Below are 499384 nucleotides of genomic sequence, written 5' to 3'. Positions count from 1 at the left end.
TTTATCTCTGCTGATTAATCTTCCTTTCTCTGGACAAGTTGTATTTAAGGTCACGTTTGTTCTCAGTGCTACCCATTGGGTGCTTCTGTTTTTCCCAGAAACTTGATGTATTTCTGTGCCATGCTATTTCTGACTCACAAAGACAACTTAAAGACAATCCTGTGGATTGCCTAATGCGTGTGCTGTTCAGCTATCATTAGCAGCAACATTAGGAGGAAATGAAAAGGTACTGTCAATGGAGCTCATTTTTTTAACACTGTCTATTGCCTGCACTGGAGGTATGAGCTCATTGTTAAAGCAGACGCTGATTAAATGACTCCGACAAGCACGGATCACAAGAGACTTAATCATTTGTGTGAAAGGCTGTGACTACTGGATTTCAAGCAGGAATTCATTATCTTGAATTATGGTTGGGCAAACACCACTATAAATATCAGTATCATATTAGGCACAGCTAAGAGGTTTTTTGTGTGTGTTTAGTTAGCTGTAATAGACTTTAGGTGCTATAGTCACCTTATGCAAAAATGGTCACAGAGGTGCAAGATGGAGTGATCTTGTAAAAGCCCTGGAAAGACTAGTATCAATCCCTCTTCTTGTCTTGTTCATTCTTTATTTGGTAACAGAGTGCACCCAGAAAATACAGTGTTTCTAAATATAGAGCAAGAAACATTGAATAAGAGTTGGTTCTGGTCAAATCATGTTTAACTATTGTCTCCTTTTTTAAATCTATAAATAAGAAGGCATGTGAAAAGTTCATAGTATAACCCTATTATTTCTCATGTATTTATCTTGGGTGCATGTCACACATGAGCATCCTCAAAGGAAAGGCATAAGGCAAGGTAACACTAAATTTGAATCTTTTGAAGTAAATATTGATGTCCACCTGGCTACCTGCTCCTGGGCATGGTGTCCTCTTTTTTTTCTCCTCGCCAACTAGGTGACCCAGCTGCAATATTCACTATATCAAAATTGCAGTTCATAAACTACATTACAGTGTAATGGACCTGGGTCATTAAGAACTTTTTTATTCCATGGTCACTACAATCTTATCACACCAAGAGATCCAGACCTCACCCATTACAATGATCAGAAAATGACAAACATTTTAAAAGTATTTTAAATGCATCTATTCTAAATTAATAATAATTCCATAAAACAATAATATTTCCATAAAATACATTCATATTTAAAACACATCAATCAATTTCCTTAGTTCCATGCTCCATCACAACTGTTTTCAAATTCCATACGAAAGGGATTCCACTTGGCTATTCAATTAAAAGCTCTGGGAACTTTAATAACTTAATGTCTCTTATAATCCAGTGAAGGATCATTCTTGTTGAGTCAGTTATTTTTGACAATTATGGTATACTTGTCATATTTGTCATGGAATGTTGTGTCTTTTACTAAATTATTTTTTATAAACGTTTAAAAAATACCTGGTCTTGTGGTCTAAAATGAGATCTATGGAGCATCCATCCAAGAAGACACAATTTTTTTTTTATTTATAAAAAACGCTTCATTTAAGAACACTCCTTCCTTTCCCATACCAAATTAATGTATACCATGATCATGAAGGAATAACTTTGATCTGAATATGCCATACTTCTCTTTTAAGCTTATAATCTCCTTCCATGTCCCAGTCAACAGATAGTGTACCAGGCCACAGGTTATACAGAACAGAGTGGTACTGCCCTTTGGTGGATAATCCATCTAAAAGGCAAGCAGGCAGGCAGGCAGGGCAAAAGCATTACATGCAGGTATTCTCCTGTCACCTCCAGCCAGCATAGTCAAACTAGAACCCTTCCATAAAGCCGCCTTTCACACAATGAAAATAGGCTTTTACAGACTGCAGTGTTTGAATCTGAAGTATGGATTGACTAATTTCTCCTTTAAATGGCAACTTTGCCTAATCAATTATACAATTATCTCATATCTTACCTCATACTCTCATGTCTTTAAATACAGGAAGACCATCACAACATTAACAATAAGAAAAGAACATAAGGTACTGTATGGAACTATACTCTGTTATATACAGTTAGGTCCATAAATATTTGGACAGAGACAACTTTTTTCTAATTTTGATTCTGTACATTACCACAATGAATTTTAAATGAAACAACTCGGATGCAGCTGAAGTGCAGACTTTCAGCTTTAATTCAGTGGGGTGAACAAAACGATTGCATAAAAATGTGAGGCAACTAAAGCATTTTTTTAACACAATCCCTTTATTTCAGGGGTTCAAAAGTAATTGGACAAATTAAATAACTGGAAATAAAATGTTCATTTCTAATACTTAGTTGAAAACCCTTTGCTGGCAATGACAGCCTGAAGTCTTGAACTCATGGACATCACCAGATGCTGGGTTTCCTCCTTTTTAATGCTCTGCCAGGCCTTTACTGCAGCGGCTTTCAGTTGCTGTTTGTTTGTGGGCCTTTCTGTCTGAAGTTTAGTCTTCAACAAGTGAAGTGCATGCTCAGTTGGGTTAAGATCAGGTGACTGACTTGGCCATTCATTTTCCACTTCTTTGCTTTAATAAACTCCTGGGTTGCTTTGGCTGTATGTTTTGGGTCATTGTCCATTTGTATCATGAAAAGCTGCTCAATCAATTTGACTGCATTTAGCTGGATTTGAACAGACAGTATGTCTCTGAACACCTCAGAATTCATTCGGCTGCTTCTGTCCTGTGTCACATCATCAATAAACACTAGTGTCCCAGTGCCACTGGCAGCCATGCATGCCCAGGCCATCATTCTGGTAGAGGTTGATCTTGGTTTCATCTGTCCAAAGAATGATTTTCCAGAACTTTTTTAGATGTTCTTTAACAAAGTCCAATCAAGCCTTTCTATTCTTGAGGCTTAATGAGTGGCTTGCACCTTGCAGTGCACCCTCTGTATTTACTTTCATGCAGTCTTCTCTTTATGGTAGACTTGAATATCGATACGCCTACCCCCTGGAGAGTGTTGTTCACTTGGTTGGCTGTTGTGAAGGGGTTTCTCTTCACCATGGAAATGATTCTGCGATCATCCACTACTGTGGTCTTCCGTGGATGTCCAGGTCTTTTTGCGTTGCTGAGTTCACCAGTGCTTGCTTTCTTTCTCAGGATGTACCAAACTGTAGATTTTGCCACTCATAATATTGTAGCAATTTCTCGGATGGGTTTTTCTGTTTTCGCAGCTTAAGGATGGCTTCTTTCACCTGCATGGAGAGCTCCTTTGACCACATGTTGTCTGTTCACAGCAAAATCTTCCACATGCAAGCACCACATCTCAAATCAACTCCAGGCCTTTTATCTGCTTAATTGATAATGACATAATGATGGACTTGCCCACATCTGCCCATGAAATAGCCTTTGAGTCAATTGTCCAATTACTTTTGAGCCCCTGAAATGAAGGGATTGTGTGAAAAAAAATGCTGTAGTTGCCTCACATTTTTATGCAATCATTTTGTTCACCCCACTGAATTAAAGCTGAAAGTCTGCACTTCAACTGCATCTGAGTTGTTTCATTTAAAATTCATTGTGGTAATGTACAGAACAAAAATTAGAAAAAAGTTGTCTCTGTCCAAATATTTATGGACCTAACTGTATACAGTACAACTTAAGACATTTTAACTTCAGTAGAATGTTCTTAAGGATGACTTAGTTTGTATTGTTTGTGATACATTTATCCATTATAGAGTTTGCTATGTAGCTGTTATGTATATGAGAGGTGATCAAAAATGTCTGACCCTTACCTGTTAGAATAAATTCCAGTAAATCCAAACACTTTATTTTTCACCATAATCCCCATGAACATTAATACACTGTTTATAATGTTCACAAAGCTCTTTTCTACCACTCAGATAAAACACTGACCTGCATGTGCATCCACTCTTCTGTAGCTGGCTTGACATCTTCATCATTTTCATAATGCGAAGTATACTCTTTAACCCTGTGGAGAAGTCTCAAGAGAAATAGTTTTGTAGGGGGTTGCTGAGGTTGCACAGAGGCAATAAGCAAAAGAGAATGCAGTGTGTAAAAGGATGGAGAAACAATCAGTAGCAGAAAGTCTTAATCAGTCCAAATTCCTAGAGCTGACAAGAAGTACAGCAATTATTATCTGAATATTTCTGTAAAGCACAGTGGTGGTTCAGCCATGATTTGGGGTTCATTTCAGCCAGTGGTATAAGGGATCTGATTAAAATGAATGGAATGATGATTGCTGAGAAATACTGTATAAGACTGATTTATATTGTTGTACCTCCAGAAAAGGTACTCTATAAAATATTGATTTTTTTAAAAAAGCTAGACAGTCTTGTTACTTTTTATTGATTAGGATTTATTTGTGTTTAATCTTTGCCATACTACTACTACACTGCTGACACAAACAGTATATACAGTATATATATATATGTATATGCTGTATGTGCAAATACATAATATAGTATATACTGTGCATACAGTATATATATATATATATATATATATATATATATATATATATATATATATATATATATACTGTATGTATATATATATATATATATATATATATATATATATATATATATATATATATATATATATATATATAGTATATTGTGATGTGGTGAGTCCAAGTTTGTGAGAAAATCAGCTTTATTGTTGTAAAGACAGGAACATTCTCAAAGCATTCATTCAAATAGGAGCTGTCACTTAAGCATACATAGCACACAAGCAGTGATGCTAAAAGCTGTCCTGCAATAGCTCTCTTCTCAGATTAAAAGAACAGGTAGCCTTCCTGCACATGAGAGAAGACAGAAAGAGAGCACAGCCAGGTCAGTGGCCAGTTTTAAATGTTCTCTTCATCAGCCTTCAGGCAACAAACACATTATGCGGTGAGTCTGTGAACTTGCAGTTGAACCGGCAGAAGACAACCTCCCCCTGTTTTAACAGAGTTTCAGCACACAGCACAGTTGGAGGGGGGTTATCAAGCACCCATTGGGAGGTGCCAGGGATGCTGGGATCTCACCCCCCAGCTTTATTCAAACTGGTGTGAACTAAGTGACAGTCCAAGCTGGACTTGGCCAGACGCAAAAGGACGTCAATTTTGAAGTGTGCAGAACCAGGATGATGGCAGACATCAAAATCAAACAACTTCAAGCTAAGAAACCACCCAGTGAGTCAGGAGTTCATATCTTTCTGCCTGTAGAGCCACTGGTATGAAGCATGGTCAGTCACCAAGGTAAACCACCTACTCCACTATCCCCTTAATTGCCAGACATTTTTTCTTGACAGATGAGTAATGATGCTTCCTGGGAATCAATTTCCTGTTCAGAAACATGATGGAATAGTGTTCTCCATTGAAACAATGAGAGAGGATCACAACTAAACCAATCATACTCACATCTGTCTGCAGAATGAACTCCTTAGAAAATTTTGGATCCGTAGGAAAGGACCATTCACAAACATCAGACCAAACAATGCAGCGGTTCTTGTTGCCCTTTGTCAGGTCAGTTAGAGGGGCAGCTCTCTGCAAAATTCAGGATGAACCACCTATAATAACCAGCGAGGCCTAGGAAAGCCCAAACCTACCTTTGTGTTTCCGGACACGGATATGCAAGCACCTTCTTCACCTTGTGCAACTAAGGTTTAAACAAACCGTTCCCAATAGAATACCCCAAATAATGCACTTCCAACATACCCAATCTAGCCTTCTTAGGGTTAGCTGTCAACCCAGCCTGTCTCAAGCAGTTGCCTCAAGATGTGACCAACAAACATTAATGAAAATGACAACATCATCGAGATACACTCCAGAATATGCAGAATGAGGCCTGAAAATCTGATCCATCATACATTGAAAAATCAAAGGCCTACCATGAAGTCCAAATGGGAGTCTGGTGAATTTGAACAACCCATCCAGGGTGGCAAACATGGTCTTCTCGCAACTGGATTCCTCTAATGGTCCCTGCAACTACATCTTTATGAGATCCAGGGTGGAAATATAAAAGGCTTGACCGGGTTTTGTCCAGTAACTCATCAATACGCTGTATCTGGTGCGCATCAAATTTGAAAATCTTCTTCAGGCATCTAAAATCTATACAAAACTTAAAGGAGCCATCCAGTTTTGGCACCAGAAAAACTAGACTGCACTATTCGCTTTTACTCTCACGAATCACACCCAACTCGAGCATCTGCTTGACCTCATCGTGTACCACATTCCTCTTTACTTCTGGTATACGATACGGGCTAATCTGTACCTAATCTGTATCAGTCACAATCTTGTTTCTAGCAAAGTCAGTCCAGCCAGGCAAGGGAGAAAAGACATCAGAGTTGTTTCTGATCAGGGATAGTAACTCAGTCTTCTGTTTGCCCGTCAAATCATAACCAATTGCAACCTCAGACTGAAAGACTTCCATGGCAGTGGCCAACACCTCATTACGATCATGACACTCCTTCAAAAAATTAGATTAGATTTGAATGGGCTTTCACCGGCTGTGAATCCTAACCTAATAGTTCACAGGGCTCATTTGTTCCACACCTACTGCAGGACCCATCCATTTTGCTAGAAACCTACAGTATGTGGGTCAATTTTGAATTAAATAAGAACCCGATTGCCATTTTTGAATTCGCAAAGTTTGCTTTTTCTATCATAATTACATTTTTGTGCCTCCTGTTCGCATTGCTGATGCTCCACTGCGATAGAGGACAATTTAGAAATGTGTTCCTGGAGCAAAATGACTCGACTGACAAATTTAACCTCATGAACATGAACCTCTGTCTATTCTTCCTAAAAAATATCCAACACTTCTTGTGGCTATCTACCTAATAATAGTTGAAATGTACTTAAGCCGGTAGGTGCCTGAGGAGATTCATGAACACTGAATATGAGAAAGGGCAACACCGTGTCCCAAGAGGTTGGATCATCATATGCCACAAGTTGAATCTTCTGCTTTAAAGTCTTGTTAAATTGTTCAGTCAGGACATTTGTCTTAGTCTAAAACAGTGGTGCTCAATTTTTTAATTGCAAGTTTCTCACATAGCTGTTTCATTACATAGGAAGTAAAGGCCATACCCTGGTCAGTTAAAATCTTGTGTGGGATGTCAATATCAGCGAAAACCTCCGACAGAGCCTTAGCAACAGCCTGCGTGTTAGCCTTCTGCAAAGCGGCTGCCTCATGATATCTTGTTGCATAATCAATCAACACAAGCATATACTGTACTGATAACCATTCTTACTCTTGGGAAGTGGACCCACAATGTCTGACTCAGCTCTCTCGAAAGGGACATCCAAAATAGGCATTGGTGAAAGGGGAGCTGTTCTTATCTAAAAAGTGAGGAGTTTTGAAACTAGGGCCCTCCTGTTCTTCATAGTAACAATCATCTGTGACATGTGCATGCTCAAAGGCAAAATCTAGGTTGCTGTCAGCTCATTGCAAGTGTGAAAATTCTGTCTGTGTGGCAGCCCCTGCTTCCTCCAAGCCCAACGCAGCAGCCCCAGCAGCCCCACCTGAGGAGGTTGAAGGTGCAAGTGCCTGTTGTGAACAACCCTCCATCTGTCCCAGAAAATCAGGTGAGAGATCGTCCCTAACCTCACTGGACAAATTGGGTTCAATCTCCAAGCTGGCTTCCCAACTAAAGAAAGAGTTTTTTTTGCAGGTGGACAAACGCACAGGAATGGAGTATTCCTTTTCTCAACTAAGAAAGGCCAGGGTGAAGAGTCTGACACAGCAGTCCAAACTTTAAAGTTCCTTCCCTTATATTTTAGAGTAGTACAGTCTCATACTCCTTAATATCATCATGAATATAGCGAATAATATACAGTACTGTGCAAAAGTTTTAGGCGGGTGTGAAAAAATGCTGTAAACAAAGAATGCTTTCAAAAATGGAAGTGTTAATCATTTATTTTCATCAATCAACAAAATGCAGTGAATGAACAAAAGAATTGATGCTGGTTTGAAGGCAAAAGGTAGTAACACCAAATATTGATTTGATTTAGATTTTTCTTTTGTTCGCTCACTTTGCATAACAATAAACAATCATTATTTATATTTCTGAAAGCATTCTTTGTTTACAGCATTTTTTCACACCTGCCTAAAACTTTTGCACAGTACTGTATATATAATACATATATATATATATATATATATATATAATATCCTCTTTAATAAAATCCCTGTGTGCGTCCATGTGTCCGTGTGTGTGTGTCTTCTGGTGAAGTGCGCATGCGCGGGGCACAGTGCGATGCTTCAACGGCCGCCTGACGCGTCACACAAGACAGAGAGGGCGGGACCTATAAAATATCGTGCGGCCGATCCAATCGGATTTCGGTAAATGAGGTAAGACCTAAAACATAACGCACGAAAAATCCAATCGGGTACTGAGACGCAGAGACCAGCTTCCCCAAAGAGGTGGGATTAGTGTTTGTTGTTGTGGAAGTGTTCACTCTGAGGGTGTCAGATTTGCAATTAACAAACTTGGCCCGGTGAAGTGTAAAGTGTTTTCCGAAATATACGAATTTTCATGATATTACAATAGGATGACTTTTAAAAGTAGATTTATTTTCGCGCACATAAAATCCGTTGCTGGGGAGACGCCATACATACAATAATCAGCTGCACGCCAGCACAGATTAAAATACTTGCTGGAGAGACGTATTACTGTGAGAGAAAGTTAAAGGCACACAATACAGTGACGAATATTACAGCCACATACAAGCCAGTATTACTGTAACAGAAAATAGACGGTCCTTTGCCATTTAATATAGACTGTTCCTACTAATGTTTATGCACTACTATTCTAGCGCCCATTATTGTAACAGGCTTAATGTCTAGTATATATATATATATATATATATATATATATATATATATATATATATATATATATATATATATACTGTATATATATATATACTGTATATACATACGCACGCGCACACAATAAAACAATATGGTGTATGTGTGTGTGTCCTGGGCTGTTAGGCACATTAAACAACACAATGCTGGCATACTTGCTGGCATGCTTGCTGGCAGAGGTGCCTTAGTAACAACAATGATATGCCCAGTGTTTGGTTTCACTCGGTATTGTTACACCTTCAATGAAAGATAATTCAGGTGCCGCCAATTTTATGCTGCGTTTAGTAAGATCAGTTTCAATACTTTTGTGCCGCTGTGATCCAATACTACATGCAGATGTATTTCATGAGCTTTCAAGCGTTCTCCATAGGGAGCTGTTGTTCAAAAACAAAGTAAAACTATTATTTGACTATTATCAATTAATGTTTGTAAGCTCATTCAGTAAATGAATACAATCCAACCCATTAAAGGTTATCTTTGAATAAACTTGTGTGCTCTCATTCAGCTGTTTTTGTCTTATTGTCTTATGTTAAGCTGCCACCTATTCTCTAAACTAATATCAAAATAACAGAGAACTAATTAGCTTTTTCAGCTGATTTCCTATCAGTTCAATACAAAATAGCTTGTAAAAGCAATCTATAAAGGTAAATGAAAAACAACATCAAGCATTAAGGACAGCAGCTAATTATTCTTCTATTGAACTTAATTGGCCCACTTTCAGCCTGACACTCAGACTGAGTTTACAAGGCACACACACAAACACTCAGATGGAGACAAGTCTCCATTCAAATTAATCTATATGTCTTAGAGCACTGTACTGCTCCTTGAGCATCTTCTGTAAATGTGAGTGCCAAATTTGACCATTTTTCTCTTCACCACGTAATGCAGTTGTCTCTCCCTGTATATATCCCATACAAAAATGTGAACATTCCTGATCAAATTACACATTTTGTTGACTTCTGAAGTAAAAAAATATTCAATAATAACTAAAACAATAGAATTTTTTTAAATTGTTAATGTTACAGTTTATTTGCTGAACTAAAAAAAGAGAGAGAGAAAATGAATAATTGTGACTTTTGCAAAAGTTTGGGCACACTTCTAAATAAGTACATTTTTTTGAACAAACATCTTTTGTAGCCTGCTTTGAATGTTTGAATTCTTCGTTTGAAAAATTCTCCCAGTTTTTCCTTGCAGATGGTTTCCACCTGTGTGATATTCTTAGGCTGCCTTATGTACACAGCACATTTAAGAACTACCCACAGATTTACATTGATGTTCAAGTCTGGGGATTGCGAAGGCCATTCTTCAACTTATGATCGTTAAGGTACTTCATAGTAGAGTTTGAAGTCTGTTTTGTATTGTTGTCTTTTTTCAGCTTCATTTTCCTGACTGACTGATATTCTCCTTAGGGATTTGTTGATATTTAGTGGAGTCTATTCTCCCCTGTACTTGCAGAATGTTTTTTGTGCCACTAGCTGCCACACAACCCTAAAGCAGAGTAGACCTACTCCCTACTCCATTTTCCTCCAGGCAAACCTTTTGTTGGTGTGTGGGTGTGTTTGTGTGTGTCCTGCGGTGGGTTGGCACCCTGCCTGGGATTGGTTCCTGCCTTGTGCCCTGTGTTGGCTGGGATTGGCTCCAGCAGACCCCCGTGACCCTGTGTTCGGATTCAGCGGGTTGGAAAATGGATGGATGGATGGACAAACCTTTTGTGGTTGTGTCCATAAAGTCTAACTTTAACCTCATTTGCTGGCAACTCTTGGTTCCAACATACTTCTGTGTTATGTAGATGTTGTTTTGAAAATCCAAGATGTTGTTTTCTGTAATGAGATTGCAGGTAAGGATTCTCTTCTATGACATACACATCTGTGTATGTAAAGCTAACTGAGCAGTGTACATAACAGAGCTGTAGACCACCACTTTCAGCTCAACCTGCCTTCAGGCCCCTTGCAGTCACATGATGGTTGTGCTTTGGATTCCTGTACAGTAAACAAACTCTTCTTTCTTTCAGTTTTCTTGGTCTTCCAGATGTTGTCTTGACAGCCATGGTTTCTCCTTAGCAGCCATTTCTTAATGACATTAAAAACTGCAGGAATTGCTAGCTGGAAACCCTCTCATAATTTTATAGTCTTCCTCTTCTTTCTGGGCAGGAGTTAGTTTCATTTTCAGATACTCAGTCAGTTACTTAGAAGAGCCCATGGTTGTTGAGTGTTACACAATGTTTGTAGAGTCAGAGCATTCATTAGGCTCTGGAGTTGTCATAGGCTGACAAATCCTAATGACAGTTCTTGACCAGACTAACATCTCATGAGCAAAGCTAGATGAGACTAACAACCTAATTAGTTCTGAGACCCCCACACTTTTATTTATTTACATTGTTTCAGTTCATCAACTAAATCATAAATGTATATTAACATTTTCAATAAAAGGCCATTGTTTGCTGTCAATGTTGCAAATACTATTTTTAACAAAAATGTCAACAAAGTGTGTAATTTGAACGTGGTTGTCTGTACTTCTCCATGGAACTGTAAAGTAATACAGATGCCTCTTCAGCAGAATAACTCTGTAGATCTCAAAACCTTGAAGAAATTGTTTCTAGAAGTGTGCCCTTGTTAGAGTTTTAAGTTAAAAACAACTTAAATATAATGCATCATAAATTACAGTAACACATCAATTACGTTATACCTTGTATTTGATCCAAATAATACTTTGAGCAATTATCATTTTTTGTTGTTTAATATGACCGTCATAATATATACAGTACTCTTTAAAAATAAATTCTTTTTAACGCTATTGTAAAATAGTATTACCTCTGGAAGCACAACGCTCGCTTTGCCAAAACTGAGATGACACTCCTCAATGTCCCGCTTAATTGCGGTTTGCAAAATCAGTTGACCTGTTTATATTAACGAAAAATTATGATATATATTAATACTAAAATTTGAGTTATATGCCTTGTCATGTGTACAGAGTACAGTAAAATGCTTACTTTTATGTCTAGTCAAGATGTAACACGTTACGTCTGTACACCGCTAGTAATAAGCGGGTCGACATTTCCTAAGTGGTACCTTACAGATAAAACTGAACAATTATTTAAAGTTCACTTACAAAATGAATACAATTAAACAAAGCACAATCACTTGTGTTGCCGATGAAAGAATTTCCAACAGTTTGCTAGGTAAGAGTACTTCATTTGCAGAAGTGGTAAAAAGTGTACGAGAGTGTATGAGGGACACGCAGGCTGCGCACGTCCACCGCGTTACTTCCTCGCCGCTCCCTTCGCTCGGCGCGCACACCTCTCTTGTGTATCGCACTCACGTCTCCGTGCTGAGCGCGGTCTGTAGCTAAAGACGCCAGGGATTTCGCTAGATGGGTACTTTGGTGGCGTTTTAATTAAGGATCTTTAGTTTTATTGTAATCAGATTTTTTTGACTTCTGACGGCCCACATTTGTCGCGCAGCGGTTTGATCAGCGAAGAGAAGCGCCACGTTAAGAGGTGGCACAATGCGCTTTCGGTAATCCACTTCGCCCAAATGAGCAGGTTGTTCGTGGATAGACGACCACCAACTGCGGGGGTATGTAAAGTCTCAAAGCGGGACACATTCCAGTTTAGTTACGCATGTTTTCAGAGTCGACTTGCAAACTGAATACTGTAGGATACTCATAAGGTAAAAATGAATTGATTATGTATGACGAGTTCAACATGAGTCGAACTGGGTTTCGTTACTTTTGATTCAGCTTTCGGACTTTTACCATATAGTTTTATTTTTTAATAGATTTTCGACACCTTTAGCATTATACACTTTTGTGTACACAAAGTCCGACTGCTGTGATGTGAATGTGTACTAAATTCTTCTCTTGGGATTAAGTGATAGCATAGCTTTTTCCCACGGTTATTCGAGCGATTTGTTCCTTTCAGATTTAGTTTTCCTTGAAGTTTCAATTGTTTTTAATTTTCAAACAGAAAAAAAAGTGAATTGATTTTGTTTTATGTTTAGTTGGTGGAGCTACACATCTACTATATTCCAGACGAACAGTGGAATTCAAAGCTAAATACCGTCTCGGCAGATGCAGTTAACAACTTCGTCTCCGCAGGATTTATACGGTAAGTGTTAAGCTTAAGGGAATTTGCATTTGTTTGGCTGACGCCTTTATCCAAAGCGACTTACAACGTTTGAGATACAATTGGTTACATTTCTGTTCTTTTTCCAATTCGAACACAGGCAGGTGAAGTGACTTGCGCAGGGTTACACTGCGTTAGGTGGGGATCTGAACCCACAATCTCTCGGTTTGAGGTCCAAAGCCGTAACCTCTGCGCCACACAGCCTACTTGCAGGTTTTTCCTTATGATTCGAGTACATATCAAATCTGAAAGGTCCTGTCATACAAATACAATTTTCTTTTCTTTCTGTTTTTTTTGAGAAATTTGGTTTTATTCACATAAGTTTCTCGTTATTTCCCCTAAATGTATGGTGTGATGGAGAGAATAGTGACACAGTGGTTAATCCCAGCACCTGCCCCATTGGTGTGGCAGTTTGCACGTTTTCTCAAAGAAAGAGTGTTAGACTCATTGGCAACTCAAAGTGGACAGAGTATTTGTGATTGTACCCTGCAAAAGAACGTTGTTTTGTCCAAGGCTGACTCCTGTTTGTATCTGGTTGTAATTGAGAGAGGCTATTCATACTGTATACATTCATCCATGCTTTAAAACAGCTTGATCCACATTTATGATTAAATGAGAGGGAGGGTAGCATCCAGCACAAATCAGGAAGCAAATCTGGACAGAATGCCAGTTTAGGACACACATACTCATTCTGCCTGTCACTTAAACAAAACCAATTTAGAGTCACAACCTCTGCGATGTGGCAAGAAACCAAAATAACCTGGAGAAAAATCCATACAGACTGTGATTGTCATGTCTTCTGATATTGTAAATAAGCAATGTCGACCATCATATGTATAAAAACATACACACACTTATATGTGTATATATATATCTGTATATAGACACACACACACTATATAAAAGTGTACTATCTAGGCACCTCAGGTTGCTTAGCAATTGCTTGTCAAACATTTTACAGGTTGCTAAATGGCTAGCACTATCAGAATGAATTTGTAAATACTGATGCATTAGTTTAAACACATCCCCGCCTGTATGCTTGTGCAAACAAGCTGTCACTGTTGAAGTTTCCTGGTAAAGGTGAGTGTACAATAAAACCTGACTGCTGTACTCTGCCACAGTTACAAAGTCATGATATATATACAAACTGTAAAATTAATATTTTTGTACCATCCCTTGAAGAGTAAATAGTTAACCTTACATAGGGAAATGGAGCAAATCAGTAGGTTTTGTAAAATGTATACATTATTTTTGTGTAGAAAGAAACATTAGAGCATGGTGCATGTTAGTAAGTGGAGACTCCTTAATTTTCCAAACAAAACCACGATCATGAGTGGGTTGTATGCTGGGATGGACTTGCCTACACCAGTTTTGGCCTCAGCTCTTAATCACATAACAGGGGCAGCAGTTATGATAACGCATAGACTGGCATAGAGCTTGTATATGCCTTTATTTACACACAGGAATATCCAACATGTAATTGCACCCTGTAACAGTTTCTTCATGGTAGCACAGAGGGTATTGTGGCTACCTGACAGCAATTAGACTCTTAGGTTGATTCCAGGTACTTGTGTGTTCAGTGTGGAGTTTGCATGTGCTCCTAAGGTTTTCATGAGTTCCCTCTAAAGACTGAAGTCTCTTCCTTACCATCTAAAACTATGCAGTAATGTGATGTTAAATGTGATATACTTTAGTTTTTGCAAAGGGTTAAGCTGTTGTACCTGTTATTATTGCTCACTGTGACTGAAGTTCATCCTCAGAATAAGGAAGGATGAACAGAGCTTTGCCAGATGTTTAAGGAGGCCTGTTTAGGTGCAGAATGTATGTGACTGTTACAATGATCTCCCTGTTTTCTTTGTAAGACATATCTTAATATAGGAACCCATGTGTATCTGAAGACAGCAGTATAAAGTAGATTGGATTAGAAAGGAAGTATCAAACTGCATAAACTGAATATTCACTTTTAATGAGGACAATTGGCTGATGTTATAGCAGGAAATCTACATCCATTTACTGAATGAGCTATTGTTAGGTTGTGGAGTGTAGTAGAAAATGGCAGTACCCAAAGTCTACCTTTATTTTTGTTTTTAATTTTAATACTGATATAAGGGTGGTATCATCATGGTGGCACTGTGGTTAGCATTGCTAACCCATGCATCCTGGATTTTAGTCCTATGCCTAGATGCTGTCTGCGAAGTCTACACATCCTCTTTGTGTCTCTATGGATTTCCTCCGGCTAATCCAGTTTTCATTGCATATCCCAAAAACATACATACAAGGGTAATTAAAGAAATTAAATTTGTTCTGTGAAAGTATGTATGTGAGTAGACACTGATATAGACTGACTTTTTGTCCAGGATTGCCTTGTTTCAATTGCTGCTAGGCGATTAAGTGGGTTTGAGAATGTTATGTTATTTAAGTCTCATAAAAATATATCATATTATTAGATACCGTTAGTTAGTGCAGATAAAGAATTAATATGTATCAAACATGAGACCTTTAAAATATAAACAAGAAAAAATCATTTTCATAACCATTTTTTTAACTTTCTTAGTCCCCTGCTGTGTCATACACAAGCTGAGCCAGTTCTGGCAGCAGATGTGATCATTAAACCAGGACAGGCCACAGTCCTTTGAAAGACATACTCAGGTGTGGGCTAATTTAGAGTCACCAATCAAACTAATCCATGATCAATTGGGAATATGAGAGGAACCCTGGAAAAAATCCAAGTCCACCCAGGAGAACCAGGCAAACTCCACACACACAGTGATCCTGGTTTCTAAAGCTGAGAGGTGGCAGTGCTAACTATCATACATCCTAGGAAACTCAATAATCAATGCATGATGAACACTTAAGCAGAAGCAGGTAGATACTGAATTAATGTGTTTGTATTTCTTTATTGCCAGTTACCATAATGCTTATAAGAAAGGTTGATCTTAACTATATACCAGTATATTAATTAGTCACAACCCTTCCAAAGCAAACATTAAGGGATGGGTTTGTTGAAGAGACTGAAAGAGTTAAATTCAAAATGGTACAACATAACATCCTCATACCTACATAGTCCAATGCAGGGCTGTAGGCTACAGCCTATAAACAAATGAAAATATTTAAAACAGATCAGATGATAAGAAAAAACAACAAAACTGCTAAACAGGTGAGCAAGAGAGTTATAAACTGAAAAACCCAGCAGCGGACTGTAAACAGTATATAAATTAGATAAGATCAAAAGTAAAGAATGATGGGAGAAATGGTGAACAGCAGCTAGTCTTGTTCAGGAAACAAGAAGCATGGCTACAAGGTTTTGATTTAATTATAAACAGGATTCATACAAAATTATGCAGATTTTAAAATTGTTACTAATAAGAATTTCACACATATACCTAAAATTTCAAGGTAGATGTCAACTTTACTAAATAATCTGAAGATCAATTAAGACTAATGTTTTAGAAAGGCCGATGGTGAAAGAATATTTACATTATTAGTACATTGCAATATTTACTATTGCTTAGGCATAAAAAAAATGAAACAAATTTTATAAACTATTTTATATATATGTATACCTATTGTAAATATGGAATATTGCATAAATAATGAACAGAACAAAGATATATAGTTGGGTCACCTCCTTGCTGAAACCCCTTTTAAAAGCAAAACAAGGTGGCAACAGCCACAATGAGATACTCTCAGTTATTACCAAGAGAGTACTCTTAGCAGGAGGTCCTTCTCTCTCAGTTGTGGGTTCACTCTGTCTTTGGCTGTATTATACAGTGATCATTCCTGAAGGGGGAGAACTTCATGGGATGTGGAGGAAGTGACATCAGTAGGCTTCCTGCATGAAGGAGTTTTAGTGTGGAGTTACTGTGCTTACTTGGTCAGAACCCTAAAGGTGTCCTTGAAGCACATGTGCCAAAAAAGTATGTATGCATGTATGTGTGTATGTGTGTGTGTGTATATATATATATATATATATATATATATATATATATATATATATATACAGTATATATATATATATACTATATATATATATATATATATATATATATACAGTATATATATATATATATATATATATATATATATATATATATATATATATATATATAATATGTATAGAATGTGTATATATGGGTGGCACGGTGGCGCAGTGGGTAGCGCTGCTGCCTCGCAGTTAGGAGACCCGGGTTCGCTTCCCGGGTCTTCCCTGCGTGGAGTTTGCATGTTCTCCCCGTGTCTGCGTGGGTTTCCTCCGGGTGCTCCAGTTTCCCTCCCACAGTCCAAAGACATGCAGGTTAGGTGGATTGGCGATTCTAAATTGGCCCTAGTGTGTGCTTGGTGTGTTTGTGTGTGTCCTGCGGTGGGTTGGCACCCTGCCCAGGATTGTTTCCTGCCTTGTGCCCTGTGTTGGCTGGGATTGGCTCCAGCAGACCCCCGTGACCCTTTGTTTGGATTCAGCGGGTTGGACGCTGGATGGATGTGTATATATATATATAGATGTATAGAATATATATATATACACTCAGACTTTATGTAAATAGAGACAGATAGATACATAAAGATATATTACAACATTATATACAGCAGTGAAAAGTATATTGCACAAAACATAAATATATAAAATAATCTAATAACAGAATTGTAAAATAAACAGTGTGTCTGTTTAGAATCCAAATTGATTTACTTTCAGTGTTGGGATGGATCCAGTCTATCTTGGTTGAAGGCCTGCTTTGCGGAGTTAGGGTCCCTTTTTGAAAACAGCCTCATGTGGGAGTTCCCCTTTCTTTGCAACAGAGGTTAGCTAATTGGAAGTGGTAGCCCATATCCTTGCAGTGACTTCCATGGGATGAGTAACCTGAGCAAGGGTAGTTTCTTTGAACTCTTCCTGTCATCTTTGAAAAGAGAGCAGAGCATGCTCTAAGACATCTGGATATGTTTTTTCAAAAATGTTTTTTTTTGGGGGGGAGGGGGGTTGACTTTTTTCAAGTTAGTATTTATTTAAAGCAATTCCTCAGCAAAAGAAAATTTACCCTGAAATGCTTTCCTTTGACAACATTAAATGTGGTGGCAATCCTTATTTCAGAAATCAGTTGTGTTATAACATAAGACATAGCAAAGTGCTTCTCTGATGTACAGTATATACATCTCTATATATGTAAAATCCAACGTCTGTCTGTCTGTATGTCTGTTCTCTTTTCACGAGAGAACTACTTAACAGATGCAGATCAGGTTTTTTTCTATAATTTGCTTGAACATTTCAGTTGATTTAGCAACTTTTCTCATTGCGCTAATATTATAGTTCAGTTGTGGGACCAATTTATTCATGCGAATCCGAGAGACAGGCTGCGGGCCGAGGGGAGTAGGAGGCAGGACCTCAGGAGTAGGGAGCTGGGTGAGGTCATCCTCACTCTTGCACCAGCCTCCGTTCGAGTCACTCTGCCTCTCGCCACGTGTTGGAGCATACCTTGCCTCCACTTAGTTAGTGATACCTGTTTGTTCAGAAGGCATTATCATCTAGAGATTGTTAAAAAGTAATGTTTGACATTTTTGAGAGAAAGATCTCAGCTAAGCATGTTTTAGAGGGTAGCTGCTCATTGGCAGAGATATCACAGCCACGTGCTGTTCTCCCCATGCGGGGATGCTCTCCCGTCAGAGCTGAACACGATCAGATACAGCGTCAACGTTTGACGTTGGAGTGTACCTACCTTCTGCTTGGCCAGAGATGCGTTGCCAACTTTTTACATTTTTGGCAAAGACATCACAGCTACATTCTCTCCTCTGACAGCAGAGCCAAAAATATTGTATATCAAGAGCCCTCGGATATGAAAGCTATCAATATAAATTCTTTTCAATACAAATGATTACATTTTTTTTTATTGATTTTTAAAGTTTGTACTGTTTCACTACTATGCGGTTGGGACAGCTAGTCCTTTCATATTTTAAACCTCTTATATCCCTTAAAGGGTTGCAGGGGGCTGGAACCTGTTCCAACAGGAATCAATTCTGGAGAGGATGTCAGTCAGTTAGATTTAATGGCAGCACAATTTCAATAATATATACTGTATATATTTTCCATACATGCTTAGTTCAATACCAGTTGACGGTTTCCAATAGCCTGGTATAAGTCCGGAGCTGTTTGGAAGGGATGGTAATCTGTATCACAGTACACCTTGACACAGGGTCAATTTTGAATCAAGAGTAAACTTAACCTGCATTCTTTGTTATGTTAAAGAAAGCAAGTTCTTGAAAACACTCACACACACACACACACACACAAACAGAAGTAAAGCATGATTTGGAGATTCTGCACAGAAGGTGACCTCTGTGGGATTGCTTTGGAGCACTGAGGCAGCAGGACAAACCGTTGTGTTGCTCATGCTCAGTGTTGTGTTGAAAATAACAAGTAAGTAAGCAAATATGTATTTTCCTTTATTGAACGTATTTGCTGAGATTTGTGGTATTTCTTAATTCACCAACAGTTTATTACTGACTAAGCCTTCCAGTGGTTCTTAATCCTATATTTGCCTGCCTGTTTTCCAAACTCTTTCTTAAATAAAATAAAAATCTTTCTTTGAAAGGAATATGTTCTTTACTTACACGGCTTATTTATGTTTACAATTCCCTGTTAATAATGCAACTATTGCGTATTTTAGTTTTCAAGCCAAGTGATGAATTTTTGTTTAAACCATTTTGCAGTAGCTGCCATCATTTATTAGCTTTGCTCCATTATGTCTTTCTAAATATTTTATTTAAACAGAGAAGCAAAAACAGTGGTGTAAGTCATTTCTGAGATTGCAGTCACAGAACTTCGACAAACTATCTAATTCAATGTTAAAATCAATTACAAGATTAAATTGTTTTGAGCAAAAAACAGCAGTCAAAGTGGCCCCTCAAGAAGCCCTAATTGACTCATACATTCTTTATACATCCTAAATAGCACTAACATAAAGAGTTCTCAATAGTTCAACATTATCAAGTTGAACTTAGCTGGAACCTTTTGATGAAGTTTAGAGATAAATGTGGTTGCCTCACAGCTTCATCCTCTTAGTTTCATGTTGTTATCTAGTCATTATATGTGAAGTTTGCATGTTCATCCTTTGTTACTATGTATTATATCCACACGTATATCCCAGATACACATATTAATTATTTGGATCTCCTAGTTGAGAGGATAATTATGCCCAGTGCTTTGTTGTCACCCTGTCTTGGTTTGCTTCTTGCCTTTACACCTAATGCTGCCATGATGAACTTGAGTTCTATAACTCGGATATCAATAAAACAGGTTCTGAAAGATAATAGTGATGTATTATTTGAGCATGCATTGGTGTTTTTACTTTATTGAAGTTAATAGGTTTGAGCACAATGGGTGAGTAAATCTGCATTTTTCTGAAAAAAAAGTCTTCTAATATTAACATATTTTTAAAAATGTAGTTTATGGATAGCATGCTAGCACAGTAGATAGCACTGCTGTCTCTTAAATTCACCTGTTTTGGTTTAAACCCTGTCCTCATTACTGTCTGGGTAGAGTTTTCATTCTCTTTACATAACAGAATTTTTCTTCAGTTCTTTCCTTGATCCCAGAGGTTTGTGTGCTGGGTTAAATTGGCCCAGTGTGATTGTGTGTGTAAGTGTACAGTGTGATGGAATAGTGCCCATTGCTTGTGACCAATGCTGTCAAGACAAGCTTTCACTACCCTAGACCCAGTAATTGAATAAGCAGTTTCCTATAATGGATGAATGGATCATTTTATTGATAGATGAATAGATTATATCATAATAGCACATTTTAACACATAAATTGCCAGAATATAACATTTAATTTTGGAGGTGAAATTTCGCGTTTTTATGTAGCACCACAATGCATTTTTGCTAGTGATATTTTGGCTTTGTGTCAGGGTTACGTCCTCATTACACTCATAGTAGAAAAAGCAAAACAGTTTAAGAGGGAAAGAGTGTGGAAAATACTGGGTTGTTGTTTAAGCTACCATTTCATTTATGTTGCAAAATGCTCTTGTAACTTGTTTTTCCATTGTACTCGTAAAATATAAATTAATCTATTACCTCAACCAGTGTAAACTCCTGGGAGTCTTGAAATTGCTGGACAGCATTGGGTGTAAGTTGAGAACCAACAATGAGCAGATTCTAGTCCATCACAGGGCAGACTCTTTAACTTTTTGCAGATTTGGCAACTCTAATTAACTTAACATGCATATGCATAGGATTTGCTGGAGGAAAAAAAAAGTGAGTACTTGGAGAAGACCCTCACAAATATGTGGAAAATATGCTGAGTCCACATAGACAGTGCCTAGGCCTGAATTTCAACCATGGACCTTTGTCCCACTATGCTGCCTTCATCCAAAAAATACAAGTTATTCTGTGAGGAAGTGCAGAGGCGTCAGGCAGTGGTGCCGTCAGAGCAGACCAAACTATTGTTGAGAATGTCTAGAATCTTGGACTGGATGATTGACATATTGAATGATAGCAAAGCAAGTGTACCAGAGGTGCTGATATGCTTGTTCCATACAATTGTCAATGCTGCTGTAAGGACTGTAAAGAGTTTCTTTCCATATATTGCAGCAGTATACATTTAATGTTTTTTTTGTGGGGGGGGGCTATATATTTATTCATTTACTTATTTGGCTTATTTTAACACCTTTATCCAAGAAGACTTACAACATTTGAGATAAAATTAGTTACATTACTTGTGTTTTTTTCAGCTGGAGCACAGACAATTGAAATGACTTGTTCATGGTACAAACAGTGTCAGTAGGGAATTTGAGCCCACAACCTTAGGGTTTGATGTCCAATGCCTTAACCACTATGCTACACCATCCCGACATGCATTCATTTGTCTATCAATCTTCCATTCTTGTGTAATGATTAACTTGTGTAAAACTGAACACCCCCATCTTCTTGAAAATTACACTAAATGTACCAGATGCTAACATCTATTTGTTCAAAAGATCACCATGTACACACATGCTTGTGAGGCTATACCTGGATGCTACTTAGTTTTTTCAGTCTAGTGCTGTATTTATTGATACAAATAAAGGACAAGGTGAACAGTTTTTGCTGACCTGGAAATGTGTTCTATAGAAATACAAATTAATATTTGTATTATAGATCTGTATTTGTAATGTGCTATGGATGGTATTTCCTATAGGAGGCACTAAATAAAATATTGAGAGACAGTGTACAGAAGCAATTAAGAAAACTGATAGGATGTTATAAAGCCCTATTTTTATGGCTACATTTTGAACAAACAAGGAATAGGAGAGAAGATGGATCAAAAAATGATTTTTAAAGAGGAAGCACGAGAGTGGCCCAGAATCAGGCCAAGGCTAGAATATTAGAAAGACAAACAATGTCAAGCTAACAAATGCCCTTTCTTTAACTACACTAAGTTTGTAAAGTTTTGTTTTAAAAAGTGTTTGATCCAAAGCTAAGATGTGTTATACAGTGCATCCGGAAAGTATTCACAGCGCATCACTTTTTCCACATTTTGTTATGTTACAGCCTTATTCCAAAATGGATTAAATTCATTTTTTTCCTCAGAATTCTACACACATCACCCCATAATGACGTGAAAAAGTTTACTTGAGGTTTTTGCAAATTTATTAAAAAGTAAAAAAACTGAGAAATCACATGTACATAAGTGTTCTCAGCCTTTGCTCAATACTTTGTCGATGCACCTTTGGCAGCAATTACAGCTTCAAGTCTTTTTGAATACGATGCCACAAGCTTGGCACACCTATCCTTGGCCAGTTTCGCCCATTCCTCTTTGCAGCACCTCTCAAGCTCCATCAGGTTGGGTGGGAAGCGTCGGTGCACAGCCATTTTAAGATCTCTCCAGACATGTTCAATCGGATTCAAGTCTGGGCTCTGGCTGGGGCCACTCAAGGACATTCACAGAGTTGTCCTGAAGCCACTCCTTTGTTATCTTGGCTGTGTGCTTAGGGTCGTTGTCCTGCTGAAAGATGAACCGTTGCCCCAGTCTGAGGTCAAGAGCGCTCTGGAGCAGGTTTTCATCCAGGATGTCTCTGTACATTGCTGCAGTCATCTTTCCCTTTATCCTGACTAGTCTCCAGTTCCTGCCACTGAAAAACATCCCCACAGCATGATGCTGCCACCACCATGCTTCACTGTAGGGATGGTATTGGCCTGGTGATGAGCGGTGCCTGGTTTCCTCACCAAATAGGTTTCAATCTTTGTCTCATCAGACCAGAGAATTTTCTTTCTCATGGTCTGAGAGTCCTTCAGGTGCCTTTTGGCAAACTCCAGGCAGGCTGCCATGTGCCTTTTATTAAGGAGTGGCTTCTGTCTGGCCATTCTACCATACAGGCCTGATTGGTGGATTGCTGCAGAGATGTTTGTCCTTCTAGAAGGTTCTCCTCCCTCCACAGAGGACCTCTGGAGCTCTGACAGAGTGACCATCGGGTTCTTGGTCACCTCCCTGACTAAGGCCCTTCTCCCTTGATCGCTCAGTTTAGATGGCTGGCCAGCTCTAGGAAGGGTCCTGGTGGTTTCTTCCACTTACGGATGATGGAGGCCACTGTGCTCATTGGAACCTTCAAAGCAGCACAAATTTTTCTGTAACCTTCCCCAGATTTGTGCCTCTAAACAGTCCTGTCTCGGAGGACTACAGACATTTTTTTTGACTTCATGCTTGGTTTGTGCTCTGACATGAACTGTCAACTGTGGGACTCTGGAGAGATTTTAAAATGGCTGTGCACCGATGCTTCCCATCCAACCTGATGGAGCTTGAGAGGTGCTGCAAAGAGGAATGGGCGAAACTGGCCAAGGATAGGTGTGCCAAGCTTGTGGCATCATATTCAAAAAGACTTGAGGCTGTAATTGCTGCCAAAGGTGCATCGACAAAGTATTGAGCAAAGGCTGAGAATACTTATGTACATGTGAATTCTCAGTTTTTTTATTTTTAATAAATTTACAAAAACCTCAAGTAAACTTTTTCACGTTGTCATTATGGGGTGTTGTGTGTAGAATTCTGAGGAAAAAAATGAATTTAATCCATTTTGGAATAAGGCTGTAACATAACAAAATGTGTAAAAAGTGATGCGCTGTGAATACTTTCTGGATGCACTGTATAACCACCATCACCTTGTGCAATGGCAATACAATGACATCACATGTGAAACCATAACATGTGATAGCAATACAAAACAATCATCACCAACAATGTTGCTACTGATATAGAAAAACACTATGAGATGGTCATTAAGAAAACGATAAACAAAAATAGAATCAAAATGACACCAATACAATAATGATAAAAATTATTAACATGATCTAACATAAAATACAATTGCAAAAAACCCATATGTGAAGAAATAGTTCCCTTAAAAATAAACGGTTCACATAACAATGTGTGGAGTAACAGTTAAGAGAGGTTATATTTAAGCTATATAATGCACCTAGAAGATCTCATGTGGGATTCAGTGTGAAGTTTAGGTCTCAATATTACAAAAAGATTTTGCAGCATTAGAGGAAGTATCCTGAAGAGTGACTAGGATGATTCCAAGACTAAGACATATGAATAGAGAGAAAAGATTGAAGGAGTGGAACACTTTTAGTTTAAAGAAATGGAGATTAAGAGGTAATATGATTGAATTGTTTAAAATTCTGAGGGAGTTACTATAGTGGAGCCTAGCTATTAATTTAAAATTATTTCTTCAACAAGAACATAGGAACACATATGGAAACATGTTGCTGGTAAATTTGACAAAACCTTTTTAGACATATAGAACACGTTACCAAGTAGTGTGTTAGATAGCACTTTGGGGAATTTAAAAAACTCAAATTTAAGTTGTACTGGAGCATTTAGGGGAATAGCAGTGATGAGCAAAACTACAGAGATTTATTGCAAGTAAAAGTTTGTGAAATTATGACAAAAATGTGTTTAACATGTGATTTCACAATTGTCAAACTCAGACCTCAATTAATGAGGTTTGGCTTGCTTTTTTATTTCTTTTAGACTGGAATGTTCTCTATAAGAGTAATTCCACAGCTGAAACCACAATCTACCATCCAGTAATGGCACTCTGATCTTCCATGGCCTTCTTATGTGCCTTATGCAGTGCCTGCCTCCATATTCATGGCACCAATTCCACCTCACACCACTCATTTGGGGGTCAGGGGTAACACCTTCTGCACTCACTTTCCCAAACTCCTAAAGCAAAGATCGTTCCAGAGTTTCACCATCGGCCATACACCCATACACAGGCCAATTAATTTTAGCAGTGTTTGTAGGTAATGCTCAATACCTGCACCCCTTTTCCATAATCTGCGGCAGGATAAATTTTGACACATTGCTTTTGCACATAGACAAACAGGTTGCAGATAAGATGAAGATGTCTGTGCCAATGATACCAGTTACACTTGTGGTGAACCAGTTTTGCTTCAAGTTCAGTTCTGTGGAAATCACTCATTACTAATGAATAGCATTGGCGAGCTCTGCTGGACTGAATAGCCTGTATATGTCAAAATTGTTCAGATGTTCTGTTGCTCTAAATGGTATTTTAATTACCTGACTGAGTGAGCCATTACAGTTTATGTACTGCACACTATGTTTTCTAGGGTTCATCCTGATCTGAATCTAAGAGAGCTAAGGGAGCAACTTGGAGATCTCTTGGGAGAAGATGTGACAACAGAAAAGTTTGCATTTCTCAAATGTGTGGGCAGAAGCTTGGCACTGGTAAGTGAAGATTTTACTTGCAAGATTAGCATTCAACTATAAACTAAAATTAAGCAATGACAGTGAATACACTTTGATGCCGTTAATAACTTTAGGTGGAATTCCGCTTTAAAAATGCATGGTTATTGACTTGGGAAGGATACTGGGTAGTGGGTGGCATGTTCCCTTCAGAGTACCTTGGCTTTAGTATAATTCCTAGCTGGAGTATTTTCTGTGTGGAAGTTTTAGTAAGAGTGCCCTCCCATGAACTGGCACCTGTTTTTGAAAGAATATGTATAGATGATAGTTATTTGTTATTCGGTTAGTGCATTGAGACTGCATTGAGACTGTGGACTGTAAACCACAAAGTTGCTAGTTTAATTCCTGTATCTTACTGTCACTTTGACTTTTGACCCTGAGCAACTCATATACAGACACTTCTCACTTAACAACCTACCTATTTATTGACCATGCAGATTTATGACCTGCTCTCTATGTTACACTACTGTATTAACATTTATAAATATACTAAAAATGTTATAAATGGTGCAAAGGTGACATTAACTCTTTTAGGACGGATGTCGACTTGCGTTGAATTGTGGCGGTTGTCACTGCCTATTCGCCGACTCTGATGGCAACAGCTGCGCAAAGACAGCTAGGTGGCTGGCAGCTGACAGTGGCAGCTGTGTGAAGAGAGCTCGGTAACTAGTCTGCTGCACATTCATGCCGACCACCAGAGACAGCAATCTGGCAGCGACAGTGGGAACAGCATGCAGCAAAAGATGCCTGAAACAGCACCACCAGTGTAATACATGCTGCACAAAGACAGATCAGTGGCTGGCAGCTGTGCCAAGACAGCTCGGTAGATGGTTGATACAAACCCACTTAACAGTACAGTATACTTGAAATATCAGTAAAGGATGGCTCCTCTCTTATCAATCAATTTGCGTAATGACCTAGTCTTAGGAACGGTACTCAGTCATTAAGTGAGGAGTGTTTGTATTCCATAGCTTTGTTTTATTGCAGTTAGGCACAAATATAGCATGTTTAAAAATATCCAAACAAAGGCTGTTGATGGAAAATTGAATGGATGCCCATTTTCATTGACTACAAGAGGGATCACTGAACATGACAGTATGTTGAAAGTATTAAACTCACTTCAGGTTAGTCAAGTTATTTTTATGAAGTCAATGATGCCATCATGAAAAGATATATTTTTTCTAAGGGTATTGAAGCTGTGTATATAACATTAGATGGTTGTGGCGAGTGCCCTCTTCTATGCGGTGGTGTGCGGTTGAGGCAGCATGAAGAAGAGGGACGCCTCACGCCTGGACAAACTGGTGAGGAAGGCAGGCTCTATTATAGGCATGGAGCTGGACAGTTTGACATCTGTGGCAGAGCGACGGGCATTCAGCAGGCTCCTGTCAATCATTTAGAATCCACTGCATCCACTGAACAGTATCATTTCCAGACAGAGGAGCAGCTTCAGCGACAGACTGCTGTTACTGTCCTGCTCCACTGACAGACTGAGGAGATCGTTCCTCCCCCACACTATGCGACTCTTCAGTTCCACCCAGGGGAGTAAATGTTAACATTATACAAAGTTACTGTCTGTTATACCTGCATTTTTATCACTCTTTAATTTAATATTGTTTTTTATCAGTATGCTGCTGCTGGAGTATGTGAATTTCCCCTTGGGGATTAATAAAGTATCTATCTATCTATCTATCTATCTATCTATCTATCTATCTATCTATCTATCTATCTATCTATCTATCTATCTATCTATCTATCTATCTATCTATCTATCTATCTATCTATCTATCTATCTATCTATCTATCTATCTAGTGTACACTGTTGAAAAATAAAGCACTTATAAGTTGTGTATTTCTGTAAGGGTAGTGTAATTTGTCCTACTCTCCTACCCTCGTAAATGATAAGATGAAATCAACTTAATTTGTAATTAAATTAACTTAATCTTGTAATTTATGTTTTATTTGTCTTCCAATTACTAAGCATCTCTTTTTCAAATTATATGCAAACAGGAAGCATTTTCTCACTCTATAAGTAGTTTTAACTCGATTTCTTGATTCATTTATGCTTCTGTGAGAGCAGGCCTTGCATTTTATGTGACATTCCTTACCAAGTCCCTTTTTGTTCCCCTGTTTTTATTTCAGCTTTTTATTATGCTGGTCAGTAAAACTGCTTTGGTAGTATTTCAGGGCTAAATCTATACATACATTTCCAATCTTTTTCACAGATAGATGAATTGGGATTTGAGCCACAGACTTTTCAGACTGTTTGAGAGCACTCTGTGGGATCCTCCTTAGATAAAAAAAGGAAAACAGGACCGAGAGGCTCTTTACTAAACCAGCCAGAGAAAGGTTGTTTAGTGTGAAATAATAGGAATACTTTCTCTTGCATTTTTATGTAGATCGTAATGAAAGAAACAACAGTTTCTCTGAATAATAATTTATCAGAAAAATGCTTATTATTTAAATTCATTATTTCCCTCATTTTACTGGTAAATCTATGCATAAGTACTGTATGGTAATACTTTTTAGTTTTTTTTTAATTTGATGGTTTACCCATCTTTCCATTTTTTAAATTTTCTCTTCAGGCCAGGGTTGCAGGAATCAGTCCCTGTCCTGGCAGAATTAACCACAAGGTATGAATGAATCCTAGATGGAGAACCAATTTGATAGTTTATTCTTATTTAAAATATCATAATGAAATTCAAATATATCATTACCATGTTACTGTATAGTCTGTACTGAACCCACAAATTCATGGACCACAGTTTATTTTAGTAATTGTATTGATGTAAAGTGCACATGTAAGAAAAACTCTGCTAGATAATGGTCACATTTAGTTTTAGTGTCTTCTTCTTTCGGCTGCTCCTGTTAGGGGTTGCCACAGCGGATCATCTTTTTCCATATCTTTCTGTCCTCTGCATCTTGTTCTGTTACACCCATCACCTGCAGGTGTGTTTATTGTTATATATGAAAGACCACTCATATGAACATAAACTGGCTGTTCATTCCATCAAGCTATTTCATTTTTAAGGCCATGAGATATGACTCACCAATTGATTTCTTGTATTGTTCACTTGCTATTGGAATTTATGGAGTTACTACATGTGACATCACACCTTCCCATTTTGCTCTCTTCGTGTGAATGTCCTACCTGAGTTTTAAGATTAGAAGATTAGTTCAAGTTCACTGCGGATTTATTGCTCAGTCTTTACAAAAAATGAGCTATAATGAGTTTGCATGTTCTCCCCATGTTTGCATGGACTTCCTCCAGGTGCTCCAATTTCCTTCCACATTCCAAAGACATTCAGGTTAGGTAGAGTAGAGATGCAAAATTGGCCCTTGTGTGTCCTCCCTGCTAGGGACTGGTGCCCTGTCTGGTTTTTGTCCCTGCCTTGCACCCTATGCTTACTGGGATATGCTCCAGCTCCCCTGTGGTGCTGCTCAGAATAAAGCATCGTTTAGAAAATGGATGGATGGGCAGATTTATTCATGAAAATAAAAATGGAATCAAAGGAAATGTGCCAAGTGTAAATTACATTGCTCCAGATAGAGCAGAACTGTCAAATACAATTTCTTGCTAATCTGAACATTATTTATTATATTGTATAATGAATTGTCCCTAGTGTGTACTTGGTGTTTGGGTGTGTGTGTGTGCCCTGCAGTGGGCTGGCGCCCTGCCTGGGATTTGTTCCTGCCTTGCACCCTGTGCTGGCTGGGATTGGCTCCAGCAGACCCCCATGACCCTGTGTTAGGATAGAGAGAGTTGGATAATGGATGGATGGATGAAACAAGGAGAGAGTTCAGTATTAAATCACAACACTTTGAATCCAGTTTATGAAGTTATCTCAATATTATACCACTTGGAAGGGCATTTATATAAAATTTCCCACTGCAAAGTTTGCATTTTGCATTTTTCCAAAAACATGTGAACTGAGCATCAGATTTGTAAGTCCTGTCTGAGAAGACATACATTGCAGTTTCCATATTGAATAGATTTCCTTTAAATTTTTAACGGTGTACATAAATTTATATTTTAACAGGAATAACTCTGCTCAAATGACTTCACCTTCGTCAATTAGGTCCCCATGTTGCTTTACCATTTCTCTTAGACCGTCAGAGAAGGGCATGCAGTTTGTGCTGCAATTTTGAAAGGGCAAGTGGCAGTAAGAAAGCCATTCCTTAAATGACAAAATAAGGCCTTAAAATATGGCTGTGGACTCTAGCAGACTGGACAGAGTGAAGCTTAAAACATTCTGACAGCTGTGGCTCTTTTCATAATTCACACTTTCTGTGTAACCTTTACAAGGTCTGAAATGTTAATGAACCTTTTCTAATGATAGTAGTGCCCCCCAGATAATTGCAACGGACCACAAAATGGTATTAGTTTTTTGGTTCAGGTGGGGGAATTTAATTTGTGAATTTCAAATACAAATCATATTTTTTATTCAATATCCAAAACAAAAATTGGTGTGTTGGTCCACTGGAAGCATGGCTTTAAGGGGCTTCATAGGCCAGTTCAGAACAAGTGGTTCCATAATATATTAGTTGAACAGCTCAACTTTTCCTGGTAAACAAGTTTGAAATGGATGGACTGATGCTCCTTTTAGCACTGCCTACACTTCTAATACAGTTTTATTTTATAGTGCTTTGTAAAGCAAATTGAATGATGCTTGGTGTGGAAGAAAGTGCATACTTTTTTATTGTATGATACCACAACATTAAATGTATAACTTTGGTTTATATTTATTTTACATTCTTTATTGTTTTTAGTATGTTATGATTAAATTTATCCATCCATCCATCCATCCATTGTCTCCCGCTTATCCGAGGTCGGGTCGCGGGGGCAGCAGCTTGAGCAGAGATGCCCAGACTTCCCTCTCCCCGGCCACTTCTTCTAGCTCTTCCGGGAGAATCCCAAGGCGTTCCCAGGCCAGTCGAGAGACATAGTCCCTCCAACGTGTCCTGGGTCTTCCCCGGGGCCTCCTCCCGGATAGACGTGCCCGGAACACCTCACCAGGGAGGCGTCCAGGAGGCATCCTGATCAGATGCCCAAGCCACCTCATCTGACTCCTCTCGATGCGGAGGAGCAGTGGCTCTACTCTGAGCCCCTCCCGGATGACTGAGCTTCTCACCCTATCTTTAAGGGAAAGCCCAGACACCCTGCGGAGGAAACTCATTTCAGCCGCTTGTATTCGCGATCTCGTTCTTTCGGTCACTACCCATAGTTCATGACCATAGGTGAGGGTAGGAACATAGATCGACTGGTAAATTGAGAGCTTCGCCTTGCGGCTCAGCTCCTTTTTCACCACGACAGACCGATGCAGCGCCCGCATTACTACGGATGCCGCACCGATCCGCCTGTCGATCTCACACTCCATTCTTCCCTCACTCGTGAACAAGACCCCGAGATACTTGAACTCCTCCACTTGGGGCAGGATCTCGCTACCAACCCTGAGAGGGCACTCCACCCTTTTCCGGCTGAGGACCATGGTCTCGGATTTGGAGGTGCTGATTCTCATCCCAGCCGCTTCACACTCGGCTGCGAACCGATCCAGAGAGAGCTGAAGATCACGGCCTGATGAAGCAAACAGGACAACATCATCTGCAAAAAGCAGTGACCCAATCCTGAGCCCACCAAACCGGACCCCCTCAACGCCCTGGCTGCGCCTAGAAATTCTGTCCATAAAAGTTATGAACAGAATCGGTGACAAAGGGCAGCCCTGGCGTAGTCCAACTCTCACTGGAAACGGGTTCGACTTACTGCCGGCAATGCGGACCAGGCTCTGGCACCGATCGTACAGGGACCGAACAGCCCTTATCAGGGGGGCCGGTACCCCATACTCTCGGAGTACCCCCCACAGGATTCCCCGAGGGACACGGTCGAATGCCTTTTCCAAGTCCACAAAACACATGTAGACTGGTTGGGCAAACTCCCATGCACCCTCCAGGACCCTGCTAAGGGTATAGAGCTGGTCCACTGTTCCGCGACCACGACGAAAACCACACTGTTCCTCCTGAATCCGAGGCTCGACTATCCGACGGACCCTCCTCTCCAGGACCCCTGAATAGACTTTTCCAGGGAGGCTGAGGAGTGTGATCCCTCTGTAGTTGGAACACACCCTCCGATCCCCCTTCTTAAAGAGGGGGACTACCACCCCGGTCTGCCAATCCAGAGGCACTGTCCCTGATGTCCATGCGATGTTGCAGAGGCGTGTCAATCAAGACAGTCCTACAACATCCAGAGCCTTGAGGAACTCCGGGCGTATCTCATCCACCCCCGGGGCCCTGCCACCAAGGAGTTTTTTGACCACCTCGGTGACCTCAGTCCCAGAGATGGGGGAGCCCACCTCTGAGTCCCCAGGCTCTGCTTCCTCATTGGAAGGCATGTTAATGGGATTGAGGAGGTCTTCGAAGTACTCCCCCCACCGACCCACAACATCCCGAGTCGAGGTCAGCAGCGCACCATCCCCACCATATACAGTGTTGACACTGCACTGCTTCCCCTTCCTGAGACGCCGGATGGTGGACCAGAATCTCTTCGAAGCCGTCCGAAAGTCGTTCTCCATGGCCTCCCCAAACTCCTCCCACGCCCGAGTTTTTGCCTCAGCAACCACCAAAGCCGCATTCCGCTTGGCCTGCCGATACCTATCAAGTGCCTCCAGGGTCCCACAGGACAAAAGGGTCCTGTAGGACTCCTTCTTCAGCTTGACGGCATCCTTCACCGCCGGTGTCCACCAACGGGTTCAGGGATTGCCGCCACGACAGGCACCGACCACCTTACGGCCACAGCTCCGGTCAGCCGCCTCAACAATAGAGGCACGGAACATGGCCCATTCGGACTCAATGTCCCCCACCTCCCTCGGGATGTGGTCGAAGTTCTGCCGGAGGTGGGAGTTGAAGCTACTTCTGACAGGGGGCTCTGCCAGACGTTCCCAGCAGACCCTCACAACACGTTTGGGCCTACCACGCCTGACTGGCATCCTCCCCCACCATCGAAGCCAACTCACCACCAGGTGGTGATCAGTTGACAGCTCCGCCCCTCTCTTCACCCGAGTGTCCAAGACATGTGGCCGCAAGTCCGACGACACGACCACAAAGTCGATCATCGAACTGAGGCCTAGGGTGTCCTGGTGCCAAGTGCACATATGAACACCCCTATGCTTGAATATGGTGTTCGTTATGGACAATCCGTGACAAGCACAGAAGTCCAATAACAAAACACCGCTCGGGTTTAGATCGGGGGGCCATTCCTCCCAATCACGCCCTTCCAGGTCTCACTGTCATTGCCCACGTGAGCATTAAAGTCTCCCAGCAGAACGAGGGAGTCCCCAGAAGGTATGCCCTCTAGCACCCCATCCAGGGACTCCAAAAAGGGTGGGTACTCTGAACTGCTGTTCGGTGCATACGCACAAACAACAGTTAGGACCCGTCCCCCCACCCGAAGGCGAAGGGAGGCTACCCTCTCGTCCACCGGGGTAAACCCCAATGTACAGGCTCCAAGTCAGGGGGCAATAAGTATACCCACACCCGCTCGGCGCCTCTCACCGGGGGCAACCCCAGAGTGGTAGAGAGTCCAGCCCCTCTCAAGGAGATTGGTTCCAGAGTCCAAGCTGTGCGTCGAGGTGAGTCCGACTATATCTAGCCGGAACCTCTCAACTTCGCGCACTAGCTCAGGCTCCTTCCCCTTCAGAGAGGTGACATTCCACGTCCCAAGAGCCAGCTTCTGTAGCCGAGGATCGGACCGCCAAGGTCCCCGCCTTCAGCCACCACCCAACTCACACTGCACCCGACCTCCTTGGCCCCTCCCATAGGTGGTGAGCCCATGGGAAGGGGGACCCACGTTGCCTCTTCGGGCTGTGCCCAGCCGAGCCCCATGGGTGCAGGCCCGGCCACCAGGTGCTCGCCATCGAGCCCCACCTCCAGGCCTGGCTCCAGAGTGGGGCCCCGGTGACCCGCGTCCAGGCAAGGGAAAACGCCGTCCAAAATTGTTTTCCATCATAGGAGGTTTTGTTTAACCGCTCTTTGTCTCATCCCTCACCTAGGACCAGTTTGCCTTGGGTGGCCCTACCAGGGGCATAAAGCCCCGGACAACAGAGCTCCTAGGATCATTGGGACACGCAAACCCCTCCACCACGATAAGGTGGCGGTTAAAGGAGGGGTGATTAAATTTAACACATTTTAATGTTAATGATATACAGTATTTACAGAGTCATTTTTAAGGCAGTGCCATCATAAACTATTAAACTGTTGTAATGAAAACAGAAAGTGAAGATAATTACATTTGCCAAAGTGATTTGTCAAACTCTTACATTTCAGGAAGAGAAGTTTAAGCTATTATCAGTACTCCATTTTCACTCTCATACTTTCATCCCATGGGTTCTTATACACAAAGTATTTTTCATCAGTTTATCAAGTTCCCAGCGGCCATTTCAACATGTGTATGCCATATTGGTATGAAGTGAGTCAAGGTGATATAGAAGCATTTATCTTGACAATTTTTAAGAAATTACATTTCAGACTTTTACAATGTAGAAGGATCAAACTATTTTACTTGATAGAATGATAATGCCCTTTTGTTGTGTAAGATATCATGGCAAAAAAAAAAGAAATCAGAGCTTTTACAGATGCACAATTCAGTCTGTTACTACAAGTTAGAAGGACTTACTTCTACAAGTCATTCAGGTTACTGTTTCTGAAAGTATATTACAAGCTTATGATATAATAAATCCTTTGTCCAAGGACTATATTGAAATGTAGCACAGGGGGGCACTATACTACCATGTATCTCAAGCTTCTTTATTCATTTCAAGAAAGCTGTTTGGCACCAATGAGGAGACAAACAGAAAATAAATATAAACATTTTTATAGCCACTCAGTAGACTTTCCTTATTTATGACATAAGGGATTCAGAATAATAACCTTAAAGTTCAAGTTCAGTTGATCAGTAATCATTTATTCAACTTTCTTTTTCAGGTAAAAACAAAGCAAGAAAGAGAACTGAAGACAAAGTCTTTTCTGCCTCCATGCGTATGTGTATTGTTTCTTTATATATCATTATTTCCATACATCTTGATAATTAATCCTGGATAAACATAGGTATTGTTCATAATAGCCCTAGCAAATATAAATAAATATGCTTTTGCAAATGCAAGGACAAATTTTCAAATAAATAATAACATAATGTTTATAATATTTACATTTTCAGTACATTTTAGAAAGGTAGAACATAAAGTACCACTGCTGTTACTGCAAGAACTGACAGCAAGATAGAAAAAATATTATGATGTGAAGGAAGTTACAGATAATCTGGCAAACTGGCTGGACTGGAGTGTGGTACTTTTTACTAAGAAGTAGGATAGGTTAGGGTAGACTCCAAAATTTTTGATCAGTCCTCAGGTATTTGGTATATTGGAGACCCAACAGTTCTTTTGCTGCTAACAGTTCCACATTATGTTTTGTTAGGAACAGTAGATGGTTCCTTGTTCATTTTTTAACTTATGTGTCTCTAAAAATTATCCCAAACCCTTTTGTTGGCATCCATGAACAAGAAGTATATAAGTTAATAAATATCACACAAGCAGCAGGGTGCAAGGGGTCAAATGGCTAACATTATTTTTAGACGATTGATTTTATTAACTTCTAGAATGCTAGTATTAAGCAGTCAAAATCTATTTTTGGTTGGCTACAATTTAAAAAAACATTTGTAATTTTTTTAAACTATTCTAGGCACCTCAGCCAGAATTATATTTGTTACCACGTGGACTATATCATGCAGGCCTTTATTCAGTATCTCCAACACCTGAACTGCAAGACATCCAGAAGGATGAAATCAAGAACTTTGTTTCCCCTCACAAGTTACCTGCTGAGAAAGCCTTTGCCAGTCGATTGCCAAGGCCAAAACCCAGGACTTCTCAGAAACCTCATTGCGCAATGGACACAGAAGAGCGTGAACAGCTTTTCTGGGAGAAAGAGAAGGAAATGGAAATAACAAGAGACCACCGCTGGAACCGAATGGAAGAGCCCCAGAAGAAATTTCAAGAAAAACATCCTTCTGCTGTAATGAAAACAGGTGAAATATTCAGCAAGCATCAGCTAGTAGCGTAACATTTACTCTTACAAGGTAGTCTAAACACAGCTGATAATTAAACATGTTATATTTTAGGGAGTTAGTGAAGAGCTGCCTTAGTGTATATTTTTAAAGAAGGAAGAAAGCTAAAACTTTGTCCCTAACTAAAAAGAAAAGATGGCCAGCCTTCCTCAGGTGTGTGAATTAAAATTAAACAATAAAAACAAGTAGGTGGGGAAAGCAGCCAACAGAGAAAATGAAGGGAGAGATGATAAAGTTAGCCTGTGGTTTAATAATAACCTGTACAGAAGGACCAGATGCAGTAGCATCGTCTGTGCCATACTTTCAAGAGCAGTAGCAATGCCTGTTACACCTGAAAGTGCCTAGCTGGGAACATGACTCTGCTTTATGAAGTGAGTGTTGACAGAAAGTTTGCATATGTTCAGTGGTTGAGAAAAGGAGGTCAAGGAAGGATTAGTATCAAGGGCCATTGGAGGCCATTGATACACATTCACTTATAACAAGCAACTTTTAACTCAACATGCACCTCTTTGGGATATTAGAGGAAGTTGTATTATGCAGTGTTATTCCTACCTTGCCTCCAATTCTGCTCAGGTAGGCTGGTGAACCCTGTAACCATGTAATGTTAATAAAAAATAATAACAAAACTGTAGCAGATTAATAAAATGGATTTACTGATTTAGTTGAAATGAGATGGATGAATCTGATTGAATCACTGTGTTTCCAATGGGCTTGTTCTGAGCACATTTCTTGATTCTCCAGGAAAATGTTTTGAACTTTGTTCTATGGTTTCAGTACGGTGGTTCAGTTGCAGTGCTGCTGCCTCACAGTAAGGAGAGCAGAGTTTGTGTTCAGGGTTCTCCCTGTGTGGAGTTTGCATGTTCTTTCTGTGTGTGTCTGGGTTTCCTCTGGGTGCTCTGGTTTCCTCCCACAGTCCAAAGACATACAAGATAGGTGAATTGGTGACGCTAAATTGGCCCGTGTGTGTGTGTGTGTTCACTCTGCCATGGACTGGCACTCTGTCCATGGTATGATCCTGCCTTATTCCCTATGCTGGCTGGGATTGGCACCTCTCGCAACCCTGGTCTAGATTAAGTGGGATGGAAAATCACGTCTTTCTTCTTTGGGTCATATTTTTTATTTGGAATTTCTCATCAAAATTTTTTGTCTTTTAAGTTGCAGAAAGCCTGTCAAATGGAAATATGCAGGGAAGAAGTAGAAATTTGAAGGATGTCCGGGTATTGAGAAATAACACCAGAGATTCTGGAGTCCCAGAATCCCTTGAGGACAAAGACTCTGAGAACTTGCAACGGCATCATCTAAACAGGTCTTAGGTTTGATGTTGTTTGTTTTTTAACTCTGCTGGTGGCGTATAGTTTTGTATTCTACATGCATCTTACAAGTTAGCAATTTTCTGTTATTTCTACATTACATGTCAGTACCATACCAGTAAAATCAATTTATTACTGAAGAGGAGCTCAGTTTGTATTAAAAATATGACATGCTACAAATTTCGTTAACATCTGCTTGTGGAAGGGCCCATTGAAATCAATTAAAACACATCTGTTGTGTGTTTTAGCTGGTTTCTTATATGCAGGAAAATGCACATCTCTTGAAGCATACACTAGCAACCACCTGAGCATGCAACATCACACATGGCTGCCCGATCTATACCACAGAATGTTGGCCTAGCTACCACACATTTGATTATAATTTTTGCAGACACACGGCTCACTTTTGCTAAAAATTGGAAAACTTCTGTGTCTTCAATAGGACGTTTTTGCTTTAGATACATCTTTCCTAGTTGTGGGACATTTTTTTCTAGCTGAATTTAATAACATCTTCATTTTCATATCTGTGTTTTTAATTCAAAATCTTTGTTTCATAAACATTTACATTTTTTTCATTTATTGTTTAGTGCTTCATGCTGCCATTTTAGAATTACAGTGGGTAGTGATTGGGTCACTAGGAAGTATTGTATGGTTGCAATTCCAATCACAAAGACTGCTTATAAATCCCTGCGCAATACCATTAGCTGTTCTTTCAAGATTATGGATTTAAACTTTAGGTTCTCAAGTCTTGATTTAATTCTCAGTCTTAGTGATTTGGCTCCAGTTAAATTATTGTGCTCATGTTAACAACTCTTGTTTGATTATAATAACGTTTAAGCCCTCTGATTTTTCAAAGCAACCCACAGTCTATTTAGAAACATTTTTGTACTAGTAACTGTATAAGTCACATTTATCTCCTTGTCTGCTGTTTATAACATCTAGCAGTTGCTTTCTCTCATTTTGTCAGCAGGCTATTTGTAGAGAGTGGATAGAAATTTAAAGGCAAAATGAGAGCAGTGCTGTGGTCCAGCTGAGCAAATTCAAGTACTCGTGTCTGGTGTTATAACTTTTCCTCCCTCTTCTTAAACTTGGCTTAAATTCTCCCATGGAAAATATTTATCAATGTGTTGTAAAATTAAGAAGTTCTGATATTTCGAAGTAAGATGAAATATCATGTACTGTCATAAAATAACACACATCCACAATTCACATTGGGCAGCGTCCTAAAATATAATAAAGGGTATACTGTACTTACTGTATGTAAAAATAGTGTGCAAATACAGTATGATGTGGAATTATGTGAACATTTGCTAATATACTGCTAATATACAGTATGTGACCAATATCACCTCTGTCACCTACGCATCTTTAGGATGGGAGTTGCCATTATAATTGGTGAAGCATACATTGTTGGTACAAGTACACCACAACATATGGTTAAATAAAATGACATGAAATGATGGTAGTGTTGTTTTTTTTCACTACAGAACTATTTTAAAATGAAAGGCAGACCAATGTATCTTAAAAGTGTGTTAATGTGTAAAAATTTATGAAGAAGACACTTTAACATTCGTCTGTGTGAATGAAGACATAGCTATGAACCTAGTTTTATTCTTATAAAGCAGTTTGAGATACTATTCACTATAGAGACGTTCCATGTTTTTGTTTGCTTCTGGACTGTTATATTTGTTATATTTCCTGTTTAATGAATATATTTTGTTTATAATTGTAGGGAAATTGTGGAAAATGGTAAGAACTGGAAAACAGCTAATCAGGTAAGACCAGTGAGATCTACACGACTCACTTTACTTCCACTTAAAAACCTGATTGGAACAAAAATCTGTAGCTGTAGCTATGATAATAGCTGGAGACTATTATAGATACAAACCATTTATCTGCTCATTTGTGAGGAAATTGGCAAGGAAAGGAAGTTTGTGCAGATGGAAAGAGCAAAATCATGCTCAAAATAGGTGTGAGTCAAATACCAGGAAGGCAGTATCTTTTGTCAAGTTCAGGGGCAAAACAAAAGTCAAAAAGTAAAGAGAGATTAATACCAAAAGAACTAATAGCAAAAAATCCCTGACTAGTACTTGATTTAATTTTAGTGTTTCTTTGCTCTAAAGAATGGACACTCTTGAATGAGTGCTGCCTTCTTTTATAGTCTGACGTCACACATCATGATGGCATCAGGTCATGTGATCACAAGCAACATGCACCCGACAACAATATGGCTGTGGCTGTGAACAACTCTGAACAAACGGTAACAATCATTACCACAGTAAACAAAATGCCACAGGCAGAAATGAGAAAAAAACAGAATTAGCAAATGATAGTCTTAACGAGCACAAGACACTCTTGGAAGCATAGTGAGGGCAAATTCTGCACAGGTATTAAAAAAAAACATTTCTTACTAGAGAGAACTGTAAATTCATAAACACAGAAGACACCCAAGCTTTTCAATTGGCCCACTGTCAGTGAGTATAAATGTACCCTACTTAGAAACAGCAGAGAATAGCTCCATTGAAAATAGCAACATTAATAAATACATAAAACAGTGAGAAAATAAACATTTTAGTTTAATATAACACCTTCACATTTGCAAAAGCTGTGAGTCCTGTACACCTAACAAACAGTTCTATGCAGTTAATAAACAATACAATACTATGTACAAGTACAGACATGCATATCCCCCTTACTAAAAGGATAAGCGTCTATGTGTCTGTCTGTGTGTCTACCTGGTTGCTATGATTCTGTCGTTCCAAAAGATGGCACATCACAGACATTTTTAGTAATAAAATGCATTGCATTTGTCATTCCAATAGATGGTGCAAGACAGACATTAACACTGCTTTTACGAATACCATTCCAAATGCCATATAACAGTAACATTTGTCACTCCAACAGATGGCGCATCACAAAGATTTATAGTAATACATTTTATTAATACATGCATTACACAATGCATTGCAATAGATGGTGCACTGACAGTGTTACTGCTGAGATCAACATTGATAACTTAGATTTCAACCTGACTTAGACATGTAGCACATCTTGTACTATATATATAGGTATATAGACATAATCTGCTTGAACTTAGTGACGCCTTGCAGGTTTTTAATGAGCATGTTGTGCATAGAAAACACTGAGCACAGAGTGCTTTTTTAAAGAATTAAAACAGAGACTTAAAAAGTGACATTTGTGCTTTACTTAGCCCTGGACACTTGTCTGGGTTAGACTCAAAAATCAGATCCAGCCAAACTCAAAAATCAGAGATAGCAAAGCACACTACTCAAATTCTTCTAATGTCACTCATTACTTTGTTTCTTGATTGCATTCAGTTTTGTTTTATTAAGTTGTAGAATTGTGGGTTCTAGTGACAGACACAGTTAACTATTAAATAAAAATATAATATGACAATAAAAGTACCAGTTTGGCAGAACTAAGAAATAACAATATAGCATTTTGAATTTCAGGCTAAGGAAACTCCACAATACTCATCTCCACCCTCACCGCCCTTGGTGACCATGAGTTTTCATAAGTCTCAGCTTCCAGCCTTTGCCACAGACAGTAAGTAAAATATACAGTGACTCTTGTTAATCTACAGTGCATCCGGAAAGTATTCACAGCGCATCACTTTTTCCACATTTTGTTATGTTACAGCCTTATTCCAAAATGGATTAAATTCATTTTTTTCCTCAGAATTCTACACACAACACCCCATAATGACAACGTGAAAAAAGTTTACTTGAGGTTCTTGCAAATTTATTAAAAATAAAAAAATTGAGAAAGCACATGTACATAAGTATTCACAGCCTTTGCCACGAAGCTCAAAATTGAGCTCAGGTGCATCCTGTTTCCCCTGATCATCCTTGAGATGTTTCTGCAGCTTAATTGGAGTCCACCTGTGGTAAATTCAGTTGATTGGACATGATTTGGAAAGGCACACACCTGTCTATATACACAGTTGACAGTTCATGTCAGAGCACAAACCAAGCATGAAGTCAAAGGAATTGTCAGTAGACCTCCGAGACAGGATTGTCTCGAGGCACAAATCTGGGGAAGGTTACAGAAAAATTTCTGCTGCTTTGAAGGTCCCAATGAGCACAGTGGCCTCCATCATCCGTAAGTTGAAGAAGTTCAAAACCACCAGGACTCTTCCTAGAGCTGGCCAGCCATCTAAACTGAACGATCAGGGGAGAAGGGCCTTAGTCAAGGAGGTGACCAAGAACCCGATGGTCACTCTATGAGAGCTCCAGAGGTCCTCTGTGGAGAGAGGAGAACCTTCCAGAAGGACAACCATCTCTGCAGCAATCCATCAATCAGGCCTGTATGGTAGAGTGGCCAGACGGAAACCACTCCTTAGTAAAAGGCACATGGCAGCCCGCCTGGATTTTGCCAAAAGGCACCTGAAGGACTCTCAGACCATGAGAAAGAAAATTCTCTGGTCTGATGTGACAAAGATTGAACTCTTTGGTGTGAATGCCAGGCGTCACGTTTGGAGGAAACCAGGCACCGCTCATCACCAGGCCAATACCATTCCTACAGTGAAGCATGGTGGTGGCAGCATCATGCTGTGGGGATGTTTTTCAGCGGCAGGAACTGGGAGACTAGTCAGGATAAAGGAAAAGAGGACTGCAGCAATGTACATAGACATCCTGGATGAAAACCTGCTCCAGAGCGCTCTTGACCTCAGACTGGGGCGACGGTTCATCTTTCAGCAGGACAACAACCCTAAGCACACAGCCAAGATATCAAAGGAGTGGCTTCAGGACAACTCTGTGAATGTCCTTGAGTGGCCCAGACTTGAATCCGATTGAACATCTCTGGAGAGATCTTAAAATGGCTGTGCACCGACGCTTCCCATCTAACCTGATGGAGCTTGAGAGGTGCTGCAAAGAGGAATGGGTGAAACTGGCCAAGGATAGGTGTGCCAAGCTTGTGGCATCGTATTCAAAAAGACTTGAGGCTGTAATTGCTGCCAAAGGTGCATCGACAAAGTATTGAGCAAAGGCTGTGAATACTTATGTACATGTGCTTTCTCAGTTTTTTTATTTTTAATAAATTTGCAAAAACCTCAAGTAAACTTTTTTCACATTGTCATTATGTTGTGTGTAGAATTCTGAGGAAATAAATGAATTTAATCCATTTTGGAATAAGGCCGTAACATAACAAAATGTGGAAAAAGTGATGCGCTGTGAATGCTTTCTGGATGCACTGTAAAAGAATTGTGACATATTTCAAATTAAATCAGTCTTACTGGAACTCAATTAAGCCATTTCTGATTCAGATTCCTTAACAATAAATTACTTTATGTGAGAAGTTTATAGTTGGTTGGACTGGTTCACTAACTCCATCCTGAGACAACCTCTGTGGTTGTAACTTTTCATCCCAGTCAGTTCCTGTTGTTTCTTAGGACTGCTATCTTAATTAAAGATCCCGAATGTTCCCATTTTCTACCTTTATCTTCTTAATTTCCATTGTATTTAGTATTGAATTTAATTTAATTGAATAAGGATTTGGGTGATCGTAAAAAGAAGTTAATGCATTTTCTAGATGTTACTTGCAAAACATTTTGCTCTCTCACGTTTTTGTTTTTTTTATTCCTGCAATGAATATAAGGTCCTTACTCATACATCCATCACAAAATTATTATAGTGTGATTTACTGAATTAATTTTTATATCTGTTTATTGTTGTAATTAATTTAGTATAGTTTAAGCTTAGTTTTAAAGAACTTTATATTTCTATTTATGTTTCTTTTTATAAGTGACATGTTATTAATTTTAATGTCAGCTTCAGTTTAAAGTGCACCTTATAAAATCATTCCAGAACAAAGAAACTATTGTTCACTGACTTCAGAAAATGTTACCATAATAACTTTGCCAAGAAAAATAAAATGATAAAGAAATAAACATCTAAATGTATACTTCTGAGACTGTTATTTAACCATTTAATAGCTTTAACAATTTGGAGCACACATTAGCTCAACATGTTTGCTCTTCTGGATTTAATCAGCTTTCAGTTGTGTGCCACAGAGCAGTGTTATGCTCCTTGATAATTGGCACAAAGTCTTTAAAAGCTAGGGGAAAAAGAAAATGAACAAAGAAACTTTTAATTATGAAAAGCTAGAGTAAAATACAAATGTTTCTGAATTTTCTTTAAAACTAAATCATACAATGCTATGTATTTCTAAGCAGAAAAACAGAAATCTTCAGGATGGAGTATGAGCACCTATATTCTTCTATATACACTTCTACTGCTGCCGTTACTTCTAAACTGTGTTACAAAACCTCTTGATAGTTATCCAACATATTTTATTCATAAAGATATTCATGTTAACATGGTTCGTGTCATATATTTCAATATTGTTAGCCAATACAGTAGCTGTGTTGCATCTGGTATGCCAGTGACCCTGTTGATTAAACATTGCTGCTTACTGATGTAAGCAAATTCAGCACTTTTAATGGTCCCAAAAATCAGGGATATGTAATCTTGTGTTTGGGTGCATCTGTGAAGGTACCATATACAGTACTCTATGTTTATTGTCTGCCTTTGTTTTCTTTAAATAGGAGATGAACTTATTGAACAAATTAAAATTGCTAAGAAAGAAAGAAAGCAATTAGAAAAAAACAGACAGGAGCTAGTAAAGAAGGCAAAAGGTCTTCTAGCACAAAACTATCATGGAAGAAATCAAGGTAAAGCATGCAAAGAACATTTTCTATATGTAATGTTCACTAAGTGTATGTCTAGGTATTTATAGTTTTAAATTACATCAATGGGAATAGTGAATGTTCAGTTAAAGACAGTCATCATCATACTGTCAGTAAAATAGAAGAAGGAAAAAAATCTTCACATCATCTGACTAATATCTTGGAAAACAACGGTATGAGTCCAGATATAATGGTTAACTAATAATGATACAATAATGTATATTAAAACTAGGCATCTGTTCTAAAAATCATTTATTGCTTTTTAAATTTAGAAAATTATGGTGCTTTATTTAAATCCTAGTTCAGTAAACAGTAGTTGATCTTTGTTAGCCTAATTATTCCCAACTTTAATATTCATATTTTTTTGTTATATAAAGCAAGAGATATTTGGAAAAAGAGATATTTTGAGACAAAAAAGGCAACAGTTGTGCTGGAGGAAACACAGAAAAGGCTTTGCCAGGAGCTAGAATTCGGTTATCAGAGGATTCAGCAACAGCTACAGACAAGAGAGCAGAGAAGAAATCCTAGAAATCCAGCTAAGAATACAGACTCCAAGGTGAGATAGCTATAAAAATAAAACTCAAGTAAAGACAACAGTGGTGTTTGTGAAACCACTTTCTTTATTTTCAAAAGTTCTCACAATAGTCTCAAAGAAACTTAATTTAGTTCCGGATTGCAATTGGATGGAACCTGTTCTAGCAGCATCCGGCTCACAGCAGGAATAAAACCTGGATAATATGTCAGTAAATCATGAGGCCCAGAAACAATTTTATATTTTAAATCTTTTAAGTTGTTTGGTGTATGCACTCCTTACCTTACACTTGCTAGTAACATTTTAAGCATTTCCTTGGCAGTAGGTAGATACAGTACCTGCACAACAGTTAAAGGCTTGTTGGTGGCCTTAATATAGCAGTACAAAAGTCAAAAGTAGTTAAAGGTTCAATTTATAGTACAATCCAGTACAATCTGTAATCCAGTTTGTCAAATTCAATGTAAGTACTGGTATTTCTTCAAAAGTTGAACAAGGACAATCACAGACTTTTTTACAAATGTAAAATTTCTTGAATATGAGACTTTGAATATTTTCTTTAAGCATGTTATGTGATGTGAAAATGTCATCCTTATTCCTCACACATTCACTATATACCACTAGCTGCACATTTCACTGAAAGAAAAGAGTAATGTATAATCTAAAATAATCTAATCTAACATCTACTATATCATTTTATGAAGAATACAAAAGAATATAGCATAATTAGAAACTGGTAGCTATAGAGGACTTTATACTATATTAAGAATGAGGGGCACATACAGTACACCTAAAAGTATAATATATATATATATATATATATATATATATATATATACACACACATATATATATATATATATATATATATACACACACACACATATATATATATATATATATATATATATATATATATATATATATATATATATATATATATATATATATATATACATAATAATAATAAGTTACATTTATTGAGCACCTTTCACAAACCCAAGGTCGTTTTACATACAGAGTAAAAAAAAAAATTATATTATATAAATTATATACTGGAGTCACACTATTTTAGGGACTTAATATTTTCAAAGGTTTAAACGTTATATTTTAAAAAGAACAATCTCACCATCATTTGAATCTGAATATTGATGCTTATTGGTTACTTATTGTCTTATTTATGTACTTCATAATTTATCCTTCTTAAGTCACCCATTCCCTGTGGTGGGCTGGCGCCCTGCCCAGGGTTTGTTTCCTGCCTTGCGCCCCGTGTTAGCTGGGATTGGCTCCAGCAGACCCCCGTGACCCTGTAGTTAGGATATAGCGGATTGGATAATGGATGGATGGATGGAAGTCACCCATTTCAAAAAACACAAAATAGTTAGATTAATTTTTCCCTTTCAAAGAACATAGCTATTTGCAGATGACCTTTTTATCCGTTTTACCGAATACAGAAAATCAGAATCATTTGTCATATAGCTTATCAATTTGTAATTAATAAATGTAATATTTTGGACTGTAGTAATTTTACTGTCAGTGTTTTAATTGCAAATCCGTATGCAGAGTCAGTAGAAATACTTGATTATCTGTTGATTAACTGTTTTGATATTAAAATGGTTCAATATCTGTTTTAGTAATCTGAAAATGTTTATTTTATGCAGAATAGTCTTTTAATTCAAATTACCACAGAGCAGTATGAAATTGACAACCTGAAAAGAAAAGTGGATGATGCCAAAATGAAGCTTGTTACTGAGATCAAGGTAAGATGTCTGTCACTGTCTGAAAGACAAAACCTGTCCATATTGGGAAATCAATAAATACCCAGGTTTTATTTTTAAAAATATTACAGAAATAAAAGTACAAAAATATGTATTCACCAAAATTAGAAACATCCAAAGTATTCCTAGAATGTAAGCAAGGTATGTACTGTTATTTACAGTGCTCTCAGAAAATATTCAGACCACTTCACTTTTTTCACATTTTATTGTGTGGCAGCCTTATGCTAAAATCATTTAAATTCATTCTTTCCTCACTGAGCAACACATAATACCCAAGAATGAGAAAGTGAAAACAGGATGTTAGGATTCTTTTTTCAAATTTATCAAAAATAAAAAGACTGAAATATCACACTGACAAAAGTATTCAGAACCTTTGCTATGACACCTGAAATTTGGCTCATGTGAATCCCATTCTATTGATCATTGTTGAGATGTTTCTACACCTTGTTTGGAGTCCATGTGTGGTCAATTCAATTGATTGTTCATGATCAGGAAAGGCACAAACCTGTCTGTAGAAGGTCCCATGGTTGATACTGTGCATCAGAGCAAAAACCAAACCATAAGGTCGAAGGAACTGCCTGCAGAGCTTAGAGACATAATTGTGTTGAGGCACAGATTTGGAGAAGGCAACAAAATTATTTCAGGAGCATTGAAGGTTCCAAAGAACACAGTGGCCATCATAATTCTCAAATAGAATAAGTTTGGAAAACCACGACTCTTCCTATTGCTGGCTGGCTGGCCAAACTAAGGAATCGGGAGAAGAAGGGCCATGGTAAGAGAGGTGACCAAGAACCCGATGGTCAGTCTGGCTGAGCGCTAGAGAACTTGTGTAGCGATGGGAGAAACTTTCAGAAGGATAACCACCACTACAACACTAGACATTATGATGACACATGAAGGCCCACTTGGATTTTGCAAAAAGACACCTAAAGAACTCTCATTAAATAAGAAACAAGATTTTCTGGTCTGATGAAATCAAGATTGAACTGCTTAGTCTTAATTCTAAGCGCCATGTCTGGAGGAAACCTGGTACTGCTCATTGCTTGTGCAATACTGATCCAGCAGTAAAGCATACTGGTGACAGCATCATGCTGTGGGATTGTTTTTCAGGGTTGAGGGAAAGCTGAACAGAGTGAAGCACATAGTTCTACTTAATGAAAACCTGCTCCAGAGCATTCTTCACCTGAGACAGAAAGGACCACCATGCAGCAGGACAATGAAACTAAGCACAGATCAAAGACAACACAGGAGTGGCTTAGGGACAACTCTGTCAGGTCCTTGAGTGCCCCCAGGAAGACACCAGACTTAAACCCAAATGAATATCTCTGAAGAAATCTGAAAATAGCTGTGTACTGATGTTCTCCATCTAACCTGACAGAGCTTGAGAGGACCTGCAGAGCAGAATTTCAGAAAATCCCCAAATCCAGGTGTGAAAAGCTAGATGTGTCATACCCAAGAAGACTTCAGGCTGGAATAGCTGCCAAAGGTCCTTCAACAAAGTATTGAGTGAAGTGCCTAAGTATTTGTGTCAATGCGATACTTCAGTTTTGTATTTTTAATACATTTGGAAAAAGTGCTAAATTCATGTTTTCATTTTGGGGTATGGAGTGGTATTTGATGAGAGGGAAATATAATTTGAATGATTTTAGCAAGGCTACAACATTCAAAATATGAAAAAGTGAAGGTCTGAATCCTTTCTGAAGGCACTGTATCGGAATATGTATCTTACTCAAAATCCCCAAAGAAGTTGATTGATGTTTACAGATGAGGTAAATAATAAAACTCCACTATGTTTCCTTTATTTGCTTGAGATGATGCTTACCAGCAATTAAATACATCACAATGCCAGGTAACTAACTCGGCAGGAACCTAAGAAGAAGTCAAAATCACACCTCAGTGAACAATGGGGGGATTATGGTGTAGTATAGAAACCTCTGTCCGTCCATTATTAATTTAGCAGTTACTTATATCCACCACATAATATTTTGTGAAATATTTTATAAACTTACATAAGGATTAAAGAGCCAGTGATAGAATGTGATTTTACTTTTAAGCATGCCTGTGAAACTGCATTGGCTTTGAAAATAGCTTCAAGGACTATACTTATATTTTCTGAAAAAATTTTTTAATCAAAAGTATGTAAAGCTGAAAAAGATATCACACCAGCAATAAGAAACTGAAAATTAAACACCGTGTATCTTTGTGTAGTAGTAATTTGTGTGAAAAAAAAAGCTTCATTTTTATTTGCATATGCAGATTGCTTGATGTGACATATTACTAAGTTAAGGTGTGCCCACTGGACCCATCACAGCTTCTGATATTCATTTATTCCTTAATACTGTGGGGGAAAACAATTCTAGACCTGTTTAATAAGAATAGTCATCAGCTCTTCTAGTGTTGCATTTAAATATATTGTATTTGTGCATGCAGTAGTTTCAAGTTGCATTTGAAATGTTACAGTTGCAGTGGTAGATATGCAAGTTTTCCGTACAAAGTCAAGCAAAGTAGAGGCGATTTTGGTCTAAATTACAGGATGCACAACTTGCATGTGCAAAAACAGAAAAAAAATATGGAAAGAGAGGACATATGATAGTAAAATGAAAACAAAAATTATTTATGGACAGCTTCCTTCACAGTTTTACATGGTATAAATAACAATCTCCAACTGTACAGTCCTGGGGAGCCAGAGACAATTCCTGCAGTGCTAGGTGCAAGGCAGAAAACATTGAAGAGCTCACTCACACATACAGAGGCAGTTTGGAATTCCATTTAATTTGACCTGCTCATCTTTGAGGATGTGGAAAGGAAACCCACAAAGACTATGTCTTACTTATTTTATGCATTGTCTTTGAAGGAGGGTAAAATCAAGTGACACACGATAAAATAATTGTTATTCACTATAAATTACATCAATGTTTAAGCAATGCAAAAATATAAATAAATGTGTAATGTGCCTTATAGAAAATTAAGTGTAGAGTAACTAACAAAACGAATAACTATGGTGTGTGTAATGTGGTGGAAATATAAAATATGAATTATTTTGGTTTTTTTTCTTACCTGTTAGGTACAACATACAGTACCATTCAAACGTTTGCGGTCACTAAGAAATGTTCATGTTTTTGATAGAAATTGAAACCTTTTTATATATCTTAACAACTCTTTATTTAAGGTTTATATTCTTCTTAATTATTTATGTCTTATGTAAGTGTGCATTTTTTAAATGTTAATTAAAATATTGCATAAATATCTAATTTTAAATTGTTTTTCTTTCCAAACAATTACTTCTTTGACATGTTGTAAGGCACTCTGAGCTATATCGTTTATATGAAAATATGCCATACAAGTATTGTTTTATTATCAAGATACAATTGAATTGATTTAAAAATATAGCCAATGCATTACTAGTATTTATAATAGCTATTACTGTTTGAAATGACTGATTTTTAATTCATTACTAATATTTGGCTGCACTACACACTCTGATGTCCTTCTCCTCTTATGCAGTTGTCCATCTGGGCTTTCCCCTTCTCTTCCTACCCTGGTTAGATGCAGTTCACCCTTTTCTCTTAATAGACATCTTTATATGAAACTCTCCTTTCATTTTGCAAAAAAAATAAATAAAAAAAGAGACATGTTTCTTAAGAAAGCGGTCTCATTTTGGCCATTTTTGAATCCAGAACTTAACTTCAGAAATGCAAGTGCCTTGCAAATTAAGTGAACAAAGTAACAGGTTTCAGCGGTGCTACTGCAATTACAAAGGTTTGTCTAATAACCGATTAGCATGTAAACATATCTAATTAAGGATAAGATAATGGAGTTTACCATCAGGACACTGAAGGAATTGCTGCTAAAAATTGGGCTTTGCAGCCATATGTGAATAATACATTAAAAACCAGTCATTTCAGACAGTAATAGCCATTATAAATACTGCTAATAGCTTGATATATATTTAAATCAATTTAATGGCATGTTGATGTTAAAAGGTATCAGTTTCTATCAAAAACATGGAACTTTCTGGGTGACCCCAAACTTTTGAACAGTAGTGTAATTCCTCAATATGAACGTTTTCTGTTCTGATGCTTAATGGCAAACATTACTGTATTCATCTGATGAGTTTTAAGTTAACAGGTGATATGTTTCCTTAGCTGTCACATAATGAGCTGTCCAACTAGTCTTAGCTGATCCATTGCAATTACTTTCTCCGTCAGTCCTTTTCCGTCCGAGTTTGCAGTGCAGTACACTGTGATTAATGAAAGTCATGAGCTAACAATGTGTAATATGTGGGATGAAGCCTGTCACTTTCTGCTAGTGAGTACAGAGCCAAGATGGAGTGTATGGTTTGCATTAGCCCCGTAATTAATTTATGTTTTGTCAAACCCAATTAGTCTGAAGCAGGGTGGCAGGGGAAGCAGCAGAAGCCGACAGCATGGAGCAGAAGGCAGGAACAGAGCCTGCCCAGGGCATCAATCCATCACCAGGACACACGCATGTACACAAATCAGTCACTCATGCTAGACCATTTGGAGTTAAGAGTTGATGCTGCTGGAATGAATAGTGGAATACCCAGAGAAAAAAACTCACACAGACAAAGGAAGATTCTGAAAACACAAACTTTTCTTGGTGTGGGATTTCAGCTGAAAACTCTGGAGCTATGAAATAGTACCTCTAACAACTGAGCTTCTTTTAAAAAATATGCATTGTTTGTTTCATTGCCCAAATTAATTGTTTCGTTCATTTCAATTGTTTTAAATATTTGCATACATTTTTAAACACTCATAAAATTTAATTGATTTGGTCAGGTTATAAAGCGGGTGAGTAAACTGTCAATCCTACTGCTGTGTTGTAGCCACTAGACTAAACTATTTGCAAAGGACTTCATAAATACAGAAATATAAATATTAAAGTAATGTATTTATAAAATATTGTATTTTCTAACTATTTAAAATTTTTATATAACTAATGGTGATGTACCTTTTTCCTGTAGCTCAGGAAGCAAGCCTCTGTGGAAATAAGAGCTCTCAGAGCTGAACTGACACAAAAGAAAACCCAGGGTTCCTTAACCAATCTGAATGAATGGAGAGCACCTCAGACTTTTTAAAATGTGTCACAGGCTGTCTTCAGAAGACTCGGCAGGAACATAGATTTTCAAGCATGATACAATAAGAAAGCATGGTCAACTACAAATTGCCAAACTAATTTTTTTTTAAATATTAATGTTGCTACTAAAGTATATTAAGAATAATGCATTATGTATAAGGATTTGTTCATGTGAGAATTTTAAAATCAATGTTATTGCATAAAATATTTTTTTCATGTTTATTTTCTACGTACAGACTATATAAAGTTCACAAATATGTTTATATAATTTCTAGTAACTACAGAAGAAGAAACGTTTTTTTGTAAAACAAAAAAAAATACTGAACAGTTTTCTTAGAGTAGAGAATGTGCAAAATACATTATTTGCAGACTTAAGAATTCAGTGATTTGGAAAATACAATTCTGAAAATTTATAAAAATCACATTAATTAATACATTAAAAATATATTGGTTAGAATGCAAAGTGTATTTACTGTTTAGAAAACTACCACGCAGGAAAATAAAATGGTGGATGTAGTTAATAATTTTAATCATCTGTCCAAAAGACCAAAACTTACATCATAAAATGTATTAGTTACATTGGTCAGTGTTATTTTTCCATTATCATCATGTAAAGAACAAATTTATTATACTTATGACAAATGAAGACATCAGAAATCAAGGAATTAATTTCTTGAAAAAGCACCAGACCATTCTGCTTTAGAAAAGTCGTTGTCATTGTTCGCTTCAAATAATCATTTAATATTGAGAAAGCAGCTCCTTTAGGGCACTAATGGTATCTCCTGAGGTATAAGAGCCTTCCACATGTCTGTGGACTGCTGCCGTGCTACTGTATCATTACTGTAGTCTAGAAGATTGCCGTTCCACATTCCAATACCTCGCAGTCCGCGATCTTTTATATAGCGCGCCTTCAAAGAAATGCTGTGTGGGTCATCATACCATACCTGATGAATGTTCCCCTTTATGTCCTGAGAACAGAAAATCACAGCAAACAAGAAAAATAACATGTAAGAAAAATAACATGTACAGTCCTGTGCAAAATTCTTAGGCACTTTAGACAGTCTCCTAAAGTATTTGTCATATACGGGTATCTTATGTGCTCTGGATTAGTGTGTCAGTAAAGAAAAGCGCATTTTTGAGTTCCAAACATTCCATTTGCAAGAAGTGAAGCAAAACAAGATAAAAAAACATGGTATCTTTGTAGGCATACAGCCCAGTGCCTGATTAAGCAAATACAGTACAAGAAACATAATGTGTAGGGTAAACCAAAGTGATTCAGGAAAACAAAAACAACTGTGTGTAGGGAGAAACAACTGGGACAACCATACTGAAAAGGTGAAGTCACTGGGGATGTGGTGGTTTAACCTGCAAATCTTAACACTAATGCAAAATTGAGCATAGCAACAAGACACAAGGTGGTCATCCAGCATCATCGAGGTCTCTCCAAAGCAGAAATATCATAGCAAAACAACTGTTTCCGAATGTGCTGCCCGAGCTCTTCCTCAGAAGCACAAACAAATGAGGAATGGAAGGTTGAGGACTTGAAAACTTTAGTGCAGCAAACAAGAAATACACCAAGCGTACTTCCCATTGAAATAAGAAGGCTTCTCTGCAGTGGAACTGAGGCAAGTTTTACAACAAGCTTGAAACAACAAACCACTGAAGTTCCTTCTGAAACAGTGTGTGACAGAAACGAAGAGAATGGCTGTTGTTTTTCTGGCTAAGGGTGTACACACCAAATATTGAGATCATTTATGAAATTTTGGGCTTACTGCACTTTCTAGGACATTTACTGATGAATAATCACTATTTATGACATTATTTTTAAAGCATTCCTGCACTGCAGAATGTTTTCAAAAGTGCCTCAGACTTTTGCACAGGACTGTATGTACATGGAAGGCTAACATAAACATAGATGACCATTTTTTAGAACTCTAAACTGACTAGAAATGTTTTACTGTAATATATTACTGAATAGTTGAATTCATTATTTTAGAAAATATAATGGAATGGTATACATTTATATTATACACATTTTAGTAAATAATACCTTAGCATTAATATATTTATAAAGTAATGTGCATGTACAGGAAAAAATATGACTTGGTGTGAGTGTTACAATAATACATATGTTTCCATCCCTGAATTTTTCTAGCAATTAACAGCAGAACCGGCCTAATGGTAAGCATGCTAAGGTGTCGGGGACTCTAAAGTGACTCCATCGGAGTTAATATGGTGGTGCGAGTTACCTTTGTGTGAGCTGGCACTCCATCCAGTCTTCAGCAAGCATGTCTCGGAATAAGTAGTTTGAATACTAAATGTGCTAGCACACCCCAAAATTAAAAGCCTACAGACTAATGTGTCTTCTCCCCCTCTTTATAAATTTTCATTCTTTTTGTAAAACTGCTTTTTCAATTCATGGTCAAGGAAAGATTGAAGCCACAATTGGAGAAAAGCAGAAACCAAGCCTGGATGAGACAGCAGTTCATCAAAGGTTTTCAATCTCACAACTGAAAAAAACTATCACACTCCAGTGACCACCCTCCAACTAGTTAATGCAAAACTATTACACAAATATTAATTGTTTAGCACATGTACAGTATGAACCCTATGTATTTTTTTTATAAGTATACAACAAAATTGAAATTTGAAAATTGTTTTCGTTGATATTTAACAGTTTGGCCAAGTTGATGCTCATGAATTCCCACTAAAACAACATCTGTTGCATTTGTGAGGGATATATAAATATATCAAAATCTCTGTCTGTACACAATACATAGCAACAATCCAATCAAAACCTTATTTTGTAAAGGACATTGAGAAATGCCAGCCAATAACAAAGGCAATATGTAAAGAGTAAATAAAAAAGTGAACAGTAGTAGCTTTGTTTCTCAATTTCTAACTTGCAGGAAGACTTGCAACAAGGAATTATCCTGCTCTGAAAAACACACAAACCTAGAGCTGCATTAAGTGTTATAATTGTACTACTTTGTAATTCTATTAGAAAAAAATCCTTATATGCAACAAAACAGGTTAAATTAACTGCAGCTAGCATATAATAGCTGAGTGAAGTGTAACTGTTTTCATAAAAGCTAAACTTTAAACATCCATCCATCCATCCATTTTCCAACCCGCTGAATCCAAACACAGGGTCACGGGGGTCTGCTGGATCCAATCCCAGCCAACACAGTGCAGGAACCAATCCTGGGCAGGGTGCCAACCCACCGCAGGACACACACAAACACACGCACACACCAAGCACACACTAGGGCCAATTTAGAATCGCCAATCCACCTAACCTGCATGTCTTTGGACTGTGGGAGGAAACCGGAGCGCCCGGAGGAAACCCACGCAGACACAGGGAGAACATGCAAACTCCACACAGGGAGGACCCGGGAAGTGAACCCAGGTCCCCAGGTCTCCCAGCTGCGAGGCAGCAGCGCTACCCACTGCGCCGCCCAACTTTAAACATGTAGTACGTATTTAACTGCACCAAACAAAGTGGGCAAGACTGGTGTTTCCGTGACAGTGTTAACAGTACAAATCATGAAAACACATTTCCTCAGTTATTGATTTTATAGGCACACTGCCTAACTCTTATACTTTACTATTTAATCATTTCTTAAAACACTTTACCTTATAATTGTAGTAAGGTGCAAGCTGAACATCATCCCAAAGCCCACCTGACATAGAGCTGTTTATCTGCTTCATCATTGTCTTGTAAGGAATCTGCCTTCCTGCGGCATCACTGCATGGAGCACCTCTGAAAGGAACTTTGGCAATTGTGCACACATTTTTCTAGAGGACACAATTTAGTAAAGTTATTTCAGTTTTAAAGAAGAGATAAAGCATTAATGCAGACATTTGCCTACTATTAATTAAAATTAATGCCAAGGCCCTTGATATATGTCATGTTAATATACAGTATTCTAAATGTATAGTAAACACATATTCAGTAAATACTAATTGGTCATATTTGCTTACAGACACTTTTATCCAAAGTAACTTAAAAAAATTAAGCACATTAAAACCACCTGTCTAATATTGTGTAGGTTCTCCTTGTGCCACCAAAACAGCTCTGACCTGTTGAGGCATGGACTCCACAAGACCTCTGAAGGTGTCCTGTGGTAACTGGCACCAAGAGGTTAACAACAGTTCCTTTGAGTCCTGTAAGTAGCAAGGTGGGGGCCTCCACGGATCGGACTTCTTTTTCCAGTACATCTCACAGATGCTTGATTGGAGTGCTTGATATGAGGAATTTGGAGGCCAAGTCAACATCTTGAACTCTTTGTCATGTTCATTAAACTATTCCTGAACATTTTTTTTATTTTAAGCAGTTTGTGATACAGTAGCTCTTTTGTGAGATTTGACCAGAAGGGCTAGCCTTCACTCCCCATATGCATCAATGAGCCTTGGGCCCCCAAAACCCTGTTGTCAGTTCACAGGGTGTCCTTCCTTCAACCACCTTTGGTAGGTACTAACCACTGGATACCAGGAATGCCATAAGAACTGCCATTGGGATGATGAGACTTTTACTGTGCAAAGTTCAGCTCCTGAGTATGACATTTATTTATTCATTTACAAAAAAGGAGTTAAAATGGAGTATTTCAACAACAACGTGAATAATGTATCAAGTGATACATTAGGGTTAATACCAATGAGGCACCACTCAAGTCGTGTTTAAAGATGGAAGGTATTTGCAGAAATACAATTGATGTTTTCATAGTGGATAATAGGGACCCGTCTACCACTGGTGGCAGTGTAAAAACAGACGGGAGGTGAGCATGGCGCCTTGAAATAACACAGTTTAAGAAACAGACTTTAGGGGAATGTGATTGAAAGAGGAACCATCGTGCAAGAGAGGCTGAAACATGAGGATACAAAGGAAAGATGGAGGAGGAATACTGAGGGTGACATAGGGCAAGACATATGAAATATTTTAAAATACATTCTATTATCTGTCTTTGACAGGTAAGCATAGTTATTAATGGACACACTACCACACGTTATAGGTAACATCAGATAATATACAGTAAACATGAAACACTTTGTGCAGCCTTCAGCACGTGTTGCTGTTGAACATCCCTATAACCAGAGGATAAATTGCCCCTGACTGTAGTGCTGCAAGTGACAATGGTCCTATACTATTTTGCATTATTAGGTGTACGTTTGTTTTTATTGGCCTACTGTAAGAAAACTGTTTTGTTCAAATCTCTGGTCTCTTCCTTAATGAATTTCTATGTATATCCTGGTTGCCTTTCATTTTCATAGGTCATTCAAAGCAGGACATAAAGGAGAATTCACATAAACTATAGTATGTTTCTATCACAATACTTCACATTAGGCATACTGTTCTTAAGATAATGTGTAGTGTTACGTCAAATACTTCAATAATGGACTTATCACTCCAAATAGTCAACTTCTACTCAACCTCTTTGGAAACATGTAAGGAAGACCAGAGAACCTAGCAAACACTCAAACAGACAAAGGAGAAGCTTTAGACATGGACAATGACTGGGATGGGATTCAAACCCAGGATGCTGGATCAGTGAGGCAGCAGCACTAACCAAGGTACCAATGTGCATGTAAAAACATGGCTGGGAAGAGCGCAAATGTGCTTTATTCCTACCACATGGAAGCTGGAAAGGTCAGAATAAAAATGAAACTACATTTCCTGAAAGAAACATGCATATGTAGCTCAACATCCATATTGTGTTTGTTAAAAGACATAATCATTTGTATAGTAAACTCGGTATATTTTTTTGTAATTGCAATTTGTCAAAATAACTTGATATGGAGTAATGTATGTATTTTATTAGAGAATGTGTAGAAACAATAGCTGATTGTGAATATTTCCCTTTTTTTCAACACATCCTAACAAAGCACTGCAGTGATGCCAGCATAATCATAGGTGAAATAGGTCACATCAATTGATAAAACATTGTGATTTTTTTCCTAAATATTTATCATCTTACAGTTCCTAAAAAAGGTACATTAGTAGTTCATAGGTAGTTGCTAACAAACCCTCATTTAAATACAGACAAAGGGGTAAAACAACGTATAATCCTTTATACAGATATGTGCAGTATGTATTGTTTAAGAAAAGCAACACATAACATCAGGTTGCGCTTGTCTCCTTAGTAGCTCAGTACATACTCCTCCTCGGACAGCCCACACATCAGCAAAAGCGACCTTGCTGCTGCTCAGTGGTAGACAAGCTGCTAGAAAAAGGGGAAAATGGACCAGGAAAAAGAAAAATATCATCTGAAACTACTAAAAAGCTATGAGAACCCAAAACAAGAAAAGATGTCGAACTGGGCTTTATGGTACTTAAGATAAGGGATTTTGTTATCTGCTAAATCTCCTTTTCTCTTCCAGGGTTCATTTAGAGGTTCTTCCCATGACACAGCCATGCCAGAGTTCCAGATATGTCCAAGACTATGGACAAAGACAAGAATGAGTTCTCCTGACTGCTGTCCCTTTCTGAGGTTCCATTGCTATGGGGCGAGTTGACTGTCCTGAATTCTTAAATGCCTTGTTTCATTGCAGCCACTTAATAAATTAAAGCCATGACTGTTGAATGCATTCTGAGAATGTAAACTCAAAATAATTAAGATTAAATCTATACTTATTTATTAATATAGCCTTTTAGCTATTTATTTTGAAATTTATATTGCAAAAGTGAAATACAAGTTAAATTTAATGGTCAGGTACACCAAAGAAAACTAACTCAAAGCATGAAATATTGCTTAATTCACATAAAAGGCAACAATATTTTTGGGTCTAATATGATTTGAAAATATTTTATAATTAAAATGTACTTCATAAGTTAATTAAAACATATACAGGTATATTATATTAAAAAGTAACCATTTTTTTTTTTTGTAATTTTGCACCACAGGAACTGAATTATCAGCACAGACCACAACTGAGACAACTTGCAAGAGCTGAGTATATACAGAAAACAGAAAATTCTTGTTTAAATCATAAGGAAAAGCAAAGAATATCTGGTACCCTATAAATTTAACTCACATATTATTAGCAGTATTTCTTATCTGTATAAAAAGATTTTAAAAATACATTAGGTAGATAGACAGAACTTTACCCTGTTTTTTATCTGACTTCACAGCCTGTACCACACTGAAGAGGAGCAGAGTTTCTGACTTAAAGTGTTTTTATTTCTTCTTTTCTTTCACTGGAAATTTTATGTGCTCATTTTATTTCATGTTGTACAAGTTTACTACATATGGTCACCTTGCCTTACGCTTAGATCTTTGCTAATGTCTGCGTTTTATACACAAGGGACTCTAGTTTTTAATGCAGTGTTTTCAGTAATAAACAAACATACACATTTTCTGTACCTGTGTCAGCTCCATGCATACATAGTCATATCCATACCAGGGTACACCCATAACAAGCTTCTTGGGATTTATTTTCATTTTCAAATAATCATCATAACCTAAAGAATTAAAAGAGGCATGTGAACAGGAAACACATGAGAAGGTAGATCCACTGAATTATTAATTGATTTCATTTAACGGGAAAATATAAAGTTAATACTTAATATACGCTAAGTTGCCACTTTATTAGATACATTTTCGCATTCCTACAAAAACCCTGTTTCCCCATACAGCCAATCAAGCAGCCACAACTAAGTATGTATGGTTTAAAGAAAAATTATTTAACTAAATGTCAGAACAGGTAAAATGTTTTGTCTAAATGACTTTCACTGTATCTGTAGGCCATATGAGAAGTTTTAAAATCTCAAAAAACAGCTGCCCTTTATAGAATTTAGAGAGAAGGGTGCAATAAACAAAAAGCATCCAGTGAGCTGCAGTTCTATCAGCAAAAGCACCGGGTTATTAAGAAGGGTCAGATGAGACTGGCTAGACTTGTCCAAGCTACCATAAAGAGCAGTAATACACAATTAACATCTCTTTGTGTCAGTGGTGCACAAAATGCATCTCTGAATGCACAACATGTCAGACCTTGAAGCATATGGGAAACAATAACAACAGCTTCCTACAAAGAATATTAGGAATGGCAAAAGACAATTAGACAAATATTAAGGAAAAGTTGTAAGATGAGCCACAAAGATTCTTTCAGTATGTTTAGTAGTTGAAGAACAGTCAAGAATAATGTGACATGCATTAGAAATGGTAAGAATGAAGTTATAGTGACAATAATATAGTGAATGGTCAAAGTTTGAATTTTTCTGAAATTTTCAAGTGAGAAGTTGATAAACTCCAAAGAATTACAGGGATTGACAGCGAGTTACCTTAATAATTTGGAAATAAAGGCTGAAATCTAACAAATCTCCTGGTCCAGTTTATAACTAGAGTGCTTAAGGAGGAAAATGAGTACAAATATAAAACCTAGATACGTTTTTCAAAAATCACTGCACACTGGGAGAATCCTCAAGACTGGAAACTAGCCAATGTTATCTTCTAATATAAAAATTTTGATCAGGCTGATCTGAGTAATTGTATGCCAGTTTGCTTAACTTAAATCATAGGAAAATTCATAGAAGCGATTTCTAAGTAAAAGATCCAGCAGCACAAGGCCAGAACTGGTATATTCTTGAGCGTGCAAAATGGGTTTAGATAGAGGAGATTGTCTTTCACTAATATGCTAGAATTAAATGAAGAAGCAACAAAAGCATACGAATAACGAGATGCCTATAATAATATTTATATTGCATTTAAGAAAGCTTTTGATAAGGTATCACATGAGAGATTATTGATCAAACTAAACAAAGTGGGAATTCAAAGCACAGTGTGTAGATGGATGCAAAATTGGCTTACATATGTTGAAAGCAAAGGTTATGGTGAGAGGAACCTTAGGTGATTTTTGAAGTGCTATCACTCAAGGATCAATGCCCTTTTATTATAAATAAGTGATCATAATGAGTATATGAATAACAACTTGATTAAGCTGGAATTTGACAGTGATACTTGATGGTGAGCATGGTCTTCTAACCCTACAGAATGATTCCAGCATCTTGCTGAATCAATGCTTCAAAGAATTTGTGCTTCTGTGGAGGCAAATGTGAATCATTTCCAGAACTAGACAGATGTAGCACATAATGTTGCTACCGAGTGTATACTTGAGAAACATACAGTGCATCCGGAAAATATTCACAGCGCATCACTTTTTCCACATTTTGTTATGTTACAGCCTTATTCCAAAATGGATTAAATTCATTTTTTTCCTCAGAATTCTACACACAACATAATGACAACGTGAAAAAAGTTTACTTGAGGTTTTTGCAAATTTATTAAAAATAAAAAAATTGAGAAAGCACATGTACATAAGTATTCACAGCCTTTGCCATGAAGCTCAAAATTGAGCTCAGGTGCATCCTGTTTCCCCTGATCATCCTTGAGATGTTTCTGCAGCTTAACTGGAGTCCACCTGTGGTAAATTCAGTTGATTGGACATGATTTGGAATGGCACACACCTGTCTATATAAGGTCCCACAGTTGACAGTTCATGTCAGAGCACAAACCAAGCATGAAGTTAAAAGGAATTGTTTGTAGATCTCCAAGACAGGATTGTCTCGAGGCACAAATCTGGGGAAGGTTACAGAAAAAATTCTGCTGCTTTGAAGGTCCCAGTGAGCACAGTGGCCTCCATCATACGTAAGTGGAAGAAGTTCGAAACCACCAGGACTCTTCCTAGAGTTGGCCGGCCATCTAAACTGAGCGATCGGGAGAGAAAGGCCTTAGTCAGGGAGGTGACCAAGAACCCGATGGTCACTCTGTCAGAGCTCCAGAGGTCCTCTGTGGAGAGAGGAGAACCTTCCAGAAGGACAACCATCTCTGCAGCAATCCACCAATCAGGCCTGTATGGTAGAGTGGCCAGACGGAAGCCACTCCTTAGTAAAAGGCACATGGCAGCCCGCCTGCAGTTTGCCAAAAGGCACCTGAAGAAAATTCTCTGGTCTGATGAGACAAAGATTGAACTCTTTGGTGTGAATGCCAGGCGTTACGTTTGGAGGAAACCAGGCACCGCTCATCATCAGGCCAATACCATCCCTTCAGTGAAGCATGGTGGTGGCAGCATCATGCTGTGGGGATGTTTTTCAGCGGCAGGAACTGGGAGACTAGTCAGGATAAAGGGAAAGATGACTGCAGCAATGTACAGAGACATCCTGGATGAAAACCTGCTCCAAAGCGCTCTTGACCTCAGACTGGGGCGACTGTTCATCTTTCAGCAGGACAACGACCCTAAGTACATGGCCAAGATATCAAAGGAGTGGCTTCAGGACAACTCTGTGAATGTCCTTGAGTGGCACAGCCAGAGCCCAGACGTGAATCCGATTGAACATCTCTGGAGAGATCTTAAAATGGCTGTGCACCGACGCTTCCCATCCAACCTGATGGAGCTTGAGAGGTGCTGCAAAGAGGAATGGGCGAAACTGGCCAAGGATAGGTGTGCCAAGCTTGTGGCATCATATTCAAAAAGACTTGAGGCTGTAATTGCTGCCAAAGGTGCATCGACAAAGTATTGAGCAAAAAAGGCTGTGAATACTTATGTACATGTGTCTCAGTTTTTTAATTTTTAATAAATTTGCAAAAACCTCAAGTAAACTTTTTTCACGTTGTCATTATGGGGTGCTGTGTGTAGAATTCCGAGGAAAAAAATGGATTTAATCCATTTTGGAATAAGGCTGTAACATAACAAAAAGTATAAAAAGTGATGCACTGTGAATACTTTCCGGATGCACTGTACATGCATTTATACTCCAAAAGAGAATCAGCTAGGACTTTTTGTCTTTACAGTTTAGTAAAATTATATTTTTCAAATGCAATTAACCAATTTGTAGACAAGTGTTTACTTGTATTTGCCTACTTAGGCCTGTAAAAAATAGCGAACACTATTTTACTTTACCCCCATCATAGATAAAATAGTTATGAAAAAATGAAGGCACACAAGCCTTTATAGAGTGATTAATCAACTGTTATTTACATAAAACTGCACTCAAGTTACAGTTTTTTGTGTAGTAGTAGTAATGAAATCTAACTGATGATCAATCAACCTATGCCATGTGGTAAGATTTAAAAAAGAAGAAACTGCAGTGTCAATAATGTTAACAACCAATGCAGAGACTGTGATTAAACACATACCGTATTTTTCTCACCATAAGACGCACTTTTTTTTCCCCAAAACAAGGTTGGAAATGTCTGTGCATCTTATGGAGCGAATATTGAGTCACAGACCATGATATGTATTACCTGACAAAAATCAACATCCAGGGGTAGAGGGCAACAAAACTCACTGTTGCGTTACAGGCATTCCCTCTGTGCTTGAAGGAATGTTAGACTCATTGACTCGGCATCTAATCCTTGCGTGTACGTGAGTTGCAAAATGTAAACAAATGTAAACAATGGCAAGATGGCATCGACATCACACGAGGGAGCGAAGCGAGTGCAGAAAACAAATGTTTTGCGCATTATCACTGAGTCGGGCTTTTGTTGAGAGTGATCAGGAGATCGAAAAAGAGAGTGAGGAACTGGCATCAGCTGATCGGGACACCAGCCGATGCCGCCCCAGCTGAGCGCATTCGTGCACCTATGGCAAGGTTCGTGTGGGAGGAATACCTAGACATTGATCCGTGGGAGCCAAACTGGCTACCGGACTTCACAAGACAGTATGGCTTGCTGTTGGACTCGACAGATTACCAGCTACTGGACTACTTCAGGCTGTTCTTTCCTGAAGCTGCCTTTCAGCTACTGTCAGACGAGACAAACAGGTATGCAGAGCAATTTTTTGAATCGAGGGCTGTGCTTGCACCGCATTCTCATTTTTCAAACTGGAAATCCACAACAAAACATGAGATGAAGGGCTTTGTGGCATTACAAATATAGATGGGACTAGACTGGCGATATAACTTCAGGGAGCATTGGTCCAAAAGTGTTTTGTCCCCTGGTGGTTTTGGACAGGTTATGCCGCGTGATGATAGGTACGTGCTCCTGCAAAGTGATTGTGAGCAACTGAGCTTCATAAATTCTGACACTAGCGATGAGGAGTTCTTGGGGTTTCCATAAAACTAGAAGAGTGCTTGAACCTTAAAGTCTCTCCTTATTTGTTAATGACAGTGATGATGTTTCTTAATACCGCTGTTGAATTTACATGGTTGAAATATTATTCTGCTATATTTTATTAAACATATTAGTACACCATTTGGTTCAGAATATTTTTCTTCTTGTTTTCCTCCTCTAAACCTAGGTGCGTCTAATGGTCAGGTGCGTCTTATGGTGCAAAAAATACGGTAACTTAAAACTATGCAGGACAGGTAACTGAAGCATGCCCAGAATAAGGCTAAATCATATCAAAGAAAAATAGTGGCCAGAAATCTCTTCAGGCAAAAATGTTATCTTTTTTGGTCATTTTTGACAAAAGAGTCCTCTACAAAATACAAAATGCTTTTCATTTTATCAATTTACTTACTACAAATTAAATTTTTTGCCAAAAAAAAAACACATCACATACCCATCAAGGTCTGATTAACTGGAGCATTTGCCCTGGCAATACATTCATTCCAAATTTGGCTCTGCTCATCATAGGACATCACAAATACAAGGTCACAGGATTCTGCAATAGCAGCATAGTCATAACACCTGTTATCTATACAATTTGGAGACCAAGCAACATCAAAAGATACCTGTGGGGAAAAACACATCGAAAATAAATAATGTCCCCAAAAGTTACTAAAATTTAAGGAATCACAGATGAGGATATATCATTTACCTGTGACCCGGGGATCTCCCGATGAAAGGCTTCGGTAGTCTCCTTCACCAGTGCAGTTAAAGCCCAGTACTCTGGTGAAGTCTTGTTCACCTCCTGCTCTATATCAAGGTTAATTCCATCCATGAATTGTTTTTTTGCCAAAGTTACTTTGTTATTAATCCAAGCAGTCCTATTGGCTGGGTCAACAATATCCACAATGGGAACGTCACCTTCAAATGAATTTAAATTTAGCTAAATTTACTTATGGTACAACTATAAGAATAAGATTAAGCCAGTTTGGAAACACATAAAACAAAAAATATACTGATTAATGTATTCATTATTTACTTTTTCTTTACATACCGTATATTAAGTAATTGGTAAAGTTTAAATCAATACAATTAGCACAAAACATTTATAGTTGAAAAGAATAATAAATATATAAGATAGATAGATAGATAGATAGATAGATAGATAGATAGATAGATAGATAGATAGATAGATAGATAGATATTGGTGTTACATACTTATTATTTTTGATCACATTAATAAAAATGAATCACAAAAAGGTAAGAATAAACATTATAAATATTTCAGTTTAATGTGTAATTCAAAAGTACCTTTCAAAACTAACCGGACTCCTTTGGAATGAGCAAAGCACAAAAGCTCAGGGTCGTACTTTCCAAATGTAGCTATTGTTGTTACTTTTGACCAGTCATAAAACTGCCAGTCCTTTCCACCGACATCAAATACAAACAACTGCAACAAAAATGAACCAATAGTTAAACTCTATACATACTACCTGGACATTTTACTGTTTAGGTATTGGATAGCAAAGTAATTTATTTAAAAGATCAAATATTTTCTGACTCTACCATGTAGTGAAAAATTAGCCAAAAATAAAATATTTTGGCAAATTGATATTAGTTCCACTTTGTAACAACCCAAGAGTCATGATTATCTTCTGTTAAGAATGCATTAGAATTATTTAGGGGATACTGTCCACTGAGGAGAATAAATGAAAATAACCAATATTCAAGTACCTTTAGATTGTTTGATATTGTATTGTATTGATGTCACTATTCTGAGAAAACAAGCAAGTAGGACTTTCTTTGTACTATGAGCACAGGACAATAAACCTGAACTTGACCAATCAAATTTTCTATATCCACTTTTTCCATTATAGTGTTTGGAACACTCCAGTAAAGCTAGGATCCAACCCAAGATGAGATGCCAGTTCTTTACAGGGGTTGGGGAAGCTGCAGGAAAGTGGAATATCCAGAATGATTGGTGTAAATATTATGTTTCCTTGAACATGTAAGGCATCAGCAATTTCTATCACGCTATCGACACACCATATTAGTTTTGATCTTTAGTCTTAAAAAATGCATTGTAATTGTATCTGCCTTATGCATCACCTTGTAATGGTTCGAACTCTTAATCACACTATACAGCAAAAAGACTGATTGACAGAGGATAAGTTAGTATCACTTCATCTCAGTTCCAGGAACAAAAGTTTGGTTCTGATTTTCATACCATAACATGTGAGCATATAAAAGTGTATCCTGCAATGAAATAGCATCCAAAATACCTGCTCCTGCCTAACTGAACTTATCATTCTTCCTCTGTGTGAGTGAGCCCAGGGATTACTGGCACCCTTTCCTGTGCAGCTTCCTCACTTGCACTGTGTTGCCAGGATAAACTTTGGCCTTCATGACCACGAATTGCAATAAACTGGTTTGAGAATACATCTCTAATCAGATTGTGGTTAACCTTCCGTAATGGATTAAGTAAATACAATTAAAATGTGAGTTGTCAAAGGAAAAGTACACAGTAATTCCCACAAATCTGTGTTACCCATAATAGTATTTTGAAAAATAAAATGTTGCAGACAACCTTTTAACGTATCGAGGTTAACCACTCGTCAGATCTGGTAATGCAGCCATTCATATTTAACACACTGCGATTTACTGCAGTCTGCCAATGGCCAAACGGCACTCCACAGCGGCTCCATACACCGCACTCACTAACGAGGGTCCAAACAGTTTGTCAAGTTTCCTCATCTTAAATACGTAATGGATGTAATGAAGAAACAAGGCCCGTGGAAAGCTACGATAGAGAAAAAGGCCAAGTGTTTCGGGATGTTCAAGAGGGCAAATTAGGGAAGCAACTGCACCTCGAAGTCCTTCTCGTCTGCGATCGGCTCGCACAGCGACGGGTCCTCACATGGGCAGGGGTCACAAAACACGAGAGGCACCACCACAAGAAGCGCAAACAACAGCTTCATCTTTGTCGCTCGTAATCAAAAGACACAAAACGAAAGTGGACTTTTCAACTTCCCTGTAGCGTAAACGCCTGTCAGCTGTGCGGCGCGCGTTTCGTAACTGCTGCGCTGCGCGGGAGACAACAGGCGCCGGCGCCCGCGGGAGCGCGAAAAGCAAGCGCGCGCACTTGAGCTCACGTGCATCGTTGGAATAATAGTAGTGACAGAGTGATGTATTTTTTGTTTTTGGCAATATCAAGTAAGTGACATTCTATGCTAAAAATGAAATTGTTAATTTAATATTAATGAACAAACGTTAATATTAATTAATTTAATATTTTGAGTGAATTGTAGTAAAATTGATGCTGAAGACCACACAAATTGAGCTGGCAGGCCCACTTGGAATTTAACAAGATGCTTCCCTTGAAGTTGTAAAAAGATCAGGGGTGGCCTACAGAGTACAGTGAGATGTGAGTTCAAAGATCGTTAAAGACGGCTTGAACCCTCCTCAGTTGTCTACAGATCTGCAGAAAGGGGGTCAACTGTGAAAGATGATTATATTTATATGGCTAAAGTTGTGTGTTAATGTAAACTTGCGGTGTATTTATAATGCAATTTGTGGTCATATAGGAATAGATACAGTTTTATGGAAAATTAGTAACGATGAGGAGTACCATCAAGACCCTTTCTTTCCTGGCTGGCTGTGTAAGTCTACAGCCTGAAAACAAAGTTTCCCTTTCCAACTGCACAATTTAGTGTTTTTCTGCCCATTAAGACTTCTTTTCCATTAACACTAAAAACCAATCACAAGTTTAAGTGCAAGAAATGTTAGAAACAGATGTTTTTGTAATTATCCATATGGAATATACAGAGGATATTACAGTGCTGCCATTTGTTCTGTTACTCTCTTGCATTAGTTTTATTTTTTTTTAATATTTTTCAGGACTTTTTCTTAGCACTATATTAACAGATAGCTAGATAGATGCTTTATTAATCCCCAAGGGGAAATTCACATACTCCAGCAGCAGTATACTGATAAAGAACAATGTTAAATTAAAGAGTGGCGACAATGCAGGTATAACAGACAGACAATAACTTTGTATAATTTTAACGTTTACCCCCCCCCCCCCCCCCCCCCCCCCGGGTGGAATTGAAGAGTCGCATAGTGTGGGGGAGGAACAATCTCCTCAGTCTGTCAGTGGAGCAGGACAGTGACAGCAGTCTGTCGCTGAAGCTGCTCCTCTGTCTGGAGATGATACTGTTCAGTGGATGCAGTGGATTCTCCATTATTGACAGGAGCCTGCTCAGTGCCCGTCACTCTGCCACGGATGTGAAACTGTCCAGCTCCGTGCCTACAATAGAGCCTGCCTTCCTCACCAGTTTGTCCAGGCGTGAGGCGTCCCTCTTCTTTATGCTGCTTCCCCAGCACACCACCACGTAGAAGAGGGCGCTCACCACAACCGTCTGACAGAACATCTGCAGCATCTTATTGCAGATGTTGAAGGACGCCAGCCTTCTAAGGAAGTATAGTCGGCTCTGTCCTTTCTTACACAGAGCATCAGTATTGGCAGTCCAGTACAATTTATCATCCAGCTGCACTCCCAGGTATTTATAGGTCTGTACCATCTGCACACAGTCACCTCTGATGATCACGGGTCCATGAGGGGCCTGGTCCTCCTAAAATCCACCACCAGCTCCTTGGTTTTGCTGGTATTCAGTTGTAGGTTGTTTGAGTCATACAATTTAACAAAGTCCTTGATTAGGTTCCTATACTCCTCCTCCTCCTGCCCACTCCTGATGCAGCCCACGATAGCAGTGTCGTCAGCGAACTTTTGCACGTGGCAGGACTCCAAGTTGTATTGGAAGTCCGATGTATATAGGCCGAACAGGACCGGAGAAAGTACAGTCTCCTGTGGCGCTCCTGTGTTGCTGACCAAAATGTCAGACCTGCAGTTCCCGAGACGCACGTACTGAGGTCTGTCTGTAAGATAGTCCACGATCCATGCCACCAGGTATGAATCTACTCACATCTCTGTCAGCTTGTCCCTAAGGAGCATAGGTTGGATGGTGCTGAAGGCGCTAGAGAAGTCCAGAAACATAATTCTTACAGCACCACTGCCTCTGTCCAAGTGGGAGAGGGATCGGTGTAGCATATAGATGATGGCATCCTCTGCTCCCACCTTCTCCTGGTATGTGAACTGCAGAGGGTTGAGGGCGTGGCGGACCTGTGGCCAAAGGTGGTGAAGCAGTAGCTGCTCCATGGTCTTCATCACATGTGATGTCAGAGCGACAGGCCGGAAATCATTCAGCTCACTAGGACGTGATACCTTTGGGACTGGGGTGATGCAAGATGTTTTCCATCTGGACCCGCTGCTTTGCTGGCACAAAGTCTCGTAATATTCACTAGGCGAAGGTACAAATTTTCCAAAGTGCCATAAATGCTTGTTCTTTGCTCTCACCTCTGCCCAAAAAACCCCAGAATGGTGCCATATGCGTGGCGGAAGCCAGTCAGTGACCACGGTGTCACTACAGGAGCATAAGGGTCACTTATGAGTCTTCTGCAGAACCTGAAGAGAAGTCCAGAGTCTTTTGGTGACACGCTGTAGTGTAATCTTGAGCATTGTTTTTTCTGCCCAGTTTTTTTTTTTTTCTTACTGCCCCTGTTTTACTCCTTGGGCCTTCAGGAGGGTTGTTTTTGTTTTAATAATGAGCTGATCAAATGCAAATTTGAAAGGTAATCATATAGTCTTGGTAGTGGAAAGCACAGTTTCTTCTGCACTGCTTTTTTCTTATTGCTGTGCCCTGCTATCCCAATAATAAAAGGTGATTCCAAAAATGTTATGCAGATATTTTCTGTTGTTGCTTAAGAAAAGATCTAGTGAACAGCATGGCATGTTGGTGAAAAGCAATCAATCTTTTCCTTCAATTTTTTACCCTCTCATCAATGTCATGATCATGGACTGTCAGTGCCCTTCCTGGTAGCAATGGTCAAAAGACAGGACTCAACCCTGGACAGGATGTCACTCCATTGCAAAGTGTCCTTCCACAAAGCACAGACATCTGCATTCTCTCATACTGGACCAGTTTAATTTTACTACTTAATGTAACCTGTGTGACCTTTCCAAGTGCAAGGAAAACTGGAGTACCAGGTGGAAAATCCACACAAGCCAAGATGAAAACAAGGACAAATTCTGCATGAGATTTAAACCTAGGACTGGTGAACTGTGTAACAGTACTGCACTAACTATTGTACCATCCTCTTCTTCGTATAAAATGCTACTTTAATGTTTATATAATTTAAAAGAACAAGTTAAAACATCATTGAAAAGAAAGTATAATGTATACAACAATATTGCTTAATTGCTGTAATAATTACTCATTAATAAAAAGTGCAAACAATGTTTTAAACATACAGCATTATTTTGTAACAGTTTAAATAATTACATTAGATGTGCCCAAATCATTTTCACTTGTTTGTGGAAGATAAATGTCACACAGGCCATGAACAGTTTATCATCTAAATCAGTTGGCATTGTTATATACATATGCTTGCTAGGATTTTGGGACAGGTTGACCCCTTCATTGTTTGCCCACTGAAGCAGTGCAATTCATTGATTCATCTGAAATGACTTACTTGATTTGATTCAGATGTGAATTCTGAAATTATACCGTGTCTGTTTAAGTCCACAAATGAATTGTTTGACTTTTGCCTTACAGCATTAGTTTTAGCTTCTTTTGACTTGCGAAAATTGTATGAAAATATATTATTTCAAATGTGTATTTTTAGAGCAGCATTATTTAATTGAAATATGAAGTAAAACATTTCTTTGCTGCAAATGGTCTAGCATCCTGCCATGTGTCCAATTTGCACTCGTTGTTCACAGCCCTGTACTGGAAAAAGCTTTTCAGAAAACGAGTGAAAGGATGGAAACATGTACACATAAGCACAAAACACCAACAAATGATACCCTTAACGTCTCTTCTTATATTTTGTTTTAAGTATTGTGCAATGGAAAATAAAGAAATACTAATTTTCATCTAGTGAAAATTAAAATTTCTGTGTTTTAATATATCTATAAGAAAAAGTGCAAAATTTTATATTTACAATATATTTAAATATATACTTGTTTCTTTGTGCTTTAATAAAATCCTTATACAGACTATTTAGTATGTGTGCTGCAGCAAGAAGAGTTAATTTATTGGAGGGCTTGTGAATTGCATACTCTGAAAATGATATTAATTGAAATGTGAATAAATATTCAGAATATTATATACACTGAAACACTTAACATTATATTTTCTAATATTTTAGACAGTATAGTAAGACAATCTTTTAAAGTTAAAATAGACCAGCATTACACTAGTTTCAATGATCAAAAGTTTATTCACAAATGTTTTTACAATGCCAGTAAACTACTAATATGTGATTAGCAGCATTCATAATCCTAAATACATCAGAAGTGCACCTAGACATGTAACAGATTATATTATCTGCATGTTTTCTTACTTTTCACTTTATTTATATGGATATTTCTTGTTTGTGGATATTTGTTTTTCAAGCAATGGACATTTTTTTTTTGCTCATCAAGAACTGGCAGGTTGCAGCTGTATGCTGTGTACCCATCAATTTTAAGGAGGCATTTTCTAATTGATTATTAAACTTTCAGTTGGACCACACCCAGGAAAATATAAATCTGCTGAGATTAAAGATGTTGTGAAAAAGGTTAGATAAAATATATTGCCTCCAAGGCCTATGTGCTACCCAGCCCTTTCTAAGATTTTCCACACCTTGAAAGCTTGCATATTGTAATCTTTTTAGTCAGCCAATAAAAGGTGTCATTTTGCTTGACTTCTCATAGTGCTTTTGTGATGCAATAAACTAGTATCCAGGATGCCATTATTCCCAAACAGGCTGGTGTCTAATGTCAAGGTATCTTTGGCACATAGTGCTACAGTATCATGAAGAAAAAGGAAAGAGAATGAATGACTGGTAATAGTTTGTCATGATGACTGCTTCATTTGTAGTGTCTGCAGATATTTATACACTTTGAACAGCTGTAACAGCAGTTCAAATAAAAAGTGGGAAGTGAATGTGATAGGGTCTTAGTCTAACATTAAAAGGGGCATCTCTTATATTGTCAGACAGGTTACATCTGCATCATACCTAATCATTTTAATCCTACCTTTAAAAGATAAATAATTGCCCTTAATAAGAACATATACTGTAGTTATTTCTTTATTTATCTATTAACTTAGGATAGTATTCAGTTTGATTCTGTCCAGTTTATTTTTATATAAGGCTCTTCACTGAGTGCAAATGCAGAGCGCTGTGACAAGTTCTCTAATTACATAATGAATACAGTGGTCATGTGAGTTAAGACACTAGATCCAGCTAAATGTTTGGACACCAACCAGGTCACCCCATACAGTGTTCATTGGATGTTCAAACTGTTCTTTATACAGCTTCCAGATAATCCAAAATGCTGCTGCAATAATTATTACAAGAACAAGAAAATACAAACACATAACTCCACTTCTTAAATTTTTAATCCTTAAATCCACTGGCTCCGGTTTAAGTATTGGGCAGATTTCAAAATCCTACTTTTAACGTATAAAACCTTAAATGGCCAAGGTCCGGCTTACTTATCTGAACTTATCATGACTTATAAACCAGCGAGCACATTAAGATCTCAAGATTCTGGTCAGCCTATGATTCCAAGGATTAATAAAATAACAGTGAGAGGTCGAGCTTTTAGTTACAGGGCCCCTAAACTGTGGAATGGTCTGCCTGCTACTATAAGAGATGCCCCTTCGGTCTCAGCTTTCAAATCCCGGCTGAAGACTCACTTCTTCAGTTTAGCATATCCTGACTAGAGCTGCTGATTAACTGTACAGACTGCTTCTCTGTTGTTAGTCATTAGCACTAAAACATAAGTAACATGATAGTTATAATTTGTTACTAACCCTCACCTATTCTGTTTTTCTTCTCGGTATTCAAAATTCACTTGAGGTGCCACTGCCCTACTGCCAAGTTGTCTGCCTGCCTAAGGAGGAGTCATCTCAGATGGAGGAGCACTGGAACTGTCAGGTAGAAGGATCCTTTCATTGTATTGGCTGGCCCGCCACTGACTCAGCTATGGAATGGCCAGTAGGGGGGAGGCAACTTGATGGGTGAGGTCTCCAGGACTCTGAACAAATCCAAATCGTATTATGCGATATTATCTACTCTTGCATTTTTCTCTGTATTTGTAATATTACTATTGTACTATCATAATGTATTGAGCATTACTTGTGTTCTGTTCTGTGTATTGAATTGACCCCTTTTTTTGACACCCACTGCATGCCCAACCTACCTGGAAAGGGGTAGTTTTTTCTTGTCTTCTTAGAGAGTCAACACTATCAAAACACAGGGCCTGGTATGGCCCATTGTGGCACTATTTGTGTGATTTTGGGCTATACAAAAATACGTTGTATTGTCAAGGCGCATTGTCCTGCTGAAAGAGGCAGCTGACATCAAGTAGTACTGTTGCCATGAAGGGGTGTATGTGATCGCCAACAATATTTAGGTAGGTGGAAAGTGTCAATTTAAAATTCACATGAATATTAGGACACAAGGTTTCCCAGTAGAACATTACACAGAGTATCACGTTGCCTTCACTGGCTTGCCTTTTTTCCATAGTGTATCCTAATGCACTGTGTGTTCTGACACCTTTTTGTCTTGGCTAGCACTAATTTTTCAGCAATTTGTTCTACAGTAGCTCTTCTGTGGAATTGGACCAGACAGACTAGTTTTCACTCCCTACATGCATCAATGAACCTTGGAGGCCTGTGACCCTGTCACCAGTTCATCGGTTGTCCTTCCATGGACCACATTTCATAGGTACTAACTACTACATACCAGCAACACTTCTCAAGACCTCCCATTTTGGAGATGCTCTGACCCAGTCATCTATCCATCATAATTTGGCCCTTGTCAAAGCCATCAGATCCTTATGTTTGTCCATTTTTCCTGCTTTCAACACATCACCTTCAAGCACTGACTAATACATCCTACACCTTTACAGGTGCCATTGTAACAAGATAATGCTAGTCACATCACCTGTCAGTGGTATTAATGATGTGGCTGCCTGGTGTGTATGCAATAATATTCAGTATTTCAATTTAATGAAGTGTGTGATATCACTTAGCAATAGTGAAATAATTTTCACTCTAACTACCTTTATATTCAGATGTGTTACCATATTAGAAATGTCTTCTAGTCTTCTGCATTATTGCTATAGGATGGCATGATGGTGCAGTGGTTAGCATTAATTGTCCACTAATCCAGTGTCCTAAGTTTAAAATCTGTTCCATGTTGTTATCCTAGTGAAAGTCTGAATTTTCTCAGTATACTGTGGGTTTCCTTTCACATCTCCAAATATAGAAATAATCATCCTAATGAGTAGTAGTTTTACAAAACCCAGATCTCCATATTCATTGATCTTATCAGTTGTTATGTAGTAAGGTTAGGTATCTGACTTGTTAAATAAGAGACTTGCGTCTTTTTCAGCACATGAGGTGGGAGTGGGAGGTTGGAGGTATAGTGGCTTTTAGAAGTCTTTACACTTAGAAATGTACCAGATTGCACACCCAGTCCATGTTTCACTTGCATCTCATCAACGTTTTCTGTAACTTCTGTTTCGTTGAACTTTCCCTAAAATGACATCTTTCTTTATTTATACTCTGTGCATGAAATCTCCCACTTCAAAATAATCTACATTTCATCTTAAAATAAATGGCTCATGTTTTTAGATCAATACAGCAGTGCAAACAAGTATTGTCTCCAATTTTCTGGACTTTTTAGTCAACTTAATTCTCTTAATTTATTTTTCCTTTTCTTTGTTTTTTATTAATTCTAAATGTCACCTTCTAATAAATTCAGACCATTATTTTGCTGTCTAACAAAATGTTAGGATACTGACAAATTATTCACACATTTGTATGTTAATCTATTAGTAAAATGTTTTCTTTACCAATACAGCCTGCCATCATATAGTTGATTTTTAAGTACAGTACTGTAATCATGTCTACTTTGTGAAGAACTTGGCTACAGTTCTTCCTGTGGATGTCTACACAAAAAATAATTTACTCTAAATGTACAGCATATAAGTGAAATTGCTTTATATTTCTGATCTTGACTATGTTAGATAAATTAATTGAACTGAAAAAGTGTCTTGAAACAGTAACTTGTTTGGGGAACTAAAAAAAATAAGTAAATGTCACAAATTTAGTGAAAAGAACCCAAAAGGTATTATTTCTCATTTTTTCCGTGTAATAGTATTTTTGCAGTTACAATGAAAATGCTTGGTTTATATTTATTTTTATAAAAGTACACAGTCAGAAAAAAAATGGCTGTTTATTGTACAGTGTCCAACAGAAAAGAGGCTTCTCCAAGTAAATGTCGACCTGTTATCAACTCGGTCAACCTAACCTATTTATAAAAACATTCAAACTGGCAACATTTCTTTAGTCTGAACATGAATATCTCAAAACTTTACATTTCGTATGAAATCACTAGTAAATCATTGCCATTGATGCACCATGTCAGAATGTCAGTGTTAACTTGTCCCGTTTGTGTTTTGTCACCGTGGTATTCTTCAGATAACAAAATGTTGAGTAAGCGTCAGTGATTGGCTACCTCAACACAGAGCCTTCTCTCAGACCCTCTATTTAAAGCCCCCTTAACCAAAGACTGGCATTCGCCTTTCACCATGAGGGGAATCCTTTTAGCCTTAACTCTCGCCCTTGTGGGTAAGTGGGTGATTAAACTACAAACTGATTGATTATGATGTAAAAAGTGCTGAGTGCAAGTATAAAATAATTATTTGTTAATAATATTTCTTTAATTGTTTTTGATGTGGGGTAATTAAATCAAGTTGAAGTGAAAGCTAACAGAATTTTATTTTCTTCTATTTTAGGCAGCCAACAGGTGAAGTATGGTATGTATCCTTCTTAATATTCTTAACTATCTTAAATACTTTATGCTCAAAAAGTACCTTTAGTATATAGGCTAAATATTGTACATTTAAAATGTATAATAACTAATTTACTAATAGTTAATAAAGCATACTGTACATTAGTAATGCTTTCAGAAAAAATAATTACTACTTTTCATGTGCATGCACTTGTAGTTAGTTTTAGCAAAGATTTATCTCCACAGTGAAACAATTTTACTTGTACCTGTACACTTTTATTTGTAAGAGTGCAGGCGGGCTAAGATACTCACTCAGGGTCAAGTGAAATATTATAATGAATGTATATACTGTATTTGACTGACACCGTTACCCAAGGCAACTCACAAGATTAGCATCAAGTTTATTTTTGTTTTACAATTGGAGTAAGTTTCCCAAAATCACATATTGAGTCAGAAGCAGGAACGTAACTATTAGCCGTGCTGTTTAAAACCCAATGCCCAATCCACTATTACTATATTCCCTGCTAAGGTCCTAAAACTAATGTTAAACTAATAAAGCAGCATTATACAAGTGTGATAAGTATAATTTTGGTTTCTGCAACCTATAAAGTAATTGACACAAAACAACAGGAGCATAGAGGACTTAAAGTGGCTTGAACAAGATGCAAATAAACACTGAAGCTATTCAGTAAACTAAATTTACAAAAATATTTAGTTTCCAGTGTAAAAGAAGAATTTGTTTGGCATCTGGTTGTTATACATTAGATAACTGCAATGGTCACTACCAATCAGAGTAATTCGAATGAGTTTCATGTTCAATATCTCAATTTTGTTTGGAATGGCAGAGCCTAATTTCAGTAGCAGCAAGACCTATGAGTACACATATGAAGGCCTGATTCTGACAGGACTCCCTGAGAAGGGTTTGGCAAGAGCTGGTCTGAAAATTAATTCAAAAGTACAAATCAGTGAAGTGGCACAACGGACATTCATGCTCAAAGTAAGTGCATCCTAAAGTCATGAATTTGGGTGTTTTATTTTTACCAAGACAGCTAGATTGTGATCAATTCCTTCTTCTTCATCTTTCTAGATTATAAACCCAGAAATTCAGGAATATAATGGTGTCTGGCCAAAAGCTACCTTCTATCCAGCAACAAAATTAACGCAAGCTTTGGCTAGGCAACTGACAGAACCCATCAAATTTGAGTACAGCAATGGACGAGTTGGGAATATCTATGCACCAGCAGACGTCTCTGATACTGTTGTCAACATCCAGAGGGGTATTTTGAACATGCTCCAAGTAACTATCAGGAGCACACAAAATGTCTACGAACTCCAGGAGGTGAGTAGTTATGTCCCTCACCATGCATCAGCGATTTTCTGAACATAATTTTTAAATTTACTCACTAATATTTTCCCTTTGTGCATCTGGACAGGACGGCATTGCTGGTACCTGTCATTCAAGCTATGTTGTACAAGAAGTCAAGAGATCTAACAAGATTGTTGTCACAAAATCCAAAGATCTGAACAACTGTGATGAAAAAGTTATAAAGAATATTGGCACTCGCTTTATGCAGCACTGCAACATTTGTGACCAGGTCAGTTATTTCACCTATCAAGCTTTACTTAACCTTCTTGGGGTCCCAAGATGTCAACATAGCTTTTTTTGTTTCCCCACTTAGTGGACCTGTTTACTGATTGTAAAGTACTATTTTCTTGATTGATAAATTCATAATTTGTTTTTTACTACTTTTTAAAAAGAGATCTTTTGTGACATAGTAGATTAAGATGACTTTGTAAGAGATTTTGATGTTATCAAGACCTGTTAGTATAGACAAAATTATTGTTCATCCTCATTAGTGGAAAGGCAAAAAGCAGTGAGAGTTTTTGAGGGATGACAACAATTTTCTCCAGCAGGGGATGCATACTCCCTTGGAATTTAGAAATACAAATTGAAAGTTAAAGGGTTTGAGTATACCTAGTATCTTCTTATTCCTTGTAAACTTTTTTTTTAATGAACATCCTTAACATTTCTGAATGTTCTTTTTTGACCATCATGTTTTTGAACCAGGAGTGTTTGTATATATAGCTATTTACTGTATATATTTAAATTGTGATATACATAAACTATATTTAGAATGTTTTATTTGCTCAGATTGGCAGAAACGCTAAAGCTACTGCAGCATACACATATATCCTGAAGCCAACAGAATTTGGTGCTTTAATCACCGAAGCAACCACTCAGGAAATACATCAGTTCTCACCATTTAATGCAATGAATGGAGCAGCTATAACTGAAGCAAGGTACACTCTTTTAGGACAGCAAATTTTACTCTTCACAATTGATCATATTTGATAGAATATTAAATCACGATCATGTTAAAAAGAGAACATTTAAAAGAATGGTAGAATGTGACACATTTTGTGTATTCATATGTTCTTCAATTCACATGTTAATTTATTGGAATTACAAGATTTAGCAATATATTTTTTTATATTTCAATAGGCAGAAGCTTATTTTGGTGGATGTTAAAGCAATTCACAACAATGTACCAGAGCAGCAGTTTCAGAATCGAGGGTCAATTAAGTATGAATTTGCCACAGAAATTCTTCAAACTCCCATTCAGTTATTGAAGACAAAGAGCCCTGAGTCCAAAGTGAGTATTTTTTATTTCCTTAGGAAGATTGATGGAAAGAGCAGTTGTATTGTTAATATAGAAAATGGCCAATGCTTAATTATTTTATATTCATTCATTACAATGTATTGTGCTGTTCACTCTAAATAAACTTAATGCATCTAAATAAACATAAATCAGAAACAAAAATACACAAAAATAAAAAATGTTCTATTTACGTACGTGGGATGTCAGAGTGGTTTGTAGTGCTGTTGCATGTTTTGACAGTTTATATCTAAACTGGTCTGGTGTAGGTTAATTTGGGCATTAGTGAGCGTGATCAGTGCTGCACTGTAAAGAAACTATACATTCGTGTGTTATTGAAATTACTTAATCCAATTCTTGAGCACAACCTGACACCGTCACTTGTAATGAAGGGAACATCTGGCCAGTCAACCACACTCACTCATACCCCTGACATTTAGGGTCAATTAAGCAATAATTACTGGTAACCTGGCATTTGCAAACATGTATAGTGTTTATATATAAAGGTTAAGAGTGCAGTATGTTTATAGTGTGTAAAATAAAAACATATGGTATATATTGTAAGCATTCGTCCATCTACTATAGATCAGAGTAATTATAAAAAGAAGAGTAATTTGCTTACCATACACATAAATCTAACTTAATAAGTTTAGTAAATGTAATCTTAATAAGAGAGTCTGTTCACCAGTGAGGTCTTGTAAATACATTATTCTCTTGAAGTGTACATTAAAATTACAACATTGGAAGAAAAACATACTTAGTTTACTTACAAATCCATCCATCCATTTTCCAACCCGCTGAATCCGAACACAAGGTCACGGGGGTCTGCTGGAGCCAATCCCAGCCAACACAGGGCACAAGGCAGGAACCAATCCTGGGCAGGGTACCAACCCACCGCAGGACACACACAAACACACCCACACACCAAGCACACACTAGGGCCAATTTAGAATCACCAATCCACCTAACCTGCATGTCTTTGGACTGTGGGAGGAAACCCACACAGACACAGGGAGAACATGCAAACTCCATGCAGGGAGGACCCGGGAAGCAAACTCAGGTCCCCAGGTCTCCCAACTGCGAGGCAGCAGCGCTACCCACTGCGCCACCGTGCCGCCCTTACTTACAAATGTTCAGTCAATTATTTTCTTAATAAACATAATTGTGTTCAGTTCAGAAAAAAACAAATAAGCAAATTCATTTGGTCATAATGGTATGGTTTCTTAATAGTTATTTATCAAAAGTTAACAATTTATTGATATGGGTAAACCTGATTTTCATTAACTATTTTAAACCATTTTTTATGTCATTTATAATACATTCATTTTCAGTATTTTAGTATATATTCTTTATGTTAAAAGATCAAGGAAATCCTACAGCATCTGGTGCAGAACAATCATCAGGAAGTTCACAGAGATGCTCCTGCCAAGTTTTTGGAGCTCACACAGCTCTTCCGTGCCAGCACTTATGAAAATATTGAGGGCATCTGGAAGCAATATGAGAATACACCACAGTACAGGTAAAAAGTTATTTAAATATATAGCAATATGCAAGTCCAATATTAAAATTTGTAATCTTATTTTCATTTTATTGTCACAAAATTTCATATCAGGCTTGTTTAGATTAACACATACTGCAATCTGTAGCTGGAATTGTCATATCCTAGTACAGGTGCTTGAGAAATACAATGCAATATTTTGTAGTTCATTTGACTAAATCAAATTCCTTCTTCTCAAAATTACTGATTTGGATAAGTAATATTAATTCTGAATCTGTCTTTCAGCTTGTTATTGTATAATTAAAAATATCTGGGTGAATTTTCCTAAAATGTAAGGAGTGTTTTTAGTATAGCTCATCTTAATGTTTTTTGTATGCAGTCATGAAAGAAAATAGTGCACATGAATTCACAATAAACAATGCAAATAACAAATTGGTGAACACTTTGTTAGGAGTTTAAGGTTTTAAGTATTCCAAAAAATACTATGTGTTATCCAATTTAAACCTCCCAAAATTTTGTATTTGGAAATTTGAACACTCCACCAAAATGTGCTACAGACCACAGAGCTAATGGGATGCTGTAACAGTACAATCAGTTTTTCTACTAATTAAACATTGCAATGTTATATAATAATAATAGTAATAATTATTATTATTATTATTTACATTCATATAGCACTTTTCTCACTACTCAAAGCCTTCTACACAGGGGGGTGCCAATAAAAAAAAATATGATCAAAAAAGTAACCTCAGTAAACATATCTAAAAAAAGAAAGAATAGCACTTAGAATGGCAAGCAAATGTTGTAGTGGGAAATAATGGTGAACACCTAGTGCTTATAACCAGGAATCTGTGCATTGAAGAATGTCAATTTAGAAATTCAGTAGCATTTTGTTGAATACATACATAGGTCACTTTTTAACTAAGAATGGTCATTTTTCATTAAGCTTTTAATTTAATTTATTTATAAAGACGATGGATTCTGGACACATTACCTGCAACTGCGACACCAAATGCATTCAAATTTATTATCCAGAGAGTTGTGAAAAAGGATCTCACCATTGCTGAAGCAGCACAGACATTGGTAATGGCTATGTTAGCTGTCAAAGTTGATCACCAGACAATGCAATTGGCAGCGGTGAGTGTGTAATCGCTTTTTCTTTAAAACATTTACAGTGAACCTAGAGAGCATTAGCAATAGGCAGAATCATTTGCACATCAAAATAAATTAATTTTAGTTAACCAAAATGAAACACTTATATCGTACTTTGTACTTTGAAGGATCTTATTGAAGACAACAGTGCCATAAGAGCACCTGCACTTTACAAACATGCAGTTTTGGCTTATGGATCTATGGTGTTCAAATATTGTGCAGAAAGCAGCAGTTGCTCTGAATCTGCTTTGAAGGTATGTATGGCTTGGTATAAGACATTATTAGTAGGTGATGTACATAAAACTATGGGTAGATTGGAATAAAAGAAACAATTCACATAATTTAATTTCAATATTGTATGAGGAAGTTGGGAGGGGCAGAGAAGTACATAAGAATGGTACAGGATCTGTACGAGGGAAGTGTGACAGTGGTGAGGTCTGCTGTTGGAGTGATGAATGAGTTCAAGGTGGAGGTGGGATTACATCAGGGATCGGCACTGAGCTCTTTCTTATTTGCAATGGTGATGGACAGGTTGACAGACGAGATTAGACAGGAGTCCCTGTGGACTGTGATGTTTGCAGATGACATTGTGATCTGTAGCGATAGTAGAGAGCAGGTTGAGGAGATCCTGTAGAGGTGGAGATATGCTCTAGAGAGGAGAGGAATGAAGGTCAGCAAGACAAATACATGTGTGAATGAGAGGAAGGTCAGAGGTAAATACTTGGGATCAACAGTACAGAGTAATGGGGAGCGTGGAAGAGAGGTGAAAAAGAGAGTGCAGGCAGGGTGGAATGGGTGGAGAAGAGCGTCAGGAGTAATTTGTGATAGAAGGGTACCAGCAAGAGTGAAAGGGAAGGTCTACAAGACAGTAGTGAGACCAGCTATGTTATATGGGTTGGAGGGTTGGCACTGACCAGAAAGCAGGAGACAGAGCTGGAGGTAGCAGAGTTAAAGATGTTAAGATTTACATTGGGTGTGATGAGGATGGACAAAATTAGAAATGAGTACATTAGAGGGTCAGCTCAGATTGGACGGTTTGGAGACAAAGCCAGAGAGGCAATTTACCTTGGTTTTGACATGTCCACTGAAGAGATGCAGGGTATATTGGGAGAAGGATGCTAAGAATAGAACTGCCAAGAGGAAAAGAAGAAGGCCTAAGTGGAGGTTGGTGGATGTGGTGAAAGAGGACGTGCAGGTGGAGGGTGTGACAGAGCAGAGGACAGAAAGATATGAAAACAGATGATCTGCTGTGGCAACCAGTAACGGGAGTAGCCAAAAGACTGGAAGAATTTCAGTATTACAAATACTAGCCACTGCTGTTTTTTCTTGCAGAAGTGAATTATTAGCAGTGCATTTAGCTTCACAACTTTTGGGCTCAATACCTTTGACCAAACAATAAATTTGTACTATTGTGTTGATTTATCTGCAGATGTGTGTGTTATTCTTTTATAGCCCCTGCATGACTTAGCCGCAGATGCTACAGCAAGAGCTCATGAAGAGGAGATTGTTCTTGCCTTGAAGGCCATTGGCAATGCAGGACAGCCTGCCAGCTTAAAGCGTATTCAGAAATTTTTGCCAGGCTTTGCCTCTGGAGCATCACAGCATCCAGTCAAGATTCAAGCAGATGCTGTAATGGCTCTGAGGAATATTGCCAAGAAAGAACCAAGAAAGGTGAGACATTAGGCTCTTATATTCATTTGATGTGTTACAAGGGCTTTTTATATACAAACAAATTATATGAAAAAAAAGTAGTCTCTTCACTTTGCTTTCTTAAAACATACACAAAACACACAAGAGAAGAAGAAGAAGAACCCAGTTTAGGCAATTCATAATTTAGAAACACACTAACTCCATTATTACTAAGTTACTTAAAGCTGAAGTACTTAAAACCAAATAGCCACTCTTCATCACTTGAATGTAGAATGAGTTTTTACCTGTATAACGTTGACGATTATGTGTTTTGATCAAGATTTATAAAAGATCCATTCTGTACATGTAACCTAGGGCTGTGACAATATACTGTGCCCTTAATAAACTGTACATACCAACGACTATTGTCATTTCTTTTATAGGTACAAGAGATTGTCCTTCAACTATTCATGGATCACAAAATCCACCCAGAAGTTCGAATGGTAGCCTCAGTGGTCTTGTTTGAATCTGAGCCCTCCGTGGCGCTGGTCACAGCCGTTGCTGAAGCATTGCTGAAGGAGTCCAGTCTACAAGTGGCTAGTTTTGCATACTCTCAGATGAAGGCCCTTTCAAGAAGCACTGCAGCAGTTAACTACAAAGTGTAAGCATAGTCCCAACATCCATCCATCCATCCATTATCCAACCCGCTGAATCCGAACACAGGGTCACGGGGGTCTGCTGGAGCCAATCCCAGCCAACACTGGGCACAAGGCAGGAACCAATCCCGGGCAGGGTGCCAACCCACTGCAGGACACACACAAACACACCCACACACCAAGCACACACTAGGGACAATTTAGAATCGCCAATCCACCTAACCTGCATGTCTTTGGACTGTGGGAGGAAACCGGAGCGCCCGGAGGAAACCCACGCAGACACGGGGAGAACATGCAAACTCCACGCAGGGAGGACCCGGGAAGCGAACTCAGGTCTCCCAGCTGTGAGGCAGCAGCGCTACCCACTGTGCCACCGTGCCACCCTAGTCCACCACTGCGCCACCGTGCTAAAAAGTTTCATTTTTAAAATTTTATTTACTCCATGTAGTGATGGGCAAAATCAATTTCAATCTTGTATTTTCATTCAGAATGAAGATAACAAAGTTTCTGATAAAATAAGGGACTATTATGACCAACACTGGATAACAGCAAACAGCACCAAAATGTTCATGAAAAAACCTTACATTACTTGTGTTTCGCATGTCAAGTTTCCAGTCATATGGTCACAATGTCTCAAACACGTGTATTTTTACTAGAGTATTGAAAAATAAACCACCTTTGGAAAATGCTATCCTGAACCACAATGGAACGCAGTCAAATGCAAATGAGCATTTGAACTGTAGACCTGCCTCTCGTTCTTATACTCATATTCATATTAATAGTGGTGAGCCAAAACTGCAGTGCCTTGAGTAATAGCAGTATGGGTAAATTAACCTTCTATTTGTTGAAACATTTCACAAATATGAGGCATGTTCTCTTCTTGATAATGTTTTTACTCACTTTTCTTTAACTTTCAGTCTTTAATTATTCATGTCTCTCGGAGCATGCTTTTCACTGATATACCATGAAGCGCAGTAGTAGCCAATGAATAAACCAGTGAATTAGCTGGGGAGGCGAGTCTTCAGTTCTTGGGTGTGTCTGAGCTCATTCCATTTTCATTCATGAGAAAATGAGGTTTCCAGAGGTTTTTATTTAATAATATTTTAGGATCTTAATCCAGGTGTTTCATTGTGTGGTGGGTGTGTCAATGCGCTGTAATAAACGCATGCTCTCAACTTCACTCTTTGTAAACATGCATACCTTCAGGACATTTTCAGCATATGACTGGATTCCTTGGCATGTGGATTATGCAACACGAGTTTTTTATTGACTTTTTGATAACTTTTGCTGTTGTCTAACGTTGGTCACCATTGAGCCATATTGTATTTAGAAACCTTGTTATCTCCGTTTTGCATGAAAATACAAGATGAAATTTTTTTCTCGGTCATCACTACAAACTACATGGGGCAAGTAACATAAAAAAATTTAAATGTTTGTGTGGAGTATTCCTTTAAACCAAGTATATTTGAAGTATATGTGAAGCTGCATTCAGTAAAGTCTCAACAATGAAACTATTTGCATGTATAAGCATGACTACCCATCAGTATTTTCTGTTTAAAAGCACCTCATTCTATTATTTCTTCTCTTTAATGGGACATAACAATAAAATGAAGAAGATAAACAAATTCACACACTTTATTGCAGTGGTTTAGTGTTTTCTGTTCATGATTAAGTTTCCTCACCTGCTAAATCTTTTTAAATTTTCAATTAAAGTTCACTTTTTTTATCAACATTAGACCCAATTTGTGTTTTCTCAAATTTAAACAAAAAATTGTTTTCATTTTTTTTATTTTTTACAGTTATCAAAGTATATGTAAGGTAGTTTACATGTATATAGCTATTGTAAATGCGTAATTGACTTCAGTGGTATTGAATGTTTTAATTATTGTTCTCTGTAATGATCACTTCAACAGGTCTTCTGCCTGCACTATTGCTCTGAAGATGCTAAGCTCCAGGCTTGACAGACTTAGCTATCGATACAGCAAGGCCTTATATACCGATACGTACCAATGTAAGTGTAATGTCTGACTGGCATTCTAAACCCACTCCAGGGTCTAGTCTGTAACATATAAAAGTGTAAATGTTGATACCTAAAATTTCATTTGACTGAGTGAAATAATGCAGTGGTTAGCAGCTTGCTTCGTGTTCTTTGCCTGTTTCTATGTCATTTTTTATCTACTGTAGATACTCCAGTCTCTTTACACATCACAAAGACATTACAAATTACAAAGTCAGGTAGATTGGTGAATTTAAATCATCCCAGCATGATTAAGTGAGGGGCTTTGCACTATAAAATAGTCCCCTGTCTAAGTCTGGTTCCTGCCTTCTGCTTGATGCAGCCAGGGCATGTTCTGGTAATGTAAAACACTGAACTAGACTTAGTGGGTTTCAAAAATGTACTGCTTTCTCACTTACTCATGCAACAGTAAAAAAATAATGACATGTATTAGAAGGAAGTGACAAATATAAGTTCTTATAGCAGATGAAAATAAAAAAACATAAGTGAAAATTAATTATTTTTGTAGAATAAATCATGTTTAACCATGAGTGTCATTAATTACAGCAAAGCTGGTTTTTCAAATAAATGCAAACAGTTTTTGAAAATGAGTTAAAGCTTTGCTTTTTGTATTTAATAACATAATATGATTTACTTTATGGTTTATTTATTTGAATATTTCTTTCATTTAGATTCACTTATGGCTGGCCTGGCTGCAAAGCTCTATATCATCAACAATGCAGCTAATATTATACCAACTGCAGTTATGGCAAAATTCAAAATACATCTTCTTGGTGCCACAGCTACTCCTCTGGAGGTGTGTTACCCTTCCATGCTAATTCATTCTTAAGAGTCAATAATGTGTAGTATATGCTGACCATATAAAACCAAAATAGTTTATGAGTAAAACAGAGGTATTGTTGGGCGCATGCACTGATAGTGTGTTGCCAAACCCATCGTACTGTCTCATAAAGGCCATGGAGTGACTGATTAAATATATAAATGTGTATAAAAAAGCTAAGAGAAAAGAATGCATTTCGGTTCACTATATCACAGTTACTTTTATAATGAAAGTATAAAATTGAAATTTCTGTATATATTTTTATTTAGGTTGGACTGAGAGCAGAGGGACTTCAAGAGGCTTTAACACGAAATCATGAGGACATAAACAGCTTCCCTTCACCTAGAAAGATTGAACAGATTGTGAAGAAGGTAAATAATGTTTCAATATTGTGTGAAAAGGCTATGTAAAGTGTTCTAGGAGACTGCCGCCATGTTTGCATTACTGAAGTGACTTATTGTGACAACGTATAGTTGTCATGGCATGGGATACACTCACTGATCTTTGGTTTATTAAAGATACATTCCAGGACATTTTTGTATATGAGACATGACCCTTTACGTTTTGAATTATTTGGTTATTAAGAAACGTTTAAGAAGACAAGAAATTATTGTGATGCCTTTATGATCAGATTTAGATAACAGTGCAGCATAATGTGGCACTGTCCGCTATCATAAAGGAAACTGGTGAGTTGGGTTAAAGGACAGAATCATTACACAACTTTTACCAAACTAGTTAAAGTTTACCCCCTGTTTTTCTTTACCTATGGAAAGCTACATGGGAATTTAAGATAGAGATCATAAATTTGTAACTGTTTGGCATTGGAATACATGATAAACGAGACTTACAAATATATTTTTGTCAGATATACATACAGATATACAGTTTACATTATGAGCTCTTACCAAGATTAATATTTTGAAGTTCTCACCATTATAGTTGTTGCATTTATTTATCACTTATTAATGTGTCATTCTGCCTGATTTAGATCAGTGGATGGAAGTCTATACCATCAGAAAAAACCTTGGTATCTGCCTATATCAAACTTTTTGGACAAGAAGTATCTTTTGCTCATTTGGATAAGAAATACATTCAAGAAGCCCTGCAGGTAAGATGCCAAAATCAACTAAATCATATTCACTTGAGACTCTGATAGACAGATTTTTATTTTTTTCTCACATGGGATATTTCTTAACCCTTAAATGAAGTGGCTACAGAACTGAAAAATGTTGTCTAAAATTCACATAACCTGCATTTCATATATCCTATTTACAGGCAGTCCGCGAGCCAGTAGCAAAGCAGTCCTTCATGTGGTCAATGATCCAACAGATTCAGAGAGGAATTTCTACAGAGTGGTCCAAACCCATGCTTGCTGCCGAAATGCGAAGAATTGTACCCACCTGTGTCGGCTTCCCAATGGAAACAAGCCTCTACTCAGCTTCAGTTGCAACCATTGCTGTCAATGGTAAGACTATTTATTTGAGACTTAATGGTATCATCTTCCATTTAAGTTCAATTAAATTCTCTTCAGTTATGGTAATTTTAAATAGTAAAATACGTACATTGCTAGTCCATGTGTTGTTTAAAGTGCAGGAACAATATAGTGCACAGTGCAACAACACTGTGCCTTAGACACATAATAACCAATCATAAAAAACAAAAGCATTGTGTATTTAGTAATTATATATTTTTATATTTAACTGTTTGAATATACAAAAATATGAGATTAAGAATAACTATCGTGCAATTGATACCAATAGCACTAGTAGCAGCTACACAGTGTAAGTAACTCCTTTGTGAAATTGTCAAAATAGTAAGCGACTGTCAGTGAAGACTAACATGATGTGGCATAATAAAGTACTGCAAGGTCCTTAAACTACACGTTAGGTCTGGAAGATGGACACATATAATTTACTGCCTGCTGGTTTCTATATGGCAGAGGAGACAAAGTCTTTTGTTGAAGTGAATGGAGAGGGCTTTCCAAAGGCATCACAAATGTACTGCGTGGATGGAAAAGTTGCCAAAACTTGAAGATTATTTTAAAAACTGACTATTAATATATAGATACTTGCATCTTATTTCCAAGTATGTGTATGAGTTACAGAACTGAATATGACAAAGGTACAGCTTTTCAGAGTTCAAAGCATCACATTATTAGCTTCTGTTTTTCAGCTCAAGCTCAAATCACACCTACACCTAGCAGCGATTTCCATGTGGCTCAGTTGATGAATTCCAACATTCAGCTTCGCTCTGATATCTCACCAAGGTAACTGAGTTGTTTTATTTCTGCTTCTGAAAGGAATTTATACAAAGTGTTTGATCACTGTTTTCATTATGTATTGTATTGGAAACATAATAAAAGAAAACATAATGTAATTAACAGGCTTTGATTGTTATGAACACTTTATTATACATTCACATAACAATTTAAACCAAAAATGTTTTTTATTATGTCAAATCCATTCTTGGTGCAGCAGCAAACTAACTAACTATCAGAGGGAAATACTGAGGCAAATCTAACTTTTAATTTAAATATACACACCACAGTCAAACATCTCAGTTTTAGTTCAACATAGCTTACTTACAACATGGTGGCAGCATGTCTGTGTAGTGATAAGTGCTGCTGCTGCCTCATATGTTCAGTCCTGACCTGCGGGCAATCGGCATATTCTCTCCCATATCTGCATGTGTTTTACCCTGGTACTTTACTTTTTCTCCTACATTTCAAAGTTAATTTGATTTGTGACTATAAATTGGCACTAATGAGTATGTTTTTCCTAAAATATCAGTTCCCATCCAAGGTTCTTTCCTAACTTTCACCCTCCAATACGAACATAGACTTTGGCGCCATGATCCTTGATTATGCAGGTTAACTTAATGGATAGATTGATAAACAGATAAGTAACATAACACAAATGCAGTATGTGCCTTATTTTACTTATTACAGTGGCTATAGCTCTCTATTATAAAAGGAAATCCTGGGACGAGACTTTCTCACAGATAATTTCAGGTCCCACAAGATGAGACTTTTTTCCAAAAGATTTTGACAAGTCCCGCACTCGTCTGCAACATTTACAACCACACCCACGGTCCAATCACTTCTCATTTGTTTGAATGCTATTGTCATGACACAGTTCCTGCACTCTCAGCTCCAAGCAGGGCCAGAAATAAAAGACAAAGAGTTGAAGACAAAGTACAACATTGTAAAGAGGTTCAAAAACATTGGCGCGACACACAAGCAGAGCAAGTTAGAGATTATGAAAGTACTAAAATTCGAAAGTCTCAAAAAACTGATAGTAAAGATTGCATTAGCGCAAACAAACTGAAATTATTACTCTGTGAAATAATGGAACAGCAAAAAGAGATAGAATATATGGACATAGGTGATATGCGAGAAGTATGTAGATATTGTTTGGCTTTAAACTTTAAGTCAGAGACTTGTAGATCATCTAATTTGTGCTGCCATAAGGCAAAAGTAGTGTTTCTTCCCAATGAAGAGGCGTATCCGCGAGAATTAAAAGATTTGTTGTTTGGTGAAAGTGAAATCCACATACACAAGCAGCAAAGATGCGAAGTGGGTTGGCAAGCAAAGCAAGCAGGGAGCAAAGCCCCCTAGCTGTTTAAAATAAAGATCCTCTGAAAAAATGTCTTCCAGAAGTGAAATGTGGATATTTCTTTCTAGTATGACTAAAGTGTCCACTTCTGTTAGTTTTTAAAATGCAAAACATTTTCAATCAGTTCATTTTTTGACAATTTGAGTTTCACAGTGTTATAACTGACCTATTTGTAATGATCTTTTGACTGGTTTCATTTTGTTTTTCTTTCCAGTGTTGGTGTGCATACAGTTGCAATGATGGGCATCAATACTCATGCTGTTCAGTCTGGAGTGGAGTTATATACCAAAGTACATACAAGAGTCCCCATGAAATTTACTGCCAAGCTTGACATGAAAGAAAATAATTTCAAGATATCATCAGAACCATGTCAACAGGAAACTGAACTCATTTCTGTAAGGTACAGTAATTTAATAGTTTAGTGTTTTTTGGCTTTGCAGATGATGGTTTTCTGTTGTAGTCTGCTGTTATATTCACATGGGTGTTGCATTTACCAAGGGCGCATGCATATGCTGTATCACGAAATATTGAAGATCTTGATGATGCAAAAGAGACTCCTGTCTTACCTGATGATGCAGAGACTGATATTTTGAAAGAAAAGTTCAACCCAGAAGTAGTAGCATCAACTGAAAGGGAAAGAGCTGGCAGAATAGTAAGTTCAATGTTTTTGTAGACCAATTATTAAAAACTGAACATAAAACAAATCCAGAGCCTGCATACTCGCCCTTTGTCTGCGTGGGTTTTTCTCTGGGTGCTCAGGTTTTAATTCCATATGCCCAAATACATGCTGGACATTCCATACTGGCCCTGTCTCAGCATAGGTGTCTGCATGTGTGGGCGCTGCTGTAGTTGATGCTCAGTCCTGCTTTGTGCCCAGCACTGCTGGAGTAGTCTATGACCTCCTGCAAGCCTGAATTGGAATAAGTGGGTTTGAGAATGATGTAAAATGTAATATGTTTCTTCTATTTTATGTTATCTACCACATAATAGAATGCTAAGGTGTGCGTGTGTGTGTGTGTGTGTCTGTTCTGTCTGTCTGTCTGGTTCCTCCAAGCAATCTGATTGAGCAGTTTGGCTTTGATGTGATCGAAAGAGGAAGTGTGAATGTGATACACACGAGGAGGAGCAAAAGGTGTGGGAGGCACCCTGACAGTCACCTTCAAAAATGGAAAGTATAAAAGCAGATGGGGGCAAGCAAGGCGCCTCAAAATGACAAGAGTCAAGCTTTATGGGAATTTGCTCAGCAGTGGAAGCACTGGTCAAGAAAGGTTCAGTCACACAAGGACACCAAGGATAGACGATTAAGATACACGTAGAAGAGATATCGAATATTTATAAATTTACTCTATTACCTGTCTTTAACAGGTAATGTGGCTAGTAATCCCATACTTATATATTTCAGTTTTATATTCACATTTTCTATGCATTCTAAAACAAGTGTATTTCCTTGTAGACGTCTTTAAAAACCAAACATACTGTATATTTTGATGATCTCATGGTATGATTTAAAATAATAGCAACCTTATTGCTACAGCAAACATATTGAGTCCTCAGAAAATAGTTTACAACCAAATTGTATATAAATTATTTGTACCAAATAAAATAAATTTGCTCTTTTAATTATAAGTGTTTTTAATTTAGGCAAGACTGTCTGCTGAAATGATGTCCCAAGATCTGCCAAACACTGCAGAGCATCAGTCACGCCGATATTCCAAATCATCTGTCAGTTTCTGTAGCAAAGCTAAAAACTATGGCTTTCAAGTATGTCTCGAGTCTAAATCAGAAAATGCTGCATATATCAGGAGGAGTCCTCTATACCACCTTGCTGGGCATCATGTTTGTAAAATTCTTCTAAAACCAGGTAAAGGAGCCCATTAGATGGCTATTATGTATCTTTTCAAAATCTATAAATTGTGCTCGCTATTATTACTTTGTCTTTTTGTATTTAACTGCAGTAGTGTAAAGCTGCCAGATAAAGGGTACATTGTGGTATACGTTATGTTAGATAAATTCAAGTCTTTTTTTACCAGGCAAACCTGTCTTTTATACTTTCACAATAGTGTGTGTTCTCCATTTCTTTATATCACACTAGCACACACTTCTGATTCAACTGTGGAAAAGATTGAATTTGAATTACAGACAGGCCCCAAAGCAGCATCCAAAATCATTAAAACATTTTCTATGGTTGAACTGCCTGAGGCAGGAGAAGCCGGAGACAAGATCCTGTCTAAACTAAAGACTATCCTCACAGCAGATGACCGAGCTGAGGTAAAGACAACTCTTTAAAATATGCTTTTCTTCAAATTAGTATATTATGGAAGTGTAGTTGCTGAATGATCTTTAACATGTTTTGTGCATATTCTTATTTTGTTTCCATTTAATACAGTTTGATTGTCAGTGTGTATGGGTTAGTTATCAACTCTAAACTACCCTTGTATAAGTAAGTGTGGGTGCATACAAGAGAATGCCCTCTGAGGTATGTCCAAGTTGGTTTAAAAACTTGAGCTTGATGTTGCTGTGATAGGCTCCAGCTCCCTATGTTCCTGAAATAAACTGAACAGGTTCAGGAAAAGAATGGATGGATGGGTAGGTAGGTATATGGTGAATTAAAAATATACACATTTTTGTAAACACAAAATTGCAATGTATACATTTTGTGAAATCTGGAGGTTTATAAGGTAAAAGTAAGAGAGCCTGGAATATTCAACTATTCGCATTTACTGAGCTGTTGAATGAAGAATTACCTTAAACAAAAGACAGCAAATACCAGTATGACTGTTCAAGTGAAACTGGAAAACATATGGTAGCTTGACAGGTAATATTTACTTGTGCTCTTTTTCCAAATAAGGCCGCAAATAATGGCACTACATTGAAAAAGAAGTCTTCCAGCTCGTCCTCCAGTTCATCCTCCAGGTCTTCATTCAAGTCATCTTCCAGTCAGTCAAGCAGCCAGTCCAGTTCCCTAGAAACCGAAGCTACTGATAATCTGGAGAAGGCTGAAGGAGAAGTTGATCTGAATAATCGCAAGTATTCACAGAGGAAATCTCAAAAGAAGCAGCAACAGAAAAAGCAACAAGTTCGAAGCCGATGGTCCAACAAGAAGAGCAGCAGCAGTAGTAGTAGCAGCAGCAGCAGTAGCAGCAGCAGCAGTGACGACAGCAGCAGCAGCAGCAGCAGTAGCAGCAGCGCCAGCAGCAATTCAAACAGAAAACATTATTCTAAAATGCCAAGACCAGCTAGAAGGCATATGACAAACACCAGTTCATCCAGCAGTGAATCGTCAAGTTCATCTTCAGAAGAGGTATGACAGAGAAAAAAGAAAGTCAACTAAATATGCACTTGTTTTGGAAATGAACAGCTTATATCACAGAAATTTAAAATCGGTTGTAGCACTTGATGTGATAAAAACTAGCTATTAGCATAAACATGCAATTGTTTTACAAAAGGGCAATAATTTCACTGCACTCTAGGTTGTCTTTAAAAAGTTAACAAACTGCAAAGATTTTAAGTCTTTCATTTTTAAAGCTGACTTGCTCTTTTGCTTTTTGCAGAACAATCGCAATCCAGAAATCTATGATTACAAATTCAGAGCACATAATTATATGGTAAGATTAAACCAATTTTCTTTGGTTCTTATATACTAAATCTTTAAATTCATAGTCTTGATTAGAGTACTAGGGTGTTGTACCAAATTAGCCATTATGGATGTAGTGAGACGTTAAGCAAAATGACACCTTTTATTGGCTAACTAAAAAGATGCAAGCTTTCAAGGCAACTCAAGCCCGTTCTTCAGACAAGATTTGAGTCAGCATTAAATATGTTGTAGCATTTTGCTCAATTTTATGCAAATGGAAGATTTTAAAGACATGGCAATTAAGATTCGCCCTGTCTAATTTTTGTCATTTGAGACAATATATATATATATATATATATATATATATACAGTATATATATCCATTCATTCTGTTACATGTTCTTATATATGCATATGGTACTTGTTCTAGATATGACTCCTTTTAAAGTTCAATATCATATTTTATAATTATGCTTAATGTACCTGTATAATGAAAAAAATAATAGTATATACATTTTCATTTTCATATTAAAGCATCTTCTCCCTTTTTAATACCCCAGGAGAGTAAATTAGGCAGCCGAGTAAGAGTGTCATCTGAGAGCAGTAGCAGAAGCAGCAGCAGTAGCAGTAGCAGCAGCAGCAGCAGTCAGATGATGTTTACGTCAAAGCAGGTAAATTCAGAGTTTAATGCTTCAAAGATTAAAATATATACATATACTGTATAAAATTATATAGGTGTATGTGTCTTATTTTGCACTTTTTATATTAATAAAGATAGCAAAAACTGAAAGACAGACATTTTAGAAATATTTTAAGATTACTAGGGGGCTTCACCCCCTGCTCGCTTCACTCACCATCTCCCCGGCCTGCGCTACGCGCCAGCCACTTCATGTCTCTTCCGCTCACATATGTGGATTTCACTTTCTACAAATCTTTTAAATCTCGTGGATAGGCCTCTTCATTGGGAAGAAACACTACTTTTCCCTGATGGCAACACGAATTAGAAAATCTACAAGTCTCCGACTTAAAGTTTAAAGCTAAACAATAACTACATACTTCTGTCATATCACCTATGTCCATATATTCATTCTCTTTTCACTGTTCCGTTATTTCACCGAGTAATAATTTCCATTTGATAGCACTAATGCGATATTTACTATCAGTTTTGGAGACTTTGAAATTACTTTCATAATCCCTAACCTGTTCTGCCTGTGTATCACGCCAGTGTTTTTGAACCTCTTTACGACGTTCTACTTTGTCTTCTACTCTTTGCCTTTTATTTCCGGCCCCGCTTGGAGCTAAGAGCACAGGAACTGTGTCCAACAATAGCATTCACATGAATGAGAAGTGACTGGACCGTGGGCATGGATGTAAATGTTTGAGAGGAGTGCAGGACTTGTCAAAATCTCTTGGAAAAAAGTCTTGTCTCACGGGACCTGAAAATATCTCTCGCGGAAGTTGAAATAATCTCAGAGAAAGCTTCATCCCAGGATTTCCTTTTATAATAGAGAGACATTATTAATCCATGAAAAAAATCATGGGCTCAGCTTTGCATTTAAATTATGCTGTTGCCAGGAGAGTGCGTTCAAATTCTGGCCCAGTCACTTTCAATGTGGAATGCACACATTTTCTCAGTTCTGCCTGAAATTTTCCCAAGTTACTCCAGTTTTCCCTTTACACTCAAAGATGTGCATTTTAGGTTGATTAGTGACTTAAAATTTTCGCAGTGAGTGTGGGTTTGCTTTGATTGCTGCCCCTTCCAGGGTTTGTCCCTCCCCTGTGCCAAAATGCAGTGGAGAGACTCATGTTCTTCATACTCCTGCAATATGTTCATAAATTGTCCACATGAAATAATGCTTTTCTGTTTTACATATTTATGCAAAACATTGATTTCTTTTGGACTGATGGATGGCTAGAAGGACAAAAGGATGAATGGTTAATAAAAACATCTCAGAAATGATGATCAGCTACTCTGTGCCTTACAATTATACAGTAATTTATAATTATAAAAATGCTTAGAACATTAATAATAGTGTTATTAAAGTGGTACCAGTTGGTAAAATAAAAAGGATGATTTGTGCAAACATGTAAGAGCTTCTTTATCTTGTATCATTTTGTTTTTAAAATATTTATACCTTTTTTCATTGTATACCTAAAGCATTTTATAATAGTAAAATAAAGTGATGTAATATAAAAATGGTTTCATTTTTATTTCTTTAGCACTAATTTTGTGTGAACTTGCATTGCAGTTTAAATACATGGGAGATTCCTCTTCGCCAGTGTTTGTCATTGTGGCTCGCGCCATAAAGAGTGATGGAAAGCAACAAGGTTATCAAGTGGCTGGTTATGCTGACTTAACTGCTCCAAAACCCCGAGTCCAAGTGATGGCAGCTGACATCACAGAGAGGAGCAAGTGGCAAGTCTGTGCTGACGCCTTGATGGCAAATGACTACAAAGGAATGGTAATGTGAAAATTGCACTTTTGTATTTTGGTGGTTTATTTTTTGTGATTGCTTCAAAACGTTTAGATAATAAGGTTTCTTGTTAGCTGGCATGTTTTTTTAGTATGTGTATTATAACTTACCTTTCCATAATGTTTATTTCACATTCATATAAAGCTTCAGTAGGCTAATTTTCCAAAGAGGTGTTATTTAGAAGGTTCTATATTTGTAATGCCACGTGTCTGTTGTTCTTGATGTCCAGGCCATTGTGAGATGGGGTCAGGAATGCCAGGACTACAGAATGGCAATGCAACTGGAAACTGGTCGCTTAGCAAACCACCCATCTGTGAAACTGACAACAAAATGGTGGAGAATCCCCAGCTCTGCAAGGAAAGCCTACAAAAAGTATGATTTATTATGTAAATGTATGCAGTACAGCATAACTACTTTATTCTTTTTATTATATTGTTTAAGTAAAGTAGAACTGTTTGGACTAGCATGGCGATTGGTAAACAGAGTATAGTATATTTCTTTCTACCATGAGTCAAATACGGCTGAGATAGTCTCCAATTACTAGTGGTTTAAAGATGTTCTGTTATGTTGTATTTTAACCATAAAACACCATATGGCTCATGCGTTCCTACAGGTTTGGTGAAAACGTTAAAGGAATGGCACTGTTCATGGGCTTCGCACAGAAAGAGCAGAATAATCCATCTAGCCAGTGTTCAATCATCTTTGCACTAACTTCACCAAGGACTATTGACACTATCATCAAGACACCAAAGGTACTTCTTGTGAAAGCAGACTCTGAATACTGCGTATCACCAATTAGAATGGCGGAAATCTGTGTTAAGTACAGTAATTCTCTGAAGTACAGCATACAGTATGTAACCCTGAGCATTTTGCAATGTTCTTTCCTAAAAACACCTGGCAATGTTTTAGTTCATCTTCTTTTGTAAACATCATGCTACAAATGGCTCATTTAAAGACTTCATGTGAAGACTGTTGTAATTCATATTATCTTTTGTTCTAAAAACAAACACAAGGAGGAAAAAAGTCAATCAGCCTTGCATGTGGTTATTTTTACAGCTTTTCGTACAGAAACAACTTTAGTTTTTCTTAAAATGTCAAGGAGAACAAAATGTATACTTCACCTTCAGCTTTTAAAGGGGGCAAAGAAAAATGAGTGGGCTTTGTATATTTAATTGTTTTCTGTTTCTTCCTTCCTTTCTGTTTTTGCATCAAGTACATCATCCCTGCATTCTGGCCAGTTAATTACTGTAAAGACAATGGCAGGCTGTTGAAATCAAAAAATCATCATTGTTTGGTTGTTAGCCTTCTATATCTGTTGGAGTTCTTCTTTTTATTTTCATGGAACTGTCCTACACAGATGAACAGATACATACAGTAAATGTGCATTGTTCATTTTCAATGCTTATTTTCTGCCTCACCAAACCTAATGTGAGAATTCTGCCCAACGTGTTTGTGTGAAACAGAAGGAGTACACAAACACAGAAACACCGGACAAAGTCGAACGAGGCAGTAACAAGTCGAAAAGCACATGCAGTTCCTTCACATGGATCATGCATGGCCCCAAGTGATCACGGTTTTTTGGTGCCACTTGCCTATCACATTTCAGCAGGAAAGCACTGTGGCCACATTAAGTCCACTTGGATGGCCACAAAAAAATTTAGAAAACAAGGATTGCTGCTTACAGCTCTTTGTACATTTTAACTTGAGCTTTCAGGACTGCCAATATATAGGGCTTATTATTATTATTATTATTTTTAATTAGGGACATATATGTATAAAAATGAAGAATTAATGCATTTTGTTCCTACTGTGTGCTCAGTGGGATGCCTCCTCTCACTTGTAAATTTCATGTAGCCATAAAAGCAGAACGCCACAAATTGTCATTTGTGTGTATTGCACTTCCCACACTCGTACTGCCAAGGAAGCAGAACAGATTTGAGTTTAAGTTAGTGCTTTACAAATATCAGATTATTGTTTAAATGGTGACATTTTGAAAATTAAAAACATGGAAACAGATTTATTTCTTACATTGTAAGAAGATGCTGGGTAACCAACATTTGCGTGCAGTAACCTCTCTTGTTGTGTCTTCCTCTTTCCGATAGCTGACTTTATTCAAAAGGGCCGTCCAGATTCCGTTTGCAGTACCACAGCCAGCTCTTAGCACGGAACAGAAGCCTGCAGGACTGCTGCACAGCATCACTGAAATCCCAACACTGATTGCAGAAGCCAGCAGATGTAATTCAAGTGTTGAAAGATGTTACTGCTTTTACCTCTTTGGTTCTGCAAGCAAAATTCAGAAATCATGACAGCAGTTGTATAGTCCACTAATGCTTGATAAATAATCCATTAAGAATTATATTGACAAGGTTTATGGAAAATTTTGCAAAGTAGTAATAACATTTTTGGTTTAATTCCTATTCTGTATTTTAATCTTAATAAAATAGTCTACTAAAAATTTGTAATTATCAGATATAACAACAGAAAAACTAATTGGAAGTGGGTCTATATTTTGAATGAGACAACAGAGTTTACCTGTTATTTGGGGACTCATCATTAGTTCTTACTTATTCCCATTATCGTTTGAGTTATATACAATTATTACCACTTTGTTTGAAAGTTGGGCTAACTTTCTATCATAATTAACTTAAGAAAAAATTAAAAATTAACAGGAAGATTCTGTCATAAATATCTATTTATTGTTATGGCTGAAAAAAAAAACCTAATGAAGTCTTTTATTGTTTTAATTTTTTTGGCAGCGGAGTGTTCTGCATCACAAAACAAATTCGACACTTTTGATGATGTCCGGTTTACGTATGCTCTTCCCAAATCTTGCTACCACATCCTAGCTCAGGATTGTAGGACCAAACCTGAATTTACAGTGTTGCTGAAACGAACATCTGTGGGAGACAATTTAGCAGCTCTGAATATTCGAATCCGTGACAAGTAAGTGAATGTTTTGGAAAGTATCTGACAGATATTTTCGTCTGATTAATAATGTACTATTTTGTTAACTTTAGTATACAGTATATATATATATACTGTAGATACTATATGTGCATGTTGCATGGAAGCTGCTTGAATTAGCAGGGTTATATTGATTTACATAATGCAACAGACTTGAGTGATAAATATGACAGGAGAAGGGTTATGGCGGCTCTCCTATCACTGCACTGCATTCACGTTATTTTTATGTTTTCACTGAGGCATTTCAATTGGGCATATCACAACTGTATAACAAATTCATTATTTTCCTAGCAACTTAAAATAATTATTATGTATGGCAGAGTCGTTAGATTAAAGAATGAGCCTGTGTATACTGGGTCAAGTGTACAGAATAGAAGAGGAGGAACGTTTGATCTGAAGGAATTAGTGAACATATGGGTTGGAACAAAGATGCTATCAGTACATGAAGTACCAATCAACAGAAAGTCCAGACATAAAAAGGGAAATCAATGTTGACTACTGTGTTTGTACAAATAATGCATACTGTATTTTTTTTAAAAACAGAGATATTGAAATGTTACCCACAAGCCATGGCCATCTGAGACTGCTGATTGACAACAATGAGATGCCACTGTCCCGGCTACCATACACGGACTCCTCAGGTATTGTATGAGCTGTGGGAACTTTGCTGATAATTATAAATAATGTGACCTAGCATGAAAGGTGACAAGCATTCACTCACAAGACTTTATGTGGGGAAAAATGAAACACGGTGCTTCCACATTTTTGAAGGAAGGATTTAAGATTACTGTTTTTATATATAAATAAATAAATATATATATATATGAATTTGATGTTGTGTGGTCACCATGATTCCAAGTCATCTGGCCACAGAGACTTTACTCTCAAAACTAAATAATGACACTACCATAAACGGCACAAACAAAGCTGACCACGAAGGACATAATGCTTTTAATGTCATTTTGACAGAAAACTCACTTTCATTTTAATGGTTAATATTACTGACAGACAGAAGGCATGCCAATGAGATCTCCGTTATCAGGACTCCTAGCTAAACTTGTTATGCAGTGATTTGAAAGCTTGGCTCTAACTCCGTTCAGACCTAAACTCTGGATACGCTATGTCAATGATAAATATGTCATATTAACAAGCGACCAGCTAAATGAATTCCACAGCCACATCAACTCGGTATTCCCTGCCGTTCAGTTCACCACGGTAAGAGAAAGAAACAGACGCATCAACTTCCTGGACATCCGCATTGAAAGAAGTAACAACGCCACTTTGATTACAAGTGTGTATAGCAAAGAATGTTATGTGGACAAAATATTACACTTTGGTAGCAATCAACCCTTATCGCATAAATGGAGTTGCATTAAGATGTTATTCAGAAGGATATACACACTGTAATATTAAGGAAAGTAAAGAGAATGAAAGACGTTACCTATTTCAAAAAGCTACTCCAAAACATTTACCAAGACCTCAGCAAACAACTGGCCCAGCCTGATCTCCCATTTTACCTGGTACAGTCTTCCTGATTACCGTGGCGTATCAGAAACGACAGCGTGCATCCTCTCCAGGTGTAGCATTAAAGTAGAGTGTAAATCTGCACACACTCTGCGGACAGCTCTTTTTAATCCCAAAAGCAACACATCTGCAGCCGAGACATGAGACGCAGTGTGTAGCACATGCCTAGCTGTATATGTAGGAGAAATGTCTATAAGAACATCACAGTGCTGTCAGAAGGAAGGACACATGGCCTCATATGAGCAAATACCAATTCAACCAGACACACGTTTAACTGGGACACAGTGCAGGTAAGATTCAGGGCTAACACCGAGTGGGCTGTATCATGGCACTCAAACGAAAACGCCATTAACAGACACTAGGACACGAACCCAGCATATGCAGGCTTAAAAGGAAGAACTAAATCTAAATAATAAAAGACTTTATGGCCAACACCCACGTATCCCCCATGTCCTCATATGCTGCCTGTGATTCCAGTATGTCAGTCTTTATCCTCTGATGATGATACCACATAAGTGTCAAAAGCTCAGGAATAAAAGACAAGATGTTTTAAGATATGTGATTCGTTTTGTCCCGTTGTGGGTTTCTGTCTATAAATATATACACACAGTGTCATCTGAATATTTCTGTGTACAATTGGCATCTTTTAAGCACTTCATGTATTATTAGTTTGTAAATGTAACTTCTGGGAACACATTAGATAACAAATTATTGAAATATGAATACGATTTGTACAAAGAGTTCTACAGAGAGTTATATTGATTTTACTCAACTCTAAATAATGTAAATGGCCAATAACACCCCCATACATAGCATGTACTGTATATTTATTATAGAAGTGACTTGGATTATCTGAATATTTTCATTGTTAAAGGCTCAATTGAGATCAAGAAAGAAGATAAATTCCTCGTTGTATTGGCATCAAAGTGTGGCTTAGAAGAAGTGAAGTTCAATGGCGAGAAAGTAAAGGTCACCGTGGCGTCCAGTATGAGAGGGAATACATGTGGAATGTGCGGCCGCAATGATGGGGAAAGCAGACACGAATTCATGATGCCCAATGGACATCTGGCCAAGTCGTCCAGCATGTTTGGCCACTCATGGATAAGACAAGGAGAGAAATGTCAGAAAGGTAAAAGAAAACAGACAGACCGTTTTGGATTGTATTTACTGTACTGGCTTGTTCTTTGTTGCTTTCTGAAAAATTCTTTTTTCTTCATTAATCTGAATTTGTCATTAGAAAGTCTGACGTGTGCACATAAACAGCAGGCTGGGCTGCTAGAATCTAGTGTCCCATATGGTAAAGGATCCCTGCTTCTTCTTACTGACACTTGAGCAGCTTTATAAGGACTGTCCCGACTCCAGAGGTGGTCCTAGAAAGAATTAGAGTTACACTAAAATGTAATTTAGCTCAAGTCCTAATTTTATCACATGCATGGCTCAGCTGCCTGCTGGTTCTTCTTCCTACCTGAGCACCTTAATGGGGAGTCTGGACAGACTAGAGGATGAAATGCCAAGACGAATCTGGTGAGGGCGGTTATTTTAACTGGTCATTTAAACACAAGCCATGGAGGGCTTGGACCTTTGGCTTTTGTCAAAGAAGATGGAGTAAGCAGCGTCAGTCAGCATGTAGCGGAGAAGCCAGGGTTCTTCAAATGAGGGAATGTGTGTGTGTTTATGGGAATCGCCATTGCAAGTTGAAACATTTACAGAGAAGGACATGTGATGTAATAGTGACATATACATGTATATTTTTGTTATTATAATTAAGGTTGTAACGTGAAGCATGAACATATTGATCTTGGCAAAGTGATTTCCCTGTACGGAGAGCCATCAAAATGCTACTCGACTGAACCAGTCCTACGATGTGAGGAAGGCTGCTCGCCAGTCGAAAGCACTACAGTCACAGTTGGGTTCCACTGCCTCCCAACAGGTCAGTTGGCTTATTCACTAAACAATGGCGTAGCGTGTCAGTGGTCTGTGGGCTAGCCTGGTTCTTCAAGGGGCTTACTGAGAATGCAGAGCCGTTCATTCATTCGAGGAGGTTACTGCTGCATTTCAAAAACGTGACCGTTTAGAAAAAGACGTCACTCTATGACCTGAACATGGTGACCAAGTACACTGCACTAGATGTGAAGGTGAAGTGTTGTAGTGCTGCTTATGGTTTGTTGTCTTCTATTGTAACTTAGACATTTAACACTTACTAGTATATTGTTGCTTTTTTAAACGTTCTCGTTGTATTTGCTGCATATCTAAATACTTCTCTTTGTGTTTTTTATGTTGTTCAGGCACATCTGTCAGCCCAGCACAATACAGTAGCTTTGCTGAAAAGAGTGAAGACATGGAACATTCGGTGGAAGCCTATACTGAATGCTCGTGCCCCGCTGATTTGTGCGCCGAAGCTTAGACCCCTGAACCCTGCGACTGACAACTACACAATACCTTGTTGTTCAAAAAATTGTAAATGATCAGAATACCATAAAGACAGAATGTTGAGCTAGAGTTTGCTGTGTAAAATGAATGTGTAGTCAACTAATGTGTTTTAATAAACCTTTCTTGCAAGTCATTTCACGCCTCTGTGTTACTGGCTGATGGCCTGTTTTCTCAGCCGTCCTCATGTATTTAAAGAGTTAACGTTGAAAACACTCAGTGCTATGTCACACCAATACCCCATTTTGCGTACATCTGACTCTCTTGCTGTTTTTCTTCAGTGTGATGAACCTTCTCTCTTTCCCGTCCGGTCTTTCTTTCATTATTTATATTCACTTCTCCTTCTTGACCTGATGGAAAGTTTGGTTAAGATTCTGTTCACTTTCCTGATTCTTTGCTCTGCTGCTTTTCCTGAACCTGACTGGTGTTTTCAATCTTGTCGTCTTCTTCTTTAACATTACCTTTGATGTGCTGCGTGTCAAATCAATGCTCCATTTTATGCAAATCCTGTTACATTTGCTTTCTTTTCAAGTGCTGCTGTAGTGGTCTTCTGGCCTCTCCTCTTTCTCATGTATTTCTCCTTTCTAACTTTCAATCCACTTTAATTCTACTCAGTTTATTTGGATTTAGAAGGAAAAAGAGAAGTCTTCACTAAAGGCAAGCTGAGCTGTCAAATATAAAACAGACCCCAAACGCTTTTGCATACATGCAGTCTCATATCCACACGCCTTTGGAGTAATGAAAGCCCACGTTTGGATGACCACACGCCTCTCTCAGGCATCCTGCACTATGGTATGGCAGAGGCCAGTGTCCATAACTGTGATCACATGGCAGTCAGCGGCCGCATTCTGACATTTGATTTCATGGTTGGGAGTAGTAGTCTGGCCAAGGGGGAGATGGGGGCTGATTGCCCGTTCACGTGAGGGAGCGGCTGGTTCCAATTTCCATGTTGTCTCTCCACAGGTCATAATCGGGACCAAAGAAGTATAAAGGTGAGCCTGAGTGGACTAATTGCAGTGAAAAACAAGAAGCAAGGTAATAATAATAATTATAATTCATTACATTTATATAGAGCTTTTCTCAGTACTCAAAGCGCTATCCACACAGGGAGGAACCGGGAAGCAAACCCAAAATCTTCCACAGTCTCCTTACTGCAAAGCAGCAGCGCTACCACTTATCAACTAACAACAACTAAACAAGGAGGTTCTGCTCAATCTTTATAACGCACTGGTGAGGCCTCATCTGGAGTACTGTGTGCAGTTTTGGTCTCCAGGCTACAAAAAGGACATAGCAGCACTAGAAAAGGTCCAGAGAAGAGCGACGAGGCTGATTCCAGGGCTACAGGGGTTGAATTATGAGGAAAGATTAAAAGAGCTGAGCCTTTACAGTTTAAGCAAAAGAAGATTAAGAGGTGACATGATTGAAGTGTTTAAAATTATGAAGAGAATTAGTACAGTGGATCGAGACTGTTATTTTAAAATGAGTTCATCAAGAACACGGGGACACAGTTGGAAACTTGTTAAGGGGAAATTTCGCACAAACATTAGGAAGTTTTTCTTTACACAAAGAACGATAGACACTTGGAATAAGCTACCAAGTAGTGTGGTAGACAGTAAGACTTTAGGGTCTTTCAAAACTCGACTTGATGTTTTCTTGGAAGAAATAAGTGGATAGGACTGGCGAGCTTTGTTGGGCTGAATGGCGTGTTCTCGTCTAGAGTGTTCTAATGTTCTAACCCATGGAGCACCAGTGAGGAATGACAGTGCTGATTGTGCCTGCACATCAATAAGCAAACAGCCAGTTTCCCCATTAAACACTCCGGGGCCGCACAGCTTTTCACCCACATACATCTGCACCCCCAGAGTCAGAGCCGCACCATTTTAAAAACCAAATCTTGCATGGGCTCTGACCTCTGATGTGCTTCTTCACACCTATACAGTGTGGCCTGGCATAATGGCCATATCCTTCTCATCGCCAGCCCATTTCTTGAAGATCTGTAGAGAGAGACTGGCATGCAGCATGGCAGGAGTGGCAAATACTACCATGGGTTCAGGATTATCTGTAAATGCTCTGTCAAATGCCTTAATATACTTAAAGTCAAACATATTTGTCTGAAAAAATGTTGTACTTTACGGAATTTCTGATTTGTCCAGGTGATTAAAAGCTTATAGCAGTGATTTGCTTTTTCAGTCAGTCCAATAAAAATAAAGTGGTGCCTTCAGATTCATCCGTTCTCAACAAGTTTCTAACAATATGTGAGGGGATCACTCAGGTGCTTCATTCGCACCTCGGAGCAGGCGACTGTAGCACCACCACTCAGTCAGTGCTATAAACGGAGCTTGCATGGTGAGCCAACATGGTGGCAGCGGTGGGTTGAGCCTGGAGTCACCGGGCCATACTGTAATCACCAATGCACACTCAAGATTTAATCTGAACATAGCAGCACTCAGGCCATGGCCTGCATGGTAGGCTTTAACTTCCAGCTCATAATCAACATGAACAGTCAGGTGTAGATTCATTGCAATAACTGAAGCCATAAAGACCTTCTTTACACAAAGAATGGTGGGACTCTGGAACAAACTACATCTGCAGTTGAAGCAGAAACCTTGAAAACCTTCAAGAAGAATCTGGATGACATATTGGGACAGCATAGCTCTTAGCTAAGCAAATGGGCTTGGCGGACTGAATGGTCTCCTCTTGTTTGTCAATTTTCTTATGTTCTTAAAAATGTATGATATGTCATAGCAGCTCAGATTTATTGTAGGCTTCATTTTCTGCATAACTGGTTGCATCCATTATGGTTAAGTAAGGCTGGAGATGCATAGGGTTGTAGCGGACTAAAAATGCCAGCTAAGATTCCCACTGTCGATGGGACGGTGATTTATTTATTTTTTAGGTGGCAATCCCAGGAATGCAACCAGCCTCACACACACTCCCTCACAGAGACGAAAAAGCAAACAGTAATAAAACAGAAATTAAAGAATGTATTAAACAATAATAAATGAAATATATGCAAACTACAGCGATCCCACCCCAGTTCCCTTCTGGCGATTATACAATAAACACAAATTCAGCAATAACAAACCACTAACAAAAACCACACACGATGAAGTCCATGAAAAACTGCAAATGAGGAAATGAAATGATGGAGGTAGATAGTCCAGAGATCATCACGCTGTATATGAATGTAAAGGTCAGTCCTACCAGTATTTCCTGAAGGGATGATGATGCGTTCCTTTCTTCACAGGACAACAACAAATCCTCAGACAGTCCTCGTGCAGCAGGAAGACACCAGACAGTCCATACACCTAAAACAGGAGACGATCCAGGACAAAACAAGAATCCACAAGTATCAAAATGGGAAGGCAAACAGACAGGCAACTCCAGACACTAAACACAAAACACTTTTTTCTTTCTCTGTAGAAATGTCCCCCTTTTAAATGTCGTGTTGGTCTCCTTGTCCCCAGCAGCCCCTGCACCCTCAGCAGACAATCAATCAGAGGGACTGCTGGGAGTTGAAGTTTCTTTAACCAGTAGCTCCACTACAATGCCCACCCCCAGGCCGTGGTGGACTGCCGAACCAAGGCTTGAGGTTAGACATGTTGACAGTGACCCTTTTGGTCCCCAGCAATCCCCACTTTAGTGAATAGGTTACAGGACTTTTTCTCTATATTATCTCAGCTGGGACAAACCATTTTGGAGCCAGTTTTGCTGTGAATTTCTCAGAGGCTTTGGAGGGGGGATGAGTCCTGATCCAGACTTTCTCCCCAACCAAAAATTGTACAGGCTTATGTGTCTGTTTACACGATTGAGATTGTCTGGACTGGGACATCACCATCTCCTCCTTCACCCATTGAGTAATTTGCTGTAATGATTGTAAATGATCATGAATCAATGTGTCTGGTTTGGGTGGATTGTGATTGATTACTCTTTCCAGAAGAACATTAAATTGTCTGCCTAAATCTAACAATGCAGGGGTCTCACCTGTAACCTCATGCACTACCGTATTCAATGCGAATTGGAGCTCAGGCAGCCACTTAGTCCAAACCTGATGGTGGTCTCCAACAAAGGATGCAATCATTGCCTTCAGGGTCCAGTTCACCCGCTCAGTGCGATTAGATTGGGGGTGGTATGCTGTCGTCTTCAGGTGAACCACCCCCCATTGTCTCAGGTAAACTGTGGGCCCCGATCTGTGATTTACCCATCGGGTAAATATCTCGTCCTTCAGGGTGGAGCATATCTTCTTGGCTGTGGCATTAGCCATCAGGAGTAGCTACACCCTTTCAGTAAAATAGTCCACAACCACCATCAGGTAGGACTTCCGGCCCTTACTGGCAGGAAACGGTTCCATTAGGTCCACGCCTAGGCTCTCCCCTGGGGTAGTGATGGTTATTGGCTAAAGCTGTCCAGAGGGGAGACCAGGTGGGGTTTTGTATTGCTGACAGATGGTACAAGTCTTAGACCAGATGTCTTTGCGTATCATTGGCCGCCATGCCACCTCCAGGATTTTGAACAGTGTGTTTGGGCATCCGAAGTGACCACCGATCTTGTAGGAACTTGGGCACTACCAACTGACAATGGCAACCCCAATCTTTTGTTGGTACACAGCGATAGAGGGCCCCTTGAAGTTCCCTATAATGTATGTGGTCAAGCTTCCCTCTTATGCCCTCTCTCAATCCCTGACATACAGGACTAGCAGCTTGAGATTGAACAATGTCCTGCACGTTACAAGGGAAGATCAGGCCAAGGGCTAGAGACTGATACAGTACCTCACATACCACTGGTGCGGGCTCATGCACCCATGACAAAGCATCAGGCACAACATTAGCACAGCCCTTTCGATAGTACAACTTGAATATAAATTGTTGGAGGCACCATACCTACCTGGTTAGCCTAGACGTGGTCTTTGGGCAACTGAATGCTCAGGTCATAGCTGATGGTCAGTGTAGATTTAAAATGATGTCCCCTCCAGGTAGTGACGCCACTTCTCCACGGCCCACACAAAAGTGAGGCATTCCTTCTCGATGGTGGAATAATTACACTCAGTCCCCTTTAGTGACTGTGAGGCACAGGGCACCACCCTCTCCTCTCCTTGACTCATTTGAGAGAGAATGGTGCAGAGCCCGAGGTCGCTCGCATCAGTGTGGACCTGAAAGGTTAAAGATGGATCAGGCTGTTCCACGACTGGTGGTGATGTCAGTGCCTTCTTGAGTCTCTTGAAGGAGTCCTGGCACACTGCAAACCACTCCCAGGGAGATCCCTTTCTCAGCCATTGGAACAACAGGGCAGCGATGTCGGCAAACCCATAGACAAATTTGTGGAACCACCCAGCCATCCCCAGGAAGCATTGGAGACTTTTTACTTCCTGCAGCACTGGGTAGTCCAAGAAGGACTTAGTTTTTTTTGGGTCCACTCAGACACTGTCTGCCAACACCACATGGCAGAGGAAGGTGAAATGGTGTTTCTGCGAGCATAATTCGTTCTGGAAACGTGCTCGCAATCCAAAGCACTTGTATATCAAAGCAAATTTGCCCATAAGAAATAATGGAAACTCAGATGATTCGTTCCACAACCCAAAACTATTCATATAAAAATGATTAATACAAAATATAAAGAAAAATACATAAAACAAATTAACCTGCACTTTACCTTTGAAAAGAATCATGGCTGGTGTGAGTGAGTTTCTAAACTCTTGTGGGATTACACCCAACGGGACGACACGCGGAAGAGCGTCCCAAAGCAACCGCAGTTCACCGCAAAAGCGAATCCGAAAAGATTGTGGTCATGCTATAAGCACCTGCTGTTGATGGGTGAAACAAGGAACATTATAAATGTGCAGGGCACAGTATTACTTGGCCACTAACCTGGGCACGACCCTGCCTGACTGCTATGTCCGTGTATAGGAGAGTGGCAGATCTCGCTACAATAAATAACCGCGCTGTTGCTGTTTCAAGCTGAATAAAGATGGTGTCGCTAAAGTATTGAGACTCAGCTTCGTGTTTTGGGGTGCAAGATGGGGACTCGCACGTCACAACACACACACACACAGTCACAATGCTGTAGTAAACAGTATACGCTCGTACGGATGTTGACTATATGAGTGAGGCATGCTGAGTGACGATTGCCCACAATCCCATAGCGAGAGAGAGAAGAACCATTAGCTCAGTTGTGATCACATGACGCTCGGCAGACAAAGCGTATACGGACTACTTGTATTGCAAGACCTCGCTCATTTATCAAGTCAAAATTTATTAAACATTTTAGCTCATCTTGCAAAACACTCGCAATCCAAGGTTCCACTTGTACATGAAAAATGAGAGCCAACTCCTGCTGAAGCTTAACCATCACTTCACTGAGTGAAGAACAAACACGTTTTAATCAAAGATGCACAGACACAGACAGTCAACGTAAAGTGAGACTTCTTGTATGTGCACAAGCTGCCTTGTTCTAATTTTATTTTCTATCAGCTGTGCTACTTGGAGGACAAGTGAATATGCAGTATTATACTGTCAGTGTACAGCAGCGTTTCTCAACCTTTAAGTATTTGCGACCCGAGTTTTCATAACAGTTTTAATCACGCCCCCTAACGTTTTTTTGAAACCCTAATAAAATTTATTCCTATATTTTTTGCTGTCAATACACCACTACAAGTTTAAAATTTCGCCACATATGGCAACATTCGCGCCCCCTTTTTGTTACTTCGCGCCTTTGCACTGTTCAAACATACATGTTGCCTGCTGTAGGTATTGGCTTCAAAAGCTTTGTTGTGAAAAACTGAGATTTGGAACTTTGTGTTATTTGTGCATCTTTATTTTGTAAAGATGTTATTTATTTTTACTCATTTTTTATTTTATTATTTGGAAATAGCAGAATTTGCACTTTATTTTATATTTCTGTCTGTCTTATTACAACATTTCTAAAAAATAAATAATTTATTATGATCAAACAGTTACTCAGTACTTTAGTCTTTTCACCAAATACCTTTTTTTACTCTTACTTGAGTAATTTTTTGGATGACTACTTTTTACTTCTACTTGAGTAATATTATTTTGAAGTAACGCTACTCTTACTTGAGTACAATTTTTGGCTACTCTACCCACCTCTGGTAATGTGTAACCAACACTGCTGAGAGAAGGCAAAACGATAAAACAGTCAGCTGGAACCTGCAGTGCACCTCGGTCTTGTGTGTTAGTCAGAGGTGCAGGACGTGCCCCTTGACATCTGTCTTTCATAAGATATGCCTACAAAGAACAGCAACACAATAATTCGATAACTGATGCCGGTGAATGCCGGTGAATGCCTGTGACGTCGTTCAAAAATATGCTGAACATGAGATGTTTATTAGGCCACCTTTGGATTAACAGCTGGAAAGCATCCTGATAAAGAAACCACTCAAAAACAAAAGACAATGCTGTACTGCAGATTACTTGAGGACATATTTAATATTACCTAATACTAATCATAACATGTCTAAAAAAATAAACATCCAGTTCATCCAGTTAAACAGATTCTTAAACAGACCTCTTGTTTTTATATTATGCCATATAGTTTTTGTCACTAGTAAGGTTTTAAAAATATAAAATATTTTGTAATTGAGTGTCGGCCTGCAAAACTGAAACACTCATTATGAACAATAGTCAAGTATGGCACAAGTAAAGACAGCTTTCATGCATTTATTTATTTGGTTGACGCCTTTACCCAAGGTGCCTTTCAGCATTTGGGGTACAGTTGGTTACATCTGTTTTCATTTTTCCCCATTTGGGGGGCAGGCGGGTGGGCGAAGTGAATTCTCACAGGATTTGAACCCAGAGCCTCAGGGTTTGAGGCCTAAAGCCTTAATCTATCAGAGATCCATCACCAAACGTCAGCACCAAGATGAGGTGTAGTGGTTAAGAAGCATACCTTTAAGGTAAAAGTTACAGTTCAGTTCCCAGCCACAATGTTAATGTTATTTTTATTTCTGAAACATTCGTCATTGTCTGTATTATCAGTGAGTGGTGGCATGTACTTTCAGGAATTGCCTTTTGTTATTTGGGGTGTAGCTACGAGGTGTCAGCATGAAAACATCATTGTAATTTGCTGGCCACTACGTAAATACAGAGTAACTTGTTATCACAGATTTGAGTGTGAATGCCAGCCATTATAACTGTAAACTGAGAAGTGCCTTTCCTGTGTGGTGTGCTCTTGGAGAAACCTCAATAAACTTTACTTGATGTAGAAGTTGTGAAAATTCATTTGGGGATGCCTCACCGGGACAGATGGTGCTCTTTATTTCTGCATGATCTGTGTGATATCATCCCACAGGTTCAAATCCAGGAAGAATCCACTCATGACAAATAGGGAAGAGAATACAAGAGGCAGGCAGATGTAGGTGGTGGGTTCTCTTCCAACAAAGAGGAGATGGACAAACTGTGCTTTGTAACCATTGCAATTAGATGTCACCTGCTGACACTTAACATAGTAATAAACAACAAGACATGTTCCATAAAGTCAAAAAAGGACCACCTCTAACTCAGTAAACCTGTCACACTAATATATTGCAAAAATTGTTCAGAACGATGCAATACACAAGAAAAAAATGCCACACTTTGAGACCTTCTAGGACCAACCATGCTGTGCTCCTGTCCTCATGTACTATGTTGAGCTTTTAACTCATCAGCACAAATAAGGAGTAGGAAGAAAGCACCTGTCATTTAGCACATATTCTTTTTTCAGTCAGTCAGTCAGTCATTATCCAACCTGCAATACCCTAACACAGGATCACGGGGTCTGCTGGAGCCAATCCCAGCCAACACAGGGCGCAAGGCAGGAACAAATCCCGGGCAGGGCGCCAGCCCACCGCAGTGTTTTTTCACCATTAATCCATCCATCCATCCATTGTCCAACCCGCTGAATCCGAACTCAGGGTCACGGGGGTCTGCTGGAGCCAATCCCAGCCAACACAGGGCACAAGGCAGGAACCAATCCTGGGCAGGGTGCCAACCCACCACAGGACACACACAAACACACCCGCACACCAAGCACACACTAGGGCCAGATATTCAAAATTCAAAATGTTTTGTAATTGAGGATCTATCAGTAAAAAAAAAAATTCTAAAAACTGCCAGCTCTGACATTTCATGAAGATGTCTGTAGTTGCCATTCAATGCATAGAAGGTGATTTTGCTTTCAACAGTCCTGTGGGATCATCCATTGCTTGTCCACTCCTTGAAAATCTGATGGATAAGGCAGCTCGGATTGTCTGTAACAAATGCTCTTTAAAAGGACAGCATGGACCCCTCAGCATTTCCTTCATATAAAATTAGCCGTGTATTGCAAAGTCAACGCTCCACAGCAAATGTCTGACCAACTCCTTGCATCAATTTGACTTTTTTTTTTAGTGAGTCTCTGTAAAATGTAAAATTTATCCCAAGTCGTGTCAGTGACACTATATGATGTTATTTAGGCTTCTCACACATTGTAGGTGCAGTAGACGGCACTCGTGTGTGAATAACGGCAGCGCCAAGCTCACTAGAGGCTGCCTCTGTAAAATACGAATCCTTCGTAGCGTCACAGGACAGGGCAGGCCTTTTAAATGACACTGACGTGAATGCCATTAGGTGTTCTGACGAGGACATACTAATCAGCAGGAGTAACACTGGGGCTTCGCACCCGCAGCAGGAGCTGCAGCTCTCTTTTTGGCTGCAAAATGTGCAATATGTGTTCGTATATAAATATATATATTGTAAGCCACTAGGGGGCGTACTGCCACCCTAAGCCCCGGACACAGACAGGCAGGACACAGGTTCACTCAACACCCGTGTTTATTTACAGTTTAAAAGTGCACAAACCACCAACAGCACACCAATATACAGTCCAGTCCCTTCCTTGCCACCAGTGCATCCGCCTCCACTCCTTCTCAGGCTTTGTCTCCTTCCTCCCGACTCTGGCTTCTCCATGGCTCCTCTTATTCAGGTCCTGGGAGAGTTCCAGGTGGCTCATCACTATTACCTGGAATCACTCCCAGGTGCGCTGGAAGTCCTCTACAGGGCTCTGCAGCTCCCCCTGGTGGCCCGCACAGGACCTAACAGGGCTTCACCAAACTTCAGTTCCCGACAAGCCCTACAGGAATCCATGGTGCCACAGCCGCCCAGGAGAGTTGCCCTCTAGTGTCCCAGGGGAGGTATTGCCTCATCAATGCCCTTTCCCCTGGTCCTTCCGCCCTGCTGGCGTCCCGGCCAGGTAGTGGCCGTAGCTGTCCATCACAATATATATGTTTTCTAGTAATTCTGAAGCATGGTCTAGTATATATTCTAGCATTTAATTTCTACCAATTGTGCTTCATATTGTTCCAAATATTTTCTTGAAGTCTTTAAAGTTCACAAACTAGCACATTTACAATCAAACTTGATAATTAAAACAAACGTTTTTTTATGTTGAATAATTCCATTGCCATTTAAATACACAATGCACAAATTCTGAAGTAGTCTGGCGTTGGTCTGCTATAGATTGTCAAGTAGCCTTTCTCACTTTTGTCATAAACTTTGGAGAACCTTAGCATAAAGTCCAGACAACTGTATCCAAAAGCCCCAACAAGTGGAAGGATCCACTTAGAAGATTCTTTATAAATAAAGAAGTTTACTGCACAAAAATGCTCTTTTTAACAAAATCTCCAATGAACACAACAGGTGCAACAGTAGTTGCCTTAAATAGACAATCTAAAGGCAAACAAGTCCCAAAAACACAAATCCAGAAAGAAAGACCAAAAGCAGAGCATGAAGGTCAAAATCCAAGATATTCACAAAAGCACAAGAAATCACAATAATTCACCAAAAGCACCAAGTGCATTCAAATGAACCGCAAGGGACTGCTTGTCGTCTTAGCTTAGCTTTTATGGGGCTGAGGGGAGTCCCTTGATGATGATAAGCAGGTGGCCCCGCCTCTTGGGGACCCCCCTCAAAACACAGGGACATAGCAGCACAAGCAGAGACACAGACACTACAGTAAATAGTGCACAGAAAAGATGTAAAAACATGACACATAATAACTTGGAAACAATAACCACCTGTAAAAAACCATGACAGCTTTCTTAATAGCAGACACACTTCCATTTTGTGCAATTATAGATCAAGTATTATTTTTTGTTCAGCTGATAAAGACTGCTACTGTCTCTAGTGCATGTTCTTCTATTTTATGAAAATTAAATAATCTTTAACTTCTTTAACTTTTCCAAGCTTTTCCATAACACACTACATATCCCAACAGCTTCACACTTAAAGTCAAGAATAAGTAATCTGCAGATGTTGCACTCTCCTCTGTGCTTTTTGAACTTCAGAGCCGTTATGGAGGATAGGTTCTCAGGGCTGCTTAAATCTCACAAGTGTGTGCACAATCACAGATTGCCATCTTGAGTCAATGAGAAACACTTTGTCTTTATAGAACTCACTGAACCTGGAATGGTAAATGAGGCTTCTTTACACACGGCTTACGCAGCTAAGTCTCGATTTCTGCTTAGCCTGCTGGTAACCGTTGTCTGTTTGAAATGATGGCACTCCCAGATGGGCTTAAAGTGGAGAAGGACAAACAAATTGTAATTTCCTTTATTTTACTATTGGCACCTACTGCTTTTTTACTATTATTTTACTATTGGTCACCTCTTTTCAGTCAGTGGGTAACTGATGTTATAAATTATTTGAAATTTGGAAATAATCAAATTCTTACTTAGAGGATCTGTTCAAAACTGTTCAAAAATATGGCAGGATCTAATCAATAACATTTTAGCATAAACATTTATATTGGGGAGAAGGACTTCTTTCCCTCTTTACTACTTTCAAAGTTTTATTCTGGCTTTTGGCCTTCTTCTCTTTCTCATGGGTGAGGTGTGAATTGAATTTAGTTTTGTCAAATTTGACTTGATTGTATGGAACATTACCTGCTTTTAGTAAATTCAATAAGATAATAAAAAAAGGAAATGATGACACATCCAAACGAATGAATAAATAATAACAGCAACAAAGAACTGCTGTAGTTTTTAGGGGCCATCAGAAAGGGTGGACAGTAAACTAACTAAAGGTCAAAATCTGGAGATCAAGAGTACCAAATAACAGAAAGCAGAATTCACAGACAATGGAGTGAACACCAAGCCGAACCCTGATGATTTGTTTTCAAAGTGGTGCTCCCTTGTTATTACCCCAAGCTCGCACACTTGCTCATGCAAGCAGACATCTTACTTATCAAGCCGTCCTTCGTCTGAAGGCACACGCATCGCAGACCTAACAACAATGCAGCATCACAGCAACCAGGTACAACAAATGGCGTCACTCAGGAAATCTAGACATGAAAAATGTTAGCAGTGCACATGAACAAAGAAGTGCACATAATGTAGACATTAGGAAAACAAAGAATAAAAATAATAATTTAAAAAAACACAATAGTTAATCTGCGGTGGGCTGGCACCCTGCCCGGGGTTTGTTCTTGCCTTGCGCCCTGTGCTGGCTGGGAATGGCTCCAGCAGACCCCCGTGACCCTGTGTTAGGATATAGCGGGTTGGACAATGTCTGACTGACTGACAATAGTTAATGAGTCCCTGACACTAATATGATTACTAGTACTAACAACCTAATTAACATAAGTGCTTTCATAGAGCATAAGCACTATGAAATTGTATTTGACTTCTGATACAGATTTTAAATTTGCTGTTTATAGGTATACACACGAATACTTTCTAGTTTGTGTTATTCTTTAAATATTTTAGTGTTTAAATTATGTAAACAGAACTGAGCTTACTAATTCGAAAATAAGATGAAAAGAGTGAACAAGTTAGTTATAGGCAAAGCTAAATGTGAGTAGTTCCGCCTGAAGAAACATTAATGACTTATAGCAAATCTGGAAGAGCTTGAGAAGCGCCCAATAAAATATTTCGATTAGACAGATAATCTTATTTCTCCCAAGGTGGAAATTCAGATGGATACAGCAGCTGAAACATAAAAACAAAGAGACAGACTCACTTGACATATAATTCAATCAATCAATAAATAAATGTTACTATGCAGAAATTGAAAAATGAACTTAAAGATTGTCACCATTTAGTATGGGATGTCAGGGAGGAGAATTGTATTGCCTCATAGCAGCGGGCAGATGGGACCCCCAGAGGCGTTTCTTTGTACACTGTGGTGGAATGAGCCTGTGGCTAAAAGTGTTCCAGGAGGGGATTTTTTATGATGGCATTTAATTTTGCCACCGTCCTCTTTTCCACAACAGCTTCCAGTGTGCCCAGAGTTCACCCCATGATGGCGCAGGCTTTCCTTATAAGTTGCTTAAGGCACTGTGTGTCTTTTGAACTCAAATTGCTTCTGCAGCACAGAACCACACACTGGCTACAATGAACTGGTAGAACAAAAATGGATTTGTAGAGGCCAACCCAATGCAAAGAACAAACATAATGGAGACTTATGAAAGGTTAGGGAAGAAGGTAATATGTCCTCTGAAAGACAAATTGTAGATGTTGGTTTATCAGTTTCCTGTAGGGAGAGTCTGGATTAAAGGAGTGGGAGCAGATCTTATGAAATCAAGGAGTGGTAGACCAAAATTACACAACAGTGGGAAAAACAGCTTAGCAAAAAGAAACTCAAGTTAGCTTGGGGGTCTGTCAAATGGAGGCAGACTGCAGGCGCAACAGAGAACATAATGAACTGAAAGGAGAAAGGAGAATGATGGAAGAGAACAAACAGAAGGTCCTTTCATCTCACCCTTACAGTTTCCCCAGGTGAGTTTAATTCAACACAGGATACCAGGCAGTCTGAGCCTAACCCAGCATCATTGGGTGTAAGGCAGGAATGAGCAGGGCACCCTTACTGATAAGCCACCACCATGTTACAGCCATTTCTTTTATCTTTGTACAGTGCAGTCAAGTCGTCAGACATCAAGTTGTGACATGAATGTGACACTGCTTGATGCAAAGCTCTGGTGTGGTGTGCCTCTACACTGCAGTGCACTACTGATTGTTTCTGGGAGTTCTCACTTGATTTACTTTAATTTTGAAGTTCTGTTGAAATTTTCTACTTTATGAGAATATACTTTGCCACAGTTGGAGATGAGTTAGGTGGTCACTGTAACCTGGACTATGGAGTGAAGCCACTCTATGTCTGATAGGTTTTTTTTTTTTTGCTTTTAATAGGATAATCGTTTACCTTGTGAAAATTCACGTGGTGTACACTCTTAGATAATTACGGGCCAAAGAACATGTAACTCTGTTTATTCTTTAGGGTCCAAAATACATTTACTTTTTTTCCCCATGTTTGTTCACCAACCCTTGCCACACATTGCACCCTGGTGGAGAGTCACATATACTTGTAAGTTCAAATAAATATTTCCAATTATTAATTTTTTTTAAATATTTGTCATAAATTATTTTATTTTAGAAACATGCAAACAGTAATTGTTTGATAAGGCTGTTTCATAATGAGCACCACTCCAAAATAATTTTGGTGTACAAGGTCTAGTCCTACACATATTATATGCTTATTTTTAATAAAAATGTGCTTACTTAAATTCTGTTTATTTTGGGTTTAGATTAAAACTTCATCCTAAAACATTTTGCCTACTTGCCCCTGGAAAAATGTGCCAAAAATTTTGCTTTTTTTCCAATAAGAAACAATGTTATGTTTAACAGAAACATGTAAATGTCCAAAACATCAATGTAAATACAGCAGGAAAGGTATGCCTTGTGTCCACTGCCGTACTGATAGAAATGTACTACACAACTATTTGTGTGACATGTTTGAAACTGTCACCAATGCACAGCCTGATGTTGCAATCGGGACATTAGAAGTGTGTTTCTTTATACTCTTTTCTTATATTTTTTTGCTGCTTGCACATGAGAAGGTAGAATCTACAGTAAGTCCCTGATCTGCATGAATGATGTGCCTCTTGTGTTATTGTAGGCTTAGTGACTTCCACAGTTTCCCTGACTCAAACATTGACAGTTGCTGCATCATGAACAGTACTTTAACTAATGTCTTTCCTGTCCTTCCACTTAAACACAATCTTTTTGCCTTTCTGCCACTCATCTGCTTGCTCACACTGAAGCATCAATCAACTGAATTCACTCAGTATATCACATATCTCCAAGTTACACAGTGCCGCATGCATCAGTTTCACTATCCGTGTCAATGTTTGATGACCAAATCACATTGTCACCGCTATCGCTTAATTCAACTAATAGTTCAGTTTTAGTTAGTTCTAAAGTTGGATTTACAGCTCTTCATTTACTTAGTTAGTGATTTTTGGTTGAAGGCTCTGCACTACTCTGTGACAGTGTGGGTTGGCTCCATGCTACTGGGTCCTTCTGGGAGCCTCTTGAACACGCTACTGCCAATAACATAACCAAGGGATGAGCCTAGCAAATAAGGACACACATGCAGCAGCAAGGGGTTGGTGTGAAACTGATTCAGTGTTTTTATTAAAAAAATTCATCAAAACAAACAGGTATCTAAAACGGTGCAGCGCAAATGTTCTATAAACAAATAATACATAATAACTGTGGTGGTTAAAACCAAGTCACATAAATAATTCTTTAAATCTGGGCTTAAAACACAGGCATGTATCCAACATTTAAAAATGCAGTCCCCGGTGTAATCCTTTAAAATTGACGTCTTCTCTGCTTACCTCTGCTGCGTAGCCTTGCAACAGAGGAGACACCCAACCAACAGGCGCAACCATCCAACTGTTGCTACAGGTCCAGGTCCCTGCTGTCTCATGGCTCCCAGCAGGGCACCCAATCCAGACCTCAGCTTGCGAAGGCTCGGGGTCCTGTGGCCATTTGTATCCCAGACAGGGCTCCCCTTTCCAGCCTCCAGGACTACCATTGCGTTCTTGGACTTATGCAGCGAGTTCCACTGGCAGGTTACTCCTGCTCTATGGCCTCTAAGCTGGAACTGCCTTCTCCAGTCCCTGAGCATCATTCACGTGCTCCTCAAGGGACTCTCCTTTTGGCTACCTGCCTGCCTTTTCTCTCTCTGTCTTGCTCGTTTGCTGGCACACCAGCTCTCCCATATTTTTACCTTCTTTCCCATCATTTAACCTCCGAGTCCTCTTTCTGTTGATTGTCTTTCATTTTTTCCCCATTCTGTCTCGTGTAGGCTCCTTTATTCTATGCTGCCTAATTGGGTGCAGGTGCAAGGAGCCGCTCCCTCTGTGGCATCACTGTGGTGCCTGACTGAGCTGCCTGTCTCCACATGTGTATGCAGCACAGCCTGCCAGTTCCCCAATTAACCATGGCACTCACGCACTCATGTACACCTGCACATTCATTTATTTATTTACAATTGGACACTGATTTCCAAGCTCCTGACCCGCTATACCACACACTCATGAATATTCATGAGTTACCATAAAGTGGCAGAACACAGGCAGGAATATTCACAATATTTTTGCAGCATGATATGAGAGCTAACCACATGCGTCATGGAAATAATAGTGTAGCGCACCTAGGTGTGAACTTGAGGGAGACAAGCTTCGCAGGTGGTCGAGACCTTTCTGAGGAGGACAGGACTACCTGGAGAAGCTAGCATGAAAGCAGCTTCGCAATCACTATGTTGCAGACACAGCACTTAGAGCACTTCAGATGCATCTCCATGCTGCTGGAGTCCATCTGCCCTGGATGTGTGGTCACAGAATTGGTGGATAGTGGGAATATGAGTTGCCTCTGAGGCAAAGAGGGGTGGGCAAAGGGTCAAAGCAGCTGGGTCATGCCACCAAAGTACTCACTAAGTGCTGTGTCTGAGAACGCTGATCTTGGAGCTGCTTTTTTACTGGCTTCTCTGGTAGTCCCGCTCCTTCAGACAGTTAAGCACATGTAAAATATAATGTGTTTGTGCTTAGTACAATAGTGGTGTGCCTTGGGATGTTTTTGGTTATAAAACGTTTGTCACCACAGAACAAAAAGGTTGGGAAATACTGCATGAGATCACAGCAGAATACTGAGTGTTTTTCAGGCTTAACACTGTACTGTACATGCAAACAAAACAGGTTAACCCGAGTACCACTCAGGTTTAATCATTTTTACATAGAATTCCCAGCTGAGAGACTCTCGAGATTAATATCAAGGAGGTTAACAAAGATATCTTCTTAATAAACAGGGCACTATCTCTTGTAAAGATTAAAAATATTAAATAAGTCACTCAAATTTTGATTCCTTTTATGAGTGCATATACTTTCCAGGAAAATAAATTTTCAAATCAGGATCAAAGACAATTGGAGCGTACACTGGTATCATCAGGATTAAGATAGGAATCAACTCCAGACAGGATACATGACTTCAGAGCTGTCAACTAACCTGACATGACATGCAGGGACAAACTAGAGCAGCCAGGAAAAGAAAAAAAAAAACAAAAAAACACAGACTGAGAATTTTGGAGCACTAATCAGCAGCACTACAGCTCTATAATGTTGTTCATGTTAAAATATATCATTGTTGTAAAATATGTACTACAGTATATATATATATATTCATTGCATTCGTGGTCTGTGTCACAATCTGATTGTATGGGTGGTTACCTACCAGGTAACGCTTGTGGTTGGTCAGCAAGTCAGCTAACATCTGCCACGACAGACTACGAATGCAATGAATGTAATTACCCCGATCTACATGCTGTCAAATGAATGAACCACACGCCGTGGCGCAACGTTAGAGGCTTCGCCGTTGACGTCCGAGGTTCAATTCCCCGAGAGGGGGGGTGCAGTGAGTGTGTATGCCTGATGAGCCCAGAATTAGGGCGAAACACGTGTCGCGTACTCTTTGCATTAATTGACAGTAAACTATTTCAACCATATATATTATATATAATTGAATAAGAAGGCTCAGAAAAGAATTGAGGATGTATATGGATTCAATTTCTGATAAAGAGAGAGAGCGAGAAAGAGAGAAAGTGAGAGAAAGAAAAAAAGAGTAGATAAGTATTGCTGTGTGTTATTGTGCGCCTGTCATGTTCATTTGGTACTGTGGGAAACACTTAGGGGAAGTGTTTCACACCAATAAATCCTCTTGTTGATTTAATTTTTTGGTATTTGGTATTTTATATTTGTCTCTGAGCCTTTGTGCCGGGTGTTTGGAGAGCTGGAGTGACACTATATATATATATATTAGGCATGGCCACACTATATATATATATATATATATATATATTAGGCATGGGAAAGTTAACGTGTTAATTTTGCAATTAATGTGGCCTGTTAACCACGTTAAAAAATACTGTTGCATTCATCCAGGACCAGCAGCGAGGCAAGCGCCTCAGGCAGTCCTTTGGTCAGGGTGGCATTTTCATGTAATTTCTTTAACATTACGAAACAATAACACAAAAGAGTTAACTGTATACCTAAAGAATTACAAACATTTCCAGTGCCATATTTATCTGTAACACCTTTAAAAATTTAATGAAATAAAATTTTCATTTAAAGGTTTAAAATTTCATATTATGTGGCTCATGATATACCACATGTCAATATATAGCACTAGTGTTTGTTCTCTTGATTTATACATACTGACATAAGTGCGGGGGAGAGGAGGAGTGGGACGAAGGGGAGTGGGGAAGAGGAGTTCACCGCAGTCCTGGTAGAATAGAGAAAAGTTGCAAAGGTAAAAATTACTCTCTTTTTTTTTTCATGTCATGATTCAATGTCATATCACATAAGTGCTAAATAAGTTATCTTTGAGTGGAACTAAAACTAAAATAAGTAACTCTGTATTTAACTCGCTGTTCTGCCAGGTAGCTTGCAGTGTTGACTGTCCTAATATGATGACAAAATTCTAAGAAACAGAAGTGTAATGACTATCCCTACCCAAGATTCAAGTTTGCAGTGTCTTGGCTAATTTATACAAATAACACAACATAACCATCCAAGTAATGCATGGTTTCAGTTGTTAAGCAAAGTAGCAGTTATGGAGATCTTTTTTAGCATGCCAGAAGCAAAGGTGTTGGCAGAGTAGTGTTTACCAGCCATTTTCCTGTGGTGGCACACTTTCTGTAACCCAAAAAATCCCAAGGCACACCACAATTCTACCAACCAAAAAAGCATTAAATCTCATAGATGTACTAAACTGTCCGAGGGGGCCAGGACGGAGATGGCAAAAAAAAGGTGCCTCCTAGATTGCTGTTCGCAGACACAGCACTTAGTGAGGACTTCAGATGCATTTCCCAGCTGCATTGTCCCTTTGCCCATTCATACAGATGGTCCTCTCTCTGCCTCACTCCACTGACCTGGAGTCAGAGTTAACTTGTATGCCCATTGTCTGCGAGAGTTAACGGTGAATACACACCTAGGCAGATGGACCCCCAACAAGTCTCCTGGCTGCTAAAGTGCTGCCTAAGTGGTGCATCTGGTGCTGCTTTTATGTCGGTTTCTTCAGGTATTCCCGTCCTCCTCAGACAGGTCTCGACCACAGGTCTTGTCAGGTCAGAACCCAGGGGCACTATACTGTCATTTCCACGGCCCAACAGTTGAAAAATGCTTGTGTAGAGTATAACTAACTAGTCATTGATGGTGATGAACAATTGAGGATAGTACTTGCAGAGTTTTAACACAAGTTTTAATGTATGCCCATTTAAAAGATCCTTATTCTTTCAATTAAATGTCTTCAGCAGTGCATTCAAAATCAATAGTCATTTCATTCATTTAATTTTTACTTTGACATGTCTGAGTCTCATATGTTATGCCAATTTGATAATTAATACATTGGTCTCCTTTCTTATTGTCTTCTTTTCAGCTTACCAAGGAGGAAGGCATTCAAATTCAGGTTATACTTACTCAAGTATCATTTTGTTAAAAAGTCAGGTTTAACGTCCAGTTTAAATTATGTCATTCATTTTTTAATACCTTTGTGTTGATTCTATATTAATTTTGCGATTCAATCTATATTTAATTCATGATTTATGTATTCATTTTTGAAATACATGTTTTGATGTTAGATGCAATTAATCTCGATTAATTACATACATTTTAAAATTACGAAATTAATTTGTTAATTGTTTTTAATCAATTCCCAGCTTTAATTTATATTAAATTTCCTAGTATAGTTTTTGGTGAAGTTTTTACGTGAATTGAGTTTGTGATGCACTTTTTGCATATACAGGTCAAACCCTGGTATAGCAAATACTGAAGTAACAAAATTTACCGAATAATGAAAAAAAATATGGTAATTTAAAAAAGTTAAACTTTTTTTTTTTTTTTTTTTTTGTTATAGATCGAGTTTTAACAGTTCAAAACTCAGGTGTCAAACAAAACACACAGTGATCTTTTGTACTGCCAGTGAGGTGATGTCATACCTGCCAGCTTTAGAATTGGGGCCGCATACTCCAACAACATAATGGTATCCGTTAATGAAAATAAAAACCAACAACAACAAAAAAACAATGGTAGAATTCAAAAGTTGAAATATAATAAACAAGAAAATTTACATACAAGGAAAATCCAAGTAAAATCAATATTCATTGGAGTATTATTATGGAAAATCTAATAAACAACTTGGATAAATATGAATGGGTACTAACTCAGAAAAACTCAGATTGCTGCTTTGGCACACCAGCATTAATGGACCCGACAATTCATCTGATTTGGTGTCAAAAGCTAAATTAAGAGGTTAATTTATGCAGAGCTCAGCCTAAATGGGTCTCCACTTCTCCAGAGCTTTAAAAAAGTGCTGTCCTCTCCTGGGAAGCAGCTGCCTGTCCATGTTCAGTTTACAGCTTATAAAACAAGAACACACAATGAATTTCCAAAAAAAAAAATAAACTGGAAATGTAGACAGGCAGTTGTTAAATAAAAATGATGTCTGCTGTCTGCAGTCATGGGGGCTTACTCTAGTGACTAAGACTAAGAAAGGGAATGTTCAAGAGCAAAGGGGCAAAACATCTGTTTAAATTTATTCAAAGATGTGCAAATATATCCAAACAAAATGTAAGTATTATAGCCACTTTCTCAAATGTATTTAATCCATTTCAGGTTCAATGCGGATCAGGGCAAGTCTGGATAAAAGATAGGAAACTCTCTGGACATGGTAGCAGTCATCTGCAAGGCACGCATACACTTTAGTCGGGTCTATTTAGTGCCATAAACAACCCTACCTGCACATCTTTGGGGATGTAGGAGGAAAACTGGAGCACCCAGAAGACATTCTTTACAAACACTGGGGAAACATGCAGACTTTACCCAGACAAGGACCAGGAGTAGTGTCTGAACCAAGGATCCTGAAAACAAGAGGCATGCAGCCACATTAATAACTAAGCCACTGTGCCACCTCAAAAGAGAACACATGTATTACAGGGAATTAAAATATTTATTGTAATTATGCAATAAGGGTACAAATTTATAGAGTAAACTAGTATCTCTTCTATTTAGGTTCCTCTCAGTGGTTTGACAATTGGTCTTCAGTGGAAATCATTTCCTGTCTTTATTCCACATGGGAATTGCCAACTAATTGTGGAAGCCCCAGATTGATGAATGATGCACACCACTATTATTTGAATGACACTGCATGTGCTTGTCATGCATCCACTTTGGCTATGCACATACTGAAATCATTAAATGAATATTTACAATAATAGTAAATGATACACGCCTTTTTCTGCACTAAATGACAAAAATCCATTCATTTATTATATTTCTTCTTTTTATCATCACATTATTTCAAGTGTCTATACAGTACAAGCATACAAGTAGGGACTTCATAATCTGACTGAATAAAATAGAGATCATTAGTTGCAAAAACTAGTGTATATCTTCTCACTTCACAATTCAGATATGTTGATTTACCATTTTGCTGCCCTACAGTGGCCCCGTCCACTCATCTGTGGATCGTACTTACTTGTCCAGCATGGTCTCCTGCGCTGCGGCAGTATCTGCATGTTTCTTCCTAGAACAAACAAGAAAGATGATGTTGCATTTAATTTGGATTCCTTAACTACTTATCCATACTTAAATTGTTCTCCTGGATTTAATTCCATCCATACAAATTGTCATAAAACAAACAGGCTGGATAACAAAAGGATCATGAAACCATAAGGAAACCAACCTTTGTTGCCAGGCTATGAAGAATTAAGGTGACACAACCAGTCGGTGAGATGCTAAGTTTGCTTGACTATCAATGGTGTCATACCTAAGTTATTTAAGCTATGCTTAAACTATTCAAGTTTTTGTAATGAGTGCCCACTGCAGTAAAAGAAACACAACATGCTGAGCAGATGAACAGAAAGAAGTACTGTATTTTAGACAATACGCCATCAAACTTCTATATTTGTATTATATATGCGTTACTTTATATCAAAATGAGCTCAGTCCAGTCAGCTTTGTAATGCGAACTGCATTGTTTTAGGGATAAAGAGGATTTGTGTAATTAGGCCAGGCACATTAGAATGAGGTAAAATTTGCACCATCATGTTTGGCTACAAGCTGAGATGTTTATCTGTGCAAATGTTTGCACTTCCAGCCAGATAGTATATTGCAGGTATTAGTTATGGTCACTGTAACCTGAATCCTGACATAAAACAGACAGAATTTCACAATTACTTAAAGTACACATTTACTTTAAGGTTGACTTAACTGAGGAGATGACATATACAGTAGGTAAAAATAAACACTATTGTATTAAGACACTCCTGTATGGATGCACCTGTGCTGGTCACAGTTCAGCTGCCCAGTTGGCACAAGGAATATGTGATATACAAGAGAAAATCCAAGCAAAATGACAACTTTTATTGGCTAACTAAAAAGATTACAATATGCAAGCTTTCAAGACAACTCGATATACAAGAAAAGCCTTTACTGTGTGGTTATGGAGAATTGCTACAGTGTACGGTTAACATTTCTTGATGAATGCTAATTGTTCAAGTCAGGGTCTGGTGTGCCTTTTCTATAAGCATAGAAGACTCTCACAGCACCACTACATCAGAACACAATATGATTCTTTCAGATGTGTGGACACCAACAGTCATCCACCATAACGAAACAGGAAAGGAAAAATCTGTGTGCCGATTTCAGGGAAAAACCTTTCAGAATCTAACTGAAAAATCCACCCTTCTCCTGCTAGCACATAATCCACCTGAAGATCAGCATGTTTGTGCCTGGCCAGTACATAGATGGGAGACCATCGTGGAAAAGCTTGGGTCGCTACTAGAAGAGGTGTTGGTGAGGCCAGCAGGGAGTGTTTACCCTGTGGTCTGTGTGTGGACTGCAAAGCCCCAGGGCAGTGATGAGGACACTTTGTGATACAAATTAGAGAAATCCTACGGATGAGACTTATAACCATGGTCCTGACTCGCCGTGGTCAGAAAAGATTCCTGGACATGAAAAGATCAGGGTGTTTCCCCAATGTCCTGGCTAAATTGCCCACCACTGCTTGGCTATTCTGGCACCCTAATCACCTCCTGCTCCTTACTGACTAATAGTCATGAGCAAACCCCACTGAAGTCACTTCACTTCAAGTTCAGTGAAATCATGGAGATGTTTGAGGACTCTGCTGAACTCAGTAGAGTGCATTGACGTTAACAGGAAAGGATAAACTGAACTCATTTTGAGTGGGTTATAATGGTGCAATGGTCTTTAAGTGTCCCTGATGGCTAAGGATACATCTGCTAAGTATGATGGGCCGATAATTGTGGCCAAAAATGTGACCTAAGCTGTGAGGCAGCAGTGCTAACCACTGCATCACTGTGGCCCCCTGAGATCAAATTAATAGAATGAAATATCAGAATAGCAAAATTTCTTGCACAGTTGCAGACAGGAAACATGAATTCACTAAGGCCACAAATTTGATATTAGGCACTCGCCTCTCTTAAATCGAAAAAGTTTGATTTTTTTTCTCTGACTTTTATGCTCATTCAATGCTGTTACTACCAAATAAGTAAAACACTAACATATGTTGATTCTTCACTCTTTCTTGTTTGCATCAAATGCACAGTAATCTAGGTAATATTATCAAAGGGGTGGGCTCACGTATTACACACAGGTGACATACAACTCCATACATAAGGACATCACCTTCAAGACACAAATATAATGACACATTTTCAGTCTCCTTCTGTGTTTTAATGTATTCCCAAATTTTCCACTAATTTTAACTTCCCACTAATAGGACCAGCATTATATGTTCAGGGGACTAATCCATCCAATGTTGGCTGCTAAAGGTCTGTGATGTAACACTGGTCTTGCAAAGCATCATGGGGCACTGGCAAAAAAAAGGGTAACTTAAGGAAGACACATGGTGAATTTCCAGGAAAACATTTGGCAAACGAGGTTGCCAGTGAACCCATCTTTAGTAAATTTCACCGATCAATACTACTGGATAACTATTGTTCTCACCCCTTCACCACCTAATAACCAATGTGGGATGAGCATACCGGCACAAAAATGGCTGTCGTTGCATCAGCCAGGTGGATGCAACACTTTGGTGGTGTATGAAGAGGCTCCCCATTGTCTACGCGAAGAGCTTTGAGTAGGTTAGAAAAGTGCTATATAAAAGTAATTAATTATTATTATTATTAAATATGTTGCATCAGTAATTACTTGTAATAAACCTACGTCTCTTCTAAGCACATAATGCACTTTCAGGCATTACAATTTTACATGTTGTTTTGAAAGCCAGCAGTCATTCTAGCTGAAATAATTTAAAATACATTTAATCATCTATTTTATAAAAAAAACTTTTTTCTGTATAGGCTTACAAAAACCAAAGAAATTATTATAGTAGCATGTTGGATACAAATTCGCTTTCTGGAAGTGTAATTTTTTATTTTATAACTTTTTCACTCAGGTTTTGAAGAGCTGTACAATATAATATTTTAGATAACTTTATTGTTTCCGAATTTCTCTTACTCACAATTCATCCTAATAAATAGAAGTTAGAAAGTAGAAGCCTAGGCAGTGCATCCTAAGAGATGTTATATTTCAAATTTGCATATTGCATTCTCCCAGTAGGGCGGCACGGTGGCGCAGTGGGTAGCACTGCTGCCTCGCAGTTGGGAGATCTGGGGACCTGGGTTCGATTCCCGGGTCCTCCCTGCGTGGAGTTTGCATGTTCTCCCTGTGTCTGCGTGGGTTTCCTCCTGGCGCTCCGGTTTCCTCCCACATTCCAAAGACATGCAGGTTAGGTGGATTGGTGATTCTAAATTGGCCCTAGTGTGTGCTTGGTGTGTGGGTGTGTTTGTGTGTGTCCTGCGGTGGGTTGGCACCCTGCCCAGGATTGTTTCCTGCCTTGTGCCCTGTGTTGGCTGGGATTGGCTCCAGCAGACCCCCGTGACCCTGTGTTCGGATTCAGCGGGTTGGAAAATGGATGGATGGATGGATTCTCCCAGTATGTGGACTGCAACACCCGGGGAAATAACTATTGATTTACTGTATGCAAACGTTAAAGACGCATACAGTGCCACCCCGCTGCCTGCGCTTGGGAAAGGAGATCATAACCTGGTTCTGCTTCAGCCTCACTACAAACCAAAAGTGAGAATCCTACCTGTAACCACACGATCATTCAGGAAGTGGACCCCGGAGGCTGAGAATGCTCTGAGACAATGTTTTGGAACTACAGACTGGGATATCCTGCAGGGATCACATAGTGAGAACATTGAGGAGGTTGTTGACTGCACTACTGACTACATCAACTTCTGTATGGACATTGTAGTTCCAGTAAGAACAGTACGCTGCTATGCTAACAACAAGCCATGGATTACAAGTGACATCAAGGGCTTTTTGAACCAGAAGAAAAGGGCCTTTAAAGACGGTGATCAGCATGAGCTCAAGCGCGTGCAGAAGGAACTCCGAGTCCAGCTCAGGGCGGCAAAAGAGCAGTACAGGAGAAAGCTGGAGCAGAAGTTGCAGAACAACAGCATGAAGGAAGTGTGGGATGGGATGAAGATCATCACTGGCTGCAGCTCAAAGCGGGGTACCACCATCGAGAGAGACGTGAAGAGAGCAAACCAAATGAACATCTTCTTTAACAGGTTTAACCACCCTAACCCACTCTCACCTCGGAGTACTGCACTCTCTACACATCCTTCTGCTGATACCAACATAGGAGAGAGTTTCCCCCAACCCACAATTACAACAGTGCAAGTGAGCAGAGAGCTGAGGAAACTTCGTGCCAGCAAAGCAGCAGGTCCAGATGGAGTATCGCCACGACTGCTAAAGGTCTGTGCATCAGAGCTGGGGGTCCTCTACAGCGCATCTTCAACCTGAGCCTGGAACAGGGGAAAGTCCCGAGGCTTTGGAAAACATCTTGCATCACCCCAGTCCCAAAGGTATCACGTCCTGGTGAGCTGAATGACTTCCGGCCTGTCGCTCTAACATCACATGTGATGAAGACCATGGAGCGGCTGCTGCTTCACCACCTGAGGCCACAGGTCCAACACGCCCTCGACCCTCTGCAGTTCGCATACCAGGAGAAGGTGGGAGCGGAAGATGCCATCATCTATATGCTACACCGATCCCTCTCCCACTTGGACAGAGGCAGTGGTGCTGTAAGAATTATGTTTCTAGACTTCTCTAGCACCTTCAACACCATCCAACCTCTGCTCCTTAGGGACAAGCTGACAGAGATGGGAATAGATTCATACCTGGTGGCATGGATCGTGGACTATCTTACAAACAGACCTCAGTATGTGCGTCTCGGGAATTGCAGATCTGACATTGTGGTCAGCAACACAGGAGCGCCGCAGGGGACTGTACTTTCTCCGGTCCTGTTCAGCCTATATACATCGGACTTCCAATATAACTCGGAGTCCTGCCACGTGCAAAAGTTTGCTGATGACACTGCTATCGTGGGCTGCATCAGGAGTGGGCAGGAGGAGGAGTATAGAAACCTCATCAAGGACTTTGTTAAATGGTGCGACTTAAACCTACAACTGAACACCAGCAAAACCAAGGAACTGGTGGTGGATTTTAGGAGACCCAGGCCCCTCATGGACCCCGTGATCATCAGAGGTGACTGTGTGCAGAGGGTGCAGACCTATAAATACCTGGGAGTGCAGCTGGATGATAAATTAGACTGGACTGCCAATACTGATTCTCTGTGCAAGAAAGGACAGAGCCGCCTGTACTTCCTTAGAAGACTGGCATCCTTCAACATCTGCAGTAAGATGCTGCAGATGTTCTATCAGATGGTTGTGGCGAGTGCCCTCTTCTATGCAGTGGTGTGCTGGGGAGGCAGCATTAAGAAGAAGGACGCCTCACGTCTGGACAAACTGGTGAGGAAGGCAGGCTCTATTGTTGGCATGGAGCTGGACGGTTTGACATCTGTAGCAGAGCAACGGGCACTCAAGAGGCTCCTATCAATTATGGAGAATCCACTACATCCATTAAACAATGTCATCTCCAGACAGAGGAGCAGTTTCAGCGACAGACTGCTGTCACTGTCCTGCTCCACTGACAGACTGAGAAGATCATTCCTCCCCCAAACTATGCGACTCTTCAATTCCACCAGAGGGGGTAAACGTTGAACATTATTCAAGTTATTGTCTGTTTTTTACCTGCATTTTTTATTACTCTTTAATTTAATATTTTTTGCTGCTGGAGTATGTGAATTTCCCCCTGGGATTAATAAAGTATCTATCTATCTATCTATCTATCTATCTATCTATCTATCTATCTATCTATCTATCTATCTATCTATCTATCTATCTATCTATCTATCTATCTATCTATCTATCTATCTATCTATCATTTTAATTCAGTGGTGCAAATCAAAGTGTGTTTGATATATTTAGTGGGTCTGCAGAGTGTAAAATACTATTCCATGTGCATCATTAATAGGAGGAGCCTAACCAGGTCATTGATTTGAAATTTTATATAAACTTAATAATATAGCAGCAATGTGATGAGTGGAGTGAAAGAGAATTTATGAATCATTTTAGTAATTGTTTATACCCATTATAGAAAGTGTTGCATTCAAATCATAAGATAGGTACATCTACAAAGAACGGAGTGCCTTAGTCTTTCAGTATGATCATCATGAGCACCATAAATGGTACATTATGTAAGATTAATATTTTGAAAAATACTCAGGCACATCAGGTAGATTATAACAAAAATAAATAAGAGAGACTTACATAAAATTATTCCCATTTACAGTATGAAAATGATGGGATCTGCTTTGTTGTAATACTGTTTTCAGTCATTCAAACTTATATATTAGTCACCCTGTTTCTCTTGGAATGTATTTCTTTATCAAATGCTTAAAATCTCAAAAACATCAAATTAAAATCACATTTCTAGTGCATCGGCTTTACCTGAGGTAATGGTGGTGTCACAACAGCAAGCTTGCAAAATACAGGTCAGTATAACCCCAGTGAGGTTAATGCAACATGTAACGATGGAGCATGTTTAAATAAAAATTAGAATTGCCAATATCTATGATAGATGGTCAGGATGACCAGAAAAATAAACTGAAAAAAAAAAACACAAGACACAGAGATGCGCATGCACAAGTGAGCAGGCAGAAGTGTATATAAACCCAGGCATCATGCAGCGAAATCACTTTTCTTCCACCATGAGAAGATTGGTGATAGCACTGACCATTGCCCTTGTGGGTAAGTAGAAGGGACAAGAGAAAGAAAAATGAGCCTCTTATAGTCATGACATGGTGTGTAAAAGGTGTGGGTAAAATATTTAGAATTTATTAAAAAGTGTCAATGTAAGTTGTGCGTGTTAAATGTGCATTGAGTATATCATTGCAGAGTGATGGATAATAGTGGAATTCATTTTCTTTTTAAATGGTTTCTATAGAATTAACAGTATGAAATGTATAAATTCTACATGGAGTATCACATTTAAATTAAAAATTAATCACTTAAACAACCAAAAGCAGCATGTTTTCTATTTCAGTATTTTTATATTGTGTACTTTGGGTAATATGCAGTGAATATTTTATTTGACCCTATATTTTCATTTTATTACAGCATGTCAGCAGATCAACCTTGGTGAGTTAAATCTATATATTCATATTTCTTCACCCACTTTATTTGGATCATTTGTACAATCTCTTCTGATCACATTCATTTCTAAAGTTTCTCCATTTTAGTATCAAATGCATTAAAGACCTTATTTGTTTTTAGATCCCCAGTTCAGTGAAAGTAAGACCTACATGTACAAATATGAGGCGCTTCTTTTGGCTGGGCTTCCGGAGAAAGGCTTAGCACGTGCCGGTCTGAAGATTACCAGCAAAGTACAGATCAGTGGGGTTGCTCAGAAAACATATCTCCTTAAGGTACTAGAGCAATAAGTATTGCACTATTCATATTTGTAAAACATACAAGCCACCGCACACTCTTTCTGAACTAGGCCTTTGTATCTGAGGACTCTGTTTATTTTATAAAGTGTCATGTACACCGTGCAGTACTGAATGCTATATACTAACAGGTGGGTGACTTACTATGTGTTGCTTTTTTCCACAATGCAGTGATCACCGCATATCTTGACCTTTCCAGCATCATGAGACACTCGCACACACACACACACACACACACACACACACACACACAGACTTCTACTAGGGATGTATTGGAATATGTAAATGGCATAAAAAATACTGGTCAATCTTTCTTCCAGAGTTATTGTTGAACAGCATACCAGTAGTCCTAAATATGCTGCTCTGTTTAGGTTAAGAACCACCGGGAAAACAATTAACACTTCTAGGGAATTATTTCTGGAATTAACTGTAATGTAGCTATTGTTAAGAAATGTAAATTAAATTAGCAGTTAAATGCCTGTTTGTGAGAATCATATCACCATTACAGACATGTTCCTGTGCCTTATCTAGGTACAATTAATCCAGCCTGTATCAGAGTCCGAGAAGAATCCGTATTACGTATATTACACACGCAAAAAACACATACTGTACTGTCTATCCATGAGTTTCATTACTACACTAAAAAGTTTACAGAATAATAATACTGCTTAGCCTTTCTCTTTCTAATTATGTTGCCTTTTTAAATACTCTCAAGGAATGAAAAAGTATTGCCACAGAGAATAATGTAAATGTACATATATTAGTAGTAGTAGTAGTAGTGCAGTTTTTGAACATTTTACACAAAAAACCGTCTTCTTTCACTGTTCTTAAAATGTAAAGTGAATCCACTTGTCGTACTGTTTCTCAGGTTGTTGATCCCCAAGTCTATGAGTACAATGGCATCTGGCCCAAGGATCAGTTTGCACCAACTGAAAAAGTTACCAGGCTATTGGCATCTCAACTCCAAAATCCCATCAAATTTGAATATAGCAATGGTCGTGTGGGAAACATCTATGCTCCTGAAGATGTATCAGAAACTGTGGTCAACATCCAAAGAGGAATTCTGAATTTGCTTCAATTGAACATCAAGAAGACACAAAATGTGTATGAGCTGCAGGAGGCAAGTCAGAACCAGGCTCTTAGCTCTTCATTTTACTTAAATTAAGGTAAACCTGCTGATGTGACGTGACCTCTGTCTATCCCCAGGCTGGAATTGGAGGCGTCTGCCAAACAAACTATTTGATTCAGGAGCAACAAAAGGGAAATCGTATCATTGTCACCAAAAGCAAGGATCTCAACAACTGTGAGGACAGAGTCAGGAAGGACATTGGCATGGCCTATGCTGAACATTGTGCCTACTGTCAACAGGTGGGATTTTTATTTTTTTTCTTTTAGAATGGCACATGCCTTTTTTCACACTAAACTTTGGCTGAGTTTAACAGTTCTTTATTTTCATGACTGACTAGAGAGGAAAGAACCTACGGGGTGTAGCTGCCTACAACTACGTCATGAAACCCACAGACTCAGGAGCACTGATCATTGAAGCTACTGCTCAGGAGGTCCATCAGTACACTCCATTCAATGAAGTTTTGGGTTCTGCTCAAGTGGAAGCTCGGTATGTTGGCCTAGGAAATAAATAAATCATTTTGATTTCAGGCAGTAGTTTTTAATTCACAAAACACTCTTCTTTTGGAATGTTGCTATGAAAGATGTATTATTGCTCATTGGGTCCACAGAGATAGCAAATCAGGTTAATATAAGACTAAAAGCATAGCTGGCTTGGTTATAAATGTGACATTACTACAAATGTTGTTGATGTTTACTTATAGTTAAAGTTTGTGAATCGATACTAGATTAAAACTATTAATCAAACAATTCATGAGCATTTTACAAGGCCTTAAAGTTGCATGGTATAGCATCTTTAGTTGGTAGGAATTTCACACTGTTGGCTGTGGGCAATGATTTTAAATAATGGACATCTTGAATGGTGTCATTTAATTCCCTGGCTATTTTAGATTAAGATGGATTTCTACAATTTGGCAATATAGTTTATTTGACATAGGTAAGTAAAGTTTTGCATGATAGATTACACTATATAAAGCACCTTTCTTAGGATAAGCACAATAAATAATTAACAAAAAGTTAATTAAAATGACAAAAACAATTAATTCTATGGCAAGAGGGTGATACAAGGTGCTTTGACTTTTGTCTTTTATATTACAAAGCATTTTCCACTGACTTATGGAAACAGAGAATTACACTTCTGCATAGTAAATCCTGGTCTTACCATTATCAATGTTGATTTTCTTTGGGTACTTCAGTTTCCTCTAAGTTCCCCAAGATATGCCAGTTAAGTTGATCGATGATTCTGAATTGTCCTGGAGTAAATGAGTATGCTGTGTGACATACTGGCTTCCCATCCACAGTTAACTCTCGGCAACAGAATAAGTAGGTCCCAACAGTGGATGAATGAATACAGAATTATCCTACATATGCCGTGAGAACAGAAAATGAAAGTTCAATAAGGGTACAAGTCCAATTTAGGAATGTTCAGACTTTTATAAATGATTAAATGTTAGTTGCTGTGATCTCTCTTGCAATAAATTTTTAGGTTCCTGGTAAATCTTATGGCATGTGTCTAATTGTATTTCTGTCAAATACTTGTTATGCAAAATGACAAAAAGTCGAATAAAACATATCCTCTTCCAGGCAAAATCTTGTATTTGTGGAACTCCGCAGTAGCCCAGTAAGGCCAGCTGATTCTGAATATCAGGATCGAGGATCTCTCCAGTATGAGTTTTCATCCGAAGTTCTTCAAACACCAATTCAGCTCACCAGGAACAAAAACCCTGAAACACAAGTGAGGCAACAATAAATCAGTTAATAGAATGTGTCCTAATCATAGTCTCTTCAGTTTGCTAATATTCCTCTGGTTTGTTTTTTTGCTACTGACAGATCACAGAGACCCTAACACATCTGGTTCAGCACAATCAGCAGCATGCCCATCCAGATGCTCCTGCCAAGTTCCTTCTGCTTACCCAGCTGTTACGCTCTGCCAACCATCAAAATATTGAGGCCATCTGGAAACAGTTTGAAAACAGAAAAGATTTCAGGTATGGCATGGTGGCTGTCCTTCTAAATGAGCTTCATGTAGCACATTGTTACCCGTTTTTTTTTTTTTTATCAACTTGTGCTCTCCACCCGTAGGCGCTGGGTCTTAGATGCCATTCCTGCTGTTGGGACTGCTTATGCTCTGAGGTTCATCAAGGAAAAGATTCAGGAAAATGCCATCACTGAAATGGAAGCTGCTCAGGCTCTGATCACCGCCTTGCACCTAACAAAAGCAGATCATGAGACCATGCCTTTTGCACAAGTAAGTTTGTTGCTACCAGAAAACCATCTACTATCACCTAGATTCTAAACCTTGAAAAACCAAAAAGCTCACGGAATTCTATGCATCTTGTTTCAGGCTCTTGCTAACTCTCGCCATATTCAGCAGTCACCAGTCCTCCGTAAAATCACAATGCTTGGCTACGGTTCTATGGTTTACAAATTCTGCTCTTTGCATCAAAGCTGTTCCGATAATGTCTTACAGGTGGGTCCTTTAAAATAAAAAAAATGCTACAATGATGAAATCTAGAAATTTCCGGAGAAAGTCTCACCATCAGTTTTATTCACAGCCCCTTCATGACTTCGCTGCTGACGCTGCCAGCAAAGCCCACCAGGAAGATATTGTTCTTGCTCTGAAAGCTTTGGGCAATGCAGGCCAACCAGCCAGCCTGAAGCGCATTCAGAAGTTCCTACCTGGGTTTTCCTCTGGTGCTTCACACATGCCAGTCAAGGTGCAAGTGGATGCAGTGATGGCTCTGAGAAACATCGCCAAGAGAGAACCCAAGAAGGTAGTGCCAAAGTAAATCCGGGTAGATACAAAAAGGGGAGAAAATTACTTATTGGACTAATAACTTAACACTTCTGTGTTTTTAAAGGTCCAAGATATCACTCTTCAGCTTTTTATGGAGAAACAACTGCACCCTGAAGTCCGAATCATGTCTTGTATAGTCTTGTTTGAAACCAGGCCCACTATAGCAGTCGTGACCACATTAACTGAAGCCCTGTTGAAGGAAACAAGTCTTCAAGTTGCCAGCTTCACCTACTCACACATGAAGGTTCTTACCCGAAGTCGTCTGCCTGATTACCGCCCTGTGTATGTAGTTTTTGGCTAAGAAATCTTCAAGCATGCCACATAATGTGACATTTTTATCTCATGTTTCTATTACAAGTAAAAAAAAATTATGAGCTTTCTGGAAGTAACAAGCAAACTGAAATGTCAAGTCATATAGTGGGTTGAATTTAATGACTTTTAGAGTTACTCTAATTGATTTCTTCTTCTTCAGTGCTGCTGCCTGCAATGTAGCTATTAAGCTGCTGAGCCCAAAGCTTGACCGTCTCAGCTACCGTTACAGCAAAGCTATGCGTATTGATACCTTCAGTAGTAAGTATTTTTAAACTCTACATTTGCTCATTTTCTATTCAATCAACACAACACATTAACAACAAAAACTCGGACATGAGTGTCAGTAGGCTTTGTGCCCTAGGAACCAAGTTACCTGAACTATTCTATAACATTTTGGCAATGATGCTCTGATGCTGATCTTTCTGATCATAAAATACATCATTACGATAGCAATTGACAAGAAGAATTCATAATTAATTGCAGAATTACGGTATTTGAGGGTTCATCTGCAGTGCATCTTACTCTTGCACGGTTTGACTCAAAAGCTAATCAGCACATTGTCATTTCATAACAGGCTTAAGTTTCAAGTTTGGTATTTTTCTGTCCAGCTGTTTTAGCTCTAGACCATCCTCAAGTAACTGTGACACACAGACAGACACACACACCAATGGACAGATGCACACCCATCATCAAAATATCAATGTTTTTGGTATCAGGGGACCCTAAAACTTTAAGTTCCATCGAAAACCGGAGATTGAAATTTTTGACAAATCTAAAGCTTTCGCTCCTCCCCCATAGAAGATAAGTTATGGTGGGGGAGGGCACAATGCAAAAAAGGCCAAATAAAACTCATGGTAATCACAAATATTTCTAAATATAAATAAAAAATGATTTAGTTTTATTAAGGCAGACATTGGGACTGAAATTATAGTGGCAATATGTGTACTGAGCAGTAGAGAAGAAAACAACAAAAAAAAAAAACAAAACTTGTGTCTGTGCCAGATTGAGATCTGAACAATAGAGGAATGAGAAAATGAGCAGACCTCGGGTTAACTCATGTTGCTGATAATTGGTAAATACATCACAAAGATACTGCCTTACCATGACTTTTAGAAACTTCACTTTAGGTCATTGCACAATTCAGAAACAAAGCATAAAAAATGACTAGTGCTGTCATCAAAGGGGTTCAATTAAAAAAAAATCACCATAAGTACATAAAAAGAAATTTGCAAGAACACATGCACTCCCATTCAATCACTTTCCCTAATACATGTGAATATTTGATGCCTTCCAGATGAGATAATGGCTGGAGCTGCTGCAAACATCTTTGTAATCAACAATGCTGCTAGCATCCTGCCCACTGCTGTGGTGTCCAAAATCAGAGCCTATGTTGCAGGAAGTGCAGCAGATTTTCTGGAGGTGAGGCAACAATTTCAGTCAATACATATAAAAAATATCTTATTTGTCAATATAGTCTATTAAATATTATGCCCCCTGCCTCCTTCATAGGTTGGTGTTCGAACAGAAGGGCTGCAAGATATCATTATGAAAAGACAACAGCAAGACATTAACCCTGCTAGGATTAACAAAATTCAGAATATACTGAAAGCAGTAAGTATATTTTATTTACTACCTTGTCTAGTTAAGATTATATATAATTCAGTTATACATTAAATGAGTTGGGCGGCACGGTGGCGCAGTGGGTAGCGCTGCTGCCTCGCAGTTGGGTGACCTGGGGACCCGGGTTCGCTTCCCGGGTCCTCCCTGCGTGGAGTTTGCATGTTCTCCCCGTGTCTGCGTGGGTTTCCTCCGGGCGCTCCGGTTTCCTCCCACAGTCCAAAGACATGCAGGTTAGGTGGATTGGCGATTCTAAATTGGCCCTAGTGTGTGCTTGGTGTGTGGGTGTGTTTGTGTGTGTCCTGCGGTGGGTTGGCACCCTGCCCAGGATTGGTTCCCTGCCTTGTGCCCTGTGTTGGCAGACCCCCGTGACCCTGTGTTCGGATTCAGCGGGTTGGAAAATGGATGGATGGATGGATTAAATGAGTTGACTTAAATAGGAATGAAGGCTGGCTGAAAGTTGCTCTTCAGGGCGGAGAATCTCATTTGGAGGTATTTGGTTTGAATGTTGTAAAAGATAATGACGACAAGGAGTAGGTGACGATTTAGGCAATGAAATCAGGCCAACTGAGAGGTTAAAGGCATGAAGCTGTTAAAACAGGCAGCAGGAAGACAATTATGGAGAAAATGTATACAAATCATTTAAGCAAGTTTGTTTTTAATTTCACTTTTCTTTGTGCTTGCTAAATGAATTTTGGAAATTATTATGATTTCAAATGTACAGTACAGTATTAATAAGCTGGCTTACTGGTTTTTAGTCCTGCGCTTTACTGCACACACATCCATTAGTCAATCCACTTGCTGAATCTGCAAATTCCAATTTTATGGTCAAGGTAAACATATTCTAAGAAAGCAAAACAAACAGATTGAGTTTTGAACAAGTGTATCTCAATGGAGGAATGACTTCAAAATCTTTGGCACCTATTAATTTATTTAAATAAAACATTTATAGAACACATGTGGTTTTAATCCTTTATTCTAAGGGTATGATATATGTCAGTAAGGAATAATAATGCAAAAACAGACTAAAGTTCTACTTTTCCAAGTGCACAAATGCATGTCTGGCTAACAAACGATGGAGTCATCCGTCAGTCTTCTGAATATGCGCCATCTAATGCATGGCTGCAGGAACTGGGGCCTGACCTGGCAGCAAATGTTGGAGTCAGTAGGCAGTCCTGCTGTTTGCTTCAAACACACTGATGTTTGCAGGACTGTCTCCTGCTGTTTGCCTCAAAATGACAACATCAGCTTTGACAGTTTACCTACTATATCTCCAACTCCACCACAACAGGTACGATAACTGTACATAAAGCATGAATAGATGCCGAAAAGGGGCTACAAATGCAACTATTGTTAGCAATTGCTTTTCTGAGTATTTTCTGTATATTGAATGAAGAAAACTAATTAAGCCTCTTTATATGTCAATGGTAACTTAAACAATGTTACAAATAGCTTTTCCACCATTAAAATGATACTTACCTTATCCTTATTCCCTACAATGCAGCTTTCTGGATGGAAGTCTTTGCCCTCTAATAAACCCATTGCTTCTGCATACATCAAACTGTTTGGACAAGAGGTTTCTTTTGCTGAACTTGACAAGAATGCCATTGAAGATGCTGTGCAGGTATGGCACACTTTTATTTGAATGTTATTTCCTTGGAACCAGTTGGGAAAAGAAGATGGCCACAGCGATTAGACACTCAAGTGTGTGATCTTCATTATAGATGGCAACTGGACCTTTGCAAAGACACGACACCATCAGAAAACTTGTGAAACAGCTTCAGGATGGAGCAGAAGCTCAGTGGTCCAAGCCTCTGCTCGCTGCAGAGGTACGAAGAATTATACCTACATGTGTGGGATTTCCTGCTGAAGTCAGCCTGTACTCTGCAGCCGTGACAGCCTCTTCAGCAAATGGTATGGATTCCTAATGTGACTCTGATGTACTTTAAAGGCAAGAAAAAATCAGACATGAATGTTTTCCAAACTCACCTATTAAGCATCCTACTGAAAACCATTTGTGTTCATTCCTACTGTATTGTCAGAACTGTACATAATACATGAGTCCTTTCAGATTAAACCTTTAAAATAATGAGCTTCTGACATAACAAAAAAAGTACTTTAGAAGAAAAACAAAACAAATGTCAGATATACCTACAGCCTGAGCTCAGATACCATAAGAGCTTTTGAGCGGGGCCAGAGGTATAACCAGCAGATGGAACTGAAGACGTGTCATGCTGCACCGGTCACAAATTCTAACAGTCTTTACGTTTGTTTTCCCTCCCAGTCCAGACTCGTATGTCACCTGCTCCTGCTGACAATTTCCAAGTATCTCAGTTGTTGAACACTAACATTCAAGTTCAAGCAGAATTAACTCCCAGGTAGGTGTGTTTCACTTTGTACAGTTGCAGGTGATGCAGATTCCTTTGATATACAGTATGCGTGACACTTTCTGCCAGGCATAAATTATTTTAGCATTTCAAATAAAAAAATGAAAACAGCATTGTGTTGCAGTGGTTATCACAAGAGGGAACCCAGTTTGATTCCCAGCCTGGCAAATTATAATTCAAGTAACTAACCTGGAAACATCATAGTACTTCTTGAATGAATAAATCTTTTGTACATATAGTGATCATGAAATTTGTATTTGAAATTATGATGAAAAGTCATTTAAACCTTGGAATACAAGTGTGGTTCATTTCAATAGATATATGTGAGCATATTGTTATGTACTGTACTGTTTTTATTTGTAAATTTGTGCAAACTCTGAGCTCAGCATGGGTAAAGAACCTATACAATAAAAGAATAAATGCAACAAATATTTGCTGACATTCAGAAATAACTAGAAGGTCTCATCAATAAAACAATTTTCCAGCCACAAAATTCTGTTCAGGGCCAGTCAGAGCTGGAGCAGGAAAGAGCACGAGTCAGGCAGCTGATTAACCTCACTAACTTGTATACTTTACAGCATCTCCCTGCACACAGTAGCAGTCATGGGCATCAACACTCACTTAATTCAGAGTGCAGTAGAGATTTACGCAAAAGGACGAGCTGCCATTCCTATGAAGTTTGTGGCCAGAGTTGACTTAAAGGAAATGAATTTCAAAATTGAGTCGGCACCATGCCAGCAGGAGGAAGAGATTCTAAACCTGAGGTACGCTGATGTTAAAATGTCCAAAAAACTGCATTTCATTTTGAAATAACGGACAGTACTTGAATAAACTGAAGTGTTTAGAAATACTTTGAGCCTGAATATCTTAAAACAAACTGTCCATAAACTAATGTTACAGGGATTATCAATTCAGGAAGGCTTTTACCTTAATGTAACACTCTGCTCCTTCTTTCAGTTTACCTCTCTGTCCAGATACTCAGAATAATTTGTGTGTTTGTTATATCACAAATTATATGATTTGCTCAGGCATTTCTTTTAATATTGAATTTAGTATTATACTCTGGTTTATTTTTTCTTTTATCCTTTTTAATAATTTAGTATATCCTGTGTTTATTTGTTTATTGTCCATGCAGAAACTATTTGTATCATTTTGTCTTAAGCGCCTTGAGCATGGGAAAGGCACTACATAAATAAAATGTATTATTATTATTATTAGCATCAATACAGACTCTCTAATGTACTAGCAACACATCTGGGATTTAAATGGCAATGCACTAATAATGACTTACTTGTGTCTCAGCTAGTATTGCATGCAGTGACACTGTGCCTTACAATATACACAACATTAATAGTGAAGCGTCTTGTATTCTGCACCTATTAACAACTCTTAGGTCCTATTTATGGAAAATGAGTAAGGCTAAGATGTAATGTGTTCACATTTGATCAAAGACACAAATCATGTTTTTCAACTGTGACAGTACTAAAGTTCAGCCTGAATTAGTCATATTGTTGATCATGGTGGCCTCACTTGGGTTATGGCTAAATAAAAATATAAGTACAGTACATTGGGCAAATACATATAATCTACAAGTATTTTGAAAAAAACCTGCAAATAATTTTCCTCTCTGTCTCAACAGGGCTGAAGCTTTCGCTGTAACCAGGAATGTGGAAGATTTGTCTGCAACTAGGAAAACTCTGATAGTGCCAGACTCTGCCGAAAGTAACATCTTGAAACAGCAATTTACATCCCAGCAGCAGTCATCCAGAGAACATTCACAAGGAATGGTAAAATAATTATCCAATCCTTCTGTTTTAAACTACTGCAAGCCTTGCCAGAAATATTCATTGAGCTCTCCTCCACTCTTTTAGCCAAAGATGTCTTCGGAAATCCAATCAGCAGAAATTCCCTATTATGCAGAAGGTGCACCACATAAGCACATGGCCAACTACTATCGTCAATCCTGTGCTAAAGCTACCAACTTTGGATTCCAGTTGTGTTATGAGGGCAAAACCCAGAATGCTGCTTTCATAAGGAATTCATGCCTATATAAGGCTGTTGGACAACATGCTGCAAGAATTGTACTCAAGCCAGGTACTAATGGATTATCTTAGTCATTGGATATATTATTAGTAGTATATTATTTGTGTGTATGTACACATATATGTTGATATATATGCAGATTCATGATGGTGCTGCCTAATACCAGTGGGAAACTCGATATGAATCTTGCTTGGTCCACTCACTATGTCAGGTTGCATATTCTCTCCCTGAGGTTTGTTCTTAACTTACAACAGATAATGCTGACCCACCCCAACATGACACTACATTGAATGAGCAAGTTTCAAAATGGATACAAATATGAATGGATGTTTACTAAGGTTGAAGAAATAATTTTTCACAGCTAACAGTCTCCCAAATATATTTACAGCTCACTCTGAAGGTACCATTGAAAAACTGCAGGTTGAAATCCAGGCAGGAGCAAAGGCTGCTTCCAAAATTATTAAAATGGTTTCATTGAAGGGGCTCACTGAAGAAGAAACTGAAGAAAATCCTGAAGGCAAAAACGTTTTGCTGAAACTGAAGAAAATCCTCACACGAGAAGAGGTTTTAATATTTCCCCTTTCTTTTTTAATACTTAGATTAGCTGGCTCATTTTTTATTCCTGATATTTTGAAACTTGAAACTTTGAGTACTGTAAGAAGGTTGTCTTAAATCAGTCTAGTTACTGATTGCTTTTAAATTACAGGTTAGATTAACGAACATGACATACAGAAAATCCAGCTCCAGCTCTTCATCCTCAGAACCATCTACAAGTTCTTCCTCAAGTTCTCAGAGCAACAGCAGCCAGTCAAGTAGCTCCTCAAGTCAGGAGAAACTTGTCGCGCAAGAAGGACAGGAAAACCTCAAAGCCAAGCCTAGACGCCGTACCTCTAGCTCCTCTTCTTCCTCCTCCTCATCTTCATCCTCATCATCATCATCTTCTTCCAGCAGTCAGTCCTCCTCACGTAGGAGAGAAAAGCCTGATGAACTGAATCCACAAAAAGAGAGGAGTCAAAGAACAAGAAGCCGTGACCGAAACAGGAGGAGGAGCAGCAGTAGCAGCAGTAGCAGCAGCAGCAGCAGTAGCAGCAGCAGTAGTAGCAGCAGCAGCAGCAGTAGCAGCAGCAGAAAATCATCAGATAACAGTCAAAACAAGAAGAAACGACAGCAAGGAAATAAACAGGCCTGGAGTGTGAGCAGCTCTGTTAGCAGCAGCCAGTCCTCCAGCGAGTCCAGCCAGGAGCAGGTTAATCTCACTTCTTATTTAACAATATAGTAAACTTAGAGAGGAAGACTATCGGGTCTACCCAGGCATTCATGTAGGGCCCTAAAGGAGATTTCACTGCTTCTTGTTATTCTTTGAATGATACTGACCAGTAATCACTGAAATATTTGCATTTCCATTAACAGCTCACATCTCAAGGATATCTCTTTCTTCACTCAAACGTTTGATCAGTCCATCTTTAAGTATCTGCACTAGTTCTTTGCTGTCCCATTTTTCCTTTATCACACATCTACTGATCTTGTCATGTTGCGAATACATCAGAAATCAACCTGAGAGTTCCATTCTATTCTTCACAAGGGCAACACAGAATAAAAAATATTGCTTAGATTTAACTTCAGTTTCTCACTTTCATATATGTTACCAACCTGAGAATAGCTCTGTGAAAACTTGATAGTCATATGGCCAATTATAATATCTTAAAATGTATGCCAAGTGTTTATAGTAGTCTTCTGTAATTCTTTCCTTGAACATCTCTAATCACTTGTTATTTTCCATAGTTCTAGACTGTCACCTTTTATATAATATTTATGTATGCTCTTGTAAGCAGAGCTGTGATTAAATACACAGTGGTGCAGTAGTTAATGCAGATGCCTTACAAATCTTGGAGACCAAGTTTGAATTCTGTCCTGGTGAATAACTGCACTGAGTTTGCTTGTCCTCCTTGTGTCCGCATTAGTTTTTCTCTAGGTACTCTAGACTCATTTCCTCCCATAAGCCTTGTACCCCAGATTATAACAAGAACTGGGTCCTACCTCGCACTTAATGCTACAGAGACTCGGATTCTTCATGACTCTGAAATTTGATTAAATAAGACTGAGGAAACAGACGGGGGAAGAATCCAAGTACAGTATCATTAGCTTCATGCCCCGAACCCTGTGACCTCCCAAGCTGGAGCTCGATAAATGCTTATATTTCAGTCATTTTAGTTGCCTCTTCTGTTGCCTTTGTTAGTTAATTCCATATATTCTCATTCCAGCCTGTCTGTTCTTTAGCTATAACATAAATTCTTTGCTGCTATCTCAGTGATAATTCATTAAGTTGGTTTGATGTTGCCTTGATATTTACCTTTTGTGAGATGCAGAAAGTTAAACCCAATTTCTTGTTTTGCAGCCAAAGAGAGAACCTGAGATTTATGAATACAAATTCAAATCTGCTCACATCCACCTGGTAAAGTGTATTTGACTGTTCCTAGCCATATTTTTAGATTGCAGGATTGTTACTTGAAGAAGTTAAAATGAACTTGCCTTCTCTATATGACATTTTTCTGTTTTCCAGCATGGTGACAGAAGGCAGTCAAGTAGCAGCAGCAGTAGCAGCAGCAGTAGTAGCGCCTCTAGCTTTGCTGAAGTATCACAGAAGGTTTGTTGACTAACCAGCTTAATGTTTCTGCTTTATTCCTTGATGCCTACTAACTGGAATAGAGTAAACTAAACATTAGCTGAGCTGAAGTAGAAATTAGTTCATTATCTTTCTTCCATTATCTTGATTTATGGTAATCATGATCTGAGTCCATCTAAATTTAAACAAATACTCAAGCCACTAACTTTCACCAGGTAAAAAGGTGCAAAAACATTACATGCAGTAGGTTTGATGATCCATCTTCACTTTTACCATTTCTGGGATAATTAGAAGAGGGCAGTGTAAATATGTCACCATATTTTTTTACTACATTCTAGGTAAATATCACAATTATCAAAATAATAAAGATTCTGAAAAATTTGGAAAAGCCACTACTTTATGCTTTAGTTAGGGAATGTCTGTGAATTAACAGTAATGTTTGAAATCAAAATTGTTGAGAAGCTTATACATAGGTAATATTGCAGAAATGTATAATTCCACCTTAAATTCTGATTAATGGAAACAGTATACCATATACAGCATACTATATGTTCTGTTTCAGCAGAAGTGTCACTGCTAACATGCTCTCCCCCTTGCTTTCCTGGCAATGCAGCATAGATTCCTTGGTGATAACTTGCCTCCAGTGCTTGCCATTGTTGCTCGGGCCATCAGGACCGACGGAGAGAAACGAGGATACCAGGTGGCCGTTTACAGTGACCTGACAGCTTCGAAACCAAGAGCACAAGTGATAGTGGCAGAACTCACTGAAAAAAGCAGATGGCAGATCTGTGCTGATGCCATATTGCTCAGCAAGCACAAGGCAATGGTAAGAAGGAAGTTAATTCTCAACTTTGATTGTCTTTACTTTGGATACTTGAGAACAAATATGGTTTATTTCTCTTATTTATTTGTTGTTTGTTATTTTAAATAGGCTGTAACACAATGGGGTAAAGAATGCCAGGACTACAAAATCGCTTTTAAGGCAGTGACTGGACAGCTTGGTGCACATCCAGCTGTGCAGCTCAAAACACAATTTTGGAAGATCCCTACTGCAGTGAAGAAGACGGCAAAAATGTAAGGATTCAGATGTGGTAGAAACCTGAAATAATTATAAACAGGCTGTTCTTTTTTTTTGGAAGTGTGTAATGGTATCATCAAAGGAATGGTGTCCTGTCTTAAGATTCAGTCCTGACTTTTGTGATCATGTAATGGAAAATACAGTTTCACAAATACATCCTCATTTTTAAATTATATACACAGTTCTAATACATGTATTATACTAACATCTTAGTGTCGATATTACTGAAATGAAATCAGCTGAAAGTGTCTCTTAGACAGAGACCTATCCATCATGGACAAAATGTTCTACTGTCTTTAATCTTCTCTCATACAGCATTAGAAACATAATGAATCAATACAGCATTACAATGAATAGAAAAATAATATGAAGAAAGGAAACTTCAAAGGCTTACTGCCCAAAGAATCCCCTCTGAAACCCCTTGTGTTTTTACAGGATGGCAGAATATGCTCCAAGTGCTGCTTTCTATTTTGGCTTTTCTCAGCAAAGGCAAAGTAACCCATCCAGAGAAATGACAGTCACTTTAGCAGCAACTTTCCCAAGAGCTATTGATGCCGTCATAAAGATACCAAAGGTGAGAGTGCCTGCACATTTTATTTCCTTTCATACTTTTTGTATTCTAGAAAATATATATTTTAGATTTGCATGGTATACCGATAGTGGAAAACACATTGAAAACACAATTTTAAAACAGTATGGTACCAACATTTTGATCATTTTGGTACTGGAAATAAAAGGTAGTTTTGAAAAACCGTGAAAAACTTCTGTACTCCATTCTTTTTGCCATTGTATTGACATGGACTGCAGCCAGGCAGGGAGGTGTGCGATTATGTGGCGCAACAGGGAAGGGCGTGATTGTGCAGCACACCAGGAAGGCTGGAGTGAGACAGGGGAACGGAGTTATCCGTTAATTGTTTGGTAATGTTTTAATACTGTTACCGTGTTCCTAAAGCTGGTATTTATACAAAAGTTGAAATTTTAGTACCGACCCAACCCTAATATATATATAATGTAACATTTATTTGCAAGCACTATATATTTATATTTTGTTACAACATTTGTTCTTATGATTGACTGCTCAGCAACCTTATAACTTGTGACTTTTTTTTTAGATAATAAGTAAAGTCAACCTTTTAATACAATCTTAATTTTCACACAACTATTTAGGTGGATTCTTACATAAGCCTGAAAAAGAAACCTAACTTAATTGAAGCCGGAACCTCCTCAGTCATCTCTTTTAGGGTTTTGTGCTTGTGTTTCACTCCATTGTGATTTTCCTACACTCATCATTTATTTGTAATGTTTTAAGTATTTAGCAGGAAACCGTGAGATAGAGGGGATTATTTGCAGAACAATGTAGTCATGCGTTGAAAATACTTTTAAGTTTGTAAACCAAGGCAATTTAAAAAGGTAAGGAAAAAACAGCACTGCCTAATCTACTCTTTATAATTTTCTAGATGACCTTTTATATCCGTGCTGTCCATATCCCCATAGCGCTGCTTGTTGGAGTACATGCTTTAGATCAGCAGAAGCAGGCAGGCTGGAGTATCCTTGCTGACCTTCCTGACATGTTTGCTGACTCCTATTCAGGTGGGTGGATGTTGTGATAATCTTTGAACTGGACATTTAGTTACCCCATATTATCAGCACAAAACATTCCTTTAAAACCTGATCTCTTTATTCCAATCTTAGCTTCGAACATTTTCCTATGTGATGACATCCATTTATACAATTCCTGTTATATGTTTTATTTAGCCCAGTGCTCAGCTTCTTCTTCAAATCTCCTGACAACCTTCAACAGTGTGAGAGTCAACAATGAAATGCCCGTATCTTGTTACCAAGTATTGGCACAAGACTGTAGTGATGAGCACAAATTTATGGTGATGCTGAAAAAGGACGAAATATCCGAACGTAACAGGATTAATGTCAAGATTGCTGATATGTAAGTATTACAGTTTAACTGATTTTGCAGAATCATTAAAAGAAAATGGAAGACAAACAGAAAAACAAAGTTAAAGGAGCCAACAAAGTACAGCACTAGCAGACAGTAGCAGGGTTCATGTAATTTGATTTTTAAAAAAAAAACAAGTTTTACAAGCACTCAAGTTTCAAAAATCCCTTAACAAATGCACACCTTCTTATTTTTCATCAGAGATGTTGACATGGACCCCAGAGGTGACGCCATGTCCTTGAAGGTTGATGGTTTGGAAATACCCGCTGTAAATCTCCCATACACAGACTCAACTGGTCAGTGGATAACTCATAAGCATCTACATATTCTTAAAATATTTTACCTCTTAACATATGTTTGAATTTCTTCACACATTTGACTTTTTTCACATGTTTCTTAAAGGCTCTGTAACAATTGAACAGACTGGAGATGGCTTGTCTCTCCGTGCTGTGAGCCATGGACTAAGTGAGATCTACTTTAATGGAAATAGCTGGAAGGTAGGCATCCTTTCTTCAAAGGCTGTTTTAACAATGTGTTTAAATGACATCATGTCAATTATGAAACTCTCCTTGCTCTATATGTATTATTTCTCTTGGTTTCTGGATGTCTGCTCTTATACAGGATGACATCTCTTGAGATATCCTCTCTATAACTGTAAAGTATTTTGACAATGTGTTTTTTTTTTTCAATTGCCTTTAATCAAAAATGTATTTTTAAACCAGATTCAAGTTGATGCCTCCATGGCTGGGCGCACTTGTGGAATTTGTGGTCGTGGTGATGGAGAAACAAGAGAGGAGTATCAGATGCCAAATGGAGAGGCAGTGGAGAATGCACAAAGTTTCATGAATTCATGGGTGATTCCAGGAGACAGCTGCAAAAACGCACAAGGTATTGCAGTTTACAAATGTGCACTTTTATTATTTAACACAGCCTCTTCTACAGTATTAAAAGATTAACTAGTGTCACAGGCGGCTTGGGGTGGAACCCAGCTAGGATGCCCGGAAGGACTGGAGGAGGGATTACGCCTCCTCCAGACCGTGAGCGGGCGACCACCCTGGTGGCTTTGGGTACCATGGGAACTGAGCTTGGAAGCTCAACCTTATAGGGGCCTATGGTCACCGCCAGGGGGCGCCCCGATGCCTGAGGAGCCCTAGGGGGAAGAAGACCAGGGACACCCGGAGTGCTTACAGGTGCGCAGCCGGTACTTCGGCAACAATGGGGAGTACCGGCGGAAGCTAATCGGGAGGCACCTGGAGCATGTCCGGGTGGGGATAAAAGGGGCCGCCTCCCTCCATTTGATGGCTGGAGTCGGGAGAACGAGAGACAAGGTCTTGGAGGAGATGAGAGGAGACAGACCAGAGAAAGAGAGACATTGGCAAGAAGGCCTGGACTTTGGGGGAGTTTTGGGGTTGTGTGTGAGCACTAATTGTAAATAGTTATATAATAAACGTGTGTTGGGTGCTTTTAAACATGTCTACCTGTCTGTGTCCGGGCTGTCTTCCACACTAAGTATTGTGGTAAAATCACAGAGCAAGTGAAATGTTGTAGTCTGCTTTAATTTTGATGTAACACAAGACACTGGTTTCATATATATATATTATACATACCATATATATACATATACATATACATATCATATATATATATTATACACACATATACATACAAAAAATTTTGCACAATTATTAAAAAAAATTATATGCAATTTACAGCAATTTCCTTTTAGTAAATGTCAAAATACTCTCCTTGAAATGCAATACATTTTTCCCTGCACTTCTCCCATTCCTGTTCACATTTGTTACTGTGTGCAGAGCCTCTTGAAATTTTTTTTCAGATTTCTAACACAGTAACAGATCATCTTTCCTTCAGTCTCAGTTTTAATTTCAGGAACAAAAAAAAAGTAAAGGGAGCAAAATCTAATGACAAACGTGATAGCTACACCCTACTCCAGTGCTATTGACTGATTCCGGGAATATATGGGTTCTCCCTCGTATATATTTATTTTATATTTACTCCAAAAGGGGCTCAGGTGGACAGTTAAGTGCAAATTTTGCACAAAGGTTGGAAAGTATTTTTTCAAAAGAGTACAAAAAATGTATGGCTTGATTTACTGAGCAGTGTAGAGGACAACAGGACCTCGACTAGGCACTTATTTGAAAGAAATACATGAACAGAAAGTGATGAAGTAAGATGGGCTGAATGGACGGTTCTCATTAACACTTTTTTTTTCTATGTTCTGCAGCATGCCGAATGCAACATGAATCTGTAAAGCTGGAGAAAGAGGTCAACCTTGAAGGACAGAACTCCAAGTGCTACTCCGTGGAGCCTGTGCTGCGCTGTTTGCCAGGATGCTCACCACTCAGATCAGCTCCTGTGACTGTTGGATTCCACTGCCTCCCAGCTGGTAAGTGTGCCTTACTTGCTACTCAGCAGAACAATTTATTAGCAAATTGAACTGCTGGTTTATATGTAGCATCTCAGTGCAGCAGTACACGCTTGTTTTCTGCAATTAGAGGATTTAAGAAATTCTAGGGCACTCATGATGATTTCAATTACGATAAAAACATCACCCCTGAAATTCAGTACTGCTACTAAAATAATGAATATATTACAAACTGCTTGCATGTTTTCTGTACAACACATATTAAGGTTTTCTTTTATTATTAGGGAAAAACAACTTGGCTACAGTTCTAGAGGTTTTACATTGTAAACAGTCAAACATTATGTCATGATACTGTTGTCCAGTACATTTTTTTCTCATCAGCAGATGTTTTTACTGTGAGATAACCAAATCAAGATAGAATAGTTTGTTATTTATGATTTACTAGCTATTCACGGTATCGAAGAATGTTTGATAACTGAGTTACTGTTTGATACACCAACTGCATTTGTACATTTTTGGGATTATTTCAGACTTTGACTACAAGAGATCACATTCAACTTACATAATTTCAATAGTTTTGCGATATGCAGAAGTAGAAGAATTGTTTCCATTCAAGAATCAAAAAACTAATTTTGCTTATTTACTTTCAGATTCATTTGTGAGCCGACCTGACAATATGGCCTACTTCTCTGATAAGAGTGTGGACCTCAAAGACACCGTAGACTCTCATGTGGCCTGCAGCTGCAACAGATGTGCTTAAATGAACAAGGTGGGCCGATGGAACACTGAGAAGATGAATTGTGTCTCCTCATGCAAACTTTAATTCCAAGTTCAAATTTTTAGAAAGTGGTTGAAATGTAATTCATGGGAACTACCCATTGAAAAATACATCATTCAAATGTATTTATATTTGTCAAAAGATTTCAGATATATAATAAAATGCATACAAAGAAATTTGTGGTTTGGTCATTTAAAATAAAAATTACTCAATTTTAGAATGTAAACATAACTTAGAGAATGATTAAAAATGCTCAGTATTAAATATGAGATCATTTAATATACTGGATAAAGAACAAAATCCAACTATATAGAACATACTTCATTTTAGTCATGGTAAAAATAAAAATCACAGTTATACAAGCTTTTTAGGCTTGCCCGTAAACCTAAGAAAATGAAATACTAGCAGTAACAATTTAGATTTTTTACTTTTAAGATACACTGTGTACTGGTCAACATGTGTAAGTCTTACACTTGGCTCAACTCTCTATACAAGTGCAACATGCTTGCTAAGTTTGTTTGTAAAAACTGGCTAGGGTGAGCAGTTCTGCGTATGGAATGGACTGGTACAATATCCTAGAGTTGCCCCCCACCATGATCCAGAGCTGGACAAATGATTTAAAAAATGAATGGATGGATGAATGACAAAACATAAAACATAAAAAGATACTCTATAGCAGAGACAGGCTTCTGTTTGCAGTTACACAGTGTACTACATCTCATCCATCTATTTTCCAAACCTGCTTATTCTGAGCAGTATCCTGGAGAAGCTGGAGCCAATTCCAGCAAGCAGAGGGCACAAAGCAGGCGCAAACCCTGGACAGGGTGCCAGTTTACCACAGTATACTAAATCTCATATTATAGCAAATCTTATGTTACAGTTTTCAAACAGTCCTAGCACCTGAAGTTTTACTAAATTAGTTCAAGTCACAGAACTAGAATTCATGTAACACTTAATAATAATAATAACGTATAGTAATAACTAGAAAGATGGAAGCAACTTTGATTGAGGCTATGACTTTATGTTCCGTGCCAATAAATATTGTGACAATTGATGGTCTCGCTATCTCAATCCACTCAAGTTAATGAGAAGTCAGACAGATGAGACTGTATTAACTTAACTCAAATAACAAAATCACTCTTAAAACTACCGACTTTATGACACTTGACTGGGTTTCTTGTAGAGCTTTTGCTTGACAAAGAACTATTTAATTGTGGGAAGGGTTCTGTTCTGTGCATAACTGGCACTTTGGACTTTGAAAAGGGTCTTAACATGTGGGTAAAGCAGAATTTTTAATGTTGTTCTGGTATGGAAAATCTTCAAATGTGCAACTGAAAACTGTTTATATTAGGTTTTAATAATTTTGCTGAAATGAACCAGGATGAACTGAACTGACAGAACTTACAGGAATTGTAAGCATTTTTTGTATTGTACTGGTAATTTATGCATTTGTTCCATCAGCTTAATTACTTTATTACCTGGGGATAGGTGTAGTAATAGGTTTGAAGAGTTCCACTGTAATCTGTGAAGTTCATTTCAATGCCATTAAGAGCTGACAGGGAGGAGCTGACAGAAAGATGCACATAAACAGGTGGAAGGCGACTCAGGCAGGCTACTTGACCTAGTTGGTCATACTAGCCAGGGACCCCTTGACTTCTATTCGAAGTTCCCTCTGTGAATTCATTCTTCTCGATCTTGGTTTATTACCTGCAGCAGTTTCGACTATGTTCAGTTACATTTGTCTTACAATTATAGGAAAAAAGGCAATTGATCTCAACACAAAAATGAAGGTGATCAAGCAGTATGAGGGAGAAAAGAAAGCGAATATGATCCCATGTGACTTTAAGTTATCCCATTGTAACCGAGGTTCACCGCACACGCTGTATTGCTGTGCTCTAGCTTTGATTCTGGTTAACCTCTGAAACTTCTGTGTTGTAAATTATGATGTGCCCCTTCATGTGAACTGCAACGAATGGGTAATGAAACCACACTGAACTCCTTTATTTGTTAATATTTATTATTAATAGGCTGAAATGTTAAAACAGAAAACATATGAGCACTCAAACAATACTGGTACAATTCCTCCTCTCACAGTTAACACAATGGACACTAGGAGGGACGAACACTGATGACGTAACATAACACAGACTTTTTATACACTACTATAGAGGTTATCAGGTTTAAATACATATACCGGTCCGTCTTACGCCCAGATTGACTCATGACCAATCCGTATATCTTTTTGTACTATATTACTCTCTTCTGATTACTTCTGCCATGGTCACTAAAGGGATGTGTATGGCTCAAATCTGTTCTGCATCAAAAAACAACACAATCTCTGGAAGCAAGCAGCTCCTGCTGGAGACAATAGGAAATAAGCACATTCCACAGAACTTGGCAGTAGGACTAGCAATTACTGTGACAGAAATGTAACATCTTATTAAAGAAAGAAACATCCTCTTACAGGACAAATCAGTAATCAGGAAGGAGAAAAGCTGATCATTGTATCTTTTAATTAATCCTCAGCAAAATGCCTTGGAGGGAGCATTCTTCAAAAGCAGTCTGTTACAGCATGGCCAGAATGATTACAGAAACAAAGAATAGAAGTTAATTTTATAAACTGATGAATTTACATATAGTGTCAGTCAATGGATACATTTACTCTGGTTTACAACCTGTGGTGGACGGCTGGGGCCCTTGCCCAGCTGGGACGCCCCTGTGATGGAAGGACCACGGGAGAGGACAGGCTCATGGCAAAATCTCCCCTGGAACATGAGAGGGCAACCCCCCTGGATTGCATCGGGGCCAGGGGGCGCTTGGACAGTTTCAGAGCCCTGGGGGGTATTTTTCGTACGTGGATTACTCGTTTAGCCAGATGTAATTGTTGATGATTTGGCCTGATCCTGGATCTGTCGGTTTTTCGAAACTCTTGCTGGAAGTGTTGTCATAGCAACACATCCTAATCCTCAAACCTGCTCGGAGCAGGTTTGTTCTGCGTAAACAAGGATTAGTTTACACACGTAATCGGTGACGGTGGCTTCACCGTTCATGAATGAGCGACCAATTGATATTGGTGCGCAAATTATAAGAAGAGAATTTCATATAGAGAGAGTTTTGCGCGATTGGCAAGATCCTTTATTGCTCCTGGAGGAAATTCTTTTCAAAAGATACCGCTTTAGCCGAGGGGGAATATTGTACCTCAAAGATTTATTAGCACCTTATATTCGAAGTCAAACTAGGCGAAGTCGGGCTCTCACAACCACACAGACAGTATGCACTGCTTTGAGGTTTTTTACAAGCAGCACTTTTTTATATACTGTAGGCGATGCGGAAAATCTAACTAAAAGTGCAGTTTGCCAGGCAATTTGTAAAGTTTGTTTGGCTCTGAAATATTTCCTTCGGGTTTTCATAGTGTTTCCTGGACACCTGCGTGTGCAGACAATAAAAGAGGCGTTTCATGCCATTGCAGGTAGGTAATACACAGGTAAAAACACCCACAGTTCCATGAAGAATCTCAATCAGCCTAACATTCTCATTACCAGGACTTCCAAATGTGATTGGGGCACATGGGACTGATTAGAGTGGAGTTTGATCAAACATTATTTGGAAAATGTACCTCTCCTCCTGATGAATAATCAGACACAGTGTCTTCATCAAATATTTGACCTTCGTCAATATCTCGTTGGTCAGACACAGGTTCAAGGGATATGATATTCCCTGCAACTGACCCAACAAAAAAGAGGGCTATATGGAACATACCTATGGCACACATGGAGGACAAATATATGCAATGACCATCCTTTACCTGAAATGAAGTGACCACTGCATCCTACCACTGGTTCTGAGGAGGAGCTTCCCCCGGAATGTCCTCAAAAACAGGGCGATGGGCATTTTGCTGGAGAGCCAACTCTTCTGCAGGAGTTAGGTCTGGACCGCGTGGACCTCCACCTGTTTTTTGCTTGTCTGCCTTCTTACTAGCGTTAAAATTAATGTTTTTTATATTATATATGATTATTTATGTCAACAATTCTTTAAATAGTTATATACCAATATTTACCAGTTTGAAGTATATTCTTGTTCTTCACTTTAACCTGTTCCCATGTTCTCCTTGTGCTCACGTTTGATCTGGAATTATGACATATTAAATAATAATTAATCTGACACATAGGAAATGAAACGCTGCCTTCAGTAAGTACAATGCACACTACTTAGCGTTTAATTTGTCAGCCACTTTTTGCCAGCCATCTTTTCTGGTCTGGGCTGCTTTTGCAGTGTTACCCGTTGTGCATATTAAATCTTGAAATTCTTCATGTCCTTCGAATAAAAGGTCTTGCACCGCGTGTGTGAAAAAAAAAATGCGCCCGTTCTTTCGTCATTTTGTTACAGCCTATCAAAGACTTGCTGATCGTGTTTTCTAGACTCAATATATATGGGCTTTTCACTCAGCGCGGGCGCGCGCATTCATCTTGGATGATTAGATCCAGCTTGACTAATCTACTACACGGCTGCGTTTGAAAAACCGACCTATCCCGGATGAGTGTCATTGGCATTAACTTATCCAAGATGAGGCACCTGATCTCAGATGATTTAAGCAACGTACGCAAAATACCCCCCTGGTCTGCAGCACTTCCGACACACCTGGGAATGCTGCCGGAGAGTGCACCTGGAGCACTTCTGGGAACACTATAAAGGAGGCCGCCTCACTCCATTTGAAGAGGAGGAGGACAAAGCTTGCTGGGAGAGGAGTAGAGACGGCAAGGGGAGAAACAGAGAAAGAAAAAGGGATTGAGCAGTAGTAATTGTGCACTGAATGAATAAACAGTGTGCTGCTTTTGCACTTGTGTGTCTCTATGCCTGTCTGTGTTCGGGTTTGGGGAGCTGTATATCTCCATGGTTTTCACAACACAAACGACTTGTATAAAATAAAAGATTATTATATCATATTCTGGTTCTTCTTTATACCCTTGAGTTCAGCCACCACCTTTGAAATTTCTATGCATATAACAACTGTCCATTCTGGTTGTTTACTGGACATCTGTTGATTTCTTAGTCATCTTTCTGTACATTTTGTTGTTCACTTGACTTTTATCTGGTTTCTGACATTTATTAACCCTTTATGCTATTTCTTTAAGATGAATGCTATGTTACCCTAAACTTATTCTTCCACATTACCAAATTAGTTTACAGCTTCTGAAATGAAGGAATGCAAAGGTACTTAAAAGATCAAGCACTCTAATAAGAGACATTCATCGTCAGGACAGGTTGGCCAATCAAATGTGTACAATATCTAATTTCCCAAAAACCCCACAGGTGCACTTTAACTTAAATTTAGTTAATCTGATGGGCCAAAGAGGAGGAGGAGAAAAGAAGAGGAAAAAAAGGAAGAAAAACAACGACAGGAGGGCAGCTGTCTGATTTGGATTGCAGCAAACTATGAACAACGCTAACACTAAACCAAAGGCCGCCCAGAACATTCACTCCCTGACCCTTCTGATTTTCAGTAAAGTTTTTCTAAAGACTGTTTTGATCTGGACTTTGCTCTCTATTTTATTTTCTATTATATTTTCTTCTGTTTGGCATTGTTATACATTAATAAATACCATGTTGCTTTTATACTTTCTGCACTTTGTCTTTTATCTAGAGTAATTGTAGTGAGAAGTCAAGCAAAATGAAACTAAAAAGATTACAATATGCAAGCTTTCAAGGTAACATTACATCTTGCCTGAAGAAGGGGCCTGAGTTGCTTCGAAAGCCTGCATTTTGTAATCTTTCTAGTTAGCCAATAAAAGGTGTCATTTTTCTTGACTTCTCACTGCATCCATAATGGCTAACAGGGTACAACACCCTAGTATATTCACAGGGTTTATCAAGGCTACTGAGGTCGTTCCTCAATAATTCACACAACTGCAGTAAAAACAAGACACAGTTTGCATACCAAGTTGCATACAATCAAAAGAGCTGCGTTTTTCTGTGTGCTGCGATGACACCCACATGTTTGTTATTGCTGGTGATAGTGAATTTCTTTATCGAGAAGCGAGTTATTGTGAAGTAACTGGCAATTGACACCACTCGAGACTTTGTCTGGACAGGATAGCTGCGTGTATGTGTGTGTATACCTCAGAGTGAGTATGTGTGTGTGTGTGTGTGTGTTAATTTACAATGGCGAGAGTAGAGGAACCCAATAAATGTTCCTCGTAAGTCTCCTAAATTTCACAATAATACAAATGTGTAGTAAGCTACCAGACAGGACACAACATATCTAGAAAACCTGAACTAACCCTCCGTTATTGCAGGTAGCAAAAGCCCTTTGAAAAACAGGAACCCATTGGTGTTTCACAAATTTATTATCATCTATGCATAATTCCATTCCTACCAGCTTGTGGGGAGTCCATATTGTGACTCATCTTACACAATGAAGGACTCCAGGCAAGTCTGTGAAAAGCACGAGTCAGGGGATGGAGACAAGAAAACATAGTTTATATGTTATATAGTTATGGAGCCTGCTACGCATCTAAATAAATAAACATTGCTTCTAGAACCTTCACATGGTTCCCCTATGGCATCACTCTGAAGAACCACTTTGGCACCTTTAGTGTGGGTGCTTGTGGGCTTTAATTTGTTCCCTTGTATTAATTGAAATGTTTGATAAAGTAACAGGTAACTCTAAACAGCAAAACGCAATGATGTTTACACACATTAATGGGAGAGATTTAATGAGCCTTTTTGCAGATTCGATTCAATGTAAAGCATTTTTGCATAGCGCTTGTCACAGAGTCGAGCCTCAAGAGTGTCTGCACAAGTTTCCAGCCAAAATGCAAATACAGAAATAATATAATGGATTGTTTATTATTACTATTGTTGATAGAAGTGGTTGATGGAGGAATAAATCTCTCAACCAATAACACACACTGAAGTCACCAAGTTAAACAGAAGTACGATGTATAAATGTGATTTGTCATAATAAGCTAAAGAATGATCTCACATTTTGCTTTCATTGGAAGCAGCAACAGGAACTCTTACTGAAGCAAGGTGATTGATGGGTTAATATCCATAACTTTTGTATTATATGGTCTTATTGGATTATTTAGAAAATTCTGAATTATTTGTCTCAAAAATAAAGATGAAGAATTAAAGAGGGAAGAGAAATACAAACAAGTAATTGCAAAAGAGCACTTGGTTTGCTCTTAATTACATCTGCCAAAATACTTCAATTGAAATTTTTGTTGATCAAATGATGACGAAGTAATATAAATCTGTAACAACCTTAACATTTACATTTAAAATGAGCTTTGTCTGTTCTTCACAAAATAACCAAGCAAGGTTTAATGAATTACATTTATAAAAGTTACCTTTTATTGCATCTTCAGAACCAATGAGGATTTAAAAAGATGTACAAGTATTTAACAAGAGAAGACCGTTAAGAACACAACAACCCATTATTTCTTGTAACGAAGCATTTCCAAAAAGTAACCAAGTTTGAAACCCGAATAATCTCAAAGTGACACTTCCAACTACTTAACTCGGTAATGTGTTCGTTTTACGGACCTGCCTTCCTGTGCATGTATTAAGAAATCATTCATCTAACAATTTCCCTTTAAACAAGTTATAAGTCTAAGCATTTATTGAATTGCTTCTGAAATTACCTGAAAAGATGAGATTCGTTCATAAACTTAAAAGTCACTCACATCATAATTACGCACACGCTGAATGAAATCTCGTTCTTGGGCAGCGGGCAGGAAAAAGTTTCCGCGTTTTGAATGAGTGCCATCTGGTGGTTTGCCGAAGTCATAGCAGTCGTGAGAGAGCGACAGGAGAATTTGCTCCTGTTGAAAATAGACATAGAATAACTAGACGCTTCATGACCAGCAGCATCGTACGTTAACGTCGCCGCCATATTGCGAGTGGCACTGCTGTGGCGTGAAGTAATGGATAAAGATGCCTCACGCATGTGCTTCTTAGGATTGTACAAACCGCTGTACGCTCCAAACCAGATCACAGGGATTACATTTCATAGGTAAAGATGAACAATTGTTTTGGTTATATTTGGTCATTAGAAAATCCCGTTTTATAATCTTAACTTTAGCTACGCCAGGCTAAGATAGAAAAGCTATGCATTTATGTGCTTAAAAGTGAGCCTCCAAACAACGTTTTGGCTAAACGTATTTAGCCACTAACTATGTTGATTGTTGTTAGCTGTTAACATTTCTCAAACTTTGAAAGTTTCCCAAAGAAATCCACCTCAGGAAGCAGTGGGAGGAAGGCCTTAGACAGGATTTTGAGAAAGTGCCTTTCTTAGCACTCAAGGACACCTTACAATAAAATTAAACATTAGTAAAATTAAAACAAGAGAATGATGAATCAAAAAGAAATAATTAGCAAACAAACCAAGATAACTGCCAGTAGCCTAACAGTGCAAAATTCACAATTGGTATGCCAGTTTGAAAAGATAAGTTTTGAGGGCAGTTTCAAAATGTGTTATTGAATCGAGCTGACGTATATGAGAGGATGAGAGGGAAGAGAATTCCCGAGTTCAGGAGCACTATGAGAGGCGCTCGAGCTCCCTTAGAACAGAGTCCGACATGTGGTACAGAAAGTAGAGCTGCACAATCTGAGTGAGCGAGAGGGGTGTCAGACTGTAGGAGATCAGTGAGGTTGTGGAGAGCTTTAAATGTTAAGAGCGGTATTTTGTATTGTATTCTGTAGTTAACAGGGAGCCAGTGAAGCTGAGAGAGAATCGGTGTAATATGTTCAGTGGATTTAGAACAGCAGGTTATTATCTTGGCAGCAGAATTTTGAAGAAGTTGTAAGCGATTGATATGTTTTTGTGGGATGCCAGATAGAATAGCATTACAGTAATCTATACGTGAGGTGACTCGGGCATTAACCAATACTTCAGTACTGTGTTGCGTAAGAACAGGACGAAGTCTAGAAATGTTTTGGAGATGGTGAAGGCAGTCCGCGAAATGTTACTTATATGGGAGGAATTATTTAATAATTACAGTATTTAATAATTGCCATTATTAGTGTATAAATGGATATAAATAATTGCATTTAAGCGATTTGCCAAAATCTGTTGTATGTAAATGATACTGTTTTAAACGTTATTGTTTTTTCATCAGAAAACCCGGTTTCCACGTTTACCTGTAGGCCCTATTAGTTTAAATGGCACTTTTGCCACTCGCAATATGGCGTATGCGCTGACGTACCGTGTCGGCTGGGCAACACAGTGAATGCGGCGTCTATCTATATAGTATATATGTCTATGGTGTTGAACTTCACTTGTAATTTATAGACGTCAACGTTTAACTCCGTCAAGTTTTAGCCTCGCCCCATTCCACCTGCTGCAGTGACGGCTAGTTGAGCTTCAGTTTGACAGGGGCAATAAAAGCCTAACAACGTATCTTATATTATATTATGATAATCATGTTGTCATTAAAATACTGCAATACATGTTCATGTTAATAAGTGCAACAACATTTAACAATTAAATGATGTTTAAATGTGTTGTTTTAACATACTGTAACAGCAACCATGATGAAGACATTATGAGATACCGCTGATTGCTAATTATGTGACAGGCTTTTCATATGTGCTAATTTTTGCTGTGAGGTAATGAAAGGTTAAAATGTATCATTACTTTTTGGGGAATACTTACACTGTCAGAGAGATTCATATCAGGGTTGCACTTGTGGAACAGGCTAAAGTAATAGAGACAGTGTAGAACGGGGATAGGGAATGGGCCTGCAGCGTTAATGATACATTAAGTTCCACAAGTTATGGATTGTACAGAATAGTGTTTATATTATTGCTAGAAAGTAGGTGTGACTGTTCCTGCAATGTTGATAGCTTTTTTTTCCATTTCAGCACTACATGTCCATCCATCCATTGTCCAACCCGCTGAATCCAAACACAGGGTCACGGGGGTCTGCTGGAGCCAATCCCAGCCAACACAGGGCACAAGGCAGGGAACCAATCCTGGGCAGGGTGCCAACCCACCGCAGAGCACTACATATTGAATTCATTAATATTTATCATCTCTGCACACAATATAAGCGGTAGTTTTGCATCCTTTTTTATAGCATGTGGGACAGTGCAAAGCTTCGAAGCAGTCAGACCATTCCTGGAGCTTCGGATGTCATAAATCACATGGTAAGGAGACTTTGATACAAGCTTCATCATACTATGTCAATAGAGCGCACTGCACTGCACGAAACAAGCCTCGGTGTTACACGTTCCGTCCCAACCTACTGTGTGGTGAGTCGGTATTGTGGCCTTACTCACACAATGAAGACAGAAGAACACTCCAGGCAACTCTATGAAGAGCATGAGTCAGGGGATGGAGACAAGAAAACGTCCAAGTCACTGAATGTCCCTTAGTGTCCAGTGAAGTCAATCATTAAGAAATGAAAGAGAATGGCACAGATGAACATCTGCCTAGAGCACAAAACTGATAACCCCAATGTTTTTTGGGTGTCTCCGTCAATCTGCCTTCCCAGCCACAATTATTATATGTGGTGACCACAAGGGGGTGCCATTGAGCCCCAAACACCTGACACAACTCAACCAAACACAGTTTAGGGATAAAATAAAAGATTTTTATTACCCAGAGACACGTCCACAGGCTATAATATAATATAATATAATATAATATAATATAATATGTTTCCCCAAAGTGCCAGAGAGCTGATGACCTGTCAGATGAGGGAGGCTGAGGCCATAGAGGCCTAACAAGGGGCAGTAGGCCTCCAAATGTAGGCAGGATCAGGTTAACTACTCAAAAGTGAAGAGGGGAAGGACGAGTACTTTCTAATTTAACTTCTTGGAGGGGCACAACAGGTTCCCTAATTTGGAGGACAGACATCGCCGTAGGGAAAGGGGAGGGTTTTCTGCCTATCTGTTGTTTATATTTCTTTTTCATTTAATATACCGCACAGTTATTTATTTCATTTGCTGTATTTTGTGTCTCTGTGTGTGAGTGGTGCGAGTCAGGCCAAGGCTAGGTGCATTCCTGGGATCCCCACCAAAAAAAAAAAATAAATCACCGTCTCTATGACAGTGTAAATCTGAGCAGCACTGGACCGCTACAATTGTACGGCACCTTTAAGAGAAGGGACAGCTGACAAGCTCCCTAAAGGACCTGGGCTCGTATTTATCAAGCATCTCAGAGTAGGAAAATAGTCACAACTGGCTGAAAAACTTAAGAGTAACACAAATTTTCTCTTGGGAATAGGAGTAAAAGCATTTTATCCCGATTTTAACAGTTAAGTTAGAAAACCACTCCTAATTTCAGCAGGATTCAGGAGCTGTCCTAAGTGCCTTGAGCATGGGAAAGGTACTATATAAATAAAATGTATCATAATTATGATTATGATTATTATTATTAACTCACTAGGAGCTGCCAGAAGATGGCTTACATGCAATGAATAACATGCGTATTCTGGATGGTGGAATGTTTTGGAATCCATGAACAACAGTGAACTTATTAAAAGATATCAATTTGGCAGAGATGGAATAATATTTGTCATAAATCTCACGTTACACAGTTGGTCATTCTATGTGGAGAAGCCATGCGTTATCAGCTGAAATTAAAGTGTGGTAACGTTACCTGTAAAATGCAGTTTTGCAATAGTGATGATGTGGGTATCTAACAACCAACCAATTCTCAAAGCTTGCACTAACATTAGAGGGTCCTCGCAATGCGTGAGGTAATATAAAGACTTTTACATCTCCCCACCATTCCACATGGAGTAATATTAAAAACTGGCAGACATTTAGAGACCACTGGCCCAAGTGTGGATAAGCATGCGTATGTGAATCACAAGCGACATCACAGACTCAACACACCGGTGGTCATGGGTGTACTGTAGCAACTAGCATAGTAACTCTGAAGATTACCAGGGCTGGATGGGTGATTAATAGTGACGTGTCACACAGGTACTGTACACATTCCACAAACCAATGGGATATTCCCATTACACTTCACAAGGCCAGGAAGTTTCAAGGAAGGATAAACAGAGCTTTACAGAAGATGAAGGGAAATTATGGAGAGAGACAGAGACAGCACGGCATGGTGGAAGAAGATCAGGAATACTGGAAGAGTGACCATGGTTCATGCCATGGCTAGATTTACTATCACAGTTAATTTACGAGGCATTTCCCATTACAGTGGGAAGGTGATCCTTCTGAAAGTACGGCTGTGAATTACTCATTGTGAAATAAATGTGCCCATTACTGAGCTTTTCTCTCACTTGGTGTGTGTGTGTGTCTCATTCTTTCCATCTCAGTGCTCATTTCAGTATTATTCTTAATGCTGTTATAAAGTGGCTGCAATTACATGCAGCTGAGGCCAGTAACCTCGCCTAGTATGTTTTCCTTCATTTTCTTTGAAAATTATTTTTATTATCATCATATTTGTGGTGAAGCCTTAGCACAAGTATCTGAAAAGTACAAAACATAATCATGAGCACCTCGTTGCAGGCTGGGGTGCCATAAAATCATGACGTCATTCATTCTGAAATGTGAACTCCCATTCCTCTCTGCGAATGGGTGGAGGATGCTTCATAACTACTTCAGATGTCTTTCTCTGGGGTCAGACAAATTCTTATCCTAGTCAGACTTTTAGTGCAATTCCTAGGAGTAATTCTGAGATAAATCAGGCGCTGGTCTTTTAAAGGCTGCTAATGGTCACTATTGGTAATAGAAGTACCACCCCTTACTCTGAAGGAGACCCCAGGGCTGGGTTTGAAGGCACTCCAAGGTAGTGGCAGTTGTGTGTGTGTGTGTGTGTGTGGTGCGCACACAGAGAGTGAAACTGGGGGAAAGTGAGAAAGTGAGTGCTTGGTGCTGTTTGCTCGCTGGGTAAGTGGGTGAATAACCCCAAATAGTAAACGGGGGTTCGAAGCCTAAAGAGAGACAGCGTTGTTCTTATTTTGTATTTCTTTTGTGTTTCTATACTTGGTGAATTACACTTGTTACATTTGTAGTAAACAGAACACTCTTTTTAATACAGTAATTCATTATTGCTGAATGTTTTGTGAACAATATTATTCACCAAAAAAATGAAGGTACCCCTGGTTACATGATCTCGTAGTTTTAAGTCCTTTATCTTATTTTTTTCAGATCCTTTTTCTGTCCCTCATATAACACTAGATTTATCTTGAGCTCTTTTATCTATCTATGACCTCCTTTTAATATTGGACCTTATTTGTATAAACTGTGGGACAGCACACGGTGATTCAAGTGATACTTTGTTAAAGTGAAAAAGAAACAACAAAAAATGTCTTTAACTTGCATTTATTAACTTGTTAATGTACATTGAACTCATCATCATGCATTTTCCAGTAAACAATCCTGAATTAACAAGATTTTGCTGTTGAAGAGAAATGGGTTTTAAGAGCATTGCCTGGTGCAGGAGCATGACAAGTGGGCATTCACGAGTTCCTTAATGTCATCATTCTTTTTACTTAAATCTTCTTCAACAAGGCTCACTGTAGAATCTGGGAAAAGACAAGCAAAGTCATTAGACCAAATGAATGTGGTTTAGAAATCTGCATTACCGACATGGCCAGCTTTCGTATGCAAGGGGATGGCAAAGGGAACCAAGCAGGACTTTATGTAACTTTCTGGGGCCTTCTTTATTCTTTGTAAGTGTAAATTTTTCCATGACTTGTGCACTGACTCAGTTTCCAGATTACCATTCCTCTTCTGGGATTTCAGGATGGACTCACCTGTAGGGATGCAGTGGAAAGGAACCTGAACAGTTGTAGTTTCTGTTGGTGTGCAACCAGGTTTGCATCTAAGCACAGGTTCGGTGGCATAACATTTGGCATTTTTGTCATTAATAGTGATCTCCTTGTCCAATTTAACAAACTCCTTTTTCAGCTTGCAGTCTGCAAGAAGGAAGAGAAAACACTCATTTCAGTTAGCCGGCCATTTGTAGAGATCAGCATCTGCCTAAGGTTCAATGTCCAAAGTTTTCATAGCGGCTCGATGGGCTCCTACCCTGATCACAAGTTTCTTCTGTGATCGTCCAGCTCTGAGTAAAGGCTGAAGGACACGTTGTTAAGCGTCCACTGGGCATGGTGTATTCCCTTCTGGTCTCACCATCTCCTTTTCCACATAAACCACAAGTCTCTCCTTTCTTCAAGGAAGCCACCTGGATCTGTTATGTGCAGAAATGAGAGTTTTGTTCATGACAGTTCACTGCTCACATAGAAAAGAGCTGTCCACAAACATAGCATGCATTTCCTAAAAGATCTTGAGCCTTCTACCCCAGGCTAGTTACCCAATTAGTCTCTGTTTTATATGGCACCTTTCGAGTCCATTACAACAGTTCATACTACAGTTTGAAACATGTTTAATTTAATTCACTGTCACAGAGACCAGAGTCTACCCTGAAAATATCTGGCACACAGGGGAACTGACCCCGGACAGGGCATACTCTTATACATACTAATGCTTACTGTTGTAGACTTCCCAATTAATCTAATATGTAAGTCTACCAGATGTGATAAAATACAGAAAACAAACAACACAGACATGCAAACTCCACAGAAAGCGGTAGAGAGAGTGTGCCCAGTAGGCTGCCATTCAAACTCAGTCTCCTAGAGCGGAGAGACTGTAGTGCTAACTAGTGTGCCATTGAACCACCCAGCGATTAACAGTAACATAAAGCATTTACTCTAAAAGATCAAACAAACAAGCATCTGCACAGCCATAACAGCACATTGCTCACAGGCCAAGCCCGCTTCCAATACCTTGATTTGGTTCTTATCGAAGTAAACTTCTCTAAGCCCATGTTCACTCGCTTCTATGATTACTCCATTGCCTTCTCTGCGTACTGAGACTACAAATTCAAAAAAAGATTTAAAACATTACTAAAACTGCAGCTATAAAAGTACAGCCAGTCCAACTCATGCAGAGGAAATGGACAGAGGTGTACATCTGAAACATGTGAAACCTTGTAAATGTGAAAAGTGATATGAATGCCTTAAAAAGGGGAGTCAATGAAACCGTCTATGGAAGCCATCTAGTTCGAAATAGGAATGTGAGCCTTTCTGTGATCATTTGATTGGATAATGTGAAAAATTGTTTGTTGTGTTCATTAAATTATGTAGTTTAGGAAAGTGGTCCATAGTAGAGCACAATAGGAAATAAGATAATAGCTGAAATGTGCCTTGCACCAGACATACTGTACCTCTGAGATTACTTTATGTGTATTGGGAAAATGTTTCATAGTCTAACTTTATAATATATGAAGGAAAAAAAATCATTCTAACCTCCTCTGTCACTGTAAGGTAGGCTGGGAACATTCTGGCCATTCAGTTGGATGTTGACTGATTCACCTGAGTAAGACAGTTGAACATTCCTAGAAAAAAAAACAATAAAACACATATGAACATTAAAAATGTAACATTTGCAGCTAAATACTCATATTCAAAAATAAAACTGAATCATCTTTAATGAAGTTAAATTTAAGGAGAAGATTACAGAACATTAATTCAGTTTTTACTATGTAATCAACTAGCTGTGTAAGTGCTGTAAAAAGCCCAGGGTCCTAGAAACTATTGAAATCATCAGAAAAAAAACTGAAATGTGGAGATGTCAGGTAACTGAAAGGAACTACTCTGGGCATCTCTCTCCTAGGAGGATTCATTTTGCCAACGCGCTCGCCTCACTTGTGTATTAGCGGTGGGAGGAAAAGTAAAAGGAATAGCGTTTTGCCGGTGTTAGCGGCTAAGTGACTTTGTCTTTCTTCTGAGGTTTCGTTTTGCTGACGTGCTTACCTCACTTCTGTATTGGCGGCTAAGCAGATTTTCTGTTTCCTCAGAGGAGGAGCTCCTTACCCCGACTCCACCTTTCATTTCCGGGCCGCACAAACACACACACTTCCATGTGTAGACGTTTATATATAAGATTTCCCTTTCAACTAAAAATCCAGCCTGCTATACCCAATTGCATAAACAGCAGAGTCAATTTAAATCATTAAACAACCCTAACAAAAAACACCAGTACTATATTCAATGTGTACACACTGTCGTGGATGGCCAGAGGCCCTGTCTGGCTGAGATGCCAGCTGGATGGAAGGACCAGGGAAGAGAGGCTGTTCAGGGTATTATCTCCCCCGGGATGCAATTCCCGCAGAACATGCTGGAAGTTGGAGTTCACCGCAGCCCTGTTGGGTTCCTTGGGTGCCGCCAGTGGGAGTTGCAGAGACTGCAGAGCCCTGTTATGTCAGGCTTCCGCCACGCCTGGGAGTGATTCCAGATATACCTGATGAGCCACCTGGAGTACTTCCAGGTGCAGCTTAAAAGGAGCCTCCTGCCTTCATTCTGGGAGCCATTTTTGAGAGATAGAGGGATGAAGACTTGCTGGAGGAAGAGAAGTGGAAGCAGAGGGAGAGAGAAAGAAAAAGAAAGAAGAGAAGGCAAAGTGCTTTCTGTTCATTGTGCTTGTGTACTTTGCTGAGCAGGTGGGAAGTGAGTGAAGGCGTTTCCCATGAAAAAATAATAAATGTGTATTGCTGAAATTGTGTCTTTTGCGTCTGTCTGTGCTGGGCTTGGGGAGCTGAGCGCCCTTTGCGGGCCACAATATATATTTTATATAATACATATATAATAACTTGCGGTGGGCTGGCGCCCTGCCTGGGGTTTGTTGCACCCTGTGTTGGCTGGGATTGACTCCAGCAGACCCCCGTGACCCTGTAGTTAGGATGTAGCGGGTTGGATAATTGATGGATGGATAAATAATAACACAACATTCTCTAACCTTCTTAATCCATAATTTAGGAGTCCATCCCAGCAGCACTACTCACAAACCACAAACAAGCACTGGACAGGGTGCCAGTCAATAGCAGGGCCACAAAGGGTCAATTTGGAATCTCCAATTAGCCAAAATTCTTGTCTTTAGGGGTTTTAGACAAATAAAAAAACAACATGCATAGGGAAATCCATACTGTACATGGACAACAAGAGAATTTGAACACTGGACACTAAATCTATGAACAGCAGCATTACTTACAAGGTGCTGCCCACAATGCTTATTAATTCAGGCTTGTGTAAATTTTAAAAATGCTTCTCCTTATACATTTGTAGTTATTTTATGTATTTTGCTATATGCTATCAGAACTCAGCACACTTTCTATTTCCACAGATGGTCATTGCAGACTGTTGCCTCTAATCATCTCTCATACCAAAATGCTATGAACCTTTCTCATCTTTCTGCAGGGCATAACAGATTTTAGAATTAGTGACAAGTTATATACAGTAGATCAGACGATTAAAGAGGCACACTCACTTGTTAGCCACGACAACCCTCAGCATTTTGCGTTTCAAAGAGTCCATTTTTCTGTACAGCACTGCATATTGAAGGTTTTCTGTGCAATCCTGAGCCAAGATAACCTCACAAGAGTCAGGCAATTTCGCATCAAACTCTACATTGTTAAATGTGTTAATTTTACTGCGATTCAGTGTGCAGTGACCTGTGGAACCAACAGGGAAAAAAAACAGTTTCTTTTACATAACAAGAAAAACAGAACAATGCTTTATTTCATTCATTCATTTTACAAACCTGTTTATTGTATTGGGTGCCCAGCAGTAGCCACTGTGTGGCCGTCTACTCACTTTACAACTCAAGCATACACCCATACTCACTTACAATGGCAAAATTTACAGTTGGCAATTAAACTAATGCACACATCAATGGGATGTGGGAAGAACCCTATGTACCATAAAGAAAAATGGCTGAGAGATGACTAGCTAGGACTGATACCTATATTTGGTAATCATGAGCTGTAAGGCTGCAGTGTTAAGCAAAGTCTGTCAGCCATTGTCAAACCTGCTTAGTCCTGAACAGGGTTGCAGGTGGGTGTCGGTGCTGGAGTCTATCCCAGGTAGTATTAGACGCAAGGCATGAAACAACTCTGAACAGGGCATCAGCCCATCGCATGGCAAACATGCCCACGCACCAACCACACACTAGGGCTAGTTTATTAAGCACAGTACACCCTAAAATGTATCAATACACATGTATTTGTATAATCATGTGGAAATCAGGCCTAGAGGCATTTTCTGTAATCAGTTGACAAGGCCTGAGGTATTCGTGCATGGCCATTGTTTCTTATTAATAAGCATCTTCTCTTTGTCCACAGGGGAAAATTATTTACTTCCTCATTCATACGCATTTAAATAACAGTCACTAAGAATCTTACACACCTGCTGCAGCTTCAGCCAGCATATAAGGAATGTTGTTGACCATACTCCATCCAGACTGTGTGGATCCAGGGATGAGGTTTTGACCAAAAGGTAAGGCAATAGGACTGCTAATAGCACGGGTGAAGACCGTCAACTGCAGAATATATGAAATAAAGACAATTTGTAAATAAGTGGACCTTTGGCACATTTGTATAAATGTATATTGAATTTATATATATATGTATATATATATACTAGTCATTTAGCCCGTTACAATAACGGGCGCTAGAACAGTAGTGCATAAACATTAGTAGGAACAGTCTATATTAAATGGCATGGGACTTTGACCTAATTCTTTTTGTTGGTCATATTTTTCTTTCTTTCAGCCTTTCTTTTGTTGATGTTTACTTGCTGAGCTGACCGTTCTTCGTGGGCTGCCGCCATGTATTGTGTGTCTTTAATTTTCTGTGACAGTAATACTGTCTTGTACGGCTCTATTCAATAAGGGCGCGCGCACAAAAAGGCGAGCTTCAAAAGTGCGACCTCAATTGAGCGCGGCGAATAAAGGTGTTCGTAGATAATTTAGTTCAAATGGCTCTGGAATATGTGAAGAGCAACAAAGGTGCAGATCTTTATTTATGCGCGCCTTTATTCGCTGCGCCCAATTGAGGTCGCCCTTTTGAGGCTCGCCTTTTTGTGCGCGCCCTAATTGAAGGATGCCTGTGCGCGCCCTTATTGAAGGATACCGTCTTGTACGTCTGCTGGCTTGTACGTCCGTAATATACCTTTAATTTTCTCTGGCAGTAATACAGGCGTGTGCGTCGGTAATATGCCTTTAATCTCCTCTGACAGTAATACTGGTTTGTATGTGGCTGTAATATACGTCACTGTATTGTGTACCTTTAATTTCCTCTCGCAGTAATACTGGTTTGTATTTCCGTAAAACACTTGTAACTTTCTCTGACAGTAATATCGCGCATCGCACCGTGCCCCGCACATGCACACTTCATCAGAAGACACCCACACACGGACACCTGGACACACATAGGGATTTTATATATATATATAGTTGACCCTTGATATACGACCGGCCTGACATGCAAACAATTTGGTTTACGACCAAAATTTTTATTTTGAATTACGACCATCGTCTTGCGTTACGACCCGAATGTGATCACGTGTATCCGCTTGTGTGATTGTAAACAAACAGCCGAGAGCGTTTGTAAGCGTCAGTCGGAGCCCAGATACTTGTGTTTGTGGACGTAATTTTGGTCAGTCCAGTGATTTATATAATTTATTTCGATAATTGCTAAGGAAGGAAGAGAAGGTAACGAAGGTAAAGAAAGCGATCACAATCGAAACGAAGAAGAAAATTGTGTGGAAATATGAGAGTAGCGTTCGTGTGACCGATCTCGCTAATATGTACAGCATGTCGAAATCTACCATCTCGACAATTTTACAAAGAAAAGATTTGTATAAGGAAACTCCTTCCAAACAATAACCACCTTCCATTTCATCCTCCTTCTCCTTCCTTCCTGCAAGCCAAAGATGTCAACTTAAATGGTGAGTACATTATGAAATTGTTGTTTATGGTAGGCTAGGCAGTTTTTATAACTTTTTGGTTAGTACATTAGAAAAAATATTGGTGTTTTTGGTAAATTATGCACATTATACAACCCTTTTTTACTAAAAAAAGTTAAGTAAGTGTTGCTGTTGGAGGTTCAGAACACATTAAGGGCATTTCCATTATTTCTTATGGGAAAAATAGTCTTGACTTACAACCAACTTGAGTTACAACCAGCTATTGCGAACGAATTGAGTTCGTAAGTCAAGGGTCCACTGTATACTGTATACATACTGTATATGTATATATATAAAACAAGCTCACTGTGTGTAATCATACTGTAGGGTCACGTTGCCCCACATGGCTCTTATCTGTCTATCTAACTGACAGTGAATTGCCACGTAAACACCAAGGCCCCATAAACCACAGACAGTGCTAGTGCTAATGAAAGGAGAATTTATGTAAACAAAATCCAATTGGGGGAACACATGTTTTCCCATCAATAACAGTAGAAGAGGCTATAGGGTTTCTCTGGAATCAGTCTCTTAATCATGCATCTTTTTATATATTACACACACAGCATATATCTTTTAAAAAATTCAATATAAATTAATTTATAAAATTCAATTCTTGTCAAATATTTTCTACATCTCTGTAGTAGAGGTACTTGGTTTCAGACCTGGAAGATACTCAAAACAGCAGCGGATACCGATTTTCATAATAGCCATTTTTTGATTAGAGGCTAATTACTGCTTTGAACTGAACTCTTTGCTTTATTTGGCTTCTTGTTTTGCATTTTACTCTTGGTGTGATTGCAGGATTAATCAAATCAAGCAATATTCAGGTAAATATTTTCTTGTTTGTGGGTAGAAATTAATAGATTTGTTCTCCACAGTGCTTATAGAAAACTGATATTGAAAATGAACAAATCGTATATCCTAGTAACTTTTCTTCAGCTGTGTGGTATCTTATAAATAACATCAATTTTTCTGTACATTTGAGCTGGCCCATGTATTCTGGGATGTAGTGTTCCTATAGGAATCATGTAAACAGAAGAGGATCCTGTCCAGATACTGTATTAATGGTATTACACAATTACCTTTGGCATTTTAACCACAGCATCAATGGTTCTTGTAGAAGTAGCTGCAAAAATGACAGTCATTTCCCTTGATGGGTTCCTCTGTGTGCGCTCAGAAAATCCTAGGAAATAAGCTGCAGCTGGCACATAATTAGCAATCCTGTAACACCAAAAGATAATGATTGTTTAATATAAAAGCCATAAGAAGAGAAAATAGCTACAAATATTGTAGATGGCTGACAGCTCTTGGGAAAAGATGAGGAGGAAGAATTCCTGGTGCATCATTCATCCAGCCATTTCCGACAGGCCTAATCCATTCCCTGCCACCATAAACAGGCTGCTTATCTTGGCAGCAACAGCATACAGGTGAGCTAGAGCAAACACTTACTGGGTCAATTTGAGGCCTACTGTTTTTCTGACAGAATAACTTCATGTAAATTCTATACAGAAGGCAATAAAGGAAACCAAACCAGGGTCCATTTACCATTCACAACACTCCCATACTGCAATACCATTTTCCTCAAATAAAACCAATTCTATACAGAATGAGAAAAATCAAACCCGACCACTTACATTTTTCCAATAGCCTTAGCTCGTCTGGGTATCTTCCACCACTGTGCTTTAATCTGGACAGCTGGGTGAGCTGATAATTGTCCGGTCGTTGCTTTAAATGACATCCTGTAATCCTGACACTCCTGGCCCCATTTCAGCATTGCCTGGATGAAAAAAGGAGATGATGTTTCATTTGGATCAGTTTTGCTTATTGAATGGAGGGCATCAAGTAATCTCTCTTTTTGTAGCTTTAAAATGTCAACAATTGATCCAGAGAAAAGCCTGCTCATCTCAAGCCACATGGCATACCAGCCCGCTTTCTCTGATTGAATTATACAATAGAATTCAGAGCTTCTGCCAGAGAGGCACAGCAATTTACTACTAACGTAACTCAAATTGTCCAACACCAGAGGGACATAAAATATTACCGTTGCTTTCTGGTCACTAAGCTTCACAGCATCCATGCAGATCTGCCACTTGCTCTTCTCTTTCATGTCAGCCACCATCATTTGCAGTCTTGGTTTGTGTGCTGTAGAATCATGGTAGAGAGCCACCTGATAGCCCTGCTGCCTGCCATCACTCCTCACAGCTCGAAGAATAACAGCCAGCACTGGAGGGACAGCATCTCCAAGGAACCTAGGCTGGGTACGCACAACGTAAGGGGACACCTTTAATCCAAGCCACTATCCATTGGTGCAATGCGCAGCAAATGACAGGTGCAGATCTGTCACATTGGCCTACCTTTTTGGTGGCTGTAGCAAAACTGGAGGCTTCACTGCTGCTGCTGCTGCTACTGCTGCTGCTGCTTTCACTGGAGCTGCTGCGCTGTCTGTTATTAGTGTGCTGAAACCAAAAACAAAACTATGAACCTCTCAAACGTATTCCAGAGGCAATGTGGCTGAGTCCGCAACCAATGTGTTTATGTGCCTAGTGCATACAATATGCTTCAAAAACAATGACTATACATTCCGTTTCAGTTTTTAAACTAAACGCATTTAGTTGCCATTAATGTGTCTCTTCAAAATCATCAGGTTGCTGCAGCACACTTCTATTATTTACTGCATTTACACTGCAAACTCATTTCACAAGGTGCAAACCAACACCATTTTGAACAGCTTGAAAACAATGTGCAAGTTCAAATCTGCTACAGACTTTCCTAACAGCATTATCAGAAGCAAACTATATGACATTTAGAACTTGTAAACATTAGTTTTATGTCAAAGAGGCATCTCCACAGCGAACACAAGCCAAATGTGCTGAACCGAGCTCCTTACCAAATTTCAACAGAGAGGTTAAGTGATCTGTTTAGTATTATATGGTGAGATGGTGATGGAGACTGGAATGGTTAGATTGTGTTGGCCAAATTGAATCTTCAGACTAGACACCCCACTGTGCTTCACACCAGTAGTTGTGATTCCCCTTTTGAGCAGGTTTTATTAGCGAGTTCAGTACCTGATGGACGTGAGCAGACTTGAACTTGACTTCATAAATCTCTGGATCTCGGATCTGCAATAAAAGAATGGGTTTCAAGTATGATCATTAGAGCTGGAAATGTTCATTATTTTGTTAGGTGGCAAGCAGTGAGGATCCAGTAAAAATCCAGAAGATTTATGTCAGGTACATTCCACCAGTGCACATTTCAGTCTTAGGACAGAATGGCCACACAGTAAGGGCTTTACCTTTATGGGTGTAACAACAATAAAGAAAATATTACAAAGTGATACTGACTATGGCAAGCCCAATTCACATATAGAGATATCGTTCAATCAATATCCAATATCATAAAATTCAAACCACCTTCTACAGTATGTGAAATTCATTTCATGACATCTCAAATACATTTTAGATCAAATTGACCTTGCATGCATTTTTCATTTTGAGATATCTTAAAATCATTTTTTGTACTGTCTTGAAGCAGTACAAAAAACTGGATTCTTTTTCTCTGTTCTTACTGTCTACTGTCCTGCCAGCGGGTCCAAAACAATGGGGCTGAGTTTAAAGGGTTAAAATAAATATGTATAATTCATTTTAAGATATTTTTGTATGTATTTCAAGATGTCTTAAAATGTATTTTGAGATATCTCTATATGTGAATTTAGCTTGCCACAACAACGGACTACACAGTACATGTCTTCACATTGGACAAAAGGACATTCCTGTGAAAAACTGAAATACATCACCTGCTCCTGACTGGACTCGCTGGAGGACTGGCTGCTGCTGACAGAGCTGCTCACACTCCAGGCCTGTTTAGTTCCTGGCTGTCGTTTCTTCTTCTGCCGACTGGCATTGGAGGATTCACTGCTACTGCTGCTGCTACTGCTGCTGCTACTGCTGCTGCTGCTACTGCTGCTGCTGCTGCTACTCTTGTTTCTCCGTCTGTTCCTTGAATTTTGGTCCTTTTGATCATCAGGGCTCAGCTCATCTGCCTTGTTCTTCCGTCGTCGCATGGAAGATTGACTACTGGAAGAAGATGATGATGATGATGATGAAGAGGAAGATGAGGAGGAGGATGAAGAGGATGAAGAAGAGGAGGAGGATCTGGAATAACGACGCCTGCTCTTGACATTCAGATTTTGCTTTCTCTTATCATTCTGTTGACTGGAGGAGCTGCTTGAAGAGCTGCTGTTACTTTGAGAGCTGGATGATGATGGGGAGGAAGATGAAGAGGAGCTTCTCTGAGTTAAGTTCTTTGGAGCACTCTGTTAAAACAAAGATAATTTAAAAATTCAGTTTGGATTTGCCTAGTAACCTAACCCTATATGATTTTGGGATGTGGGAAGAAAGCAATGAAGCTAGAGAAACCTCTGTATACATGGAATAAAAGTCCAACCTCTGTATAGACAGTGACCAGACCAGGAATGGAACCTGGGGAACTGGTGGTGGGGGGCAGCAATGCCCACCTTTGTGTGATTGTGCTATCTGAAAAATACACGTTAAAGACAAAATACTTTTATTATTGTTCTCTAGCTTAAATTTGTCAGTATTCTGTCACAAAAAGGGTGGTGGCTTTATGGCAATTGTAAATTGGAAGCAATGCATTATAACAAGTACAGACCAGGATACTTAAGTGTTCATTGTAAACAATGGGAGAGTGTATTCTAAAATGAGGTGATCCTTTGTGGAAGTTATGTTCCTTATCATGACCTGGGTTTATTCTTAATAGTCAGTCTAAATAATATTAATTATTGTAGGGACTTAACATGGTGGATGCTTATTTAATCTTATTTTGTAGATCTGCTATCATTCTTTAACTGAAATCCACCACTAGAGCTCAGAACTCATCAATAAGACGGTGCACATCTTCCACTGTCTCAGAGACTTTACTTGTGCAATGCCTTCCTATCAACAAAAAACAAAAGTACCTCATCAGTTTTGAGAATTTCCATAAGCTTCTGCACTGCAGCCTCGGACCCTTTGTGTGTTTCCTTTTCTTTAATTTCCTTCAGTGTGATAAGCTTGATGATCTTGGAAGCTGCCTTCTCACCTGCCTGAATTTCGATCTGAAGTTTTTCAATGGGCTCTTCTGTGTGTACTATTGCCATAAGAGAATAGGAAGAACAAGAGTCAGCCTCCTTAGCCGGCGCAATTCCTTGTACAGAACCAAGACCCCTGCGCTAAGCTCTTACGTCATAGTAAAGACAAACCTTTATTTTTACTTTAAACACATTTAACAGAGGAGCAAATCTGTTTATGTCCAACACAGTTAGACTGCATAGCAAATTTGATGTTAGTCATATATTTTTCAAGTCAGAAAAGAACATGTTAGGCTCATCGGGGGTTAAAATAGTGAGGAAGAAGCCCAGAGGATCAATGATTAGTGTTTGTTACAGCCCACCAAATTCTAATATTTCAAACAACGGCATATTATTTGATTACAAAAGACATTTGTGTATTATGAAGTTATGATGATTAGGTGAATTTTAACTTTCCAGACATTGATAAGGAAACACAGAAGACAGTACTGAAATGGTGCTCATGACAAATGACAGGAGTAATGCCTGCCTAGATCTTACATTTTTGAAAATTAAAAATATAATAAATTGACAGACATGCGTGATGTTTGAAGCAGCACTGATCACAACAAATGATAAATCTGAAACTGTGTTTGAAAACAAACAAAAGCAAAGACTTAGCACCTGTAGAAAGCAGACATGATGAAGATAAGGAAACTTCTAAAACACATAGAATGGCAAAATAAAAACTCTACAACTATAAGAAATTGAGAGTGTCAACTAAAAGACATCATAATCCTGGCCCAATGTAAACATATTTCAAAAACATAAAAATTAAAAGATTAAAACATCTGAACTGGATGAATAAGCACATAATTACAGAGCACACTACACAAAAGCTTACACATAATTCAGGAATATTCGAGACTACACTAAGGAATCAAAAAAAGCATTAAAAAATGTACAAGGGAAACTGAGAAAAGAATTTCTTTTGAATCCTTAAAAACTGCAAGTCATTTTTTTTGAACGAGTACAGCTTAAAAAAAAAAAGTCTAGAGATGCACAAGGAGAAGCAAATGAATGTAAAATTAAATACGCCTTTTACCCTAGAATGTATAAAAGAAGAAATAATTGCATTGCTTCAGGCGGAACTAAAGACAAGCTCAGAGTTATAGATTTTAATAGAGAAGAATCAAATGTGCTTCAGGACCTTGAATACCAGTAAAACCCTAGAGCCTGATGGGATTTTCCTAGTAGTGTTGAGAGAAATGAGGGACGTTTATTAAGCACATTCTAATAGTCGCTTCAGATGGGAGAGTGACCCGATGACTAGAAAGTCACAAATGTCACTCTAATTCACAAGATGGAACCCAGTATTTATAGGCTGAAAATCTTTACTTATATAACATACACAATCATGGAATCTACGTATAATCAGAAAAAAATTACACTATTTACATTTAAATAATAACATTAAATGAGAGCCAGTATGGGAGTATGAATGGAAGATCCTCCTTAACGTAAATGTTAAAACTTTTTTGAAGAAACAGCTGTAGTAGCAGATAAAAGTAAAGCATCTATTGTACATACAGTATACAGCATCTTGGTTAAGTCTGTCTGTCTGTCTTGTGATTGTCATGTGAACAATCAAACCGCTGGGGCTACACAACTTTGATGTTAGTCTTAATTGTCTTAAAACACTTATGAGATGATTTGCTGATGGCAACCCCTGCAAAGTTATTGGGGATCACATCTTTCTAATGGCAAACAGATGGAGAAGGTCACCATGGCAGAAGAAGAAGAACAGCAACATCTACTGGGCATGAAGCAAATTGTGGAAGTTGCTTATATGATAGGAAATGGATGAAAAAAGCCCTGGTATCATTTGCACACTTAGAGTGAAGGAAATTCAAGATGGACAAGGACAGCCACAACCTGCTGGTACATTTGAAATGTGGCAACCCTTGCAAAGTCATTGGGGTTCACACTTTTCTTGTGGCAAACTAGACAGGCAAAATGATCAACAAGGTGAGATAGAAGGTGATCAAGAAGATGAGGCAGAGAGAAAAAGAAGAGCAGCAACATCTGCTGAACTTGAAGGAAACAACAGAAGTCAATTAGAAGAAGAAGAATCACAACTCCAGCATCCACTAGGCATCAAGCATATGAAGTGCGGTAACTTACTGGTGTTTACAAACTACTGGGCTGGAACACTGATCTTGAGAGGGTCACATGGCAGAGAGGAAAAGAACAGCTTCACGCAAAAACAACTGCTGCTCATCTGCTAACATTGCTTTTACATCCTTACATCAATGTTTCCTTGAAAAGGACGACTTAGGTTAGGTACTGGGGCAGTACTTTCTTATACTGAAAACAGCAGAATTTGTGGTCAGCTTGCTCTGTATGAACCACGTTTATCTGAAGGCTGCAAGTCTGTGTGTTTGCTAGTATGATCTAATTTGCTCGTACTTTCTGATCGCCTTGAATAAATACAGTTCCACACCAAAGATAACATTTGAACCTAGATACTTTTAACGTTAAAGATAACTTCTAAAGTTAAAGCATTTAAGAGAAGAACAGCCCATCAGCTGTCTGTACTTGGACCGATACTTTTCCAAATTCATAATAACGACATTGATTATGGTAAAGTTAGTAAAAATTGTGCCAAAACCTCTATTGGAGAAGTCTAAAGAAAAAAAAAACAGCTACCCCATATAAAAATGGAAATAATTATGGAAGAAGAAGAAGAACAAGAGTAGACTAGTGAAATTCATGGTTAACAATAAAATTGTAGAAGTACCAGATACTGAAGAAACCGCAAAATCAATTCAAAAATACACGACTAATCCTCAACACTTTGTTAACACTGGAAAAGCGTAATCTAATGAAGAAGCATGTAAAGGGCTACATTTAGGCAAGAGAACATTCACTATAAGTACATCACGAGTGGCACTGTGTTACACTCAAAGGGATTTAGGGATTCACATTGACACAACATTCTCATTGTCTCTAGGCAATGTGCACAAGCAATTATGAAAGCAAATGAAATGTTATAATGTTATATTTTCAAAATGTTGGAATAGAAGTCAAAGAACTTTATGCTCAGAATGTATAATGCAGTAATGAGGCCACATTTGGAGTAAAAAAGGCCGCAGAAGATGCAGAGAAATTCAACTAAGCAATGAAGGACATGTCCTACTCTGAGAGGAGCAGATAAACAAACCTGCTTATTGTTGAGTAGAGAAGGCTATGAGGCTGTGCATCAACATCACTTAACCCAGAAGAATTCTTTTAATCAAATAGTAAATCACTATTTATAATCACTTTGATAGAAACCAAGTTGAACAGCATTTAATACTGAAGGCAGGAATCCCTTTTCTATACAAAGAGTTGTGGGAATGTGAAACAAAGTATCGGGCCATGATGTCTGATGCAGAAACCTCGACATCCTTTAAAAAGTAACTGCATGAGGACTACCAAATCAGCTCAATTGACTTAATGGTCTCCTCTGGTCTGTCAAACATCTTAAGTTCTTTTATTACAAGGGGGCTCTGCCCCCGGCTCGCTTCGCTCGCCTACCCCCGGCGTTTTGAACCCGTGCCTGCTGGGCAGCCACGTGTGAGGATGACGCACGTTTAATACGGAGCGTTCGCCCGTGTCACTCTGGGGCCCCCCGCTGTTAATACGGAGCTCCGTCCGTACTATTACGCGGTGCATTGTGGATTACTGCGGACCCCGTAGTGTTTTCCGTTTCAGTTTGTATCTCGGTCAGTCGAGCTTTTGTTTTTGAAGCTTTTGAATTCCGGTCTTCATTATCTGTAACCTGCTGTCCATGTGTTTGGCCCCCTCGTTTAACCTGTTTATGACGTTTTACTTTGCTTTCTACTCTGTCTTTCATTTCTGATCTCGCTTTATTCTGCTTTTGTTTCAATGACACCTGGTCCGTGGTGAATATATTTTCCCTTTTTCGAGTAATAATTTTCATTTGTTTGTGATACTGTGATGTTTATCGTACTGTTAATAATGCATCACTGTAATGTGATTCACCTATGCTGTATAGTTTGGACGTGTGAGGATGACGTATATTTAATACGGAGCGTTCGCCCGTGTCACTCTGGGTCTCCCCACTGTTACTACGAAGCTCTTTCCGAACTATTATGCGGTGCATTGTGGAGCACTGTGGACTCTGTAGTGTTTCTCGTTTCACTTTGTATCTCGTTTAGTCGAACTCTTTCTTTTTGGAGCAGTGCCTGCCTGGTTTGCAGCATTTCAGACATACGTTGTAGGCGCCTGCGTTCATTAATTATATCCAGGCAGGTGCGTGTTTGTATCTCGGCCACTCGAGCTGTGTCATGTTGAATCCGTGCCTTCTTTGCCTACGCAGTTTGAGACGCGCGTTGTAGGCGTCCACGTTCATTAGATCTGTCCACGTGGGCTCGGTGTCGAAGCTGTGTTAGTTGTTGAGCTGTTTGGTTTTGGAGCCGAGACAGTTTTGCTTCCGCGGTTTCAGACGCGTGTCCGTACCATCTCGGGTTTGATGTATGAACCTTTGTGGACTCCGTAGTGTGTCCCGTTTCACTCTGGGGCGGGGCGTTGACTCCTCTTGTTTTACTATGTCTCCTCCTGCGCCTTCACCACGCATTAGTGCCACTCACAATATGGCGGCAACGCCTGCGCCTTCCATATTATGTCGGTTTTCACCATGCTGTGTAGGCGCCTTTGCCTTTTGTACTTTACCGCACCTTCTGACGCACGATGTAGGCGCCTGCACCTTCCGGGTCTGCCTCCGCTGTGTGGTGTGGACGTTTAACTGTCGTTGTTTCTGCCTTTATATTCTGTATCTCGGTGTGCATGTGTTTCGTGCCTAGGTTTTTTTGAAGCTGTTGCATTCCAGTTTTCATCATCTGTAACCCGTTCTCCATGTGTTCGTCCCCGTTCTTTAATCCCTTTATAAAGTTTTACTTTGTTTCCTACTCTGTTTTATTTCTGACCTCGCTTTATCCTGCTTGTGGCATGTCAGACGGTTCGTAGTCTCTCTCGTTTTACTCTGGGGAGGGGGGCTTTGTTCTGTAACCTGCTCTCCATGTGTTTGTCCCTGTTCTTTAACCTCTTTATGACGTTACTTTGTTTCCTACTCTGACGGTTCGTAGTCTCTCCCGTTTTGCTCTGGTGCAGGGGGGGGGCTTTATGTGGCGCCAGCGCACGTGCGAAGTCTCTCCCGTTTCACTCTGGGGTGGGGGGGCTTTGTGTGGCACTTGCGCACTATGTCTTTTGCGTCCACGGGCAGGTCCCTGCATCCATATCCGGTTTACCATTCTCGTTTAGTAATATGGATCTTTTATTATTAGCATTCTGTATCTTTACACTATCAATACAGGTGCTTTGCACAAATTACATGCAAACTTGAGTTGCTGGTAATATTCAGGTTTAACAATGACAAATCTAGTTTAAGGAAAATAAATGAAAGTTCTCAGGATAGAATAAAACCACTAAACAACAAAGATCAAATTCACCACACAATGAAGAATCAGTCAGGAAATTGCAGTTTCCAAGTCTAAGTAAAGTCACACACATGTGGAACATTTTTTCAGATTCATCTGTTACTTCAGAGAATAGGTAGTGAATGAGAGTACCTGGTTTAAGAGCAATCTTGGCTTTATGGTCACCAACAATGGTATAAAGAGGTGAGTTTCGGATGAAAGCAGCAGACTGTGATTTGCCCTCCAAGCACACCTGGAATCCAAACTCTGTTGCCTTGTAGCAGGCATGCTGTGCAGTAGAAGAGCGTGATGGATTTGGTGAGTGGTCTACTGCATATGGCACTTCTACAGACTGCATTTCAGCAGATAGTCTTGACTGGATTTAGAAGAGAGACAGTGGAACAAATCACAAATTAATGTGATAGCTGGCAATTTTTCGTGGAAGAAGTAGAAACTAACCGTGGTCGTGCTTACCATGCCATGCAGACGTGGAGAGAAAGTCTGTTCTTCAGAGGTAAACTGTTGTTTCCAGATGCTCACTTTAGCTGAGTCAGGTATTACAGGGGTTTTCTTCTCAGATAAATCTTGCACATGCCTTGAGACAGCAAAGGCCCGGGCACTATTTAGGAAAGCAAAGGGAGGAAAAAGAAATCAGATTTAGAAACTTTCCCAAACCTAAAAGTTTAAGGATGAAGATAAACAAAACAGCAGACATTTTTCTGTAACTCTTTTCTATACAACTGGTTCCACTAGTGGCACTACAGACTTAAGTATGGATTTAAACCAGTATCCATCCATCAATCCATCGATCTGTTGTCTAAACCTGTTCATAAGATGAAATTCAACTGGAGTCTACCCTGGCAGGGGTTTACTCTGGGTGGAGGGCCAATCCATTGCTGGGCACTCTCAAGCATACACTCAAATTCAATAAAATAATATCACCTTTTTGACACATTTGTTTTAATTCCTAACCCTAACCCAACATCATCCCATGACATTGCTGGTTGAGCCCCTTCCTCTAACTCACAGTTGACCCCTCATGGGTGCTTTAACTTATATTAGCCCTATTTGCACAAAGCACAAGTATGCAATTGTAGGCCTACTATAACCCTATGTGTGTCTTGGGATGTCATTCCCTACAGAGAAGAGCAGAGGAGATCCTGCTACATATGCCAGACCAGGACTGCAGACTGTGGTTGCTGGATAGGAGATAAGTAGGGGCACCAGTGTGAGAGAGTGCAAGGTGCCTAGTGAGGGCAGAAAGAGTGTAATAAGACACCCCAAAAAACTTACAAAGAGACAGAAGGAGAGAAGAGAGAAGAAAGATAAATGAATAAATAAAAGATAAAAGACCATCTCTCTGGACATCCTGCAGAGACGAATCCACAGTGGCAACAGAGTTTTATTTTTCTTTGTGTTTTTGTAGTTTGGATTCTCCACATGTATCTCTCTCTCTATGATTTAACTTCCAAAATATGTACATTATTATGGATGCTTGTAGCCCCATTGCCATTTTTCTGGGTGTGGAGAGAAAGTAAAGGTTGTCTGTGTTGTCCCCTAATGAATCTCCAACCATCATAGCATATTCTACTAAGCACAGCTTGCATCCACCCCTGATAACTGTAGAGAGGATGTTATCGATATATTTCTTACTTTTAATTTATTTTCTGTAGAGGTAAAGACAAGCATGACAAAAACCAAAGACTTGAAGATTTTGCTTGATTGTGCCTCATTTCACTTTCTCCCCCAAACATTTGCACTAATTAAATAGTGTACACATTACCAGCACCTTGTCATAACTGAACTACATGAACTAAAATCAGAAAGAACGTGCTTATGTTGGGAAGCAAATACAAAGCTGTACAGCATACTAGCATGAGAATCATGGAGTACATGGAAGAAGGTTTTGGACTAGTTATTAATATGCTTACTTGAGACTGATTGGCAATAACTGATGTTAGGAATGATCAACTGAAGAGTAAAATTTCAATGAAATAAAATTATTTGTGGGACCGTATCTTTGCTCTTTACCTTACGGACACAAGCTCATCTTCTTGTTGACTTGGTAAGGCTTCAAACTTGAAATTTCTTTCCTTCATGTCAATTTTAGCCGTAAACCTGAGGGGGATGACAGTGCGGCCTCTTGCGTATATTTCCATTCCAGCCTGAACTAAATGAGTGTTGATCCCCATAAGCGCAATGGTGTGAACAGAGACACTAAAAACAAAACGGAAAAATATAGTGCCTTTAAATTTGAACGTCTTATATATAGGATTTCAAATTAATGACATACAAGCATGTCTCCCCTTCATTTTTCTCCTGAAATGACATACTGTACCTTGGAGTGACTTCAGCCTGAGCCTGAATATTGGCATTGAGCAATTGGGCAAGCCTGAAATCTCCGGAGGGCGATGGTGAAATCTGGGTGTGAACTATGGGGATAAAGAACATCAAGAAAAAAAATCACTAAAATAAATGCATTTCATTCAGAATATTTGTTAGCCAAAGGTTAACATCTTTTTAACAAACACATTCATATCAGAGACAAGTTTAACGTTTCAAAGAGTAGAAAAATGATTATGAAAGGCCTGGTTAAGCCTTTAAAAATATGTAAGATTGCAAGTAGATAAGAAAACATACAGCCATCACCCTGTGACTTTTACTTGTGAATACACTAATTTGAAATATGCCATTCATATTCTATGTTCCTACCATTTATAGCTGCGTTTGCAACGGCTGACGCGTACAGGCTTATTTCCATGGGAAGACCAACACAAGTTGGAACAATCCTGCGCATTTCGGCAGCAAGTACTGGTTTAGACCACTGTGCCACCGCGCCATCCTGAAGCTGTTGCACCACCCTTCTCAAAGTGTCATGTCTGTCTAGTGGACCAGTAGCCAGCTGTATGCAATGAAATACAGGATTATATAAAACTCACCATTGCCTTCAGAGGTCAGCTAGACCAGGCAGCTTTCCATTTACCTGCATTGCATGTTCAATTGCATTCTTGTTGAGGTCAGCAAATGAAATTTCCTGTCCAAACAACTTCACGTAAGCTGACATCAGGGGTCTGCTAGAAGGCAAAGCTTTGAATCCTGAGAGCTGAGAAACAAGAGGGGACAGTGAAACAGCATTCTGGCTAGCAAACAGAATACTCTGGTGACTTTAAAGTAAACATGATACTTTCATTTGTGGGTCAAGAAAATCCTTTGACGTGCACACAACTTAGTAAATGTTAAAAATAACAAACTTGTACATAAGATGGATCATGGTGTATACCATATAGCTGCTTCTTCATAACCAATTAACAAGTAAGAAATTATACACATGGTACATCATTCAGGTGCCTTTGGTGACTTATTTAACAGGATTTAACAGTTATATCTGTTTCTTAAAATATATATTATTTTTGTAACAATAACTCATGTTCAAAATTAACAGCAATAGTGTATTGTTATTAATTGTATTAGTACAGCACATAAAATACATAACATTTTACAATATCATGCAGTTAAAAACCAAGCCCAAGTATGCTTGACGGGGCTGAAGCAGCTTTCACAGACATTAGATTCTAACTCAGGTTAGTGTTGGTTGTGGACGCTTTGTGGCTAAATGAAGTTCAACTTTTCTTAAAGATAAAATATTTGTAAAGAATAACCTGGGCAGCATGGTGGCACAGTGGGTAGTGCTGCTGCCTCGCAAATTAGGAGACCTGGGTTCGCTTCCCAGGTCCTCCCGGCATGGAGTTTGCATGTTCTGCGTGGGTTTCCTCCGGGTACTCCGGTTTCCTCACACAGTCCAAAGACATGCAGGTTAGGTGCATTGGCGATCCTAAATTGTCCCTAGTGTGTGCTTGGTGTGTGCACTCTGCGGTGGACTGGTGCCCTGCCCGGGGTTTGTTTCCTGCCTTGCGCCCTCTGTTGGCTGGAATTGGCTTCCATGACCCTGTAGTTAGGATATAGCGGGTTGTAGGATGGATGGAAGAAGTACCTGATGGAGAGTTACAACCTATGTTAAAGTTCATGACTCACGACTGACATTTCATTAATTTATATTGGAGGAATTGTTTTGGCATCACGTGTGGCTATCAGATGTTATAAATGAAGTGAAAATACAACAACATCTCTCAATGTTAATGAATTCAAAGTGCACAGAATGTTTCTCCATTTTAATATCAATGATTTAAATGGGAGTTTAGAAAATGTCAAAAAACGTAGGAAATACGCTGTTAGACACCAGAATGGAAAATGAACATTTCTGACAAATTTTTGCTTGTGCCAAACTGCAATGAAGTTGGTCCAGTGGGAGTCGAGTTGTTACATGCAGACAGACAGACCTGATACTAGCAACGGGTGTTTTTACATGTCATTGAATGTAGAGTAAAAAATGACAATTATATCCAATATCTGTTCATTTTTAATGGGGTGATCAATTACACATCATGTCTCACCCTGGTGTGATATCCAGTAGGTGTAAAGGAGCTACACAGAAAATATGAACAATGTGCAAGTAGAAATTTTGATGGCCAAGCAATGTAGCATGAAAGTCAAAATTGGAGCACACCAGTGGCGTTACGAGGATGTCATCCCAGAGTGGGAATTATGATATGTGGGTAGGGCAACTATACCAAAATAAATTAAAACTTCATCTGTACTGACTTTTCATTGGACAGACAGATGTCCCTTTTGGGAGTGCACTGACTATCCCAGGCCACAGCTTTATGACACACAGCCGATTCTTTTAGGGATTATGAATGCCTTGCAATTTCAAAAGCACTTACAGCCTTGATGATGCGCTCCATCTTGCTTGCGGAAGGCATGCTATTCACTGGGATGTGCTGTTTCATAAGGACCTCTTGAAGACCCTCGGCCCGCACGCCAACCTGTGGTTTAAAGCAGACAATCATTTCAATGCTCTCTAGGCAGGATTAAACAGTGTTCAGTCTCAATGCACAGCACTTACCTCTACAAGGTCTGTAGCAGCTCCAGCCAAGTAGCCACGGACTTTGGCCATCACAGCGGCAGGGATGACATTGTTAGGGCTGTTGATGATGAAAGTGTTTGCAGCCACGCCAGTCATCCATTCGGCTAGAAATAAGAAAATCAATACTCTAGTGGGCAGTTCTTGTGAAGGCTCACAACATGTAAGACATCATCTTCATAAGGGTCGCTGCACTTACTTTTGAAAGTGTCAATACAAATGGCTTTGCTGTAACGGTAGCTTAGACGGTCAAGTTTGGGGCTCAGAAGTTTAATAGCTACATTGACTGAGGCAGCCCTAAAGAGGAAAAAAAACAGATATTTTCAATTTTTATCTTGTTTGTTTCATTCTTTTTCACATTTTATTAGCCAGACATGCTCTTACACTGGCTGGTAGTCTGGAACCGAGCTTCTGCTGAGTGACTTCATGTGGGAGTAAGCAAAACTAGCCAGTTGTAAACTGGTTTCCTTTAGCAGGGCATCTGATATTGCTGCCACAAGGGCCACTGGGGGTTTGGCTTCAAACAGGACTATACAGGCCATGATTCGGACTTCATGGTGAAGATCCTTGTCCATGAAGAGCTGGACAGCTATTTCTTGAACCTGGATGAAATACAGCACACAGTATAGAATGCCAATAGCCAACAGGATTTCCCCATCCATGCAGCCACATGCTTATTTTTTACCCTTTTCGGTTCTTTCTTGGCAATATTCCTCAGAGCCATTACAGCGTCTGCTTGGACTTTGACTGGAAAGTGAGAAGCGCTAGAGGAGAATCCCGGCAGGAACTTTTGAATGCGTTTGATACTGGCTGGCTGTCCCGCATTGCCCAAAGCCTTCAGAGCAAGAACAATCTCCTCCTCGTGAGCTTTGCTAGCAGCGTCAGCAGCGAAGTCATGAAGGGGCTGAAAAAGAAACATGAGTGTGAATTACACCGATACTAAAAGAGTGCGATATTATCAACTTCATTATGGACAACCACAATACCTGAAGGAAATTCTCAGGGCAGTTCTCACGGGCGGAGCAGTACTTATAAACCAAGGTGCCATACCCTAGGAAAGCGATCTTACGGAGAATTGGTGACTGTTGAACATGGTGAGAGTTAACCAGAGCCTGGAAACAAATGAAAAACAAATAGAATCATGGCAATCAGTAGTGTCATTTGGACAAGTAGCAATGTTACTGTATCCTCCAGGGATTCAACTTACTGCTGCAAGTGGCATGGTGTCATGGTCCGCCTTTGTAAGATGCATGAGAGTCACAAGTGCCTGAGCTGCTTCTGCTGTAGTGAGGACATTTTCCTGGATCTTCTCTTTGAAAAATCTCAAGGCATGAGCATTTCCAGCAGCTGGGATTGCATCTAGAATCCAGCGCCTAAGTGAAGTGGCAAACAATCAGATGGTGTGGAAAACAAATGGACTGAAACAAACATGTAAGTTGTAGACATCTGAATTCAGGCACAGAATATTTCCAAGAAAATGAGTGGTGTACACATTTGAACAATTCACTAATGAAGATGGGCAACACAGTGGTGCAATGAATAGAAATGCTGTCCCCCAGCATCGGAAGGCTGGATTCCGATGTTGGTCTGGTCAATGTCTGTGTGGAATATGAATGTTCTTCTTATGTCTGGATAGAATTTTCCTCTTTGTACTATAGTTTTCATCTCACATTCTAAAGATGTACATATTAAAGACTCCCATCTTCAGTACAGAATCTTGTTTCTAGTCGGCTTTAAGTGAATGTACCCTACTGCTGGGGTAGCTGGCCCCTGTGACCCAGAACTGGATTAAATCAATTGTCAAAAGGAATAGATACCTGTAATCTCTTCTGTTTTCAAATTGTTTCCAGATGGCCTCAAAGTTTGGATGGCTTGCAGTACGTAGCAGCTGGGTCAGCTGAAGGAACTTAGCCGGAGCATCAGCATGCACCTCCTTCTGGTTATTCTGGACTAGGTGATGAAGAGTCTCCACAATCTGAAAAAAACAACAGAAAAGTGAAATGACAGAACTCAGACCACATAAAGAAACTCATCCCATCCATCTTTCTGAAAAGTTTGGTATACCTCAGTTTCTGGGTTTTTAGCTCTGAAGAGTTGAATTGGTGTCTGAAGCACTTCAGAAGCAAACTCGTACTGCAGATTTCCTCGCCTTTCAAGTTGAATATCAACTGCTCTGACTGGGTTGTTCTTGACATTGACTAAAATAAGTTTTTGGCTGCAGAAATAGAGGATGCACAAAGACAATATTAAAGTGCAAAATGTCAAAACTGTGCCCTGTCAAATATTTTTACCAATACTTGATTTAAGCTAATTGACTATAATTATGATATGATTCATAACTACAGAGTACTTATCTGTTGCTGACATTGGGTTCTTAGCTTTTTTAACATTCCTACTTATTTGTAGCATTTCTGTAAGGATTAATAACTGAGTTCGCAAGAGTATGGAAGTGTGTGAGTGTACCCAGCAATGGATTTGTGTGCTTTCTACATTCAAGTGTGCCTTGAGCACACAACTCCAAGGACAAGTTCTGATGTCATTATGTGAACAAAACACATTTAGTTAATAAATGAATAGATGGATGGATGCTTAAAAATACTTTATCCCAGGTGTAAAGGATCCGGTGATGAAATTATATAGAAAGTAACTGCCTGTTCTCTACAGCCCGTATCATAAATGTTAGACTGAATGGTCACTCCAAAATGGCTTGGAGTGGGAGTGTGTGCCCAAGTGTGTCCCATAGTAGGCTATAACTTTGTTCAGGGCTGGTTCTGTCTAATGTTTAAAACTGAATGGAATGACTACAAATTGAAGAAGGAACAGTACCATAATCATAAGGGACCAAAAGTGAAGTACAACCAAATAATCCTCTAAATTACAGCTGAACTACATGGAAAATATAAAGTGTTAAGTCAACAGGGGTACAAATATTGTGGTTACAAGCATACCGAGCTTCCATTTGTGCAGCTCCATTCCTTTCATTGAAGGGGGTATACTGATGGATTTCTTGAGCATTAGCTTCAGTGATCAAAGCTCCAGTGTCTGATGGTTTCATGATGTATGTGTAGGCAGCTGCACCTCGAAGGTTCCTTCCTCGCTAAAAAGGCATGAGGCAGAAAAAAAATGAAGCTAAGTAATTCACGGTGATAATGAAATGATGAGCTTTAGAAAGACTCCTACCTGTTGACAGTAGGCGCAATGTTCCATATAAGCCATGCCAATGTCCTTCTTGACTCTGTCCTCACAATTATTGAGGTCCTTGCTTTTGGTGACAATGATACGATTTCCCTTTTGTTCTTCCTGAATCACATAGCTTGTTTGGCAGACGCCTCCAATTCCAGCCTAGAATGAGAGTAAGACAGAGAAATTACATCATCATTTAGTAAACAGACTTCATTAGATTTTCAAAAATAAAGAAAAGGGCATTGCCTCACCTCCTGAAGCTCATATACATTTTGGGTTTTCTTGATGTTCACTTGCAGCAAGTTCAGGATACCTCGTTGGATGTTGATAACAGTTTCAGCAATGTCTTCAGCAGCATAGATGTTTCCCACACGACCATTGTAGTATTCAAACTTAATTGGTCTTTGAAGCTGTGAAGCCAGGGCCTGGGTTAGCTTTTCAGCTGGACTGAATGGGTCTTTGGGCCAATTGCCATTGTATTCCTTGATCTCAGGGTCAATAATCTGGAGAGGCAACGTTAAAGTTAGTTAATATTACCCTCAGTCATAATTGCACTGTACAAAACTACAATCTGGACACAGTAAACAGTACAAAATTTACCAATTACCAATATTTTTGGTAATTTTTTCCATTTAAAGAAAACAGAGGTTTTGAGGTAAGGTAGTCATACTAAACTAATCAAAATTTCACTGTACTGTGGACACAAGACAATAACAACCCTTGTCATGCATGGATCACCATCCAAGTTCATCCCAGGTATGTGATACCACCCCAGGCCAAGAGATGGCGTTCCTGCTATCCATTGTATCATTTTCTTCCTAAACAGTTCCTAGAAACCGCCCAGTGAGGGAAACTGGCTCTGCGCTTTCCAGCCCCTGGACTACAAAAGGATGACTACCCAGAAATAACCAGTCACCCTTTTTATGCGGTGATTCATTTTTGTTTGATTCTTTACACCACTGACTGTTTTTTTGATTGTAGTTTCATTTAAATGGGGTGGACCATGCTGCACTCCAAAATTCTCCTGTTGCTGCAACCTTCACACACTTGGATGACCACACCCTATAAACGTTTATGTATAAATATGCAGTGCATTCATGTAAGGTGTATCATTTCAGCTCACTGTTCCTGTCACTATGTATACAGTGATTAAAGCCTGATGGCGATAGTGAGCTGGACATGGTTCCTTGCCCAGCAACTGACTGTGCTGTGTTTGCAAACTCTCAAATTGTTTGTATGGACAATCTCATTGTGTTGAGGTCTCCTCTGCCACTGTAAACACATGTGACCACACAAGTAAATGGTACAGTAAAATATGTCGGAAGTGCTCTGCAGCCGATGAAGAATCTATTGAAGGTTGTTAGTATTCTTAGCCCAGTGTCCTTATAAACATTATTTCCCAAAACAAAGCACAAAATGCATAAACATTTAAATCTATGTGCATACATTTTGAGGACTTTTCAAATTCCCTTTATCTAACCAGGCATCATCCCAAATTTACTAGATTCGAAGATTTACTGGGGACTTGAAGCACTACATCAAAAATACAATAATCTTCATTAATAAAGCAGTTTAATACGAGTTGTGGGGCTGAAGGCCATACTGGCAGCTTTGGGCACAAGGCAAGAAACAGCTAAGGATTGAGTGCCAGTAAGTCATAACATGCACTAAACTCAGGCTGGGCCAATTTAAAGTCACCATTGATGCAAGCTGTATGTCTCTGGGGAACGTGGAAGGAAACCAAAGCACCCGCATAAAATCCTACAAAGACATACAGGAGAACAAGCAAACTTATGTAGGCAGGAAACGGATCAGCGGCTGCAAGGAAGCAGCTATATGCCCTCTAATATGAAGTATTCAATCCAATATTATGTATCTAAAGCTTTCACTTACAGTGTGTGAGCTACTACCATGAACAAATTGAGATTTCTGAGCCAACAAGCCATAAATGCTCATTTGATCAATATGATGGCAGCACTGATGGCACTTCCACCTCTGATCAGACTCCAGATTTTCACAAACAACTACTGTCCCTTCTTTAAAAATGTGCATATCTAAACATAGTTCAATGTAAAGATCAGAATAATATTCCATCCATTGTCCAATTTCATTTTTTACATTACAAGATTCTAGAGTGAATATCTGGCAGCATCAAGTGCCACGTAGGAGAACCATGGAAGAACAGCAAGCCATTGCAGAAATTACCCAAGGACACATCCACTCTCATTTATCCATGACACATCTAGAATTGACAATTAATCTAACTGGTGCGGCTTTGGGACGCAAAAGGAAATCTGAGTGGAGAATCTGGAGAAAGAAAGCACAAACAGACGTGGAGAGAGCATACAAACTCCACACAGACAGATGTGCAGACCGTTGCACCTGCAGAATTATGCAACACAACTCAAGGTTAGCAAAGCAAATGTGTTCACCACTCCTATTTTAGACTGGGGTATTTCAAGTGTATTTTACAGCTTTAAATTAAAGTAAGCAACTGTAGGCATTGGTGAAGTAAAGTGCGTCATTGTTGTGTACAGATTTAATAAACATTACACTTATATATAGTACATAGCCTGCTTATTAGTCACTGTTTTGTCATATACAATGTATATTTGAGTTCTACTTATTATTATCACTATATTGCTTGTTTTTCTTTTTCATATGTTCTTGTTTTTTGCTTTGAATATAATGCTTGATCAGCCTGAGAGGAAATTATTTCTTCGGCTCTACCAGAAGAAATGCTGAGAAACTTCTTTGTTCTCAGAGACTCTCACAAAAGGAAGGCAAAGCCCCTAATAGTAGCAGTAGTATAGTCACTTATAGTCAAACCTTGTTTATTGTACCAAAACAATCTTATCATAAAGCTTTAAAATATGTTACCACATTCTGACATTTGTGACCTTATAACCATTGAAACCTAGAGACATTGGAGCAGCACGGCTGCTGCCTTGCTTAACTCTGGGATTTTCAACCGAAGTCCTCTGTAACATTCAACCCTAAAAACATCTGCACGACCTGACAGCCCCGGAGAAGATAACAGTCGAAGTGCCGAGAACACCTCAGCTAACTGCTACGTTTCATCCGTTACATTTACTTACTTGGCTGACGCCTTTATCTAAGGTGACTTACAACATTTATGGTACAACTGGTTACATTTCTTTTGGTTTTCCAATTGGAGCGCAGAGATGTGAAGTGACTTGCTCATGGTCACACAGTGTCAGTAGTGGGATTTGAACCCACAACCTTCGGGTTTGAGGTCCAAAGCGTTAACCACTACACCACACTGCCTGCCAATATTCAACAGGCCATTCAGGTGGAGCCAGAAGTTATGAGGAGTGATTCTGGATTAATTGCCTGAAGAAGGGGCCTGAGTTGCCTCGAAAGCTTACATATTGGAATCTTTTTAGTTAGCCAATAAAACATGTCATTTTACTTGGCTTTTCTCTACATTCATAATGGCTAACACGGTACAACACCCTAGTACTATTTGTGTCATGGTAATTTTTTGTCACAATTGTGACTTTGCAGTAGTAATGTCAGCAGAACTACCTTTGCACAGAGCATCACTCAGCTTTGTATAATTGAATGAATGAATCTGCAGTACATGACCACTTACTACTGGCACACAGATTTAACAAAGCTGGTCACTAAGTGTTTTCAAGGAAATTCCAGATTTATTTTAATAAGGTAAAACAACGACTGTTGGCTTGAAGTGACATTTTACTATTCATTAGCACAAATCAAATCAAAAGAGTTGAAGAGCTGGTGAGACTGTATTTGGAAAACTGCATGCAACTCTGGTTGAGTCACAACTCTACAAAAATTAATAAAAAAAAGAAAAAAAACAAAAAAACGCTCTAACAGTCATGCAGAGTACAGCAATCAAGTGCATCCCTGGACTAAAAGCCACTGCCTCCTGTGAGAGGCTGAGAGAACCGAACATCTATAGTGTTCTGAAGAGAGCACATGCTGTGAGGGCCTAATTCAGGTCTTCAGAATTCTCAAAGACATCGCCAAAGTTGATCGCACAGAATTCTTTCAGTTAAGTAGAGAAATAATCCAAGACATCGATGGAAATGAACTGAAAGTGCATGCAATACAGCAGTCAGGAAGCTATGGTTTACACCAAAAATTATAGAACTTAAGAAGAAAAGAACAAAACTGAGTAACTGAGGTGGAGCCCTGATGTATCAGAACAACAGAAGCTACACAAATGTGCTTGATGGACTGCTCAGCCGTTTGTGGCTTTAAAGACAATGCATGCATTACTGAAGTTAGTTACTTATTTAAAACAAAATAATATAAATGGAAGCTATCCCTGAAAGCATTTAACGTACAGGATTTGAAAAACTACACCCATTATAATAAACAAGGAAAAAAATGAAGCTCACAGACCAGCTCTTACTCGTGTTTAGAGTGAAATACTGCAAGAAGAGAACTGGATACACCATTTAGCATGATCTCCAGCTCGCTTACACTACCGATGTTGATATGTGTTGATCCCAAGTAGAAAGATAAATATTTAGTCGTTCAACAATGGAAATCGATCAACCACAACAATAAACTTCACCTCCAGAAAAGAAACCACAAATACACACAGACCTTGAGAAGGTACATTTTCTGGGCCACACCACTAATCTGCACTTTGCATTGCACTTTCAAACCCGCTCTTGCTAATCCTTTCTCAGGCAAACCAGAAAGTAGAAGACCATCGTAGCTGTATTCGTAAGTCTTACTGCTGCTGAAGTCAGGGTCTAAAAGAGAGTGGGGGACATAGCAAAGGACGTCAGTTTTAAAGCATTCATTGAGAAGAAACAAAACATTACAGGAAAGTGGCTTACTAGGACACATCAACTTACCCCAGTTAATCTGGCTGCTTGCTGCAAAATAAAATGCATATAAAAAAGCATTAAAACACTCATGAAGAGAGTCTTCAGGACAAACACATTAACTCGCCACACCAGCTTCTTCTTACTTACCGACAAGAGTCGCAAACAGAGCTAAAATGAGTCCCTTCATGGCTGAAGGTGAGTGCACTCCTGCCTCTGTCCTGTCCGCTTTTATAGAGCACAGGACCCTCATGACGCATGCGCAGGATTTTGCTGACACGTCCTTTTTTTTTTTTTTTTTTTGTAAATTTTGAAGCCATGCCATATCAGATTGTCATATTGCCCATTTCAAAAATCTCTTGGTCATAGAATTAGTTTGTGGCTGAAAGGTGTAAAATGTAGTAGGAACGGATTATTTGTTTAAAATGTATTGCCATTTCTTTGAAAAATCTATTTGGACAGTTGGAATGTATGAAATTTTGCGCATATATATATGAATATGAAATAATTATTGGTAAGGATAGATGAATTTATTTATAATGACAGGTTGCCAGGTGCACAAGGGGCTGCTTAAAGAGACTGCCGCTCTGGGCGCCATTGTGGTTGAGCACGAAGTCCTCAGATTGCAGAGGTCACTAGGGCAGGTGGTACACAGCAGGCCATTGCAAAGGCTTTCTGAACGTTTAAATGAACAAGAGCACACACCCAGATACAGGTTTCAGGTAGCACCAGGAATTTTTAAGTGCAATTGTCACTGTGATGATTCCAGAAATGGTCCCCAAATTCTTTCTCTTCGATTCCCTTTCCTTGTCAGTGTCTTACTTGGGGTCAGCTGCATAGCAGTGTATGAAGTGGGGCTAAGCAGGTGAGCTTCGGCATATTGCTACCTGGACTCTGTAGGACAGGAGGACTTTGGTTTGGATTGTTTTGATATATTTGTGTTTGTCTACTCCTCTGTTTTGATTTAATAAAACAAGTGCTGTGACAGACTCTGGAATCACATTCAATATTTTAACATTCTTAAATCCAGTTAAGTCCTGAGGTGATGTAGCACATAGCACATACACATCCTGTGACTCTTAACTGGACCAGTGTTCTAGAAAACGGATCAACGGATAATTTATACATTAGCCTAGACACATACGCAAGAGTCATTCCAAAAGTAGCAGGCATTGAAGAATTTCAGGAACTGCCTGGCAGTATTAAATTACATGGCATCATAACTAGGAGTTCCATCGGTTCTTCCACATCCTAATGGAAACCAGCAGCACCTTGCATTGATGACACATTCACAGTTCAGTAAGAGAAGATGGCAGCCCATATTTTGCTAATGCGCAGTGAATGTATTTCTAGTTAAAGCTCTATTCTATTTTGGCTGCCATTTCTGGGAGATGTTGTGAGTCGATGGGCTCAATGTTTTTGTTTTGTTTTTTCCTTGGTGGTATCAGCAGAGGCAGCCAAACACCAAGTCACTGATCGGTGAGGACTGTGTTCCGGCGTTTAAGGTGCATATCCATTGTCTGACGCTGTTAGCATCCATTTGTTAATGTCTACCAAAGGTTTTCCTCTTCCACAAGAAATTGGGCCCTATTAAATTATTAAAACAATGCACCCCTGTATGGTTATTTTCTCACAATACACTATAAAAACACAACTGAGACAGGATGCTGTCATTTTTCATTTCAGTTTCAGATGATCGCTGTAACTCCTAGCTGTTAGGAGTTGTTGGACTGTGGCAGGCCTAAACAGACCAGAGGATGACTACAGCAGCAGAGATTCAGAGTTTGTATTTTTTCGGAAATCGAAAAAAAATTTTAGCAAACAAATAGAGGCTGAAACACTGGAATAAGAAGTGACTAATAACCTAAAGCAATATATTATCCTAATATCAAAGTAAAAAATAAGATATCAAAACGAAATAGAATCCCTAACTTTTTTTTTTGAGGTGCTCAAGAACTTGACTTCCATGGGGTCTTTCTTAATGTTTCTCAAAGTCTGTAACCCTTACCGAGTGCTGCAGTCCTTTACAGTGATGAGGTGATGACGTCACAATCTGCACGTTTTCAGCCTAGTCGTCTAGCAACAGACGTCGTTTCTAAAAACAGTATGGCAGCGCATGCTATGGAGGGCCTAGGAGTTGTTCTGGACTCTTCACTCACAGCACAGAAACAACCAAAGAGGCTAATATGATGCTAGGTTATAAATCACAATGTGCAGAACACAAGGCAAGGGAGGTTATGCTTAAGTTTTATAACTCACTTAGTGAGGCCTCACCCAGAGAACTGTGCAGTTTTGGTCTCCATATTACAAAGTAGACATAGCAGCACAAGAGAACATCCAGAGGAGAAGATCTAGGTTGATTCCATGAGAGGTAGGAAAAATAAGGAAAGACTGATGGAGTTGAATCTTTTTAGTTTAAGAAAACAGAGATTGAAAAGTGACATTGTTAAAGTGATTAAAATTATGAAGAGAAACAGTACAAGTATAGTAGTCAGCTGTTACGCTAGGTAAAAGAACATGGGGACCCAGAGAGGAACTTAAGGGTCCATTTCTTATAAATGCTAGCCTATCTTCACAGAGGTAGATAGTAAGATCTTCCTATAAATCATCATCGAAAAACATAAGTTGACATCTTGGTTTGAGGAAATATAAAAAATAAAAGACTGTAAATTCCAGTTGGTAATCACTAAAGGCACCACCACCGCTCAACAGTATGCCCAGAGGGTGACCAATCCTGACACCTTCATAGTACTGCGTTTTCACTACAGGGGGTTGTCATTTTGCGGTGCCACATTTCAGTAAAACCATATTAGGACTCCACCGAGATTTCACTGAAAGCATTAAGACTCTTATACTCTAAAGGTGATCACAAACAAGCTTTTTCAAAGATTTTGAGTATAATGGCATAACACCTCAATCATTTACTGTACCCTGGTCATAAACATTTCTCAGAAAACTTCAATTTAAGTGACAGAACTAAAAGTGAAAAGGCAGCAAGGAGCCGCATGCCTCCTGCTATTTTGCACTTGACTCTAGAGGTAGTACTAACGGTCTCTCTATCCTTGGTCAGGTCATTCTGACTTGCCTGTTGTCTTATCACCTTATCACAGTGAGACATTACACTGTTAAGCTAATGTTTAATTTTCTTTGAGCTAAAACCCATTTTTTTTATGTTTTTAAAGGTCTGAAAGATATCCCAGTAAATACAGAGGTTGGCTCACTGGTCTGGGGACCCGGGGGGGTTCAGATTTCTGGCCTATGTGGAGTCTGTGGACCTCTATCATATTAGAGTGCTTTCCTCTATACTCAGGATATTCGTTAGATCAATTTACACACACGGATTGACTTAACAGGGACAAGTGTGCCACGTGCTGGGCTAGTGTCCCGTGTAGTCCTGGGTTGTAACCTGCACCTCATATCATCAGGATAATGACACATTCAACAAATTAGAGTCTACCCCTAGCTCTAACGACAGTTACAGTATATGGTTCAGAAACACAGTAGTGGTGAATACGTAGTTGATGGTATGTGGAAGGCTGAATAATCTCCTTGTATGAAGTACAATTCAGCTAAAACAAGGCTCCACTCAACCAGCCATACCGGCTCTTACAGACGTCACTTAGCCAAGCCAACATGTCTTTAATACATCAAGGAATTTTATAATTTCAACATCAACAATCTTGCCCAAAATTTTTAAAATTCAGTACCTGGTTAATTTATCTTACAAATCCAAAGTTTAAAGGATGTGGCACCTGGACGGGGCTCACGCCCGGCCGGGATGCCCAGGAAGACAGGAGGAGGGCTCATTCCTCCTCCAGACCGCGAGGGGGCGTCCGCCCTGGTTGTATTGGGGGCCACGGGTACAGGGCTTGGAAGCCCAACCCTGTAGGGGCCCGTGGTCACCGCCAGGGGGCGTCCCCCTGCCTGAAGGACCCTGGACCCCAGTACTTCCGCCACACCAGGAAGTGCTGGGGGTGGAAGAAGAGAGGGAACACCCGGAGTGCTTCCAGGAGGACAGCCGGCATTTCCACCACACTGGGGCATGTCCGCGGGATTGCCAGTGCACACCTGGAACACATCCGGGTACGGATAAAAGGGGCCGCCGCCCTTCATTCGAGGCTGGAGTCGGGTGGAAGCAGGACAAGGTGCAAGAACGAGAGAAGGAGGCAGTCCAAAGAGACAGAGTGGTTGGCCTGGACTTTGGGGAAGATTGGGGTTTGTAGCACAATAATTGTAAATAATAGTTGTATAATAAACGTGTGTCGGGTGACAAAACGATGTCTGCCAGTCTGTGTCCGGGCTGTTCCCCACAAGGAATTATGACAAATTGAAAATATTGGTTCAGGGATTGAGTGATTGCTCAAAGTTAAATTCCAAGCTGGGCTCCTTCTAGTTTGGTGGCTGTCTTCCTCTCTTTAGAAATGCAGGCTTTAAGGTTGACTATCAGCCATAAAGTGACCTGGTATGATGGCGTAGGCAAAGATGTTATTTGATGATCTGACAAATTTTGCTTTGTTGCTTTTGCTACCATGACAGACCCATGGTTCTCCAATCTCTAAAAGCAGAGGGAAATTAAATTAAGAAAATGGTTACATATAATGTGGTCTTCATAACACACACTCAAATCTAGTTGAGACTGTAAAGTGCACTTGTTAAATGACAACTGAGCAATAACCTCTAATCTCGATTGCAGCAATCAATCAGCAAATCTCCTAAGGTACAATGGCCACATGGACCAAAAAGAAACCTAAAAGCAGAATCCGTTTAAAACTTTTTCTTTTTGCAAAACTAAAAACAAATACCAAAAATAACAGCTAGAGGCCGGTGCCGGTCAGCAGAAAATTCCTGCCGGTCCGCGAAAAATTTCGACCGAATCATGTAGATGCACAGTTCTGTTCACGAGTATATAGCACATTTTTTTAGTCGACACAGAAGCTAACTTTTGTCCAAACCATGATTTATTTAAATATTTACTAGCCCCAATACAACGCTTCTCGCGGCTATCTTTCATACTACTTTAGATCGTGTTTCCAGATTTCGCCGTGCATTTAAGACTTCTCTAAGGCGCTAGTCTCCAATAAATGCCGTCGACTGCGCCACATCAAATGCTTGTTCGGTGGATGAAGTGCGCAGCTGCCGAATGTCAGTGGAGAGTCCGCTCGTCTGCTGATAACATGCCACACAATTCTTATTTTATTGCTCGTACGTATTGTTTTCTAATATTTTGTTGTAGTATTTTGGAAAACAGGTTATTTCTTTCGTAAAATTTTTATTTTTATTTAATTTTTAATTTGTAGGGCCTACAAAATGGAGACAAAAAAGTCAAACAGCAAAATCTTTTAACGTTCTTTAGTAGAGGCAAGAAAAATATTCAGGAGAAAATTATTAATGGTGCTGAAAGAATGCCAAGTACTAGTGCTTCAAGTTTAGGAGAAACACAGAAGAATAAATACGTTGATACTTTGGAATGTGAAATACAAACCAAAAAGAGAAAAGGAAACTATGTTAGACATTACAATAAAGAGTACTTAAAGCTTGGTTTCATTGTAGCCCCTGGCAATAAACTATCGCCACAGCCTGTGTGTGTGTAGTATGTTCCAAAATTCTGTCAAATGAAGCTATGAAACCTTCCAAACTTGCTCATCATTTGCATTCGAAACAGAGATTTTACTGATAAGCCACTGGACGTTTTTTGAAAGATTACGTGACCAGATAAAAATGCAGAAAAGTCAAATGAAAATGATGACTACTAGTGACAAGTTGCTGCTTCAAGCGTCTTATTTAGTTGCGCTTTGAATAGCTAAATCGAAAAAACCATTTACTGTTGGTGAGGAGTTAGTAAAGCCTTGCATCTTAGATGTCGTACGAGGTCCTTAAGCTGCTGTAAAACTAGAGGCCATATCGCTTTCGGACACCACCATTATGAGAAGAATTGTTCAGATGGCCAACGATATTGAAAATCAAGTTAAAGAGGGGATAAAGAAAGCGAGATGTTTTGGAAATTCAACTTGATGAATCAACTGACGTGAGTAATCATGCTATCCACCTTTGCTTCGTGAGGTATAGCGAAGATGAAGACATAAGGGAAGAACTTCTTCGTTGTCTCAACTTACCTGGACGAACCACTGGTTCAGAAATATTTAATGCTCTTGATGAGTATTTTCAAGCGCAGGGCTTAGACTGGAGCAAATACGTCGGAGTGTGTACTGACGGTGCTGCGAGAATGACTGGATGTCGCTCAGGAGCAGTTGCAAAAATAAAAGAAGTCGCGCACCCTGAAGTTTTGTCCCCTCACTGTATGATCCACCGAGAGCACCTAGCTGCAAAGAAGCTTTCTACTGAACTAAACACTGATGAATGATGCGGTGAAGATTATTAATGAAATTCGTAGTCGAGCTATGAACTCAAAGCTCTTCACGACACTATGTGAGAGCATGGACTCACACCACCAACATCTCCTTCTCCATGCAGAAGTGAGGTGGTTATCGAGAGGAAGGGTTCTTTCGTGCCTTTTCGAACTGAGGGAAGAAGTAAAGCAGCTTTTGCGAGAGCGAAAATCTGAACTGGAGCCTTTGTTGAATGAAGAATGGCTGGCAAAGCATGCTTACATGGCGGACATATTCAGTCTGCTCAATGAAGTCAATATTTCTCTGCAGGGGTCATATACAAATAATTTTTACTTTAAGAAATAAAATGGATGCGTTAAAAAAGAAGCTAGCTCTTTGGAATAGTCGCTTACAAGAGGAAGATATAGAAATGTTTCCACTTTTGGAAGAATTATTGATTGCTGCTGATGTCAACCAGAAAGTCATATTCAACATAAGTAGTCAACATTTAAGAGCATTAGCTGAAAATCTCAATTATTTCCCTGAAAATGAGGATCCTCGTAAAGGTAACCTCTGGATTAATAATCCATTCTTGGAAGATATAAAGTCATGTGCACTTGATCCTCGTGAAAAAGAAAAGCTGATCGAGTTCTCTTCTCACTCTGGTGTCCAGACATAAAATGCAATCATTGTCTCAATTTTGGAAATCGCTAGAAAAAGAATATCCATCTTTGAGTTATAAAGCTATCAAATTATTGGTCACTGTTTCGACTTTGTGTGAAAAGACTTTTTCAGCCATGTCAATAATAAAAACCAAACAGAGAAATCGAATGGATGTTAATGCAGCACTTCGTCTCAGAAATAACTCTGTGGCCACGTATATCAAATTTTCTAACAAAGAAGCAGCAGCAGATGTCGCACTAAAAAACTGTAATTGTATAACTGTCTAACATATACCTATATAGTAATAAAATACTATCTATATTGGTTTTTATTTGTGTCTTAGGTTAAATATTTTGCAGACCGGCTGAAAGCTATTTTCACCGGTCCACAGGTGCAAAAAGGTTGAAGAACACTGGATTAGAAGACTAGTGAAGTTAAGATACACAATCTGCATTGCAAGGTCAAGTGGTTTGGGAGTGCTTCACATTAAGGCCGTTTTGTGTAGGGATTTTTCCTTTCCAGATTTCCTGATAGGATTGACCCTAAATCCAAAATCGAACAGCTTGAAAAAGTTTGACTACGAATTTCATTAATAATCTTCACCGCATCATTCAACACAGTGTTTAGTTCAGTAGAAATCTTCTTTGCTGCTAGGTGCTCTCGGTGGATCATATAGTGAGGGGACAAAACTTCAGGGTGCGCGACTTTTTATTTTCGCAACTACTCCTGAGCGACATGCAGTCATTCTCGCAGCACTGTCAGTACACACTCCGACGTATTTGCTCCAACTGCATGAAAAGTCACAATCACGTGTTCACTAAATTTTACCAAAAGGTGTAATTAGCAGATTTTGGAACTCACATCTTCATTTGGAGTAACACCAGCTATGTTAAAAGTGTGCTTGTGATAACTATATATCCTACTACTCACACAAAGGTTTGGTTTTGCTCAACTACATCTTCTACAATGCAGTGAGAAAGATGTCACTTATTTCCCAACCAAATTAGAAAAAAATGACAGATCTGCCTAAAACTTTTCAGAACTTGTACCAAACTCATTAATGTTATTTTAAAGTAAACATTCTAGGGTCGTTTACTTTTTTGTCATTTATAAACACAAAGAACTTTAGATGGGGCCCTCTCGGTGCATTAGCGTCTGTTTGTCCATCATATGACATTTCTAATTCAGCTGGCTGTCGTGTTTTGTTATACTTTATTTCCAAATATAAAGAAATTTTAAATAACTGTTGTGCTCTGAAAGTTATTATGACCGATTATAATCTTATTTACTTCAAGATGGATTATTCTGTGTGTACAATTCAAGAGACACCCAGCTCTGTCTTCAATGCTTAGACATCGGGTGAGGAATTTCAGGGTTAGGACTGTCCTGGAGAGGGTACAAATATATTTGTAGGAAGGCCCAAATTCATTGTGTTATTTTACCAAAAGGTTTTCCAAAGTAACCTCATATGTAATTAATTGTCAAATATAGAAAAACAAACTGACAATTAATTTGGGAATTACTACATTAGTCAGAAAATCAAACAAATTGGTCATTTGCATTATTTTCCATTTAATGAAGAAAAGCAGATAAGTATTTTATCATTATTTGCTAGTTGTCTGCAACTAAAATCTCCATAAAAATTGCATTTAAATTCAATCATTCAGAATAGAAATAAGTATGGCAAACTGCACTGAGATGTTACATTAAAGAAAATCCAGATGACGATGGCAGTGTATCGATTCATTCCTAAAATATGGGAGAGGACTGCAAAGTTTCCAATTTGCTTGCAACTTCTAGCCTACCACACTAATGTCAGATTTTTTTCCCCCTCAAATCTTGCATTTATTTTAATTTTAAATGTATTCATCATAGTGGTTTTAGTATGAACATTGTAGGCAGCGTCAGGCATTCAGTATTTTTTAGAGCTAAAACCCTAACAAAAAAATGAAGAAGCAGATGATTTGACCAAAAAAAAAAAAAAAAAATCAAAAAACTTTCAGTGGCAGGAACTGGCCTTCAATATTAAAAACTGGTTAGAATCAAAACACAAAATCATGGCCCACACCTCAATTATGCCACGAGATTTCAACTTGAGAGGAATATATTTTTGCAATTCAACACTCAAACACAGAAGCAAAGATTAAAGCAACAAAATTCAAACTACATTAAAAGACATAAGAAATTACATAGAAAAAGGGAATTCGCCTTGTTGACATACACCTACATGACATTGCAAAATAATCAATGAATAATATTATTAAAACATAAAAATCAGATGATCTAAAAGGTGTTGAATATTAAAGCATTTGTTTGTAACAAAAATGCTGCTATGTTTACACAATAAAATTTCCTTTTTTCAAATTGTAAGTTTCAGTGTGCAATATTTGTCAGCATCTCTGTTATCTATACGGGGGTATCATGACCCAGTTCAAATACCTGGTCAACAAACCTTTTGGAATAATGCAACCCAAACAAACAGTTAGATAAATATTAATGGATATAGTTGAACTGCTTACTTTAAGACAAATTGGTATAAGCAAAAACAAAATTGCTTAATAACAGCTCCTGAATCTCACACAATGTGCTTGTCCTAGCTTTGACAAACAAAGGTTTTTGTATCTCATTTCTTTTTATTCAGATCTATATAAAAAATCTTTGAAGTTTTCCAACATAAAGCAGCTTTGCTGAAAGTTTACTGAAGATTTTAAAATTCTAATGAGACAACCCACATTTTGCCTAATAAAAAGGTTATGGTTACATATGAAACATGTGGTTTATGTCTGATCCTGGACTATTCTGAAGCCTAATGAATGTGACCCAGAGTTGAGACTAAACTGAGCTGTGCAGAAACCTCTACAGTGGCAGAATACTTGTGAGCGCTCTCGGTCCAACCCTTAAAGATACATTTTTTTGTTTTCTTTTTCATTATCAAACAGGAACTACCAGGTTGGTAACCCAATGATTTGCTGTGTAGAATTCTAGAACTGGTTCCCTATCACCAGTCTCCAAAAAAACCTCAAAACAACACACACACATTTGGTAAACTTGATTTTATTAATTCACTTTCCTTGTCGCTTATCAAAATAAGCAAAGGTCATTGTTTGTAAAACAAAAACTTGCATAATAGTGTCATTTATGTTGCTGTACCTTTAGGACAGTAGATTAAAATGCAATTCAAAGACTGTACAAAAAAAAAAAGTAACCAAATAATTTAAAAGTGCTAATTTCAAAACATTTATGGTAACAAAAAAAAAAAAAAAAAAAAACACACACTGATGCACTATATAAAAATATCCTTCAAGGAAATATTAAATGTTTTTCTAAGTTTCAGCTTTAAATGGAGAAAGTGCTAATTGCAATATTTCACTTGAAGTTCCTGGTGAAAAATCACATGCTCTACATTCATTCCATCTTTATTCTTACCTGATCATTAATATCACTCTAAAGATACTATTTACTGAAATGGATGGCTATAAAAAGAATAAACTTCTCTCCCCAATTTCATATAAAAAAATCCACAAGAATTATACAGCTAAACAAAACTTAAAAATCAAAAGACAAAAAAAATTCAATGTAGCTCAGAAAATCTTGCTGAGAAAAGGATAAAACACTGTTCATCCTACATGGAGCACATTAAATGAAAGAATCAAAACAGAAAAAGTTACACAAATCTTCGGAAAAAAAAAAACAAAAAAAAAAAAACACAAAAATCAATCATTTTAAAGTATTCTCATCTCTAGACACACAATAAATAAAATAGTTATCGGAGTTTAAGGAGTGTCTTGGCCTAGGTGTGGACAGTTCACCACTGTACATTCTAACATTTGGATCTTGCAAACTACTTCGCTTTGGCTGGATTTCAGGAGAGCTGTTAAAGAGGGGGGGAAAAAAAAAACAAAACATGTTTTATATATATATATATATATAAAAAAACGTATACATGTTTTATGCACACACAAACGCAGAAACATTTTAAAAACAAACTGGTGAACAAGTTCACAGATAGCTGATGACTATGATTTTTATACATAATTTAAAGACAAAAATTTGCAAACCACTCTTTGGGTTTTACAACTCTGCTCTCCAAAAACAAAAAAAATTAATACTGCCACCTAGTGGAGAATAAAAAAATGCAATTCATAAGAAAAAAAATTACCTTTTGTTTGGAATAAGGCACAAAGTTTGGTAGAGATCAGGAGTGCTTGGCATTTTCAATGACGATTGGGATTTTGGTGTAGGTATGTTTGTGACAACAGACTTCATGGTTTGTGGAGAACTATGCAAATTTCTTACTTCTGGCTCTGTACCTAATTAAAAAAATCAAGTTAGCTGTTAGATTAAATATTTAGAAAAGTCACAAAAATGTAATTAATGAAAGACTCAAATCCATTAGAGGGAACACTTTTATGAAGTTATTTATATACACATTGTGTTTCAGAACAATTGAAAACTAAACACTCCATTTTCTGTCCAGCTCAGAAGGCAGGGAGTCAAGGACATGGCAGGTTTAGAACTTCCAAAAAAGGGGCAGGCAGTTCTTTAAATACAAAAGATAAAGTTTCTTAAAAATGTATTAAAAATATCAAAGTAAACAAAGAAATCCATTAAAAAAATGCTTGCCTTGATGCTAGGAGAATTAAGAATAAAATTAATGAGTTGGAATTATATGTACCTGCATTAACTTTGCTAGAACAGGAATAATAGAACACTAACTAAATGATTGAGATTAAATATTTAGAAAAGTCAAAAAAATGTAATGCATGAAAGACTCAAATCCATTAGAGGGAACACTTTTATGAAGTTATTTATATAGACATTAGTTTTCAATTGTTCTGAAACACAAACACTCCATTTTCTACCCAGCTCAGAAGGCAGGGAGTCAAGGACAGGGCAGGTTTAGAACTTCCAAAAAAGGGGGAGGCAGTTCTTTAAATACAAAAGATAAAGTTTCTTAAAAATGTATTAAAAATTTCAAAGTAAACCAAGAAATCCATTAAAAAATGCTTGCCTTGATGCTAGGAGAATTAAGAATAAAATTAATGAGTTGGAATTATATGTACCTGCATTAACTTTGATAGAACAGGAATAACAGAACACTAACTAAATGATACAGATGGGCAGGGGTATACATGTAATACACAGTTGAAGTCAGAAGTTTGCACATATTTTGGGTGAATTCTTTAAAACTGACTATATAACCCCTCCACAGATTTTATACTAACAAACTATCAGTTTGGCATAAAGTTTAACACATCTACTTTGTGCAGGGAAAAAGTAATTTTTTCCAACAATGTTCACAGACAGCGCATTTCACTTTTTAATTGACCACATCATAATTCACGTGGGTAACAAATTTACATACACTTTGTTTATATTTTGTAGAATTCCCTTTAAAGAGTTTAATTTGAGCTAGACACTTTGGGTAGTTTTCCTTAAGCTTCTTATAATAAGTTGCTAGAATTTTGGCCCATTCCTCTAGATAGAACTGGTGTAACTAAAACAGTTGCTCACATGCTTTTTCAGTACTGCCCACACATTTTTCAAACGGATTGAGGTCCATTTGAAGTTACAAAGGAAAAACAGCTGTTTAAGGTGTATAAGACTAACTACTCCATCACTAACTGTAGGGTATATGAGATCATGAGAGCAACGGGTAAATAGGATATTAGGAAGACTAAATGCAGAAGTGAATAACTTCCCAACAGTAACAGGGACTACTAAAGGAGGTACAATTACTGAACATTTACTTATTTACCAGATGCCTTAATCCAAGGCAGCTTGCAACATTTAATATATAATTGGTTACATTTCTTTTGTTTTTCCAATTGGAGCACAGGCAGAACGAGCGACATTAAACTGGTTTGAATCCTACCTGGCAGGGAGAAAATTCTTTGTTAGTTGTGGTAATTATAATTCAAAGACACATGATATCCTATATGGTGTTCCACAAGGCTCTATCCTGGGTCCGCTGCTCTTCTCAATCTACATGCCTCCATTAGGTCAGATTATCTCGGGACATAACGTGAGCTACCACAGCTATGCTGATGACACACAGCTGTATTTATCAATAGCACCTGATGACCCCCATTCTCTTGATTCACTAACACAATGTCTAATCTGTATCTCAGAATGGATGAATAGTAACTTTCTCAAATTAAATAAAGAGAAAACCGAAATCTTAGTGATTGGCAATAATGGATACAATGAGGCTATTAGAAATAAACTGGATGCATTGGGATTAAAAGTCAAAACGGAGGTAAAAAGCTTAGGGGTAACTGCTGACTGTAATCTGAGTTTTAAATCGCATATTAATCAGATCACTAGGACAGCATTTTTTCACTTAAGAAACATAGCAAAAGTTAGACCTCTTATATCATCGAAAGATGCAGAGAAATTAGTTCACGCGTTTGTTTTCAGTCAGCTAGATTACTGTAATGCACTCCTCTCAGGACTACCCAAAAGAGACATAAATCGTTTGCAATTACTGCAGAATGCAGCTGCTAGAATCCTTACCAGGAAAAGAAAATCCGAACACATTTCTCCAGTTTTGATGTCACTACACTGGTTACCTGTGTCATTCAGAATTGACTTTAAAATTCTGCGTATGGTTTATAAAGCCTTAAATAATCTCGCCCCATCTTATATATCGGAATGTCTGACACCTTATATTCCAAATCGTAACCTCAGATCCTCAACTGAGTGTCTCCTTAGAATTCCAAGAGCAAAACTTAAAAGTGGTGAGGCGTCCTTCTGCTGTTATGCACCTAAAATCTGGAATAGCTTGCCAGTAGGAATTCGCCAGGCCTATACAGTGGAGCACTTTAAAAAAAACTGCTGAAAACACATTATTTTAACATGGCCTTCTCATAACTTCACTGTAATTTAATCCTGATACTCTGTATATCCAATTCATTATAATAACTATTCATTCAAAATCTGTACTAACCCCTACTCTCTCTTCTGTTTCCTTTTCCAGTGTCCTTTTGGTGGTGGCTTCCACCATCTACCCAAAGCACCATGTTCCAAAAATGATGGATGGATTAAAAGCCAGAAGTCTGTATGACCATCACCATCAAGTGACTTCTTGAGAACCCTAACTACAAAGAGGACTATTTCATTTATGTTAGGTAGAATGCCCAGGGGGGACTGGGCGGTCTCGTGGCCTGGAACCCCTACAGATTTTATTTTTTTTCTCCAGCCTTCTGGAGTTTTGTTTTTTTTGTTTTTTCTGTCCACCCGGGCCATCGGACCTTACTCCTTTTCTATGTTAACTAATGTTGTCTTATTTTAATTTTGTATTTTGTCTTTTATTTTTCTTTTCTTCATTATGTAAAGCACTTTGAGCTACTTTTTGTATGAAAATGTGCTATATAAATAAATGTTGTTGTTCATGGTCACACAGTGTCAGTAGCAGGATATGAACCTACAGCCTCAAAGTTTGAATGTGACTGACAGAATAACACTGAAAAAAGAAAAAAAAGAAAAAAAAAAGCTAACTTGTACAAATACCATAAATTTACACCAGCTGTTAGGGACTCAAATTAAGTGTATGTTTTTATTATATAATAGTAATAATAGTAGAAGCTCACTACTCAAAAACGCTAAATGCAGGGAGAACGCAGGCTCAAACCAGCGACCTCTTGATTATGAAGCAGCAATTCTTACCTCTGCACCAGCCACCCCTTCGTATCGAAATATTTTTGGGCTTCAGTTTTTACACTTTGACAGCAACATGTAAATTGAACAATTTCTTTTATGTTCTTGAACAAAAGCGCACTTATTTTATTATACCTTTAGTGAAAGTGTTTGATACTTGGACTTCAGTCTTCACATATTATACACATCACGTCAACATTTTGTCATTATTACTATAACATGAAAAAAATGATAGTTATGTGTTCAATATTTCCTGTCGTCCTACATTTATACAGATTGTTGTAGACACAGAACACAAATGAAATGTATGTATTCCAAATAACAATATATTATTTACACTATACAGTTCGAGACACCTCATTCCCAGATACACAAAATTCTCACAGCTGAAGTTTGTGTAAGACTTCTGCTGCCTTGGTAGGGGATGAGTGAGCAGGCTGCCTGCTGCCAGTACCGATTGTCACATTAACAAAACCAAGGTGCTGATGAGGAGGTGCGTGGGAATTTAAGGTGGCCCGGCATAACAAATGTTTTTGTAGGCTTCAGGGATTCTAGTGTTAAGTGTGTCTATGTTGAATCTACCCATGAAGCCTAGATGGGTGGAGTGTGAGCAACAAATGCAGCAAGGATCAGAAGAGGAAGAGCTTGTGTACAACAGGTAGAGTTAGCCCTGCTGTTTACATATGGTTTGGTTTTCCCCCCAAAAATAACAGTTCCAGCAGTGTAACATCTAAAGACAAAACACGTTACTGAATATGAAGATAATATTCACACAAGCACAAGCTTCTTAACCACAGTAAGTGCATATTCAACATACAGAGCAATCAGTTTGTATTAACATTTAAAAATGTAGAGGTGACATTTGAATCTGTTATTATTGGAGGAGGACAGAGGTAGTAGTGCTGTAAGAATTATGTTTCTAGACTTCTCTAGCGCCTTCAACACAATCCAACCTCTGCTCCTTAGGGACAAGCTGACAGAGATGGGATTAGATTCATACCTAGTGGCATGGATCGTGGACTCTCTTAAAGACAGACCTCAGTATGTGCGTCTTGGGAACTGCACGTCTGACATTGTGGTCAGCAACACAGGAGCGCCACAGGGGACTGTACTTTCTCCGGTCCTGTTCAGCCTATATACATCGGACTTCCAATACAACTCGGAGTCCTGCCATGTGCAAAAGTTCGCTGATGACACTGCTATCGTGGGCTGCATCAGGAATGGGCTGGAGGAGGAGTATAGGGACCTAATCAATGACTTTGTTAAATGGTGCGACTCAAACCACCTACACCTGAACACCAGCAAAACCAAAGAGCTGGTGGTGGATTTTAGGAGGCCCAGACCCCTCATGGACCCAGTGATCATCAGAGATGACTGTGTGCAGATGGTGCAGACCTATAAATATCTGGGAGTGCAGCTGGATGATAAATTAGACTGGACTGCCAATACTGATGCGCTGTGCAAGAAAGGATAGAGCCGGTTATACTACCTTAGAAGGCTGGCGTCCTTCAACATCTGCAATAAGATGATGCAGATGTTCTATCAGACAGTTGTGGCGAGCGCCCTCTTCTACGCAGTGGTGTGCTGGGGAGGCAGCATTAAGAGGAAAGACGCCTCACGTCTGGACAAACTGGTGAGGAAGGCAAGCTCTATTGTTGGCATGGAGCTGGACAGTTTAACATCTGTGGCAGAGCAAAGGGCGCTCAGCAGGCTCCTATCAATTATGGAGAATCCACTGCATCCACTTAATAGTATCATCTCCAGACAGAAGAGCAGCTTCAGCGACAGACTGCTGTCACTGTCCTGCTCCACTGACAGATTGAGGAGATCGTTTCTCCCCCAAACTATGCGACTCTTTAATTCCACCCAGAGGGGTAAACGTTAACATTCAACATTATACATAGTTATTGTCTGTTTTTCTGTTTTTCACCTGCATTGTTATCATTCTTTAATTTAATATTATTTATTGTATCAGTATGCTGCTGCTGAAGAATGTGAATTTCCCACTGGGATTAATAAAGTATATATCTATCTATCTATCTATCTACAACTGCATTACTTTGTGAGCAGAAGTCAGTTATAGAATAATAAAATGACAATTAATGAAATAAAAATTTGTGTGATTTTATAATGACAAACTTTGATATGGGATTGTTATTTAACTGTTCACTGGGATTGATAATCCACACCCTCTTTAGAATTTCAGTAGCCACCTTACGGACTCTTACCTGGCACAAGCTGTGTAAAATACCTATGTACGGTATACCATAGAGACAGCAGTACTCAAGATACAAAAAACAAGATGCCGACCGTAAATAAAGTACTTATTGTGCTGGTGAAGGTTTTAAAATAAATACCTGCATGCATTATACAGACTGCTACAGACAAGAAATGGAATGTATATGCAAATACATAATATGGAAACACTACAAATTACGTAAATCATAAAACACTATATGTAGAATATACAGTATATATGCAAATACTTAGTGATCACTATTTAGCATGGCAGTTAGTAAAAAGCTGAGTCTCTGATGACATTGTCCGATACAGTCCACGATCCCCTAGTGACATCACGTGTGCTGATCTTCAATCCAAGGTTTTTTGAGAACATAATTTGATATTGCAACTATTTTTGACCAAAATGATATTCAATAAATCTAAGTTCATATCGCCCAGCCCTAGGTACCCCGTGGTACTTTGGAAACTTGAGCTCTTTAATGCCAAATATTTAATACTAGATGCTTGCCTTTAATAAATTTGGTTTGATCCTAAAATATATAGGAAAACTTTAGGTGAAGCTTTATATAGGATCTTAATGGTCATTAGACTTAAGCAGATAATTCATGTATCTTTGGAAAGAAAGCGTTTTAGATTAAACGTTATGCCCTCTAGCTTTTATTATACTGAAAGGACCTTTGCTAATTTAATGATAAACTTTATAAAATTCTGTTGATAGTTTAATCATATCTTGAATTTCAGACTGCCTCAACCATTTGTTTCTCTTCTCTACTCAGTGTGTTGAGAAGAGGCATTTCTGTTTTATCAAGTCATTGACTTAAGCCTCACTTTTTTCCACCCCAAGATCTATACAGTAGTATTCCTTAAAATGTAAATTTTTCTGCTCCTTAATTTTACCTCTAACAGTACTAAAATGCAATTAAAGAGATGAACTTTGTCATTTTTGATCTTTTCTAAAAGGTTTGTGATGATTAGTGTGAAAAAACCCAAAAGTTTAAATTCTAATGGTAAAAATCTAACTTAGATACAATTTACATGCATACTCGACTGTTCCTACCAAAATAAGTTCATAGCCCTTGTCACGGATGAGCGGGGACACTGCCCGGCTGGGACGCCTGGACAGTCCCCGAGTTGGACGATACTTCTCCTCGGCCACGAGAGGGCAGCCGCCCGGGCCTAATTGGGGGCCACAGGAATGGAGCCAGGACACTCACCACTGTGAGAAGACGTGGCCACCGCCAGGGGGCGCCCGGACAGTTAGGGAGTCCTGGATGGCAGCACTTCCACCACACCAGGAAGTGCTGCCGGAAGTAATCCCAAGGGCACCTGGTGTGCTTCCAGGTGCTCTCCTGACACTTCCGCCACACCAGGAAGGGATGTCAGGGGGAGCACCTGGGGCTCATCCAGGTCATAATAAAAGGGGCCGCCTCCCTCCATTAGGAGGGCCAGAGTTGGGAGGAAGAAGACGAAGCTTGTGAGGAGGGCGAGAGGAGGTCGAAGGTGAAAGAGAAGAAGAAGAGAAAGAAGAAGAAGAGAGAAAAAGAGAGAAGGTTGAAGGTGAGAAGAGAAGAAGAGAGAAAGAGAAGAAGAAAGAGTTGGTGAAGGAAGGCATTGTGGTGCAAAGAGGAAATAAAGAAGTGTGTTTTGGACATTCTGGTGTGTGTCTGTCTGTGTCTGGGGGTATGCTTTCCACACCCTATTATTCTAATAACACTCTAGCAGATAAGCAAGTATTACTTAACAGATTATGTCAAACCAAAAGCTTAACTGATAAATCCTACACAGCACAACAGACAACACTGCTGCATCAAACCCTTTCAATATACTGGATGGACAGCTGTCTTTTGTGGAGGGAGTTTAACTTATCGATATTGAGTGGTCTGTAGACATCTTCAAGTTATTTATAGCCCTATGAAATGCTATCAGAATGCGAGGATATTCTAAATTTGCACTTGTCTGAGTGCACATTGACAGAGATATACTGCACTAGCTCTACACAGGTCAGCTTTTCACACTATACATTTTGCTACTAGGATAAATAACAGTGCACCACTACTTGAAGCTGGAAAGGGACTAATGGATGAATGAAAGAACCTGTCAACTTATTTGTTTGGGTCTTGAAAGCATTGATGGAACCAAATTTAGTGCCGTCTCTTTACATTACTCTGGGCTCAGTCCAATTTTCAGCCGGCATGTCTTCTTCCTAACATTTGCGTAATTTGTTTTTTTGGGGTTGGGGTAGGTTTGGAAATCAGATTGTCTCAAGTGTAAACCTGATCATTTTCATTTTTTTCATTTTCATATTTAAACCACTGAATATTTCAGGCCTTTTGAGGTATACCATTTAAACTCAATTGTGTGGTACCATTACTGGTCTGTTACTGTTGAAATAGCTTTAATTTACATAATGCTGTGATAAACACATGTTGGTACTAAAGCACTGATGAATAACTGTCAATTGAAAACTGCTATTCAAAACGTTTACTGTTTTAATACAGCTGGATTTAAAATATATATATATATATTACTGACTCTCCTCTAGCTCTTCTGTGGCACTTACCAAGAAATTTCAGGATAGGTTCCCCAGAGAAGTGTCAGTCTCATATTAAGTCAGTCATATTAACAAAAGGAAAATTCATTCACCAACCAAATGAGAAATAAAATAATTTGCTGCGTGCAAAGCAAGACATACTGATACAAGATTGAGTACTGACCAATGAGTGTATGTATGACTGCAACCATAATCAAATTTTCCCTTTTAGTCTGTCAGCGATATGCTCTTCTGTAAATAGTTTTATCTGCTTTCAAACTTAAAAGCAAAAGGCATTTACAATATTAATGTCCCTAGACCAGCACAGGTTCTGCTTAATTTTGAAGTTTTTTTTTTTTTTTTTTTTTTTATAAAATATTAGCAAGTGTTGGTTGTCAAATTGGTGTGCGCTACAATGGGAATGGTAAAATATTTTAAGCTACAAATGTACCCATTTACTCATCTACTGGTACACATCTTATCCTACCAAGTTTTAATTCATGTCACTTGACTGTTCCAATTGAATGGAACTGATTTGGTGATGTTTGTAGAATATTATACAGCAATAAAGAAATCAAACATTTTCAATATCTAATGTTCTGGTTCTCTATTGGAAACAATATTATTTTGTCCAAGTTAAAGTCTACCCAATTTTGGTTCTTGGTATTTAAATTCCTGGTTATTTAGGCTACTTAATAATAATAATAATAATAATTCATTACATTTATATAGCGCTTTTCTCAGTACTCAAAGCGCTAGCCACACAGGGAGGAACCGGGAAGCGAACCCACAATTTTCCACAGTCTTAAGGATGAATGCTTGTGATATATCATAAAACTGACTGTTATAATAGAATTAAAATGTAAAATGCAGCTTCCAATGTCAAATGAAGGCAGAAGTGAAAGGACATAATTCTGCAGGATGCTTATACTCCTGAGTGAGGATCTTAAAGATATTTTTTTCCCCACCTCCGCCACTCGATTCCTGTCAAGAAAGACGAGGACTGATTGCTCCCATGAAGTGCTGGAAACATTCCTCATAAATTAGCATCACACCACTTCATTGCAAATTACATCAACAACAAGCTGTAAAATGCCATCGGGTATGCTATGGAATCAAAAACTGCAATACTTTTGTCTAAAGCAGCAGCTAGAACATTTGTAATTTGGAGAGAAAGGAAAAGAAAAATAAATAAAACAAAAACACAAGAAAAGTGGTACTCACTAGCAGAAAATGCACATGGATGTTTTGAAGTCTGTGGTCTTTTACGATCAATGAAAGGAGTCATATTCAAAAACTGATGCTTCAACCAGCTAGCTCTGTCTTCCTCAAATGCTCTTCTCTACAAATGAAAAGATGCAAAAAAACAAAACACCATTAGCATTTGCAGAAGGAAAATAAATTATCTAAATTTTAAATCATTAAAAGTTTTCACTTTTTATTTACCTCATGACCTAATCGGATAGCAGCCTCTGTAAAATTCTTACGCTCTCTTTCAAAATTCTTTCTTTGTTCATCAAACAGTTTCCATTCTTCTTTTAATCTTTCCTTTTCTTCTAATAAATAACAATCTTGTAGAAGTGATGATGTTTCTTCATCACATGGGGAATTAACTTGTTGCTGTAATAAAAAAGAAAAATAACCTTGGCATAAGAAATGCAACTGCAATGAAAAAGTAACAAAAATCAAATGAATACAATAACAGCAAATATTTTATAATTATACACAGTATTAAATTTCATAAGCATAAAATTTCAAGTCTTGAATGGTATTTTGCCTTTAAATCTACAGAACTCCCTGGGGTTGTGGATAAGCCTCTGGCCAGAGACTGAGCAGTGTGGTTATTGACCACTCCAGGACAAAGATGTAGTAAGGATAGGCTGTTAGTTCCAGAAAATAAATTTAATGAGTAAGGTGTTAACCTGACAAGGAAAAAAAAAAAAAAAAAAAAACTGACAAGGCGGCCTTCTGCCTGTGTCACATGCCACAGTCCAAATAAGACTGAAAAGATCAGAATGTTTAAGGTATGGAAGATCCTGGTTTAGGGTAGAGGGGGTATCCATATTACTAACCGAGAATGGTAAACCGAATGGCATGGACACAGGTACACGGCGATGGGACCATGAGACGTACTGTGCAGGCACGTACAGCACGCACCTCATAAACCGCATGCGAAGTTGTATCCACCGCGCACGAAGGAGTCACGGTCCAAAAACGAAAGAGTTCAACTGACGTGAATGAGAAATGAAGCAACAACGCGCCCATGGCTAACGACTACCGACAGCCACACAAAAAGAGGACTCTGCGCTGCAGCCCAGATTCAAACGGAACAGGCTACGGAGGCCCCACGGGTCCATAAAGTACGGAAGGCGTAGGCGTCAGCGCCATATTGTGAGTGGCACTACTGCGGAGTGGAGGCATAGGCGTCAGTGCCATATTGTGAGTGGCACTACTGCGGAGTGATGTTAGGAATAATGTGCTGCTTGGGTCGACTAATGTATTTCAGGATACCCAACGCCGGGGGTAGGCGAGCGAAGCGAGCAGGGGCGGAGCCCCCTTGTAGGTTTACTAGTTATTGGAGTGCCATTTCAAATAGACTAGGTTACTTTAGCACTGGGTAAACTAGGGAATAAAGTATGTCTGTGAGGTAAGGTTCAGGGATTTTTAGGATAGGCCATTCTTAAAATTTCCTATACACAGGGGTGCACATAAACTGGTATGCTGGTACACATGCGTGACAAAAATTGTAAATGCGTAACGTCATCTGTGTCCCTACTGCGCCGGTGCATACCCGATGGTCAGAGAGGACATCGACACCTCATGTTGCTAATATATGTTGTTTTCTTTTTGGTTTTGATTGTTGTTTTTTTTTTTTTTTAGACATATTGGCAACACAAGATAGACATTAAGCAACTACTTTGGCGTTTCACCACTTGCAAAGAAACAAGCTGAGCCAGATCAGGGAAAAAAAAAAAAAAAAAAAAAAAAGTTACTTCTGAAAAGTGGCTCCAAGATGTGCCGTGGATTGAAGCTAATGATGAGCGCACTGAAATGTGGTATAAGTTGTGCCGCTCGCATCCACATATCGCAGACAAAACAAGTGCCTTTTACACAGGCTCAAAGAATTTCAGTCATCCGTTATCTGACAAACATGAAAAAGAGCAAGGAGCACATGAATATAGTACAAGCTATTTCTAATAAGCTAGTCAGGAAGAAATTTCCACTCACCCTCTAGCTAGATGGCAAACAAAGGTAAATGAAGAACGGCAAGCTCTGTGTAATATTTTTCTCCTTGCCTTTCATAAAGCTAAACACGCTCGTTCCCTATCTTCCTATGCTTAAGATATTCCTTTACTGGAGCAGCTAGGAGTAAATGTCGGAACTGCGTATCATTCACGTGAGGCGGCCACACGGATAATGCAGACCATCGCACGCACTATCAGCGCAGAGTTGAAAGCAATGTTGATGTCTTCCAATCCATCAAAAGTCAGTCCCCAAAATTCAGCAGACTCCATTAAAACCGAGCATGTGATCGTTTTCATTGTGTCTGTGTCCAACATCGGGCAGTTTACCACGGAGTTCCTTGGCCTAATCGAACTGGGTGCTGACCGATCTGCGCAGGCTGTAACAGACGGACTTGTTAAACTTTTCCAGGAAGCAGGCTTGGACAACTGGAAGAGGAAAATTGGTCGCCGTGTGCACAGACGGGGCTGCTGTTAACGTCGGTATATATGACGGCATTGTTCTGAAACTACGGCAACTGGCTGCAGTAGGAAACTCCCTTATGAACATTCTGTGCACCGCACACACACTAGAAAACTGCAGAAAATCAGCTGATCACAACGTTCCGTACTATGAGACCTTTGATCACTCCGTGGTCAAGCTGCTGCAGTTTTACTTACAAAAAAGGTGGAGCAAAAAATATGGCTATGCTTAAGAAGTTGTGTGAAGAGAACGGGATCTCCTTTGTGAAATTGGGTAAATTTCATAATATCAGATGGTTTGCAAGGAAGCATGACACACTGCTAAAAATATTAAGATTATTGCCAGCCATTAAAATGCAACTGGCCACAAGTGATAACAGTGACTTGCAGCATATCTGCACAGTCCAATTTCAGTGTTTTCAAGGCAACGTGCTTGACATTGGCAAGATTTTGAAGACCACATCCATTGTGTTTCAGAAGAAAAAGCCGAGTATTGGAGAATGTAAGGATGAACTCATGGTGTCCATAGGACAGTTTACATTTTTGCTTGATGCTGAAGGCCACTACAAAGCATATACTGTTTCTAATGCTAATGCTGACAGGGACAAGATAAACTTACTCAGGGGGTTAATTGAGGAGTTTAGAATCAGATACGACTCACTGAAGTCATGTGATCATTTCTTAGTATTTGATTCTTCAACTTGGCCTCAGGAAATACAAGATTTACATCGTTTTGGCAACACAACAGTTTGAACCATTCTTCAGAATTATGAAGCCACACTGAGTCTTGACAAAGACACAACTGTCACAGAATGGATGCGCTTAAAGCAAACAGGGAAATGCTTGGCAGCATCCTCCGTGTATGACTTGGTCCAGAGAATAAATACAAACAATCCAGATCTTTACTCCAACATTGTCAAATTTGTTAAACGGTCTCTTACACTGCCTTTGAGCAGTGGAGCCTGTGAGAGGGGATTCTCAAATCTTAACGTAATAAAAAACAAGCACAGATCTCATCTGTCACATGCTCACCTCATGGCCATAATGCACATCCACCAGTCAAAGAAGACCACAGAGACATTTGACCCAAAACCAGTGGTTGACCTGTGGATGGGGACAGCTAAGCAGAGGCTTAACCAAGGAGAAGGAGATGCATCTGCAGCATCATCATCTACCATGTAGGAAGCTGAAGTAGAGGACTATGAGGTAGACAGCGAGGAAGGTTGCACTTATTAAAACCTTACTCTGTATAGTGATCAGGTATTTCTGATTCTTACCTCTTTTTAAGCTGCTGCTATATTTTTATTATTATTGTTGTTGTATCTGTATTTTTTACCCTAATTCATTACCTTACTGTTAAATCTGTTATAGAAATTGTTTTATTTCAATGTTTTCAATTTCTTTGGCAAAACTGTTTATAGTCATGCCAATAAAGCTCTTTGAATTGAATCGCTTACCAAACTCCATCTGATGATACTCACTTGAGTAACTCACTAAAAAAGTTATATGCACCCCTACCTATACGGGGACAAACACTAACAAAAAGGAAACATAAGCTTGTAGTCTATAGGCAAAACAACACAACCCAACATCAAAACATTACAAAATTACACATAGTTGGGCCAAGAGATGGCCATAGTACAAGATAAACAGATAACCCTGCATTCCTATATAGTGGTATTATAAAAAAAGATGGTTGTGGATGCATATGGGGGGATTTATGAGTCTTCTTTAAACAATAGAGGAGTCCCATCTTAGTGTAGGTATGTGGAATCAAATACAAAGGATTGAGGCCCAACAGTAGTAGTGTTGTGTCTCAACTATAGAGACTATTAAGATGGTACTCAGTAATTTGGAGCTAGCAGAGACAAAATTTCCTACCAGTATACAAAAAGATGAAATCAAATAAACTGCAGGGGCCAGATTTAGTTTACTTCAGTGAAGTTAGCGATTACATTTATAAACCGATAGGTTTCCAAAAATCATTGCACACTCCTAAAGACTGGATGCTAACCAACACTGTTCCATTACACACTAAAAAAAAAGGTGATCGCACCTTTCCTAGTAACAAAAGGCCACTAAGCTTACAGAGTATACATTAACAGAAGATTATTAGCAGTATTAGTACTACTACTTATTAATTGGCTAATGCTTTTATATAAGGTGACTTACAACATTTGAAATTTCCTTTGAAGCACAGGCAGGTGAATTAACCTGCACATGGTCATACAGTGTCAGTAGTGGGATTTGAACCCACAATCTCAGGGCTTGAAGTTCAAAGTCTTAACTACTATGCCACATTTGCCTTACTAAAGAAAAAATGAACAAGATCTTTGAGCAATACCTGTCAAGTGCATGTGTAAGATTCAGTCAACACAAGTTTAGACAGGATATTGCATTTCACATGTTATAATTCTAAGAAAACACAATAAAAGTCATTGATCCGTAGGGTGCAACAAGCTGGTTAACTTTGCAGATAACACTAAACTATGTGAAATTGCAATTTGTTGATAGCAGAATCATTACAGAAAACAAGCCTAATCCGAGAAGAAGTCAAAGAATGATTACACTTGAATTGGCCTACATTTCCACTAATCAAAGAAACTACAGATGTAAGGAAGAGAAGGGAGGAGTTGGGATAGAAACAAAAACACACAAGACTGGTTAAATGTAAAAAAAAACATAATGAAAACTTAAAATGTGCACAATATGTCCAACACACCTGCCAAAGTTGCTGCTGAGTTTTAATAAAATCTTTGCACTGCTGAATTTCCAGTTTCAATTTATCTACTTCTTCCTCATGAATCTCACGGGAAACTACATTACATTCATTCTGGACATCCATCTGCATCAAGGCAGCTACAGAAATAAAAACCTGTTTTATTAAGAATACATACACAATATAATCCTGAAAGGAAATGAAAATTTATTTGGATGAGCTGCATTTGTAACTCAGTATATAAGGCAGCTATACTTGAAGTTATCACACAGTGACAATACACAAAGTTTTAACAAAAATGAGGAAGAGAGTTAATTTGAAATATTTAATACTGCAATGCACTTAGCAACGTACATTCTGCCAAAGAATAAATGTTATAAATTACTTTATTGACAATATCTTTATCTCAAAGAAGGAGGCCATCATGCAAGAAATATTTAAATATGGCTTTGTTTCCTCTTTAGAAAACAAGCAAACAAAACATAACACAGATCGCATGCTAGGAGAAAGCAAATGTCTATGAAGTGTTCAATATAAATAGTTAGAAATAGGAAGTTAGAAAAAAAATTATTGAGCAGCATTCTGGAGAGTGCAGGAGGGGAATGCTTGCCTTGTTTGGATTCTGCAAATGCTGAACGCAGATCAACCTGAATGTGTCTTTGAATCCTGAAAATTTAAAGCAAGTCTTTCTAGAATCATAAACATTTTAAATTCAAAAACAAATAATTCTTTAAGTCTTTACAGGTGAACTATTTTACATATACTAACAAACCAGAATTCAACTAGAAAGAAATATGGGCACAAAACTGAACTTAATGTTTTAATAAACAAAAAAAAACAACAAAAAAAAAAACAAAAAACTAGAGAGCACCTATTAATACCAAACATTATAAAAGCTCCTTTCAAGTTTATGATATGTATATAACAGCTTGTAAACAGAATATATATCAAGCTGAACAACATGTGGAACATTATAATAGTAACACAAAGACATCCTTTGTTGTGTTTAGGGTGGGGGCACTGAAAAATAGATTGGAAATAGCAATGCACACACAAAAAAATGTAAAAAAAAAAAAATCAGTAAATCAGACTACCTTGGCATGAGCGATTTCTTACAGTGGTCACTTAAGATGCAGAGCCTACTGCATCTAAAAACACGGAGACCTTCACAGGTAAATCCAACATAAGCAACCAAAAATCTCAAGAGGGGAGCATTAGTTACATTATGAATACAGCATCATTTAAAATTGAGACTAGGCCTTTACTAAAATATCTGAAAAGAACTGCCAAACACTATAATTTACAAACCATAATAAAATTTGAAATTATTTCTACCTCTATTTTAAAATGGAAAAATTTGTCATTTTGCCCATCATTTTACACTTAATACCTCATAATGAAAACTTATTCAGAAAAGTCTACAAATTCATTAATTATCAAATCCTGAAATCTCTTCTTCATACAAGTGTTCAGAACTTTAATTTAGTACTTTGCAGAATCCCCTTTGGTAGCAATTTCAGTTTTGAGTGTTCTTGGATAAATCTTTACAAGCTTTTCACACCTGGGGCCTCATGTATAAACGATGAGTATGCACAAAAATGTTGCGTATATCCATTTTCATATACACATCGAAATGTGTAAAAACTAAACTTGACATTATGCCACACACATTTTCACAACAGCCTCAGACTATGTGTATGCATGTTTCTGCTCCGTTTTGCAAGTGGATGGCACCAGGTTAAAGCAGTGCTACTGTTTCCGAGTGGTTTCCCTTTTTTTTCCCCCCACCAGATTTGCATCCATGATGCTGGCTTTATCAAATACACTGAAATTAACTGTATATTGTTTATAAATTTAAAGCACTTAACTGTAATCAATCTGTAACAAAATAATGGTGCACGGAATAGCCAAACTATTCCAACTACCAGGGCTGCTTTAGTGTTGGAAGAATTAGAAGAGAGCACGTATTGTCCCATGATGATAACTGGCTTCTTACTCTATTTATACATCCAAGAGCTATACTCTTGGAGCTACAGTATGTGCTTAAATAAGGACTGGCTTTACAAAAGCAGACTTTGAGGAATTGTGCTGTACCTGCTCCTTTGCAAGCCCTGTCCACCCTCAGGTTTTTAGCCACAGGACCTTTTCAACGTGAACTGGCTGACCGATCAGGTATTTCTCAATCATCACTGAGTCACGCCATGCCAGTAGTATGGAACGGTATTATCCACTTGTCATCCAGCTATACATAATTTCCTTACACTGTGGTTGAACAGCAAACATCAAAGTGCAATTTGGAGCAACGTCCGATTTTCCAAATGTAATCAGAGGGATTGACTGAACGCACATTGCTAAAAAGGTGCCTTAAAGAATTTAATTTGCTTACGTAAATAGAAAGCATTTCCACTTTATTAATGTAAAAATTATCTGTGATGCAAAAAGGCATCTTATTAATGTTGTGGTGAGAAATAGAAGTGTCTCACCGATAACTGCAGCAGCTCGCTGCTCAAACATAAAGAGCCCCAGAATTCTGCTACTTCCTTCAGTGGTGTTGACACAGATGATGGGCTGAGACTCGCCTTTTCAGGTCAACTTTGATATCTGACCAATTCTTTTCTTTATTTCAGGCACAGTGCAACTTTCTGAACTTGCCTCCACTAAGCTGTGCCACTCCATCAATTTCTTTTGTTGCTTATACCACTGCTTAAAGCCACTAAATAGTATGTATTTCCTTGCCTCCACTTCACTGAGCGGGACCTCCGTTTTTTATTTATAAAACAAAAAAAAAAAAAAAAAGTGCTTTTGCCATTATCTTAACAAAACACTGAATAGATGGGTCTATTCATATTGATTTGTATATTCAAACAGGCAAAATTCAGGGAGGGGATGGGGCTGTAGGCTCATGCATATGTATTAAAATTCACGATTGGGATACATAAAGGGAAAGTGCTTGGGTTACGCCCAGTTTTATGCAAATGTGTGTACACACATTCTAGTTTTGTCCATACACCATGTTTTAGTGTGAATTCTATGCAAGGCGTTCTAAATGAGGCCCCTGGATTTGGGCAGTTTACCCCATTCTCTCATGAAAATACTCTCAAGATCCATTAGATTGGATGGGAAAGGTCTGTAAACTGCCATCTTCAGGTCTTCCTACACATGTTCAATGGAGGTTTAAGTCTAGGATTCAGCTGGGCCACTGAAGAACAGTCAGAGAATAGTCCTGAAGCCACTCCAGTGTTATCCTGGCTGTTCAGACAAGATTAATTTCACTCATGTTCTAAGAGGTGAGCCATCGCCTATGTCAGAGGTCACATCCACCCCAGAGCAGGTTTGCTTCAAGGAAGCCTCTGTATTTGGCTGCATTCTCTCTTCCCAAAATAATGATGAGCCTCCACATCACTAAAAGCACCCCAAAGCATAATGACGCAACCACCATACTTTGCCTTGGGGATCAGATGGTATTAGGCATGTGATAAGCAATGCCTAAGCTTCGCCAGTCATAGTGCCTGGAGTTCTGCTCAATGAGTTCCATTTTTGCCTTATCAGAACAGATCATTTTTATCCCGAGCTCTCATGGATGCTTAAATGCAGTTTGATAAACTTCTTCCATTTCACAGTTATTGAGGACACTGACCTCCTGGGAACACTCAAGGCTTTAAAAATGGTTGTATACCCTTGCACTGGATCCATGTCTCACTGTGGTTAGATCGTGGAGGTATGTGGAGAGTTCCTTGAACATTATTGCTTAGTTTTTGTCCCGACACAGTGTAAGCTACAGGACCTTATATACACAGGCATGTGCCTACCTAGACTATGTCCTATCAATTCAGTTAGTCCAGGTGGACTCCAAATCAAGTTATAAACACATTAAGGATAACATTCAGGAAGCAAAAGACCATGATTTAGGAGTACCAGGTTTCAGTTTTTTGATTTTGAAAAAAATTTGCAAACCTTTCTGAAAAAAACAATTTCCCTTAGTAATTTAGGGTTATGGGATATATATAAATTGATAGGCAAAAATAGTAAATTTATACATTTAAAAGAATATCAAAAACACAATGAAGTATGCAGAAAATGAAGGGGTCTGAATGTTTTTTCAATCCATTGTATGTGAAAACCTGCTTCCAAAAAAAAAAAGAAAAAAAAAGAAAAAAAAAAAAAAAAGGTAAGAATAAACAAAAGCCAGCAACCATTGACAGTGTTGAATTTTCACACTTGTTACATCCAAATGTGATACTCATTCAAAAACTTACCTGAACATCAATAAATGAAAATGAAAGTCTTAAATCTATAGTAGAAACCCACAATACTAAAGAACACTGTTGCTCTAGCAACTGTAAATCTCAGCATTCTAAATGTCAACCAGATTTAAATTCCAGAAATAAAGAGAAAAAAAAAAAAAAAAAAAAAAGACAGCAAGCTGCTTATCACTTAATTCTTTCAAAAGGCAGAGGTAGAGGGTGGCAATTGACTGTTAACATTGACAAAAGCCTCATTACATTATAGTTGGACTCTATTTGCTAGTAGGATGTTGCTTGCAGTATGTGTTACACTGCGGGTGCAGTTTCAGGTGCTGCATACTGTGACTGCTGCCATCACCAGTTGAAACAGCGGCAAAAGTGTAATGAACACTGCAAGCAGTGTAATGTGGCAGTGAATGCCACACGTTTAAACATTACCATACCTTGCAGGACTATGTTGGTTCATGGAACATAAAACACAATGGCATTTTATGCTGATTTACGTGTGAAATCATTGCTTTGTGTGCTTTTCAGAACACAGAGTTTTTTGGAAAATGTATACAACCTTGAACTGAAATGGGGAAAAAAAATTAGCCCTCAAAGAGCTAAAATATTCGGTTTACAAAAGCACTACTTCAGTGTATTTTCGACTATAGTTTCCATTAATTTACATAGGATTAAGGTATCTATTATAAAAATAAAATCTTCGGACGATGCAAGACTTTTTTCCTGTGACGAGACATGATCTTTTGAAGAGAGACAAAGAAGAGAGACACTTTCACGTCCAGCCAGACAGTCATGTCACATCATACTCACAACCTTTGGAAGCAAGTCCCGCGAGACGGAGACTTTTGCAAGTCAAGCCCTACTTACAGCCATTTTCAAACAAGACCACGGTCATCTAACCTCTCAGTTGTTGGAATGCTTTTGGCAGACACTTCCTGTGCTCCCTTTGTGCCAAGAGATTTAACCACGCCCGGGTCCGGAAAAAGACAAAGTAGAACGTCGTAAAGGATTCAAAAACATTGGCGTGATACAAATGCAGAGCAGGTTAGAGATAATGGAAGTAGGAAAATTTGAAAGTCTCAAAAAAATAATGAGTAAAGATCGCATTAGCGCAAACAAACGGAAAATAACTCTGTGAAATAAAGGAACAGTGAAAAGAGATCAAATAGTGTTTGAGGATGTCTGGGGGAGAAGAGAGACAAGGCAGCAAGACAAAAGGACAGCTGCTGTACAGTCTTTTAAATGTTCAAAGAGCCGCACAAGATGCAGATCATGCGGCATGGCAGCAGCTGATCGTGCAAAGAGGAGAATTAAAAAAAAAAAAAAAACAAAACTATTTGTTTCCCATTGTATCACCATTTAAGAGGGGTTTCGGAGGAGCGACCGTGTCTCCTTGGGGTGCGTTCAGCCCCCCTTTTCACAACGGCACATAACCCCCTAGTACTTTTATATACTTCTATTATAATTGTTCTTGCATTTCCCCTCCATAAGAAGTTCCAATCACCAGGTACTTCACATGTATTACAGATCTTCAGATTATTCAACACTGTTGATACAATCCCACCAACCCAAAAAAGGCACCTAGTGCATAATACGTAATCATTTTTATGCTTAAAAGAATACTGTACCCAAAAGGTGATATTTTTTATGTTACTCTCCCAATGTAAATTTGTATTGATGTAAGATTAAAATTTGTTTTCAGCCAATACTCTTGGATTAATGAAGGAGGAGAGGTGCCTCTTAAATTTAAAAGCACAATATTATGTGAAATGAGCCTTTCCCGTTTACTATGAAAGCTCCCTTTCCAGGAAGGAACTTAATATTTTAGCAAAGACAAAGCACTTGTTTTGTGATAGCAACTGGATAATGAGCATGTGGATTATGCAGCAGGAGTAAAATCAGATATTCCTCTTCCCCCTATGGACTCCACTATATCATATAAGTTTGTCTCTGTTTGACAAACATTAAATTAAAATTTCTTCTGGGCCATCACTATAACCTACACGTGAGAAGTACCATCATAAACAATATTATAATTATATAAACATGAACAAGACTACCAACAAAAAACTCAAAAGGCATGCCCCAAACTGGCAGCTTAATAATATTTTTATATCTTCCATATCTCAAAAGTTACATTAATGATTGAACTCCCTCATTTTTACCTTGATTGTCTAGTTTTTCCACATGATTTTTGAGCATTCGCCATTGTTGTCGTATACTGTTTGTGAGCTTTTCTCGTGCCAATTCACAGGAGAGATCAAGACCATATTCTTTGCTGTTTTCACCAGGTTCCTCTTCATCATCAGATGCAACCTTACCAAAAAAATAAATAAATAACACACACACACACACACACACACACAATAAGCCAGTAAGAATGTAGAGTTCAAAACAGATGACTTCAAGAATACTTGCATTAAATAGCTACAAAATTGTAATGCTTAATATACAATACGCCCACTATACTAGATCTATTGCTTGAATCTATGCATAAATTAGATTTTTTTAAACATCTTTAATTTGAATTTAAAATAGCTCTACAGTAAATGTAGGGAATCCACATACAATTAATATTATAAACATTGTCTACAGTTACAAAGAAGTATCCCTCCTACCCTAGCAAATAAATCAAAATGAGTACAAGTATAGAAAGAGTAAAAAGAAAGAGAAAAGAAGTCTGATATTGTTATAATGGCCTTGCGGTTTACAGCAATTCAGTATTGCCTGCCAAATACTGAAGAATCAAGAGTTGTTTGATTTTTTTTGTTTTTTATCTAATCTAAGTGATGTAGCACATCTCTTTTTCACTGGGGTGAGGAAGGTGGGTAAGAAATATTGTAAATAGTACAGTAACCATTATAACATCCATTTCTGTAATGTAGAACTCAAAACTTAGCTAAGGAGCTCGTAAATTCTGTAAATTTAGCATCCTCTACATTTTGAATAATTCACTAGTGAAAAGTCAAGCAAAATGACACCTTTCATTGGCTAACTAAAAAGATTACAATATGCAAGCTTTTGAGGCAACTCAGGCCCCTTCTTCAGTCAAGATGTAATCAATAATAACTCCCTAGTAAATAATTCATTTTAAACAATCGTTCAATAAAATGAAAAATGTTAAAAACAAAAAAAAAAAAAACACAACACAATTCACAAAAACATTCCATCACACAACACCAGCAAACTAAAAACAGCAGCACTAAAGCACCACCAACATATAATATGAACTTAATGACTAATTATTTGTGAGTATTTAGCAAGTGTTGAGGAAAAAATAGGTCATCCTGTAATTTCCTAAAGAATATGTATGAAGAAACTACTAACTGGATCAATGCTCTCTTCCTTTTTCTCCTTGAATCCATGCTTTTGAGGATGCAAAATTGTCATCATCTCCTTCTTCATCTGTTGCAATACTTTTTTGAGTTCTGCATTTTCTATCATTAGGTCTTTTAGACGATGCTCGTAATCACCGAGAAGAACTTTGTACATCTCTTCTTCATTTCTACAAAAAACGTGAATAAAAGTCCAATATGCTAGTTCAGATCATACTATTAAATGTATCTAGGCCTTAAAATTCGTACACCGTGGACACGAGGCATGTCAAACTCACTACCATTGGTGGGCCGCTTCGACTGTCATACGTGTGTCAGCGGGCCGCACTGTAACAAATACTATATTATACTATTATACAAAGTTACTGTAGCTTTCTTTCCAATACTGAAAACTTTAAAAAATGTAACACTTAAGGTTTAAAGAAAAGCAATTTATTTCCATACACTCTCCATACAACAGTGTAGAATCAGAGTCTTAGCCTCTAAGCTAGGTCCTTATTATATTATATTCATTATATTATATTCATTGCTTATATAGGAGCCTTACAGTGTGAGATTTATTTCTTTTGTCCCGACACTTGGCATCTCTTGTTAGTAACCAGTTCGTCAATATCAGGCTTGAAATCCTGTCTTAGCTAGGTCCTTATTATATTATATTCATTATATTATATTCATTGCTTATATAGGAGCCTTACAGTGTGAGATTTATTTCTTTTGTCCCGACACTTGGCATCTCTTGTTAGTAACCAGTTCGTCAATATCAGGCTTGAAATCCTGTGCAGCTGCAACTTTTATGAGGGATGAAAGGTGCTCGACGGTAAGTCTTGAGCGATGTGGGGTTTTGGTAGCTTTCATTAACTAAAACAATTGCTCACAAAGGTAAGTGCTTCCAAACATTGACAGTACTCTCAATGCCAACTTACGGATCTGCACACACGAGGGTGCCAGGTAAGCATACAAGCCTGGCACACCAATTTCGTTGTATTTTGTCTTCAGAATAGAATCTGACTGCACTTCAATCAATTCCATTTGGATATTCCCAGGCGCATTCTCAACGTTGTAAAAGAACAGCGCAATGCCCTGTTTGTGTGAACTGAAATCACGAAAATGCTCACTGAATTCATTGCTCAGTAATTCAAGTTGGAAAACAAATCCTCCAAAAATCATATTTTACTTTACTAAGTTTACTTCAAAGTTTATATTGTAAAATAAGCCAATATGCAAAAAGCCACTTGACCTACAAAAATTTTACAAACTCAAAATCACAAAAATATGTTAACAACTCACCAACTTCTCTTTTACCAATATTGTAAAATAAGCCGATATGCAAAAAGCCACCTGACCTACAAAAATTTTACAAACTCAAAATCACAAAAATATGTTAATAAACATCACCAACTTCTCGCGTCCACTTCAGATCTTCAGCTGTAGTCTGCACTAACTGTTCGTTACAATACTAGCACAAAATTACATGAAACTAGAGCAAAAAAACGTGAAAATATGCAGGCTATTACTACTCGTGATGGTCAGTTCTGCCCAGTGGCCAGTCTCAGCAGCCCAGTCAGTAGTGTAGCCTTAGCAGGGGTGGCTCTAGGCTCGTGACAGCCCTAAGCAGAGAAAGAATCGGTGACCCCTTCGCCTGGCAATGTCAATACGGTATCTTATGCACAGCGGATGGCCAAATCCGTTGCGGACACTGCATAGCCGCCTCGTGCTCATGACACGCTTCTATATACTTGAAAACCAAGTGGCGGCCCATGTTATTCTCATTACGGCAGAACGTTATAATACTACATATAGCTTACTGCTCCGACTCTAGCGACATTTGTAAATACAGCGTACTAATTAACAAGAAACACAATGTTTTTCGGCCACATTGCCGTCAGCTGTGTCGTTATTTTCTCTTTCTGTTTTATATTCAATATATATTGGCTTGGCGGCCCCTGGGATTTGGCGGCACTGTGCAGGTACACAGTTTGCACATGCCTAAGACCGCCCCTGCTGCCTGCTGCTGCAGCCTAGCACTTCAGTTGTGACGCTGCGGCTCATTAACTTTGGTCAAGGCTTGTGGCTATACTAGCAGATGACGTTTCCGGTACCGTAATGCCATGGGAAAATGCGCTTTTGTCAGAAGGCAGAAGTAAGAAAAGTCAATAAGTAACACCGAAGAGGCAGAATGATTCAATCACAAACGATAGTAATCATTTTGTACAAGTTCAGTGCTAACTAGGATCTGTCATGCGGGCCGCACAGATTTCTGTTGCGGGCCGCGTGTTTGACATGCCTGGTGTACACGAAGCATATACCAACAAACTACATGTAGCAGAGTACTTTGATCTACAATGTGGTCACTTTTACTGCGAAAAATCTTTCCAATCATAATAATCATAGAACATTCCATACCTAGCCTCAGTTTTTCCAGTTTTCCAAACACTTCTTTTTCCATCTGGTCGTCCCACATAATTCAGAATTTCAATGGCTATAGAGAAATGTAAAAAAATATTATATTATATATTATATTATATATATACATACACACACACACACATACACATATATACTTAAACTTTGCCAAGATTAAAAATAATAATAATAAAAAAAAAAAACACTTCGGTTTGCCAAAACTTCACAGGCTACAATTAGCAAAAAAACATTAGGATCTGATATTTTGGCATTTAGTAAATCAATACTCGCCTACACACTCGCCATTCTGTCCTCAATGAAAGTGATATTTGAGTTTTACTTCTGACTAACTGGATAAATATTGTACATAACCAGACTAAACTTAACCTAAGCTGTTAGCTAGGGTTAAGAATCTAAGGACTAATGTACTTTTTCATATAAGCTCAAGAAATAACACATTCATTATAATAACCCCAAACCTATGAACCCTTCTCAACACTTACAGTTCAGAATGACAAAGAGCAGTCACAGTGAGGTAATTGTATTTACAAAGATATAAAAATAAACCCAAGCTGCATTTTTTTGAAACACTTCTGCTGAATAATTTGTTGGCCAAAAGTACTCAATGATAACGTGTTAGAAAGGAAGGGAATATGTAGCATATTCATAATGGCAGTTATAGCTAGCTTAACTACAATATTATACAATATATTTACTAACAATGGAGCTTTGAACACTTGAGGTTTTATCCACATATCCACTTGTATGTGTGGAATATAATACAATTTAATTATCTACAGGTCTTTGTGTAAAACGGCATAAGCTGTGGTTTTCATAATGAGATTTCAGTCTGAATTCATTTAAACCTTTCCATTACTAGAAAAGCACTAAAATTAATAATAATAATTATTTACATTTATAAAGTAGCAATTACAGAAAAAAATATAAACACAGTATACAAATTAGTGTCCAAGAAAATCAGGCCAGTTGCTGGAAGGGGTCATTTTCACAAAAAATGTTAGAATTAAAAAAATGAAAGCTCTCAGAATATTCAAAACATGTTAAATTTTCATTAGATGTGAAGTACTGCCTGTCACTTAGCAATTTTCCATCCATCCATCCATTTTCCAACCCGCTGAATCCGAACACAGGGTCACGGGGGTCTGCTGGAGCCAATCCCAGCCAACACAGGGCACAAGGCAGGAAACAATCCTGGGCAGGGTGCCAACCAACCGCAGGACACACACAAACACACCCACACACCAAGCACACACTAGGGCCAATTTAGAATCGCCAATCCACCTAACCTGCATGTCTTTGGACTGTGGGAGGAAACCGGAGCGCCCGGAGGAAACCCACGCAGACACGGGGAGAACATGCAAACTCCACGCAGGGAGGACCCGGGAAGCGAACCTCCCAACTGCGAGGCAGCAGCACTACCCACTGCGCCACCGTGCCGCCCTTTTTGTGTTACATAAACATCAAGCCTGATGTAGTATTTATAAAGAATAATACACAATCGTAAACTATTTCTTTAAAATCAGTACAAGATGAAAATCTTTGATAACACCACATACTTGAGAAAATAATTAAAAACAAAAATACACATGTAATAGTTAGTCTATTAAAAAAATCAGTTTATCAACCAAACATGTATAGTAAATGCATAAATAGTCAATAAGCTTGCTTCTGTCTTAACACCCAACAAATTACAAGAAAATGCCATGTACAGTATATACTCAAGTGAACAGCAGGTTTCAGTATAATTTGCAGTTGTACAAGTGCCACAGAAAAACTAAGTCTAAATGAATATTTCTCTATAGTAAAACTACAAAGTCATTAATAACATTAAGACCTCCTTCCTTTAAGCTCTCAGTAGATTGTTGTACAGTACAGATTGTCAAAGTTTCTTAGTCAGAATTCTGACATTGAACAAAGTCCTTACTACCAAATAAGATATTAAAATTACTAAACATTTCATTTTATTGATTTTAACATATTGTCATTTTACAACTGTCAATAATATACAGATTGATAAAGCTGCTTAGAAAACAAACCACTAGGAGAACTGAACTATCTGTAAAGTAAAATGTGGCTTGCCATTGAAGGCAAAGAAAAACCACAGGAGATGCTTAATACTTCTAAAGGACAGGCAATAATGAAGATGAAGAAAAGAATAGTTAATGATAAATTTCTGTAGTATAAAAAGAACTTTACAAACAATACATACCCATCTTTTTATCCTTTTTGTCAATAAGGATTTGATTCAAACGTTCTTTTAGTTTACCGAATTCTCGCTCTTTCCTTTTCATATCATGATTGTACTGAGAGGCGCGGCTTGCAATTACATTCTGAAGCTTTTGAACCTATGGGGGAAGGGGGACGTTTAGTAAAACAATGCAACACAGCAAGCCAGTGCTGTCAGCGAATGTCCAGGTACCCAAAAGCAATTTTGCAGAAACACATCTACAGTAATTTATTGGCACTGAACATATAATGGATTAACAAGTTACATGTTAACATTTAAACTTTATAATTTGTGCATCAAGAGAATATTTGTTACCCAAAACAAACAGTTCTTACCAAGATAACAGAAAAATACATTTTATAACTAAATGCTCAACACTGAGACACTCCAGATGATGCAGTCATGGACTGCTTTGTATAAAGGATCATATATGAAACACCATATGGAACAGCAGTTTTATAAAAGGAGATTACTAGGGAACAATATCTACAGTAAATTAAAATTGAATACCTAATAAATATAATAAAAATCCAGGTCCATACAATGTTTTTTTTTTTTGCATGTACAATTACCTCCTCTTTTTCATTCTTCAAGGAATTCTGCAAACTTTTATTCTTAAGATGCACTTGCCGCTCTCTTTCTTGAAAGGACTTATTTTCCCTTCTACATAACTCCAGTTGTTCCTGTTAAAAATTAATCTTATGGTTACGCTTTTATAAACAACAGCTCAAAATACAATATGTTGTTATGCCACTAATTTCTTATGCCTTCTCAGGAGGCAAAATAAATTTCAGTGTAGACTAAACTTCACATAAACTACTGTGATATAGAAACACAGGGCTTGTTTATATCCAGTTTCAAGATGAAAGATAGGAGAAAGATAGATGGATATTTTTCAAATGCAAACAGCAAGCAAACTTAAGGCTGGTGTTTTAATTTTGATAATTATGAGAAAGACACATGCAGTCTTCCCTTCTTATCTATTTTATATTAATTTTAGTTTGAATCAGACTTTAACATATTTTGCTAGTTCAGTCTTTCAGTCTCCAGTTATCTGGTTTCTCTTCCATCTACCAAGCTTCTTCACTAGGCAAGAAATTTGTAAATTACAAATGTATACCTTTGTGCAGTTTGTACTCTATTTTAAATAAATTAAATAACTGTAGATATTCATGGATAAGCTGTGCCTCGAATTTTTAACCAAAATACCATGAAAAAAGCTCCACCTGCAGATCAGACAAATGTGAAAATTTAAAATTAAAAACTGTTCGGTAAAACATAACACTACTTTTTATTTAACTAAGATCTCCTGCATTACTATTGATACTTTAAATTTTGCGTTTTTTTTGTTTTTTTTTAATACTGCATTTGCATAAGCTTTGCCATTTTAGGCCACTTCCTACTGCTGGCTGTGTAATATCATGCACATTTGTGTGCTCTGACCATGTGGTGACAGCTAGTGAAGAAGAATTTAAGCATGCAATCAAGTGAATTGAATAAAAGTAGGTATATTTAATCCTACATGTGCTGATGGGTAAATTTAATCTATCCAATTTAGGGTCTCAGGGAGTCTTGTTTATTGCAGCGGCATAGTACAAGGCAAGAAGCGAATGTTATACACAGGCTCTCTTACAAAAAAAAAAAATATCACACAGCCAATCAATTAAGAGTATGCCCTGTGGAATCCAGTAACAAATCTATAAATAAAATCAGTTTAAGTTTTATTCAGCTATTTGCTACAGATATTTTGAAACTGAGACCCAGTGGCGCATAATACAAATCTGCAGGGGCTTACACTTCGGAATGATTAAAAGGGGATGAAGGACTAACTTTTTTTTTTTTTTAAAAACACAAGAAAATTGTATTAAATTTGGCCACTTCACTGATCAGATTCAGGAAGGTTCCTATATGGACATAGGATTCAAAAAAAAAAAAAAAAAAAAAAGATGGTCAGTGAAATGTGCAGGTTTTCTTTTTTATAGATATACACACACACACACACACACAAAAGAAAAAAAAGTACTGTTTACATTTTATGATAACTTTTACTTTTTGTAAGTTATGAGTGATGCAAGTTAATGATGAAAGTAATGTACCTACATCACTGTTGCCTGTCATTCTTTGAGTGTGAATGTTACATAAATAAAGCAAGTGTCAATTTCAACAGTTTCACCTTTACGTAAAGTATTTTTGCAGCCGATATACATTCCATTTTAGCTTCACAGTGATCTAGTAAGCATCACTTATGAATTGTGTCACTAGCATTTTTGCAATGTTTAACAACTTTTCTGATTTTTGTGTGGGGAAGTTATGCAGAGCTACAAGTACCTGGGGATTAAACAACAAACAACAAACTGGACTGGTCTGAAAACATATTACCTGCTGAACAGGAAGGGCCAGAGTAAACTGTACTTGCTAAGGAAACTCTGGTCTTTTCATGTGTGAAGCAAGCTGCTGTAAATGTTCTACAAGTGCATAGTAGCCAGTGCGGTGTTCTACGTTGCTGACCTCTGGGGAAGCAACCTAAGCACAGAAGGAGCACAATGCCTGAACAAACTCAACAGGAAAGCCTGCTTCATCACAGGGCAAACCCTGGACAGACAGAAATCTGTTGTGGAAAAGAGGTTGGTGGGGCTAAGAAGAGTCTCTGGGGGTCTTTTCTGCCAACTGCTATCGGGCAATAAAATGCTTCCCCAAGGTTTACCGATCAAGTTTATTTATATTTAATTATCACTTGATTGGCTGCATTATCTGTTCAAGGTGTTCGTATGCCCGTTTTTATGTTTCTGCTGCTGTATGCATTTGCATTTCTCCATGGGATTAATAAAGTTTATCTAATACTAAAACAAAATATATTTAACTCAATGCCACAGAAAAAAAGTCATGCAATGCATAGAAATATTTATTTTGCATAATGTAAGAAATGTAAAAACAAATATCAATATACATTTAACCATTAATCTTCAACGGTGCAGTGAAGTGGAAACAAATAAGAGCCGATACTCTCAGTTTCTACCTGTCCACTTCAAGCCCCACCAGTTCAGAAAGTGCATATTGAGAAATACTGCGAGTTTCTTCAATGCTGTATTCATTTGCAGTGTCTAAATCTTATACCAAAAAACTCAAAATATGTATTATATACAGCTTGTGCTGTGATTAGACATTCTTTATGAACTGTCCAGTCTTTCACTAGGTATTTAATACATTTAGGAGACTATTGGATTAATTCAGTTATCAGGAAAAGCTGGTATATAATGAATGATATCTCTTCTGTATTTATGCAATTGGGAAATGAGTTACAGTCAGAAAACTGTGCTTCAGACATGATTTTACTACAGTGAACCTCTCAAACTCAATAGTTTCCATATGGGGTGGGTGGGGGTTTTGGGGAGACGGATTGAGCTCCCAAAACCAACTTTTTGGTTCTAAAATTCTAGGCTTATCCATGAGTATATACAGTACTTAAAATAAGCAGTTTTTCTACAACCAAAAAAAAAAAAAACTAGTATTAACCTGTACACATTCCATCCTATGTACATATATATTGCCTTTCCAACATATTCAGACCACTTAATTTTATCATTTTTCTGAGCAACAAATCCTACATTTTTGCTTTTTACAAATTTTATTTGTAAACACTGAACCTAGATTTTTTATGTAGGTTTGCAAATAATGCAGAAAACATACAGATATAAAAAATCTGTCTGATTTCAATTACAATTATTTTTTTGTTATTTCGTACACTTTATTAATCCCAGAGTAGAAAGTATTAGTATATACAGTTTCAAATTTATTTTTAGAGAGGTGACTTTCTAACTAAAAAGTTAGAAAATGTATGCATACTAAAATTCAGGTGCATTTGAAGACAGTGAATTGATTTCACAATTTAAAAAAAAAAGTCATAAAACAAATCTCCAAGTTACTTTAAATTGGTTCTTTATATTGAGGAAGACATACACAATTGGAATGTTGCAAATGTATGAAAATTAGTTATGCTTGGAGCACAAAGCAAGTGATAATAAGACTATTTTCCAGGTTAACCATGCTGATGCATTTCTGTCATCTTCTGCTTCATTCCTTTGTATTTTTACTTGCAGACAAGTCAGTAGAAAAGTTGGAAGTTAGGTAATGCAGCACCTTCCATTTAACATGCTGCATTTTTGCAAATGTTAAATCTTTCCCCTATACTCCAACATCACTAGCAATACAAATTGTAAGATGAGATGATCTTATTTCTATTTGGGGGAAGACAGTAAGTCTTGTACAGGATATAGGCTATGGTATATTTTCTAGCTTCATCAAAAATATCTAGTATTACAACAAAGCCAATTTAACTTGCAGATTTTATGAAATTTTGCTTTATAGTCCCCTGGACAATCTAAATTTTGATGAGCCTCAGGGGTTTGCGTAGATTCTTTATAAGCAGTGTAGCGAGATACAGCAGTTATAATTCAATACATGATGTGAACGGCATTAAATTCAATGTCATTAAACTCTGATGGGTATAGAGACTCGTACATCTTAATACACTTTATGTTCACTAACTTTAGCTCCAACTAAAATTTATGATCTCTGAATAATTCCTCTTTGTGTATCTATTGAGCTAGAATTGTCTTAGACTTTTCTCATAATAATTTAGAGTGGCTTGACTTATTAACTGATCTACTTCTCTTTCAGTAAAGAGATTAAAATCTATTTGAAGCAACAATCCTTGTATAGCATACCATTAGTTGAGTTAGATTATATTTTATTAACTACACAGATTTCTGCAATTAGTTCCGATATTCTTCTACCTTGAAATGCATTTTAATAAGATGATTTTGTGTATGTCCCCCAAGATAGTCTTTTGTTCATTTCCCCAAAGTGCTTCTGCAGAGATTTCAGGAGTTGCAATTGTCTCTATTAAAATACCAATTTGTGAAATGTAATAATGTCTTCATCTGTTAAAATTAATAGTTTAATTGTAAACAACGACTTTGAAGTTCCAAAATAAGCCAAGTTAGATTTCAGAAAAGGTTTGATTGTTATCAATAGAAAAGTCAACAGCTATGATGAACTGTTTTGGGTGGGTGGAAGAAAAAACTGTCATGAATGTGGGTTCAAAAAGTTAAAGGCCCTTAATAAAATGCAACATAATTGAAGCTGGTTTAGATGTTCATTTCCATTATTTACGGTCCTTTGAAGCACATAAAGCTTATTCATAGGATCTGCTTAAAAGAAAAAGCAAATAATTGAATTCTTACATATAGCTGCCTAGTTGGCAAGGTAGGTTCCAGCATAAGTCAAATGAGCAGCAAAGGAATATCCACAGTACAATTTAAAAAATAAATAAATAAATAAATAAAAATAAATAAATAAATACACACACACACACACACCCACCCCATACCCCCTCCCCCACCCCCACACACACCATAGTATCCAGTAACACTATTGATTTACTTATCAGGAAGTAGAAGCTATGTGAAATCACAGACACAACCTAGAAAAGGCTATTCCTTAAAACTTCCCGCATAAACAAGAAGGGGACTTATGAGAGAATTTACAGAAAGGCCTACAATCAAATTGAAGGAGCTACAGAGTTCAGTAGCCGAAACTGAAAACAGAATGCACCAGTCAACCATATCAAGAGATGTTAGCACAAAAGAAACCCATTACTTAAACACAAAAACACCTACAAACAAAAACCCTATAAGAAATCACATGTTCTGATCTTAAACCTCACATGACATTGCAACTGGGTTACTCATATTTTTATTCAAAGTGGTGTGTGGCAAATGTAACACTGCCCACACCTCAAAAACACCCATAGTGACATATGATAGCGGCAACACCATTCTGTAGAGGTACTTTTCATGGACAGCAACTGGCTCTCTCATTAAAAATAGGAGAATGGGATGATGAAGAGTATACGCAAATACTGCAAGATAACCAATTCAGTCTAAGAAGCTTATGTTTGGGCAAAAGTTAGTGTTTCAGCAGGTCAGTGATCCCAAAGCCAGAGCAGGAGCCTCAAGGACAAAACTATGAATGTCCTACATTAATCTAGTGAAAGCCCTGATCTCAATTCTACTCAAAATCTGAAGCATTAATGGAAAACTGTGGTGCACTAGCATCATCTGATTTACCTTTAAAACCTGCCTGCACTAATTATATTTGCAAGTACATGTTTTTTATTATATCAGCAGTGGTGGTATATTAACATCATGCCATTTAGTAGACACACTCTAAACAGGCGGGGGGTATGATTCAAACATTCAAAGGATTTTTCAGAAGCCTCATATCCATGTTGTAATTTTCAGTACAAAACTTAAAAACATAAGGCAAAAATTAACATTTTCATAATCAAAACTGACTACAAAGATAGGGTTATTGGGTTCAGCCCAGTACTTAGATTTTACCATTTTGATAGTAAATCAAATATTACATTACTTCCAATATAAAATGAAAAAAAAATTACAGATCTGTCTTGCTTTTAGTGTTTGGAAATACCCTTGCCTAAGAAACTGTCTATTTGGACCATACTTCAACCATACATAAACTATGGTCTTTCATATATTTATTACACAGCAGCACTGTGGCACAGTGGTTAGTGTAGTAAGGCAGCCTTACAGCTTCACCTTGTAAGTTTAGGATTTCCTTCCATAACAACATTCATGCTAGTTTATTCAGGGATACTAAGCTCTCCCATATATAAGTTGATGTGTGCACGTAAGATTGCCTTGTGTTGGACAGGAGGCCAGTGCAGGGCTAGATTTCTCTGCGGAAACAAATATAGGCACTGGACCCCAACAACACTAAATGAAACTGAGCAGGTTTCCTGATGAATGGATGGGTATTAACTTCAGCATTTCTGCAAAGATTTTTCTAGTTTTAAACAAAAACATTTGTGCATTTAGTGTATGAATACAAAATTGTATTTGCTCATTTTCAAAATGTAAGCAAGTTAATGCTATGCTATACACATACACACAATACCACTAAATAAATCAAAAAGATCTCACACACCAACATTATATATCCAGAAATAAATATTGAAAATATGGGTAAAAAAAAAAAACTCACTCTTTTAAGAAAATTGCAACATCTTAAAAAAAAGAAAAAAAATGTGATGCAATTTGAATACATATGAACAGACCTTAAGTTTTGAATGGCTGTTCTGGAGATGGTCCATGTCACTGCTTGACTTAAGCTGTTCAGTTTCCATGTCCTCCATGGTTCTTAGACCTTTTTTATGAAGTTGAAGTAATTCATATATGACATTTAACACAGACACCAAATTAAGATCATTGTTACCCCTGGTATCACTGGAAATTGGTGGAAAGCCCAGGGAAGATATTTCCTGTAAAAGATGATTTAGTAAACAATTATAAATCTAATAGAAAAATGTAAATTGTTAGACAATCTACTAGTTTCCTTTACAGACTGCTGCTTATTCCAACACGAAAACTGAAGTTGTTGGGGTCATATTTCAAGAAAAAGATATTCAAAATGATGGTGATCAATCCTAACTACATAACACATAATATGCTGAATTAAACTAAAAATAAGACTGCCTGTTTCAAGATTAATTAATACTTTTATACATTCTCAATATCTTAAAAGCATGGGTTAGGGGAATCCCTGCCCTGGCATACATTTACCCAAGTCAAATAAAGTGAACAATATAAAATTTGACAATGGTTATGTGTAATACCTTATGCTTAAACATGCATGTGTAATGCCTTATAATCAAAAATTTCCAGTACAACTTTTAGCTCACCACATCTAAAAAAAAAACAACAAAAAAAATCCCATAAATAGAATACGTGGGTAATATTCTTAAAATGAGTGATCCATTTAATAAACAAAATAAATTCAAAAAATTTAAATAGCGTGGCAGAGTGGTACAATAATTAGCATTGTTGCCTCACAGATTCAAAATGAAGGGTTTAAAATCCCATACCAGGTTGACTACATGAAATTTGCCTATTACTTCTGCCTGGAGTTTTCTTGGAGTACTCTTGGTTTTCTTCCTTATCCTACATTAGTATAAAGTGTCATTCTAAATTGGGCCCTGCAATGGCATTGGTTTCTACGAGGCTGGATAGACCATGAGCTAGACTAAACAGGCCTGAAAAAATTAATAGATCATTTGAAGTTAATTTTAGAAAAACATTTCTCAAAACTCAATCTTTAAGCAATTTCAATTATTTACAAAAAACATTTACCCTACACTATACCATTGCATTACCAGCATAGCATTCTTGTGCTCTTTTCTACTCTAATTTCCCCTTCAGCACTCCCACCAAAATCACAACAAGTTTACATTTAAGCACAATCTTTCTTATTAGTAAGACACCTTACAGATTAGAACTTTTTGCATATGGCAGCCCTGTTTGTTAAAGAACCACACATTCTCCAGACAAGTGTAAAATCATAGAAGAGTAATTGTATCATTTGGGGCTAAACAAGAGGCTGAAAAAGTGAACCTAAATGAACTCTGGTCTCGGGGCAAGCTGAAAGCGGTTAGGAAATGACATAACTTAGTCCATTATCCATGTATGCATGATCAATTAAATCAGTAAATACATTTAAGATGGAACAGAAGGGTTTAAAAAAAAAAAAAAAAAAATCCTGACCGATTAAGACTTTACACAATAACATTATTTAGTAATTAAAACTTCGGCATGATGTGAATATACTGTATTACTGCAAGTCTAGAAAGATTTAAAAAAAAAAAAAAATTGTACACACACACAATCTGAAGAAGAAGCCACCCTCTCATTTAATGAGGGACATGTAAAAATGGTAAAACATAACCTACCTGATTAATGTAGGTAATACATTGTCCAATATTTTCATCCGTACAAAAAGCACTAACAAGGTTATAAGAGTTTTGAGATAAAGGTGGCAATGTTTGCACTAATGATGAAATCACAGATGTAGGGCCATAATTAGAAAGGTCAAGAACTACAAAACAAATGAATTAGAAAACAGCAAATTATTATACAACAGAGCCAAGTTTATTTAGATATAATTTTGGTGTCCACTGCATAATATAATGTACATCAATAAATTTAACAAATTCTCAAAAGAGCACAGATTGGAAACAGCATTAAATTTAATATAGCAAAAAACGTCAACATCTGTGACAATTTACCACCATCTACTGGCTATGTCAAATAAGATCAAATGTTTTAACATAAATATCAAAAGCAATGCTTCCCATTCAATAGATGCAACAGAGCACAATTTCCTTGGATTAGGCAGGTCAGTGACCAGAACCACACTGACAATGTCAATTTGGATAAGATAAAGTCAGGAACATGATGAATGTTACCAAACCTAAATGCTGATTTTAACTAACGGAGACTGGTCAACACTTGTAATTTCCAGTTAGTAGTTTCTGATAACCAACTATAGTATATGGAGCAGTAAATTACAGCAATGAAAATGCAGTAAAAGCTTACTAATTTAGAATATGCATATATTTAAAATGATTTAGTGTCAAACTACAACCATTTTACAATTTAATAAAGTTAAAGGAGAGTTCAGATAATGCCTTGCACCTTGCTTTACAGAATTAAACTGCTAACAATTACAGTTTAAATAAGTACTCAAACAATTCATGAAAAACAAAAATAGGAGGAAGGTTCTACTAATCAGTATGCTGACAAGTATTACCTGGTAAAGGCTCTGGCATTGTTACAGTCTTCCAATCTCCCATAGCAACGAAAAGTAAAAATACATGAGCAACTGGTTCAGGCCTGGCATTCACATGCCATGTGATGAAAAGAAATTTCCTAGTGATTTATTCCTAAAATAGAAACATCTTGTTAAGAAAACACCAAAAAAACAAGTCTGTAAATCAGATTCAAAAAGATAATACTATAGTACTCTTAGGCATACACACTAGAATTTTGCATCACAAAAAAACTGATGACTAGGCAGACGTTAAAAAAATAAAGGTATTTTAAAATCATTTTTTCAAATGAGTATTGATATTTAAAATATTGTTCAACTTCTAATTACAAGATAATTGTGAATGTTTTAAATACAGTAATCCCTCCTCCATCGCGGGGGTTGCGTTCCAGAGCCACCCGCGAAATAGGAAAATCTGCGAAGTAGAAACCATATGTTTATATGGTTATTTTTAGAATGTCATGCTTGGGTCACAGATTTGCGCAGAAACACAGGAGGTTGTAGAGAGACAGGAACATTATTCAAACACTGCAAACAAACATTTGTCTCTTTTTCAAAAGTTTAAACTGTGCTCCATGACAAGACAGAGATGACAGTTCTGTCTCACAATTAAAAGAATGCAAATATATCTTCCTTTTCAAAGGAGTGCAAAGCAAGCAGTCAAAAAAAAAAAAATCAATAGGGCTTTTTGGCTTTTAAGTATGCGAAGCACCGCCGGTACAAAGCTGTTGAAGGCGGCAGCTCACACCCCCTCTGTCAGGAGCAGGAAGAGAGAGAGAGAGAGCCACAGAAAAACAAAGTCAAAAATCAATACGTGCCCTTTGAGCTTTTAAGTATGCGAAGCACCGTGCAGCATGTCCTTCAGGAAGCAGCTGCACACAGCCCCCCTGCTCACACCCCCCTACGTCAGCGCAAGAGAGAGAGAGAAAGTAAGTTGGGTAGCTTCTCAGCCATCTGCCAATAGCGTCCCTTGTATGAAATCAACTGGGCAAACCAACTGAGGAAGCATGTACCAGAAATTAAAAGACCCATTGTCCGCAGAAACCCGCGAAGCAGCAAAAAATCCGCGATATATATTTAAATATGCTTACATATAAAATCCGCGATGGAGTGAAGCCGCGAAAGGCGAAGCGCGATATAGCGAGGGATCACTGTAATGTCAAATACATCAAGTTTCACATAATGTCTGTTATTCCACCTCCTCATACATACATACAAAGAAACAAAAACAAAACCTACTGAATCCATTACATGTTAGGATATTTATTATTATATTAGGATAGTCTTTTTAAAGTCATGTTACCCACATAAGAATCCCTGGATGAAAACTTAGAAAAAAAGTCCAAATTTTCAGGGAAGCACTGCCCATTTCCTAGCAAAGTACGCACTTCTCCGCTATCTGGAAAAATGAGAAAGGACATTAAATAGGGTTCTGCATCTTCCTGGACTTCAGTAACAAAATTGCTCTTAAATCAGGGGCAGCATATGGTCTACCAATAGCAACTGAGAACCTGGGGCCTCATGTATAACGCCGTGCATAGAACTCGCACTATAACATGGCGTAAGCAAAAAAGCGGGAATGTGCGTACGCACAGAAAAATCCAGATGTAGGAATTTATGCGTATGCAAACTTCCACATTCTTCCTCTACATAAATCCCGATCAGCGTGAAAAGTAATGCATGTGCACGCGCCTTCTGTCCTGCCCCAACTCCTCCCAGAATTACGCCTCTTTGAATATGCAAATCAATATAAATAGCCTTCTGTGAAAAGACAATGGGAAAAGCACGGGGGAAAACATATGAATTTCAGCGAATACCAAGTGGAGGCACAGGAAAAACCTACTATTTGTTGGTTTAAACAGTGGTATAAATCAACAAAAGGAAGTTGATCGAGTGACAGAGTCGGAGAAACTCAAAAGCTCAAGTACACAAAGTCGCACAGTGCCCGAAATAAAAAAAGAAGTTGTCACATATCAAAGTCGCCGTGAAAAGGCAAGTCATAGCCCACCGTCTGAGTGTCATATGAAAGCTTATTAGGGTACAGAGGAAAAAAAATAGGCACACAGTGGGGAAAAAAGCACAAAATGTCAACTTTAATCTCAAAATTTACACTTTAATCACATAATTTATTTTGTCATTAAAGTATAACATCATAAACTTCATCTTAAAATCGTTTATTTTACTAGTTTCTCAAATCCCATCGTAACTAAAGTAGCACGTTAAATGCTTTGTTCTGTATTTGATCTTCTATACAGTGGAACCTCAGTTCACAACCATAATTCGTTCCAAAACTCTGGTCGCAAACTGATTTGGTCGTGAACCGAAGCAATTTCCCCCGTAGGATTGTATGTAAATACAATTAATCCGTTCCAGACCGTACGAACTATATGTAAATATATATATATATATATATATATTTTTTAAAGATTTTTAAGCACAAATATAGTTAATCACACCATAGAAAGCACATTGTAATAGTAAACTAAATGTAAAAACATTGAATAACACTGAGAAAACCTTGAACAACAGAGAAAACTAACATTGCAAGAGTTCGCGCTATAGCCTTACAACCCGATCGCTGTAAACACTTTTTTAAAATGAGTTTTAAGCACAGGGGAAAAAAAGGAACATTTGAACAAATCCGAACGTTATTTAAAAACCAACCACAAGCAATCAAGAAAGTAACATTGCAGGAATTCACGCTAATAGCCTTACAACCCAATCGCTGTAAGCACTTTCTTAAATGAGTTTTAAGCACAGGGAAAAAAAGGAATATTTGAAAAATCTGTAATTTAATAAACCACCAAGAAAAGTAACATTGCAACAAATCACGCTACGAACCACTCGCTGTAAACACTTTTTTTTTTTTTTTTTTATGAGTTTTAAGCACAGGGAAAAAAATGAACATTTGAAAAACGAGAAAAGTAACATTGCAACAATTCATGCTACGAACCGAAAAATGAACATTTGAAAAATCCGTAATACAAAAACTAACCATAAACCACCAAGAAAACTAACCTTGCATGAGTCGAGTTCTGGCATGAAGTGAGGAGGAACTGGGTGGAGAACAATCCAGTCTCGTCGCAGTTGAAGACTTGTTCCGGGATGTAGCCTTCGTCCTCCACTAATTTTGTGAAATTTTTCACGAATTCTTTCGCAGCTTCAGCATCAGAACTAGCAGCCTCTCCATGCCTTACCACACTATGAATGCCACTTCTCTTGCGAAACTTTTCAAACCATCCTCTACTGGCTTTAAATTCCTCACTTTCACCACTCATAGAAGGATAGTTTTGCAGCAAATCGCCATGAATCTTCCTGGCTTTCTCACATAACATCGCCTCGCTTACGCTATCCCCTGCAAGTTGCTTCTCGTTCAGCCACACTAGCAACAGTTTTTCCACCTCTTCCAGCACTTGAGGCCTCTGCCTGGTTAACGCTGTAACTCCTTTTGCAACATCAGCTGCTTTAATAGATTCCTTCTGCTTTAGAATAGTCGAAATCGTAGATTTTGACTTCTTGTACTCGGCGGAAAGATCAGTAACACGAGCGCCACACTCATACTTTTCAGTAACAAGGGGGCTTCGCCCCCTGCTCGCTTCGCTCACCAACCCCCGTGTTTGGTTTTCCGGATACACAAAAATTTCCATTTTTGTATAAAAACTACAGGGCTTCGCCCCTCCCCACGTTTGGTTTTCCGGATACACACTTAAGATTTTTTTTTCTTTGAATCGTTGCTATTTGATTAGTTTCACTTTTATTTCAGAACTTCTGTAAAAACAATATTTGTAATCTTGCGAGCCCCAATATGCGGAATCTTTTTAATGAGGTCAGGATAGGTTTCTCTGTTTGGAATTTCAACACAGACAAAACGATCTACATAATCAGCAGTTAATATTTTTTTTTTTTTTGTAAAAAAGTGAGTAGAGTTCTGCATTGGACTCCTGTCTGTAAAGTCGTGCTATTTTCCTCTCACAGTTCCAAAACTACATGGGGTTACCAAGGTGATACCCCAGCTTTTGTCTAGGTTTTTGTACAAGGGCTAGACAGAACATTTTTGACTCCTGGGGGTAAATGTAGCTTTTGAAATAAGCAGACAGATAAATATATATACATGAACAAAGTAACCAATAAATGCATGTGCAGTAAACTCTGTTTTTGAAATTCTCAAGATTCTTTATTTGTCACATGCATAGTTATACAGGACAACACGCAGTGAACTGCATCCTGATCCGCTTATCAAAAACTGTGCAAAGTTAGAAGAATATCAGTTAATTAACAAAAAGTCATAGATTGAAAGATAACAGTATAGTAGAACATAATAAATAGTAAAATTATGTGAATAAAGTAGAATTAAGTGTTAAGGTGCAATAGTGTAGTAATTATTGTGCCAAACCAAAGTTAGACTGGTGCATAGTTAAATGAGGCAGTTTGTTTGTTTGCGCTACTGCGATCTTCCATCCATCCATCCATTTTCCAACCCGCTGAATCTGAACACAGGGTCACGGGGGTCAGCTGGAGCCAATCCCAGCCAACACAGGGCACAAGGCAGGAACCAATCCCGGGCAGGGTGCCAACCCACCGCAGACTGCGATCTTTACTTTTTTTTTATATTTTCTAATTTTCCTACTTTCATATCCTTTAACTTTCTACACGTGTATAGCGCCTTTTTTTTTTTTTTTTGGAGCCTTTCTAATTTCACTGGTTTTATAGTCTCTAACCTGCTTTGCATGTGTTTAGCATCAACGTTTGTAAACGTCTTTATGAAGTTCTTTCTTTTACTCATTGTTTTTTAATTCTAAGACGGATTGGACGTGCTTTTTTTTTTCAATTCCACTTGTTCCGGGCTGATAATTACTTTCCTTATTTTCTGAATTTGCACCTCAGTTATTCTTTTTTGCTCTTTTTTCTGTCCAACACATTTGAGTCTCTTTTCTCCGCGCCCAATTGGACGGGTTTTTTTCCCCATTCCACTTGTTCCAGGCTTTTCATCATGTTCCTTATTTTCTAAATTTGCACCTAGATTATTGTTTTTCTTTTTAGCATTTTTTTCTCTTCATCGCTTTTGGGTCTCTTTTCTCCACGCTTTTCTTTCTTCTTCATTTAATCGTCAACGTTTCATTTCTACCCTATTCATTTCATTTCTACCCTATTGACCTTATACACTTTATATGCACTGAGAGCCCTGGAGCTGTGTGTGCTGCATGACTGCCTTTACACTACTGATTTGTTTTTTTTTTTATATTGCTTGTAAGTAGGGTGTGTCTTGCAAGACTCTTGTTCTATGTTCTCGTGAGACGCACCGTGGCAGGTCTCTTTCATCTCGCGGTTCTTTAAATTATCTTCCAAGAAGATCATGTATTGTAGACGATCAGGACAGGGGACAGGATTTCTTTTTATAATAGAGAGATTTCTTTCGTTACTTAGATTTCAAATTTTCTGCAAAACTTTCTTCTCACCACTCTTCACTTGCTTAGAAGCCATGGTTAACTGCAAAAGCACATGAAATACTGTAGAGCACAAAGAGTTCACAGGTAAAGCACACACGTCTGACTGAGAACAATGAACAGGGAGAGGCTGAACACGTGCTTAAATACAGTAATCGGCCCGTACGAACAGGAAGGGAAATGAAATGGAGCACAAAGAGTTCACAGCGAAAGCACGCACGCATGTCTGACCAAGAACAATGCAACACATGCAGAAATCATCAGCACGCACAAACCGAAAGGGAAACTGGATTGTTCGTATACCAAATGTGTGGTCGTGAACCGAGGCAAAAGTTTGATGAACTTTTTGGTTGTAAACGGATTTGTACGTGTACCGAGATGTTCGTGAACCGAGGTTCCACTGTATGCTCTGTGTGTGTGAATCACTACGTGCTTCCGTTCTTTCTCCGACAGGACACAGAATCCATTACATTCGTGATATTACAGCTCTCTGAATAATTAAAATACCGAGATGTATACGGGATATCTTTTTCATGATGATAGGAATGAAAGCATGTTATTAAACATGGGAACACGGTGGCACAGTGATTGTTCATATCTCACGCAAGAGGCTTGCTGCACCATGCACGACCTTCGAGGAAATAATTTATTACAGAAGTACTGCCTCTTTCAAAACGTACTAACCTCCAATTCCTGTCCTTACTTTTCTTTATCCAAATACCCAATCGCCACACAATCAGCTCTGTAATAGACATTAAGCCATCTGTAAGCTTAGAATGCTGATTCTTCAAAACGTTTAAGGAACATTGAAATATCTTCATAGAACGTGTTTAATTATTCTATCCGTCTATCCTTCCAGTGTCGCGTCAGCACCAGCAAGAATACAGCACAAGGCAGGAGCCAACCGTGAACTAGCTAGCGCTGCGGCACCGTGTCCTCACATGTTTAATTATTAACAATACAGATTATTTAAATGAAGTTAAAGTTTTATCTGTATAATTTAATCAACATTTTTGTGCATTTCATCTTAAAAATGATATCGTCATCACACGCACTTTATAAAGTGGCGCAGGTTGTGCAATATTATAACTGTAGTGCAAGTTTACAGTGAGGTAATTGTACTTATAATTACAAACAGTTCTACAAGGAGCACTTGATTGAGTGCGTTTATAGTTTTTGGGATGAAACTGTTTGTGAACCGCGAGGTCCGTACAGGAAAGGCTTTGAAGCATTTGCTTGATGCTGTATACCGATAATTCTCTTTTCAATCAGCTGCTGCTGTGATTCTCCACTCAGATACAGTGATAAATATTCTGAGTGGTGCAGTGAGAGTAGTATGGAAAAAGATGATCAGCTGTGGCAACCCTTAACGGGAGCAGCTGAAAAAAGAAGATACAGTGAGAGTAACAACGCTAAAGCAGTTATGGTATTTGGAATACTATGGCTATTCCCTGGACCATTATATTGCTACAGGTTAATTACAATCAGATGCATTACACTAATAAACAATATGCAGTTAGTTTCAGTGTATTTATAAAGCCACGTCAGGAATGTGGGTCTAAGAAAGAAAGGGTAAGCACACAGGAACAGTAGCACTGCTTGGACGCTGGGTGCCGCCAGTCTGCAAAACCGAGCAGAGAAATTGCATACGCCAGGGTATGAGGTATCGTGGAAATGTGCGTGACTTTACACCAAGTATAGGTTTTATACATCGCGATTTGAGCGTTGAAACGTTCGTACGCAACATTTCTGTGTGTACGCTCCGTTTATACATGAGGCCCCGGTCTATAATTTGAAGTGTTTTCATGCAACGCACTGAAGCACAAAATGTTCCAACTGTCTGCTCCTTCTGACAAACTTGACTCCACCTAGCTACAATTTCATCCTGTAGCATAAAATTCAAGGATAATAAGTTTCAAGAGAGACAAAACCTACTGGTTATACACATATGTGTGTGTATAGTTTGGTTTATATGTTTCACATAAATATCCAGATTCTATTGTGCTTTAATTCTAAGGCTTAAAATGAGTGTACAGTAATCCCTCCTCCATCGCGGGGGTTGCGTTCCAGAGCCACCCGCGAAATAAGAAAATCCGCGAAGTAGAAACCATATGTTTATATGGTTATTTTTATATTGTCATGCTTGGGTCACAGATTTGCGCAGAAACACAGGAGGTTGTAGAGAGACAGGAACGTTATTCAAACACTGCAAACAAACATTTGTCTCTTTTTCAAAAGTTTAAACTGTGCTCCATGACAAGATGGAGATGACAGTTCTGTCTCACAATTAAAAGAATGCAAACATATCTTCCTCTTCAAAGGAGTGTGTGTCAGGAGCACAGACTGTCAGAAAGACAGAGGAAAGCAAACAAATCAATAGGGCTGTTTGGCTTTTAAGTGTGCGAAGCACCGCCGGTACAAAGCTGTTGAAGGCGGCAGCTCACCGTCAGGAGCAGGGAGGGAGAGAGAGAGAGAGAGAGAGACAGAGAAAAACAAAGTCAAAAATCAATACGTGCCCTTCAAGCTTTTAAGTATGCGAAGCACCGTGCAGCATGTCGCTTCAGGAAGCAGCTGCACAGAAGATAGCAACATGAAGATAATCTTTCAGCATTTTTAGACGAGCGTCCGTATCGTCTAGGTGTGCGAACAGCCCCCCTGCTCACACCCCCTACGTCAGGATCAGAGAAAGTCAGCGCAAGAGAGAGAGAGAGAGAGAGAGAAAAGTAAGTTGGGTAGCTTCTCAGCCATCTGCCAATAGTGTCCCTTGTATCAAATCAACTGGGCAAACCAACTGAGGAAGCATGTACCAGAAATTAAAAGACCCATTGTCCTCAGAAATCCGCGAACCAGCAAAAAATCCGCGATATATATTTAAATATGCTTACATATAAAATCCGCGATAGAGTGAAGCCGCGAAAGGCGAAGCGCGATATAGCGAGGGATCACTGTATATAGTATCTTGATTGCTTCATATAAAAACAACACAATACACACCAGGTCATCAAAAATTGTCACTGCTTCTCCTGCTGCTTACTTAGTTAGTGGATGCAGTGCACAACAAATGTTCCTTTTCTAAAACTAGAGAGATTGATTAACTTATAGTCTGCTTTATTGTAGGCAACAAGAATACTTCACTAAATTTGAATTTGCCTATAAGACAGTATGAACCTGTTTAAACAATCTAAAGAGTTAGTTTGACTGTTATAGATGTTGAAAAATGTGCTTAATTGTTTTCTTGTCTAATTAGTTTAAACTTCATATTAAAAATGTATTGAAATTATAAATGACTGATGAATTGGCTTGTTTGTTCTTGCAAGGTAATTAGTATTATACATTTCTACAGTGCCATTTCCAAATGAAAATCTTAGATCACTGTACACATTTTGAAATACAGTTGTTAAATTGATCACTAATGTAAGTTATAACTTTGAATTTAAACTCATATATATTTTCCGTCAATTAATACTGTACAGCTGAGAGAATTATATCATGAAGTTCCTTTGCATTGTCAACTGGTAGGAGTTTTCTACTCTCATATAAAATCTATAGTTTTACATCCATTACAAGTCAGGGTATATGCATTAAATATAGACTAATTCACTGTATATGATTTGCCATATGCCTAATTATATTGTGAATAGCAAGGCAATTTCATCCATAAGGAAGTAATTAATTTCCAATAAAATTACTGGTGCTTTATATAAAATCTGATTATTAAATTGTTCTAAAATGTTTTATTGCAGTTTAGCTTGAATGTATATCACCAATAAAGAACAAAGCAAGACTTTGGTGTGTGTGTGTGTACTAAGTATAGTCAAGTCAAGTCAAGTTGGGGAGCATGCACTGGTACAGTGCATTGCCGCACCCACTACACGTCGAAACAGCTCGGGATCCCAGTTGGCAACCCCCCAGGCAGGCACGTGGTCCAATCCTACCCTCTGGAAATGACCCTCTATCTGCCGCAGCCAGGTGTTACGTGGGCAACCCCTTGGCCTGGTCCAGCCACTTGGGTCCCCAACAATGAGGATCTTATGAGCCGGATCACCCTCGGGGAAATGTGCCACATAGCCGTAGTGCCGGAACTGACGCTCCCTCACAATGCAGGGAATGTGCCTTATTCGAGACTCCATGAGCAACCGCTCATTCGACACAAAGTCAAACCAATGGTACCCGAGGATTTTCCAGAGAGACACATTACCAAAGGAGTCCAGTCTTTGTCTCAGGTCACTGGATAGCGTCCACGTCTCACAACCATATAGTAAGACAGGAAGCGCCAGGACTCTAAAGACTTGGACCTTCATCCTTTTGCATAGATATCGGGAGCGCCACACACCCCTTTCCAGCGACTTCATGACCCCCCCCATACTCTCCCAATCCATCTACTGACTTCATAGGAAGAGTCACCAGAGACATGAATGTCACTGCCAAGGTAAGTAAACCTCTCAAGGTCAACACTCTCTCCGCAAACAGACACACTGCTGATGGCTGTGCCCAAGAGGTCATTAAGGGCCTGGATCTTGGTTTTTATCCAGGACACTCACAAGCCAAGACACTCAGACTCCTTACTCAGTCTCTCGAGAGCCCCGATCAGAGCCTCCATTGACTCAGTGAAGATCACAGCATCGTCAGCAAAGTCAAGATCCGTGAATCTTTCTTCACCAATAGATGCCCCAAAGCCGCTGGGCCGCACAACCTTACCCAATACCCAGTCCATACAAGCATTGAACAGAGCAGGAGCAAGAACACACCCCTGACGAACCCCAGAATCAACTGGGAAAAAACGCAGAGGTCCTGCCTCCGCTCTGCACAGCTCTCACAGTACCAGTGTACAGGCCAGCCATGATATCCAGCAACCTCGAGGGGATCCCGTGAACCCTCAGGATGTCCCACAGGGCAGTTCGATCAACTGAGTCGAACGCTTTGCGAAAATCGACAAACGCTGCAAAGAAACTCTGTCGATATTCACGTTTGTGCTCTATGAGAACCCTCAGTGCCAGGATGCGGTAGATGGTAGACTTCTTAGGCGTAAAACCAGACTGTTCCGGTTGATGGTAGGTGAGCAAGTGAACACGGATCCTATTGAGGACGAACCTAGCAAGGACCTTACCCGGCACCAAGAGCAGTGTTATCCCTCTGTAGTTGCTGCAATCCAGGCGATCACCTTTCCCTTTCCAGATAGGGATGACAAGTCCCATGTTCCAGTCAGTTGGGATGATGCCAGTCTCCCAAATGGAAGCAAAGACTGCTTGCAATGCCAGGAGGACAGCCTTACCACCAGCCTGGAGTTCACCCCAGATACCACAGATCTCTGCAGCCTTTCCCCCCCTCAGCTGGTTCACCATCTGTGCAATCTCAGTGAGATTGGGTGGTTCACAGCTAATTGGAGGATCAGCCTCTAGAACTGTGGACCCAGAGATATCCAACGTCGTAGCCGGAGGATCAGCTTTGAACAACTGCTCAAAGTAGCCAGCCCAGCGGGTCACAACTGCAGTGTCTTCCGTAAGGACTGTTCCATCAGCTGCCATGATTGCGACTCTCCGAGGAACAGATTCAGATGTGTGTATACCTTTTTGAATGACAGTGTATTCACTTTTTGAATGACAGACATCAGCAACCAAAAGGACAAAAGGTACACAGACACTTATCCTTATAGGTTGATTTCTATGATTTTTTTACTAAGTAAAACTTTAATGAAATGTGCTTACAGTGGTGAAAGGTAATGCTAGCCATTTTGCCACAGTTAACATTACATATTGTATGGTGGTTTGATTTTATAGTGGGCCTTTTGTGTGTATTGCAGATGGTGATGAAGAGTGAGAGATTATTTCTGTATATTTCTTCTTTAAATGAGGAATTTATAAACATATAAACCATATTGACATTAATTTTGCACAGTAGCACCTTGCTATGCACCTGTACTTTGAAATGTGCTTCCTGTCCGATACGGTGTATTTAGATTTGGGGACGGCTTACTGAAGCAAGTGCTGGCAGCTAAACCTTGCCTAAGCAGTTTAAATTTTATTTGCTGGTACACAAACTGCATGAAAGCAGGATTATAAAAAGGAAGGTTTGGAATCATATTCTGCAAATAAATTATAGAAAGGAAAATGTATTAGTTTACTGCAAGTATTTTGAAAAAAAAAACAAAAAGAAAAAAAAAAAAACCTTGCACTTTAAAATTCATGTGTCTGAGGCTAGGGATATGCCCTGGCAATCAGAAGGTTGCCGGTTCGAATCCCATAAATGCCAAAAGGGACTCTGCTCTGTTGGGCCCTTCAGCAAGGCCCTTAACCTGCGATTGCTGAGCTCTTTGAGTAGTGAGAAAAGCACTATATAAATACAAAGAATTATTAAGGACTGATCATAGCTGTTAAAACAAGCGCTAATAACTGTACTAAGTAGCAAATGCCTACCTCATTATACACTTTGCTGAAGAAACTGAACTATACTACTATAATAATATTTACAGGCTATGTTTGAACAGACCACATCAATAAGGAATGGCCATGCATAGAAGTGGAAATTGAAACTGTTCAGAAGAAATCCAATACAGAACTGGCATTCTGTAAGACTTAGAGGTGAAATTTCCTTTTACGACACAGTATGTCATAAATACAATAACCAAAGGGTATGTATTCTTGTATAGCCCAGTGCACCTGCCAAAGCCCTGTATTTATAATGCTAGTACACCCAACAGAAGGATTTAAGCCTGCAGGATTTTAGTGTGCAAGTTTTTTTTTTTTTTTTAAATATATTGTGGTTACAGTAATCCCTCCTCCATCGCGGGGGTTGCGTTCCAGAGCCACCCGCGAAATAAGAAAATCCGCGAAGTAGAAACCATATGTTTATATGGTTATTTTTATATTGTCATGCTTGGGTCACAGATTTGCGCAGAAACACAGGAGGTTGTATAGAGACAGGAACGTTATTCAAACACTGCAAAGAAACATTTGTCTCTTTTTCAAAAGTTTAAACTGTGCTCCATGACAAGACAGAGAGGACAGTTCCGTCTCACAATTAAAAGAATGCAAACATATCTTCCTCTTCAAAAGGAGTGCGTGTCAGGAGCACAGGCTGTCAGAGAGATAGAGAAAAAACCAAACAAATCAATAGGGCTGTTTGGCTGTTAAGTATGCGAAGCACCGCGGCACAAAGCTGTTGAAGGCGGCAGCTCACACCCCCTCCGTCAGGAGCAGGGGGAGAGAGAGAGAGAGAGAGAGAGAGAGAGAGAGAGAGAGAGAGAGAGAGAGAGATAAACAAAAATCAATACGTGCCCTTCGAGCTTTTAAGTATGCGAAGCACTGTGCAGCATGTCGTTTCAGGAAGCAGCTGCACAAAAGATAGCAACGTGAAGATAATCTTTCAGCATTTTTAGACAAGCGTCCGTATCGTCTAGGTGTGCGAACAGCCCCCCTGCTCAATCCCCCTACGTCAGGGTCAGAGAAAGTCAGCGCAAGAGAAAGAGAAATGTAAGCTGGGTAGCTTCTCAGCCATCTGCCAATAGCGTCCCTTGTATGAAATCAACTGGGCAAACCAACTGAGGAAGCATGTACCAGAAATTAAAAGACCCATTGTCCGCAGAAACCCGCGAAGCAGCGAAAAATCCGCGATATATATTTAAATATGCTTACATATAAAATCCGCGATAGAGTGAAGCCACGAAAGGCGAAGCGCGATATAGCGAGGGATTACTGTATACTCTTCTGAGCACTTCCAAGCACTAAGTAGCAAAAGGCTACCTCATTAGAAACTTTGCAACAAATCAACATGTAACAGTTTTATAAGAAACAGTTTAAAATATACAAAACATTACTTCATAATATCTTTGATTATCCTTATCCTTACATAAGCCTTTCATGTTTACAGGGTTTAATAAACCTTAGGTATAATCTTCAAGATTTACAAAGATTATTTCATGTAGATTCAAATGCAAAAAAAGACCTATTAAAACAAATAAATGTAAATTGCAGCACAAAGCAGGTCTGATAATGTAACAAAGTAGTAACGTTAAAAAAAAAAAAAAGCTTTATTATTTTTCTATACCCAGTTTGAAATATCAAGCATTCAAGGTCTTCAGAACCTATTTTGAAGCTTCACGAGAAGCTATCTGCTTCACGAGAACACAAGTGGAAATCATCATAACACTCTTTTGTTCATTTTCACTAATCCCTTCTCTCCAGATGGCATTAGCTGCATACAGAAAAGCTGACGGATGTGTCTGTGCTACATCATATCTAAGTGACCTAGATATAAAAGGTTTAACCATGAAACATTTTGTTAAGCACTCTGAACTAAAATAAATAAATATTTTAATTATAATTTAAATTATTGTATTAAAAAAACATGACAATCGTTGAGGACTTCAACATTAAATGCCAATGGAAATTAAGTGTTTGTATAGTAACTTTATTGCTTTTTCACTTGCTTCTCGAACTATCCAAAATGCCTTCTCATCACCTTTCAATACCAAGAAATTTTGTACGAAATTTTCCAAATGCACCATTACTATTTCTTTACCTATAAAAGGCCAAGCACCCGAGAAGCTGAACTGCACTGGACCTAAACAGAATGAGGTGCTTATGAGCCGTTAATTTATTTTGAACCATTGTTAAATACTTATGATGCAAGAACGACGCTATTTAAATCCTTACAAATACAGTAGGTAATGATAGCTTGCTACTAATTTAGGCAGCACCCCCTTCCAGCAATATAACAACATTACCAAGCTCAGGGCTAGGAACTTTGAATACTTCACCTGGCTACTTAGATTACTTTTTCTTAACTCTAGTATACATTTTACAACCCTGAGCCCAACTATAAACAAAAAAATATACCTTTTCATGTCAAGATGCATTCCATATGGAAAAATAATATCGTTAACAATGTAATCAACAATACAACTATCTTATGATTAGAATTCAAAACTGGTAATAAATCATAAGAAGTAATAAAATGAATTGTCCTATTCAACTTAAAATTATTAAAATGTAAGCTTACTAAACAACTTTGACTACAAGCCAAGCAATGTCTGTATAGGTGCTGGTCATAAAATTAGAATATCATGACAAAGTTGATTTATTTCAGTAATTCCATTTGAAAAGTGAAACTTGTATATTAGATTCATTCATTACACACAGACTAATGTATTTCAAATGTTTATTTCTTTTAATGTTGATGATTATAACTGACAACTAATGAAAGTCCCAAATTCAGTATCTCGGAAAATTAGAATATCAATTAAGACCAATGCAAAAAAAGGATTTTTAGAAATTTTGGCCAACTGAAAGGTATGAACATGAAAAGTATGAGCATGTACAGCACTCAATATTTAGTTGGGGCTCCTTTGGCCTGGATTACTGAAGCAATGCGGCGTGGCATGGAGTCAATCAATCTGTGGCACTGCTCAGGTGTTATGAGAGCCCATGTTGCTCTGATAATGGCCTTCAGCTCTTCTGAATTGTTGGGTCTGGTGTATTGCATCTTCCTCTTCACAATACCCCATAGAAAATGGTCAGGCGAGTTTGCTGGCCAATCAAGAACAGGGATACCACGGTCCTTAAACCAGGTACTGGTAGCTTTGGCACTGTGTGCAGGTGCCAGGTCCTGTTGGAAAATGAAATCTGCATCTCCATAAAGTTCGTCAGCAGCAGGAAGCATGAAGTGCTCTAAAACTTCCTGGTAGATGGCTGCGTCGGCCTTGGACCTCAGAAAACACAATGAACCAACACCAGCAGATGACATGGCACCCCAAACCATCACTGACTGTGGAAACTTTACACTGGACCTCACGCAACGTGGATTCTGTGCCTCTCCTCTCTTCCTCCAGACTCTGGGACCTTGATTTCCAAAGGAAATGCAAAATTTACTTTCATCAGAAAGCAGCAGTCCAGTCCTTTTTGTCTTTAGCCCAGGCGAGACGCTTCTGACACCGTCTCTTGTTCAAGAGTGGCTTGACACAAGGAATGCGACAGCTGAAACCCATGTCTTGCATATGTCTGTGCGTGGTGGTTCTTGAAGCACTGACTCCAGCTGCAGTCCACTCTTTGTGAATCTCCCCCACATTTTTGAATGGGTTTTGTTTCACAATCCTCTCCAGGGTGCGTTTCTCCCTATTGCTTGTACACTTTTTTCTACCACATCTTGTCCTTCCCTTCGCCTCTCTATTAATGAGCTTGGACACAGAGCTCTGTGAACAGCCAGCCTCTTTAGCAATGACCTTTTGTGTCTTGCCCTCCTTGTGCAAGGTGTCAATGGTCGTCTTTTGGACAACTGTCAAGTCAGCAGTCTTCCCCATGATTGTGTAGCCTACAGAACTAGACTGAGAGACCATTTAAAGGCTTTTGCAGGTGTCTTGAGTTAATTAGCTGATTAGAGTGTGGCACCAGGTGTCTTCAATATTGAACCTTCTCACAATATTCTAATTTTCCGAGATACTTAATTTGGGACTTTCATTAGTTGTCAGTTATAATCATCAACATTAAAAGAAATAAACATTTGAAACACATCAGTCTGTGTGTAATGAATGAATCTAATATACAAGTTTCACTTTTTGAATGGAATTACAGAAATAAATCAACTTTGTCATGATATTCTAATTTTATGACCAGCACCTGCAAATCTATTAGCTAATTTAAACAAAGCAAACATGAGGGGAAGAAAAAAAATAACATTTTATATGGACACACACGATAGCAAATGTTGAAAACTAAATGACAAAATATGATCACGGAAAAAGACTATTCTTCTTAAAGAATCTACATTCCAAGTATAAGCACCTGCACTGTAAGCTCCCTAGCAAAGACGACTTTTAAAAGAACACTATTAGCCCGCTATGGCTTTGCTCCTGCCTCCCTTCAAACAAATACTTCCAAGAAAGACACCTTTGAGTTTTTTTAATCCACCAATGGAGCAAAACTACTAAGTTGTTCAAGGTTGCTGTGTGTCTGAATAAAGCTACAATACTGTTTCGTCAAGTGCCATTATAAAAGTCTCTTTACCCGGTTCTCTTCTGGCTGTGTTTTTGTGCAACTCAGAAGTTCAAAAGCAGTAATATACAGTTTCATCTGTTGACTTTAATTTGGGTGCCCCATTTGTTTAAGAAGCCTTCAAACCATACAACAGGCAGTTATTTTCTTCCATTTCAAGCACTACAGAAAATAAGCCTTTCAAACGTAAAATTATTCAATTAATTTCATGGGAAGCAGAAAAGTACAGCCTGTAAATGACATTGTAATAAGTTAAAGGATAATGCAATGCAAAGTTAGAACTGACTGGTTGCCAAAAAAAAAAAAAACTGATGAGAAACACTGACCATCAACATCAACAAAAGCCAAGTTACTAGGAAGAGTGGAAATTGAACTAATACAGGAATATTTTACTAATGTGTAATTGTACATAGCATGTTCAAGACTAAGCAGCTTCAGTGACCTAACGTTATTACTACTTATTTGGCTGGTGTGTTTAACATGACTTACAACATTTGAGATACAATTGGTTACATTTCTTTCTGTTTCCAATTGGAGCACAGGCAAGTGAAGTGACATGCTCTTGGTCATGCAATGTCAGTAGCAGGATTTGAATCCACAACCTCATTGCTCCAAGTCCTAGGTCCAAAGCCCACTGCACCACACTGCCTGCCTGCGTACAGAGTTTTTAATAAGTGAGTTTTTTAATATAAAGTTACCTTGCATTTTTCTTCCTGTCTTCTGCAAATGACTCCCGACTCCAGATTATTCCCAGTTCTACAGGAGGTGAACAAATTTATAAACACTTACACACGAGTAGTATAAATGCCATCAGACAGTTAAATAAGCTACCAATAGTACTCGGAATACTATACATTGGTGAAATCTAATCAGGTAGTAGCAGTGAAAATGTGAACATCAAAAATGAGCAGGATTATAAACAATAGAACAAACACTAACACTAAACAACCCACAGGCATCACCGATTCAACCTGGATTGATCAATCAGGGGAATTAAGGCTGTGCACCCCCACTATATACGTTTTCCAAATCTCAGTAAACTGATTTAATTGGACAGCGTTCTTCCAAGTAAGGATTGGACAATTTCTGACATTAGTTGCAGTTATTGCTTTTGGCACAACAGTAGGGTTTCAGGAAAGTTTGGTTGGGGATGCTTCCCCAGTAGTGCATTTAAATAAACTTTAATAAGAATAAAAGAAGATAACTGACACTCAAGTGGAAACTTCAGCAGTTTGGAAGTATTTCAGTTTCAAACTGAAAAATAAAGAAGAGACAGAAATCTTAAAAGGATTTGTTAAAAAAAAAAAAGGTAGTAACATTTTTAAATATCTGCTGACAGAAACATACTCGTCCAGATGTCTTTGCTTATTTGATGCTCCCCAGTGCTTCATCATCTTCCTCACAACTTTGTAGCCTTTTATTTGTTATGGAGTTTTTACACCCTTCCATTTGCAGTAAAGTGTTTAAAAATAAACTTGCATTCTTTACTTAAATGACAAAAAAAGAAAAACATACTGTTTAAAATTGAATTATTTTACTTCTGCACATTCCATAAGCATTATACAATTCTTAATATTGCTTATTATTTGTCTGATGCCTTTATCAAAGGCGACTTGCAACACTTGAGAATGTCAAGCTGGTTACATTTCTTTTTTCCAAGTGGAGCACAGGCAGATGAAGTGACTTGTTTGTTCATGGTCACACAGGGCCGGTAGTTGAGTTTGAATCTACAATCTTTTGAAGTCCAAAGCCTTAACCACTACATCACACTGCCTGTCTAACACTCAAATTTTTATACAAATGGTTATTCAAATAAGGAATAGCCCACTGGTACTGTACTTGCATAATGGATTACGCAACATGAATAACGCAAGATTTTTTTTTTTTCCCCCATTTCTTCCATAGACATTTTTCAGTTGTACAGCATTGTTCACCATTGGCTTGTAATTTATCATAAACTTTACAAAACTCACTATTCTGCACAAAAACATGAGATTCAGATATTTTCTCTGCCATTACTACAATCTAAATGGGGTAAGTAACTTATTAAAAAAAATATTTTTGAGTATTTCACCAAGCTATTTTGGAGAGAAAAAAAACAATTTATGGACTTATTTTTTATTTTGATTTCTTTGTATGTGTGAATTACTTGGGTTATTACCGACATCCGGTGAAAATTTCATATCAATTGCCCCATTAGAAATATATTTACTGAGAAAAACGTTGACGTGTTCAATACTTATTTTCCCCACTATATCTATAAAAATTACTTTTGTTTCCAGTATAGGGGCCTTGTGTATAATGCAGTGCATAGAATTCACACAAGAACATGGAGTACGGACAAAAATAGAAATGCATGCATGCTATAAAAAAAATACAGATCCATAAAACTGTGCATACGCCAAGTTCCATGCAATTCCCCTTTTTAAATCCCAATGAACGTGAAATTTAATGCAAGACCATGCACCTACTCCTCCTAGAATTTCACAGATTTGAATACGCAAATCAATATAAATAGCCCCTTCCGTTCAGTGCTCTGTTAAAAGACAATGGCAAAAAGCACATGCAAAAAAAAGAATTTCAGCAAATGCAAAGCAGAGGTAAGGAAAAACGTACTATTTGTTGGCTTAAGCAGTGGAATCAACCACAAAGGGAAGCTACGGAGTAATACAGCGTGGTGGAGACACTCAAAAGTTCAAGTTCAGAAAGACATACAATTCCCAAAATAAAAAGTGGTCAGATATTAAAGTTGCCGTGAAATGGTGAGTCACAGCCCACCATCTGTTTATTCTGTTTCGGACAATATTACAAACACTGACAATCATGACTCAATGATGGTGCTGCTGTGCCCTGCACATCTTTGGGCTGTGGCTGCACCCACACCTCTGCCTTGGAAACTGCTGGGTGCCCATGTGGCTGTGTGCTAATGGACGCTGTTCTGGAGTCACAAAAAATGCAATAGTGGATGCTATAAGAGTTGTGGCCAATGAACAAGGGAATACAAGGGCTGTACTTTATGATACCACAAATTAAATGGTTAAAAAATAAATGGTGCATTTGATTACTTGTTTTTAGATTCTGTTTATTACATTCAAACAAAGTTGAAACACTCTTTATAGAGTAGTGTTGGCACCCACGACGGATAGATTTGCTGCTCTTTACATGGGTCTTTGAGGTGACTCGCTATCTTTAAAAGAACTGCTTGCCTTTTGCCACACTAGTTAGAAAAAGCACCTGCGACTGTGCAGAGCTGCAATTTTTATAGGCTCTCATACTACAGATGATGCAAGTCCAGCGCATTCTTTTGGTGATTCATTACTGACTGATGTATCTTGTCCAGCGTCATTGCAATAGCAATGTGCGTGCAGCTGACCATTTCGATTACATTTGGAAAACCGGAAGTTGCTGCGAAATTGCGCTTTGAGGTTTTCCAGTTCAACCGCAGTATAAGGAAATCTTCTGTCTGGCATGGTGTGATTCAGTGATGTCTGTGAAATATCCAGTTGGTCAGCAAGTTCACATTGAAAAGCTCCTGTGGCTAAAAACCAGAGAGTGGACAGAAATGGCAAAGGATCAGGTAGAGCACAATTCCTCAAATTCTGCCTTTGCAAAGCCAGCGTCAGATCAACACACAGCTTCACGAAGACAGCTCTTGGAAATAAAAAACCAACTTAGAAGCCAGTCGTCATCACCTATAAATATGCACTAATTCTTCCATTTGCAATGTCATCTAACAACGCTAAAGCAGCCATGGTAGTTGGAATAGTTTGGCCATTCCCTGCACCATTATATTTTTACAGAATGATTACAATCAACTGAATTAAATCTGTAAACGATTTGGAATTAATTTTGGTGTATTTGATAAACAATCCCACGTCATTGATGCAAAAGGGAGACCACACAGAAACAGTGCTATTGGTTTGACGCTGGGTGCTGCCAGTTTGCATAACCAAACAGAAACATGCGTACACATGATGTGATGCTGCCGTGAAAATGTGCATGGCTTTACACAAAGTTTAGTTTTTATACATTTCAAAGTGTGCGTGGAAACAGGTGTATACAAGATTTCTGTGCATACACACTGTTCATACATGAGGCCCCAGGTCTGTTATTTGGATAAAATACACTAATGTTCAAACAGGCACATGGTATCACAAATCTTATTTGACAGTATTTCAGCCTAGTTCTTTATTACTACCTTAAGGGGGGCCCTATGCTTTGTGCTCCCCACCATGATTATCAAGTAACCCATACTGTCATGAAGATGAAACATCAGTGATCATGCCTAGTGAATAAGCAAAACAAAATGAGACCACCTGCACAGCACACGAGGAAAGAATATTTGCAAAGAAAAATAAATTTAAAATTTAAAAATCTTCAGTGACTAGCAACAAACCTCAAGCAGCAAGGTTCTTTGCAAGAGAATAAGTTTACTTACTAATAAAAGTTAAAAATGTCTGAAGGCAGAAAAAATATTTATCAGTAAATAAATGCAATATATATCAAGTAACTGGTTAAATGTAACATGTATACATTATTTTACTCCACTCTCACACCCAGACCCAATATTAATGAAAGCATAGCAATATCAAAATACCAACGTCTCGGACGACCGCTAATCGAACACTGCATCATTCAATGAATTGTTGCACAAATGAAACATTAACTGTTTTAGTGGTAAAATAGGGAAAGGGACCTAAATACCACATTATTGACTTAAGCACAGCTTGATAGACTATTAACGAATACCACCAATGAATGTCTGTTCTAACAATTTAAAATAAGGTAAAAAGACAATAAAATCGCACAAAAGTTTTCAGACAGGCAGGTTCGAAAGGTCATCTCATCACGTTTCAAATTACATTTAAGAGACAGACGTTTAACGAACATGCTTTCAGTTTTTTAAATACCCTCTAAAACCGCGGTTCTTCAGGCAAACTTGAGTGGATAAAACATGATGCAACTACAATAAGGGTGGACTTTTGAACACATCCCTACATAATATATGCGCTATCATTGCGATAACACTTTCCTACAGACAGCTAGTAAAAGTAAAAAAAAAAAAAAAAAAAAGGGAGGGGGCGGTAAAGGCTCCCTCAAAATTCAAGAGGCCAATAGCAGCAGATCTTAAATTATATCTACTCTAGCATTTTTAAAGATTTTAACGGAGAGAGGTATAAGATTAGCAGAATGAAAAAGAAAATCAAAATTGTGTCACCTTAAAAGTAGATCGTTTAGACTATACTTAACTTTTAAACTACAAAAAACGAAGTTATCGGAGATTAAACGGAAAAATAAAATGATCCACCAAACGAACATTTGAGGGGCATTCAAACAAGCTAAAATGCTAACCTCTACTACCTACCACATACCTTTTACTTATTCTGACCGCAACACCAGACAAGGCTGTCTGTCTGCATGGAGTTTTAGCACTGCAGCTGTCCGTCTTAAAAAAATAACATTCGGGTTCTTTAATACTCTAGTCAATATACGTTACTTACGCTACATGTTTTTGAATGACGTACTCCCGAAGAGTCTTCCTGGTTTGCACAAGTAAACAAATGCTGAATGTTTTATCCCTCCGTATCCGACTCTGTGAGTAGTTATTAATGTAATCTCCTCACGATCAACACCACGACCGCAGCTGATCTCAGCGCGTCACCCCTCCCCTACACCAGTTACAGCAGCAGCAGCAGGTTTGAAGCATGCAGACTCCGTCACCTTACAACAGACAACTCGCGCTATTGGATAAACGGTTGCCGAGCAACCAGTGCTGCCCAATATTATAGGTTTAGATTGTAGCCGAGAAACATGAAGCTGAGAAAGCTAGTGTATTATCGTAAGGAACCGGCGTGAAATATCAATTAATGATCAAATATGATGTTCTGTTTAGTGTGCCGTTTATGCATATCTTACTTCATTAATCGTCTTACATTTGGACGTGTACTGTCTTTTGGCATTCCTTATAACGTCGAGCGAGGCTACACCAGCAACAGGTGTTCACACCGCTATCCCTTTCCCCGGTGATTTCTTATCGGCTCCATTTTTCTTAAAGGATGAGTTTGTTACGAAACATGCGAGTGGGTTAGAAAATGTGGGAGTGTATGGGTGGCTGTATTTATTGTACATACCGGTTCGGTGAAAGTTTACTTGGCATAACCAACTTTTAAAAACCTTTGTAAGGTTTGTAAAGAATTGTGACGTTTATGTACGGGCTTTGGTGGGTATGCGCTAATCTGCTAGGGCGTGTCGTAACATCAGGAACTAATCCGGGCAGGGACGCCGGTACATCGCAGTTTCCGTGCACGCATTCACTCATATAATAAACCGCAATTTAGGGCTTGTGGATTTGGATGGAAGGCAAGACCTCCTCAATGAAAAACAACGAGGACCGAGTTTGGGAAGCACTGCCGTAGTGAGTTAAAAGCTTGATATTTTGGGAGGCCAAATGACCCCCAGAAGCTAGCCCTGCATCACATGAGCAATTATTTAATCATTTAGTTTACTGCTACATCATATGAGTGTTTTTGCTAAGTATTAAAGAAACGATGCCTCGCAGCTTTTGACTCGGTCATAGTCAATGTAGATTTAGCATGATCTCCCCTTCTCTGCTTTTACAGTTAATAAAGTTTTCGGTATCATTATAGGATAATTGTTGAATCAAAATTGCAATGTTATGCGCGTGATTGTGACCTGCATTATAAAATTTAGTGTGGATTCAGGCGGAAAAATGCCCAAAAAAACATTAAAATGCATATGACAAAAATCTGATTAATAAATTCCAGAGTGTTCAAATGTTTACTCAATTTACCTTTATACAGGTCCTGGTCTTAAAATTAGAATATCATGACAAAGTTGATTTATTTCAGTAATTCCATTCAAAAAGTGAAACTTGTATATTAGATTCATTCATTACACACAGACTGATGTATTTCAAATGTTTATTTCTTTTAATGTTGATGATTATAACTGACAACTAATGAAAGTCCCAAATTCAGTATCTCGGAAAATTAGAATATCAATTAAGACCAATGCAAAAAAAGGATTTTTAGAAATTTTGGCCAACTGAAAGGTATGAACATGAAAAGTATGAGCATGTACAGCACTCAATATTTAGTTGGGGCTCCTTTGGCCTGGATTACTGCAGCGATGCGGCGTGGCATGGAGTCGATCAGTCTGTGGCACTGCTCAGGTGTTATGAGAGCCCATGTTGCTCTGATAGTGGCCTTCAGCTCTTCTGAATTGTTGGGTCTGGCGTATTGCATCTTCCTCTTCACAATACCCCATAGATTTTCTATGGGGAAAAGGTCAGGCGAGTTTGCTAGCCAATCAAGAACAGGGATACCATGGTCCTTAAACCAGGTACTGGTAGCTTTGGCACTGTGTGCAGGTGCCAGGTCCTGTTAGAAAATGAAATCTGCATCTCCATAAAGTTCGTGAGCAGCAGGAAGCATGAAGTGCTCTAAAACTTCCTGGTAGATGGCTGCGTTGACCTTGGACCTCAGAAAACACAATGGACCAACACCAGCAGATGACATGGCACCCCAAACCATCACTGACTGTGGAAACTTTACACTGGACCTCGCGCAACGTGGATTCTGTGCCTCTCCTCTCTTCCTCCAGACTCTGGGACCTTGATTTCCAAAGGAAATGCAAAATTTACTTTCATCAGAGAACATAACTTTGGACAATTAAGCAGCAGTCCAAAGGCGAGACGCTTCTGACGCTATCTCTTGTTCAAGAGTGGCTTGACACAAGGAATGCGACAGCTGAAACCCATGTCTTGCATACGTCTGTGCGTGGTGGTTCTTGAAGCACTGACTCCAGCTGCAGTCCACTCTTTGTGAATCTCCCCCACATTTTTGAATGGGTTTTGTTTCACAATCCTCTCCAGGGTGCGGTTATCCCTATTGCTTGTACACGTTTTTCTACCACATCTTGTCCTTCCCTTCACATCTCTATTAATGTGCTTGGACACAGAGCTCTGTGAAAAGCCAGCCTCTTTAGCAATGACCTTTTGTGTCTTGCCCTCCTTGTGCAAGGTGTCAATGGTCGTCTTTTGGACAACTGTCAAGTCAGCAGTCTTCCCCATGATTGTGTAGCCTACAGAACTAGACTGAGAGACCATTTAAAGGCTTTTGCAGGTGTTTTGAGTTAATTAGCTGATTAGAGTGTGGCACCAGTTGTCTTCAATATTGAACCTTTTCACAATATTCTAATTTTCCGAGATAATGAATTTGGGACTTACATTAGTTGTCAGTTATAATCATCAACATTAAAAGAAATAAACATTTGATTAAACATCAGTCTGTGTGTAATGAATGAATCTAATATACAAGTTTCACTTTCTGAATGGAATTACTGAAATAAATCAACTTTGTCATGATATTCTAATTTTATGACCAGCACCTGTATATCACAATTATTTTGTAGATGTGCATACATTGTGAATTTCCCATTGGGATTAATAAAGTATCTATCTATCTATCTATCTATCTATCTATCTATCTATCTATCTATCTATCTATCTATCTATCTACATGAACACATCTCAAACTGAACCAGTTTTTTAGAGGAGAGTGACTTGCATGTGCTGCTTTTTCCATGTTTGAATACCTGGGTATTGTTTGGATGAAAGATTGGGAGGTTTGCCATTTTCTTGGGAAACCAGGATTACTGCAAAGTCAGTCTAAACTGTAAGTGGACAGTCTAATGGATTGGCTTGATACCCTGGAATGGTTCCCCATTTTGCATTTTTTCTTGCTTTCATTGGCAATCCATCTCACTACAGTGTTACACTGTGAGTTTAGAAAATGGAAAGATGTTTTTAATATTTAAAACTATGCACAGCCAGCCCCATTTCATGAAGGCATAATCCAGAACAAAACAATATGCTGCTAAGTATGATAGGTTGACCCAAACTACAACCTTTTCTTTTATTTATAATCATAATACAGAATATAAGATTAACATCATTGTTATTGTTTTACTATATGTTGGAGTTAATTCTTTTGGGTTTCAGGCATGAACCCAGTTCAGGATTTGACTGAAAAGTTTTTGGACTTTAAACCTTTTTTTGTACAACATCCCAACATCTTTGGTCATAAGCTCAGCCCCCCCGTGATGCACTGGGAGTACAGCATGGGTCTTTGTTAGCAATAGTTCAGAGCAGCCAAAGAGAGTAAGACAGTTGCCCTTTGTAAAACAGGTCCAAAAACATCCAAAAATCCAAATTAAAAAAACTTAGTAAGCTGCAGGACTTTAGGGTTTACGTCCAGCATGAGCAGAGAAATAGCTTTTTTAAACAGATGTGCTTTACCTTACCCTTTAGATGCAGATTAGACACAATTTGCTCCCCCTTGTGATGACCCACAGCTCATTGGAGAGGTTCAGAGTGGTCATGGGGAGAACAGAGACTGGGCTTTGACTCTTTGGGCTTGACATAGTAATAGGAACACACAGTCATGGATCCAGAGCAGCAGCAAAGTGAGTCCCGTTTACTATTTATAAAATATTTTATTTGCCTGTTTTGTGCTTTTTTTAACTATACTGGTGGCTTGTATGATTGATTTGATTGTGTACTAAGGATTGGTGACATTCAAGCAGTCTCCAGCCGTCTGACGTGAAAAAACATAATTACACGTCATTCCTGTTGTATATTGGTAATAAAGAGACTGTAAAACAATTATGAACAAATGTGCTACATGGCAATGGGACGTCAGACACAAGGCAAAGAACTGTTTACCAGATGAATGTTTGCAATTTGACTTAATCTGTTCTTAAGGAAATGACTACAAGGAGTTGCTTAATTACTTTCTGATATGTTTTTATAGATTGTTGTTTTGTATAGCTATATTTTTTTCTGATTGTTACTCACTTAGGGTCTAAGGTATATGGATTGTTGATAGTGACTGGAAGTAGTCAGGCTTTCAGATAAACATTCCACCAGTTAGAATGCTGCTTTGAGTATTACCAGATCTAAAGATTAGAAAGGTGGGGTGAGGTTATGGAAAGGTAAATTCAGAAGAAGTATTAAGAGACAAAAAACAAGTTCAGAAAAAAACAATAACCAATTCACACTGACTGCCTTATTAACAAGATCCTAGGCAACAAAATATTCAAGAAGATCTCAAAGTTATTCAGAAACAAGAGGGTAAACTATAACTTAAAGGTGTCACATTGTTTAGTGGTGCTATCTCTCAGCCTCAGAGGGTTGGGTTCAAATATTGGTGCTGCCAGAGTGGGAAAAGCAGCATGAAAAGGAGAACAAATTGGTCAGGAGACAAAAAGGTAAATTTCTTGTCAAAAATTTGTAGGAGTTAAAGTCAAAAAAATCAGAATAACCAGAAAACCAAGTCCAGTACTTTAACCAAAACATAAAATCCTAAACCAGAATGAGATTTTTGCACTAGCTAGGACCACAAAGAAAGTTTAGTATTAAATGTAGATTTTTGAACATCAGAAGTAGTGCACCGCCATCTTAAATTACCTTTGAGTGTTGGTGTCATGTAATGCAACTTCTGTTTGTTCCGTTGGGCAAATTTTGTAGTCAGCAGCAGAGATTTTATATGCGCTTTCTTTTTGTTAGGCAGGTCAACGTTGTTTGCACAATCTTTACAAAGGAGTAATTTTTTACTAGACAAAAAACAAATTAATTGAAAATAAAGCACTATTTCAAGCCAGTAATTATTTCCCTATTAGCTGAAATACCCGGAGTTGCCCAGGAGGAAAATAAAGTGTTTTTTGTTTTTGAGAAAAATATGATTAAAAAAACACAACTTTAAAAATAAAAATAAATTAACAAAAAATGAAGACTCGCTAATGTTCTTGTCTTCCGGTCTTGTATGTATGTTATCATCCAGTTGATGCTTGGAACCGGCCAACTCTATTTAATTTCAAAAGCAACAGGGGCGCGGTGTTGCTCAAACATAAAAAATGGAGGCAGTCGCCTCCAGTTCGGCCTCTGGTGGTCGTTCCTAGTGTCAACTGGATGATAACATGCATACAAGACCGCAAGATCACCTCCAACCTACCCAGCAGGGGGTGGGTTAGGGTTGATTTCACCCTACAGTATTTTTAGTCGACCAGTGAGAAATATTTGTACCAAGTTTCAAGAAAATCGCTTCAGCCGTTCGGAAGTGATGCTGGAACATACATACATACACACACACAGATACATTGACTTGTATATACAGTATATAGATCAATATGTTCTATATAAATAAAACTTTAAGGGCTGTCTGTCTGTTACACAAAACTCACACACCTTGGCCTTTGAAGCTTGGTGTTGGTCTCAATTGGCAGCTTTGACACAAGCAACACGACCCATTATTTTGACATCTGGCTCACGGCAGCCCTGAAATTTGGCTTTGAGTCCTTCTCATTAGCACTGATATAGCGGGAACACATGTTTCTTAACAGGAAATGCCATGCGCAAACAGAATGGTGGTGCAAGCACACAGCACACACGCGACATTGCTGACACAGGCCAGACCCCACCAACAGTATCAGAAAAGTCACAGTGGTTTGTCCACAAACGGCTACTAGCGCAAAACAAACTGATACACTCCATCACAGTGGGCAATCTTCCACATGCCACTGAAAACACGTTAGCAAAGGGACACAAAATGCAGGCATGTGGACAAACACTGACACTCCATCACAGTGAGACAATTCCACATGCTAATGACACATGCATCAACTGAGAGATACAGAATGCAAGCAGAACAGTTTCATCCACAGCTTTACACTACGTGCAAAAAACAGTTATATATACCATTTGGCTAAGAAAAACAACAGCATCCATAACCTTTCCTCATTGTAGACCTAAAAGCAAGAGCTGTTTCACTGACATCGATCGCCAAATGATGACATGGCAAGCAGCTGACACACATACCAAACAGAAAGGCACTTTAAGACACTGCTACACATACCAAAGTGAAAGATCAGCCTAAACTTCTACAAGAACTGCAAGAATAATATCCATACTTTTTTATATCCATGTGAGTCTCTATTGATTATTGCCCCCTCACCCCACCCCTGACATAGTGCATACCAGTAAAATGTATGCAATTGCTCAAGCAACAACACATATTTAATCTTTAAAACTAAATGGTACATAATTAGGTAACAATGTATGAATAAATGTGTCTTTAACAAGCTGGTACCAGATCCAGAGTTGTTTCCTAATGTTGCTGGAATACATAGGCTCATCTCCTGTGACCCAAATTTGGGTTAAGCAGGTTCAAAAGCACATGGATGAGGTGTGGTTTGCTCACTTCCCTCCATTATACTAAATCAAAAACTCCTGTCTTTTTCATTCTCACATCCTATACTTTTTCCATATTCCTGTTATCTTACTTTCCCTCAGTCTTCATCCACACCTGTCATCCCAACTCTAGGCTCAATAGTACAGTGCTTGCAACGATTTTTTAGACCCCAGCCTGGGACTACTCCTCTGTAAATCCTCCTATCACTTCTAGGGTAAGGAATTCCCCCTGGAATTCTCTCTACTGCCTCCAGACATCCGAGTGCCAGCACTCACCTAAAGAACTAGGCCACCCCATGATGACTGACCACCACATCACATTGCAGGTGGAGAGTTTTACCGTTACAGACTTCCCTTCTGCCTTATATTGGACTGATGTTCTACAATTTTATCAGTTAACTTCCCTCACTGCCCTGGTCCCATTTCTGCCTCTGGAGGTGTCACCTGGACATGTTCTATTAACATAACCTTTAACTGTCCCCTTGTAGTATTTTATTTAACCTCCCAGCCCTCTGTTCCTTGCAATGCTGGTTCCCACTTGGCCTCATTCTCTAATGGATTAATATTTTTTGACCAATGTTTTTTGAGATTAAATGTATAGATTAATATGATGCTGGCAACATTTTAATGTCCCTTTGTCTGTTTGCTGTATTTGTTTCTACCGGTACAGTGTATTGGAAGCTAAGCACAATACTGAGAGCAATTCAAGAACATACATTTGAAATCATCCCAGGACTCTGAAGCTCTCGAGTAGCAGTGTTAACCTCGTCACAGTCCTCTAGAAAGGATGCTGGTGTGATTTCAGTGACTTGGGTTCAGTTGTTAGCTCGGTCACTTATTGTGTGAATCGATTTTTCTTTATCAGTGTAGGTTTTTCTCCAAACACTTCAGTTTCCTCCCACGTCTAAAGATGTATTGCTTGATGATAATTAATTGATCGGGTACATATGATGAACTGGCACACTGTTGTTGTTTTCAGTTTTTTTCCCCAATGCTTCTGGGATATTTTCTGTCCCCTTAAGGCTCTAATCAAACAAAGTGACTTCAGTAAATTGACATATGGATGTAGCAGGACACATAACAACATCAGACCCACATCTGTTTAAGAGTCCCACCAGTGTAAGATTATGCACAAGAGATTACCATCAAGATGGCACATGGCCACTTTTTAGAAGCTGGACCCATTCCATTTAGTCAGAGTGATGTGTGACTTTATCTTTGTCAGCATTTACCATTGTGCTAGTTATGATAAAAGACAGCCAGGTCTTTCGATAGGAAAAGAGAACTCTCATTAAAGCTGTCGTGTTGAAGATATCACTGGGATGTCCTCTTTGACTTTCTTATCTCTCATCCTGCATGAAGGCAGTGTTCCACAATTATTGTAAGTGCATACACTTTGGAAAAATATGAATTGACTCTAGGTAGTTATTTTTTCACTAAATACATAAAATATATTTTTGTGCCACCAAAACTCTTGGATCAATGACATAGAATTTCTGTGTACTATGCAATTCCAGGTGTCATTTTAGCTTTAAGACAGGGGTTTCCCCCTGGGTACACACAAGCAATTGCCTGAAACGACATTTTCTACAGAGAGCATGGAATGCAATGGATTAAAGATTAATGGAGGTTGCATTGTTGTACCTGTCAGATGACGTCACATATCTTGGCAGCAAATGGGAGGCACACCCCTTAAGTGAAACCTGTTTGTGCTTAACACACTGTACAGCAGTAGAAAAAAGTGTTATAGAGACAAATAGTTTAGGCCATGTACGGTACAAGTACATCTGGTAAACAAGTACAGATATTCTGTACCACCTTATTATACAAGTTTTATTAGCAGAAACAGCATTTGTTTTATTCATTATCTGGCAGTACTACCTTGTTTGAAAAAAATATTAAAGAATATGCAGTAGTTATTTCAATTATTCTGTCCCTCTTTGGACTTTCTCACATTTTATTGTGTTTCAGTATTTCTCAATGTACTTTATTTGGATTGCCACTAAGGGCAGTACAATGCAGTGGAAATCTCTGTTACTGTATGGATCCAGCATCCTGGGTTAAAATTTTGTGCTTGGATATTGCCTGTGTGGAATTTGTCTGTGTTGGTTTTTCTTTGAGTTCCCTAGTTTCCTTTTTGCACCCCCAAAGATGTGCCTGGTAGGCTCATAGGTGACCCTTAATTGGTCCACTGTAGTTTTGTGTGAGTTGGCCCTGTGATGGACTTACATCTTGAGCAGGATTTGTCTCTGCGTTGCTTGTGATGCTACTAGAATAGCCTCCAATCCCATGCAGCCCTGAATTGGATTAAGTTAAAAATGTTATATTATATTTGGCTTGCCAGCTCATTCTCTTTGAAAGTCACATACTGTAAATGCCTGTACTCACAGTGTGACTGCACAGGCAGAACAAGACTATACCCTCCTGTGCTTCATTGGAATGTCTTCCTGTTGATTACTATGATCTCTGTCTCTGGGAAAGTTACACGAGGTTAGGTCAGCACCTAACAAAACTACAACAAAAAGACAAGGGAACAATCACATGAAATTCAAAAAGGCACCAATCAGGGTGAGGCAAACCAGTGATAATACCTGAAAGCATCGTAAATTCCATGGAGGACACAGTGCATGTAGGATAGGGAATCCAGACAAGCTGTCTGTCTGGAAGAGACAGGAATTAGCCACTTTCTTCCAATGGTCAGTTACCAACCCCATCTTTTTTGCATCAACAACTCTCTGTATGAATTTTACTGCTATCACTTCAACTGATATGACCAATGATAAGTTCATCTCTGACCACCAGTGTGGGATGTCCATAATTGTGACCTAGTGAGGAGACAACTAAGGAGAGGACAGATGAAGTTAGTCCTCAAGGTCTTAAGGCCTGTACTGACCTACTTTGTAGTATTCTTTGTCACCAAGGCTCCAGAAAGTGCTGGTGCTGTGGGAAATATCCTGTATTGTTTTAGTTCCCAAGAAAGCAGGCATCTATTCACCTACTGTGGCCCTTACATCCCACATATTGAAGACCTTTGAGAAGCTGGTCCTGGATTATGTGAGACCTCTTGTGAAAGATCAGTGGGAGCCTCTGCAGTTTGCCTATGAGATAAAGGTTGGAGTAGAAGAAGCAATATGTGTCTGTTCCTCAAAAATTATTGTCATCTGGACAAAGCTGGCAGCACTATGATGATTATGTTTTTTGAGTTCTTCAGTGCCTTCAGTTCCATGCAGCCATTCCTGTTAAGGGAGAAGTTCAGATATAGGCAAGTGGTTGAGCTTACAGTGTGTCTAATGTGGAGATGAGAAGCATTGGAGCACTACAAGGAATTGTCCTATCACCTTTTCTGTTCATGCTGTACACCTTGAACTATAAATATACACCAGACCTTGTAACTTTTAAAAATTCTGTGATGTTTCTGTACACATTGCCTGCATTGACATGAGGATGGTGGGGGTGGGGGTGGGGTTGGGGGTTATGGGGTTTTAGACAGAGTACAGAAATCAGATGGAGAACTTTGTTTCTTGCTCCAAAAAGAATTGTCTGCAACCCAACATCAGCAAAATCCCTAAAATAGTTATTGACTTTTGCTGTAACACAGAGTCTCTACTGTATGTCTAGTCACTATTCAAGGAGAGGATGTGGAGGTGGGGCACTGCTATAAATATTCAGGGGTCAAGTGGTAAACTGGAGTAGACTAATAACACAGAAGAACTATATAAAAAAAGAACCAAATCTTTTTTCATAAGAAATTGCATTCTTTTAATGTGGCTAGTGACATCCTTTACATGTTCATCAACACTGTGATGGATGGTGTGATTTTGTGTGCTGTAGTGTGCTGGTGCCAGTAAAAATGCTTTAAGAGAGGCCTAGTGAATCAACAGACTTATTAGGAAGGCAGGCTCAGTTATGATTTTTTAACAACTCTTCATTTGATGGAATAGTGAGAGCCAAAATCTATTACTGTCACACCTTGGAGACATGCTTCATCTACCCCATTTATGCAAGCATCTTATCCATATAATGATAACCATTTTTCATCAGTTGATTCTCTGGAGTATTCAATGACTGGTTCTTGTCTATCATGGAGTCTGGATTTCTTGGATTGAAGTCAGAATGAGATAAAAGAACAAGGAAAAGTATAAACAGAATGTTTTTCTTTGCCATTTCCATAGGCTTCACTTTGGGGATACTAAATCCATACCAATTTACAGAGTGGTCCTCTAAAAACTACTACAGGTGCCCCTTCCTTTGTTGTTCTCAATCTTGATGCCATATCTGCACCTCTCAATCCTTTGACAATCAGGTGACACTCTACTACTGTATATCCAAACATCCATTCACCTATTCCTTTTCCATTAACTCCAATTTAGGGTCACAGGTGCCGGACCAAGCCCAGCACAGTTAGGCTCAAGGCAGAAATAAACCTTGGATAGGATGTTAGACAGTCCCTTGTAGGGCACAGCTGGTGGTTACAATATGCAAGATAAACATGGGAAATAAAGGGATTGTGTTAAAAAAATGCTTTAGTTGCCTCACATTTTTATGCAATCGTTTTGTTCACCCCACTGAATTAAAGCTGAAAGTCTGAACTTCAACTGCATCTGAGTTGTTTAATTTAAAATTCATTGTGGTAATGTACAAAACCAAAATTAGAAAAAAGTTGTCTCTGTCCAAATATTTATGGACCTAACTGTACATTACGATTGCTATGGTCATATTTGAACCATCTCCCACGTAGATTCCTGAAACTCTGCTGGATGGACTGAGATGGGAGACTTTAATATTAAACGGGACTTCAGAAATACAAACAGCCATATCCAACACCATTACAGATTCTTTCCAAAGTCAATAGTACCAGTCTGAGAGAAGAGGGGAGGACAGACTGAGCTGACTCTGACGTCACCAATAATGCAATGTGCTGACAGACTCAGCAGCTTGGCAACATAGTAGTCACAAGTTGTCTGAAGGAAGTGATTTTATCCCTCTTAAGTAGAGCTTATCCAGTGAAGCAGATTGTTGTTAGCAGTTGCATTTTTGGCATGAAATTTCTGGTGGGGCCATACAGTTTTCCTTTATGTGTGCAGACTTCTCAAACATTAACATTAACTTATCTAACTAATAATATCTGGCCCCCTTTTGTTATCACTAAAGAAGAAACTGGAAGCTTATGCGACATTAGCATCACAAAAAAATCAATCAAACAATGCTGATGCTCTGTCTGTCTCGGCTGGTATCAGATCATAGTGATATTCTAAAACATTGTCATCATCTGACAAAATACAGCCATCTAAATTTAAATGTTAAGTAAACTGAAAGCCTTGTAACTACCTACTGCCTTGGAATAAATATTGGCTGTACCTAAATTGAAACAAACACCTTAGAACTGAAATGCTTTGGGGTGAAAAGAACAATCCGCAATAACATGGAAAGAACACACAGACTACGCACACTGTATGACTCGAGCACAACTCTCTACGACTGTCTGGTAGCGGTGCTAACCACCATGCAGCCAGATGTATGCTGGACAAAATGAGTCTGGCAAAACCAATCAAAAAGATAATCCACATACCTGTACTTTCTACACCAGGACTCTGTACTTCTTTGAAATGGCTTGTTTCTTTACAACAAAGTGGAAGGAGAACACAGAAGGGTTCCTTGATAGGTTTTTCAAATTTAGGACTATCAAGGTGGTCCTTCTTAGCAGTGAGGGAGGATGAAGGTTCCTAATCAGCCCCATTCTGATCATTGTATTATCTTATGTTGGTTCCATTTCCTGATATCAATCTGCTTTTTTTTCTTCTAAATATGGTAGCTACCTTTACTGGAGCAACCGTTTCATGCTTCTTTGCTGGTTTGCGTTGCATAGCATTGGCTGGGAAAAGTTCAAGCCAGAAGTTGAAAGATGCGATAAAAAAGGGGGTCCGCATGTTAATGCCAATGATAAGGGGCTCTAGCCTTCAAACCCCATTGCAAAACTGGAACATTTAGATTATACATGAACACATACACAGCGAAAGAACACTGCAGGGCCATTAGAGCCAGTTTATTAGCCAGAAATGGGCTTGCAGCACCCGGCATAAAGACAACTTACTACAAAAAGCAATATTTTTACATTGAGCATATGCAGGAAAATGTGAAAAATGTCCAAGACGGCAAAGGTGAGGGTTCTTATAAACATTTCAGTAATAACATATATTACTGAGGGACACTTATTCCTTACTCTGTCCCACTGGCCCATAATGCCGAAACTCCACTGGTTGTTACCCATTATGAATTCTAATAAAAGATCAAGCCATAGTAAGCAAAGAACACATTACACCCACAGTGGGTTATTGAATAATAAGCATATTTTTTACATTAATTTTTCTTCTCTTGAGTCTTTTAATCTGTCCCCTACCTGGTAATCCCCAGATTTTGAATTCACATGCAAATGAGAGACACAACTTGAGTGTTTTATTATTCATCCTTGTTGAGAAAGTACCACATGTCCAGTTTTATCCTTACCAGATCTCTGGAATCGCTGGAGCCACAGATACACGTATTTTGGGGTTTTTCCATGAGGATCTGGTAAGAGATTCAAAGCAGATGGCTTCCTCTTTCTGTACTTTATGTTAAGACTCTTAAAGATAAGCATCTTATTTCTACAGCACTAAACGTACTATACATCTTTGTGCTTAATTTCAAACAGATGGAGATGATATTATGCCATTGTTGAAAGACAACAAAACATACTTATGGATATTATTATTTTTACTACATCCTAAATGTGCAACCACACTCCTTATTGAGTACATGTAGGAAATATTCATAAGTCTTCCTGAACGATTTTTACAAATAGAAACACAATTACAGCATTCAGAGGTTCACAAAATGTGGAGAACATTGCTTTCTTTCTTGAATATGTTATTTTTAATGACTTATTTCCGTGTATTTATGTAATATACAATAGAGTGCAGCTCTGGAAAATGGACTGATATGATTCAGAAGGTAAATAATATTCTATATCTCATTCCAAAGAAAGTGCCATTAATTTATATCGGATACCTTTCCTTGAAACATAAAGCCACATCAGTAATCTCTGCCACAAGACAGTTCCTTGGTAATTAAGAAGGGTTACTAATAAACAGAATGTTCTTTAGATAAAGTTTCTCAGGTGCTTTCGGTTTCTTTTAATAAATGCAAATGACATACTCTATGTTTAATTTTTTTTCTTCTTAAATTATGTTCTCTGGGACATGTAGAGAGTGAATTACTGAATATTGTTTAAAAAATTCAGAATGATAGTATATCCAATAAAAGGGTATCAGAGTGGCACAGTAATCAGTGCATTTGTCTTACAGTTCCAGTTCCAGTTGGGTTCAACACCTGATCTCATCTCTGTTTCTTCTCTGTTCTTTCGCTATTTGTGTCAGTCTCCCTGTATACTCCAGATTCATCTTAGAAATTAATATTTTAGGTTATTGATCATTTCAAATTGACTGGGAATGAGTGAATATTTATGTGAGTGTGCTCCAGCTGCCCACAACCTTGTGACTGAAAAGGTGCATTTTTTTACATTTTTGAGGTCTTCATATAGAAAACCAGCATATAGCAGTTATAAGCTGAACAAATCCCAAGAACATAAGTCCCAAAAACTTCCAAAAATATACCTAGGGATGGATTTTGGGGTGGGGGTTTACCATCCAACCCTGGCTAGTAATCAGGGCAAACACAGGATCTTTATAAAGTAAACACATTAGTTTAGGTACTGAGAAAATGCTACAAAATCTATTTCTCATTTACTCTTATGTAACAAGACCTTAACAATGCTTCTTTTGGTCTTCATAACACTTATAAAATATCAGTAGATCGATCTGTGTGCAGTGTGGCATATTGACATGATGGTAAAATGACTTGTTAATATGAAGGATTCACATGCCTTATATTAAATATGTAATATCGCAAAAAATGTGTCTCAGTTAATCCACCTCAGACCACTCCAAAGTGAAGTTTTGCTAGTAGGTCACATTGCAGAGATAAATAAACACTTTACTAATGCTTTGTAAGTGTTATGAAGCCACAAAGAAGTGTATGTTAAATCTTGTTAAGCAATACCAAATGTGAAATCAATGCATTTTTGCAGCACCCAAACTAAAGTGTTGCTGTTTACACTTACGAAAATGCTCTGAACAAAAGTAAGCTCCATGGAGCACAAAAGGCAAAAGGAACTGTTTGAAAGGACAAAGGCAATCCAAGGCCAAGTCCAAATCATATATACAAAGAACAGTTGAAATATAGAGCAAAGAGATCAAAAATGACTTAATTCACAATAAGTACAGAAAAATCACAAACCAAGAAAGTCACCCCTCTCAAGTGCATTTGAATTGTCCCTGACTTTATAAATCTGTGATGGGCTGGTGGCCCCACCTCTTGGGGAACCACTCATAAAACACAAGGCACACAACAGAGGCATGAAGACAAATACATAAAACATATACAGATCATAAACAAAAGCAATAGTAACATTTGCAAATAAATCAAAAATACACAACAAAGGCATAAAACCAAGAATTTGAATCCCATTCAGGGATGTAACAATAGAATGATGCTGCCAACACCATTCTTCAAAGTTAGGGTGGGATTTTCAGATGATATGAAGTGCTTAGGGCTCTTGTCAAACATGGTTTCATGCAAACAATGTCAATTTTGGTTTTAACAGACCATAGTCGTCTTCTTCTGTATAGCTTTAGAATCACTCAGATGAGTTCTGCATCCAAGATCTAGTGAGAGACATTTTTAAATGACTCTCACTCTCTTGTGTTCACTGCTACCTACAGTAACCTACAGTACATACAGCATGAATGGATTTTAACTGTATGTTTTTAGAGGAAACCATCATTTAATAAGAGCTCTGTTCATATTTCATGCTTGATGTTCTGCAATATCCTCTAACCATTTTCTTTAATCCAGACTCCAGATTTTAGGCTACTCTTAAAAACATATTCACCAGTGTTCCAGTATGGGGGTTAAAGACCCCTTTGTATCAATGAACTAGTGAGTTAAGACCTGGGAGGAGAGTTGGAGAAAGGCCTCAACGTGATATGAGGAAGAAAGCTGAGAATCAGAAACAGCAAAGAGACTAGAGGTGAGAGGTAAGAGAGCTGGGAAAGTAGGTAAGCCTGCAGAAGACAGTAGTTCAAAGGTCACTTACAAAAGTCTAAAAATTCAATTTTGTTTATATTTCTACTTGCGTTGTACTTTGTATTCTCCTCATCTTTTCATATGTGAAGAAATACATGAGGTGTTTTACTTCTTTTTACTGTATTCATACAGGAAATATAGGCAGCTGCCTCACAGATCAAGAGAGCTGGATTCAAATTCCACTCCATTGATTGTGTGTGTGTGTGTGAGTAGTGAGCAAATTGTCACAATTTCCATTTACCTTATGGGGGGAGTACTTCTATTTAGCTTCAGCCTTTGCAGTCTCTAAATCATCTCTGGTGTGTGTGTGTGCTCCAAAATAACTAGCAACCTATTAAGTGCTTGTTTCCCTCATAATGCTCATGGCTGGTCTTAGCTTCCCACAGGCAGGTACAGATTGTGTGTATTCACTTATAATATTCACCTCAAACTGTAATTTAAGCAGCATGTGTTCTTTGTACTTTTACCCTTGCAGTGCTTTATTATCTCTGACTAGAAAGCAGGGAGCTTTAATCCCAGCCTGTCAGTGTAAGCTAAAATTCAACTAAATATAAACAAAAAGGTAAAAAAACACTAAATCCTACCTTGTTTCAGCTGACAATTTAATGCTGACAGTTTAGTTTAGTTGCTTTATTTTCCATATGTCAGTAGGACAATAGAATTCTTAGTGTCAGCATATCAGGTTTTACAGCTACAGACACTGTGACACCATCAATTAAACTAAAACTGTAAAGACACTTTTAGCTTGGCCAGTAATTTTATGAAAGTTGTCCATTTTTAAATGCTGAAGGTGCTACTATGAAATGAACAAATATGTCTTCTCTTCCTTTTGTATAAATAATTTTATGGAGAAATGTAAGATTTTTGGCTATTGGTAGAAACTCAGGTAAAGAAGTTTATGGTAACACATTGTAACTTTCCAGGAACGAAATAACATGGCAGACATAATAGATGCTGCCCTAACATGCTTTATTTCCATAGGAGGATCTAGGGAGGTTTGTGAGACAAAAGAAGTGATGGTTTAGACCTCCTGCTGTACTTTTGCTTTTCCTCAGGATCAATGTCCAGCTCCATCCACTTATCAAAGAATAACCAGCATCAGAAAATGACCAGCCAATCTGAACCAGAACTGGGACCACTGATAGCCTCCCAGCCACACCCTATACTCACAGCTACTGCATATATTGCCTGACAAGACACAGTAGCAGTTTGCTGGCACAGTGGAACACAGGAGGCCTTCCTTCCATGGTTGGAAATTTCTTAAATACACAGACAGGCTTAGAGTTCTCTTACAGACCTGAGAAACAAATTCATTTAAGCAAATTACCTACAGGATATCAAGTCTGGGAAGGTAATATTACACCTTGCCCTTGCATCCCCTGGTGCTCACAACACAGTAAATATATATGCTATATGTGTGCATGTATAGATAGATAGATAGATCCTGCTCCTGAACCAATGGGGACACCCTCCCTTGTATGACAATCAGTGGCAATTCTCCAAGATGCCCAGAACCCTCCTAGATTTACATTTACATATTTGGCTGACACTTTTATCCAAGGCGACTTTCAACATTTATGATACAATTGGTTTCATTTCATTGGGTTTTCCAATTGGAGCACAGGTAGGTCAAGTGACTTGCTCATGGTCACACAGTGTCAGTAGCGGGATTTGAACCCACAACCTCAGGATTTGAAGTTCAAAGCCTTAATGGATGACGGTTGGCTTGGGTTCTCGGTCTCAAAGACACAAAAACAGCAAAATTAGGTCACAAGATAAAAACGTTTTAAGAACCACTGTTCTAGAGTTATTTATTACAGTCTGAGTTTTTTGTACCTGAAGGAAAATACAAGAATACCATGTACAAAAAGCTTTAGTTATTTACTAAATACAACATGTTTAAGGGTAATAAAGTTTGGCAATATATTTTTATGTAATTGCATTTTACTTTCCCACATTAACACCCTGGAAACAACAGGTAGTCCTAGGTAGTAGTAGTAATAGTAAATTAACTTATAGCAATCTAAAACTTCTGCTATGTTTTATAAATTATATGAACATGTTAAATGTCTTTGAAAATATTTTTCATATATTTTGCATGAAAACCAAAAACTGAGAATACATTTCACAAGAGAACATGAGTACAACGATTCCCATTAATTCTTATATAGTGTTACACATGGATCTTCTCAAGGTATGTAATAATCTGTCAGGATGAAAGGGGGTGTCATTACTCACATTGTCAACTCCTCCTTTCTCCATAGTGCCAAGAATCTGCCCAGTCAGGGCAATTGACTCTGCCCCTTCCAGTTTACTCTCCATAAAAGCCCCAGCTTTCAATAGAAGGAGGTGTCATTGACAAGAGCTACCCACTGAACGGAGCTCCAGAGCAGACTGACCTAACTTGTGGATAAGCCAATACCTTTTGTTTTGTCTTCAGAACCCCATAGGCCAAATTCTATTCTTTTTGTTTTGAATTATTGGACAAATAAACCGGACAACCCTGTTGGCACCCCACATTTTTCCTTTTTTGACCTTTCGTTTCTGCACCTGGCCACAATAGATTATTCTGTTTTGAAAATAATGCAGATGGATCAGTAGCTGCTGTTTTTGATGAGTAGCCTAGCAGTTCATAAATTCTGTCATATGTTGATGCATATTAACATTACAGTTACACTACATGTGTTAAATAATTGTCAAAATTCCCTTAATTAATCCATCAATTTTCAGATCTGCTTAATCCACATCTTGGTCATGGGGTAATGAACCTAGACATGTAGCCAGTCTGTCCCAGGACACACGTACCCACAAACACACTTACACCAGGACAATTTATAGTAAGTAGTTAACCTCTCCTGCAGATTATTTGAAATGTGAAAGGAAACTTGAATACCCAAAGAGAAGCTCACAAAGAGGGAACATGCAGGTCTCACACAGTGAGTGATTGGAATGAGAACTGAACCTAACCTTTTGGATCTGTGAGGGAGCAGTGCTAACTTCTGTCCATCCCTTTTCTTTTGTAGAACTGTTACATTACAATAAAGAGATATAATAGACACTTTGGCAATAAATGGCTTGAAACTACTTTGTACACACATACTATATTGTGATGGTGCAGCATGACTTGGTACGATAGTGTAACTGTCATTACTAAAGCACCAAATGATTTCTGACAGAAGCTGTGAATCTTTTACTTTGGATTCACACATAATTGAGTTCTGAGATTCAACATGCTGAAGTCAAAGCTGGGCTTTTAGTTCTCACTTATGTCTACATTTTAATAAGGCCCAAAGAACTAGTCGTTAAAGTTAAGTGGCCTCTGTAAATTGTCCCAGGGAGAATGAGTGTGATTGTGACTCATGATAGACTGGCACCCCATCAGGGACTCATTTCTATTACTTTGTCAGATGACTGTAGAATGGGCTCAGACATCCTGAATCCCTGTGTTGGAATACATAGATTCAGAAAACACATGGATGAGTGGAGTGGGGGGTTTCTTTTGTATTTAACTCCTGACATTGAAAGACTAACAAATAAATTCTCCTACAGTTTTTTTTTAACTTGCTGCATACAGGAGAGTTGTGGAAAGCTGCTAAGAACTTGACAAGCTGCAACCCACTGAACCAGTCGAGAATTATTTTAAGCATACATGAACACTATCAAAATTTAAAAACTTCTCAAATATAAGAGATTGTTGCATTACATTAGTCGTTAAGTCAAGAGTCAAAACTAAATGTATATATTAAAGCATGCTGCGGCCTAAGCAATCATTGTTTTTTTATGAAACCACAGGTAAAAATGAACAAACACAAGGAGCAAGCAAAGGCAGAATTAAAAATACAGACATAAAGAACAAAATCCAAATAAGCATCCCAGCAGGGATTATAAAGCAGTGGAATAGTGAGGGTAAGCGGTGGAACACAGACCTGAAAGACTCAGCGGCTGAGCACAGAGTGAAGTTCAAGAGCTTGTGTAAATACACCCAATGACCTGAGGCGACTGCCACACAATTGTAGCCGCAGTGATGTGCGCCCGTGGGCGTATCCCACATACCACAATCCTGTCCTTATAAAGCGTCTCAGGATTGCTTTTCTTATACAATGGCTCAATATAAAATTACGTGTTTTCTTTTGCTTGTTGTATGCAGGCCCCTGAAAATGAAACCTTGAAGCAAAACAGAGATAAATCCCCTTACAACTGAAAAATGAACAATGAGACAGAAATTAAATCACTTTAATGATAGGATGTCATTATCTTTAGAGCATCTCGTTTGACTTTACATGCTGGGAAATAAAAAACATGAATGTAGAATCAAAGGTGACTTGCCACATATTATGTTAAGTACAGTATATATTCTCAGTACATTCTTTTAACGAAACCACTAATATGATTAACATATACAGTAAATGCATTTTTATTATTACTCTGCAGTGTGTTGGTGCTGAGAGAATATCTGCTTCAAGTGTCAGGACTGAACCCATTCACAGTATTACATACAGCTTGATCACTAAAACAGACAGACTGTCTCAAAGCACAGTCCAAAGGTTATATCTAAAAAGCAGTAGTCTTGTACACTTGCACCCTAATCTACTGTATAGCTCCATTCATTTTGACTGGACCCAGAAAGGAAATCACACAGACTCCAAAATTAGCAGTATTCAGGTGGTGGGCAATTTTTCATCCTTTCGTCAGATTGAATCTTGCCTTCCAGCCACCACGTGATCATTTCCCCTTTACCCTTTCAACATAAAAAAAAAGAAAAGAAAAACTTGATTAGAATTGCAGTGACACACTGAGCACTAATGCAATCTGGTACTCTCAGACGATACTGCATTATAAATCAAAGGCTTCATTAAAAGACCTTAAATTAATACTCAATTGAAGTCAGCAATCAAATAGAAAGTAGTGCCCCATGTGTCGTTCCAAGCCTTGCCAGCAGCATCAATTAAATTGTGAATGTCTAATGTGCAAGCAGCTGAACCCCCTTGTGTTTTTAAAGTGCAAAGCAGCTGTAGGCCTCACGGAATGACCCTCAGGCTTTTGGCTGTTGTCCCATGGGGCTGGGAACACTGCCACAGTTTCAGTGAGAACCGTCAAAGAGAGATACTCTTCATCCAACAATATGATCTGAAATCTTTGAACTCTCTGTGGATGGCTGTTAATTAAGTTTATTTGCCAAAGACGATGCTGGGTAAACACAAGTGAAGATGTAATTCACTAATAAAGATGTTCAGAATGCGTCTCTCAATAGATGGGAAACACATTGAATAATGTAGTGGAGCAGATCTGCTGGCTCAGGTACTATGACAGATTACATATGTAGCAAATGAGAGAGCTGGCAGCTAAAATAAACACTTCAAAGTAAGGTCTTTGATAGTTAGGCAACAGAAATTGTTAAGAAAATACGGTCTAATTCTGATAAAATACAGCTGGCACAACCAACTAGAACCTTCCATGTGCATCCTCTACAACAAGTTTTTACAGAGATTGCCAGAAAAATAACAAATACTTAGGGGCTTTTTAGGAGAGTAGTCAAGATGTAATAGAAATCAGTGCACTAAACAGGGAGATTGTTCACCAAAGTTCACAGAGGTACAGTTCAATTTGAAAAACAAAAATCAAAACCAGAATCTAAACCTCAATGTATTTACAGCTTGAGCAAAAGTCTCTCACAAAGTCTTGTCTTTCCTAAAATTCAAGCAGTGCATAATGTTTGCGGCCACATTGATGGCCTGACCATGATGACTGAAGTACATATGTCACATGCCTAGCAACACACAGCATTTCAATGACCTGAAACTAAAAAAATGGCAGCACCTATGCAAAACATATATACAAAATAATCAGCCCTATAAAAAATCAAAATGGTGGTTAAATAATCTCACCAAACTAACAATGAAACCAGAATGAAACTATGCGATATGCATTCCTGGCAAGAGCATACCAAATGTGTGCAGATAGGCCAATGAAAGATTTTCCATATGCAAAGTTGCTTTTCCAAAGAAAAAAAGTGTAGAATACAAACAATGGCACGGAGGAAAAGCACAGCTTGAATGCTTGTGACATGAGAAGAAAAATGTAATTAGTGCAAGAAACAAAACTTAGAAATCTGAGTACTGTATTTGATTGAACTACAGTACATCTTATTTGTGAACAAAATTGGGTGAATAGAAGATATTGGCTTGACCATGAATGAATGATCAATCATCACCCATCTTTAACTCTGAAGGATTAGACAAACGGTTTCAATTTATTGGATTATGAAGAATGAGTGAGTTTTCCCAAATATTCAGCTCTGCCTTGACCAAAGGCTTCTACCAACAAAGGACAGGCCTTCTAAGACCCAGTGTGCTCAGAGTTTGGATATTCCTTAAGACATTTTTCCATTTTTGAGGTTTTAGGCATAATATAGCAAAAGAGGGCATGATGATGGTTGTTTTACCATAGAAGGGTTATGGGGTTACCCTATCCTAAAACATTTGATACTTTTATTCCCATGCCCAGATTCTTTGTCAGTAGACCCACATATGTCCTGCACCCTAACTCTTGTTTCCTTATCCTGGCAATCACCTGTCCCAGAAGGAGGCATAGCTTGTAGCCCCAATTTACTTGCAGCTGGGAATATGGACGACTTTATCCAGAACTGACTGCTACAGTGCTCCAGTTTTATCTACACCCCAGACACCAAGACAGAGCAATACGCCACACAAGGGAAGCAGGAAATACAATTTAATTAAGAACTATATCATTTTAGGGGATACTTTTTTTTTTTGCTCCACAGCACTTTGGCCTCAAGGTCAGTTTCATGTTTTTTGTGGAGTTGGTGTGAATTATCTCGGAGAATTGTGGTTTTCTGTGACAGGTCCAAAAATATGTGCTGGCAGGAGGACTAGCACCTTATGACTATACACACGACACTCATTCCACGGTTCTTTACTGGGTTGTGTGGTTACTCGTAGAACTATTGCTTAACAAAGCACAATTTCATTCTGGAATGGGTTTTCTGCATATGAAGTTGTTTCTTTGTGCTTTGAAAAACTTCCTAATATGTAGAAAGTTGAAATCTTTAATATATGGTAGACAACCTGACAGAATTAGAAAATCTGAACTGAGCCTGTGCTATTGTATGCAACAAGAGTTCTTTTAAAACCATGAACCCATTGGTATTTCACAAATCTGCTACCATCTACTGTATTCATGGTTGTTTACCGTAAGGAGCCTGTTACCGATCAAAATAAATGCATGGTTCTTTCTGGAACCTTCTTGTGGGTGGGTCTTTTGGGAATCCAAAAATGGTTCCCCTATGGCATCACTCTAAAGAACCACTCTGGCATCTTTATTTTTTAAGAGTTCATGTGCACTCCCTGAAGCAATGACCATCTAGAGCGGGTTCTGGTCTAGACTATAATAGGATGATTATCCTTTATTGCTATGTGCTTCCTTGCTGAGCATAACATCCACCATGACTTCACATATCTGGTTGATGTAATGATTGATAGAGACTTTATTAATCCATAGGGAATTGCAGAAAGCAATGCAATTGCCCAAAGTGGGGCATGAGCCCACAACCCAGAGATTAAGAGTCTTACGCTCTACTGACTGAGCTAGATGGGCTTGTGATGGTCCACAGTTGTTGTTGCTCCCAAGATTATGTGGTTTAATAGTATCTTACCTGTCATGGCCATGAGTACCTTTGAGGTTTGAAAGACAATTTAAATTTCATATTTAATGTTAGTTAAGAAAACTTTAGACATAAAGTGAAACATTCATGTGGGAATGTGCTTACACTGTTGAGTGGTAAAATTAATGAATGAATAAGAATTACATGCTGTCTCCCTACAAGCCAAGATGTTCTGGCACAGTACAAAATCAAACATGAAGCAGCTCACCTTGACATTGACAGCCCCACGGCAGGATAAGGTGTAACCACCTAGTTTGGTCAGAAGTTCAGCAGTGTTGCAACTGCACTGTATTTTTAAAGCTGCAGAAGAGTTTGAAAGAAAACACACATGCTATTAACACCATATCGTGTTGATTTTTAAGAGAAAAAAAAGTGTTTTCAACGCACAATTTGCCCTTCATGCCAGGTTTGCTGAACAAATAAAGGTTTATCAAGTTTGTCTCAGGGATATTTTAGGAATGCTAATGAGCAAATTCCTTCATGCTGTTGCTAACCTGCTTTAGCATTCATTTTTCACACAAAACCCTCTGATCTTCACTCCCACCCCTCAAAGTGTGCCTTCCCAGCAAGGTCGTTATTTTCAGCAGCACAGACAAAGCCTGCTGATATGCAATGAAGTAATGCGGAGGCAGGCAGACAACCTTGACATCTCAAAGCTGCTTACCTTTCACCAATCGCTTTTTTTAAAATAAAGATTTCATTGTCTGGTATGTGATTATTAGCTTGCAGAATGAAAAAATGCATTAAGTTGGCCTATAATTAAAAAACCAAAAAAACAAGCACATATCAAATATCTCTCTGCCTTTTACTAGATTTGGGGGCATGTTTTTGCAGCATGACTAAAATTGCTCCAGAATAAATAACCACATTTGTACCAGGGAGGCCTGTCTGAAACATCCCCAATGTGACCTTGTGTATTTCAGCATATTTGTTGTTTCTGATAATTATATTTGACCTTGGATGGTACTTTGAGGATAGCAGTAAGCTGCGTCCATTAAAAGGCGGGAGTTAACGCCAAAATGCTTGCCAGTCTTTATTTATATCACCTATATACTCACATGGTGCCAATTCAGAACTTTCTGTTAACCTTGTATGCATGTCTTTGGAATGTGGGAGGAAAAGTGTATACCTGTAGAAATTCCATGTAAACAAAGAGATATTTTGCAAACTTTCAGATAGAATGTGACTGGAAACCAGGACCCTGGAGTTGCGAATATACATTCACTAGCTGTGTGTGGTCTTTGGGACAAAAAACAACCCAAAGACTCCCTAGTAGTTTTACTAGATTTATGAACTTGGAGAGACATCAGCTAAGTGGACCGGGACAGATCGTATCTTGTCCGAGATAGACATGTAGTCGAGTACAGCTGTGGCACCAATAGAGCAGGACAGGCTGGAACCTGTCTCAGGCAAACATATGGTAGTTGTTGTGTGAACGTACAATGTGCATGTACCAGAAAGTGGAGTTTGTCTGCTTGGGATGAATGAATGAGGTGCATGCAAGCGCCACCTCACCAAGTGCTAGTCAAACTTGTATAAGCTTCTACATCTTCCGTAGAATTCACACTAACTCCCGTGGCAGTGGTTGAGCTTGAGCATAGTGGACTGCTCCATACACACACACAGGTCTTTCGTTTAAATATGTCTAATACCAACATGTTTAAAGGACATATCATTATGGGGTTAGTGTGGTCCTATATTTCTTCCCTCTGGATAGAAACACTTATGTATTGCATTGTTGCCCGAGGTCTGTTGCGATCCCGTTACACTCAAAGGAACAGCCTTATATTTTATGGATAAGAAATACATGCAACACCTGCCCTGTTCCCATTCAGTAATCAAGAGTTTCCTTAAATAATAAAGACATGTTTTTTGCACCTTCACTCAGAGTTTCCATTCGTGAAGCTGTGTTGACGGTATCACCAAATAAACAGTATCGAGGCATTTTCGTTCCAACTACACCAGCGACTACAGGACCTGTTGAAAGTCCAAAAGCAGTAATTAAAGCATGGAATGAGGTGGGTTATCACATAAGAGCACAAATTCCACTTTCTCTTCAATTTGTTACATTTCAGCTCCACATTGTGTGTATTATTTAAAAATACTGCTCAGTTATTACTCCTCTATCCAAGTCATGTTTGTGGCATATTAATATATTAAGAATCATTCTACTACCATAAGAACAAATGAAGAGTTAAAATTCTTTTTTTTTTTTATATAAACTATTTTTAACTAAGTTGCCCCACCATTTTCAGGTGGGTGTACATATAATGTGAAGAGTACCTACTGTGATAGCTATGTCTTTCTGTCTGTCTTTTTGTACGCAAACAACTCAGCTCCCAGTGGACCAAATATGTAAAATTTTGGCACACTTACTCTTCAAAAATATTTGTTAGGATAGTTCAGTTTCCATTTATATATATATAAATGTAATGAATTATTATTATTATTATTGAATACATAGATTATGTACAACACACTTTCTAAATCTCTTCTTGAAATGCATTGGTAAAATTTAAAAAATGATTCCATCTTAAAACATAAAACCTAGCCTTCATTTTGGAATTAGTCCCAAGCCTGGATAAATGGGGAGAGCTGACATCAGGAAAGTCATCCAGCCGTAACAATTATTCCTATTGGAGAAGTCTAGTCAAAATAAATAAATAAATAAAAAACAGCCACCCCATATACAAATGGGAAAAAGTACAGAAGATGAAGAAAATTCTATCTTAAAACAGAGAAACATTCTGCATGACTACAACAATGAATTAATTTACTGTTTCAGTTTTACTTTGAGTGGTTACTTCCACTTGTAAATTTTTTATATACGAATTTTTTTCCAATCGTTCAATTTGAACAGAAGCTTCTGATGGCAAACTAGTGTAACAGCCGCAGTCGTGTGTGCTGAAGCACATGTACCTTGCTGCAGGACACCGGATGGGGCAGGGTCTAATGTTATCACGGTTGGATGACCAAATATTACCATGTATGAAAGATACAATGTTACATGTGTATTTATTTATTCAGTTCACTAATAGTGATATTCTTTATTTATTCAACACTATATTAATGCTAATGTTTATTTACTCATCATAGTATAAGGTAAGTACTATTCCTTACTCTACCAGAATGCAATGGTATGTTTCGATACTTGCTAACAGTCTGACTTCTGCTACTGGCCCATCCCATACTCATTTCTGCAGGTATACGGCATCTTGGATGCACCTCAGTCACAGCAGCTCACTTCTCCTCCTCCTTGTAATTGAAGTGGGTAAGTGACATAATGCCAGCAAAAGTACAAAATAAAAGAAACCTAACTTATATAGGATTCTATGAAAGATGCCTCAGTGACACTTTATGCTACAGTGACTAAATGTATACTCAGTATTTTCGTTACATTGAAACCAACCTCACAGCTGCATTATCTAAAGATTACAATGAGAAGTCAAGTAAAATGACACCTTTTATTGGCTAACTAAAAAGATTACAATATGCAAGTTTTCAAGGCAACTGAAGACCCTTCCTTAGGCAAGATGTAATGGCTAACACGGTACAACACCCTACTACTTATAATGAATCAATATTTCTCTGACAATGTACTGTATTTTATTGGCAAAGGGCTACAATGATCCACTCTCTCTCGTGTCCAGAAGCAGATGACAATTTAAGCTTCAAACTTTCAATTGTGTTTTTACTTTCCATCAAGTACTTTTTGAAAAATTTTATGTTTGAGAAATTTGAATTACAACTAACCACAGACCCTCAACATCCAACAACTAACAATACCACATGAATCCTTTCATCACATGAGGTGGAATCTGTGGTTTATGAAAACAATTTCAGCCACAAGATATTGTAAGATGGAATTAAAACACATCATTTATGTACACTACTAGCACATATGTAATTACTTTATCATGGTATTTTTGAATATGACTTAAAAATATGTAATAAGCTGTTTGATGAACTGAAAATTTAAAAATGTTCCAACCTTCAAACCAGCTAACTCCTGTGAACACACCTGAATGTTATGCCATGCACACATTTTCTAAATTGTTCATAAATGCAGTAGTAGGACACAGCACATTCTTCTTGATTATCCAACTTTACAAAGATTAAAAGTCTTATTAGTTTAATGAATGCTATTACATTTTGATTTGCACAGCTATTAATGTCTTTTGACTAATCAGAATTATTTCCAAACACATTTAATCTATCTTTCCAAAGTATAAAAAAAACCAAATAACCACCACATCATTGTACTTTCTTAAAATGACAGAATAACCATGAAGTACCTGAATGAATTCCAGCACGTATCTTCAGCTGTGTGTTAGGCTTGTGGGGGATTTTGAAGGTTTCACAAACGTTGACCAAGCCCAGGGCCATGGAGGCGATTTCCCCTGCATGGTTAATTCCATTTACTTTTGGGACACCAGATACAACCATATCTGAGTAAAACATGAAACAATGATCACAAAAGAAATAGGAGATACTTCAGCAGTAGTGCTTCAGCTTAATATACAATGTTAATCCCTGAAGGGAAATTGTTTTTTCACATGACCTTTGGGGGTCAGAGTGCAGGGTCTCTTATACTCAGATTCGAATAAGAATGCAGTTTGGTTATAATTTGTTACATTTGTATGGTCTCACTTTATTCTGTTTAATTTAATGTTTAAAATTAGCATGATAAAATGTATCCTTTCAGAAATGTCTGCTGCAGTGTGTTATCTGCTGTACAACTAGACAATGGACTCAATACACACATCATGAGATCTGTGCTTGAAAAGACTTTAATGATCATCACCATAAAAGTCACCAATTTATATAAAAAAAAAAGGCAATAGCTTTTTAAAGCACATGTATGTACTTTACATAATATAAGTGATCCATCCATCTATGTTCCCTAGGAGCCATCCTCAGCAAATCAGATGCAAGGTAGCAACAGGACCATTTTGTGCCTTTTATTGACCCTAATTGCATTTTTCCTTTTATTAAATCCTTTTTCTTCCTCGTTTATATCCAATATATTATATTTGTTTTTAATTCAAAGATGGTGGGACACAGCCCATAGAGAATCTTAGCTTTCTTTTCTTCTCCTTATTTGCTAGATCTTAAATGGCCCTGGGCAGACAAACACTGGATGAGATGCCAATCCACTGTACAGCACACTCATGCTCACATGTAGTTTTAAATAAGGAATGTTCTGAGTGACAGATCATTTATAAGTACACAAAATACTTACATTAGGGATGCAATAAAAAACAAATCAGACTTAAAGATATCATCACAAAGATGACATTAATAAAATCACTTTTTCAGTAGTACTGCACAACTCACAAATATAACTATAAAACCTCTATTAATAGGGCCTACAGTTCATAAAGCGAAAAGAAATTAATACGATTCTCACTAATCTTGTGCTGCATAAATTCCTTAACATATTTTTATTTATAATATTTTGTAACTGCGATGGACTGGCCCTCTATCCGGCTGTTGTGTTCTTGACTTGCGCTTGATGACTGCTGGGATAGGCCCTAGCCACACCATGACCCTGCCCTGGATAAGCAGACTGGGAAAAAAGAAAGATGGATGGATATTTTTAAATGACTGTGGTAAAAATTCACTAACAATTTTAAACTTTAGCAACTCCTTGACATTCCAGACTTTAAAAGAAAACCATTTAAAAACAAGTTGACTTTACTCATGACAATGCTGAATTTAAAAGCAACTTTGGGCAGCTAAGCCTATAGGCCCAGACACAACTATGGTGAAATGCCACTTTCCCTTAAAAAAGACAAAAAGGAAACTACTGCTGTAGCAGTTAAAAGAGACCCTGGTGCAAACCAGTACTTACATGCATCTCCTATTGTTTCAACTTTGTAAACATCATAATTATCAATGATATCATCAAAAGTAGTGTAGAGTTTGTTGAGAAAATCAACCACCTCGTGTGGAGTGCTAGCACTGGAGAGCTGAGTAAAACCCACAATATCACTAAAGAAAAAAATAGATAAATAAATAAAATGAGTCTGCAATAGAAAACCAAGCCACTATATTTAAAAAATCTAAGTACATAAGCATATGGCATCAGCACATACCATTTTCATCATTTATTGGTTCCAGTTCTTTTACACTGAGTAAACATTGTAAGTACAGTACAAAAATATTTATCAGTAAATAGTGTGCCCTTGCATTACAAATGAAAACAAAGACTAAAGGGATTAAAGGATTCAAAGTGTATTGCTTTCCAGTTCTAATGAATCCCTGACGGATTTGGCTTCTCACGTAGGAGCCCACTAGCATGCTTCTGTACTTTACAAATATACTTAATTTTAACTCTTCCATTTTTACATGTATATAACAGGACTTTAATCAATGGAACTTTTGGACTTTGGCAAAATATTTAAAGATGCATTCCCCATTCTCCAGGACTGTGCTATATTAACTGTTGGGTGGAGAGCTGTGGGCCTACAAAGAAATTAGGTCATATCTAAATTAAATCCTTCGATTAACAACAAGGCCCACCTCAACCTTAACATCCAGATTGCTGTATTTCATTCCAGTTATACAGAAATGTACAAAATCTCCAGGAGTACTCTAGGCAAGCAAACATACTGTAGAAACTTCACTTTTTTTAGCTTCTAGATACCAGGTATAAATAGAATCATGCTAAAAAAAGGTAAAAAAAAGTGCTTTAAATTTCCAAGTCACCAGAAAAATTATGGAATTAATTTTAACATTTTGACCGAGAGAATCATCCCACGCTTTGGTAATGGTACCACAAGAGACAGAAAGACTTCTGACATTTACAATCAGAATTACCACCAGTTGCCGAGATATTCCTGGTGCTTCCAAATGTAAGCTCAGACATTACATGACTTTATACTCCTCAGCAACAACTACTCTCAATTTTGTGCGCTTGCAGACGGTACTAAAGCATTAAGGCACTGACTGGTAGATTCAATAGGAGTTGTCACCCCAAAGCTAGAGATGTCCTGAATAGTTTGGGTATGCTGATTGTCTTCTTTATCAAATAATAAACATTTTGCACTACATATTGTTATAAATATATTGTTTTGTTCTATTCGTTTTAGGGTAGTACACTGTATAAATTAAATCTTACCCTTTATTTTCATAAATGTATTAATCGTATTATTCAGCATATTTAAGGAATACAAAAAATACAAATGACAAAAATGCTGACATTGTACATTTCATCTGTAATTCCCAAAATTTATATGCAAACAAATAATACTCAAGAATACATTATAGAGGATTTTTTTACAACTTTAAGTATCTATGAATACAGTAGTGGAATTTTTTATACAACACTTCTTACAACTATGTTCTTTTGTAGAGTGGGTAAATTAAATAAATAAGGTCTTCGATTGGGGGCAACAAAATATACTTTTAATATTTTTGTCTTCATATGCACACAAATAATTTCAAATGTTTAATTATTTGACTAAAGTGTTCTATAATATATTAATTAAATTGTGTTTATTTTTTTTATTAATTAAAAGTGTTCTGTAATAATTCATTCAAGAAATTATGCACAGAAATATTTTAGAAAGGTCATTTTTGAATCTTTTCTTAAGGCGAGTCTGCTATTATATTGGAATTTTAGAAGTTTTAAAGAAGTGCATGTTGCATACAAACACACAGACACACTTTAAGGGAAGACGTGATAAGATTCCACACAACTTTTTAGTCAGGATGTACCCACATGACTCAAGCAAAGAGAATGCCTAGCTCAACAAATATACATACAAACGATCACAAACAAGAACAAGAAAATCATGTGTAGGTGACCAGCTACAAGCTAGACATTAAAGAAAAGTGGCACTAGAAAGGAGATGGGAGCTGAAAGTGAAATGGTAAATGTAAACTGTATAAAATGTAAATATTTAAAAATTAATGTAACACTTATACTTGAGCCAACACCACATTGTTTTTCCTGCAACATGGGGCTGTGGCCTTGTTTCTGTGTAGTATAAAGCTATACTGAAAGGTAAGACCAATACTGCAGATGAGGTTAAGCACCAGTCTCAGTTCTCTGACATCATCCACTGACGTTTACAATAACGTAAATGGCAAAGATGGTTGCATTGGTGGAGTAGGAAATTTTAAATCATAAAGAAGATTAAAACAGTCCCAGATCATAATATGACAGAAATATGGTGAGATGGGACACACCTCACCTACCCAGTACTTTTTGAACAACCACAACCTTCATGTCACCATCATGTGTATTACAACACATATAGTCAACTCCCTGCTGTTGTTTCAGTGGTATCATTTTGGGAATACTGGTCAGACACCAGTTAGTCTTGTGATGTATTAATCACCACTTGATCCAGATTGTGTTCCCAAGTGTATTTCATTCATGCACTGGCTGCCAGGAGTCAGTTTGGGCTCTGCCTTTACCTCCTCTTTTCACTTATGCTTTGCCGTCTGTCTCTGGCTGTTGCTATGCAACAAGCATCATGCTTCACCATTTAATGGGAGGGGTTTTGGAAGTTACAGGGGGAACTTAACGTGGAAGTTTTTGCTCTAGCCTGTTTGTCCTTGAAAAAGCCTCTAGATAGGTAGTCCAAAGTTTTTGTAATTTTTGAATTTTTTACTTGTGTGATGAATATATATCTACTGTATGTCGATTTCAAGAAATGGAAGGACCAGGTATATGCACACTTATCCACATAGAATATAAGGAGGAAGCCCTAAATGATAACTTTTCTTTTTACTGCTTTTTTTATACTCTTGCCTAATTTTTTGTTCGGTTTTGTGTTGCGCAAGTTATCTGTTTTGCCAATTTTTTGCTAATTGTCTACATGCAGCATTTTTTTTTTTTTAAGTTTATAAGTCATATTGAGCATAATTAATAAATGCTTTGACGTTATCTTCTGTCTAGTACATTTTGTTATTTCTGCTTCTTATTGCATAAAATATGGGAATAGTACAGAGAAAAACAAATCAAAATAACTGTAACGAGTGTTTAAAATCAGCATGAGTAGATGCTTATCATACATGAGGACACAGGAGTCGAGCCAATCAGTGTATGTGAAACTATCACAATTTTGTTATGACATTATCAGGCAGACATAGCATCCACATACTGATCAGAACCTAGGTGTGCTGAGAAATTATAAGGATGGGGCCAGAAACCTTTGGAGAAAAAAAACAAAACAAATCTGAGCCTGGAACCACTGGGTTACAGTGAAAAAACAATAAAAGAAACATATTGTAGGTAGAAGAAAAACATCAACATTTCTTATAAAGTTTACTCTTAGTGAAAAGTGACTAACACTAGTTTATAATCAGTGCAGAACTGGAAGCGTCACAAAACCCAGAAGACTTTATCTGGCATTTTATCTTGTTGTACAATAAAAAAAAAACAATTTTCACAGAAATGCGACTAGGAGGCATGAGTGTACAACACAGTACTAGTAACAATGCAGCCACTATTTTTGCAGAACAAAGATGATCTGCCTAAAGCAATAGAAACACAGCTAGCACATGCTACTGCACAAGAATTAAAATGAGGTCCACCATTTGCACAGCACAAGAATGACCTGCCTGAAGTACACGGTAGCACTGGAGTAGGTCTGAGCTTCTAAAGTACGTCCTTGTCGAAGTTCATCAGCTACGGGCTTGGGTAGCATACCTAAGTGACAGCAACAGTGTTTTTTCTTTTTTAATAAAAACAAAATGTAGACAATAACACACATATAAAGCTGAAAACTGACTTTTCAAAGGAAAAAGGCACTTTGATAAATCTTTTTTTTTTTTTTAAATTAACGAAGAAGGCTACTTTAAAGAAGGTATGTATAAAATGTACCTGACAATTGTACAGTGAAAGAGAGATTAGCAAGGTCTAAGTCATGTGTACCTGAGTCATGGTCAGACAATAATTCAGAACATTTATTGCTTCATTTCTCAGATCGCGAGGAGTGCCTATGTGGCACAGCTGGCATGGTCACATCACTTAGTAAGTGTTGTAATGGTGGTCATTTTTATTCCATTATAACAGGCCTTAGAGTATTGTTAAGATCACCAACTTCTCTGATCCTGTTAGACATGTCACAATATTATTTTGACTTTCTTTTACATAGCAATTTGTTTTTCTTCTTCATTTGTTTACCCGTGCATATTAATCTTTATTTTTTAAATATTTTGTGCCACGTATTGTTTTTTAAACTGCACTTTTGACAATGCTACTACCACTACTACTGCCACCACCATTTTTTCACTTCTGCTTTTTTTTTTTGTTCAAGATGATTTCCTTTTTCCACTGTACAGCTCTGCTGTGTTTTTATTTGCCGTTTAGAATCTAATTAATGTTAGGCATAAATATATGTCTGTCCAAACAGGGGCAGATGAGCTAGGCAAACACTACCGATTCATCTATGAGACCTAAAATATGACCTCTTTTCTCAGTTGGAAATAAAGCCTGTCAGGATCTTTTGCTTCTCAAGTTATTTTGTCTCTCTATTACTCCTATTATACAATACCATTCAGGATGAGATGGGGTGTTGTAACCAACGGTATTATCTCTTCCCTCCACAACTCTGAGAAGATGTCCAATGAGGACGATTGACCCTGCCTTCATTGCCCCAAAAAGAAGCCCCCCTGGCAGTTGGGACTGTATAGAGCCAGACATCCCGAAAAAGGTTATTACACACCTGTTTATTTTGTTTTATTTTTATGCCTTGCATCCTATTCTTTTGAAGTCCTCGTATCCCTTGGCACTTCACAACATATGTGAATTATTGATTCTAGATAGATAGATAGATAGATAGATAGATAGATAGATAGATAGATAGATAGATAGATAGATAGATAGATAGATAGATAGATAGATAGATAGATAGATAGATAGATAGATAGATAGATAGATGCATTTCTATTCAATAATGAACAATAATAAGAGCAAAACATGGGACCACATCAAACTTCACACTGCAAGTAATTCTATTTCAAGGATTTCTTTCTTAAAAAGCAACCTGACTACAGTATGCAGGGTTTTGAATTTCAGTTCTTATAACATACAATGGATGTATGAAAATAGCTTGTTCACCATTGCTTGTCACGTTTGCTGTACATCCACATTTTAGAGTGTGTGCTTTTGCCAACTGTTTCTTTTTTCTTTCAAATACTGTTTCGGTCATAGATGGGATATGCCACCTCCTTGGCTGGGGTCTTCCTTTATAATAACCCAGATGTAGTACAATTGCTGCTGCACCACAAAACAGACAATAAAGAACTCTGATGGGCTGCCCAGGATAACAGTGTCATTGGTTTGAATCTCACAGCAAGATGTATGGATGCATGATTAATACACTCTAGGCACTGTGAGTAAAGGGGATTTGGTATAAAATGATTACCTAAGGTGATGATGTAAGCAGATAATCAAAGCATAAAAGAAGCATAAAAGAAAAGTTTAAAACACATAAGGAAAACTAACAATGAGATCAGTCATATGGTAGGAAATATTGGCCTTATGGATGAAAACTGAATGCAATTCTGGGATTTCTATAAAAGAACAGAATTTAATTCAAAAGTGCCCTCGCCAGGTGTGCGCGAATAAGGGAGATAAGATGTTGTTGGTTGGTAGAGTTTTTGGTCTCTGAAGCTCTCCTCAAAGCCATCACTGAATGTTGTGCTTTACTCAAATTAAGCAGCTTCAAGGCACTAACATGTTCAGTACGACAAACAGGAGTCTTCAAAGATCATCTGTAGTGAGAGGCAGAGATTCTATTAAAGTTATTTCTTTCAGGAGTGAGCAGTCCTCAGGTTCTTAAGGTCGGTGATGACCAACTTTGTGATGTCATCTGTCACCTGTTCAGTTTGTCACTAAGGCTTCAGAAAGGGCCACTGCTGTGGCAAACATCCAGCATTGTTCCTGTTCCAAAGATGAAAGGCACCTCTTCACCTAATAACCACAGACCAGTGACAATTTCTTCATGAAGACCTTTGAGAGACTGGTCCTGTACTATATGAGTCCTCTTGTGGTAGACCACCTGGACCCACTGTAGTTTGCCTATTGGACAAAGACTGAGGTGGAGAAGGCAATTATCTCTCTGCTCCACAAGGCTTCTTCTCACCTGGATAAAGCTGGCAACACTGTGAGAATTATGTTTTTTGATTTCTCTAGTGCATTCAATACCATCCAGCCATGCCTGTTAAGGGGTAAACTCAGAGATATGCAGGTGGATGAGCCTATGGTGTTTTGAATAATAGACTCTCTTTCAGGCAGACCATAGTTTGTGACTGTGATTCTGATACAGATGTGAGCAACACTGGCGCACCACAAGGAGCAGTCTCCTTTTCTCTTCATTCTGTACACCTCAGACTATAAATATAACACCCGGTTATTTCATTGCAAAAATTCTAAAATGATTCTGCACTTGTGGAGTGTATTAACAAAGGGGATGAGACACAGTACAGGAGTCAGTGGAGAACTTTGTTTCTTGGTGCAAAGAGAATTGTCTGCATATTAACATCAGCAAAACCAAAGAACTGGTTATAGATGTTGGCTACACCAAAGAATCTCTATGTCCGGTCACTATTCAGTGAATGGATGTAGAGGTGGTCCACTCCTATAAGTACTTAGGGGTCCACATTAATGACAGGTTGGACTGGTCTCTGAACACAGAACTATATAAGAAAGGGCAGAGTAGGCTCTTCTTCCTTAGCAGACTACATTGCTTTAATATGGGAAGTGACATCCTTCACATCTTTTATAACTCTGTGATGGCAGTGCAGTTGTCTATGCTGTGGTGTGCTGGGCTGATAACATCACTTCGAGAGAGGCCAATCGAATCAACAAGCTAATTCACAGGGCAGGCTCAGTTATAGGACACACTCTGGACCCCCTGGAAGTCATATCAAAGGAGAGAATTAAAACAAAACTAAATGCCATTATGAACAATGCTGCATATCCTCTCTCTGGCACACCAAAGCTGAGTACTTTCAGACAACAAATTATTCAGCAGAAGTGTGTCAAGAAATGCTACTGCGGCTCCTTTATACCAATGGTAATATGCCTGTAAAACGCCTCACTGTGACAGTGACTACCAAGTCAGAACTTTTCTTTCTTTTTAATTTTCTTGCTTTACAGTCATTTTGGTGTGTGTTCAGACTAATGTGTGTGTGTCTATTTATTTATTTATCTACCCATTAATTATTTAAAGAGCCTCTGTAAAAAGCCAAATTTCCCTCAGGGGATAAATAAAGTTCTGTCTACCTATCTATCTATACTCTTGCTATGCCCAACACACTTCGGCACCACACTAACAGACAGCACACCACATCTTTTGCTTCAAATTGGCAGCGCCCACTGAAAAACACAAAAAATTATTAAAGATCAAAACAACAAGTAATAAAAATTAAAATCATACCAGAGTAAAAAGGGAAATGTCAAAAATCAAATATGAGCATATTCTTGACTTCACCATAATAATGAAGAAAATAATAACAAAAGTAAATAAAAAATGAATAACACAGTGAAAGAAAATCACACACAATATATTAATCAACCTCACATTCCAGACAGACACAGGCCACTTATATTTTACTGACAAAAGGAGTACTATAAGACATTGGCATATTTCTCACGTCTGCCATGTATAGATTTAACGTTCTTGCTTTAAAGCATTTGTCACCAATACCAAGTGTTTCCATTTTTGTGTCCATTAGGTCGAACCTGAGACTTTAGCTACAGAACAGTGTCAAACGAGCTCATGTCAAGTAAATAATGATAATCAGAATCATGAATGGCGTACACGATATTGTCATTTCTTATGAAATTCTTGTCTTTTAGGTGCTTTCCCTTTGTGGCACAGCTGTGAAGATGCCATCTTTCTCCAATACCCACTTCAGAACTAATTTTAAGGTTTCATCCTGGAACAAGACAGAATACATGTGTGTAAATGAGAGGGAGGTCAGTGGAATGGTGAGGATGCAGGGAGTAGAGTTAGTGAAGGTGAATGACTTTATCAAGAGTACAGAGTAATGGGGATTGTGGAAGACAGGTGAAAAAGAGAGTGCAGGCAGGGTGGAATGGGTGGAGAAGAGTGTCAGGAGTGATTTGTGACAGATGGGTATCAGCAAGAGTGAAAGGGAATGTCTACAGGACAGTAGTGAGACCAGCTATGTTATATGGGTTGGAGACGGTGGCACTGACCAGAAAGCAGGAGACAGAGCTGGAGGTGGCAGAGTTAAAGATGCTAAGATTTGCACTGAGTGTGACGAGGATGGACAGGATTAGAAATGAGTACATTTGAGGGTCAGCTCAAGTTGGACGATTTGGAGATGAAGTCAGAAGGGCGAGATTGCGTTGGTTTGGACATGTGCAGAGGAGAGATGCTGGGTATATTGGGAGAAAGATGTTTAAGATAGAGCTGCCAGGTAAGAGGAAATGAGGAAGGCCTAAGAGAAGGTTTATGGATGTGGTGAGAGAGGACATGCAGGTGATGATGTAACAGAGCGAGATGAAGAGGACAGAGAGATATGGAAGAAGATGATCTGCTCTGGCAACCCCTAACAGGAGCAGCTGCAAGCAGAAGAAGAAGAAGAAGATCCTCTTAAAATATCAAGGTCTGCCATTTTATGTACTTTACATCTTGGGTCAGCCATTTTCTGATTTAGTGTCCATTCAATGCCACTACTAATTTAAAAGAGTGGTGAGAATAAAAAAACCTGCAGTTACTGCTTTCCTCCAGGACCTGAGTTTTAGCCTGCTGCTTTATGTGATGGGAAAGTGAACGAAAACAAAATTGAATTTTTATTGTGTATAATGTGTTTTTTCATTTAACTAGTTGTATAATGTATGCGTAGTTAAGTCATACACATCCTCAGTACTGGAAAGTATACCAAATGTTTCTATGTACCAAACACATCTAGGCTTCTGTAACATGAATCCAAAAGTATTGTTTCGGCCACAGCTCTTCTCAAATTGTCACAAGATCACAAACGTCAAATAGTGACCTACTTGTTTTCATAACTATTTCCTATGTCCACCTAATGATGGACATAATTAAAATAATATACAGTAATAAGTAATTGCCATCAAAAACTCAAGTATGCAAGCCCTTTATGCCATAAGTGAAAGTAACCTGCAATTAAAAGCATAAACCGATTATAGTGCTGTTAACCCATGTGTGTTCAATAAGTAGATTAACCTATTTTCAGCTCAAAAAGCTGTTTTAATAAGCATATAACATCTGATGAGCACTCTAATGCCAATTCACCAGGGTTATAATTACTCATTAAAACAGACTACCTTCAAAAAGACAACAGAATTGAGCTGCTATACATAGACAAATAACACCAGAATAAAAAACAAGACAAGTTGTTTGAAAAATCTTACTGTATAGCAAACGGTCCGTCTTCTGCTTTTCTTGTAGAAGATCCTGAGTCCTCTCCGCTACAATGGCTTCTAGGTGCTTGCTATACTTTTCCATCTGCCATTAGAATTACAAATTGCTTTCTAAATATACAGTTTTTGAATGCTGTTAAAGTTCATGTGCAGATAACATTGTTATCTTGGGAAGTGAGTTTCCCCAGCACCCATACATTTTTACAACGCACAAAATCTGAACTTTTTCATTTTCATTTGCTTTGTTAAAACATGTAAAGATTCATTTGGCATTTATAGTTAGGAGTGCAAAGATATTCTACTATTCCCCTAGTATCTTCGTACTGAGATGAGTACAGAGCCTCTATGCTATCACACCAACAAGGTGAAAAGAGCTGAAGAATGTCATACAAGACCGTTCTGGGAGCGGGAGACAAAGCAGAAGTGAGAAAACCCTGTCAGATGGGGGTAAATGCTGAATGTCTAATTAAACAGAAGGTGACGCCAGGGAGGGCAGGCATCTCTGTGCTCTGCAGGCTTTCTTGAGGAACATGTCATACATTCACCGTCACCTGTCTGTTGTCCTTATGGGTCACCCAACACATTTACAGGGTTTACCACTCTTGTTTATCAAACCTCTAATTTGATTGATCTTTTGTCTTGAGCACAACAAGTCTTTTTCCAATGGACGCTCTCAACAAACACCCCCACCATCCTCCATAAAAGTAAATTTTTAGGTGTCATGTATTTCTGACAAAGACCTGGTTCTTTGTACTGAATACCGTGTACATCTGGTCACAATGTGTCCATTATGCATAGCTCCTCAGTGCTGTTTCTGCTCATAGCAGTGTTAGTCATCTTCTGAGTTCTAGCTGACTCTTCTAAAAAAAACTTGGGCAGTTCCAAAGTTAAAGCTCTGAAGCAAACCCTGTTTTCCTGTCCATGAAGAACAAGCAGGATTACTGGTGCCTGGGCATCTCTGCTACAGGGAAGGAAGGGGCTCTGGGTAGCCACCTCAATTACCTACAACGCCAACTTGGAAACAGTTGGGACAGTAGGGAATATGCACATAAAAACAGAAAGCAGTGATTGGAAAATGATAATAAAAGATCTTTGACATGACAACAATATACTGTAACTTTCCATTGTTTAATTAATTGTTTTCTTTCAAAATTAAACGCTTATTTTGATTGTGATTCTTGCAGCATTCTCATAAAATTTTTGACAGTAAAGAATTTGCCACTTTGTAACATTGGCTTTCCTTCTTACACTAAATAAAAGTTTACTTACTGAAGACACCAATTTATTGAGTGTTCTAAGTGTAATTTTGTCTCATTCTTCTTGCAAACAAGTCTTAAAGTGTGCAACAGTGTGGAAACTTCATTGTTACATTTTACATTTCAAAATGTGCCACACATTCTCAACTGTGGACAAGTCAGGACTGCAGGCAGGCAAGTCCAACACCCTCACCCTCCTCCTATGCAGCCATGTCATTGTGATGTGCGCAGAATGGGACTTTGCATTGTCTTGCTGATAATATGCATCCAAGTAAGAGATAACATCCTGAAGGCAGCATATGTTCCTCCAAAATCTGTAAGTAGTTTTCGTCATAAATGGTCACTTCACATTCATGCAATTCTCTCTTGTCCAGGGCACTGACACAAACCCAAACCATCACAGACGCTGGTGTCCAGACTTAAAGCTGGTAACGGTCTGGATGGTCCTTTACTTCTTGGTCTGGAGAATGCGGCGTGCACTTGTTCTGAAAATTACCCGACACATTGATTCATCCGACCACAGTACAGGTTTCCACTGTGTGATGGTCCAACCCAGATACCTCCGAGCCCACAGAAGATAACAGGGCTTCTGAACACTGGTAACATATGGCTTCCTTTTGGCACAGTACAATTGTAACTGGTATTTATGGTTGTAGCTGCATATTGTGTTACTTGATGAAAGGTTTGACAAAGTTCTCTTGAACCCATGTGTTTATATCAGTTATTGATAAATGGCGGTTCTTAATGTAGTGCTTTCAGAGAGATCAGAGATCATGGGCAGTCAGCTTATTCCTACACCCTTGCCCTTCACACACTGAAATTTCTCCAGACTCCTTGAATCGTTTAATTATATTCTGTTGAGGGTGAAATTCCCAAATCCCTTGCAATCTGTCTTTCAGAAACATTGATTTAAAACGTTTGAATGATTTTCTCATGCTTTTGTGTGAAGATTAGCAATTCTTTGCCCATCTTTGCTCCTAAAAGACTAGGCCTTTCCTTTATGCAGCTTTTATAGCAAAGCATGGTCACAATCACCAGTTGATCATCATCTGTTTCAACTCACATCGTTACTTTCTCTTTTTATCTCATGCCCCATCCCAACTTTTTTTGGAATGTGTTGCATGTCCTCAATGACAAGGATGGATGTACTGTATATATATGGAAAATGAAGTTGAGCAGATTAAATATCTTCTCTTTATGCTGTTTGTGATGAATTACAAGTCAAATGGAATTCTGAAATCACTGCTTTTTGTATTTATTTGTTTTTTTACATACTGTCCCAACTTTTTCCAAGTTGGGGTTGTATACCAATGGCTGGCCCTGCAGTTGTCTTCATTCTCTACTACTTGATTGCATCAATGAATTCTATTAATTTGTTTCCTCCTACCTGCAAGGAAAGCACTTTGAGTAATGAGAAAAACACTATATAAAAATAAATGATAATAATTATTATTATTATTAAAATGTTTGTGGTTATCAAAGCCTACAACATAGAAAGAATGTCACCCTTTATAAGGCTTATGGATTTTTGCCTTGTAATTATAAATATATCTAGCCTGTTTACCTATGTAAAATGTGGATTATGTTTACTTGTTTGTCTGACACTTTTATCCAAGTTAACTTACAACACCTGAGGCAGGTGAAGTGACTTACTCGTGGCCACACAGGATCAGTAGCAGGATTTGAAACCACAGCCTCTGGGTTTGAGATCTAAAGCCTTAACCACCATACCACACTGCCTGCCTGAACCCATCATGTGCTGTCTCTTCTCTATTACATAACATCAGTTCCTAAAGGCTGTTCCTAGAGAGATCAGTTTAAAAAATATTTTCAGTATCACCTGTTTTTAAGAAACTTGTTAAAATAAAAGCTTGACTTTTGCTAAACCATTCAAGGAAAAACCTTCCTCATAATATCAAAAATGGATGTGTCATAATCATTTTGACATGTTCAAAAGCATCAGAACACTAAAACAATGAAAGCAAAGGAAAGATAGATTAGGACAAAAACAGATTAGTCTGGAAAAAGTATTGGGGACAAAACGTTTGAGGAAAGAATGATCAGCACCCAAATGAAAAGGAATACACAAACCTAAAGTTGGAAAAAATCTCGGTCAAAACCAAAATAAATTGCCGGAGAAACTAAACAGTCTCTCCTTCATCAAAACAAACTACACACAATTACTGAGCATGCAGTCTACCCAAGAATAAGGTTGGCTGCTAAAACCCCATCGCCATGTCCCGTAAGCTCACAAACACACACACACATGCAGGAGACACCCCAAGTGATATGTAGCGTCATGGCAAACAAATATTGAAAATGGAGAAATTCAAAGCAGTAAAAAAAAAAAAAATCATTTATAAAAAGAAGATTAAAACATTGTAATCTTTTTTTTTTTTAATTCTTGACAAACATGTCATTTGAGAGCTGTATTATGTTGATAATCTACTATGTAATAAAACACTAAGGTTTGTATGTCCAGTCCCTCAGAGCAATCTGATTGGTCAGTTTGGCTTTGGTGCTGTGAAGAAAGCGGAAGTGCGAATGTAAGACGCACAAGGAGTAAAGGTGCACACTGAGAGAGTCACCTGCAAAAAACAGAAAGTATCAAAAGCGGACAAGAGGTGAGAAAGGCCACTTGAAAATAATGACAAAGTCTGAGAAGCAGGCTGTACGAGAATGCATTTGAGAAAGGGAGCGCTGGTGAAGAGACATTCTGACACACGTGAATATGGAGGAAAGACACTAAGTGCACGGAGGGCAACAGATAGCAAATATTTTTCGATTATCTTATTACCAGTGAATAACAATAAGCAAAGGTTTCATCTCGAAGCCTGAATTGCTAACTAGTTATCAGGTAAGCTGCAACAAGAAATCTGCAACCACTATGGACCAGGAAGACTGTGCCTTCCCATTCCATGGTGAAAAAGTTGGAGAAACAACTCTACCACTATTCTATCACTAAACAGCTATATAGACATTATTTAAAATATCATTTAGATAAACTTATTTCCTTTCATTGATAAGCTGTGCATTTTATGTTGAGCCTGAAATATGGTATATTAGACTTTGTCATTAGAGAGTTTTTCTTATTTAACTTTTCTCAAATGTAAGCAGAAACATTTTGATCGTATATTATACTCCCACAAGGCTGTGTAAAAATGTAACACTATTACTCAATATACTGTTTATAGGCACTATAGACTAAATGCCAATTTGTTAACATAGACGCACTACGTGGAGTTTGCCTGTCCTCCCTCTGCCTCTGATGATTGTCCTCCTCGTACTACAGATTTCACCCACATCTCACGGTCATGCTGTGGTGGCCCAGCGTGAATGAGTGTAAGTGTGAAAGCAGTGTAGCAGGTTTATGAAATAAATTATTGTCCTTTGGAATGCAAGTGAAATGCAAAGAGAGAATTAGCAATAAGAAGTTAAATTAATTTAGCTAATGTATGGCTTACTGACCGCTAAATTATTGAAGTCAGTTTACATCTGGTAAACTGATCTATGTTTTCTTTTAATAAAAACATTATTATTATTGCTTATCATGGAGTGGTGACATATCACATATTGCTTGGACTTCAAAGTAAGAATTTCCCGATGCTCTCTACACATGACAGCATATCTGCCATTATTACTGCTATGACTACTCGTGAGTGATGTGCTCACAAAGAAAATCAACCTGAGTGGCTTTGGAGACACCGACAGTGAATTCTGTTGCACGGATACTAATCACATCACCTCCCTAGAACTAATGTGTCCCCCACATTCTCTCGACAGCATTGTGAGTCATATTTAGTGATGTACAATTCTATATTTTGATCAGAAACAACTTGGCAATAACCTATGGGATTGAAATGTTAAGCTTACCAGGTTCATCATCATGTCCACAGGGCTCACTTTATGAGGATTCATCTTCTCCAGCATCTTCTTGATTTGTTCAAATGTTGGCCTCATTGGAGCCGAATGATTCCAGCACTTTTTGACAAGCTGAAGATGAAAAGGATTGACTGTTTAAAGCAAATATCAAATTAAAAATGGTATTTCAGGATTTCTGTTCAAATCAATAAGACCTTAAAATGGTGCTTCTGGAAGCTGATGTCCATCTGTTAGGTTTAGAGTTGCTGGATTCCATCTTATATCATAATGCATTCATTAAGAGATTACTTACAATATATAGTTAGTCCTGTTTCAGAAATAAACCCCTCCAATAATGACAACACTTCTTAAAATCTTACAGGCAAATATAATATATCACATTTGAAATTAGAAGAAATGGACGTCTCTATATTTATGCCTGATATTTTAAGACTACTTTCAAGTCACTATGACCTTCATCAATAAACTGAGCTCATACTTCTCCCATATTTTATCCTCAAATAGGATTTGCAGATCATCTGCAAATGACTGTCAAATGACTGAAGAGAATGGGCAGACTCCACACAGACATGATTCACTGCCAGCTTTCCGATCTGTTAGGTAACAACAGTAACCACTGTGTGGTTAAATCAGAAAGTCAAATGTGATTTCACACAGGTTTACAGTATATCACTAATATTCACATTTTCATTTAATGTTGATGTACAATTACTATTCCTATACCATTACAGCTGACATAAACTAAAAATGCACCTTAAAAAAAGGACAGTTGTCCTTGTTTGTGTATCTGTGTATCTGTTTGTCCATCCAGTTGCTACATCTCTGTTATATGCCATTTGGTATGAGATTTGTAAACACAATGCTAATGCATGTGATGCACCATCTGTTGGAATGAAAAATGCAAGACATTTTATTAGCACATGCATAACAAAATACATTCCAAAAGATGGTGCACTGCAAACATTAACACGAAGTCTATGTTGATTATTTAGATTTTAACCCATCTTAGATGCGTAGCACAACTAGTGTTATCCATAAAGTGTTAATAAATCCACTCAGTCAATAACTTTATACATGAGAAGAACCAGATGTCTAGAAAGTAGTAAAGGTAACTGTGGTAAAGAGCTATAGTAGAGTAAGTCTATAAGAAGTAGGACTGGGAGGCTTTATTGCCAGTTTTTAAATATTTACTATTTTGTTGGTCCAGTTCTACTTCCAATGCTACAATTGCAAGAAAACGTAAAACTATAATTTATCCAGTTCTCCAAGTCCATCTTTTTAAGGATCTTCTAAAATTTAGTTATTGGTATTTGTTGCACGAGTAGGTATAAGATGTCTCCTTTGGGCACTGATTTGAAAGGTACACTGGGGAAGGATTTGGGCATAACACAGCCACTTACCCATGTTCCTCTTCCATCCTCAGAGCCAAAAACTAAGACCTGGATAAAGACCAATGATTCTGTCTCCAATCACACATCTTCCTGGCCTCTGGCTTATATATTCATCAACACACGAAGCAGCCATCATTCTGTATAGCAAACACACAGGACTGGCACTGTTGTCCTGCCAATTCCGATAAAAAAAGCCCATAACAATGACAAATTAACGGGGTTGCATTTGTTACTCAAAGTCTCTTATGCTGTTCTGTGCATTTATTTCATGTACATTCTTTATGGCACACATGTCTTTTAGAGTACACTAGAGACCTGAATTGCATACAATCTTGCATTAATTTCCTGATATTTTAAACACTGTAAGATAAAACACAGTCCCAGAGTCTATTGTGCCCCACAAAATACCATGTATTATTAAGAGGTATAACAGATACTGGGGTTGGGTGGTGGTCCCAGTACACAGTACTATAGTGACTCGGCCTGTGAGGGAACAGGCAGGTGAGGCACTGCGGCGGGTTAATGGGGGGTTGGGGGCGCCAGGTCAGAGCCATATATGCCATATTGGCTCGAGAGGGCAGCAATTGTCTGAGTGGTGTCTTCCAAGGTCAACAGCGGGCGCGCATCCAGTTCCATTCTTAAAGAAACAATAAACAGTCCTTTCGAGTGCCGTTAATTAGATGCTTGTGTCTGTGTGTCAGTCTTTCTGCCGCCAGTTGTTTCATGAAGTGGGATGAAGAATTGACTTCCCCCCGAAGATGGAAGGCTGGTTAGCACTCATGCTAGCTTGCTTTAGGTAGGACAGACCAGATCACTTAACACACCTTGAATGTTCAGGTGGAGTAGGTCCGTGTTACCCTTGAAGATGAAGGTTCTGAGAGGAGGGCAGTGTAATGCCTGGGGCCTGACCTGAGAGGGATAGGCTCCTTAAGTAATCTAGACCTGTCTGAGGGAGCAGGAATGCCTGGAGATGGTGGCTATAAAGCAGAACTGTGAGCAGCTTGTAGTAGGAGCAGTTTGGGCACGTCTTACAGCTGCTAAAGCCCATCAGCTGAGATGTGTCACCACTGACAACCCCCAGATTTGGACCCTGGGTTTGGGTCACAACACAGGGCTGGGGGAATGTGTTGCGTATTCTGCATCCAAATATATCCTGCACCCAGGTCCTCTCCGAAAACATCGCTAAGGTAATTCGTCTCTCTTGACTGTCTATTTCTACTCCTAACCCCTTCCGTAATGCTAATGCTTTGCTAGGACATGATAATTCTTTAACAAAGTCTTCCGCAAAAGTGCACTGTATTACTACTCTAATAACTAATCTCAATGCATGTAAAAAAATCTAGGCAGTGCGGCATAAACACTAATAATTTAATTACAATTACACCTGTAGATGTACAATGTATTAAATTTATAAAAACAGATTACAGATTAAATACAAAATATGCACATAGCGGCACTAATAAAAATAACTTAATTTCTATTTCAAATACCCATGACACACATAGAATTCAGCTCTGCTCCTCCGAAACATTAAATATGGCACTATTAAATGTTAGAGCATTAACCAACAAGATGTTTTTCATAAACGATCTTATTAGTGATAGAAAAATTGATTTTATTGCACTAAGTGAAACGTGGCTTAGCTCAGATGATGCGGCTGTTTTAATCAAATCTGCGCCTCCGAATTACAGTTTTACTCATGCGGATCGCCAGGGAAAGAAAGGTGGCGGTTTAGCAAACATTTACTCGAGCCGGTTAAAGTGTAAAGATGTCAATTTTGGTAAATTTAAGTCCTTTAAGTATCTTGCCGTTGTTATTCATGGAGATTCTCACTTTCTAGTATTATCCGTGTATAGACCTCCTAAATTTAATGCGTCTTTCTTTGAGGAATTCTCAGACTTGTTGTCAATTATAATTACGAAATATGACACACTCTTAATAGTCGGCGACTTTAACGTCATATCGATAATCAGTGTGACCAAAAAGTAAAAGAATTTATGAACCTCCTGGACTCTTTCGATTTGAGACAGCTCGTTAATCAGCCTACACATAAAGTAGGTCATACGTTAGACTTACTAAAGGACTAAAAGTTGATGTAAAGCAGGTCATTGATACGGGTCTATCAGACCATTTTCTTCTACTTTTTAATATACAAATAATGATAGAAAACACTCATGAGAAGCACATTGTTAAAAAACGCTTCTTTGATTCTTCAGCAGCTTTAAAACTTACAAACATTCTAAGCAATCAGTCCGTTTATAGCACTAACTACAATACCGAGGATAATGTAAATAGTAAGGTAGAAAAATTGAATACTAAGGTGAGAGCTGCTGTTGACTTAGTTGCACCTGAAAAGACAGTTAAAAAATCTTCTAGCATTGTTATACCATGGAAAACCCAAAGAGTGTCTGATTTAAAGAGAACATGTCGAAGAGCTGAGCGTAAATGGAGGAAGACTAAACTAACCATCCACTATGAAATATTAAAAGTTAAAATAACAGAATACAATAACACAGTCCGTCTTGAGAGGCGCTGCTATTTCTCTAAGATTATAAATAACAATGCTAGTAATCCCAGAATCTTATTCTCCATGATTGATCGTCTGCTAAACACTGGTAACGCAAAGGAATGCCTCCAAAATACTTTCAGTAAAACTTGTGAGGCTATTGCTGTATTTTTCAATCAAAAAATTAATGATATTAGAAATAACATAGTATATCTCCCCAACACTGCGGATCCTCTGAAGCCCCAGTACTCCGTCATAAACAAATTAAATTCTTTCACTAGGATAGATTTACCTGATTTACATAAAATAATTTCTCAACTGAGACCCTTCACCTGCATCCTTGACCCAATACCAACAAGTTTTTTCAAAGAAGTATCGGCTGTACTAGTTGATAGTATTCTTGACATAGTAAACTCGTCATTAGATACGGGGGTCTTCCCAGACTGTCTTAAAGACTGCTGTAATTAAACCCCTACTCAAGAAAAATAATCTCAACCCCTCTGCTCTTGAAAATTATAGACCCATTTCTAACCTGCCTTTCTTAAGTAAAATGTTAGAGAAAACAGTCATTATGCAGCTAAATGACCACCTCAATAAACATGCTATTCTTGATAACTTTCAGTCAGGTTTCAGAACAAATCACAACACAGAAACTGCACTCGTTAAAGTAGTAAATGATTTGCGGGTAAATGCAGACAGAGGCCATTTATCTGTTCTCATCCTCTTAGATCTGAGTGCTGCATTTGACACCATTGATCACAATATTCTTAGAAATTGCCTTAGTCAATGGGTGGGCCTCTCTGGCAGTGTCTTAAATTGGTTTGAATCCTACCTGGCAGGGAGAAAATTCTTTGTTAGTTGTGGTAATTACAACTCAAAGACACATGATATTCTATATGGTGTTCCACAAGGCTCTATCCTGGGTCCGCTGCTCTTTTCGATCTACATGCTTCCGTTAGGTCAGATTATCTCAGGGCATAACGTGAGTTACCACAGCTATGCTGATGACACGCAGCTGTATTTATCAATAGCGCCTGATGACCCCGACTCTGTTGTTTCACTAACACAATGTCTTACTTGTGTTTCTAAATGGATGAATAGTAATTTTCTCAAGCTAAATAAAGAGAAAACAGAAATGTTAGTGATTGGCAATAATGGATATAATGAGGTTATTAGAAACAAACTTGATGCATTAGGATTAAAAGTCAAGACGGAGGTAAAGAATTTAGGGGTAACTGTTGACTGTAACCTGAATTTTAAATCGCATATTAATCAGATTACTAGCATTTTTTCACTTAAGAAATATAGCAAAAGTTAGACCTCTTATATCATTGAAAGATGCTGAGAAATTAGTTCACGCTTTTGTTTTCAGTCGACTAGATTACTGTAACGCACTCCTCTCAGGACTACCCAAAACAGACATAAATCATTTGCAACGAGTGCAGAATGCAGCTGCTAGAATCCTAACCAAATCCGAGCACATTTCTTCAGTTTTGATGTCACTACACTGGTTACCTGTGTCATTCAGAATTGACTTTAAAATGCTGCTTATGGTTTACAAAGCCTTAATTAATCTCGCTCCATTTTATATATCAGAATGTCTGACACCTTATATTCCAAATCGTAACCTTAGATCTTCAAATGAGTGTCTACTTAGAATTCCAAAAGCTAAACTTAAAAGAAGTGGTGAGGCGGCCTTCTGCTGTTATGCACCTAAAATCTGGAATAGGTTGCCAATAGGAATTCACCAGGCTAATACAGTGGAGCACTTTAAAAAACTGCTGAAAACTCTTTACTTTAACATGGCTTTCTCATAACTTCAATTTAGTTTAATCCTGATGCTCTGCATATTCAATTAATTATCATAACTTTCATGGTGGCTCTAAAATCCGTACTAACCCCTACTCTCTCTTCTGTTTCTTTTCCCAGTTTTCTGTGGTGGTGACCACCACCTAATCAAAGCACCATGATGTTCCTACATTGATGGATTAAAAGCCAGAAGTCTACATGAACATCATCATCAAGTCCTTCCATGAGAACCCTAAAATACAAAGAGAACTGATCATTTATGTTAAGTAGAATGCCCAGAGGGGGCAGGACGGTCTCATGGCCTGGAACCCCTGCAGATTTTATTTTTTTTCTCCAGCCATCTGGAGTTTTTTTGTTTTTTCTGTCCTCCCTGGCCATTGGACCTTACTCTTATTCTATGTTAATTAGTGTTGTCTTATTTTAATTCTTACTTTATCTTATTTTCTCTTTCTTCATCATGTAAAGCACTTTGATCTACATTATTTGTATGAAAATGTGCTATATAAATAAATGTTGTTGTTATTGTTGCACATATGTGGCCTCTGACCCCATGTTACCAGAGTAAGGTGGACCCGAGGGGTGAGTATGAGTGGACAAAGTGACAAAGAGGCTGGCAGCATATGCCACCACTCAAGACCTGAAAGCCATGGCAGAAGCGGCTTCTGAAAAAACTAAAGGTCCTTCTAGGGCCATATACCTCCAGTCTAGTGTAAACTGGCTAATTCCATTCCTGTTAGCAATATGTTATTTTTTGGGTTTAGTTTTAGTTCACTCATTTGCTATGATTCTGAACCCTTAACTGCCTATTTTAGTTTTAAACTGCTACATTAGGGTTTTCATTGTTACCCGTTTTCTTAACCAGCCATCAGTTAATAATAAGGAGCAAATGAGAACGGAATCACCAACTCTTCAGCTAACGTGCTTCCATTTAAACCTATGTATGTGCATCATAAAGTGTCTGGGTTAATACAAACTTAAAAAAAATGTGAGAGAAGGGGCGGACAAGAGGTGCAAATCTGTTCCAGATCACAAAACACATGGATAACATTCTCAAAAAATGAAAAACCTACACTGTGATAAAGATTTGATTGGAAGAATGAAAAGCACTAATAAGCTATATCATAAAATACCAAGTTTCATGATCTGCTCGACATTATTTGTTTATTGGAAAAGCATTTGGTTCCATGCAAAATAATGGGGGGTACAAACCTATCCTGAGAGCATAAGGGGTTACTGACAGGCCTCCAGACTTATACTGCAAGTTACGCTCACTTTGCCATCTACACCTGGCTAACTGACAGGAATCAATCACCTTAAACTCTACATATCTGGATGTTGGGGACACTGGACTACAAGGAGAAAACTCACATGGACAATGTCCAACATTAAAGTCTAAGACTGCAGGCACTTTGAGGTACCAGTGGTCCACATTGAAACACCACAGTGTCATACATACGTTTATTGAAAGATGTCAGCCTTGAGAAGGCCATGACAACATTTCTAAAACCATAAGAAAACCTCAACATGCAGTAAAGTCAGTTTCAACTAAATGCAGCAAATATGACACACTTGTGTCTATATTCACAGCTCAAAAAATTAAGGGAACACTTAATCATCACAATCTAACACCAAGACAGTTAAGCTTCAGGAATTTCAGTCTGTCCAGCTAGGAAGTATAAGCAATTGTGAATCAGCTTCACCTGCTTTTGTGCAAATGAAAGTGACAACAGGTGCACTGGAGTGGACACCCCCCAAAAACGGAATGGTTTTGCAGGTGGAGGCCACAGACAACTGCTCTCTCCTTAGCCTTCCTGACTGATTCTTCTCTAGTTTTGCATTTTGTTAGTTTCCTTGTTACTACTGGTAGCATGAGGCAGTACCTCCAGCTGATTCAGGTTGCACAGGTAGCCCAGCTCCTCCAGGATGGCACAATAATGATTGCCATTCACAAAAAGGTTTGCTGTGTCTCCCAGCACAGTCTCAAGAGCATGGAGGTAATACCAGGAGACAGACCATTACACAAGGAGAGCTGGACAGGGCCATAGAAGGGCATCAATCCAACAACAGGACCTGTATTTGCTCCTTTGTGTGAGGAGGCACAGGAGGAGCACTGCCAGAGCCCTACAAAATGACCTTCAGTTGGCTACTGGTGTGCAGGTTTCTGACCAAACTGTCAGAAACAAATTCCATGAGGCTGACATGAGGGCCTGACATCCTCTATCCATCACTGTGCAGCTCAATTGGCATTATTCAGAGAATACCACAATTGACAGCCCCGCCATTGGTGACCTGTACTCTTCACAGCTGAGATCAAGTTCACACTGATCACATGTAACAGACATGAAAGAGTCTGCAGATGCTGTAGTGAACATTATGCAGTCTGCAACATCATCCAGCATGACCAGTTTGACAGTAGGTTAGTGATGATCTGGGGAGGCATATCCATGGAGGGTCATACAGACCTCCAAGCATTAAGCAATGGTATCCTGACTGCTGTTAGGTACTGGGATGAAATCCTCTGAGCCATTGTCAGATCTTATACTGGTGCAGTGGGCCCTGGGTTTCTCCTGGTACAGGACAATGCCTGGCCTCATGTGTCCAGAGTGTATAGGCAGTTCCTGGATGAAGAAGGCATTGATGTCATTGAGTGGCCCACATATGGCCCTGACTAGAACCCAATTGAGAATGTTATGTATCGGTGCATCCAAAACCACCAAGTAATGCCACAGACTATCCAGGAGTTCACTGATGCCCTGATCCAGGTCTGGGAGGAGATCCTCCACAACACCATCTGCTGTCTCATCAGGAGCATGCCCAGACATTGTCGGGAGTGCATATAGACATGTGGTTGCCATACATACTATTGAGTCACATTATGAGTTACAGTCATGAAATTCACATAAGTTGGACCAGCCTGTGATTTCAATTTTTGACTTTGATTTTCGGTGTGATGTTGATCCCTGCCCTCAGTGGGTTGGTGATTTTGGTTTCCATTGACTGTTGTTACATCATTTTGTTCACGATGAATTACACAGTATTACTCAGTAAAGATTTTCCACTTGAATATTTCATTCATTGAGATCCATGTTTGATTTAAGTGTTCCCTTAAGTTTGTTTGAGTAGTTTATATAAAATGGGCATCCTCCAAAACTATGTATCTGGGCAAAAAGATCCCACCATCAGCTCTAAAGTAATTAACATTATAGTCTTCCATAAATCTGATGGGAGAAACTGTACATATGATAAAAATGTACTGAATGCTAAAAAATTCAGGATTCACTGGAGAATGGGAAATTAAAGAGATATTCTTGAAAAAATTAAATTACATCTCAGCTACACTTTACCACATGAAATGGGAGATATCATAATGCCAAGCAGAATAAGATCCCACAGTTTGACAAGATCAAAATTGACTTTTAATGTCGGCATTAAACACTTAATACCGTACATCAACCTAAGAACACCATCCCTGCCATGAAGCGTGGCATTGTGATTATGACTGTGTAGGTAAGCTTCTATGTGTGTGGACAAGGAAGGTGCGTAGAAAAAGATGTTAGCAAAGTCCTGAGAAATTTTAGAGGGGAACCTGCTGCAGACAACTGTGCAAAATGCCAACAATTCAATGACTTAACAAACATAAAAAGAGAAATGTCCTAAAATAAGTCATCCCAAAACACACCCTGGGTTCAACCAAGATTATGTGCGAGAAGTTGAAACCTGCAACTTGACAGGCCTTTTCAAACTTACAACATGCTTAATTATCTTTATAAAAAGTACGTAAAGAAAACCTTCAGTGTCAAGATGTGTAAAGCTGTTAGAGAGTTATCCTCAGAAACTTCCATTTCAGTGAGTGAGCACTTATGCAGTTATTCCAATTTTAATTCAATTTATTCTCATTAAGTACACTTCCATTTATATGCAAACACATTAAGGCAGTCATTTCCTGATTTAATGCATAATTAAATTAGATGGTTCCGTAGAATTTTGCACTTTGACATTATATATTTTGCCTGGTTGTTAATGACAAGAAATCCTGAAAGAATACATTAAAACTCAAAACTGTAACACAATCAAATTTGAAAAAAGTCAGATAAGGAAGAATTCTCGGCCACAAATGATCTTTAAAAAGGCTCTAGCTGCCTGTCAAGTTTGTCTTTCTGAGAGACATGTTCATGGAAGGCCCAGTTCTTTACCACTTTGTATTTAGAACAGAGACGTGACATTTTGTCCATGCTGTTGTGTTTGGCTTTATTGTATTGTCTGTTTACTCCAATCTGTTTGTCTCACATAGCAGTGTGATCAATCATGTCTATTTAAAGGAACCAAAATATTAGAGAAACACAAACGAGCTGTAGCTCTTGCCAGAGATGTGACATGTTTGTCTGTATCCTCTCTCCAGTCTGGAAATCACAGATCCAGAAGGACTTGGACTAGGAGATGACTGTCCACAGTCACACTCTGTATATTTAGTAGATCTCCAGACTGCACCTCAGAATCTCTTTAACAGGATGGAAGACAATCCACTCCTCTCTTTCGTCAGTGCAGTAGTCTCAGCCAGCAGAGCACTTGCATACACTGAAACTCTTCTCGGCAACCTTTCAATAAATTAAGTTTTTCCCCATCTGCGAACAAAACGTCTGCTCTGTGACATGATGCATGTTGGCCCTCACACACTTGTCACTTTTTTGTATAGGACCTTTTTGTTTTTGTTCTTTGTAATAATCTGTTTTACTTATGATTACCAAACCCTTTTAAATAGCATGGTGAGTATTCAGGATTTAGCCTGTTAGACTTGGAGCTGCAATCATTAGTTATTTACAACTAAAGCCAGAAGCACATTACACCATTTCTAGTTGAAGAGTAAGCCAAATTAATGACCACAGTTGCTGGATCTCATCATTTTGAGATTACAGATTACTAGGAATCACAGGAGATGTTGAATTAGGTGACTCCATGATGACTTTGCAGCACAGTTTCAAATTTCCAAAATTTTTCAGGCTCACCACATTCTGACCGCCAATTGACGCTGATGACGGTATGAATGCTTTCCAGTTATGGTGAGAGTCCAATGGCAATCTCAGCCCCTTTTTTGCCTTTTTCTATCCTATCACAGTGTGATAAACATGATACATCAGACACACAAGGGTCTCTTCTGTTTGTGTAGTTGAAAACACCTGCTTTCCCTTTTTCCTTGCTTGCTCATTGGTTGCATTGTATTTCTGACTACGCACACACACTAGTTTTCAGTTTTCACAATACATGAGACCACCCCGATGACTTAAGACAAAATCAAAATCTTTATGTCAGGGTGAGTCACGGACCAGTCTGACTGAGTGGCTGGGGATGTCAAGCTACACCAGTGACAGTCATGGTGGTGATGTGCAACAGCCTGCAGTTTGGTAAGATTATGAAAATGAAGGCCATGACTGAAATGTGCTGGTAAAGTCATGTAGTGTGATAGGAGCTTTACACAACTGGCATGACTCAACCAGCAATAAATGTCCCAGACTTTTTCTGGCCAACATTCAGTTGCTGAATAACATACTAGGTGATATTAGAGGAAGACTGGGTTCATGGAGAAACATTAGAAATGGCTGTGTTCCTGTTTCCTGGAAATTTGTTTGATTCCTAAGACTTCAGGCTAGATGGTCATTCTATCAGTGACATTTAGTAGACTGAATCATCAGGTAAAATGAACAATGCTGCACATCCACTATCTGGCACGTGGAAACTGAGGACTTTCAGCCAACGTGTCATTCAGCAGAAGTGTGTCTAGAAACACTAAGGGGGCTCCTTTATACCAACAACAACACGTCTGCATGAGGCCTCAGTGTGACTGACAAGTGAGAAGATTTTTTTCTTTTTAATTTTCTTCCTTTTTAGTCATTCTGGTGTGTGTTCAGACTTTATTGTGTCTGTCTATCTATCTATCTAATTAAAGAGCTTCTGCAAAAAGCCAAATTTCCTCCTGGGAACAAGAGTAATGTTCTGTCTAAAAGCCGAGGAGGTAATGTGTGTTTTATGTTAAACAACATTTGGTGCTTGCTTGATCTAGAATAATTATCAAGTGCCATCCTCTTTACTCTTCAAGAGAGTTTTCCAATGGAAAAAATTAAATACTCACTTAGAGAATCTGTGCAAAACTTTTTAAAAACCTGGCAGGATCTAATTAATAACATTTTAGAATAAGTATTTAAATTGAGGGAGCAGATTCTCTTCCCTTTTTTTATTCTGTTTATTTACTTACTTATCTTTTCTACTAAAGTTTCACTCTGTTGGCCTAGCTCTCTTTCTCATGGACGGGGGTTGACTAGACTTGAACTTAGTTTTATAAAATTTGACTTGCTTGTATGGACTGTTGTTTGATGTTAATAAATTCAATAAAATGTTATCCAATGTTATTCTGGTTGCTCTCTACATCCACGGTATATCGACACCTGCATTGTGGAGTATAAATGGTTAAATCTTGTGGGTTCATTTCTTGCTGCCAGGAGTTGAACAATGCAGACTTAAGGAATGTTTATTCTGAATATCATCAGCATGTAACCTGCTCCACCAAGAGTCCTTTCACTCTTGGTTATTGTTTTATTCGGATAAAAGACACATGCTACCTACTGTGTGACCCTAAGACACTCCAATTACCTCTCAGCTTGAATATTTTTACAGTTGGGGTATGGAGGATGCCATATATCACACACTTGATGTAACAAAACCCACTATAGCCTGTAGCTCATCATGCCATACAGTTTGGTCCTGTCACTAACTCCACATGTTAATGTGTTTAGTCACCTGCTGTACTGCTTGGTCAGCTCTGACTAGGTGGCCAAACCAACCTCCAAGTTCATCATGAAATTTACAGATGACACCACAATTGTAGGCCTGATCACTAAAAATGATAAGATGTCTAACAAAGAACAGAATTGCTTTGCAAACAACACCCCATAATGACAGTAAAACCAAGGAAGAGCCCATACAGTTTAGGAAGAAGGAGCAGGCAGAGCATAGTCTCATCTGCAATGGAAGGGATGCTGTGGAGAGAGGCCATCACCTTTAAATATCTTGAAGTCACCATCACTGAAAACCTGAAGTGTGTACAACACAACTTGATTATTATCAAGAAGGCTTACAGATGCCATTAATTCCTCAGACACCAGAGAATAGCCATATGTCACCATCAATGTTCACCAGCTTCTACTACATCCTCACTGACCTCCAGGGCGGACACCACCATTAAGGTGAATTAGGTATTCACCTAGGTAGCAGATCATAAGGGAGGGGAGACTCAGCCGCATGGGTTAGCTAGTAAACAGTCGGTTGGAGCACTAACAAGCTTGGCGTAAAACGAAAATAACCTAGCACTGGCACATCCTGGTAACTGCAGGGCACTGTGGGGTTGGGGGATGAATAATGTTGGGTCAAAGCTGACGTCTGTCTAGGACACATATATATCACATACTGTTTGATCGAATATATCAGCCGTCCAGCACAGTCACTATTCTTCCCATTTTTGCTCACACCTCTAGATTGAGGGTCAGTTTTATCCACAGGCCGTAAGTCTAATAGAGCCATTTATTCTGACAGCTGCATGAGTATTTCTTGTACATATCAGCTCATGTCATTTTGAACATGTGATATTGTATTCAGTGAGTTTATAGTCGTTGTCTGACGTTAGTACTGTATTAGTGTTGCTACCCTAAAGGAGAGCTATGCAAGTAAGAATTTCATTGTACTGCATAGTACTAGGGTGTTGTACCATGTTAGCCATTATGGATTTAATGAGAAGTCAACTAAAATGACTCCAAATGACAATGACGTAATCCTTGCCTGAAGAAAGGGCCTTGCATATTATAATCTTTTAGTTTAAGGTGTCATTTTGCTTAACTTCTCATTGTACTGCATACAATGGTAGTAAATCAGAACTTAAAACATAATTATTTAATAAAGATAAGCTGTAATTCTGACGCTTCCATATAAAAAATGAAGGAGCAATAAGAAAAATTGATTTCTTGGTATCAGTTAAAATAACAGGACTTTAACCAGCAAAGAGCAGCTTCTATTAAGCAAACAAAAACAGCACTTGTTTGCCTTTTTCATTAATCACAATTCTGTTGCTACAATTCACTAGATTACTCTGTCTGAGCAAGCCTTTTGTTCATTTCCTTTAACCAACAGTTAAGTAAGCCTTATTTGTCAACATTCTGCATTTGTTGTTCTCCTGCCTACTAAAATCAGTGTCTCGATGAAGCCTTAAAGAGATTCTGCATCTCCCCGTTTCTTTGGTACACAATTAATTCAGAGCACAAAAATTGATTAGTTGTGTGAATTACAAACCATAAAATGGATGTTTATATTGGCCTCACATTCACCCGTTTTAAGTCTTACCATAAATAGAGTGGCTGAATTCTTCTACCATCCATTTTTTGGGGTGGTCAGGGCTAAAGGGATGCACAGTCACACACATCTCTCTACCCCTGGCCAATTCAGAGTTTCTAATCAGTTAATCTGTACATTTATAGGCTGGGAGAAAATCAGAGCTCCTGAAGAAATGTTCACTAATCTAGTTAGAACATGCAAACTAAACAAAGAAACCAACAAAGAACCAAACTGGAGTGCAGACATCATGAGATAGTGACTCTACCTGCCGCAATACCATGAGAACATGACTGTAGGTGTCACATTTTTTTTTAATCAGGTTTAGATACTTTACAGCATTAAACAAAATGAAATAACTTGTGGAATGAAACCACATTCATTTCAGGTATAAAAAGATTTGAGTGCATTACTGAGTGAAAATTAAGCCAAGGCAATCTAAATGGGAGACCACACATCATTTAGCAGTCCAGGCTATTTCAGCTATTTTCAAAAGATGGAAGTCAATTAAAAAGATTACAATGAGATCTTACTGTTCTTTTCTAAAACACTCAATGTTAACGACTAGAAAATATGGAGTACATGTCGAGCTTTTAAGGTCTATTTAATAGGAAGTCATCTGTAAAAGACTTATCAGAACAAAAGCTTCCACATTAATGTAAATACCCAGTCAGTCAGGGCATGCTAGTTAACCTTTATTTCAAAAGGCAGTCAGTCATAACATGCTACTTCAGCATTTAAATGAATAGGTGGTCAGTTGTAACATGCTACCCAAAGGTTTACATCTGGTTTTATTTTGATTAAGATCAAGAAAATTTACTGAAGTACTGATAGCTGTTTCTCCTGCCAAAGCTCAAAATCGTTTTGAACTCCTCGGCTCTTTTGTGGACTTTTGCAAACCTCATGTTCGGAATCTTGGGAGTTATTTTTGATAGTAACCTTTCTTTTGAGAAACAGATCAATTCTGTGGTCAAGAGTTGCTTTTTCCTGCTTCATCTTTTAGCCAAGGTTAAGCCTTTTTTTAATTCCTGAGAAAGCTACTCATGCTTTCATCTTTTCTCGTCTTGATTACTGCAGCCCGTTGTATTCTGGGATTAGCAAATCCCTGGTGTGCAGTTTGCAATTGGTTCAGAATGCTGCTGCCTATTTTTTTAGTCAGGGCAAGAAAGTTTGATTCTGTATCTCCAATTTTAGCCTCTTTACACTGTCTGCCTGTTCGTTTCAGAATTGACTTTAAAATTTTCTTGCTGGTTTTTAAATCAATACATGGGTTATTAATCCAAATTGTGTGTTTTACACCAGCCATCCAGAGAGCTTAGATCTACCGGTCAGTTGTCTCTTGTTGTCCCTCATACTAAATGCAAAACTAAGGGGGACAGGGCGTTTGCAGCTGCTGCACCTCGTCTGTGGAATTCTTTACCTTATTACTATTAAGAAGTCACCCTCAATTGAACTGTTTAAAATGAGACTGAAGACGCACGTCTATTCTCCAGCTTTCCGTGACCGTCAGTGATACCGATGGTTCCTTCCTTATTGTCATTTGTTTGTTTTCAATTTACTGCTGGTTTGTATTTGGTTTTATTGTATTTTATTCTATTTATTTTATTTATGTTTATTGTCTATTTTATTGTAAAACACTTTGGCTACAGCATTACTGATGATGTTTTAAATATGCTCTATAAATAAATTGACAATTGGTAAGTCATAAAATGCTACCTCAACATTTATGTCAATATGAGATCAGTTGCAACATGCCACCCAAACATTTATGTCAATAGCATGTTATGCCAACATTTATTTCAAAAGGCAATCAATCAGAACAAGCCAGATCAACGTCTATGCCAGCAGGAGGTCAGCTGTAACATTCATATTTAAGTTGTATATCAGCTTAAGAGAACACTGCCTGCCCCCTCTAACAACTACAACTACATACCTCACAATAATCGGCCTCATTTGGACAGTAATTGTCAGTTTTTGTAAGTTTGAAATCAGGCAGTGGAGGTCGCCAGGTAATATCTGTTTTTACAGGATCAATGTCTCCCTAGAAGATGCAAGACATGTTAAATTCAAGCTAGCATATTGGAGTGAAACATTTAAGAAGTCTCATTTTTAAAGTCAACATTCAAGCTTACCGATACAAGGTCAGAACGTGTTGCAATTTCCACCAGAATGATAGAAAAGCTGAAACAAAAAATGAAAAATTTAAATCATGGTGGTGGTCAAGACAGGAGAGAAAGCACGTTACTCAGGCAATAACATGGACAGTAAGTAATTTCTTTATAGGTTATTGGGTTTCCCTCAATGGTTAAAGTTTGTGCAGTTGAGTTTAACACAGTTTAAGCATCAGTCAATTGTTTGTAGGGAATAGCCCAGCAATAGTGCTTTTCAACAAAGGAGAAAGTCATACTGAAGTTGCAGATGAGTCAAACAGAGTTATTAATTATAACAGAAAAGTAAGGCATTCATTTTGAGATTGTGCTTTAGGTAAAAATCCCACAGCCTCTGATAGGGCATTTCCTCAATTTTTCAATTTTAGAGCCAGATTTACACCCACAACACACTGTAATTCATTTGCACAGTTTGCTCACTTTCTGATATGACCAAGTCGATGAACTTTTGAATAGTCGGCCTATGGAAGACGTAGTTATGCTAAACTACCTGAGGTAGTTAATCAGTCACTCCCAAATTTATATTGTGCCCTTCACAGATGCATTACAAAGCAAATCAAGAGTATAACTAAAAACTAACAAAACAGTTTGATCACTTCTTGCAGTATACGTAACTGGGCTTGTGTACAACTCTCACGGACAATTTCTTCTTTGCCTGTGCTTTGTTGTTTGGTGTTGATTCAAGTTGGGACCTTTTGATCTGATCCGGACTATACCCTTGCCACCACTTTTGCTCCCTTTTTCTTTTTTTGGCCGACCTGTATAGCTTCCTTAATTTGCCAGCTTTACTCTTATGTAATAAGAATTTCACAAAGGCTTTGTGTGTGTTGTGTAGCCATGAGTGACTAATAGATTCACTTTATTGAGTCCTTTAGGCCTCCATTGTAAAGTGTAGCCTGTCACGTAACTCACTAGACTATGTACCTAAATAAGAGGAGTGGCGGATGTGGTTTCTTCATCCTGGAAGCTGTTGTCAATGCCCATGTACATCTGGAGGTACGAGTAAAGGTAAGGTGGAGCAAACAAGTACAGTGAAGATAACAATCAGGTGTGGGGTGCCATGCATATCCAGAGGCCCAGCTTTAATGTAAACCCATCTAGCCGAGGTGGCCACAGCTTCTTTGGTTTTGGGCAGACACCTGAGCCTTCATTTCATGTTGTACATTCAGAACTCAGAGCTTTTATTTAAAAACAGGGTTGGAGTGATCATTGTTCATACATACCTCACCTCTCTTGTCTATTGCTGAGCTACACCTCCTCACAAAATAATATTAATTATGCCTGTGGCCTAGTGGTTATTCTGGCCCAGTCTCCTCCTCTAGCACACTATGCCACCAGAGGTCATAACCTTTATGTTCACCAATCATAAATACTGTAATATGAAGAAGCTATTTCTTTTTAATTTGTATCGGTAAAGAAGAAGATAGAGTTTCATAAGAATAGCACTACATAAAATAGAGATTCATGTTTAGAATATATAAGGCTACCCATCCTTTCCTTTCCTCATGCTACTATAGCTGTTAATGTAGATTGAAATTTTGATCTTTTTAAAACTAAAAAAATAGCTTTCATGTTTAGAAAAAAAATTATATGCTTGAAATATTAAAAGTCAATTATTCAGCTCAGTGTTGCAGAAAGCTGGAGCCTAACTCAGCAGCACTGGGCGCATGGTGGAAACCAGCTATTTAGGGGGAACCAGTCCACTTCTGGGCACAATTTCACATACCCCACACAGCATCAGATATAGAGGTGCCAGTGCACCAAACATGATATTAAATGATATTTTTTAAAAATTTAGACAAATTCATCTCTCTAACACTTTCCTAGTAAACACTTTAATTTACAAAAGTGTCCACAGGTCAGTTACACACCACTTTCAACAGAATAACATAGGCCACTTAAAGCTTCATGGGAGTGGATACAGTTATTAAATGAAAAGTCATCTTATGTACTCTGGCGCCTAGATGCTTCATGTAAACTATTAGTCATGGGCATGTTTGTTAAGAAAATTACACAGATAAAGTAAAGCAAATAGACTGGAGAAAGGCAGAGTCCAGAGGTTTATTCACTGGCAAATATGAAGGTGGCTTTGGTTGGGCTAAGAGTGGGAAGGTAATGTCCATGCCCAATCTGCCATCAAACATACACTGCCATGGTCAAGATGGCTGTTATGCAAATCAAAAGCTGTCCCAGGTCCTGTAGCCAGCTGCTGGCAGATGTGTCCCTAAACAACTTGGGAATCTGAGCTCCTTCTTCAGCGTTTCCCTAGCAGCACTACAGACTTTGTCGCTCCATCCCTTATTCAACTTGTCAAATGCAATTAATCATTGGGGGTAAGTTTTACCTGCCACTTTATATTCTATGAAGGGGAAAAAAATAGAAAACAACAAAATAAATACAACAGTGACACTAACATAAGTTAGTGAGGCGTAAAATATTCTGATCTACTTGGCAATCATCACTGAGACTCCCGAGAAGTGTCTTGCATCACAACTAACTACATTTAGTGTCAGAGTTAGTGGATGACTGACAGATTCTCTGGAAATTTTTCTTTCTGCTTTATCTGTTTCCAGATATTTCTTTTCTTTTCATTCTGTATTCTTTTAGTATTTCACATTAACCGAGTTTACATTGATCAGAATGTGCTGCTTGCTTCTAAGGTATAGTACGCTTATAGCCTGACAAAGCTTCTTATGCAGATGACAACAATATCTTCTGTTCATTTAACTCTTTCATACCAAGCATTGTCCCAAATTCCAGCTGCTCATTGATGAATGATCACCACCTTAAATCTCCAAATATATTATAAATTCTGCTTTTCCCTTCTCTTCACAGATTTCAAAATAACACCATCCTCTTCATATCATCTGCTAATAAGAATTGGCAGGACACCCCACATGTCTCTTTCATTCCCTCTCTTTGAAATTCTCAATATGTCTTTGTGGTCCTGACTCCTGTCATGTTACCACACACATTTTTGTTCTCCATATTCATTTATTAAATATAAAACAAAATGCAAAGGCTCCTATTGTTATCATCATGTCTGTCTGTCTGTATGAAATAACTGATGTTAGCCTTGCACAGAATAAGCTACCAACTTTACACAGATGACCAAGAGAGGAAATGTAAACAAGTAGAAAGTTGAAACCAAGCAAGTCCTTTTAAGCATCAGTACCCAAATATAAAGCCTAAAAATTGCAGTAAGAAAAATTAAAGCAAAGATCCAAAGTTGTGAATCTTAATCGCACCTCTAACGCATGCACAATGGTAGATTTTTCTTTGATATCCACAAACTCAAATAGTGACACATCCAACGTGCCAGTTCTTGAAGCAGCGTGTGGATGACGTCACCCATGTAACTTCTGGGACTGCACAGCATAGTAACCTTTGTTGTATCATTACAACGGCAGCACAACAAAGCAGTGCCCATGAAATCGTAACACCTTGTTTCCTAGTGGACTGATGTAACTAATATTAAACACTTATTCCTACTGGAAATTTGTCAAAAAAGTTGCATTTTCATTGAGATATCTCAAACAGGACATGCTGTAGGTATTTTTGAAATTTCAAAAAAGTCTCTTTTAAAAAACGGTGCCAAATTTTCAAAATCATCTTTCTTAAAGCAAAGAAACACTCTGTAAAACCTCAATTACTGAATAATTTACTTCATCTTTGCCTTGACAGAGGTAGTTTTGACATGTGTATTTTCCTCGTTTAAAAGTTCGATAGTTGTTTCTGATAGCAAAATAATTCCCCAAAGCAAGTTATCAATATACCAGTAGAGTTGCATTTATGGCCATGAACTTGCCGTCACATCAGCTGCTTTGAGTACAGATAGGTAAAATCATTGTGACATTCTATCTATCAGATATTTCTTTGAATTTTTTGTTTACGAAATATGGACTACAATCAGGCATAAACCTACGTGTCCAACAACTAAGAATTGTACATCAATCAATACAATTTGTATCTCACTTTTAAGTGATTCATTTTTTATTGAATCAAAAATAGAATACAAAAATGAAATAGAGGAAGAAATAACTATGAAAGTAGACAATCCACCCTATCACACCCCTACCCAACCTGAGCCACAAGGTAGATATTATGGAATTATCTAGTTGCCAAAGAAAAGGAGAGTGACGGGACCATGACTGGACTGGACCTGCAAAAAGAAAAAAAAGATCTTCATTAACAGAAACAGAAACAGGATCAGGGACTACAGCAAACCATGAGGAAAAGTAGCCCAGTTTTCAAATGAGTTCCTTTGATTCACCTTCTATAATTTATTTCAAGGTGAATTCAATTATAGAAGGATTACCAATTGTCCACAGCAACAAACCTGCAAGCATTCCAATAGACAGCATAGATTTTTTGGCTGCCAAACATTCACACAAAAAAGGAAGGTTTGAGTGGAATATTTAAAGGAAAAAACACATAACAATTGGCATAATTGAAATCAAAAAAATAGACAGGAAAACCGAATCAGAATACATGGAGAAAAGAGCCAGGGATACCAAGGAAAAATAACTGTCAAAGAGGATCAAGGGCGGGTTGGGAAGAAAGAAGGAGAGAAAGGATCTGAGGACCAAAAGAAAATCAAGCAGAGTGGTTTGTAGAGGGTGGAAATGTTTTTTGTTTTCCCTTGGGAGAAAAAGAACAAGACAGACATTGCAGCAGGTTAGTTGGTAAAAGAGCAGTTAGTGAGACCCCAGATGTTCTGAGTACTGATTGTAGTAATAGACAAGAGAAGAAAGTTGTACTAGGTAAATTAAACAAGCCTTAAAGAGTGTGCTGAGCTGTTGAACTCATCCCCAATTATGCTGTTCCTTTCACGCTTCCAGAAATGGAATACACAAGGCCTGGCCCGCATTGAGAGAGCAGGGTTATGGAATATGGCAGTGAAAGTAAGGAGCTTTTCAACACTGTGCCAAGTGTTGATGGCAAATGACAAGAGCAGCCCCAAGAAGACCTTGGAGAATTTAGACATTAGGGAGGCAAACACAATACCTACTTTTATCTTACTTACGAGCTGAAGTCTGGTGCCAATGAAAACTATCTTTGAGCTTACATTTTAACTACAATATATTTTAAAATGACCTATAAACTGTCTTTTATGTACTCAAATATGTGCAATTGATTATTATTATCACTCTTATTTGAACAACACTAATTGATATAAAAATATTTATTAAGCAAACGTATGATATCATTGTCTATGATGAACTAAATGAACAAGAATTTAAAATGCTTTAACTTTCAAAGCAGTTAACTAAGTCCACACCATGCATATATTTTGTAACTTGATTTAATATTCTTCGCTTTTGGTGATAAAGATCGATCCTTTAACATCTACTCCTTCCAACTGCTGTACTATACAACTTAACAGTCAATTTATGATGGTTATCCTCAATTAACTTTTAACTTTGAAATGCTATAATGCCTGAGAATATAATGTATATTATCTGGTTTTTATGAATCATTTTGGATTAATAATAAGAATAAACATAATTATAAATTGTATGACTTTTTTGTTTCATTTTGCCAGACTCTAAAGCCTTTTTAAAAATAAAGTTAGAGATTCTCTGCGACACAAATCTGCTTGGCTTAGGCAGTACTTAGCTCTGCCGCCCAGGGCCCCACGCTCAATTCTCCTTTTCGCTGCGTCACAGCACAGGCACATCAACTCCGGCTGGATTCTTTACCTTCCATAGAGCTTGTCAGAATCTACTGGCTTTAATGACGCTTACAAAGCTAGGCATGTCTGCAAAACAGGCTGAATAGGTCAAATTTCATTAAAAAATGAAGATCAAAAATAACTGTATGTGGCAGTGGGTAACCTAGAGAGCAATACCTCGAGAGCAAAACATGTAATAATCCAAAACATTATAGTAAAGCTGACACTTTAAATGACCTTTTATAATCCAATGAGGAAAATTTAAAAGGTAAATACAAATGTTAACCCAAAAATGCAATTCATTTGACAAAATTAATTTCCAGTAGTTAAAAACAATATTCCTCCTGATGACTAAAAACAAAAAAAGATGACTGTACACATGCAGCATTAATACATGAAAAAATAAAACATATTGAAAATGTGGAACAGATGCTTTGTTGTCTTTTAAATGCTCCATTCTGACTACCTGTATATGTCAGCAGCAGGAGTCATGTTTGAGGAGCTTCCCAAAAGGACCTCTGGAGCACAATAGAGGCGAGAGAACTTTCTGCTAAATATACTACCCGATTTCTCAAAGTCTTCTTTCCGGTAAGTTTCCAGACCATAATCTGTTAAAATGACAAGAATATGACACAGATGTCAGAGAGCAATTTTAGCTTAGCATTGGCAGACTCATACAGTACATTACATCCAAAGATGGGAGCTGTTAGCTAAACTCAGCTTAGTGAGGATTAAATCTTAATTAGCCATTGGAACAATTTCATTTTTTACTGTAGTTGCAGCTAGTGTATGCAATAAGCCTAAATTGAGCAATGCTTTAAATGCACTTTTTTTAGCCTTTGCAAATAGAATTTGTTCATTATACACTAGACTCCACTTCATGGACACTTCAGAGGCCTTTCAGAACTTGTCATTGTAACTAATTCTTATTCCAAGGTTTTTTGTTTCCGTAGAAATTTGATTAAGTCTGACTTTTCCCCAGAGTACAAAGAGCTCTTGTCCATAAAAATATAAACTGTAGGCGCAATACTGTAACTCGTTTATACCACATCAAACCAAACCACAACATATATGCCACAGGCTCAAATCCACAACCTCAGAGTGAACAACTCTGTGGTATGGAGGGTGACACATTCAGTGAAAATTCAGCACAAAGTTGGTGCAACTTTGTCACTTTCCTTCTCCTAAACAAGTGACATCAAATCTTTGAGCTATCAAGGTACCAAGCAAAGTTGTTAATTTCCTCCCTCCCACAAAACCAAAAGGCCACAAAGCTATAGGATTTTCAAAGGGGGATGACTTGCAGCGATTGTGCCACAAACAGAACATACCATTACATACCATTCTGAAGCCACTTAATCCAGTTTTGTGGCTCCATTTCATGGTCAGCAGTTAACCTAACCTTGGGAACATCAGAGGAAAACCGGAGTGTCTGGGGGTACTCCAGGGGCAGTGTGTAAGAGTCATAATATAATATAATATAAAAGATAGATAGATAGATAGATAGATAGATAGATAGATAGATAGATAGATAGATAGATAGATAGATAGATAGATAGATAGATAGATAGATAGATAGATAGATAGATAGATAGATAGATAGATAGATACTTTATTAATCCCAAGGGGAAATTTACATAATATAATATAACATAATATAATATACTGTGGTGGGTTGGCACCCTGCCCGGGATTGGTTCCTGCCTTGTGCCCTGTGTTGGCTGGGATTGGCTCCAGCAGACCCCCGTGACCCTGTGTTCGGATTCAGCGGGTTGGAAAATGGATTGATGGATAATATTATATAATATAATCTTCTTATATAATACGCTACCGTGGCTGTCCGTTTGTCTGTCCAGGATTTTAAATCACCTGTAGCTCGCAAACCGTTTGAACTATTGACCTGAAATTTGGTACACATATACTACGTGATGTCTACTACCCGCTTTTGTGTGATGCTTGACCTCCAAGGTTATTCCTCTTTTTATTTTATTTTATTGTAGAATTAACTCTCGGCAGCGGCCAGCAGGGCGGCCATGTGGCACATGTGTAAGGGCGATGTTCTCATTCCCTACCACCTTCGCCGTCACTTCCCCTACCTCTTCATATCTTAAATCATTCTTGAGGCAAATTGAAAACTTAAGTGCCAGCTTAAGTGAAAAATTAAAGAAAACGTACTAAGTAATATTGCAACACAAACACTGACTTAATCAGTTTTAACGGGAAAAGATGCTGACGAAAGCAGTGGTTAAGCGAGCTGCTAGGGTGGAGAAAAGAAGAGTTGCTCAGGAAACAGCAAGCGCGTCAACCTCTGAGCAAACGAATGCTAAATGTACAGAGAAAGAGAATTAAAACTATAAATGCTCAAGTCAAGTGTATTCACTGCATGTTATCGTGCAGGGCGCTGTTACTGGTATAATATATTCGTGGTTGGGAGAATGCACTGATAGCGTGTTGCTGCACCTTCCACACGATGAACCACCTAGATTGGGACCCAAGTGCAGTGGGTGACACCTGTGGCAGACTACCAGGGATCTTGCCTCATCGGGATGCCTGGAAGAAGGACAGACTGGGAGAGGGGTACAATCTTTCCCTGTGCACAACAGATCAGCCCCCCTGGGCGGTATCAGGGCCACAATCATTGAACACCGGAGCTCATGCCTTTTGGGCTCCATGGTCACCGCCAGGGGAACCAGAACGACTTAACAAGCCCATTTGGGCTGTGATGCAGCCACACCCGGAAGTGCAGCCTAATTAGGCTAATTACCACCTGAAGCACTTCCAGGTGGACTATAAGAGGAGCCTGCAGCCACCACTCAAGGAGTCGGGTGGAAGAGGATGGAGCTTATGAGGGAGGAGTGGAGGTGGCCTGAAGAAAGAGAAAGGACTGAGTAGAGTGTGGTATTCTTGTGCACTGTGTTGGTGTTGTGTGGTCTGTAAATAAACGGTGTGTGTTTTGTACATTTGGAGTCCGTGTCTGTCTGTGCTGAGGCTGATCTTTCACACACCTCAGCACCACACTGGAACAGCGTGAGTTTTACAGTGGCTGGAGTGCCAATCCTGCCACCAACCCCCAAGTTTTCCCTGCAAGTTGGATAACCTGCTTGCAGGGCTGGATGCAGATTAACGTCATAATATATTTAAAATGTTCATAATATACAGCTTCCCCTCATTTGGCACACATCAAATACAGTAACAAAGAAGGATAAATATAAGCTTTCTTTTACATACACAGAGCAGAACTCACAATATTGAGGATTGTAATTTTTTTTTATCTTAACCACAATGTTTTCAAACTTATAAAGAATACTACAAAATATGAAATAATTATTTGTAATGTGAACCTGATTACCTGATATTTTGCAAACCCATCGGTCATCGATGACACAGTTTTTCGAATGAAGTCTGCCGTGGAATATTTTGTACTGATGAAGATAAGCCATCGCACGAGCTATATCAGTAGCAAATGACAATCTAAGAAGGAGACACATGAACAGGAAGAGCTTACATTAGAAAGTGCTTGGACTAGAATTCTCACTCACTATAGTTTGTTGGTTACTAGCAGAAAGTTATAATCTGCACAAAAAAGTACACATTTCCAGCAGGGTTACATTTTGTGCCATCTTTCTAATTTCTGTAGGATTGTTCCCTTGGCCATGGCTTCAGAGAACTGGAGGAGTTCACAGTGGACAGTATGCTGATCAGTAGCCAAAGCTGCAATCTGTAATATACTCCTTTACCCTTATAAAACAGGCCACACTCTTCTAACATTAAATACATGAACAATGAAAGTACAGGACAAACTGAATTTTATTAAGTGCTCAAGCCCTAAAAGTGCTTCTGCATGTGTGTAATGTTCAGCAATTATCCAAACCAAAGTGTGAAATCACTTAATAAACACTCGCCCTTAGGTCGCACCTGAGATCACAGCAGCTCTAAACCTGATCTCTCTATGGAGTTGATGGGTTGAACTGCCTGTGAGTTGTCACTTTTGTTTAGTGCCACTCATTATGGCCTTGAGTTTCTTGTGGCTTCTTCCAGCGTTCCTAACGTGGGTCAATGGCCAGATGTCTGACCACATGCCCTGTAATGAAATGGTATCTCATTCAGGGTGAGTTCTTGACTGCGAGTCTTAACTGGAAAAAGAAAGTCTGGATAGATGGAGTTAATGCAAATTACTTAATAATAAAACCTGTTGTGTCATCAGAAAATGTGTAGCACATACTTGATTTTTTTGGATTGTTTCCACTTCAATTAATGAGAAAGGGACTATTAAATTACATCATTCTAAAAAAATTGGCGTGGACAGTTTTTTGTAACTGCTTATATTTACCTACATTGTGTAATGAAATTCCATGTAAAATCAGCAAGGTGCCGATTTTGCAAAATCCTTTTATTGTTTCTGGTTCCTATTAGAAAGAAATACAGACAATGCAGCAAAACTTGTCTAAACTTTTACGGAATTTCAAAAGATTAACCTGTTTCTGAATAAAATAATCGCAATTGATCAAAATTGTGTTTTATGTCCCAATTGTTCATTCACTTTGTAGTTACCAATTCAACATGACATTTGTGTCCAACTGTCGATAAGCACAGCAGCTTCACTGGTGGGTTTCAGACTCTTGAATTTAGCAGTTCAATACAGCAGATGGCAGACAACTGTTATATTCAGACAAAGTTTAGGAGTACCAAAACACATGAGATTAGGCTTAAAACACAAAATGTGGTGTACAAGGCAGTAAAGCATTGTAATTTGCCGTGGCCGGAAATAAAAGGAGTAAAAATGAAAGCATTCCACTTCTCCCTCTTTACTCCCACACTTACCAAGCATGCAACTAGACTGGAAAAGGATCTGTCAAGTATGATGCGTTTTTCTGTTTACTATTTAAAGGTAAATTACATAGGGAGCTAGTTCATTCGGAGGTGCGCTTACATCAGTATCCAACACTGAAGAGTGATGACAGCGTTCCCAGGAAACAGGAACATTACATTAGCCCAGCAGGTGAATTCACTAGATTTTCTGCTTGGAGCTTGATTAATAAGTACAAGATCATAGGTTCAAGTCCAGAATGGGACTGATAAGTAATGGGTTGCACACTAATGATCTGTTTCATTGGTGGTAGTAACCACGTGCCTTCATCTTTTGCTAAAAATGGCAAACTTCAGATGTGGATGATGTAGTAAAGGACTCAACCTGTGACCTGAAGTGTAACAACATCATTAGCCAGCATTGATAAAAAGTAAAAGGCAGCTTCTTAGATTATTGGATTATTCCTTCATCAAATCAGGCCTAGATCAACTATTTGTCTGCTCCATAATTAGCTATAAAGTTTGAGAACTGAAAGCTACTGACCTTTGGTGTTACAAATGGGATGGCAAACATAAACGAAGAAAAGTACAATACAGTTACGAAAACAAAGCAGCAACAACAACATCCACCCACATGAGCAAAGGCCAAGTGATGGTAGCTCCTCCAGCCATAGGAATGCTATGTTAGATGAACAGACTAAGTCACTAAATAGTGAAAGGCAAGTCAAGAAGGGGGTCGATTGGTATTAGAAGTGGAGCCACTCCTCATCACAGTTGACCAGAAAGCTTTTAAGTTCCAATCCAGGAGGCATCAGACTAATGGCAACTGTAGCACAAATCTTTTATACTGGCGTCAGAAGTGGGGTGGTGAACATAAGCATGTAATCAGTGTATCGTAAGTAAAAAGTGAACTTGCTACACAGCCTCTGAAGTACACATCCATTGCATGTTGAGGCAGAACGACAGTAGCCTCTCTAGTTATAAGAACATTGTTTAGTTTAATATGCCAAGTCAAAGATTTTTTACCTCTATAGATTAATTGGTGTAAGGTCTTACATTCAAGTGCAAGAGGTATAAGAATCCAGACCACCCTTCATCACAGTAAGCCAACCAGTGTGAGGTTATCAATAGGAGTCCACAGATAGTTCACTGGTGTTAGAAGTGTGTAAGTGAAGACAAGCAGGAGTGGAGTGTAACCGAGTTAAGGAGTTAACCTGCTACAAGAGCGGTGTTGAAACATTATTATTCCACACTATAGCAAGGTTTATTAAACCTAAATAAGCTACACTGCATGGCTTTCAACACCAAAGCTAGTCTCAGTTTGTAGCAGGCTGACCCATGTGGACTATGACTTAAACCTATTGTAGTTTATTTCTTATATTTTCTATGCATTTGCGAAATGAGAGAAGCACCTTAAAGAAAGAACCAGAGAACAAAGATTCCTCACTGGCCCTTGGCCTCATCACTTATCTTTCAATAATGTCGCTCCATAAAATCCCTGATGTTTTTGCTAATGACAGTGTCTATACAGTGTGTACTGTACGAGTGAAGCAAAAGACATTTTTGACAAGGAGCAGATGGATTAAAATCGATGAAGGACGCCGAGGCCTGTACTTAGGTTAACATTTCTTCTGACAGCCATGCAGGTCTCTAAGGAGGCTAAAATTCCCAGTAGAATGAAAATTAACCCGAATGACATTAGACAGAAACAAAGGTCATATGATGAATGACTGGGGTCTGCTACGACTGCATCACAGCTGTACCACACTGAGCAGAAGAAGACAAGTGAGGGGGTCAGCTTTTCAACTAGTAATGGAGCACATTCAGCTAAAATATAAAAGAGAACTTTGAGAAGACAGTGCTGGTTATTTATGGATAACTCATTGTTTTCAACTCTAGTTTTAATCATTGAGTGTTGGATGTGAAACTGTGGAGATTATTCAATTCATGATTTCTTATCATTTTCCACACTAGCACCATGCCCAATTGTGAAATTTTTTGGCTTTGTTCCCACTGAAAGCACCTGATTTATTATTTTAGCTTATGATTAAATTGATTAAAATTGTTTACCGGAAACCCCAGTTCAGAGGAACTTCTTCATTTAAAAGAACATCAGTCAGGCTCCCTTTAGGACAGTATTCTGTTACTATGGCAACATTTGGGACTTCAATTGATCCACCAATGAATTTGCACAGATTAGGATGATCCAGCTCCCTATGGAAACAGAGAAGATTATCAACGTCACATGGATGTGCAATCAAGGTCTGCACTTTAAAGCAATTATAGATGGGGGACTGAAAGAAACACAAGACTAGAAAATCAGACAGTTCACTGAGTCGGACAATTCCACGCATACAAACTGAATAGCTTATAATGAAGCCCTCTTTGGAAGATTGAGTGTACAATGAGATATATGGTGCATTAACCAGATGTGACTTTGTACCCCCTTTTACATCTTATTTAGCACTTTTTTCTGTTTTTCATCATTTAAATAGTTTCCTGCCTTCCCGCTGTCTACTAAGTGTTATTTCTTTTGACTTACTAGTCCACACGTAGCTCTGGAATTGAAAACATTTTTATCTTCAGGCTTATCGGCATGAATTTGCACTCTGCTCTGTGTCCAATATACTGTATTACTCTCCGTAGCACGTCAAGGGGGAAGGCAACTGCTTTATCTTATAGGCTACTTTAACAGCATGCATGATTAATAAGGTCAACCTGCTTCCTAGCAACTCTAAATTACACTTTTATTATGAGGAATTTTAAGCAATCTATACTGCCAGTGCCAAAAAAGAGGCTCTGAATATGGAGGGAGCGGGCGATGGCATGGAAGTCCAATACCAAAACAGTCAATAACCAGGAACTGTTGCCAAATCCAAAATGCCAACCAAACTAAGTCTAAAAACGAATCAATACTTGTTCTAAGCCAGAAATACCACAAATATTTCACAGAACACTCTTTTGATTTGTACAATCTCAGATGAAGATAAACGTGTGGAGTTGACTTATACAGTTAGGTCCATAAATATTTGGACAGAGACATCTTTTTTCTAATTTTGGTTCTGTACATTACCACAATGAATTTTAGATGAAACAACTCAGATGCAGTTGAAGTGCAAACTTTCAGCTTTAATTCAGTGGGATGAACAAAACGATTGCATAAAAATGTGAGGCAACTAAAGCATTTTTTTAACACAATCCCTTCATTTCAGGGGCTCAAAAGTAATTGGACAAATTAAATAACTGGAAATAAAATGTTCATTTCTAATACTTGGTTGAAAACCCTTTGCTGGCAATGACAGCCTGAAGTCTTGAACTCATGGACATCACCAGATGCTGGGTTCCCTCCTTTTTAATGCTCTGCCAGGCCTTTACTGCAGCGGCTTTCAGTTGCTGTTTGTTTGTGGGCCTTTATGTCCGAAGTTTAGTCTTCAACAAGTGAAGTGCATGCTCAATTGGGTTAAGATCAGGTGACTGACTTGGCCATTCAAGAATTTTCCACTTCTTTGCTTTAATAAACTCCTGGGTTGCTTTGGCTGTATGTTTTGGGTCATTGTCCATCTGTATCGTGAAACGCTGCCCAATCAATTTGACTGCATTTAGCTGGATTTGAGCAGACAGTATGTCTCTGAACACCTCAGAATTCATTCGGCTGCTTCTGTCCTGTGTCACATCATCATCAATAAACACTAGTGTCCCAGTGCCACTGGCAGCCATGCACGCCCAAGCCATCACACTGCCTCCACCGTGTTTTACAGATGATGTGGTATGCTTTCGATAATGAGCTGTTCCATGTCTTATCCATACATTTTTCTTGCCATCATTCTGGTAGAGGTTGATCTTAGTTTCATCTGCCCAAAGAATGTTTTTCCAGAACTGTGCTGGCTTTTTTAGATGTTCTTTAGCAAAGTCCAATCTAGCCTTTCTATTCTTGAGGCTTATGAGTGGCTTGCACCTTGCAGTGCACCCTCTGTATTTACTTTCATGCAGTCTTCTCTTTATGGTAGACTTGGATATCAATATGCCTACCCTCTGGAGAGTGTTGTTCACTTGCTTGGCTGTTGTGAAGGGGTTTCTCTTCACCATGGAAGTGATTCTGCGATCATCCACCACTGCTGTCTTCTGTGGACGTCCAGGTCTTTTTGCGTTGCTGAGTTCACCAGTGCTTGCTTTCTTTCTCAGGATGTACCAAACTGTAGATTTTGCCACTCGTAATATTGTAGCAATTTCTCGGATGGGTTTTTCTGTTTTCGCAGCTTAAGGATGGCTTCTTTCACCTGCATGGAGAGCTCCTTTGACCGCATGTTGTCTGTTCACAGCAAAATCTTCCACATGCAAGCACCACACCTCAAATCAACTCCAGGCCTTTTATCTGCTTAATTGATAATGACATAACGACGGACTTGCCCACACCTGCTCATGAAATAGCCTTTGGGTCAATTGTCCAATTACTTTTGAGCCCCTGAAATGAAGGGCTTGTGTTAAAAAATGCTTTAGTTGCCTCACATTTTTAATGCAATTGTTTTGTTCACCCCACTGAATTAAAGCTGAAAGTCTGCACTTCAACTGCATCTGAGTTGTTTCATTTAAAATTCATTGTGGTAATGTACAGAACAAAAATTAGAAAAAAAGTTGTCTCTGTCCAAATATTTATGGACCTAACTGTATAATGCTGCGTGACATCACTAGTGTGACTTCTGAACTGTGTCCCCCATTAACTAGGAGTTGTGTCTCAACAATGGGATCCTCAAAATGGCAGCATCCACAGAAAACAAAATGGTGTAGTAATAAACGAAAATACCAAAATAATAAAAAATATCTAACCTTAATAGGAGACAAATAATGATACAGAATTGTTCCTTGATATTCAAAATCTCATTAAAAAAATAAAAATGCCTAATACTTTTGTAATGACATCTACACTGTGTGGCTCCAGAAGTGCGGCCTCTGGATGCACCCATCTGGTTTATCAGGACAATGCAAATGAAATGACAGCAATAACCTAGGACTGTGTAAATCCTAAAATGGCACCCAAGAGTGTTCCTCTGGCCCATAACCCCAGCAATTTACCAAATATTCAACAGTTGAGCCACACTGAGCATGCGCTCAGTCTCATACAAATTCTCCTTTACCAGAAGCTGGTGGTGAGAAGATTTACTGTAAGAGTTAGAAAAACCTGGACACATTAAAATGGACAGTGAAATGCCAGTTTATAAGCGACTGATCCAACTTATTTTAAGATGGTGTATGGGCCAAAAGAGGTAGTTTATGGGATGGAACCATCAGGCAGATGTCTTGTGTAGTGAGCCACATATTCCTCACAGCTTGAAACTCAAGAGCCTATATTGTCCTATGATCTGCAAATCACTTGGCAGAGGTTTCCACTTTCTTAAGTACTAATGTCCAAGTTTAATTTTTTCCAGTAAAGTTACGTCTCAAAGTAGACACAGCTGAAGATACTGAATTCAACTGTAATAAGCTCGGTTTGAAACTGAGTTGTTCCTTGATATTCAAAACCCCTGCTGAAAAAAAAAAATTCAGAAATAAAATGACTAATACAGTTTTAATGAATGTCTAGATCTTAACAAGATCCTACTCTGCATTTTTCGTTTTTATATTTACAAATATTGTTATGAACTAGGAGTCCCAAATTGCTGAAGAGCCCCAACAGTTCCAATAACACTTTCAATAAAATATGATGTAATCTAATAATGCCCACTGATAGGGGGGATTTACCGTGAAAAGCCCAGCAAGATAAGCGGGCATATGCAGGATCTTTATAAAATAAAAAAAACATATTCTCACAAACAGCTTTGATACATTGTAAAGTTCCAAACAAGACAAAAGGCACAAAAGAGATGACGGCAAAGGCAATCCAAAGTAAACACAGTCCCAGAATCCAATAGCAAGGTCAAAACACAGAGCAGAAGGTGAGAAGAAATGCAGAATTTTACAGAAGCACAAAGCACAGCGAAAGACACACAAACTCAACAACTTCAGAGCGCATTTACAATGAACCACCCAGGACTGTGGGAGACCCTCTGGATTTATGGGCAGAGGGCGGTTCCTGGCTGTGATTGGCAGGTATACCTGCCTCTAGAGGGACCCCCCACAACATCACCAAGGCGTTGAAGTATAAACAGAAACAATAGGCAATAAACATAAATAAAATTAATAGACAAAAAAGAATCAAAAATGAACAAAAAAAAGAATCAAAAATGAACAAAGACAACATGAATTTAAAACCGGGCTGGTGGGGAACCCTGGCTGAGACATCACATACACCTTCTTCCTTTGTTTCTATTTAAAGTTTTCTGCCCTTGCCTTTGGTCTCCTAAATTTGATTATACTTATTTTGCATTTAACTATAGTATTGTTAAATAAACCTAATTTAAGCATCTATTTATAGTTTTTGGTTTGGAGAAGGGAGGTTTTATGCTTTAAATCTTTCCCTTTTAGGAATTCCTAACCACCAATTAGCCTGACTTGCACATCTTTGGTGTATGGGAGGAAAGTGGAATAGCTGAATGAAAGCCAACACAGACACGAGGAGAAGGTTCAGACACTACACAGATACGCAGTGGGCATGGATTTCAAACCCTAGGCTCAGGAGCCATGAAGCAGTGCATTTAGAACAAGCACAATGCAGGAGACATGTTGTCCATTTTAGTTTTCTTCTGCCCAAAATTATGCCTGCCATGCACTAACAGCACTGCAATAAAGTCAAGAATGTGTTCAATAAGTTCAAAAAAATCAGTTGACATAGCTATCAAGCTACCATATGCACACCATCCTATTTCTTTTAATTAATAATTTAATCTTTGGTTTGGAAGAAAACCTTCTTTTTAACTTGATAGCAAAACATTCATTGGTATAATAGACAGTGACTACAGCTGTTAAATTCAGCTTTCTGAAACATTAAGGAAAGACTAGAAGTGTTTACCTGATTTCTTTCACTTCTCTTCGGATTGATTTTGACAGAGTAAAGTGTTTCTTTTGTAGTCTTCGTATGGCTACTGATCTTCCATCACTGCAATTCAACAGAGGGAGCTTAATACTTCAGAGCTACACAATGAACCTCGAGAGGGCAGTGCTACCACAAAACATAATGTTCATTGGACTCATTGTACTTCTAATTTTAGATTAAAAAAACATTTAATAATAGTAGAATTATAGTAGAAATAAAATAAGAATATGAAGATCACCAATGAATGATTAACCGATGTGTTCTGCATATAACTGCACACAAAATGAACCCTGCACACAATGAGTCAGCCATTTTGTATTTTACAGGATATTATGCCATTCACAATTGATCAACATCTTGAAATACTTTACTGGACATGACCAGTATGATACATCAAACATTATAATGGAATTCATTTGAGGCGTTTTAGAAAATGTATAATAGAATTAAGATGTGAGCCTCCTGAAAGCAATGCAGTGATATTGTTCCTGCGCAATGAACAAGAGCGACATTAGCCTTCTGGGATGAAAGAACACACTGAGAATGCGCTCAGAGAATTACAGTAAGTCACTTATGTTTCATTTACACAGGAGGACTGTAAATTTTGACATATTAGGTTTAAGTCCAGGAAAGGAGTGAGACCCGTTAAATATAATGATAAAGACTTTAGACTAGAGAAGGTGAAAAGTGGCATCTTACTTTATTTCAACCCTGCTGTTCACAAGTCTGCATCAATACCTTTCTCCTCATTTTGGCTTATTTACCTGAGCTGAGCTCATAATCAAAATGTGTCGATAAAAAGGAAATCTTATTTTATAAACTCAGTGTCTACAAAAATCTCAAAAACTGGGCTGTGTGGCCTTGGATCTAAACTGAGCTTCAGATCCCACCATTGGCTCATTGTGATGGTTAATTCTTTAAAAGGTCCATGGAACCCTAAAGGTTCATTTCCTTTTGGGAAGCTGATGCATGGATTTGATTTTCTTGTCCTTAGTTGTCAGTTGGTTTTATTTTCTGTTTGCATGACTTTGATTACATTTTAAATAAATCTTTTGAATCTTCAAATTACTGTACCTTTAAACAGGTATGTGTGCTCATGTTTGTAAATGTTGCATGATTTTATACATTTTTGTTGATGTGTTTATAAATCAGTAAATCAGAATGACTGTGCTGAGACCATCTTAATGAACGGTATCCTACAGGTATAAAAAAAAACCAAATGTGTTTGCCTGCTTGTGTGCTGTTATTAAATATGAAGTGATGTTTATTATGAAAGATACTATAACCGATTATCCCCACTCATATAGTCAGTATCGCTCTCCAATGTCTAACCACAGACTCCGCACTCTGATGTTTGAAAAATTGGCTTCCATGCTACCGTCAACAATTTCATTTGAAGTGAATGCAGAATTAGCTTTGAAATTCAATGAATGTGCAAGACGTCATCATAAAAAGATTCATTAGAATGTGTAAAAGTCAAATAAATCATGTTATTAAAGCTCGGCCCATGAGTGTCTTTCCCTAATTTTGCGCCTTAAAAAAATTTCAATGTATAATGAAGTGCAGTAAATTTTAGTCTTTTGAGTCTGACGTACTAAACCCCAACTTCTAGGCAGCTCTGCACCGGTGAGGTGCTTTTGTCAGTCTTCACAGTGATGTCTGTGACGTGGCTGGTGTTGGAGAGATTGTTCAGTTTCTGTAAACTTGTAATGCTACCAAATCCAACGTCATCATCAATTTTGCCTGATAAAGAAAAACATAAAACAGGAACCACAGATTATTAAAATATACCTAATTTCTTATTAGAAGAGTAATAAAAAAATGCCAAGCTGCTTACCAATAACGATTTCCTTAAAACTAATGATCCAGCTCTCATCCCAAAACATCTTCTGCTTCTGGTACTGGAACCACTATAAAGAAATCATTCATCAGGTTGTGAGATTGAATTGCAGTCAGGCAGAACAAGTGGAGCAGCAGCTTCTTAACATAACTAGTTCAAAAATAAAAGCTCCAAAAATCAAACATCTTCTATGTCAAATTATTTATTTCCTAAGGGAATCCTTCAGTAGTAAAAGTGTTATTTGGGCCCACTGTTTTTGGGTATTGTAGTTATTAAAACATGGGTTACAAAATGAACTTTACTGGGGAGAGAAAATGAATTCTAAATCGTGCCTTGACAATACAATAGTGAAATTAAGGCCATGTAAATCTTTATTTTCAATTTTGTCCCCAAGGGAAAATTGTCTTTTCACATGACCTTTGGAGGTCAGAGTGCAGGGTCAAGCATTGTATAGCACCTCTGGAGCAATTATCAGGTTAAGAGCCTTTCTCAAGGGCCCAGGCCCATACTCCTGCCAAGATAGGCAAGGTGCAGGCAGTGTGGCATAGCGGTTAAGGCTTTAGGACTTCAAGCCCGGAGGTTATGATTTCAGATCTCGCTACTGACACTGTGTGACCATGAGCAAGTCCCTTCACCTGCCTCTGCCTCAATTTGAAAAACTGAAGAAATGTAACCAACTGTGAATCTCAAATGTTTTAAGTCACCTAAATAAAGGCCAAAGAAGTAAATGAAATGCATGTGCCTCCTGTTCTCTAAACACACTTGTCTATTAAAACTCCAGAGACTGAGAAATGTAGCATTTCAACTAGATGGACAGGTTGGGTTGGGGAGCATGCACTGGTACAGCACGTTGCTGCACCCACCACATGATGAAACAGCTCAGGATCTGGCTGGCAACCCCCCCCAGTCCGGTCCCACCCTCCGGAAATGACCCTCTATCTGCCGCAGCCAGGTGTAACGTGGGCATCCCCTTGGCCTGGTCCAGCTGCCCCGGGTCTCAACAATGAGGATCCTGCGAGCTGGATCACCCTTGGGGAAATGCGCCACATGGCTGTAGTGCCGTAACTGACGATCCCTCACAATGCAGGTAATGTGCCTCATTCAGGACTCCATGAGCAACCGCTCATCCGACACAAAGTCAAACCAACAGTACCCAAGGATTTTCTGGAGAGACACAGTACCAAAGGAGTCCAGTCTTCATCTCAGGTCACTGGATAGCGTCCATGTCTCGCAACCATATAGCAAGACAGGAAGCACCAGGATTAGGGGAATCGCAGCACATGGCTGTAGTGCCGTAACTGACGCTCCCTCACAATGCAGGTAATGCGACTCATTCAGGACTCCATGAGCAACCGCTCATTCAGCACAAAGTCAAACCAACGGTACCAAAGGAGTCCAATCAGGTCACTGAATAGCGTCCATGTCTCACAACCATATAGCAAGACAGGAAACAACAGGACTCTAAAGACTTGGACCTTCGTCCTTTTTCATAGATATTGGGAGTGCCACACACTCCTTTCCAGCAACCTCATGACCCCCCATGCTCTCCCAATCCATCTACTGACTTCATAGGAAGAGTCACCAGAAACATGAATGTCACTGTCAAGGTAAGTAAAGCTCTCGAAAAAGGTCAACACTCTTTCCGCAGACAGACACACTGCTGATGGCTGCGCCCAAGAGGTCATTAAAGGCCTGAATCTTGGTTTTTATCCAGGACACTCGCAAGCCCAGACACTCAGACTCTTCGCTCAGTCTCTTGAGCGCCCCGATCAGAGCCTCCATTAACTCCACGAAGATCACAGCATCATCAGCAAAGCCAAGATCTGTGAATCTTTCTTCACCAACAGATGCCCCAGAGCCGCTGGACCCCACGACCTTGCCCAACACCCAGTCCATACAAGCATTGAACAGAGCAGGAGCAAGAACACACCCCTGACGAACCCCAGAATCAACTGGGAAAAACAAAGAGGTTCTGCCTCCACTCTGCATGGATTATAAGTAATTTGGTGGTGGGACCTGCACTTCTTAATATTCCAAGCATTCATTGTAATGTTTCATATTCATTTAGTTATTCCCTGTCAAATTATTAATCATTAATGAATGAATAACACTGAATTAATAATAACATTCATGAAGATGAGTCATGGGAACAATCCATTTTCTAAACAGCTTAGTCCAGTTTATCACTACATGATTGTGATGATTAATTATTTACAAAGCCATAAAAATAAGATTTAAAAAGTTAAGTCAAATGAAAGCTGTCTGCTGTTGGAGGGTAAACTGCAAGATCCCTGGTTTAGTCCCCATGACTGATTTACTGTGGGGTCACTTAACCTGCGCAATCATAGTGTGTCATGCATGCGCCCCAAAACAAGCCTGACTGGGGTAAGCAATGCCCTCCAGGGCGAGAGATGGCGCTGTTGTTAATTGCCTCCTGTCCATTCCCCACAGCCCAGAGAAGACACCCAATGAGGACACTCCCACCCAGCTGTGACATCCAGAGCAAGCCCCGCCCCTTCCAGCTGATCTGCCATATAAAGTGGACTTGAGTCCACTAACAGCCAGAGACGCTTACAAGAGGAAAGAGAGCACGGTGTAACTGGCCTTACGTCAGTGTCTTTCAAGTTGTGCATTTAAACACCCGTTTGTGTTTCTTTCATTTTTTGTTTGTTGTTAAATGGGGTACCCCAACACTTCTCCCTGCTTTTGATTGCTTCCTTGCTGTAAGTGCATAGCCTCTTGAAATGCTGCTCACAATAGAAATGTCCTCTGTAAAATAAAAGTGTCCTGCCTGTCCAAAGACCAAAAACGTTTTCACTGTAAGATTAAAAGATGTCCAATCACATTCCAATATGATGAAAAAGAAGACAATTTATTGTATCATGGTGCTTTTTCCCTCATCTGTATGGGCCACTGTTTGCAGGTACATCACTTACAGGTGAAGTGACTTGCTCAGGGTCATAGAGTGGGCAGGTGGAGATTGAACTAACAGCACTGTGGCCCCCAGTCCAATGACTTAGCACTGGGCCCCCTGCCTTAACAATTGAAATTGATTGCGTCAAGTGAATCCACATTTGATTCTGCTGAGTTGTCGGCTACATTGTTCAATTAGGATGTTGATTCAAAAGACCTGAATCTGACAGACAAGCACTGGTGATTTACAGTATGAAGCAACATTGATTATAGAAATTAAAGATGTAGTCCGCTGTTTGACATCCTGGCATTTAGAGAGAATTAATTAGACCAAAACAAGCATTCAGCTCTAACCGCAATCATTCATTTGGTGTACCAGTTTAGCGTTCTTTTCAAAGCAAGGCCCCCCTTCAGTTAATTGCTCAATCATTCACACTCATTTCAGACAATTAAACTCAGCCACTTAAAACCAAGCAGAAGCCTCGGCGTCTGTTTAGTTTGTGTTTTTCCCTCCATCTCTCTCACTGTGGAAATTGTGTTAGGGGCACAGAGGTTATCCTCTCTCTCATTCTTTCCTTTGTTCCAAGCCATTTTTCACACTGTCTGCTGTGCTGCATCTCCTTATTCAGGGGTGGGCAATCACCCAAATCAGCCTGCACAACTACAATAACTGCCATTATAAGGATCAGCATTTTTCAAACTTACCACCATGGTGAGGATGAACCCAGTGAAGAAGACAGCCACGGGAAGCCCAATAGCAAGCTTTATACCCAGCGACATTGGACAGGTGCCACAGTCAGCCGGACAGGTTAGGCAGCCTTCATCGGGGTCACAGACATCATCACCGCATACTAATGCACACAAGAGATAAGCACAGCACTAGGGTGAGGGGGTCTACTTTTAAAATGGCGCAGTTTACAGCTTATAGCGCCCTTCATCAAACATATGGAATATTGCAATCACATCGAGAGGGAAAAAATACAAAGCCAACCAAATGAAAATAGATACAGTGCATCGGGAAAGTATTCACAGCGTATCACTTTTTTCACATTTTGTTATGTTACAGCCTTATTCCAAAATGGATTAAATTCCTTTTTTTCCTCAGAATTCTGCACACAACACCCCATAATGACAACGAGAAAAAGTTTACTTGAGGTTTTTGCAAATTTATTAAAAATAAAAAAACTGAGAAATCACATGTACAGTATTTGTAAACAGCTCTTACTTTCCCACTGTATTATGTATGCATTTTTTATTCTGGTTTTTCCATTGCAGTTGTAAAAACTGGAGCAAATCCTACCAGGGTCTAACCAAAGCAGTCAGTCTTGCATGCTCTGTGCAGCTAAATTCCTTTTATTCATTCCACCATAAGTCTATCCCAGCATTATAAAGAACCAACCCTGGTTGGGATGCCAGTACAAAGTGGGGTAGTTTACGTATAAAACCCATACCCCCTTAAATATGGTCATTTTAATGTTTGTGTTATGGAAGGAACCAGAAGTAACTGGACAAAAGTGACATGGGGGCATGTGGAGAACATGCAAGGGCAGCAGTTAAACCCTGGTTGGTGAAGGTGACAGGCCATAGCGCTAACCACTGAGCCTGGGGTTTATCAGCACCGTGGTTTGGCTTACGTCGACACTTTAAGCTTAGTGTGCCTTTGAGAAAAAGCCTGCAAATCACAGAGCTGTGATGGTGTGCTGCATGTTACTCTTTAACATGGAGGATCTCTGACGTTTCCGACAACTCAATTGCATGTATTTGCTTTGCAGATGCTTTTATCCAAAAGAGGTCGACATGATCAAGTAAAGTCAATCTGGAGTCCTGTTTGGGAATAAGTGCCACAGGACAAAGTTTCAAAATTCATCTTTAGAACCATGCAACACTGTGCTACTGTAACAATTCATCACCGCCTCTTGTTCTTCTATCTAAATATCAAATTTCTACCCAGTGACCCTGGGTGTCACAAGGACTTTGACTCACTTCACTATACTTCACTCTGCAGTAAAGCACTGGCTGGTGTGATGGACGACACGCATGGGCAGGCGAGCAGGAATCCCGGCTGGGAAGGGGTATGGTTCCTAAAGCAGACAGGAGGCCAGCCCTTTGCCGCCACAAGAACCAGGACAAAGATTATGCTATCTCGCCCAAAAGACAGGCAGAAGAGGCCAGTGCCAGAGTGGGTACACTTGTGTCCGGGCTGGGTTGGACCCAGTAACAATACCCGGCCGGGAGGACAGTATAATGGTAGGACGGGGGAAAACAACCCAGTAGGACGACGGGCTCCCTGGAACAATAAGAGACAGCATATGGGTCATTTTACCTCTACGGATACCTGCAAGGCACTCTGAATATTGTAGTTCCCTAGAACAGATTTGTTGGGTTCCGTGGGGGCCACCAGGGGGTGCTGCAGGGATTCCTCATCCCTGCTTTATTGGGACGTTCATTTGACACACAAGTGCATCCATTGGGCCAAACCCTAGCACTGCAAGTGCTCCCAGGTGCGGGATAAAAGAAGCCTCTTGACCTCATCCAGGTGTGTCAGAGTCAGGTGGAAGTGGACAAAGCTCACCTGGGAGGTGGAGGAGGAGGATGAGGGAACAAGACAGCGTGGAAGGATTTGTGTCTATTGCACTTTTGGAACCTCTGTGGAAGGTAGTTGTACAAGTAAACCAGTTTTATTTAAACGGGACTTGTCTGTGTCGGTGAGTCTGGGGTTGGGCGATCTCTGGTGCCCTCTACTGTCCACACTAGTTTAAGGAACTTACTGTAGGTCCTATGAAAGTAATGGTGACTATCAACCATTTCTGACACCATAAGCCATCTTGCTATTATCAAAAAAATATGTTCATAATCTTGTTTGTCTATAATCATACTGCATAGGAATAAAATATTTTAGACCTAGTGAATCATGATGTACACGAGCCAAACAGATTTAGCCATAAAGCTATCTGCAGACAATGCTTCAAGAACATCCCATAAGAACTTCTAAAGAAACATTAAAATATCAAAATGACAACCTAGTGGACTGAGAACGGACACCTTAGCCTCCAAAGCTGCATGCATCAGCCCAATTTTGATGTGCGCAATAATTGAAGTGACTCCAAGGTGAAACAGGACCACCTAAAAAATAAACAGAAGCATTTAGAGGATGCAACAAAAGCACACCATGTTGTTAAATATACTTACTCAACATTAGAGAGGATGTAATAAGTGTGTGTAAGCACACCACCAACCACAATAATTATAATAATCACTCTTTACATTCACATTTTATTTTTCTCGCTACTCAAAGTGCTAAAACCACCATCACTGTGCAGCATCCACCTGGATGATACAACAGCAGACATTATTGCACCAGTATGCTCACCACACAAGAGTTATTAGGTGGTTAAGTTGTGGGAGAGATAGCCAAATACAGACAGGGGATGATGAAGAATGACTAAGCCATGGTGGGCAATTTAGCCAGGACATCAGGATACACCCTGCTCATTACAAAGGATGCCCAGGGATCTTTAATGACCACAGAGAGTCAGGACCTCAGTTTTATATCTCATCCAAAGGGCGGCGCCATATTTACAGCACAGTGTCCCCGACACTGCACTGGGGCATTGGGGTCCACATCCACATCCCCCAGCTGGCATCACCAACACCTCTTTCAGTAGCATTCCAAGCTTTTTCTAGATGGACTCCCACCCAAGTACTGGTCGGGCCTGAACATGCTTAGCTTCAGGTGGATGACCTGTTCTGAAATACAGGTAGAACGGCTGCTGGGTCACATCACAAAATCCCAACAGAAATAAAGTTATCAGTGATATGCGAAGAGTCAACTAAACGCAGCTTCACACAGGGAAACCCTGACTTGAGTTATTTGTTGGTTTAATGTGCTGATGTGAAAGTCATCAGAATAAACTATAAAAACACACAAGCCTCACAGATTTAGCCATATATATATATATATATATATATATATATATTCATTGCATTCGTAGTCTGAATCACAATCTGATTGTATGGGTGGTTACCTACCAGGTAACGCTTGTGGTTGGTCAGCAAGTCAGCTAACATCCGCCACGGTGCCCTCATTTCAGTTGCGAGAAGCAGATCATAGAATGGTTGAAATAGTTTACTGTCAAATAATGCAAAGAGTACTCTGGCGCTGACGTTCGAGGTTCAATTCCCCGAGAGGGGATGCAGTGAGTGTGTACGCCTGATGAGCCCAGAATTAGGGTGAAACACGTGTTGCGTACTCTTTGCATTATTTGACAGTAAACTATTTCAACCATATATATATATATATATATATATATATATATATATATACAGAGAGAGAGAGAGAGAGAGAGAGAGAGAGAGAGAGAGAGAGATAGGTACCATATAAATGTTCAAGTTTTGGAAGGTCTCTTCATAGAGGAATACTCCTTCACTTTGTGTGGGCTCGAAGTAAACGTGAAACAGCAGATATTCTAAAACATGAGTAATTGTACTGTTAAAAGTGAGATCAGCATGTGCAACTGTCGCACAAACACACAGTGGAGAACGGCCATTCACCTCTCCCTATGCTTAGGTTCGCGTGCCTCCATTGTTCATTAGTTTTCACTATGATGAGGGATCTCGAGGTCTGGTTTACATGGAGTCTGAGCAGAAGATGAGATTTCCAAACATGGCGGGTGCCGAAGTTTGCACCCATGCTGTCATATAAGCACTAAACACCAACATTAACTAAACATTCAGATCGATTGCCTTTTCTCTTGTCATTTTCACAGTGTTAATCGTAGGTCAGTTCTTACCATTTAAGGATATTTGAGGACACAGACGTTACGCTCATTGTCGTACACACAAATTTAAAATAATGTGAGATTTATAAACAGACCACAAGTCAGGAAGATTTGGAAACATTTGTTCATGCATATCCATGTTTAAAATTGTTCAGAAGAATGTTTTTGAAATAACTGATCATTAAAACATTGAACATTACACACATCAAGTAGCCCGACTGCACTGCCCATTTGCGATACTCAGAACAGATGGCTCTGTAAGGCGAGTTTATAAATTGCTCCAAAGTAGGTTCCAGTCATAAATTTATAATGACAGAGTTAGTGGCTTTGACTATTATGTGTGTAATGTGTAACATATTATTAATTTAATTAGGATACTTTTACAGGTTTTAAACCTTACTAGAAAAATAAACATTGGTAGAAAAAAAATAATAGAATATCAGGAGATGTCTACAATTTTCAGAATATGTCCTGCCTAAAATTTAAATGTCTTTTTGTAACTAAAATTCATCCAAGGTAACACAATATTAGCTAAACGCACACTTCCAGATTTTTAACAGTGCTGCGGCAATTTGTTTTGGTCTTCTTATTGTACATCTTTGCAATTCAATAAGAAAAGAGGTGACGTGGAATGTTAGTATGTATGTACTGCACCGTAGATGCATTGTAGACTTTTTGCATGTGGCACATCTGCTTACCCTTGCCTGCCATGAAATTAAACCAAACATTAAAATATTTAGTCAATAAAAGGAGCTGGCTCTACAAGGTGATGGGATCCATAGTACCTTAGCTGTCCAGTTCTCCTGAGACATTTTGCCGGCCTGAGATATGGTGTGTGTAACAATTTTGCCATCATCTGGGATCCAGGGGCCACAAATGCCACCCTGTTTCTGTAAAAAAAAATAAATAAATAATAAATACAAAAAACAAAATGTCAACAGGCTGACTGTTGTAGACATTTTCCTGGAACACTATAAGGAAAGAAAAATGTCATTACAAAGCAATGATTAATGCATCCTCAAGAGGTTTCAGTCTGACAGCTGCGGTGAAATAATTGTGTACCCTGCACCTCCAGGATCAGATTATTTGCTTCCATCTAATACTGAGTCAAAAAAACTGGAAACAATCAAGTGAATGTTCTAATAACCTTAACCACTGAGAGCTGTAATTAGTAAAATGCTGAATCACCAACCATGAACGCCAGCGGACAGGAGTGGATGTTCGCATGATAAATGCAGCAGTTGTCCTCGTTGGCGTTCTTCCAGTTTTCCGGGCAGTCTCTCTCATAACAGAATTTCTTGGCCTCAGATGCATTACTAATGTAAAAGGCAAAGAACAGTAAAGGCAATGGTCTCTCCAAAATCTCTTTTGAATATGTGACTCACTTATTGACATGCAGTATATCACACAAATCATCATGAATGCTTTTTTAAATTGAAGTTGTGATTGTAATGTACAGCAGGAAAGAATCCAGGAACTTACAACACTGTTAGGTTTCTGAAAGCTGCCATTAATAATTTAAATTTTTGATATTAGTGATTCTAGTGCTTTTGGATAACAGTGGTGATGGGAGGTCGTGGAGGTTGGTGGTTTAGGAGATATATATAAAATACAGTATATGTACGTATATTGAATATATATGTTTGAAATACAACATCAACTTTTTTTTACATTTATCAAAGCATATTATATACACACATCTCTCTATTATAAAAAATAACCTTGGAAGGAGATGAGACGTGATTTTCTCAGAGAGACACTTATACGTCCCGCGAGATGAGTCCATGCCTGGGGCCAGAAATAAAGGACACAGATAAGATGACAAAGTAGAATATTGTAAAGAATTCAAAAATGTTGGTGCGGTACACATGCAGAGCAGGTTACAAATAATGGAAGTACAAAAATTCGAAAGTCTCAAAAAAATGATAGTAAAGATCGCATTAGTGCAAACAAACGGAAGTTATTACTCGGTGAAGTAACAGAACAGTGAAAAGAGATCAAACATATTGTTCAGATTTAAACTTTAAGTCGGAGACTTGTAGATCGTCTAATTTGTGTTGCCACGAGAATTATAAGCTTCCAAAAATGTTGGTGTGGTATGAAGTCCCGTGAGATGGAGACTTTTGCCATGAGATTCTTTCAAGTCACGCCCTACTTACAACTATTTTCAAACAAGATCACGGTCATCTAACCTCAGTACCTCAGTCGTGTGAATGCTTTTCTAAGACACACTTCCTGCGCTCTCATCTCTTATAAATTTTATCAGGACAATAATTTTATATGTTCAAGATGACACGTCAGCGACAAAGCGAACAAGAGAGAGCATAGACAAACATTTGAAAAAGTCATTTATTAGAGAGAAAGAAGCGATATTCACTCACAGGCAGTTACACGTTGCGTTGTCACGATGTAAGTCCAAACACGGAATCAAAATTCAATGCGATCTTGAAGAAAGGTTTATTCCAAATATTGTTTTTACTGAAGTTTTAAAGTAAAAATGAAAATAATGCATTTGTAATAATTCCCTTGAAAATAACAATCTCTTAAAATTGTATATCCAGTTAACCAAACCAGGGGGTGGGCGAGTGAAGCGAGCAGGGGGCAGAGCCCCCTAGTACATATATATATGTGTGTGTTTGTGTGTGTGTACTGTTGACTGACTGAACCACAACCAAGATTCCTCTCTCCATAACAATGAACAGCACTCCATTTCCCTCCGAACTTTCATAAAGGGATCTTCTTGGACATTCTGTTTATGGTTTCTGTGAGCCAGCAGAACTCACTGCGACATTTTCCCTCTACTAGATAAGAACGGTAAAGCGATAATAAAGGAAAGAAACCAGGAATTGAACATTTACATCATCCTTTCAAGACTATCACAATGTGTGTGTGTACAATGAACAAATGAACTTACCTAAACTTAAAAATGGAGTTTTTGACAGCATACTCGTAGAAAGTGTCAGATGCGATAACGGAGTAGGTGACGTTAAAATCTTGACCACTTACTACTTTCTCCGGAGGTCGATGAACCCAGGACATTTCAAGACCTGAGTTGAAGTGAGTGAAAAAAATTAATGAAAAACATTAAAATCCAAATTAAAGATTAAAAATACATAATCCAATTCATAATAGATTGAAATGTATACTCTTCTAATGCTCAACCCAATTATTTCTTACACTGATTTTTTCAATCCAAAGTTGATGGATGTTTCATTTAACTACTTCATTTTTTATGTCCAACTTCTCTTTAACATTGTAAATCTGGACACGTTCAATGCTGGCAATCTAATATTCTGGCCAGGGTTCCAATCCCAGGAGACAGAGTTCCAGTGGTCACAGAAATAAGGCATAGATAATGGATGACAGAATGAGGTGTTGTTTCTCCACCTGGACAATAGATGGCAGCAATGGGATTCTGCTACATAGTTAATTCAGATTTTGGCCATGTTGAAACTAAAGGGCTCCTGAGGTTGCCGGACAGCATGCGTTTATGTGTGGAAGTGCGGCCACAGGCATTTTATAGGGAAGGAGCTTAAAAGGCCCTCCTTGACAAACGTCAGATTAGCTAAGGGTCAGAAGTGAGCTGGTCAGTTGCATTAGAGAGAGACAGAGTAGGTTGAGGAGGGGTTCTTTTAGTTGAAAAATGGACCGGCCACCCCACAAGTTAGCCAGCCAGGTTTATGTGTAATAATCAGGCCAAAAAAGGGCTTAGGTTTGTCATTTAACACTTTTGTATGTTCTAATGCCCCTTCCCTTACAGCTATCATTGTGTATTTATTTGGCTTAATAAATTAATTCACCTTCTTTCAGTTTCTTCTGAACCTCCCAGGTGTTATTCTGGGATGGCTCTTCTGCCTTTTATTTCCCCCATAAAAGTCACAAGACATTCTCCACACTTACCTCCACAATCAATCATGTTGAATTCATTGGGCTGTGAATATGGCCAGCAATCATACTCTTTGTTTCCAAGGTCATGCCAGCAATTTGCAGTCTTTGAGAACTAAAACAGAAGCACAACCATGGTTTATCAGATGAGATGTAGAGTAAGGGGAGTGATTATAATGAAAGCAATCTGTCTAGGAAGGTCCTAAACTCTATTCTGACCACGGTGTTAATCTGACATACTGTGAACTTTCTGGTTTGAGACAACCACAAGACAGGAATCAGTCCATTGAAGGCCAAATCACCTTAACGGAAGTGGGAGTGCTGCCTACTGCAGCTTCTTCACATCACGTCCCAGCCACCATCTGTGTGGACTCTGCACCTACTCCATGTTCTCTAGTCTCCTACTAATGGTTGGAGCAGGTTCCACCACCAAATCACTCATAATCCATGCAGAGCGGAGGCAAAATCTCTGCATTTTTTCCCCAGTTGATTCAGGGGTCATCAGGGGTGTGTTCTTGCTCCTACTCTGTTCAGTGCTTACATGGACTGGGTGTTGGTCAAGGTCGTGGGGTCCAGTGGCTGTGGGGCATCTGTTGATGAAGAAAGATTGACTAATCTTGACTTTGCTGATGATACTGTGATCTTCGCGGAGTCAATGGAGACTCTGATCGGGGCTTTCAATGGACTGAGCAAGGAGTCCGAGTGTCTGGGCTTGCGAGTTTCCTGGATAAAAACCAAGATCCAGACCTTTAATGACGCCTTAGGCACAGCCATCAGCAGTGTGTCTGCCTGTGGAGAGAGTGTTGACCTTGTCGAGAGGTTTACTAACCACAGGAGTGACATTCATGTCTCTGGTGACTCTTCCTATGAAGTCAGTAGACGGATTGGGAGAGCATGGGGGGTCATGAGGTTGCTGGAAAGGAGTGTGTAGCGCTCCTGATATCTATGCAAAAGGACGAAGGTCCAAGTCTTTAGAGTCCTGTTGTTTCCTGTCTTGCTATATGGTTGCGAGACATGGACGCTATTCAGTGACCTGATTGGACTCCTTTGGTACTGTTGGTTTGACATTATGTTGAATGAGCGGTTGCTCATGGAGTCCTGAATGAGTGGCATTACCAGCATTGTGAGGGAGCGTCAGTTACGGCACTACGGCCATGTGCTGCGATTCCCCTAGGGTGATCCAGGTCACAGGATCCTCATTGTTAGGGTCCTGAGTGGCTGGAGCAGGACAAGGGGATACCTACATAACACCTGGCTGCGGCAGATAAAGGGTCATTTCTGGAGGGTGGGATTCGATCGCATGTCTGTTGGGGAGGGGTGGGGGTTGCCAATCAGGATCCCAAGCTGTTTCGTCATGTGGTGGGTGCTATACCGGTGCATGCTCCCCAACCTGACCTGACCTGACCTGACCTGTAGCACTTATTTCAGAAAAGTTCTCAGATTGCTGTTCACTCAGATTTGTTGACTTCTTTTGTAAGTTGCTTTGGATAAAAGTGTCTGCTAACTAAATCAATATACAGACTACATCTTCGATCCAATTCATTACATAAAAAATTAGGCTTTTTGTATGAAATTTATCCACTGTACATCACATTTTGGACACTGAAATAGACTTGACATCACATTTTACTTTTTATGTCAAAATTTATTCTACATTGTACAAGATGGATTTTAATTAAAAAATCATTTTAAAAATATATTTAGAAGATTACAATACCTCTGTGGCTTTATTTATATTTATTGTAATGCATGCAAAATATTCAGACCTAATTTTCTTTACAAAGTTCAACTTTTTATTTATCAAAAATTAGGCTTTTGCATGTAAAAATTGTTCTATATATGAATAAAATGCAAAGTGGACTCACTCACTTACAAACAAAAATCTTATTTCTCATTTAACTAAAAAACTTAAATTTGGCAGGATGGTACATCTGCATCAGTAGTTGCCCACCAAGAAAGGCCATTTCAGTTTACCAGTATTTAGGGGTAACCTCACCCCTCTTGATAGAAATATTAAATACTGCAAAACCTCAAAAATGCTTTGACTGATTTGATTGAAATTTGGTAATTTTGTACAAAAGAGAAAAATGAACTGACTTTACTTATATATTAATAATGACAATGCATTGCGTCCCATTTACACCACAGAACTGACATCGATGTCAGGGTTTATGAAAATGAAGGCCATCAGCAGAAGTGAAGTGAAAGAGGAAAATTCGGTGAAACTCAAAGACGACACATTTAGGAAGTGTGGTATAAAGCTCAAGTACTTGCCAGGTGCTGTGCCTGTGAGTGTAGTCCATTTTGTGCGCTTCATCTAGTAAGAAAAGTATGTAACATATATTACCATACCCCGCTCCCATTTATCTGCAACCTTGTGACAAATGCTGATGTAGGGACTACAATTCCCATCAGCCAGTGCTCTCCTCCAGACAATTTCTTCAGTGCTTACAGTTTAAATAACAGCATTGACAAAAGTGGCAAAAGTCATCCAAAGCAGCAACTGCTGCGTTTTTGTTTTTCTCAGTTGCTTTGGAATAACAATTTCATTGTCTGGCTGGATTACAGTGTTTAAGATTATCTTAGAGTACGTCATTTTGTCTCAGTTTTGTTCATGTTTAGACATGTTGTTTTTACAAAAGACACATTTCCAACCCCAGCCCGGATCTTTTTCTGTGAAACATATTGCCAAACCCTTAAAGAACAATCTTCCTGTCTTTCTTTCTGCACCCCACCCTCCAAAAAAATGTTAAAATTCCCAAACCCAAACACCTGTTTTTAGGAAGTTTCACTATTGGTGTGATGCACTCAGCCAAGCTTGCACTTCATTTTTCTGTGTACACCACAATCTGAACGCCACTGATTATACTGTTATTATTTGTTTTTAAGTGCATACACAGCCCTGCATTCTGAAAAAGACAACACTGTAAAATAAAAAAAGGTGTAATAAAAACAAGAAAGAAAAGCACACTGCAAATTAGCAAAGCCACGACTGCACAGAATGAAGTGGGATTTCTCGATAGCTGATGGAGAAGCTGGGTTTCAGAATGTGACAACAAGAGAACATCCATCCATCCATTTTCCAACCCGCTGAATCCGAACACAGGGTCACGGGGGTCTGCTGGAGCCAATCCCAGCCAACACAGGGCACAAGACAGGAACCAATCCTGGGCAGGGTGCCAACCCACCGCAGGACTAACAAGAGAACAGGGTGACTAAAAGGAATTAGTAACTTTTTTTTGGTAGATATTTACAAATGCACACTGTGCATCAAGGCAGTAATAATTTTAGGGTTTGATGCTACTGGAGAGTCAATTTATAGCAGGTTTTAGCTTTGAATATATCAGCTTAACGTCACCATTGTAACACCACTGAATAGCACTTTAATACGGAATCTGGTGCAGTCTGCTTCACACCAGCACCACCAAGGACCCCAGTACTGTAGATGCTGTCCATGTGGTTTGTAGTTCACAAAATTACAGTACTTCTTATCACCTGGTCTTTACTGTACAATGCTAAAAACATTCAATTCATTACACGTGCAGCCTGTGAAAATCATTGCATCATTGTTATAAGTTAAAGTAAAGCACAACTCAGTAGTCCTAAAAACTTTATCGTCTGGCTTTGGTATGGCAAACAAAAAAGAAGAACACAGAACTGACAAAAAATCACAAAAAGAAATACTTGAGTGAACGACACAAACAAATGAAAATCGTAACCATCTAATAATAGTAATAATAATAACATGTACTCAGATTTCTTATTACTACTACTTATTACCCATTTCAATTCAAAAGAATACACTTTGCTGTAAAATTGTGTTTTGTAATGACCATCAACAAAAACCGAGTTATTAGAGAAAGCAGAAACTCGTATTGTATATACTGTAGTATGCTGAAGTGAACTAATATTATTAGCCCCTGATTAAAAAAAACAAAAATGACAAATATTTTAAACAGCAAGGTGCTCAGTTGGTTACATGGCACTTCTGGAACGTCCAGTTAACTGACGGCACTATAACTGAGGCCCACGGAGATAGTGTGGAGTGCATTTAAGGAGCATCTGACTTGGTTTATGTATAAATGTTCAACTTTTATGTTTTTACCTTTTCTTCAAGTATATGAAGAACTTAGTATTTTCTATATTAAACATCACTCTGCAAGAAGTATTTTATAAGTGCCTTTAAAAAGAAAATTTGACTTTTATACGTTTATATCAAAGTTTACACTATACATATAATGCATGCAATTAAAATGTTTGATATTGCAATTCCCTTCATACAGATGAATTTTGATAATAAACAGAAAATTTCATTTTTTTCTATACACTTAATATGTTTTATCTAACTGCCTTACCTTAAACTTTCTTATTTCTATTTGTCTGTTTTATTTCATTCTGTCTGTTACCTGTTATTAGATGCAACTGAGAAGGCAAATTTCATGTTTTCCTGTGTAAACATGACTAAATAAAGAAACCTAACCTAACCTAACCTAGATAGATAGATAGATAGATAGATAGATAGATAGATAGATAGATAGATAGATAGATAGATAGATAGATAAATGAAAGGCGCTATATGATAGATGGATACCAGGTTTGCCTTTTTGTTTACAATTTATCTTTATAAAAATTCATTACATCTGTTTCAAAATGTGACTTTTGCTTAAAGATAATTGAAACTCATATATATCAGAATTCACAATATTATATCCATCCATCCATTTTCCAACCCGCTGAATCCGAACACAGGGTCACGGGGGTCTGCTGGAGCCAATCCCAGCCGACACAGGGCACAAGGCAGGAACCAATTCCGGGCAGGGTGCCAACCCACCGCAGACAATATTATATGCAATTGTTTATTGAAATATCTTTAAATGTCCGGTGTTTCCATATTATTATTGTTCCCGCTGTGAATGTGGCAGGCTGAACTTTGTTTCAAGCCAAGTCCTTTTTGTGTTTTTTGTTTAGCGCTTTTCATTGCATTGTAACAAATCCAAATCTATAATGCAAATTACATTATCAACGTAATTTGGTTAAATTAAGATGTCATTAACTGTCTGAACTTTTAATAGTTCATTTCCCAATTCACACTGCTGCTCATTTAATGCCTGAACTGTTTAAAGTCCTTATCATTTTCATTTTTACTAATTACTGAGTTCTCAGATAAAAAGTGTGTTAGCTGTGATTATTTTTATTTCTGTTGAATAAAATCCAAAGTGTTTTAAGTTTTTGCCATCTGCTAAGTAACAGTCCCTGACATGTTATAAATTTTCAAAGCCGTTCACACCAGCGCCCCAATGGCAGCTCCATTTAGCACCAACAAGTCAGTTTAATAAAAAAAAATTGCATTGAAAGAACAAACAAATTCTTCCTGAAGAGAAGTCAGAGCTGCCTGCTGTGCTCCTTTCTGTCGGCCTGCAATGTCTAAGTGAAGGCTGTTCTCACCTTTCTCAAAATTTGTCAAAACATGGGGCTGCAGTTGTGACATATGGCATATACTACAGGGAGTAAGATCTGACATCGAATAAAGTGCTGCTGTGCCAAAGTACCGATAGAGGCTGAGAACGGCAACTTAGTCCTTTCTAATAATCAAACCCTGCTGGTAGGATTATACTGTATATTGTGTGATTCCTGCTATGTCTTTTAAGATGTGTGCAGCAGGACTATATGGCCTGAACTGTTTCATTCTATTGTACAGATTTTACATTTACAGTTCACTCTGTCCAAAATATTTGCTTTGCTTACTTCACTCCCATACTTCCAAGAATCATGTAGTCAAAATAAACTGGACTGCTTCAAATCTCTTAGTCAGTATTTGAACCTTTGGAGTTGTCAAACCTATCATTTCTATGTATGCTTATTGTTGTTAGCAGGGCACTAGCCCGACTCTTTCTTAATTTTCATTTTTTTTTCTGTACAGCACAGTAGAATTCTTTAGTAACAATCCAAACACCTACCAGAACAAGAGAGAGCAGGACGGCTTTCCAAAAGGCCGAGGTGTTGTCCATCCCCGGCTAGCAGGTGCTGCAGCGCCTTGCGTGTCGTTTCTCGACTGCCTCACAGCTGGTCACCGTGTTTGTTGCCTTATTTGCTCCATCAGTCCAAGAGCCCTCATTGTGGGACCGGTGATCACCTCAGAGATTATGTTCTGGTGCTTCAGCGCACATAAACACGCACCACCCTCTTAAGACCTTTTCACTTAGCTGTAAATAATGGCTTTAAGTGATCCGCTGCTTAAAGTTGTGCATTTTGATTGGTAAAAACCTTCAGGGGAACATACAAGGACTTACACAGCACTGCCACCTTCAATGCTTGGAGTGGAATGTCGCTGCACATTTCCGTCTCGCTTTATGTATTCCATAAGATGTTTTATAAATGACTGTAACCAGAAGGCAGTGTGCCTGATCTAGAAAGAGCATTTCAAGGTACCTCAAACTCTTGGCTTTCCCTTACTTACATAATGAATAAATTTGTCCAACACCAACTGTCATTGCTTGAAAATAGAGACAGGCTTGGTTAGAGCATACCATAAAATCATTCAGGGAGTCCCAAAGGGCCCCAAAGAGCTGCAGGACCATCTCATCACAGTAAAGGCCCGTTGTCACAAGGACACAGAAAGGAGCGAACATTAAAGGAGAGCAGCAAGCCTGGAAATGAAGTACCGCTAATCTAGAAGAATACACATGCTTGCACGTCACTTGCCAAGAAGCACCTGGAAGCATTTTGGGAAAACGTGCTGTAGATGGGAGAGGGAACAGGTGGAACTTTATGGGCAACACTGACCCATTATGTCAGACAAATAGCAAACATACGTATCATTAAACTATAAGAACATCAAACCAACAGTCACGTTTGGGGTGGTAGTGGAAAGGTGAGGGGATGCCTTGCTGCTTCAGTACCTGGATGACCTGACGTAACTGAAAGAGCCCTGAATTCTGTTCTGGATCAGAAAATGCTTAAGGAGAATGACTAGCCATTAATCTGTGAACTGAAAACTGAAGTTTGAGATCCACAAAACACAAAAAAAAGTTAAAATCACAGGAAACAATATTCAAGTTTGCACTGGCCTAGACAAAGTGCAGAGCAAAACCCAAATGAGACATAAAGTGAGCAGCTCAGCAGTGCTCTGCAAGGAGGTGCTGCGTAAAATGAATCCACAATGACGTGAACGACCGATAATAAACTATAGGCTGCAGTCAGTACAGCTAGCTATTCGGTATAAGGAGGCCATTACACTTTATATTGTTAATTCAATTAATGACCCAAGTAAAAAAAAAAAAAAATCACTATTAAACATCTAATACATAATTCACCAGCCTACTCACTCACTCACATCCGTCTGAAGCCGAATGCGCAGTCACCTTCTGTGCAGCTGCCTGAAAAACCTTACGAGACCGACATCACGGCAGGCGGCGGATTCACAGGTGCGAAAATTCAAAGAGAAAGGCGACTTCGACCGACATCCAACCCCAACATTTCAAAAATTCAAAAATTCAAAGAGAAAGGCGACGTCGATTAAAGCTGTAGAGGCCTGAAAGGCGATTTTGACTACAGCTCGAGGCCTAATTACGCATTCATTCAATACACCTATATCAGGTTTGTGGTGCTTATACTTATTACTATTCCACTCGTGCCCGTTTCATCTTATGTGGTCGAAACAGGCTCTTTGTCTAGTTTTCAATAATAAGGTGTATCAGGAAGGGGGCAAATACTTTTTCTCACCACTGTGCTTCAGTGTTTTCCTTGTATTGTCAGTGATAGCACATTGGCTGCTGTTCTGCCTTGTGTATAATCCTTGAACGTCTTCATTCTCCTGCTTCTCTGTCCTTTATCATCATCTTTCTTCCTTCAACATGGTGGAGTGGTGGCGCTGAGTCTAGGGATCTGCACTGGCAATCGGACGGTTGCCGGTTCGAATCCCGTAAATGCCAATAGGGACTCTGCTCTGTTGGGCCCTTCAGCAAGGCCCTTAACCTGCAATTGCTGAGCGCTTTGAGTAGTGAGAAAAGCGCTGTATAAATGCAAAGAATTATTATTAATATTCTTTTGCTCTCCTACCTCTCAAGTTCAGGTTTAAATGTATTGTCCTATGTATAGAGTCCCATGAAATGTGCCACCACTGCATAGCTCACAGTTTTTGGGTTTTGATATGACACCTATGTCTTTCCAGTTGTGACATCTCTGGACTTGGCTTGGTGGCTCAGTATGTCTGCCACCTTCATGTCTCCTGCAGGTCACTCTCTCTGGCCATCAGAGATTCTCAATCCCACCTCCACATCAAAATGTTCCCCTCATCAGTTGGTTTTACATCCTGTAAAAACTTTTCAGCTTCTGGAGACAGAAAATGTTTGTATTTTTCTTCTTAACACACAGTGTGCCCATCTCTCTTTCATTGAATACTTCTAACAGTTTTTAAGGATGTCTGCAGATATTATCACACAGGTGTGAATATACCTGCTGGCTGCGGCTGCTTCCCTCATTCTCCCCTTTCACGCGTTCTACCTCATGTTGTTTCTGTACACGGGGTCTCTTATTCTCTGTGGTGTTCCCTTGCATTGCTGTCATGTACAGTGCATGCCAACTAGGGGCACACACAGCACCAGCCATCTTGTGTGAAAGGCCAAGCTGCTACACTGCAACATGGCATACCAGCAGTGGCGTCTCCGCATTAATGCCAAAGGGGCACAGACCCATAAGATGGTGTGCGAAACTATCTTCCCTCAGCAATTTAACTTATTAGTAAAATGTTTAAATAACAACCCATCCATCCATTTTCCAACCTGCTGAATCCGAACACACGATCACAGGGGTCTGCTGGAGCCAATCCCAGCCAACACAGGGCGCAAGGCAGGGAACCAATCCCGGGCAGGGTGCCAACCCACCGCAGGACACACACACACACACACATAAGGGCCAATTTAAAATCGGCAATCGACCTAACCTGCATGTCTTTGGACTATGGGAGGAAACCCACGCAGACACAGGGAGGACATGCAAACTCCAAATAACAACCCCCGACTTTATCTTTTAAGCAATTGTTTTCCTACTTTCTATTATATGCTCAATGGAATTTCTTATGAAGAAAAATCTCGCTGTATGTGAAAATTAATAGCCTTTGTGCTGGGTACTGCAAGCTGGTTTCTTGAACTTTCCAGTTTAACAAAGGGGTCTTCATTCTCGGCAGTAAAAGGAGAGCAGCCTTTTTTTTAGTGGCACGGTTACAACTCGAATTTGTGCTTTTCCTTTTCCTGGTCAAGGCAGTGCAGTCAAACCCAATGAAGAGACACACAAAGTCCAGCGCCACAGTCAGAAAAAGAAAACTGAAAGCAGATCAATATCAGCAATGCCTCGAGCACAAGACATGCTGATGATAACGGGGGAGAAGTGGCATCTTCATCTTCACCCACTGCTGAGGAAGACAGCTAAATTTGAATAAGCCACCAAGGAAGCCTTATGTGCTCCTTCCAGTTCATTGAGGAGACAGATATTCCTGCCTCAAAGAAGAGAAGAGTCCTGATGCAGATGGAACAGGTATGTAGAATGTCATTTTTTCAATTGTGTGTTGACCTCATGCTGTCCGGCAAAGATCTGGCAACATGGTGATTAGCAGCACCACCAGACAGCCCCACAATCGTTGCACAGTGTGTGTAGTCTGTGTGTTCTTTCCATGTAACTGTGGTTTTGTCTTTATTAACCTCAAAGTCATTTGATTTTAAACTTGTTGCTGTTTCATTTTAGGCAGTTCGCAGCCAATGGATTTTCCATGACAGCAGTTTATTTCGACTCTCTCAGTTTATCCATCCATCCATCCATCCATCCATCCATCCATCCATTTTCCAACCCGGTGAATCCGAACACAGGGTCACGGGGGTCTGCTGGAGCCAATCCCAGCCAACACAGGGCACAAGGCAGGGTGCCAACCCACCGCAGGACACACACAAACACACCAAGCACACACTAGGGACAATTTAGAATCGCCAATGCACCTAACCAGCATGTCTTTGGACTGTGGGAGGAAACCGGAGTGCCCGGAGGAAACCCACGCAGACACGGGGAGAACATGCAAACTCCATGCAGGGAGGATCCGGGAAGCGAACCCGGGTCCCCAGGTCTCCCAACTGCGAGGCAGCAGCGCTACCCACTGCGCCACCGTGCCGCCCGTTCTCTCAGTTTACTAAATCTTTAAATCTGTAAGGCTGTATTTTGTCTCATAATGATAATGTTACAGTCATGACAGAGCAGGCACCAGCATCCCATGGTTTCCTTTCTTTTCTGACACAAACAGTACATGAACGTTCACATCGAGCTACTCATTGGCAAAAGAGGGACAAATGTTACTAGTTAGTTAGAGAAAACAGTACATAAAGTCGATAGATAGATAGATAGATAGATAGATAGATAGATAGATAGATAGATAGATAGATAGATAGATAGATAGATAGATAGATAGATAGATAGATAGATATTGTGGTCACCAGTGGGTGCTCCAGCTCGGACACAAGTATAAAATAAACAAAAGATTTTGTTGTGGGGAAACTCTTCGTTGGTAAGCATTTCCCACACAGCCACAGTACAAAGCACAGTATGCAGCACTCAGTAATATTTTGTCTTCTGTTCTCTGTGTCTCTCTCTTACTCACTGCTTCCTCCACACAAGCCCCATCTTCCTTCCACCCAACTCTAGATCCTTGAGAAGTGTTCCTTTTATGTTACATCCAGAATCACTTCTGGTGTTCTGAAACTGTACCTCGGAAGCACTTCTGGGTGAGGAGAGAGCCTGACAAAGTAGGGTTCTCCAGTCCATGCAGCAGCCCGTGGCAGCACCCATGGAACCCAACAGGCCTGAGTGCAAGAACTCCACTTCCAATGATGCCCTGTGGGAAACTGAGGTGCTGTCACAACCCAGGGGGGCTGCTATCTCTCAGTCCAGGAGCGACAATGCCCTGTGCATGCTGTCTCCCCCTGTCCTTCCATTTTGGGCCCGACAGATAGATAGATAGATAGATAGATAGATAGATAGATAGATAGATAGATAGATAGATAGATAGATAGATAGATAGATAGATAGATAGATAGATAGATAGTCCAGCAACATCAAGAGGTCAGAATACAAAACAAACTAAAACTGAAGCAAAAGTGTTGACATTACTTGACAAATTTTTAAAAATCCGGAAAAGTCAACATCACAAGAAAGAAAACATAAAACAAAACACTTTGTAATTCCACAAAAAAACTTTTTGCAAAAGCAGGGAGCACAAGGCTTTTGAGTGAAGAGCCTTCATGTAGCTCCTGCTTTGATTTCCCTTGCCCCCCATTGTGCAAGTGTCACTTGACATGACAAAAAAGGCCAAAACGAGGGGCTGCAGGCAAAGAGCAGGCAAGCAGCAAGGCTAACGTCGGAGGAGCAGCCAGCTTGTGACAACTGGACTCCCTCGGGTCATCACACTGCCCTTTTTCAAAGACCACTCCCAGGCCTGGTGACTTTCTGCAGATTAGCGTCTTAGCTCTTGTTCCCTAATTAAAGCCCCCTGACACTGAAGAGACACCATTGTCTCCATCTGCTCCACTAGATTTTGGCTAACAGCCTAATAAAACTGAAGTATCTCTCCCTTTGGGGCTGAAGTTACACTAGCAATAGTCAATACCAGAGCGTGCCCAGGCATGGACTAGCAGCCCACCCAGAACTTGTCTTTGCTTGGCATCTGATGCTACCAGGACAACAAGAAAAAGTGGGTTTAGGGAATAGATGGGTGTAGGAAATGCACTGAAGGCTTGAATGTTACCTGAAAAGCTCCTTTAAAGAGAATTTCATGAGACCAGATTCCTAGTTCTTTTTATACTGATTTCATTATACTAATTAATACACAACTGACAATTGTCATGTTCAATAAAATCAATTTTTCAATAAGCAGATCACTATAGCTAGTATAAACGTTTACATGTAATCTATTCTAAATGTCCTATGCATCAATATCACAATGGAGGTTTAATGTTCGAGGTGTCCAAACAGCCCTGACGGTTTCCTACATTAGTAACACCAGTGCCATCTACTGGCCAGAAACTGCCAGACTTCATCAACAACTGATAACCCAGCAACAGGTGAAATGACTAAGTAATAGTAAGCAAGGAGTGGTGGCACAGCGTTAAGCGTGGCCACCTCACAGATCCAGTGCATGGCTGCCGTCTGCGTGGTCTTGCCATGTTTTCTCCTTGTATTGCAGTTTACCTCCCGCATTCCAAAGATGTGAACTGGAGAGCGTCGATATCAGCCTGACAACTGACGTCCCACCTAGAGTTGCTTTCATCCTCATATCTGCTGCTGTAGGGACAGTCTGCCACCACTCACCACCCTGAATTTCTTTGAGACTGTATCGCCACATTATAATTCCCCTGGACTACTACAAGCTACGCTTACCTGCTTGTTCTACTGTCTGGCATCTCCAAAGTCCCGGGTTTGATTCCTGGTCTGGTCCAGTCGCTGTTCACAGGAAATTGGCTCATCCTCTGTGATATTCTCCTTGGTTTCTCCCACATTCCAAAAATGGTGATTGGTGACTGTGAGCTGTGTGAGTATGAAGGAGTGTGGAGGGTGGAAGTGAGCGGCCCTGTTGACAGACTGGCACCCAATCCAGGGTTGCTTCCTTTCTTGCACCCAGCACTGCCAAGTTAGTCACTGGCACCCCAGTTCCAAGGCGGACTAAGTGCGATGGGTGATGCAATTATGGGGGATATTCCATCCGTTTGAGACTGCTGCTGTACTTTTATGTGTGCACATATTGTAATTTATAGTTTAGAAAGCTGGAATTGTAGTTTACCTGTGAACTTGTTAGAGAGCTCTGAGCCGACACTCACACTATAAAAATGAATTTAAATTAAACAGAAAGTGAGTATTAAAGGTGCACTGACTCACAGTGACTAACAGGAGAGGTGTAAGAAGTGATGTGGGAGTCATTTTGGCCTGGAGCCTCTGCCAGGCCGACATCTCCAGAATATCCTGTAAATCTTCATGGCTTAGCATTATGATACATTAATGCAGAGGAGCTGGGTAAAGTTTTGTCAATATTTAATAAGGAAATATCTACAAGATGAAAACTGTAATAGGCTTTGACAAGTGAAAAATTAATTCATGAGAGGTAAACACATTCATGGCGGGCAACCTGACCCTGGACTTGCAGCAAGATGAAGCTGTAGGGGAGCTGTTTGAGGACACCATCACAGGAAGTCCCAGATACTTTGAGCACATCTGCCAGAACACCAGAGGTTTGGCAAACAGTGAGCCTCAGATAAAGGGGGTCCTCAGCTCCTGAAGGCACTGGACCATAACAAAGGAAAGGCACCAAAACGCCAGGTATTTGGAGTCTGAAGGCGACATTGATATCTCATCAAAGGATGCGGTTTCTCCTCACTTAGGTCTTTAAATCACACCGAGCTCATTACCCGTCCTGGACCCCATACTGAGATCAGCTTGTGAAATTTAGTGCAAACTAACACTTGGAGAAGGAAAGAAAAGACCCTTATAGGAAGAGATTCTATAAACGAACAAACAAGTGGGATTTAAGCAGGGCTGACCACCCTAGGCAAACACATCCTACGGTCTTCATTTATTCCGTCTTCTCTTCAGCGTTCATTGTGCTACAAACGTGTCACTGCGGTCCTGTGCTTTGTGTCGTAGGTTTCAGTCCTCCATCCATTGTGTTGTTGTTTCTCTTTCAGCACATTCCACTCAAGGGGAAGGTCATCGTGATGGCCGCTGCTCTGCTGTGGGTCACGGGCTTAAGTGAGTGAAGTGTTGAAGCTATCAGGATATGGGAGGACAAATGATGATTGATGATTGGACTAAAGAGCATTAAACGATGAAATCTAATGTGAGACAAGGCTGAACTGGAAATGTACGCTGCCATTTAACTTTGTGTTCATGGTTTTAAATGCAATGCCCATCTCAATTGTCTTTTCTGGTCAAACTCTCCCTTCTTTTGTATTTATCTGTGTGTAATACATTGAATCACATTCTGGTGACAATATGAATTTTAAAAAAGCATCTGAGAATAAGACCAATTCTTTTTTGTAGTTGTGAAACTCTTTCATTCCGGTCGAACAATTTCAGCCCAGAAAATATCAAGAATGAAGCTGCCTCTTCCTCCTCCTCCTCTAATTCAAGCAATTGTCCCTTTGGAATACAGGAACAAGGACTTTAAGTAGGATTTGCTCCCTCACGCATGTCAGGATGACCCAGGTAGTCCCAGGCCAGTTAGAATTCACATAAGGCAGCAGTCCCAAATACACCGAAACACAAGAGGAATGGGCCACATTCACGGACATCACAATTGTGTCTGGTTTTGGCCTAAAGAAAATGAACAGCGGTGGTCAGGTGTTCTGTTTGTTATATTATTGTTAATTTCAGTCCGATGTATTTATTTGTCACAGTGTCTTCAAATAAAAAAAATCTATGGACAATAAACTGAAAAAAAGATATTTGTTAACACTTAAGTTCTGCTACTCATGTACTACCGTATTATGGGCAGTACGGTGGCGCAGTGGTAGCGCTGCATGTTCTCCCCGTGTCTGCGTGGGTTTCCTCCCACAGTCCAAAGACATGTAGGTTAGGTGCATTGGCGATCCTAAATTGTCCCTAGTGTGTGCTTGGTGTATGTGTGTGTGCGCCCTGCGGTGGGCTGGCGCCCTGCCCGGGGTTTGTTTCCTGTCTTGTGCCCTGTGTTGGCTGGGATTGGCTCCAGCAGACCCCCATGACCCTGTAGTTAGGATATAGCAGGTTGGATAATGGATGGATGGATCTACTATTATGTAACAAGACCATAACAAACTCTTCTTTGGGTCTTCGTAACTGTTACAAAGCTGCAGTAAAGTGTTGTGACAGTAGATGGCGCTATACCAGCACTTAACCAGACACAGACAGACGCTGGAGGCACTCTGACCAAAACACTCTTTTATTTTACAGTTCACACAGCACAATGCACCATAAACAGCTCACAAGGCTCAGTCCTTTTACTTCTCTTAAGTCTTCTGCTGCCTCCCGACTCCGGCTCCCTGAATGGAATTAGGTGGTCCCTTTTATAATGCACCCTGATGACCTTCTTGGGGTGGTGGAAGTGCTGCATACCATGGCTTCTGTGTCATCCAGGCCCCCCTGGTAGTGGCCACAGGTCCCCACAAGGTTGAGCTTCCAAGCTCTGTTCCCATGGCCCCAACACCCCCCAGGGCGGCTGCCTTCTCGTGTTCCAGGGGAGGCACTGCTCCTCTCCCAGTCCTTCCATCTTCCAGGCATCCTGACTGGGCATGAGCCCCAGGCATCTGCCACAGTGTTAATTAATCTCTGAAATGTGACGGAGTGGTCTGAGGTGGAGTAGCTGAGTCACATTTCTCTTTAGATTACATATTTAGTACAAGGCCCGTGAATCTTTCATATTAACAAGTAATTTTACGATCAGGTCAGTGTGCCACACTGCATAGAGATGAATAACCGATGTACTGATGCTTTGTAAGTGTTATGAAGACCAAAGGGAGCTTTTGTTTAGCTCTTGTTATGAGTACTAGGGTGTTGTACCGTGTTAGCCATTATGAATTTAGCAAGAAGTCAAGCAGAACTACAGCTTTTATGTTTACATCTTGCCTAAAGAAGGGGCCCGAGTTGCCTCGAAGCTTGTATATTGTAATCTTTTTAGTTCACCTATAAAAGGTGTCCTTTTACTTGACTTCTCACTACTGGTCTTGTTATGAGTAATAGATACATTGTTACCACACCTAAACTGTTATCAGAGGTTCAAATAGGAAGGAACAAAAGTACGGACAAATACGCCATTGCATCTTTTACTGCTGATTTAAACTGCATGAAGCTGCTTTTCTGCCATAAAAGTGCTGCACGCCGTCTTTTGTTTCATTGCCACCTACTGTAAGTGCTCGGCTCTCTTTGCTTGCCCTAAATGTCTTCCTTAACTAATTGACTATAACTAGAAAGCAGATGTGCACCACCTCACTCAGGAAACACAAGACATCCCTGCTAGCAGCCATATTCCAGACACTTAACCTTATAAAGCTGCGGTCCTCAAGATTAGTTCTGGTGGGCCACAGTGGCTGTAAGTTTTCTTCTAACGTAACTCATTTAGGGCCCAACAACTGCCATAGAATAAATTTAAAGCTTAAAGGATAAGTTTAGTATTTTTCAAGTAGAATTTACTTCATCACAAACATTTATGTATTCGCCACAAAACATTGTGTTCTAAGGTTGAGCATTTTCTATTAATTTAAACAAATATACAGTAGCTTACCCTCACTGGTGCTTAACAACAGAAGCTAATGGGGCATCACTGGGAAACAGAAACCTAAAAACTCACCAAATACGTCCAAGACAGTTAGAGTATTGAGCAGCGTCTTGCGATTACACACACCTTGTAAGAGTTTAATCCACAAAACACCAATATTATGAGATTCCACCATTTCAAAAGAAGACCGGTGTGCACTCCATCTCAGCGTTTGTCATCTTCTTCTGCTGTGATCTTTCATCTACCGGGGTGTGACTTCATTTTTAATGACCAAATTACAGTAAATATTTTGTGCCACATGGTTGGTGCTGTTTTGATTTATCTCCATATTTATGTGAAAGCTCGCACACGTGAATAGAAAACGTATCCTTACCACAAGAAAAATAGTACCAGGAGTACGTGATATGAATGATAATAATTAATGATTAATCCCAGATCCCTTTTGTTGTCACAAACATGCATCAGAAACACGGAAGACATGTTTTCTTAAATGTTTGCTGCTCCCTTATGAAGTTCTTAGGCTTTTATTTTCCAGTGGTACTGATTAACCTTTATTGTAAAGTGCCAGAGAGGGCAAGGTTTTTTTTTTTTTTGTAATTTATAGAAAACGCTTACATTTAGGACACAGTTTTGTGTGGTAAATGCGTAAATACAGTGTTGTATAGAAATAACTTGGAAACTACCAAACATATCCTTGAAGTAACCTTTCGTGCTCAGATGCCCAAACCTTCTCTTAGTCCTAAACTGCATTTTTCTCTTTTAGTTGCTTTTTGTTCTCTGAACCAGCTGGCAGTAACAATGACATACAAAAGACAAAGGAGCCGGCGGCTCACCATCTGATGTGAAGTGTCCTCTTGGAATGAAAGACAACAAACACAAAATCAAGAAGTGAGAATTACTAGTCTGCAGCAGGCCACAAATTGTTTCAGTGATTTTTCCTTGAAAATGTAACGTCTGCAAAATAAGAATGAGCTGACATGACCAAATGGAAACATTAACAAGTCATAAAAATAAATTATGTTATCAGCAAAGCTTGGCTCCTAATTAAGCAAACTCCTCCAGTCACTGCAGCCCTCCACAGCCGAACTGGAGTACAATTAATGGAAAGTCAAACAAAAGAATTGTAGCTTACGTATGTGACAACTATCAAGCTAGTCATAGGCTGGCATGTGTATAACCCAAATGTCTAAAGATTTGTTCTGTAAAGTAACTCAGGCTGTCCGGACACATTTTTTGCTTGCATCTGCAACTTTATGGCTTTGCTCACAGCTAAGCTGAGGTAGTAAATTCCTAGGAATTCCAGCTCCTGACTTTGGAAATTGGCAGGCGTCATGTCCATACATGCCTTTTCTCTGGAAATTTATCAGTAAATTCCTGTATATAAGAAAGGAGCTTATTACCATATTTTTAAAAAGTCTGCAGTAGAGTGCAATAATAAAGTCATCATTTACATTTATTTGCTTAGCACATGCTTTTATCCAAACCGACTTACAAAATAAGTCAAAATAATCATAATCTCAGTCTGGGACGAGAACAGGCCATTCAGCCCAACAAGCTCATCCATTCTGTATGGTGGTCACCTAGATGGTCCAAAACAACGTCAAGTCAAAATATGAAAGCCCCTAAAGTCCAACACTCGATTTGGCAATTCATTCCAAGTGTCTGTGATTCTTTATGTGAAGAAAAACTTTCTAACATTTGTGCAAAATCCACCCTTAACAAGGTTCCAACTACGCCCCATGTTTTTGTTGCAGAATTTATTTTAAATTAACGACTCAGATCTGCTGTGCTGATTCCTTTCATAATTTTAAATACTTCAGTCCTGTCTCCTCTTAATCTCTGTTTGCATGAGCTGAAAAGGTTCAACTTCTTCAGTTTCTTTTAATAGCTCATACCTCTTAGTTCAGGAATCCGCCTAGATGTTCTTCTCAGGATTTTCTCCACTGCTGTTATGTCTTTTTTGTAATGTGGAGACCAAAACTGAACACAGTACTCCAGGTGAGGCCTTACTAGTGAGTTGTATAACTTAAGCATAACCGCCCTTTACTTGTACTCCACACATCGTGATTTATAACCGAATACTTCATTAGCTTTCTTGATCTCCTCGATACACCATCCAGAACTTGAAAGTGTCCACTAAAACTCTTACATCATTCTCCAAGTGTACTTTCAATTTTCAGACCTTCCATTGTATGTTCAAACCCAACAGTTTTACTTCCTGCATGTTATACTTACAATTTCATCAACTACAAATCTGCCCAAGCCTATATGCTCTCAAAATCCCTCTGCAATAATTCGGCCAATTCTACATCATCAGCCCTTTCACCTAGAGTGGTATCATCTGCAAACTTAACCCGCTCATATTTTGTCCAGATTGCTCTTTTTAATACACATAAACAGCGGACTCAGCACTGATCCCTGAGAGATATCACACTTAACATCACCTAATTCTGAAAACGTTCCCCTCACTTTAACCCTATGCTTTCCGTGTTTAAGCTAATTTTGTATCCACCTAAACACACACCTTGAATTCCCACTTCTGTTAGTTTGAACATTAATCTCTCATGTGGGACCTTAGCAAAAGCCTTCTGAAAATCTTCTTATCGTAAGCTTTTGTTGCTTCCTCATAGAATTCTAGCATATTAGTGAAAGACCTTCCTCGTCTGAACCAATGCTGCCTGTTCCCTATAACTCCTGTTCTCGATATGTGCTGCTCGATCGTTTCTTTAATAATTTCTTAAATTAATTTACCTGTGATACACATTAAGCGTTCTGACTTATACTCCTGATCACCCTTTTTATACATCAGGATAATATTTGCTTGCCATGAGCTTTGAGGAATTTCCCCAGTGTGCAAAGACTTTCAGAAAAAATATGTACAAATGTTTTATATACGCACTCCTTAACTTCCTTAAACAACTGTAACCACTTTTGTTGGACAACAAGGTTGCGAAATTGATCACCACAAGTGAAGCGCTCAAAGCAAAAGCAAGTTAGTTACGATTCTTTGGTTACAAAAACAGTTGATATCAACTAGACTGAAATTCACTGAGCAAGAGAATCTTCTCTTAAACACATCGAGGGGCTCAGAGATGGAGGTGGGCAGATCATTCCACCAGCGAGGAGCTACATATGAAAAGGATCTGGATTGAGATTTGATGTCACACAGAGGTGGAACACCAGATATCATTCATCAGCAGACCTGAGTAGGCAAAAAGGAGCATAAGGCCTCATGATTGTGTCCACATACAGGCGTAAATAAATTTGTCGGTACCCTTACGGCCCCATTGAAAAAGTGCTGTCTGCCTCCCGAAAAGTGATTAAATGAAAAGCAATTGTCCTGTGTATACCTGCATGTCTTCGATATGTCATTCAGAAAAGCAAAGCAAGTGTGACAAGAGATCACGTATTGCTTGTTCAACAAAGATATTCTAAAATGGCCTGGTCACATTTGTTGGCACCCCTAGTAAAGATCATAAATAATAGGATTAGAGTGATTGATCAAATTAGCCATATTCTTTACTTCGTATCATACATGTCTCCACTCACGCAGTCAGTCATTGAGACAATTTAAATGGAGACAAGTAGGAACTCTGCTGTTTGGTATCATCGTGTGTCCCACATTGAACAGAGGAGAACCGCAGAAAGCAAAGGAGAGAGTTGTCTGAGGAGAGCAGAAAGACAATTATTGACAAGAGAATGTTAAAGGCAAAGTGTACCCTGTAAAACACCTCCAGGCAGCTTGATGTACCTGTGACAACAGTAGCAAATATTATTAAGAAATTTAAAACCCATTAGGCCTCTAGTCAACCTCCTTAAATGTGGCCACAAGAGGAAAATAAAACTAACAATGGACAGAAGGATAGTGAGAACGGTGGACAAAAAGCCAAGGACAACTTTGGAAGAGATAAAAGCTGAATTTCGAGGTCAAGGTCCATCAGTGTCTGATTGCACCATCCTTCGCTTTTTGAGTGACAGTGGGCTGTGGTATAGCGGGTCCATGGCTCTGAATGAAAGGCCAGTTTGGCCGTGTCAGTCTCCATGGGCGCACTTGTGTAGCCGCAGAGAGCTGATGAGGTAATTGGAGCGAGACACACTCACACGTGAGGTTGCAATTGTCCTCAATTGCTTAATCGGCTTCTTGCGGTGCGAGATTGAGTCGCTGCACCCACGGAGCCTTATAAATACAAGCCAACACAGAGAAACAGGAAAGATGAAAAAGAAAAGGGAAAAGAGAGGAAAGGCTTGGAGAGTGAGAGTCCGGTATAGGGACAGTGAAAGAGAGTGGACGAGCCAACCAGCTGAAAAAGAGAGGTCAGTACAGTCAGGGGTCCCGTGTGGAGCGAAGGATCAGCGCTCAAGGGACGGATCGCACCCACTGACTATGTGGAGGAGTAGGTTTGATCGAGGTAGCGTTCTCCCTAGGGATCCGAGGGACGAGTGTGAGAAGGAAGATGGGAGGACAACCGACCCCGAGCGGTCTGGCAGATGTTGACAGAGGTAGCCAAGATGGGGGTCGGTAGCGTGAGGACTGCGGCAGCTGAAGTCTTTCCAGTTGAGCAAGCCATGGGTGAGTTGGAGAGACATGGAATAAGCTGGTGTGGCCCCAATGTCTGCTACAGGTTTTTATTCTCAGGTTTTTGCCTTGTTTTAAACATTTGGATTTTTTTACGTATTATTTACTTATGGACGTTTTAAGCACTGCACTTTAGTTGATGTGGTTGGTTTTTGTTTTTAATAACAGTACTTGCACCTTTTCCACCGTCCCCTTGCTCAGTTTGATTTCTTCCCGTTTGCCAAGCTTATCCAGTTAAATTACCGATGGTGTTGGGTTGGAGAGGCTCCCAGAAGTAAGGTGTCATATGGGCTCAATTGAAGACCAGCCAGGAGGACTCCACTGTTGGAAGAAAAAATAAAAAAGCCAGTCTGGAATTTGCTAAAATGCCTATTAAGATGAGACAGAGTTGGAGCTTTGTGTCCACAGATAAAAAAAATGAAGCTTTCAAAGAAAAGAACACCATACCTACTGTGAAACATGGAGGAGCCTCGGCTATGTTCTGGGACCTCTTTGCTTTTTCTGGCATGGCATGCCTTGAGTCTGTGCACGGAGCAATGAAATCACAAGACTACCATGATATTCTGTACTGACCGTTTCAGAAAGCTCTGTCTCAGTCGCAGGTCTGACCCTTCAACAGGATAATGACCCAAAACACACAGCTAAAAGCACCCAAGAATGGCTAAGAACAAATCATTGGACTATTCTGAAGTGGCCTTCTATGAGCCCTGATTTGAACATCTAAGGAAAGAACTGAAACATGCAAACCTGACACAGCTGGAGCAGTTTGCCCAGGAAGAGCGGGCCAAACTACCCGCTGATGGTGCAGAAGTTGGTGATGGTTACCGAGAGCTCCAGGAATCGCTTCTTTGCAGTGATGGCCGTTAAAAGGTTGTGCAACAAAATATTAGGTTAAGGGTCCCATCATTTTTGTCTATGCCATTTTCATTTGTGTTATTTATTTTTTTTACTATTCCGTTAAATGAAAACTCTAAAATAAAGTGATTTTTGTTAAATATGAAATAAACAGTTGTGGGTGTCAATTTTTCCAGTTTCAAGTTTTTTCATGGAGGGTACCAACACATTTGTCCAAGTCTGTATACAAACAAGCTGACCAACTGACTACTGAGTGAGTAAGAATCCAGGATTTGAACGTAATGTGTCCTGCTACAGAATTTTTAGATTAGATTAAATTAGATAAACGTCATTAGTTCCATGGGGAAATTCAGATACATACCTCAGCATAATCATAAAAAACAAGAACAGAGACTCACAGGACAAATAATGCAGGAAATCAATCAATCAATCAATCAATAAATAAAAAATAAACTTAACAAGTACATCAGGTGGAAGCATTGAATTGCCTGATAGCAGCTGGCAGTAAAGACCCCCGGAAACATTTCTTAGCACACCGTGGTGTAATGAGACTGTGACTAAAGGTTCCCCTCCTGTAGGCTCTCTCTTGGAGATTTTTCATGATGGCATTGAAAGGGTTGAGTAACAATTTACCTAAATAAAATAAATCATTGATCTGTCTGAAGTAAGGGTTTATTGCTAGACACACACAAATGCCCTATGCCCTGTGAGGGCCCTGCTGTGCCTCCGAAGAGGTGTGTGTGCTCATTGCATTAAGCAGGCTGCTTTTATAAGTTGACACATACGTCACCACGTATCTCTTAACAAGTGTCATATCTCTGAAAGAACAAAATGATCTTAAAAATTAACAGGAAGGCTAATTATAAAACAAGCTTCCTAGGCAGCTTTGCTAGTACAATCTACCAAAAGAAATGTAAGAGTCTTAACATTGCTGTTGCTTCATATTCATAAGCCAATGTATAAGCTAACGCAAAAGGTAGAAATAAGGAAACATGGGTTAAAAGCAGTTATGAGCTTATACAAATATCAACTCAAATAAAATACCACTCAAGACTGCTGCATGGTTCAAAATACAATTTAACCTTAGCACTCATCTTCGAGATTTTAACACCCCAGAAATTCATCAGCACCTACAACATCCAATTCAGCCACCATCCTCTTTTCCACAACAGCTTCCAGCGTGCCAAGAGTTCACCTTGTGCTGAAGCAGGCTTTCCTGATAAAGTTATTCAGGCACTGTGTCTCTTTTGAACTCAAACTGCTTTCCCAGGAGACTGCGGTGTAGAACACCACACTGGCTGCTATGGACTGGTAGAACATTTCCATCAGCTTGCTGCATACATCAAAATACCCGGGTCTCCTCAGGAAGTCCAATCTGCTCTGGACCTTCTTGTACGGCGCCACTGTGTTGTCAGATCAGTCCAGTTTGACATTTATGTGAACCCCAGGCACTTGTGGCTCAACATCCTCCCATGAATGGTGACTGCTCTCAGAGGCGTTATGGCACTTCAGAAGTCCATCACCAGTTCTTTTGTCTTGCTGATTCTAAGTTGCTGGTTGTTGTCCCAACACCACAAGACAAAGTCCTCCACAAGTTTCCTGTACTCTCACTCATCTCAATTATTAATGCAGTCTATGATGGATGAATCAGTAGCAAAATGTTGCTTAGAATCCGATAAGAAATTGAAACATAAATGTTATCGGCAACTGAGATTTGGAGCAGCACTGGAAACCCCTGCTGGAACATCCATCCATCCATTTTCCAACCCGCTGAATCCGAACACAGGGTCACTGGGGGTCTGCCGGAGCCAATCCCAGCCAACACAGGGCACAAGGCAGGAAACAATCCTGGGCAGGGTGCCAACCCACAACCAACTCACAAATATTTCACCAAGACGAAAGCTTAATTGTACTATTACTGCCTTCAATTTAAAACAAAATTGCCTCACTTTAATTTTTATTGTAATAACATGACATGTTTTAATTCTGCAGAACATTTTCTTTATACATCACTATAGCTGAAGTACCCAGCACTGCCAGGGTATGTTTTCAGAATGAGTTAAGAAAAGAAAGCAAAGGCTTATGCGTTTTTTAAATGGTGGCCCTGTTGTTATTGCTAGCTGTCCAATCCATCATCCACCCTGCCTCTCGGTCAATGCCTCTGCTCTCGTGAGTCAAGAATTCGTTCTTCTTGGGTCCAATTGGATTCCAGAATTGTGGGTTGTAACCATGAATGTTCTCAAGTCTGATGTATCCTCTTAGTTCAAGGTGGACGATTTGTATTGCTTAAAGCTAATCTAATCTAAATTATGAAGAAAAGCCGATAAAGCAGGAGTTAATCAACAACTCTGACTCTCCTTTGTGTTGTGCTGCACTTCCACTCTCAATTAAGCCTCACCAAACACTCCTGACAAAACCACATGGTGCTCCTTTTTATATTATAGGAGACTGAAGCAGCATGCGGCATTGCCCGGGTAGGTAATGTTAAGCACTGGTCATTTTGTCTACTGGTCTGGCTTCAGTCTGTTCAGATGTTTGACTTGCTCTGAGCCAGCAGGTGGCACTGGATTTGCAGACTATAGGACACGGGGGGAGGGGGAACCCACGGGGACACCAAGGGTCAAAAAGTTGGGCTCAAAAGTAGTCTGTCATGTCCATATGGGCCTAGAGAGCAACCTGATCTGGATCAGTCAAAGGATGTAGGATTGTATTGGAGATAGATAGACAGATTTAATTTAGGGTTCTGTTTAGTTAAACGTCTGCTGCGGCACGAGCTCCGTTATGAGGGAGTCCATTCTACAGAAGCATGGCAGTCGCTGCTCTCCCAATGACTCAAGGTGACTGCACACCATGTACAATCTTTTTGGAAATTATTTTATCCTCTACAGAAGTTCAGAGAGCCTGAGATGATCCTGGTACAATATGGGAACTAACTCGCCCATCATCACAGAGCACTGTCACACATACTAGAACTGTTTAAAGTCACCAATCACCTCAACATGGTGAAAACTGGAATCAGTAGAGGAAGCACCATAACATAATACAGTGCGACATGTAGGGGGTCTAACTGAGCCCCAAACACTGGACACAACGAACAGACACAGGTTCAAATATAATGATTTATTCTTACCAATACCTTTACTGGCCCTTCTAGAAACCTCTGTATATCACAGCACATCACACACTCCTTCTCAGTCCTTCTCTTCTTCCTCCAAGCAAGTGTTGCCCTCTGACCCTGATTTGCTTACATAAGGTCGAGCAGCTTCTTTTATCTATGATCTGAGAGCAGTTTCGGTGCTAGGGTGTAGCTCACTTGGAAGCACAAATTCCTGAAAGTAAGGATTACTAATCCAGGCAGCTCCTCCTGGCAGGCCCAATGGCGTCCAACAGGGCTGCCTCACTGAACTACAGGTCCCAGCCTGTCCTGCAGGTGTCCATGTTCAGATCCTAAGCCAGGCATGCTGCCATCTAGCATACCTGGAGATAAAGGATCCAGACATCATTGTCTCCCCCAGTCCTTCCATTAAAATCGGCCTCCCGGTTGCAAAGCCTGTCTATTTTATTTTTTTATGGTGTCCCGGCTGGGCAAGCAATCATCCTCCATCCCCTTCAGGATGCTTGTCCATCCATTGGGGTACTCACAATAATTCAACTTCATGTTATTTTGGAAGAATTAAGTGGATAAGACTGGCAAGTTTTTTTCTTTCAGGGCTAAATGGCATGTTCTGTAGATTGTTCTAATAACTATTTGGTCTCTTATTCTTATCTTTTGTAATTTGTAAGAAATTCTGATTAGAAGGGATCAATGTGCAAAAGGGCCACGATGAGATCATTTTTAATAGAGCACAACATCACAAGGTGCGTCAAAAATCACAAAACAATATTATTTATAGAAAACACATAGTCCGTGTACAAGGCATGGAGCGGGGATGCAAGGAGACTAAAAAGAACGCACCTCACATCAAGGAGAGGACACAAACTATTAAATATACCGACAGCACAGGCAGTCCCGTAGAGTGTGTGCTTCAGCTAGCAGAAGGCCAGTGTGTGGAGTTTAATCTGGAAGGCTGCTAAGCCTGCGGTTTCAGGCCAGGCCTCGGGACATTTACACTATTGATCAGGTAAGAGGGGCTGAATTAGCTCCTTCCATTTAGAGTTTGTGGTTTTCCTCTGTACTTAAGTACTAATCTGGGGGGTTTGCTGGATTGCAGGAACTTGAAAGCAAATGACCCCAACTACTTGCTACTGGAAGAGTCAGAAGATTGAGCTGTGCCTTCTGGAATGAAAAAGCAACTTGCTGACCTGATAGCTTTTATTTGTAAACTTTCTTATGTGAGGAGGAGGATGATGAGGCATGAGTGAGCAACTCTATAAACCACACAAAGCGTAATAAGGGCATCTTTGACATGTATAAGTGGCCATAGTCAGTAAAACGCAATGCTAAGCACCTGCAGAAAGAGTCGTTAAATAAAAAGCAGTTCAAGTGTGAGAGAGGCTGCCATTTTCTGCTTTTATTGAAGGAAACTTCCAAATACCAGACATCAAAATCAAAGTGCTTCCCAACAAATTTGAAAAAAAAAAATCTATCAAGAGAACTCTACTGTGCACATCTGGGGTCTACGGAGGTGCCACCCAACTCCATGCTCCCGCTTCCTTTTTGCGAGCTCTTGAACCAAATACCGTCAGTAATGTAACCGGATGAGCTGGACAATGAGCACACCAAACGAAGCAAGGGGAAAGGTCCAAACAGCGCTTTTATTTAAAACCAACCAAACAAATCCAAAGTGTTCGAATAGTGCAGTGCAATCAAAAGTCAATCAATAAATAATCCATTAAAAAGAAGGGGTCCAAAGTGGAGGGTAAAATAATTCCATAAATAAATCCTTTAAAACTGAGGTTAAAATACTGTCAGGATGTAATCCCTTCTTTAAACAAAACCCGGTGCCTTCTTCAGCTGGTGGCTCCCCTGCTTCTCCCATCCGGGCCCTGCACCAGGGGAGTCGTCCTACCTGCAGCGGACTTCTCCTAATGGTCTGGTAGGCTTTTGAACCCTGGCTCCATAGGGCTCTGCCAGACCGAGACTCGGGTTCCCCCAGCGACCACGGTGCTCACAGTGGGGCTTAAATCTCCCAAGCCTCCAACTCCCGCTGCCTTCTGTGGCAAGCTGTCATCGATCGTGGTCACTCCTGCTCCTCTGCAAAACTCAGCAGGAGTGACCCAATTCATCTGCCCCCGGGTGCCGGGCAAACACACCACTAGGACTGCCTTCCGCTACCAGCGAGCTTTCTCTTTCTGCTCACTCGCTCCCACCGCCACAGGCTCTCAGCTTCCTCTTCTTCCTCCTCTAACCTCTGTTCTCTTTTCTGATCTTTTCTTCTCCCTCTGTATTCACGCTCCTACTATTTATAACGGAGACGTGGCACAGGTGTGGCGATTAGCAGCTCCTGGCATCAATCACGGACATGGACGATCCCACACCTGTGCACTTCAGTGTGGATACACTCAAGCCTGCATCGCACCCAGGAACCGTTCCAGCCACACTACCAAGCCCCCTCTCTAAGCCGTGAGTATGCGATTATTTAAAACTGGCAGACCCGTTATGTCACACCAACACTGAACTTAACCCCTGCATCAGCCCCACATCTGCTCTTCAGTCTGACAGAACAAATGACACAAGAATCTCCAAAAGTACAAAGAGAAGGATAGCAGCAATTTTTGTTCATTGGCCCCTTAAAATCAACTGATTAAAAAAAATTTTTTAAACATTTTACCATAATGAAGAAGTGAACTTATTAGGTATATTAATTTACTAGTATATCATTGCAATTTAGAGCAAACCCTGAAGGGAAAATTGTTAAGGCTGTGTGGGCCAATGCAGTCCACACTGATGCCAACAGTGCAAGAGCATCTAGTGATGGTAAGATTAGAGAGTTAAACAGTGGAGAAGACATCCTAGTGAACAAAAGAGAGCTTCATAATCCATCAATCATTCATTCGGAACACATGATTGGGACGCCTCTGAAACTTGTGGCTTGTTCTCTGCTTTCACCTCCTTCCTCAACTCTCCAGCACCTCCATGCCCAACCTCCTTGACTGTTGAAGACTTTGCAACCTTTTCCACAAAAAGATTGCAGTCATCAGTAATCAATTCTCATCACCAGCTCCTGTCGGCCTGCCTCTCTAGTTACCCCACCACGTGTTCAGTTGACCCCACCTGCTCACGTCTTCTCCAGGCTCTCACATTTCTGCATTTACACACATCGTCAACATCTCACTCAGCAAAGGCATTTTTCCTACATTGTTCAAACAGGCCCTAATAACTCTTCTCCTCAAGAAGCCCACTGTGAACTGCTAAAGAGCAGTGTCTGGAACACACCATCACTAAACAAGTCTCCTCTTCATCAGAATGGACTGTTTGATCCTAAACTGTCAGGCTTCAAGAGGGGCCACACTTCCAAGATGACTCCAATAACTGTTGTGAACACTTTACAGCAGGCCAGAGCTACCAACATGTCATCTGTCATCCTGCTAGATCTCTCCTCTGCCTTTGACAAAGTCAATCACCAGTGGCCTCACGGATAAACAGTGCACTGGCACAAAAATGTTGCATACACCCGTTTCCATGGTCACTTTGAGAATTATAAAAACTAAACTTGGCATAACGCTACGCACATTTTTACAGCAGTCTCATACCATGCGTACTCACTTTTCTGCTCAGTTTTGCAAACAGGCGGCACCCAGAGTCAAAGCAGTGCTACTGTTTGTGTCGTTTCTCTTCCTTTTTTTAGATTCACATCAATGATGTAGGACTTATCAAATACACTGAAATTAATTGCATATCATTTACAAATTTAATTCACTTGATTGACATCATTCTGTAACAATATAATGGTGCACGGAATGGCTAAACTATTCCAACTACCATAGATGCTTTAGCGTTGTTAGAAGACATCACAAATGGAAGAATTAGAAGAGAGCGTGTATTTACAGATGATGATGACTGACTTCTAAGTTGATTTAGATTTCCAAGAGCTATCCTCTTAGAGCTATGTGCTGTTAGAATACTAGGATGTATATTTGATATCATTTTTATGATGAAATGCATTAAAATATGTATATTACATTTTAAAGATAAATTAACTTCATTTAAATAATGCATACTTTTAATAATTAAACATGTGGGGGCGCGGTGGCACAGTGGTAGCGATGAGCTAGGGTCTCGTCCAGGGATTGCTCCTGCCTTGATACTTGCGGAGACTGGTGCAACCCTGGGTGGATGGATGCATGGAATAATTAAACACCTAACACGAAATTTTTTTTAATGTTCTTTAAAGGTTTTGAAGAATTGGCATTCTAAGCTTCGAGTAGTTTTACATTTATTACAGGTGCTTATTGTGTGGTGATTGGTTACGTGGAGAAAGAAAATGTAATGACAGGTATTCAGAGTTGGTATGTTTGGCAGACACAGTACTGCTGCAATAAATGATTCCATACAGGGTCGCACCCATCCCAGCATGCATTGTGCACGAGGCAGGGTCAACCTCTGGACAGGATGCCAGCTCATCACTACCGCTGCACCACCATGCCCCCACATGTTTAATAAAAGGTTTAATGCATTTCATCATGAAAATGGTATCAAGTATGCAGCTTAGTATTATAAAATGTTCAGAGAGCTGTAACATCATGAATGTCACTTATTCTGCCTGCACGCTCCTGTTAGTGTAAGAGAAAGCCTGTTAAAGCAGCATGAAGCGATTAATGATTGGCTCAGGGAACACTGAGAATATAAAGAATTTAAAGTGCTACTTTAGTTATGATGGGGTTTGAGAAACTCTAGGAAATTACAGTATTTGAGTTTCAAAAAAGTACTATAATCATTTTTTTTTATTTATAATTAATATTATTTGCCTGTGCTCACTAGTTAATGGCATCTCCTTTTGGTTTTCTGTTGCTTTTGTCACTTATGGTGCACTGTGCAAGCAGACGTTCTGCATTTCTCACTGTTTTTTTTCTTTATTTTTTCGAACGTATTTATGATTTACTTAAAGAGCTTCTGTAAAAAGCCAAAATCTATCTATCTATGTCACTCCTTTCCTTCACAGTGTCCTTAACAAGGGCTAAGAAGTGGAGCACATGAAGCATTGAGGAAGTTAAAAGGCACAGAATGTTTTGACGCCTCCCGAGTGCTCTACTGTGCGGGTGGGTTTAAGGGGACTTTGTCTATTTTTACTTTGACAGTGCAGAAACTCTGATAACGCCTGGATGAACATGGTTTTTGTTTTGTTTGCCGGTTTGCTTTGTTTATTTTAAAAATAAAATTGGAGATGAGATGAGAAAAAAGATACAAGGACAAGGATGAATGAAACAGAATTATGCCGTCTACAGCCAGTCTAGCGAAAGTCCTCGAGGAGACAGATGGTATCTTAACAGCCTGCCAATGATGACACCATCCTTAGGCTGTGGCATGCAAATCATTTCCAGTTACTAAGAAAACAAAATAAAAAGTGTTCAACATGGCACAGGATACAACTTGAGAGAAGATTTGGTGCAAGTAATAACAGATACATTTGAAACAAATGTTAAATGAGAGCAAAGCACTGCTTCTTTGTCACTTGAATCGAGGAGATATTTGGTGTAACGCATGAAGAGCTCGAGCACAGCAAAGTCTTAAATTCACTCTCATAGTGTTAAAGTAGTCCAGGAAATGTTAAACCACTTAAAAGTGTTGATTTAACACTAATCATTTTATTGAGTTTAAACAGACAGGTTTATGATTGTGGAGAGCAGCATCAGGCCTACGAACAGACAAATACAAACAGGAGACACCAACCTACAATTTCTACTTCACATTCTGTGTGTCTGCTTCTGACTGAAATAAAGGCCAACTCTGAACACACCTTCACTCTGCTGGAATGGGTGGAATTTATCGTGTCCACCCAGAGGGATGCCAGTAAATATAGGAATGGAACGTGAATTTTACTTTGGTTAATTATCAGTTTGGGTTTCAGCAATACCTATAATAAACCCAATAATTCGGTAAGGCTCTTACTTTATTTACCGTACCTCGCTCTGTTGTAGGAGGTGATTCTCCAGCTATTATACTAATATCAAGGTAACAGGCACACCTGTTTTTAAGAACAGAATAACACAATTTATTAATAAACATAAGCATCATAGAAGTATGACAACTTCATGTATATATATATATATATATATATATATATATATATATGGAAGAGAAGGTCTGTGATACGGTTTGCATATTTGCAGCTCAGGAATAAAAACAACTTTATGATACGTGATTTATTTTTCTCCCTTTGTGGATCTCCAGCAGCAAATATTATATTATATATATATTGATATAAAAGACTGGACGCTGACCCACTAGACAGACAACCATCTACCATATAGGCTGGAAGTTTACTGGTATTTTGAATTCTACTTTATCTTGGCACAGATTAATAATTTTATAATACCAATTCCTCAAAGATGATGTCCCATGTTGTGTGGAGTTGTTGCTTTGTTGCTACTCCAGGTTCAAGTGGAGGATTCTCCTTATGTTGCAGTGCACGCTTTCTCTTTGCTGTGTGATCCTCTGCTTGTGGTGTGCAGTGCTGCTGCTTCCTCAGCTTCTTTTCACAGGTAAAGCATTACTCTTTCTGGCACAAGAGTTTAGATGATTAAGTTCCCTTCTGGAAGTAATGGTTGTTTCTCTGACTTTTCAGCCCACTGGCCAACAGCTTGGCTTGGCGCAGAGACGGTCAATTTTCATCCACAATGAGAAAGAGGTTTCCTGTTTTCTGCTCCCCAAACAGAGAACTGCTCATCAGCTTGTAGTTTAAAGAGCATGTATTCAGGGGTTTTCAATCATTTTGGAGAATCCCCCCCCCCCCCCCTTCCTGAGAGAATCCCCTGGGAGTTCAGAGAGTGTCCAGAGAATATCCCTGTTGGGATGAATATAACTAGTTTTAAGGAAATGTAGAAGTTTTGCGGATTGGATTAAAGTCACTTCCGGGTACAAAATCATTGTGTCCTCATTCTTCAGTCCATCTTAGTTATCATTCCCTTGAATTATAGATCTATGTCCTTGCCTGACTCCATTTCACACCTTCTGGATCAAGAAGTCTGCAGGGGGGCCTCTGGAGGTTTTCAGTTGAACTCCGATTTACACCTTGGTTATCAGATGAAGTGCAGATAGATCTCGGTAGAAGGTGAGGTTCAGTCACTTAGTCTGGAATGCAAGTGGGGCACGTCTATTAAATCTGCAGCTTTAATAGGCCTGGTGTGCTACTAAAGCCTAGCAGAATGGGCAATGCCCACTTTGCCCTACAACTCCCTTTGAGACAAAATACGACAACAGATGACAAATTATGAGCCAAATGGACACAGCGTGAAATACGAGCCACTTGAATTGTTCTTCTCCAAGGGACCTGCTATTCAGGAGCTGACCCCCTCAAGAGTTTCTAACCAGGAGTTTAAGACCGCTAGTGTCACTGTCAGTTGACACGTCTTCCTTTATTTTCTAGCTGACACCATACCCTCTCAGCTTTTAGAAATCTTACACATTTTTCTTCTTAGATTTCATTTTATATTTTTTTCAATTGCTGCCTCCGCTTTTTAAAGGGTTCCATTAATGTTGTAATGATAAGCAGTTCAATTTAAATTGAGTAACACTAAAAGCCTGGGTTATAGCCCCCCAGACGTTCGATCTGGGCTAATTCAATCATTTCTGTTGCGATGCATGTTATCTTCTTGTAGGATGAGGTTGACTGCTGTTCTTTATTATTTGCTGTAACAATCCTGAAATCCATCCATTTTCCAACCCGCTGAATCCAAACACAGGGTCACGGGGGTCTGCTGGAGCCAATCCCAGCCAACACAGGGCACAAGGCAGGAACCAATCCCGGGCAGGGTGAACAATCCTGAAATACAGCAGCAAATTACTGTTTAAAATGTGGACCTGTGTGGAGATATAACTTGAGCTAAAACCGGCAATACTTTAAAAGAAGAATGTAGAAAAATAGGCAATTAATTAAATGTAGTGCCATCTTACAAACTAAAAAGTCATGGAATGAAGTACAAGATAAACTTTAAGGGCATGTGTGGCAGTGGAGACCCCAGCAGAATTCAACTTCACCAAGGTCAGGTGTGCCGATTGTTCTGTCAAAAGGCTAACAACCTGAACCCAAGAACAATGGTCATGCTGTTTCACCAATGATCAGAAATAAATCAGGTGATCAGTAGAAGAGCCACAAGTGACAACAAATAATGCAGTCCAGGGTTTCAGTAACCAGTAATCCTCATGACAGAAGCTGACATGAAACTACAGTTTAGCACAGGACTCCAGTAAAATAGTTTTGTGGATAACATATCACATTTGATCAAAAGGACAAATACTTTATATATTGACAAAATATCTCCAGAGACTGACACCATCAAGAATGCAAGTCCCACTAAATGAGGACTCCAGCCCTGAAGACCAGGATAGCTGCAGCAAAGTGTGATGAAAGCCTAATAAATTTAAAGCAATACAAATTCTTGGCAGCATTGCTTGCAAAGATATAGAAACGTATGGAAGTAATGGTGTGAATCTGAACATGCTTTCCAGCACTGCTGCTGACCATTCCTCTAAACGAGAGGGTCCGTTAGGTAAAACCTACTGGGATTCATCTGAAAAGCAGGGAAAGTTAGCTACTGAGAGGCAGTAGACTGAAGCGTAGATCTCCATATGCACAAAACCACCTGAGGTCAGTGAAACTGCTGGTGTCTCATCACGTCATGCGACGGACAGACAGGAGAACCAAGACATCCAAATGACGCAGAGTCTGGATAAAAACAACAAGTAATTCTGCTAGGAACCTGCATGCTTTTTACACTCATTTACCGAGCCAGTGTTTTAGAATCCATCCATTATCACATCAGTTCAGCGGTGCAGAGGCAAGAGAACTTTCAAGCAGCTTCAGGAACAAGGCAGGGACCAAATCTGGATAGGCATCAGTCCAACATGGAGCTCAGGCGCCTTCACACCCATAGTTACCAATTCAGAATTGCCAGTGGATCGAACACACAAGTATCTGAGACATGGGAGGGAGAGAGACTCACACAGCTGACATGAAAACCTCATCCAGGCAGTGAGCAAAGACGAGAGACAGAGCAATGACTGCTGGCCCACCATGCCAGTTTAGAAACTGGGATCATGGAATCACTCGCTTTGGTGAATGTGCAGGAATATGCTTCATCTTGATTGGATGAGGGTTTTCATATTTATTTTATTTCAGCTGTGCCCTGTAATCACTGGGCACAAGTTCTCCAAAACCAGCTTGTCTGGCTTTCATTAACTGCCTTGTCATTCCATGGAGAACAGCAGTAAAGGGCAAAGCACGCGGGTTTAGCCTGGCACTAGCATGTTTCTAGCCAGACTTAGGTTTATTTTCCTTTTTTGTGTCTCCTTTGTTCATTGTAAACTATTACTTTGTTTCCATTTATGCATTTTCATTACTACTGACCATAAACTAGCAGTACAGAGTTTTCTTTGAAAGAAGCATAATCAGAGTCGGAAAACCATAAGATCTACCTCACGAAGTCAAATCACGGGCAAGAGTCGAAACCAAAAAAGAAACAAAGAAGAGAAAATCGCAATCTCAAAATTGAGCATCTACAAGAGTTCTAGAATCCATAAACTCAGATAAGGAAAAGATCTTATGGGAGACGTTTTAAATCTGTCGTGCTGCTAATGTGGTTCACAACCTCTGAGGCCACAACAAACTGAAAAACAAAATAACGGCGGAAATGGTACAAAGTAATTCATTACAAAAAATGTAAGTCTTTAATCAAAAAACTAATGGAAGATTTAGAATAAAAGAAATAAGAAACCCCCAAAACAAGTGTTCAACCTCGTAAATTTGAGCAGAGAAATGCAGAAAATAATTAATAATGAAACCATTCCTAACACTACAATTCTGTTTATTTATTTATTTATCTACGTATGCCGTGTTCTGCTGTGCTCCATGTGCCATGGAACCCCAAGGGGCAGGGCCACTCAGACTCACAGATGAAGGACAGGACCATCCTATAATCGAGTCGAATTTCTCAATTCTGAATATTTTCCTTCTGTTTCTGCTTTTGGAATATTGGATTTGGTCTTGTTTGCTGTGGATTGTATTTTAGATCTGTTCCGTTTTGCTTTTATTATCTTTTCATTTTTTTGTTCTCCTTTCTTTATTATAGATAGCTTTCTTTATACAAATCCTGTTTTTGGACTAGTCATTCAAGCCAGAGTCTATGTCTCCCCTAAATTCCTCTTCCTCACAGGGAATTTTGATACATTTTAGACATGCAAGATATTTTTGAACAATAAAAGCCTGTTTCTCATTTTTGGGGCCTGGACAGAATGAAGCCTGCCAGTAGACTTTGCAATCAGCTCTGCTCTGGGGTGAGGCCTACTTCTGGGCTGGCTAGGGAAGGTCCTGGCCTGGTTTATAGGTCTTTTCAGAGGCCTACCTAACATCACCCCCCAGGGGGATTGAGAAGGAGCTCATCTATATAATACACAGTATGTACTGTAATTCCACCTATGCAAGGATATTAAGTGTGGCCAGACATTCCAGATTATTCTGAACAGCCCTCATAAATCATCTTCAACATAGGGGTCTTGACTTGTTCTTAAAAAGTTCTTCTTATTCCCATATTTCATATTTCCAGTAGCTTATGCTGATACCCCACAGTGTATGTTGTTGCTTGCAGCTTACTTTCAACGTTTCATCAATGAAGTCCATTCGATTCAAAACGGACACAATCTGACAATTTAGTTGCCCTGTGAATGTCAACATGCACACTCTGACATGGCCGGTTTTCGCCATATACAATATGTCCTATGAGAAAGACTGGTTACTGTGAAAAATGTGGGACCCAAAGACAAAATCCTGTTTAAAAGATGTTCTGAAAATTAGCACTATCAATGACGTGCATTGATTTTGATATGAAACATTAGTAGTTTGCATCCAGTGAGGTGGTCCGTTTCTCCTCTTCGTTGTCATTGAGTCTGACGTGCGTATCGCCTCGCCTAGTGTGCACTGACGTGTTCTGTACGAGGAGTTGTGTTTCTCTGGAGTTGTTGTATAAGATTATGGTGAAAGATCCAGGTGTGTGTGTGTGTGTGTGTGTGTGTGTGTTCTAGTACCACTGTTATGGGAATTAATTAGAAAACATTTTACAAGTATGAATCGTTATAAGTCATCTAAGTGGGCAACACCTGCACTGAAGCCCCCCAATTCACCCAACACAACCTCCCACCTGCCTACTTTTTTCAATTCATTTTGTTTCAGCACCGTCCCCTCACTGCTTTTTTATTGCCTCCTCATGGAGGTCTTGCTAAACTAACCTTCTCCAAGTTGGTTATTTGCTACCCGTATTTTGCCCCCAGCTCCTTCTCTCATCATGGTTCAGCACCACTCTCCCGGTCATCGCAGATCACAAACTCAAAATTACCTCCTTGAATGAATCGACACATTTCTTCACTGACCCAAGTCTGCTCACTTCTTTCTTCCCACACAATCTATGGACTGGACTACTGCATCTTTCTGCTGGCAGAGCCTTATAATTCATTTGCTCTGGTGCTTGCCAGATGTTCTATTCTGCTTCTTGCACCAGCCACCCGACTCCTCTGCTTCTCTAGGATCGAAATCCAAGCTGCTATCCTGACCTACTGGACCCAAGTTGCTCTTCTCTGTACTTGCTCCTGCCCCTTAATATTATTTTCTTCATATTTTTTTTGGCTCCGCTTTGTTCTACCTAATTGTAGCACTTCTCTCCAGATAGATAAGAAATGCTTCTTTCTTCTCAGTTCTTTTTCATTAGCTATGAGAAGGACTTCTACTGACCATCCACACTACTGCCGGTTTTATGGCATTCTGGTGCCTCTTAAAGAAATTTAAAAACAATGCAAGAGAATATTGAGAGGGAACACCACATCCCCATGACAGGAGGAGACAACGACACTGGCTGGCCCTCCTTAGCAGGCAGCTACACTGGAGCCTGGGCCCAAGTAACTAAGAAAAGCTTTGGAGGAATACAGGATCCAGCAAGAATTTAAATATTTTCAACACAAACAACATTCTTTAAAAATACTTTTCATAATGCGAACAAAGCAGAAGAAATATCGTATAACCCATTATTTCCACACATTACATTTTTAAGCTTTGTACAGATTTACATTATTCTTAACTGTACACACCCTGGTCAAGATTAACTTTCAGTATTCTGCTTACAGTGAATAAACAGCACATGGATCTCAGTCACGTGACAAATGTGTACCATACCGGCTAATCCTCAGCAGTGAACTGGCAATTGTGGTGCCAACCTGTTTTCTTTCAGGTCTTTAAACAAAATGCACGATGGTGTGAAAAGTGAAAACAAAAACAGTTGTCATTATGAGTGTGTATAATCGTCTGTTTAATATTCACAGCACTCCAGAGCGCAGGTCATCTCTCCTTCCAGGTGGGGTGGGGGGGTGCAGTCAGGTGCCCTCACTGGGCGGGTTTCTCAGGACTGCGGAGGATAAGGGCATTAGTGGTAGTGCCCCCTCTTGGCCTGGGGTGGTATCACATACAGTAGCTGGAGGCTGATCCTCAGTCGTACATACGTGACACACTTCTATCCCCCACTTCAAGATGACAGTTGATTGTGATATAGTTTGCAGAGGCATCTCAACCCAGTGCAAAATAAATAAATAAAACTGAATTAAGTTAATTAAAAACTAGGGGACTGCTTCTAGCATGTAGCATCGTGGTTTGTGACTCCACCTGAAATGTGTTGTATGTTTTTCAGACATGTAAGAATCTCACTGTACCGTACATACGTAACAATACTACAGCTACAAATGAAATTTTTTTTTTTTTTAGCATTTTTTTGATTTTATTAAATTAAATAACATTCCATACAAGCAAGTTTAATAAAACTAGGTTCAAAAACAAATCAAAATCATTAAAATTTGAATGATATTTTATGGTATTGTCATTGCTTTCCAGATTTCCTCATTTTCGTCAGCACTTGTTTCAAGGACGCCTTCCTATTGTAGTAATCCTGTCCTGCATGCGGCCATCGTGAAACTGCATTCACCGTCTTATTTAAGGGAGAATTTTGAAATGTAAGTAATTAACTTAAAGGAATGGCTCACATTCACTAAATTAACAATGAAGAGATGAAGAATTTCAGGTTGCCCACTTTTGCCCTTTAGTGAGTTCATGAAGAACATTGACCTGAGCGAGTGAGCCCTGCCTGTATTTTGGGTTTCCATTTCTGATTAACCCTCTGCCCATCATGCATTTTAACTGATGGCACTCATTGAAGGATGTGCTTGGTGGTCACACTGGTAAGGCATGAACAACAAGTGTGCATTAGGGTACTGCCTATCTGTATATGACGGCATGGTGGCGCAGTGTCAGCCTGCTGTCTCACAGTAACAAGACCAGGGTTTACGTCCCGTGTGGAGTTTGCATGTTCTCCCCATTTCTGCATGGGTTTTCTCTGGTTTCCTCTCACGGTCCAAAGACATGCAAGTTAGGTGCATTGGCGCTGTGGCACTGGTGCGTGTGTGAGTGTGTTCAGCCTGCGATGGGCTGGCATCCCGTCCAGGGTTTGTTCCTGCCTTGTGCCCTATGCTAGCTGGGATAGGCTCCAGCAGTCCCACTTAGTCCGTTGAGGACTAAGTGGGTTAGAAAATGACTGACTGACGTAGCTGTATAAGGAAAAAAACAAAAAGCTAACGGTTATTGTAAAGCAGAAAAGACGCTTAGAGGCCTGACATTGTAGAGGGCCAGCTTTCATCAGGTTATAATAGACTAGCACCCGTTGGTCTTTAAGCCGCCATAAACACATAAGGGACGACGGGATGACTGTAAGCATGTCTGAAAAGGCTACTGCTGTTCCTGCTACTGTTTTAAATTCTCTTTTCCCTCTGACTGCCCTTATAAATGCCCTTTCTTTGTATGATTGCCGATGCTAGCAGTCCATCTCGGTTTATATTTCAATACAGGAAAAAAAAAAAAAACAGCCAGGCAGCCTCAGACCTGGGGGGGTCTAAACAAAGTGAGAGACCACCAGTGTGCCATACGAGAACAGTGAAAAGAAATTCAAGAAGTGTTTTACAAAAGAGGTAGTGCCTGTGTAAGAGCAGGAAAACCCAGTATTCTTGTGGCTGAACATGAGATACAAAAAGGGAATCGGACGGCTCTCGTGTTGCGTGGCATTTCAAGCCACTGGCATGTTTGTGTACAATGGGGACGGTTACTGGTGCAAGTTACAGATGACTCCATGATCATGAATGGTCTTTCAGCCTGACATTTAAATAAAGATTCTGGGGACCCCGAATGAGGCAGTGAAGAAGGAATAACTGAGCTGAGCACTTAAATCATGGCCTGCGGCAGCGTTTAAGACGGACCACCAGCTCCCTATGCGACCCTAAGCAAGTTATTTAGCTTTCCAGAGCTGTAATTGTCATTTGAAAATGCATTCTAGAGAGCATGCAGGGAGTTCATTTTAAAAAATCCAATTAGTCTGTGCTTCACTGAGCAGAACCGGGGGACAATCGCCTGTCCCGTCTCAGGAGGTCCCGGAGTGAGGCAGCGCAGCGTGGATTTGATTTTTTTTTTGTGCCTGCCCATTAACTTCACATCTCCAGGGGGCAAAAGTGCCAAGTGCGCTTCTCCTGCTCTTCAGGGTGCTTTGGTGCCGTGAACTTTATCCTGTTTAAATAGTTTATCAGCTCCAGACTAGGAGGGTCTTAAATACACTACATGCTATTGTTATGGGGATGGAGGAGGAGAAACTCGCCAGCATGTGCACAAAAGATAAAGAGAAGGTTTAAGATGATTCCATTCTAGTCAGCAACAAGAGCGAGCCCAGCACACCCACCGACACACAAACATCTCACAATTCAGCACAAGGTGCACTAACAGCAGCAACGCAACTCAATCTTGTGTACAACTTTATACATATTTTTAAAGTTACATTAAGAAAGTCCAGGGTTGACATTCTGGGCCCTTCCTGAGTGGAGTTTGCATGTTCTCCCAGTGTCTGCATGGATTTCCTACCACAATCCAAAGACATGATGGTTAGGTGGATTGGCGACTCTAATTTGGCTCTGGTGGGTGTGTGAGTGTGTTCAGCCAGCAATGGACTGGCACCCTATGCCAGCTGGAATTAGCTCAGGATTGAAGTGGGTTAGAAAATGACATTTTAAGAAGGCATAAGCAGCAACACATTTGCGATTACTCCACCAGCCTTCTCAAACTTGGTTTTCGGGTGAAGATGTTCCAATCATTATGTACAACTATGAGTTGTGAGCAGGTATCAAGGGTTCAAAATTCTTGGGGAGTTTACATTTTAAATTTTACAGGAAGGAATAGGACTGGGGCTGGAAATTGGCTGCTACTCCTTCTGATTGAGAGGAGCCATCTGATTTCACATGGAAATCTGCTCTGATATTTTCGGGATAAAGGAGATCCTGAATAATAGAAAGATGACCCTTGTCAACCAGCATAAGAGAATCTGGCAGTCATCACAAATTTGAGGGGATTTGTAACAAATGTGGCATTAAAACATCACAAGATGGGAGTTTAGGGAGAAGACCTACAACAGGACCAATTTGTTTAATAATAATAACACTTTACATTTATATAGCACTTTTCTCACTACTCAAAGCACTTTTCATAGTGAGTGGGGAGTAACTTCAACCACCACTAATGTGCAGCATCCACCTGGATGATGTGATGGCAGCCACTTTGCGCCACTATGCTCACCACACCCCACAAGGTGAGCGCGCCCCACTGGCCTCACCAACACCACTTCCAGTAGCAGCCCAAGCTGCTTCTAGATGTTCTCCCATCCAGGTACTGGCCAGGCCCGAACAAGCTTAGCTTTAGATGGATGACCCCTTCTTAAGTGTATGTGGTATGGCTGCTTTCTCTTGCTGTTTATTATTAGATGGCGCTTATTGTCATTAACTCAATTGCCATTTATGGACGTGTATGCGGCCCAACGAATGTGAAACACGAGCAGCTCTTCCACGCCATGGAAACGAAAATGCTCCGATGGTGGCTAGAGTTCACCCAACTAGACCACGTCATGAATGAGGACCTCCAACAGATGATGGGCGTTGTGCCCATTACTGGGAAGATGCGTGAAGCCAGACTCTGATGGTATGGCCATGTCATTTGTAGCAGCAACGACTCAGTAGCTCAAACTGCGCTCTGTCTCAGCCCACGTGGTCAGTGACCGAATCACCGGTGGATGGATCGAGTTAAGGACGATATGAAGCACATCGACGTAGACCGCAAGGACGCTCTTGACTGTGCCAAGTGGAAACATGTGTGGCAGACATCAGACCTTGCGCCAACACGGGATAGTGGCTAAGACAAAGAAGAAGAAAGAGGTGGAGGTGCTTTATCGTTCAATATATACAAAAAGAACAAAAAAAGAGCATCTAGTGTCAATACTTATCTATCATTTTAAAACAAACATTCATTTTTATTAAAATATTCACCTTTTATCCATTTTCTTAAATCTGCTTATTTCAGGTTGCAGAGGGCACAAATTTCAAATGTGATGCACATCTGGATCTTCAGCTCACAATACGACTTTAATACAACTGTTGTTGTAATAAACAAGAAAACCAAAGCATTGGTGCCGAGGACGTTAGTTGTTCACTCCAATCTCTATTTCTGATCACTTTACCACCAGGCCTTATCTGGTTTCTACCCAGTGCTGCTGGCAGTTGTAAGAATAGAAAGGGAGGCAATATTGAGGGGGGCGGGCATGGGTGGATTAGAGTTTTGCTGGATGTTGAGCAAATGTACACAGGAATAAACAAACATGAGACACAAGAGGACACCAATCAGTCCATTAGGCTCATAGGTTTAGCTAACAGCTAATGGCCTACTTCCTCCCTGAGGTCGTGCACATTAAAATGATTCCATCACCTCCACTGAATTATCGGGACAAACTGAGAGGTGGTGAAGCAGGGCAGAAACCAGTTCTGGCTGGAACTCCATCTCATCTCACACACACTATACTTAGGTGTTCCGGCTAAAAGTCAGGAAAGCAAGGTCCACAGAATAACCGGACACAGACGAGCAGCGTCCTGTCCTCCACACGTACGACAAGAAGCAATCGCCCTAGCAAGTCTAGCCAGGGGGAGCTGCCTTCATTCACTCACTCACTCTAAATGTGCTTGTCGTGTAACAGACTCTCTTTACTTGAGCTCTGTGACCTGTGTAATGAAATTCAACAACACAACACCACCAACTAATGCTGCCTAAGGGAGGGCATCCTGGTGTTCAAAGTAGTTTCAGTGAACAGATCAGATAAGTGACTTACTCATTTGTTCATTTGTTTTTATCCCAGTCCAACCACCAACCTTAAAATTAAAGTGGAATCAGCAAAGTTTCTACTTTAAACAAAAACTGCTTGCAACAAATATTTAAAGTGCAAGATAGCAAAGGTAAATATGATTGCACATTGCCATCTCTCTGAACAGCATATACGCATTGTGATAAGAAGCTCCAGCGAGTCTTCAGTTACAATTTGTTGGGAGCAGCATATTTACCATCTCATTCAGTTCACCATTAATACTACTTCTTGTATTTTGAATAGTCAACCACAGTTGAAGAAAAAATGCATTTATGTTGTTAAGTTCTTGGTGTGATTGGATTAACAGAAAACGGCACATCTCCATGCCTACAGAAAAGATGCAAAACATGTGCCCACATCTATGATACAGACCGTATAGTTATACCACACTGCCGACTTGAAGATCACATAAAGGGATCATTTTCCTGCAGATCATCTAATGTAGTCTACCTAATTTTCTGCATGAAATGTCCTGACACTGCACTCTAATAGGGAGAAACTGGACAAACACTCCGCCAGAGAATGAATTTACACAGATTCCACATTAAACATGGCAACACAGATGTTCCTGTGGCGGCCCACTTCAACAGCCATGGACACTGTGAGAGGGACTTTAAAGTCACAGTGCTTATGGGCAACTTCAGAACACAGCAAGAGAGAAAAGAATGGGAAGTTAAACTCATGCTAAAATTTAATACTTTACAACATGAACTGAATAGAGACAAGAGTTTTATGGCCAGATATGAGGATTGTTTACATCTCTCAGACTGACTGACAACCTGTCTACAGACCCACATTGTTTTGAAAAAACTCATTACAATCTTCAAAAGACTTCGTTGGACAGTTATCTCATCCAGAGATCTTGACAATACATTGTTCTTTTCTCTCTTGTTAAATTAACCCTAGCCTGAATGAATCCATTAATTTTTTACATTTAAAATTTCTCATTTAAAGATTTACCAAAAGTTGTTTCTTGTTCTAGAGTGTGTATATAAACACAGGGAACTCCAGTCTCTGTATTACATCTTGCCTGAAGAAGGGGCCTGAGTTGCCTCGAAAGCTTGCATATTGTAATCGTTTTAGTTAGCCAATAAAAGGTGTCATTTTGCTTGGCTTTTCTCTGCATTGCAATAAATAGAATGGACTAACTAAAATGGTGGCTCTCAAGTTCAGTCCTGGGGGCTTCCAATGGCTGTAGATTTCATTGTTGACAACATCTACTTTATTAATCTGTTAAAAGATTTACGCTTTGGTGTCAATCCAAAAATAATAAAACTAGGTTTAATAAGGTTTGGCCGAAACTAAGCAGTTGTCATTAATGCATGTTAAGACAGCATTTGCAAAGAAAAAAGGGTCAAATATCTTACGGTGTTGAAAAGAAAAGGTAGCAAGACTGTCAGCCTTCTTTAGCTGCATCTGTCAATTAATCAACGAATGCTGCATGGAGATAATTTAGTGTTTTTACCTTGGGTTTCAAGATTTTAATCATCACTCTTTTTAATTCTGCTTTTTCATGTATTCAGGACACTTGCGTTACTTAAGCTGATGTCACACATGACTTCTAGTCAAAAGGGATGTTCCCTGGGCAAGTAAAATAGCATCTTAGCATTAAATATTCCACGTCTGGACAGCATAACTTGTTGATTATTATTGTGTTAGTGCACTAAGCATCACTACTATAAACCGAGTCCCCCCCCTCCTGTTTTCATACTGGAATCGGGTGTTCTGTTGGCGCGATAGAGCGTGTGGCCTGATAGATCAACTGCAACGTACAGTATGCTGGGATTCGGCCACATCTCTCAAAAAAAAAAAAAATCGGAAGGCAGCAGTCCTTTGTAATTTTAAGTGTGGCAATGTCTAGTTGGAGCTCGTCCATTTTGTTAGCAAGTGATCTAGTACTCGCAAGAAGAGCACTAGGGAGAGGGGCTTCATACAGAACAGCTCTTAGCCTGGCTAGCGGGCCTGCTCATTTACCCCTGTTTTGCATCGTCTCCTTCCAGGGGCAGAAGTCAACGTTAGTCTTGGTGATCTCAGAAGTTCCTGCAGTATTGCTTCCAAGTTATAATAATGATCTGTGCAGTTGGAAACAATCCATAAAAACTTCTAGCAACTATAGTAATTGCTCACACTCATTTGTAAGACCATAACTGTATTTAAAAAAAAAAATGTTATTAGCGCAAAAAAAAAAAAAAAAGTTTCTTTGCTTGGTTTGACTAAGCCAATAACCAGCCTCCAGTCAGCGTCAAACTGTCAGAAGACTCACAGCCCTCTTGTTCCACACACACGAGATACAGTGGGCTCCCAATAACATCAACATAAAGAAAGCAGCAGGTCCTGATGGTATGCAAGGACATGTGCTCCAAGCCTGCGTTTACCAACTAGTGGAGGGATTCACACACATTCAGTCTCACTCTCTTCTCATGTATAGTCCCCTCGTGCCTGAAATTGTACCTGTTCCAAAAAAACCAAAAACAAAAAACACACCCATGATAACCTGTCTTAATGACTATCGACCAGTCGCTCCCACCCGTTATCACAACTGGTAATCAGTCACATTAAAGCTTTTGTCTCAGCTGATCCAGACAAACACCAGTTTGCCTAGCAAGCAAACAGATCGACTGAGGACGCCACCTGTGTGGTTCTGCATGCTGCCTTCTCACACCCTGAAAAACCAACACCTACATTAAGATGCTCTTCGTTGACTACAGCTTGGCGTCTAACACCATCATACCTTGTCAGCTGATGAACAAACTCCATGCACTAGGACTAACTGTCTCCATATGCAACTGGTTATTCTATTTTCTGTCAAGATGAACAAGCACACATCCCACTCCTCTATGTACTTTTCACCCATGACTGTCAATCCATCGACAAATCAAACATAATTGTTAAACCTGCTGACTGTCATTTGGCTTATATCAAACAATGATCAAGCTGCTTATAAGGAGGAAGTTCAGAATTTAATAGAGTGGTGTGATGCCAACAACTTGGTCTTAAATACCAAAAAGACCAAAGAAGTCATTGTGGACTTTAGGACCTTTAAAAAGACGACTTACAGTTCAGTAACTATTAAAGCAGAGGCTGTGGAAAGAGTCACCATCAAAGAGGACCTCTCCTGGGCTCACACCACTTCAGTGGTAGTGGGCAAAGCACAACAACGGCTCCACTTTCTGAAAAGGCTAAGGAGAGCTAACATCCCCCAGAAGCTTTTACAGATGCACCACCGAGAGCATTTTGACTACCGTATATACTTGTGTATATACACTTAATTATTTATTTTTTTTTACATCTTCTTGCTTCCTCCAGTCTCACACCAGTTTCTCAGACACATCGAATTTTGTTGCAGCAGCGCAGTTACAAATTTTCTTTCGTCACGTCAACAACGTTTAATTTAAAACCAGCTACATATTTTCTTCTGATTGAACTCTCCATTATAGATAAGAGATGCTCTTATGATGAAGGTGTATGAGGGTGTGAGATACAAAAAAAAACACAAAACAGTGCAACCGTTGCTTTGGAATAGTTCGGGTATTACCAAGTGGTCACATAGGTGTTAGCATATCATAATCTCTGGGACCAATAGTGTGAGTTTTCGGCATTCAACTTACATGACTGACATTATAAAATACTGGAAATTATGCAGTAAAATCCAAGCCCCGACTTATCTGCGGGAGAACTTAAATGCGAGTATATACGGTACCTGCATTACAGCTTGGTACAACAGCTGCACCAAAGCTGCCAAAAAAGCCCTGCAGTGGGTCATAAAAACAGCAGAGGACATCATTAGCACTGAACTGCCACCACTTGAACATCTTGGATGATAAATTAGACTGGACTGCCAATACTGATGCGCTGTGCAAGAAAGGACAAAGCCGGTTATACTTCCTTAGAAGGCTGGCTTCCTTCAACATCTGCAATAAGATGCTGCAGATGTTCTATCAAACAGTTGTGGCGAGCGCCCTCTTCTACGCAGTGGTGTGCTGGGGAGGCAGCATTAAGAGGAAAGACGCCTCACGCCTGGACAAACTGGTGAGGAAGGCAGGCTCTATTGTTGGCATGGAGCTGGACAGTTTAACATCTGTTGCAGAGCGAAGGGCGCTCAGAAGGCTCCTATCAATTATGGAGAATCCACTGCATCCACTTAATAGTATCATCTCCAGACAGAAGAGCAGCTTCAGCGACAGACTGCTGTCACTGTCCTGCTCCACAGACAGATTGAGGAGATCGTTCCTCCCCCCAAACTATGCGACTCTTTAATTCCACCGGGGGGGTAAACGTTAATATTTAACATTATACATAGTTATTGTCTGTTTTTTTCACCTGTATTATTATCATTCTTTAATTTAATATTATTTATTGTATCAGTATGCTGCTGCTGAAGAATGTGAATTTCCCATTGGGATTAATAAAGTATCTATCTATCTATCTATCTATCTCTACACAAGAGCCGCTGTGTGAGAAGAGCTAAATCATCATCAAGGACATCACTCATCCTGGAAAGAAGTTGTTTATGCACCGTCCCATCAGGCATTCACTTCACATCAATCCATACATGGAGAAACGGACAAAAAACAGCTTTTTCCCAGCTGCTATAAACTTGTTGAACTCTGATATCTTCTCAGTCTGAAATAATTTTTCATTGAACATGTACAATACGTTATGCAGGAAATGTGTAATATACTGTTTACTAACCTGTGCAAAAATCTATGGTGCTGTACATTTATGAAATGATAATCTATCCTGGTTACTTGGTAACTTTTAACACTGTATAAGGCATCTTGCTAAAATTTGGGACATAATTTATATGATTATTTATTGTGTTGTTATCTATTTGAACTCTTTGTCTTTTGAATTTTAAATGAACCTTGGGGCTGTCACAAAAGTAATTTATGCAATGACAATAAAGTGCTTGAACTTGAACGGCTGTCAGACTTGACAACTTTGTCCGAGGACGTCTGATTACACGAATGCTGATCAAATTAGATGATTACGTTTCTAGCACAGTGCCACCTTCCAAAGTATCACAAGCTCTCTGCTTTTTCTGACAGCCAATTAAAGGCTGCGTGACGGAGTTAGTGCCCGTGTGAAAGCTTTACAGGTTCAGCGAGATCGGTTTCAATCTTTGAAATTTATTATCTATTCTGTTGTGGTACATAAATCATTAGACTGATGAGCTTCTCTTCTGTTTGTCAGGTCCAACACACTAGGCTTGCATATTTCTTGTAGTATTTTACTCTTGCTGAGCACACAAACACTCACCCACTCAACCCATATCACTTGGAACAAACCAAACCTGTCTGACTTATTTGGGGCGTGACGCAAACTCACTGGACAGAGTCACTAGAGATCTTGCTAGGATTATGTTAATGAATTGCTGGAAAAGTCACATAATGTGACGAGGCTTTTACTAATAAGCATGCTGGTAAGTCCAACTCAGAAGTAATTGCAGATTTTTACCAACCATTGCTTTCCTTGGTATCTACCCCTCTTGTTTTTAATTTTCATTATTAGGATACAACTAAGGGGGCAGAAAAACACAAATGGGAAAATGGCAAAAGAGATTTAGATATTTAAAGCAGAATGCAAATTTCTAAATTTATTATGAATACAATTCTCCCACAACTGCACTTCACTGAAGGTAAAAAAACAGACAAAATTAAATAATGACATCAATAAAAGAAAAAGACAAGCTAATGAAATAATGAGATCATTTAGAGGGCAAACAACTGACTGGTTATGAGACTAGTTGGAACAAAAACGAAAAGAGTGTGCTTGGGCACCCAGAAGCGAATTAAAGACAGTCTACGTGAGCAATGCTTTTAACAGTAACAAAACACAACTGTAAACTGCACTGCGCACGGTGAAGGTGCCGATTAGCCCAAAGATCGCAAGAGCTCATAGGACTAGTAAAGTTCTCAAGAAAGACACAAAACTGTCAGTTTCACCAAAATGGGAACGTTTCAACGTACATCAAAATAAAAACACCTTTTACAACACAGTCAGTCACCTGTTACTCATCAAAACAAAGGGCACACAGCAGGAAAAATGCAATTAGTAAGCCAAATACAGTAATGAGTTAACTCAACATCATTGTATTACATATAAGACTCAGGATATGCACGTCTGAAACAGACTTCACGTGCCAATAAATGTGTTATGATTACCTGATATGATATATTTGTCACACTTTTTTTTTTTGAAGAGCACCGATATTAAAAATGAGTTTGCTTGCCAATCACGCATATTGAGTGCATTTCAAATTATAAAATGCTTCTACATTTCTCAAGTGTGGCCTTCAAAGTACCACTTAACAAATCTTCTGCTTTGTTCTTTCAAATGCTTACTGCCTGCTCTGTAGGCGAGACGGAATGCCGCAAACGCAGCCTTCAGCTGACCACAAACTCAGTTCTGCGTTTCAGACCAGACTTCGAAGTCTATGGCCCATTTCTCTGTTCCTGCCAGTTTTCCATATTATGGATTTGGACACCTCTGAGGAGCATCACAACATTGAACTAAAAACAATACACAGAAGGCTACAAGTTTAGAAGATACACAATATTCATTCTGCATCATTCTGAATCAAAGCTTGGGTGCCGATTTCTGCTGAAGATATTTTGTTCACTGATTTCTTTTGCTAATTTAAGCTGTTACCTACTAAAGTCCAAAGTGGAATGGCAGTAAAGTGATGCCCGCTCTCTTTAGTGTGCATTGTCACAAGTAAATCTGTCTGCTGTTGTGTTTGACCAGCATTACTATTTAGAATAAATCAAGGGAGCAAACACAGTAGAGAAAAAAAGTGAACTGAAAAAGAAGCTAAAAGAAACACCCTTGAGTATTACAAGTTATGAGGAAATGCCAATCCTATAAAAGTAAACCACACACTGCATTATATCACAGACTACATAATGAGAGCAGAAAAAGGCTTCTAATCATCAAGCAGTTCAGTTAAAAGCAAAAACAAGACACAGAGGATCAGAACTTGTAATTTGGTTCAGGATTGAGGGTTCCCACATAACTTTAGTAATTCCCACAAATTCAGATATTTTTAATGTGCAAAATTCCCATACATATTTGGTAAGCAAACTTTCACAGTTATTGCAGGAAAACTCAAGGTCTTACTTAGGCACTAACTGATGTTTATCAGTACTTACGTTTCATTAAGCTTGCTTGCCCAGGATGTCATCTTCCTGTTGCAGTTGCTCTTCACCATGCAGAACACACCACTGTGGATTTCGGCAATTGGCTGTTCAGTGGCGTTGAACAAGTGGCTGCTGCTCAATGCTCTTTGTTTAAACTGTACTTTAGAAGAAACTAAACTTAAAGTGAAGACTAAAACAAGCTGAAGCATATTCTTGTACTCAAATCAATACAAAACTTAAGGAAACTAAACATGAATTCACTAAACAATAGCAGTCAGTTTCACTCATTTTTTTATTTGGTGAACTGACCATTGCCAATCTGTGGCTATACTGTGATATCTAAAGATGTTCATAATAGTCATTTTTTTTTTAAATGTTTAATTTAAAGTAAAACCAGACACACACACACACATATATTTTATATATATATATATATATATATATATATATATATTATATATATACTGTATATATATTTTTTTTATATAAACAATGATCAAGGATAATGTACAAGAAAGCTGGCTATAGATACACTCATGACTAAAGCTGCCACCATTTTAACTCTGACAAGGAAGACAATCCAGCAATAATGAGGTAGGACGCCTTCTCCAGAGTTATCACCATGCACCTTTACATTCTGCTCTGGGCTTTTATGAATGCCCTTTGGTTGTGGCAACAGTCTGCTGTAATCTTAAAGCAAATATGTTTAGTCACAGTGTAGCCATTCTTAAAACGGATTACTTTAATTCAAAGGATACACAGCAAGAGGGTGTCTGGGCAATAGTAGGTGGGCACAATGCAGGAAAAGGGCCTGGACAGGGTACCAGTCCACTGCAGGGTCCACTCACATACCCACTGAGGCCATTTAACCAAACCTGCACCATCTTGAGAATGTGGGAGAAAAACTGAAGAACCCAGAAAAACCCCACAAGACACTGGGAGAACATGGAAACTCCACACAGATTATCGCATGCTGTCGCTGTAAAGTTGAAGTATTAATCAGAGTGCACTACTGTGCCAAGATAATATGTTAAATATATTTTAACAGCATTAAGTATCATCAAGATTATCCTCAGTCACACTTAGACTTGTGCTGACCACTCAATTGTCATTAAGCTGCAGAAAATTACACTCTGGCAAGCAAAACAGTTAAGTATGGATGAAAACGCAAAAAATACTTATTTTACTCAGCATATTTTACATTCTCTGGATATTTTTTCTCAGTATTACTCTACCGATGCAAGCTTTCTTCGACAAGCCTGGCTTTTTGGTCTAATATGAGTGGAAATCTCTATGTACAAAATTAAAGAAAACTTAAGTTAAATTAGCAGAAAAATAAAAAAGAAATTTGAAAGAATAACAGATAATTTTATCGACTCAAAATTTCACAAACCACTGATGTGACATTAAAACTTGCCTGAAATTTTAATAACAAAGTGTTATTGAATTTTGGGGGTTTTTAACAACCACACCCAACACACTTTTAACCCAAATTTCAAAAATTTATTAATTTCAAACCCTGGATAATGAAATTAGCTTGAGAAAAAAACCCCAAAAACCTGACATTCCCAATGATCCCTTAGGACGGAGCACAACATGCAATGATGTACAGGGCCTTCAAGGTGAAAGAGCAGCAGCCCAAAGCTGAGGCCGAGAAGTTGAACACCAAAAATCAAGTGTATTTACTCACGAGGAATCAGAGAACTGAGAATGGGACTTTGAAGAGTTTATTGCAGATCCTTTCCTTACACATTTTGACGTGTGAATGTATGAGTTGGGTGCTGGTGAGCAAGGTGGATTTCTGCACCCTGTAATACTATATAGAATGCCAACCTTTATTCACAATGTTTACACATTAGTCTGTGTTAACTAACACACACACACACACACACACACACACCACAGAATCTGAAATCTGCTATCATAAAAAATGATATTTGGTACTTTTTTGTATATGACGACCACACATCAGCAAAAACAATACAAGCATCACTGTTCACATTTCCTTATGCGGGTATTGTGATCTCTTACAATAATTGAAAATTGAAAAACACATTAAAGCAAAATATACACAGGCCAGAATGAATAGTTTATACATACTACACATTTAATGAGAATGCAAACTTGAGCTCTCGATTATAATAGACAATGACTTTGCTGCAGTGTGTTTCAATACTTTACGATAATAATACACAATGATTGAAGAAAGTGAGAAGAGCATGCAAAAAAGTTCACAAAATGGCTCATATACTGTATTATACAAAACATGTACACCTGTAAAATAAAGTTTTACTAAAGTATTAAAGTGAATAATATTCATACAAAAAACAAAACAAAACACAACACGCGCCTTCCCTGCTATTACATTTGACACAGTGCATTTCTAAGAATACCATTAAAAGTTGCAGTGGTTTTCAGTACATGCTTCATATGTGACATCCACACTAACACTGGCACAGAGGTAATGAGAATGAGCATCATAGTGGCAATGAACTTGTCTGCTACTAACCCAGGAGTCCAATGACACATTTATATTACTATATACACTGAACTGGTCTTCATAAAAGCCTCAATGATTTCCTTGAGGGCACAGCAGACTTAAAATACATTTTTTATAAAGCAATAAACAATGTATAGACTTAAAGAGCATTGCCATTTAGCATACTGGATATGATCACGTTTTTAAGCATTAAAATGTTCATCACTTTGGCAGATTTTAAAGCACACTCCATGTGACAAGTCTCTGTTATTAGCAGATACCTGTTAGGGGGGGTCTGTCACTTAGCTATGCTTTAAGACCCTCACGGAACGAGGCCTGGCTTTCATCGGTGTATCTGCTTCCATTGTCAATGCTGGAACTCAAGGCTCTTAAGTTTGACCTTGACACCATTTCATTGTTTTTCCTGCAAAAAATATACCTAAGTATGTTCTTAAAGGTATTCCACATTTCTTCATCCTTGTAAGAGTAGATAATTGGATTCATGGCAGAATTCAGCAAGGCTAGCAACAAAAACCACCGTTTGACACTACACAGCTTGCAGTGGGTACAGTGCAGTCCATCCAGAAGAAGCAGAACGAGTCCAGGTGTCCAACAGATTACAAATGCGCCTAGGAAGACACAAAGAAATATAGAGAAAAGTTATATCTATAATAGTTAATCAGCAAGAAGCACAACTGTGTATCACTACTTCTGATCAAAAGTATTCAGCTACTCAAAGGCATAGCTGGAAAAGGCCAGCGACTCTGCTTTCATCTCATAAACTTCTACATGTGAGAACATTATACTCAACCAGGATTACTTATTCCCTCCATAAAGCACTCCACAGCTCCATTACAAGTTTCTATGCTCATTTTGGTTGTTTCTACCTTCCTGTCCTAATATTCTCACAATTAGGAAGAAAAATCTAGTTAAAACCAGTCACCCTTTGTACAGATCTCAACCTGCTTTATGCTAAGTGCTCGTCTGTCATCAAGGAGTCGTTTGTTGGCAGGAGATGGCCCAGCATTTTGTTACCTCCTCAAAAAAACACTCTTGTTGAGAGTGTTTACATGCACACACAAAACTGGGATAAGACAGAAACGTAATTTGTTAAAAACACAGTTTACATGTGCGAGTTCAGTAACCGAGTTTTCCTTTCTCAAGGTCATAAAAATGTGCAAAAAAAAAAAAAAAATTTAAACCTCATTAGTAGGCCATCATGAATCCGAAAAACAGGTATGGTGCCATGTTGTAGAGTTTAGCACTGTATGTTCAGCTTGTCAACATCAGTTTAAAGTTTTCTCAAATACTGACACAGATTACTTGAACTAGAAGAAGGAATAATGTGACTGCCTGAGCAATTGCCACAGGAAATGTATTTTTATGGAAGCTTCCACTGTTTTCTACCCATGCTTGTTGGATGCAAGTGCAAAGCGAAGATGCACGGGCTACAAAATCTTTAACTGTAACCTGGTAAGGGTTTACATGGCCAAATAACTGGGTTACTTATAGACAAATCTATGCATGCAGACCTGGACTTTCATAGACCAATAACCTAGTTTGTCTAACTGGAATAAGGGTGTACATGGCATTTTAGAAACTATGTTTCTGTGAATAACTGGGTTATTAAAGCAAACATAAACACCAGCCACGCAGTCAGTTATCTAACGGAGGCACATTTCGAAATAAGTCTCATACATGGCTGCCTTCCACAAAAATTAATTTAATTCAGATCAGCAGTGACATTTGTCCATGTATTAGACATGAACACTGGAACATTTTAAAGTTTATAAATATCTCTAAATCAAAATATTTCAACTGTCACAGGAGAATAAATGAATTTTATACTTTTAAATTCTGGAAATATAAAGTGGAAATAATCTACTAAAAGACCAATCAAGAAAGAATAAAAAACAATTTCATGTTTACAAATGATAGAAATCCATGCTTCTGAAGAAAAACATTTGGTTGGCAAGATGGCTAAATTATTCCTTATTACTTTCCTCTTCAATGACTAATGTATCCAACTTTGGTAAATTTGGAACCGGACACTAGAAAACTTGTGTAAAAAAACTTCTTTCTGCAATATTTACCAGCTTGTACACATGAATGCATGCCAAAATCAACCTAGTGAACATATTTATACAGCTTCCAATAACTAAGAAATGGGTAAATAGCTGTTGAGATAAATGTGGTGCAATTAAAAATAAGTAATGGGACATGATGGACAGTATGGTTACAGTGCACTCAATATTGGAAATAAACAAGAAACTGAATATGTGTCACAAGTGTTTTCTATACAGTAGAGAGAACGACAACAGGGACAACCAAAATTAAACATTTTATTGTATTTGTATTACTGTAACTAATCTGATTATTTTTATTTTCAAAGTACACAATTTAGTTTGGAGGTATTTCAAATTGTTTCTGTGCTATGGTTCAGACTGCATTCTTTTCTTTCAGACTCCACTGTAGACCCTAGGGGTGGGCAGTATGACCAAAATTCTATATCACGGTATTTTTCTAAATAATCCCAGTTTCACGGTATTTGACGGTATTTTTTTCCCATGCATGAGTGGATGTTAAACACATTTTCCACTGCAATTACTGGCTAAGAATAACCTATTCCACTGTCAAGAGCATTGTACATTGTACAAAAAAACATTTTAATGTGCACACAAGTATTAATACAGGTTTGCATTGCCCCATAAAGTAATACTTTTCAAGGGGGTGGCACTAATGAAGAGAAGGAAATCACATTGCATGACTGATGCAGTCAAAATATAGAACCACTTTATTTAACAAATTTTGGAAAAACTTAAATTATAATTTTGACAACATATTTTCAACCATCCAAAGAGGTATTTAGACTTAGGAAAATATCCAGAAGTGCTTGTCAAAAGTTGTATTGCACTGAACATGTCTTAGAAAAGGAATAAATAAATATTTTTTGTAAAACAACTACACTTTCTGTTAATGTTAACAATCTCTGTCCACTGGCACGTTAAAGTGACTTTTTAAACAACTTTACCATCATTAAACTGCATAATATTTAAACTAATAAATAATAACAATAAAATAAATAGTTGTATTATTACTGATAGTTGCACTATTACTTCAAGGCTTCAAAAGCCCAGGTGCATTACACAGTATTCCCCAAATTAAAATAAAATAAAACAAGTGCAATCTTGGTGATGACATCTTTACCAACTGAACTATCATTTAGGCAAACTGCATTAATATGGACCTTGCTTCAAGCTAAGCTACAGTAATCCCTCGCTATATCGCGCTTCGCCTTTCGCGGCTTCACTCTATCGCGGATTTTATATGTAAGCATATTTAAATATATATCACGGATTTTTCGCTGCTTCGCGGGTTTCTGCGGACAATGGGTCTTTTAATTTCTGGTACATGCTTCCTCAGTTGGTTTGCCCAGTTGATTTCATACAAGGGACGCTATTGGCAGATGGCTGAGAAGCTACCCAGCTTACTTTCTCTCTCTCTCTCTCTTGCGCTGACGTAGGGGGGTGTGAGCAGGGGGGCTGTTCGCTCACCTAGACGATACGGACGCTTGTCTAAAAATGCTGAAAGATTATCTTCACGTTGCTATGTTTTGTGCAGCTGCAGCTGCTTCCTGAAACGACATGCTGAACGGTGCTTCGCATACTTAAAAGCTCAAAGGGCACGTATTGATTTTTTTATCTGTCTCTCTCTCTATCTCTCTCTAACTCTGTCTCTCTCTCTCTCTCTGCTCCTGACGGAGGGGGTGTCAGCTGCCGCCTTCAACAGCTTTGTGCCGCGGTGCTTCGCATACTTAAAAGCAAACAGTCCTATTGATTTGTTTGCTCCTTTGAAGAGGAAGATATGTTTGCATTCTTTTAATTGTGAGACAGAACTGTCATCTCTGTCTTGTCATGGAGCACAGTTTAAACTTTTGAAAAAGAGACAAATGTTTGTTTGCAGTGTTTGAATAACGTTCCTGTCTCTCTACAACCTCCTGTGTTTCTGCGCAAATCTGTGACCCAAGCATGACAATATAAAAATAACCATATAAACATATGGTTTCTACTTCGCGGATTTTCTTATTTCGCGGGTGGCTCTGGAACGCAACCCCCGCGATGGAGGAGGGATTACTGTATACATAAATAATACAACTGCAACTTGCATTTATAATGCTATTTGTGGTATAGCCCTACGGAATCGCATTAGGGCCACGGTGAAGAAAAAAAAATACGGACACAGGGAAGAAAAAAAAAAAAACTATATGTCGAGAATAAAGTCGACATTTCCACTCTATTCTCATAGTTCACTTTATAATTAAAGTAGAATGTCGTAAACTAAACTTCATCCTAAAATCATTGTTTAATTTACTAGATTTTCTCAAACCCCGTCATAAGTTAATGTAGCACATTAAATGCTTTGTGTTGTGTTCCCCGACCCAGTTGTTAATCACTACGCTTCTTAAACTGACTTCCTCCGCACTAAGAGGAGACAGCGATCACCATACAGAATCCATTCACTGTATGATATTCCTGCTCTCTGAAAATTTAGAATGCTAAGATAAATACTTGATATCATTTTCATGATGAAATGCATTAAAGCAGGTATTAAACATGCACGGTAGTGTGGCGGTAGTGCTGCTCCCTCGCAGTAAAGGGTCCCCGGTGTACGTTCAGTGTAGAGAACTTTATGGCAGGTGTGACGAGGCTCCAAAAAACTGGATGTATGAATGGGTATCGCACAGGTTTAACTTAAATATTGTTTAAATGTTGGGTTTGTGATCTGGTGGTCGGAGACACTAACACAGAATTCAATGGATGTTATTCTGAGCAGGCTTTCTTTATTGCACGCTTGCTGTCTCTATCTGACGTACCAAAACCCCAATTTCTATCCTTCCTTTTTCTTTCTCCACATAACCAATCACCATACGATAAATGTCTTTGTGAAATTAAAACTTGTTATAAACTAGAACTTTAAAAATATCTTCGTTATACATGTTTAATTATGTCATCCATTCAGGGTTGTGTCCATCCCTCAACGAGTTGCCAGTACATCGCAGGATGAATATGAGCAAAACACACACTAGCAGGGTCAATATAGCATAAGAAAACCCCACATCCTACATGACTTTGAAAGGAAACTGAAGCACGCCGAGTAAACCCACCAGAAAAACATGCAAATGCAAGGCAGGGTACACCCGGGACACCCTTGCTGCGAAGCAGCAGTGCAACCTCCACGCCGCCGTGCCCCCACATGATTAATACATGCTTTAATGCATTTCACCATGAAAATTATATCAAGTATTATTCTTGGCATTCTAAATGTTCAGAGAGCATGAATATCATGTGAATGGATTCTGTGCGGCGATCGCTGCCGGTGCCTCCTCTTAGTGCAGAGGAAGTCAGTTTAAGAAGCTCGGGGAACACTTAACACAAAGCATTTAATGTGCTATATAACTTAGATAGATAGATAGATACTTTATTAATCCCAATGGGAAATGCACACATGTAATATATATAATTATATATTTATATATATTTATATAATTATATATTATATATAATTCACTTATGACGGGGTTTGATAAAATCTAGTAAATTAAATATTCATTTTACGATGAAGTTTAGTTTACGATGTTCTACTTTAATGACAAAGTACGAGAATAAAGTCAACATGTCGTCACAATATTACACAGTACCCAGGTACATTACACTGTATTGAAAACAAATAAAACAAGTACAACTTGGTTTGCAGTATTATCCAGTAGTATAGAAACAGTATTAACACATCTGATCTTTAAAACTAAAGCATCTCCAGGTGACAGACGTGACTCCTTTTTTTCGGCTCTCTGTCCATTTTCACCGCGCGGCATACCTATGCTACCGCCCACTATTTGGTGGTGTAGCAGTGAAAAAGAGCCCTAGTGCAACAAATCTGTGTTTAGCGGTGTAGCAGTGAAAAAGTTCCCCACTTGAACAGTTTCCCGCCAGGCCCGGCCTTAGGCATAGGCGTAAGTAGGCGACCGCCTAGGGCCCTGGCGTATGGGGGGCCCCGAAACGTCTCCTTGGTCTAATTTTCACACATTTCGCAGAGCTTCCAGGGGGGCTCCACCCCCCTCAGGGGGCCCCTGGACCCCCCTTTCGCCTAGGGCCCCATAATACCTAAGACCGGGCCTGTTCCCACTGCGCCACGTTCCGAACGTCGTTTAGGCAATTTAAACCAGTGTTGCGGTATAAGAAATCCATATCATAAAAAAAATAAAAAACGGTTTTCGGTATGAACCGGTATACCGCCCAGCACTAGTAGACCCCAAAGATTAAATCCAAAAATTACTCATCCACTGCTCTTTTATTCATTCACAGTGCAAAGATCACCACATGCCTTCAAGACCAATGTCTAAAAACCTTAGGTAGTTGCCCTGCCACACTGCAAAAACTGTTCAGGAATGGTTTGAGGAACATGACAAACAATTTAAGGTGTTGACTTGGCCTTCAAATTCTCCAGTCTGTTTGATCGAGTATCTGTGGGATGTGCTGGAAAAAACATATCCAATCCATGAAGGCTCCACCTCGCAACTTACAGAATTTAAAGGATCTGCTGTACACGTCTTGGTGCCTGATAGCACAGGACACCATCAGAGGTCTTACAAAGTCCATGCCTCAATGGGCCAGAGCTATTCTGGCAGCATGAGGGGGACCTACACCATATTAGGCAGGTGGTCTTAATGTTGTGGCTGATCAGTGTAGAAACATTTATACACATACATATACAGACAAACACAGAGATATACTGTATATATTGGTCGTAACGTTTTATTTACATACCCGGGCCCCCCCCCCCCCCCCAACCCCCACCTAATTTTGCTATATATTGCCTTTGATTTTTGTATGTATACGCATCATCCTCTGATGAAGGATCTTGGTAGGGGCTGAAAGCTAAGGAATAAAAACTTTATGATACGCGATTCATTTTTTCTCCCTTTGTGGATCTCCAGCTGCTAATATGCAAACCGTATCACAGACCTTTGCTTCCATATATATATATATATATATATATATATATATATATATATATATATATATATATATATATACACACACACACACACACACACGCCAACCCGCCGCATAATTATGTATTGATGGGTGAACACTTCCTGAAAGACACAGTTGTCCAAATGGGGTGGGTTTGAGGATACAACTAAGTGAATGAAAAGATGGAACTCTGGAGAGAGCAACATACAATTGTCCATGACTGAAAACTGGAGGGCCGCCGCTACGCCCCCACCTCCCACAGCAAGGGACGGGGCTGGACGGTGGTCTGGCACGGAGGGCGGAACGGGGGGGGGGGGGGGGGGGGTGGCAGAGGGGAAGGATGCCCTTAACGCCCCCTCCGCCTCGCCAGAGAGAGGGTGGGGAAGCGGGCCCGAGAGGTTTCGGGTCCTAACCGTCCAATGACGGGTCGGCACAACCGGTAATGATCCTTCCGTAGGTTCACCTACGGAATTATGACTTTTACTTCGTCTAGATAGTTAAGTTCAATCGTCTTCTCGGCGCTCCGCCAGAGGCCGCGAGTGACTGTGCAGGGCCGATCCAAGGACCTCACTAAACCATCCAATCGGTAGTAGTGACGAGCGGTGTGTACAAAGGGCAGGGACTTAATCAGTGCGAGCTTATGACCCACACTTACTGGGAATTCCTCGTTCGTGGGGAACAATTGCAAGCCCCGGTCCCCATCACGAATGGGGTTCAACGGCTTACCCACGCCTCTCGGCGCCGGGTAGACACATGTTGATCCATTCAGTGTAGCGTGCATGCAGCACCGGACATCTAAGGGCATCACAGACCTGTTATTGCTCAATCTCACGTGGCTGAAATCTTAGCAGCTGCGATAGTTTTACACTCCAGTACATTGCAGTGAATGCTGGTAACTGTCAGGTGGGCGGGCGGGTCAGCAGGCGTTCTCGTCCCACGGTCTTAGCGTTGGTGGGCGGGGCTCTGTGAGTTGGCAGGTGTGGCTAAGTCATGCGTAACCCATGGTTGTCTTGCATGCCCTGTCGGCTGCTTAGTGAACAATATATATACAGTGGTGTGAAAAACTATTTGCCCCCTTCCTGATTTCTTATTCTTTTGCATGTTTGTCACACAAAATGTTTCTGATCATCAAACACATTTAACCATTAGTCAAATATAACACAAGTAAACACAAAATGCAGTTTGTAAATGGTGGTTTTTATTATTTAGGGAGAAAAAAAAATCCAAACCTACATGGCCCTGTGTGAAAAAGTAATTGCCCCCTGAACCTAATAACTGGTTGGGCCACCCTTAGCAGCAATAACTGCAATCAAGCGTTTGCGATAACTTGCAATGAGTCTTTTACAGCGCTCTGGAGGAATTTTGGCCCACTCATCTTTGCAAAATTGTTGTAATTCAGCTTTATTTGAGGGTTTTCTAGCATGAACCGCCTTTTTAAGGTCATGCCATAGCATCTCAATTGGATTCAGGTCAGGACTTTGACTAGGCCACTCCAAAGTCTTCATTTTGTTTTTCTTCAGCCATTCAGAGGTGGATTTGCTGGTGTGTTTTGGGTCATTGTCCTGTTGCAGCACCCAAGATCGCTTCAGCTTGAGTTGACGAACGGATGGCCGGACATTCTCCTTCAGGATTTTTTGGTAGACAGTAGAATTCATGATTCCATCTATCACAGCAAGCCTTCCAGGTCCTGAAGCAGCAAAACAACCCCAGACCATCACACTACCACCACCATATTTTACTGTTGGTATGATGTTCTTTTTCTGAAATGCTGTGTTCCTTTTACGCCAGATGTAACGGGACATTTGCCTTCCAAAAAGTTCAACTTTTGACTCATCAGTCCACAAGGGTATTTTCCCAAAAGTCTTGGCAATCATTGAGATGTTTCTTAGCAAAATTGAGACGAGCCCTAATGTTCTTTTTGCTTAACAGTGGTTTGCGTCTTGGAAATCTGCCATGCAGGCCGTTTTTGCCCAGTCTCTTTCTTATGGTGGAGTCGTGAACACTGACCTTAATTGAGGCAAGTGAGGCCTGCAGTTCTTTAGACGTTGTCCTGGGGTCTTTTGTGACCTCTTGGATGAGTCGTCTCTGCGCTCTTGGGGTAATTTTGGTCGGCCGGCCACTCCTGGGAAGGTTCACCACTGTTCCATGTTTTTGCCATTTGTGGATCATGGCTCTCACTGTGGTTCGCTGGAGTCCCAAAGCTTTAGAAATGGCTTTATAACCTTTACCAGACTGATAGATCTCAATTACTTCTGTTCTCATTTGTTCCTGAATTTCTTTGGATCTTGGCATGATGTCTAGCTTTTGAGGTGCTTTTGGTCTACTTCTCTGTGTCAGGCAGCTCCTATTTAAGTGATTTCTTGATTGAAACAGGTGTGGCAGTAATCAGGCCTGGGGGTGGCTATGGAAATTGAACTCAGGTGTGATACACCACAGTTAGGTTATTTTTTAACAAGGGGGTAATTACTTTTTCACACAGGGCCATGTAGGTTTGGATTTTTTTTCTCCCTAAATAATAAAAACCATCATTTAAAAACTGCATTTTGTGTTTACTTGTGTTATATTTGACTAATGGTTAAATGTGTTTGATGATCAGAAACATTTTGTGTGACAAACATGCAAAAGAATAAGAAATCAGGAAGGGGGCAAATAGTTTTTCACACCACTGTATATTATATATATATATATATATATATATATATATATATATATATATATATATATATATATATATATATATATATATATATATAGTGGCACCCGGACGGGGCTCATGCCCAGCCGGGACGCCCAGGAGGAGGGCTCATTCCTCCTCCAGAACGCGAGGGGGCTTCCGCCCTGCTTGTATTGGGGGCCACCGCCAGGGGGTGCCCTGATGCCTTGGGGACCCTGGACCCCAGCGCTTCCGCCACACCCGGAAGTGCTGGGGGGAAAGAGAAGAAGGGACACCCGGAGTGCTTCCAGGTACACAGCGGACACTTCCGCCACACTGGGGAGTGCCGGTGGAAGATTGCCGGGGAGCAACTGGAGCACATCCGGGTGTGTATAAAAGGGGCTGCCTCCCTCCAGTCATTGACAAGTGTCGGGAGGAAGGAAGATGATGTCGGGAGGACGGCAAGGAGGCGGCCTGAAGAGAGAGAAGGCATGGTGTTGTGGCCAGGACTTTGGGGTCTGTGAGCACAGTAAGACTGTAAATAAACGTGTGTTGGGTGACATAAACGTGTCTGCCTGTCTGTGTCCGATCCAGTCTCCACTATATATACTGTATATATATATATATATATATATATATATATATATATTAGTGGCACGCGGCTGGGGTGGTACCCAGCCGGGACACCCAGGAGGACCGGAGGAGGGCTTGCGCCTCCTCCAGACGACGAGGGGGCGACCGCCCTGGTTGCTTTGGGGGCCACGGGTACAGAGCTTTGAAGCTCAACCCTGTAGGGGCCCGTGGTCACCGCCAGGGGACACCCGGATGCCTTGGCAGCCCTGGACTTCAGCACTTCCGCCACACCCAGAAGTGCTGGGGGGGGAAGAGAAGCAGGGACACCCGGAGTGCTTCTGGGGATGCAGCCGGCACTTCCGCCACACTGGAGCACATCCGGGTGGCTATAAAAGCGGCTGCCTCCCTTCATTCAGGGCTGGAATCAGGTGGAAGTGGACAAGAGTCTTGGAGCAGAGGAGTGGAGGTGGCGAAGAGAGGCACTGAGGAAAGAGGCCTGGACTTTGGGTGATTGATGCTGCAGGACTGGAGTGTGCGTGTTTAATATTTGTAAATTGTTTGTAAATAAATGTGTGTTGGGTGACAAAATTGATGTCCGCCTGCCTGTGTCAGGACTGCTTCCCACTATATATATATATATATATATATATATACTATATGTAATATACTAATGTAATACAATATTTAAGTATGTAATGAACTATTCGTTAACAGGTGCAACAACAATTTATGGTGCTGTACTTGAGCAATAATAATTTGCTCTGGTTACTTGATCACTTAACACACTGTATACGACATATTTGGAATTATTTGACTTTTCTTTAAATGCACCTTGGGGCTGTCACAAAACGTAATTTCATTGTGTTACACAATGACAATAAAGTGCTTGAACTTGAAAGAGGTTTTAGCTGAAATAAATCACTTTAATGAATCTTTCAAGTAAACCTGAATGCTCTAGATGTTAAATGTGTTCTTCCACAGTTTTGAAAATATCAGACCACAAAGGCAAAGAAACAGATCAAGACATGAAATGAACAGGAGACTAGCGGAGGTCAATATCAGAAAGATGGATAATTGGGAAATGAAACGCAATATGTGACCAAAGAAAAAAAAAAAAAAAAGAAAGGCTCAGGAAAACAGCAAGAAAATCAGAACACCAAGGAATCTTTTGACACAGCAACTGTGAAAGGTTTCGTTTAGTGTCAAATCGATGTGTGACTGGCTTAAACAGAGCCTCAGCAATGCCAATGACACCGCTGGGAAGTGCAATCTTGACAAGAAAACATCATGTTTAGCCACTAAGTGGCAGCACCCAAAGCAAAACGGTGTGACATTGTCATACAGCAAAAATAAAATAATAAAATAGTATGCCTTGAAATAAATCAGCCAGATTCAGAACCCAAAAAGAAAGTGTTGCAAAGCTCTTGTGAATTTTTTTTTTTTAGAAAATTATATAACCAGAGTTCAGTACATTAAATATTACAACCTTCTTCCTTTGCTAACCAGAGATGTATTTTCAAGGTTCCAAGGTAGTGCAGACATGATTGAATTTCCAGTCTATTAAAACGAGATCAGAGAACAGGCTTTTCTCTTTCATTTTCAAATGTTTGGCAGTCAGCTACTTGTACTCTTACCAATTTTGAAACGGGGCAAGCGAAAGAGTCATTCCATGTCAAATCAACCAATGGCCCACACACTTCAGACTCGGAAAATTCTGGAAAAATTACTAATTGCAATTAGGTGTACCCATGTTAGTCAGGAGACAACCTGTAATTTTCCCCCCCAATACTTTTCAAGTATTGTGTCAATTTTACCCAGCCTCATTTTTTCAGCAAATTTCACAAGTCCTAAACTAAAACATTTGGTCCAGATGACCCTGCATGGTCAAAGCAGCCCTTAAAACTGACCAACATTTAATTTGAGTTTTTGGCTTGGCTATATTTAGGCCTCAGAAACACATATTTGTAACCAACACAGACTATTATTTTTTTTTTCCTTACTCAGATAACTATACAGTATAGGCTTTCTGAAAAAGCAATAAAAAGTAACTGTATCAGGGTTTGAACAGCAGACCTTCTCAAATCCAAAAAATCATTTTGGATTTCATTTTCAGAGCACCTTAATAGCATGTGGAAATGTGCAGATAATTTTAAAAAATATTTATCATTCATTCTACATAGTGCCTTCTTTCTTAAAACACAAACGTTACTTTTCTTATGCAAATCTTTCATGTGAATTTTCCATCCTAAAACATAGGCTGAATGTGCCATGTGCCAATAATGGTAATCACGGAGTTCTCAACCAATAAGGTACAAAAAAATGCCAAAACTTTTTTAATTTCAAATAACAATATCTTATCTCATGTTGCTTAACAGATAATGCTATTCTCCATGGCCAAAAGAGTACCTGGTACTCGAGAATAACACTGTTTACATCCCTACAAGGTGGCAAACTCAAAGTCAGCTGGGTGTCTGGTGAATATTCACCACTGAAGAAGCAGCCAAGATCCTGCCCTCTCACGATCACACTCCTGATTGGATCAGATGCATCCCTCACATTAGACCAGGGTCTTACTGGAGGCTATGTTGGGTGCATATTTGATGAAAAACATTGGATCAATGTGATTTGTGGTAAGAGTGAAATGCAATCAGACATCCTGATATGTTTCATACATCCAAACAATTCTGCACAGTCTTTCCATTGGCCACCTTGTGCCGATCTTTGTTGGGTGACATTACAGTGTGTTATTGTACTGTTTAGTGTACCTACAACAGTCATTGGGTGGCAGTACCATCATGATCTCAAAGACAAAGGATGCCCTACACTCTGCACTTTGATTGAAACAGAGCTGAAATAGGTCACATTCCTGCTGCTGCAATACCAAGATGTTAACATTTCATTATAACTAGTGTTGTATTTAATGATAAATCAAGTGGCTGCTCTTCATGTGTGGTATTAATGTGCCTTTGGTGTTTTATTTTTTTCATTAATCCTATACCCAAGTTAGTGATGAAGAACGTGATGATTATCACTTTTGACAAATGGTGAATTTAGTCCATGTTTAGAATGGAAAATAAAACTGAAAGATGCACATAAGAAAAGTAAGGCTTGTTTTTGAGAAAATAATTTCAAAATGTCTGGACATTCCCACAGTAATGGTCTGAAAATCAGACCCAAAATGAGATTTTCACATTTCAGAGGTCTGCTGGTCAAACCCTGATGCAGTTTCTTGTTTGTTTATAACCTTTTGAAAAGCCCTGTGTAGGTATCTAAATGTGGAAAAAAAATTCAGCAGGCTGTATCAGTTAAAAGTATGCTTATTAAAAAAGACAAAATATTTTTTCCATTTATGAAGGTCTGCTCTTACCAAGTGGTGTCATCTGGACCAAACACTTTGATCTTGTTATGTATTATACCTCTAAAGGTACCAGTATGCACAAATTGAGCCTGCTAGGTGGTTTAATTCTAGATATGGTCTTGTGAAATTGAGGAAAAAATAAATCTGTCAAATTTGACACCCCTCTCCTTTATGAAAGTTGTTTTATCATAGAAAGTATTGATCATACATCAAAATAATTTTACAGAGTGTCTCTTGGATAACATGGGTAACACCTGGTGGTGTTTCAGAATTTTTCGAGATTGTGCATGAGATTTCTGGAAAAATATGTTGATTTGACATGGAATAACCCAAAACTTCTACAGAACGTTTTCATTTCCATAGAGTTTCACCTATTTTGAATGTTAAATTGATGGTGGTAGACGAAAAATAAAAAATAAACACTGCAAAAAGGAAGGAAATACTAAATATACAGCAAAAGGAAACAGAAAAGAAAAATTCAACAGATAGAAATTTATAATGGAAAAACAAAAACTTATTTAATTTTTGGGGAAGATCCATTGAGAATCATCTGTTCACCACAGATTACCAATGCGCAACAACATACTGTACCAGTAGAGTGTAACCATATTTTTAAAATGCTATGGCACGATACATATTGTATGGGTAAGGGTTAGAAAATCAGAATGACTAGAATATCTGCAAATGGAGGTATCAGGTCTATCGAATCAGCCATATCCTAGATTCAAGTCTTTTACTACAATCAGGCTGTACTTTGATGATAATGCTTGGAAGTATCACATAGATTCTTCTTATACATAATTAGTGTTTAATAAAAGTTGTAATATTGAATAAAACTTTGGGGAGTGATAAATTAAGTCTGCTTAGATTATTTGTTTCAACCAATCTGACCAGTGAAGGTTAAATCACAGTAAATACCAGGAAGGAGCACAATTGAAGTTTGCCGCTACATACAAAGCAATAAAATGATGGTCAAAAGCAACAAAATGAAGCATAAAGAGGATATGAGAGAGAGAGAACACAAAATGAACAGGTGGGGAAAAAAAACACCTTGCAACCATTCTTGTTCTTCCTTAATGAGTTTTGAACCCCCTTCTTAGTCAGTTGACATATTCCAACAAGTTCCATCTGCAAGTCTCACCCATTCTTTTGTTAGTTTCTTTCTTCCACCAGCCTCTGCCTCATCTGCTCCCCTTTGCTCATTTCTATCCAAGCCCTGGAACTACTTTGGGCATCCTGATTACCAAAACAGAACTCAGTCTGCTAGCTGTTAGTATGTCTGCACTACTGAGCCTTCAGTTGTACATATATACCCAGCTCTGCAATGCAGTCTTACACCTCACCACTACAGTCCTCCAGACCAATTAAATGGGAAGTAGCCACCTCCTTCCAGTGCTTCTTAATTTACTCTAAATCTAGGTCCAGCTTCTCCAGATCGTGGGCAGCTATTATACAAGACAGCTTATAAACCTTGTTTCAGGACTAGTACCTTGACCTTTTACAGCATCCAGTTACATATACTGTACAAGTTGGCCTGCCTTTGAGAAGTCTATATGTTCCCACCCTGACAGGAACAAGACCACTCCTAACATGTAAGTTCACTCTCACTTTGCCTGTCCCATCCCAGTCACGTCCTTGTTGCTGGCACTCTTTGACCCTTGTACTACTGTCTATCATAATAAAGCTATTTTCTAACCATGAATATAAAAGCAAAGTACACCTTCCAAGGTCCAATGCAAGAGTAAGTAAATAAAGAATAGACTTAATTACATGCTCAAAGCAGCCACAGATTATCAGACTGGACACAATGTAAACTGGCAGCTTGACTTGTGCATATGGTAATTCAGTTTACTATGTGGGTTTATAAAACTTTCATCAGATTCAACTCATATATTTTACTAAACAGGCTATAATATACAGTATATAGTTACCTCTAAAACTATTCTAGAACACACAACACCACATTGACTGAGAATTGCATATCATAAACATGCAAAATCCACAAAAGCACTTATAATATGCCAATATGTTCAGAACTAAGCTGGTAGTCATTTTCTCTATTCTCCACGATTCATATTGTTGTAAATATGGATCACACCATATGCACTGAGAAGCAGGAATTCCAAACCAGCGTACTGTGCTTTTCAATACTGGCTCCACACCTGCTCAGTTTCCATTTGATTGAAGTTTTCCTTAGGATTCTGTTAACTTAAGTGCTGCCTTGTTCCACTTGTGACACTATGAAGGCAAACTTTGATCTGTGAGGTATTTATTAAGCTTACACTTCATCCCAGTGGTTAAATTTAACATGTCTGCACATTAGTCAACTGTCAGTCAGAGATATCAGAACATTAGCAAGATTTAGATGAGAACAGGCCATTCAGCCCAACAAGGCTCACCAGTTCTATTCACTTAATTTCTCCAAAATAACACCGTCAAATTTTAAAGGTCTCTGCTGCCTACCACATTACCTGGTAAGTTATTCCATGTGTCTATGCTTCCCTCAGTGAAGATGGAAACTGAAGGGTGAATTCTGATGAACTCTTTTTGAAGTAACAGTTTCAATCCACTGTACTAATTTCCTTTGTAATTTTAAATACTTCAGTCATGTCACCACTTAATCTCCTTTTGCTTATACTGGAGGAGATCAGCCTTTTCCTCATAATTCATGTCCTGTAGTCTGGGAATCGGCCTAGTCACTCTTCTCTAGACTTTTTCTTGCACTTGTACATCTTTTTTTGTAGCCTGTAGACCAGGTGAGGCATCACCAGTACATTATATAGCTTCAACATAATGTCCTTTGACTGTATATGCACAAATACAAAGTATACGTGTATTCCTATTTAAAAAAAAAATTAAAACAAAACCGGAATAATAGGAGGGGAACCTCTTGAATCATTTCTACCCATATCAAATAATGCAAAGCAGGCCAAAAACAACAACAACAACACACCTAAAAAAGAATCCAAATTACAGAGTTAAGAGATGCAGCACTAACTCCTACTGACCCCAATGCTTTAAAGGTGTTAAACACTTGTCTACACGGTGGGATGGCTCACCCACTCACTTCTTTTACTCTTTTTTTAACTATGGCTTCTTCTTCACACTAGTGAGCCTTGGCAACTATATTCTCCTCTCACCTCTGAAAACAACCCACTACCTATCATTAGGTGGGGTTATTTCCACCCAACCCAGGACTGCTTTCCATAGGTTTATGTACACTACAGTAAAACTTCCTCTATGTACTCTGTTGTTACCACACCACTGAATATTTAGCACCATTTAAAAGTATGGTTCCCTCAGGCAACTTTGCTTTAAACTGCAAGACTGAGAACACTTCCGGCCACATTTCCAACTGTGTGTGTGTGTAGCTGAGCAAGTCATGTAGTCTGCTTGTGCTGTGCATCAATTAGAAACTACTTAGAAAATGTATGCATGGTGTAATCCTTTTGTAATGCATTCTGTGAATGTGTGCATATAGCAATAGTAACTTTCATGAAATGGGACTGGCAAAGCTGATTTGTTGTGACAAAATTCGGTTGGAGGACTGAGGTGTTAATGTATTGATTCTCTTCTGTTTGTGTTCAAACCACTGGAAAGAATTTACAAAGCAGAAACAACTTTGAGTGCCCTTCTTGACTTGCTGATGGACGATTGCTGTCCCATGCACATAAGCAATCAGTAACGGAGACCTCCTACTCGCGCACATTGTCTGCAGCTATTAGAGGTGAAAAAGAGGAAAACATAAGTTGGTGCAACTGCTGTCAACATAAAAAATTGGAACAGTAAACTAATTCATAGTAATAATCAAAACATTCTGTGTCACTTCAAGATAGACAAGTTCCGAAATTCGCCATTGCTTTTTGATGGGAGATTTTGAAATTTTAAAACTATGTACACCACAATCCGTTCAAGATATCTCAACGATAACTGAACTGTCTTGACTGATTTCCTTCAACTACAAGTGTGCCACATTTCAACAAAGCTGGTGCATGGAGAGCAAAGTTGTTCCATGCAGACAGATGGGGGCTATCACAATATGCGTTTTGCATGTTATATGAAGAAGAAAAAAAAATGGATAAACACAAACGTATTGTAGTTTTGCCCTGTAACAAAGGGGTCAGCCATATACACTAAAAGAATAATAATAAAAAGTGACAAAATCTAAAACCATCTCTACTGCAGCATTGGACAGGGGTGAAAGGAAATCAGCTTCTTGCATTATTTTGAGAAGCGGTGCATCTGCCACAGTAGGCAGTGTGGGACTTTAAATCTATAAACTTGTTGGGTTGCCAGTCTCCACCTCATGAGGAAAGCCTCAACAAGTAATTTAACCTACGCCAACTGAGGAGGAGGAAAGAAAATAATGTGAATAATCGCAGTGCATCTCTGTAATTGTGAAGTACCTTTACATTGTGGTTCACTGGAAAAATGTGTTATTTACAATACAGATTGCTGAGCAGAGAAAGGGAACAAACAAAGAAACAACTTGCCATAATCCTCCAGCAAATTCTAGTAATCGAATAAGCCAAAAACAGCATTTGCAGAAACGTGTATACAAAAGAAGATGAAAACACCCAACACTACTTAAAAGCTCACTTTGGGCAAGAAAATCTCTCTTCAGAAAAGTGTGTGTTTCTTCTTCTGCTGTAACTATGCGTTTGACATTTTTTTTATTTTTTATTTTGACTTTCAGGTGAGCTAGGTATAAACAGCAGTCTCCCCAAAATGGAGCCCACGCCTTCCTCCTTGATGTGCCAACAACTCTGCCCTTTGGCACAGAGGTTAGCTATCTACAACACAATAATTGTTACAAGTTCTTATCAATCCTATATAATTGGCCACGTTGGTGTATACTGAACCTACCAGCAAGTCTACTACTAGTGATTTAATAATGGAGAACATTATTCATGTGCATTAAAACCAAATACTGTATCCTTCTGTAAAAGTGTAAATGGCATTACTATATATAGTATTAATGGAGAGGGGGTTGGGGGTCAGCACAGTGGTGTTGTGGGCAGTGTTGCTATCTCGTAACCGCATAGTTCTGGGTTTGAATACTGAGCCAGTGTGGTGCACCTATGTGGTGATTTCATGTTCTCCCCATGTCTGTGTGGACTGTTCTCTATGTACTCGTTTCACTCGAACACTCGAGTGGGGGTCTTTGTGAAAATTTGCTCTGCAATGGCTTGGTAACCCATCTAGGGTTAGTTCCACCTATCTAAAATAAATACATGGACAGATAAATACTGAGAAAAGTACAGTATAGCAAGCTTCCATGTTTTTAAATAAAAGACCTATTTTGTAAAACCAAAATGCAAATTATTCCACCATTAATTAGAATTTAACTCGCTCTTTGTTTAAGATTAACATTATCAATTACTGCCTTAAGGTTTGAATTTCTACATGGCGCTCACAGATTCTACCCATCTCTGCGTGGTATTTTCCTCCTGATATTCCAGTTTTCCCTGTATGTTTTTGAAATGCGAGGTTATCATCCACTCTAAATTGAGGTGGTGTCCTGTCTGAGAATGTGAATGTAGTATTAAATGTTGCAGAGATGGGCTTTGACTCCCTGAAATACCAAAAACTGGATTACATGCATTCAGTAAATTTGCAGATGCATTTGACTTTTTTTGTTTCCACAAATAGCCATAACAATCTTTTTATGTGTGTTCAGTCGTCTAGTGGTGGAATGAGACTTACACACAAAAGGGTGACCACTTAACAAGTCATCTCTCAAATGCAACATGCTATAATCACAACTTAAAATGTTGGCCATACAATGGAACGTAAATAAGCAAATATGATTAGTCTGTTTAACTAGAGAGTTGAGTTATAGCAAACAATGACGACCAATACATGACGGGAAAAAACGCACCCAAGAAAGTCTGGGAGGCGTGTTATTGTAGCAGAGGTCAGCATTTGTTCTAATGTTTAAGCAAATAAACGGAGATAGTAGCAGTAAGAACCATCCCCTTTGTTTAGTGTTTCTTCAGATTCTTTCATAAATGCCATGGGCAAGTTACAGCCTGAATAAAACCTTCAGGCATTTGTTCCTAAAAAAGCGTGGGCTAAAATCTAAAGCGGTGTTAGTAACATGCCCAGGTTTGGGAACACTCCCTTTATAGCATACAGTAAACTGACAAAAGATTATTTATTTTTCATAACAATGTTTAAGGAAACCTGCTTTTAGGTATGTTTTACTCTGAAAAGAATATTGTAACATCACCCAAACAACCTCTAAGGGTTAAGTAAAACAAAACAGCACATTTCACTCCTGCTCAAACAGAGACAGTGAAAACGATGAAGACATGCCATATTGTACATACTCTGGTGGCTTATCTGTCGGTTGAAATTTAGGATTGTTGAGTATTACATGTTCAGTTTGCACCACATGTGCTAACCAACTTTTTACTTTCGTAAGCTTACATTTTGTGTCATTTAAAATTTAAAACAAGCCAGAACACACAGGAATGCATGCCCAAAATAAAACATAAGAGGAGAAACTGCTCCTCTGGAGCCAGGGTTTGTGGCTACGTGCCACACCCAAGCTAGGGCTGCTGCTGTAGTAGGCTGCAGTTTGAATAGCTCCCTAAATATAACCCCGGGTCCATCTTGTCAGTCAGGCTGTGACACAGGTTAAAAGCAACTTTCTCCTTCTCCAAGTCAAGTTATTCCAGTTTTAGTTGAGAGGCTTAGCATTTCTTTTTTATAATAGTTCATGTTAAATAGCAATTAATGTATATAAATCACCTTGACAATAGACTATTTATTAAATTATTTAATTAAAAACACAACTGCCCTTGTTATTTTTTTTTTAAATTTACTTGCATGCTTAATATTTAAACATGTTACAGTTAAAAGTAATTAGATATAAAATCACCATGATTAAACAGTCAATCTTGTGTTTTCTGAACCCACTTATTCCATTTTAGGGAACCTCAGCCAATCCTAGCAGCATAGGGTAAGAACTAATTCTGCGATAAGAACGTCCACTAAAAACTGAATACCTAAATAAACTAACCTTTTCAATAGTACTAGGGTGTTGTACCATGTTAGCCATTATGAATGTAGAGAAAAGTCAAGCAAAATGGCACCTTGTATTAGCTAACTAAAAAGATTACAATATGCAAGCTTTCAAGGCAACTCAGGCCCCTTCTTCGGGCGAAATGTAATCAATTTGATTATTGTAATCTTTTTAGTCAGCCAATAAAAGGTGTCATTTTGCTTGACTTTTCAAGAAAAGGAAAATAAAAAAAATCTTGTCAATAGCAGATTGAATATTTAGCTATGTTTAATCTTACATGCATAAATGATAAGTTACATCTAAACCTTCACGTTCTCCTTTTCTTTTAACCAACGGTTTCTATAAACGCCACGTATCCTTTACAGGTTTTCTCAGAAGCTGTCAAACCTCTGCTTTGTGATAGAGCACAACAGTATGTGTGACTTCTGATTTTGACCTTAGAGGATTAGACTCGAGTCTGGTGACAGTGTAACACCGAATACAGTACAGGTTACATTGTACAGTCACAAAACGGACTGCAGTGAATTAATCATTACTACGTTTTAATTCTTACTGATGGGAGTTTTAATGCATCTACGTGTTAGTACACACTCACCGATTAATAGAAGAGAAAAAAAGAAGAATGCATCCGTGTATATATGCTCATTAAATGCCAACATTTCCAAGAAATAGCAGATGAAGTTAAGACAGGAAAGCCATGAATAAGTCAATAATAAGTGATAATCTATTGTATCATGTGCTACTGAAGTACTGTAGAATTTGAAAATCATTTAGGAACTTATTTGTAAAGTTAATGATTTGAATTGTGTAGACCATGTTATAGTCTATGGAAATACATACAATTCATCAAACAATTCTCTAAACACACCATGGACAGAATGTAGTTGTTTCTGAAGGTTTAAAATTCCATCAGTATTTTTAAAACATTTTTCCATCTTTTCAATGCAATGACAATTTAGGTTTTCATTTTCTAGAAACATCACAAAACAAACTATGGGTAGATAAGCCGAGATTGCCAAGAAGTCAATAGTTTTCATCAAAGCAATCAAACGTTACCTGGGACAGTGGAGGATTGGAGTCCTCAAAATTCACACTAACATCTTTGAATGTTCATGACCGACCAACAAAAAATCAAGCCACTGTATTGCTGTACATTTATCAGTGTAACACTTTAAACAACACAATCTTTCAGAGATTATTCAAGTTCAGCCTAAACCAACCGTTCGCAGGTTCAGTCCCAATTGCTATGTTTTTGTGTCATTCCAAAAATTACAAAACTAGGGTTTTGGTTGTATTTTAATTGGTATTTAACAAGCATTAATATAAGCTAGATTGGAATAATTACTGTTTCTGTTTTGGATTTACAGATTTTTATTCCACTTTCCAGATTTCTAGTTATTTAAGCTGTTATTGCCTAATTTACTCATAAATGTAGCCTTTCAGCAGTCAGTAGTGTTCATCAGGGTGTCTGCTCTATTCCTTGTTAATTATTAGGATATAATTAAGAAGGTAAACCACACAGAAAAATGTACTGCCAGAACAAGAAAGGCACCAATTGTTTTAGAAAACAACTGGGAGATTAAAAGAGTGAACTGAGACACACACAAGATTTATATCCAGGAAGGCAGCAACACCATCATCAAAATCAAAACAAAGACCTAAAGCCAATGTCACATTGTGCAAGCTCTAGTCATAAGGAATTTCAAACTTGCCAAACCCAGCCATTGATCTCACCAGACCATGTCCATTTACATTATAAAAGGACATCAAGCATGTCACATTTCCACAAAATGGTGGTACTCATGACAAACAAAATAACATTGCAGAAAAGACGGTAAAATCAACTTTTAAAAATCACTTTCTAAATGCAAACTATAGTCAGAAATGCCGAGTCCTTGGATTACGCAAAAACACTTAAGATTGCATGAATATTTTCAGGAAACACCCAAGGAAAAACAAAAACCACTTATAAGAAATGCAAATCATAACAAGAAAATTTAAATTAATAGGAAAACAACAAGAGAGACTGAAGAATTTAAAGTGACGGCAAAAAAAATGCACCCTTAATCCATCAGGAATGTAAATCTGACACTAATCTTTTATTCTCATTCCAACAGACATCCATGTGCAGAAGCAACATTCATTACACAGGTCCCAGTAATTAAACAGCGCCCATGATAACCCCATAAACAAAAAAAAACAACCCCACATAATAAAAAGTATATCCCTTAACCCCATAGACTTTGTGATACAAGGTATCACAGATAAACAGAACAAAACAACATCAAGACATATACAGCAAGATAACTATGGCTAATATTATTGCAGTATGCCTTGTAATTAGGTAGTGGCAATGGTTTAGTACACGAGACTACTGAAACAAAAAATGTCAAGTGCAGTATACATCACACAGAGTGTACAGTCCCACTTAGTGATGTTGTATTCGTTAGTCTAATAGCATCCAAGGAGAAGCTGTTCCTCAACCTGGCAGTGCCAACCCATGAGTCACACAATCCCCTGACTGATGGGAGGGGGCCTAACAGACCAAATGCAGGATGAGTTATCTTCCATAATGGAGGGGGCTTTACTTTTGCACCCACTGGTGTAAATGTCCTTGATACTGGGTAGGCTTCTACCGATGATCCGCTCTGCAGCTGCTGCTGTACCACACTGTATTACAGGAGATAAGGATGCTCGCTACCACACACACTTGTAAAAATAAACGTGTTTCTTCAATAAAGTAAAAACTGAAATCAAAAACACAGTAAACAAATGTTTTATAAAAGAAAAAGAAAAGCCATCAATAGATTATACACAGTACAATGAAAGGATTATGAGCAGACTGCAACTAGCAAACTGGAAAGTTTAGTTTAAAATTAGGCGCAAACCACAAGAAGACATTTTACGCAATGCAGAAAACACCACAAGGCCAGGTTACTTTTAGGAAAGATCTTGTGCATCATTTTTAAACAAATGAAATGATTTCAGATTTGTTTTCTGGAATGAACTGTTTGCATATACATGTATGTAGTCTGTTCTTTCTAATCCTGGATTGCTTGTTAAAAGAAGTCCCAGTACATGGCATTGTCAGCACAAATTTTATGACAGGAAGTGTCTTTATAAGCACAACTGAAAAGATAGATATACAAGGTTTTACATTAGTCGGCAATCTTAACTGAAGCCACAAAGATGGAGTCTGGGGCAGGAATAAATTCACATACTACATACTCCATGCAGTTTAAACAGCTATTATGCCAAAAGGTCAAATAAACTTTAAAGTAGAAGTTTGCGCAAAACCTACAAAATTCCCAATTGTTTTAATCAACTGAAATGTGAATATGCAAAAGGAATTTGTGGCTGTTGATCTCCAAACCCACCCTCTAACGTTTTATATAATGAACTGATTTTATTAGTTCTAAGTAATCATAGAAGGGTTCAGTGCTCTGAGGCTAGGGATCTGCGATGGCAATCTTAAGGTTGCCAGTTTAAATCCCGCAAACACCAGAAGTGACTCTACTCCACTGGGCCCTTGAGCAAGGCCCTTAACCTTCAATTGCTCCATCCTGGGTAAGACGTTAACCTGCATCCTGGTCCTTCAACTTTCAGGGAAAGCTTGGAGGTTGGTGGCAGGATTAGCACACTGTTCTAGTGTGGTGCCGAGGTGTCTACCCGCTGCACTCGGGTCCCAATCCAGGTAGTTTGTCATGTGGTGGGTGCAGCAATCCACTGTCAAGTGCATGTCCCCAACTTATGTCATCATGATTTAAACAGAACAATTTTCACACAGCACTTTCAAAATCAAGTTGCTCATGCATCTAAAATACCAATAATATATGTAGTTCTATTTTGGTTAATTTCATCAGTAATTATGAAGCGAGCTTCCCAGTTGATAACTTTCTGAACCCTAAAGTCCTGGTTACTTTATCATTCCAATAGTGCCATTAACAGGAAATGTGTTTCAGCGGGCAATGGCAGTTACAGGTGCAGTATTATATTTGTCAGTGTCTGAAATGTGGCATCAGGAAGAATTACAGCTATGAGATGGTAATAAACTAATATCACCAGACATACATGCTCATTAAATATGATCTCCTAGGATAATGACTAATAGTGATTCAAGTAATAAAAATCAATTGATGTACAACCTTTATTTTGTGTGCATATCTCGGACTACATCAAATGTCATCTGCTACTTTATTACGTTACTATATATAGCATACCTAATGTATAATCTTATACATTGGCACAGATAACCATCTTTAAAAACAAACCATTTACTATATAGGAACTGTTAACTTAAAGCACAATGTTTTAAATATTAACTTTGCTTTTCAGGTCTTAAAAATAATTTGTAGATTGATTTTTATTTTTATCCCAGTGTGTTTTAAAATGGACTTATAATGCTATTCATCTGTCCTAAACAGTTACCTCTCACCTATATGACTAAATGTTTCCATGTAATTCAGCAAACATGAAGTGTACCCACCCATATGTACAAGCAACACAGATAGTTGTCCTTTCACAATACATTTGCGTCTGCAGTTACTGCACAGTTGGTACACATGAATTTTTTGGCGGGTATATGACATGCGTCATATTTGCAGCACGGGTTCTTAATGCAAACAAATCCACATGTACACAAAAATGTGTGCACAGACAGTTCTCTACAAAAGGGTGGCTGCTCTAATTGAAGTACAAATATTTCCATTTTGCACGATATGGAGATTTCTTTACCTGTATTATAGACAATATTTCTTCTTCTTCAGTGGTTCATTTTTATTCAAAAATTAACAACCTACTTCTGCATTCACAACAGAAGTCCTGCCATTATGATGCCACTGTTATCGCTGACCACATTCCTCTCGTTCTGGAGCTTAACATTTCAAGCAGCACTGTTCCAGCATGCAAATGGTGACTCAACCTTTATTAATAACATGCGAAAATCAATTATGAAGTTTTACTACATATAAATTAATTTTTTTCTTAAAACTGGTGTTTCTCCATATACAGTATATCAACAAGAACACTTTAGAAAACACTTAAAGAATAAGTTCCATGAGTAACTTAAAGGATAAGTTTACAATTTATCTGGTCAAACATATTTTTCAATATTATGGTGTATATTATTTTGACACAAGAACATTTTTGCTAAATTGAAGGATTTTTTTAAATACATTTTCAAAAATACAGTTGAGTTTCTGGGTTTGTAGTTTGAAATACTGTCCAAAGGGCAACAGTTGAAAGGTAAAACAAAAGCCTTAACATCTTCCAAATTCATGTACTTTGAGGCAGCAAAAATTGATTTCAGAAAACATGCCTTCTGTTTTTCTGAGGGAGGTTTATGACAACGAAAGGCTATTGGAAATAATATGCAGTTGTGCTCATAAGTTTACATACCCTGGCAGAATTTGTAAGATATGTACCACACTTTAAAGAAAAGATGACTGATCAGGCAAAAGACATTTCATTTACTTTTAATGGAATCCAAATTAAACTCTAAGGCATCAGAGAACAACACAACCTTTAAATAAAACATAGTAATTAGGAAAATAATGAGATGGTCCCTGTTTAAGGGTGTTCAAACATTTGGTTTTTATTACTGTTTATTGCTCCCTTTAACTTCAATGACGGCATGAAGCCTTTTGTGATAGTTGTGGATGAGGTCCTTGATTCCCTCAGGTTTTAGAGCTGCCCATTTTTCTTGGCGAAAAACCACCGAGTCCCATAAATTCTTGGGTTTCCTTGCATGAACTACATGTTTGAGATCTCCCCAAAGTAGCTCAATGAAACTGAGGTCAGGAGACTGTGATGGCCACTCTAGCTCCTTCACTTTTTTTTGCTGCTATATCTAGCAAAGGGTCAACTTGGATCTTCCAACAGGATAATAATCCAAAACACAAGGTCAAGTGTACCCCATGCTGAATGCAAGTTGTCCTCCAATATTTTCCACTAACATGCCGCATTCATCTTGCCATCAGTTTTCAGTAAGTTACCTGTGCCGCTGTAGCTCACACACCCCCATAACATCAGAGATCCACCTCCATGCTTCACAGTAGGGATGTGTTTATGGTTGTGAACATAAAGTATAATTTTAGTCTCATCATTGCTAAGGACCGAGTTCCAGAAGTTTTGAGGCTCGTCTAGATGCTGTTTGGCATATTGTAAGTGGGCTCTTTTGTGGCGATGGCGCAGTAAAGGCTTTTTTTCCTGCAACTCAACAGTGCAGTCCATTTTTGTTCAAATACCTCCTTATTGTGCATCATGAAACAGCAACACCACATCTTTGCAGAGAAGACTGTATCTCAGCTGAAGTGGCTTATAGGTTTTTCTTGGCAACTTGACAAATGATCCTGGTAGTTGTGGCTGAAATCTCATTTGGTCTACCTGACAATGGCCTGGTACCAGAACCTCTAACTTTCCACTTTTTTCTATCAAGAGTCTGAACATTACTGACAGGCATTTTCGGATCTGTGGATAACTTTTTATATCCTTTTCCCGATTTGTATAAATCAAAAACGTTTTCCTTTGACAGTTCAATTGCTTTCCCCATGGCTTGGTATCCAGGAACGTCAGTGCAGCTCTGCATGAATTTAAATTGACTCTTCATACAACGATTACAATCAAAGAAGTTACAGGTGTGGACACTCTCCCTTAATTTGAACCTGTATGTATATATCATCAGCCCCAGCATTCAAGGGTATGTATTTTTTTTGATCAAGCCCATTTAGGTGATTTCAGTTATCATTATGATTTAAAATGGGCACACACAATCATGTGATAATAAATTGCCTTGCCTGAGCACACTCACTAACTAAAAGGAAAGCTTTCTGCATGATTAACTTTCCAAACAATGGCCAATATTTCACAAATTCTACTAGGATATGTAAACTTATGAGCACAACTGTATTATATCACAGACTCTTAGCACTACTTTTCTGAGATAAGCACAAGCTCTGATCTCAATGCAATTGAGAGCCAGCACCAAATGTGACTGAAGCAGGCAGAAGCTTTATATTTGGACACTAGAGCACATCAGCCGACTATCCAGAAACAAGTACCAGGGTTGTAAGTGAACAGAGAGGTGTCAAAAAAGCAAAACAGTGCAGAGACGAGATCAGGAACAGGCAAATGGCTCAGAATTCAACACAAGTACAGTTAACCACGAGTCAGACTCAAGGTGACATATAATGATCCACTTTACATTTTTAAGCTCAATGAATGCTCCGGGAGTTTTTTGCTGCCATCTAGTGGATGAAATAATATCATGATGCAAATAAAAAAAGTATTTCTGTGTGTTTTGCCTCTGGTGGAGCCTCCAACAAAAAACACAAAGTCAAACAAAAAGCAGTAAAGGCAATTTTAAAATGAACGGAAAATTAACCAATACTCAAATTGAGCAATAGTTCTGATGATGTCAGCTGACATTGACATGGGCAGTAATGCATAATACAGCATTGTATTACCAACCCATCATGATATATCCTGTGAGTTTGGTTGTGTGACACTTCAGCATAGTTTGACAGCAACCAAGTGGCAAAAATTGAGTGCTAGGATAAGCATAATGTTAGCTCCTTAAGCACTCTCAACAATGAATCAATGTTCTTGTCAGGGAAATGTGGAAGTCACTAAGACTTGCGCTGTTGTAGCCTGCAATAACACGAGGGGCACATGAATCGTGTAAGTCAGGTACTGACATTCTACCCTCTTATGCACAACGAATAGAAAAAACAAGTGTGCAAAGATACATGTTTCTACTGTACTAAATATGGCAAGAATATATGAAACATTTGAGTTTACAACGAGGAAAGGGAAAAAAAAGGAAAACGTTTCCTTGCTATATGAAAATATGTTGCTATTTGCAGCATGATATTCGTGTAGACATCACTTCATAATACCAATTCTCAGATCTTTGCTCTTAAGCAGAGAAGGTGCACAACCTTCATGGTTCACCCTCCCTGACCAAGTAGTAGTTCCCTGAGGCTGTAATTGGAGCACAAAAATTCCCAACCACTGTTTCATCTTTCTAGCCTTAAGACATGCCTGTGCTTCCTTGAGAAACTTATTCTTGAAAGTTAACAGCTATAATTTATCATATTTATCAAATTGTACAGTGTACTGTAGGTGAAAGAAATTGCATATTGTTTACAATAAAAAAAATGGAAGAGAATACTCACTTTTGCTTTATTTGGATAATTGAACAGACTTACCGATCATAAAACAAACTTTTGCATTTAAAGCCAAATAACTAAAATCCAAAACAGTAGGAACGAGATCAGCCTTTAAATGTTATAGGGGAAACCAGAAACCTTTGGAATAAAGGAATGGCTTAAGCCTGGTTCTGGTGATAGTGAAAAAGTGCATTAAGCTTAAAAGTAAAATTATCAGGGTGGACGGTTTTGAAATGTACTATGTCAACATTTTGATAATCAAATTTCAATGTTTAGCTTACTAGGTTTCTACTATGCACTACAAAAGGTGACAGCTTTTGAAGCTGTGCAGAACAGACCAGCTAAGTGCATCCCTGGACTGAAGGGCATGTCAGATTCGGACAAATTACAGTTAAAAAATTTAAGAGTTAACCCTCTTGAGCCTCAAATGATAGTTACATGAAAACCTCATCCAAGACATCAGAATTCTCAAAAGGCATCCATAAAGTTGATCCAGCAGAATTCCATCTGTTGAATTAAAAATCACACACTCAAGGACACTTTTTTAATAAAAAAAAAGCTCTCATCAACTCCAAAATACACACACAACAGGAAGCACTTCACACAAAGAGACATGAGAAACTGGAACAAACTATTAAATCATGGAGATGAAGAAGAAACCTGAACAAAAATTAAAAGAAAACTGGATGAGATATTAGAACAGCTTAGCTATTAGCTAACCAGACCACTATAATGGACTGAATGGCCTCCAACCTTTTGTCATGCTGCTACTTAACCTTTGCACAAAAAAAAGATTGAATAAGCAAATTTCATTACACAGGTCCCAGTAATTAAACAGTGCCCATGATAACCCTATAAACAAAAAAAAACCCAACCCCACATAATAAAAAGTATATCCCTTAACCCCATAGACTTTGTGATACAAGGTATCACAGATAAACAGAACAAAACATCATCAAGACATATACAGCAAGATAACTATGGCTAATATTATTGCAGTATGCCTTGTAATTAGGTAGTGGCAATGGTTTAGTACACGAGACTACTGAAACAAAAAAATGCTAAGTACAGTATACATCACACAGAGTGTACAGTCCCACTTAGTAATGTTGTATTCGTTAGTCTAATAGCATCCAAGGAGAAGCTGTTCCTCAACCTGGCAGTGCCAACCCATGAGACACACAATCCCCTGACTGATGGGAGGGGGCCTAACAGACCAAATGCAGGATGAGTTATCTTCCATAATGGAGGGGGCTTTACTTTTGCACCCACTGGTGTAAATGTCCTTGATACTGGGTAGGCTTCTACCGATGATCCGCTCTGCAGCCGCTGCTGTATCACACTGTATTACAGGAGATAAGGATGCTCGCTACCACACACACTGGTAAAAATAAACGTGTTTCTTCAAGAAAGTAAAAACTGACATCAAAAACACAGTAAACAAATGTTTTATAAAAGAAAAGCCAGCAATAGGTTATACACAGTACAATGAAAGGATGATGAGCAGACAGCAAATAGCAAACTGGAAAGTTTAGTTTTAAATTAGGCACAAACCACAAGAAGACATTTTACGCAATGCAGATAACACCACTGAGCCAGGTTACTATTAGGAAAGATCTTGTGCATCATTTTTAAACAAATGAAATGATTTCAGATTTGTTTTCTGGAATGAACTGTTTGCATATACATGTATGTAGTCTGTTCTTTCTAATCCTGGATTGCTTGTTAAAAGAAGTCCCAGTACATGGCATTGTCAGCACAAATTTTATGACAGGAAGTGTCTTTATAAGCACAACTGAAAAGATAGATATACAAGGTTTTACATTAGTCGGCAATCTTAACTGAAGCCACAAAGATGGAGTCTGGGGCAGGAATAAATTCACATACTACATACTCCATGCAGTTTAAACAGCTATTATGCCAAAAGGTCAAATAAACTTTAAAGTAAAAGTTTATGCAAAACCTACAAAATTCCCAATTGTTTTAATCAACTGAAATGTGAATATGCAAAAGGAATTTGTGGCTGTTGATCTCCCAACCCACCCTCTAACGTTTTATATAATGAACTGATTTTATTAGTTCTAAGTAATTATAGAAGGGTTCAGTGTTCTGAGGCTAGGGATCTGCGATGGCAATCTTAAGGTTGCCAGTTTAAATCCCACAAACACCAGAAGTGACTCTACTCCACTGGGCCCTTGAGCAAGGCCCTTAACCTTCAATTGCTCCATCCTGGGTATGACGTTAACCTGCATCCTGGTCCTTCAACTTTCAGGGAAAGCTTGGAGGTTGGTGGCAGGATTAGCACACTGTTCTAGTGTGGTGCCGAGGTGTCTACCCGCTGCACTCGGGTCCCAATCCAGGTAGTTTGTCATGTGGTGGGTGCAGCAATCCACTGTCAAGTGCATGTCCCCAACTTATGTCATCATGATTTAAACAGAACAATTTTCACACAGCACTTTCAAAATCAAGTTGCTCATGCATCTAAAATACCAATAACATATGTAGTTCTACTTTGGTTAATTTCATCAGTAATTATGAAGCTAGCTTCCCAGATTGAATAAATTTCATGACTATTATTTGTCAATAACAATTCACAATGTCACACTTTTTATTAAGAGTGTATTATTTCTGTTTAGAAAAGTATGTTTTGATTGCTTATTAAATTCAAATATTATTCTCTTTAGTATTTTTTAATATTTGTTCTTTTAAAGGAAAGTCCGTCACATAATTGTATAAACATCTGATACAACTACTGTTGTATGTAATGTAAGATTGCAGTAAAAGTTAATGACCACAATCTGCAGGCATATCAACAAAATAGTTTCCCTCCTCTTCCTCTGAGCATGTAATCTACAATAAGGTTTCAGAGACACCGCATTTTTTTATATTACTTTTTGCCACGTGACCACAGATTCATTTTTCATCATGTGATTATAGAATGCCAAGTGAAAAACATTAATAGTTAAAAGTACGGCAATCATGTTAGGAGATACTATTACTGAACTGCAAAACTAATGATAAAAAGTACCATGCAGTTCACTTACTATATAAAGCAACAAGATACAGTAAGAGCAATAATAATATATATATGCATTTTCTAATGTGCTTATAGAGTTGAAGGCCATGGGGACATGTTGCCCATTCCAGCAGCACTGGGTGTAAAGGGAGAATATACAATGGCTAGAGCACCAATCCATCAGACAGCATGCATCCCTACACACACAGACTTATAACACTGGTTTAAACTTGCATGCATCTTTCTGAGACATGCAAGGAAAACCACAATACTCTGAGGAAAACCAACACAGATGGAAAAAGATCCTGCAAATTCCACGCAGGTAGTGCTTGGCCTGGACTTTAAACTTTAGATTCTACAGCTATAGAGCAACAGTGCTAACTACTCTACCTCTGTGCAGTCCTGGGTAAAAATAAATAAGGTGAATTTAACAAAAGTAGGGGCCAAGACCAAGGAGGTACTACTGATCAATTAAGGGCAATATTAGAGGTTTATATTTGGGATTGCTAAAATATAAAGTGCAATATAAATAAAATTTATTATTATTATTATAAGTGACAAATTCCATGTTTTGCCTTCTGGCTGTTTTAATATCTTAGTCTAGAAAGAGAAAAGAACAAAAGTTTCTTTTGTGAAGCACATATATTTGTGTAGTTCTCAATGTGAAACTAAAAAAGAAACAATCTGTTATTAAAACAAACAAAACGTAGAAATCCTTATTTTCAAAATGGGCATAAAGTGCGTTTTTATTTTTTTAATACAAAAAAGGTAAAGAGAAAAGTATATCAGTATCATCTGATTGAGAAATAGTAATTAATCAAGCATAATCTGACCATCATTAAAATGGATTTTCTGTTTCACGCAATGGTTCTCATATTTTATCATACACTTGCAGCTACAACGCTAATAGAGTAGCTGTTCTGCAAACATATTAGACAACAGAACTTTACTTTTTTTAAATACATACATTAAAAAGGAAGTGCTATTGTCTTAAAAAGAGAAGCACTTCTCCTCAACAACAGGGCTGAATATCTTTGGATTAAAGTAATGGATTACTCAGTCGTAGATTTTTAATAGTTAAATAAACCTTCAGAGATGCTTTGGGTTGAAAGGGTGGGATGTAGGAAAAGTCTTTAATAAAAAATGGTTTCATAGTCTAACAGCAGGATCCCCAAAATTAAATGCTTAAATTACACAGGGTGCAGCTGTGCATTTTAAATGCAGCACAGTTAGAATCAATGAAAATTAAATGTGGTTATTCTAAGGAAATTACAATGTTGCTTGCAACTCACAGTATTCTAACATTACAAAATAAGAACAACAAAAATGTTGCAACCCCCCAGCATTTTATATATAGAGTGTGTATAAATAAAACTGTACCCTTCTACTTTGTCATGGATGCACTGTAGGCTAACACAAATAATTGATACTTCAACATGAAACGAGTACACAGTTTAGTAATGCATACTTTAAAAGAATACCCTTATACACAAAACATTGGCCTTTCTTGTGTCCTGAACAATGGATCATAATGACTAAAGGACTACACATTTGCATTTTTAACATTCTTTCCTATAAGTCTGAATCCCAGAAACTGGCGAGGGCATGTGTCATAAAAACAGTCCATTATCCTTGAAAATCCTACCTAGCAGTCTACCTGGTAAACACTTTTCATGATTTATCAAAGCATACCTGAAACCTGCCAAAATTAAGTCATCATCTGGTAACAATGTATGTACTGTAAAAGTCTTAAACGAGGCCATGGGATTGTGTGTGGGGTGTTGATAGTCGATCAGATCTAGCTTCATTGGTTATACTTGTTCTTACTATGGCACATTGTTCAACAACAGTGCAATTCCACAGAGGAGCATCCATATTCATTTGACCTTGGCTTTAACTAGACTAATGGCAGAGCACTGGACTACCCATAAGCCATCATGAATGTATTATATTATAGGCACTTCTCTCCATTGTGAAATTAATAGCAAAAATATCGAAGATAAATACAGAAAAAAAGAAATATTCAAAAGAAAAATTAATAACATATGTAGAATTCATTTCATTTTTCTTCAAACTATTATGTGCATAAGATATCTTATATTGTGCTGCTTTTATTGCAGGATTCTGACACTTGCTGCACAAAACAAAATTTACACTACTGATAATGACATGAAAGAGTATGACATGCATCTGGGCCAGATAATCTCTGCACACAGTAAAATATTTATGCTGTGTACGTTTTCCTTCAGGTTCTACCTGCTTAGATGTTATCAACTCTTACTGATCAAGTTATTAAACAGCCCTACTCAAACACACACCCAGTAAGCTTATAAATAAACTCACCCTTTACAAATGCGAGACACATTTTGTAATTAAAGGGATTAAAAACTGCCATTTTTCTACATGCAACGTATGTTATGGACCAAAAATTGGACTATGTTATAAAAAGCATCCTGCGACATTCACAAAAACAGGACTCACACATTCACAGTCTTTGAACCTCCCTGCAGATCTTTTTATTATATTTAATAAATAGGCTTGGTATTCTCTCACCTAAATTAAGAGTGAAGCTCATTAAGGGTCTGATCAAATATTCTAATAGGGTGTCCATACTGTATAAGCGTTCCACACAGGCTTGATCAAATACCATCACTTTTCCCTCCCGCTTTAATCTTGCATTGCAGTTTAACTAACTTGAGCATATTTATGAAACCTTAAAAATGGTCAAACAACAAAAGATTTGTAAAATATTTATTAAATTTGGCAGCTACATTCGATTAATTCAATCTATGAAAGAAGAATAGCCTTTGTTCAAAGTAGAGAACAAATAAGTAAAGAAGCAAACAATGCAACTGACAAAACACAAATACCATTTACAGACAACCGCATACATAACACAAACACACCTACCTTTTACTCAACTTTCAGGATATCGTATCACTTGCTGAAACCATCATTCATGAATGCTAACCCTCATAACCTAGTAAATGTGCTGGAAATTTTTTGTGTTCTCTGTCTGAAATAATCACTAAAATAATCTCTCAAAAACACATGGTTTTCAGAGCCTCCCAATCCTTTCCTGTAATTCTAATTTAAAAATTCAACCACTTTTCCAGACTTATACTTTATACACAGCAGACAAAAAAGAAATAGAATTCTTCAGATTTTTTGGTTGTAATGGTACCATCTAAATATGGATTGCATTTCTCATGGAGGAAGCAGAAAAGAAAGACGGACATTTCTCAGTTTTGTTCCCTATAATATACAGTGTATCCGGAAAGTATTCACAGCGCATCACTTTTTCCACATTTTCTTATGTTACAGCCTTATTCCAAAATGGATTAAATTCATTTTTTTCCTCTGAATTCTACACACAACACCCCATAATGACGACGTTAAAAACGTTTACTTGAGGTTTTTGCAAATTTATTAAAAATAAAAAAAAACTGAGAAATCACATGTACATAAAGTATTCACAGCCTTTGCTCAATACTTTGTTGATGCACCTTTGGCAGCAATTACAGTCTCAAGTCTTTTTGAATATGATGCCACAAGCTTGGCACACCTATCCTTGGCCAGTTTTGCCCACTCCTCTTTGCAGCACCTCTCAAGCTCCATCAGGTTGGATGGGAAGCGTCGGTGCACAGCCATTTTAAGATCTCTCCAGAGATGTTCAATCGGATTCAAGTCTGGGCTCTGGCTGGGCCACTCAAGGACATTCACAGAGTTGTCCTGAAGCCACTCCTTTGATATCTTGGCTGTGTGCTTAGGGTCGTTGTCCTACTGAAAGATGAACTGTTACCCCAGTCTGAGGTCAAGAGCACTCTGGAGCAGGTTTTCATCCAGGATGTCTCTGTACATTGCTGCAGTCCTCTTTCCCTTTATCCTGACTAGTCTCCCAGTTCCTGCCGCTGAAAAACATCCCCACAGCATGATGCTGCCACCACCATGCTTCACTGTAGGGATGGTATTGGCCTGGTGATGAGCGGTGCCTGGTTTCCTCCAAACGTGACGCCTGGCATTCACAACAAAGAGTTCAATCTTTGTCTCATCAGACCAGAGAATTTTCTTTCTCATGGTCTGAGAGTCCTTCAGGTGCCTTTTGGCAAACTCCAGGCGGGCTGCCATGTGCCTTTTACTAAGGAGTGGCTTCCGTCTGGCCACTCTACCATACAGGCCTGATTGGTGGATTGCTGCAGAGATGGTTGTCCTTCTGGAAGGTTCTCCTCTCTCCACAGAGGACCTCTGAAGCTCTGACAGAATGACCATCAGGTTCTTGGTCACCTCCCTGACTAAGGCCCTTCTCCCCTGATCACTCAGTTTAGATGGCCGGCCAGCTCTAGGAAGAGTCCTGATGGTTTCGAACTTCTTCCACTTATGGATGATGGAGGCCACTGTGCTCATTGGGACCTTCAAAGCAGCAGAATTTTTTCTGTAACCTTCCCCAGATTTGTGCCTTGAGACAATCCTGTCTCGGAGGTCTACAGACAATTCCTTTGACTTCATGCTTGGTTTGTGCTCTGACATGAACTGTCAACTGTGGGACCTTATATAGACAGGTGTGTGCCTTTCCAAATCATGTCCAATCAACTGAATTTACCACAGATGGACTACAATTAAGCTGCAGAAACATCTCAAGGATGATCAGGGGAAACAGGATGCACCTGAGCTCAATTTTGAGCTTCATGGCAAAGGCTGTGAATACTTATGTACATGTGCTTTCTCAATTTTTTTATTTTTAATAAATTTGCAAAAATCTCAAGTAAACTTTTTTCATGTTGTCATTATGGGGTGTTGTGTATAGAATTCTGAGGAAAAAAATGAATTTAATCCATTTTGGAATAAGGCTGTAACATAACAAAATGTGGAAAAAGTAATGTGCTGGGAATACTTTCTGGATGCACTATATAAGAAATATACACTTCCACTCTACAGTAAATAAAAATGCATACATTTACCTATTCAATTTAAGTTTATTTTATAAAGATTTCCCTTGAAGGAAACTAACCAATCTGTAAGAGGTCTCCGATATCATAAATTACATTACATTTTCTTTTAAAGAAGATTAGTCACTTACTTTGAAGACAGTCTAGAAAAATGCAAGAGGTTTGTAAGTTTAAAAAAAAAAATCAACTAACAATTTCAAAGATATTCAAATATGTAATAGCACATTTGAAAATATTATCCATTATATTTTTATAATAGTTTGAACAGTATAAACGCAGTAGAAGCCATAGTATGACATTACACTGGTGCAGTACATTAGATTGCAGAACACTGATGTTACAGAGTCGTAACACACTAAATTGCGATGACAATAGCAGGCCAACTACTAATGAGACACTACCATATCATTAACATAGAACACACATGGGACCACCTACACAGCAACCTATTAATAGTTAAAATAAATATTTGATGCAAGAAACAGAGAGAGAGAGAGAAAGGCAGATATAAAGATAATGTACTTCAAACATGGTGTACTGAGTGATTCACGGATAAATCATTTCAAGTCTTCAACAAACCTTAAAGGGTTAATAATCACAAAAAACACACAAGACCAGGAATGTTTAAGTGAATGCTACTTTACGTTACAGTTATAACTCTCAGGCTTATTATGGACTCACCTAGAACTGTCATCACTGTCTTCATGAGCTTGATTGGGGTTCGTCTGCGACTTATCGAACCATTGGTGTGCGATGACAGAACAATTGTTTTCTTCTTCACATACAGATAAATCCTCAGGTAAATAACCAGCATTATTAGAAACACTACAAGGTTCGACACAGACCAGAATATTAAATAGCTTCGACTGTACACCGGGGCCAGCACAGAACAGACATCAAGGCTGCAGATGCAATTCCAGCCCAAACTTGGTACTGCCCCCATCAAGATGGACACAGCCCAGACAAGAACAATGAGAAAAATCACACGTCGCTTGGTGAGGTTACTGTGCACCTTCATCCTCATTACTGAGATATAGCGTTCCAAAGCTATGACAAGCAGGTTTGCAAGTGATGCAGACAAGCTGGTGTCCAAAAGGCCTTGGCGCACAAACCACCAATGTACTGTAAGAGTTGCTGAAACGGGCCCGGTGTTAAACATTAGGTAAACATATGCTATACCTGCAAAAAAATCTGCTGCTGCCAAATTAGCAAGCAAGTAATAAAAAGGAAAATGGAATCGTTTGTTGATAATCACTGCTGCTATTACCATTACATTAGACAGGAAGATGAAGAGACAGAAAAATGATCCAAAACATAAGACAATTATGAGAGGCGTCCCAGACCAGTCAGGTGCAGCAGTGCATTCTTGATTTTGATTATGACTGTTGTTATAAAAGAAATCCATAGTCTTCTCAAAGTAACACCTATTCATTGTGGCTCACTTTTGTGTCTCTCTGCAAAATAAAAAGAAATGTGTAAGTGTGCTTAATTTTCATTCATGTTTTAGATTATAATTTAAAATCAAATAACCACTCACACACTTACAGTATACTTGTAAACATTAAGTGCCATGAAAAGTTTTTTTTTTCCCATTGCTGCTTATTTTTCATTATCACATTCTCAACCAAAACCTAATATTAGCTAAATTAACTTAAACAAGTTTACTTAATGTCCAAAACCCAGAGTTTTAAGGTAACTGCAGCAAACTAGCTACACCATCTTTAGCATTGACAACTGCAGTAAGAAGTTTCCCTTAGTGCTTGATCAGCGTTTCTCAGTATGGCAGTTGGAATTTTGCCCACAGTTCTTATCAGAAATGTTTCAGGTCTCTAACAGTGCAGATTTCCAAACTTCAAATGTTTGTAGTTAATTTAATAATATATATATATATATATAAAAAAAAAAAAAGCCACAACGCTACAAACTTAAACGTCTGGGCTTTAACAGGCTAGGGTGCTAAAAAGCAGCCCGATGATGAACACAGCTGAATAATGAAAGGCTGCAAATACTAACAAATAAAAAATTTGAGAAAATAACCAGAACCCCTAGAAAACCAGAAAGAAAATCAGGATGAAAATATTGTTAAAAAGTACAAACAAAAAATACATCATCTCCATATAATTGCTTAGTACATTTCAATAAAAACTTTACCAAACTTTGTTTTGTAATTTCTACATTGATTCCAAAACACAAACTGAGAAATAACAGCTCTCTTAATTAGGCTAAGAGTCCAACTTGGTTGGAACAAAAACGTAAAACCATAGAGGGGTTCCAGGAATGAATTTGGGAACCAGTGCACTAGACCCATTTTGGGTGGGGGTGGGGGAGTATGGAGTCAATGTGACATCTTTAAACCAATGGGGGAAATCACATGTGCTAGTTGCTGCAAATATTCCAATGAACATTACTGTTTTATATAAGTAAATGTTTTATTTTCAGTCAGTTACAAGATTATTTGGAATTACCAATATTCTGATTTTGATTGTAAATATTTATCGTAAGCCACTCAACATGCATCAGAGCAGGTTGCTACCAGTCTATTCATTAGAAAACTGCTGAGGAAAAAATAATTGGAACCATTTCCTGATTGTTGAGATATGAAAAGGTGTCAATGTATTATTTCGTTGCAGGAAGAAAGAGGATTTTTTTACAAATATTCTGACCGCCATCATCCTTCTATAATCCACACACCATCCCCATTTACTACAAAAAAAGGATAACCCGTAGGTTAAATTTTGGAAAAGGCAGTTCTTTATATTATTTTTTTTAGGTTAAAAATCAGGCTGAACTTAAGTACTAAAACGGCAAACACTAATTAATTCCTTTAACTGAATAAAGTTCTCCGAAGGAGTAATACATTTTTCATGCTTGAGAGCAGCATGATTAATTACTTTGTACAGAAAGCACTCAACTTTGGCTGTCAATTCTATATAGTGCTGTAACCGATGAACAACCTGAGTAAATTCATTTTGAGAAATATGCAATAATGCAAAACTGTAAATTGAGCAAATTCATGCAAATGCACATATACAAAAGGTCCATAAATATTTGGACAGAGACAACTTTTTTCTAATTTTGGTTCTGTACATTACCACAATGAATTTTAAATGAAACAACTCAGATGCAGTTGAAGTGCAGACTTTCAGCTTTAAATCAGTGGGGTGAACAAAACCATTGCATAAAAATGTGAGGCAACTAAAACATTTTTTTTAACACAATCCCTTCATTTCAGGGACTCGAAAGTAATTGGACAATTGACTCAAAGGCTATTTCATGGGCAGGTGTGGGCAAGTCCATTGTTATGTCATTATCAATTAAGCAGATAAAAGGCCTGGAGTTGATTTGAGGTGTGGTGCTTGTATGTGGAAGATTTTGCTGTGAACAGACAACATGCGGTCAAAGGAGCTCTCCATGCAGGTGAAAGAAGCCATCCTTAAGCTGTGAAAACAGAAAAAAACCCATCCGAGAAATTGCTACAATAATACGAGTGGCAAAATCTACAGTTTGATACATCCTGAGAAAGAAAGCAAGCACTGGTGAACTCAGCAACGCAAAAAAACCTGGACGTCCATGGAAGACAACAGTGGTGAATGATCGCAGAATCATTTCCATGGTGAAGAGAAACCCCTTCACAACAGCCAACCAAGTGAACAACACTCTCCAGGGGTTAGGCGTATCGATATCCAAGTCTACCATAAAGAGAAGGCTGCATGAAAGTAAATACAGAGGGTGCACTGTAAGGTGCAAGCCACTCATAAGCCTCAAGAATAGAAAGGCTAGATTGGACTAGATTGCTAAAGAACATCTAAAAAAGCCAGCACAGTTCTGGAAAAATATTCTTTGGGCAGATGAAACCAAGATCAACCTCTACCAGAATGATGGCAAGAAAAATGTATGGATAAGACATGGAACAGTTCATTATCCAAAGCATACCACATCATCTGTAAAACACGGTGGAGGCAGTGTGATGGCTTGGGTGTGCATGGCTGCCAGTGGCACTGGGACACTCGTGTTTATTGATGATGTGACACAGGACAGAAGCAGCCGAATGAATTCTGAGGTGTTCAGAGACATACTGTCTGCTCAAATCCAGCTAAATGCAGTCAAATTGATTGGGCGGCGTTTCATGATACAGATGGACAATGACCCAAAACATACAACCAAAGCAACCCAGGAGTTTATTAAAGCAAAGAAATGGAAAATTCTTGAATGGCCAAGTCAGTCACCTGATCTTAACCCAACTGAGCATGCACTTCACTTGTTGAAGACTAAACTTCAGACAGAAAGGCCCACAAACAAACAGCAACTGAAAGCCACTGCAGTAAAGGCCTGGCAGAGCGTTAAAAAGGAGGAAACCCAGCATCTGGTGATCAGGCTGTCATTGCCAGCAAAGGGTTTTCAACCAAGTATTAGAAATGAACATTTTATTTCCAGTTATTTAATTTGTCCAATTACTTTTGAGCCCCTGAAATAAAGAGATTGTGTTAAAAAAATGCTTTAGTTGCCTCACATTTCTATGCAATCATTTTGTTCATCCCACTGAATTAAAGCTGAAAGTCTGCACTTCAACTGCATCTGAGTTGTTTCATTTAAAATTCATTGTGGTAATGTACAGAACCAAAATTAGAAAAAAAGTTGTCTCTGTCCAAATATTCATGGACCGAACTGTATATCTAAAAAAAAATAATTAAAAAGAAAAAAAAAAAAACACAGCACCTTCATTTAACAATACATAATACTATACATCACAGCGCCAGGCTGTCTACTTGTGTGCATTTAACTGCCAGTTGGCATACCACAAATTGCATTTTAGTGAAGCAGTGTTTAACTCTAGAGCTCTTCAAATTTAATAATGGTTACAACACTACTGCCAGTCAGTGACTGGACCAAGCCTAAGGGTTACAATTGCTTAAATGGCAATACATCAGCAGAGCCAATTTAAATTACATCATGCTATAAAACACTTCTACGGCCTGAAGAAATTAGATAGCTTCTCATCGTAACAGTTTTTTCAAAGACTGGAAGTTACTATAGGAACTGAAAAGTATGGCTTTAAACAAAACATATGTTTACTACATATGTCACTGGACTAAACAAATTCAGCACTAAAATGCAATTTAAAAAATGAATAAATGTAAAGAGACATTTTACATCATGAACACTCACTGGAAAACAGCAATTGTGTATTTATAGTGTAGCACTTTGAGACAGGCCACCAGGTAATTTGCAAAAACATCATTGTTTAAGTCCTTTTAGACTTCTAAGTCTGAGAAAATGCCAGCACAACAGGATTATCCTTGTGGTACATCTTGAAAAAACGAAGAGAGAAAAGAAAGGAGGAAAAAAGTAAACACATATTATTGCGTTTTTAAAATGAGGTTCACAAACGGCCAAAGCAAATATTGCTTTACTCTCTAGATTACATATTAAGAATTTAGAAATGTTATCCTTTATTATTTGGAATATAATAAAGAATGGATCTAATTATATTAACTGTCCTACTTCATATATATTGGATTAAGTTTCAAAAGAAGCAAAAATGTAATTTATAGAGTTCTTTCGAGAGAAAAAAAAAACAACTGAACTAGTATATTGACACAAATGCAGCAACCCAGTTTTCATTCGAGTTAACTCTATGCTAAGTTAATTAAAATTACAAAAAAAAATGACTAAAGCATAAAAATGACTTCATCTTCTTGCCTTCCAAAAAAGCACAGTAATTGCATTTGCAGTCAAACTAAAGTGCTAATGTTGTTAAATGCAGTGTATGTAATCAAAAATAGAACAGTTTTAAGTAATGCTAACATTGCGGAAATCCTAAAATAGACAAAGAGTAACAAATACAAATGAAAGAAAACAGGCCACGTACGAATGGACTCCGATTTTAAGGAAACAAATTTAACACATAAATACAGATTCAAATGTTCAAAGATCTGAACAGTAGGTAAGAGTTAAGCTGCTTTCATACAAGTGGCAAGTCCTTAATCGAACAACAATGGCCTCCTTGCTGTCAATACAGATGAAAGGTGATTTCTGTTCCACACTAACGCTGTTGTGACTGGCCTTTTCTGTCAACAGCTCAGCCACGTTTTGTGTGTGTGTGTGTGTGGGGGGGCACATCATTTCACCAAATCACATTCTGACAATTGGTCGCTACCATCAACAATATTACAAAGTACATAAAACAGCAGAGGAAAATATTACTAAAGAGGGTCAGATAGGATGTTACAGTCATTTCTTCGTAGCCTGCATCTTAAAGCTGAAAATAAGATATTGCCAGCCCAAGTGATTTGAATGGTTTCCTGGCTTAGTCTCTTTTGGGTACTGTAATAAACAGTGATACCTTAGCATAGTATTTTAAAATTTCAAGTCTACTACACTGATACGTACAGGATTTTGACAACTTTAACGAATGTCACTGAACACAACTTAGAATATCTTTATTCATATGTATAGATAGTATCCCCAGCATAACATGTCTTTAAAAAGGTTTATAAAGTTTTTTTTTTTTTTTTTTAGTGTTTTCTCCAGGAAAATGTATAACTCTTTGATATGAACGTAAAATATGGCAGTGTGATTTTAACTCTTATGGATTGTTACTACCTCCCACCTTCAAACATCCTGGTCTCAAGCCTGACCAGCTCACTATCTTTTAAGTTGTTTGCACTTTCTTCAAGTCAAGTCAAGTCAAGGAGCATGCATTGGTACAGTGTGTTCCTGCACCCACTACACAACGAAACAACTCAGGATCCTGATAGGCAACCCCCCAGGTAAACACATGGTCCAGTCCCACCCTCCGGAAATGACCCTCTATCTGCCACAGCCAGGGGTTACATGGGCGACCCCTTAGCCTGGTCCAGCCACTCGGGTCCCCAACAACGAGGATCTTACGAGCCGGATCACCCTCGGGGAAACGCGCCACATGGCCGTAGTGCCGTAACTGATGCTCCCTCACGGTGAAGGTAATGTGCCTCATTCAGGACTCTTTCTTCTATTATCGTATATTGAATCCGTGAGTTTCTAGCATGCTAGTTCAACTGGCACAGTTTTGACTTGTACAAGTGTATACTGCAATGAAGTTGTGCAATATTCAAAGATATTTCCTGGCATGCATGGGATGCTACCAGAATAGATTCTGGCTTCCTGCAAACCCCTCATGAAATAAGAAGGCTTTAGTCTTTTCCTTACACTCCCATAGTTGTCCAATATGTCTAGGAGTTCTTCTCTAATCTGATTGTGTGTTCCTTTTAATATGGTACCTGAATACTGCACACATTATTCCAGACACTACCTCATAACTGTGTGATGAACCTTTAAAGTGACCTTCCATGACTAGTACTCCATGCAATGTTCTATATGTCCTGATTTTTGTGAATCGTAACACTATGAAATTTTACTTCTTGTAGCACCAGATTGTTCAGACAAAAATAATTACTGTAACTTTCCATTTTCAAAATATTACATTTACAAAACAATTTTTCACCTATCACCCATGGTTTAATACAGGCCATGTGCAACTGTACGTGGTAATTATGGCTTTGTCTCACCTTTACATGTGAATTCACAGTTGCCTAGGTTTTATATAAATCATTTATTCATATATCCACCTATTGTTTAAACTTGATTCAGCTACAGGGCTACTAAGGATCACAGCCCACACTGGCAGCCTCTGACTAGAATAGAACTTAAGTTTTGTTAATTTAGGAAACTGCTCCTCCGAACAACTGTTTTTTGAGTTTAAACTAATTTTCTACTAGCCTGTAAAGCAAGAGTTCCCAAACTTTTTTCAGCCGCAGACCCCTTTACCAAAAACTTTTAAAACCGTCGACCCCCTAGTCACATGCAATGGTTTTTCATGTCCACACTTGCTTTGATACGTTCGACAAGGCAATGCACAGACATGTTTGTGCTACATGTATTTTCATGCATTCTTACGTATGACACTTTCAATGACACATTTTACCTTTTCGTTTGCAAGTTTGGTATGTAATGTGTTTTTATCAAAAAAGTGTTTTTTTGAATTATTTTACTTCTTAATTAGGTACCTATTGGAATCATAGATATTTTGAATTAACAAACAAATAGCAGTAGTAAGGGGGTCTATTTTTGCTGTTGTCGACCCCCAAATTTTTTTATTGAAACTATCGACCCCTAGAAAGTTCATGTTGACCCCAGGGGGTCAATATCGACCACTTTGGGAACTCTTGCTGTAAAGCATACTCTGATTCCATTGTACTGTAGTTTGAGGACTAGAAACCATGAGGCACCTTTGGAAAAGCTTTAAGACTAATAGCAAAAGAACTTTCTATTATAATTAAACATTTACAAGGTAGCTTTGCTGTATTAGTAACTATCCAATCTAAACCATGCACTCTGTCATTCTCTGTTAGCAAACCTTTACTGGATATTTGTTTCTCTATATTCTCAAAGCTATCCTTAATAATTGTTTGAATCTTTCATTTTCCAAAACTGATTATTCCATTACTTCCTTCCATCACTTCAGCTGTAATGCACTTTAAGCAGCCTGGCCTATAGATACCAGGGTTGGTGTGATCCATTGCACTGTACATAATGAGATCATGTCTGCTAGTTTCAGCATTTACTTTTTTTTCCTCCCTGGTACGCAGTGATTTCTCAGAAATACATTCCATAATACAAGTAGCACTTTGCCCTCAATCTCCAAATCAAGTACCACCAATATGCTAGTGACCCTCTTACTGGTGAAAGCTGAAGAATAATATGAACTAAGGCTATTAGCTTTGTCCTTTATTTGTATATTTTATTTCACCCTTGCTTTTCCTAATGCATTTCACCTCCTCCTTAAGTGTTTTCTTTAATCAATCAATAAAATGTTGAAAGAAGCCCCAAGGGCTATATTTTGCCTAATTAGCTTTTCCAACTGTCTTTTGGCACTACTAAGTTCCGTTTTAAAAAAACCCAGTACACATTTGTCATGGCCTAAGGTTAATACTGGTCCTACTTTACTTTAGAGCGACTGTAAGGAGTGAAGGCAAATCACAAAAAAAAGTAATGTGTCTGAATTGAATTTACTACCAGTTTACTATAAACCAGTGAAACATTTTCTCCTATATGCAAAAAATATTTTAAATATTTTATTTCACTGTCCAATTAAAATCAGGGATCTTTACTTTGTACTGTACATAAATTACTTTGATTCCCAATGGGATACTTTATAGTTTACAACAGTTTCCATAATAAATTCAAACTAATGTGTTTATATATGGGCATTCTCAAACTGCAGACATTTGGAAACTTTAAACTCATCAGGCAAATTGTTTACCCCTCTTGATATATTTAAAAATAAAAGTTAATCACTTGAAGAATTACACAAACAAGTGGTATAAGAGCATTATATTAAAAAGTAATTTAATGTCTTTGCAGACAAGTTGTACAGAGCATGCTTCATTTATACAAATATACGTAAGAATGGAACAAGAAAATAATTTAGATGACTGTTTTAATAAAGAACTGAAATACTGTACTACTTTCAGCATACCAGCTGAATTATAAACAATGATTTCTTTTCAAAATACTATAAAGTTCAAATACTTTAAAGTTCATAAATAAATAAATACTGTTCTCTACAGCTTTGTTTTGGAAAGAAATTCAGCATTATGACTGGTTAGCTACAGACAGTACAATGTTAATTAATCATTTCTGAAAATGGTCAGCTTTGAGTTTAAGGGAGTGAATAACAGCAGCCCAAGACATTAGATAGTTACAATCACCTGAAATAGATTTTCCTTCATTGGTGCCACACAGACCTACACAGTGTACAGGCAGCATACACAATAATGTATTGTGTACATCTGAGTTCACATGAATATCGATGTTTTATCCTTTCCTACAGTCTAGCGGACTCAGCTTCTTTTAAAGTCTACATCGTCCATCAATGGCTGACCACGTCCCTTCTGATATCCATTCCTTTCTTCTCCTTTGCTGTCTATATCCTATGCACTCCTCACTGCTCTTAGTGTACGGTGAGGCCAGACTCTTTCACTTCTAATTAATGCTTTCTTCATTATTCTCACTCTCCATATTTTTAATGCCTGGTACCTGATTTAGATTTGAATAACAATAGCTTTATTGGCTTCAATGTTCTTCAGCAGGTCCATGTTGAAACGTTTCTGTGACTTGGTCTTCTGCCCTGTGATCCTTAATTTGAATCTCACAGTGGCTGTTACTATATGGTGATCACTTCCAATGTTTGCTCCTCTTCTCACTTTCACATCAAGCAGCGAATGCATCCAAGTGTCATTGATCAGCAAGTGGTTGATCTGGTTCTTGTCTCTGAGGTTGGGCAGCACGTGAACTTATGTATATTCTGGTGTGAGAACATGATGCCCCCAAGCTGTTCAAGGTACAAATTCAATAAGCCTTCATCCATTCTCATTCCTGACTCCACATCCATGACTCCTGATGACTCTCTCATTATGTGTGTTATCCATACCACCTATGCATTCATGTCCCCTATGATAATGACAACATCATGATGTGATTTCTTCTCTACTTCCACCTGGAGTTGGTCAAAAAATGAGTCTTTCCTCATTTTCATTGGTCGCTGCATATCATTGTATGATGGACATGCGGACCTGTTTCGCTTTCAGCCTTGTGAAGATCAATCTACTGTTGACTGCTCTCCAGCGTATCAGTATTTTCTCTACCCCCTTCCTCAGAATGTTGGTTATCATTTTTCCCCCGACTAGAGGACTGTTTCTTATTAGAGATTTTGTCAAATGAAACCTACTCAGCTTGCCCAATTACCTATCAATAGCCATCCATTATCCAACCCGCTATATCCTAACTACAGGGTCATGGGGGTCTGCTGGAGCCAATCCCAGCCAACACAGGGCACAAGGCAGGAAACAAACCCCGGCAGGGTGCCAGCCCACCACAGGGCATACCTATCAATATACACGTGTGAAACTATACCTACTACTATTGTAATGATGAACACATAGGCTGCTACTAGTTTGTGGAGATCCTCCAAAACTATTGTACATTTCATGAAAAAGAATAAATTTAGAGATATCACGTTTTTCCCCCTAGAAATTGAGCTAAGTACAGTAGTTCCCAAACTCAGTCCTTGGGACCCAACGTAGCTTCAGCTTTTATAAAAGACTCTCTCTTCATTATATTTTAGAAACTATACATAAAAGCCTTTCTCACTAGTAATGATTAATACATAGGCAGTATTTCTAGACATTACCAACTTATTTCAAAGACTGGAAAATGCTATGCTCTTAGACAAAAACAGAAGCAGGGCTTTCAATTACAATCTCAGAAAAGGAATGAAATTCAGCCTTCTTCACAATGCCTTCTTTTTCAATCTGTGCAAAGCATTGAGTTATTCATCTTAGAATTGTACACCACACATACCTATCTGAAATGAATATATACTGTATGAAGTCTATCCAAGACAGATATGCAAACTGTGACTGAGGACATAAAGCGCATGTCTTACTGGGTCGTTTTCTTTGAGAATGCTTCACTCTTGTACCGTTTTGGGAAAAAATACTTATTTGTCAGGTAGGATAGGATTCCTCCTAATCCTTTAATAGCACTATCTGGAGAAACATCAGATGCATTAAAAAAAATAATGTTGTGATATCCTGCAGTACGTTATTTACATGTCTATTTATGTTACTTAACTAGCAGAATTTTAATCCACCCCATAACTAAATTATTTGAAACTAGGAGGTAATAGTCACAAATATTCTCTACAAGAAATAATCCAAAGCCATTTCAAAATCTGGCAAGAATTCATTAATGATCTTCTAAAATAAACAAGCTGGGCCGATGTTTAACCTCTCCAGTGTTTTAACACAAATGATTCACATCATCATATGGGGTACTCTGCTTTATTCTCGGAGTCAGGTAGGGAAGGGGTGTTAATTTTGACTTAATTTAAACATAAATGTTTGGAATGCATTGTTCATTGGATTTTTGACTGACTCTTTTTTTTTTTGTTAAAATCACAATATGACTTAATAGGCTCAATAAAAAACAATCCAACTGCAGCACTTTCAGGCTTTCTAACCACAAAAGGCAACCTTTTGCCTGACCTCTTTATTATTTAAGAAAACCAAGTTACTCCTGGCATATAAAAGTTTTAACTTTATTATTCAGAAGAGAAGCTTAAAAAAATAAGCTAATTCTACTAGTCCATATTTAGAATTAAAAGAAATATGAAATACTGATATAAAATTCTGTACAGCTCACTATTTAGAAAATCTTTTATTGAATTAAGTTTAATAAAATTATCCTTTTTTTACAACTAAAATATATTTGCTGGCTATTATGTATATTCTCTTGTGTGGAACTTGCTACAAACAAACCTGGACTTCTTAAAATTAGTTAAATTTAGAGAATATTTTTATACAAAAAAACACTCTAAAACATTTAAATTACTTTCATTTTATTACTCAGTAATGAGATAAAACCTTATCTGCATTGCATCATAGGTTATATGATACATTGTACAATAAAGTGATTGAAAATACATTAAAAGAATTAAATCAGTTATAAGCCATTACTCATTGGCTATCTTTACTATCCTTTTTAGGTTTTAACATTAAGACCTTACAATGTTGATGAAATATGCAAACACAAGCCAACATCTGTATACTTGTATATGGTTGAGATGACAATAAAGTTCACTTTAACTTGAACAGATAGGTCACAAGAACTCCATCAAAAGCACCTTAGAGCATGGAATACAAAACTTCTTGGATCTTGAAGCAGATGGATTTGACAAACTACAGGAATCCATGGATTCATCCTGCCATGGGTCAATGATACAGGATGGTAGTGGCAGAGTAATAGTGCATGGAATGTTTTGGAACACATTAGGCTTCCTAATACCTACTGCATGTTACTTGAATGCCAAAGTATACCTAAGCATCGTCACAGACCACATGCATCCCTTTATGGTCAAAGTCTAACCTTTTCAAATGGATCATTCCACCAGAATAATGATTTATACAACTCCCTCTTGATGGAATCTGGGATCCAGACTCTGATTTAGGAGATCATGCAATACCACCAGGAATATAACAAGAAGCTACCTTTTGTTTTGATCGTTTATTATTGTATCAAGTAATTCTGCACTTTAAATTCAGACCTGTATATTATTTACCTCAAGCAATACAGTAATTCCGATTGCAAAGGTTACATCTAAACCACAATGACAGATGATTCTACATTGCCTCACTAAGATGAACTCTGATCAGGTGTATCCTGCAGTGGGTTTAGAGGTCATACAGGGTTCTCTTTTGTCTTGCAACACAAATTGCTCAGAAATGTTCCAGCTCATCACAGCCATTATTCAAACAACTGGATTCTGTACAGGAAGAGATAGATATTTCACCATTTTCTTACATTATTGAATATATATATGCACAGGATTGTGATAATGGTTACAGACAACCCACGGATCACCTCCAAAGACCTGCAAGAACATCTTGGTGCAGATGGTGTATCTGTAGATCGTTCTACAATTCAGTGCAATTTGCACAAAGAACATCTGAATGGCAGGGTGATGAGAAAGAAGCCCTTTCTGCACTCACACCACAAACAGAGTTGCTTGTTGTATGCAAATGCTCATTTAGACAAGCCAGATTCATTTTGGAACAAAGTGCTTTGGACTGATGAGACAAAAATCGAGTTATTTGGTAATAACAAAAAGTGCTTTGCATGGCAGACGAAGAACACTGCATTCCAAGAAAAACACCTGCTTCCTACTGTCAAATTTGGTGGAGGTTCCATTATGCTGTGGGCCTTTGTGGCTAGTTCAGGGACTGGGGCCCTTGTTAAAGTCGAGGGTCGGATGAATTCAACCCAATATCAACAAATTCTTCAGGATAATGTTCAAGCATCAGTCACAAAGTTGAAGTTACACAGGGGTTGGATATTCCAACAAGACAATGACCCAAAACACAGTTTGAAATCTACAAAGGCATTCATGCAGAGCGAGAAGTACAATGTTCTGGAATGGCCGTCACAGTCTCCTGACTTGAATATCATTGAAAATCCATGGGATGATTTGAAGCAGGCTGTCCATGCCCAGCAGCTATCAAATTTAACTCAACTGGAGAGATTTTGTATGGAAGAATGGTCAAAAATACCTCCATCCAGAATCCAGACACTCATCAAAGGCTATAGGAGGCGTCTAGAGGCGGTTATATTTGCAAAAGGAGGCTCAACTAAGTATTGATGCCCAAATTTATGCACATATCTAATTTGTTATGATGCATATTACATATTTTCTGTTAATCCAATAAACTTAATAATGTCACTGCTGAAATACTACTGTTTCCATAAGGCATGTCATATATTAAAAGGAAGTTGCTACTTTGACAGCTCAGCCAATGATAAACAAAAATCCAAAGAAGTAAGAGGGGTTCCAAACTTTTTCATATGACTGTATATATCTCAAGCTTAGAGGAAAAGAAAATACTGGTATGTGGTAACATGATTGAAGACCATGTCTCAAGTAAAAGTAAAATACTGTGTTTTTGAGGCTCAATGTTGTGCTTCAGTTTTCAAACTATAAAGTTTTGCATTCTTTATTGGGAACATAACACAGGTGACTTAGACTGATGAATAACACATTTTTTCCCCGCCACTTAATTTTGTTTAGCATATACGTCTTTCACATTACTCTGTTTGAACTTACCATGTGAAACGGCTGGCATCTATGTACTGACACCTGAATAGATCATTTGTGGTGGTATTAGAAAAGCCGTCACTCTCAGCACTTTAAACTGTAGTTAATAATAGGCATGTTGATCTATGCCATTAAAATATGCCAAGTACAGTATGTTACATAATGAGAGAGCTAATGAGATACTTAATCTATGCCCATTATGCAAATAGAAAATCTACCAACTAGTTGTTTTTATAAACTTAGGTGTACGCATATCAGGCCCCTTAGGCCATTTAGTCTATCTACACAAAACCTTTCGGATCCTTACAGAAACAAAAACAGGCCATGCCAGTCTAGTGCACTAAATAACCTGTGCACCAGCCAGCTACTGCCAATACATTAAGACTATCATTATGTAAGTTTACATTTCCCAGAAAACAGATCTTTTGAAAGAAGTAATCAGAAGCTTTTTTCTGTGTTAGTATGTAATGCACCTGAAAAGGTATTGGTATGTATTTCTGATTAAAAAATTATAAACTGAAAAGTCTGACAGTTTTTTCATTCTTGTGCATGTTCCAAACATGATTCCTTTCAGGCCAATAATAATGTTAAACGCTAAATATTAAATGACAAGTATATCAATATGAGTTTGTGTTACTGTAATCTATTTTGCATAATTTTCTCAAGGTGTGAGGTCCTTAATTCAAAGCTGTTTATAGTGTTCTAGTTAACACTGGGAACGAAAACATTTTTTCATCTTGCTAATATTTTTCCATGCCTCCATTACTTCTTAGCTGCTCTGCCACAACTTTTTTTTTTTTTTTACAGCTGCCTTACAACAATTCTGCATCCATTTCTGGTCAAATGTAAGCACCATATTGGTGACACATACAATTCTGGTATGGAATGTGCTTACCAATAATGCCTGCACACTATAAACCTGGATGATAGATGAAGTTTTCAAAGAATCGCATTGCAACTCTCAGTACACAATGGCATTGCTCATTTAGCATTTTGTGGTTAAGAACATCATTTTGCTCCAATACTCCCCAGACGTAAACTGAAGATTATCTAATGTCTAAACTGTTAGAAATTGATTTTTAAATGCTTTTACTTGTACAGTACATCAGGCTCTAAACAATCTATGACCTTCATATATTTTGGATGGTTTCTGTCCTACATTTCTAATTGTAATTTTAGATCATCAGATACTGACCTGCTGAGTATTTTTGCACTAAAAATCTTGAATACTTTGCCATTAGACACACATCACACCAATACAGTTGAATACCTTTGGAAACTACTAAAACCTCACCTTTTTAATTTAGTTTGCTCTTGATCTCTTAAACCAGGGGTGGGCAAAGTCATTCCTGGAGGGCCGCAGGTTTTTGTTCCAACCCAGTTGCTTAATTAGAAAACAATCCTTGCCAGTAATTACATTTCATGGCTTGTTAGTGCTTTAACCCTGCTATGTCAAGTCATTCTCATATCCTAGATTTTTTTTCCATTCTAAGGATATCATCCAAATACTTTGAAGTGTAAAATGGATGGGTAATTCTCAATCCTTCACTTTTTTCTCTTCTCGTTCCTTCCAAGTATTTAATTAAAGCAAATAGTGCACGATAAATACACACAGGTGTAAAGGGTAACAAGCAAAATGGATAACTGCTGGTTTCTTTTGTCATTTGCATCTTATTGCTAATAAGGAGCAATTAAAAACCAAGAATGCAGCTGTTTAAGACTTAAATAAGCAATAAGGGTTCAAAATCTTAATGAGGGAGATAACTAAAATGAAGCAGAAGATGTTTCTAGAGCAATAAGTACTTCTTATTAAGCAATTGGGTTGGAACAAAAACCTGCAGCCACTGCGACCCTCCAGGAATGACTTTGCCCACCCATGTCTTAAACCAGGGGTAGGCAACGTCGGTCCTGGAGTGCCACAGTATGTGTAGGTTTTTGTTCCAACCCAGTTCCTTAACGAGAACTCAATTATTGCTGATGAAGCACATATTGCTTAAGTGACATTTTGATGCTTCATTTTAGTGGTCTCGCTTGTTAAGGTTCTCCAACCTTAATTGCTTATTTCAATCTTAAACTGCTGCATTCAGTGTTTTAATTGCTCCTTATTAGCAATAAGATGTAAAAGACAAAGCAGCCAGCAGTTCTCCAGCTAGCTTTTTTCCAATTACATCTGTGTGTGTTCATCATGCACGGTTTGATTTAATAAAACACTTAATAGAAAAATGTGACAGACTGAAAATGATCTGTTTTAGGCTTCAAATCATTTGGATGATCTCCTTGGAAAGGAAAAAAATCTACGATATAAAAGCCTTACATTGCACAGACTAACAAGCCATAAAATTAAATAAGGTCTGAGATTGGCAATGATTTGTTTCTAATTAAGCAATTGGGTTGGAATGAAAACCTGTAGCCACTGCAGCTCACCAGGACCGACATTGCCTACCCCTGTTTTACATCTTATTGCTAATAAGGAGCAATTAAAACACTGAATGCAGCAGTTTAAGATTGAAATAAGCAATTAAGGTTGGAGAACCTTAACAAGCGAGACCACTAAAATGAAGCATTAAAATGTCACTTAAGCAATATGTGCTTCATCAGCAATAATTGAGTTCTCGTTAAGGAACTGGGTTGGAACAAAAACCTGCACATACTGTGGCACTCCAGGACCGACGTTGCCTACCCGTCTTAAACTATTAGCATCACTAGGATTCCCTCATACTGGAAGAAGATGAAAACAGATTAAATGCAGTAAAATTGCATTTTATGTTTATAATCTTTTATAGACTGGACATGAATCACTACTTTGGTGTGTTTTCTCTTTTTCTAATACCTGGTGGTCCTACTAAGTATGAAAACCTGCAGCCACCCCGATGCTAGAAAGATAAATAAGGCTCTACAATAATATCCTCATGATGGTAGAACATTTATGTACTACAGAATTCCCAGAGGGGTCTGGGTGGTGTTTTTGCCTCTGAAAACCCGGACATTTATTTTTCCCAGCATCCTTTTTGGCCAACTGACCATAGCTTGTTATTAGATATTTTGATTCTTACTGTTACAACTGCTCTATAGTTTTATAGATAGATACTTTATTAATCCCCAAGGGAAATTCACATACTCCAGCAGCAGCATACGGATAAAAAACATTATTAAAAAGTGACAAAAATGCAGGTATAACAGACAGTAACTTTGTATAATGTTAACATTTACCCTCAGGGTGGAAATGAAGAGTCACATAGTTTGGGGGAGGAACGATCTTCTCAGTCTGTCAGTGGAGCAGGACAGTGACAGCAGTCTGTCGCTGAAGCTGCTCTTCTGTCTGGAGATGATACTGTTCAGTGGATTCTCCATGATTGACAGGAGCCTTCTCAGTGCTCAGGCGTCCCTCTTCTTCATGCTGCCTCCCCAGCACACCACTGCATAGAAGAGGGCACTTGCCACAACCGTCTGATAGAACATCTGCAGCATCTCATTGCAGATGTTGAAGGACTCCAGCCTTCTAAGAAAGTATAGTTGGCTCGGTCCTCTCTTGCACAGAGCATCAGTATTGGCAGTCCAGTCCAATTTATCATCCAGCTGCACTCCCAGGTATTTATAGGCCTGCACCCACTGCACACAGTCCCCTATGATGATTACGGGGTCCATGAGGGGCCTGGGTCTCCTAAAATCCACCACCAGCTCCTTGGTTTTGCTGGTGTATAGGTGTAGGTGGTTTGAGTCGCACCACTTAAAGTCCTTGATTAGGTCCCTATACTCCTCCTCCTGCCCACTCCTGATGCAGCCCACAATAGCAGTGTTGTCAGCGAACTTTTGCATGCGGCAGGACTCCGAGTTGTATTGGAAGTCCGATGTATATAGGCTGAACAGGACCGGAGAAAGTACAGTCTCCTGCGGCGAATGTTTTCACTTCCTTTTGTAACTCTGTCAAGCCATTATTAATCTAAAGCATCTTGAGGTGCTTGCATATATGAAAATTTGCTACTTAAAACAATTGGTGTTGTTAAAGCAGACAAACAACATGTGCATTTCCCTTCTTGCATTGACCATGTGTCTATTTAAATTTTTATATGTAACCAGTTGCATCTACCTAGACTACATCACCATTCCTAGTTGCTTCATTTTACCATCTCTATATTTATTGTGTTTCAGAGAGTAACATGTCTGTTGACATTTCAGCACTGTTGTGCTGGGTGGGGGGGCCTTGAAGCCTGGAATGAAAGGGATGTGTGACAGACATACATGTATGAAGAGGAAGGAGCCTACAGAGACTGCTTATGTATAGAGCCCAAATTTCTGTGCTACACCCCTGATACATTTATTGTGAATGTGATGTTTTCCATGTTTCAGAAAAATATTTGTGGATTATAAAATCCAAAGACTGAAGTGTGCAGTAATGAAAGAAACTAGAGCTCTAAAAAGGTATAACTGATCAAGAAGAAAGGTGTGCTGTGGGTGCATTTTCATTTATTGACAATTTAAAATCTGCCACTGGTTTTCTTCAAAACTTGAACAGGGTCAAAATAAAGCTTACACTAGGCATTGTATGCCATATGTGAACATGCCAAATACGAGCTATGCATAACTACTCAGTGCTGTGCTCCCACCAAACCCAGGAACACCAGTTGTAAATCCACTGATAGTATAATGGACATGGACATTACACTGGCCCCTAAGGTCAAGTTTCAAGGGACCACAATGAACTGCTCCTATCTGGCAGACCACCCACCACCATCTCTCAGAAACTAAAAATAATAAAATTTACAAACTAAAAATATAAAAAATTTATATCAAAGAATTTTTCAGTGCAAATGCACCACTCTCCCACCCTAAAGAAATACATTTTTTGGCAACAAAGAAAGAAGACATTTATAGTTTACACTCAAACGCTTACGCTGCAATAAACAAATCCAACGACATTAGAAGAACTGACATTTCAGAAAAAGTGAATAAATTCAATAATTCGAGTCTTTGGGAAGAAAGCATGATCAGCATAGCAGACTATAATAAAGAATACTTTTTAAGGGTACTTCGTTCACGGATATGCAGTAAGTGAAACAGGATGTATTCAATGCATCTTTAATGTACAGTTCAGCAATGGCACGACTGCGACCATATAACGAGCACAGTGCAAATTCAAACAGTGCATTCAAATTAAGACACTGATTTCTGTTGAGTTATACGGATATATTCGTGGTTTTGGCATCTTGCGATAACCAGCCCATTGAATCACAGTGTAAAAACATGTCATCTTGTCCCCACCGCCTCCCCCATTTAGAGCCAGGCTGTGTCTCTGATTACAGACTGCGCTCCATTCCTTTCATACAATGTAACCCTTAAGAAATAAAAGAATCCCGCATGCTAGGACAGCCGATGGGAGTATGCTGGACGGGTGTAATGCTTGGACTTCTTCGGAAACGACCAACTTCCTTCCCTGAGCCAGTAATTAAAACAGACTTCTTACCCCCCCAGCACACATTTCCAATTAAGCCGAAACAGATGTGACAGAAAACCTTAACTTACTGTATTTATAAAGTGCGAGCACAGACTCCAGGCGCCAGACACGGGACGAGGATATAAAGTCGACTGGTTTTAATCGACAAAAACGGAATTTCTTCACTACAACCTGAGACGCAACCACTGCTCACGTACACAACTCCTCGCCGATTTCCTTCACGAACTTAATTGCCCATCTGCTGTGCGCCGTCCGCTAGTGCCCTGTAATTTCATGTCCCCCTGCTTCGAGATCCCAGAGGAGGACACGCACTCGCCGCCTCACTGCCGACAGACAAGACTGAGTGAGAGAAACTTTGGCAGCAGAAACGCCTTGACTCGGAGGAGTGGGTGCAGCCGCACGATTGTCACGCCTTACCTCGTGTTAGCTGCCCTCTCTGTTCGGAGTTACTTGTCTGAACTTTTTTTTTTTTTTTTTTTTAACATCGTCATTTAAGAGGACCCTGCGATCGGGAAAGAATAATAAAAAAGGTACAGGCGAGCTACATCTGTATTAGTAGGAGATGATATCAACATTGGTAATGAAATAAACTTTTGGTGGTGGGAATAAACTTAATGAAAGCTCGTTCAGCAAGTCTTTTCACACTTTGATCTATCTACGCGCGGTGTCACGGGGACTGTAAAGGATAAAAATCAAATGCAGGCAACAAAAACCGGCAAGCCCACAATTCATATTTCAGAGTTCTGTTTACCATTACGTTAAACATCCTCTAGTTCACGCTGTTTCACTTCAGGGGAAATATGGGAGTCAAAATCCACACACCCAAGTAACCAGGTTGTTTTTAGATTTATTAAAAGGGTCCGTGATGAAAGCGTACGAGATCATTTGCACCTTCAACAAGCAGGCATTGCAATTAAGTGTCTAAAGTACTAAAGCAATTAATTGACCATACACAAGAAAGTTACCTTCTATATAAATCGACAGACGCCGAGCAAGACACTTCACCTGCTCCTGTTCCAGATTTTAAAAAGATATGCAAAAGCAAGTGTAGTACTGTATTAGAAAAAAACAAATCTTTTAAATCACCTAGGATAAGGGCGTCAGCCAAACATCTCCAGTAACAGGAAAATGTATGCACATATGGGAATGACAGGCAGTTCATTGTTCAAAGTGTACATGTCATGAAGTCCTTGTTTTCGGATTCTTTTATTCGAGGCGTGGTTGCCGATGAACTTTGAGAAGCACCTGGTGCAATTCATAAGCTTCATATTCTTTAATCCACTGGACAGTGGCTTCTTCTGTCGAGTTAAATCAAAGCTGTGCCGGTGACATGGGCGGCCCGCAGGCAGTCACCATCAGAGATCCCGCGTTTGTTAGTTGACTGCATGCGTGTGTGCCGTGACCGGGCTCTTTTGTTGCGCTTTATTCTCATGTTTGAGAATATTACATCTATGTTAATTCTCTTTCTGTGGTATCTGAGAAAATCTGACGAAGTAAATACAGGCTCAGATAATTAACGACAATGCGCCTTAATTAGCCAGAAATAGGAAACGTAACTGACAACTGTTAAGATATAAACGTGAAAGAACGATAGATTATCTATGCAGAACATTTTAAAAACCTGGCAGGATCTAATCAATTACATTTTAGAATAAGCTTTTAAAGCACTGAGGAAGCAGATTCTCTTCCCATTTCTTTTTCTTCTCCATTTATCTTTATTCACTTATTAATTAATCTATTTACTTATTTTTACTAGCTTTAAGTTCTGCCATGCTCTCTTTCTCAGGGGTGGGGGTTGATTTGTTTTCGATTCTATTTTTGTAAAAATTGATCTATTTGTATGGAATGTTGTGTTATTACAATAAAATTATAAAAAAATAAATAGGAAACGTAACTGACAACTGTTAAGATATAAACTTGAAAGAACAACAGGGATAGCTGTGATTTAGTTAAATTCACCTTAAACTGAAATTATATTAAGACTGTGTGATTGGGCTCCTACTAGTATCAAACTATTCCCATTACACGGCCATTTATATGTAACCAGTACACTAAAATTGTTAATAGCTTTTCTTCTCTCAATATCCAAAAACACCATTTAATGTTGCAAGTGGAGCTTAGAGGGTCATGCAGCTTGATAACCACACGTTATTGCTAAATTGGGTTACGCCTTGCAGTAGCGCCCCCAGTTGTATAAGTTATTTTTTTATGCGTTTTCCTAACATTATGAAATGCTTTGTACAATCATTTGCATAAAGCCTGGTCTATATAAACATTTATGAAAACATGCAGTTAAAAATACACTAACATTTCTTTATTTTTAAAATTTTCTTCAATGTGAATACAACAAAACTACTATTTGTGCTACCTGCAATTAAAGTAGACCATAGCATTAACATTTCCAGTGCAGTGTGTCCATCTGGTTGCCACGTCTGTGTTATATACCATTTGGTACAGGATTCATAAAGGCAGTGCTAATGTTTATGATATGCCTTCTGATGGATGGTAGAGGCATAGCAACTGGACAAACACATAGAGAGAGAGAAACACCTATCATTCTATGAAGGTTAATGTAAAAATGCTATCTCAGACGTTTCTCCTAGCATTAATTACCGTCTTTCCTAAGAAAAATAAGGACTTATTACAATATGCATCATACAGACCAATCTCACTTTTGAATAAACAATGTTAATATACTCTTGAGAGTTCTAGCCAGAAGGACTGAGGTGCTTCCTTTGGTAATGCCCAAAGATCTAACCGGATTTATTAAAGGTAGACACTTAGCTTCTAATCTTCAACACCAGTTTAATGCAATATATTCACCCAAAAAGTCTAACACTCATGAGATCTTATCATCTTTGGATTCAGAAAAAGTATTTGATATGGTTGAATGGGATTGCCTGTTCACCACATTGCACAAATTTGGGTTTGGCCCGAACATACATGCATGGATTAAACTATTGTATACCAGTCCAGAAGCTTCAGTTTGTATTAACATTATTTCAAACTAGAATGTAGTACTAGACAAGGATGACCCCTGTCACCACTGCTATTGGCAATTACCATTGAGCCATTGGCTGTTCACTTTAGAAATGCATCTGCGATAAAGGGGATTATCAGAGACGGCCTTGAACAGAAAATACCACTATATGCAGATGATATGGTACTGTATATATCAGACCCCCAAAATTCTGTGCCTGTAGCCCTAACAACACTAACAGAATTTCAAAAGATATCTGGACTCAAAACTAATTTTGAATAAAAGTGTGCCTTTACCAGTGTAATTCTCAAGCACACAACATTAGATTGGAAACCTTCCCTTTCATCATTGCAGATCAGTTTAAATACCTAGGGGTAAACATCAAAAATAAATATAAAGCTTGTTTTCAACAAAATTTTGTTGTCTGCATGTAGATGTGCATAGATGGTCTACCCTCCATCTCAATTTAGCAGGTTAAATGAATACTGTTAAGATATCCCCATACATCCCCATATGCATTGAATCCAATTTCTTAAAAAATGATTTTTTTAAATCATAACCTCATTTATTTGGAATTCGAAACATCCATGCATCGAAAGGGTGACTCTACAACGACCTAAAGCATAAGATGGCATGGCTCTAGCTAACTTTCAATTTTATTACTGGGTGTCAAATATACAAGCTATAAAAACCTGGACATTGACACAAATAGATAAACACACACAAGCTTGGTCTGCAATAGTAATAAAATCCTTCAGTACCTCTTTATATTCTTTACTTTGTTCCCCAGTAAATAACAAGTTACCGTCAATATACAAAAGAACTCAACTGTCCTTCATTCACTCAGGTTATGGAACCAATGTAGGAAGCACTTCAAGACAGAGAAGCTTTTATCTGTGGCACCTGTACACGATAACCACCTTTTTCCACCCTCTCAAACCTATACTGTTTTTAATTTTTAGAAAACATCTGGGATTAAATCATTTACAGATTTGTATATACATCCCACAAACAATTACACTCCAAATTTAGCTTCTTAGCACAATTTTTCCACTACTGCCAAATTAGAAAATCTGCTAAACAAAATCTGCACAATTTTTCTCACCTCCCACTTATTTCTATTCCAGAAGAAATACCGATCAGTCTTCAAGACTCAGACAGCATTTCCATAATATATCAAAAACATTTTAAAGTCTTTCCTTTCAAAGATCCCAGAGTACAGAGCAAAAAAGATCTGTTACTCAGCATTTCAAAAGAGTGGAAGGCAGCCAGGCACAGAATTCACTCTAGCTCTATATGCACAAAGCATGCAATTATTCAACTTAAAATATTTTATCAAGCACATCTATCTTGTTTAAAGTTGTCCAAAATGTTTCCAGGGAAAGATTCAACCTGTGAATGTTGTAATCGAGCTCCAGCCTCACTGGGCCACATGTTTTGGGCGTACACCAAATTAACATCATTCTAGACCAAAATCTTTTTATATGCCTATTAGACAGCCTTGATGTCACAATCACTCCTAATCCATTAACAGTGGTGAGCTTAAAGTGGACAAGGACAAACAAGCTGTAATTGCCTTTACTTCACTACTAGCACATAGACTTACCTTGTTCAACTGGAAGAATTCTAGCCCACCTCTTTTAAGTCAGTGGGTGACTAATATTATATGCTATTTGAAATTTGAAAAAAAAAAATCAAAAAAAAAAATCACACTTAGAAGATCTGTTCAAAACTTTAAAATATGGCAGGATCTAATCAGTAACATTTTAGAATAAGCATTTTTATTGGAGAAAAGGTTTCTCTTCCTTCTTTTCCACACTGGCTGTTTGGCCTTCCTCTCTTTAGGGTCAAACTGAATTTAGTTTTGCCAAGTTTGACTTTATTGTATGGAATATTACTTGCTTTTAATAATTTCAATTAATAAAAGTGCACATTACTGCCTGTAATGCAGATATGAAGCCCAGAGAATAATCGCCCAGATATTGCTTAAACAAGCTAATTGTACACATTTTTTCCCCCCAGCTAAGTAAGTTTTTGCTCCATTGAACCATGTTTTATATAAAGCAAGGCACCGTGACTCAACTGAATAAGAGGACGCTTGTATTTGTGTCTCCAAAGTGAAGTAACTGAATATACTAAACGTTACATTGCAATGATGTGTACATGGTTAGTCCTCATTATATAAATTTTTTCAAAGCAACTTTAATTTTGTAATTTTTTAATCCTTTACATAAAATTTTACATACAATATTATACAAAGCGTTTTAAAATGTATAATACAAATACATTAAAATATTAAAGGAAAAAAAACTAAAGACATCAATAATAATACTCTCATAAGGGTAGGAATTTTGCAGTAGCAAATCATAAAAGATTTAACCAGCCTAAAAGCTTTGTAGCTCTAAAACTCAAAAGACATCACATATACCAAACATCCAGTAAGGAAAAGGTTAAGGAACTACATCTGATCCATTTCACTTCTGAATTAACTATTTTACAAATATTTAAAAAAAAATTATCAGAAATAAAAGTGGCATAATTAATAGAATTGTTCTCAGAAAATACACTTTTAATTTAAAAAAATCTAAGCAATCCATGTAGACTTCTTTCCATAGATTTCTGGAGGCTGGCCATAAAATAAATAAATAAATAAAATAAAAAAAGTTGTTGAACTTCTGGTTGTCAGTGACAAAATGTGTAATTAATATCTACATCTGCAAACACTTAACAGTAAATTTTATGAAAAATTTTACATTGGTTTTCACAACCTTTTGTTAACAGAGGGTAATTCTTAGCAATTAAATCTTTATGCCATTAATTGTATCTCTAATAATGCCAATAAAATAATAGCAATTAACTCAACAATCTTGGATGAATCTGGTTTAGTAAAGACATGAATCCTAATAGATGTACTACTACATTTTTGTTCCACAATATTCAGAGTGCCAATAAGTAGATATGAAAGACCTGGGGCAATAGTATAATAAATCATACATAAATATAACAAGTTCACTGGAATAGTGTTTAAAATTAAGTTAAATTCAGGAAAAGGAGTAGAAAAAACATTTTTTATTGTAAATATAAGGTAATCTAAAATACTGTTAACACCACCAAATAAATCCAAAATTAAAAATAGCATTGTTATCAACCCAAACATCTAAAAACAGATATAAGTTGTATAAAAGTAACTATTATTCCAAATAGTCAATTTATTTGGTGAAAAAAAGTTTTGTTGCCATTTGTACTTTAGCATAAAAATCTGACAAAGGACCTGGGAGTTCTTGCATTTAAAGCCACACCAAAGAATACAATAAAGCTCACCATATTGTTTCAAGATTACTCTTGGAATGTATGTCCAAATTGACTCATTATGCCAGAAAATCTACTTTATCCATTTAATTTGAAGTTAACTCACAAAACGACTAAAACTTGTAGCTTAAACTCTGCAAAGTGAATCTGAGTGTTTACCAGATGTCTAGTATTAAAATCATTAACAACAAACATGTGCCGTTTTCTATTTACTGTGACACAGAACATTACTTGTGGATTAGTTAATAAGCACATACATGCACAGCATATTTAATTTGGACGTTTTTAACCTTTTGGTTGTTGGGTTACATTGAACGATCCTGTAACCTGGATCATTTGCACCTCGTATGGAGAATGGACTAACATTAAACTGACCTTTCCTTAGGAAAACTGAGTGACCAACTCTCGCCCTCATTTTACTCATTCAAGCTTTTCTTGCCTCGCTTTTTTAGGATTTGGCTTCAATGTTTCAATTTGATCAAAAATAACACATTTAACGTTGGCTAGCAGCATGTCCGCGGATTTTACTGTTCTATAATTCAGGAGGACCGGGCTGAACCATTCTGGCTAAAAGAGAGGGTGGAAATAGAGACGGCCTGGATTGCTGCTTTTGTCAAAAACGAAAAATAATGACCTTTAATATTGTAAAAAAAAAAAAATAATAAAAAAAATAAATGCAACTTCAATAACTGGCTAATACATAAAAATCTTATTGTGCAAACTGATAAAATTATGTTCCAGTTTTTTGGAGGCCCATCCAAAAAAACATTCTGACACCCCAAATTATGGCACCCTGGATGAACATCTGAAGAAGTGCAAGTGTGCTGGACAGGACACATGAACATGTTTGGCATGTAGAGTGAAGTGTGAAATGGAAGGAAAAAGACGTGAAGCTCAATGGTTAGCAAGCATACTATAAAGCTCCAGAGAGGGAGAAAGGTGTAGAGCAGAAGTGGCGAGACAAGTTTGTACCAATGCAGTGGCATTCAGACACATGTAGGGGCTACAAAGCCTCAAGCTCCTGTTTTTTTGTCCATGGTATTCAATACAGCCCCTGATCAATATTACACCTTTTTCTGAACATGCACAAAATTTCAAACAGACTCCACCACCACCTCTGTTCTACAATTTTATATACATGTAACATACACAACAGGGGTTAAAAATGTGATACTTGCAAATCCTAGAAACGCTTCTGGACAGATGGCATCAGTTTAAACTTAACAGGTGCTCCACCACCTTATTCATTGTAATATATAGTTACATCTACGAACTTTGAAAGGAGACCCCAAACCTGACCTCTGAAATGGTTCACATTTACATGAGAGTCTGCTTACTTTATCCAGGGCTACCAGCTATCCAATATTCTTAACATATACATTTACATCTGCAGACTTTAAAGGGGAACTACATACAATTGATGAAACCCATGAAAAATACTTGAGTGAACACCATAAAGAAATGAAAAATCAAACATCTAATAATGGTAATACTATATATTCAAATTTCACGTTATTCTTACTTATTTGACTGACACCTTTATCCATGCCAGCTTACATTTCATTTAAAATTGGTTTCAGTTTTGTTTTTCGAGTTGGAGCACAGGTAGTTGAAGTGACTTACTTATGGTCACAGTGGCAGTAGCAGGACTTGAACCTGCAACCACGAGTCCTAGGTTCAAATCCATACCCACTACACCACACTGCTTACCAATAAAATTGGCCATTCGTAAAATTCTACAAATACCATATACAGAAAAGTATTAGTTACATAATACCTCCAATACACCCGATTAACTAATGACACTATAACTGAAACCCACCGTCTTAAAAGATTTCCCAGGTGAAGCTGGGTAAAACAGCTAGTCATAGTACAAGACAGACATGTTTACTGCTCATGATCTGCTGCTCTGTTGTCTCCTTATGATTGATATATTTTAAAAACTAATCAAACAAAATGTTATTATTTCCAAGTATATTAAAAACACAAATGCATTACTTTTTCCACATTAACCAAAGCAGTAAAATGCTTTCGGGTCCCTCACACAACCCCACTCTTTGTAGTTTCTTGATGCCGTGTTACTTACACAAGTAGGTATCTGTAGTCATCAAATGAGATCTGAAAGCAAGTCTTACTATATAGAATACAGATATTTAGATAGTAAGTATGCTTGCACATTATCTTTTTCATATTATGTTATGTGCTACATGACTGCTTTTAAAACTATAGGTGTGCTGCAATCACAATGCAGCAAGCCAGCAGGGTCAAGATGTTATGCAATGAATCCTGCTGCAAAATTAGGACCATTCCTCTCTTTAAAGCAGAGAACAAGGAGGCAGTTAAGGACTGAGGAAAAGCCTATGGACTCCATTTAGTCAAGCACAAAGAAATAGGTTAGGGAAAAAAAAAACCCACAATAAACCAGCCAATTACATACCCAACCAATCTATCGCAAACAGAACAGAAGCCCTAACCAATGATAAATACTACTTTACATTTATACCAAAAACAATCAGTTTTTATTGCACTTAAATTTTTACATATTGTTATCACTTTTTTGGATACAGTTGTATATTTATATCTGATATGTACTTTTAAATTGAAACAATTCTAGTTTTAACTAGGATAAAACCAGACATTAATTATGATACATAAAGTATCTTGGCTTAGGAAGTCAGAACTTGTTTAAATCTCATGGCCCAACAAAACTATAATCAAACCTGTAAAAACGTGTGTTGTTTTGTCATTGTTATTGTATATTCTTAATTGCTATACAATGCATACAAAAAAAAAAAAACTAAAATTACATTTTTTTTAATCAAAATGCTCAGTGTGGATTAAGCCCATGAACGTTTTAAAATTAAATGTAAATTCATGCAGTACAGTACAATCAGTGTAACATGTTCTCTAACCTTTTGAAACAGCCATGCAGTATGCAACATTGTACTGAACCAAGATTTTTTTTTTTTTGGGTCAGGTAACAACTTAATGACTAGAAACACTACACTCATTGCAAGACACCAAAATCACCAGTATCATTTTGAGTATTTTTTTCTCCTTCGAGTGATCAACCTTCATTCGGTCAATCAAGCAATCATTCATTCATTCACACACACACCAGTTTTCCAAATGTGTGGATTATTTTCCAACTGTAAAAGTCACAGTGAATATATTTTAGACTTTTTTTCAGTAGTGTCAATTTTTATTTACTTATTTCATTGACTGATGCCAGTTACATGGCCTGGCCTTTGTTAAATTGTCCCTTAATCACAGCTACTTAAAACAACTTGAAATATGATAGACATTATATTGTACTTTACTGTGATAAAGCATGGATCTTTCAGTGTTTTTATGTTAATAAATAGTATGTTCAGAGTATTTTACAAAACACTTTTTTTTTTTTAATACATCTCTCCGCTCAACACATTTCCCTCCCCTATTATACAGGACAGAATGTTTATTCCTCTATTAGATATCATATAACCATAGTAACTGAAAAGGGTCATTACATTCTGTTAAAAGAAAGAACATAGTTTGAGTACTTAACATAGTTTTTTACTCATTAACTGATACAGAATATTTATGTGAAAGCAGAATACAGGATGTTACATAAAGCAACAGAACAGAAAGTCTTGAGTAATGTGAGAACAATGATTTTCTTATCATATAAAATGAATACTAAAAAAGTGGACTTTCAAACATTTTCAATCCATTTACAGCATTTTTTTTCTTCTTTTCTACAATTTCATTTTTATTTTAAAATGTGCCTTTTAAGGAGGACACTTATGAAAAGGCACTCAAGATCACTATTCAAATCAAGAGGCTTAAAACAAAATTATTTAAATGCATAACAATGTACTTGGCTATAAACTCTGAACAGTCCAGAGGTAAAAGACAGCTGATAATATATAGCTACAGGCTAAAAATATGGATTGTTAAACCATATAGTGGATTTAGTATTGGAAAAGTAGCAAATGTGCCAGAGTGAAACCTTCCCATGAAAAAGTACATATACTCTGCTTCAGTTTTTAGTCGCACATCCTAAAATTAAGGAAGTCTAACCACAGCAGTCTACCAACACGTAATAGATTTTAATTTGTCATTTTTTATTCAGTGAAATACTGTATAAGCCAACAGGCTTATAAATTGAGCGTCTGTAGTGGGTATTCGTCAACACTTCAAATACTTGGTCAAGATGTTTGTTATATGCTGCTGTAGTTTAGCATGACAGTGTTGTTAAGGACAAGAAATAGAAGCAGAAATTAATAAAGCATGACCAAAAAAATAAAGCAACACTAAACTACCACCACTCTTTTCTAAGGTTGAGTGGGTCATTGTAACACAGATGTTATTTTTCAGCTACTTTAAGACTTCAACCCAAATGTTACTAGTAATTTTAAAAAGACTAATTTCAAATAGATTTTTCCTCACATTTTACAATATTAAAGTCTCACAAGGGGTGTTATTTTAAAGAAGTACCCAGCCTTTATGAAAAATGCCAATGTAACATTTCATCCCATAGAACAGAAACGTAATTCTTTGAGTTTGAAATGATACTCTTATCCTCGTTAACACATATAAATGTATTATAGTTTAAAAAGTAGCACAGCAGTGACATCTTCCAACACTACTGATCATGCCATTCTACTACACAGACTTGATAATGTAGCTGGAGTGTCAAACACTGTTTTTAGTTGGTTGACTTGATATTTATTAAAACATTTTAATATGTACAAACATTTGAAAACTGCACTCCCTCAGTCCTGTCATAATAAACAGTTTACACTATAAGAACTGGTTCTGATATTATAAAATATCATGAGTCAAAAAGAGTGGACTTCTCAGAAAAAAAGAAAAAAAAAGTGTTGCAGCTAGAGCAAGACAATGTGGTTATGCTGAAGAGACTTTTAAGATTCTAGTATGGCAGCCAGACTTGTGCAGATCCAAACAGCTCAAACCCCTTTAAAACCTCAAAAAAAGTTCTAAAACCAGCTGACACAGCAAAGCCTGGTTACACAGCGCATGCTTGGTTTATAAAAAAAAAAAAAAAAAGAAAAAGATTTTTCCTAATACAACTGAACTGTATAAACAAGACTCAAATTGTGTACTAACATGGGTGTGACAAACACAAATTTAATGAAAATCTTTTAAACCTAAAAAAGAACAACTTATGGCAACATACTGTAACTGTACATCTAATTGCATATCACTCACACAGTCATACATTATCACACCTGCCTAATCTAATTCAGTGTTATTAGGGAGCACTGCCTAACAATGGCAATAATAGTTCAAAATTAAGATCCAACTCTGGACAGAGCAGCAGTATACTGCAGGATACACTCATGCAAACACCCACATTCACTTATGTACAATCAATTAACTTGTACATATTTGAGATGGAGAGAAAAACAGTGCAACCAAAGAAATATCTGCAAAGACACAAGAACATTTGATATTCAAAATGATAGTGACCAGGCCAGGATTAGAACTCAGTTTCTTGGAGCTGAAAGACAACATAGGTAACCACTGTTCAACTAGAACTTCATAATTAAAAAACACTGTCCATACATAACCTTCATAAAGTTTCCCTTTTGTCCCCATGGTGCTTTGCTTCTAATCAAATACTCTCAAGCTTCACAAAACTCTGGTCTTATTGTGTACTTCTCTATGAGTGGAAAAAAAAACTAAAAAAAAAAAAAAACTTAAACATACACATGCACTTAAAATATTTAATGTAGTTATGAAAATAAAGTACTGAATCTCCTTTCAACACAAATTACCATTAGCTGCCTTCCTGAATTATTAGCAGAGTGCATATTTTACAAAAGGTTAATGGTAGACACATCATAAAAGGCTGACCCATTTATTCACTTAGTCAGTCTCTCTGTCCATTTATTGAAGCCAGTTATTTTAAAAGCAACAGAAACAAAAACAGTCCAATTGTCAAATTCTCTTTTGTAACAACTGTGGAAATTCAACAACTATGGAAATTAACTTACCGGGATTCATAAACCAGTGCAGTCCTCTAATGGAAGAAGGGGTTGGGGACCAGCAAGTATAACATTTGCCTCATTTTACAAAAACAAAAATTTTTATTCTTTAAAAAAATAAATAAAATAAAATAAAATAAAAAAATAAAAAAGACCTAGCTGTCATTTTGGCCAAGCTAATTACATCAGACTTTTCCATTTGCCTAACTTCTAAGTACCATCAAAAACACTCCTATTCCTCTTTTATTACCCAACCTTTTTACTACATCCATCAAATGCCACTAGCATGAAGATAATTAAATACAGTGCCTCTCCAGGTTACTTCCAGCAATATCCCACAATTGACTGCACGGTCAGCAGCAACTTTTCATGCACTTGGTCTTGTGTCCTTTTGCCAGAAATCCTTGACCTCACTTTTTTTCCCCGTAAGGAGATGATCAACCACCTGGGAAGTCTGTTGGGTTGTCTACATTCAACTTTTCAAGGGGGTGGGGGGGTGGGGGGGGGGGAGAGACAGAAAATACTTCCAAACATTCACTTGGTCTACTCCTGCCTTACTGCACGAGCACATCATGTTTCCTTTTGCTCTGCTAGTATGTTTGCCTCTTTTGCAGAAGCCTGACATGGGGCCATTCCTTACTGGGGCCTTTGTTACCTCTGGCCAGTTGGAGATCCCTTCACACACTAGTACTTCACTGAAGAGTCACTTATATAGACTCTACAGGATCTTTGCTCACTCCTCCACAAACAACTGTGTCAACTCAGTCATTGTCACATCAAGACTTCAGACTCAGGCTCTAACTTGGCCATTTCCATTTCTAAATTTCTCGCCATTCTGATGTGGACTATGTTGGCTTACAATTTTTTAAAATAAATTTTCCTTTTGTAAGATCCATCCTCAGTTCAGTTTTAGGAGTTTTTGCCATATTTCATAATCTGATAAACTATGGAAAGCATGATTTACTCAGACATGTTAAATTTGCCATTCCCTCAAGTTACAGCATCTCACAAAAGTGAGTACACCCCTCACATTTTTGTAAATATTTTATTATATCTTTTCATGGGACAACACTGAAGATATGACACTTTGATACAATGTAAAGTAGTCAGTGTAAATTTGTATAACAGGGTAAATTTGCTGTCCCCTCAAAACAACTCAACACACAGCCATTAATGTCTAAATCGCTGCCAACAAAAGTGAGTTTTCCTAATAGGAAGTAGTTTTTGGCTTTCCGCAAACAAGACCTATGGCATAGTGGTAAAATGACTACAACTTTGACACATCTACCAAGCACACATTTTCTTTAAGTCTGAAATAAACCTTATGATGGTTAATTGAAGTGGCAACAACAGTTTTATAAATATTACATTTCTGAAAGACAAATGGCTTAGATTTTACACATAGAAACTCTGTTTAATTTCCTTTTTTCTCAACCCCCCCTGATATATTTCTCCAGTTGCTTAGTCTTCTGTTTATTATTATGTACCATACTTTATAAGACAAAATGCACTTCATTAATTTACAAATTAAAATACCTTGCAATATGTACAGCAAATTATACCACTTTACTGCCTTTTAAAATAAGTATTAAAGTTCTTACATTGTTAGATTTTTAAGTGTAGATATGTTCAGCTGTGGCAAACAACCAGTGGAAGAGTGAATACATTTCTATTCTTGACAAAATCCAGGAAAAGATTCTGGGTCTTGGTTATTCTTTTCAGACTTTGTAAAGAACTTACCTAGCCTCTTTCTGGGCCATCTACCAATTTCTGCACTTAAACAGCAAATTTAAGCATTAGAACCTTCCATCTCTATTATACCATATCACACAACATAAAAACAATTTGCCACAGGGAGTAAATAAAAAATCAGTTGATAATCTTGACAAATAAAAGATATAAAAATGTCTAGAATGCTCATTCATAATTTTATACTTGTACTGTATACTTAACCTAAAATATAGTAGATTATGATTAATTTATCATTCACTCACTGGAAGAATAATTTTAAGGTAATATAGCATTCATCTTAAAGAAATAGCATAAAGTGTTAATAATTGTCGGAAACCAGATAAAGGTCAAGTGAACAACAAAATGTACTGAAAGATGACTAAGAAATCAGCAGATGTCCAGTAAAACAACCAGAATGGACAGTTGTTATATGCACAGAAATTTCAAGGGTGGTGGCTCAACTCAAGGGTATAAAGAACTTTTATTTTGTACAAGTCATTGGGTGTAAACCAATGAACCAACCAGAGTAAAATGTATGCATTGACTGACACTGTATGTAAATTCAACAGTTTATAAAATTAACTTCTATTCTTTGTTTCTCTAATCATTCTGACCATGCTGTAACAGATTGCTTTTGAAGAATGCACCCTTCCAAGGTATTTTGCTGAGAAGTAATTAAAAGATGCAATGAACAGCTTTTCTCCTGCCTAATTACTGATTTGTTCTGTTAGAGGATGTTTCTTTTAATAATAAGATGTTAAATTTCCACCACAACTAAAATACAGAATCTTGAATTTGAATTTAATATCTTGTTCATATCTATATGGACTATTCTCTGGAAGCCATGGCTTTATTCCACCATCCTAGAGACATTCATACCACCTTAACCAGGCATGCTCTATTGCTCCTATGTTTGTGTGTGTGTGTGTGTGTGTGTGTATGTGGGGTGGGTGCTAAACAAATAAAATACTGCAACTAACAGACTTCCATATTTTGGCTATTATTCATAACTTGAATTATGAAAATGGTTAAAATGACTAAACATAAAAAATTACTTTCACACTTTTCAAATTCGCATGAGCAATGTTATATATATAACCAGGTATTTTAAGCTGCATTTACTATATATAATCACCTTTGTAACTCCTTCATTCAACTTTCTAATAATGCATGCAGTTTAAAAAAGGAAAAAAAAAAAGCACCCAGGATTTTATGATTAAGACAAATGCACAAACTTTCTACAAAATAAATCATCCATTTACTCTGTGCTGAGGAAATCAAATGCTGAACCTATTTTTTATACATAAAAATATACATTATACACTGCCTGGTCAAAAAAAAAGTCGCCACCTGGATTTAACTAAGCAAATAGGTACAAGCCTCCTATTGGATAATTACTGCATGGGCGATTATCTTTCAGCTGGCAACAAGTTATTTAACCCCAACTGGTGCAATGAGTTGTTTCTCGTTTCTTAAACAACCATGTCGAAAGACGCATCTCGTCGTCGTGGAAAAGATGTTAGTCTGTTTGAGAAAGGTCAAATCATTGGCATGCATCAAGCAGAGAAAACATCTAAGGAGATTGCAGAAACTACTAAAATTGGGTTAAGAACTGTCCAACGCATTATTAAAAACTGGAAGGATAGTGGGGACCCATCGTCTTCGAGGAAGAAATGTGACCGGAAAAAAATCCTGAATGACCGTGATCGGTGATCACTTAAACGTTTGGTGAAATCAAATCGAAGAACAACAACAGTAGAACTCAGGTCTATGTTTAATAGTGAAAATAAGAGCATTTCCACACGCACAATGCAAAGGGAACTCAAGGGATTGGAACTGAACAGCTGTGTAGCCGTAAGAAAACCACTAATCAGTGAGGCAAACCGGAAAAAAAGGCTTCAATTTGCTAGGGAGCATAAAGATTGGACTCTGGAGCAATGGATGATGGTCATGTTGCCTGATAAGTCCAGATTTACCCTGTTCCAGAGTGATGGGCGCATCAGGGTAAGAAGAGAGGCGGTCAGACTCTACCATCATCAATGCAAGATCTTGGTGAAAAATTAATGCAACACTGGATGGTACTAAATCTTGTGACACTGCAGAAGCTTATCGAAACAATGCCACAGCGAATGCATGCCGTAATCAAAGCTAAAGGCGGTCCAACGAAATATTAGAGTGTGAGACCTTTTTTTTTGGTTCCGACTTTTTTTTTGGCCAGGCAGTGTATTTGTCAAGGAAAAAGACAAAACTGAGTAATGTAATAAAAGGTACAAAAATTTATAATAAGGAAAACTTTAAGGCAACATACAGTATGTAGAAGAAACACTTGATATACTACCCGCACAAAATTTCATGTAAATATTCAAGACAAACAAAAGCTAACATCTACAGTTAGAAAGATTCAGCTATGTTGCATTTGTTAAGCATAAGAAGAAATGTCATAGTTTGCAAAACACTGCAGTTTACAATATTAACTAACTACAATATTCTCACCAATATTATGACTAAGAAATATATAGCAAATGGCAACACCTTGGCACCTGAAATTACATAGAAAATGCATAATGTATTTACTAGATTTTATAGAAGTAAAGACATTTCAACTTTGCATCACAGATATAGTCCAAAAAGAGTGCCATTATCTAGGAAAAAAAATAAAGATCACAAACCACTTCTCCATCCCAGAACTGGAGACGCAATCACTCTTTCATTAAATAAAAAAATCAGTCAGATTTCCACATCACTCTTTATAAAGATCTTCCTTGAACGACATCACATACATATTACAAAGGACCAAAAAACAATACCATCAAATTCCTTGCTTAAACACTGCAACAAACTTTGATAAGCTCACATGATCAAATCATAGGTGCAGCTTGGTTTCAAATTACATATTGTTTTTTAGTTAAAATTGAGTAACCATTAAAACCTTCACTTGTAAATTACAAACCACAAGTAGTGCAGCAAGAATTGACAAGAGTTAAAAAAATGTTTCATTCAGATTCCTTATACTCAGCTTTCACTGTAATCAGTTCTTTCAAAAATATTCTTTTCAAAATGTGCATTACATAGACACTGGGTAGTCTGTTTCACACTGTGGGGAACAGCCCGGACACAGACAGGTAGATAGGTTTCACCACACACACGTTTATTATACATTTCTATTTACAATAATGAGCACAACCCAGTGCCGCAGCACCAATCACCCCTCAAGTCCTTGGCCACAACATAATGCCTTCTCAGCGGGAATAAAAGGGGCCGCCTTCCTATAATCGAGGAGCTGGAGTCGGGAGTGGGAGAAGCACAAAGCTCCCGTAAGGAAAGGAAAGGAACTGTGAAAAGAAGCCCAGAATAGGGGTGATTTGGTGCTGGGAGCACTGTGTGCCATGTGGGACTGTTATTTTGTGCTTCAATAAACGCGTGCATTTTATAAAGATGTGGTTTCTGACTGGTGGTGTCCAGGCAGTCTCACAATGACGCCCGAACAGGGACTTTCCGCCTGTTTCAAGGTGGAGACCCCTGTAAATAAAATTTTTGTGAGCTGCCTGGTACCTCAGTCGGCCACACACTTGTGCCGCATGGAGGCGGTCCGCGCACGCACCACAGACATTCCGCAAATCACCCTGAGGCAGTCAGCGATTCTCCAATGTGCCGTCTTCCACCCAAGGGGGGTGAGGAATGCCAACCAAGGCAGGAGACAAGCAGATTCTCCAGTGTTCGTCGTCGCCATAAAGACAGGGGTAGGCACAACTACAGACACTGCCGATCCTGACAGCGAAGCCGGGACGGTGTCACTAGAGGAAAGAGAGGATTTGCCACGTCTTGAGAAGCTGAGGCAGTAGGGCTGCAGCGAGACTCACAGACCCCTCGGGAGAATAGTGAAGATGGCGATAGACCGGAAGTCCCTCCCCATGACAGGCAAGGGATTGGATGGTGTGTGCTGGGTTCCTGTCGATGATTGGTTGGTGACGGGACCGGCGAACGTACATCCTGACAAATGGGAGGGACCGGTGAAACCCGGAAGAAACCTCCTGAATGCACAGTCGGTGAATAGGACCAATTTAAAAATAAGTCCTCCACTGGCTGATGATTTATTTATACCTGCAGATCGAGATGAAATCGGAGATGATTCTTCGATTAGTAAAGATGGTGTGGCAAGTGGAACACGACGTTTGAGTCTGTATAGACGAGCTGAAGGGGAAGGCGATTGCGCCACGTCAGACGTTACGGCACAAGGCAGAAAGGCGCGGCGCTGGAATCTTTGGTTGGAGGATCATGGCAGTACAGGTGAGTAAAACTGGTACCGTAAAGAAAAAGGGAGAAGCGAGCGAATGCGTCCCGGTAGCTGCATCTCTGATAGTGGTAGCGACGAGAAGAGCTGATCGCATGGAAGGGGTGGAGCCAAGACGCCGGCTGACAAGTGCTGTGGGTCTTAGTGCCTACTGCCAGAGCCAGCATCAGTCTCACGTCATTCCACAGGGGCACAGACGGCGAGGGGTCTATTCCTTTCCCATAGGGAGACCCAAGCCATCAGAATGCCCCAGAGGAAAAGGAAGAATCGGAGGAGGAAAACCGGCTCTTCCTACAAAATGAGAAATGAGCCCGTGAGCTCACGTAGCGTGACAGGACGTCCTCTTCGGGGACAGAGGGAAGCCCTGAAGTCAGATGACGCATGACGCAAATAAGGGCGGTTCCAGTAGTCAACCTGAAGAGGGGGGGAAAGAAGGTACTGGAGCAGGTGCCGAGGTTTCGGCGAACAAGGTCAAAGGGGGGAGCATTGGCCCTTTTACAGAGAGGAACACGCCAGACAGTGGCGTCAGGGCAACGGCTCCGCCCCTGTGTTAATTGTATTTTTTTTACAGGACCAGGCCCTGGACAACAACAATCTGAACCCGTTTCGGTGGACACCTACCCTTATGGGACTGGCCGCTTCGCCCGATGGGTCTTCGCTGGCAGTGTCACAGATGGCTGGGGTTCTGACCCAGCCGGGAAACCTGGAAGGACCGGAAGGTGGCCTTTATATCTTCCGGGTCACGAGGGGGCAACCACCCAGAGTTAGGAGAGGACCACGGGAAAGAAACAAGGAGACTCCAACCCTTTGGGTCCCGTGGCCACCGCCAGGGGGCGCCTTAAGCCTCAAGGAACCCGGGAAACAATTACTACCGCCACACCTGGGAAAATGGAGGAAGACCCTTCCAGGGACGCCCGGAGTGCTTCCGGGGCAAACAGCAGCACTTCCGCCACACCAGGAAGTGCTGCTGGAAGGATGTCATCGGACACCTGGAGCACATCTGGGTGGGAATAAAAGGGGCTGCCTTCCTACAATCGAGGAGCTGGAGTCGGAAGTGGGAGCAGGACAAAGCTCCCGTGAGGAGAGGAAAGGCGGCCCACGGACTGTGAAAAGAAGCCCGGAATAGGGGTGATTTGGTGCTGGGAGCACTGTGTGCTGTGTGGGAATGTTATTTTCTGCTTCAATAAACGTGTGCATTTTATAAAGATGTGGTTTCTGACTGGTGGTGTCCAGGCAAGTCTCACAGTACAATTTTGTTTATGCAATACTGTATTTAGAGAACTCCAAACATACAGAAACAATCACAATTTAAATAATATCATAAAACAGGTTATCTAACCCAGATAAATCCAACAATAGTAGTTGCCAAAAATGAAAATTAATCTCAAACACAGGATGTTAATCTGCATCCAGCCCTGCAAGCAAGTCCTCCAACTTAAAAGGAAAACTTGTCTGTTGGTGGCAGGATTGGTTCTCCAGCCACTGGAAAAAAACACTACACCTCACACTATTTCAGGGTGGTGCCGAGGTGTCACCCGTTGCACGGCAGCACACGGGTCCCACGGGTGGTTCGTTGTGTGGTGGGTGCGGCAGCATGCTGTAAAATCAGTGCATGCTCTCAAAAGCTCAAGGTTTTTTGTTTTAAATGAAAGGCCACAAAATAAAGTATAGAGCAAATATTCTCACACATGCTAAAATTTAAAAAACACATTACATCAACCCTCACCATTTACACAGGTTATGCATTACCTGATTCTGTTCAGGGCCTGGCATCACCTTACATATCTGACTTTCACCAAACTTACCATCTTGATAGGCATCTGCATTCTTTGGAGAACATTACACTTTTACCTAGGACTTTGCATCATATATCCGATAATCATACCTTCTCCATTGCTGCTTTCTCATATATTTGAGCTTGCTGTACCACATTTAGCTGTTTTTTGTTTAATGCTTGTACTACATTATCTTTTTTACTTTCATTGTTACATATGTGTTGAATTTTATTTCACATCCTTATCAAGGAGCAGAACTCTGTCAGAATAGTGTGTGCCACCTGGGGTTCAAAACTGGACATATAGGTGCTATATCTACTTTTAACTGTTTTTTTCAGCAACCATGAGTTCTAAATACTACATAAATATATTAGGATTCAAATGAAAAAATACAGGAAATTGCTAATTTCAAGAGAAAAATTCTCAGATGAAAGGTTTTCTAAAATGCCAAATAAAGAATGTTGAAGAACTTCAAAAAGGCAAAAATATCCAAATCTCTGGGTATAACATCATTGCACATTTATTGGTCCAGTTCTTCAACAGGTTTGACTCATTCTGGTCAGTCCTGCCCCAGCACTACTAGCCTGTGTGTGCAAGATGAGGATACTCCAGAATCCCAACTATCATCTGCACAACATTTCCCTTACAATGACATCACGCCTGTGGCCTCCAGCCCACTTCAACTTTCTGGACTGTCTGTCTATGCTGATCCAGGGAGGAGAGAGATGGAGAAAAACTGCACAAACAAGGCTACTTGGCCAGAATGCTGAAAACATGCGACAGTCAGCTCAGTAGGGTCCTTCATCTTGCCTGAAGAAGGGGCCCGAGTTACCTCAAAAGCTTGCATACTGTAATCTTTTTAGTTAGCCAATAAAAGGTATCATTTTGCTTGACTTCTCACTACATCCATAATGTTAACACAGTACAAAAACCTAGTACCATAAAGAGGCAGAAAATGTAGAAATATTCAAGGGCTTTTGCAGCATAATATTTAATCCACTACATGGCAGCAAAATACCATCTCAAGAGTTACTCAGGCTTAACACTATACAGTGTATCATTACACATTTCCCAGAACAGGGGTAGGCAACGTCGGTCCTGGAGTGCCACAGTATGTGCAGGTTTTTGTTCCAACCCAGTTCCTTAACGAGAACTCAATTATTGCTGATGAAGCACATATTGCTTAAGTGACATTTTAATGCTTCATTTTAGTGTCTCGCTTGTTAAGGTTCTCCAACCTTAATTGCTTATTTCAATCTTAAACTGCTGCATTCAGTGTTTTAATTGCTCCTTATTAGCAATAAGATGTAAAACAGGGGTAGGCAATGTCGGTCCTGGTGAGCCGCAGTGGCTACAGGTTTTCATTCAACCCAATTGCTTAATTAGAAACCAATCATTGCCAATCTCAGACCTTATTTAATTTTATGGCTTGTTAGTCTGTGCAATGTAAGGCTTTTATATCGTAGATTTTTTTCCTTTCCAAGGATATCATCCAAATGATTTGAAGCCTAAAACAGATCATTTTCAGTCTGTCACATTTTTCTATTAAGTGTTTTATTAAATCAAACCGTGCATGATGAACACACACAGATGTAATTGGAAAAAAGCTAGCTGGAGAACTGCTGGCTGCTTTGTCTTTTACATCTTATTGCTAATAAGGAGCAATTAAAACACTGAATGCAGCAGTTTAAGATTGAAATAAGCAGTTAAGGTTGGAGAACCTTAACAAGCGAGACCACTAAAATGAAGCATCAAAATGTCACTTAAGCAATATGTGCTTCATCAGCAATAATTGAGTTCTCGTTAAGGAACTGGGTTGGAACAAAAACCTGCACATACTGTGGCACTCCAGGACCGACGTTGCCTACCCCTGTCCCAGAACATTAACTCGGGTTTAACCGTACTTGCATAGAATTCCTAGCCCTAATCTGGTTATCACCAAGGAGGTTAAAATTTACCAAATTCACCTTCGTATTAAAAAAATAAATAAATAAAAAAGCCATTAAGGAAGAAGCATTCAAATTGCAATGCATATTTACTCATATATTACTATTTGCTCGTGAAAAGCTGCAAGTATCATCTAATTCCAGTCACTGTGGTTCATGCCTATAGTCTGCATGTGTATATACCTTATAAAAGGTGCCCAGGGTACCTATACTGCACTTGAAAAGAAGCAATATTTATGATTTTTTTTTTTACTCCCATAAGTCCCACTCTAGTGCTATTTCTCTGTTTTGTAAAAAAAAAAAAGTACAATATTTCTCATCAGCATTTTTGAGATCACAATTAGCTATTGACACTGCAACCAGAAATTTACTTCTTTAGCAGTAAATACACACTTGCAGTCCCTACATTGAGTCGGCACCTTAATGTGGCAGAGTGGCTTGCGTGATTCAATGATCCCTGAGCAATGCCGTCAGGAGTCATGTACTCCTGGTAGGCCACCCATGGTGGCAAGGTCAGAGGTGAGGTCCTGACTAAGACTGACTCAACCACCCATACCCCATCCCACCAAGGGTACATCCAAAGTGTTGCAACTTCCTGCCAGACCTAGTCATCATACACCTGGCTTGCTGCATGGATTCCTAACAGGAAGTGAAGGCGGTGTGATTGAGAACTGTGCACCCTCATTACCACCGATATCAACAACTCATACTCGAATGCTCTTCCTTCCATCCATCTTCCTCATCCTTTCTCCTGCATAAAAGTCCTATGGCAATGGGCAACAGACAAAGAGAACTACCATTGGGTAATGGTGTATGTTCTTAGATGCACACCCAGGACAAGTGCCTCGTCAGTGTCCTGCCGGGGTGACTAGGCAGCCTTTTTCCAAGGACAGCACTGCCTACCCCAGATGGGGAGGGGGCAATTAAAGGTGTACTAAACAAAGTTTATCCCATCTGTACTCTGACAGGAAACTGCACCTAGTGAGTCACCCCTCTACACACGATCAAAAAAAACTACAAAAGCTCTTATCCTAGCTTCTTGGAATATCCGCACACTCATGAATTCAACCACTACCAACTGACCACCATGGAGAACAGCCCTCATAGCCTTAAAGCTCCAATGCTACACGCCACAAATCTGTGACCTCAGTGAGACTTGTCTTGCTGTTGAAGGATCCATCATTGAAACCACAGCCAGACATACATTCTTCTGGAAAGGCCAAGTCAGAGATGCAGATCCATGGAATCTGCCTTGTTGTCAAGAAAGAACTCCTCCCGAAAATCCCCAGTGTTTCTTGTTGGCATCAGCTCAAACTTAATGACCCTGCGTGTTCCACTGAAAAAAGGTTCCCATATGACAATCATTAGCACATGTGCTCCTACGCTGAATCCAACAGAGGAAGAAAAGGACAACTGCTAGGTTTCCCTTGACGAAGCAGTCCAGAGTGTTCCTGCTTTAGACAAGATTGCCTTACTTGAAAACTTCAATGCACGAGTTGAAAGAAGCTCTGATGTTTGGAATATGATCAGGAAACGTGGAACTGGAAACATGAATGCTAAGTCTCTTAGCCTTCTGTGCGGAGCACCAACTGTCCATTACCAACACAATGTTTTAGCTCCCCAACAAACACAACATGGATGCATCTTCGGTCAAAGAACTGGCATCTTCTGGACTATATGATTGCCCATTGGAGTGATTTCCAGGATGTCTTGATCACATGAGTGATGTGAGGAGCAGAATGCTGGACAGACCATACACTTATCCGGTCCATCCTCCGAGCTGTATTTAGACCAACTCTCAGAAGGCAATCCCCCAAGCCATGCGTCAACGTTGCATCCCTCACAACCATTGATACCAGAAATGTATTAACAAGTCATCGTCACAAGTAGCTTGAACACAACCAGATGCCAACCACAGATGGGGACATCATGACTACCAATTCCTGATGTTGATGAACTGTGGACCTCGCTGCTCACAGCCCTGCAATCCTCTTCCAAGAAAGCCCTTGGAATCTCCAAGAGGAAAGGTCCAGACTGGTTTGAGGAGTCCGCAGACAAGATTCTCCTCTTCCTGAAGCCAAGAATGCACCATTCCAAGCTCATCTTGCAAATCTGCTATTCACTTCCCTCTTGCACCAATTACACAATACAGGTTCTATGAAACTCAGAAGAACTGGTTGGTTAACAAGACCACTGAAATCAAATGCTACACAGATGAATACAACACCTACGAGTTTTACAATGCCATCAAAGGATTTTATGGTCCTTCTCGACATAATGTGGCTCCAGTCTGGACTGCAGATGGTGCAACGCTCTCCAAAGACAAGCAACAGATCTTGAATCGTTAGGCAAAGTAGTTTTGAGAATTGTTGAACCAAATGAACTCAGTGAATCCTTCATTCCTCAAGATGATCCCCATACTCCTCCAAGTTCTTGAACTAGAAGAGTGTCCAATTCTACACAAAGTCCAAACTGCCATCCAAGCCCTTAAGAACAAGGAAAGTTGCTGGTGAAGACACTATACGTGCCTATATATAAAAATATTGGGAACTTAATCCTTTTGTCAAATTGACTTGATTTCTTCACATTTATGAAAGGGAGTTCAGAGGATTTACTGCACCTCAAAGACTATGTACACATTACCATATTGAATTTATTTCTAATAATGTAGAACACTTTTTATCTACACATACACTTATCAAAACACAGTATAACAAACACCCTGGCACTAAATGAAATGCATCAAAGTGTAATTCAAAGTGAGCAATGCTTTTTAAAACCTCAGTATCTCTTATGAGCGCTGTACCCTCATTGTACATATAAATGAGCACCACCTTTTACAGATCTTGATATAGTATACAGACTAAATAATCAACTCCTAAGAGGAGTATGCTGACAGTATAGTTGATGGCCTTATGGGCACTTAAATTCTGTTATGTTGAATAATCCTTTCTGATTAAGAAAAAGAACATACTGAATAGGACCAGTTCATATTCCATTTTGCGTTTCCTTTTATATTTAAGTATACATGTTAATGAGGATCTGGTTGCTGTTTAAGGCACATTATGTAAATCTAGATTTCATGTAGCTTTATTTCGGACTCTCAAAAGGTACCAAGCAGAAACAAGGTAAATATGTTATAAGAAAAAAGAAATGTTCATTTACAACAAACAAGTCTATATATATATCTTTGGTATAAGCATTATATACTTTAAAAAGAGATATGATGTGAAATAGCAAACATTACCTGGGTTAGATATATAAGTCACTGCAGATTTATTAGCCAGGATCAGGTATCATCCCTGAAAGGCATCAGAATCTTTGTGAAATGCCCTAAATGTTGCAATTCGTTTCGGCCAAACAAACTTAAATTTTAGCTGAAATTATAAATGCATACTTTTCAACTCCACAGAGCAGGGCAACCTCCAATACAGCATTAACGGTTGCTCCACTCACAACAGTGATCTTTACAGAGGCTTTGCACACTGCACATCCCCAATTAGCTTTATTTCTAGGTAATGTAAACTGGATTTTTCATTAGCTACAACAAACAGTCCAACCTTAGAATTTCAAAACATGTCAGGGATATCCTTGGTTTGAAGATGCACTTTTACAAACAAACCCCCCAGTGTAACTGTGCTTAGCAAACAACCAGGCAATGAACATAAACACAAACTCAGCCAGACTCCTGATTATTATTTTAGAGAGGGAAGTGACTTTTAACAGATTTTAATGCATTTCAAAAGAAGTAGTCAAAACATACAGTATTACAATTTTCTAAAGTTTGTAGAATAAAGACAGTTACTCTTTGCTGGTCATTAATTGAACCGTGCAATAAGTCCATTTGTGAAATTTCCTCACTACTAAATATTCCATGGTCAACTGTTAGTGGTATTATAGCAAAGTGGAAGCAACTGGGAACAGCAGCAACTCAGCCACGAAGTGGTAGGCCACGTACAATCACAGAGTGGGGACAGCGCATGCTGAGGCGCACCGTGTGCAAAAGTCACCAACTTTCTGCAAAGTCAATAGCTATAGACCTCCAAAGGCTCAAGAACAGTTAGTAAAGAGCATCATGGAATGGGTTTCCATGGCTGAGCAGCTGCATCCAAGCCTTACATCACCAAGTGCAATGCAAAGTGTTGGATGCAGTGATGTAAAAGCACATTGCCACTGGACTCTAAAGCAGTGGAGACATGTCCTCTGGAGTGACTAATCACGCTTTTCTATCTGGCAATCCGATGGACAAGTCTGGGTTTGCCAGCTGCCAGGAGAACGGTACTTGCCCGACTGCACTGTGCCAAGTGTAAAGTTTGTAGGAGGGCGGATTATGGTGTGGGGTTGTTTTTCAGGGGTTGGACTTGGCCCCTTAGTTCCATTGAAAGGAACACTTAATGCTTCAGCATACGAAACCATTTTGGGCAATTTCATTCTCCCAACTTTGTGGAAACAGTTTGGGGATGGCCCTTGCCTGTTCCAACATGACTGTGCTCCAGTGCACAAAGCAATGTCTATAAAGAAATGGATGAGCGAGTTTGGTGTGGAGGAACTTGACTGGCCTACACAGAGCCCTGACATCAACCTGACAGAACACCTTTGGGATGAATTAGAGCGGAGACTGTGAGTCAGGCCTTCTCGTCCAACATCAGTGCCTGACCTCACAAATGTTCTCCTGGAAGAATGGTCAAAAATTCCCATAAACACAGTCCTAATCCTTGTGGAAAGCCTTCCCAGAAGAGCTGAAGCTGTTATAGCTGCGAATAGTGGGCCAACTCCATATTACGGCCAATGAATGAAGAATGGGACATCATTAAAGTTCATGTGTGTGTAAAGGCAGGTGTCCCAGAACTTTGTGTATTTTAGACACACACACTGAACTAAAATTATTACATTGCCATTACAGTATATCTAAAAGCTCTTGACTTAATCAATGTATTACTTTTAAAGTTTCACAAAAACTTGTATAGTTGGGAATATAACCATTAAGTAGTGGAGTGCATTAGGTCTAAAAGTGACCAAACTAAATAGTCTTAAAAGGATGGAATCAATTTAAAGTGCATGAAGAGGAGAATATTTTTTTAAAATAAGAAATCAATTTGCAAACAATATGGCACTTACTTAATACACAATTACTTCCTGTCAGGATACTTGGCCTTTCTCCAAAATTATGCCCCCTTTTCTTTAAAAGCATTCCAGTGGTCAGGCTGCCTTTCTACTACGCTGGTGTAACAAGTCATACAAGGTAAGCCGGCAAATATATTGTTTTTAACTCACACACACATACAGTGCATCCGGAAAGTATTCATAGCACATCACTTTTTCCTTCTTTTTGTTATGTTACAGCCTTACTCCAAAATGGATTAAATTCATTTTTTCCTCAGAATTCTACACACAACACCCCATAATGACAACGTGAAAAAAGTTTACTTGAGATTTTTGCAAATTTATTAAAAATAAAAAAATTGAGAAAGCACATGTACATAAGTATTCACAGCCTTTGCCATGAAGCTCAAAATTGAGCTCAGGTGCATCCCGTTTCCCCTGATCATCCTTGAGATGTTTCTGCAGCTTAATTGGAGTCCACCTGTGGTAAATTCAGTTGATTGGACATGATTTGGAAAGGCACACACCTGTCTATATAAGGTCCCACAGTTGACAGTTCATGTCAGAGAACAAACCAAGCATGAAGTCAAAGGAATTGTCTGTAGACCTCTGAGACAGGATTGTCTCGAGGCACAAATCTGGGGAAGGTTACAGAAAAATTTCTGCTGCTTTGAAGGTCCCAATGAGCACAGTGGCCTCCATCATCCGTAAGTGGAAGAAGTTCAAAACCACCAGGACTCTTCCTAGAGCTGGCCGGCCATCTAAACTGAGCGATCAGGGGAGAAGGGCCTTAGTCAGGCAGGTGACCAAGAACCCGATGGTCACTCTGTCAGAGCTCCAGAGGTCCTCTGTGGAGAGAGGAGAACCTTCCAGAAGGACAACCATCTCTGCGGCAATCCACCAATCAGGCCTGTATCGTAGAGTGGCCAGACGGAAGCCACTCCTTATGACTCAGGCGCCGCAGAGAGTGGCAGCCTTTTCAGCAGCTCCGTGTACGACTATTTTTCTACGTTTATTTTTCTCTTTTTTTTATTTATCACTCCTATCACTTTATTTTATGTGGATTCGTTCCCTGGACACACTTACTTTTACAACGTGGGCATGGATTTTTATATGCTGAGACTCGTCTATTCAAGTACTCAACTTTGAGCGCTGAGAACAAATGCCAGTGCCGGTGTGGTTCCCTATTTACTCGACGAGGTAAGAAGGCGGTATCGTGGCAGCAGAGCCGGCACTAAGCTAAAAATGAAGTGGCTTGCGAGAAAGTGGCGTTTTAAGCCTTCGGTGATCATGGGAAATGTGAACTCACTATCAAGTAAGATTGACGAACTGGCTGCGCTGGCGAAAAATGTAAGAACCTACAGAGAATGCAGTTTGTTGTGCTTTTGCGAAACGTGGCTAACTACCACCATCCCAGATGCTAACGTGGAGCTACCCGGGTTTAGCACAGTTAGAGCGGACAGAGATGCAAGTACCTGCGGGAAGCACAAAGGAGGAGGACTCGCTCTCTATGTTAATAAACGGTGGTGTAACTCTAGACATGTTAACGTCAAAGTCTCCACTTGCTGCAGGAACATCAAACTGTTGGCCGCAAGTTTGCGTCCCTATTACTTGCCCAGAGAGTTTGGACACGTCATTGTTGTTATTGTTTAAATCCCTCCTCGGGCAGACATGGAGACAGTGAGTGACATCATCCATTCTGCTGTTGCTAAGTTACAAAACGCAGCACCCTGAGGCGCTTGTACTAATCGCTGGAGACTTTAACCGTGTGACGCTGGACAAAACATTACCTGCCTTCTCCCAGTATGTGGACTGTAACACCCGGGGAAATAAGACTATTGATTTACTGTATGCAAACATTAAAGACGCATACAGCACCACCCCGCTGCCTGTGCTTGGGAAAGCAGATCATAGCCTGGTTCTGCTTCAGCCTCACTACAAACCAAGAGTGAGGGTCCTACCTACAACCACACGCTCATTCAGGAAGTGGTCCCCTGAGGCAGAGAAGGCTTTGAGAGAATGCTTTGGAACTACAGACTGGGATATCCTGCAGGGATCACATAGTGAGAACATTGAGGATGTTGTTGACTGCACTACTGACTACATCAACTTCTGTATGGACATTGTAGTTCCAATAAGAACTGTACATTGCTATGCTAACAACAAGCCATGGATTACAAGTGACATCAAGGGCCTTTTGAACCAGAAGTAAAGGGCTTTTAAAGGCGGTGATCAGCATGAGCTCAAGCGCATGCAGAAGGAACTTAAGAGTCCAGCTCAGGGCAGCGAAGGTGCAGTACAGGAGAAAGCTGGAGCAGAAGTTGCAGAATAACAGCATGAAGGAAGTGTGGGATGGGATGAAGATCATCACTGGCTGCAGCTCGAAGCGGGGTGCCACCATCGAGAGAGACGTGAAAAGAGCAAACCAAATGAACAACTTCTTTAACAGGTTTCACCACCCTAACCCACTCTCACTCCCACCTCGGAGTACTGCACCCTCCACACATCCTTCTGCTGATACCAGAATAGGAGAGACATCCCCACCCACAATTACAACAGCGCAGGTGAGCAGAGAGCTGAGGAGACTTCGTACCAGCAAAGAAGTGGGTCCAGATGGAGTATCGCCACGACTGCGGAAGGTATGTGCATCGGAGCTGGGGGGTCCTCTACAGCGCATCTTCAACCTGAGCCTGGAACAGGGGAGAGTCCCGAGGCTTTGGAAAACATCTTGCATCACCCCAGTCCAAAAGGTATCACGTCCTAGTGAGCTGAATGACTTCCGGCCTGTTGCTCGGACATCAAATGTGATGAAGACCATGGAGAGGCTGCTGCTTCACCACCTGAGGCCACAGGTTCAACACGCCCTCGACCCTCTGCAGTTTGCATATCAGGAGAAGGTGGGAGCGGAGTATGCCATCATCTATATGCTACACCGATCCCTCTCCCACTTGAACAGAGGCAGTGGTGCTGTAAAAATTATGTTTCTAGACTTCTCTAGCGCCTTCAACACAATCCAACCTCTGCTCCTTAGGGACAAGCTGACAGAGATGGGAGTAGATTCATACATGGTGGCATGGATCGTGGACTATCTTAAAGACAGACCTCAGTATGTGCGTCTTGGGAACTGTACGTCTGACATTGTGGTCAGCAACACAGGAGTGCCACAGGGGACTGTACTTTCTCCGGTCCTGTTCAGCCTATATACATCGGACTTCAAATACAATTCGGAGTCCTGCCACGTGCAAAAGTTCGCTGACGACACTGCTATCGTGAGCTGCATCAGGAGTAGGCAGGAGGAGGAGTATAGGGACCTAATCAAAGACTTTGTTAAATGGTGTGACTCAAACCACCTACAACTGAACACCAGCAAAACCAAGGAGCTGGTGGTGGATTTTAGGAGGCCCAGACCCCTCATGGATCATCAGAGGTGACTGTGTGCAGATGGTGCAGACCTATAAATACCTGGGAGTGCAGCTGGATGATAAATTAGACTGGACTGCCAATACTGATGCTCTGTGTAAGAAAGGACAGAGCCGGTTATACTTCCTTAGAAGGCTGGCGTCCTTCAACATCTGCAATAAGATACTGCAGATGTTCTATCAGACGGTTGTGGCGAGCGCCCTCTTCTACACGGTGGTGTGCTGGGGAGGCAGCATTAAGAAGGAGGACGCCTCACGCCTGGACAAACTGGTGAGGAAGGCAGGCTCTATTGTTGGCATGGAGCTGGACAGCTTGAAATCTGTGGTAGAGCGATGGACGCTTAGAAGGCTCCTATCAATTATGGAGAATCCACTGCATCCACTAAACAGTGTCATCTCCAGACAGAAGAGCAGCTTCAGCGACAGACTGCTGTCACTGTCCTGTTCCACTGACAGACTGAGAAGATCGTTCCTCCCCCAAACTATGCGGCTCTTCAATTCCACCCTATGGGGGGGGGGGGGTAAACGTTAACATTATACAAAGTTATTGTCTGTTTTTACCTGCATTGTTATCAATCTTTAATTTAATATTGTTTTTTGTATCAGTATGCTGCTGCTGTATGTGAATTTCCCCTTGGGATTAATAAAGTATCTGTCTATCTATCTTAGTAAAAGGCACATGGCAGCCCGCCTGGAGTTTGCCAAAAGGCACCTGAAGGACTCTCAGACCATGAGAAAGAAAATTCTCTGGTCTGATGAGACAAAGATTGAACTCTTTGGTGTGAATGCCAGGCATCACGTTTGGAGGAAACCAGGCACATCACCAGACCAATACCATCCCTACAGTGAAGCATGGTGGATGTTTTTCAGCAGCAGGAACTGGGAGACTAGTCAGGATAAAGGGAAAGATGACTGCAGCAATGTACAGAGACATCCTGGATGAAAACCTGCTCCAGAGCGCTCTTGACCTCAGACTGGGGCGACGGTTCATCTTTCAGCAGGACAACGACCTTAAGCACACAGCCAAGATATCAAAGGAGTGGCTTCAGGACAACTCTGTGAATGTCCTTGAGTGGCCCAGCCTGAGCCCAGACTTGAATCCGATTGAACATCTCTGGAGAGATCTTAAAATGGCTGTGCACCGACGCTTCCCATCCAATCTGATGGAGCTTGAGAGGTGCTGCAAAGAGGAATGGGCAAAACTGGCCAAGGATAGGTGTGCCAAGCTTGTGGCATCATATTCAAAAAGACTTGAGGCTGTAATTGCTTCCAAAGGTGCATCGACAAAGTATTGACCAAAGGCTGTGAATATTTATATACATGTGATTTCTCAGTTTTTTTATTTTTAATAAATTTGCAAAAACCTCAAGTAAACTTTTTTCACATTGTCATTATGGGGTGTTGTGTGTAGGATTCTGAGGAAAAAAATGAATTTAATCCATTTTGGAATAAGGATAACATAACAAAATGTGGAAAAAGTGATGCGCTGTGAATAATTTCCGGATGCACTGTATACACACATACACAAATTTTCATTTACCTGTAATTAACCAACAATAGCTGGCCTAGGTTTCTACTACAGACATTCCTTGGGACTTTTGCAGGCAGAAATAGCAAGTTTGTGTTTATTGGCCATAAATAAAGGGGCATAAATGTAAGGCCATTCAAATTGAAGAAAAAAAATACATAATGTATATTTATTTAGTAAAGCTCAAACCTAATGAAACTATGCATATATTTAAAAAAAATAAATAATTTGCAGTTTAAATTTAACCTCCCCATACTGATATCACATTCGCACTCTCAAATTCTCATCACCCCGCTCACTACTACTATTGAATCGAAATGGAACAGTCAATCCAGGTTTACATCACAACATTCTTCACACTTTTGCATGTATTATTTTTTTCACAGATTCTAATTTTCTGAAAAATTCTCATTTTAGTTCATATTTTTCCATTTGCTAGATTTTTTCTTTCAAAACAACTTTTTATTAACCTTAAAATACTTTTTTTTTTATAGTCTGCCTTTCACATCAGTTACAGTCAGCACTAACCCACAATACTTTAATATCATTGATGAAGGAAAGTCCACAGTACTGGTAGATTTAAAGCACAGCCTTTGACAACATTGACCACAGTATTACACAGGCTGGAATATTCCATTGGACTCTCAGACACTTTCCTTGCATGGTTTAGTTCATATTTACCCTGTTGATTTTAGTTTGTACAGAAATGTCCTAACCTTTGTTATATAATTCAGAAGTAAATATGGTGTCCACAGGTTTCAATACTTGAGAATCTTTACTGTTTTCACTTTACATGCTTCCTTTAGGTACTATTTTTTAGAAAACAGCATTATTTTCACTTCCACGCAGATGACACCCGTACCTTTCAGGCTAAATGAAGTTTCTCCAATACTGCCCTTTAAACATGGCATCAGTGTGGATGGGTGATGACTACTTGTCTCTTAATACACAGAAAATAGAATCTTGTTGCACTCTACATCATTTGCCCCAACAAAATGCATTTCTGTCACTTTAACTCAACTAGACTAACCATTAGTTTTACTGAATCTGTATTTTAAAAAATGCACATTATAAAACTTTTTAATTTTTTTCTTAAAAATTTTGGAAAATTAAGAGTATACAGAGAAATTAATTCATGGATTTATTTCTAATAGGACTGATTACTACAGTGGGTTATTCACCCGCCATTTAAACTCTACCATATGAAGTTTTAAGTTAACTCAAGAATCATTACTAAAACTAGAAAGTACTACCACAAATCCAGTTGTTTTTTTTTTTTGTTTTTTTTTTTTAAGTCTTTACACTGGCTTCTAGTTAAGCTTGGGTCGGACTTCAAAATCCTCCTTCTTACACATAAAACCTTAAATGGCCATGGTCCTACTTACCTATCTATATACATTACTTCAAACCGAAGTGTGCTTTAAGAACTCAAAATACAGACTTAAAGATTTCAAAGATTAACAAAAAAGTGGGAAGTCAAGCTTTAAAGTACAATCTATCTTCTTATACAAAAGATGTATGACTCTTTAGAAAGTTTTTAAACCCAGGCCGAAGACATATTGCATTAATCAAGCACACTCTGGTTAATGCTATTGATTACATCTCTGTTCGTTATTCAAGTGTACAAACAGATAATACAATATTATGAGCTATTAATAACCCTTCTCTATTCAATTTCTTTTCTCCGGATCTTGCTACAGCACTTGGTGCCACTGCTCTACTCCCACGTGGTTTTCCTGTCTTGGCCATGCCACTTGAGAGATTTTTCAAGCAAAGTAGCGAGTTCAGTCTCAGACATCTACCCACTCCAAACAGATGGTTCCAGTAATGACACTCCAGCCAAGTCATTCTTACCTTTTCTCTCTATAACTATGAATTTAGGTTATTTTTTAATGGATTAGTATAGACAAAAGAATAAACTAGCAAATTAAACAGTGTAAAGATAATTAATCATGATTATGTTTTTGCAGTGCAGGGTAAATCAGAACATTCATTAGTTTGAATCATCTAATATTAACATGATACCACCAAGTAACCCCCTCCTACCCCACTGCCCCAAAAATAAACAAAATAAAGTTTGTTTATAAATTTATACACAATGGCAATAGATAAAAATGTTACTCAAATATAAACAGCAGAATTAGTATTTGGCTATGCACTTGAGAGGACTGCCACTGTAAACAGTGAATGTGTTTACATGAGCTTTAATAACCCGGATGTTCACAGAAACCCAGTTTCAAAAATGCAATGTATACCCTTATTCCAGTTAGAGAATTTGGAATATTGGTCTTGGAGAAACTGGGTTAACACATGCAGATTTCTTTGAGAGTAACCAGACTATTTGGTCATGTAAACGCTTAACTGGGTTACAGTTAAGTATTTCATAGTCTGCACATGACTGTTGCACTCTGTTAGTCTTCCTGTGTTCACGAAGATAAGTTTCTTGTGGCAACTGCTTGGGCAATAGTATTATTCCTTCTCTTAACTGAAATAATATTTGTATTTATGTCTGAAATTGGTAAATTTATGCTGATGGGCTGAACATTCAGTGCCAAGCTCAGCAGCACAATCTCAGGAGCAGTGTTTATTTGGGGGGGATTTGGAGGGTGGATGGGAGATGGCTACATGTTAAAATGAACATACATTTCTTTGAAAAGTAAACCAGACTAAGTAATGAGTAACAAAGCAATACTTAGGCCAGGTTTATACTTAATGCAACGAGACACCTGTGGACACTACTGCTATGCAAGCATTGTACCGAGAGTGAAGTAGAAGGGCTGGTTCATACTTCACGCTCAGAATGTGTACGCGCATGGCATGACTGCCACGATTTCCCAATGTTCATTTGACGAGTCCTGGGAGCATGTCGTCAGAAATTAACTGACACGTGCACTAGTTGCAGTACCAACAAAAAGTCAAGGGGCACACAGTGTGATCAAGTTGGAATGTGACGTCAGAGTCTGTTTACTATCTACATGTGAGAGAAAGCTGCTTTGCAGATCCTACACGATCGATGTGCGTGCTTCGATGTTTGAAGAATGGTTCAATGTGGTGAAGCAAAATGCTAATATACCAATGCATTCTAGGTGCTTTTATATACAAGCGTCCGATATTCCCCAACACAACGACACAATACATTTTAACAGTCTCATATACCACCTTCTGTGCCATCTTTTTTTTTTTTTTTTTACACCTTCACAACAGTATCAGAATGTACGGCATAGTATTTGAGCCACAGAGAAAAAATCAAAATATAGATATTTTCACTGTGTCCTTAAAGTGAAAATTATGGCTTTAATCTTGAAATGTCCGCTTTAACTTCGTAGTTTACCTTATCATTAAAGTAGACCATCAGAAACGTCATCTTAAAACTGACTTGGTTGTTAATTGCTACCTGATTCTGGGGCTTCCTCCTGAACTGACAGCAGCAATCGCCACACAGAACACATTAAAATTATGTCATTTCAGCTCTCTGCACATTCAGAATCCTTAAATTTATACTTGATACCACTTTCATGATGAAATGCATTAAAGTATGTTTATTACATTTTACAGATAAGTTGTTAACTTCATTTAAATAATGAATACTAATAATAATTACACATGTGGGGGCGGTACAGCGGCAGAGCAGTAGCACTGCCGCCTCGCTGGGAGTAATGTCCCTGGTGTTCCCTGCCTGGAGTTTGCATGTTTTCCTGGTGGGTTCCAGAGTGTGGTCCAATTTCCTTCCAAAGACAAGAAGATCTGGGAATTTGGTGACGCCAAAATGATGCCAGTGTATGTGAGTGCTTGTGTTCACCTTGCAATGGGCTGATGCCCTGTCCAGGGATTGTTTCCGTTTCATGCCCAATGCTTGCGGGAATTGGCACATCTCTGGATTAATGAATTTAATCATTAAACATCCTTTTCAG

The 499384-nt window shown here is 38.8% G+C and overlaps 8 protein-coding genes across 11 annotated transcripts in view; 2 read left to right on the top strand and 6 right to left on the bottom strand.

Moving 5' to 3' along the window:
- The first annotated feature begins 12117 nt into the window (after positions 1-12117).
- Positions 12118-51563, top strand: spata1 (spermatogenesis associated 1). Of its 2 annotated transcripts, none has more exons than XM_028811540.2 (12): positions 12118-12395; positions 12819-12925; positions 25538-25655; positions 34644-34697; positions 35397-35739; positions 36934-37084; positions 38821-38863; positions 40562-40655; positions 43657-43782; positions 44175-44353; positions 45988-46086; positions 51089-51563. In XM_028811540.2, the coding sequence occupies exons 1-12, from the start codon at positions 12354-12356 to the stop codon at positions 51200-51202; spliced, it is 1470 nt and encodes a 489-aa protein (XP_028667373.1). In that variant the 5' UTR covers positions 12118-12353; the 3' UTR covers positions 51203-51563. The 2 variants fall into 2 exon arrangements, with proteins under 2 accessions (XP_028667373.1, XP_028667374.1); XM_028811541.2 differs by having other exon boundaries at positions 12119-12395; positions 36940-37084.
- A 206-nt stretch (positions 51564-51769) lies between these two features.
- Positions 51770-66321, bottom strand: ctbs (chitobiase, di-N-acetyl-). Its single transcript, XM_028811542.2, has 7 exons — positions 66110-66321; positions 64554-64692; positions 63955-64163; positions 63697-63868; positions 58563-58660; positions 54838-54999; positions 51770-52169 (listed from the first exon to the last, which is right to left on the bottom strand). The coding sequence occupies exons 1-7, from the start codon at positions 66218-66220 to the stop codon at positions 51963-51965; spliced, it is 1098 nt and encodes a 365-aa protein (XP_028667375.1). The 5' UTR covers positions 66221-66321; the 3' UTR covers positions 51770-51962.
- Positions 66322-74839: 8518 nt separating this feature from the next.
- On the top strand, positions 74840-150670 carry LOC114658398 (uncharacterized). Its single transcript, XM_051932446.1, has 70 exons — positions 74840-74986; positions 75154-75174; positions 75995-76146; positions 76237-76488; positions 76583-76744; positions 77302-77450; positions 77653-77803; positions 79168-79325; positions 80276-80441; positions 80585-80710; positions 81909-82127; positions 82529-82746; positions 84655-84752; positions 85430-85554; positions 85848-85949; positions 86567-86686; positions 86854-87043; positions 87751-87844; positions 89407-89592; positions 89691-89844; positions 90834-91053; positions 91285-91460; positions 92041-92493; positions 92744-92797; positions 93327-93437; positions 95016-95228; positions 95470-95612; positions 95854-95992; positions 97343-97475; positions 97997-98183; positions 98748-98845; positions 100603-100857; positions 101497-101658; positions 102014-102130; positions 103119-103190; positions 130556-130702; positions 131072-131092; positions 131228-131379; positions 132269-132520; positions 132607-132768; positions 132867-133015; positions 134110-134260; positions 134356-134513; positions 134608-134773; positions 134870-134995; positions 135081-135299; positions 135387-135604; positions 135795-135892; positions 136929-137053; positions 137144-137245; positions 138756-138875; positions 138976-139165; positions 139536-139629; positions 140217-140402; positions 141278-141425; positions 141510-141732; positions 142070-142245; positions 142388-142927; positions 144077-144133; positions 144242-144325; positions 144918-145130; positions 145236-145378; positions 145818-145956; positions 146840-146972; positions 147138-147324; positions 147535-147629; positions 147736-147830; positions 148056-148221; positions 149576-149737; positions 150367-150670. Exons 1-70 carry the CDS (start codon positions 74947-74949, stop codon positions 150474-150476), a joined length of 10923 nt encoding a protein of 3640 aa, XP_051788406.1. The 5' UTR covers positions 74840-74946; the 3' UTR covers positions 150477-150670.
- Positions 150671-163771: 13101 nt separating this feature from the next.
- On the bottom strand, positions 163772-194032 carry LOC114659208 (vitellogenin-like). Its single transcript, XM_028811539.2, has 35 exons — positions 193955-194032; positions 193835-193855; positions 193578-193729; positions 189227-189478; positions 188973-189134; positions 188741-188889; positions 187857-188007; positions 187610-187767; positions 187000-187165; positions 186779-186904; positions 186478-186696; positions 186177-186394; positions 185992-186089; positions 185775-185899; positions 185593-185694; positions 183795-183914; positions 183524-183713; positions 183150-183243; positions 182843-183028; positions 181286-181430; positions 180965-181187; positions 175242-175411; positions 174060-174578; positions 173332-173385; positions 172621-172722; positions 172308-172520; positions 171901-172043; positions 171349-171487; positions 168707-168839; positions 167790-167973; positions 165773-165861; positions 165251-165339; positions 164496-164655; positions 164222-164383; positions 163772-163990 (listed from the first exon to the last, which is right to left on the bottom strand). Exons 1-35 carry the CDS (start codon positions 193992-193994, stop codon positions 163884-163886), a joined length of 5361 nt encoding a protein of 1786 aa, XP_028667372.2. The 5' UTR covers positions 193995-194032; the 3' UTR covers positions 163772-163883.
- A 9799-nt stretch (positions 194033-203831) lies between these two features.
- ssx2ipa (synovial sarcoma, X breakpoint 2 interacting protein a) lies at positions 203832-263671 on the bottom strand. 3 transcript variants are annotated; one of them, XM_028811536.2, is made up of 15 exons: positions 263497-263671; positions 258694-258751; positions 241549-241681; positions 240689-240834; positions 239021-239224; positions 232455-232565; positions 231865-232000; positions 229635-229710; positions 227224-227401; positions 226062-226212; positions 219650-219786; positions 214670-214843; positions 214448-214565; positions 204953-205103; positions 203832-204664 (listed from the first exon to the last, which is right to left on the bottom strand). In XM_028811536.2, the coding sequence occupies exons 3-15, from the start codon at positions 241589-241591 to the stop codon at positions 204511-204513; spliced, it is 1779 nt and encodes a 592-aa protein (XP_028667369.1). In that variant the 5' UTR covers positions 241592-241681; positions 258694-258751; positions 263497-263671; the 3' UTR covers positions 203832-204510. The 3 variants fall into 3 exon arrangements, with proteins under 3 accessions (XP_028667369.1, XP_028667370.1, XP_028667371.1); XM_028811537.2 differs by lacking the exon at positions 258694-258751; XM_028811538.2 differs by lacking the exons at positions 258694-258751; positions 263497-263671 and adding an exon at positions 263368-263386.
- A 19446-nt stretch (positions 263672-283117) lies between these two features.
- LOC114658397 (atrial natriuretic peptide receptor 2-like) lies at positions 283118-360913 on the bottom strand. The gene is made up of 23 exons (XM_051932445.1): positions 360706-360913; positions 354764-354863; positions 353778-353910; positions 352056-352179; positions 351649-351753; positions 349106-349208; positions 346791-346936; positions 343170-343242; positions 342928-343075; positions 341309-341395; positions 336436-336579; positions 332909-333030; positions 330026-330167; positions 323850-323898; positions 323651-323758; positions 307633-307752; positions 302495-302588; positions 296701-296788; positions 292979-293118; positions 291420-291572; positions 289003-289101; positions 287333-287424; positions 283118-284181 (listed from the first exon to the last, which is right to left on the bottom strand). The coding sequence occupies exons 1-23, from the start codon at positions 360754-360756 to the stop codon at positions 284092-284094; spliced, it is 2511 nt and encodes an 836-aa protein (XP_051788405.1). The 5' UTR covers positions 360757-360913; the 3' UTR covers positions 283118-284091.
- Positions 360914-406772: 45859 nt separating this feature from the next.
- lpar3 (lysophosphatidic acid receptor 3) lies at positions 406773-444689 on the bottom strand. Its single transcript, XM_028811535.2, has 2 exons — positions 443939-444689; positions 406773-407108 (listed from the first exon to the last, which is right to left on the bottom strand). The coding sequence occupies exons 1-2, from the start codon at positions 444687-444689 to the stop codon at positions 406786-406788; spliced, it is 1074 nt and encodes a 357-aa protein (XP_028667368.1). The 3' UTR covers positions 406773-406785.
- The window catches only part of LOC114659205 (mucolipin-2-like), a 116411-nt gene continuing 61664 nt past the window's right edge, over positions 444638-499384 (bottom strand). The window contains exon 15 of the mRNA XM_028811534.2: positions 444638-444711. The gene's annotated coding sequence lies outside the window, so the exon portion shown is untranslated. The remainder of the gene's footprint in view (positions 444712-499384) is intronic.

The sequence above is a fragment of the Erpetoichthys calabaricus genome, chromosome 10, assembly GCF_900747795.2.
Source record: "Erpetoichthys calabaricus chromosome 10, fErpCal1.3, whole genome shotgun sequence".
Classification (NCBI taxonomy): domain Eukaryota; kingdom Metazoa; phylum Chordata; class Cladistia; order Polypteriformes; family Polypteridae; genus Erpetoichthys; species Erpetoichthys calabaricus.
Note: the sequence above shows the minus strand (reverse complement) of the source record. Positions and strands in the feature narration are given on the sequence as shown.

What these genes read in the sequence shown, in the direction of transcription:
- spata1 (XM_028811540.2), top strand. Translation starts at nt 12,354, where the DNA reads ATGAGCAGGTTGTTCGTGGATAGACGACCACCAACTGCGGGG. An exon ending in TGGGCAGAAGCTTGGCACTG is followed by an intron (nt 25,656 to 34,643) that starts GTAAGTGAAGAT and finishes TTTCTTTTTCAG; the next exon opens with GTAAAAACAAAGCAAGAAAG. An exon ending in CAACGGCATCATCTAAACAG is followed by an intron (nt 37,085 to 38,820) that starts GTCTTAGGTTTG and finishes TTATAATTGTAG; the next exon opens with GGAAATTGTGGAAAATGGTA.
- ctbs (XM_028811542.2), bottom strand. Translation starts at nt 66,220, where the DNA reads ATGAAGCTGTTGTTTGCGCTTCTTGTGGTGGTGCCTCTCGTGTTTTGT. An exon ending in AGTCCGGTTAGTTTTGAAAG is followed by an intron (nt 64,164 to 64,553) that starts GTACTTTTGAAT and finishes ATTCATTTGAAG; the next exon opens with GTGACGTTCCCATTGTGGAT. An exon ending in TATGCATGGAGCTGACACAG is followed by an intron (nt 55,000 to 58,562) that starts GTACAGAAAATG and finishes TGTGTCCTCTAG; the next exon opens with AAAAATGTGTGCACAATTGC.
- LOC114658398 (XM_051932446.1), top strand. Translation starts at nt 74,947, where the DNA reads ATGAGGGGAATCCTTTTAGCCTTAACTCTCGCCCTTGTGG. An exon ending in GTGAAGAAGACGGCAAAAAT is followed by an intron (nt 145,379 to 145,817) that starts GTAAGGATTCAG and finishes GTGTTTTTACAG; the next exon opens with GATGGCAGAATATGCTCCAA. An exon ending in CCCATACACAGACTCAACTG is followed by an intron (nt 147,630 to 147,735) that starts GTCAGTGGATAA and finishes TGTTTCTTAAAG; the next exon opens with GCTCTGTAACAATTGAACAG.
- LOC114659208 (XM_028811539.2), bottom strand. Translation starts at nt 193,994, where the DNA reads ATGAAGGGACTCATTTTAGCTCTGTTTGCGACTCTTGTCG. An exon ending in AAGCAGCCAGATTAACTGGG is followed by an intron (nt 193,730 to 193,834) that starts GTAAGTTGATGT and finishes ACTCTCTTTTAG; the next exon opens with ACCCTGACTTCAGCAGCAGT. An exon ending in GCTGCACAAATGGAAGCTCG is followed by an intron (nt 188,008 to 188,740) that starts GTATGCTTGTAA and finishes CTATTTCTGCAG; the next exon opens with CCAAAAACTTATTTTAGTCA.
- ssx2ipa (XM_028811536.2), bottom strand. Translation starts at nt 241,591, where the DNA reads ATGGGAGATTGGAAGACTGTAACAATGCCAGAGCCTTTACCAG. An exon ending in TGAAGAATGAAAAAGAGGAG is followed by an intron (nt 232,001 to 232,454) that starts GTAATTGTACAT and finishes CTTCCCCCATAG; the next exon opens with GTTCAAAAGCTTCAGAATGT. An exon ending in ACTGGAAAAACTGAGGCTAG is followed by an intron (nt 227,402 to 229,634) that starts GTATGGAATGTT and finishes CGTTTTTTGTAG; the next exon opens with AAATGAAGAAGAGATGTACA.
- LOC114658397 (XM_051932445.1), bottom strand. Translation starts at nt 360,756, where the DNA reads ATGGACAACACCTCGGCCTTTTGGAAAGCCGTCCTGCTCTCTCTTGTT. An exon ending in GACGGACCGTTTGCTATACA is followed by an intron (nt 296,789 to 302,494) that starts GTAAGATTTTTC and finishes GCTGTCACTTAG; the next exon opens with GTATGCTACCCAAGCCCGTA. An exon ending in AATGGAAACTCTGAGTGAAG is followed by an intron (nt 287,425 to 289,002) that starts GTGCAAAAAACA and finishes ACTCTTCTGCAG; the next exon opens with CTTTAAAAATACAGTGCAGT.
- lpar3 (XM_028811535.2), bottom strand. Translation starts at nt 444,689, where the DNA reads ATGAATAGGTGTTACTTTGAGAAGACTATGGATTTCTTTTATAACAAC. An exon ending in GACAGTGATGACAGTTCTAG is followed by an intron (nt 407,109 to 443,938) that starts GTGAGTCCATAA and finishes GTGTCTTCCTAG; the next exon opens with GCGCATTTGTAATCTGTTGG.